Genomic DNA, 576,716 nt, shown 5'->3' with positions numbered 1-576,716 from the left:
GACCTTTTTTTATTATGTCATAAAATGTCTTATAATTTTTGTTTCATAAAATGTTTTACAAAATTTGCCAAATTTCAATTCCACAAGGGTTATGGGTCCCAGATTTTGGATGCATTTTGTAAATTAGGCCATTGAGATACCTTGGTTAAAAATGTTTTGCCCTATGATCAGGAGTGGGATTCTTCTGGTTCGGACAGGTTTGGCCGAACTGGTTAGCTCCAATTATCAGCTGGGAGAGAACCAGTTCACTCCGACAATCAGCTGGGCCTGCCCGACCGCCCCTGCGCTTTACTTATCTTCGCAGTTGATTAGCGCAGCAGAGCAGATTGCCGAGCCTCAGCTGTTTTAATTCCCTAACACTAACGCGGAAAGTGATTTTTTGTTGAACTGCGCACACGCATGCAGCGATCACAGAACCGATTGTTAAACTGGAAGGATCCCACCACTGCCTATGATGCATTCTTTTAGCCAGCTAAAGAACTTTAGTAGTATATTGATATCATTCTTAAGCTTAAGAGAAAACTGCCATAGTGACAAACACGGCTTCAGTCACAATTCTCTTTCCCCTTTTTCAGTTACAGTAATATTGCCAATGTTATTTGTTACATTTTTATGTACTTAAAAGATATACAGTATAGTGGAAAATGTAGTAACAGAATGTTTCTAAGGGTATATATTTATTTCCTGAATAAATTATGCCTCTTTTTAAAATCTTTTTTTAAAAATGTTAATGGGGATCTGTGAGATTTAAACTATGAATGTTGAGAATCACTGATACAATCAGTATAGGGAGATATACTTCTCAGTAAACATCCATTGAATTGCAGTGCAGAGTCTAAAACCTCATTTATAATTCATCCGCATCCTTTATTCTGAAGATTGAGCCCAGAAATAACTTGGATATAAATAATCTGTCAGCCCCATCAAGTTGATGGGCTGCGTTCCCTGCCCATTTTACACTCATGTGAATTAAGGAGGTATCTTTCTCAGCCCTTTCTGACTGTTTGGGACTTAAACAGTGTTTTCTCCTCATTCCTCTGGTAATGGTTCTGGCCTATCTTGGTCAAGGTCATCTTCTTGTCTTCCTAACCACATCAAAATTAGGATTTTGGTTAGCCAGGAAGATGTTAATGCAAAGTGCCAACTATATTATTTTCTTTCTTTCTTTCTGTTTCGACCATTTCAGACTGGAATATATATCTAATGCTCCTGCCTCCTATTTTTTCCAAAACAATATTCCAGAGAGGAGGTTGGGCTCAGAGAGAATGACTAGCCCAAAGTTACCCAATCAGGCTTTGTGCCTAAAAGAGGACTAGAACCAGTGGTGAAATCCAAATTTTTTTACTACCGGTTCTGTGGGTGTGGCTTGGTGGACGTGGTATGGCTTGGTGGGCGTGGCAGGGGAAGGATCCTGCAAAATCTCCATTCCCACCCCACTTCAGGGGAAGGATCTTGCAAAATCTCCATTCCCACCCCACTCCAGGGGAAGGATACTGCAAAACCTCCATTCCCACCCCACTTTAGGGTTAGCCAGAAGTGGTATTTGCCGGTTCTCCGAACTGCTCAAAATTTCCGCTACCGGTTCTCCAGAACCTGTCAGAACCTGCTGGATTTCACCCCTGAAGAATTTATAGGAACCTAATTTCTAGCCCTGCACCTTAGCCACCATGCCAACTAATTGTGCAGTTGCCAATTACACCAGATGCATAAGATCCAGATATGCATGTACCAGATGTCCACATCAGTTTTCTATGCAAAATTTTTGATCCAAAAATAGAGACTCTTTCCTGCTAAATAAAAATAAATTGTGTGATCTGTTACAGATTAAAAATTCCTTAATCTGTGGTTTCTTTCCATTTTCTACTTGAATTGCTGTTCTTTCTAATCACAATTAGCCTGCCAAGGAACATACCTTGGTGGTAACATACCAAGAAACATAATGACCCTGTGATAAACTCTCTTTGTTTCAGGGGAAAGCCTGGAAAAACAAATTTTGCTGCAGAAAACTGACTGGTCAAATATTTATACCTCATTTGCTATTTCTTTGCTTTTAATTTTCTCAGAATTGAATATTATTTGTAAATCAAAATATTTACATTACAATTCTTCCTACAGTCAGTGCTTCACCTACTTCATTGGACATGCCAGCTAAAAGGAGTAAAGAAGTTATTTTTAATGCCCACTTTTAGGATATGCTGGTATTCTTCTAATTTAAAGTGTAATATTGGAGAAAAATAATGAGATATTTTGTTGTGTTTATATTAAAACAGAAGGAAATATTATAGCAAATCATCTAGTATAATTTTCCCAGCCTGACTTTGTCCCATAATCCTCATTCAAATACCTCACTTACACTTCCCATAATCCTTACTCATTTGTTCTGATACTATCAAAATATAATATAATACAACCCGAGAGCTGTGGATGGTTTAGATGCCATATTTCCTTGAAGGGCAATTCACTCATTTGGGGTAGATAAGATTAATTTAAGGCAGCAAGTATTTGGTACAATTAACATGAAGTTCAATCTTGTCCATATTATAGTTGTCATTTCTTGTTTGAAACTTGAATGAATGCAATACTTGAATGTTTACCAATAGACACTCTAGACCAGGGGTGGGCAATTAATTTTCCCAAGGAGCCACATGAGAAGCTTGGGACTTTTGTGGTGGGCAGCCATCCTTTCACCCAATACTGCCCCTCAGAAATGCTGCCCCTCCATGGATGCCCCTTCCTCAACACCAAAGTTTTGCCACTGATGCCACAGGCTGGATAGGGACAGCTGAAGGGTTGGATGTGACCCACGGGCCCTAAAATGCCCAGGTCTACTCTAGACACACAAGGATAGATTTTGCTTGCCAAATAAATGCATGAACAAGACAATGATTGTCTTTACCAGTTCATAAAACAAGATAATGTAGCTAGATTCCATATACAATGGAGGAACTCACTCAACAGGCCGGGCCCTGTAACGTATGAACATAAATCTCCTCCATGCAAGAAGGGAAATCTAGACCAATCAATTCCTTCCCCTGCTTTAATGCAACCGATAGGATCACAGATACTTTGGTCTGTCTGCCAGTCCACAGTCTTCAATAATACTTTTGGAAGAAATCAAGTTAAATACATGTATTCTGATGGCTGGGCAGGCACAAATAGCCAGGAGGCCTTGCAGTACCTACATTTGGAATCTGAGATTATCACATATACATGAACACATCGAGCTATACATATGAAAGCAGCCCAGAAGATAAATATAAATGATACCACAGAGCAACCCTTCTAACTAAATAATGGTGCCACTGTCAAAGCTGGAACTTCAAATTTATGAATGTCATAAATACAGGCTCATCTTCAAGGCTGTTAGTAAATCAACTACTCAGTTGTTATTATAGAAGTGATAAGACTATATATAACTCAGATAAACATTTACTGCAGGTCTGAATAAAACTATTGCATTTATCATAAATACACTCAAGTTTCATTTATGGGTCTTTGTTATATTAGCAACTTATTGCACGGAAATATCAAGTGAGTATTTTCATACATTTACTGTCAAGAGTTTTACTCTCGGGGCTTTTTTAAAAAAATAAAGGATACTTATCATTGTTGTTTTTCCTATGCTATCCTAATGATCAACATCCAAGTTTGACTCTTCACATTGATATACGCTGGCAATGTACTCTGAGACAAGTGAAGGCTGGGAGATTAAGATGAGTGTTTAGAGTTCCTTAATAGCCATTGGCAAGCATACCCATTACGTCTGGTGTTAGAAAAATTATAGGAAATGACTTAGAATGGCTAGGAAATAAGTGGAGATTCCTAGGGACATTTGGCAGAAAGAAACTTATCTACCGTCATCTACCATCTCCCTCTCAGTTGAAGAAAAGGAACAAAATATATGTTTCTGTATTAGTGGTGATACTTAAAGGAGCAGGCCTGTTTCTAAGCTAACACCCTCCTGTATACTCATCTTCCAGAATTGGAAGATACCTTGGAGGTCTTTTAGTCCAACCTCCTGCTCAAGCAGGAGACCCTATACCAGGTGTGTCAAACTTGCAGCCTGCAGGTCGGATGCATCATGCGCTGGCCACACCCATCCCCAGTTAGCGAAGGGGGAAAAAGTTGTGATACGTCAGGTGACGACACGGCATCAGGAGTTTGACACCCCTGCCCTATACCATTTCAGACAAATGATTGTCCAATCTCTTCTTAAAAACCTCCAGTGATGGAGCATTTACAACTTCTGAAGGCAAACCGTTCCAGTGATTAATTGTTCTAACTATCAGGAGAATTCTCTGGTTCGCTCCTTGATTAGTTTCCCCCCATTGCTTCTTGTCCTGCCTTCAGATGCTTTGGAGAATAACTTGACCCCCTCTTCTTTGTGGCCGACTCTTAGATATTGGAACACTGCTATCATGTCACTTCTAGGCCTTCTTTTCATTAAATTAGACATACACACCCAATTCCTGCAAATGTTCTTTGTATGTTTTAACCTCTAGTCTCCTAATCATCTGTTGGAGTTAAAGGAAAAAAGCAGGCTTGTTTGCTGAGATAGCACATATTACAAAACTTTCTGGAAAGGCATAGTGATGAAACAAAAGTTTTTCTTTCTTTTTTTTTAAATTTCTATTTTTGCTTTGCTTCTGTTTTTCTTAAGAAAGAGGGAAGGGCATTTGTTGATTCACAGAGGGCTGGGATTACTTGTGAAGAGTGAACTCTGTGACTGTCTTTACTGACTGGCTTGTGATGACAGGGCTGTTACTGGGGTCAGAATGGGTAGGTAAAGTGAGGTTTCTTGCTATGAGCTTTATTGATTGCCAAACATGGCTGGAATCACTGGATAATGTGGATACCAGGATAGCAAGGACAAGGTATGGGAAGCATATAGTAGCCTGAAGGCACCTTCAAGGAGATAGTGGTGTGGCAGAACTCAGTATTAATTGAAAGACGCAATTCCTGATACTTATGAGTCACTACTACGAAGAACTGAAACAGGCATGTGCCAATCAGACTGATCTGTTTGTGAAATGTGCTATGTGCTAGAAGCAAAGTTCAGAGATGTGACAGAACAACCTCCAAACCTTACCAAATCCATGGACAATTATCCTTTCCTGTTAATCTGCATGGGGACAGGGGATTATGCAAAGAACTGCTATAATGCTATTGTAGACTCTCAGGAGTTTAGTTCAGAGGTGGGTTTCAGCAGGTTCTGACCAGTTCTGGAGAACCGGTAGCGGAAATTTTGAGTAGTTCAGAGAACTACCTCTGACTGGCCCCGCCCCCATCTATTCTCTTCTTCCCAAGTCCCAGCTGATCAGGAGAAAATGGGGATTTTGCAGTAATCTTCCCCTGGAGTGGGGTGGGAATGGAGATTTTACAGTATCCTTCCCCTGCGACGCCCACCAAGCCATGCTCACCAAATCAGGCCACACCCACTAAGCCACACCCACAGAACCGGTAGTAAAAAAAATTGAATCCCACCACTGGTTTAGAACTCTTCTAGTCCAGTGGTCCCAACACGAGGAGAGAGGTTTTTCCATGGCCCAGATGTGGTTTTGCATGCTGCCTGCATCCTGAAGATGAGGCTTTGGTTGTTTGAGTGGTCCAGTTTCTGGCATGCCACGGCCCGGTGCCAGTCCATGGACCGGGGGTGGAGATCCCTATTCTAGTCCACAGAAAAGTATGGTTGATTATGCAGGAGGTTGCTTTCTGAGACTGTCATCTCAATTGTCTGGATAATGGCTAGCTGGCATGAGAAGAGTTGCACCTCACGAAAACCTATTAAAATGTATTTGGACAAAGTGGGGCAAGAACTTCAAACTAAATCCTGTGAGATTTGGAGTTGAAAACCCTGAAGTAGAACTCCCGATAAACTCTCAGATGTGTTATTTAGAAAGAAATGGAAGTGTTGCTGTAAGAGGCGTATTAGACAACTCAGTAACACTTATTGGTTCATAAAGGTCATGGCTTTAACTGTCTAAATATTAATACTCAAGGGTATGAGCAAGATGAGGTGAAATTACAGAAAAGGCAAATATGATTTAATAATGATGATCTTAGAAAATGAGTCCTATGTGTGGAATTTAGCAAATGTAGCATAGTTAAAAAGATGAGTTGCACTGTATGTAAAGTCATCCATCCTGTTCAGAAATCCAAGTAAATTAATTTGGTGAAGCTGTCTAGACTCTAGAGTAACTGGATTAATATAAGTAGAGAAATAAAGGCCATGTTGTTTGGAGTGTCTTCTATTGTCAGTCCAATAAAAAAGAATATATGGATGATGATTTCCAAAAGCAAATTGCAGATGATTAAACATAATCATCATAAAGAAGTAATAATTATAATTGACCTGGTATTTGTTGGGAAACAAATTCTATCAAGCATGACACTTTTACCGATAGCTACTGAAAATTCTGGATTTCATTTCGAGGGTGAAGGAAAGTTAAGATAGGGGAATTATGGGGCAAAGGGACTGTGTAATGCTGTGTTATGCTAGAGTTCAGGATTTTACACAAAATTAAAAGCTGAGTGTAGCAGAATCCACATCTTTGTCGTTAGAAGAGAAGATGTTAATGAATTCAGGGGAGAACTGTCTCTATTTTCAAACATGGGAAAACATAACCTGAAGAACTGTTGGCTCATCAACGCTTCTAGAATAAATAGAGATTGCTCTATAAACAACTAGTAAAAATGCAGTAATTACCAAAGATCAACATAGATTTTTCAACAAACCTTCTCTCTTTTCATCAAACAATTTGCTTAATAGATACCAGGAATGTTGTGAGTACATTATAGCTTGATTTCAGCACAACATTTTGATCAAGTATTTCATGACATTCCCAAACCTCAGTGAGATATTTCAAGGGTAATAGCTACCTGAATTTGATCTCCTTTTGGAGGAAAAAAATATTGCATGAAATTTAATGATAGAGAAAGCAAGCTGGGGAGCACCATACTCTATAAATAACAAATTAATTGCCCCAATTAGATCTTTTGAGAAAAATTATTTCAACTCAAAATTGGCTTGTAGCTACAACTCAAAACCTGTTTCAACATGGTCCAGGCCGCAACATGCCACACAAATTTTTTTTTTTTTTTAATATTGTGACTTGTCCAAGCTTTCATGTTTTAGGTGGGACTTGAATTCACAGTCTCCTGCTTTGTACCCTGGTGCTTTAACCCTCATATCAAACTGACTCTCCTATGATGTATACAAATGGTTATATTTCCTATTGGCCAATTGTTTTTTTGCTTCCTGCTCCTCCTCCTCTCCTTTCTAATTGCTTTTCTCTTTTGTAAACACATGTATGGGTATATATGTACATGTGCAGATACAGCTGTAGTCTTATTTATTACATATAGATTTTTTCATTTGCTGTCCAAACACATTTACTCCATCTATTTAAATTTACTTTTCCAAATGCAAGCACCTATTCATGATTTGAACATCTTTTACCATGAAAAATACTCGGAAGGACACTTTATTCCTTTTTTTCCTCCTGTTTACTGTGTTTTACTTTGTCTCCTCCATAAGCTTCCAATTGATTGATAATAATTAAGCTGTCACAGATACCTCTGCAAGGGCCAATCCAGAGTGGAGTGGTGACAAATTGGGCTGTTTATGTGCCTGCAATTTTTCTTTTGAGTTAATGGTGTGGCACAAGTTTTGTGCTCAACAATCCCTGGTTGAACTGATGGGCACAGCTGTTCACAGTGACAGTTTTGTGGCTTGAGAAGGAATTAAGGTTCTGAGGGAAGTTTAACAACACCTATTTAGGACAATCCACTGCTAACTCTAGCGTGCAACATAAAACCATGTGCTTAGAATAGATGTTTTGCTATCCAGGATGACAGTTTGAATATTCAAACAAAAATCATAGTCTCCCATTTGTTTTGCAAACAAAGGGAGATAAAGCAAGATTTTCTGCCTTTTCAACCCCATGAAGCACAAATACACACTGGTGTATTTGCGACATACTTGTACATTTTTTCTATTGATTACAGGATCTCTCTCTCTCTCTCTCTGTCTGTCTGTCTCTGTCTCTCTCTTTTTCTGTCTCTCTGTCTCTGTCTCTGTCTTTGTCTCTCTCTGTGTCTGTCTGTCTGTCTGTCTGTCCCTCCCCCCTCTCTCTTTTCTTGCTATTGATTCTAACCCTATCTTGTATCCTATTTTATCCCATAGGGGATAACAATAATTTGCTTCTTATTGTGATTGCTGGACACTCATTAAAAACTATACAAGCGCATATAAAATGTAAGGTTTTTAAAAGTTTTTTTTTCCCACTAACAATCAACAGTGAAGCACTTAGCCTGAGACAAAATATTTCCACAGAAATGGCTCTTTTGTTTGCCAAAACTTGATAAGAAGAGAGAAAAACCAGGATGGATTTCTGCAGAGGGTCACAAATTGTTTTACGTTTGAATTTTGGAGGGGCTGTATCAAATATTTGAGTGGGTACGTCACTAAATAGCGTTCCACTGCAAAGTATTGAGGTAATCCTGTCTTCTTTAAGGCTTCGAGGGGCCACTTTGAGGGCTTTCCCTGATGCAGACTATATATTTCTGCTGGGACTGAATGCTAATGTGCAGAAAAAACCCCAAAACATCCTTGAAGCAAACTAGCCAAGCCTTCTGCTTGTGGCTGCCTCATGCTTCCCCTTCAAATGCTTTGCTATGCTTTTGGGTTAAGACCGAATGTAGGCAATCCATCGTTTGTGAGTGTCATGGGGCCTTTTGAGGGATTTGGTCAATATGCCCCTTGAGATGATCAGAGCCCCCCCCCCCTCACATAAGGATGCTGCTGAATCCCAAGCTTAATTTGGCCAGTTGAGTTTACAGATATGCTGTGGGCTAATGCTAAGCGTGATTTTACATTCCTCCATCACAACTCATCTTCTTTGTTCCAAGAATGGATTCCAGTTACTGAAATAATTTCATCTGATCCAATCAGTGCACTATTCCTGACCAGAACAGGTCCTTGTGCTAAGTATGCTTTACAGATACAAAGAAACAAAGATTTTTGGAGATGATCCTTTTTCCTTACAGAATCAAGTGGGAATTCTAGCTTTTGTTTCTGTCAATTTTTCTTCTTCATGCATAGAACTGCATTAGCCGTGATGCCGCAGTGGTTAGAAGAATGCAGTATTGCAGGCTCACTCTGCTCACTACCAGGAGTTCAATCCTGACCGGCTCAAGGTTGACTCATCCTTCCATCCTTCTGAGGTTGGTAAAATGAGAACCAAGATTGTTGGGGGCGATATGCTGACTCTGCAAACTACTTAGAAAAGGCTGTAAAATGGTATATAAGTCTAAGTGCTATTGCTATTTCTAAGTGCTATTAGGTCAGAACCTGTTCCATTTGAATTCAATGAATTTTCCAGAATCTGGAGGAAAGTATTATACATCCAATACGGAATACTCCTCCTCATTTCTAAACTGGAAGTAGATACTAGTGCCACCAGGGGTGGGATTCTACCGGTTTGGACCGGTTCAGGTGAACTGGTAGCTCCGACAATCAGCTGGGAGTGAGATACCTTGGTTAAAATGTTTTGCCCTATGATCAGGAGTGGGATTCTTCCGGTTCGGACAGGTTTGGCCGAACTGGTTAGCTCCGATTATCAGCTGGGAGCGAACCAGTTCACTCCGACAATCAGCTGGGCCTGCCTGGCCACCCCTGCGCTTTACTTATCTTTAACTTCACAGCTGATTAGCGCAGCAAAGCAGATTGCCGTGCCTCAGCTGTTTTAATTCCCTAGCACTAACGCAGAAGGTGATTTTTTGTTGAATTGCGCACGTGCGTGCAGCGCACGATCACCAAACCGGTTGCTAAACCGGAAGGATCCCACCACTGAGTGCCCCCATCTCAAACAGCTTCTGGATTCAGCAAACTGATTAATATGAAATGATCTTGGATGAATTTGATTCTTCCTTGGTCAAAGTACAGCATTAACACAGTGTTTTAAACAAAAATAAAGGTATAGTGGTATCTTAAAGCAAGTACATTATACTGAATGGAATGATTAGTTATTGTTTCTATTGCTGTGCAAGAGACATTTGCAGTGGCAAAAAAATGTAAGGAAATCATTATGCACATATATGAAAAGGGTAGAGCTTGCATTGCACTGGAAAGACACTATTTTAATCACTTTGACCAAAGGTTTGGACCCTGCAGAGATCTCAGAACAGGCCCACATGCTTTATAAAAGTGCATCGTGTCAACCTTGTGACTTTGGGTTGTATCAAAGTATTTTTTAAAATGTATTCCTAAATATACTGCACTTCCTCATTCCCAACCAAATAACAAAGAGTAAAACAAGTTTTTCCGTAACCATAAATTTTGTTCCATCGTATTTTATAAGTAGTTGAGAAGGTTACTTTTCTCTCCTTCTGTTTGTCTAGGGCTATTCTAGTTTCAACACACCTCCCAGCTCCAGGATTAACTGAGCCCTTGTTCAGCTTCACTGCAACGAAAATATGTAAGGCAATGAAATACAGGCAATCATATCAAGGAACAGGATCTTTTCTTGTCAGTTTCGCAAACCTAATTAAAAGATACAACAAGTTGCCAGATTTTATTTTCCCTGCATTTTTGGAGATTTGGAGGTGACCCTATGTATGAAGCAGTGGTGAAATGTAAAATTTGTTACTACCAGTTCTGTGGGCATTGCTTGGTGGGGAGGGTGGGTAATGTGACTGGGTGGGCATGGCCAACTTTATTTTTTTTTACTTTTAAAAGCATTTTTTCTACAACCTTAAGAGGTTGTAAAAAAAATGCTTTTAAAAGGCTCTGACGATCCCAGCTGAGCCGCGCGATCATCAGAGGCTTTTTTAAAAACTTTTAAAAGCATTTGTAGAAAAAATGTGGTTTATAAGTCTAAGTGCTATTGCCAAGTCCTGTTGCTATCCTCCTTTGGAATTCAGTGATTCAGCCATGCAGTACATAAAATTATCAAAGTTGGGGTGACTTTTCACTGATGATAAAAAAGTTTCTTATCAATGGTCCTCTTGCCCAAATATCAATAGACTATTCTCTAACTGAAAGGGCCACTGTCACAGGGGTGAAATCTAAAATTTTTTGCTACTGGTTCTGTGGGCGGGGCTTAATTAGTGGGCGGAGCTTGGTGGTAAGGTAACTGGGAGGGCATGGCTTGTTGGTCAGGTGGGCGTGGCCAAGTCAATGTCACTTCTTTGCCCTTTTTTAACCTACAAAACACAACACAACACAACTGGCTCACCCACAATATAAAAGCAGCTGTGCTAGACCCAAAATGGCCCCTGCAACAAGCAGGACCTCACACAGCCACAAAAAGCCCAAAAAACCAATTTTCACACTTTACACACACAAAATTCCATATACAGCTTTGTGAGATTTTGTGTGTTTGTGTAGTTAGAGTGAAACACTACAGAAACACACTAAATCTCAGAAAGCTGAACAAATATTATTTTATTTTTATTTATTTTTATTTTTATATAAAAGCAGCTAAATTTAAAACTTCCTAAACTTTAAATGGCTAGGTCTAAAAAAAGAACAACTAAAAAACCCACAATTAACTATTTTTTTAAAGCTCCCAAAGGGGAAAAAAACTTACCCAATAGAACAGGGGTCTCCAACCTTGGCAACTTTAAGACTTGTAGACTTCAACTCCCAGAATTCCTCAGCCAGCTTTGCTTTGCTGGCTGAGGAATTCTGGGAATTGAAGTCCACAACTCCCTGCCTGCTTGATTGCAGGCAGGAAGATTCAGTTGCTTGCTGATGCAATGGATTGCAGGGATTACAGCAAGGTGTTGCGACCAGCAGCTAAGGTAAGCAAGCTGAGGGGGGGAGGGGGAGGGATTTTTGTTACCGATTAGCAGGCAACTCAGCTGGGATCGTCAGAGCTTGGATCGTCAGAGCTTGGATCGTCAGAGCAATTTAAAAGAAAAAATAGCCTCTGATGATCGCGCGGCTCAGCTGAGCATGGGGGATGGGGGCAGGGATTTTTGCTACCGGTTCTCCAAACTGCCCACCACCATCACTACCTACTCGCCCGAGCTGGTCCGAACCGGGAGCATTTCACCCCTGCACTGTCAGCCCTAGAAGGTAGGTCAGAAAAACTATAGTATCTAAACCTTGCAAGTTGGAATGTGCTTTCCCTTCCTATCCTTCATTGTCATGTAAACTAAGGAAGCGTTTGTCTGAGAGGCTTTCTCAAGTTAAATTCTTGGCTTGGGCTCAGGGCCTTTTTATGTGACAATTGCCTTAGTAAGCACTCTTCTTTCTATCCTTCATGGCCAATCCCTCTTCCTCTACAGCCATGTCTGTATTAGACTAGACTAGACTAGACTAGACTAGACTAGACTAGACTAGACTAGACTAGAATAGACTAGACTAGACTAGACTAGACTAGAATAGAATAGAATAGAATAACAGAGTTGGAAGGAACCTTGGAGGTCTTCTATCCAACCCCCTGCCTAGGCAGGAAACCCTACACCACTTCAGACAAATGGTTATCCAATATCTTCTTAAAAACTTCCAGTGTTGGAGCATTCGCAACTTCTGGAGGCAAGTTGTTCCACTGATTAATTGTTCTAACTGTCAGGAAATTTCTCCTTAGTTCTAAATTGCTTCTCTCCTTGATTAGTTTCCACCCATTGCTTCTTGTCTTACTCTCAGATGCTTTGGAGAATAGCTTGACTCCGTCTTCTTTGTGGCAGACCCTGAGATATTGGAACACTGCTATCATGTTTCCCCTAGTCCTTCTTTTCATTAAACTAGACATACCCAGTTCCTGCAAGCATTCTTCATATGTTTTAGCCCCCTAGTCATCTTTGTTGCTATTCTCTGCACTCTTTCTAGAGTCTCCACATCTTTTTTATATCGTGGCAACCAAAACTGAATGCAGTATTCCAAGTGTGGCCTTACCAAGGCATTATAAAGTGGTATTCTTCCCAGATATTCAGAATATAATATTCCTTTTTGAGTAAGGCAAAGAAGAATCTAATCCCTCATGTCTAGAAGAACAATGAGATATCTCAGGAGGCTCATTAACTAGACATGTGGAGTAGAGTTCCTGTACTCTATTTTTCTAAAATCTGGCATTCAAAAGAAATTCCCTATCTCTACATAAGAATACCAACAACAATGATGGCTATTAATTCTGGAACAGAGTTCATTTTTTTTTTTTTTATCTACCCTCGATATACATTTTATGCTAAGACACAGAAGCCACTATTTCATAGCTTGGAAAAGTAATAATATTTCATCGCCTAGAAAGACAGAAACTTAGAGCTGTTATTTGGAAATAGCGAATCTATTTCTATTTCTTAATCTGCTGCTTTCCATCATCAAAGTTACTGTGAAAGTGAGCTTAGATTTTAAGGGCTTAGAGTTGAATTAGCTTTAGAACCGTAGACACAGTTCTTCATATTGCCGTGGATCTCTGTAAAACCTTCTTCAAACAAATAAAAATTAATTCTTAGTTTACAGATAAATTAGAACCTCAAAGTTGATATGTGAATGAGCAATCCCAGGTTATAGTGTTTAGCACAGTATTGTCCAACAGGAGAGTTCAACTGAGAATAATCAATTCTTACATAGCAAATCAAGCATTGGGAAATGAAGTGATGGACCTGCAGATGGGAATCAATTGTTTTGTTTTGTTTTTTCATTCTAGTCTGTGCTGGGAATATATCACTGCCTGCCTTCATTATTGCCTAAATATATTCTTCAGACCTGTGATTTATTTTGAGTCCAAGCATGTATTTTGGGAGGCACTTTTCATAATGTTCCACCATATATTTGTAGGCCATGATATCAATGCCATCTGTTATCCAGTAGGTTATTCTGTGACTTAGTTGTGTATTTCAAATTGTTGATGGAAAACCAATATATTCGGGAATAAAAATATAATATATAGTAAAGGTAAAGGTTCTCCTCGCATATATGTGCTAGTCGTTCCCGACTCTAGGGGGCAGTGCTCCTCTCTGTTTCAAAGCCAAAGAGCCAGTGCTGTCTGAAGACATCTCTGTGGTCATGTGGCCAGCATGACTAAACACCAAAGGCGCACGGAACGCTGTTACCTTCCCATCAAAGGTGATCCCTATTTTTCTACTTGCATTTTTTATGTGCTTTCGAACTGCTAGGTTGGCAGAAGCTGGGACAAGTAACGGGAGCTCACCCCGTTACGCGGCAGTAGGGATTCGAACTGCTGAACTGCCGACCTTTCCATTGACAAGCTCAGCGTCTTAGCCACTGAGCTACCGCGCCCCTCTTAATATATATACAAATGTATATAAAATAAATAAATATATTGCAAGCCAAGATGAGAGTTCCAATTTGAATTAGGAAAGACAAATCATTTGCTGAATAAAATAAATAGGCCGAGTCCTTTATTAATCATTTGTGGAACATTTAAAGTGCTATGCCCTCATCCTTGAGCCAGCAAAAACCTACATTGCCATGATATTTGCTGCTCCCATTATCTACCCTATCCTGCCCCAAAACACAATAGTGCCAAATAAGGGGCTATCCTTATTTATTGGGTGCAGAGAAATTGTTGTACCCTGGCAAGTAAAGAATGACTCTTGGGTGGGAATATTACATCGCTCTTAAAGTAATTGCAACATTAGCCTTGGCCTTTTGTCTGTCATCCCATACAACATTCGACAGAACAATTGGTTTAATTTATGTGAAAGCAGATTCCAGTTGAGGGTTAGTAAAATTTCCTAATAATAAGAGAAGTTGAGCTGTGGGAGCCAATTATTCAGAGAGGTTGTTCGCTCTCTTTTACTAGTTGAACTGGACAGTCTGTTGGGGATGCTTAATGTGCCTAGAAAGGCATTGGACTCTGTAGTCTAAGTGGCCTGACTCTATGATCTGATGAGATAAAAGCACATCTTGCAGCACAGAAAGTAGTAAATATGAAGATTCACCACGGGAGAGAAATGGGAACAGCCTTAACTGAAGCATCAGAGGCTGAGATCGTTAAGCAATATTGCTGCCTCACAGGATTCTAATTGAACATTAGAAGGATGTAATAAAACCTAATGTCAAAGTGATACCAGAGTTAAAGGAATAATTAGGTATGGATATATGACTCAGTGATATTAATTTAAGTTCACTAGATATATACTGCTTGATAGCCTGCAGTACAGCAAAGTGTTGCTGGTAATTTTATATTTCTGGTAGGCTATCTTATTACAACTTATTACTGAAGAATGATGGCTCAAGGGAAAAATACTTCCATCATCATTTTCTCTTTCATCCTTTTATTCTCCTAACTGCCTCTCTACCACAGAGTTTGAGAAAAGAAACCCATGGATTGATTTGCTCCAGTGGTGAAATGTAAAATTTGTTACTACCGGTTCTGTGGGCGTGGCTTGGTGGTGGTGGGGGTAATGTGACTGAGTGAGCGTGGCCAACTTTTTTTTTTTTAACTTTTAAAACCATTTTTTCGACAACCTCTTCAGCCGAAAAGGTTGTAAAAAAAATGCTTTTAAAAGCCTTTGACAATCCCAGCTGAGCTGTGCGATCATCAGAAGCTTTTTTTTTTTACTTTTAAAAGCATTTTTTTTGGCCGAAGAGGTTGTAGAAAAAATCCTTTTAATTTTTTTTTTTTAAAAGCCTCTGATGATCGCGTGGCTCAGCTGGGCATGGGGGGGGGAGGGATTTTTGCTACTGGTTCTCCAAACCACCCGCTGCTACCAGATTGGGCGATCTGGTCCAAACTGGGAGCATTTCACCCCTGATTTGCTCTCAGTCAATATAAATCAGAACCTCTAACTAAAGGGGAAATGATAACCTGGGAAATGGGACCTAAGATGCAGTAATTCTTAAAGATTGCTTAAGATGTTTTCTTCTGTCATCACATATCATCCTAGAGAAGTGCCATACCAAACCATTTATACATTTTTAAAAATTACCGATGTGAGTCTGAAATTCTGCACTTATGTTGTAATTTGGCACAGACTTTGGTTACTTGAATGTGTTTCTCTCCATTATAAAGCTTTTCCTGAGCCATATCACTGTCGCTTTTGCTTAACAAGATTGCCTATAGTATTGAGTCTAATTCCAAGCGTCATTCCTTTGGCCCACAGGTTTTCCAGGTTTCCAGAGCAAAAGTCAGAGACTAATTCTGAATAGCATTGGTGTATAGTTGTTGTTTCACTGTGGCTTTATCCCATCTTTCACATCAGTGTAGTAAAGCAGAAACACAGGAGAAGGGCAAGTGCATGCCAGAAGATATCACTGTCATTTTCATTATCTTGGTTTTTTATACGGCTGCCTGTTGGACAGCATTTTGTTAACGCTGAACAGATTCAAGCAGGCTTTTGGATGTAGTTAAAGTTTAGTTATTAAGGCATTTTTGTAGCTTGAACACAAATAAAGCAAACTGCTTGCCCTGATTTGACTAATTTGCATATAATCACTCAAGAAAATGGGAATTTGCATATAATCACTCAAGGGAATGGGATTCAAAGTTAAAAAATAAAGATGCTTGGAGCACATTATAAAAGGCAATAGTTCTCCATTTCTCATGTTGGTTCTTCCTAATCTTAGCATAGGTGACATCACTTTTATAGATTCTTGCTTCAGGCCAGGGATTATTTCTTCCTTCCACGCAGATAACCTTCCCATACTACTGTTATCAAGCAATATATTTTGCAAATTAGTTGGATATGTATCCTTATTAGGTTCCTATTTTTCTACACTTTCAAAAAAAAACAGTGGAAGGATAGTGGGCTTCCATGGCATGGTGGGCATGGCCATTCTGGGAGTTGAAGTCCACAGATCTTAAAGTTGCCAAGCTTGGATATCCATGGTCTAAAGAATGTGAATATTGATGTAGAATAGCCATGAATGCCAGAGGTTTATTTCTCCGTTGCGGGTAGAGTTGTACACAGGGTGATCATTTTCAGGCTGTCAGTGAGGTATATACTGTATATAAAAGGAATGAATCAGTGGTGGTTTGCTACCAGTTCGCCCCAGATCGGGCGAACAGGTAGTGGCAGTGGCGGGAGGCTCCACCCACCCACCCAGACATCTCTGCGCATGCACAGCTTTTGCGCATGTGCAGAAGTGTTGCGTGTTTGCATGCAAATACACCCACAAGCAAACCTGTAGCGACAGGATTTGAAACTGGAATGAATATGCCCTTTTTTCCATGTCCATTCAACACATAATACAGCCAATATCTGAAAATAACTTCTGTCTTAAAAATTCCCCTTCCCACAACAACAGCAGGCTCATGGTAGCTATGGGGATGGAGACATTCAGATGAACACTTGCACAAAGTGTGTGTGTATGTGTGTGTGTGTGTGTGTGTGTGTGAGAACAGATACAGAGTTCTTCCTTTGTATTATGGATTTAGTAGTCCTGATTACACAAGGTGGGTTTAATTATTTGAATTGAAGGAGCATACAAGGACAAGTCTACAAAGGCTGCCTTTTTGTCCTTGCTGACACATCTTCTTCACATTTGTTCATGCATGTGCTTTTTGCTGTTTGAATCACAACAGATCATAATATCAGACGTTTAAACCTTTCTGGCTGGTTTTGGCAGGAGGCAAAGCTGATTCCCAGAGGTAATGCTCTGTCAAGAGAAATAGAATTCTTCAGTGGTGCTATTAATCTAAGATGTCAGGTTGCTGCTTTCTTAATGGAATTATCATCATGTAGGCTGGAGGATTGAAAGTATGTAGCAGACACCAGTAATTGTTTTAAGAACAAAAATGTGGAAAGTGAGATTTTGAATTTCAGAATTTTATCTACCGGATTTGTAACCCACTTTTCTTCAAGGAACAAAAGGTCGGGAACCTAATACTCCCTCCTTGAGTTTTCTTTGTAGTTTTCAGCAAAGAAATCTATTGGAACTCAAATGCCCCATTGCTGCCTTTTCATTGTGAAAGATCAGTTATATATCTAACACCTTGAGATTCTGATAGATAGAGATCAAGTCTGGAGGCTAAATCACTTGATGATTAAGGGAACTACGTATGTCTAGTCCGGTGATGGCTAACCTTTTTGTTGTCACGTGCCAAAAGCGGGGGGAGTGCGGGGACGTCACCCACGTGCGTGCCCACACCCATAATTCAATGCACCCTGCCCCTGCGCATGTGCGTGTGCACCCCCACACCTCCCCACGCTTTTAGCACGTGATGGCACAATGGGCCTGGTAGGCCCATTTTTCACCCTCCCCAGGCTCCAGATGCTTTCTAGGAGCCTGGGGAGGGCGAAAACAGCCTTCCCACCCCCCGGAGACCCTCTGGAGGCTGGAAACAGCCCATTTTCCAACTTCCAGTGGGACCAGAAGGCCCAAAAATCAGCTGGCGCGCTGGAGCTGAGCTACGGCAACGCTCGCCTGCCCACAGATATGGCTCCGTGTGCCACCTGTGGCCCCCGTGCCATAGGTTTGCCATCACGGGTCTAGTCTAACAAAGATAAAAACTAGGGGTGATATGATAGCAGTTTTCCAGTACTTTAGGGGTTGTCCCAAAGAACAGGGGGGTCAACCTATTCTCCAAAGTGCTTTAGGATGGGACAAGAAATAATGGATGGAAGATCATTAAAGAGAGATCCAACCTATAATCTCTCTTTAAGAACTAAGGAGAAATTTCCTGATGGTGAGAACAATCAATCAGTGGAATGGCTTACCTCCAGAAGTTGTGGGTGTTCCATCACTGGAGATTTTCAAGAAGAGATTGGACAGTCATTTTTTTGGAATGATATGGGGTCTCCTGCTTGAGCAGCGAGTTGGACTAGAAAATCTTCAAGGTCTCTTCCAATCCTATTTTTCTGTGCTCTATGTTTCTGACCGTTCTTTATTCACTTGAATTGGTCAGATTGTTTAGGATAGATGGGAGACAGTAGTGGGTTTCAGTTTTGGCCACTACTAGTTTGTTCATGGGTGCGCATGTGTGTGACACTTCTGCGCATGCGCAGAGATGTCTGGGCAGGTGGGTGGAGCCTCCCAGCGCTGCCACTACCGGTTTGCCCAATCCGGGGCGAACCAATAGCAACCCACCACTGATGGGAGATATTATTTCATATATCTAGATGGCAACAGATTGCAGAAATTAAGTTGATGGCCACAACCACATAATCAGATATGCCCCATTCTTAAAACACACATATCCACATCCAGGTAAGTACCACTGAACCTACACAATATTTTGGAAAATAAAACACAGAGATAGAATGATGTACTTATGTGCCAATGTTTTCAAAAGCTAATTAAAAAAAAACATGTATATTATAAAATAGATTAAAGTAGGTTTTCCCCCTAGATTAAATTGGAAATTTTTCATCTATGCAATCTAGTCATTTAGGACTAAAAACCTGTGTGGATTTTCATTCACTAATTAGGTCAGCTACCATTTTGAGTCCACCTTCAAATGCCCCCAATATCTAGCTAAAAAGAAATTATAGAACAAGATTATTTCCATATACGACAATTTAGTTCAGTTTTTTGAAATGGTAACTCTAATTTCCTCCCAGATCTTAATAACTGGGTGGAATTATACAGAAAAACAAATTAATAGCACATTGTGGAATAAGATTAAATGTCTAGAATTTCGAATCCCCAGTTTGGATTTAAACAAATGTCACAGAACTGAATTCAAAGTACAAGGAAATAAGATAGAAAAATACAGTGGATTTTATAAAGTTTGCCCCTGTCCCTACAACATAAATAGAATGAAGTGGTCCATGGAATCTGGATTTGGAACTGAGTTCACAATTACTTTATCACAGGTCGTACCCAATAGTTACATTTACTATGGGAACATTATTCTTACTATAGCATAGAAAATAAAATTTGAACCTTAGCATTATGGACAAGTCTTTTTGGTTTGGAAGCAGTCCATCCAAAATCTAAAACATAATCCAATGATGAGTGAAAGTATAACTGTTAAAGATACCAGTATGGCAGAGGTGGGTTTCAGGAGGTTCTGACCAGTTCTGGAGAATCGGTAGTGGAAATTTTGAGTAGTTCGGAGAACCGGTAGTAAAAATTCTGACTGGCCCCGCCCGCCTCCATCTATTCTCTGCCTCTCAAGTCCCAGCTGATCGGGAGGAAATGGGGATTTTGCAGTAACCTTCCCCTGGATTGGGGAGGGAATGGAGATTTTACAGTATCTTTCCCCGGAGTGGGGTGGGAATGGAGATTTTACAGTATCCTTCCCCTGACACGCCCACCAAGCCACACCCACAGAACTGGTAGTAAAAAATTTTGAAACCCACCACTGCAGTATGGTTTGTATGTATGTATGTTGTACTATCCTTCTATATCCTGGTGCCCTTTATCATCTGGATTGTTGGGTGGGAATCGGGAAGGCTTTGCTAGGCTGTACATCAGGGGTGTCCAACTTTGGCAACTTTAAGACTTAAGGACTTCAGCTCCCAGAATTCCCCAGCCAGCCATGTTGCCAAGGTTGGATACCCCTGATTTAGAATAAGCAGCAAGATTGGGTATAAACAATAGCTGCTTCTAAACCAGCTATTGTGGGTTTCATTTTATCAATTAGGATAGGAGTGGAGTGAATTTCTCATTCTGTCCAGATAGCAGTCCGAGCAGTCGCTCTTCAAAAGATAGAAGAAATAAAAATATTTTGCTTTAAAATGTTTCACTCAATCGTTGTATTGAGATTTTGGAAGTCTTCTTTTAAAAAGTTAAGAGAGAAATTGAGATATTGCTATGCAGGTGATCATATTGGATACAAAGAGAAAAATATCTTAGACAATTCATCAGCAGCACCATCTCAGGGTCTTTGGACCAAAATTTATTAAAAGCTGCCCCCAATTATTGTTATTGCTGTTATTATTTATAGGGCACACTGAAATACACACATTCATACACCGTTCTGTCTCTTTCCAAATACATGCATATCGTTCTTTTTAATTTTCACATTCTTCAACCACAACTATTTGCAGTGAATCAAAATGGTGGCCGCGACTGAATGATCAAAGTGCCACCTCTTTTTTTATCTGTGTTGCATTTGCAACATATTAAAAAGGGACAGGGCTTTGATAGCACAGTTGTGACTGCCATTTGACTTTTCCGACAATCCTGGCTAGACATCTCCACCAGTGGTGGGTTTCAAAATTTTTTACTACCGGTTCTGTGGGTGTGGCTTGGTGGGTGTGGCATGGCTTGGTGGGCGTGGCATGAGAAGGATACTGTAAAATCTTCATTCCCACCCCACTCCAGGGGAAGGTTACTGCAAAATCCCCATTTTCTCCTGATCAGCTGGGACTCGGGAGGCAGAGAATAGATGGGGCCGGGGCCAGTTAGAATTTTTACTACCGGCTCTCTAAACTACTCAAAATTTCCGCTACCGGTTCTCCAGAACTGGTCAGAACCTGCTGAAACCCACCTCTGATCTCCACTAACAACAATGAAGACTATTTTGAAGCTTGATGGCAATACACTGAAGGGCTGCAGCTGGGGGGAAATGACACACTCTCTTTCCCCATTAGTGAGATACCCCCAAATCATTCCCTATAGATTTCAGATTTTAAATAAGCCTTGGTAGATATCCATACAACACAAGGAAGCAAGCAAGAAGAGAAATGGATTGGGAACCTACAGTACTTCTTTCTGTATTCAGTTTGTAGTAAGCTTCAAATTCAAGAATATGGCTTGCTGTATAATGTTTGGTATTAAGAATTAGTGCATACTTTGAGCCAAATACAACGCAGGTCCTACATCTTCAGTCAATGTCTTGTATAGAACCTGTCATGATGTGAATACCTAAATTAGGCCTGTTCTGTCCACACACGCTTTAGTTAAATTATGTTTCCAGATACATATCATACTATGTATTTTGAATAACAGCCCTGTTTTAAATATTTACATCCAGAGAATTTTTAATACCCGCTAAGAAGAAACCATTTTGTGAATGATAAACATTATTAGAAAATAAATTACTGCATGGAAATGTATATTCCAGTTAGTTGATGAACGATAAACAATCTTCGTTATAAATAGAATCCAGAAACACTGATGGTCACTTCTGGAGGAAATAATTCCTGTTATGGTATAGAAACTGCCTATTAAACAGAAATAAAAATAGTGCATATTTCTCTTCCTGCCCTTTGGTCAAGGAAATCTTGGACACATTTAGGAGAACTGGTCTATGGCCAAAATTGTAAAGGAAAACAGGAACATCTGTTCACAGCTATTTCTTTACTCTGTAACAGTGCCATCTACTGTATGTTATGATTTATATCAGAATAAAAAGCACAGAATTGAGTTGTACATAGTTCTGCTAAAGTCCCTAAGCAGTTTTATTTCTAAGTTTATTTGTGTAGTACCAGAATACTTAAAGGGTTTCTTATTTTTTACATTTTAACTATTCTTTTCCATACCTAATTTAATTGTTATACTTGACTGCTATACTTGATGCTGGTCACTTGTTCTTTTTGTCTTTCCTTCCACTGATCCTGATAGTTCAGTATTATTTTGCAAAATTTAAGTGTGTGTCAATTTTTAATTATGACTTAAAATTTGTGGATTACGGAGGAGATATCTGATTAACTGTGAGATCCATTAGGATCAGCTATTCAAAATAACTTCTACTTCTTCTACAAAGTACTGGCATTATCCCACATAAGCATGTATACAGCATTGCCAATTTTATTGGCAAATGTATCACCTATTTTAACAACTTGTGTCTGATAAAGTGTGCATGATGTACTGTATATTCAAGTGTGTTTGTGTATGATTTTTTAAAACCACATCAACATACTGGACCTTGATTCTGCCTACCACTCAAAGTTGTTCCTTAATCTGATTTGCTGCCACACCCACCCCTCTATTTCGACAATGAAAAATTTTACGACAAAAACTTCCTTGTGTTTGAAAATAGTAAAAGAATAAATTGAACAGAAGCCTTAATAAGTCAGTGCTCTGATATGTAGTAATAAAGCTCTTTTTCTGGTACCATAATATGCAATAGTTAGCAATAGCCACAGCGAACTAACCCAGGCAGTCATTCTTCTAATGTGGGAAAAGGTTTTAATGAGCACGTAGGCTTGCCTCAGCTCAGTAAATTGCAGCCCATAATTATCATATTAAAAAAGAACATGCCTGTACCAACATCTGTGTTTTTCATAGAATATAAATGGCAGGTTTGTAAGTCAAGGAATTGCTTCTTTTCCTTTTTGGTCAAAGGCTGAAATTCCCCCCCCTCTCCCTGCTGGGGTGTGTCCCTAAATATTTCCAAGCTAAAGTAGAAATAGAAATCTCATGATGTTGCTGGGAATAACCAAAATCAGAGCAATGAAACTTTTGAGTTCCTGGAGTTAACAGCCAGTTTAAAGAAACTCAAAAATTCATAGCTTGAGTAATCTTGGATTTCAAGAGCAATTGTAGTCAGAAGGGAGAACAAAAATATACTAAAAATGTTCTAATTTAATATTCAAATGCTATAACTTTATTTTATTTGTATCATTCTATAACATTATTTCTCTTCTGGGCTTACATGTATAACAGAGGTAGGATTCAAATAATTTAACAATCGGTTCTCTGCCCTAATGACTGGCTGGGTAGGCGTGGCTGGGTGGGCATGTGACTGGGTGGGCATGGCCAACTTGACATTCATGTCAAGGGGTGCCTCGCCCGGCCCCTCCCCTCCCAGCCACTCCATGTCATGCCCGCCCGGCCTCAATGTATCTATAGTTCTGTAAAAATGTTGTTCACCTTTTTCGACTTTATTATCTGCATCTGCATACTATAGATGTACTTTCATGGACCACTGAACGGAGGAAATGGCTCACAAGTTTTGTCCAAGAGTGTGATAGGCAGGTCACAAAACAGGCTTTTGAGAAGCTGCCACAAAGAAGGGGGGCAATGTATTTTCCAAAGCAGCAGAAGGCAAAACAAGAAGCAATGGTTGGAAACTGAACAAAGAGAGAAGCAACCTAAAACTAAGAAGAAACTTCCTGACAGTGAGAACAATTAACCAGTGGAACTGCTTGTCTCCAGAGGTTCTGGGTGCTCGATCACTGAAAATTTTTAAGAAAAGACTGGACAGCCATTTCTCTGAAATGGTAAACAGTTCGTCCCACCCCCAAGGTCCCTTCTATGTGTTATTCTGTTATTCTGACACCTTTACCAGGCTCTCCACTCAGATTTTGGCATCCTCAGTTTTCCTGCCTGAGCAGGGGGTTGGAATAGAAGACCTCAAAAGTCCCTTTCAACTCTGTTATTCTGTTATTCCTGAGCTAAATATGCTAAGACCCTCATTGGGAGGCTATCTCTTTTGCTCTCTCTGGACTAATGAGTTAAAGAGCTGCCTCTAGACATTCATTTTAATAAGATTTTTAGAAACATGCAAGAACCATGCAGTTCTTCATGTCTCCATGCCCTTAAGACCCAATTTCATCTGGAATTTAATCCCAAACATATTGCCCTTTTAGCATTTCTCTTGACACTTTTCCAAGATGCACCCCAAGAAGACACATATCTCTCTCTCTCTCTCTCTCTCTCTCTCATTCACTCACTCACTCTCTCTCTCTCTCTCTCTCTCACACACACACACACACACACCAGTGGTGAGTTCTAACCGGCTTTACTACTGGTTCTCTTTGTGCACACACTTCGCGCGTGATTGCCTCTTCGTGCACGCGCTTCACGCGCAATCGTGCACGTGCAAGCGCGTTATGAATATGCCCAGCTGAGGTGTGTCAATCCACTCTGTCACACCTATCAGATGGGCTGAAAAAGAAGAAATAAAAGGTAGGAATAACACGGGGGCAGGTGAGAGGGCCCAGCTCCCGAACAAAGAGAACCGGTTCGGAGCCGACATATTGTCACCGCTACCGGCTCGGCTGAACCGGACCGAACCAGGAGGAACCCACCACTGACACACTCTCAATTTAAGCAAATTTGGACTTCCTGCTGACATTGCAGTGAGATCTCTGGGATCTCGGGAAGTGTATCTCTATTTCGCCTGTGCCAAATTCTCCCCATTGGTGGGCTCTGAAAGCCAAAGCCATTTTGTAGGGGTGGCAAAACAAAGTGGAGAGCTCTGAAAGGTCAAGGAGAGCCACATGTTTCCTGCCTGACCCGGGGCTTTTTTTCCCTCTCAGCCACGGTGAGGAGAAGTAGCCCAAAGATGGCTGCCACAAAGCTGGGGCAGCCGATGACCATCTAAGCACTGTGCAGGAGCGGACTTTGGTGAAAAGTGTGTGAACTGGGTGAGAGGATATTATCTATTAAAATTTGACCCCAAGAAAATCTAGGAGAAGTACTTATTCAGAACTATTTATCAAAGCGGCGAACAAGCACTTTGAAAAGTTACTAAACCGGAAGGAGAAGAATTAAAGGGAAAAAAATATTTTTAAAAATACAGAAAATTGGAGTCTCAAAGTGAGAAGACGTGGTATTGAGAAAGCATTTTAAAATGCTGGAACTATGGATTAAAAAAATTAATACTGCTTTTTTACTTGAATTATAATTTAAAACAATTAAAATCAGACTTGCCAGTAACAACATTGTGAAGCCTGGGAATAACCATTTGAAGGACTGTGAAAATATGTAATGGATTACATCCATCTATCCTAAGACCACAGGAGACTTGAATATTTAAATATGAGTACAAGGAAGATTTTTTAATTAAAAAGACCCCTGAATGTTATGTTATATGATCGAATTCATAAAAGTGATTTGAGGAGGCTTGGATAACCCTCTGGTCTATTTAAATGGATTTGACTGATTATCTATGGGACATAAAGAATTGTGATTTGTGTAAACTCAGCTTTGAATAAATGGTTCTTGGACTATTGGCTAAAAACGGGATCTACTAAAATAAAATAAGACGCAACACAAGGCGGAAATGAGTGGAATTTTAAATGAGATGGAGCTGATGTTCCAAAGCATTAAGGATTTTATACAGAAACAACATAAGGTAACTATGGAATTATTTAATGGCACAGACCAAAAACTGGAAAATATTATACCAGGAAAAGAAGGAACCAACATAAGGAATGGAGAGAAAAGCTAGGTTGGCAGAAGCTGGGACAAGTAACAGGAGCTCACCCTATGCCGCGTAACGGGGTGAGCTCCCGTTACTTGTCCCAGCTTCTGCCAACCTAGCAGTTCGAAAGCAGGTAAAAAATGCAAGTAGAAAAATAGGGACCACTTTTGGTGGGAAGGTAACAGCATTCCGTGTGCCTTTGGTGTTTAGTCATGCTGGCCACATGACCACGGAAACGTCTTCAGACAGTGCTGGCTCTTTGGCTTTGAAACAGAGATAAGCACCGCCCTCTAGAGTCGGGAATGACTAGCACATATGCAAGGAGAACCTTTACCTTTAAAGGAATTCAAACAGGAGGAAAACATTTAAAAAGATTTAAAAAGAGAATGGGAGAAACAGGATGATATTTTGGGAAAGGAGATAGGGGTTAGAACAGATAGTTTTAAAATTAGATAGTGGGAAAGGGTAGGGAGGGGAGAAAAATTTAAGATTGAACAGTCAGGATGCAGACGTAGAAGCAGATAGAGACAAAGACTTCAGAGAAGAATATGGGAGGCAAGTAAAAAAAAAGAATAAGACTTAAAGTACTGATGTGGGTAAGAGATGATGGATAAAAAAAAGAAAAAAGATTGTTCAAGAACATATTTTAACAAAAACATGTATATTAACATTCGAATTATATTGACTGGATGATTATTTTGTATGTACTGTGATACATACAGTATACATACTGTGATACGTACTAGGATAACATTTTAATACAAAAAGATATAAAGAGTGAAATATGGGAATTATGAATAAGAACTAAGCATCAACATTCGGAGTGAATGAGTATGTTTAGGAGGGCATCGACTTTTTGAGTCTGGCTTATCTACATTTCCTGGTAAAATACATGGGAAAATCCCATACTGGCAATGGTGGCAATGTAATATGCTAACAAAACCACAAGATGGCATCGGCTTACAATACTGCTTCTGTTCTCTTTCAATGTAGCTCAGACAGGCTGCAGTTAACTGATATTCATCCAATATTATTAGTGGACTTGATGTTTTACAAACTCTTTGAATGCAATTGTGAGTCAGAAAGATTGCTCCTGAGTTTTAGATATAAACAAAGGCAGGGTAGATAACTTTGGAGGCTTAAGGACTCATATCTAGGAAGTCAGAATTTATCAAGCAGCAAATAAGACCAGCCCATAGAGAAGTACTGTACACATTCAGAGTCACAAACTTTGCACCTCATACATAACATCTTTCCTCACACAGCCTCCCTTAAACAGATTCAGGTGGACACACACCTTCAGATGCAAACAAGCAACTGCGTCCATAAAAGCCTCTTTCCTCCTGCCTACCTCCTTCTCCTGCCACCACCAATTGCTTCAATTCCATCACCATGAAAAGAAACAATGGAGAGAAGACTTGAAACCTTTTTCTTTCATGCAAGTGTAGGAAGTTAGCACCCACCCCTCTCCTAGGAAAATATTCTAGGAAATATTAAAAAGGCAGAATATTATATTTTTCCTAAAGGAGAAACATGTTTCTAAAGACAAACTCAGAGCCTCAGCTCCCTGCCACCGCCACCCCTCAACAGATATTTTGGTGCCAATCTATCTACAAGACAAAGGCTGGGCCAGTTTATCTATGAAACAAAAGACATGGCCCTCAGGACATGATAGGATTAGCCCTCACTCAAGATCCAAACCAGGACAAAGCCATTAAGCCATAATAAGAATTGCCCAAAGCTCCTTCATTACATCATCACCCAGCAAGATTCAACCAAGCCTGGGTCTCAAGACAACCTACAAAGTTACCCCTGCATGGCCCCATTGGAGTCTGACAACCAATCAGAATACATTTCTTACACAGGAACAGGAAGCTCCAAGGTGGGGCCCAAGAGAGGGTATAAATCTCTCTCCCTCTCTCACCCATGTGCTTTTTTTTGCCCAGGACCTTAAACCATATGGTCCTGTCCACCATTAATCTATCTTTCCAAGCAATCTCCATGTTTCCAGTGTCTTTCTTCCCACTTGGAACTGAACCCAGATGGACATTTCTTCCAACACAAGGATGTTTGTTTTCTTTCGTCTGGCAAGACAGTTTTGTGGTGCTTTTCCAGTAAAAGAGTCAAGGCAGCTCAGGATTTTGCTGCAGTAGGAATCAATATCTCATCAAATCAATATCTCATCAAAGCTGCTCTCCTCTCTGTTTCCTCCTCCATTTCCTCCTCTATTACCTTGCCTTCCCTGATGCAGCTTTCCTTCACTCCCACCATTTCATTCTTACTGCTACCTGCCTATTCAGATAAGCTAGAGCTGTGATGGCAAACCTATGGCACATGTGCCAGAAGTTACACACAGAGCTATCTCTACAGGCACGTGACCCATTGCTCATTGCTCTGGTGCTCCTGTTGCTTCTGGTGCGCTGGCCAGCTGGTCTTCATTTGCATGAGAGCACCAGAAACCGGAAAAGCGGCCACCCGGTGCGCATGCGCGCACCGGGCGGCTACTCTTCCGGTTTCTGGCTTGCGCATGTGCACCGGCCACATAATCTTCTGATTTCTGGTGCGCATGTGTGCACGAAGACCAGCTGGCCAGTGCACATGTGTACACCAGAAACCGGAAGACCATTCCTATTCCCATTTCGGCACTCGGTTCACCAACACTGAGATAGAGTATAACTCTGCCAGGCAGCTGGTTGAGAAACTAGCTAAGTCTGCAGTGTTTCAAATTTCTCTTTACTTCTTAAGGCCAGTAATGAGCTGAGCAAATTAGCTGATGCCTGCCCAGGGGTGGGGGGGGAGACACAGAAAAGGAAATAACTTCTGCTGCCCTTTAAAAGGGGGCATGAACCCCATTTCTGTTGCTGTCTGAGTCAGGCTGTTTGCTGGTGCCAAGAGCTTTGGAGGTGCCTTAGCAAATTTCTGCAGGTACCAGTTGAAGGCACGGTAGCTTTGTAACTTTACAAATATGCCTAATCATGCACGCTGTCGGTTGCTGGAAGTTCTTATAGGCAGATTGAAAGTACATTTGTATTGTCTACAAATGGAAAGAAGGTTAAGTGCCTTTCCTGTCATCTCCTGTTTGATGTGATTGGAAATTATAGAACCTTGAGAAATATCATTTTCTTGAGGCTCCTGGCCCTTCATCTGTTGTGGCTACATATCAGGCACCTGGGAGACTAAAGGTTTTCCTCCTGGATTTACTGTCAGTAGCACTGCTTAGGAGTGGATGGCTGTCTTGTCTGGTTCACATTAAAATTCACATTGAAAGCACTGGAGACAATACTGCAGTGAGCATTCTGAATAAGAAATTATGAACTTCAGCAACATCACTATTCAGCAGTGGAAATGTTAGGACTTCCTACATATTTAGTCTCTAATACAGCTCATATTTACAGAATTATAGAATAACAGAGTTAGAAGGGACCTTGGAGTTCTTCAAATCCAATCCTCTGTTCAAGCAGGAGATTCTATACCCGATTCTATACCCGCAAACCTATGGCACATGTACCGGAACTGGCACACAAATCCATCTCTTCAGGCAGGCTAGCAGACACCCATTGCTCTTCCGGTTTCCGGCATGTGCATGCGTGCCAGCCAGCTGATCTTCACGCATGCATGTGTGTTTCAGGGGTGCGCACATGCACCCCTGAATACTGCTCTTCCAGTTTCTTGCACTCTTGTGCGTGTGCATCAGGGAGCTGCTCTTCTGGTTTCTGGCGCTCCCCTCTGCCCGTGCGCACTCCCATTTCAGCACTCGGTGCCGAAAAGATTTGTCAACTGTCAGAGCGTTTGCAGCATGACTTCTAGTAGACGACAACGCAGGAGCAAAACACAGCACTCAGAGACTTAGACGTGTAACAGTGGTTACAGAAATATACGTGGTAAGCAAATATCTGACAAGCACTCAATTTTCTTCTTAACTCTACACGGAGAATTTAGCAATGGATACTGGACACAAGGAGAGAGAGTTTGCCCTCTCCTGGCTGTCTTATGTAAATACCTCTTAAAGTGGTAAAAACTTTTGTGGACCCCTGTTCTATACTATTCTGGACAAAAGGCTGTCCAATCTCTTCTTTAAAAACTCAGGACCCACAACCATTCCATTGATTAATTGTTCTCATGGACAGGAAATTTCTCCTTAATTCTAGTTGGATCTCTCTTGGTTAAGCTTCCGTCTGAAGCTTCTTATCTTGCCCTCAGCAGCTATGGAGAATAGGTTGACCCCCCTCCTCTCTGTGACAGCCCCTCAAATGTTGGAAGACTGCTATCATGTCATCTCCAGTCCTTCTCTTTGTTAGATTAAACATTTCCAGTTCCTGCAACCGTTCATCATATGCTTTAGCCTCCAGCCTCTTTTTTGCTCTTCTCTGTACTCTTTCTAGAGTCTCAACATCTATTTTGTATAGTGGTGACCAAACATGGATGCCATACTCCGAGTGTGGTCTTACCTGTGCAGTATAAAGTGGTACTAACACCTCACATTATCTTGATAGTATTTCCTCTGTTGATGTCAAGGATACAACCTAGAACTGCAGTGGCTTTTTTGGCAGCTACAACGCACTGCTGGTTCATACTTAAACGATTGTCCACTAGAACTCCTAGATCCTTCTCATAGTTACTGTTATTGAACCAGGTCCCCGTTTTTATACCTTTCCCTAAATTCTATATACCTATTTATTAAGAGGGAAAACATATTCATTAAAATAGTGTCTATCAAGCTCATATTTTAATGCATGTAATCTCTCCTCTCCTCTCCCCTCCCCTCATCCCAGACAAACACTGTCCACTTAATTAGTGTGCAAAAACACAGCATACAATATATTCTGGACTTTTTTGTTGTTGTTGTTTACCTTTGCTTATTTTACTTATGCTACTACTATAGCAGCTGTTTGACACATCCAAAGTTCCTGTGTCTTATATAAGGTAACAGGAACACCCACAGTTTCTTGGCATCAATAAGGAAGACATTTTGGAATGCCAGAAAGATTAGATGGATTAAAACAATCTTCTCAGGAATTCCAATATATGTGACTAATCAGGAGAAAGGTGCCGGGAGACATGAGACGCAGAGCAAGATACAAGCCTTTGATATGAGTTACAGATTGATGTGAGATGCATATCAAGGACTTTGAAGAAGTGGCATAGGAAGAATGTTGATGATTTTGAACATTGGTGTTTGAGGCGCTCTTGAGAATACTGTGGAGAGCCGAGAAAACAAGGCAGTGGGTCAACAAACAAATTAATCCAGAGTTCTCACTAGAGCCACAAATAGCCAGGTTCTAATTATCCTATATTGGACACATTACGTGAAGACTGAGCCCTCTGGAAAAGGCACTGATGGAGGTGGAAGGATAGAGAAGAAGAGGATGAACATCAGCAAGGTGGATGGACTCATTTACAGTAGCAATGAATGTACCAATGGAAACCCAGCAAGGCCAGGTTAGGGAGAGGTTGTCATCGAGAAATCTATCGATGCGGTTGATAGGAGTTGCAAATGACTTGATAGCACAGAAGTCACCTGTCAGGTAAAAAAAGGAAAATGGAAATATCTTGCAACATTTCAGATTGAAACAAGTTTTGTTTCAGATAATTAAGCTTGAGCAAATAATGGAAAATATTATTCCACATTCTCAAATGGAAAATATTGAGTTGACTTTCAAAACAGCTGAATTTCATAAGATGAGCTGGATGCGAATTCAAAAACAAACGTATAAGTCTTCTTGAAGGGTCCTTTAACTGGGTTGGACTATAATTCCCAAAATATCTAAAGCAGGGGTGTGAAACTGGCAGTCCGCAGGCCGGATGCGACACGCACAGGCCACACCAGTGGTGGGTTGCCCCCAGTTTGCACTGCTTCTATAGAACTGGTAGTAAAACCAGCGGGAGGCTCCGCCCACTGACCCCGACATCATCAAAATGCTTCTGCGCATGCGGGCGTGCGACCCCATTGCGAACCAGTAGTAAAGGTAAATAGAACCCACCCCTGGGCCATGCCCACCCCAGCTCTGTGAAGGGGAAAAATGTCACGATACATCATGTGACGGCAACGTAACACGGCAAGTTTGACACCCCTGAATTAGAGGATACCAGGTAGAGAACTACTGTGGACTTCTCATGAAATGCACACCAAACGATTTTGTTTGGTGGTGGAATAAAATGTAAAAAAAATGAGGTAATTGCAAGACCATTATGAAATTTATGAAAGGAGGAATTGCTCATGTCAGTTGGGGCCGGGGGTGGGGGGGTGAGGGGGGGCATCCAGTTGTGAAATGCTGGTTTGGATGCCGAAATGGAGGCAAAATTAAGAAAAGGGCAAGGAGATATAGTGGATTCTGACTAGGGTTTTTCACACCCTGTTTTGTTGAACTCCAGGGCTCTACAAAAACTAAGGCTAAGGGCAAACAAAAACAGCAACCGTTAGAGAATGCAATCAATTTTCTGTCTTGGTTTTCATGATTTCAGATTTTTGTATTCACATTTTCAATTTCCTTGCTTTTTATTCAGGGGGAAAAAAAACAAAACCAAAGGGGATTCTTGATAAAAGGGAAGAACGATAGACCCGTATGTTGCTTTTATTTTCACCCCAAGCTAATTTATTATAGTCACCCAACTGCAATGGACTCTGTGTAGTGTTTAAAACAAAAAACAACAAGCCAAACATATAAAAAACAGATAAAACATAAAACCACCCACCCAAACAGATGGGACTGTTGGTCAAATGTTCCAAGGAGCATTTGAGTACTTATTTAATTTGTTCTATGTAGTTTTACAAAATGACCACTAGGCGGCTCCCATGACATTTGCTAAACCAAGACCAAGAAAATTTCCTTGAGTTGAAAAATTCTAACACCATATATACTGAATGTATTTTAGTGGCAGGATTATTAAAACTCTGAAAGGGATCTTACTCAAAATAATCATCCTGATCCACTGATATTCCTTAGGAGCAAACAAAACTAGCTATACATGCTGCAGACACAGTAATATAGCCACTGAATCTTTGTAATGCCAAATGTTTTCATGTTCAAATCCAATTTAACCTAGCATGAATTTTCAGTGACTGCATGCAACTTCAAACATTCAGGAACGTCCCATTTCCTATATGAAAATCAATAATCGGTATAGCACCAATTCATAGTAGTGAAAAAAATATTTATTTATATAGGATGCTGAAGCCACAGCAAATCAGTGCCTAACTTAGAGGCTGTTTCTAGGATGGAGCTTGGCTAAATTTAAAAACCTCAGACAACCTCATGATTCTTCTATGAATTTTCAGTGGAAATCAAATAATCTAATACTAAATACTCCTTTTGAAATATTAGATAAAAACAATATCTCAAATTTAAATATTAAATGAGCAGGGGCTATAAATCATAACCAAAACAATGTTATAGCAGCAGAAACTATGCAAAAGTTTGGGCATGATTTAGTGGTGTATCTAATTTCTCAAGCAAAGCAAGGGTTGAAATGAGAGACCTTCCTAAAACAAAATAGGTAGATCTCTGGTAGGATCAAAATGGGTAGATCTCGGGTTAGCAATCAACCCCATATCTTATTTCTGTTGATCAAGGGTCAGGCAAATTCAGCTATGCATTAGACTGGCCCATCCCTCCCTACTGGCTCCTTTACAGATTTAAACATTCCCTGGCAACATATCCAATGCAGACAGAAGCAACAGATTAAATAAACCTGCATAGATTTGCTTCTGTTCTCTCTTGGTGGGCTGGACTTCACTTACTTTCGGATAAAAGTTTGAAAGCAAATACTTGAAGAAAGTTCCTGCTGTGGGAGAGTGGGATGGGTGTTTTTTGTTTTTTTTAAAAAAAACAGTTTTATTACATAGTGGATCTTTTAAATTTTTTTAATGTTGTAAGCTGCTTTGAGTCACCTACGGGTGAGTTGGGTAGTTTATTTAATCAATAAATAAAGTCAAGGGGAAATATAAAGAATTGGGGCATTTTCATTTTTTATTTTTTCCTCATTTTTAAGCTAACATTGCTAGCTTCTAAAGTACTGCTCTGTTGCACAATTTTCTTCTTTCAAAATGATGGCATCAGAATTTCTCAACCTGGACAGCTTTAAGATGTGTGGACATTAACTCCCAGAATTTCCCAGCCACACATCTTAAAGTTGTTCAGGTTGAGAAACACTGCGATAGACAAAGAATGCCTCCATAGACCAAAAACATAATGGTAGCTGCTTAAACACTGACCCAAGATAGCTGTAGATAGCAATAGCAATAGCACTTAGACTTATATATTGCTTCACAGTGCTTTACAGATCTCTCTAAGCAGTTTACAGAGTCGGCATATTGCTCCCAACAATCTGGGTCCTCATTTTACCAACCTCGGAAGGATGGAAGGTTGAATCAACCTTGAGCCTGCTGAGTTTCAAACTGCTAAATTGCAGGTAGTCTGCAGTACTGCATTCTAACCACTGCATCACCTTGGCTCTTTTTAATAAGAATAAAATATTTTAAGGTATTTTTAAAATTAGGAATAAAACAGGAATTTTATTAAGAATAAAATGACAGCCTGCAAAAAACAGAATCTCATCCAGATTCTAAAGTGCTATTAAGTAGCACCAGCTGCCTGCAATTACTGCAAGTTCAAATCTCACCAGGATCAAGGTTGACTCAGCCTTCCATCCTTTCGAGGTAGGTAAAATGAGGACCCGGATTGTGGGGGGCAATAAGCTGACTTTATATAAATAAGCTGACTTTTGTATAAAAAAGGACACCGCTTGGGATGGGGGGCCGAAAGCCCTACTAAGCAGGTATATACAAAAGTATGAAGGCTATTGCTTAACCCATTGTAAGCTGCCCCGAGTCTCCGGAGAAAGGGCAGCATATGAATCGAACCAATAAATAAATAAATAAATAAATAAATAAATTTCCCAGTACTGTATATATGTTATTTAAAGAAGGAGAAGTGAAGGATGGAAGGATAGAATAATAATATGAGAAGGATCAAATAATATGTGAAAACACCTGGAGCTTATTTGATTACAATAGTAAACTTAAATAATAATCAAACAAAATTGGTGACCTGGGTCCAATCTTTCCTGATTCAGGCAGTCACAAAAATATATAGATCAATATCCACTTTTACGTAAACTATCATCATGATGTTGCCTTTGTCTTATTCTCTCAACACAGTTGAGCCATTTTAAACTTGCCTTTAGCTGTTCAAGTTTTAAAGAAGTGTTTTGTGTCGGTTCCCCCCCACCCAACAAATTTGTTTGCTACAGTCTAGGAAAATGTGGTTGATAGTACAGTCAGAATATATGATCTGCCCAGTTCCTAATGACTAGCATAAATTAAAGTGGAAGTCACCATCCCCTTTGGTGACTGAAAATCATGGCCATTTTGGTTTGGTGGTTTCCAAAATACTGGCCAGCTTGTGTGTGTGTGTGTGTGTGTGTGTGTGTGTGTGTGTGTGTGTGTGTAAAGCTGTTTTAGAAAGGTGCTGGATCTGTTTTTTCAATACAGATGTACTGTCCTTCACTAGACTAAACAACTCTGTTGAATCTGGCTTCCCCATTGACTTTGCTTGTCAGAAGGTTGCAAAAAGCGGGACACTACCACTGTCATAAATATGAGTCAGTTACCAGATGTCTGACTTTTGATTAAGTGGCCATGATGATGATGCAACGGTTGTAAATGTGCAAAAAATGGTCATAAATCACTTCTTTCAGTGCCATTGTAACTTTAAATGGGCACTAAATGTCATTAGTTCACAACCTATAATTGCTTTCCTTAATTTGTTCTGTCTTAAAATTATCAAGATAGCTCAACTGATCACCCTCATTCATGAAACCAGAATACCACTCAACCATTGCGGCAAGGCAATTTATGCTGACATATTTTTCTGCCTTGTCAAGGATTGGAGGATAGCATGTGAAGATGACCACCTGTCCCTGCCTGTTGAGATAGCCTGAATGTCCACTTAGCAACCTCCTTCTGCTGAAATTCCTGGACAGAATTCTCAGCTTAGTCATACCTTCAAAGGATTTAAACTACCGCCTATCTGTATGGTATGTGAACTTTGGTCTAAACTTTCTTCTAGTTGCTATATAACTTTATTCAAAGCCATGAAGGGATTATTACATGACTCATTACTTGAATCATTCCGAAACCCATTCTCACAGGAGACCATCAGCTGATATCGTCCCTTTAAATTCATTATTGGAAGGGAGGAAGAGGACCTATAGGGAGAGAAGATACATACATACAGCATGTGAATAGATCCATATGGCTAGAATACTAGCACTCATAGATAATCTGCTGGCTTCAAAGCAGCCTCTGTGTACAGAGGACATACCCAGATCAAGGGCAGCCCTTCTGGCTTTCATTTTTACATCATTAAGTAAACAAATAAACAAATAAGTAAAATTTCAGCAAGACAAGGAATGGAAAATAAACCAAACCTGCAGAGGTGGGAAAATTAATGTTGCAGAAGAACAGTTTGGAAGTTTAATCCAATGACACAGTTTTAATTATGTCTGCAAAGACTGTTTTCATCTTTATCTGTCATACACTATGAAAAACCAAGCCTATTTGATTGGGTAATCCTTTTCGTTTTAGAGCTTGGGAGGGGGGGGCATTCATGCTTTTCTCCATTGTGCCCAGTTTGGATGACAAAGATTTTGTGTTCTGGGCTTCATAAATGATCTGACAAATGATTCTGATCTTAGTTGGCCTTTTCACCAATGCCCATCGGTGCCGTGCTGAGCTTCGGCATTCTGTTTTATCTAGGCTTGCTCTTCTCGGTGGCTGCTGAGATTAGTTCGGCCCACGACTGCTATGAATTAAGAATATTGGAATGATGGGAGGCGTGGGGGGGGGTTGTTGTTTTTATTTCCCAGGATAGAAGGCCTTGCAATTCAGAAAGCTGCTTTCTTCAGCTTTCTTAAGACAAACAGCTTCTCAAGCTTTTGAAAAATGTTAATACAAAAGGGGCAGACAAGGATGCTCAGATTTCCCCTCCCCCCTCTAAATGTTGCCATGTCAGGAAATAAGAATGCAGCATAGTCTCTGTCCTTCAGATGAGAACTAAGTCTGTAAAAACCCTAATAATGATTCTTTGAAAATATAAATCTTCACTTTTAAATTTTCTATCAACATATATAAGTTGAAAAATAGGTATCAAACACACATGTCCTAATTCAGGAGTCAGCAACCTGTGGCTCTGGAGCCGCATGTGGCTCTTTCACCCCTCTGCTGCGGATCCTTGTCACTCAAAATATACATCACAACCGCCAATGTGCGACATCTGCCGGCACGTGATTTATTGAGCTTTTCAACCCCCGGTAGGCAACCATGGATAAATCCAAGAAAAGAAATGTTTCAGAAGAAAACAGAACTACATATGCTAGTTTTGTGGCTGCTCAAGAAATAGTCACGCACGGGAAGGGTTTTGTGGCTCCCGATGTTTTCTTTTCTGTGGGAAATGGGTCTTTTGAGTGTTTAGCAGATCCCTGTCCTAATTCTTTCTACTTACTCTTTTTCCTGGCTGAAAGGATATCAAATCTACTTAAGAAAGCTAGTATAATCCTATTCGAATCCCAAAGCAAAGAACCAGATGGATTAAGTTTGTATTTCCTACAGTCTACTTGGTGCCATTATTTTTTAATTTACATGCACTGGGGATATACATCCTATTGGATCAATTCTTTATTTGAAAGAGAGTTTCACATCCAAACTGTCTTTTTCTTTCTCAAATGCAACTTGTAGCTATTCTACCTGTTGGGTTTTGTCAAAGTAAACATGCATGCAATGTTCTGTGGTCTGGTTTGGTTGCCATGGATTTACACCTTTGCTGCACAGATATCAGTCTAAAACTCAAGATTCACTGTACCTGACCTGATTCTAATTCTTATTTAAAACTTATCATCTGTCAATTCTGCACATCCATTCTGCACATGGTCTTTTCAGAGTGTAGAGCCGAATTATGGTAATCAACAACATTTTGGCCAAAACAGAATAGCTACTGTGTCTAATTATTTTTCAAAACATCATGTTTTCAATAGTTCAGTATGATGCATCATTGCCGCAAACAAGAGTTTCATTTTTTGCACAATAGATGTCTACCATCCACCTTTGTCCAGAATCCAATTTTGCTGTAGCCTGAATGCCCTCTTGAAATAGTACATGTTCGTTCTGAAAAGGTAGCTGTAATTAGTCTTGAGCCAAGTTTTCTATGAATCTATTCATCTCCCTTGAGATCGTTCTGCGTTTTATCCTTTTCTCATCTCCACTTAGAAAAAGAAAGTTATCACAGTAGTCTACTGTACTTGTGTAATAAGTACTCAGTGTTATTTTTTCAACATTAGTGAGTGTTAATCACTATAGCCCATGTTGAGTGGTGAGGCGGCCTAGTGGTGAAGATGCTCGCCTCCCACTCAGAAGGTTGAGAGTTCAGTCCTAGGTAGCGGGAGATGTTTAGGGCGCAAAGAAAAAAATATTTGCTGTCAGCTCCATGTGGTGTCAGGAAGGGCATCCAACCAGTAAATGCACAGCTCCATCCATTCTCCCCAAAATAAATGGATTACAGAGTCGTAAAAGAGAATTTTATTCACAGCCCACATTTATAAGAGAAACATTCCCCTGAACTGGGGAATTCAGAAAATTGAGATGGCAGATTTGATTGCACTACAGCAGCTGCCACCTCGATCCCCTTCACTGGTGGATACCCCTGAATCAGGGGTGAAATGCTACTGGTTAGCTCCGGTTTGGGCAAACCGGTAGTGATAAAAACTACCGGTTCGGTCAAATCGGTAGTTTAAAAATTCTACCGATTCCTCCGAACCGGTATTTCTGACGATCATCTGTGTCGCGGGGTTTAGCTTTGCTAGAAAGCAGGAAATCTAGCAAAGCTAAATCGTGCGGCACAGCTGATCCCCTCCTTGCTATTCTACTTACCTTCCCAAGCCTCCTTATGGTGTGCATTGTGCATGCGCACGCAGTGTGCGTTTGGCGTGCAGCGCGGCCAGCAAACCGGTAGCAAACCGGTTCAGATTTCACCACTGCCCTGAATACTAGGACATGGGAGAAGTAAAATAAGTGCAGATTCTCCAATCACTCCTTGCCATAACAATGAGCAAACAGCCCGTGCACTTTCTGATATATGCAGATGCCTCACCAAGAGAGACATAAAAAGCATTCTGTGCTAATGGCTATTTTGGAGAATTTCACTCTATGAAAATTATCTCTTCTCCTTCTTCACTGCATGTTTACATAACTGCAAAACAAAACGAAACTGTCCCTTTGGAAAAGTTGAGGAGGGAAGCCTTTCCTTCCTACTGTATTGTTGCTGAATCTCATCCTACCTGGACACAGCTCTCTTTCCCTATGGAGAAACCCCATTAGATGCCAACTGTGATTGATAGCAATAGCAACAGCACTTAGACTTACATACTGCTTCATATTGCCTTACAGCCCTCTCTAAGTGGTTTACACTGCCCCCAACAATCTGGGTCCTCATTTTACCAACCTCGGAAGGATGGAAGGCTGAGAGAGTCAACCTTGAGCCAGTCAGGATCAAACTCCTGGCAGTGAGTAGTGAGTTAGCCTGCAGTACTGCATTCTAACCACTGCACCGCCACACATCGGAATGAGAAATTATGTTGACATTCTGAAGGTTTTTCTACAACAGGGAAATATGGAAATTGCTTCTTCATTCCTACTTTGGTCATAAAACATCCATGGGGCTACAAATAACTAAATGTGCAAAATAAAAAACACACAATCCACCTCCCCTCCCCCTCAAAAAAAAAGGAAGATATTCCTTAGCATGAATAGGGATCATCCTTATTGAGATTATTCCCGCATTAGTGTCCCTACTGAATTATTTGTTTCTTCAAGGCCCAGGATGAAGAGTTCAGCAAAACTCTGGAGAGCTCCACTGTTTGTTCTTGCCTATTGGATACAGAACACAATTGACATGGTACGGAACAGGGAGGAAGGAGGTTAAAAAATCAACTGCAGTGCTCAAGCCACAGTTCAGTTCCTCCTCTGGATTTGCTTAGAACGTCTCCTTATATTCAAGGAGCCTTGGTGGTGCAGCGGACTAAAGTGCTGTTAAGTAGCACTTAGCTGCCAGCTGCCTGCAATTACTGCGAGTTCAAATCTCAGCAGGCTCAAGGTTGACTCAGCCTTCCATCCTTCCGTGGTAGGTAAAATGAGGACCCGGATTTTGGGGGCAATAAACTGACTTTTTTTTTAAAATTTGATTTATATGCCGCCTTTCTCCAGAGGCTCAGGGCGGTTTACAATGTGCTAAGCAATATTGTAAGCAAGACTTTGTATAAAAAAGAACACCACTTGGGGGGGGGGAAGAAGCCCTACTAAGCAGGTATATACAAAAAAAAGCATTGTAAGCCGCCCTGAGTCTCCGGAGAAGGGCGGCATATAAATCAAATCAAATCAAATCAAATCAAATCAAATAAATAAATAAATAAATAAATACTTGTAGCTTTGGAGAGTCATGTTTTCCATCTCTCTTCTAGCATTTGTAATCAGCTCAGCTCGTCCATGCTCGTCCTCTGTCATTTTTCCCTGCGTTTCTAGACTGTCTGTCCTTGAATATTAACTTTTGTCTCAACAAGTGAATGTTACTTTTGAGTTTAATCAGCACTGACTGCTGGAAGAAAAGACAGAATTCTGGAGGTGAAGGGACTGAAAAGTGCAAATGGCAGATGCTGCAAATGATTAGGCTGCCTTCAAACTTGCTAATTATAGATTCTGCTGGGGAGCACCTTCTCTGGCTTCAGTTGTGTGGCTCTTGTGGAGTAGATTGTTTTGAATATATTTGTTTTTTTATATGTGTACACTGTACTTTATGGTTACTTTGGAAGACAAAGCTTTGAGGAGAAATAGGGCACTGTGCCTAGAAACAAAAGGGAGCGATGTTAGGTGCATTTTCAGAAATATTTCAAGATATTGTGACTTGTTCAGTTCAGATGAATTGAGATGCTGCTTGAGGCTGAGCCCTAGAAAAGGAAGAATAGGTGAAGTATTTCTCAAGTTTAATGAATGAAAAAGCTCTTTCCTCCTCTTATGAAATTGATTCCAGCTTTCATAACTACCAGTCTTAATTAGTACAGTGTATTCTATGCAGTGCTGCCTTTGATGAAAACTTTCAATAATTGACTTGGGTAAAAAGCTAAGAGCTTCAAATCCAAGATACTTTGTCCCGTGCTGTTCAGGTTATGAACCTAATGTGAATCTGGACATTTCCTTGTTAATAACAGTCCCATCATTTATTCAGAACCGGCAGTAGGAGTGTTATTTTTATCAGCCCTGCAACCATTATTCTCAAGCAGGTTTTCAGAGAACATTGCTGGATAACATCAAACACTAATATTCACTACAGCAGTTGTTTCTTTTGGGTGTAACCTGGCATTTAAATCAGGGGTGGGTTCTAAATTTTTTTACTACCGGTTCTGTGGGCATGGCTTATTTTGTGGGCGTGGCTTGATGGTCATGAGACAATTATTTAGGATTTAGCAGAGGTACTAGTCTACCAGGCTTTTAACTGCTTGCAGAGCTGTACCGATCTACCCATTTATTTTTGCAGGCACTGGTCTACCCATTTATTTTTGCAGGCACTGGTCTACCCATTTATTTTTGCAGGCACTGGTCTACCCATTTATTTTTGCAGGCACCGGTCTACTCATTTGTTTTCTTTTAACACTGATCAGCTGTAGGGCAGCCCTTTGAAGCCCCGAAGCAAGAGTTTAAACAGTGTTTTTCCCTCTAGCCATCAGCTGGGACTCAGGAGGCAGCAATAGATTGGGGGTGGGGCCAAATAAAAGGTAAGAATAACGCGGGAGTTGTGGGGGCAGGCGACCGGGGGGGCAGAACCGGTTCGGTGATGTCATATCGTCACCGCTACCAGCTCGGCGGAACCGGGAGGAACCCACCACTGATTTAAATTAGGCAGATCAATTTTTCATTGGTCTTAATGAGAAATGAAGCACGTTTCCAAGGAAAAAATAAAGTCCAGTTGCCTTTTGAAAAAGCACTTTTGGGACAAATGAAACATGTATTAAGGTCTCACTTCTAGGACATGAAATTCTAACGTTGGAATGGATCATAGAATCATACCAATTTTTTTTGGTTCATGATGTTTTCATAAATGCATTGCTTAACTATAATAAGATTGGCTGTAAATATTTGGATCATTAAAACATGGCCATAATATGATTATATCTCCTTGGGTTATTATGCAACGAAGTCCAAGATATTTTAAGACACATTTTTCCAGTGAAAGGCCTCCTCATTTATGCAGAAAAAAAGAGGAAATATTCTGATATTTAAATGAAGTGGTTAAGACGCTGGGCTTGTCAACCGGAAGGTCAGCAGTTCAAGACCTAAGAAGGTCATGATGGCATGAGCTCCCGTTTCTTGCCCCATCCCTTGTCAATCTAGCCATCCAAAAGCATGCAGTAGATAAATAACTTTTGCACTTTGATGGGAAAGTAACGGTGTTCCATGTGCCTTTAGCATATACAGATAGTCCTCAACGTACGACCACAACCGAGACCAAAATTTATGTTGGTAAGTGAGAAATTTGTTAAGTGAGTTTTGCCCCATTTTACGATTTTTCTTGCCACATTTGTTAAGTGGATCACTGAAGTTGTCAAATTAAGTCACACAGTTGTTAAGTCAATCAGGCTTCCCCATTGCCTTTGCTGGTCAGGAGGTCGCAAAAAGGGATCACGAGACCCCGGGACATTGCAACTGTCATAAATGTGAGTCAGCTATCAAGCATCCAAATGTAAACCATGGGGATGCTGCAACGGTCATAAGTGTGAAAATGGTCATAAGTCACTTTTTCAGTGCCATTGTAACTTGGAACAGTCACTAAAGGAACTATTGTAAGCTGTGGACTACCTGTGGACATGCCAGCCACATGACCATGGAAGTGTCTTCAGACAATACTGGCTGTTTAGCTGTGAATCGGAGATGAGCCTCACCCTCTAGAGTTGCACCTGACTGGCAAACGAAACCTTTACCTTTTATCTTTGCAGTGAAAAAAGGGAAACCAGGGGTGAAATCCAGCAGGTTCTGACAGGTTCTGGAGAACTGGCAGCGGAAATTTTGAGTAGTTTGGAGAACCGGCAAATACCACCTCTGGCTGGCCCCAGAGTGGGGTGGGAATGGAGATTTTGCAATATCCTTCCCCCAGGACTGGGGTGAGAATGGGGATTTTGCAGGATCCTTCCCCTGGAGTGGGGTGGGAATGGAGATTTTGCAGTATCCTTCCCCTGCCACGCCCACCAAGCCACGCCCACCAAGCCACACCAGGCCCACCAAGCCATGCCCACAGAACCAGTAGTAAAAAAATTTGGATTTCACCACTGAGGGAAACATATTGTTGCGTCCTTCCTTTTTTGAATTCAAGAAAATTTTGCACTTTTGAAGCTGCAGTTCTCCATATTCTACCAATTAAATACAGATAGTCAGTTCACTTAGTGACTGTTTGAAGTTACAACGGCACTGAAAAAAGTGACACAACTATTTTTCACACTAATGACCATTGCAGCATCCCCAGGCTCATGTGATTTACATTCGGGTGCTTGACAACTGGTTCATATTTATGATGGTTGCGGTGTCCAGGGATCATGTGATCCCCTTTTGTGACCATTTTGTGACCATTTTTCCACACTTAACAGCCAAAAGTCATATAATGGGGCAAAACTCACTTAACAAACTTCTCAGTTAGCAACCCAAATCTTGGGCTCAATTGTGGTCGTAGGTTGAGGACTACTTGTAAAACGAAAAGCAATGCAGCAAGAAATGCCAAGGAGGAGTTGTATAATGCAATACCTTCCTTGGATTTTCCGCTTTCTGTGAAACTGCTAAAATATCACTCTCATGCTAAAAGAATGCCTAAAGCGTTCTTTTAAAACCTCGCAAAAGTATTTGAAAACAGAACTGCAGATCCCCTCAGTGCTTATGGCAATCATCAAATATATATGTATACATGGATGGATGTATATTTTTTTACACACTGACTAGACCTGTGATGGCGAACCTATGGCACCCATGCCACCTGTGGCATGCGGAGCCATATCTGTGGGCATGAGAGCGTTGCCCTAGCTCAGCTCTAGCGCACATCCGCGTGCTGGCCAGCTGGTTTTTGGGTCTTCCGGTCCCACCAGAAGTCAGAAAATGGGCCGTTTCCAGCCTCTGGAGGGGTGGGGAAGGCCGTTTTCACCCTCCCAGGCTCCAAGAAAGCCTCTGGAGCCTGGGGAGGGTGAAAAATGGGCCTACCAGGCCCACCAGTAACCTTTTTGCCATCACGTGCCAAAAGTGTGTGTGTGTGCGGGGAGGAGTGGGGTTCGTGCATATATGTGGGGCATTGAATTATGGGTGTGGGCACACACACACACCCGTACTCCCCCCGCTTTTGGCATGCGACGGCAAAAAGGTTAGCCATCACTGGACTAGACCATCCTGGCTTTTGGAAGCACTTATATGACAAAACGTAGGTATGACTAGCATTCCAAAGCACAATAATTAGTTTCAGGCAATCAAGGCTCATCATAAATTACTTAATAACTACTTAACCACCTGCTGAAAAACCTATACATAAAAAATGGGGACCCTTTCGTCCCTCTTCTCTTACAACTGTTTAATCCTGGAATGGCTCTCTTCAAAAGAATAGCTGGATCTTTGGGGAATGAAGAAAACATGTTTAACTTAGCATTAATACAATAAAAAGGAAACTCTTTTTGGCAACTTCATTTCCCCCATTGCAGTTCCTTGAAGTCTATTGGTTTGTTTGTTTATATCCTGCCTTAATTTGGACTGAAAGAGAGGGATTGTTCCAAGGTCCTCCAGCTGGCTTTTTTCAGTGAGACATTATTCCTTATGGGAGCCATTTAGACCAGTGGTCTCAAACCTTTCCAGCTTTGCGGACTGGGCGGGGGGGGGCAGGGGATGGCTCCACATGAGTGGCGAGTGAGCACAACAGCTCCATTTGCACAAGTGGCAGGCACACATGCCCGCAGCTTGCACAACTGAAGCTGCATGCATGTGCTGGCCTGCCCACTGCACGAGCTGCAGACACACACGTGCTCGCCCTCTGCTTCCAGGGCCCGGTTCTGAACGGGTCGTGGCCCGGTAGTGGCCCATGGCCCAAGGAATTGGGGGGGGGCTGATTTAGACAACACAGGTTCAGAAGTGTCTTTTCAAGCTGTGTTCTCTACTTCGGCTTTATGCATCAAAGCAGCATTACCGTTCTTGAGAACTTCAGGAAAAATTAATGCTAGACAAAACATAAGAGATTGCTTTGGGGTATCTGACAAAAATGTGGAGAGCTGTTTTCTGAAATATAGACACTGTTAGGTCTGTGAACCACATTTGTGTGAAAATTCCTCCCCAGCCTCTTCAACCTAGGGGTTAATGCAGCAGTGAAATCGATTTACCTTCGCTAGTGGTTTGGGAATGGGAACGTGTGTGCCTCTTCTGCGCATGTGCAGAGCCTTCTGCGCATACGCAGAGGGCCAAAAATGGGACGTAACGATGTCCTGGTGGGTGGGCGGAGCCTCCCGCCACTGGTGCTACCGGTTCGCATGAGCTGGATAGATCCGGCTGGATTTCACCCAGTAATGGGTTTCAAATCCTGTCGCTACTGGTTCGCTCGTGGATGCGTGTGCGCTCACACATGCGCACAACACTTCTGTGCATGTGCAGAGGCGTCCGGGTGGGGGGGTGGAGTCTCCTGCCGCCACCGTCACCGCTACCGGTTCGCCCGATCCGGGACAAACCGGTAGCAACCCAGCACTGATTTCACCGCTGGGTTAATGTGAAATCACCATTTAAGCCAATGGTATTAAACTTCAAAGGAAAACTTTAAAAAAAAAGAAAAAGAAAGAAAGAAAAGAACAAAAATAGTTCTGATGGCAGCCAATCCCACTAATACCGGTTATGTCTATTGGGGAGGAGAAAGTGTCATATCCAAATCTGTTTTCCATTCTACCTTAGAGTCTACTGTTCTCCAAATGTAGCATTAGTCAATTAAGTGTATAACAGATAAATAAATCATTTAGTTAAATAAGTTGAATGATAATATGGCAGATCTTTTTTTGTTCCTCAGGCTTAGTTTGAGGGACATGGGCAATCCAGAAAGGTGAAATATAAATATATAAATAATAAATATAAATGAATGAATAAATAAATAAACAAACAAATAAATACATAAAATATGATAAAAGTCTAAAGTTGATTGGGGGGTGGGAGGCAGTAGGCAAACTGTGTATTACAGTGTCTAGCAATGAAGGAAACAGTTGTAACTATCCCCAAGGACAGTTGTATAAAAAGTTATTTGTGGATAATTATAAAAGACTTAGAGGAAACTTAAAATGGGAATCCATAACAGCTTGATATGTTCTAGGGAGGTCTTGAAACCTGATATATTGTTACTTTAGAGATACTACCAGTGAGAAGCAGCAGATCTTATGTACTGATATTAGGTCTGGCAAAATGTTTCTCTCTGCCCAAATTGACTTCAAACATTTGAATTCCTTTCCCCACCCTGAAAAAAGAAAAAAAGCATTATGCAACTGCTATGGTTTCCATTTCTTTTCAAAACAAAAAGAAGAAAAGAAGAAACAAGAACAGCAACATTTGCATTTTTATAAACGCTGCATGGCCTAAAGGGATAAATGTGATGTTTACCATGATTTATGATCCCATTTAATTTTAGCCACTAATATTTTGTCATTTCTTGTTACTGATCGGTTAATAAATTTTGTGAGGTGTATAGACAAATATTTTAAAAATTAAAATGTAAGCATTAAGCTGGAGAAACTGAACTTTTTTGTTTCACGGGGCTGCCCACTGATTTTTTTTGAATACAGGGATGTGTGACTTCATCCTCACTTCCAGACCATTGCAAATCCCCTGCCTTGTTTTGAAGCTGTAGTTCGGGGGTCTCCAAACTTGGCAACTTTAAGACTTGTGGACTTCAACTCCCAGAATTCCTTAGCCAGCAGAGCTTAATCATAATAATTAAAACTTAACCACTGTGGCAAGAAAGATCGTAAAATGAAGCAAACCCTAACCCTAACAAATGTCTCATTTAAGAACAGAAATTTTGGGCTCAATGATGGTCGTAAATCAGGAACTACCTTTATTTCCTTCCACTCTACTAGCAGTCCGAGCTCTTATTAGCTGCAGCACCTATCATGCCTTCCCTTTTCCAGAAGCTGAGGACTCTCCTGGACAATCGATCTGGCCTTCCAGGCTTCTATGTTGTCCACTGGCAACCACTTTCCATTTAAAAATAAAAAATAAATCTGCAGTTGAACAATTAAATCAATGACCTTTCCTTGTCTGCTTCTCACCCCATCTAAACTTCATCCTGCCACTCAGTCCTTTATTAGGTTTACAAATAATAATACAAGGCGGTGAACAAACACCTTCCTCCTCCTATTTCTCCCACAACAACAACCTTGTGAGGTGGACTCAGCTGACAGTGTGTGAAAGTCACCCAGCTAGCTTTCCTGGCTAAGTCAGACTTGAACTCACAATCTCCAGCTTTCTAGCCTGGTGCCTTAACCACTAGACCACGGGTGTCAAACTCGTGGTGTCGCATTGCCATTACATGACGTTTCCCGACGTTTTTCCCATTCATGGAGTTGGGGTGGGCGTGGCCTGTGCATGATGCATCCAGCCCGCAGGCCTCCAGTTTGACACCGCTGCATTAGACTAAATTTACTTTCTTACATTCTGGAAAAGCCAGATTTTTCGGAACTTCCCAGTGGGCACTCTCTCAGTTTTTTGCCCAGGTTGAATGAAGTATGTTCCCCTTATTTTCTCACTCCCTGTCCACAATATTGTCCCTCCTTCCCAGCCTCTCCTTCCCAAATCTTTAACTTGCAACAGAAACACATTGGAAGAAAGCCACAAACTTTGCTTCTCTGAAGTTGAACTGAAGTTGAACTCTCTCTGAAATGCTTCCTTGCTGCAGAGTTACATGGATCTGATACGGGAAGTATGAATGAAGAAATAATCAGTTCCCTTATTTCAGGTAAGGGAAATAAATGGAAAAACAATAAAAGAATTTGCATTCATGTCAAAATAGGGAACTAAGGAGGAGGTATGAAGGCATCCGTAATGGGAAACATCTGTAACAGCAAAAGGTCACTCTGGTGTAATGATTAAGATGCTGACCTAGAATAGCAATAGCACTTAGACTTATATACCACTTCATAGAAATTTACAGCTCCCTGTTAGGGGTTTACAGAATCAGTATATTGCCACCAACAATCTGGATGCTCATTTTACCGAACTCGGAAGGATGGAAGGCTGTGTCAACCTTGAGCCAGTCAGGTTTGAACTGCTGGCAGTCGGCAGAGTTAGCCTGAAATATTGCATTCTAACCACTGCACTACACCAAGAGGAGTTCACTTTCTCTCAGCCCCACCTACCTCACAGGGCTCTTGCTGTGAGGAAAATAAGAGGAGGAAGGAATATTGCCAGATTGAGTTACTTAGAAAGCAATAAGGGCGGGATAAAAATCAATCAATATGTCAGAGTATATTCATCAACTGGAATAGGACATGGTAACTAAATCAGCTAATGAGGGCTGTTTGGGATGGGAGACAGACTGGAGCCAGGGTGTGTCTTAGTCTGCAGCTTCTGAGTCTGTGCAGAAAAACTGAAACTTGTTTGCTCTGCTGAAATGAAACTAACTGTTCTCTCCTGCCCTGTGTTTTGTTTGTAACTGCTACTACATTGAAGAAGAATCTATATTGGTATTGTACATTTATCTTCATGTATTATATGTATAAAAAGAAGTTAATGAATCCTGCTGAATCAGTTTACCTGTGTGTGCTTTCTGGATTTAATTTCTGCAACGAACTCTGACACAATAACTAAAGGCACAGAGACTAATAAGAAGCTCTGACCTTAAAATGAAAAGGTAGGCACTGTGAGATTTGTGTCCAGAGGCCAGCGAGGGAGGCTAGCCCTTTTGCATAAATAAGAAGAGCAAGAAGGGAATAACTAGTCAGGCTTTGCAGTGGCCAAACTTCAGTGGGAGTACCAGCCCAGCTTCCTGGCAATCTGAAATTTTGAAAATCAACTTCAGGAATATCTTGAAACAAGGGAGAAAAGCAGCTTAGGCTGCTGTGCAGATTTACCCTAAATCAGATTTGTTGCAGTTGACCTTTAATCCAGGAGTTTTTCTGAAAAGAAAGAAAGCTGAGCAAGCAAAAAGGTTGCAGCTCTTACAAGATTAAAAAAAAATAAAATCCAGCGTTATCAGCAAATAAGGTTATTTTGTATTCAATATTGTTGATGAAAACTCCCTTTGAAGTATTATCAGCCATAAATTCAGCAAACTGCTCAATTGCTTTTGCAAAAAAAAAAAAGAAATGGCAAATATGAGTATTGTCTGCTTCCCCACTGTAGTATTATCGGTGAGCGATGATTGCCATTGATTCTAAACGCAGCCTCAGCTCTGCTATATTGGCAGTTTAGAATTGATAGAAAAACCTTTCCCGAAGCCAAAAGCAGACAGAACTGCAAAGAATTATGCCTATTCCAAAGAATTAAAAGTCTTATGAATTTCTAGAGAAACGAATCTGTATCTTTGAGTATGCTTATCGTCGATAGCGGCTACTTGCCCAATCTGAGTTAAACGAGAATGTCTGCTGAAGGCCCCATAACCAAAGATGAGAAAGAAAGGGTTTTTAAAAGTGGGCATTTTCTCTGGGGGATCTCTGGCTACGGAACAGCTTCCTCCCACCAAGGCAATGAAGTTATTTTGGCCTTTTAGAAATTGCTAAAAACTTAGTTGTTCCACAAGTCCTTTGGAACCTAGCTGTTGTACAATTGGAAGTGGCAGACTGGAAGTGGCAGGAATGTCAATTATTTTATTGCATCTTATTACTTGGTTGGGTAGGTCACTATTGCTCTTTTGTAAAATGCTTAAGAGACTCTTAAGGCTGAAGTGGTCTAGAAATTCTATAAGCAAGTAAATCAAACAAGCAAGCAATGTTTCCCACCTCAAGACTGGCCAAAGTAAATTATATTTAAAACCTGCCAGCAAAAACTGCTGCTTGATGGCCGTCAATCTGACTCTATGAGATGTAGATTGTGATAGATTTGTTAAGGCTATTGAGGGACTTGGCTAGGATGAATTTTGCATTTTTGGTAATATAACTTTGGGGCAATGGGGTCTGTCCAAGGTTTAGGGCATAACCTCAGACCTAAACCAACATCTCTCTTTAATAAAGCCTGTTTTAAAACTTAACACCGTTCCTACTTTGCAAGGTTAAAATAGATACTTGTTATAATATAAAACAGTCTGAGACTGTTTCAATTAAATAATAATACCTTCATTTATTTACAGTAGGTGTATAAAGATTGCTTGGGGCCTTGGGACATGTCCAGACTATACCCTTAAACTGGTCCCCTCCTTTGCTTCCGTTGGGTTGACTCTAAACTGGTTTAGGACAATGCTCTCTGATCTGAGATGCTTGGATAACAGCTTTTTAAGCAGTCCTCTAAGGCACCATTTTTCTCATTTTCCCAGGCAAACCAGACAGTAGCATTTAAACCAACAGAAGGAGGGATATACAACACTGAAAAGCAGTGCAGAAAAATGGTCTGGAGCCCACGTTTGCAGGAAGTGAGGTGAGCACAAGGCCTCTTGGCAATCCTCTTTTTAAGTGCCTGCAATCATGTTTCACTCTATTAAGAAAAGGGCAGCTCTCCAGATGTTATGGGGTTCAACCCTGATTAACCCTTTCCATTGGTCTTCTTTGCTGAGGCTCCTGGGAGCTGACATTTAGCCACATCTGGATGCTTGATCTAGAGCCCTTTCCTACCAAAAATGGTAGCACCCCCTTCTCTTGTTGTTTCCCAACAGATTATTGTATTACACAGGAGGAGCAGTGAGCAAAATGCAGGCTACCAGTGTTGTAAGTAGAACCTGGTGTTTTATCTCAAAAACTACCCTCTTTCCCCCAAAATAAGACATCCCCTGATAATAAGCCCAATCGGGCTTTTGAGCTCATGGCAATAACGCCAAGCATTTATTTCAGGGTTCAAAATAATATAAGACAGGGTCTTATTTTCAGGGAAACACAATATCACTGATATGAATCTGAAGAAAGGGGGATTCTCCCACCCATTTTCTTCCACAACAGTGCTAGTCCCTCCCACACCCGCAATCAAATATTCAGCTGGAAGACTTTGTTATTTTGATATATCGCCTCTGAATCATAATGAAACATATCTCTTGACAGGCAACCACCAGAACATGCTGAGGCCACTGCTGTGTATGTGTACTTCCATGTGTATGGGCATGCATGTGTTGAAAAAAGGCTAGCAAGGAAAGAATTTTTGCCTGGCAATAACAGCAAAATGTGCTTATTACCGACCTCTCAAGAAGAAAACCAAAGCAGTTTATCTTCCTCCATGTTCCATCTGTTTAGTAGATTGGTTTTATTTTTGAAAAATTGTTATAATTCAAAGCAGAATGAATCAAAGCTACTGTAGCTGGGATGTCCTTAATATTGCATAACTTTCCTTGTTTGGAAACTTTTGAATTATTCAACTGGCATTTCAAAAAATGTTGTATTGACAGAAGCTCTCAAGATCACCTCCATACTGTATGAATTGAATTTATGCCCTGGGCCTCATAGATGTTAAATGAACCCTTTGATTTGGATGTTTTCACCACGGCCTAAAGCCAAAAGTTTCTAGTTCAAGTTTTGAATTAAGTTGCGTAATTGAATTAAGACAGAAACCCCATTCCAAAGGAAGCATTTCAGAATAAATAAGCATTTCAGAACAAAAGTAAAAGTTTTGGAACCAAATAATAGATTTCCCAAGAAGTCTGTCAATATATATCCCTCATGTTTTTCTTATTTGGAGACAGACAGACAGACAGACAGACAGACAGACAGACAGACAGACAGATAGATATGAGACAGAGACAGAGACAGAGACAGAGACAGAGACAGAGACAGAGATAGAGATAGAGATATATAGATACATTGTCCTATTGATTTGAATTAACAAGGAAATTTCTTAGCTTCAGAATTCTGGTGCCATTTATACATGAACAGCCTAATGAATCTTGTCTGTTAAGTTTCACAATGCTGATCACATCCCGCTAGCATATGCAGTATAGACAGTTAGGCCTAAACTATCCTCAGAGGCTGAGCTACAGATGCTCTGTTAATGGACTAGTTGTATCTCTCTTTTCTCGCTGCCTATTTCAGTCTCTAGGTTGCAAATTTTGACTCTGCCCTAATATACAGAATGGTGCCTTTGCTTAAACAATGTATTTTTCCTCCTGAAGTATTACCTACTAATCTTTGAAACAAAAACATGGTAAATCAAAAGGTAGGAATAATCAGTCATCCTCATCATCACCTCACAATGATCAGGTTTTGCACAACTGCCTCAGTTTTTCCGTTGGCTGGCCTTCTTTCTCCCTGACTTATAAATTCACTGTCCTCAATCTTTTTGTCTAGTGCGTTATAAGGCGCCACCCACAATTCATTTTGAAGATTTTTATTTAAGAAAGCTTTTCCTTCGCTGCTAAATTCTTCATTGGTAATTGGATGAACATCTTTAGTCCCACAATTCTCACATCTTGTCTTATGTCACTACCTCAAGAAGTAAAATGAAAAACAATGGAGACAGTGGGCATTCTTATCTTTTCCCTTTTTTGAATTTCACAAGGTTTTGTTAGTTTTCTATTAATAATCATTTGTGCTTTCTTTGGGGTATCAATCAATCTTACCCATAAAATTAAATTATCTGATGGTTTTTGTTCCAGAAGTCTAAACAAGAAAATCCAGTTAAAATTGTTAAAGGCATTCTCTGCATCTAAGAAGATCAGTGCAGCTTATTTTTCACTGTGTTGCCCCAAATATTCCAAAATATCCAAACATTTCTTATAGTGTCTCCAAATTGTCTTTTATGTTAAAACCCACATTGATTTTCATGAATAAATTTCTGTAAAATTATTTTCAACCTTTCAGCCACAAATATGGTAAACAATTTGTAGCCATTATTCAACATTGGTCAATAGAAACAGCCATAGCAATAGCACATAGACTTATACAGGTAGTCCTTCACTTACAACCATAGTTGTGACCAAAATTTATGTTGCTAAGTGAGACAGTTGTTAAGTGAGTTTTGCCCTATTTTGGTAAACTACCAAAAAAAGGTAGTTTTGCCCTACTACCTTTCTTGCCACAGTTGTAAAGTGAATCACTGCAATTGTTAAGTTAGTAACACGGTTGTTAAGTGAATCTGGCTTTCCCGTTGACTTTGCTTGTCAGAAGGCCATAAAAAGGGATCACATGATCTTGGGACACTGCAACCACCATAAATATGAACCACTTGCCAAGCATCTAAATTTTGATCATGTGACTGTGGGGATGCTGCAATGGTCATAAGTGTGAAAAATGGTCATAAATCACTTTTTTTCAGGACTGTAGTAACTTTGAAGAGTTACTAAACAAATGGTTGTAAGTTGAGGACTACCTGTATACAGTTTTATAATGTTTTTTAGCACTCTGTAAGTGGTTTAGAGAATCATCATATTGCCCCCAACAATCTGGGTCCTCATTTTGCCGACCTCGGAAGGACGGAAGGTTGGGTCAACTTTGAGCTGGTGAGAATCAAACTGCTGGTAGTGGGCAGAGTTAGCCTACAATACTACATTCTAACCAATGTGCCATCATGGCTCTTGTTAGTTTCTTGTTAAAGTCAAATCATATCCCTCTTTAGGAATAAATGCTATATTAACCTTTTTCCAGCTGTCAGGGAGCATTCTGTTCTGTAAAATAATATTTATGGTTAGTTGCAATGACGATAAAAGTTCATTCTTAAACTTCCTGAATGAAATAGATGTCTGACTTAATAGGAATGTAGAGTTTATGTGTGGCTTTTCTGATGTTCAGCATCTCCATCTTTCATAATCTCTTGACAACATGACCATCAGCCAAGATTGAAATTGTAATCTAACATCTGGAAAGTTTAAAATTACTCATTATATCAAGTGTTGGTAGATTATGACCCCAGGACCAAGACTAAATCCTTTTTTTTCCAATCTTTTGATTTTGAAAAGGGAAATTCTTTGAAAAGCATAGTAGAATTCCTAATGCAGGCATACTTCAGTTTAACAACAAAGTAAAATCCAATTGTCCAAAATGGATATCTATTGGCATGTGTAACCAACTCTGACTGTCAGCTTGAACGCAGCACTCACCAATCAAAAGTTGACTGTTCCTACTAATAGATTCAATTATATAGATTCAGTCTTCTTATCCCATCTGTTTTTCTGCAATTGGACCCCAATGTTTTTTTAAAAAAATATGCATACTTCTATAGCTCTATAGCTTTATATATAAATATATAAATATGTTTTAATATTAGACATTTAATGAATGATCAAGGTGTATTTACCCATGACTAAGAAAATAGTGATTTGGTGCATTATATTGTAGACTACCAGAAAAAAAAATCTAACTACTTTAGTTATTCTTTTCTGCTCTCTTTTATCTAAGTACCAAACAAAATAAATTAGTCAGAAAGGGAATTTGGTACAAATTTGTGGATAGAAGCTTTGTGAGAAAAAATGCTGGGAATTTATCTGACCATATAAACAAGGGCAGCACATAATAAGGAAATTCATGAGCCTGACAGCCCGGATACAACCAAATGACTACTTACTGACTAAACTATATGATCTTATTATCCAGACCCTGTGTTATCAGTAAGTATTTCCTGTTGCCTGTGTAACGTGTCATGACAACATGATCATGTTAAAAACAAAATGGACAAAAAGCTACCTGGCTATCAGCCAGAAGGCAAGACCTGACCTCTCACATCAATTAATCTTTAACTAATACGTCTGTTTGTGGTCAAGTGACCTTACAGTTCTATCTTAACCAGCTCCGCCTTGTTTGTCAGTGCTTGGTATCAATACCTCTTAAACTGGGATTTATCTTCAAATCTTGATTCTATTTTTCTACAAGAAATGTTTGCTTCCTTATAAAGGCATGGCAGCCCACTCTTCATACAGATTTTGCTGAAAAGTATGAGTAGTTCAGAAGGGTATGTATTGTTCTTGCAGCCGGCGTTGACACAAAAAATAAGTGTGGGTGAGGAAAATAAACCCTATACTGTGCCTTTGAGAGAGAAGAGACATAACAAGGAGGAAGAAAAGAGGAATAATTTTTAATTAAACAATGATTTGTTGAACTGATACCCCACCTTTTCCCTTATATCGCATACAGCTCACACGGAGTTCTCCTTCATTTTATCTCCATAAAAAAACTCACAAAATCAGCTGGGTTGAGAGAGAGGGATTGCATTAAAGTCAGCTAATAAAAAATCCATGGTATTCTAGTATTTGAGGGGCTGCCACAAAGAAGAGGAGATCAACCTATTTTTGAAAGCACCAGAAAGCAAGACAAGAAACAACGGATGGAAACTAATCAAGGAGAGAAGCAACCTGGAATTAAGGAGAAACTTCCTGAGAGTGAGGACAATTAGTGGAACAGTTGCCTTCAGAAGTTGTGGGTGCTGGAAGAATATGGGGAAATAGCTGGATTGAGGGTAAATAAGGAAAAAACCAAAATGATAGTAAAAAATATGTCCAAAATACAGGAAAAAGGAATTGACGGAGAGAATAAGTCTTCAAATAAAGAAAAAAAGTAAATATTTAGGAATATTACTAACGGCAAGATGTATAACAATTAAAGAGGACAATTACAACAAATTAAATGATCAAATTAAGGCGAATTTGGAAAGATGGAAAAAGTTGCAACTCTCCCTCAAAGGGAGAATTGCAACTGTAAAAATGAACATCTTGCCAAAAATGCGTGTGGCCCTTTGCATGCGTTCCACCCCCATGCATGTGCGCATTCCCCGCAGGCATCCCACCCCCCTGTGCATGTATGCAAGGCCCTCTACAGGCCCTCCCCCCCATGCAAGTGCGCATGCCCCCACGCACACGATCCGCCCCCTGCACATGACACCCCCCCCGCATTTGCAACAGAGACCCAAAGACCAGCTGGCTGGTAGAAGGCATGCATGCATCCGTGATGGAGCTGAACTGGAGTGGCAGCTTGCATGCCCACAGAGAGGGTGCTGCGTGCTACCTCTGGCACCCATGCCGTAGGTTCGCACATCACGGGTATAGGGTCTCCTGCTGTGGCAGGGAGTTGGACTTGAAGACCTCTACGGTCCCTTCCAGCTCTATTCTGATTAATTGATCCTGTCCCTCCTTGGTCTTGATTCCATTGTCATTAACCACTATACCATGCTGGCTCTTTAACTCTTAGAAGGCTCTCGGTCTTCTCTGTTTGGTGCCCTCATCCTTGGCCAGCATGTCCACTAGAGCAGCACCTGGAAAAATACTCCTTGGCTATATGAGGAGAGGAATGAATGTTAAAGTTTCACTGCAGTTTATAAGACTATCTACACAAGTGATTTATAGAGCTATCCAGCCACAGTGGCAGTGATATATCAAGAATGTGGAGGCAAGTTTCATATTGCCACAGTGATGGCTGGATAATGCTATAAATTAACTTCACTGCTATAGGGAAGATGAACAGCCATAGGCAATGAAGGGGGAAAACGTTTCCCCCCTCTTCCCATAATTAGATAAACATTCCCACATTGAGAGCCTTTCTGCACATATAGGTGACAGTAAGTGCTTTGCATGCCTCCCCTCTACATCTGACCTTTGGATGAAATGAAGGCTTTATGTCATTATTTTGCCTGCATTTGAAAACATCCAGGTTTTTTGCTACTATAGCAAGCAGTATATGGAATTTGGACATCTCCAGGGGCTTCTCTCTTTCCAGAGAATAGTCCTTCTGGTAGCTGATATTCTTATCTTCTCAGCCTTCCAACTTGCTCCACTGCTTTGCCAAGTCCACAACTTAATTTCTACCTTCCAAGAATCAACTGCTGTGGCCAGTTAGGAAGCAAGGCTCCAAGTGACCCCATCCCCTCTTAATCCAGAGAGACCAAAATTTGCTCTCTCATGGGGCTCCCCTTGAGGTGCACTCGGAGGCTCCAACTGGCACAAAGTGCGGCCGCGCGGGTGGTTATGGGAGCGACGTGGAGTTCCCATGTAACACCTCTCCTGCGCGAGCTGCACTGGCTCCCGGTGGTCTTCCGAGTGCGCTTCAAAGTTTTGGTTATCACCTTTAAAGCGCTCCATGGCTTAGGACCTGGTTATCTACGGGACCGCCTGCTACCACCAATAGCCTCCCACTAGCCAGTACGCTCCCATAGAGAGGGGCTCCTCCGGGTGCCGTCAGCCAAACAATGTCGACTGGCGGCCCCTAGGGGGAGAGCCTTCTCTGTGGGGGCACCTACGATCTGGAGCGAGCTCCCCCCAGAGATACGGAGGATCCCGGATCTGCGCACCTTCCGTCGTGCGCTTAAGACTTTTTTATTTCATCAAGCTGGCCTGGCCTAAATCCTCTCCCCTTTTTAAATGCAAATTTTAATCTGTTTTAAATTATGGGGTATTTTAAATTTGTTCAGCCAAATTATTTAATTCGTTTTTATTCTATTTTAAATTTTTGTATTTATGTGTTTTATCTTCTGGCTGTTCACCGCCCTGAGTCCTTCGGGAGTAGGGCGGTATAGAAATTTAAATAAATAAATAAATAAATAAATAAATAAATAAATAAATAAATAAATAAATAAATAAATAAAATTTACACTAGGCCAACAATCAAGAAGTAAACAATATCCCAATCAAGGAACTACCAATTCAGGCAAACAAGCTAATGATAAACGAACAGCTTTATCAAGGAATCACCAAGACTACTTCCACCAACTTTGAAAGGACAAGCCACTAGTATATAAAAATAAGAGTAAGCTCCACACCTCTCTAGAACTGATGATACTACCTAGTTTGGTAATGAAATGTCTGCAAAAAACCACTAAGCTCAAAAAGTACCAAGAACTCCACAAAATCACACCTACGCCTACTAATCTCTTTAAGTCTGGCAGGAAGGACATGTTGTGGGTCCCGTCCCACAACATCTGATGGGACCCAGGAGGAGAGTCTTCTGTGCCACAGCACCCACTCTTTGGAACATCTTTCGCCCGTGGGTCGGATGGGCCCTGACCTTGCTGCCTTCCAGAGCGGCCTGAAGGCCTGATTTTGCTATCTGGTATGGAGATCTGATATTGCGGTTATGGAGCTTGCAAAGTGGCTACAATATATTAAGAAATATAATATAATATAATAAGAAATATAATAATATATAATAATAAGAATAAGAATATAATAATAAGAATATAATAAGAAAATTGAGTTTGTTCGCCTGAAGATTATGGTTTTTATGGTTTTCTAATGATTATTTTTTGTTTTTGTCAATTACATCACTTTTCTGTTTTTAACTTTGTACACTGCTCAGTCATGTATGTAAAATTGAAAGCTACATAAATGTATCAAAAAATAAAGTGGCAAAGATCGTTCTCATCTTGAACTCTCCCTTAGCTTAACCTTTGACCTCTAGTATCCAGGCTTTTCCAGTTAAGTATTCCTTCCTATCATAGTTTTCCATAATCCAAAATTAAGTAGGGGAATTAATTTGTCGTGATTACAATTCAGCACTTTTAAAAATCCCTCTACATTTAGATCTTTTGGAATTCTTATACTCTAAAGAAGTTTCAACTACTTTTTAAACTGTTTTACTTTCATTTGGTATGAGGTCTAAATTAGGGTTATTTATAAGATAATTCCTAAATTAGTTTACAGTTCCTAAGATAACAATGTTACTCTCAATGCATTCTCAATGTGTCTTTTACACACTTCTACCACCACAAGGTAGATATCTCCATGGGAGAAAAGAACCATGCAAAGAACAGAAAAGGAGTTTTTGAGAAACTGGACATGAATTCATGTGAAGGAACTTTTAGAACTCATAACAGCTTCAGTATCAAGGTCAGAGGTGGTATTCAGCAGGTTCTGACCAGTTCTGGAAAACCGGTAGTGGAAATTTTGAGAACTGGTAAATACCACCTCTGACTGGCCCCGTCCCCATCTATTCTCTGCCTCCCGAGTCCCAGCTGATTGGGAGGAAATGGGGATTTTGCAATAACCTTCCCCTGGAGTGGGGTGGGAATGGAGATTTTACAGTATCCTTCCCTGCCATGCCCACCAAGCCACGCCCACAGAACTGGTAGTAAAAAAATTTGAATCCCACCACTGATCAAGGTACCTATGATTCTGAATCTGTGCAGTGTATTTTATTTGATAGAATATTTATACTTCAGAAATGCATATGCTTGAAGTCATTAATACAGATTTATGACTTGAGGCAGTGCTGACAAGAACTGTCTTTTCAGAAGTAAAAAAGGAGAATTTTCTTTTTCAAATCAGAGTTGATCATAGTTATAAAATCTAGATGAGTTGTTTCAATGCGCACCTCTAGTTTTCTCATAGAGCTGCATCGTGCTTGCTAAAAGCCATGTAATTCTTTTTCAGAAACCTTAATATTACTGAAATGTAATGATTTTGAAATGCAGATAAGAGAAAAGTATAGGCTGCCCAAAGGTTTCTCTGTAAAAACTACATCTGTACTAAAACAGCCAAACACCGTTACAAAAAGCTTGGCACTGGCTAATGAACCACTAAATCACAACGTATAAAGGGTAATTGGCATTAAAAATGTACAGTGTTGCCAATGTCTCAATGAATGAGGTACAGGCTGTACTCAAAGAAGAGCAAAGAAGAGAAAGAAAAATAATTAGAACATCTGTCAATTTTTCTTCTTTTTGGCAGTACTACTAATTAACCTTTTTTTTAAAGTGTTACAGACCACGAGTGGTTATGAGTACAGATAAACTGACAAATGGTACAGGAAGAAGCTGGGGGAAGGTTCCTATTGTGATGTCATGTCCTGAACAACTTCGGCACTAGCATACACCGCTAGTCCCTTGTTAATACTTCCAGGAATTTCTTTTGCATCTTTCCTGTAAGTTGTCATTTAGTCTGATGAAAGTTTATGGAGATTCTCAGCCATCCAGATCATAGTTATCCCAAAAGTGCTTCTTCAAGAAGTAACTGGATTTTCTGGTTTTTCTTTGGAGACGTTCCACTTCTTATCCAAGAAGTTTCTTGGATGAAAAATGAAACATCTTAAAAAAAGAAAAAGAAAAGAAAAACCAGAAAATTCAGTTGCTGCTTGAAAAAGCACTTTTGGGACAGATAAAAGAGAATTTGCTTTAGGGCTGCAAGACCTCCGTAAAATCACTAGGTGGCAGCAATGAGTAGGGATTTTTGTCTCTGTTGCCACCTAGTGGTCATATGGATCTTTGGCATAATAGCTGTTTTTCAAGGAAAAGGGACTTTCAGAGAAAATCTGATGTAGTTCTAAGTTGGCTAAGTGGTGTTGTCACAGTCCTTCATTGTGCAATCATTCCTCTAGAATTTTGTAGCCTGTATGAGTTTTGTATGTTTCTGCTAAATTCCAGAACAAGGCATCAAGACCAGTGGTGCAAAAGTCACTGGAAAAATTGCTGGAGAATTTCCTGTAAAGAAAATCACAAATATCGTTCACCCAGTTGCTAGGCCCATAAATTGGCTGGAGGATTGCAAAAAGGCCTCTTGTGCTCCGTTTTGTTTGGAACAACAAAGAGTAGAAAGATGTCATGTCTGGCAACAATTTGTCCTTGTGTGAACTCACTGCTTGCTCTGATGGAGTGGAATACCATCATCTATTTAGCCTCTGTGAATTCACTGGAGACAAACAGTTTCTGAATGGTAGTGTGGCCACTCGGGAATTTTCCATAAAATAATGTCATGCAACAGGAAAACTACAGTGGTGAAAATGGTGGTGATGGGAAGATGGTAGATACAAAGTGATAGTGATGGACATAATGAGTAATGCCAAAAAGGCCATTGCAAGGACCTTATATTATTCAGCTTCCTCTCTCTCTCTTCACACCCTCCCCTGCAATTCTTTCCTTTTCCTGTTTTTCCTCCCTACATTTATTTTAGATTATAAAGCCTTCAAGTCTGAATTCTATCTTTTTTGGTGATACAGTCCCTTGTACCTAATAAATAATAGCAAAAATTGATTTCCAATGGGATGTATTGTGACTAGAGGGGAGTGGAGACCACAATATATTTTAAAGATATTTGATATATTTAGAAGTTGATGATCCTTTCATTGTACTGAATCAGCACATATACAGGTATAACAAAAGGTATAACAAAAAAGGCACTTGGAACACAATATATAGAGGAAAAAAATCTGCATAATCCCTACAGGAAACTCATAGGTATATTTAATCCACCCCAGTAATTTAATAATCAACAGAAAATATGCTAAGGAATTAGCTGAGAGGGCTTTAAAAAAAAAATACCAAACAAAAAGTGTGGTATGAAGTGTAGTCTAGACACATCACTATTAACTGTGTTCTCTTTTGGAAAAGGATATATTTTTTTCGACTTGGATTGGATTGGATTGGAATGAACTTGCTTGTTCCAAGTACAATATTAAGGACTGCAATATATTCTTTGGAAAAGATTAAAACTAGGATTTGATTGGACGTGAGAAATATATTAATATATATATTTTCATATCTGCATATAGATTGATACTGCAGTGATTACACATGGTGTTCTGTGTTTAGACCTGTCTAGTAAACTCGACTCCATATACCCGGTAAAACAGAATCCCAGTTAAGCATTTAATGGGAAGAGAAATTCTCAGTCTTAAGAGTCTAGGCTAAGGAACTGTGCCTCATTGTATGGTTGACCATCTGACTGGTTGCTACAAAATATCATTCACAAAAGCAACACAAATATGGTCACCCACACAGGCAAAGTAAAATGAGGTTGGCACAGTGGTCAGGACCCAGAGGGAAGGAGTGGTCCAGAGCATAAGAACCAATATGTAGGTCCCTGATATAGAACATGGTAATTCACTGTGATGGGATGTGAGAATAACCTCGGGAGGCAAAAGGATAAAGTCTGATATGAGAGCTCTGAGTCCAAAAGAGGAATGGAATTGTTGATAGGATGTCATTAAGGGACCCTCCCTAGTTATATGGAAAATAAAGGCAGGGTAGGGATGAAATGCATAATTCTGTTATTGTACCCTTACAATAAAGTTACTATTGGTATTCAGGTTTTGGTTTCCTGTGAAGTCTACCTGGAAGGGCTGAAAGTGCCTCAAACACACTTCCTTGGGCAACTCAAGCTGTAATAAAATAGAAAATGGAGCTCCTAAATCTTTCTTTAGGCTCCTTTAGCCTAAAGCTATCCATAAAATACAGAAGGCATGTCGATATGTCCTCAGGGGCTTTTTGACCTTGGGTTGATATGTCTCAATTAAATCAGCAGATGTCAATTGCATCTGATTGCAATCTCAGGTAGGAATCTTTCTTCTCAGCTTTTGTACGCCTTAGTGGAAATGCCATAGATTCCAGATATAACACAAGTGCTCTACCACTGAACTGTAATCACCTCCCTCATAATTGGGAACCAAGAGGTGTGTAAATTGGGATGAACATGAACCTTCATTGTTTCTGGAAATATGAAACTTTTGACTTGCAGTGGGTGGGAATATTTTCACAAAGAGCAAACTATCACTTGAGTAAGAAACTTGAAGTCCTCTAGATGTTGCTGATCTGCAGTCCCATCCAGCATAACCAATAACGGGGCATTCCGGGAGTTGAAATTCAGCAGATTTCATAAGCTTTCTGATGATTGATTATATACCATCAAGTCCACGTTAATTCTTAGTGACCAAATAAACTTCTCCAGCGTGAGTTATAAGGATACTTTGGTTGATAAAAATATCCAGGTTTCTCAGTACTTCTTCCTCCAATGGAAAGTAAACCCAATAATAATATTCCTGGAATTTGTCACCATTTGGAAAATTGGGAGGCACCTAAGACATGTTGCATGAAATGTGGGGTCATGCTATGAATCATGCATAAGATGTTGACATGCAAATAGTTCATAGTCATTATGCCATTTTTATGAGCAACAATACTAGGGTGTGTCTCACTTATCCTAGAGCAGACTCAATGATTTACGTGTGCTGTGTCAGCAAGTGTCTTTTACTTGCTGAGGTAGCAGCATTCTGAGTCATGATGCATTAATCATGCTTGGAATAAAATATGCTTATAGTCCCACCCAAACTTTCTCAGCCTGGTGCCTTCCAGATATATTGAACCACGTTCCTATAATTCCTTAGCCAGTTTGGCCATTGGTTATGCTGACTGGGAAATTATGCAGATTGTAGTTCAACATAAATGCACAGCACAATCACTCCTTTAAAATAACCTATTGTTTAAAATAAAACTTACACAATTTCAGCTAACAACTGGGGAATAAACTACTTTACTAAAGACATCTCTTGTCAATTAATGTCAATTAAAGGGGTTGCTATTGGGGAAGAGGGACAAATAATTAAGGTATAGTAGTTTTAAACAGTTGTAATATTCATATAGATGTGGAATTATTGTGGCACTCTTAATTGGCACACAAATCAAATGAATGAAGATTTTATTTCTTATAATGCCCATGATAGTGTTACTTTAGGGCAGAAGTGGGCAATATGCAATCAATCCTCAATCCCCTTTTTTTCGGGTCCTCAAAGCTCCTATGATCATGATATCACATTTTGGCAGTATGGTTGCCTGCCAATTTAGGCTTAGGGACACACAAAGATCATAAAGTAGGGTTGAAGACAGACTAATATGATTTAAAATGAAGAACCTCATATAATCCATGAAAAATGTAGGCATCATCTGTTTTCAATCACCATGCTTCATTTTCCCCATGAAATAGAAGTGTAGCTGCATCCACCAAGGGATGGCCAACCCTATTCTGGACATTTGGTGGTTTATGGTGAAAACAGTGAAGAAGAGAAGAGTCAAGGCTTCATATAGCAAAGAAGGATCTAAAAAGAAAATAAGAGCTACGGAGTAACAATTCTATTAGAAAAAGGAAACTCGGGTCTGTAGAGAGGAATTATTGTAACTTACTTATTATTATTGTTATTGAAATTGAAAGCCAGTTTGTACAGAACAAATATGGGGCCAGATATCTGAAGAACTTTGCAGCTCTGGAAACATCTGCAATTAAGAACTCTGGTTGGAAGCCTGGAATCTGGCAGTTTGCCAATTTTTTTCCCCACTGGAGACCTGTCACTTTAGTTCCCTCCCTGGATGGTTTGAGTGGAAACAGAGATTTTCCTGTTGTAGATTCCTACCAAACTGAATGCAGATGACGGCTGCAGTGAGATATATGTCCTCATTTATTTCTGGATGCCCCTGGCAATTTTTTTTTTTATTATTATTATTATTATTATTATTATTATTATTATTATTATTATTAATAATAATAATATCACAAATACCATTAACTGGTGCTAATGGTTGATACAGGTTGCTGCCAGCATCCTAGGTATCATTATCATTATTAGTATTATTATTAGTATTATTATTCAATTATATAGCTGCTGCTGCTGCGGCTGAAATTATGGATAACTGAATCCTTGTACTGAGAAATGTCAGTGGCTATTTTGTGCCAAAGACAAATCTAATGTATGAGAAAACTGGCCTTCAGCAAAGGAAACAAGCACCAGCAAAATCTGCTGGGCTTGCATCAAAGTGCTGACATAAGATAGCAGGTGACTGTCAGCCTGCAGAAATGAAACTATCAGAGGTTGGTTGTGAGTGTCTGAGCCAAAGCTTTCATCCTAACAGCTTACAGATAGAAAATTTCAATATAGGTATAATCCTCAATTTATGACCACAATTGGGACTATAACTTCCATTGCTAAGCAAGGCGGTTATTAAGTGAGTTGTGTCTGATTTCATGACCTTTTTTTCCTCTTGTGTTATTAAATGAATCACCATGATCATTAAATGAATCATGGGGTTGTCAAGTGAATCTGGCTTCTCCCATTGACTTGGTTGTTGGACCCCGGCTGGGAAGGTTGCAAGTGATGATCACGTGATGCAAGTGGTGATCATGTGACCTCTGGACATTGCAACCATTGCAAATACATGCCGGTTGCCAAGGGCCCCAATTTGAGCATGAATGCAGGGACTGGTCATAAATAACTTTTGCAGCACCATCATAACTTTGAAAGGTTGCTTAACAAATGATTTTACGCTGAGGATTGTACAAGGCTGAGCAGCTGATACGAAATTCTGAACTGATCAAGGGCTAGTGCCAGAGCTAAGCAACTCTCATGGTCTACAACAGAGGTCTTCAAACTTGGCAGCTTTAAGACTTGTAAACTTCACTGCCATAATTCTCCAGCCAGCTATGCTGGCTGGAGAATTCTGGCAGCTGAAGTCCACAAGTCTTAAAGCTGCCAAGTTTGGGGACCCCTGGTCTACAAGTTTTTGCTAGAAGCCCTCAGTTACCCACACAAAGCTCTAGAGAAGGGGTGTCCAACACTGGCAAATTTAAGACTTGTGGACTTCAACTACACAGAATTCCTTAGCCAATTCTGGGACTTGAATTCCAAGTTGCCAAAGTTGCACACCCTTGCTCTACAGAGAAATCTGACAGTAACACAAAGCAGATGGACTGTGCCCACAATCTGAACCATTTGCCCCAACAAAGCTGAAGCTCTGAAGATACTTGCTGTGTGAAAGGGGCATGCCCTAAAGGCAGAAAGTCCTGCCCAAACCAAGGAATGCAGAAATCTAAGAAAGTGGCTCACTTTTCAGATTTTTGTTATATTGAAGAAGTGAGAGAAATTGCCAACATCATAAAATCAATAGGCATTTTTTTTAGGGCTCATGTGCTGGTCCTGGTAATTCTTTAAAATCTTGGAAAGTGTCTTTGCAAATCAGTGATTGCATGCTGTGCTATGGTTGTCATTCTGATGCCAGAATCTGTCTACAGAGGGCCTCACTTAATTTTAACAAACTGGGGCATCCATTGAAGACCTTGGCAAGAAGTATGACATGGTCAAGGGCATTTTAGGAGTGGTATCATGTCCAGTGGTCGGGTTGTGAAACAACTGTCATAATGGATCTAGTGTGTCAAACAGAAGTATTTTCCCCAGAGCCTTGTAAAGAAATAGATGCCTTCAATGAAGATAAGGCTTATGAAGGCCTTATGCCTAATGCAATCCATAACTGTAGAACAGTAGATGGTACCATTTGCAAAGTGAATAGAGTAGAATTCTTTATTGGCCAAGTGTGATTGGACACACAAGGAATTTGTCTTGGTGCATACGCTCTCAGAGTACATAAAAGAAAAGATACATTCGTCAAGGATCATAAGGTACAACACTTAATGATAGTCATAGGAAAACAGTCAATAAAAGTCTTAAAGATACCAGCAACAAGGTTACAGTCATACAGTCATAAGTGGGAGGAGATGGGTGATAGGAATGATGAGAAGATTAATAGTAATGCAGACTTAGTAACTAGTTTGACAGTGTTGAGGGAATTATTTGTTTAGCAAATTATTTGATGGCATTCGGGAAAAAACTGTTCTTGTGTCTAGTTGTTCTGGTGTGCAGTGCTCTATAGCGTTGTTTTGAAGGTAGGAGTTGAAACAATTTATGTCCAGGATGGTAGGGATCTGTAAATATTTTCACAGCCCTCTTTTTGACTCGTGCAGTATACAGGTCCTCAATGGAAGGCAGGTTGGTAGTAATTGTTTTTTCTGCAGTTCTAATTATCCTCTGAAGTCTGTGTCTCTCTTGTTGGGTTGCAGAACCAAACCAGACAGTTATAAAGGTGCAGATGACAGACTCAATAATTCCTCTGTAGAACTGTATCAGCAGCTCTTTGGGCAGTTTGAGCTTTCTGAGTTGGCACAAAAAGAACATTCTTTGTTGTGCTTCTTTGATGACATTTTTGATGTTGGGTGTCCATTTTAGATCGTGAGATATGGTAGAATCTAGAAATTTGAAGGTCTCCACTGTTGATACTGTTTTCTCTAGTATTGTAAGCAGTGGTAGTATGGGAGGGTTTCTCCTAAAGTCCACCACCATTTCCAAGGTGCAGGTACGGAATTGGAGTCTGATCTGGTATAATTTTGTGATCATATTTCTTTTCTTAAAATCGAAAGTTGCTAGCCATTAGGATCCATATGCCTCAGAAGATCTCAGAAGCCAAAGCCAGATCAAATAGAGTATTTATTGCTTCAGGATAGCTATGTCAATAATCCTACAGTATGATGAATGGATGGGTAGGTGGGAAGGTTGAAGAAGGGAAGAAGGCAGGATTTTGCATCGGCCAAATTGAATCAATAGATCCCATGCCTCTCCGAACCTTGGAGGCAGAGCTCTCTGCTTAAGGCAGGTAGGATATCAAAAGAGCCTCACAAGAATTTATTAGAGATGATCACAGAGAAAAGCACCCCTGCTCCATACCCTACAGTTAAATGAAGAAAGAAGAAGACAGGGTATTTTTTAAACCCCCAACACTTCCACATTCCTTTCTCCTAATGCTAAATCTGTTGCTTTGGATTTAAGGGAGGTGCAGTGATGGCAGATGCTTCCAATCTGTGTTGTCTTTTCGAAACATGGATTAAAGCTAAGATTACAAACCTTCCAGAATTCTGGGACATGAAATTGTTATTCCATGGATTACTCTGCTTGAGAAGCATATCCTTCTCAGCAAGAACTGTTCAAAGAAATTATGTTTGGAGCATCTATTTCCTGATGGGGATACTGCAATTGGCAGACAAAATAGGCTGAATTCCTGAAGGCACCAAAAAGATTGCCAGTGAAGATTCTGAATGTCTAATCAAAATAGGAAAAAAGAGAAAGAAACATTTCTGACTTGCCCAGATTTACTCTGGTAGTAAATTCAAGTTCTTATCTTCCTGCTAAAGGAATCTGTTTAGAAAATCAAAAGATGCATTCTGTCAAGGCAGATTTTTTTTTACACATTTCAAATAATGATCCCGTAAACGCATCATGCCTTTGATTTCTTCATTGTATCTTTTTTTTTTTTCATTCCAAGTGAAACACCATTATCCTTTGCAGTTTTACATTCCATTGTGGATATCTAAATTGTAGGAATAATATGTAAACGTATGCAGATTATAGGAGCTGTGGTGGTACAGTGGTTAGAATGCAGTACTGCAGGCTACTTCTGCTGACTGCCGGCTGCCAGCAATTCGGCAGTTCGAGTCTCACCAGCTCAAGGTTGTCTCAACCTTCCATCCTTCCGAGGTCAGAAAAATGAGGATCCAGATTCTTGGGGGCAATATGCTGACTCTGTAAACCACTTAGAGCTGGAAAGCTCTGTGAAGCGGTATATAAGTCTAAGTGCTATTGCTGTCTCTGGCCCTTCAAGCTCATGTACTCTTTCCCAGTCTATTTGTTTGCCCTGAACTGGCATTTCAGAATACAGGTAGTCCTCGACCTACAACAGTTAGTTTAGTGACTATTTGAAGTTACAAAAAAGTGGCTTATGACCATTTTTCACATTTATGACTGTTGCAGCATCCCCATGGTCATTTGATTTGCATTTGGTTGCTTGACAACTGGTTCATATTTATGAAGGTTGCAGTGTCCCAGGGTCATGTGATCATCTTTTGCAACCTTCTGGCAAGCAAAATCAAGGGGGAAGCCAGATTCACTTAACAACCCTGTTACTAATTTCACAATGGCAGTGATTCATTTAACAAATGTGGCAAGAAAAAAATCATAAAATGGGGCAAAACTCACTTAACAAATTTCTCACTTAGCAACATAAATTCTGGGCTCAATTGTGGTCGTTAAGTGGGGGGACTACCTGTACCTCAGTGATGATGCAAAAATATGGAAAAAAGGAATCCCAGTACTGAAATTATAACCTATTTTTCCTTGGGTGTGAATTGCACTAAATGCAACAGGAATGGCATGTATAGATATGCAAAAGATTGCACTGCTCAGTTTTCCTTTGGTTTTATTTACACACACACACACACACACACACACACACACACACACACACACTTCAAGTTTCCAACAGAAGTGAGCTTTTGATTCCTACCCTTTAACGGCTAGTGGGTTTCGATTAATTCCAGAAATTAATCGTTGTCTCCCAATGAAAGGAGATCGGAAGTTTCCTTTTCAAATCCCTTAAAACCAAATTAATAAATTAGCCTCAACACATCTGGCTACATTAGTGCTTGATGAATTAAAGATTTCCCAAGGTGGCAGCTTTGCCTCTCAAGATGACTTTAGAACAGTGTTTGGGGTGCATAGTTTTCCAGAAAGGCCAGTATTTCCTAACAGCTGTGCATAAAGATTTCCCAAAGCTGTGCATAATGTAATGCTTAGTCTCACAAGGGAGTTTGCATTACATTAAGCAGACCTCGCACCAGCTGCGGAAGGCAAGGTAGTAACTACATCATGTAATGGTTCTGCTAGCAGTAATTTTAGTATCTGTTCTGTGGTTGGTTGTATGGGATAACAAGAGCTACTGATGAAGGCTATTGATGATGGTCTTCTTAGGCTCAAACTTTCAATAGGTCTTATTGGATAACTTGCTAGTGAACCAATCACTAGCACTAGTCAGCCAAACAATGTAGACTGGCGACCCCCAGGGGGAGACCCTTCTCTGTGGGGGCCCCTGCCCTCTGGAATGAATTACCTCCGGACATACGAAGGATCCCCGACCTCCGCGCCTTCTGTCATGCAGTGAAGACCCTGTTATTCCAACAAGCCGCTCTGATGGGATAAATGATTTTAATTTGGTTTTAATGGGGTTTTAAAAATTGGATTTAAAATGAGAGTTTTAAATTCGGCCTATGATTTAATTATTTTAATCTGCTTTTAAATTCTATTTTTGTACATTGTTTTTATTACGGCTGTTCACCGCCCTGAGTCCTTCGGGAGAAGGGCGGTTTATAAATTAAATAAAATAAATAAAATTAAATAAATAAATAAAGTAATGCATTTAATAATTGGCACATGGTTCAAAGAGAGAGAGAGCGATGCCGTATCCCCAATTTCTGCCCATCCAATTTACTTGCAGGTCAACTGCAGAATGAAATCTTTGTAACAAACTCTGATTCTTCACCAGAACCTTCAAATGATTTTGAAATATAACATGAGGAAAAAGATGTTACATCAAAGAAGGCAGAGGAAAAGTAAAGAGCTGGAAATCTCAGAGTAAGTTCCAGAGGAACACACTAGTCCTGTGAGTGTTTTCCTGTTATACTGAATATTTTCCTTAAAAGATACTTTATGTGTATATAGTATTACACAGAAAAATATACACATTGATGTAATTTCAGAAAAAAACTCTAAATATCAAGTACTTTGTCCAACATAGGCCATAGTAGAACAGAAGAATATTTCATATAAAAGTTCTTCACTGTTCTTACAAGCATTTTTGATCTACAAAATAATATGATTTAAAAAGAAGCAGTCAAAATACTTGTCTTAGATGTGATGGGTCTTTTTCGTTTGAAACATGCTCCTTGTACATTGTGCTCGTCCTTATGAACACAATTGAGCCCAAATTTTCTTAACAACATAGTTGTTGAGTGGGTTTTGCCCCATTTTACGACTTTATTTGCCAGGGTTGTAAAGTGAATCACTGGAGTTGTTAGTAACATGGTTGCTAAGTGAATCTGGCTTCCCATTGACTTTTGAGTCTTTGCTTATCAGAAGGCCGCAAAAGGTGATCACATGACCCCGGGACACTGTAACTGTCATAAATGTGAGTCAGTTGCCAAGTACTGAATTTTTATCATGTAACCATGGGGAATGTTGCAACAGGCATGAGTCATTTTTTTCAATGCTGTTGAAACTTCAAACAGTCACGAAATAAACTGTAAACTGGAGTATAGGACAATGTTAGGATGTTGGACTAAGATTTTGGAAATCCATGTTCCAATGTATCCTCAGCCTTAGAGGAAAATGGAGGAGAGAAGGTGCGTTGTTTGTTTTAATTGTATTACTGAAGCATAATAAACAAAAAGAGACACATTGGTGACAGCACAGTAAGAAACTCCGTATGTTACAATGATTACAATGATTAAAATAAAGTGAACATATGGAGAGAGTGAAAAAGGTACTAAGAACAAAATAAGACCCATATAATATTAGCACAAAATTAATTCAGTCTTGATATTTATTTTTTTTAAAATCTATGCAATACCATATTGAAACATATTGCTCCATCTTCTCATTTTTATAATACAAAGATCTTTAAAAAAAATAAATAATATAGGTAGTTCTCAACTTACGATCACAATTGAACCCAAAATTTACCGTATGTTGCTAAGTGAGACAGTTGAGTGAGCTTTGCCCCATTTCATGACCTTTCTTACCACAGTTGTTAAGTGAATCAATGCAGTTGTTAAGTGAGTAGCATGGTTGTTAAATGAATCTGGCTTCCATATTGAGTTTGCCCATAAGAAGATTGAAAAAAAAGTGATCACATGATCCCAGGACACTGCAAAGATCATAAGTGTGAGTCAGTTGATCATGGGGATGACACAACGGTCGTAAGTGTGAAAAATGGTCATAAGTCACTTTTTTCAGTGCTGTTGTAACTTTGAACAGTCACTAAATGAACTGAGTTGTAAATTGACAACTACCTGTATAATGCATATTAGGAGGAAAGGAATGCTACAGTTTTGTGGCTTTCGTTAAGGAAGCCACCTCATCTGACCCCATTTTACTCAACTTGGGGCCTAACTCCCGATGATAAATCTCCCCTCATGAAGCAGGATCAAACACTTAAATCTTTTAGAATTACGATTTAAAATCACCAGGCTAGAAACCAGGAGCTTCTGAATTCTAATCAGTCTCACCTTACTCACAAAGCCAGCTGGATGACCTTGGACTAGTTACTGTTCTCGGTTCTAGGATGGAGGGAATGGCAAACCATTTCTAAAAAACCTTGCCATGAAAACATGAAATGTCCAGCCAGTTGCCAGGAGCAAAAAACTGTTTTGAAGGCACTAAAATAAAATAAATATATTTATATTTCAGGCTGGATATAAATCAGGGGTGAAATCAGCAGGTTCTGACAGGTTCTGGAAAACCGGTAGCGGAAATTTTGAGTAGTTCGGACAGGGTTGGGTTCTACTTACCTTTACTACCGGTTCACAGCAGGGCCGCATTCGTGCTCTTTTGCGAATGCGCAGAGGCGTTTTGATGATATCGGGGTTGGTGGGCGGAGCCTCCGGCCGGTTTTACTACTGGTTCTATAGAACCGATGCGAACCGGGGGCAACCCACCACTAAGGTTGGAGAACTGGCAAATACCACTCTGGCTGGTCCCAGAGTGGGGTGGGAATGGGGATTTTGCAGTATCCTTCCCCTGGAGTGGGGTAGAAATGGAGATTTTGCAGTATCCCTCCCCTGCATCGCCCACCAAGCCACACCACGCCCAGCAAGCCACGGCCACAGAACCGGTAGTAAAAGAATTTGAATTTCACCACTGATTATATATGTCTTAATAATTTTAAAATAATATCAGAGGGTGATGAGTGTGCCATAGTAAGAGGGAGAGGGGAAAAAATAGTACTGAGTGTCTCATGGAACCAAAAAGGAATTAGATTCTGGGCATCTAATGAAATGGACAAGACTATACCAGTTGAATTCCCCTGTGGCCACTTCAACCCTGTTCTTCTCAAAGGGTTCTGTGGAAGTAAGATAATAATTAGAAATACCTGTGATTTCTTGCCTGTTAAATAATAGACTCTTTATATCTTCTTGGAGCCTAGACCTTCTGAATCAGTAGAAAATTAATTCCAAGATGCAGCAGTTTTTTCCATGTCAGTCTGCACGCTATTTTTGGCAGTATAACTTGGCAGAGAGAGGGATTCTTACCCCTGCCCCCTCTCAGCTAGACAATGCATTTGGACAAAAATGTGCTTAGTCACTTCCTTCCAGGAGTCAACTCAACCATGCAGAGTTTTCAAAGCAGAAGCTACAAGGGCTGGGATAAGGCCCAAAAATGTGCTAGACAGAATTGTTCAAATTCTTTCCTGCATGTTTGGATTGCTGGATTTCAGAGAAGCAAACCCTGATATTCAGAATAACAGACTCTTCCCCCCCCAAAAAATGACTTGGTTGCATTTTTTTAAAAAAATCAGGATAACTTTTTATATGTACAAGATTTCTCTGATCCATCGACAAAGAGACGCAAATAAGAAGAATAACACAAAGCTGATTTTTGTGTTTGTTAGATTTTCTCCTCTGTGTTAGAAAATAGCTTTTTCCGAGAGGATTTATAGCATATGCAGTGAATTCACAATCTGTGGCTAGCCAGTCTCTTTTCTATGACTTTTGGAGCTGTCAAGATCATACTGCCAAAAAATCAATTGGAAAGTAGGAAAAATACATATTTTAAGCTTTGGTTAGGATAACATCCTTTAATTAAAAGTGTCATGTCTGGGTAAATATTTTTCAAGTTAAAGATGTCAACATTATTTTGAATTACATTTCAAAATAGTGGAATCTGACTATTTTTAAGGAGTGTTGATTATACTGGGTGTGGGGAATAGCCAAAATATTAAGAAGTTCGGAAAGTGCTGTTACCTCATTTAGCAAAAACAGATTTAAGAAATGTGTAATTTACCTATTTTTGAAACAGCATTTTTTCCTACTAATTGACAAATGGCACGATAAAATTCTCTTTGGTGCAGGTTTCATAGTATTTTATAAGAACTGACAGGTTTTATTGCATAGTTTGATCCATTGTTAAATATAAATATATTTATATAATAATTTAGGTGATTTAAAGTAAATTAGCATTTAATTTTTTAAGGTTTTTTTCCTGTTTCATTTTCTACCTTTCTCCCTTTTGTTTTTTTTGGAATTACAATTTCATAATTAATTTGTGAGATGTTGCTGGCTTTTTCCTTCAATTTTTTTTTCTATTCTGTTTTTTCTGTAGTTCTCTTTTCTCTTCTCTTAAAAATTATCATAATTTTTAAGACTAATAAATATGGTTATAAGTGAAATGTATCTCATGAAATCATAGGCTTTTTAATAACTTTTGTTATTATGATTGCTAACACAGTCCTTCTGATTTCTTACTATTTTTTGTGACTCTAAATCAGGGGTGTCAAACTCAATTTCATTGAGGGCGGCATCAAGATTGTGGTTGACTTCAGGGGGCCGGGGTGGGCGTGGCCAGGGTGGGCGTGGCCAATTCCCACTGCTGCTGTGCTCGCTCTCCTTGGCCAGGTTGCTCACGGTATGTGCAGGAGGACAAAGTGTGTGGGTCAGAGGGAGGCCCACTCCATCTCCTTATGAGGAGATGTGGCTTTATAACCAAAACATCCTCAGTGATAGGATGGGAGACCACCAGGGGAGGTCAGGAGGGGACAAGGGGATGGCAAAAGGCAGCAGGCTGCTGGTGGCCAAGTGCTAAGGCAGGATTTATCCTCACTCTCTCTCATTATAACCAACCTTTCTTCCTTCCTTCCCTCCTTCCTTCCCTCCCTTCTTTTTCCTTCTCTCTTCATTCTTTCTTTCTTCTTCCTTCTCCTTTTTCCTTCCTTGCTCTCTTCCCCTCTTACCTTCTCTTGTTTTCCCCACTGGAAATAGCTGTTTGCAACACACAAGGAGGGGATATTTTCCTAAGAGCTCACAATTCAAACAGTAAGGCTGGCCCACATAAGTGAGCAGCGCACCAGGGCCACCGATGGCATTGGTTCCTGCACCCAGCCGATTCCGATTTCACGGCCGGCCTTACTGTTTGAAGGTTGAACGAAGCCTTCAACTGAGCAAGGAAGCACTGTGGGGCCAGGTCCTTCACACCTGCATCCAGCCCGTCAGAGTTCACTACACCGGGGCAGGAATAAGACTCTGTCCCGCGGAGCCCGCTGCCACTTGGGCAGGGAGGACGAGAAGAGTCGTGAGGCTTTGCGCCAGCTGGCAGGGAGCAGGTCAGGTGGTGCTGGCTGGGTGGCTGGTTGGGGAGGGGGCAATCATTAGGTGGCTGTCACCGCCAGCAGCTTAAATGCCTCGACTGAAGCTGGAGTTCGCCGCTCTAGGGGAGAAATGAGAGGCCTTGCTGTCCTGCAGAGCCTGTGCTGCTTGAGTGGGGAGAATGAAGAGAAAAACGGCTGCTCAGTTGGCTCTCCCCCCACTCCCCGCCACTGCCAGCAGCTTGAATGCCCCAACAAGCAAGAATCGCTCCCTCTCTCTCCCTCTCCCTCTCTCTCTCTCTCTCATACACACACACACACACACACACAGAGTTCCCCCCCTCTCTCTGTCTCGCTGTGGCGGCAGCCAAGCTGGAAGGGTACTCAGGTAAGCCGGTGCAGGGCATGGCAGGGAAGATCTGCACCCCTTGCCTTGCTTTTTGGCCGTTGCATCATTGTGTTGGTCAGCCTCCTGCTAGGGTATGGTGGCGAGCAAGGAGAAGAAGTGGTGAAGAACCAAGTGAGGCAGGGGAGGTGGAGGACAAAGCAAGGAAGGGGGTGCAGAGCTGCTCCACCCACCCCACCCCACTCCGGCTTCAGCCTTCACCCAGGCCAAACCCTCACATACACACCTGCCACCTAGGGCAGCCACATCCCTTCACTAACCTTTCCAGCTCCTTTCGCCGCGAGGCCCACAATAGCCTTGGTCCTCATTTTACCAACCTCTGAAGGATGGAAGGCTGAGTCAACCTTGAGCCGATGAGAATTGAACTACCAAACTGTTGGCAGCTGGCAGTCAGCAGAAGTAGCCTGCAGTACTGCATTCTAATCACTGCACCACCATAGTTCTTGGTAGACAAATAGTAGACAATTGTGTTGCTGGTTTTTAGCAATCAAACTAAACAGGAATTGGGGGGCTGTTAGCAGAGCTAGGGGCACAAATTACCTTATGTCTAGAGAATAATACATGTAACATCTTTTCAAGGACATGTGACATATGCTCATTCCACATATACCATTTTTGGCAGAACTCTATTTTTGAAAACATGCACTGTGTCCATGCAATGTGGTTTTAACAATAGTAGCCACAATTATCCTTTTCTTTGTCTGTACAAAGCCAATTTCTGAGCTAACCATTTTTACAAGATATATTTATCATACAATAAATGCACAGCTGCGGGAATGACATCATCAAATCTCTGACTCACAAACAGAGTTGTAAAGGCAAGCTATAGCTACGCTAAAAATACAAACATTGAAACAAATCAGGAAGCCCATGAGATATGACTGGACAGGCGTGCATTTTGGAAGATTTCATTGGTTAAAGCACTGACAAATTCAGAACTACTCTTTTGAGCTTTTTAATTTTATTTTTAGTTGGCCCATTCCTAGAAAACAGATAAAGTAGTAGGAAGGTTCCTGCCAACAATTAAGAATACAAAAGTAATCAAAGTGTTGTAAATAGAAAATGTTATTTATTGACTTATTTATGCATCTTTTCAATCAGCATATATTACTGCTGCTAAAACTCTATATGAGTAAATCCAGTAAATCAAGAGATTAATTTCTGAGGTTGGGATAATTTGGGCCTTGGGGACAGTCTTTACCTAGATCAGCAGTCCCCAACCTTTCTGGTTTGGCGACCCAGCAAAGGGGGGGGGGAGGAGAGGATGGTTCTGTGTGAGCTTCGTACATGAGTGCAAGCGCCCGCTGCTAACACAAATGGAGCTTCACGCGTGATCGCAAGCAACCGCCACTCATGCAAGTGGAGCTGTGCATATGTGCGCGCATACCTATCACTCATGTGGCCCAGTGCCGAATGGGCTGAGGCCTGGTAGCGGGCCACAGCCTGGGCGTTGGGGACCCCTGATCTAGATCCAAACCAAGAAACATTTCTAAATAATGAATAGGAGCTTACTGTCTATCTGTTTCCTGACACTGTCAATACTGCAAATGGCAAACTATACTACTAAGTCTTTTTTTAATGCTCACAATGTACAGGTAATCCTCAATTTACGACTATTTATTTAGTGAACATTCAACATTATGACGGCTCTGAAAAAAGGGATGTACAATCTGTCATCGCACTTACAATCTTCAAAGCATCCCCACACTCACGTGATCAAAATTCAGGCATTTGGCAACCAGCATGTATTTATAATGTTTGCAGGATCATACGATCACCATTTGTAACCTCTTCAGCTGGCTTCCGACTAGTAAAGTCAATGGGGATAGCTGGGTTTGCTTAATGACCACAGGATTCACTTAACAATTTTAATGTTCGCTCAACAACGGTGGCAGAAAGGTTGTAAAATTAGGTGTGACTTACTTAACAAACACATTGCTTAGTAAAATAAATTCTGGTACCAATTGTGGATTATTAAATTAAGAACTGTCTATAGTTCAGTGTTCATTGTTCTCTACAGCAGGGGTCCCCAACCCGTGGTCTGTAGACTGGCACCGGTCCATGGTATGGCAACAACCGGCCCGCGCAAACAAACGAAGCCCCATTTGCGGGATGCAGGCAGCATGCAAAACCATGACTGCTCCAGTCCACGGAAAAACCTTTCTCAATGGAACCGGTCTCTGGTGCCCAAAAGGTTGGGGGGGGCACTGCTCCACAGCACTGATTTGTAGACCGAATCTAAAGCTTCATCCTTGGCCGTGCCTACATCTCTTCCTCTTTCCACTTTATTCCTCCCCTGATATTCTTAACTGGTTGTGGAACTGCCATTTGTGACATTAATGACATAATGCAGACTGAAGGCTGGGGTGTGGCATGAGGAATTCAGCTTGATTAAGAAAGTAGTGATTGTCGTACCTGCCAGTCCTGTTTGTCAACAGCTAGAAACCTAGGATTACACCTGGAAGACTTTTTCAGGCAGAATGCATGCCCAAGCAGAATTTTCTTGGCCAAGTCAGTTTTGAAGTAGAGAAGATTCCAGTGGTTTATACTTTCTATATAAAGTCACAATTAACTGTAGAGGCACAGAACAGAGCCACTCTTTATGTAGAATAGTGTTGCTTAATGTTCTCTGTTCTAAGATGTATGAGCTTCAACTCCCAAATTTCCTCAGACATTGGTAATTTTGAGATAGGTAGACATCAACTTCCTGGCTGAGGAATTCTGGGAATTGAAGTCCACACATCTTAAAGCTGATAAGAATAGAAAAACTCTTTTACAATTTGGTGCTAGGTGGGTTCTTGCAGTGGTTCAAATGTATTAGTAAATTGTATATTTTTTTTTCATTTATGTTTTCTGGAATTATGCCTGTAATTTCAGTTCAAATTTTGTTTTTAGAAATTTTTGGATGTTTAATGTAATTCTTTCAAATACTTCGGACTTGGGGTTGGGGTTTTGTTTTGTTTTGTTTTGCATGATTATATGTGGTAAAATGTTCCTTCTTTGTTATGACATTTCCAACAATTGTTAAATGCTTTATCTGCCTTAGCTGTTGCCGACAGAGTTACATACCGTCTGCAGAACATTTTGTACCAATTACATTGTAGTTTGGAGTAAATGTTATTATTTTTTTCTCATAGCCTTTCCATTGGTTCAGTATCAGTGGTGGGTTGCTCCCGGTTTGGTCCGGTTCTTGTGAACCGGTAGTAACAGTGGCGGGAGGCTCCGCCCACCCACCCGGACATCATCATGAACAATCTGCGCATGCGGAGAAGCTTGTGCGCGTGCGCTCCCATTACAAACCGGTAGCGGGGGTAAGTAGAACCCACCCCTGTTCAGTATAATTACATCTCTCAAAATATTTCATATTTCAGCAACAATTTATAAATATATCCTTAGTTTTACATAAGCATTTAAAACACTGTCATCTTTCTCAAAGTCCATTTTCTTTTTTGAGATTGATTTTTATTTTTCTTGGCTGATGAATGGGTATCCTTTTTATAATATCTTTATTAGATTCCAACATCAAACATTAAAATACAAACTACACATAACATAAAAGAAAAAGGGAAAGAGAATAACAAAGCCAATTAAAAGTGACAAAAATATGCATCAAACAAATATAATATAAATGACCTCCAACTTTCTTTTAGTACTTCTTTTAGATATGAACAGTATAATCATCTCTCTTTAAGTTTTAACAAATAACACCAATCTATTAAAAAAAATTAAAATGCTTCTAGGCAGCATACTAAAAAAAACACCATTATTCATAAAATGTTCTTCTATTAATTTAATCTACCATATAATAAATTATAAAATGTAAATAATCTATTTTAAAAGCTACAATATTTCTGTAGTTAAATCCAATCTAATTTTCAAGATGCAGTGCTGATAAATTGGTTTCAATCTAAATCTGAGATTAAGACTGTTCCAAGAAATGAAGTGGGCAGAAGACAGGATGTGGAGAATTTACTTGGAATCAGAATGTCTGAGATTTCAACCTTCTATTACTCATTTCAGAAATGCAACTGGTGATACCTTGTGGACTTTGGATAGGCCTTATTATTCAGAGCAGGCAGCTGCTTGTGCGTCATCCAACCTCTGCTCTTCATTTTGAGAGAGAAATCTCCTTAAGAACAAACCAAAAAATGCCACCAAATTTCCATGGATGTTAGAGAGGGAAAAATATGCAAAATACAAGGATATGCTATTCAAAATCTTCCCCAATCTGAGAGGCAAATTTATAAAATAAATGCAGCTTGCAAATTTGTTGGGTGATGAATGTGGAGCTGAGATCCCCACCTGGCCTTCCTCTTCAGCACCTGCCTGTCCTCTGGGTATCCTTCAAGACAGGCAAGCTGCTGTGATGTTTTTATTCTTTTGTTTCCAGAAAACATACGGGTCACCAAAAGAGCAGAGCGGGGCACATTGACTATGGCTGCTAACATACATTTATTTTATTTAACAGTTGAAGGTAAATCTTGCTTAGTACTGGTGATTTCAATATCCCAGAATAAAGCAACCATTGTGGAAAGTTTTTGAAAGTACTTTGTAAACAGGAATAATGTAACATCTGAGTCACGAATGGAAATTCCAAGGCATCTCTTGAGATGATGTCAAATAGGTGAATGAGACTTTTCTTATTGCTTCTCACAGAGCAATAACAGCATTGAAGATGTGTCCTGCTAGTTCATCAAAATATGCTTGATTCCATGAATGAAGGCAAATATATGTGTCCTGGGATAATGTTGCAGGATCCAATCTGGAGCCCATCTTCAGGGAACTTCTCTCTACCAGAATGCAAATTTTGGAAGAGAGACATTCCTTGAGAATGGGCTCCAGCACAAGTCTCAAATCTTGGAAGACTAAACCTCTGATCCCAGTGACTGACCCAGATTGGATCCATGCTTGATTCCCCCCAAAAAGAGGGCAGCTATGCTGGCAAGAACAATTAAAAATATCAATATATAGGGCCTATTGTGGCAATCAAACTATTACCAAACAGTGCCCAATCTTCTCAGTATTGTAGAGTTCTTATCAAGCTGGGAGAAGGAATATTAAAAGCCTAGTGATTGTGAAGCCCCAGTGTGCCTTTCCATACTATTTTTAAATAACAAGTAGGACTACACGCTGTGCTGTGCTCTGTTTTTCCATAGTTTGTTTTGAATAAACCACAATTTGATGGGTTTACCAAACCTACTAATGCTAAGCCATGACTTATAAATGGCCCAGTTGAGTTCAATACTCTAAGTCAATTAAAAAAATTCAACGAAACAAGATGGCCTGTGTGAATCCATACAGAATATGGAGTTGGGATTATAGGCAATAGAATTAGCTGAAATGTGAGTGACACAAAAAATGGGAAAGAAGAGCTTTGACCATACTATTTGGCCACAGCTTGATTTCTTTGATCATATACTGAAGACAGCCATGCTAATTTTTCTATCACCCCCATTATCCTTTTGTCCTTTTTCAGCAGGTAGGTATGCACATTTCCAAAGATACATGATTACCATGATCATCAAATGACCAGCTGTCTGCAAGGAGTATAAATCCTTCCATTCCCTACCATCCAGTCGGAGCTGAAGAAGCTTCTTGGATGAGAAGCGAAACATCCTCAAAGAAAAACCAGAAAGTCCAATTGCCTCTTGAAAAAAGCATCTTTGGGACATAAGATGGCTTGTCTCTGAAGGAAATAATGTAGCAAATATGTACCGTATGTAAGCATGTAAATATGCATGTAGAATAAGCTTAAACATAAGAGCAATTCTTCTTACTATGCATGCATGATCTGCATCCTAGATTAATAAAAAGCAAAAACTGTGCTTTTAAATAAAAATATGCAGATACAACATGCTTGCTTGACAAATGCCAGATCAACCCAAAACAACAGCCCAGCTTCCTGAGGCAAAGAAGTGTAGACTACCTGAGCCATTGCATTCAGATGGCTGGTGTAATATTTAATATATGCTGCCACAGTGATCTTGCCTTGTATTGCTCTGAGTCATGAGAAATCCAGAATACAGGTGGCTGTGTAATTTTAGTTCTGTTGATTTTAGCTTGGCAGTTTAAGGGAAGGGCTGCGTTGGACTGAGGCCAACCAGAAATATTGGTTGACTTTCCCAAGCTGATTTCTATTTAACAGAATGTCTTCAGAATGACATACGAGTTAGGCCCTCCCTGGTTACAAGGAACCTGAATAAAAACTTTGATAAGAACTTGGTATCTGCATGCAAATTAATTGCAGATTTGATCTGAGAATTGGCTAAATAAATTATATGTTCCTTTTCAGAGCGTAAGAATAAGAATGTCCATGTAACTGTAATACAGCTTACAAATGTTCTTGTCTATAAATATTTTCCCTTCCTATAAAACCACAAACTATGCCACTCTAGGAGAGCTTGGACATTAAAAACTATTGGCAGGGAATTTCTTTTGGAGTGCACTATTTATCCCATTAGATTGGTGTTGCTATTTTGTTTAGGCAGCAAGATCTTTGTCACATGACAATTTGTTACTTAGTGATTGATTGACTGATTGACTGTTTGATTATGTGCCATCAAGTTGATGTCAACTCTTAGTAGCTCAGAATATAGATAGACTTTCAATTACAGTGAATCCATCATCACTGTAATTAAGTCCATCTACTCTGCTGTTGGTTGCTCTTCTTTCCATTCCATCTTTCCCAGCTTTACAGATTGCTCAAGAAAGCTCCGTCTTTGCATAATGTGTCAAAAGTTTATTTTTCATCTCTGCTTTGAATGAAAATTCTGGATTCTAGCGGTCCCAAATAGGAGAGGAAACTATAAACTGGGCACATATAAGGATATCTTGGACGAAGAAGGGAAGCTCAAACCTTTGGAAGCATTAAGGGACCAGGGGTTCAATCTGGATTGGTGGAACTATCTCCAAATTAAGTCTAGATTTCAAGAAGATAGAGATAGAAGGGGTATTGAAATGAAATATGGATATTTTGATAAAATTATTTGGGGTCCAGATAAGAAAATGCTATCCAAAATTTATAACTTTATATTAGATGAGGATAGAGCGGAGATGATAGCTAAAAAACAGTTAAGCATTTGGGAGAAAAATTTAGGATATGGCCTTAATTTCAACGATTGGGAGACAGCTGGGAATAGGAATCTCAAAATAACAAAATCGGCAACACTCAGGGAAAATCACTACAAAATGTTGCATAGGTGATATCTAGCCCCGGACAGGCTGGCTAAAATATTCCCAAACTCTTCTGCTCTATGTTGGAAATGTGGAAAAACGGTCGGCACCTTTTATCATCTTTGGTGGACTTGTCCTGAGACCAAAAAGTTTTGGTTAAAGATCCGACTCTGGCTCTCTGAAATAATGGGACAGGAGATAGTCCTGGCCCCGGAATTCTTTCTCTTAGGTATGACGGAAGATGGTCTCAACAATAATAAAACCCATTTGGCAATTCAAATTATTACTGCGGCTATGTTAGATCGGCGCAGGGAAAGCAAGACGCGACCAGCTCTGGTCCAGTTCAGTACTTTATTCAAGCACAGGAAAAAGACGAGCGGCTGGGCTGCCGGAGCTCCTTTTATACGCTCCGGCAGACTCAGCCGCCCACTGACAGTTATTTGAATTTCCCGCCGGAGGATTAGCCAATCCCCGGCGGGTGCCCATATAAGGACATAACACTCCTCCCCCCTTAGTCTGAAAAATGTCCATCACAGTTAATATACGTGACAAAGTCACGCAAGTAGGCAGGGCGCCTGCTTGCCTGAGATGACCTGCGCAGTTCAGTCTGAGCTTCGCCGCCGGCCTGTGCAGGCGAAGCTCCTGTCCTTCCCGGCTCCCCGGTGGGGGTGGCCGGGGCTCCGGCCGTCGAGTGTGCGGGATCCGTCCCAGCACCTCCGGCCGCAACATCTGGAAGTTCGCGCTGGAGTCGCTGGTCCTTCCCTCGCCTGGAGAATCTGGAACCTCGCGGCGGGACATCGCTGCTGTCCGGTGGGTGCCGTCCGAAACCCGGTAAGTCCGTTGGTGTCTCGTTGGGCTTCCGTGGCTCCCGTCGCTGTCGCTGTCCAGTGTGGTCAACCTCGCCGGGGTGGTGTTCATCTCCGCGGCTGGGTTGGAGCTGGTTGGCTTCGCAGGGTTGGTGCTGGCCGACCTCGCTGGGGTGGTGCTGTTCGACCTGGTCTGGGTGGTGTGCGCCTTCCTTGCTGGAGTGGTGCTGGTCGACCTTACAGGGTTGGTGTTGGTCGACCCGGTCTGGATGCTGGTTGGGGTCTCCCTTGCCGGTCGGTCGCTGGCCGGCTTGGGTTGCGTGTTGTGCGCCTCCCCCGTGTGGTTGTCCCCGGTCTACTTGCCTGGAGCGTCGGTCTCCCTGGCAGGGCCGTTGTTGGTACTCGTCGCTGGAGGGGTGCGATTCTCCCTCCCTGGGTGGGTCCCGGTCTACCCCTTGACTGTTGTGGCGGTCCCTCTCCATGGAGTGGCGGATGCCCACCTTGCCGGGTTGGGGATGCCATCCCTCTTGTGACAGGTCCCGGTCTACCGCTCTGGATCGCCGATGGGTGAGTGCATGGGCATGTGCTTGGCCGGCCTCGTCGGGGTGTCGGTGGCCTGCCTCGCCTGGGTGTTGTAGGCCTGCCCCATCGGGGTGTTGTAGGCCTACCTCGCCGGGGTGCTGTAGGTCTGCCCTGCCGGGGTGTTGCAGGCCTACCTCGTCGGGGTGTTGTAGGCCTACCTCGTCGGGGTGTGGTAGGCCTACCTCGTCAGGCTGGTTTCCTTCCGATCCCCTCCACCTTTTCCGAAACTGGTCGATGTGCCGTCTACAGACCTGTCCATCTTCCAGCTCGACTCGGTAGGACTTCGGGCCGGTTGTGCTTTCTATTCTCCCCTTTAGCCACTTCGGAGAGCCGTTGAAGTTAAGCGCAAACACCGGGTCTCCTATGGCAAAGGCGCGGAGTGGCCGGCTGGCCGTTGCTGTCACTTCAGGGTTGTACTGGGGGTGCAGCCAGTCCAGGGGTGACCTCAGGCATCTGCCCATCAGTAGCTCAGCTGGGCTCTTCTTGGTGGTGGCATGCGGGGTGATGTGTTGTGTAAGGAGGAAGTTGTCGATCCTCTCTTGCCAGTCGCCCGGACCCATCTTGGTGAGCGTCTCCTTGGTGAGTCTCACCATGCGTTCCGCTTGACCGTTTCCGGCTGGCCTGTAAAATGCGGTGAGGGCGTGGCGGATGCCCTGTCCCGCCAGGAACTCTTCCATGGCCTTGGATGTTAACTGTGGGCCATTGTCAGAGACTAGGACATCCGGCAGCCCGTGTGTTGCGAATAGGCGCCTGAGTGCCCTGATGGTGGCTTCGGAAGTGGTAGATGCCATGGGGATGACCTCTAGCCACTTGGAGAAAGCGTCCACAACAATTAAGAGGTAGTGCCCCTGCATTGGACCCGCGAAGTCAATATGGATCCGTGCCCATGGGCTGCTGGGCATCTCCCACTCTGACACTGGGGCTTGGGCGGGGGCGGGACGTACCTCTTGGCACGGGTCACATCTGGCGACCCACTCTTCAATGTCCTTGTCCAGGGATGGCCACCAGACGTAACTCCGTGCCAGTCCTTTCATCCTTACGATGCTCGGGTGTCCGTTGTGGAGCGTCTCGAGCGTCTTCTTCTGTAAAGCGCTGGGAATCAGCACCCGGTCTCCCCATAGGATACAGCCTTTCATGGTGGACAGCTCCTGTTGCTTCCGTGCAAAAGGGCTGAACTTTTCTGCCGGTTTTTCTGCTGGCCAGCCTCGCAGGACCCAGGATCTCACTTGCCTGAGTATGGGGTCCCTCTGGGTATGGGTGGCCACATCTGCTGACGTCACTGGGCAGTCTCTGTCGGTGTCGATGTGGAGGAGGCTTATGGTGGGTGCGGGGTCTTCTACTGGCTCTTTGGATGGGCACCTACTCAGGGCATCTGCGTTCCCGATGGTTTTGCCGGGCTTATGAATGAGTCTGTATGAATACCCGGCAAGGAAGATGGCCCAGCGTGTCATCCTGGGCGACATGTAGCCGGGTGTGGGTTTGTCACCCACTAATAGTCCCAAGAGTGGCTTATGGTCAGTGATGACCGTGAAGTTCCGGCCATATAGGTACTCATGGAAACGTCTGACTCCAGCCACAATGGCCAAGGCTTCCTTGTCCAGCTGGCTGTAATTCCTCTTGGTGCTGGACATCGTTTTAGAGAAGTAGGCGATGGGTGCCTCTGATCCGTTGGGGAGCTGGTGGCTGAGGACTGCGCTAATCCCATATGGTGAAGCGTCGCAGGTCAGCAGCAGAGGAAGCGTCTCGTGGTACTGGATCAGCACGCTGTCGGAGGATAGGAGCCCCTTGATGGTCTTGAAGGCGTTTTCTTCCTCTGTCCCCCATCTCCACGGGACCGCTTTCCCCAGCAATCGATGGAGTGGCTCAGCGGCTGTTGCCTTCTGTTTAAGGAACACTGCATAAAAATTTAGCAATCCCAAAAATGCCTGAAGCTCGGCTTTGTTTTTGGGGGCTGGAGCTTCGTGGATTGCCCTGACTTTAGCTTTGGTGGGGTGGATGCCGGTGCCATCTATGAGATAGCCCAGGAACTCGACCTCCTGGACTCCAATGATGCATTTGTCCCTCCTTACTCTCAAACCCTTCTCCTTGAAGCGCTGCAAAACTTGTTTAAGTTGCTCAAGCAGCTGGGTTTTTGAGTGCCCGGAGATCAACACATCATCAAAGTACGGCACCACCCCTGGAATGCCTTGGAGAAGGCGTTCCATCATTGATTGAAAAATGCCTGGGGCTGCGCTGACTCCGAATTGGAGGCGGTTGCACTTAAATGCGCCCCTATGGATGACAATCGTTTGCGCCTCCGCAGTTTTTTCATCCACTGGCAATTGCTGGTAAGCCTGGGCCAGGTCCAGTTTTGCAAATATTGTCCCACTCCCAAGTGAATGCAGCAGATGTTGCACCACTGGGACTGGGTATGCGCTCTGCGACAGGGCCTTATTAATCGAACATTTATAGTCGGCGCAGATGCGCACAGATCCATCATGCTTCATGGGGGTCACAATGGGTGTCTCCCATGCTGCATGATCGATCAGTTCCAACACGCCCTGGGCTATCAGCTTATCTAGCTGAGCATCTACTTTGGGCCTCAGGGCAAACGGAACTCTGCGGGGCTTAAGCCTAATGGGAGTAATTGTCTTATCAAGATTAAAGGAAATGGGCTTCCCCACAAATTTCCCCAGCTTACCGTCGAAGACTTCCTTGAACTCTTCGAGGAGGGTGTCGAGTTCGTCCTGACGAATTTGGTTAACCCCTACTATTCCGAGCCCTAGTGGCTTGAACCACTCCATGCCTAGCAGGGTTGGGCGGTCGTGCTCGACGATGGTGATGGGGAGGTTGCCTTGGAATTCTTGGTAAGACACGTGGAGCGAGGCTCTTCCCAGGACTCCGATGTGGTTTCCTCCGAAATCCACCAGCCTGGAGCGCAGGGGTCTCAGGTCTCTCTTGCGGACGTCTGGCTTGATGCGTTTTAAGTTTTTCCAATCCATGATTGAGTAGATGGAGCAGAGTCTACTTCCATGGAGCATGGGGTCCCTTCGAGCAGCACGGTCGCGTGGCACTTGGTGGCGGTGTCGGCGTCGTCGGAGAGGTGTATTGTGGTTTGGTGTACTGCTCTCCTCCGGTTCCCGTCGCTCTCACCCCGTCTGGATTGGTAGGAGGACCGTTTGGATGCCCTCGCGTTGTCCTCCTGGTTTTCGCGAGGGCGGTGGCTGGAGGGCTCTGGGGCTGGTTCCTCAGCTCTGCATGCCTCTGCAATGTGCCCTCTCCTGTTGCAACGCCGGCAGGTTGCGTCTCTCCATTTGCAGCTGGCTCTGGCGTGGTCCCCTCTGCAGCTGGCACAGCGCTCCCCCTTGTAACTTTTTTGGGCGGTTTCCCGCCTTGGGGGTCTGGATACCTTGTGTACGGTGGATTCCTCCTCCGACTCTGATCCAGCTGTGGAATCCTCAGTTGATGATTGCGTTGTGGAGCGAATCTTGTGGATTCCCTTTGCTCTGCTTACTGCGGCAGCCGCTCTCTCCGAGATTTCGGATGCGGTGGCTTCCTCCACCACATCCTTGAGCACGAGTTTCTTCCTGCTCAGGAATTTCTTTTGCAGGCCTCTGTCCCTCATGCCGAAAACCACGCGGTCAGCAATGGCGTTGTCCACGTGATCGAACTCACAGCTGGCTGCAATTTGGCGCAGGGCGGCCACAAATTCTTTGATGGTCTCACCTTCCTTTTGATCCCTCTGATGGAAGGTGAAACGGTTCGCCACTGGTGTTCCAGTTGGGGCATAGTGTTCTTCCAGGATCTGTAGCAGGTCCGTCCATGGCACTTCTTCGATGTCTCGTGGTGCTACGAGATCGATTGCCATATCGAGGACTTCGGATCCACAGTTAGCCAAGAAGATGCACTTTTTCCGGTCATCATCGGCATCCCTGATGTTGTTTCCTCTCAGGTATTGCCGAAATTTGACCACGTAGGATTTCCACTTGTCCTTCCCTGGGCGGAATGGAGCAAGGGCTGGCAAAGTGACTTCAGCTGATGCCATGCCTCTGGAAATCCCTACGAAGTGACTCAGTTCTCAGTGACTTAGCTCTCTGAGGTTGGCTTGTGCCACGAGGTTCGTCGCTTGGTTCAGTTCCTTCGTCGCCAGTGTTAGATCGGCGCAGGGAAAGCAAGACGCGACCAGCTCTGGTCCAGTTCAGTACTTTATTCAAGCACAGGAAAAAGACGAGCGGCTGGGCTGCCGGAGCTCCTTTTATACGCTCCGGCAGACTCAGCCGCCCACTGACAGTTATTTGAATTTCCCGCCGGAGGATTAGCCAATCCCCGGCGGGTGCCCATAGAAGGACATAACAGGCTAGAATAGCTTTTGCGAAACTTTGGAAATCTAAATCTACCCCCTCTGAGGAAACACTAATAAATAAAATCCTAGAGTGCGCAGAGATGGCTAAACTGACAAACGAGCTAAAAAATGAAGAAAATTTTAAGCACTATGAAGTATGGGGAATTTGGTATAACTGGTTAAAGAATAGGATAAAAGTATGATAATAGGCTATGGTTGTTTAAACACCAGAAATGGACTTAATTGTGTAGAAATATAGAGAATTATATAGTATTGTATAATATAATATAATGATAGTTATGGATGGAATCCATCCAATATTTGACTTATGAAATGTGTAAACACCGTACCCCGGATCAAGATTGAGATTGTATTTTGTCTTTTTAAATACTGGAAAACTCAATAAAGTATATTTAAAAAAAAAAAGAAAAAGAAAATTCTGGATTGATTTGTTCTATGATCCATCTATTTTCTTGGCTGTCCATGATATTAAAACACCAAAGTTCAAAAGTATTGATATTCCTTCTGTTCTGCCTCTTCAAGGTCCCATTTTTATTTCTACACAGAGTTACAGCGAAAACCATTACCTGCACGATTCTGATCTTTATACAGTATTGAATTTTAGTCTCATTTTTTCCCACTGTGCTTCTTGATTTTTCACTAGAGCTTCCCGATCATTTGCATTTTCAGCTATCAGAGTCCCGTAGTGTCCTCAACAGAGCACAAATTATTGATGTATGGGAAGCACCCTTCTCCCTAGAAGAATGAAATATTTTGGGGAATATTAAAAGAGGCAGATTATATTTCCTCAAATATTGAGGAGAATATTATATTTCTCCTCAAAGGAGAAATGGAGAAACATGTTCTTAAAGACAGCCCCAGTCTTTCTTTATAGCCTCCAGCAGATGCTTGAAGCTTTTAGAGATGGATATTTTGTGCCCATTAAGAAATCCAGGCCAGCCTATTCACAAACAAAACACCTTCAGGTCCAGATGATGGGATTAAGAATTTACATCCCCACCCACCCAAATTCTAAGAACAGGACAAACTTCTTTCAAGACAGCCTCCATCAATATATCATCATTATCATCACCATCACAATCTGTAAACATATGAAACATAGCTCTATCATCCAAAAACATTTAGGATTAAAGCAGTCACCTACAGAAATTTGAGAAATGAAACTATTTTATATTAAAATACAGCAATGCAAGCAGATAATACAGATTTCCCCTGTCTTGTAGCTTCACCTAAGCACAAAACATAAGCTTCACGTTATTGTAGCTGTTCTTTTCCAGAATCAACAGATTCTGTTCTTTTCCAGAATCAGTCTGCTGAATGGCTGTCCTGGGCAGCCATTCAGCAGACCTAAGCATGGAGGCTGATCGAGAAGTACATTCTGACCCTACCAGTACCATTTCAACCCCAATGCCACCTAGTCTTTCTGGTTGACCTGGAACTCTCTGAGAAGTTTCCAAGTCAACGAGAAGTAGAGTCACCTGAATGTAACTATAGCGCTCCACATAGGAGTTATCGTAAATTCTAAAATAAGTAAACACATCTATCATTTGCCAGCTTCCATTGGCTAGGGCTACAAAGGATTAAGTTACTGCAGGAAGAATGGGATGAACCTCTAATATTTGAAACAGGCAATTAGCTCTTTTTCTATGAAGTCTGCCTAAAGAAACGGTGACAACTTAAACTTAAGCAAGAGAACACCTGGATTATAGTAGATCTGCACCGGAAAGTGACATTTTGCATGAACATACTTTCACCTCCCTTTCCTCAACCCTGCTGCGGCAATATTTTCATTTTTATGGCAACCATTTATTATGTATGTATGCAAAGCAATTACATTTTAATCTGTGACAAGAATCTGGCTGCCTGGCCTAACACAGCAAAAAGCTGATGCCAGTTCTAAGAGCAAAATATCCTGTAAGATCAGAGTTTCTCAGTGTCAACCAACTTTAAGATGTGTGGACTTCAACTCCCAGAATTCTCTAGTGAGCATGATGCTGCAGTGTTAAGAAAAAGCTGCAGACTTGTTGCAAGCTATTTCTCTCCAGGACTCCTTCATCAGCATACTGTGGATATAGACATGAGATCTACACTGGTTTGACTGTGATTGTAACCAAAGTCTATAAAGAGGACAGATGGCTATGACAATTAAGATATGTATGAACAAGTTGTATTTCATGATTGGGTGCTGTGCAGATCCCATCAAACTTGAACAGCCAAATAATATTTTTTTTAAAAATCTAGATATGTTTTGCAACCATGGACATCAATAAATTTTAAAAGTATAGCAACTTCCAATAGAAACTTTCAGGATCAGATGGACTTAAGATGCTTTTGTTTTTTGTATGCAGTGTTCTTCTATCAACCGCCTTTTCCGGTAAGAGTGGACTACAACCAGTGGTGGGATTCAGCCGGTTCGTACCATTTCGGGAGAACCGGTTGTTAACTTTCTGAGCAAACTGGTTGTTGGAAGAAATCATTAGGGCAGAGAACCGGATGTTAAATTACTTGAATCCCATCACTGACTACAACTCTCACAATTGTTTATATGTGCTGATTGGGAATCAGGGAAGCTATGACCCAAATTTACCTGAAAGACACTCCATTGGATAAAATTGCATTTTTGAGGAAGAAAATATTTTAGCCAAGTTAAGAATCCAGTACATCATCTTCAAGTTTATGGGACTAAAGCATTATTGCAAAAAAAAAAAAACCAAAAAAACAAAAAGGCTCTTCTGACAGAATTCCAAAGCTAGTTTAGCAAACTTGTGATAGCAGCTGCTTTGAAAATTGTGATATAAAACTTCCTGTCCAATATTAGAAAAGACAGGTCCAAAATCTCCTTTGATCCTTCCTAATTACTTGATATCAAAACAAAAGGCCATTAGTACCAACCTAGCACTCATTAAACAGGGCTACATAAGGGCTGGTGCCATTCTGTCTCATCCACGGAGAAGTCTTTGGTTTTACATTTTCTTTGGAATCAGGAGTTAGGAATGAACAAACAGCAAGCAGGCTCTGACTGGCTGTGATTTTTCTTTCTAGGTCAAACTGCACCTCACGTTGTAACTACGTGCAACATTAGCTTGACAACTGCTTCTTTTCTCCAAAGCATTCTTTAGAAACTGCAATTTAGATAAATTAAGGAACAATATATCTAACTCTTTCCTGCCTGATAATGTCTCTGGACCATTTGTTTCAGGTATGTTGTGCAGGCCTGCCAAGGCATTTTGGTTTTTTGAAACAAAGGACTAGGTAGCGCCTTCCCAATTTCCAGGCAGATAGTCCTTGATTTACAACCATTCGTTTAGTGACTGTTCAAAGTTACAACGGCACTGAAAAAAAAGTGACTTATAACCAATCCTTGCAGTTACAACTCATGTATCACCTCCATGGTCATGCGATAAAAACTGAGGTACTTGGCAACTGGCATATATTTAAAATGTTTGCAGCGTCCTGGGGTCATGTGATCGCCATTTTCGACTTTCCCAGTTGGCCTCCAACAAGCAATGCTAGAAGCTGGATTTGCTTAACAACCATGACAAAAAGTTCATAACATTGGGCACAACTCATTTAAAAACTATCTTACTTAACAACAGAAATTTGGATCAGTTGTGGTCATAAGTTGAGGAGTATCCATATTCAAAAGGGAACCAGATTAGGATTTAAATCTTCATTATTAGGAGGGCAACAGCATCTGCTCCTGCAGGAATAGGCAAGATGTGATCTACCATCTAAATGTTTTAGAACTATTGGCTTTAGCTAACAGTCAGGGATGATGGGAGCTGCCGCATCGAGCTACCGGTCCAGATGTTGCCTGCCTCCAGCAGTCATAGTTTGGGGATACAGAGCTGATTCTGTGTTGTACATTTCTACTGACTTAGCATCCTTGGCATTTGCCTGATGGATGACCCTGATGGTGGACAGTTCTAATACAATATGAACTCTGAAGGGAATCTCTGGGCCATGTTTGATACTCATTAGCAAATATACCTGCTTTGTTTCCAGTTTTTCCAATCATATGCAATTTGTAATGACACTTTATAAAATAAAAGGTTATTTTAAAAAAATAAGAGGATTGGGAAAAAAAGGGAGATCTTATGCAGAAGGAACAAGTAAACAGATTAACCATTTTTGACTTGACTTGATTATGAATGCAGTCATGTTCTTTTCTTCTTCTTCTTGTGCCATGTCCATCATCGGACATTGGCGATCATGTTGGCAATCCTATTTTTGTCATCAGCCATATGAAAAAGTGCTGCTGAGTTTTGTCCAAACCAGTCCCTTAGGTTTTGAAGCCATGATGTTCTTCTTCTGCCTGGGCCTTGTTTGCCTTCAATTTTTCCCTGGAGGATTAAGTGAAGGATGCTGTATTTTTCTGGGTGTTGCATCACATGTCCAAAATACTCTAACTTTCGCTTTTGAATGGTTTCACTCATTCCCAGTATAGAGATATTGTATTTGAACATTTCTTGGATAGTGTTGTGTGTTTTCCCAGATTCATATAGGCTTCTCAGGTTCCACGTTTCAGTTCGTAGTTTTGGGTTTATCATGCTTCTAGCGGACTAGGAGATTCTTAGCACCCCTGCCCCATTTAAGGGGTGCCTGTACTTGGGGCCATTGTTAGATTTTGCCACCGTTAACATGATTTTCCTAGGAAATATATAGTGTAGTAGTCTTCCCTTTGCTTTCTACACCGCTGTGCACATGCTGTTCAAGTGGCTGCCACCACACCGTGTGCTGTTCTTCTGAAGCTGTTCTGACCAATGACGTCTCCGCCTTCAGTCGATACTGATGAGCCAGCTGCCACTCACCAGGCTGGTTGGTCCATGGGAGGTATAGGTTAGAGTTAGGGTCAGGAATGGGGGGGTGGGGAGGAAAGAAACCTAACTGCCTGTTTGGTGGTAGAAAGGCATGTTCTTTTACAAATATAAAATTGTCAAGGGTTTATAGACATATTCTCTTCTGTTACATATCCTTTATTTTAAAGGGAACAATGGAAAAGGGGCCAACAGTTCTGATTTATTGGGATCTGCCTTTCTATTTCTTTTAGGAACTAAGAAGGGCTTGAACTTATCACACAATGTTGGCATGAAATATTATAAGCAACCTCAAATGAAAATCTGATTTATGACTAGAGTAACTGCTTACAAGAAGAACAGTGAAATTTCAAAAATGTCATTCGGTGAAAAATTGTTTTCTGAATAAAGTGAAATAAAACTGCAAAGAGAAACTCTTACTGGCAGAGTGGAAAACAGAAACTAGGATTCAAAAATTTTCATGTGCTACTCTAAGAAAATTAACATGTTATTTATGCCTTGCAACTGAAATAGTATTTTTGTTCTTTCTTATTTATCTTCTTCTTTTTCCTACGATATCAAATTTTAATCTTCAAGCTCCTAGAATACAAAGGGTTCATCTGTTTGCCCTTTATAAACTTTTCTGGCCTTGAATAATGCTACACAGCATAACAAATCAGTTAGTGGACCTTGAATTCATCATTATTACTTTCCCATTTATTTCACTACATCTATTCCAAATAAACCTGGATCCTTTCCCTTCTTCCTTTCTCTGTCTTCCCCAGGTATTCTCCAAAAAGCCTTAGGTATGAAATGCATTGAACAAATGTAAAATATAATCCAGAGGTTATGCTTGTTACTCTGTTAATATTACCAGCTATAGCAAGTGAAATGTAGGAGAAGGAGTGGCAGAACCTGGGGCAGAGTTAAAAGAGGGATCAGCCTAGAATCCCTACATAGCCACAGGTGAACCAAGTCTACCCAACACTTTGAATTCCGTTCACCCTTAGCTAATTCCAAGCAGATGCTAACCGTTAGTTGAGATTCCTTTGCATAGGCTTTGTAGCAATAATTCAGCTTAATTATACCTTCATGTGTGGGCCTGGACTTTCGCACCTTACTTTAAAAAGAGAAAACATACAAAAATTGGATTAAAACACTTCATTTTAAACTAGTCTGAGCTTTGTATGCCAACAAATATGCTCTGTTCCATAGCCCCTGGGCTTTTTCCACAATCAGGTAGGTTTCAGTATGTAGAAAAAAGAGGTCCACAGTACTGTTTGCCTCAGGCACTGAAAAGTCTTCGGTTGCCCTTGCATAGGTCAATTTCCCCACCATAAAAAATAAATAAAATCTGATTCTTTGAAAGCCAAAGTAGCAATCGTTGCCACAGGCTTCGATCTTCCACAGGTTATCATATCACCTTTAATCTTTTCATCCCTTATAAGCCTGGAAGCAAAAAAACAAAACAAGTCTTAATAATGCCTGATTTTAGAATATGGATTTCAAGGAGCGGGAAGCCTATGCATGCAAAACGGTGCTATTATATGGTTAAAGTAGAGGACAAATTCAGATTAATATTGGAAACTCACAAGGCATCTGCTTGCAAAACACATACACAGGATCACATTGATTGTTTCTGAAAGTGCAATCAATGTGATCCTGTATATGCATGTGTGTTTTGCAAGCAGATTTTATTTTCATTTTTGGACTCTGAGAAGCAGGCTGTAACTATGCATGATGAGGCTTTACTGGGAAAAACCCTTCCCTTTAAAAAGCAAACAATAAGCCACTGGATGCATTCTTACAGCATTTGGTTGCGGCTGCTGCTGTAATTTATAGGTTGTATTTTTAGAGCAATGGAATGTGTTTGCTACTCACTCCCTAGGTGTGCAGTCAGAGAGGAATAAGTCAGAAACGGCAACAGGAAAGAGGAAGGTCAGTTCAGTTCCTGAGAATCTATTGCGTCTTCCCAAGATACTTTGGACTATGATTTCCCCACTCCAAAATGCCATGTGGACTAAAAGCAATAAATGAGAAACTTTAGGATTCTGGAACACAGAACTGGCTACTCCTCTCTGCAGTTGGGAAGTATCTTACACAATCAGAGCAAAATCGCTTTTCATTGGAAAAGGGGGACCAAAACATCAGTCCCCCTTAGTTTTAGTAGCTGCATATGAATTGGTGTACAGTGCTGTAGCCTTCCCACATTGATTCTGATTTAATACAAGAAGGTAAATTATAGATAGTCCTCAAATTATGATGACAAACCTATATTGGAGTTACTTATGTCCTGGATTTGAAGTTCTGATGGTCGCCCTCCACTGCTGTGGTCTTTTGACTGCATTTTACAATAGTTTTGCAAAAAACTGACATAAGTGACGTGAATTCAAGCAACATCATCTAGTGGAGTAGAGGGTAAACAACTGAAAGTAAAGTATAATGAGAGTGTTCCCTCATATTTATTCTACTTACCTGGATTGTGAAGGCCTGTACACAGTCTCTCATGCCTTAGTCATCTCTTGGCTGGATTACTGCAACACATGGGATTACCCTTGAAGAGTATTTGGAAACTACAGCTGGTGCAGAATGCAGCAGTGTGCACATCTCTGGGGTCCCTTAGGGTGACACATATAACACTATTGTTGCACAAGCTGCATTAGTTGCTAGTTTGTCCAAATCAAGATATTGGTTACCTCTATACAGTATGGGTCTGAGGCAGTGGTGGATTTCAACCGGTGTTACCAACAGTTTATTTCGTGCACTGCACGTGCTTTGGTTCGCACAAATGCATTGAATTTCAGAATAGCTGAGGCATGGCAATCTGCTCTGCTGTGCCTATTAGCTGGGCTAAAAATGAACAAATATAAGTAGGTATAGCGCAGGGATGGGAGGGAGGGCCCAACTGATGGTCAGAGTGAACCGGTTCGCTCTCATCTCACCATCTCTGCTACCAGCTCACACGAACCAGGGAGAACTGGTAGCAACCCACCACTGGTCTGAGGTATCTGAAGAGCCATCTCACCCCAATGAGTCTATCTGCCCCACTCATGCCAGCGGCAGAGGCCTGTTATAGATCTCATCTGCTGAGGAATTCTGATGGGCAGGGTCATCTGTGGCCCCGCACCTGTGGAACACTCTACCACCAGAGGTGAGAACGGCTCCCACGCTTTTGGCCTTTTGGAAAAGTATTAAAATTTGGTTTTGCCAGTTGCCTTGGGGTCCTAAGGGCGGTGCTCCTGAAGATGGTTGATGAGGTAAGACCATCTTATCCTCGTCTCTTAGTCCTGGTTTTTCCTATGGTTTTAAAGTTTTAAATTCCATGGTTGTAATATTTAAATTACTTATATCTATTGGTCTTTTTATAATCTGTAAGCTGCTCAGCCACCTTATAGGGGAGATGGGCAGCATAGAAAACATAGAAATGTAATACATACAATAAATATTTCTGTCTTGAACAGTTGCCGCAGGGGTTTGCCACAAAGAAGAGGGGGTTAACCTATTCTCCAAAGCACTTGAAGGCAAGACAAGAAGCAATGGATAGAAACTAAACAAGGAGAGAAGCAACCTAGAACTAAGGAGAAATTTCTTGACGGTTAAATGTCTACAGAGATTCTCAGTCATCCAGATCATGGTTGTCCCAAAGGTACTTTTTCCTATGGTGAAACATTGGGGAAACAAAACAACCACTTCATAAATGCATGGCACAACATAAGAAAACAAACCCATCAGGACAAGATTCAGCAGTACATCTGCATTTAAAAGACAAAGGCCACTCTTTTGAAGACAGCAAAGTCCACATTTTGGACAGAGAGGACTGCTGGATTGAAAGAGGGGGTCAAAGAAGACATTTATATCAAAATTTAACAGCCCTCTCTCAACAGATTTGACATCATCTATCTCCAATCTACAACACAGTCCTTTCAATGGTTCCAAGAAGGCTCCACACCCATTTGCACTACTCAGAGTTTATTTTATGATGACACAGATAAAATAATGCAAATGACCAGCTGTCTGCAAGGAGTAAAAATCTTTCCATTCTCCACCATCCAGTTAGAGCTGAAGAAGCTTCTTGGATGAGAAGCGAAACGTATTCAAAGAAAAACCAGAAAGTCCAGTTGCCTATTGAAAAAAGCACCTTCGGGACATTCTTGACAGTTAGAACAATTAATCAATCAAAGGAGTTGTCTCCAGAAATTATGTTTGCTCCATCACTGGAAGTTTTAAAGAAAAGATTGGATAACCATTTTCATGGAATGGTATAGGGTTTCCTGCCTGAGCAGGGGGGTGGACTAGAAGACCTCCAAGGTACCTTCCAATTCTGTTATTCTATTCTGTCCTGTTATTCTGAACATTTCTTCTCCATCTGCTTCTTTTCTCCCAGAGCAATCCTGAACAAGAATTGTTAGGATATGGTTTGAGTGTGATCTGCTACCATCGTGGTTTGTGAACCAGAGTGAGTTTGTTATTCCAACCAACTACTGTTTGTGTGGTAAGAAGATTTTATATCACTGGACTGATTTAACTGGCAAAGACTTGGATTGATTTAAAGACTATGAGATTGTTTTTCCACTATAAAGTAAGCTTTTGATAAACCAGTTTGCATATCTCTTATTCATCGCTCTCAGCAACGTTTCCTTGTGCATTTACTCTGCTGGTTGGTAACACAACAACAATATCCTGAACAAGAATGATGTGCACACCCTTTTGCATCCTCAAGTACTGCTTAAAATTACTTGCATATACACTTTGCATGGTTGGGTGGACAACCATAGCTTTAAAGATGCATTTAAACTCCTTAAACTTTTATATGCATTCAAAGGTGACCTAAATCTAATACCCAAGTTTGCCAACTAAGCATCTACTATGAAAAAGTCTCCCTCTGTAGTATGTTACCATTCTGCATTATGTAGTATACGGGTCAGTAATGTTGCTGGCATTTTTGATTCACAAAATATTTGCTTAGCCTTTCCATAATTATAAAAGAAAGAGATGATTATTTTTACCTTATTTTTACACAGAACGAAGGCTGGAAGCTTGCGTAAAAAGATCTTTCGTGATAGATTTTGAATGTTCACAGCACCAGAAAAAAGAAAAAATGGATGGAAACTAATCAAGGAGAGAAGCAACCTGAAATTAAGGAGACACTTCCTAACAGTGAGGACAGTTTGCTTCCAGAAGTTGTGGGTGCTTCATCGTTGGAGGTTTTTAAGAAGAGACTGGACAGTCACTTGTCTGAAATGGTATTGGGCAGTGTTTCTCAACCTTGGTAGCTTAAAGATGGGTGGACTTCAACTCCCAGAATCCCCCAGCCAGCAGCGCTGGAAGTCCACCCATCTTTAAGCTTCCAAGGTTGAGAAACACTGGTATAGGGTCTCCTGCTTAAGCAGGAGGCTGGGCTAGAAGACCTCCAAGGTCCTTTCCAGCTCTATTCTGATTGAAATATATTTCCCTGTTAATATGCATTATGAGCAAAAGCTGGAATTAGTGTGTGTGTGTGTGTTAGAGAGAGAGAGAGAGACAGAGAGACTGAGGGTGGGAAGAGGGAAAACAAGGATAACAAACCTCTTTAACAGCTAACTTTTTTGCATACTGCTGTACTAACAACCAAAGAACAAGCAGTTTTAAAACTGTTTGCACAAAATATAGCCATCATAAAAATGGAGGTAAGAGTCATAGTGTGTTTTTCCATCTATGAGATGAATATAATTTGAAACAGATGCAATTAAAACAGTTTAATTGACTGATGGAGCAATTTAGCTCACTGTACAGCAAAAGGCTTCTAGAATGGCCATTACGGAAAATAAAATTAAACAAGTTGAGAACCTCCAAAAAGAGATCTAGATCAGGGTTTATCAACCTTAGCAACTTGAAGATGTGTAACCTTCAACTCCCAGAATACCACAGCCACCGATCTAGACTCTGTAGTCTTGGCTTCTGAATGAAAATGTAGTCCAAATCCAGATACATTTTTCCCCTGGGTAGTTGTCACAAACAACTGTTTTTTTTTTTTATGTTGATGGTATAAGATTCTGGAGAGTTGGTCTAGACTCTAGTGTCTAAAGCATCAGGATAGAAAGAGGGAGACCTTGAGTTCAAATCTCACCTCAGCCATGAAAGCCAGTTGCGTGATCCTGGGCCAGTTCCTCTCTCTCAGCTCAACTCAGTTCTCAGCATTGTTGTTGTGGGGAAAATAGGAGGAGGAAGATTCGCCACCTTGAGTTATTTATAAAAATAATAAAAGCGGGAAATAAATAAATAATAAATAAAATAGAAGAAAGTAACTAACACTGCCTGGTGGTGCAGCAGACTAATAGCCTGTTATTAACATTCAGCTGTCTGCAATTACTGTAAGTTCAAATCTCACCAGGCTCAAGGTTGACTCAGCCTTCCATCCTTTCTAAGGTAGGTAAATTGAGGACCCAGTTTGTGGGGGCAATAAGCTGACTTTGTATAAATATACAAATATATGAAGGCTATTGCTTAACACATTGTAAGCCGCCCTGAGTCTCCGGAGAAGGGCGGCATATAAATCAAATAAAAATAAAAATAAATAAATAAATCAATGGACTGCTTAAGTCACGATGTGCAGCTGAGTTGCGGTGAAAGGCTAAAATTATTGATTAAACAAAATGCATCGCAGTTATTTTCAAGCAGCAAATATTTACTGTTGGACTTTGGGCCAGTTTGTTGGGATCATTTGACTATTTCTTTTCCTCGCAGTTGCTGCCAACTTTAAGCCTCAATTAATTATTCCTTTTTTTTTAAATTTATGCTATATTTCTTTCCAAGACAGGCCACAAGGCAGTAAATCATTAGAGGGGAAAATAATTAGACTTTATTTCAGTTACACAGATATTGATCTGTGTGTGATTAGTTTTAAGAAGAATTTGGGATAGTTTGGGATAGTTTGAAGACAATGGGATTTCATAAAATTCCTGCATTTAATTGCAGGAAAAAGGTTTTCACTCTCAGCCTGTGCTTCTCTCCTGAATTCAGGAAAGCTGGTCCTTTCTCCAAGACATTACAGAATAACAGAATAATACTTGTCCCTTGATCTCATCTTTTTCCAGATTTAGTATAATCTAAAACTTTTTTTGAATGCATGAGAGGCAAAACATACTTTTCTGACCAAGAGTGAACTGCTGGTATTCTTTCAGCGTAAATTGAAATAAGATTTTGTTTGAGTTTAATAAATCTACCATGTTTCACTTTAGGACTGATCTTGTCTTTGTATTCATTCTAGGTTAGTTGGCAAGGAAAAAATAGCATTTTCCCTTCCTCCACCTACAAAGAGTATAGCTGGAATGTTTAGCTATTTCAAATTGCATTGGCTGATTTGACGAAGTATGTGGTAAAATAATAAAGCACCGGGTATTTTATGCCAAGCGTGCACATATCCATAAACAAATGGGAGTCACTGAATTTTGAAGAAATTTTTCACTGAAGATAAAATAACCTTTTATCTTACACTAAAACCACCCTCTCCATCTGATCATTGTAATGACCACAGGCCTTCCTTAGTGTATCAGTAATCTGCATGCTTGATGTAAAGGACACAATTATTTGCTTTTCTTTTTTAATCACTGTCATCTACTGATGTTCCCATTTTAAGATTTCCAACTGTTTGTTATTCTGAATAATTGTGGACAGTTATTTTGTACCATGTCGTTCTGACTTTCAAGCACTAAATAGCTCAATAATTATTCTATACAGGTAGTCCTCAACTTACAACAGTTCGTTTAGTTCATTCAAAGTTACAACGTCACTGAAAAAAGTGACTTATGACCATTTTTCACACTTACGACCGTTTCAGAAGCCCCAGGATCATGTGATCAAAATTCAGATGCTTGGCAACTGGTTCATACTTATGACCATTGCTATGTCCCAGGGTCATGTGATTACTTTTTGCGACCTTCTGACCAGCAAAATCAATGGGGAAGCCAGATTCACTTAACAACCAGGTCACTAACTTATCAACTTCAGAGATTCACTTAACAATTGTAGCAAGAAAGGTCGTAAAATAGGGTAAAACTCACTTAACAAATGTCTCAACAGACATTTAACAACAGACTTTTTGGGCTCAACTGTGATCGTAAGTCGAGGACTACCTGTACTGCAAACTGAATGCGAGGTATGATTTTTGGACTAGCAAATGATGATCATGCATGATAGTTTTGATATGATGCACACATTTAAGGTCATTATTTATTCCTCTATCTGTTTATTGCTTGATCTGTTGCATTTAACTGTGAGTTTGGCAAATGACAGGATGAGCTATACAACTGTACCAACAGCTGGCCAGCATTTGCTTTCAGAACAACCTGAAAGAAAATGAAGAATGGCAGACAGATCTGGCAAAGGATGCAGTTCCTGGAGGCGATTCCATTATTACCTTTGGAATATACAAGATAACTGTCTGTGTGAAAGCAGACACCCCTCTGCTTATTTTTGCAGTTTCCAAGACACAAACATGTTTGCACAATCTGGAAATGATGCAGATTCTTCTGAGAGTTCTTAATCACCCCTGATTTTTTTTTATTACTTATTTTGGGCCCGGCCATATGGATTTCAGGTATGCTTTATCCTGAAGGAGAGAGTAAATACATTCTTGGCATACAAAAGGCCCCAGATTTAATCCTTCATTTCTTCAAAGAGGCCAGGCAAAACCTCCAGCCTAAAATTTCAGAGTTGCTGCTGAGCAGTGTAGACTGTAAGTAAGATACAGAGGTTAAAATATGAAACAAAGCAGCTTCCAATTTTGCTGCATTGGTACAAGCCAGGTTGGTCTAGTGATTAAGGAATCAGGCTAGAAACTGGAGAAATGTGAGTTCTAGTCCTGTCTTAGCTATGAAAGCTGGCTGGGTGACATTGGGCCATTACTTTCTCACATCATAGGATTGTAGTTGTGAGGAAAATAGGAGGAAGAAGGAGTACGATATTTGTTTGCTGCCTTGATTTGTTTGTAAAAAAATAAAATAAAAGGCAAGATATAAATAAAATAAATAAAAAAATAATAAAAAATAAAGCAAGGCCAGAACCAAGGTAGGCCAGAAATGGTTTCCTGATGAAATGTTGAGAAATATTCCACGAGAATAAGAAAGCCATCTTCTAAGGCAGGGGAGTCAAACTTGTCACATTGTCATCATACGTCATCATGGCGTATCGCAACTTTCCTCCCCTTTGCTAAACCGGAGGTGGGCGAGGCCGCAAGCTTGACACCCCTGTTCTAAGGCAATGGATCAGTGGTGGGTTTCAAATTTTTTTACTACAGGTTCTGTGGGTGTGGCTTGGTGGGTGTGGCTTGGTGGGCATGGCAGGGGAAGGATACTGTAAAATCTCCATTCCTACTCCACTCCAGGGGAAGGATACTGTAAAATCTCCATTCCCTCCCCAATCAAGAGGAAGGTTACTGCAAAATCTCCATTTCCTCCGGATCAGCTGGGACTGGGGAGGCAGAGAATAGATGGGGGTGGGGCCAGTCAGATTTTTTACTACCGGTTCTCTGAACTACTCAAAATTTCTGCTACCAGTTCTCCAGAACTGGTCAGAACCTGCTGAAACCCACCTCTGCAATGCATGTGAAATGTTCCCAATTTGATAGTCAAGGATCAGGAATAGGGAATTTTCTGCTTTCGGTCTTTCCCAATAACAATTCCATTCATGCTGAGCTTGATATGCTAACCATGGTTATAAAGAAATGTTCTTGTTTTCATCCAAATGTTAAGCCGGTTTTCAAATCCACTCAGGAAGATTCCTTTCTATATCATTTTTTTGTTTTGTCCCAGATAAAGGGGGAATATTGGGCAAATCTGAAAACTGTAACAAGTGTAGAGTCATATGGAAATTACGAACTCCAGACACTCTGGATTCAAGCCTTTCATGGTCATATGTGAAGTGAATGGCAGAGAATGCCCTGTCATTTTTATGCTATGGTTTGTGGTAATTCCCATACTGCAGCATTTATTTATACAAGGAAGAATCCAAACTAACTTTACAGTCAATATTTTTAATTTAAATATTTAAATTTCTTCCTCTTTAAGATCATTTTCATAAGTTGTACCAGAATCAATATTTATAAAACAGAGAAGCTATATATTGTTTAAAACATGCCTTAGAAAGCCAGACAGAAAGAAACATAAACTTTGACCGTCTTTTTCTTATGAAATAATATCACTGCATCAGCAATGGTTTCCTGAAGTTCAGGAAATATATCAGACACAATGCAAAATCTGGGTTGCCAAAATAAGTTTCATACAACCTAGAAATAATAAAAGGGAAGCTTTCTTCAGGTCAAATGTGTTTCCTGATTCCCCTCATGGACTCACTGAAGACTGAAGCGATTGTCATTATTTATTCCAAAGTTGTTGTTGTTGACAATGATGTTGTTGTTTAGACTAGTCTACCAATTTGAGATTGTTTGTGTTCTCACAGCCAAGGACAGCCAGAAAAGGGACTGTCAATCAAGTCAAGACGGAGGTGTTAACCTTGTAATCAAAATCCCCCCCTTTTTTTACATGCATGACACATGTGACACCAATATAAAAGGACAGGGCTTCAACAGTATGGTCACTATTTATTCTCTTGTTTTTATTTTATTTATTTGTATCCTAACCTTATATAAACAACTCAAGATAATGAACATAATATCCTTCCTTCTCCTATTTTCCTCACAGCATCCCTATGAGGTGGGTTGGGCTGAGAGAGTGACTGGCCCAAAGTCACTCAACTGGCTTTCATGCCTAAGGCAGGACTAGAACTCACAAGTCTCCTGGTTTTTAACCTGGTGCCTTAACCACTAGACAAAACTCTGTTGTTGCCATCTCAATTATTTATTTATTTTTGCCAGTTGCCATCTTGATTTTTTGACACTCTTCCCCCTCTGTGGATGTTCCTGCTAACCGCAGGTGACCCTACCTATTTTTTCAATACCAGGCAAGGAAGGTTAGATGCTTCCACAATTAAATATTAAAACATTAAAACAATTCATCCCATGCTGAAAAATATATATATTTTTCCATCTGAAATCCTTTTCTGAATTCTTTTATCTATCCTCAGTTAAACATGTGGTAAGCAGGTGAAAGCTGTTTTCAAAGAGCACACCATTAATACCCTTTAACTGAGGTAGGAATGTTTTACTCTCTCTTCTGCTTTCAGAGCAAACATTCTTCCCCCCCCCATTTTATCCTGCTGTTTGCTGCCAATTGTGCTTCGATGCACGCTGTCCTGACATCTCCCATAAATCTTTTTTCCCCCTTTGTTTTAATTGCACTTTTGAAATCAATTGTGTCCCTGTCTACAAAATCATGGAGGGCAGCCTAGATCTTTTTTATTTTTTAGTGTCAAATTTTACACAGATGTTTTAACCGAGGCCAGCATTCCAGCGTAGAACAAGATGGTGCCTGCCATTGGAATGCGGAGTGTGGGAGCTCCAAAGCTGCTTTGAACGCGAAAGAAAGGGGAGGAAGCCCAGCACAGTCTGAAATCATCATTCATGCTTGCCCAGTGCAAGTTTCATTGACAATATTCCATGCAGCTTCCCTGTGGATGGATCACTTCCAATCATTCAGCTCTGGGGGGGGGGGCGCTGATTTGAAACAATCTGCATTTGCCCACAAAATGGAACTTTGAAATTCTGACAAATTTCTTTCTTATAAGTCGTTGTCAGCAAGGATGTTAACCTACGGTACAGGTAGTCCTCAACTTACAACAGTTCATTTAGTGACTGTGCAAAGTTACAACGGCACTGAAAAAACAATGACTTATGACCGCTTTCACACTTACGACCGTTGCAGCCTCTCCAGGGTCATGTGATCAAAAAATTCAGACGCTTGGCAATTGACTCATATTTGTGACCGTTACAGTGTCCCAGGATCATGTGATCACCTTTTGTAACCTTCTGACAAGCAAAGTGAATGGGGAAGCTAGATTCACTTAACAACTGTATTACTAACTTAACAATTGCAGTGATTCACTTAACAACTGTGGTCGTAAAATGGAGCAAAACTCACTTAACAAATGTCTTATTTTGCACCAGAAATTTTGGGCTCAATTGAGGTCGTAAATTGAGGATTACCTGTATACTTTTTGACCAAGGAGAGGCTGACAAATTCCCTTTTTATAAGTCATCAGCAACAATAATAACATACAGTAGTTCCATTTTCCTTGTCTGGTCTCTTAATTGAGTTTTTTAAAAAGAAAAACATGGATTGTATATTTTTATGAGAAATAAAAATTCTGTATTGGAAAAGGCCTATTGAAAAGGAAGCTAAGAGAACAAGAAAAAAAGGGTATTAATTTTAAACCTTTAAGATCAGAGCATCTTTTTCCAGGGAAGCTTAGACACCCAGAAAAAAACTGAATTTGGAAGGAAAGTAAGGCTTCTAAAGCAGTGTTTCTTAACCTTGGCAACTTCTGGCTTGGTGAAACAAGAATATATTTTGTGGAATAGGAGGCTTAAATGGTTTAGAGCAATAAAAAATAAATAGCAGAAGGAATAGTTAAGATGTTTGTATGTCTACTTTCTAGTATAATAAAAAAATGGTTAAAGTTTAGATTGTTGATAAAAGGGATTCACTCTTTTCAGGGACTCAGTTTCAAGTATCAGTTTGCTTAGGGCTCAAAGGTCAAGCCAGCACTTCAGATGACTCCCACAGGCCAAACAGTAACCAGGAAGCAAAATTATAATCAGCGCAGCTGATAAAAAGGTTGGTGTAACGTGAGTCATTGACCAGTACTGCCAAAGACCTGGCCCTTGAAATCCAGCACAAGGTTTTGTGAAACTCTGTTCCTTGGAAACCAGAACTCTCCAAACAACTTGAAGATGTTCTGGGCGGCAGTCCCCATATCTAAGTGAAGGATTTTATGTTTTTCTGTCTCTCGTTTTCTGCCTCTTCTTTTTCTTTCTCCGCCAAATGTTAAACAGTCACAAGCCTTCTACTGCAATCTAACCCCAAAGATGGGCCTTTTCCAGAGCTCGCTCTGAGGTCCCCTAGCAACTCTATGGCAGGAAAATTTCATGGGATTCCATATTTGCTCTTGTGGATCTCCCTCACGTCCTTTTTGTGTCCTTTTTAAGGTGTGTTAAAAGGACTTTTCCAAATGTGAGGGCCACACTGATAAATTCTATGTTTATTTTTTTTTAAGGGATGCTAACCCCACATTCGCGTATCAGGTGCCAAATATCTTCACCAAACTACACAGCTGTGCAAAATTAGATGTCACATTTTATTATCCAAGTGTGTTTTCTTTCCCCACCAAAAAAAGAATTGTTGTGTCAAACTCTCTTTAGTACTGTAAAGGCTGGTCAAAGACAAATAAAGATATTTGATTTGAATCGGTTCACAAGTCAAAGAAATATGCTAACTATGAATGAGTCTACAACTGAGGGGGGAATCAGAAAATAAGGGGGAGGGACAGGCTGGCACTTAGAGAAAGGAAGAAAAATATTGAAGGAAGCACCCATCTCCTTTCCCTTAAAGCACTGTATGTTTGAAGCTGAATAACATTGTGAACCTCACAATGTACCTCCTTCTGTCTTTAGCTGAATGACCAACCTCAACCTTGCTGACTCCCCTACTCATAATAGGGGAATCTAAGCTTCTGTCTACAGACAGGCACGAGAATGAAATACAGGTAGTCCTTGACTTACATCAGTTCATTTAGTGACTGTTTGAAGCAGTGGTGGGTTGCCCCCGGTTCGCACCGGTTCTATAGAACCGGTAGTAAAACCAGCGGGAGGCTCTGCCCACCGACCCCAATGTTATCAAAACGCTTCTGCACATGCGCAGAAGAGCGCGCACGTGGCCCCGCTGCGAACCGGTAGTAAAGATAAGTAGAACCCACCCCTGGTTTGAAGTTACAAAGGCACTGAAAAAAGGGACTTCTGACCATTTTTCTCATTTATGACTGTTGCAGCATCCCAATAGTCATGTGATTAAAATTCAGACACTTGTGACTGAATTCAGCTGACTCATATTTATGACAGTTGCAGTGTCCCAGGGTCATGTGATCACCTTCTGACAAGCAAAGTCATTGGGGGAAGCCAAATTCACTTAACAACCATGCTACTTATTTTAACAACTGCAGTAATTCACTTAACAACTGTGGCAAGAAAGGTCGTAAAATGGGGTAAAGCTCACATAACAAATGTCTCACTTAGCAACATAAATATTGGGCTCAATTGTAGTCGTAAGTCGAGGAGTCCCTGTATAGTTGCCTTGAAGATGCAGTTGATCCCTGCAACTTCATGGATACGTTCATGAAGTTTCTTCAGCAATGTTATGGACGTTTTTTATGATTGTTTTGTGTGAGATACACAAACACACCCTTTTTCACAGGCTATTTTGATTGCTGGAGATTTCTTGTGGTCTCTCATCCAAGTCCAACCCTGCTTTGCTTTCTCAATTTCAGTTAAAGTTGGCTAAGAAGCGGCACCTGCTGTGACTGACAGCTGAACCGATTTTGAATTTGAGAAAATGCAGCCCTCAACAAAAGGAAAACCCTTGTAAATTAACACAAATTCTGTTGATTAATGAGTGGCTACATTCAGCTGTCACTCTGAATCATTCCAGCTTTCTTAACATGAGTGATATCATTGCAAGCTTTTCCTTTTCAATGTGCTGATAAAGAGTTTCAGATTCCTTTATTGTACAGATTTATGCTGACTTTTTAATAATGGTCATCTTTCTTTTCTAGTAGCAATAGTAGGTAAAATAAGAGAACCATATTGGTTGGCAAAGGCAAAAAATGAGGAGGAATTTTATTCTGTTAGTCAGAAAAAGTGCTGACAGAGTCTTCCTGGTAGGCAGAATTATAACCATTTTTACCTGGCTGGATTAGCTGTAAAGAAATACAGGTAATGGCTCATGGGAGGTGGTGGTGGTGAGATGGACAAATTCTGCCTTGCATGTAATATTTTTTGAAATATGAAAATGTTCCCTGTGCTCAGTCTCAAGAGAGCATATGCTGGTTAGCCTGCAGTTCCTTTATTAAAACATTCATCAGTGTATAGTGCCAGTTTCAGAGACTGATGTTTTCAGGACTCTGTTGAAACATTTTAACAGAACTCTGCTGGTCCAAATCAAGCTGGCACCCTACTGACCCCATAGGGTAAATTTTGCTGGGCAGATGGTATCCACTGCAGGATAGATTGAGATATGCAGGGGCTGAGAACCTATGGCTAAATTCTAGCCTAGAAAAGAGCAATGCTGTCTGATCTCTGTTCAATACGGCAAATTTATTTTATCTTTAAACAAAGTGGTCTGTCTTTAACATTCCAAAATGCAATACAATTTTTTTCTTATAGGATCTTAGAGGATCTCTCTCTCTCACACACACACACACACGACTTGGTTTGTTTAGTGACCGTTCAAAGTTACAATGATACTGAAAAAAGTGATTTATGACCGTTTTTCATGTAGCACCCCCATAATCACATGATCAAAATTTGGAAGCTTGACAACTGACTTATATTTATGACATTGCCAGTGTCCTGGGGCCATGTGATCCCCTTTTGTGACCTCCTGAGAAACAAAGTCAATGGGGAAGCCAGATTCACTTAACAAACATGTTACTAACTTAACCACTGCAGTGATTCACATAACAACTGCGGCAAGAAAGTTCGTAAAATGGAGCAAAACTCACTTAACAAATGTCTCGTTTAACAACAGAAATGCTGAGTTCAATTGTGGTTGTAAGTTGAGGACCACACATACGCACACACACATATGTGCATGTGCGTGCGTGCATGTGTGTGTGTGTGTGTGTGTATAAAACCCAGTCCTGGACTTACAATTACAATTGGGACTGGAATTGCTAAGTGGTGTGGTTGTTACATGGTCATCACATGACCATACCTGATTTTATGACCATTTTTACCATGGTTGGTAAAGCGAATCTCATGCTCATTAAGGGAACCTTGCTTCCCTAATTGACTTGCTTGTTGGAATCCGTTTGGGAAGGTTGCAAGTTGCAATCCCATAACCACATGACGCTGCAATAATCGTAAATGTGAACTGCTTGCTAAGCCCCCAAATTGTAATAAGGGGACCATGGTAATGGTGGAAAGATTGTAACTTCGAGGATGGATCATAAATCCCTTTTTCTGATCCTGTAGTGACTTCAAACTGTTGTTAAACATATGGTCATAAGTCAGGACCACCTGTTATCTCCTATTGTATAATATACATTATATTATACAATATGACAAGTATAAATATTTACATTTAGTCTTTTAAGTGGGGTGGCCTAAATGCTTATAAACACCACAATTGATAGAGGGATTAAAAAGGGGGAGGGTAGAAGCTATGTTGGAAATGTAAACATCAAAAAGGAACTTATTATCACATGTGGTGGTCCTGCCATAAGGCAAAACAATTTTGGCAAACAATTAAAACACAAATAGAAGAAATTATAAATCAACAAATAGAAATGAGGCCAGAAACTTTCTTACTGGGAATAATTACTGGGTCATATGAAAAAGAAATAAGACTTAATTATTCACATAATTACAGCAGCACGAATAGTTTTCGCCCAAAACTGGAAAAACAATGACACAAGATCAGAAGACAAGGTGATTAGAAAAATTATGGAGTGTGCGGAAATGGATAAGCTCACAAAGGAGATACAAGAAAAAGATGAAACAGAATACTACTTAGTCTGGGAAAAATGGTATAAATGGTTGGAGGAGAAAGGGAGAAAAAAAGGAGGACAAAAGAAAACTAAACAATGGTTAAATTAGGCGGAGGAATATGGAAACAAATGGGAAGATATAAATTGTGGAAAGGAAACTAGGTACCTGTTTATGTTAAATGTAAATAAAATATTTAGATTAAGAGAATATATTATAACGGTATATTTATGATATACTAGAAATATATGTATAAAAGATAGATTAAGATAAGAAAGAGAAAATGTATAAATATGGATTACTGATGCAAAGATGTTGAAAAGATGTAAATATCTGTTTTTGTTTGTTTGTTTTGTTTGTTTTTTTAAAACTGTTTAATAAAAATATTTTTTAAAAAAGAATTAAGGAGAAACCTATATTAAATAAGCAGTTGTTTATTAATTTCACATTTAGCTTTAGATGCAAAATACCACTGTTCCCCAATAATATAATGTACAATTTGTACTTTACAATAACAGAACAATATTTTTTTTTTAAAAAGAAAAGAAATACTCCCCCACTCAAATCCTCATTGGTCTTCAGTATTTTAGGATCAATCAGCATAGACGTCTAGAGCAGTGTTTCTTAAGCTGTGGTCGAAAAACTCTGGGGCAAAAACTCAAAGAGCATTTCAGGGGTGTCCAAAATCAAAATTATTTGCCAGTCTATGTTAAAAAAATAACACAACATTGAGATCTCATAAAACAATTGTGTGAAGCAATAGTGGCGGCAAATTCATCCATTTTAATTTGTAATGTGGTAAATATTGATAAATATAAACCTTTAAAAAAAACCTCTATTGGGATCATTTTTAAAAATGAAAAGAGGTCCTGAAAGAAAAAAGTTTAAGAAATACAACTTCCGATTATTATTTATTGTACGTCCCCCACTTAGCATGTTTTCTTCCAGCTTTACCTATTTCAGATGACATACATACATCCATACAGTGTTTCTTTCTGAACATGTACGGCAGGAGAAATATTTTGAAAAATATTTTGGAAAGCTAAATAATGTTTGCAACAACTTTCTCATGTGAAGGCGTCTTTAGAACCTGAGAATTACACACAGTTGAAGAGTCTGTACACTGTATTCTTATATTTCGCAACAACCACTCTTGCAGTTGCTCCTATGCAGGGTGTGGTGTTAACTGACCATAACAGTAAATTTAATGATTCTGAGTAGAACAAATGTTTGTGGTGTAGCGCTGTATATATTTACCCAGACTTGTGCCTGTGCTAGTAACTTGGGGTAAAACAGTAGGTGTGCCTCATTTCTTTCACTTCAGGATAAAATAATCAGGATTATATTTTTATGCTTTATGGCTGAATAAATTCCCACGGAATGCACTTCTGAGGAGAGTATAATGTAGTAAAAACAGAGGTGTTGAATAATTGAGAATAATTCTCCAGAAAATAGTGTTCTTGTTGGTAAATAAAGATTGGGTACACACGGCTTTATTAAAATGGAAACATTTATAAAGCTATTAGAATAACTGTGTATAAGACAGCTATGACTTCTAATCAGCGGTGAAATGCACTTACTTTCGCTACCAGTTTAGGAGTGTGAGTGTGCGCACGCTTGCTTCACTCGCACGCCAGTGGTGGGTTGCCCCCGGCTCGTACCAGTTCGCAAGAACCAGTAGTAAAACTGGCGGGAGACCCCGCCCACCACCCCAGATGTCATCATTGGCGATCTTCGTGTTTTATTCTTAATATTCTATTAATATTAATTAATATATATTAATTAATATTAATTAATTTCCTCTAAAGGAGAAGAGGAGAAAAAATCTTAACAAAGCCTGAAAGCAGCCCAGGTCTTCCTGCCATAGGAAAACAGCCTCAAGCAGAAGCTTGAACAAGCTGGTCTCTAGGAATGGAGGTTTTGTATCCATTCAGAAAGACTGGGCCAATACATTCATATGCAAAGAGACTCCAAATAAGCAATACAATTAGGCAAGCCAAAGCTGATAAGATTAGCTTAAACAAACACCTAGGATTTGCATTTCCCTTTTTGCCTGTAGAGCCAGCCTTGACCCCTACATGACCCCATAGGAATCTGGCAACAGCCATTAAAATATTAAAGGACACATTCTTACACAGGAACAGGCATCTCAATCATAAAGACCCAAAGAATGTATAAAAACCCACCTACTTTCAATCCCATTTTGTCAGCCACCCCAGAAACATGCTGCTGATTCTGAAGTTTCTGGCATTCAAATAAACAGAGACCTTCTTTTCTGAAGCCTGTCTCCATTTTATTTCCAGCGTCTTTCTCCCGGCTTGGAACCGGACTGGATTTTTCTTCCAACACTGGTTATAATGTCTCCCATCTCACACCTATAGTGCTCTAGAACCTAGAATTTATTATTAGAGAATGCTAGATTTACTAGCATCCAGTTTGGGCACCAAATTTTCATGCTTAATACTGTTCTAGGGAAGTGCCTGGAATAGAGCACATGCTTTATTTTCAGTTCAAAACAAATCAGCCCTATTCCAAATATTTAAGTGGAAAAATTCAGCAGCATAGCTATGGAACTAAACTTGAAATAATTTGAAAAGTCTTAATAGTTTGATGAAAAAAATTGCTTTTCATGGCTTCAGGAGGCAATTTGGAATCAGCTTATTTCTCTCAAGTTTTCCATCCAGAACCACCCAGAATAAATAGGGAGACAAGTGCTACCAGCTAGTTAACTTGTACAAAGATTGGAGAAAGGAACATTAAAAACAAAACCATAGGACCTCCCTAGAAGAATATCTAAGACTAAATAAATAATTTAATTCTGTAAAGAAACTTTCTAGGGTCCTCAGCTAAGAGATGATAGATAGATAGATAGATAGATAGATAGATAGATAGATAGATAGATAGATAGATAAATAGATAAATAGATAAATAGATAGATAGGGATGGATGGATGGATGGGTGGATGGACGGATGGATGGACGGACAGACAGGAGAAACTGAGAGAGAGTATTTTGTTTCATTAGCATTCTTTAACACTATTTGACATCTCACAAACAAGCTGCCAGCTACGTCAGAAGCAGCCAGATGCAGGCACAGACACAGAGAAACATTTGATTTACTGTATGTCTTCCCATTCCTGTAGGATTTGTTGCTGTCTTGATTCAAATAATTTAAAAAATATTTTTTAAGTTCAGTAATGCTGTTTATTAATTTTTTTGCTTGAATAAGTAGAAAACCATGAGGATAGTTATAGCAATAATATAGTATTGCCCCAGTGGGCCAAAACCACAGAAACACATTCTGGAAAGCTGTGATCAGGACAAGAGTCACCCACATACACATTGCCAAACACAACATAGCAAATGTTAAGCAGAATACAGAACACAGAACAAGGGAAGTATAAAGCTTCCAAAACAATCTTAAATAGTGTTTTCACTTTGACTTCTGTGCCCTCTGAATATTCAGATGGTCACATAAGCGAGCACAGAGCAGATTCTCCTTGACACCTGAACAAGCAGCCAAAGTCAATAGCAATAGCACTTAGACTTATATACCGCTTCACAGTGCTTTACAGCCCTCTCTAAGCAGTTTACAGAGTCAGCAGATTGCCCCCAACAATCTGAACCCTCATTTTACCAACCTCAGGAGGGTGGAAGGCTGAGTCAACCTTGAACCAGTGAGAATCAAACTCCTGGCAGTGGGCAGAGTTAGCCTGCAATATTGCATTCTAACCACTACGACACCACTGCTCAATGTTGTGCTTGACATTTGCAGTATTCCTTCTGTATAAAACACCATTTATTTGCTTTTTTGGGGAGGTTAAGCCATTGTGCTACACATGAACTCCAAGTTCCCCTTAGCAGTGAAATGATCGAAAAGGTAAAGGGGGGTGGGGGAGCAATGACCAAGCTTCTTCTTGTTTGGGTTACAATGTTCTACTCAGCTGCTGTCCCAAAAACCTGTCTTCATGATGATTCTGCTGTATGTAGTGTCAAACATCAGATCCAGAGCACACGGAATGATATATCCTATTTTAGAAAGGAGCTTATGTAAAGGGCTAGCTCTTATTTTTTTCCCCAATTGGCATGCAGGAATAGTCCATTGGGGAAGGTTATTCTTAAGAGTCCACCCATAGATATACCTTCTCATTTGGAATGCCAGTTGATTGGGAAGAGATGGGCCATCAGACAACCATTGCTAGGTTTGATCTGCCCTCATCAATGTGTAGTGGCAAAGAAGTAGCACCTAAACATTGTACTCTAGCTGGATACAAGGCCTTGGGTAAAGTGAATGCTTGCTTCAGGACCTGATGCTTGCAGCAATCCCAAATTTCTTCCCTGCTGAAGGTGGTGCACGAGAGCTCCGATAGCTGGGGTGACCAGACAAAGAAGCATTAGAATTTAACATCCTCCTATAATACTGAAATGGTGATTTTGAAAGGCATCATCACTATACCTCATATCATATAAGATGTGATGCCTTTGGACCACTCTACCAATTGCCTCCAATAGCTGCTTCAATTCTCCATCCCCCTTTAAAGGATCTTGAAAACATCACCTGTTTTGTGAGACATTGAATTTAGGACAAAGGAAGATAAATGACAACAATATCTCATGCAAAAAATTGGACGCAATGATTGCTTCAACTTACTCCTAAATAAATGTACAGTATAGAACCTGCTGCAGCTTAGGTTATGGGAAACATTAAAGCCAACTCCACATCTACAGAACAAGATTTATGAATTATATCTGCACGCAGAGCATGTCTTCCAACATTTTTGTACATTTTGTTCATTGTTATTCATTTGTTGTCTGAATGTAATTTTTATGTCATCAGGTAACTTAGGGAAATTGTTTTCATCCATTCTTTCAAAAGACTTGAAAGGTTTGGAATGATAAATATGCCCAGCTACGAACTACAAAAATTGCAGGGGAAAATCTGATTCTCCCATAAAAGATGTGTAAATAAATACGATTTAAATGTGCATTGGCAAATAATGTGTTTCCTATTTACTATCTGATTTCTTTGTATTTCAATTTTTTCTTTTATTTAATGAAATACTAACAATAATTAACAAGCGTATGTAAAATGTTACAGTCATGTGATCTCCCTGGAAGAGAAGGCATGCAAATAAATTGAAAATCAGTATGCTAACATTACAGAAGTAACAGATCACTTTACATAACCAATCCACGTACCTGTAATCATAGGAAGAAAATAGTCACAGCTTATAGCTATTTTGTGCAATGGTGAAAATGGTTTATTACTGAAACAAAGAACTAAATCAGATTTTCCTCCCTACTTGATTTCAGCAAGAATGGAACAATCAAATGCTGTCATCCTTTTATAAATGTGGGGTTTGAACCAAGCCCAGAAATAAGGAGGTGAAATGGATTTTTTTTTTAGACACAGCCCTGTACCTTGTGAGTTAGTTTAGCTCTTCTGTGTGAACTGCATTGGGCTGAATAGCAACACCCAGGGTTGAGCTGCTGGGGGTTTGCAGGGGTTCGGGAGAACCTCTAGCTAAGATTCTGTGCAATTTGGAGAACCCCCAAATCCCAGTCCTGGCTGGCCCCTCCCATGCTGCCCCTCCTCTCCCGGGGTTCCCATGCGGCCCGATTTGGATGCAGGTAAGTGAAGGGCACACGCGGAGGCTCAGGGAAGGCGAAAAACAGGCCTACCAGAAGTTCAGGCCCATTTCCAGCCTCCAGAGGGCCTCTGGAGCCTGGGGAGGCTGTTTTTGCCCTCCCGGAGGCTCGAGGAAAACCTCTGGAGCCTGGGGGGGGCAAAAACGCTCCCCTGTCGTGGTGCAGGAGGCCAACTAGGCCATGCCCACCATGGCCATGCCCACCCAGCAACCAGGCAGAGAACCCCTTGCTAAAATTTTTGAAGCCCACCCCTGGCGACACCTTCTCTTTCCTTTCTTCATCCCAGGTTCTCCTCGTTAGTCCAGAAAAAAAGTAATTGGATTGACAACCAGCCATAAGGGCATATGTTTGATTCAGTTTAGCAGATAGGATGATCTCAGCTACTATGATGTGTAACCCCTTATGGTTTAGCACAGGTGCAACTGCACACCGCATCTCCTTCAACCTTTTCACTCCTGTCTGCCATTTTGTGTACTTGCCCTGCTTCCTTATGTCCATGTCTGTCCTCACGCAGTCTTGTTGCTTAATATGTTGTTGACACATTTCTTACCTCCTCTGTCAAACATGTCTTTGTCCCACCTCACCCACTGATGGGCTTCCCAGCCTTCTCTTTAATTCCCCTGCACAATGTTTTACCCCATTTTTCCCTTGTTGCCAAGTTCCTCTTCTTGTTATCTGAGACAGAAAACAATCTGTCCTGTGGAGTCCTTGATACTCTCTGAGCTTGGTTGCTGTCTTGCAGATATTTTCTTGCTAATGTCTGCAAGAAAACAACCAAGCTCAGAGAGCACAAAGGATCCCACAGTTGAATCCTGAGCTACAAATATTGTCTTTTATTAGTACAGTCTGTCCTTCAAATACATATTGTCATAGCCAATTTTCCAGGTATCACTCCTGTTGTTCTTCTGATTACACTGCAATGTGCAGGTGTCAGACAACAGTGTGTGGGCTGTGTGTTTATGTGATTTGTATATGTTTGTGTACATGTATCAAGATACGCATGTGCATCTTCATAAAAATACAGGTAGCCTTTGACTTACAACCACAATTGAGCCCAAAATTTCTGTTCCTAAGCAAAACATACGTTAAGTGACTTTTGCCCCATTTACGATCTTTCTTGCCAGGGTTGTTAAGTGAATCACTGCAGTTGTTAAATTAGGGACACAGTTGTTAAGTGAATCTGGCTTCCCCCTTGATTTTGCTTATCAAAAGGTCACAAAAGGTGATCACATGACCCTGGGATGCTGCAACTCTCATAAATATGAACCAGTTGCCAAGCATCTGAATTTGATCACATGACTGTGGGAATGCTGTAACAGTCATAAGTGTGAAAAATTGTCATAAGCCACTTTTTCAGGGCTGTTGTAACTTTAAACAGTCACTAAATGAACGGTTGTAAGTTGATGACTACCTGTAACACCTCCCACTTTCTGCACCAGTATATATATGCCCATTTTTGAAAAGTCCATGTAACACTCAGTGTAAATCAGTGGTGGGTTGCCCCTGGTTCGGACCGGTTCTATAGAACGGGTAGTAAAACCGGACGGAGGTTCCGCCCACTCACCCTGACGTCATCAAAATGCTTCCGCGCATGCACAGAAGAGTGCGCGCGTGGCCACGTTGCGAACCGGTAGTAAAGGTAAGTAGAGGTAAGTACCCACCCCTGGTGTAAATTGACATAAAACGTGATGCTCTCTTCACTAAGTATGCACTGCAAAATCCATACAATTAATCCATGGGTTAGCGTGAGACGGGAACGCTTCCAAGAAACAACAACCAAGTTTTCTTTGAGCTACCTACTTACCTGGGGGATAGTCTAAATATAGAAGTTGCTTTCCGGTAGGAATAATTTTCATTCCATAAGCAAGTAATTTTAAAACTGTTTCAATGCATTAAGCTTGATAGGCTAAAATAAGTAGTCTTAAAATAAGTGATGAGTATTTTGGAATCTGGACATGTACTGACCTGCCGTCCCCATATTATGCACATGAGCTTAGTTGCTTATTGATTTCACAATATTCTGTTTCATTCCAGGTTTTTTTTAAAAAAATATTTTTAAGAACAAGTCAGTTCTTTTTACATAAGTATGCTAGCTGAAAATGAGAGGTTGTTTCAGGTTTATGGAATGGAAGAAACGTGGAAATTTGAATTTGGAAAAAAAATCTATTGAGAGAAAAATTAATAAATAAATCAAAACACTTTCTCTCCTGGTTGTGACTGATCCAGGAAAAGTAGAGAATCCTTCCAAACCTATGATATGCAGAATCTACCACTGCCATTTCTCAGTGAAATGTCTTCAGTGTATATTGGATTTCGCCTTCCGCTCAGTACAAGCATTTGGAAAGTCTGATCTAATGCATATTTATTAGAGCTGTCACAAGAGCCTTTTAAAATAAACACGAGTCAATTATTTTAAAACACCAGTGTAAATTGCTGCACAAAACTTTATAAATCAAACAAAATTTTCACAATAGGTATAAAATACAAATTATATAAAATACAAAATAAATGAATAAATCTAAGAAACTTCTGGTTTGTCTGATAAGAAGCCATAAACAGAACTCTCTTCCACCCCACCCCACCCTTATTAATACTAACCAGAACCTTCCCTCGAGAAAGGAAGGGAACCACTACAATGGTTATGCCTCCACTCCCAACCCCATGAGCTGGCGATTATACTATAATTAATAGCACTGAAGACCTCTGCAAGATCAAGGAGGGCCAAAATGGATGCACTGCCACCATCTTGAATCTGTCCGGGATCATCAATAAGTTCAGTCAGTGTTGTCTTAGAACTAGAACCAGTTTGAGTCCTGACTGAAAAGGATCCAGATAATATGCTTCTTCTAGAATCCTGTAGATCTGTAGGCTGAACAACCACAAACATTCAGAAGAATCAACTACTTATTTTCCTTAGTTGTATACTAAACTTTGGAGGTTATTCTGGCTTCCTAAGTTGTTCTACAGCCCTGGTTCTGTGAAATCTCATTCACAAGTTTCTGGGCCTTTTTTCTGCTGACAAACTGCAACTCTGTGTTGCTCTCTGGGAGACTCAGATAGCTATTTCTGCCTATTAAGGCGTCATCAGTGAGCCACACCCACTTCTCAGATATCCTCCCTGTAAAGGTACAATGTGTCTTTTTTCCTTTTTCGTAGTTTGTCAGCAGAAAAAAGGCCCAGAAACTTGTGAATGAGATTTCACAGAACCAGGGCTGTAGAACAACTTAGTTTACGTAGGTAAAACCTGGCTAGAAAGAATATGCACATAAAAGCCTACGAAAAAGGAAAAAAGACACATTGTACCTTTACAGGGAGGATATCTGAGAAGTGGGTGTGGCTCACTGATGACGCCTTAATAGGCAGAAATAGCTATCTGAGTCTCCCAGAGAGCAACACAGAGTTGCAGTTTGTCAGCAGAAAAAAGGCCCAGAAACTTGTGAATGAGATTTCACAGAACCAGGGCTGTAGAACAACTTAGTTTACGTAGGTAAAACCTGGCTAGAAAGAATATGCATATATATATATATATACACACACAGGCCCCCAACATAACTGAAGAAAAATCAAACGTGCTCACCCATCTGTATATATAAAGACTAGTTCTCAGTTGTGATTAAGAACTAGAACAGGCTCTTTCCTTCTAAGTCTGGCACATTTTAAGGCAAGATGGTTTTCCAGGAAGAGTAAGAGATCAGCAATCACTAATACACAATTTAGAGATAAATAGTTTCGAAGCAGCGCAAATTAAGTAGAAGATGAGGAACAAAGCCAGAGCAATTTATATATGCATGAAGTGTGCAATGAAGCAGGAAGTAAAACCAATTGCTTTGTTGCAGGCAAGACACCGAGTTAATTAGCAATTGATTCATGGTTTACTTAGAGCCACTCACTGCGATAGTAAGTGGGTATTTGAAAAATATAATTGCTTTTAAGCATGTTCTTGAAACATCCTGGTATATTCAGGATGCAAAAGAGCACCAGTTTGCCATCCAATTACTTGCACATAAGGAATAATAAAGCATGGTAGGAATTCAAACACACTGTAAAATTGAATGAGCTATGCATATATTAATACATATAAGAGAGGGAGAGGGAGAGAGAAAGAACATTATGAGGAATACCTGAAATTTAGAAGCTTATCAGTGTTCTATGAGAGAATGTGCCAACCATAGATAATTTTATAGTAGCAAACTCCAAATATTTCTCTCTCTCTCACATATATGTGTGTGTGTGTGTGTGTATATATATATATATCATCTATCTATCTATCTATCTATCTATCTATCTATCTATCTATCTATCTATCTATCTATCGGAAGCAGCAGGTGAAGCTAAGCAGAATTGCATCAAATGCCTGTACAATTAGCACAGGGGCCCCCCAAGGCTGTATGCTCTCTCCACTTCTCTTCTCTCTATATACCAATGACTGCATCTCAATCGATCCATCTGTTAAACTACTGAAGTTCGCAGATGACACAACAGTGATTGGTCTCATTCGAGACAATGATGAATCTGCATACAGATGGGAGGTTGAACAACTAGCCTTGTGGTGCGACCAGAACAATCTGGAACTGAACACCCTCAAAACCATAGCAATGGTTGTGGACTTTAAGAGAAACCCTCCCATACTACCACCTCTTACAATACTAGACAACACAGTATCAACAGTAGAGACCTTCAAATTTCTAGGTTCTACCATATCTCAATACCTAAAACGGACGCTTAACATCAAAAACATCATCAAAAAAGCACAACAAAGAATGTTCTTTCTGCACCAACTCAGAAAGCTCAAACTGCCCAAGGAGCTGCTGATCCAGTTCTACAGAGGAATTATTGAGTCTGTCATCTGCACCTCTATAACTGTCTGGTCTGGTTCGGCAACCCGAACCAGACCAGAATTAGAGAATAATTAGAGAATAATTAGAACTGCAGAAAAAAACAATTACTACCAACCTGACTTCCACTGAGGACCTGTATACTGCACGAGTCAAAAAGAGGGCTGTGAAAATATTTACAGACCCCTTGCATCCTGGACATAAACTGTTTCAACGTCTACCCTCAAAATGCTGCTATAGAGCCGTGATGGCGAATCTATGGCACACGTGCCAGAAGTGGCATGTAGAGCCATGTCACCCGGCACACATGGCGTTGCCCATTCTGCTTCCGGGTTTCCAGGGCACTCATGTGCACCAGCCAGCTAGTCTGCTGGTTACTGGTGCACATGTGCATACGACAATCAGCTGGCCTTAACATCTTAGCGTGTGTGCGCACATCCATACCGTCGTCACCTGCATGCAGCCCTGGGACATCCACCCCTGGCCAGCCAGGAGCGCTGCTGCCAGTCGCTCCCCTGCGCCCGGCTGGCTGCCTGCCTCATCACCACCACCGCCACTGTAAGGAAAGGCCCTAAAGCTGCACTGCCTGGGATCCATGTGGGCTGCCGCAGGGGGAGGCCAGGTATGGCTGACTGGATGCTGCCCGGAGTGTGAGGCTGGCAGGAGGATGAGCCCCTGCTGCCTCTTAGCTGGCGGGAATGGCCTGCTGCTGCAGCCTGCCACCAGCCTCTCTCCCCCACCAGCTGCTCCTGCCAATGCCAGGGAAACGGCTGTGCGAGAACCGCTGCCAGGGGCAAGGGGTTGTGGTGGTAAGGATGGGTAGTCCGGGGCTTCCCTGTCTCCCCGCCCAAGTAGGCCTCTGGCACAGCCTCAGGCCTGTGGGGGGGGGATTGAAGCTCCAGCCTGCTGCTCCTGGTGCCGCCAACCCCTCACCCCTGGCAACAGCGGTTCTCACGCTGCTTCCCCAGCAGCACCAGGAGTAGGACTTCCTGTATTTTGAAAACCTGAATGAACACTTTGAATACATTATCCTCATTCTCTCTCCTTGAAAAATGCCTTGAAGAGGCATTCAAGACATCGACAAACAATATTTGTAATGATATCCAGCCTCCAAAAGAGCACTGCCTACCTGCCCGGATGTCATCACAGGCGATCTGCGCATGCGCAGAAGCTTATGCACATGCACAGAAGCTCGCACGTTCCCATTGCAAACCGGTAGCGAAGGTAAGTGAAACCCACCCCTGCATTGAATTGATGACACTATTTAACCATCTCACCCTCTGTCATCCCTTTCTTCTTTTGTCTTGTCTTTCCCAACATCAGGGTCTTTTCCATTTGATGGCCAAAGTCTTTGAGTTTCAGCTTCAGTATCTGTCCTTCCAAAGATCAGTCAGAATTGATTTCCTTTAGGATTGATTGGTCTCCTTGCAATCCAATAGATTCTTGAGAGCAGGGGTAAAAAATGCTACTGGTTCACCCAAACCGGTAGTTAAAAAATGCTTTAAAAAGTAAAAAAAAAGTTCCGAAGATCGCACAGCACAGCTGATTGTCACACAGCTGATCATTGGAACGTTCGTTTTTAGTTTTTAAGCATGCTTAAAAAGTAAAAAAAAAAGTTCCAATGAACAGCTGTGCGACAATCAGCTGTGCCATGTGATTTATATTTGCTAGAAAGCAGGAAATCCTGCTTTCTAGTAAATCTAAATCGTGTGGCACAGCTATTTCCCCCCTCTCACTGTTCTACTTACCTTTGCAGACTCAGAAAAGGCTTCTTAGCACCTGCAGTGCGCATGCACGCGAAGCAAAGCGAAGCAGTAGCAGACTTTGGAGCATTTTCACCCCTGCTTGAGAGTCTTCTCCACCACCAATGGAGGTGGAGTAAAAGTAAGTAAAATGGGAGGAGAATAGTTCAAGGATTTTTTTTTTTTAACAAAAAGCATAGTTGCTATCATTGCCACATAGGCAAGTATTAGAAGATTGTGCCCAGGATATTATAGGGCTACTGGGAACCACAGCTGCGATCCCAATTCCATATTATTGTGGAATAGTAAATTTTAGTAATGCTAATGGGCTTTAAGCCCGGCCAGGGCTAATTTCATGAAAACAGAGAGCCCAAACAGTGAAGAACTTTATAGACCATAATACTACTAATGATCCTATGTTACAAACATTTTCCAGGAGAACACACTTTCTTCCTGTGGCAGCAAAAAAAGCAAGACAAAGAGAAGAGTTGATACATATTAATGTTGAATGAACATTTTCCAGTAAAGAAAGGGTGTGTGTGTGTGTGTGTGTGTGTGTGTGTGTGTGGGAAATGTTGAATTTTGAGAGTGGAAAAATAACATACAACTACAATGTGCACAAGGGAAGGCCGCCTTGCTTGCCACACAATCATCTGACTTGCAAGGAAAAAAAAAACCCTTATCATTCCAGGAAATAATGTTAGGGTGAAAGTTGACTTGGCATTCTGCATCATGAAGGGTGAATGCTAATGGCCTCTGATGTAATTAAAGAGAGCAGGAGGGAGAGGGAAAAAGGATCATTTGGATTCTTAGGCAAGAAAAACTTGTTGCACAAAAGTCTTTTGGCTACAGTTGGAAACTACGCAATCCATTCCTTTTGACTTTAGGCTGATATCCAGCATTCCACATTCCAAGTTCTTCTGAAATTTCACAGAAAAATTCCACATTACTTTTCCCTCACAAGCGATGGCCTTTAGTTGTTTTAATATACTCAGATCTGCTTATATACCCATGATATATAAGTTTGGGAGAATCAATAGTGTTTTTCTCCTGTTTATTCCCTCTTGCCTACAATACAGTCTCAAATCCAGATCACAAGGTTGTTTTGGCAACACATCCATACCAACATAATCTTTATTTATTTGTAATTTTATGTTCAGTCTAATGCAGATTAATTCAATAATGATGCAGGCGTGCATCAGAACAAGGAACAAGGAAAATCCTATTGTTCTCCAAGAGTCTACGGCCGCCATTTCCAGTTTGATATCTACAAATCAGAAGTTCTGTTTTGCCATCGACTCTGAGGAATCTCATTACTCTTCCTACTTCATCTACCGGTAGTCCTCGACTTATAACAGTTTATTTAGTGACCGTTCAAAGTTACAACGGCACTGAAAAAAGTGACTTATGACTGTTTTTCAGAGTTATGTCCTTTCCAGCATGATCATGTGATCAAAATCCAATTGCTTGGCAACTGGTTCGTATTTATGACAGTTGCTGTGTCTCCAAGATCATGTGATGCCCTTTTGCGACCTTCTGACAAGCAAAGTCAATGGGGAAGCTTGATTCACTTAACAACTGGGTTGCTAACTTATCAATTGCAGTGATTCAGTTAACCACTGAGGCAAGAAAGGTCATAAAATAGGGCAAAATTCACTTAACAACAGAAATTTTGGGCTCAATTGTGGTCGTTAGTTGAGGACTACCTGTATTTGGATAAATAATTATAGCAAAAGGAGCTGCATAAGATAATACAAACCTGTTAGTTTCTACCATAAAGAGATGCCATGTTTTTGAGCATCAAAAAGATTCTGAGAAAGATCTGAATTTTACTATGTTTGATCAAATTTGATGCTCACCACAAAGCTAGCTGGAAATCTGGATGAATGAGTATGTATGGTTTGAATGTCATCTCGGAAAAGTCATATGGCAAGAATGGCATGACATCTCAAAAAAAATACCAGTAGAAGAAATTATGTATAGCTCAGGGTTGAACTGTGGAGTCCTTGGTGCTCTCCAAGTTGTTTGTTTACTTGTAGACATTTCATTACCTGACTAGGTTATATCATCAGAGCTGATAGGTAAGGTGTGCAGACAAAGAATGAAGCTTCAAGACCAGTAAGGACTTCAAAATCCACAGGATAATTTTAAAGTTTATAAAGTTTAGGAAAAGCAGTAGAATGCACAAGACATTCTCAAACATTAAACTTTCACATCTGCTCATGACAGCAACTCTACAGCAGTTTTCAACAGGTTGTTATCTAGCCAGTTCAGCCACGTTTGTGAGAACCAAGTGTTAAATTTGGTTCTCACAACTGTTAAGAGATAGGCAACGGCTCACATTTTTCCTGCTCTGCTTTGACAAGCTTGTTTATCCAGCTGGTCCAGAAAGGAAGGCTCAGACTATATTTGCTAGAGATTGTCTATTACACGCACAGGCAAAACCAAGGCCCTGACAGGAATAAGGTATGCTTCAATCATACATTTTCATTTGTTCAGATTTCTAGCCAGCAAGCTTGCCCAGGCAGAATGGGAAAAATGTGAGATCTTGGCCTATTCAGCTCGTGTAGTGGAGACAAGAGGGTGGAAGATATATTTTGTTCCAATGAGGTTTGCAGTTTTCCAATCCTCCAAAGAAAAATTGCAGTGCCATTCCCCATTCAACCCCCAGCCCACAAGTTCTTAAGTGGGAGCCAGGTGTGTCATTTTGAAAGCTCTGAAAAAGGGCAGGCTTTGACCATGCAAGGCCAGCCACCATCTTGACTCCTTGAAGCACGAACGGGGTTTGGAGAAACTGTTTTCAAACCAGCATGTTAGAAATGTTCTATGAAAATGCTTACCGTGTTTGGTGGACATGTAAAAAAGGCAGAAAATTCTAGATTCAAATGCACATACTGATTCCGAGGATTTTATGGATGAATACACAATTGAGAACAGAGGTTTGTCTTTTGGGATTGGTGGACAGACAATTGGAAAAAAGTTATTGAACTTTGGTTCTGTACATGATAACCTGAGCGAAGTTATTGTATGCACCAAGATGGCTAGATTCAGCATTGAATCGTCAAAGGGAAGATTAAAAATTAATATAAATGAAGAGAAAAACAGAAAAATAAATAAAAAGCTAAAATACAGGAAAGAAATAAAAAATATACAAAGTAGCAGCTTTCAATCTTCTTCACAAGTTATAATTCTAAATTTCCCTCTTAATCTATGGTTACAATATATATTTTTTCTATAATCTATCCTGTCCAATCATCAAAACCATATACCGATATCATAAGTTCATTTTTTTCTGTTTCACCCCTTATATACTTCATGCAAAAAGTATATAAGGGGTTTACAATCAGCAATAAATTGATATATTGTCTTTTCTCTGATCAAAGAAGTCTGTTTAGGCATCCTAGCAAGTTCCATCATTTTCACCAACCATTCTTTAACAGTAGTGAACCTATGCAATTTACATAGCAGGAGAGGGGGAAGGGATATAATTCAGACAGATTCAGACTGAGGTATGGGAACGAAATGGCATTGACTGCACTTGTATGATGTCTGTCAAGAGAGGGATGGGGATAAGGATCCAAGGAACATAATCCTCAACATGCCTGGGCCTGCTTTTAATTCTGGGTTAATTGAAGTCAATCTTCCAGTTTAGGAGTTCACATATTTACCTCATGACCCAATTAAATATATTGTACAAATAGGTCCACAGTAAAGACTGCGGTGCTTGTTTATTACTTTTTTTTTTGCATTTCATTACACTGGAGTTGTTCAGATAACCTCAGCATAAAGTTGGACACACAAAGAGAAACTTGATTCCAGAAAATTTAATATGTATAGTGAGAGTACGATTGGACAACATCGAAACAATTCTACTACATATCTTCCACATCAATTGATTATTTTCCTTTTGTCATGTTTATTTTATTTTAATATCTATACTACAATAGGTTGTAGCTCTGTCTCATTCTGTTGGAAAGGTGTGTAACACATACACCGGTGAAACATGGACAGTTACTTCACAATCAATACAAAAGCTATGAGTAGCGCAAAGAGCCATGGAAAGATACATGCTCGGCATCACAAGACAAGATAGAAAGACCTGCACATGGATTAGAGAACAAACAAAATTATATATCATCAAGAGTAAAAGAATTGAAATGGAAATGGGCTGGTCACAGAGTAAGAATTGATGGCAGGTGGACCAAGGCAGTCATAGAATGGACCCCACTTGATAAAAAGCGTCCATGAAAGAGACCTAAAACAAGATGGATCAACGACATCAGCAAGCATTGCAGGCCCAATTGGCAAAAGCTCTTTCTCTCTCTCTGTATATACGCAAGCTAGGAGGGAGGAAACAGTAGGAATTAAGCCTCCATCCATCATGACAGCAAAAAGAACACAGCTGATTACAAGTGGGAGACGGCTGGAAGGGCCTATTACATGCGCAAGGGCCAAATTGATTAATGGCATATAAAGGCAGAGATCTCTGTAATGGTAGTTTAATACTCTGACGATGTCAGCAGATGGCTGATGAAAGCTTAGTAAAATTTTAAATTCCGGAGCACGCAGGATGTCTGCTTCTTTCTTTACTAATATACCTGGAATTCACATATTTAGAAGTATTTGTTATATATATATATAACATTTATGTATTATACACACACACACCTCCAACAGAATGAGTTATGTGTAATATAAATATATATATATATATATGTGTGTGTGTGTGTGTGTGTGTGTGTGTGTGTATGAATGAATATATATATCACCATTAACAATTCATGAATTATGAACATGCCCTCCCCAAACAAGTCCAATCTTACCTATTAAAAATGTAATTAATAGTTATTAAATGAAACGTTTGGATAGAATTCTTGTTAATAACCACAAAACCAGATAAATCTGGAACCTACTTTTATTTATTTACGTTTAGTGCTCAAATTGCTACACAAAAGACAAAAGTTCATACCAAGAGATACATTGCGACTTGGGTCTATTTTCTCACATGAAACCAACTGTGGGGGCATAGGAGAGACCCTCCCTATGGAAAAGTCAAGAGATTTAAGTCAAAATAATTCAAAGAATTGTTTGTTATTTTAGCAGCAGGATGAAGTAATTGAAGTTCCTGTTCTTTCCAACATGGCTTCTATGTACTGAATTCTAATTATTCAGTCTGTGGTGTAATTTACAACTTCTGCTTCATGGCTTCCTAAATTGAGAACAAGCATGGATGCTTGAAAAATTACCTAAGCAGCATAAGATGGCGAAGTCCAATGTTGCGTTAGCTGATGTCTCCTTGTGAAGCTTAACTCTTCTCGTGACAGCTCGCTCATCTAGTTCAAGCACCTTTCAAAATCTGCTCTATCCCATCTCGAAAGTTCCTGGACCTGCTTAGGAGAGGGGCTAAAAGAAGAGCAGCAAATCGGTCAATTCCCAACTGGGAATACTATCCTCCATCTTCACTTTATCTTCACCGTTGAAATTTGTACAATGGAAATTAAAAAACTGAATGAGAAATAGGATAAAATATAAGCCCTCGAGAAATCTTGATGGGTAAATGTTGTAAATGATGAAGCCAACTCTAGGATATAAACAAGACCATTCAATGCAGAAAGAATATCAGGAGAAAAGTTCAGATTCCAATTTGATAGTGAAGTTAATATCTCTCCTCTTTTTTGTGAACTGTTTGAACCAAGAGTTACAGACACATTTTCTGTTGCCATCTTTTCACCTTCCTTCCAATCAAAAAAATTCATTTTGATTTCTGATTTTTGGATGCGTGAAATTCATGCTCAACTTTGTTAAATGATCTTTCCATTTAGAAGAAATACTCCCCCGGTAAATTGTTTTTGAAAAACCAAAACCATCTTTAAAAAGCATCAGCTTATACATTATGCATTGTCCTGATAATTGACCTGCTGATCTTAGGTTATTCATTGTGGAAAATGTAATCAATAAAATATGGATGTGAGCAACTTTCCTATCATCATTTCAGACATTTTTTCCAGCTGCAGATTACAGGAACTGCTGACAATTCACATCTTTCTGTGCTTCAGGGTGACTCCCATCGCACACGCACACAAACACACGCACACACACACACTCACATCTTACATGGATAAACAGATCCAATTTGGTTTTCAGCTATTAAAGGTTATTTGAATTAACATTAAATTGCAAATATTTTTGCTCAGGATTAATAAATACAGAGAAAGGTAATTTATTTAAAACTTCTCTTGCAAACCCAGTTCCAAAATATATGAGAACTTTCTGAACTAGTCTATTGCCACTAATTTTTAAAACTTAATTTGGTCAGAACCTGGGATCATTTCTTCAGCTGAGCAAATATTTCTGCAGCCTGCTTCTATAGCTCTCAGCTTCATTACCAAAATGGAGCAGTGAAATATATTTCCACATACAAGAGAACCAACTGAGTTTTTCCTTATATTGCAGCTTAAAATCAGACCTTTTTTGCTTAAATACTACTTGCAAGAACCAATACACTTGCTCAAAACACCACTTACAATTAAAAAAAATAATCAGTAAATCCTTATATTCCCTTCTTTCACTGAAGCTTCATGTATGACCCATTACATTTTTGCTTTTCATTATCAATAATAGCATGTAATGATAATTCAGCAACAGGGTTCCACCAGAATATTAACCAGAATGCAAATTTAGGCCACTGGCACCCAAAAGCCATAATAAAAAAAAAATCCATTTTGCAAATTATGAAATGATTTAGATTTTTCCAAAGTACTAGCACGTCTCACCAGATGTGTGTAACTGGGGAGGAACCATTCTGAGCCAGAAAAGGTAACACAATTAAAAGTATACCACATATAAGATTATAGTATTATTTTTTAGTGAGATGGTGCTTTTTTAATGACTTGCTAAATTTGTTCCAGAACTTTAAGCAATGTTACTCTTGTTAATCACTCATTCTATATGGCTAAATCCTTGCCAATCTTCTTTTATTAAAAATGACTGTGTCTCATTCAGACATCATCACTCTGTGCTTAGATCTGTATCTTCCGTGATCTGAATGAGTTGAATACTTTTAAGGCAGTCGGCCTATTGTTGCAGGCTAATTAGCACGCTGCTTAGTTCCATATTGCTAGCTGATATGCTATCTTTCCAGCAACTGTATGATCCTTTGAGCATTCTCTGAAAATGTAGCAGTATAAACTTTGTGAATAGCAGGCCTGGTGTTTGATTAATCCCAGAATTTGCAATTATGAGTAGAGTCGGTGAGTTCTACTGTACTGGACTCAATCTCCAAAACACAATCATCGGTCTCATTGCAGCTTCCGACAGCAGAAGAAGGGTGAAGACAGGTTTTGATGATTGCATCTCACACTGTAACCAGAGGGATATATTTGGTCACTCCAGCAATCTTTGTGCAATTCCAGCTGTGATGATCCTGCTGAAGTTAAGAATTATGATGGAGTCAAATAAACTTCCAGCAAGCAAGACATGATACAATCCATTTTACATACCCCACAAAGTGACTGTGATTGCTTCCCAAGGTGTATTATACATTGATTTTATCACACTTTCACTGCTAGTCTAACAGGTTTGGGAAACAATGCAAAATGTCTGCCAGACTTGATTGTAAGAGACGACAGTGGCATGAGCACCCTGCAATGCAGCATTCTCTTTTTATATCATCATCCATTATCTGAGCAAGTTATCACTTGTCTTCACTTTGTGCTTTGTTCTAAACATTTTATTTTTTCATATTGCCTTCTGATTGAAGGCTCTCAAAGCAATTTCCACACCTTTTTTAAAATATAAAAAGAAATCTATAAATCAGAAATCAGGAGTTCTTCTTCTTCTTTTGGGTGGCTTCAAATCAACCTTGAGTCCTGGCAGCCTCGAGTCCTACAAGAACGTGTCCCTCCAGTGGCAATATTTTCAGAAGTCACTTGCCATGGTTTTCTTCCCAATGCTGAGAGAGACTCACAGACCTCAAATCATCCAGCCGATTGACATGCTTAAGGCAGGAGTAGCACCTGGACTTTATTTCTCCTAATCCAGTGCCTTGGCCAAACTGGCTCTCAGCCAAACTGATTCCAAACACAAAATGATAAAGCATACTAGCAAAGGACAGCTGTAATTAAAGGCCTGGCAGAAGAACATTATTCTTAGGGTTAGATAGAAACTCTCACACTACCTAAGCATGACTTCTAAAAAAGTACAGCCCAAAGTCATTACCATTTGCAGTGGTGGGACAAGAATGCCATGTCTCTATAGATTGAACTGAAAGACAGGCAAAACTTCTATAGAAGCAGATAATGTTCACAAGTCCTGAGTTTCAATTCTTCAAAACTTTAAAAGATTGTAATGAGCAGCATTTTTTGGATCTGAATCAGGAGATGGCACAAATTAACAATAATATGAACAATCTCACATGAAACCGACAATAACTTGGCTATGCTATTTAATAATAGCTTCAAATAATATGCATCACTAAACAGTCAACCTTAATTTGACCAAAGGAAATGTTTCTGTGTAATTTAGCACGAACCCATTTTCCTCCTATGAACAATGTCTGCAAAACCACAGAGGATTAATTGATGTTATTTTTACATTTAACCCTCCTTTGAGACATGTAGAAATGCTGATTGACTGTTTTCAATGTTAAATGCAGACCTGGTTCACAGGGGGCAGTTTATCATAAGTCTGTCAAGAAAGGAACACAGCATGTGTTTCTACTTTTTAAATGCTATTACCATAACCTTTTAGTGATAAAAGTGCAAAGCAATGTGGACCATTCCATTTTCTCATGGAAGGGGTTGAGTTGAGTCGTTTATCCATTTTTTTTTAATTTGATTTATATGCCGCCCTTCTCCGGAGAGTCAGGGTGGCTTACAATGCGCTAAGCAATAGCCTTCATCCTTTTGTATATTTATACAAAGTCAGCTTATTGCCCCCACAAACTGGGTCCTCAATTTACCTGCCTTAGAAAGGATGGAAGGCTGAGTCAACCTTGAGCCTGGTGAGATTCGAACCTGCAGTAATTGCAGGCAGCTGGTCTTAATAACAGGGTGCTTTAGACCACTGTACTACCAAGGCTCTTGGACTTGAATCTCCTAGAACAGGAATGAATTCGAGGTATCTGAGTTGTTTGGATAAAATCATTCTCAGAATGGGGCAGCACAAAATCCTCTTGGAATAATTACACTGTTTTTCATACAATAACTGTTTAGAAATTGCTAAACTATGATTAAGTGTTCTGGACAGCATGACAATGGTGAAATGAAACACATGATGAAAGTGTCATTTGGAAGGCTACAGTTTGCCTACTCCTGTTCTCAGTGCTGATTCTTAGTTTTTCTTCTACTTCATGTTTATTATTTCAGTTCTCTTAAACGTCCTGCCAAAATAAAACAAACTTTGGGTTTATCTTCACATTAAGGATGTAGAGAACATTTCAAAATATGCATTCATGCTCTTAATTTGATAGATTTCCAGATGATCAAAACATGTTTGTTTCAAGCTCAAAATAGTTGCTTTATACTTGAAGCAGCATGTTTCAAAATTCAAAATTCTAAATGTGTTTTACATCCTACCCTGTCTTTTTGTTTTTAAACCAACTATTTTGTAATTTGGAACTGTATAGCCCTATCCTAATCTAGAAAATAAATAATAAGTAAAATATGGGTTTTCTTATAAGAAAATTTTCTTATAAATGGAGGGTTTCTACAGTAATTTTCAACCTTCTCATTGACTAAGTTTCCCCAATGTTATAAAATTATAGCAATAAAAACTAAAAATCAGCAAATAGCACTGCATAGCAAGCATTTTACCAATATATTCCCATTTGTATATATTAACATACATATGTTCCTAATATTCCTGTTTGTATATAACAATACCCTACAATTCGAGAATTATTTCTCAATTCTGTAGAACTGTGGATGTCTAAAATGCCCATCCAATATTCTAATAAGCAATTCTGAGACGATTAGATCATTTCTAATTAACACCGAAATAATTACTTGTATCCAGATACGTCTGATTGCTAGAATGTTTTCAAGAATTCCAACAGTGATCCTGGCTTTTCCAAAACAGCAGAAATCAGAAAGCTGGTTGACAATTCTTTTTTCCCAGTCTGAAAAAGCAGACCTTTCAAAAGAATGGGAGAGGTGCCACTATAGAAACAAGAGATTCAATGATTCCATAGCTGGATGTCTGGTGCCCCCATCAATTGCTGGAAATTCTGGGAATTATAGGGAAGCACAGGGTGCATGATGACAGGGTGCATGATGGCAATCAGCATTTTAGAAGAGGATATGGTTGAACTCAACCACAGCAACAAAGTGCATCCACTAGATTAAGAAAATCTGTTGCCTGAGGGAACCATCCAAGCCTCAGACATGTACACTTCAGGAAGTTCAAATACCCTAGGTTTTTGGGCAAGGGTGACCATGAGCACCAACGAGCCTCCAGGTCCCTTTCCTGATATTTTCTAAGTGCTTGGTCCCATCAGATTTTTTAAAATTGGGAACTGACCTCTTGCATTTAAACACTGTGTTTATTTTCAGCAATGACTGCAAAGATTACACTTTGATGAATTCTTGGAAAGAATTCTCGGAGTGGAGAGCAAAACTACTTTCTTGTAATATGGTGCTTTGTGGCTAGCCATGCCTAGCATGGTAGCCATTTTGTAAATAGGAAAGTCTTTCATGGCAAGTGTTATTTTTACAGGACTCACAACATGCATTGAACCTTTTCAATGCTCTCCCAGACTAAAATGATGCCCAGGTCTGCACTAAGAAACCTTGGCACAATTACTATTATTTTAAAAGGCAACCACAAGTACATTTGTCTCCTTGTATGATTGCGCCTGAAATATTTGATGCCTAATTCAATACTCATGGAATGTCTGAAGGCAATGGGCAGATTGTATAATCCTAAAATAGACGAATAAGAGCTCAAGCATATTTTTCACAATAAAAGTCATCCAAGAAAGTTGAGTTCAACAGTTTCCAAATTTTAATAGACACAAGTGAGTCCATTTTAGTTTAAGACTACACTGATTCTTTCTATTGCATATCCCTTCTTAAGAATGTGCATAATTGGAGTCAACAGTTTTCCATTGTTAAAACTAAACAAGAGTACATGATAAATCTTGTTACGGAAAAGCAGCAGCAATGTTTATCTAACGGAGGAGGAGGAGGAGGAAGGAGATGGGGAAATTATAAAGAGTAGCTAACATTTTATAGGTAATAAATACATTCCAAGGTGTAGTATTTCATTCTACCCCAAATTCTTCGAGATACTACTGGTCAAGTTGCTTCTCTTGTGTTAAGTAGCCTTATGACATTTGGTCAGACCAGCCTCTGGAAGACTTCCTAAGCAATCCAGGTGCCAGCTCTCTTTCACAGATGATGAGCAAGGCCAGTCTGGAAATTTATCCTGCCGCCTTGTGCAATGAAACCTCACGATTCTCCGAGGGAAGCGTGTCAGGATGTTTACAGACTTTGTGAAACTCTAGGACAGCTGTGCTCTTGTCTTCTGTTACCTTGAGAAAAGTGAAAGAGGGAGAGGTTACAGAGAATGGCATCAAATAGTCCCGGAGCACAAAAACTGATCACACAACCACCTATCTAAATATAGCTCTAAACCTCACAGTCTAATTTGGTCGCAGAAAACCGGAGAGGCACAGCTACAGTTTCATTAAATAACCTGGCTCATCCTAGCTTACTAGAGTTGAAGCACCGTCTGCCAGAGAATGGGGAAAAAGAGAACAACCCATATTGATCAAGGCAGCAATTAGAAATTTTTCATACCATTCACTTCTCCTAGATAGGGAAAAGCTGAGTTAATAGGTTGCAATCCAGCATTCTGGCATCCTTTTCAGGAAATGTAACAAAAACAAACAAATAAACCAGGAAAAGATATTATACCAAGTCCTTTCCTACACCTATACTTGAGTAAAAAAAATCAAAGTGGAAATGTATTTGAAGTATAGATAGTCCTCAACTTATGACCATAAAAATTCCTGTTGCTAAATGAGACGTCTGTTAAGTGAGTTTTGCCCCATTTTACAACCTTTCTTGCCACAGTTGCTAAATGAATCATAGCAGTTGTTAAATTGTTAACTTAATACAGTTGTTAAGTAAATCTGGCTTCTCCATTGACTTTGCAAAAGATGATCAGATGACCCCGGGACACTGCAACTGTCCTAAATATGAGTTAGTTGCCAAGCATCTGAATTTTGACTATGTGACCATTGACTTTTCTTGTCAGAAGGTTGCAAAGTGATCACATGACTCCGGCACACTGCAACCGCCATAAATACATGCCAGTTGCCAAGTGTCCAAATTTTGATGATGTGACTACAGGGATGCTGCAATGGTTATAAGTGTGAAAAGCAGACATAAGTTGTTAATATTTATATAAAGATATTTATATTTAGGAGCTGGAGCAGTAGGTTTTGCAGTGAGCCAGAACACACAGTTGTAGTTAATTGGTTGGAGAAGGCTGGCTCCTGCGGGAGGCAATCTGCACTCTGATTGGTTGCTGTGGGTGTGGAGGGGGAGTTTCCCTGCTTTCGCACCTTTTTTTCTTCTGTGTGTCCTGTGATTTACCTCATAATGCTCCTGTTGGTGTAGATATAGATGTAAAATGTATTTATATAAAACTACTTCGTTTTCAGCGTCTCTGATTTCATTTGGACACTTGCTGCACAATTCCCTGACATAAGTCATTTTTCCTCCCAGTGCCATTGTAACTTTGAACAGTCACTGGTTGTTAAGAATAATTGCAAGTCAAGGACTACCTGTACTTTAATTAAGCCAACAGAAAGAATAAAAAGAATGGGCATCTGAACTTCCAAAACCATTGAGTTAATATGGATCTTAATTTCTTTTCTTCATGAACAGCAGTAAGACTTTAACTGAAAAGTACACAAATATTTTACACAAGATCCTCAAGTATTCTTCAGTGTTAATCATGAAAAAAATAATAAACTACTTTCATTTTTCCACCCAAAAGAAACAAGGAACGAACAAACTTAGGTAATCCTATGAAGAAATAACAAGCACAGTTATTCAGCAATGCTCAACTTTTTCATAACAAAACTTTATCCAAGCATCCTTGTTAGCAGTTTTTATGAAGATGGCTTTTTTTGGTGCTTTTGATACTTCTGCTGAAATAACAACTCACGTTTCCTCCTTTTCTTTGTTAAAATACAAGCCGCCCATGAATCACAGAACTGAGAGAAAGAGGGGAAAGAAAATAATTTGAAAAGGAAATGAAAAACTGTTTGCGCACTTTTTAAAAAAATCTTTAAAACTGCCTTTTTTAAAAAAATCACATGAAATGTTCCCAAAGTAGGCATCTTTGGAAAAAGAACCACTTTGAGCATACAGGAGATAGTGGAATAAAGATGCATCCAGCTACCAAGATACTGTGTTTCTCCAAAAATAAGACCCTGTCTTATATTTTTTTGAACTCTGAAATAAGCACTTGGCCTCCAGGAGTCTTTGGAGGCTGGGGACAACAAAAAACGTCACTTCCTGTCCAACTGGAAGTTGGGAAATGGGCCCTTTCAGGCCTCCGGAGGGCCTCCAAGGGGGTGGGGAAGGCTGTTTTTACCCTCCCCAGATGCATAGAGAGGGTCTGGACCAGGTGAGAAAGAAAAACAGGCCTACCATCGCGTGCCAGGAGTGGGTGGGGGGGAGGGGGGATCGCGTGCGCATTGCCAGACTGGATATGACAATTTTATCCACCTATTGAGTCCTACCCAAGGACCTGAAATAGGCAAATATTTGATACTGTTCAAGAATATCTGCCTACCCTAGGTAGATAGTCAAGTGTTGTTCATTATTATTCACCCCTGCCAGTTCTTTAGCTGGTGTTGGCCTCCATCCACACTGAGTTATTTCCAAGAACTCAGAATATTGTAATGGATCAGTATAGTATATCTGCCAAGCCAAACAGTGTGGCCTTTTGCAATTGACTGATGGAAATTTTGTCAATATGTAGATTTTCTAACAGTTTTGGTAGGTACCCAGTATGCTAATAAACACTAATTATAATGAATGATAATGATAAATCACTAGTTATAAATATTAAGAAATAAATTGTAGGAATTATTATATAAACTATTTTATAAATTTTAGGGATTATTACATAAATTATTATATATTTTTATCCTTTAAAAATATATATTTTGGTCAACTAAAGGCACAAACAAAGCTACTACTCCTACTTCCTATTTTTCCTACAACAACCTTGTGAGGTGGGGTGGGCCGAGAGAGAGTGACTGGCTCAAAGTCATCCAGCTGGTTTTTCATGCTTAAGGGAGGCTAGAACACAGCTTCCTGGTTTCTTAGTCACTGCACCAAAATATGCCCACAATGCAGTGGTGTCTAAACCAGCTGTGCACTGTGTAAAACTGACAGCTACTCAATTATCAACTTTTAGTGGTGAGCATATTCAAAACTAGAATAGAAAGGAAAGACTTTGGTTTCATAGCTTAACCAGGTTTCTGACTGCAAAAAGAAAGTAATTTTCTTCTGGTGCCCTTAACTTTCACTATTTTCAGGTACCAAAATGACTTGAGTGTTCAAGTCTTGGAACACTCAGACCACAGCCTGAGACAAATATATTTTTCATAAATTTGCTGAGGTAGAGAATGGCCCAAACACTAGAACCCAGTGACATTAAAAAGCTAACTTCACTGTTTGGACCATGAGTAATTTCATTACTAACACCAGGTGTTAGTATGACACAAATCTTGGAGCACAAAAATCTACATAACATCACTGCTAAAAAGAAAACCATTTTCAAAGAGAACATTCAGCTTTCATGGCTCATTTCAACTTGAAAATAAATAGTTATGGTACTAAACAAGAGCCTAAATCAAGATCCGGAAGAGGGTGGACCTGAGATCTATTAGTAAATAGCAAGATTTTGTGACTCACAATAAGAACAATCAAAATAACGTCTTCCTTTCCTTCAACTTTGGTTGAAACTACTGTATTAACAAACTTTTGGAAAAAAACAGGGCTGGTTTTCAAATGCTACATGTTCAGCACATGTGCTGAAAACACATTTCCTGGACAGCTTGTATTCATGAGATTTTATTCCTCGATTTTAAGAATGTGCACCAGAGGAGCCTTCACTAAGATCATTTGAATCTATATTGATAAACTTTGGATTTTAGGAAATTCTTCTCTTTTATACATATACATTATAGATACAGAAGTCTAAAAAAATTTCACCTGCAATCTAAGACACAGAAAAAATTCTGGGGCTTACAGTACATATGTAACAAAGAACACTGTGTAAAAGATACACTATAAAAATCACAAAACCCAAAAATTTCTGTGCTGGTTTTGGTGCAACTTTAATTGATTTGCAACCTTGGCAACTTTAAGATGTGTGTTTCCAGTCAGCAATGCAAATCTTATGACTTCTACCATGTATCTTTTGGAGTTTGTAGCGGGGAAGCTCAGCTATTGTATATCCTTGATTGGCACACTCCTATCTGGGATAGTCGTCCTCTTCTACCGAGCACGCAGCATCGGAAGAGATGCAATGGAACAGGAAGGAAGGGGACACCCGTCTAGCCAACCAGATCAGCTGAATCAACCCTGGCAATGAATGGGGTGACAGGTTGCAGCCAGATCATCCACACATCCATGTATCTTTGGTGCAATGTTCTACTATAAGCCCCAGTAATATTGCTGTGTCTTATGCTGCAGATGAACACTTTTTAGGCTTCTGAATCCAAAGTTTAATGTATATGCCATTTCCCGCTATCTGCACAAGCATAGACAAGCACTTCTTCCATGACCACCAGCAAATCAAAGCAGCCATGTGAAGCTTCAAGGGATGTGGCTGTTATAATATTTGAAGGAAGGCGATATTGCTCAGATTAACTTCTTTTGTAAAAATACGTTTAGCCAGTATTTTGCACTCTCGGTACCCCCATTCTTCTGCTAATTTGGAGCCAAGGAAGTATTCAACTTTAAGCCAAGGATTCTGCAGTGGCTAGAATCCTTCCTAAATAGAATTGTCTTGAGAAATGTGCAAAACCATTTTGGCTTTTCTGGAAGAGTTCTGACTTTGATCCCTTCAAGGGGAAAGGCCTTCAAATTAGGATACTTCCTGTGTGCTAAAAATTAAAAGTAAAATTCAAAATGTTTGCATACGTATATTTATTTGATTTATGCCCTAAGCAGAAAGTAATATATATTCCGTCAATTATTTCCTACAATTATTTTTTCAGTAGGTTAGGCTGAGAATTATTAGTCTAGAGTCATTTAGGGAACTTTTAAGGCCAACTCTGGACTTCAAGTGTCTCTCTAATCCTAGTCAACATTTTAACCACTGGCTCTCCGCTGTATTAATCAATTCCCTGCCGGCAGTGTGTTGTGGGCCCTATACGCCATTTAAAACTTCCATAAATTACATTATCCTCAGATAATTTATGAAGTCAAGGGATAAATTACAGTGTATCTTTCAATATCTCTTATCTCTCATTTCTCTCAACCTTACATGAACTTCAGCATTACTATTTATATCTTCCACATAAATAACCTCAATGTCTCTGGTCCTTTAACAATAGCTGCTTAATACTAGTTCTTAACAATTGCAATTTCATCTGTCCTCATTTTATACTTTAACAGCAAAACTGTAAGCTAAATTGGAAAATAAATATATAACTCAAAGAAAGGCATTGACAAATCACTTCTGTATTGTTGGCAAGAAAACTAAACGACCTGCTTATTTCAAGTCTTTAACTTAGGCAAAAATACAACTACAGCCTTAAGAAATACTTAACATTGCAGAGTAGACAAGATTCTCAGCAGTTGTTTTCTTCCTTGCAGTAATACTGATCTTGCTTCACAGTATTAAGAAAGGGGGAAGAAACCTCACAAGGTTAAAATGAAATGAAAAACTTACATTTCTTAAAACAATTTTATTCAGATTGCTGCCTCTCCATTATTCTCAACACCTGTGTAAACTTAGTTCATTCCACCATTGGCTAAAGCAGCGGTCCCCAACCTCTCCAGTTTGGTGGTTCGGCCCGGTGGGGGGGATGGGCGTGAGTGGCAGACACATGTGCATGTGTCCATTTGTGCAGGCAGCGGGGGGCGCACCTACCACTTGCATAAATGCAGCTTTCCACATGAACAGAGGGTGCTTGTGATTGTGTACAAAGCTCCACTCGCACAAGCGGCAGGCACTTGCACTTGCGTGTGAAGCTCCACTCAGGCAAGCGGAGGGTGCTTGAACTGAGGGTGCTTGCGCTCATGCATGAAAATCCAGAAACATGAGTAGAGGGTGCTTCATTTGTGTGAGTGCACAAGCTCAAGCGTCCTCCACTCGCGCAAGTGGAATTTTGCGCACGAGCGCAAGCACCCTCCGCTCACACGAGGGGAGCTTCAGACCTATCACCGCACAAGTGAAGCTTCATGCATGCCCTTGTCCATCTCTCCTGTGGCCCGGTTTGAAACAGGCCGCATCCCAGTAGTGGACTGCAGCCTGGGGGTTGGGGACCTCTAGGCTAAAGCACTAATTGCTATTTCTTCCAAAGAGCCCTGCATCCTTATTAGTGTCTGGTAGTTACAATTTACATTTTTAAATTGGGTAGCAGTAGGAATCATCACATTTCAGAATCCTACTGGTCCTTACAGATAATCAATTTGTGGGTCAGAGAATTGCAATTACCACCTCTTGCTTCCCACCAAATTATTTCTTCCCAATTTATCACATGATCAGTTTCGAATAAACTACCTACTTCCCACAGATCTCTATGTTTAGATCTCTTAAGAGTTTGAAGAGGAATCATCTTATGCTTACATGTTAAGCATTATAATGCCAACTGCAGGTTCAAATATCCTCTACTCCAGGATTAGTGGAACTATGGCCCTTTTAAGAGTTGTGAACTTCACTTCCCAGAATTCTTGAGCCAGTCATGGTCTACTTGAAGCCAAGTGACCACAGAGCCAACTTTGCTAACAGGAAAAGACCTTTCGTATACAAGGAATTATTCTTAAAGAGTTGCTTCACATGCATCATTACAATCATCCAGTGGAGATGCTCCTTCAATTTCCTGGTCTCAATTTAGACCAGGGGTGTCAAACTCAATTTCATTGATGGCAGCATCAGAGTTGTGTTTGACCTCAGGGTGTGTGTGTGTGATCAGGTTGAGTGTGGCCAGCTCAAGGTCACTCATGTCGGGGGCACCTGTGGTGGCCCAAGCACTCTGCTGCAACGGCCTCCTGCAACCCTCTACCAACAAAACGGAGCTCGGGAGGACCGCTTGCTCCATTTTCGCTGGCAGAGGCACCGCAGGCTGATTCTTCACTGTTTCCAGGGTGGCCCCACGGGTCAGATCTAAGCAGCCTGTGGACCAGATCCAATCCCCGGGCCTTGAGTTTGACACCCCTGACTTAGACCATCAGTTGCTTGTACAATAAATTTTAAAAAATATTTTTTACAGAATTAACTCTTTCAGGGTAACAAAACAGCAAACCTTTTTTTCCCCCTTTGGTAAGTGGTTACATTCATAATAGGAGACTGGTGAAGAAGTTACCATGTGAACACAAAACACAGAGAAAAAAATTAATTTTCTTTTCCTGAAGAAAATATTGCTAATCTTTCCTTGGTTCTTTTTGAGTTCAGTACTCAGATTTAGCTCATCTCCTAATCAATATAAAATGTTTAAATCAGGAATTTAGTCTTTGGTCTTAGTAATTAAAATGCAGACATAAATTAACTGTGTTGATAATTCGCATTAGAACAAATATGACTAACTCAAGACTAGAAAACACTGTGCAGAGTTTGAGTTCTCCAAAATCCTAATTCAGGAAAAAAATGACAACTATTAAAAATAAAAACAAAAAAATGACGGGGGAGGATGATGACAGTAATTTAAAAAAATGGATGAAATCCAACACCTTGAATCTGCATTCAGCTACGGCTTTAACATAATGTGGAAGTAGGCTGTGAACATGCTAATTAGATTGTATCCGATGTCTTGATAGTCCCAGAAAAAAGACCCATACATCACTAGCCATGCCAGAAACATATCTCTTTCTTTCAGTTTCAAATCTTCTCCCCAGAGTCTTAATTACTGACTTCTAATTGGCTAGAGATGTAAATTGTGATTGTTTTAGCAAGCTCATTATTACATTCAAGAATCCAAGCATCACAGTCTCAAAAACAACCTAAAGAGATTGATTTCCAGAATTGGAATCCAGGCAACTGTAAAATGCTAAATTCTCTTAATGTTGAATAAACTATGAAAACTAGATCATTGTAAGAGACTTCTCTCATCCTTTTCTTTATCAGAAATAGATTACCCTTTATCCCTATTTTTTATGGCTCAAGTTAATATGCACAGTCTTCTATGGCAAAGGTCTGTAAGCATGCCAAAATTATGTCACTGGGGGTGGGTGGGGGAAGGCTGAACAGAATGTGGAAGAGGCATAGAATCTGCCTCAAAAATATCAGTCTCCTTTTTTTTATTCTTTAAAAGTAAGCTTTTATTTCTATGGTCATCCATATCCAAGACCAAAGGAATTAAGGAATTCCCCAAAATATATTGCCTGTCACATAACATAGAATCAATACAAAGCAATTACCCTAAGAACATGTCAGAACATATGTTCAAATTTCTTTCAAATTCAGGCTCTGGTCACTTTGATTAAAAAGAAACAAGATGAAGAAAAAAAGACAAAATATAGCTCTGATAAGACATTTAAAAAGATCCTCAATAAATATCTGTTCCATTATTATTATTATTTTTACAAAAATATAAAGTATTACATCAATGAGGCTGTATTTCAAACACTGAATCTTCTGGATGGGTTTTTTTTAGGGATTAGGAATAATCCTTATTATTTTCAGTAGTTACACTGGGGTGTTTGAGAGAGTATTAAATAGCGTACCTCTAGTCTGTGCACTCCTGAAATAGGAGTATTCTCTTGAACCTTCAAAAGCAAACCAATACATGTATCTCTAAACCAATTGCTATACTACAAAGGGGTTATGCACCTCCACAACTTACTTGTTTTTGAAGACAAAATTATGTTTCAAATTGTGTTAAGAGGTCTCTTATTTCTGGAGTCAAATGTTCCACGGCCTTCGCAGCTTCTGTAATAGCTTTCCGATACATCCCTTTCTTCTTACGGTTAAATCGTAGTTTGAAATATTCAGAAAAAGGGGATAGTTTTGATAGTGACAAGAAAGAGGTTGTTGGAGAACCAAACCATGAAACTTTTGCTTCCTGCCAGGAAGGGTCTCCATTTTCTTTCTGGCTAAGATTTATGTCAAGAACACGGGCGGGCCACCAAGGAAAGCCATGGATTTTGCCCCAGACAACGTCTCCGACTGAAACAGTCCTTCCATCTTCAGTCACACATTTGGAGACACTTTGGGTGTGTAGTCTAACTGTCAGTGGGGGCACAATTTTACGATCATCTTTAGAAGATGAGGAGACAGAGGCGTCATCCCCAGGTAAAAAGTCACATATTTCTGGCGATGCCACTTCTGAACTGGAAGATTTAGATTCGAGGCTGTCGTTGCTGCACACCGACAAGCTGGAAGAGTCTGCTTTCCGTTTGCGATAATTCATGAGAAAAGCCAAGTTATCGTGTCCATCTTTGCCTTGAGGAAACCTTTTGAAGTCATCATCTTCACAGGAACTCCCTGAAGACATCTCAGCTAGACTCCGTTCTGCAGACTCACTGTAAAAAGCAGCTGCCGCAGCAGCAGCAGCAGACTCTCCACTGCTGGGAAGAACATTCATCTCATCAATAAGTTCGGCTTTGTAAATGGAAACATTATCCCCTTCACTGAGCCGATGGGGCTTCAGACGGATTTTGGGCGGGGGCACATCTGCACTGGAATGCACAGGCCTAGTTAACTTTAGCTTTGGAATGGAAGCATGGTGCCCACCGGATTGCTTGTCCATAAAACATTTGCTTTCCTGATCTTGTTCTGAGTCTTGGGCCTCATCTTGGTCGTCCCCACCATTCTGGAGAAGTCGCTGAGAGCAAAATGGCTTCCCGGAACCATGAATGCGGGAGGGAATTTTCACAACTTCACCTTTTCCCTGAGGGGTGCTGTAAGATATTTTTATAACTGGAGTCCTTTGCAGCTGTTCCCTGGAAAACTTTTCATCCTCTCGCCTTTCTCTTTTGCTCTTTTTCTCTACATATTCAGATTCGCTGTGTCTTTTCTGTTCCTTATCTTGGATGCTCAGCTTCCTCTGGGTTTTTGCATTTTGGTGGGCTTTGATACCTTCCTCTGGATTCAGTGTGTTCTTGCATTTCTCACAAAGCACTTGCCTCGGTCTCAGCCTAATTGTGCTCATGATGAGCCTCCCAGGGTCTCTGTTTCGGGACAAGCGCCTCTTTGTCCTTTTTATGGTTTTCGGAGGTGGCTGAGGTACCCACTGATTATATGTGTGCCGTAACCATAATGGAGGGGGGAAGGGGGCTCCTTCAAAATAGGGAGGGTAAGGAGGAACACTGCCCGTTGGTGGTGGAGGCAAGAGGGGCGGGACTTGCTCCTCTCCATTGGCCTTGGTGGGTTTTCCTTCTGAACACCACTGCTCAGCCTCCAGGTCTATGGATGGTCTGTCTTCAGTTTTCCCATTAGTGCAACTTTTGTTAAGAGGATCGTCTGTCTTTGGTAAGGAGGCTGGTGGAACACAGAATAGTCCAGACCTAGATCATTGTAGAAAGAAAGAAGGGAAGAAAAGAAAGTGCAATATCAGAACAGATTGAACCATACTTCCCATTTAAGATTATACAATACATGACAAAGGTCAACATTAAACTTCTACAATTACGGAGCAGAAGATAGATGTTCGTTCCACAACCCTGAAAAAGCTTCATTTCCAGTTTCAAAGTCCAGCATGTGAGAAATTGGACTGCGGTTCATGAAGTCTAATACCACAAGAATGTTTATAAGTTATATAAAACAATATATCGTTGGCCTGATTGAGTAAAGAATAAATATATTACTCTTTAAGATGCCACAAGACTATTGTATAACAGGGTTTATCTGAAAAATGCGAGGAAATCAGTAGCCTGATTTTTTTTAAAAAGAAAATTGCTTAATGGGAGTGGAAGGTAATCTATTTATTTAATTAACTTTATTTAAAATGAATTTTGTCATTGCAATAGCCCAATATCTATGCTGTAGCATTTCTATTTTCTCCCCCTCTACTAGCCAGTCTTGCCTAGGTAGGTAGAAATCTGCAATAGGTATTCAAACAAATATACGACAATATACAACAGAGCATTATGATGTCTTAGAACAAGGAAATGGATTACTTGACGAAATGTTTCCAGGATAGTAGCTGGCTGCATCAGAAAAAAGCAGTTGCTAACCAGAACGTATACTATATAGGTAGCCCTCACTTCATTTAGTGACTGTTTGAAGTTACAAAGGCACTGAAAAAAGTGACTTATGTCCATTTTTCAGATTTATGACCATTGCAGCATCTTCCTGTGATTTACATTCAGATGCTTGGCAACTGATTCGTATTTATGATGGTTGCAGTGTTCCAAGATAATGTCCTTCTGACAAGCAAAGTCAACGGGAAAGCCAGATTCGCTTAACAACGGTATTACTAATTTAACAACTGCAGAAATTCACTTAATAAATAAGGCAAGAAAAGTCATAAAATTAGGCAAAACTTACCTAGCTAATTTCTCACTTAGCAACATACATTTTCAGCTCAATTGTGGCCGCAAGTGAAGGACTACCCCTAGTAAATTGTTCAATATCTGTAGCTTTATAGCTGATTATCAAGTTCTATTATTAAAAAACTAGCTATTTCCCTATCACAAAACTCAAATGAGAAATGCTACTGAAATTTGTTGCTTTTATATCAGGCTAGACAAAGATGAACAATTTTGGGGGAGCCTAGAAAGAAGATTTGAATGAAACTTCAGTGTACTTTTTTGTTCAAATGCCAATCACTTCCATCATGTCCCTGTCTATTTGTGACTGCTATCAGGACCACATCCCTTGTGCTTCCTATTGAATCCACACCAATTACCATGAGAAGTGTCATCTGAAGTCTAACTTTTGAAGTCATTAAGCAACCCAACTTCACTGCCTACGTGAGTCCTTCACAAATTCAAGGGAAAACAAAGGTGTAAGAAGGGGAGTTCATTCATCACCATCATAAACAAGATAAGACATTTACTCTACAGGTGGTGAGAAAATGTTTTAAGCCCCACACAAACATTTATCTCCTTTTCAAATTAATTTGTCAGCTGCCACTTTATGTTTGCTTGTGTTTCGCTGCTATGTGGTGACAGACTGCCATGAATCTTGGGAGGGGGAATGAAAAGAGGAATGCTTGGGGAAAGGAAAGTAAGTGCTTTATCTCCTCAAGATGCTGCCTCAAGGCCACCCAGCTGGAACAAGGAAGGGGCTGCATACCAAACTGCGTTTGGACTGACCATTATGAAAACATCTTGCATGAACCTGATTGGTTACACTGGGATGGGCAATGAGAGATAGTTATGGGAGGGAAAAGTAGAAGTTAGGAATTTTGGCGCATGATTCTCAGTTCTGGCTTTGCAAGACTGCAGTACACGACCTCTAATAAAACTATAAATTTCTCAACAAATGGAGCCAAGGACCGTTTCTATCTAGAAGTTTAAATTGTGACAGGTCTGATAGAATTCCTATTAGCAATCTCTACTGTACACAGGGAAACAGTAACAAACATGACCGGTTCTCATAAGCATTTCCTTTAAACTTATTTTTTCCCATTTGATGCTGATTCATTTGCCTGTATTTGAGCTGTATCAGTCTACAGGAAGCAGACTTTGACTGTTGAAAATAAGGTTTATAAAATATCAACTTTCTGATAGAGCCTTTTGAAGAAAGTCCTTAATAGCAAGTACAGGTTTTTTTTGCGGGGGGAGGAAACACTGCAGCGGGAAAATTTGCAGACAATTCAGATTTTTAGGTGTAGGCTTTTAATTAAGTTCAAGATATAGCCTGGATCCTGAAGCTGAAATTAAGACCATAATGTTTTTCAATGGAAAAGCAAGCTAATTTAAATGCATCTAAAATGATTGGGACAATTTTTTTTCAGAATAAAAAGGTATTTGGTTAACTAAAGATACTGAGGCAGAACTGTTAACTTCAAGAATTTCAAATAGACACCAATACTGATCTCATCAAAAAGTACCTCCAGACACATATAAAATCATCTCTAGGCAGTTGAGGGAGGAACTGGAACAACATGGACTGGCTTCAAATCATCAAATAAATGATATTAAAGTGCTGTTCAGGTGCCTGGAGGTTCTCCCAGTCTGGGTGGGGAAGAACAAATCGAGACTCCATACCAGCCTGATAAAAGGTGACTTTGCCTTGGAAAGACCACCAACTCCAAGGAGATTCTACTATTAATTCTGAATGGGATTGTACTCCCTGGGGCAAATGATTTGCACTTTGGAGGTCCTCTTGGACTCACAGCTGCTGTGAACAGGTGGCAGTTATAGCGAAGAGGACTTTTGTTCATGTCCATCTTATTGTGGCAACTGCAACTTCTCCTGAAAATTTCTGTCGTTCATACTTTAGCCATCCTTTAATTGGACAACTGTAATATGCTCAACATGGGGCTGCCCATATATAACATTAAGCTACAATTGATCCAGAATGCAGCAGTTCAAGTAGTTATGGGTACACCTCAGGGCCACTATGTGGCACCTATACTTGGAGAGAGACCTGGTTGCCAATCGGCTTCGGGGTACATTTCAAGGTCCTGGTTGTCACCTTGAAAGCCCACCCTGCTTCAGAGCTTGGGTATCTATATGACAGCCTTTTCCCCGTAACATCTACCCTCCACCCAGGGGTGAAATGCTCCCGGTTCGGACCGGATCGCCCGATCTGGTAATGATGGCAGCGGGTGGTTCGGAGAACTGGTAGCAAAAATCCCTGCCCTCCCCCCATGCCCAGCTGAGTCACACGATCATCAGAGGTTTTTTAAAAAAACTTTTAAAAGCATTTTTTCTTCGGCCGAAAAAAATGCTTTTAAAAGTAAAAAAAAAAAGCCTCTGATGATCGCGCGGCTCAGCTGGGATCGTCAGTGCCTTTTAAAAGCATTTTTTCTGCAACTTCTTCGGCCGAAGAGGTTGTAGAAAAAATGCTTGTTTAAAAAAAAAAAAAGTTGGCCACGCCCACCCAGTCACATTACCGAAGCCACGCCCACAGACTGGTAGTAACAAATTTTACATTTCACCACTGCCTCCACCCCCAAAATAAGGCTACTAGGGCAGATTCTCTATGTGCACCCTGAATTCAAAATTACCCCTTTCAAGTGCCAAGGAAGCACATTTTCTCAATTGTCGGGAATAACATTTTTTCGATATGTGATTGGTCCCTTCCCTTCCGGTCTTCAGAAAATTGATAGAAAAATTGGTACAGGTTGTCGTAACAACCATGGGGGTTATTACGACTATCCCTCTGGAACATGACTTGGTTTTTAAAGTCTGATCATGAGTCTGTTTTATAATTGATTACATTATATGGTGCTGTTTTTAATTTTATTTGTATCTGTTGTTTTTAATCCAAATGATGTATTGGGGAATTGCATACTGCTCAGGATCAGTGGATTGGAGAAACCTATAAGCCCTATAAATAAATAAATACAAGCAAATTAAAATGTTATAGGAGGAACAGTTTCCTTCTTCAAGAGAATGTAACCTGAACTGAAGTAGCATATGAGTTTAGAGAAGAATTACACTACGGAATTCATTTTGGCAACTGCAAAGGAAATGCTATAAGAAAGTCTGAGTTCTCACTGGCCAGAAGAGAACTTCTGTATTACCTTTGAATGGAACCTGAGTTTAAAGAGAGGTGCCAAGATACGTATCTACCGTATGTTTCGGAGTATAAGACACACTTTTTCCCCCCTAAAAGAGGGTGAAAATTTGGGTGCATCTTATACTCCAAATGTAGCTCCGCCCACCCACCAGCCCCCACCCTTTGGCCTCTGCCTCCCAGCAATTTACCTCCTTGCAGAAAGCAGAAAGCCAGCCCATTTCAGCTTCAGCACAGCCTGATTAGCACAACCCTCAGCTGTTTCAGGCTGCAGGGATTGCCATTGGCTATTGCCATGCAGGCCTCCGCTGCTTGCTGCATGCAGGAAGGATTTTTTTTTTCTTGTGCTGAAAATGAAAATGAAACTAAAGCAGACTGCTTGCAACAAGGCAAACTGGGAGGCAGAGTTATTGTGAGTGTTTTATGAGTCTTATTTTCTTCTTTGTGTCCTTTCGTTGTAAAATTTCTGTCTAGAATCAACAATTAGCTGGAATTTAAAAAGCATTTCACTAACTTAATTAAAATGTTACCTGAAGGAAAATAAAGAGGGTGGAGGGAAGCTTTACATCTAACAGATTGCGTGCTGAATAACTTACTGATTCTGATTACAATACCAATCTATGCAAAGAAATTTTTTTAAAAGTTCCAAATATATATTGTGTTTTCCTCCCCAAAAAAGGTAGGTGCGTCTTATAGACTAGAGCGTCTTATATTCTGAAAAATACGGTAATTTTGTATCTAAAACACAATATAAAGGTAGTCTTCGACTTACAACCCCCATTGCAACCATAATTTCTGTTGGTCAGCAAGGAAGTCGTTAAGCAAATCTGGCTTTCCCCCATTGACTTTGCTTGCCAGAAGCCACTGGGAAAGTTGCAAATGACAATCATATGACCCAGGCATTCAATCCATCATAAATTCATGCTAATTGCTAAGTGAGCAAATTTGGACCAGGGGGATGTTGCAACAGTTGTCATTCCCAACCCCCCACCCCAATGCTGTTGCAATCGCTAAACCAATGGTTGTATGATGAAGACTATCTGTACCATCTTCCTTATTTTTGCTCAAAGCCATTTCAAAAACAGGAATACTCTCAATGGGCTTCACAAAGAAAGATGGCCGATTCTATACAGAAATATCTGGTACTTTAGTTTAAATTAAAAATAATCCGTTACTAGACTCAGCACAGCAAAGACATTAACGTAAGTGTTGAAATGTTGACGAGGCAATTTTTAATTTGGAGGCAATTTGGCGGTGGTACTTAACAAGGATAAAAGAAGGAAGTAGTTTGGATGATCTGTAACTACATTTTCTAGTGAAACTTTAGTGCTTGCTGGAACTAATGATTCCAAACTCAGATCTTCTGGCAAAACCATGGGAACTTCAAAGCCCAATCATATTATACAAATTCCAAACGTGCCTCTAACTCAATACAACCCAAAGCATTTACTGATGAATTTAATAGAGATCTAGAACATGCTACAATATAAAGATTTTTGGGGAAGGTAAGAAAATTACCTTCTATTGGCGTCCCTAATCCTGATTTTTTTTTTCAAAAAAAAATCCAGTTGTCAATAACCCATAAGTACATACACCTTGATATATCACACCGTCATGGATGGCATGAGGCAATGTTGATTGGGCTACACCAACTTGAGTGCATCTGAGTCAGTGAAGTCCATGGGTATCAAACTTGTGGCGTCACATTGCCGTCATGTGATGCATCGCAACATTCATTCCCTTTGTGGAGCTGGGATGGGCGTGGCCTGCATGAGATGCATCTGGCCTGCGGGCCGCCAGTTTGACACACCTGGCGTAGCCCAATCAACATTGCCTACCCCACATCATCCATGACTGTGTGACGTAAACATATCAAGTTGTATGGAATCTTTTTCTATCTTATTCATAAATGAGCATGGGAGGAATTTAATACTGGGAGGAATACTCATCATCTTCACCATCATTATCTAATAAAAAAGACTCTATCTATCTCAATTAATCCATGCAAGCTTTGTTTTACAGTCTGTATTAAGATTTAACTCAAACCCAAGCCCTGTTTCTCAAACATGGTCATCAGCTAAAGCTCTGCGTTCATCATCTAGAAGCAAAGAAAGTGCTCTGTCAGACAGCAGACTAAATGTCTTTTCTGTTAGGCTGAAGCAGGAGCTGGCACACTCGGATCAAGGAATGTATTCAGTGGGGAAATCACATGCCCAAAATTGGTGGTGCTGGACTACAAAATGATCACATGCCTTGTTTTCCTTTTCCTCTTAGCTTCTTCTCATTTCTCACTGACATATAATTTTTTCGTGCCATCTCATTTAACCCACTACATTTATTTATCTCACATATCATACATTGCAGATTTTGGCCAGCTGCAACAAACTTTTATTGGGAGGTGGGAGATGACCCTAAGCAGAGCTAAACCACCGTCTTGCAGTACCAGCACAGTGACTGTAGACAGCATTCCTACAAGAACCCAGGTGAAATGAATTGCTCAAATAGAGCAATTGTAGTAAGAGAAATGTGTAACTCAAATTTGGCCACAAAAGAGGACAAGGCTGGAGAGGAGCAGCAAGTCTTCTATAGGTTAATTACCCCTGGTGCACAGGACAGATTTTCAGTGAAGGGGTTCATATGACAAAGGATTTGTAGAATCAATGCCCCGTAACAATTAAATGAAACAACAGACTGCTGAGGTGGGCCCCAAGGAGTTATGGTACAGAATATTCTGCACTGGCAGATATTTGAGTTTGCAAGGTTTCTGAGAGGCTCTCCTGCTTTGGTGATTATTTCAGAAGTCTTGATTTTACCACGTAAATATTGAAAAACCAACAGATTAATCTACATTTTGGGCACCCGGTCTAGCAAACATTGTCCTATATGCTTCTGAGGTTGCATCCATTATTTTGATAATGACTTGCTACTCTTACATATTGACATTCACATGTCCCCATGTGGCGTTCCTTATATGCTTCAGACAGTTGAATGAAGCATCCTTTACAAAGAAAAAAAAAACAGAACCTGCAAATCTGTAGAAGAAAGAATTTAAAAGCTGTTGCAATGCTAGTACAACAGAGAAAAAACAGCTGACAAGACACTGGGATGACTGAAGTCACGTTGGCAGCATCTGAAGCTTCAGCTTTCTTTGTGGAGGGACTGCAGCAATGATTTTGTCTCAGATCTGCAATTCAAGGGTTCAATCTGCAAACTCAGCCAGCAACAACACTCAGGTATATAGTTTCTATGCCTAGGGAAAGAATTTCTATGTCTTGCAGATCAGAGGCCTCCATAAAAACGCCTCCTTAAAATTAGTCTGCTAAGATGCATTGTATGGCTATAATTAAGGTGGTTAATACAACTTATCCTCATATCCTGGTTCTTTCCAAACCCATTCTACCTGCAACCTACAAGCTCACCAAGGAATCAAATTTGCTTTCCTAACGTTTTTAGTTGCGCTTACTGGACACTCATAAACACAGCACGGTGAAAAAGGATTTGGCAATAGTGTTTTAGCATCACTGCAATCTGTAGTACTATTCTGATACTGACAACATCACTGCAGTGCAAGAGCAAATACAGGTAGTCTTTGACTTACAACAGTTCGTTTAGCGACCATTCAAAGTTACATCATCACTGAAAAAAGTGACTTTAAGACCGTTTTTCACACGACCGTTAGATCATCCCCATGGCCATGTGATCAAAATTCAGATGCTTGGCAACTGACTCATATTAGGACTGTTGCATTGCCCCCAGGGCCACGTGATCACCTTTTCCAAGGTGACCACCTTGGAAAATGTTCTGCCCCAGCTACGGACCCCAAAGAACGCAGCACACACAAAGTCTGTACAAACCTTAGTTTACTAAATTAAATCAGTCTTTTTTCAAATAAAGGCTGTTAATTAACTTTCTTAACAGCCTACAAGAATCCAAAAAATAAATAATCGTAATCTTACTATGGTTGGCAGAAAGCCCAGAAGCAATTTGCAGGAAACTGAGAAGAGAACTAAGATCAGGACGCAAAGGAGAGTGAATGAAGTTGTTCCCTGCAAATTGCCTCAGTCGTCTTCTTCCTTAAATAGGCTAAGGGAATGGCCAATTAGCCCCAAGCCTTACTCTCGAGGAGACCTCCTCCTGAGGAACCACTCCTGCCTTTTGGCAGCTTTGCATGCCCATGCATTGAGAAGAGGCTCCTCCTCTTTTTCCTCTTCACTTATGGGAGCTTCTGGAGGTTCTGAAAGCCCTGGCTGAATCCCCGCCTCTGGCACCACATCTTCTCCAGCCTCCTCATTGTCTGACTCAAGTGCCAGCTGCACAGGCTGCAGGTGCAACACCACACCAGCCTCCTCGCTGTCGGAATCAGCTACTAGCTGCACAGGCTGCTGACGTGCCAAAACAGACAAGCAAAGTCAACGGGGAAGCCAGATTCACTTAATAACTGTGTTAGTACGTAATTTAACAAGTGCAGAGGTCGTAAAATGGCGCAAAGCTCAGTTAACAAATGTCTCACTTAGCAACAGAAATGTTAGGCTCGATTGTGATCATAAATCAAGGAGCTACCTGTTACTTGTGACTGTTCGTTTAACAACTGTTTCAATTAACGGTGACCTCAAAAAGGGTGCTTTACAGCTACCTGACCATCGCAAAATGTCGCACGCACACCCATGGTTAGGTGATTGTGATCTGGGTGCTTGGCAGGCTGCTCACGTTTATGATGGGTTGTCACGTGCCCATGACTATATGATCACCATTTGCAAACTTTTCTGCCAATTTCCCCAGGAAGTCATTGGGAAGTGGTCAGGGAAGGTTGCAAACTTGGATTTGGGTAGAGGATTTTCAGCTCCAGAGTAAAGAGGCAGTGCGGGAAGGAAAGGTGCCTCAGGGGGCTTGAGTCCCAGGTAAGGAATATGGGTTGCTTTCGGGGAGATGGAAATTGTGGCAGGCCTGATACAGGTTGCACGCGAGTGCCTCTCAGCTCAGGGGCTGAAAATCCTTCTTGGATTTTGACGTGGAGAATTTGCATCTCCTGAGCAGAGAGCCATTTATATGCCTCCCAGGATCGCCCTCCCCCAAACAACCCATGCTCCTTACCTGGGACTCTGCCACTTAACGAGCCACAAATCACTTAATGACTGCAACCAGGAGTGCTGGGTTTGCAGTCATTGAGCGAAGCAGTCATGTGATGTTTTGCTGCTTCCCTCTAAAACTGAGATCCCAGTCCCAATTGTGGCCCTTGATTCCAGGACCACCTAAACGACATCTAAACTACAATGAATTGGGGCCCTGGGCCCTCATGACAATTAAGGAAATCAGCCACAGGATAACCTTCTATTTAGAAAACGTATGAAGCATCAAAGTACCAGACCTCTTGACAATTGAACATAAGATATGAAAAGAACCACCTCAAAGGAACTCTTTCTGTCCCATTTGGCTTACATCATACAATGCACCAAGGCTTTTCTGTCTCCTCCACTCCTCACCATCTACCAACAGCTGGCCAGCTCTGTTGCAGTTCTCTGTCTAATCCAAATACATTTTTCACTGCAGCATTGAACAATACCTGAAGCATTGATTTGGAAGGACTTTTTCCACAAATCAACTTGCTTCCAGTTATATCGTCAGTATGTTCTACCACCACCACTAATCTCTTGCAAAATAATTTGGGGGAAAAATAGAGAACAGAACTGAATTAAACAAATAAATGAATCTTTAAGGTGTAGTTATTATGAGTTTAGAAAGCTTGAACTACTTGCCAGTTCAAAATCTGATTTTATTTTTCTTCACTTGACAACAAAATCTAGTATTTTCTAGATTCAGAACTGTTTCTGAATACATTAGTACTGTTGTACAGTTACATGGAACAGAAGAAAAACCCTCAACCATGTCTTAATTTACAAAACAAAAAAAATATTATCAAGGTCATAACAAGGATATGTGACATTAAAAAAAGGGATATGTTGCACAGGTAGTCCTTGACTTACAACAGTTCATTTAGTGACCGTCTGAAGTTACCATGGCATTGAAAAAGTGATTTATGATTGTTTTTCACACTTACGACCATTTGCAGCGTTCCCACGGTCATGTGATCAAAATTCAGATGCTTGGGCAACTGACTCATATTTATGACACTTGCAGTGTCCTGAGGTCATGTGATCCCTTTTTGCTACCTTCTGAGAAGGAAGGTCAATGGGGAAACCAGATTCACTTAACAACCGTGTTACTTACTTAACAACTGCAGTGATTCCTTTAACAACCATGGCAAGAAAGGTCATAAAAGAGGGAAAACTCACTTAACAAACGTCACTTAGCAACAGAAATTTTAGGCTCAACTGTGGTCGTAAATTGAGAACTACCTGTATTAAGCAGGAAGACACTACCTTCAAAAAAAATATGCATACATACACTATATGCATCTGTAGCCTGGTACCTTCTAGATATTTTATTTATAAACTTAATCTCCATCAAGCACAGCCTATGGAATTGTAATCTAAAACATCTGGAAGGCAATCATTCTTCCGTTTCCCCTCTGTATTTTCAAAATATGCGAGACAATCATATTCTACTCCTCTTTTTTCTATATTTTCAGCCAGTAGTTGGAGCCTGAGATGTTGTTTTATGCCAGGTCAGATATAGATGGTCCAAGATTATTACTTTGAAGCTCTCCAGAGCCTTTCACAGCCCTTATATCTTATTCCTTCAGTTAAGAGCTACTAAATGAAATTGACATACAACATGATTAAGCCATCCACTAAATCAGGAGTGTTTTGTTTGACCATGGGGACTGGGCGCAGCAACAAAAAAACCAGCTTCTTTTTTCCATGAGAAGACAAGGCCAAAGGGAGGGAGGTAACCCATTAGTTACAGCAGCCGTCCCCAACCCCCGTGCCACAGATTTGCACTGATCTGCAGCACACCAGAACCGGTCCTTGATGCCCAAATGTGCGAAGCCCCATCCACACATGCACAGGATGTAGGCAGCATGTGAAACCAAGCCCTTCTGGTTGCAGAATCCATCCTTGGTGCCCAAAAGGTTGGGACCACTGAATTACAGGACTCTGACCACACAGAGACTATAACCATGAAAACTGTGACCCATAACTATTTAGTCAAGACAAGTGTGAAAAAATATGAAGCCCCGAGGAACCATGCTACTTGGAGGAGAGTTCTTCTGATGTCACTTCTATGGCTGTGATGAGCAGAACAATGGCATGGAGAATCCATTGTACGTTTCCATATTCTCAAATATTGAAGACGTACTCAATCTGTTCCTATGATGCTTCAAGTATTCCAAGCTTTTCTGTTTGGCCGCAGTCTTCCACTGAAATAGCTGCATCTACCTGGGATATGTTTTACATTCACCTGACAAGCTTAGTACATGTACCCAAGAACTTGGTCCTTGCTCAATTATGGTCATTAACCAGCCTTTGTCATATTGTATTCTCTAAAATCAGTGCCATACAAATATCAGTATATATCAATGTTTGCATGTTTAATGCATGTGCATGGATAAATAAATTTTAGTTGAATTCTGAATCCCTGAATCTTCTGTTGAAATTTGGATTCTTGAATATTTTTATATGCTTTATTACACATAGTCCTCACTTAATAGAATTTGGGTTTGGCAGCTTCCTAGCTAAGTGACAGGTCATTAAGCAAAACATCGAATGACTGTGCTCAATTAACAATGGCAGTTCTGCTGCTATCATTAAGTGCAACATCACATGATTGCGACTTGTGACTTAATACCAGCTTCCCCAGTGACATCATGTAAGGGAGTAAATCCCTCTGCAATCACTGCTACTACCACTTGTATGATCCAAGATTGTTGCGGGTTCCAAGATTAAACTAGGACTCTCATTCAACTGCCAGGACCACAAGCTCTGATGAGCAGCTTCTCCTAACGGGAGTCCTATCTGGAACTTGGACCTCAACATCATCTAGAGAAGGAGTAACCACACTGAAACAGCACCTCATTTACACCCCCGCTTCCCAGCCCAAATCAAAGTGCCTTTACCAATCTGATTCTGATGCCCTGATTCTGCTTTCATCATTCTGCCTCCTTTTTCCCCTCCCAGAGATGTGATCGCCCTGACATTCAGTAAGGATTTGTCAAAAATACCTGTTAAAAAGAGCAATCCTTCATTTTTAAGACATCTGCTCCCACTTCTCAGCCTGACTTCCCGCTTGCCGTTTTGTTCAGCCCTTTTCATGTCATGTCAAAAAATGTGAGTAGCAGTTAAAACCGAAGCACGCCCGTAAAGGTTGCAGTTGTGCTTTAAAAGCTTGCAGTCATTTTCCAGTGAGGAAAAAAAAACCCTGTGCCTTAAGCCATGTACTGTCATTATTACAAACATTTCAACCATTGAAATTCAGATGCCTCCCCCCTTCCCAAGCAGTTGTATAAGTGTGTCTGTGTTTGTGTGTGTCTGTGATTGTACACACACACACACAAATGAAAGCATCTCTCTCACAATTGCTCCACTGTGACCAGGACAAGCAAACCAGATGCCCATTTATTCAGGATAGCTCCTTCGTTGTATCCCAGACTCCCCATCCCATTTGATTTTAACTTTAAAAGATTCACTTAAAAATGATTAAAGGGGAGGCATACATGTTGCAAAGCAGAGGGCCACCGTCCAGTACCATCTGTATACCATGGATGTCCTGGGCTATAAGGAGATGCCACAGACACCATAAAGAAAATAAGACAGGTTGGGAGGAACAGATGAAGGCTAAGCATTTTGGGTGAAAGTGTGACCTCACCTCTAAAAGAAAGAGAAAGGTAAATATGAATGGCAAGGAATGTCATATGGAGACAGAGTGTGGCAGAGAATAACCTGATAGGTTATCTTACTCCAACCCACCAGGACAGCCATTTTATGAATGTGTAGACTCCTACATGGCAGCCATTTTAAAGGAGCACTCAAAACATGATCATTACATTCTAAAGGAGTGACTTGACTCAAAAAGGTCATTGCCTATACAAGAGAATCTCTTCGTCTGCCCTCAGGTATCTCATAGCTCACAGCTTTACTCACCAAAGGAAAGTGCTGATTTTTAAATGCTTTCTATCGATAAAGACTTCAGATCTGTAGAATTTGCATTACAAGTAAAAGATGGTAGACAGCCACAGAATGGCCTGACCACTTTTTTCCCCCTAAATACTATTCAGAATATACTCATTATCTATCTTTTTTGCAGCGTAAGAACTTATTGCAAGGATGTCCTAACTCACCTTCAAAATAGCTTATGGTCATTGTATTATTTGTCTTCACAATAATCTGTTCAAGTGTGTGTTAAGATGTGGCAGGTTAGTATGAGCCATAGTGACAGAGATTTATGACCAAATCTGGACTAGAGAGGAGGTTTCCCAAGACTCTTCGCACAATACAATGACTGGGTTCACATAAAGCACAAAGCTAGTCTCTTCCAACATGACATACCCTAGACTAGACCAGTGATGGCTGACCTTTTCCAGACCAAGTGCCCAAAGAGAGTGCATGTGTGCATGAATGCGCATGTGCCCAAACCCCCAAAATGCAATGCGGGTGCAGCCCCCTGCATATGCCCCCCATGAATGCATGTGTGGCCCCCCTGCATGAACCCCCTGCCCACATGCACAGCAGAGACCCGAAGACAAGCTGGCTGGCGGGAGGCACGGGCGCATGTGCAGAGGAGCTGAATTGGGGCGACAGCTCATGTGCCATCAGAGAGGGTGCTGCATGTCACCTCTAGCACGCGTGCCATAGGTTCGCCATCACAGCTGTAGACCGACTGGCATTACTCAAATTCTGAGAACTGAAGTCTCCCAGAATTTATTTGTAAGGTTTTGATAAGTTTATTTTTGTAAGTTTATTTGTTAAGCATAACAGGTAAAAGTATAAACATAATTTGAATACATGAAAAGAGTAAGTAAAAAGGAATATTAGGACAGGGATGGTAGGCACGCTGGTGCACTTATGCACGCCCCTTATTTTTTTTTTCATAATCATAATCATAAGTTTAAGCATAGTCATAAGTTCATTTGTTCATTTGGGAAAGATAGTTAAGTCATGAGATGAAGAATCTAAAGGGATCCAATTCAGACATAACAATAAGCCATCCATAGTTTATAAACTACAATGACTTGGTTAACAAAGTACAACAATCACACATACGAAGGATGTGTGTGACTATCTCTCCAACTGCATAAATGTTCATTTCAAATGCCTATAAGTACATAGGGACTCTCTCTTCAGGCATTTTCATAAACATGTTGTATGAATGTTATCTCCAGCTATGCTGTGATGCCACCTCCCCCATCCTTGTCCAGACTGCTTACTGTTCAAATTTCTGAGTGCCTGAAAAAGATACAGGAATCAAGCCTATCCCTACAATAAACCGTGAAGTAACTTGGGCCTATGCAGGAAGTGTGGCCTCTGTGGGCAGATGTTTAAGCTGCCATAGATGTATGGGTCTACAACTCTCACCCACTGACCAGTAGGTACAGTCCAACATATTTGGAGAGTAGAAGGTCAGCAGAGATAAACAAATCATTACTCACCTGAAAACTTTTTTGATGCAGCAGTTAATATTTTGAAAGACTGATCAGAAACTGGAAAGATCAGAATATATGGTCCTCCAGTAATTGTCAGATTCACACAGCATCATTAGCTATTCTGACTAGAGCTGCTGAAAACTGTATTTCAGCAACATTTGGAAGTCCATAAATTCCCCATCCTGTTTAAATATTTTAAATATTTAAATATTAAATCTCTTTCTGGCTGGGGGGAACAAAAGCTTCTACTACTTTACTGCTGTATATGATTCCGCCACCCTGCTACGTTTGTAATTTAATATAATATGTGTGTTATTTTTGTCTACTACTCAGTTGCTACCTTCCCATTGCCATACCAATTACTTCTAACTTGACAGATCTTGATTGCTTATAACCTGACAGCTCTTTGAATTCACAAACCACAAGACAGCATCAATAAAGTAATAATCCTATGCACATTTACTTGGGAGTAAGCCCCAATAATAATTACCTCTCAGGAAACATGCCCAAAAATGGCTTACAGGTTTATTTGCAATAATGGTGGATTAAGGCATACTTTTTTTTTTTTTTTTGTAAACTGCAGTTCTAAGGTTAGGAATTATCTGACTGCTGATCAAAATTTTGCAACACTGTTTTTAAAACTCTAGCATCCAAGGAAGAGATAAAAACTCTCCATTATTGTCTTTTTTTCGTCCATAGAATCAGCAAATACTATTGAAACTAGTCTAGCCAGAAGAAGGAATGAGTAGACACAATAGTTCATTTTCTCTCATTGTCCTTGTATTTTTGCTGAAACATTAGTCATACAGAAAAATATTCTGTGTATAATGGGATTTTTTTAAAACGGGTTCAACATATTTTCACATGTAGCCAATTTATAACAAAACGATAATAGATCTATCCAACAGCTTTGCTTCCTGGTCTTCTGATAGGCAAAATAAAAGCAGCAGCTATTCAGGCCTCTCTTACTCAAGAAATGTAACCTTCATTATACAGTTAGTTCTCAATTTACGTCCATTTGTTTAGCAACTATTCAATTATAGTGACTGATCCTTGCAGTAATGACCATTGCAGTAGAGGTAGTCCTCAACTTATGACCACAATTGAGCCCAAAACCTATATTGCTAAGTGAGAAATTTGTTTGCCCCATTTTACACTTTTCTTGCCACATTTGTCAAATGCATCACTGCAGTTATTAAGTTAGTAACACAATTGTTAAGGCAATCTGATTTCCCCATTGACTTTGTCAGAAGGTCGCAAAAGGTGATCACATGACCCTGGGGACACTGCAACCGTCATAAAAGTGAGTCCGTTGTCAAGGGTCCAAATGTAAATCACGTGACCCCAGGGATGATGCAATGGTCGTAAGTATGAAAAATGGTCATAAGTCATTTTTTCAGTGCCATTGTAACTTCGAATGGTCATTAAGCAGACTATTGTAAGTAGAGTAGTACCTTTATCTCTGCAGTCCCATGATAAAAATGTGGGCACTTAGTAACATGCATGTATTTACGATCACTGCAACATCCTGGGGTTGTAAGTGTGTAGATCAGAGGTCTTCAAACTTGGCAGCTTTAAGACTTGTGGACTTCAACTCCCAGAATTCTATGCTGGCTGGAGAATTCTGGGAGTTGAAGTCCACAAGTCTTAAAGCTGTCAAGTTTGAAGACCTCTGGTGTAGAGATTCTCAGTTATCTAGATCATGGCTGTGCCAAAGGTGCTTTTTCAGGAGGCAACTAAACTTTCTTAGTTTTTTCTTTTGAAGACGTTTCACTTCTCATTCAAGACGCTCCTTTGGGACAACCATGACCTGGATGACTGAGAATCTCTACAGACTTTTAGCTATACAATTTGGGATGAATATCCTTTGAATTGCGTGGGAGTAGGAATGGATTTCCAGAAGAAAAACTGCAGGCTACAGGATCCATTTGCACTACTCAGGTGACCCTGAGGTCAAAGATAAAACATCAAGGGCTTCAATGACCCTCTAAAAGGATGCAAATGACCAGCTGTCTACAAGGAATATGAACAACTGTGGCAAAATAGATCATAAAATCAGGATTGACTTGCCTAATGATGGCCTCACTTAGCTATGAAAGTTCCAGTCCCAGCTGTGGTTATAAGTTGAGGACTACCTGAAGTTGGAAGAAATGGAGAAACAGAAATTTCTGTTGCAGCAGACCTAATTCTGGATTTTTACCCTCTTTATCAATGCACTTGTGAAAAGAGAACTTGCTGTTCCTCCAGAACCCTTTTATTGTGATCAAGAAAGTCACCACAAATACAGGTCGTCCTCGACTTACAACGGTTCATTTAGTGACTGTTCAAAGTTAAAGCAGCACTGGAAAAAGTGACTATTATTCAGAGTTACGAACTTTGAAGCATTCCCGTGATCAAAATCCAGACGCTTGGCAACTGGTTCATAGTTATGACTTTTGCTGTGTCCCAGGGTCATATGATTCCCTTTTGTGACCTTCTGACAAGCAAAGTCAATGGGGAAGCCAGATTCACTTAACAACCAGGTTACTAACTTATCAACTGCAGTGATTCACTTAACAACTGTGGCAAGAAAGGTCGTAAAATGGGGCAAAACTCACATCTCATCTAGTAGCAGAAATTTTGGGCTCAGTTGTGGTCGTAAGTCAAGGACTACCTGTAACAGCTGACAAGGGAGCAGACTCACGTCTGCTAGATCCCGAACAATATATAAGTAGAATTTTATTTCATTCTTAATCAGCATTGAAATATTGCAAGACAGCCAGAGATGGAATTTCCCCATATGGGAAAGTAACATCAGATGCAAATTTCTCTTCCATGAGAGATCCAGAATGGCTAGAAACTGAAAAGCTTTTTAAGGCCTACTCAAAAAGCTTCCTTCTAATGTCAGCTACCATTAGTTAAATGCAATTTAAACATTCCTGTGCATAATTAAATCACCTGAAAGACAAAAGGCCTCTCTTTTGGAATCAACAGCATATAGAGTAGAAGACATTCAAACAGTCCTCTACTTACAACAGTTCATTTAGTGACCGCTCAAAGTTACAACAGCACTGAAAAATCTGACTTATGACCATTTTTCATAGTTACGACCTTTGCCATGGGATCAGAATCCAGATACTTGGCAACTGGTTCATATTTATGACCTTTGCTATGTCCCGGGGTCATGGGATCCCCTTTTGCGACCTTCTGACAAGCAAAGTCAACGGGGAAGCTAGATTCACTTAACAACCGGGTTTACTAACTTCACAACTGCAATGACTCACTTAACAACCGTGGCAAGAAAAGTCGTAAAAATGGGGCAAACCTCAACGTCTCACTTAACAACAGAATTTTGGGGTCCAATTGTGGTTGTAAATAAGGATTACCTGGTACTTCAAGCCTGTACAAAATCAATCTGTCTTTGCACTTTTATCAAAAAAACCCTAACACATGGATAAGCAAGATTCATATAGTCCTAAATCAACATCCCCACCCCCACCCCAAAGTAGTTTATCCTGGCATACAAACACTACTAGCTTCTCCCAGGAGCCAACTAATCAGTTGGCTATAACAAGAGACCACTCCCCTAATTTCCCTGCTGCTAAGGGCAATGAAAAACCAGTAGCTTGTATTGGGGCTGAATGCAAGATTATAAAAACCTTGCTGCTTTCTTTTTCCTTTCAAGGACCCACAGCTTAAGATCATTTGTTTCCCTCTGCAATTAGTGGGGGGGGGGGGGGGAGACTGAGCAATATTGCTGAGAGGGAGGGGACCGCTTTTTCCTTCCTATTCTCTCCTCCTCCCCCCCCATGACTGCTTGAAGCCATCCTTTCTCATAATGGAAAACCAGCAATCTGTAATAGATTGTTAGGCTGAAGAAGGCCGATTCGCTTCCCAGCAAAATTGCTCACAGCTTTTTGAAGAAAGGGGAATGAACAAGCGAGCCTGTGTGCACAAATGATACGTATGTATAAGGGACAGTCTGGTGTGTAATTAAGCAGAGGCATACAACACACACATATCTACAAGCAACTTGTGTGACCCCCTTAAGTAGAACCTAGTTATAAGTAAAGATATTTGGAAATAAGGTATTGCTAGTTCAGGAACTGATTTTAAATGAAGTTCCATCTTCATACTACTATTAACCTCCGATTATTTCGGCCTTTTTTTACTTCAGCAGTATGATGGGAACAGGCTGACACATCTTGATTTGCAGTTGTTGTTAGACAACTAAAAACTGGAAATCTAAAAAAAAAAAAGTTCTGGGACAAGCTCCTCCTCCCTAAATCAAACTCTTAACATTTTCACATTTATTTCCAGGAATGTTATCCTTAAACATTTTAGTTCTTCATTCCCGAATTTCTAATTTTCCTTTTTAGATACTTCTTTTCAAACAATTATTGCTAGTCTGCTTTCATCTGCCTTGATTTATGATCCAGGCCTCTTTCTCCCTCCTTCCAATTTGCCTTTAATTTCTTACTGTCTGTTGAGCTCTTTCAGCGCTGTTTATTTTGGATTTTCCCTCTCTTTTATTTCATTTTCATCTTCTTCAAAGCACCAATTTGAGTTTTGTGGTAACCATTTAGGCATCTGGCTTTAGTGGTGTGTTTGGGAATACATGGTCAACATTCAATATTACATATTAATAAGCAGAGTGACTCTGGAAGGTTAAGCATAACTGGGTGGAAACATTTTTACTGTCTGATAAGGAATATATTCAACTAGTTTGAAGCAACTTATCCTACCAAATAGAAAGATCAGGAGGAGGTTAGAAAAACCAGGAGGAGGAGGGAAAGCATGTTCAGAATGGATACACATCCAGCTTTTGAACTGTCTGGGTGGTTTTGAAAAGAAATCATGAGATAAAGCTATTTAAGCCTTGCACTTAAGGAACTGAGAGATCCAATTTTTTAAGGAAGGTCCCTTCAAAGTCAAACAATTGTCCAGCCAAGCCAGGAATGTCAACACAGATGTTCCTTAAACCTTTTTTTTTCTGGAAAACTTATGTACCTAGTAAACATGTCAAATGAACTAAGATCGTGGATATAATTATGCATTAAAACTATATAAAACGAAGGGCATAGGGAGGGGCTAAGGGTATGCCTTGGCTTGGGACTCCATAGATAAAAGGACCTGAGCAGTGGTGATAAAAAGGGGTTTTCCTATATGTATGCCCTTCCCTAGTAAGCAAGTAGTAAACTACCAAGACCAATGGTTTCCACCATTTAAAATTGGGGTGAACAATTTGCAGTCTTAAGGCTTCAGCCCATTATATGGCTAACTTCATATGTTAGACCTTAAATTCAAATCACCCCTGCAAGAGATGGTAAAGAGTTACCTGTATTTTTCCTGCAGAGAAAGGGAAAGAGAGAGAGAGAGAGAAGGAGGGAGGGAGGAGAGAGAGAGAGAGAGAAAGAGAGGAAGGAAAGGAAAGGAAAGGAAAGGAAAGGGAAGGGAAGGGAAGGGAGGAAGGAAAGGAAGGAAGGAAAAGGAAGGAAGGAAGGACTCAGATTTGGGCTCTGGTTCCACTCTCTGGTTGTTTCAGTCCCACCAGGAGTTTAACCATACGAATCTAAGAGGTCTCAATTCTGTCAGCAAAATGTCTAGAGAAAGGGTTACACTGATACAGAAGCATAACACAGCTCACAGTCTACAATGTAGCAGAAAACTATTCTTTTTGGACTTGGCCTGTGGAAATTAACATGATTTTTAAAAAAAGATCCCTTAGTTTTTGCATCCTTGCAATTTGTGGCAACCTGCTCATATGCAAAGATTCCCAGTGCATCATGCCATTTTAATTTGCTTCACAGTCTCAAGTGCCAGAAAGAAATCAATACAGCTGCAGCAAGGCTTTGGTGCCTATTTAACAACATCAGCAACATTAACTTAGCCATCAGGACAATGGGATGGCAGGAAGAAAGGAGAGTAACACAGCACTCCCAGCTAGCTAAATATATTGTTTATCACACAGGACTTTAAGAGAAAATTTATGTCTACATACAAACATATTTGTTTGAAATTCATAAAGAGCCCTATGTTAAGTTACATCTATTTACTGTTAATGGATGCTGGCTTATCTGCTAATTAGATAATTCTTGCAGATAATTGTCAAAGGCTAATGAATGCATGTTGCTGGGGGAGGGGAAGAAATGGAAGAAGCTGTCGCCAAGATGGAGTCCTCATTAAGAAAAATGAATTTGGGGCCTTCAAAAGTGACAGGCATTTATTTATAATTTCTACTCAAAATTCAGTAGTAAGAGGGACAACCCCATGCTTCAGGAGTCTTGCGTGCCAACAGCCTATTTGAAATTCTGTTTTGTACAGAAGGTATCCATACCAAAGACGGGGAGAAAGATTATTTCCAATTGTTTAGAAACAATAGAAAATATTTTAAATACGAGGCCACTAAGTAGGCTAAGCTCATTTTTCTAGCACCAACAGCCTGCCAAGTTTCAGTTTTTAAGATATTCTGCCTTTATATAGCTATTGGTATACTTTTATCAAACTATTACATCTCCTATTAATAGCCAATCCAGGGAACTCTTTTGTTTGTAAGATACTGAAAGAGAGGCAGTTTTGGAAGTATCACATTATTAACTCAAGCGCTATTTATAGGAGCTGGTGTTTCATTAAATAAGTGAATATATCCTGAACTGCAAAACAGGAAAGGAAATAAGCTTTGCTGTTAACTGCATTTATGTATGCATTATGTTTCTCAGGCATGCAAACTCTCTCTCTCTCTCTCTCTCTCTGGAGGCCCATCCTTCTGCTGAATGTGAAAAGGAAAAAAAATGGCAAGCTGGGACAGTTTCGATAAAAAAAAAAGCTTTTTGAAGTGTGCAGAATCTCTTAAACAAAGAAGTCTGTAATTATGGCAACATGTGTCTTCACGAGAACATTATTGTGCTACATCAGCAGCAGTCCAGAGGCAGCACCAATGAAATCTCCTCAAGAATAGAGGGGAGAAGGGGAAGAAGGAAAAAAAAAAAACTTTAGCAAAGTTGTAGGGTTTGTAAAAGGAGGTGACCTGATGTTCTGGAAGCAGCTTATTAAAACCCCGGAATCTGTTCCTGGATGATGAAGACAATAATTTCCCTTCCCGCACCAGCGAGAGACACACCTTTTTTTTTTTTTAAGGGCCTAACCCCCAGAGGAAAATATGGTTCATTTCAGCAGCCTTTTCAGAAAAGGACCCGACCGCAACTCCTCTTCGAAAACGTCACTGAAGGAGGACATGATTGTACAGTGCACAAACTAGAAAGCTGACTTTTTTTCCCCCCTCAGAAAGAGGAACATTTCTTCCACGCTGGATTCCGAACAGAAAATGAAACTAAAATATGCCATTACAAAAAAAAAAAAAAAAGAAAAGAAAAGAAAAAAGAAAAAAAGAGGGGAAGGGAAGAGGCACACACACCACTCACAGAGAGAATCGACGTGACCATTTGCTCCCTTCCCCCCCCTCCTCCTCCATGCAATGAGCCATGCAAGTCTTTAATCTGATTACGGCCTAATCCCGCCTTCTGCCCAGCTGCTCTGTCCTCGCCCTCCAAGCAGGGCCTAGTGGGGACAGTAAACTTCTCAGTTGCAATTTTCCCCCCATTTCCCGAAATTTTCTTTTCTTTTCTAGGATGGGAGCGTGGGAGGAAGGGGAGGGGGGGGCGCAAAGAGAATAACCATCCAAGCAATTCATGCTCCTACTTTTTAGTGCAATCCAGGAGGATCCCGGTGAACCGCCTCTCCCCGCAGCTCAAGGTGACTACCAGGGTATCGTTCACCATTTGCTCCACCAGCACGGGCAGCCAGGAGCCGACCTGCAGCTCTTTCGCGTCAGCCTCCTCCATGCTTTTGCCAGAAACTCCCGGCGGTGGCGGCGAGCCTCGGTTTGCAGCTGGAGTGCGGCTGCGAGAGATCCCAAGCGGCCTTGCTTGGGCAGGCTTTTCCCCTCCCCCCCCCGCCGCTGAAACTGCCGCTGCTGCTGCTGGCGCTGGCGCTGCTCTCGGGATAGTTAGACTGGCCGCTTCGATGACCTCATGGCTCCAGGCTCCCCCTCAACAGGGAGGATTAAGTAGGTGCGTTGACGTCACAATGCTTCCCTCCCGGGAACGTTCCACAGAGGAATCCTGAAACAATGGGCGACATTAGATTACTTAAGGAACGAGAAAGGTGTTTTGATTCTCTTTTTTTTTCCCCTCCCCTCCTCCTCCTCCCCTCCTCCTGCTTTACCAAGCGAGTTACCCTTTTAGGAACGAGGTTTCCCGCCTGCCCCACACTTGAGCGCTTTAGAAGCATTCACGCTTACGCTTACAGGAGGGGTCAAGTGATTATCCAGGCTAAACTGCTTCCGTCCCGGTACTGTTGCTTGACAATCCAGCGCAGCATAGATTAAATTCTGGGCATGCTGCTGTTGGTTTAAACCTGCGGGGATGCCTTCTTTCCCCTCCCGTTGCAAAGGAGATATTTTACCTGGAGGGAGGGAGTGGGTGGGTGGGTGAAACGCACGCGCCACTCGGCGTCCAGATTTCTAGCCACCATCCCAAGTAAAGTAAAAAATGTTGTTTTCTTCCGTCACGTGGCCCTGATGGTGGCTATCGACAAGCCATCTTTCTGCTCTTGCCAGCAAAACACAGGTTAGCTCTGGATTCCCATGGCCAACCGAGACTATTTTGTTTCAGCCAAATCTGGAGTGGACCGATTTTAACATTTCCTCTGCGTGTGTCTGTCTGTCTGTCTAGATATGTGTGTCACATGTATGCCGGTACAGTATGTGTATTTGGAAGGAAATCAGTCGATTTTACTTCCAAGGAAGTCTGCACTGGATTGTAGCTATGAATAGCTTTATCCTACTTACTCCAGAAGAGTTCAGTTAATTTCCATGCTCTTTAGGGTGAATTGACCCAAGAAAAGGGATTTTTCCAAAACTCAGCACATTCAGAGACCATGTGCTTGTGCCCTGGCAGAGCCAGCCTTCAAAAGGCCAGTTATTTCCTTTCAAAGTGAATGTTGGGATACTAAACTCTCAGCTCCTGCTAATAAACTTGATGGTTGCTTTATGTAAGAAGAAAAGGACTTCAAGTCCTTTTTTTGAAGAGTTGGAGGGAAAACAGTGCTACAAGAGGCCATCCTCCCTAATTTCTATGAGAAATTTCAGACAACCTGTGTTTCATCTCATGCATAAGCTGTTCCCAATTACTTTAAATATCATCCTCAAATAAAATATGTGAACAACTCTATACTTGGAAATCAACATTAAGGAACAGTGAAATTTCTTTTTGTGCCATATAATTCACAACTGACTAATGAGGAGTTCTCTCTCCAGATCTGTGTTCCATTGTGTTTGATAGTATATATCTTTATATTGGTAAGTCCTATAGTATTCAGTAGGTTTCTTAATAAATACAGTTCAGTAAGGTTGATTAGATTTGTAATGTTTACAGGAAATATATCAGTACCATTACATGGCCATATATCTTACATTGCTAGGTCCTATAGTATTCACTGAGCTTCATTATAAATACATTTAGATGTGCAATTAGAAACAGGAAGCAATTGATTTCCAGGTAATTTTCTATAAATTCAGGAGATTTTCAAAGCAGACATTCTGAAGAAGCAGTGTAGCAACAGAATCCTGAATGTCCAGAAGGCAAGAAGCATCCAGTAAGTTGCATTTTAACCGAATATTAGGTCCTGCTGAGTTCTGAAGGACTTACTGCTAAAAATAGTTCTGACATTTTTGTTTCTAAAGTCTGTGTATAGATCTTGTCATTGTGCATTACAGAGAAATCTTTCTAGAATTGGAAAGGATGCATGAGGAGTGCTGTATTTTATTTTATTTTAACACTGCAAGAACAGTTGATCATGTTTTTGGGGTCTGTTGCAGTTGTTTGTAGGGACTCTGACTTGGGTTAAATAATCTTAGAAGTGCAGAATTGGAAAAAGTTACAAGGATCAACTTGTCCACTTCCATGGAATAGGAAGGAAGATCAATTAAATCATGTACAAGGAAATTAAATCATCTCCATTGTTTCTTTAAAATCTCCAGAGTTGGAATGTTCATAACCTCTATAGATTGGTCCTTTGTAGGAAGCTTTTACCTTCAATATATTCAAATTGTTTCTTCATGAAGAATGCTTAGTGATAGAGCAATTCCAAAGGTGGCTTTGAAACATTTCCAAGTATTCCTACATGACTCTGGAGTTTGTGGTTTGCTGTGATTTATAGGTTCAGTTCAGTAAGTGGCAATAATAGGATTTATGTTGACCTCGCTTCACTATCATTTTCAAGGAGAAGAAAAGTTTGTATGCGGGGGTGGGGGCTATAGTGTAGGACAGCAGTAATTGTTCAAGAAAAATGCCCAGACAGCCTTATCTTCATAAATCACTCAGAAGTTGGATATGTTAAAGTGATCATTCTTCCATAACATTATAAAGTAAATTTATAAGATAAAAAGATTGTAACATAGCAAGATTTTAGTTTTATGTTACAATCAGTGGATGAAAAAATTAAAACTAATGATTGGATCCTTTTCTACACCTTGTATGATAATATAACATAAGTAGAAATGTGCATGTTTCTTCACTACACCTATGAAGGGTTAAGCTTTTTCCTAGAGATACTAAGATTTTTGCTTGAGTTTGAACTGAATGATGTGGAATCACATGATCTTGTATAGGATTATTTTGTCAGGCCTCAACACAGTGCCACAAAGAGGGGAGGGCTGCTCCCCCCCTTTGCATTCAAAAGAGGTCCAAGGTCACCAATCTTTTCCTGCTTCTGCCAGTCTTGAATTAGCTCCTTAGATATAAATCTACAATACTGCCAAAAATCTGTTCACTCTTGCAATATCAAATTTTTCAGATGAGTGACAATGAAATAGACTAGAAACTTTATTGGAAATGTAGCATTTTACCTCCAGCATATGTACAACTCCATATTTAAGAAAGATCTAAAGGGCATTATTAAATATAAGCAATTTTTAAAAAGGAAATAAATAGGTTTTCTTATCTGTAAAGCAATCTCACTACCCTGAACACATTTCTTCAAAACACACATCAGTATAAAGCAGAAATTGGAAAAAGAGAAAGGAAGGTATAAGAACCATCACATTTCAATGTAGACAGAATCAGTATAATGATTTGTAGATTTCTTAGATTATCCTCTATTTTTTTTAAAAAAAATACATTATATTTCTTGTATTGAGGATTCATCAGTCTACTTTTAGCTTAAGGTGTTATAATACAGTGAAGCAAATCCTAGAAACCAGAGTTAAATACAGTGTAGAATGTTTCAATTTATTTGAAACATCTGTATAGGCTTTTCTTCCTCCAGTCTTTTCCCCCCCCCTTAAAGCTCTATCCTCCTCATATATTTTGCAAAATCAAGCAAACCAGATAACCCTCACACTCCCATATTACATTTTAGATCTTTATTAGTGTGACCACTATAGTCACTATTTTTTTTCTGTCAGTTTTTTTTTCTAGTGGGCTCTTCAAACTATAACATCTCTTAACTCCAGCCTGCAAATGGGAGGCTATTTACAGTCTGAGGCTTAATTTTGTTTAATTCTTAATGAAGGGGAGGTTAAGGGCGGGAGGTAGCTTTGCTTCATTCATGTGTAAGGATTCCCACCTGGTTCCACAGTCTGGCTATGAATTAAAATCAAAGAAAAAAAAAGCAAGCATGAAGGATGCATTCCAAAAAGAAAGGCGAAGAAAACACTCAAGCAAACGCACCACCCCAGCCAGGATATATAAAACCCTCGCAAATGAGAAGCAGTCGGAAGAACAGAAACAACGAAGAAAGAAAAAAAAAAGTCTCTGGCTCGCATTACCTGATCACTGTCTCTCTCCGGCCCTTTTAACCATGGCAATGTTTGACGATTCGAGGAGGTTACTATGCGTGGCTGATCGTTTCCATCATACGCCGCCTAGCGGTCGCTGGCGGCATTCCCTCCTTCAAATGGGCTCCTTCCAGCCTTGGAGTCGCCTCCTTTGCAGCTGCTGGAGCCGAAGCTGACACGCTGAAGCAACCTCAGATAACAGGGTGGATGGACGTCGCCGCCGGAGGCAGGGGTGGGCGGCAGGGGCATCAGTCACCTTAAACCTAAGGCACATTCCAGACCTCCTGGGATACTTCTAAACACATTCTCGAAGGGGTAGCCGGCAGTCTCGCTGGCTGCAGCGTTTGAATAAAAAACATTGCAAAACGACAGCCGCCCCCTTCAAATCCTTGTGGATTCAGACGATAAGGCTTTAAGTGTATCCTGAAGGATTTGTTCAAGTTGTGGAAAAGCTCTGAAACAACCCCCCTTCCTGTCACCCGCCGCCGTTGTCGCTCCATCCTCTCAAGTTTCTTTTACCGTGATCATAACTTTAAAATATATATATATATTTTTAATAAAAATAGTCTTTCATTCCCTCTGCCCCCACAATTCCTTTCTTTTTATAGTAATTCTATTAAACGTTGCAGTTAAAAGCCTGGACTGAGGGTTTTTTTTGATTATTTTAATGGGTTTTAATATATGTTTAAATTATATATTTGTACATTTATGTATTTTATGTATGCATATTTATGTATTATACGTTTTATTGGGTTTGTTTTTATTTGTTGTGAGCCGCCCTGAGTCCTACGGAGATAGGGCGGCATACAAGTTATATTAAATAAATAAAAAGGCAAGAATTAATACAAAGTAAAAACAAAGGCATAAGAAAAAATAGAAAGCGAGGAAAGAGAAAAATAGGGAAAAATAATGCATTAAAATATATATAAAGAAATGACTTCCCTCTTCATCACAAGTATAAACAATTTTAGTAACATCACTCATCAGAATACAACAAATCTTCCCATATCCTATCTTTTATCTGTAAACAAATCCTTAAAATCTCATTCTTGAGTCCTAGTCAACCAAAGTAGATAAATATTACCCAGAGATAATGTATCTCTCTTAATCTTGATTGACTAAACCTATTTTATATTCCGTTTTACTTTTAACCATCTTAACCTTTCATCCTTTGAAATTCTGTCCTAGAATTTGATTTCTTTTCATTTCTTTGTCCCTTTTCATAAAATTCTTGAAAACTGTCTCTTTTGTAACTTTATCAAAATAGGAAAGTCATCCAGGTCACTCCTTTGGTTTGTAATTTGTATATCCCTTTTAATTATTAAGACATCAGCTGGTTTCAATGAAGAATATTTGTAACTCAGGGTTGAAATGAGGGGTCCTCATCTATGATGTTAGCTAGTTTGAGTAATGAAGTGTCTGCAAGAAAACAACCAAGCTCTGAGAGCACCAAGGACCCCTCAGCTAGTTTCATTTGTATATTCAGTATAGCATCTTTTTCAATATTATCTATTGTTATCACCTTTAAAGCGCTCCATGGCTTAGGACCTGGGTACCTACGAGACCGTCTTTTGCCACCAATAGCCTCCCACCGACCAGTTCGTTCTCACAGGGAGGGACTACTCAGGGTACCGTCAGTCAAATTATGCCGACTGGTGACTCCCAGGGGGAGGGCCTTCTCTGTGAGGGCTCCAACCCTTTGGAATGAACTGCCCCCTGAGGTACGAAATATCCCTGATCTCCATGCTTTCCGCCGTGCCCTCAAAACCCTGATGTTCCAACAGGCGGGGCTAAACATATGAACATGTGAATGTTTTTAAAATGTTATCTAATTTTAGGTTCTATTTAATTGGGCCAAACTATGTTATAATAATAATTTTAATTAGCAATTTTATGATGTTTGTGTATCTATATTTTTCTTGACTGTACACCGCCTTGAGTCCTACGGGAGAAAGGCAGTATAGAAAGAAAGAAAGAAAGAAAGAAAGAAAGAAAGAAAGAAAGAAAGAAAGAAAGAAAGAAATATCATACCAAAAGTCTGTCATTTTTAAATCCACTTTCAAATCATTCCCAGTCTTAACCAATAAAATTTGTTCCTCTTCCATACCATTTTTTAGACACAGTCTATTTACAGTGGTGGGAGCTTTTTAGATTAATTCCTGGGTCCGTGATTCACCTTCAATACACCCATTGTTTAAAGTATTTTGCTTTATTCTGTATTAGTAAGTCACATTTAAGCATTCTTTAATTGTAATCTTTAGTTCTTTCTAGTTCCCTCTACATAGATTATGTTACAAAGGAAGCCTATTATGTTCAAATACAGATATCGAAGTATTTAAAAATAATTCATATAATTATATATGATTTTATTTATTTATTTATATATTTATATTTATATATATATAAATACTTCACGGGTTAGAATCCAAAAATCAGTTAGGTGCCTCTATTATTAAATGAAGTGCTGACTTTTAGAGGTCAGTGACAAAGTTGAACCCTTTTCCCCCCTTCCAAGTTCATAGACTTCCTGGAATCTTAATTTGGATCCCAGATTAACAACCCCTGAGATAGATGCTAGTGACAAATAGAAGGTGGACTTTGTGGAGCCCTCTTGATTATAAGGTATTTCAAGACTAAAAAAACAGATACCAGTTTTTAAAAACCAGCAAATATTCCAGATTGGACAGTGCAAAGTACTTTGGAATATCTTTTTGGAATCCTTCTTTAGTCTGAGATAAGGCAAATGCAACTGGATTTAAGGTTTCACAGTTGTGGCACCCTGTTTATGTAATATTCTTCTGGTGACACTGGTATTAGTTCTATGATTCAGGAACATTGCAAAGGCCTTTTAATCTTTTAGGTAAATTGTACCCTGCATTGGTTTATTTACTTATTTGTAGATAATCTGTAAGACACCTTCTGGCTCTTGAAGACTAATCGTGATAGAATCTGGCAGATGTCAATCAGAAGCAATTCACAAGTGAGAGACTAGTATCAGTAAGGCCCTCTTCCTTGTTCTCATAAGCTAATGTTAGCTCTAAATAAGTTCCTCAGCCTCTCCGAGAGCCAAAACAGTTTACATTTCCCCCTGCAAATTTAAATCTGTAAGAAAGTATCTTGAAAACCACCAAAAATATTTAGATTATTCTGCCTCCAGAGATGGATCATAATACTCATCCCCTACTCATTAGTCTATTACAGATTTATCTGGAGATTTATTTGTTCAATGTATGTAGTAATTTACATTTGATCACATAAATATTGATCTGTTGTCCCAACAATTCCTTCCACCCATTTATTATTGCTTTCATTAATCCAATGCAGAAAATGAGATTATGTTTGTGTCTTAACGTGTGTTGGGCTAGTCATAATCTGAGCTAATTCATTATTAATATAGTCATCAGATCATAGACACTTTAGTGTTTGGCTTCTCATATGCTGTCTAGATATGCAGATAGTGCACTTATATATGCATGTGGGAAGTATGGATCACACGCTGGATATATGTCAACAGTCACCAATGTTGATTTTTAGTATGTATGTATCTCAGGCATGGAAATGAAGTATGTGCTTCAACCATTGATGCTTGTATCAGGGACAATAGGTACAGAGGAAAGCACCATTTAGGAACTATATTTGGATACCACTGAGTAAGAATTGTTCAAATTCTAGCTTAGTGTAAATAAGCACTTTTGTCCTTGGCTCAAACTCTGGCTTAGGTTTTTGTGGCTTTGATCGTGATGTTATATAGAATCAGAGATGGGTAGCCTTTAGACTTTCAGACATTGTCCTAGTTCAATCCTGTGTTACTATGACGGATGGTCAAGGGTACTGGAATTATAATTCAAAAATGTGGTTGGCAAAAAGTTGGCCAGCCCTGCAAAAATTATAGATGAATACTTCGTGGTTTGTTCAGCTGTTTCCACCAACGATAGGAACCAAAGGGAGACAACTGAGTAGCACTTCATGAAGTCATTCCTTGTTTATGCTAAAACAAAATTCAGTGTGATGCTTGACTTGAACCTCTATCACTTATGAGATAATGTTCTACAGCAAGTATCCATGAATATGCAAAATGAGTTGTGCAGGCGCCTAAGCTATTTTATGGGAAGTGGCAGAGTAAATTGACCTTTGATACCTGAGAGAAGTACAATCCAATAAAAATGGTGACACCCAATCACCTGGCATTGTCTTCTTCACCCCCATTATATTTACCTGACTAGAAATTGAGCAAGAGTGCAACAGTGATCTTACTCAACCACTAGAGTTCACTGAAATTCACCAGGGTTGAGTCTATGGGAAATTCCTGATGGATTTTGCCTGCTATAGTCAGGCCCTTTTGTTCAGAGGAACGTGAGTCATTTAGCCTGGCTGAGTCATTCAGTCACACCTTGTTTTCCCTGGCCTAAATGGGATAACATTCCTTGCGAGTCTGTCCATGTTGCTGCATAGTTACATGGTATGTAGTGTGTAGTTAACACAAACGATCTTTCCCTGGTTGCTGTGCAGCAGCAGACTTTAATAGAGCTCCATAGTAGCAGAAAACAAGACAACTGGCTTGGGGAAGAACGCACTTCACACTGACTTAGAGCTAGAGTTATGGCTTCCAGTGTTCCTAAGATACCATTCAAGACGTTTGGAAAATGTGACTTAAGCCCAATGATCTTCTAAAATTTGTATCATGTTTGATTCTCTTCTTGGGTTCGATGCAGAGAACCCTAGATAATACAACTTCACTGAAAGAGAGTTATTTCATCTCTCCTAGCTCCTTGGGTAATCAAGAAGCTCTATTAGATCCACGATCCAGATAATCTTCATAGGCACAGTTTCATCCAGGAGCCTTGTCAGGTTATTCAAAGTTGCGACTGAGGCTTTAGCCCAGAGGTGTCAAACTCAATTTCATTGAGGGCCACATCAGGGTTGTGTTTGACCTTGGGGGGCATGGTCAAGGGGGTGTAGCCAGGGTGTGTGTGGCCAGCTCGACGTCACTTGTGTTGAGGGCACCTGTGATGACCAAGTGCTAAGGCAGGACCTCCCTCAGACCCTTCCTCACTCTCATTATAATTTCCTCCCTCCCTTCCTTTTCCTTCCCTCTTCATTCTTTCTTCTTCCTTCGCCTCTTTCCTTATTTCTCCTTCCTTGCTCTCTTCCCATCTTCCCATCTTTTTCTTTATCTTTCCTCTTTCCCTTTCTCCTTTTCTGTCCCTTCTTGCATGCTCAAATGCAAAGGGAGAAACATTTCTCCTTTTGTTTTGTTTTTAGTTTCTTTTGCTAGCCCTCTGCCAGCAAAAACAGCTTGCCCCCCCCCAAAGCACCATTTTTGCTGGCGGAGGCACTGTGGGCCGGTCCTTTGCTGTTTCCAGGGTGGCCCCATGGGCCAGATCTAAACACCCCATGGGCCACATGCAGCCCACGGCCCTTGAGTTTGACACCCCTGCTTTAGCCAAACCATGTGTCAGGGCTTCAGGAAGATCCCCAAGCGCCTTCTGAAATCTATCAGTTGCCCTGGATGGGCTGATCTGACCATGGCAAGGAATTTATGTAAATTTCCCTCAGATCCGTATCACTATGCTACTCTCCCAGGACAGACTAGATCTAATGAATGTGTGATTTCTATTGTGAATTGGGCCATTAATTGGTTGTGTCAGGGTCATGTGGCCATGAACTCCCAACCCACCTCTGACCCTGAGCTCAAAGAAGGCAGATTGAAGGAACCAGCACCATAGTGTGGGGCACTCCATTGCCATCTCAGCTACAGAATCAATGAGCTTAAGCAGGAATGCAGGGGGAAAACTAAACGAGCAGTACTGTAGTCTTCATCTATTGATATTAAAATTATTACTCTGCTTTAACTGTGGTTAGCATTTCAGCCATAAATGTTGTGATATGTTCCACCCATTTCTGAACAATGAGACCTTCCAGGATTCTGAGTGACTTTCAAGCAAGTAAAAATATTAGGCTGACTTATGGATGTTCAGTTAGAATATAAATGGAGATAAGCAGGCTATGCCAAGATAAGATATAAAACTTTGCCTCAAACCCCCAGCTAGATATACCACTCCTAAGCTTCACTTGTCCTGTTTTTTCTGCTTCTTCCTCTGATATTTTCTTTCTTTCTTTTTTTTCAACTCCTTCCCCCCTCTTATCTAAATCCTCCTTTCAATAACTAGGAAGGGAATTGCATCACCTTAATTTCTGATAGGCTTCTCTTTTATAGGAAACATTTCAGAGGCATTCTGGATTAGCAGGGAAATATAAACATTATTGTGTCCATCTGTTTGGGACCGGGCTTTGTTCAGGTACAGATACATAAAACAATCAAACAGTATTTTAAAAGGGCTTTACCTTTCCAGAAATCAATTATTTCCTGATTGGCTTTCCTGTGATGCATATCAGCCATATTATTTTGAATATACTGTATTTCTTGTGTCAAAAAGAAAAAAAAAAGGGAAGCACTGCAATAGAAGGCTCTTTCCCAATCAAAACTATAGTTCCATCTTCCATGCCCCCATCTTCTTTTGCTTCCCAGTTCCTACCTTCTGTTTCCTTCCTTCCTTCCTTCTTGCTTTCCTACCTAACCAAGCCGTTCCAACCAGCATGCATTAAAATATACATCTATCCAGCCACCAGAGTGGAGAGGCAGAATATGTTGTGGGTCCCATCTCTTAAGGAAGTACACCTGAAGGGACCTAAAAGAAGGGCCTTCTCTGTAATGGCTCCTTCCCCTTGAAACATCACCCCCCCTGGAAATAAGGTTGGCCCATCCTTGTTACTTTTCTGGAAGTCGCTGAAGGCCTGATTCTGTCAGTGGGGCTGGGAATCCTAAATTGATCAAGTGGCTGATATGCTTGTGTTCATTGCTGCTGGAAGAAGAGTTCTCTGTGGCTTCTATATTGTTGATGATTTTTAATGCTGTACCCCAACCCAAGTCCCTGTGTGTGAATTGGGTGGTCATAGAAATCTATTTAATAAATATTCATAAAAATCCATCATACATTACAATATCCCCCTCCCCAAAATACTGCTGTCTTCCATTAAACTTTCAGTCCACCAGTCCCCTGTGGCAGAGGATGATTTTAACCTGGTTTCTAAAATAGAAAAAGGTAGTGAGTAGCCTGACTTGAGGGAGTCAACTCTTCTAAAATTATTTCTTATTACACATTGCTAGCCTTTTTAAACCAGGCGATAACAACTTTTTACTTCTGTCCATTTTAATAGAGCCATAAGATGGTCATACTAATAGGACTTCTTAGAAAAGCCAAATGAAATTCAGGTCCCTGGAGGTTCTTTGGACCTGAGCATACTAATCCAGTCTTAGCATTGCCACTGGTTACAAAATGTAATTATCTGAAGCTAAATGATAGATCAAAGAAATGTTTCTCAGTCTAGACAACTTTAAGACATCTGTACTTCAGCTTCCAGAATTTCCCAGGCAACATGGGGAATTAAAATACTGCCACCTAGCATGGCTGGCTAGGGAATTCTGGGAGTTGAAGTCCAGATGTTTTAAAGTTGCCAAGATTAGGAAACACTGGATCAAAGTGAGACCCCATTCTACTTTATTACTTTCCCATCCTTCTCAGCAAATGTGGCACATCTGCATCTATAGAGCTACTGTATGCCCATTCATAACTGCTGCTTTAATGGGGAACTGGTTTGGGTAATGAAATTTTTGCAAGAAAACAACCAGGATCAGAGAGTACCAAGGACCCCTCAGAAAACAAAAAGACCCAAACACCTCCCCACCAAGCAATCAACACCCAGAAAAGCAGATCAATCAAACAGAGCAATCAGCACCCAGAAAAACACCTAGATTAATACTAGACCAACAACCAAGAAGTAATTTAATTTGTTCTCTGAGCCTAAATTATTTAATCTGTTTTTAATAGTTTTTTAACTTTTTTATGTCTTTGTATTTTATTTTGGCTGTTCACCGCCCTGAGTCCTTCGGGAGTAGGGCGGTATACAAATATGATAAATAAATAAATAAATAAACAATACCCCAAATAAGGAACTACCAACTCAGACAAACAAGCTAACAGTAAACAAGTCTAAGCAAGGAACCACTAAGAACACTGACAAGGGCAACACTGACCTATATGAAAAAAAAGCAAACTCCACTCCCTTCTAGCACTGATGATGTTACCTAGTTTGGTAATGAAACAACTGTAAGAAAATAACCAAGTTCAGAGAACACCAAAGACCCCGTGTGTTGGAATGTTTGAAGAGGATAGAGTACCAAAACAAGGAGTCTAAATTGAGTTATTTATTTTTATTTATTATGAAAATTTGCCACCCATCATATGTCCAACAATCCTTGGCAGTTTACAACATAAATTGATAATGTGGCTTGATTGGAAGTCAGTGGAAGAGATTGCATCTAAACGGAACTTTGGGGACAACTGGGAAGTTTTAAACAAGCTTCATAATATTGTTTTGGATTTGAATGAGAAACTATTGAGGAAGCCAAGAGAACAAAAAGCTAAAATTATTCAGCTGTAAAATAATCAGATCATGAATTACTTGGTTTTCCATCTCAGAACTGGCTAAACTGCATATATTCCTAAACTGGAAATTGCAATACCCCTACCATGCCATGAATGGATTCGTAGTGAGTTTATCTTCCGCACAAGCTCTCCGGTAACCACTTAAGATATAAACAGCTGATATTTTGGAAATAAAAGGGAGAAATAGCCTGTGAAGAGGCAGAAGCCGGATGAAAAAAACAATTTCTACTTGGTCCATGTTGAACTTTGGGTGGTGTGATAATACTGAAATTGAGAACCCTGCAAGGCAATCTGACAAACAGCTACAAAGTATGCACCATGATGGTGTTGGTATAAATTTGATACTGAAATGGAAAAGTTGAAATTCAAGAACCTAGGGGGTGAGTTTAAAGAGTGAAAGGCTGAATGAAATCCTGAGGAGTACCAACAGGAAACAAAGAAGGAATAGAAATTCCAATCAGCAAAATAAGTAGACCCAAGAGATAAGAGTGAAATCAGGAAAGTGCTGTGGCACTAGCACCAAGGGGAGTTATTTTGTAACTATTTTTGTCCTTGGGTTGGTTTATTTTTTTTTTATTTTTTTTTTGGTCATGAGCTGGCCAGGGTTTGGGTGGAGCTGGGTAGCATACAAATTGTATTAATAGCAACAGCACTTAGAGTTATATCCTGCTTCATAGTGCTTTACAGCCCTGTCTAAGTAGTTTACAAAGTCAGTATTTTCTCCCCAACAATTTGGGTCTTCATTTTACCTGCCTCGGAAGGATGGAAGGCTGAGTCCACCTTGAGCCGGTCAGGATCGAACTGCTGGCAGTCAGCAGAGTTAGCCTGCAATACTGCATTCTATCCATTGCGCCACCATGGTTCTTCTTATTGGGGTATGCCAGCGGCCTGAGGAACTGGCAGCAGAGTTGGACAGTGAGGAGTTTGGGGAGGAACATAGGCCAGTCTTGGAGTCTGGGGAAGGCTCAGATGAGAACTCTGCATCGGAGGCAGAGAAAAGACCATCTGGGAGGTACGTGCTGCCTCCTGAGCCTCCAGAGTTGGACTTCAGTGAGGCAGAGGAACAGAGGGAGCCTGTTCCCAGTGAGCGCATGCGCAGAGCTTCCAGAAGGGAAGAACAGTTAAAACAAAAGAGACAACTCGGGAGTAGGGCTTGGAGATGATTGGCCCTTCCCATAAGATTTAAAAGAGGAGCAAAGGCACATGGGCCTTTTCAGGAAGCAATGTTGTTAATTCTGTTCAGTTTAAAGTCTGAAGCTCTGTTTGATTCTGGACTCCGTGTGGTTTTGCCAGTTAGGTCTTTGGCAGCGTGTCAAGGGAGATAAAAGTGGGTGATTATCAGCCTTATCCCAAAGGACTCTTTACAACTATTTGGGACTTATCTGTGAATGAACAGAATTCACAGCTGTTGCAATAAAAGAGGTTTTTGGGAATACTCGTGTTTTAGTGACTCAGGAAGCGTAGGCCAGAACACTTCTAAATAAACGTGAGATCACAAAATTTGGTAGTTCCATATGTGAAAAGATCTAAAAGAGCAAAAAATATGACAAATAATAGACAGAGGCTACCAAAAAATCATTTAAAACAAATCATTACAGATTCACTTGAATGGGCTATATGAAAATGTTGTAATCGTAGCAAAGTTGTAGTGGAAGGGAAAAAAATTCTGCAAAGGGACCTCTGTTGAAATGTAGCAATTGTACGTCTTTCAGATATATTGGACTGCCTCTCACCTCAAGTCTAAGCCTCATGGTCAAGAAATTAGTGACTGGTAATGTAATATATCTGAAGAGCACCATATTGATATAGAAAGAATTTTGCTCATTTTGGAACAATTCCTATGACCTAGGTAATTATTTGGGGAAATTCCCTACCTCATCAGAAAAAAATCCATGGAGAGAGAAGAAAGCAAGCAATGTAATACAGAATATTCCATCTGCACCATTTAAGTACAAACATTCACAAACTGAGTGTGGAACAAGGACAGTTCAGGAAGGCTTTGCAATAAAGCAGTGAAACTGAACAAGCCATGTTAGTTTCATTTTGAAGATGGCTAGTCAGTGCTAATCATACATTTTTCTGGAGTTATGAATAAAGCGTAATTCCTGTTCCTGCTACTTCCAGCTATTCTGAACATTAAAAAAAGTTCTTCCCCCTGGAAGTTCAGCGTTATCATCTCTCCTTTTCATTATGTGGATAGAATACAACCACAGATGGCTAGTATTAGTACCACCATAATGCAAGCCTGCTAGAAAGTGCACTTCATCTGAAAATGTTATTTTGCCCCCAGCCAAACACTAATCAGAGACAGGACTCGGAAACAGAGAAGAAACATCAGCTGTTTATTGTATCAAGAGAAATACAGCTGGTACAGTCATATCCTGTCTTTAACAGATTGTTTAAATCTAAGGAGGCTGAGTTATATGATGAGTGGGTGGTTACATAAATCAATTAAAGAAATACATAAAGATCAGAGCAGTCTCTTTACTCTTGACCACTTTGCTACTGATTTCTTGGTATTTAAGTAAAGTATCTGCATTCCTTAAATGATTCCAAACATCACACATGGAGACACTAGCAATGGTTCTCAGTTAAAGTTATTTGCTTAATATGATAAAATGCATTTGATGAATAATTGCTTCAGGGAGATTTGTTTTCTACCCATAGCTCCTCAAGTTCAGTGTGTAGCTTTCTATCAGCCTTGACATTTCTGTAATAACAGAATCCTTGAGGATCCGAGTTCAGAGACAAGTTTTATCACTTTTGAGGGCACAAAAATAAAATCTGATAAATGGTTAGAAACTTTGAAGCCAAACATTATCTTAACTTGGAAAATAGGCCTCTCAGCTAAGGCACACAGATGCTAATGAGTGAAATATCACTCTAAATCTTCTCAATCAGTTTTTTTTGGGGGGGGGCGGGGGGGCAGGGAGGGATCCATTGGTTTAGGAGTGATGAAATGCCAAGTTGATCACCTCCCATTCCCAAAAACCTTCATCAAGAAGGGTTGTTATTTGATTCCTGAGGTTACTATACCAGAATTAGCACAATAGGCAATTACATTAAAAACTTTTCTATTTCTGCTAAGACTCATTAATACATATTAAATTATGAAACATACCTTCACAAAAGAATTCTGAGAAGATAGGAAAAAAAACAAAAACAAAATGCAACCACATTGTCCTTAAACCCACACTGCAACTACTACGGTATAAGGTATTCCAAAGCCTTAGGACATATATTAAATTCTAACTTTATGAAGTAAAAACATAATCAACAATAAAGAGGGAATACATAGTTTTATAAAGTCTTTTTAAAAAACCGATTCCCCTGAAAAACAACTAGTGAGAGGCTGCTGCTTGAGAGACAGTCTTTCATCCACTTAAAATGTCATTTTAGAAAATATATTTGTGGGCAGGAGATTATTTGCTGTAGGAAGCAGCTCGCCTGTAAAAGCGGTGAAACGATACTCCTTGTGAAGGTCCTTCTTCAATTCAGCAAGCTCCTCCTCCAAATGCTCAACCTGTGGTGGCAAAGATTCAGATATGAATAAACAACCCCCACACGACACCTAATGATCAAATTAACATAACATGACCATCTTATTTTCGGTTGTGCCTCAAACAATACTACGCAGTTGCAAACTTGGATAGATAAACCTGGCTCTCTGCCATTCTCATGTCAGCGTGAAATAATGGACCCTCAATTGCCTTTGGCCAAGAAAGCTTCAATTATGAATTCTGCTCAGTATTGTTGCTAATATTTATTCTTCTACTTACTTAAACTCCTGTGTATCTAGATCTCATGGAGTGGAATGCAGTGTGTCTCTAGTCTAGGGTGATGAAATAATAAAATGCAAAAATTAAGAGCTGCCCCACACTTCCTACTTGCCCCGACATGAAGAAAACCACTAACTGTTGAGAACATGAATACACAATGATGTGCCCAACCCATCCTGACCCACCACAAAGGTAGCCTCCACCTGTTATTTCTCCTTCAGCTTTAATTATAATGTATTTCCACTTCTCTGTTGGCACAAGCATGCCAACTCAGATGTTCCTGCATCCTCTGGGTCTCTAGCCACTAACTGATTTCCTTTTCAATTGGATAGAAGAACGGGCACTGGTATACCTCTGGACATGACTTTAGCTCTGCAGCCCTAAAACCTTGAAGTGCAGTACTGTGTAGGCTTCCCTGTAGGACAGGGGCAAGCACCTCCCAGCTGTCTTCAGTGCTACAATGAGAAATCTATACTGGAGGTGCATTTTAAACATATACGTGGTGGTGGAATTATCTTTGGACCCTCCCGTCCCAGACTTCAGGAATACATTTTTTTTAAAGCTACAATATATTTTAAGCTGCCAGAAGAGGCTCTGCTCTCTGGATTCCTCCAAGTGTGTATAAGGACAGGGACATTTCCTCTGGCTTCACAAGGCAGCTAGGAGAGACGGTTGCAAAGCCTGCAGTCCCTCAGGAAAGAGTGAGGACGCCTATTTCACCTCCTATTTTCTTCCTGTTTCAAAGTCATCAATGGCAGACAGGGGGGAAAAGAGGTGACAAGAATTCGTCTTCCCCGTTTCTGTTGTTGTTGTTGATTGCAGGAGAAGCAGGAGAGAGATAGTGGGAAGCAATGAAGACTAGCTCCTTTGGGGTCAATTCATTGGTCTTGTTAGATTGAAGAAGACCAATGAATCTTTTGCTGCTTAGAACTGGAACTAAAGGAGACTTTCCCGGCCCATTTCTTCTCTGCTCTGAACTCTCAGTGTGGCCAAAAGTCCTATTCTGTTTCATTGCCAAGGCAGAAGAGAGGCCCAAAGTACCATCAGGACATTGCTGAGTACTTTTGTGCAGGCTACTATCCTGGATAATTGTGCAGGACAACCCTGCATATAATAATGGCCATTATTGCTTTGATTATATCACCATGGGTTTCCAAAATTCCATGGCAAATAAAATTAATCATAGGCTTAAGCTTTAGTGAAGATAGGATATTTATATTTATCGGGGCAAATTCCAGAATATGGGTGCTACAGCCAAATATGGGGATGTTACTTTACTATGATACATTCCAATGCCAACTTTCTTAGAAATAAATCCCACTGGACATTTTAATATCTGGGATTGTGCAGTTAGTTTCTTGCAGCAAGAACAGGTTAGATTCCAGTAAGATATTGGACTATGAACTTCCTTAGTTACCAGTACAGCCATGGAAATATTAAACTCACAGCTGTCTTTAGAAGACCATCTAATGGCTGTGGCCAGGGGGGCTTTTTATCAGGTTCGCCTGATCCACCAGTTGCATCCCTTTCTGGACTGGGACGCCTTGCGCATAGTCACTCATGCCCTCATCACTTCCCGTCTGGACTACTGTAACACTCTCTACATGGGGCTCTCCTTGAAGAGCACCCGGAGGCTCCAGCTGGTCCAAAATGCGGCTGCGCGGGTGATTATGGGAGCGACTCGGTGCTCCCATGTAACACTGTTCCTGTGCGAGCTGCACTGGCTCCCAGTGGTCTTCCGGGTGCGATTCAAGGTGTTGGTTGCCACCTTTAAAGCGCTCCATGGCATAGGACCTGGATATTTACGAGACCGCCTTCTGCCTCCGATAGCCACCCACCGACCAGTACGCTCCCACAGAGAGGGTCTCCTCAGGGTACAGTTGGTTAGACAGTGTCGACTGGCGACCCCCAGGGGGAGAGCCTTCTCTGTGGGGGCACCTGCCCTCTGGAACGAGCTGCCCCCGGAGATTCGTTGGATTTCCGACCTCCGTAGCTTTCGCCGTGCCCTTAAAATGCTATTATTCCATCAAGCAGGGCTGGCCTAAAATTTTATTGGAATGGGTTATTTTATTTTAGATGATTGGCCAAACTATTTAATAATTTTAAATTTTTTTTAACTTTTATATTGTTGGTTTTTATTTTGGCTGTACACCGCCCTGAGTCCTTCGGGAGAAGGGCGGTATAAAAATTAATTAATTAATTAATTAATTAATTAAATAAATAAATAAATAAATAAACTCGGTTGTTGAGAAATGTGCTTAATCTAAGAACTCTTGCAGCAACAAAAACTATGATCATACTTTTATTATAGCTCAATTCTTTTCATTTTACTTGAATGAAACTCTTGCTGGGTTCAACAGGATATATTTCCATATTAAAGTGCATTTGATCAAACTTTAGCATATTTTTAGGATATGGTAAAGTCTTAAATTTGCAGAGCCATATTTTAGTGACAAAACTGGTTTTACCTCTGGCATTTCTTGACAGGGCTGAAAAAAAAATCTATCTTACTGTTAGTAGTCAGTTGATAATACTAGGCTGAGTTGACTAATTACTTAAATCAGTGATAATCATTCTATGTTATATAATGGAACTACTGTATATTTATATGAAATTATCATTCTTAACCACCTATGGGTAATCCTCTCTTAATGACTGGTCACTTAGACACCCCAGAGTTACTTTCAAAGTTATAACAGCTGCACCTCCTTGCAGTCACACCATTGCATTTTGGTCGCTTAGCAACCAGCTTAGGTTTATGGCTGATTGCCACATTCTGCAGTCGGGTGACCATGATTTTTAGTGGTTTTTGCATTTACTTCCAGTTTTCTCCAAAAAATTCCCATTTGGGAAAACAGGTTCACTTAGAAACTATTGGCGTTCATTTAACAGCTGTCGCAAAAAAGGTCATAAAATGAGTTACTGTCATGTAGTCATCATGAATTACAAACATAACTCCAGGTTCAATTCCAGTCATAAGTTGAGCGCTATCTGTACCATACCCTTTTTTAATACTGAGGAACATTTTTTAAATCAACCAGTTGTGCAGTGAGAAGAAACTTACTTCTTTCTCTTTTTCCACATATCAATAGCAAATCACAAGGCCATCTTCCAAGTCTTGAATTGAAACAAGTCTTAAAGCGCTTTTTAAAATGGATTTTTGTTCAGTTTTATATATAGAATCCTCTGAATACTTTGAACCATATCGAGTTTCACATACTACAGGTAATCCTCGATTTACTACCACAAATGGACCAGAATTTCTGTTGCTAAGCAAGATACTTGTTAAATGAGTTGTGCCTGATTTTACAACCTTTATGGCCACAATTGTTCAGTGGATCATATGATTATTAAGCAAATCCAGTTTTGCCAATTGACTTTGCTTGTCGGAAGCCAGCTGGAAAAGCTATGAATGGCCCTGGGACCACTGCAACTGTTGTGAATATATTTTAGTTGACAAGCACCCAAATTTTGATCACATGACGGTGGAGATGCTGCAAAGGTCATAAGTGTGAGGACTGGTCATAACTTTTTTTCAGTGCCATTATAACAGTTCATCGGTCAGTAAACAAATGGTTATACGTTGAGGATTGCCTGTATTATTCTCCACATCAGATTAATACCTTACACCAGGGATCTCCGACCTTGACAACTTTAAGCCTGGCGGATTTTGCTGGCTGGGGAATTCTGGGAGTTGAAGTCCTCCAGGCTTAAAGTTGCGAAGGTTGGAGACCCTTGCCTTACACTACTTTTAGTCCTGTTTCTCTATATTTTTGGTTCTAGTATACTGTCAGTTCTAAAAATTACTTTTTTAGGTAACCATAATGTAGGCAGCCCTCGACTTAGAACTATTCACTTAATGACCGTTTGAAGTTACAACAGCATTGAAAAAAGTGATTTATGACCATTTTTCACACTAATGACCATTGCAGCATCCCTGTAGTCACATAATAAAAATTTGGATGCCTGGCAACTGACATGTATTTATGACGGTTGCAGTGTCCCCAAGTGACGTGATCATCTTTTACGACCTTCTGACAAGCACAGTCAAAGGGGAAACCAGATTCACTTAACAACTGTGTTACTAACTTAACAACTGCAGCAAAATTGTGGCAAGAAAGGTTGTAAAATGGAGCAAAACTCACTTAGCAACTGTCTGACTTAGCAATGGAAATTCTGGGCTGAATTGTGGTCATAAGCTGAGGACTACTTGTATTCGTAGGTTTTGTAACATATAAGATTAATATAAAATAATATAATATGTAATAGGTATACATAATTTCTATTGATATTTTATAAAAACAATCCTGCTTGAAATGTTTTTTTCATCCACTCATTTGCAAAGTGCCATAATCAAATTTTTGGGTCTCATTTCAACTATTTTTCATTCACGTTGCTCAACCTATCTTTCCATCTTACAAATTGATTGCATTTACTAGAGTGAGTTAGGGACTGTTTTGGAATCTTGATTCATATGCAAACCAAAGTTCTGTCAACATAGTTTATGGTACGATGTGTGATCAAGAGGAGAGGAGATTGGAAAACTCCAAGGAGCTGAGAGCAACAAGAGCACAAATCACATTCAATCCCAGCATTTAGGAATGGTATATATGAACCAATCCTATATTTCAAAGGGAATAAATGCAACCTACAATGTCAACATCTTTGTTTTCTAAATGCAAACCTACAGTTTCAAGGTCTTGATTTGCTTTTTCCATATCTTCTTTGGGTAGTGCTCTTAACTTCTTTCTTTTTTCTTTCATTAATTGTGTGTGTTGTTTAATGCGATTTTCTACTTCTTTGTATTTTGCAGTTCTGAAAGAAGAAGCAGAATCACCTTTTTTTCCAATTTGTCCTGTTTACATTTATAGACCTACTTAGGAATTACATATCTAATAAGTACCCATACACAGCAATTAAAAAGCCATATGACAATGTAAGAAAGTTAGCACCCACCCATCTTCTAGAAGAAAGAAATATTCTAGGAAATATTAAAAAGGCAGAATATTGTATTTCCCTGGCTGAGAAAAGGAGAAACATGTTTTTAAAGACAAAGCAGCTCCCTGGCCCCCACTTCAGCTCCAGGGTGATAGGATTAAGACATGGCCCTCAGGACATGATAGGATTAGCTTCATTACCTCATCACCCAGCAGATTCAACCAAGCCTGGGACTCAAGACAACCTACAAAGTTACCCCTGCATGGCCCCATGGGAGTCTGACAACCAATCAGGATACCTGCCCTTACACAGGAACTGGAAGCTCAAAGGTGGGGCCCAAGAGAGGGTATAAATCTTTCTCTCTCTCTCACCCATGTGCTCAATTGCCCAGGACCTCATACCATGTGGTCCTGTGCACCATTAAACCATCTTTCCAAATCAGCCTCCATGTTTCCAGTGTCTTTCTCCCACTTGGAACTGAACCCAGATGGATATTTCTTCCAACAACAATGTTGAAAGAGTAACATTTTAAAAGGCTTGAAAAGGCTTCTGAGTGTGTCAATATTTGGGATATACATTTACCTTCTAAAATTACAGGATTGAATAAAACTGAAATTTTTAATCTGCTTGTCCTAGCCTACAAAAAAATTAAGGTGCAATCTTGATTAGAAATAAACTTTAACAAACTCAGAATTTAGTAAACACAGAATTATACAGTTTTCTACTCATTCCATATTTTTATTCCAATCCTGGTATCCTTTCCCATGGCCCATCAGGGAAAGATATAAATAAAAATGGACCTTGATTCTTAACTAATCTTTGAAAAAATGACACCTCTTTCATAACAGAATAAAAATCAGCCTACAACATGGACAATAAACACTGTAAAACACCATGTATTTATATAGATGAGCCTATCTGCATTCAGGTTTGATCCTAAACATTTGACAAATGGCAAGTTATGGTCGTAGCCTTGAGGAGGTACATAATACCTACAGATGGTCAAATTTCTTAGCACTAGAAGCAGAAAATCTGCTAAATATCTTGGCCCCACCCTGGCAGTAAAAATACTATTGCAATATCATTAATTAATGTTCAATTTGGAGCCTTTTCTTATTAGCCTTCAAATCAGCAGCCTGAGGGAGCTGCCTCATTCAGCTTAATGATAGGGCTGGCTTTGAGAGGAGTTTTCAAAACAGAGTATGATAGAATAAATATTTCTGGGTGTATGCAATAGGATAGAAGAATTTCCTTATTCATCATTTTGACCACTACCTTGGCTCATAGAAAGTAATACTTTTGATTATCCATTCTGTGCATCTGTTTTTATAGAAGGGCAAGGAGTTTCTAATATTAGAATATTAATTCATATTTTAGATAAATATCCAGGAGAGCAGTTAACAGTAGCAGTGGCTTTGCTGAAAATGGAACAAGAGTAGATCCAACTTTTCCAGCAACTTTTGGCTAGTATGAATTTCTTTCTATTTTTATGCTACAATGCTACAATGTGGTTTTGAACTGATGATACTTGTTTGCTCTGCTTATGGCCTGGTTCGCCGTCAAAATAATAGAAATCCTGACCAATATTATTCCATAAAGTTATGGTTTAATTCTATATTTAATACTTAGAAAACAGATCTTCTCTTCCCTTCGTTTTTCTTTTTGCTATGTTTACCTGCTCTCTTGATTTTTTCTACATTAAAGCAATTAAAAAGAAAATGATATAATTTGAAATGCTAATGTTTCCAAATGTGGCATGTGTCCACCAATACCCTTTTTCTGGCTGGGAGGATGACTTGGATGGCTTTTCATGTATCCAGAGTTCTTGTGGCAATAATTCATTTTAATGTAATCTCTAGAGGACGTACAGAGGTAATTAGGCAACAGGGCCATGGGTACCATCTGGGGCTTGCTTGTCCTTGGCAATCTTAAAGCCACCTGCTCTTTCTGATTTTTCTGAGAACAAAACAAATATCACTATACTTAGGCATAGAGCCATCATAGCTGTCTGTACATCCTTGTACTGTCAGCCTTTGGTTTTGATTTTGACTTAAAAACTCATAATGATAATGAGGACAGGATGAGCCACCAAGTACTATTCTGTTTGCTATCCTATATTTAAAGTAATTAGATTCTAAGATTATTTAATTTTCTTTTGAAGATTTTTGTTAGATGTAAAATCTACTGGTGTACATAAAATAAAATCCTCTAATATTGCTCCACGATAACTTTGTGAGCTAGGATGTCTGAAGTCACCCACTGAGCTTCCAGGATTAAGAACATGTTTCCATTACGAATCTAATATTTTAACCTCTGTATGACACATTCCACATGGGCTTTTTCTTTATATTAAGTTTATAAAATTACAGGATCACTTTTATTGCACAATTCAAGACAGCACATTTTATTTGCCACTAGGAAGCATGCAATGTTTCCATGCTTTTCTTTCTTGCATGTATTTTCAAATGAGAAACAAACATTGCATACAAACATAAGATCTGAAGATTTCTTCAGAAATCAGAGTTTGGCTTATAGTAATGCTTCTCCATTCAGATATTATTGAAAAAAAACATGCAAAATATTTCAAAGACTGAAACTTCTGAAAATGCAGGAGCATATCTATTCTAACTATGCAAAAAAGGCATGTGCTATTATTTTGGAGAACAATAGAATATTAACACATTTCTTGTTCTCTTTGATCACTGTGTTATCAACTGCTATCAGCTAAGAAAAATTCTTTAAGCTGATTAAGCATCTGTCTCCTGTCTTCAAGTTTAAAGCAATTAAAAATGTTTTTCTTCTGAAGTCCCTACTTATGAACACGAAGTTTTCACAAAGCAACTTATAGAGCAGAATCCAGGAAGAAGAAAAAGTTATATTAGACTAGTGTGACAGGATCATATTTAAACATTAAACAATAATTTTACAGATTGTATAATGAACAAGTACCCAAGAAAAGGAAAAGAAAAGAAAAACAATAGTAACAATATACCATAATTTGCAAGAATGTCAGCTTATAATATTTCTAAGCAAAGCTTAACTGTATGCAAACTCAATGGCCATACACAACATCAAGAAAAGATACTATATTTTTTGGAGTATAAGACACACTTTTTTCTCTCCTAAAAGAGGCTGAAAATTTGGGGGTGTCTTATACTCTGAATGTAACCCCAAGTGGTGCCCAAAATGGCTACCCGGAACAGCTGCTGCCTTCTCTTACCCCTTCCGCACTTTGCCTGCTTTAGTCACTGGAGCTCCCTCTGAGGATCAGCTGTGCTTTTGAAGCTGTTTTTCAGCCCCAACACGAGCGAAGCGATCTTCTTTTGTCTGCTTTGCCCGCTTTTCTAATTGCTGCTCCCTCCGACAATCAGCTGTGCTTTAGAAGCACAGCCCCAATCAACCCCAACCTCAAAACCAGCGAGCGAACTAATGTGCTGGGACTAGCCAGATGAATACCTGGTAGGCAGATTTTTTTTCCTCTATCTTCCTCCCCCAAAATTAAAGTGTGTCTTATACTCCGGTGCGTCTTATACTCCAAAAAATACAGGTAATCACTCTTTATTTTGAGTACATTAAAGCTTTCACAAAATTGCCACAGAGAGCAGTACTTCTCAGGTATTATCTCTGTGTTTCACTTCAACACTTGGAAGACATGTGTATCTGTCTCCCCTCTCTCAAAGGCATTGAAGATGTCACTGAAGAGACACACAAGTGCACACACATTTTTATAAGGAGCTGGAGCTTCCATTATTAGGTTATCTTCTCATGTGGAAACAAATGCATTGGAGCTAGATTTCTCACTGCAATAGCACTTAATACAGCTTCACAGTGCTTTTACAGCCTTCTCTAACTGGTTTAGAAAGTCAACATATTGCCCCCAACAATCTGCTTCCTCATTTTACCGACCTCAGAAGGATGGAGTCAACCTTGAGCCTGGTGAGATTCGATCTGCCAAATTGCAGGCAGCTGGCAGTCCCTGCAGTACTGCATTCTAACTACTGTGTCACCGCGGCTCTTGCAGGGAGACCTGAACCATCTGTTCACTTGTGTCACCACCATGACTAGGAGCAGGGAGAACACATCATTGCTCCTTACATGTTGAGTGAAACTTGTTGCGTGTCATGGACTGTAAACCCCACTGATTACATTTTCTTCTATTTATGTCTGCAGGTATGCAGCACCATTTATTTGATAAAGTACTATGAGATAATGAAAACTTATTCCCAATAAATATTAGTCCTTAGTGGGCATAGGAACCCATGGTCCCGAAGATATTACTGAACTACAACTTCCATTAACCTTCATTACAGGTAATCCTTGACTTACAACAGTTCATTTAGTGACCATTCAAAGTTATAACAGTACCGAAAAAAAGTGAAATATGACCATTTTTCATATTTGCAGCATCCCTGTGGTCACATGAACAAAATTCAGATGCTTGGCAACTGACTCATATTCATGATGGTTGCAGCATCCCGGGATCCCCTTCTGCTCAGCAATGGGGAAGCCAGGTTCACTTTATAACTGTGTTACTAACTTAACAATTGCAGTAGTTCACTAAACAATGGTGGCAAGAAAGATCGTAAAACGGGCAAAATTCACTTAATGAATAACTCACTTAGCAATAGAAATGTTGGGCTCAGTTGTGGTTGTAAGTCGAAGACTATCTGTATGGCTGACTGAAGTTGTAGGGAACTGTAGTTCAGCAGCATCTGAAAAGTCATAGTTTTTCTGTTCTTCCTTTAAGGTATCACAATTCTAGTTTCTGACATTTCTCTGCAAAGTTCAAATGCTTTTTGATGCTCTACTTCATAAATGGCCAATATAAAGACAAACTTTAACATCAAAATAATGGTTCTCGGCTTGTGTGCTTTTCTACCTGTGAAACTTCATTGAGTTGGGAAGCTTTTGCTTCCATTTTCAGTTTACCACAGCTTTTGGTGTTTTCTTAATGAAATAATTAGTTCAAATTCTATCCCATCTTTCTACAAGTAGGAATTGGAAAAAACCAAACTATGAATTAATTGATGGATTTTGAACCATAGTATAAGGCAGTGTTTCTCAACCTTGGCTATTTTCCAATCTGTGGAATTCTGGTATTCGAAGTCCATAGATTAACCATGGACTTGAAAAATGCTGGTATAAGGAATTAGCTTGTTTAAATACTCAATTGTTAAGGTAAGCCAAAGTTTGGCCAATCTATGATTAATCAAACAGAAAAAACAGTCTTCTGATTTTTCTGAGATGAAGGACTGAGTGTTAAGGGTGTGCAACCTGTTGTGGTCCACCAATGGCCTGCGGAGCTGCCAGCAGAGTCAGACAGTGAGGAGGTTGGGGAGTCAGACAGTGAGGAGATTGGGCCAGTCCTGGAGTCTGGGGAAGGCTCAGACGAGGATTCTGCATCGGAGGCAGAGAGGGGGCTGGGGCCATCTGTTGTGGCCCATTAGCAGCCTGTGCGGATTGTAGCTGACTCTGACAGCGAGGAGGCTGGTATGGTGTTTCACCATCAGCCTGTGCAACTGTCACTCAAGTCGGACAATGAGGAGGCTGGAGAAGATGTGGTGCCAGAGGCAGCGATTCAACCAGGGCCTTCAGAACCTCCAGAAGCTCCTTTAAGTGAAGAAGACGAAGAGGAGGAGCCTCTTCTCGATGCACGGGCGCGCAGAGTGGCCAAAAGGCAGGAGTGGCTCCTCAGGAGTAAGGCTTGGGGCTAATTGGCCACTCCCTTAGCCTATTTAAGGAGGAACGCCGACTGAAGCAATTTGTAGGGAACAACTTTAGTTCACTCTACTTCGCGTCTGGATTCTCTGCAAATTGCTTCTGAGCTTTCTGCCAACCTTGTGCCAAATTCTCCAAATTGTGATTACTTTATCTTTGGTTTCTTGTAGGCTGTTAAGAAAGTTTATTAACAGCCTTTGTTTTGAAAAAGACTGAGTTATTTTAGTAAATTAAGTTTTGTACAAAGTTTGTGTGTGCTGTATTCTTTGGGGTCCGTAGCTGGGACAGAACACTATCTGGGAGTTATTGGCTGCCTCCGGAGCCTCCAGAGTCATACCTCAGCGGGGCAGAGGAACAGGGAGAGCCTGTTCCCAGTGCACGCATGTGCAGCGCTGCCAGAAGGCAAGAACAGTTAAGACAAAAGAGACATATCGGGAGTAGGGCTTAGAGATGATTGGCCCCTCTCATAAGACATAAAGGAGGAGCAAAGGCATGTGAGCCTTTGCAGGAAACAACTTTGTTTGTTCTGGTTGATTTAAATTCTGAGTTCCGTTTTGACTCTGTGCTCCATGTGGCCTTGCAAAGCTAATTGTCAGTTAGGCCTTTGGCAGTGTGTCAAGGGAGATAAAGGTGGGTGCTTATCAGCCTTATCCCGAAGGACTCTGGGAGACTTCTGTCAGACTTCTGTTGGACTCTTTACAAACTATTTGTGACTCATTACAGGCTGTGAATTAACATAATTCACAGCTATTGAAATAAAAAGAGGGTTTTTGGGACTAATCGTGTGCTTTTTACTGTCTCATGAAGCCTAGGCCAGAACAGCAACCTATCAACAATACATGAAATCATGAGTGTAGACATTCTGGGTGTAGAAGAATGAGTGCTATGTAATTTGGTCTGAGTTCTTAGGAGAAAGGCAGAATGCAAACACACAAATACTAGAATACTGATTTGTTTATAAGTAGAAACATGGAAGATGAATGCACTCGTTCATTCTCTTTCCCTTTTAAACTTTTAAACAGTGATCGTCGTCAGAAATGTGTCTACAGAACAGGGTCTTATCTTACTTTTTGCAGAACTGACATGCTGTGTTTCTGTACTAATGAATGAGTACAATTAAGTAGTTTGACTTAAACCAGAGGAATCTTGGCTCAAATTTCCGCTCATTGGCAAACTTACCCTGTGGAATAAATTGAAAGGGGAGAGGAAGCAAAACAAATGACTGTAATGTAATCATTATATATTCCTTGGAGAACAGAGGGAACAGAGTTGCAATAGTTTCTGCACCCAGAAGAAAGGTATTTCCTATTTGTTTGGTTGCCTCTCTGCACACATCTATTAAAAGGTAGTGAACATTGTCTTCTATATTACGCTTAGCAGAAATGGAACTGAGCTGAAACTTTTCTTTCTTATTCGTAAGGAGAGAATTCTTACTATCCATTTGCCTTGGATGTTTGAGTCATTATAGTTTACAGTGTTTGGATTCAACTATGCCAGTGTTACCCATGTGAACTTTTGTCTCCTCCTTTAAATAACAATAGCATTTAGACTTAAATATCGCTTCACAGTACTTTACAGCCCTCTCTAAGTGGTTAACAAAGTCAGCATATTTTCCCCAACAATCTGGGTCCTCATTTTATCCACCTTGGAAGAATGGAAAGCTCAGTCAACCTTAAACCGGTCAGGATTGAACTCCTGTCTGTGGGCAGTTAGCCTGCAGTACTGCATTCTAACCACTGCGCCACTGTGCCTCTAAATGCCTATATAGACTCTCATTTCTGAGATGAATAAGTTTGTCTTTTGTTTAATAAAAGTAGCAATCAGCTGCACTGCCCTTTTAGGGCAATCATTCATGATATAATATTGATAGCAACATATTGGTATAATGAACATCTTCAGGCTCAAAGTACTTTTTCTTTTAAAATGCTACTGGCATTTCTGCTGCTACAGAACTTGAATCAAATTGTGGGAGCTGATCAGTTGCTTTCTTGAGATCAAGAAAGATGTACAGGTTTAGGTGTATGATAGAGCAGTTGATTTAACTACTTGTCAGATTGCTCAATTTACAAGTTACAGGTGCAGAGGTATTATTGTTTTGAAATAGGGGTAAATCCATGCACGTAAGGAGCCCACACAGAACTTGACAAATGGTATGATAAGCTCAGGTCAGTAACTATATGGATACTGCTGTGTAATCCAGATCTCCTATCTTTCCTGAACCTCAATCGCAATGTCCATGAAGTGTGGTGCTTGCAACAGCCTAAAACTATATATAGGAGATTGGCAAATGCCAACTCGATTACATCATAAACAACATCTTTAATGAAATATATTAGATTGTGCGGATAGCAAAAATTGTATTGGCATAAGAGGGGAAAAATACTTTAAAACTGGAACAGCCAAAAGCAACTTTAAATGGACTCACCCTAGATGAAGACCTAGATGAAGGCAAAGTTGTGAGGACATGACATAAAAGTTGATTACTTAAACATGTTTTTGTTACAGTTAGGGGGATGTGAGGCTGTCCCTTTTGTTCTTACCTGAAGGTATCAGCGGTTTTCATTGAATTTATATTTTGGGCTGTTTCTATGTGCTCATCCAGGTCAGACGGTTCTCTCCAACCTTCTAGCTTATCATTGCTCTTAATATTATCGGTAGCATAAGGTGCATTTTGTGATACCTAAAAAAAATGTGACATATAATGGCATTAGAACAACTTGGAGAAAAATATCCACTCATTGTGCTGACTGGATTTAACACAGGACAGCAATATGCCTGCAAGGAGTGGTTAAAGTACTGGAAAGAGACTGGGAAGCCAAGAGTCAAGTCTAGCTACAGCCATGAGAGCTCCCTTTGTCTCAACTCAGGGATGGAAGAAGAGGTACTACATATGCTACCTTGAGTTTATGGAGGACAGGTAGAATATAATCAAATACATACTGAAACGATAAAATTTCCCAAGTATTAATCCCTTTTTTAACAACTCATTTAATCAAATGTAACATTTTCAAATATTACAGTAGCTATTTTCTAATCACAGCTTGAGCATGAAAGGTGAATGCATTATATACGTAACAACTTACTTTTTCTCTTCATATAAACAGAAGGAAAACTACATTTTAAAAAGACATCTAGAGGTTAAAGGCAATCAGCAGATCTCTAAAAAGATGTACAAATGCAGCAGGATACCTTCAAGTAATTACCTAGTTCTGCTGTCTAGAAAAGGTACTATTATGCACGTTTGCCTTTCCCTACTAGAAAGGCCAGTTATATTTGAAAGAAAAGAAAACAAAACATAGCTAATGGGAACTTATTTTCCATCAACACGTTCTCAGTGAGAGCCTGGGAAATCAATCTGAGAAATGACTGGCTTAATTTCTATAGGATACAGCATCACCCTTCTCATATCTAGAGCCAGAACTGCTATCACAATTAAACCAAAACAGGTATTTCTGATTTAAAAGACTTCCACTATTTGTCTGTACAAAACACAATTAGGACCCAGATTGTGGGGGCAATAAGCTGACTTTGTATAAAAAAGAACACCGCTTAGCCCTACTAAGCAGGTATATACAAAAGTATGAAGGCTATTGCTTAACGCATTGTAAGCCGCCCTGAGTCGCCAGAGAAGGGCGGCATATACATCGAACCAATAAATAAATAAATAAATAAATAAATAAATAAATAAATAAATAAATAAAGAAATAAACAAACAAACAAACAAACAAACAAACAAACTTTCACTATCTGGGAGTTGAGTCACGACAATTGGAGTTCTTTTCTTGTTAGTTTGAACCAACAAGAAAAGAAAACCTGCTGCCACGACTCAGCTTCCAGACAACTTTCTCTGGATGACTGAAAATCTTCATCATCTTTCAATATGTTTCCCAGTATAAGCCATTTTTCTCAAGAAGCACATGTTGATATTGTTGTGAGCATTTGGGTTCCTTTTTTTAATACATTCATGTCTTGAATCATTAGATTCTCATTTGATCAGACAGTACTTGACCGTTAGTTATTTACTGATTACATCCATTTTTTTTATCCTTCTCTGTCTGTGACTATATCTTCTACATGTGGCCTATCTAACACTCACATATTTTTCCAAAAACAAACCCTAATTTCAGCCTGTTACAAATGTAGGTCTGAAATCTAATAACAGAAATTAGCATTGCTAGCAACTGTGGCACTGAGAAACTATTACCAGATGTCCTCAAAATCATATCAGAGACTGTTTTTTTTCTGGTTTTAAACTATTAGGCCAGGCAGAATTTCAGCTAAGACAGGATCTATCACAGATAATAATTCTAACCCAGCCAAGGCCAGAAGTCAAGAGCATACTATGTTTAACAATAGAAAGGTAGGCTCAGAAACTCACTGGATGACAGTTAAATGGGAAGAAAACTGCTGAGATTTATTTAATCATGATGGGATATAAAAGAGAGAGAGTGGGAGAGATGGAGACAGAAGTGAAGGACATGCTCATCGTTTTGGAAGGAGTATACAGTATTAATGGTGTTTAAAAATCATATTCTTCAGGGATATGCCAATCACTGCTTCATTTCTCACATAAATTAAAATCATGCAAGAATGGAAAGAAGCTCCTTGGAGCATTGAATCAAGGTAACTCATTGTCCTTGACATTTTACTGTAGAGCAAAACATTTCAAAAACAATCATTTGTTAAGAATGCCAATTAATAAAATCTTTTATTAAAACTAATTTTTTGGAGTTGATCCCAAATTTTGTGTAAATTAAAGAGGATTGGATCTCTCGGATGGATCATTGCTGTGAGAAGTGACAGGCTTCATGTTCCTGTCTTTTGAGTTTCTACATAGTTCAGAACACAATTTCTGTAACTTTCTCAATAGATCCCATCTCAAGTTGTGTGAAGACTATCCCAGATAAGTAGTCTATTCTGAATCCTCTTACGAAGAATGTCAGTTTTAATGAAATGATATTCGTCAATGCTCTACTTTCTAAAATCTAAAGTTAATTATATCCAATTTCCCATTTTTCTGAATTGCATAGCATCTTTGACAGCTGTATGACATAAATAAGCATGCATGGAGAGCAGTATGATGGTTTGTCGGAGTGACATCCATGCATGCAGCTGTGAAAAGATGGCATGCTCCACTGGAATTTGCTCTGAAAGCTGTTGCCTTGGGAAACAACTCATGATCCACACTTCGGCGGCTGAATTGCTAATAACATTCATGAATTATGAGATATCACAATGTAAAATCAGTTTGAAACTTATAAATGCCTATTGTATTTTATTTGTTTATTAAATTGCCACTATACATGGAATCTTGGCTGTTAACCAGAGATGTATGGGAATCAACAATACAATAAGTGCTTGCTTCGGCAGCACAGAGATTAGCATAGCCTTTGGTAAGAATGACATGCAAATTCATGCAGCATTCCATAATTTTTTCCCAGGATGCATAGGACAAATTTATACCACTCTGCTGCTTGCAGACACTACTTTCTTCCTTTCTACATACAGTGTTGCCAGCAGCAATTAAAATCCATGAGATGCGATGACCTGTGCCTCAAATCAGCCTGAATATTTGACTTGTTAGCTAAGTGTGTTTTGTATTATGATAGATTTAGTTAGCCATACATTAACGCCTGTTATTTTATATTTGCTTAATATTTTTATCCCATTTAGTAGGTTTTTAAGATTTTTATTTTTTATGTATAATTTAGGTTTTTTAAATGTTTTTTATCTTTGTGTAATTTACACTTTTAAATTTTAAAAATTATTAATTGTTTACACTCTACTCTTCTTAGGCTGGTCTATGATCACAATAAAGATTTCATAGACTGATAGTACAATAAAACTACAAGAATAATACAAGAAAACACCCAAAATGAAAAGTTAAAAATTGCAAAGATGAAATAAAAGATCAATAATAGTAATATAAATAACAATAATATTTTTAATCTTCCTCAGGCCCTCTGAAACAATTCAATTTTTAAAAGCTTATGGAAAGCCAATAAGATAATAGGCATTTTTACCAATAAGAGGAACTCTAGGCAGCTGCTTGCCTCTCCTCTTACCCAGTAGGTTGTTCAACCTTAAAATAATTAAACAAAAAAATTATCTAGAAGCCATTACTTGCAAAAATAAGAGAACTCTATAACTCTATAACCTGCAATTATAAACACAAAAAGCAAATAAATAAAACCCCTCATTCCCAGAATTTCCTTTTATTCACTCTATTCTTATGAAAATATATTAATAGGAAGTCTAGTCATTTTTACATGAAGAAAAAACTAAGGGTAATTCTCAGTATTAGAAGGAAAGGGATTATCCAAAGAAGAAGGCTAATGATGCTAAACCCAGAAGCTAATCTCTATCTCATTGTCTATCTGATGAGCCCTGTTGTTGCTTTTAAAATCAGACAATAACCCACCTAGTGTGGTCATCTTTACAGAGAACAGATCTGCACTTCAAAGCACACTCTGTCTGAAGAACATGTCAATTCACTGGATAAAAAAAAAACCCTTTTTAAAGTTGATACAAAGCAAGGCGATTTAGAAAACCAGGCCTATTCTACCGCTAAGGGATCATCCAAACTAAGCAGTTATATATTTCATCTATTAACACACTTCTCCTTATTGCAAAATTTATTATATATCTATTTCATTTTTTTTCTAAATTCACATGCACATATGCAAATTGGCACACACATATTTTCTGTAATTTATTGTTGTTTTTAATTTTGGGGAGAGGAATGACCCTGTGTGGAGGAGGGGCAGCCTGCTTTTATCTTATATTTTTACTTTTTAATAGTAGATATCCAAGAAGCAGATTTCCCTATATTCGGGTGAGCTATTTTACTGTGCCTAGTGGTAAAGATACTACTTTCATATTATATCTTATTCTTTGTAACACAATGTTTAGTACAGGAGCTGGGGGTAAGGGATAATCTCACAAGGCACATAGCTAACCAATTTATTTGTTTATATAATGTCACAATAACGAAGTAGAAACTTCAGATATGACATTGACCTCCAAATAATTTCTAAAGTCCTTGCTCTCCCTAATTTGCTGTAAAATAAATCACATCACTGTTTGCAAAACAGCCTTAAAGATAATGTCAATGACATTCCATGTAGAATCCAACCTTTATCAGCTCTTATCAGATCATGATTCTTCAAAATATTCATGTTTATTTTTAGAGAAAAGTATTGTAGGATAAAAATGGTAGGACAACATTTCAGCAAGAAAATCTTCTCATGCAAATAAGTTAAGAGGTTTGGATTTTGTTTACAGCTTTGTATATGCTTTCAGTCCTAGCATTCTGGCACGGTCTACCTGTTTTAATAAAATGGTAAACGTTAAACAGTCTTTTTATGGCTGTTAGAAAACATTTGAAATGAACAGTATAAACACATCTGCTTTTGTGTTTTCACTCTTTTAAATGAGACTGGAAAATGAAGGTCTTTTTCACGCTAACTAAAATAAGGCGAATCTTGCCTGCATGCTAACTATCGTCTGATACTTTTCCATAAAGCAATAGAAAAGAACGTCTGCAGCTCAGGGATGAATTGTGGCTCCCTTGGTGCTCTCTGAACTTGGTTGTTTGCTTGGCAGATGTTTCCTGACCAGACTCTGGCAAACAAAAAACCAAAAACAACCCAATCTCAGAAAGCACCAAGGTCTCCAAACTTCTCAGGTCTTCCCAGTAATAGTTACACAATAAGTAACCTATACGAAATGCATTACTTGTATAAACTTCCCATGAATATGTGTGTGAGATATCTGAAAGGGCTTGAGGGGGTATATAACTCAAACAAGACTATGTGTATTTTTGCAGAAGAAACAGCATGAGTATCCCAAAGAATCAGGACAGGGAGTTTATTACAGATTTCCCACCTTGGACAGTTTCAAGCATATTCAATGTGAGTTACATAAATAAACATGAAGATATAAAAGTAACTTTTGTGGATCCAGTGTTTTGGATCATAACTCCCAGAATTTACAGCCCAAGACAGCTGGAAGGCACTAGGTTGGAGATGGTTGACAAAAGGATCAAAAGTCAATCTTTTTTTATTCTTTCCAAAGCAATGGAATGTTGGAAAGAAATTGCATAAAGGGGGCTCAGAACACTGAAAACAGGAAAGGTCTCCTGCAACAGGAATACCGGTGTTACCACCTGTTCTCTTTGCGCATGCATGCCAAACTTGCACTCTGCGCAAGCACATTAGATTTCTGCCCAGATGAGGCACAGCTATCCACACTGCACGCCTATCAGCTGGACTAAAAAACAACAAATAAAGGTAGGTATAACGTGGGGGCAGGCAGGAGGGCCCAGCTCACAGTCATAGTGAACCGGTTCGCTGACGTCACAGCATCACCACTACCGGCTTGCCCGAACCGGGCTGAACCGGGAGCAACCCACCACTGCTATGATCGTAGAAAACAGTTGTTCAAATAAGATTTGGGTTATGCTGAGAGCTTCAAGCAAAAACATTAAGAAAAAAAAATCCCTTCAGTGCATTCTTATGAAAAGTTGTTCAGAATGCTGTGGATTGCTCCATTCTAAACTGTCTTTCTTCTTTTCTTTGGTCATGTCACCCAAGGTAGAATATAATTCACCATATGCATATTGATTTTAGGATGCTTAACTGCAATAAAATTTTCAAAAAGTAAATCAGTTGTGCAGGGATGGTGGGGTGTGTATAGAAATGTCTGATACAGAGTTTCAGAATTATCTACAGCACCATCCCTTTTATCTCCTTTTTAAATAAATATTTCAAATTTGTTCTGTTATCTGGGGTGCTGATTGAATACTAGATTGCTCAATAACTATTATATTCCCTGAATTCAGTCGTTAAACTTGGAATAATCAGAAACTCAAACACAGACCAGAAACTTTCAGAGTCCAAGACCAATGGTCAATCTGGGAAGCATCTACTATCTAAGGAAGCTATCTATTTATGCAACTCTACAGGGTTTCTGCACCAAGCTGTGAGGTTTCGAATTCCAATGGATAATTGCTGACATCCTTAAAGCAGATATGCTTTCTGCATCCTCACAATCAAAGAGCTACAATTATTAGGGATGGGAGGCAAAAAGATGCGATGGACTGGTTGGGGAAATCTGTACAATCTATCTGCAACTTCTTAAACAAATGAGATATCTTTTTGCAAAAGAAATAGGGACAGGAACCAACTGGAGGCATTTTGTTAGTTTGTAGCTTTCCTTCAAGTGAGTCTCTGTTCTGCCTTTGGACGGATTCAAACAAGAATCTTAAATGAGTCAACTGAACATTGAGGATTACCAACTGTATTCACGCACCATGCAAAGCTTGGCTACTTTAACATTAGTGGGTTTTTAATTTTTCTGGTAGTATGTTTAACTAGTTTTATGATGAAATATTTTGTGCAAACCCAGAAGATGGATTACTTCAGTAACCACATTAGATGTTGTAAATATGTTGGTGAATGATTATTTATAAATAAATAAATAGACTCTCATTCTGGATTTTGCAGGGAAATGTCATACGTTTTAGAGAATAAGTTGTTCATCTGCATTTCCCCCACTATTAATTGTAATGGCAGTTTTTAACAGTAAAAAAAACAAATCAAATTTGGCTAGAGGAGAGTTATATCTTTTCTGGAAACAAATCTAAAAACTTTTTAGGCACTCCTCTCTCCTCCCTGTGAACAAAACAGTAACATTTTTGTTTAGGAATGCTGCTTCCACACAAGGCTTTTATTGTGCAATTGCCCTGCTACATGCAAGGAATTTAACCAGTGCAAGATGGGGTCCAAATGTTACCATCTTCCATTTGTAACCCCAAAGTTTCCTTTATAATGTTGCCTACTAGAAAATCATTCAGTTGCAAGAAAAAGGCAGGCTGATTTCACAATGTCTTATGATTGGTAGCATCAAAAATTGCTTGTTTGGAAGCATTTCTACAACAGCTTAGTCATGCTTTCAATAAATGCTACATAACGGATAATAGACAAGCACAGGTAAAAATTGCACTGTAATTCCAGAAAGTATGATCTGAATTCTTCTCATAGCAATTCAGCTAGAGGTGTCCCATTCTTATTAGTGGCAACAAGAAGCTTTAGTCAATGTGTCCATCACTGTTCCAAGCATTAAGAACCATTTGTTATCAAGATGTAACCTTTTTCCTTTGGTACATCTATTGATGCCAATACATGTGTCTCTTTTAGATGAACCTCAAAAGATAAATTGAAGCAGTTTGGAGAGGCACTTGATATTTGTAAAATTGTACTTCAATCCAGTTTTTATTTTGGTTCCAAAACTTGGTGAGTTCAACTTTGCCACGTTTTAGAGAATAAATACATGATAACATCAGTTTTTCATATGCCTTCTGGACTATGTGAGAAGAGATAGGATTTGGGCAGGGGTGAAATGCTACCGGTTCGCTCTGGTTTGGGCAAACTGGTAGTGATAAAAACTAGCAGTTTGGGGGAACCGGTAGTAAAAAAAAAAAAAACCTATCGGTTCAGTCAAACCGGTATTTCCAATGATCAGATGTGCAGTGGGCCTTAGCTTTGCTAGAAAGCAGGAAATCTTGCTAACTCCCTATGATTTTTTTTTTGCTTACTAAAAATAAAAGCATGAATTTATTTTAGATTTTATGTTTTTTCTCATTCTGCAGATCTTTAGAGTTGCAGAGAATATGTTGTAAAAGTCTCTGAAGCAAGCAGCTGCAAATTAAGATAATGAGAGTTTCTTCACAGTTAAGACTGTCATTATTCTATAGACTGGTAAAGCCCATGAGATGTGAAAATCCCAGCTCCTAAATGCTTTGAATAAGATTCATTTCTTCCCACAAATGGCCATGATTTGGCATGCTTGACCTAGAACTCATCAAAATTATTTTAAAAATCAAGCAGCTGATAAATTACCAAATCCTAAATTTGTGGCTGAAAGTGATATATATAAGCACATTTTTTGTTTATTAATCTTCCCTTTTAAAGAACATAGTACACAAAATTAGGTTAAGTGAATTTCCCTTCAATGCACAACACCTCCATATTATTATTATTATTATTATTATTATTATTATTATTATTATTATTATTATCTTTTTAAGAAAGTATAGGACACTCATTTGGGGCCCACATAAATTTCTGGAAACAAAAATAATGTTGAAATTTGGAAATTTGATTTACTTCTCTTTAACTAAAAGAATTAAAATAAAAGCATAGTAGAACTATGTGAAATATAACATAAAGAGGTATTATTACTGGATAGATTCAGGAGGATGAAATGAATGTTATAATAAAAATTAACTCAAATCCTAGAATATTTTGAATAATAATGAGGGAAAAAATAGCCATAGTCAAATAAATGATTAATGAGGATAATAATATATATATATTTATTAGGTCAATGATATGAGAATTTAGGTAAACTGTAAATTGTAAGCTATGAATTTGGTGAATGATGCACAAAAGACTTGTAACCAACTGACAAACTGTTTGCGTGTGAATTGAAGATGGTTTTATGTATGTTTGTTTAAAAATAAAAATAAAAATTTGTTTAAAAAAAAAAGAATTAAAATAAAAGCAGAGGTGGGTTTCAGCAAGTTCTGACCAGTTCTGGAGAACTGGTAATGGAAATTTTGAGTAGTTTGGAGAACCGGTAGTAAAAATTCTGACTGGCCCCACCCCCATCTATTCTCTGCCTCCCAAGTCCCAGCTGATTGGGAGGAAATGGAGATTTTGCAGTATCCTTCCCCTAAGGTGGGGTGGGAATGGAGATTTTACAGTATCCTTCCCCTGCCACACCCACAAAGCCATGCCCACCAAGCCATGCTCACAGAACTGGTAGTAAAAAAATTTGAAACCCACCACTGAAGGTTCAATAGGGTTGTCCTTACGCACCACATTAACTGTCCATACTATTGTCTTAAGGATTAGGGTTAGGATTTAATAGAAAATCTGAATTTGCAAATCTCAAATTTCACTCATGTTCCACCTCTGCTCTTGATTTCTCTTTAAGTTGCAAAATTAGGGAAGGTTTTTATTATTGTATCAGTTTCTAAATTACACATTCATCAGTGATTTATAAGCAAGACCTGGCAAATGCTGAAAAAAATAAAAGGTTTTCAGATTCATTCAGATCCCTAATTGTTCCCTCTTCTTTTTGCAGTTCTTTTAAAACTATACTGTTATTTGAAGATATTGAAACAGATCAGGTGGTTTTGTATATTTGCCTTATCACATTTTGATGTATATATGATGTTGTTTATCTACTGAACAAAATTCTTCATACTTCATGAAAAAAACAACAATAGGGCAAGAATTTGGAAAGCTTCTTAAATTTATTCCCAACTTTAATACATTGTTTATTGTTGTACATAATACAAATTATCTTATAACTGTTCATTTCTTTTTGTATCAATCTAAAGATAATTTGTCCACCTGGGAGTCCTGTTCCCTCAAACAAGGTAACACAACCACAGAGTGATAAAATCCAATATGTAATCCAAATTAAACAGCTATCCTGGTTAATACAGTTTGAAGTTCAGGGCTGCCAGATTGCCTTGGTCTTCTGAGATCTGCGGTTTCTTACATTTAATCCTCAATCTTTTATTAGGCCATGTAAAATTTGTTACTTGTCTTTGCCAGTCATTCAATAACTTGTTTTCAATTTTCTATGTTTTTCTCTGAGGAAAAAGATTTTTAAATTGTCACTGTTAAGGCGACTGAAAGTCAGAAAGGCTAACTCATTTACTGCAAACCATCCAGAGACCTACCAATAGATAATAACTTAGCTTCTTCTCACAAACTTTAAGGATTACTAACGGAAGATACTAAAGTGTGCTTTGCAGTGACAAAAAGCATGAAACGATCACTGTGCCCATGCATGCCTCTTTGTGTATATATCTGAATTTATCTTCCAACCAAGCCATTCAGATAAATGAATTCAGTGGTTTGACACAGCAATCAATCAAGGGTAAAGTTAAGTCTCCTTCAGAAGTTTGATTCCTCATGTTGTCACGAACAAGGTCATGTTGTTTTCTTAACAATGCAGAAGTGGTTTGCTATTGTTTCTTCTGAGATTTTTTTTCAATTTACCAAACTACAGCCTAGGAATTCTTAGTGATCTCTCATCCTAAGATTAGCTAAAATTATGTAGCCCTGTTTTTTTTAAATCAGACAAAGTCAGCCAGGTCACCCATATAATCAAGACAATCATTTTACAGCCTATCCAATAAGATTTAACAATGATACACCAAGCAGCATTTTCTTCTGCCTTGCTTATACCATGACTTTGCCATATTTTACCTACAAATCATGTTTAGAACTACCCTCTCATTAACTGACAGAACAGAAATAGACGAAACACAGTCATATTTGTTCCTTTATGATTTGCATTATTAATTTGATATTGTTTAAGCCTGAAGCCTCACTGCAATTGAATACTATGGTGTTGTAGTGCCCTCTTGTGTTTCCTACATATTTCATTCAGGAGAGAGAGACTAAGAAAATAATTTTAAAATATCCTAAAGAACATACAAAATATCCAAACTCATGTCATTATAAAAGTCTAAATTTGGTGTAACTATTAATCCTTTTTAACCATTTCCTTGATTTATTGGTTAGTTCCTCTTATTTTTAAAACTAAAATGTGAAGATCAAAGACATAAGGATTTAGTATCACAATTCTTTCACTGAGCTTTAGAATCTTCAAAGTTCAAGACTCTAGAAATCAATGGAAGAATGGTCAACTGAATTGCACCCTTCTTCTCCCTATAGTCTCTATAGGGAGAGCCTGAAAATTGGACTTTCATTGAACTGGGAAGCAGAATAAACTCTTCTCCACATCAACATCCTTAATTAGATTGGGTTTGTACACTGTGCTAAACCATAACACAATTTATTAGGTTTAGACTTAGCAAGTTTGATGAGTTCAACACAATTGTTTACAGTAAAACTTATGGCACTATGTGCATCAAAGTGCAGCTTAGTTGACAAGTTATGGATAAGGAAGCCACAGTTGAGCATGAAGTGTAAACAAGTTCTGATGGATAGCTAAGAAAGGGATGTCAAGTTAAGTGTCTGAAAGCACTATCACAAACAAACAATTGTGATTAATAGCCCTGATCTTTTAGAATAGTCTAAGCTGGCACAGTTTTTCATTTTAACTTCACTTAAATAGTGTCATTTAAATAATGAATGCCCAATTACTTGGGGAAAAATACTGTACTATACTGCAAAAAAAAAAAGTTATAATAAAACCAATGAAATGATCATCTAACCACTTGGCCCAATCTCATGGCCTTAAAATATTTTAAACAAATAAAAACAAAAGCCAGATACATGCCATTGTTTTGAGTCTAGAAGCATCATTCATATATCTAGCTTTACCTGTCCCAATGACTTCTCATTGGTTGTTTTGTTAAATTATAATAAATAGAGTTACAGCAAGTGGCATTGCCTAATTACATTAGTAAAGCTAAGCAGAGTTAGACCATATTGTTATTTTTAAAGTCCTTGGTGCTCTCTGAACTTGGTTGTTTGCTTGCAGACATTTCATTACCCAACTAGGTAACATCATCAGTGTTAATCTTCCACAGGGAGCAAACAAGGGGTGAAACCCAGCAGGTTCTAACAGGTTCTGGAGAACCGGTAGCAGAAATTTTGAGTAGTTTGGAGAACTGGCAAATACCACCTCTGGCTGGCCCCAGAGTGGGGTGGGAATGGAGATTTTGCAATATCCTTCCCTTGCCACGCCCACCAAGCCACGGCCGCAGAACCGGTAGGGAAAAAATTTGGATTTCATCCCTGGAGCAAACCTAAAAGTCAGTAACCCTGATGATATTACCTCGTTAGGTAATGAAACATCTGGAAGCAAGCAACTAAGCTCAGAGAGCATCAAGCATTTCACACTTCAACCCCAAGCTACATATATTATCCTCTACTAGAACTTTGTAACTTGGATAGATAACCACCTGAAAATCACAGAACTATAAGACTGACAGCAGGGAAAAATTGAAAAAAAAAAAAGAGTAGCTATGCATTCCACTTCAATTTTGCTATGGTCAAAGACAACTTCATGGCCCATCCACATGATTACCAGGAGTAGAAGATGACTTTACTTCTTTACTTCTTTAAATGAACTGAGGGACTTGCTCTATTTACAGGTTTACAAAACATCTTGGGACCATGATGACAGATTTTTCTCTCTGGATTAACTATAACATCCAGCCTACATTTACTTCAATTTGGCAGAAGTAAAATCTCAGGAGACATCTATCAACAATCCTATTTTAAATTAAAGCCCTTCTGTTTCAACGCCTCCAAACAGCTTGGGCAGCCACAGCTTTTGAATAGCTATGTGCAGGATGTTTTGACACCTACTGCACACATGGGTTCTTGCTGCACGGTGAAGAGCTGATCTAAGTATTTACTTACATTTGCACACTTCCTCCAAAGTTCTGGGGGTGGGTAGTCATAAATTAAAATAAAGTTGAAGAAAAAGTTTGCTGTGTAGGTTAATTTACTGGGGGCTGATGTACATAGGACACCATCTTGGCGGAGAAGGCTAAGCTAGATAAACAAGTGGTTTAGTTATAGATTTAGGATGCTATGGTCCTCATGTCGATCTGGTAAGTATCCTAACTGGCAAAGTTGTAAGCTGACCTGAGTCACATTTTGTGAGTTAGGTGTCCATATAAATCTAAAAGATGATAGGAGAAAGAAAGAGAGGGAGAGAGGGAGGGAGAGACAGACATGATTACCAGATAGGAAAAAAAGAGATGGCACGATCTGAAAATGTATTTTATGCTGCTATGTAGTTCTTATAGGCCATTCCATATCTGTTCTACTGTTCCATATTTTATTATTACTGTTATATTAGAACCAGAAAAACAAGATTATTTTTTCAGCTGTGATTTTAAATGTATATTCTGAACATTTGCACTTTCTTGTTTTAATACATGTAAAACTCATTTAAAATTCTATTTTTCTGAGAAAAAATCACTACCTTTTTAAAATACAAATAATATAATAACTGTGAATATATATTGGGTTAACATATTGCCCTTATCAGATGCTGATGTTTACCACTGCCTCCATCACCTACTTCTTTCTCTCTGAGTGTGTGTGTCCTTGGGTGGAAACTCTGGTTATGGATCTCAAGATCTAATCCAAACTGAACCTTTGGCACTAGACAGCCCAAGAGACTCTAACAAGATCTATCAAATTAAACTGATCCAGATATTTTCACTGAAATACAAATAATTCATTCTGGAGGCAATGACTCAACAGATTAAGGACAGAAAGATAGCTATGGCCTTGATGACATGATTAGATTATCTGAGATGCCTTAATCTCCAAGAACTTTGCCAAAGTCCTAATTTTTGTGCTTTCAGATATTCTCCACATCTAACCATCAAAATCAAGAATGCATCTTTTCCATTTTCTATGTGAAGACCAAATCATATGACCATCTATTCTACAACCGATGATTATTTGCATAATTAAGAGGCTATAGTTGTTTCAGAATGGTCTGGCACATGTCATAGGATTAATGAAGGTCCTTCTAATTTGGGTGAACCCAAAGAGAAGTCTTCTCCTAGATACATAATTCAACTATGGGGAAATAACTGCAATGAAATACAGTACAAATCATTTAGGCCAGGAGTAGGGAGAACCCCAATATCAGTATTTCACTATAAGAACCAGCAACATATTTTTGCAGAACAAAATCATATGCTGATACATACCATTGTATTTCCTTTTTGGGGTGAATATGTGTACAATATTCCTTTCTTTTCTCTTATCTTCCTGGCCTGTTTTCTCCATTTCTGAAGAACTTCTTTATCTCTTCAAAAACATTTTTAAAGTATTTAACATTTCACCAATAAGCCACATAGTCAATATTGGAATTAACTTTCCAGAAAAACACCACACTTTGAAAATCATACAGGAATTTTATTCTTGAGCAAGTGTACATAATATTTTTGAAGATGAACAGTCATAATATAGAACAACAGTTCTATTTCTAGATGCTAAATATAACCTATAATATGTGCTATGTGTATACATGGACATTCATATACATATGGATTTAAGAGCAGCTTCACACAGCAGAAATGGCTAAATCTCCCTTATTCATGGCTGTTCAAAGAAGCCATGTGCTTTTTGTCAATCATAAAATAGTGAAATTAAGTATATATCTGGTTTAAACTTTCAAAACTGAATATGAAACAAGAAAGCAAAGATGTCAGTTTATCTAAGTCTAATATTTTCCTGCACATTCCAAGTCAGGATGAATTTAGTTAAAATTCTGCAACTGTGAAAAAGATGCTGGACTGAGGTTGTGGAAATATTGCTCAGAGGCTATGGTGAGAAACAATAGGTACAGAAATATTACTGTCTACACACCCTAGCTATCCTTTCTTAAATGAGTATGATCTTAACCTGGAAACTTGGTTCAAAAGTTTGTTTAACATGCTAGATTTTCACCGATCCTGTTATCATCCTGTGAAAATGCAGGCTTAGAGTAATAGGGGGGAAAAGTAACAATATGAAGGACTGATTGAATATGGCAGTGAAAAATAGGAGGTGCATAACAATGTCTCTTCTGTTTACTGCTTTCCTACACTACCGTGTTTCCCCCAAACTTGGACATGTCTGGATAACAAGCCCAATTGGGCTTTCGAGTGCATGCGCTAAAATAAGCCCCCCCCGAAAATACCCCCCCCCAAATACTTAGACGCATGCGCAGCTGCAGCACAAACAACACATGAAGAGGCGAGGTCAGGGGGGAAGGGAGGGGGAACATGCCCCAAGCGCCCCACATGCACCTGCCATCCACACAGAATGGCCTCACAGAGACTACTCCCACAAACCCTAGCTCGCGCAGAGAAGCGAGTTGTGTGTCTTACGTGACTTCCAGCTCCTGTCATGCCCAGTGAGAGGGGGGGAGAAGAGACAGCAAGGGGAGTCCCGTCTCGCTCCATTCGTGTCGCTTCTTCGCCACCCCACCCCACCTGCCACTCCCCTCGCCAGCCAAGATCAGTAAACCAGATTCGGGGAGCTGAACCTGCTGCTGCTGCTTGGGAGGAGAAGAACCTCAGAAATGGGCTCTCTCGCAGCGCCCCGTCTATCTCTTCTTCTCCTGAGTGGCAGCGGTGTGTCCGGCTCATCGAATCTAGCCTGCTGATCTCAGGCGGCAGTGGCTCTGACCTGATCCTCGCCGGCAATGCTACGGGCAAGAACCAGCCACACCTATCCCGCTTCATGGCTGCGCAGACAGTCTGCACCGGCCACTGCTCGGAGCTCCAGCACCAGTCCCCGTCCCCCCAGTCCCAGGTCGACAGGGCTAGGGCTGGCAAGAGTTTTTTTACAACTGCTCTTTGTGGCCGCCACTAAGAGAAGGGGCGTGTGAGCTAAGGTGTCGAGACCGCCCCTCGACAATACAACCCACAGCGGCACGCAGGAAGCCCTGATTGACAGCCACCAACAATAAAGAACTTTAGGGGGTTGGTTGGGGGTGATTGGGGACTCACAGACACATTGGTGGTGGGGGTGTTTGTTATCCTAGGCGGTCGGTCACGTAGCGGCCGGCATAGGGAGACTCGTCGATTGACACCTTTTCTTCGCTGGAATTGAGGGACGAGCCGTTTCGCGCATGCGCCAGGACCGCCGTACCCGGAAGGGCGTGGGTGCGGCTGGCGCGGGGATTTAAAAGGGCGTAGGGAGGCAGACGTTCCCAATGCCGACTTTGTGCTAATTGCATTTGTACTGCTTGTTTTCGCCGGAGCTGCTTGACCGAATTAAACTGCTGAAGCACCTAACCGCTGTTCGTAGCGTTTTCTTCCTGGTTTGGCCAGGCTCACGGCGTCAAGTCTGACAGCTAAGGTTTGTGGGAGCGGCCTCTGCAAGGCCATTCCACGTGGGTGGCAGGTGCATGTGGGGCATGCTCCCTCCCTTTGCCCCCACTTGCCTCCTCACCTCGTGCTGTTTGTATGGGAAGTAACGAAAAAGCTGCTACTGGAGGCAGCGGCTTGAGTGGCACCGGCAAAGGAGCTGGTTGGCGCTCTGGGACTGAGGTTTAGGGATAAGACCCCCAATAATAAGGCCAAGGCTATATTTCGGGGGTCAAAAGAAAGTAAGATCCTGTCTTATTTTCAGGGAAACATGGTAAAAATAATCTTCCTTATTGATTTAAAATCATGGATCTGTGGCATCTGTGGCATCAATCTTGCACTCTGAAAGTAGCAAAAGCAAATCAAAGCTGGATGGATAAATTAGTAATATATTCATTTTTAAAATGAAAAACCAAATTGTTTTTCTGTCAAGTAGTAACATCTTCTATATTAGGGCTTTCATATTTAGGCTACAAAAATTCTGATGATTGTTATTTGGCAGAAAGATAATATAGAAAAAAACTCTGCCACCATCTAGTGGTCTTTTAGATTTCTGCAACCCATATTTAGCAGATTTATTTAATTATTTTGTTGAAAATAATTATAACACTTACTTTCTCCGCTGTTCAATTAAAGCTTGTTTTTCCCTCATTTCTTTTAATGCTGCCAATCTGCACTCCTCTGCCATCTTACTCTGGATTATGAAATCATATGATGAAGCAGCAGGAAACAGATTCTTTTTATCCCTTTGAAATAGACTTGTTAACTTCAGTCAATTACATAGATATGCAGAACACCACAATAGTTGAATAAAAAAATCTCTATAATCATATCTACTATCTTCAGGCTTCATTTTATTATTTTTTTAAAAAAAACAAAGTCTACTTCAGAATTCCTACTGTTCCAGATAGACACCAGTTTAACAAAACAGACTTGAGAATTGTATCATTCCCATAATCCTTTTTCTGTTTTGTTCTCATTTAATTTACACTTGTTCCTTGCATTTTTTTTTGCAGAAATTTAAGGTCATAGTTTCTTAGCATGACTGTGTTAAATTGAAATAAACTGTACATGCATTATAAATATTAAAACAATAAAACTGGTTTGAGCATAATTTGGGATTTGTTTGTTTGTTCTTTAGATAATTTACTCTTAAACATTTGTTTTTGTGCCTAGTTTTCTATAAACTATATCCAGATTGAGGGGAAGAAAATCACAGAATTAAGAAAGCATACAGATTCAATTCAACTACAGTTAGTCATTATTTTACGGGGAAATTCTTTATCGGCTTCAGAGCAACTGAACGATGACTAACTTTGATCCCAAACCATCTCTTTCTTGGAACATTTAGAATTGAACTGTTATGTTTTTATTGGAAGAATTAGATTTTTATGAAGATAGCAGAAAATACAGGAAGGCATTAGGAAGTGGGTGTTGGTGAGTTCTTCTTGATATCTTCAAACTTAACATGGAAATTCTTTAATTCATATTAGATCTTAGGTATTGTATATGCTCATTTATTCAAAAATATGTATTCTATTTCTTAATATACTGATCCTGTAACACAAAACATTATATCCAATCCTCCACCTCCTGAATCTTTGAAGAAAAATCTGTTGCTATGTTCTATCTGCCTCTAACCATTAAAATCACAATTTTAGGTTAGCTCTGTTGCTTTTTTTAAAAAAACCAGAAGATTGCATGCTTCAACCAAGTGGATGTCATTTCTCATTTGCTTGGCGAAAAGAGTGAGGTAATTGAAATCATAAGATTTCATAACATTTTAAAGGATTTGTTTAGATTTAAATGCAAAAACAAGGACTTACTCTATATTCAGCATTTTCAAAAATACTTTATGTATATGATATGAGTGTCTATTGAAAAAATAGTTGCAAATTTGTATTCCCATCAGGGACATGTTTCAAAACCAGCATTAGCAACTGGTAGCTATCTAAATGAAAAACTTTACAATGGGAACTGCTTTAAGGAATTAATTGTCCAAGTACATCTTATGGGCTTCATTTGTTTCTGGCTTTAGATTTCAATTCTCATGTTCTATGTCACTTTAAAAACTATGTGATTTATTATAATGTAATCTTTTATAGTTCATGGTGCACTAAAGCCTATTATGAGAAAATACATTTGTGAGTCTTTAAGAAGGACTAGACTCCAATGTATTTCATCAGTTTTGCTGCAAAACAGATAGGGATACTAATCTGGAACCATCTAGATCAGGGGTGTCAAACTCAATTTCATTGAGGACTGCATCAGGGTTGTGTTTGACCTCGGGGGTTTGGGTGGGCATGGCCAGCTTGACTTCACTCGTGTCGGGGGCATCTGTGGTGGCCCAAGGGCTCTGCCAGCGAAAATGGGCTCCCAGGCTCTGTTTTCAGCCATGACAGCCTCCTGCCGCCTTCTGCCAGTGAAAACGGAGCCTAGCAGAAGCACTGCAAGCCAGTCCTTTGCTATTTCTAGGGCAGCCCTACAGGCCAGATCTAAGCACCCCGCGGGCCAAATCCAGCCCCGACACCCCTGATCTAGATGATAACTGACCATTTCTTTAATCTTCTTTTGGTTTAATCTCTACCTTTAAAAAATATACTGCTAATTAGTTATATTTATTGTGGAAAGTATTAGTTTCTGAAAATGACTGTTATTTATTTTGGAGTTAACATATATAGAGAAAGGTATAGTACACAGATTCCCCAAATGTGAAATTATCCAGGCAATGTCAATTGTCCCTTTGCTCTTCCTAAATGCTGGTAATTTTTGACATATGATTACAATGGAGCCTGGAACTGGGATCGTAAATCATTGTGTTTGTAAGTCAAGGCAGCACATGATTGGACTCAATTTTATGGCTGTTCTAACAATGGTCATAAAATTAGTCACCATGGTTGAAGCAAACTATGTGGTTGTTAAATGAATCCATTTTCCTGGATATACTTTTTTTTTTTTGCTGGAAACTTGCAAGTATTGCAAATTGTGGCCACATGACCATGGAACACTGTAACTGTTTCTGCCCAGAATTTCCTACCACTTCCTGTTACTCATATAGTTGTTGATAGAGATGCATGGCCATCTATTTTTGGAGCCATTTATAAGGATTATCATTAGAATCATTGGCAGAAGAGTTGCATCAAGATATTAAAAATCTTTGAAAAAGCAGCAAGAGCTCACCCACAGATAATTTTAACAATCGATTCAGAGTAGGAATGATGATACCTGGAAGATTGCTACCCTTTTTAAATTATTTTTTTCCCTTACACTGATACAATAATATCATATTGGTTATGGAAATTTTAAAATGCCATTCTTATTGTGGCTTTAAAAAGAAAAGCTTCTAATTTCCCTTTGGGTTTTCTAGATTTCTACTATTTATCACACATTTTTTGAATTTAACATACTACAGTAATATATAATTTATATTAGAATGCAAACTGTGAGTTACCATAAATATAAAAACATAAACTGGCTTATATGTTTTATTACCTTGATGAAAGTATAGATGATTTACGAGAGATGCTTTCCTTTGTCCTGGTTCTCATTAATGTAGGCATAGATTCATTGGTTATTATTTTCTCTTCAGGATACTCTTGTCTTTCATCTTGGATAAGTTCATCCCTTAGCTTCTTAAATCGTATCATCTCCTCCTCATTAGGCCATCCGTCTGACAAATCCAAACTGGATTTCATGATGTCTGCCAAATTTAATTTTTCAACAGGAGGCATTTCTAGTGAAATAAAAAAAGATTGCTTTACACTCATAGATGGAACCAACTGGGAAGGGAAAATACCGTGTTTCCCCGAAAATAAAATCCTGTCTTATATTTTTTTTGAACCCTGAAATAAATGTTTGGCCTTCTTGCCATGCGCTCAAAAGCCCAATTGGGCTTATTATCAGGGGATGTCTTATTTTGGGGAAACAGGATAGCAAGAAAGTTATTTTTTGTTCCTTTTGTTTAGAAATACATGTTTACAAGCTCTCCCTTTCTTATTGTAATGCAATAAGCATCAACAAAAGGAAACAGAAGCATCACTAAACCCTCAGTTCAGTAGTGCAGAGAATGAAAATAAAATACACATTTTTCTTGACTCAATCATTTTGGTTTACACATCAGCAAGGGTGTGATCATGTGATGCAAATGTGCTCAGAATCTCTATACTACCCCAGTGAAAAAAACTGAATTGTCAGATTTTGATGTTTCACTTTTCATAGGAAAAAATATTTAAGCATTTTTAAACAAATCAAAACTAAACTAAAAGAAACCAAACCTCAAACCCCTCATTCCTGACCAATTCGTTTATATCATGATTGGATAACATGATATCTTTGACTGCTTCCCAAAATATGAACATTAAAATACTAACCTCCAAGTACTGAGAGTTTATATACCCCTCCCCCACACACACACTTTAAAGTCTAATGGTCCAATTTGCCCTTTTTTTGTTTCCAGTAATTCTATTAATAAAATAATGGAATTGTAAAAAAAAAAAAAACAAAACCTCTTATTCTACTTCTTAAAAGTACGACTACTCTATTGGTCTGCATCCTATAAATTTGGATTACAACCAATAAGGTAGATATGATTTCTAATGTTGTTCTCTCCTTAGATTTCAGAATCTGTTGGGGATCCAGGAGAAGGTCCTACATATCTACTATATCTTATCTAACCTTAAGATAGATTTCAAAGACTACTCTATTATTAGCAAATATGATATTTTCCACTATAGTTGGAGTAAGGATTATACATCTAAAGCATGGGTGTCAAACTCGTGGCGTTAATTGCTGTCACATGATATTTTGCTATGTTTTTCCCCTTCGCAGAGGTAGGGTGAGCGTGGTCTGTGTGTGACGCATCAGTTTGACACCCCTGATCTAACAAATCTTAAATTCTGTTCAAACATATTATGGCATATTCTTCTTATGCAGGTAGTTCTTAATGTACGACCACAACTAAGCCCAAAATTTTTGTTGGTAAGTGAGACAGTTGTTAAGTGAGTTTTGCCTCATTTTACCACCTTTCCTGCCACAGCTGTTAAGTGAATCACTGCAGATGTTAAGTAAGTAACACAGTCGTTAAGTGACTCTGGCTTCCCCATTGATTTTTTTAAAAATTTTTTGATTTATATGCCGCCCTTCTCCGAAGACTCAGGGCGGCTTACAAGGCATTAAGCAATAGCCTTCATACTTTTGTATATTTTATACAAAGTCAGCTTATTGCCCCCACAAACCGGGTCCTCATTTTACCTACCTTAGAAAGGATGGAAGGCTGAGTCAACCTTGAGCCTGGTGAGAATTGAACTCGCAGTAATTGCAGGCAGCTGGAAGCTAAATACTACCTTTAACAGTAGCATTAGTCTGCTGCGCCACTCAGGCTCCAGAATGTCAGAAGGTTGCAAAAGGTGCTAACATGACCCCTAGACCCATGATGGCGAACCTATGGCACACGTAGCCATATCAGTGGGCACGCGAGCTCAACTCTGGCGCACATGCGCGTGCTGGCAAGTTGATTTTCAGGCCTTCTGGGCCCACCAGAAGTTGGCAAATGGGCCTCTGGGGGGGGAAGCAGTTTTTGCCCTCCCCAGACTCCTAGAGAGGCTCTGGAACCAGGTGAGAGAGAAAAACGGGCCTACCGGGCCATTGTGTGCCAGGAGGGAGGAAGGGGGGGTCACACGTGCATGCGTGGGGGTGGGATGCATAAAATTATGGGTGTGGGCACGTGCACACATGCCTCCCCAGCCCCCCACTCCTGGCACGTGATGACAAAAAGGTTAGCCATCACTGCCCTAGACACTGCAACCGTCATAAATGAGAGTCAGTTGCCAAGCATCTGAATTTTGATACCATGGGAATGCTGCAAAGGTTGCAATTATGAAAAATGGTCATAAGTCTCATTTTTCAGGGCCATTGTAACTTTGAACAGTCACTTAATGAACTGCTGCTAAGTTGAGGACTACATATATGTTATGCAGCTAATTTGATTTGATGCAAAAGATAATCACTGATTTCCTAATACACTTTTTTGAAGTTTCCATAAGAATGTTAGAACGTGGAATCTTCTCTATCCGTTGCATACTTTGGTTAATGTAGGGCACTGGCAAAAAATGGTGTCCCGTAGAAGAATCATGATGTGTGTTTTGTGGAGGACTTTGTTGAAGATTAAAGTCTGGGTATTTAATTGAAGCTGGAAAACTGATGCAGAGTTCTATGCATATTTTGAATCCCCATTGTCCTTTATTGGTTAACTGACCAAATGTGCTTAGGTTACTCTCCCGTGTCCTTGGATGATCTTGAGTTTACAGATACACAAACCAAGTTGATACACTATTTCTGTCCTATGTAAATTGTTGCACTGCAAGTCAATACAACGTAGCCAAGGGAACCTCAGCTCTATCGAATCTGTATTTTGAGTGGCATTTCATATCTTAGTTTTGGTTTATGTTGTAAAATATGTTCTCAATTGAAATCATACACCCAGCAAGTGCTGAATTGAATGCAATGTGCTTGCTGTAAGTAGTCTGGGGCAGTAGTGAAATTCAATTTTTTTTATTACCGGTTCTGTGGGTGTGGCTTGGTGGGCATGGCAGGGGAAGGATACTGCAAAACTCCATTCCCATCCCACTCCTGGGGGAAAGATATTGCAAAATCTCTATTCCCACCCCATTCTGGGGCCAGCCAGAGGTGGTTCTCCAAACTAATAAAAATTTCCGCTACCGGTTCGCCAGAACCTGTCAGAACCTGCTGGATTTCACCCCTGGGGGGTGGGGACCCTGGTCTGGGGGTCTAGAGAATAGAATAGAATAGAATAGAATAGAATAGAATAGAATAGAATAGAATAGAATAGAATAGAATAGAATAGAATAGAATAGAATAGAATAGAATTCTTTATTGGCCAAGTGTGATTGGACATGCAAGGAATTTGTCTTCAGTGCATAAGCTCTCAATGTACATAAAAGCTATGTGATAAATCATAGTCATCATAAAAATACATTCATCATAAATCATAAGGTACAACTGCAAAGTGGGTTATGATATTACAGGTAGGCTCTAGAAAGACTTAGCCTTCCATCCTTCCGAGGTCAATAAAATGAGGACCAAGATTGTTGGGGGAAATATGCTGACTCTGTAAACTGCTTAGAGAGGGCTGTAAAGCACTGTGAAGCAGTATATAAGTCTATTTGTTTAGCAACTGTTTGAAGTTACAATAGCATTGAAAAAAGTGACTTACAACTGGTTCTTGCACTTACAAATGTCAATTCACTAGTCAAGTGATCAAAATTCAACACCATGTATTTAGGGTAGTTGCAGTGACCCAGGGTAATGTAATTGTCATTTGCTAGTTTCCCAGTTGGCCTCTAAGAAGCAACATCAATGGGGAAAGTAGGATTCACTTAACAAGCCTGTGATTCACTTAACAACTACAATGATTTGCATAGCAACCATGGCAAAAAAAGGTCATAAAATTGGGTGTGACTCACTTAACTGCCTTGCTTAGCAAAGGAAATTCTGGTTCCAGTTGTGGTCATAAATTGAGCACTATCTGTAGGTTTTTTGTTTTTTTTTTACAGTCAGATTCAAGGAAATACTTGTATGGAAAATAAAACATATTTTGTAATTATCGAAGCAGAACTGGTAATTATGAAATAGCTTCATCTTTTCAGGGATGCATAGCTTCTTCCAAATCTTCATTTAGCCACTTGACTCAGATAATAATATTAGCGCTTTTTATGAAATAATGTGCATTTCATTTCACAGACTTGGGATCTCCCTGCCTGACTAGAGAAAACATATGTTTTCCTTAACAAATACTGTACTAATTAATAAATCATATAACCCATATGAAGAAACACTGGGCTACAATTTGGATTCTACAAGATGCATATAAGACACAGAGCAGATTCCCTATGTCGCTTGAGAATAGACCGAAAGAGATATGTTTCTGCTATATTAGCCTTTAAATACATAAACTTTATATACATAAACATGCGTATATCGAAGATATGAAAAAAAACCAAACAGGAATCTGAAATGGGACTCAACAGCCTGTTAGGAGATATCTATAGTATATATAATAAGAAATCATAGACCTATACCTCTGATTGGCAATTTCTGGCATTAGAAAAGGTTTAGAAAGAAAAAAAAAAAGAGGCAGTCGTACAGTACATCTTAAAGAATATGCTAACTGCGCTTTTCTTTGCCTTTCTAGAACACAGTCTATTAAGGCAGTGATTAAAGATAAGATTTGGTATGGTCTGCACTTTCTGGTACAAAGGTCTGCAGACAGGTCTGTTAGAATAGTGGAGCAATAAGCTTATTATTTTATTTACCCTAAAAATGCAAATGCTATACTGTATGCGTGTGCACGCACATGCATGTGTCTTCGAGTCATTTTTTGATTCCTGGCAACGGCCTGGACAAGTGACTGCAGGTTTTTGGGGAAGGGTTTTTTTAAGATATGGTTTGCCATTGCTTCCTTCCTAGGGCTCAATGAGACTCACTGACCTAATATTACTCAGCTGGCTTTGTGCCTAAAATGGAACTAGAACTCACAGAATCCCAGTTTCTAGCCTGAGACCATTCATGACATTGCCATATCCTTAATTTTACATGCATAATTATGCCCCTGTTGTGTCTAATGGAAATTGCTGGAATGGCATGTATAAATGTAAGAAACGGCTGTGAACAATTAACAGAATGAAAAACAAAAGCCTGAGAAAATGTGCATCAAATAAAAGGTCAACATACTCAGCTGAAATAGTGAATGCTATTAGCCTAAAGATATCACCTAAAACATTTGGCCTGAAGTTAAATTTTCCTGCTTATAAAATGCCCTTAAGACTGGAAATACTCATGCATGGTACATGAAATCCTTGAAAGTGTTGGTTTCACTCTAATTAGCCTCTAATTAGTCTCCTGGGTTGACAAGTAGCTAATTTTTATTCATTTATGAGTATCTGTTCATATACTAGAATACAAGGTAAAATAAGAATTTGACCTTACGTAGCCCCTATGTCAGCGTTGCAACGCTGGCATAGAGAGAGATGAGGAGAGCGAGAGATAAGCTCTGAAACTTTTGCCTGCTAAATCCCTTTGAAGCCCGGTTGTCGTGGAAATGAAGGGAGGGGGCACATTCCTGGGAAATGACGAGGAAAAGAAGTCTGAAGAATGACTTGGAAGACAGCCAATGAGAAGCAGAGATTTGGGATCGGAAAGGGAGGGATTGGGAGGCAAAAGGTCAGTCTTGTCCGCGCGGAGTCATGATCCGGTGGCTGAGCTCAATTAAAGAAAGATTTCCTTAAAGATTGGCAGTTTGGAAATTCATTTAATTTTGAGATAGCACCGCAGTCTGACACCCTATTCTTCGTAATGTTTGTGACTTTGGTCTTTAATAGCCTCCTTCACTGAACTAGCCGTTCCCAGCTTATTTCCAAATCTTCTTTCTGGATAAAATTCCATTACATTTATGCAATATTACATTGTCCTTCCCCCCTCCCCAGCAATCCTCCCATATTTTCCCACTATTCATGCAGGATTTTTCCTTCCTACAAAAAATTAAGAAGGAAAAGATGGGGAAATTGCATGATGTTCTTTGATTGATAGTATCGGAAATGTGGCTTCTGAAATAGTCCAGGTAATTTATGGAAAAAGTTGGCAATCAGCATTTCCCATTTTCTCGGTTGCCTTGAAGTTAAGAAAAGTAATGTTGGAAGAGATGTCCAGTATCTGTGCCATTTTCTTGATCTAAATTCAAAGCTAAATAAGATACCACAGCAAACAAATCATGTATGTATCAAATAAAACAATTAGTCAATCAAAGAATTCTACCAAGTATTTGACAGTACAATTTATTTTTATATAAAAAGCTGTACTTATGTTTTATGATCATATACCAAAAGCCATCAAATACAAGATTTTCAGAAATACAACAGTTTTGAAAACAAATGTTATATATCATAAAAAGATTACTATTCTAGTATGTAAATAACACCCAACTATTTCTTTACATTCTGATATTTGACAATGTACATTAAGATAGCAATAAATATTACAAACCTCTATCAGATAAAATAGACAAAAAGCTGAAGATGATACATTTTAAAAAAAACTAGTGAATAACGTTTCCTTATTTTCATGGTATTTTCAAAGCTCCAGTTTCCAAAAATGTTAGTTTGGTGGCAAACAAGCAGATATAAGAATATGTTAATATTTTTGCTCCTCAGTTCTAAAGTCATGGCTTAAATCTTTAGAATTGTGTGTTTTATATATTCTTTAAAAGAAACCCAAATCAACAGCAAACAAAAATAATTCAACAAAGAATGTTCAGAATGCTAGTTTGAGCATTCATTTCAGTCCATTCTAATTTTTCCTATGTCAAACATATTTGTTTAAGTGTTGTAAGAGACAATGCTATATAGTTAGATTGGCAAACAGATTAATCAGAGTTATTAGTATTACATTGCCACAGTACTACTGCTAAACCATATTTGATATTGCAACCTGGCATAAACTGTTTTAAAAGTATGCTGTATGAAACACAACAAAGTAAGCCAAAATGATCTTTATGTTTTCTGCTAAATTTTGTTGTTGTTGTTGTTTCTATAACAGGCAATATGACAGACAAAAGATGGCAATTTCACATTGAACCTTTTTTTTAAAGAAACAATCTTTAAACAGGTATTATGTGCTTTTGACTTGGAAAAAGAATTACAAATATCAGTTATGTACGTCTTAATAAGCTGAACACTATTTAAACTTAATTAAAAATAAGATATTTTCTTAAGTGCTACCTTTACTGGACACACTACTGATTCTTCGAGCGCTTCTGGGTTTAAACCGAATTAAATCTATAAATCACAAAATTAAAAAATAATTATGTTATTTGTGAAAATTGAATTTTTAGGGATCTGAAAATATTTGAAACCACAGGGATTAAATTATTAGTTCTGATCCAATAACAGAGATTCAGTACTGTTTTTACCTCTTGGGAAGGAACTTCAGTATTTTAGCTTCCAGGGATTTTAGTTCTTTTTAATAGGATAAAAGAAGATTGTTATTCCAACAAAATACACAGCATCCAGGGTTGTAGGAAAATATATATATATAAAAGAAGGAACTACTGTAATGAAAGAATATTTGAAATAAAGCTAGTTAAAAGCAGAGGACACCATCAAACTAGAAATACTACAATATACAAAATATTTTTGTGCTACACATACTATTTCTCTAGAAATTTAATATAATTTGATTTACAGATATACTGTGATTTCTTCAAGAAATTATTTGTTTCTTTAGGGTAAGACAAGACATTTGGGGATAATATCCAGCAAATGGCTTTTTAACTGCACAAAATGAACCTGAATAGTCATCAAGGGCTAATCTGTAATTTTATTGTTGGATCTGCTATGTATGTGTGTGTGAGAACTGATTTAGGCAATAAATATACTAATATTTCCTCCTTCCCAATTTTCCTGACAATAACCCTGTGAGGTAAGTTGGGCTGAGAGATGGTGATTGGCCCAAAGTTACCCAGCTAGCTTTCATGCCTAAAGTAGGACTGGGACTCAGAGTTTCCTGATTTCTAGCCTGATGCCTTAACCTCTAGACCAGGGGTCTGCAACCTTAAACACTCAAAGAGCCATTTGGACCCGTTTCCCACAGAAAAGAAGTGAGCCACAGTGAGCCACAAAACCTGAGTGGGCGTGGCCAACTTGACGTCATTCATTTCCACCAGTCACATGACCCCCTAACCATACCTACCCAGCTGGTCATTAGGGCAGAGAACTGGTTGTTAAAAAACACCAGGAACCACAAAACCCTTTTGACATCTCTCTCTCCCTCCCTCCCTCCCTCCCTCCCCCTGCTCTCCCCCCTCTTTCTCCCCCTCTCTCTGAATCTCTCTAACTCTGCCCCAGCTGCTTCTCCATCCCCCGCCATAACCATTACCTTCTCAGGCCAGGTGAGGAGTGACTGGGAGGGGACGGCAAGGGGTGGGGCCAGCCAGTGGTGGGATCACCCAACAGAGAGCCACAGCAGAGGGCCCAAAGAGCTGCATGTGGCTCCGGAGCCACAGGTTGCTGACACCCGCTCTAGACCAAACTGGTGCATTGCTATTATGATTGTTAGCTATCAATGCTGTCAATTGATAGGGCCTTTATCCTTCTTCATATTCCAATTTCATTACTAATTTTCTAGTCCCAAATGGGCCAAACTTTCATTAACCATACAATTAGCTTAATTTTAAATTCTGGTTTTTGGATAACAATTTACTATAAATTTCTCTACTTAGAGGCAGTGGAAAATTTTACTGTTTCAAATTTAGGAGGGAATTGGAGCTTGAAAAAAATGAGCTTGTGATACAGCCATCTAGTCTAAATCATAGTTTTGAGTAGAATATTTGAACTAAACCCTTATATGATCTAGATTCAGAAATATAGTATATTCACAGGACTAATATCAAAAGGATATTGCCTTCCAATGCTAGTGTTCTACTAAACTCACTAAAGAGGCTTATCTGTTTCCACAAAGCGTTGAAAGCTTTCCTACGATCAGGTGGTCTGTCACATTTTTTCTTGTATTCTCTAACAATGGCCTTTGCTTCTTGTTCTAGCGGAGAAGGCAAGTCTGTGAAATACAGAATTTCAAGGTATGTGCACATGTTACAACTACGCTGACACATGATGATTTGCTACAAAAAAAATTATGAATATCCTCCTTTGAAGATGAATAAAATACCGTAGAGGCATGTAGAAAGGAAGTTGTGCAAAATACCAGTACATGCTTTTTTTTTAAAGGACAGTATGTTTATTATGCAGTTGTTTATTTAGAACACATCTATAATTTTTTAAAGAATAGAATTACTGATGCTCTAAAGTAAGATCGCTATAGCATAAAGACCCGTTTATTTCTTTTCCATATAAACTTCAAAAGATATAGAAACATTACATTATTTGTAAAAATCTGTATGAATTTCATGAATAGCAGAAGTACACTGCTCAAAAAAATAAAGGGAACACAAGCAGAAGACATCCGAGATCTGAATGAATGAAATAGCCTTATTAAATACTTTGTTCATTACACACAGTAGTTTTGTATTCCCTTTAGTTGTTTGAGCAGCGTATAAACTACTGTATGTAAAGAACAAAGTATTTAATAAGGCTATTTCATTCATTCAGATCTCAGATGTCTTCTGCTTGTGTTCCCTTTATTTTTTTGAGCAGTATATATATTCTCTATCTCAACTGTAACAACTATCTCAACCACTCAGAAGCATGGGATGAGTATAGAAAATAATCAGTCGTCATGATGTCCAATGCAAAAAAATAAATAATAAGAAATCAGAGTATAATGGTCCATATTAAAAATGGTGGATATGGCACAGTATTACAGGATACATATTTTTGTGTCCTTTATGGTTGTGCTGGAGTAAGTCCTTTGTATACTGTTCTCTCTAATTAAGCTATACATGGAAAGATAATGGAATGTGCTTACTAAATTCATTCCATGACATTCTTGCTGTCTTTTACATGTAGAGGGCAACTGTGTACAGATGAAAAGTTACTTTGTTTTTTAAATACTTACCCTAAGATTTCAAAGCCCTGGATATTTAGAGTTCTAAAATTTTGGGGATAGTTACCAAGCAGCATAGAAGCTGTAGTTGCAGTCATTCTCCAAATACTGTATAGAGGAATATTATAAGGGAGAAGTTGCCTGCTGCCACTGCTTGATTGGCAGTTCCAAGCAAATGCTCCAATTCTAATAGTCCTCTACATGCAAATTTGGTACATAAAATACTAGGCAACAGAATGTAGATGCTCTACAAATGTTACATTCAAAAAGATTTACTATACCTATTTATCCAAATACATATAAACGCAGATCTTTAAAGATCTTGTGATAGATTACAGTTATTCTTCTCATCCACACTTGCTTCAGAAAGTTATGGATTGGAGGGGTTAGGTAGTATTTTTCTCTCTGAATGCATCGACTGTTTTGCTTTTATCTACTTCCAAAAATCAAATTATTACACTATTTTCATGATAGATTCACTTGACTTTTTTTCTCATGTAATAAAAAAACGAATCCACTAGTCATTCATTGAGAGTTTAACCAAGAATTCAAATGGTTTAAATGTGAAACCCAAAATATGAACCAATAAAATAAATTAAGCCTAAATATTGGACAGGCTATTGCAATATTGTCTTGATTACAGCACATTGATTGTGTTGGGTATGGACAACACCCTAAATATTTGACCCTGAATTAACTTTTATTAAAACAATTCCTTTGTACTGAGGACTATATAATTCTTTTTCCTTGATGTCAAAATACATTGCTTTCTTTCAGATGATCAACTACAGTTTCATTAATAAGATAACTGTAATAAATAAATGAAAGCTAAGAGCATAAAGTTTATGCTGAATAATTGAGAAAGTCAAAGAATCACCAAAAAAAAAAGTCAGTATACGTTTCATTGATTATAGAAAGGTCTTCAGTTGTTTCAATCATATAAAACAGCGGAATGTGTTTGGAAACATAGGAACCACAGAACATTTCACTGTCCTCATACAAAATCTATATATAGGTCAGGAAATTGCAGTATGGAGAGGACTGCAGTAAAAGACTGGCTCCAGGTTGGCAAAGAGATGAGAAAAGGCTACATACTCACCCTTATTTTACAACCTATATATGGAATAAATATTGAGCAAAGCTGTATTGGAAGAAGAGTGCGGCTTTAAAACTGGAAGAAGAAATATCAGTAATCTGACCTATATTGAAGACACTATTCCGATGACTAAAAATGCAAATGATCTGTAAGATGACGTAGTAAAATCAAGGAGCACCCCAAAAAATGAAATTAAGAATAAATATTTTTAAAAAATCAAATTAATAACAAGTTCAGCAACCAGCCTTAGAATTAAAGATGCAACATTAAAAATATTGAGTAGTGACAGATACCTTCTGCCTTTAGGATCAACTAGCAACAAAAAAAGAAACCAGCAATCAAGAAATACATAGCAGACCAGAAGTTGGTAGAACAGCTGTGAAGATCTTGGAAAAGATATTCAGATTCTGGGCTGTGTCTATACCTACAGAGATCAGAATTGTTCAGGCAACAGTTTTTCCTGTAACATTCTATGAAAGTGTTGGACTTTGAAAAAGCACAATAGAAGGACAATAAGGCTTTTGAACTTTGGTGTTGCAGAAGACTTTTGAGAATACCACAGATAGCCAAGAAAATGAAAAAAAAAAAAAGAATCATCAAATAAATCCACCCAAATTATAACAGAAGAATTACCGTATTTTTTGGAGTATAAGTTGCACCTGATTTTTGGGGAATGAAAATAAGAAAAAAAAATTCTGCCTCTGCCTACCAGCATCCATCGGTATTCATCTGGCTAGCGTCTTTAGCAAACAGCCTGGTCAGCTTCAGCACATTAGTCTGATTCAGCACGAGCAGCTGATTGGCGGGTGGATCACCTCCTGGAATACCCCCAATCAGCTGTTCCCAGAGGTGAACTTTAGCAACAGGTTTGCTGGTTGTGAGCGCACATGTGCCTTTGCAAAGAGAAGCTCCTTTGCAAATGGAGCTTTTGGAGGCTGCTTGAGAGGTTCTCCGTTTGAGAGACTGCCTTTGCAAAGAGAAGCTCCTTTGCAAATGGCAGTGTTTGCAGTTTCCAAAAGCTCTGTTTGAGAGGATACGCAGAAGCCGAAAGGTGGGGGCCGGCGGGTGGGAGGGGCTACATTCGGTGTATAAGATGCACCCAAATTTTCACCCTCTTTTAGGGGGGGAAAGTGTGTCTTATACTCTGAAAAATAAGGTATACTTTCAAACTTGCAGGATTCTGTAATTGTAGCTTTACAGTAAAGCAGAATTAACTTTATTGTATTTTTCTTGTCTGAGCTTATCTGGAAGGTTGATATTAAGAGTTGATACTGACTTGATGGCACCTAACCAATTAATCATTCAATCAATCAATCAATCATGAACAATAGTTTAAGTCAATAAAGAATTGACTTAACTGATTAAACACAGCCAATAAAATGGCTGTGTTTAATCATTTCATTCATTAATACTCCAAGAGCAGTTGCATGGAGCCTTTATTAGGAGCTCAAACACAATAGGTAAAATACGAACCACAATGCAGAATATGTTAGATTTATTATCTGGGATCACCGAAACCACTATATACCACAGAAAAGCCTTATATATTCTATAGCTCACTGATTCTCAAAGACAACTGGAAAGTTCTATACACATGCACATGGTTCTTATGCTTTTTAAAGAGAATACATCTCAGTGAACTATAACACAAAACTATAACAAAACACAGAAATAACAAAACCAATATAATCAGACCTATCTCCTCTCTCTCCTTCCCTCCCCGTCAAATGTATTATTAAACTGTTTAACTTCTTCAATAAAAATAGGTACATTAACATTTTGTGCCTTAAATAATTTCATTTATTTATTTATTTACATGATTTATATGACCACCCATTTTATAACAGAAACTCTGGACAGTGGATTAAAATAAAAATTACGACCTACAACTCATGATGCCCAAAGTTAAAACATTAAATTCTAAATCACAAAAACCAATTCAACAGCAAATGTCAACTAATTTCCTGGTTCAAATATCAAGAAATGCAGGCACATCTTTAAAGCCTTGTAAAAGGTTACCCAGGTTGGCCCATCTGGATTTCCAGAGGTACACAGAACAAGTACACCCACAGAGAAAGCACAACTTCTAGGTCCAAAGGGATCACACTGTTTGATCACAAAATATCAACACATGCCTTCACTGCAAGATTTGGTGGGTTCAGCAGAAACAATGGGAAAGACAGTCCCACAGATATTTTCAGGTCATTTGATATCTTAATTGCTTAAAACTCATATCCATTTTAGTTACTTAATTAGGTCAATACGGTTATTTCAAAAACATGTATTAAAATATTACTCTACCTGGAGAAATAGATTCTGCATATTCAATATTTTGATGACAGTTCTTTCGGAGGAAGCATAAAATGAATGACAGACCCTTCTGTATCACTTCAAGAGGGGGAAATTCTAGAGGACATTGCCTGAGATTTAAGGCTGTAAGTGAAGCTACATTACCTGCCAAAAGAAGAAAGCCAAAAATGTAACATTAAAATGTTTTAGAAGAAAAAACTCTCCATATTATTATTTAAGTGATTATTATTTAACTGTAAAGTTACTTAGAAACAATAAGACTGTTGGTTTGCAAAAAAGTACACGTAGAGCATTCAAGTTTTAATAAGTTTGTGGAAGAGCATGAAGGAAGACCTTCCTCTTGCCTCAAGGGACAAGCTGTTCTATAACAGCGAAAGCTTCATAGAAAATGGCAGCTTTTGTCCTGTTTCCTGCTAATCCCAGTAGATGAGGACCTCAGCAAACATTCCTTATTTGTTTGTTTGTTTATTCCATTGCTTTACCATCTGCTTTGCATATCAAGCACACAGATTTTACCTGAGATAGGCAATTTTGAAGAAACTCAGCTCCCAAGCCATACAGTATATGGCAACTAATGCATGCCATTCTAGGGGCACACATAACTGCCCATGCTGCTGCATTTTGTATCAGCTAAAGGTTTCAGATATACTTTTCAAGGGCAACCTTATATACAGCAGGCTACAATAATCCACCTGGAAGTTGGCCAGGACATGAATGACTATGAGGAGAAGCTTCCAATTCAGGAAGAGGCACAACTAGCACACAACATGAAGTTGTACAAAAGGCTTAGATGGGGAGAACCAACTCCAACTCAGTCCTATTAAAATTGAGTAGTTGTGGATATTAAAATACCCTGCATCTGATTACTTTCCATACCAGTGCTAGAATGGGGCATGTAATCTGAGAGTCCTCTTGAATTCACAGCTCCTGTTCAAAGAGCAGGTGGCAGCTGTGACTAAGTGAACCTTTGTTCAGCTACCTCAGATGCATTAATGGTACCCTTTCCTAGATTGGGAGGAGTGGTTTTCAAATGGCCATTCATGCCCTAGATACCTCAAGGCTTGACTACTGCAATACGCTCTATATGAGGTTGCCCTTGAAGACCATTCAGAAGCTTCAGATGGCCAGAATGCAGTGGAGTAAACTGTGATGGGCTTGCTTTAGTATGCTTTTGTTGATAACCATTGCTCTGTGAGCTGCACTGGTTGCAAATCTGTTTCCAGGTATGATTTATGGTGTAGTTATTATCTATACATTTAATTTGTCCAGGGTCAAGATTGAACAACTGGGGTCATCAGCAACTGATAATACCTGACTTCAACTAACAGATGACTTTAAACATCAGAGTCATGTAGATATTGAGGGGGCAAGAGCAGTGAGCCCAGAGACACATGTCAGATGTCTCTGGGTCAAATTCTTCTCCCAACCACTGAAGTCAGTGAATACAGTAAACCCAGCACTGCAACACTGTACTCTCATTGCTAATTCCCTTAGGCAACAGAGAAGGATACCACGATATTAAAATCTGCTGAGAGATTACGAGGAACTAGGAAAGATGTAGAAACAGCAGAAAGAGCCAGGCTTTGCAGCTTTTATCACCACAATAAAATGCCTAATATGGGCTCTTATTTATGGTTGCTTGAATCTTCATCTTTGATGAACAACTTGCTCAGAAAACCAAGGAGCACCTTAGGACAATGAGAGAATATTTGGAAAAATCCAATACAGGGTCCTCATCATAGGCTCATTCCAGAGTGCCATTGAATTCTTGGAAAACAATCTAAAGTCCTTCTGGAATCTTGCAGGGTCCATTAATTGCCTGGAGTGGGTTGATTAAATAGGTCCCACTTTCTTACACTGGGAAGCCAAAAGGTGACCAGAAAATGATCTGACATGGCAAAGGACTGATTACAGGTAGTCCTCAATTTACAGTTCATTATTTATTTATTTATTTATTTTTTATTCATTTTATATTTTAAATTACTAACATTACAAACAACATATACAATATTTCACCCTGTGCTATACATAAGAAAGGAAGATTTGGTTCTTCGGATATATCCTCATGATCGCCAAAATCCACGTTCTCGGGATACAGGTACCGAAGCATCCAATTTTCCCAGCGCAATTTACAGTTCATTTAGTGACCATTTGAACTTACAATGGAAAAGTGACTTATGACCGTTTTTCGCACTTATGACTGTTGCAGCATCCCCATGGTCATATGATAAAAATTCAGATGCTTGGCCACTGGCTCATATTTATGATGGTTGCAGTGTCCCAGGGTTATATGATCCCCATTACAACATTCTGACAAGCAAAGTCAATGGGGAAGCCAGATTCACTTAACAACCATGTCACTAACTTAACAACTGCAGTGATTCACTTAATTGTGGCAAAAAGGGCAAAACTCACTTAACAAATGTCTCACTTAACAGAAATTTTGGGCTCAACATGTGAATGTTTTTAAAATGTTATCTAATTTTAGGTTCTATCTAATTGGGCCAAACTATGTTATAATAATTTTAATTAGCAATTTTATGATGTTTGTGTATCTATATTTTTCTTGACTGTACACCGCCTTGAGTCCTATGGGAGAAAGGCGGTATAGAAATATAATAAATAAATAAATACACTATGGTCATAGGTTGAGGACAGCCTGTATATTATCCTCCACTTTCAGATCAGGTTGCAGCTAATCTATGACCAAAAAGAAAAAGTCTAATTGGTAACCCTGGTATGTGTCAGGCTCCCAATGACTCCACTGCCAATCCTGCAACAGAATCTAGCAGTTCAAGGAACATGTCCTTGTGCAGCAGGAAGGCTAATAGAGCAGTAACTGCTCCTGAGAGTTCACCTTAACAGAACAGAATAAGAGAACAACAGAGTTGGAAGGGACATTGGAGGTCTTCTAGTCCAACAGAAAACCCTATACCATTTCAAGCAAATGGTTGTCTAATCCAGGGGTGGGCAACTGTAGCCCTTTTACAACCTGTGGACTTCAACTCCCAGAATTCCTGAGACAACTAAGCTGGCTCAGGAATTCTGGGAGTTGAAGTCCACAGGTTGTAAAAGGGCCACAGTTGCCTACCCCTGGTCTAATCTCTTCTTAAAAACCTCCAGTGATGGAGCATCCACAACACCTGGAAGCAAGAGGGTCCTTGAACCAGAAGGACTCCTACTTGATTATCTGCAGAGCAAAAACTCTGAAAATGTCATCGCCTCAAACCCAAATGCTAAGATGCAGGCAGATCAGGTCCCAGTGGGTGCTGAGCCTAATGATTCAATAAGCCACTAAATCCAACACTGATATCCTCTCCTCAGCCAGCACTGTTCCTTCTTTAGCTAACACAGGTGCCAAGAAGCAGTACAAACTTCACAGGCTTGAGAATTCTGCCCTTTGGCAAAGTAAGCACCTTGCGAGCAAGCAGAAAGATGCTGACCCTGCAAGCAAGCCCCATGCTTCATTATTGGCAACCGCTGAGCAGGAAATGTTTCGGCTGAGTATACTTGGTGGGGAGAAGAGTTATGCAGGGACTCCTTCTCTTACTGGAAGCAACTTCGACATCTTCATTTGTGAATTCCCGATCTTGATTTCTGTTTATTTTGACCTTGGTGTTCCTGGCCAAGCCTCTGACTTATCCCTTGTACTTTTCAAGATATTCTGAAGTAATGCATTACAAACTGTCTATTCAGATTACACCTTCTCCCCTAGCTTCAAGTAAGCTATCATGGATACACTTATTCTTTCTCTTGCTTCCCCAACTCATCCTCTGTTGCCTCGTGTCTTCTGCCATATCTCCAGATAACACTTCCTAACATTTTTACAAGCCCTGCTGGAAAATAATTGTTCGTAAACTCTATGGGTGTGTGTGTGTGAATTCCTGCACAATACCTCTGCAGTTTTGGCCCCCCGTTGCCTGCATCATGCCAGAACTTTGCCTGTCTTCTGCACGAGCGTTTTATTTTTACACTGAAGCCAGGACACAGAAAAGAGCCATTAAGGTTTTATGGATGACACCTGTCATCACCACCATCTCCATCCTGGCTTCATAGCTGAAAATGTGGGTGTCGGCCCTGGAGGTCATCTTTTCTTTTGGATCTTCAGGGCTGCCACACTTAGTCTGTGGGAAACTGGGAGGGGAGTTAGCATGGAGTTGGTAGAAGTATTTAGCCATAGCAACATTCTTTTCTCTGAGAGTTAAGGACATTCAGCATGCACCTGGAGTGGCATCCCCAGTTGCTGGTGGATTGATTGGACCATGTGATGGACATGTGGGTGCAGGGGAAGGGACTTTGACTTTCCTTTGGGTGGAAAAAACTCGGAGCTTTCAGATTCGGGTTTTCCCACATGTGCCAATATGACATCTCTAATAAAATGGAACTTTGAGGAGCTGTTGGCCTTGGAGTCTTCATTGGTTGGAGGTATTACTTGGAACCCTGACAGCAGGTGGCATATCTATGGGAAAGGACCAGTGGTGGGTTGCTCCTGGTTCGGCCCGGTTCGGCCGAGCTGGTAGTGGTGACGATGTGACGTTACCGAACCAGTTCTCTTTGACTGGGAGCTGGGCCCTCCCGCCTGCCCCCTATCTTTATTTCTTGTTTTTTAGCCCAGCTGATAGGCATGGCAGAGTGGATTGCCACACCTCAGCTGGGCAGAAACCTAATGCACTTGCGCAGAGCACAAGTTTGGTGCGCGAGTGAGCAAAGTGAGTGCGCAAAGAGAACCGGTGGTAACACCGGTTGGAACCCACCACTGGAAAGGACCTCCTCTCTCTGGGGCCACCCAAATCTAACTACACACTGTAAGTGGGCTGCCTCACTTATAGTCAGTTCTGGATGAGGGTAGTTTTATTACATATTGGTCTGGTGTTCAGTTACAGCAGCTGGAACCTAATCCATCAAGAATTTGATGACCTGATCTTGAATACCAAGAGGCTGGAAGATAGGTTGCAATCCCCAAATTTATCATGCCAGTGACTGGTTCACCTACTCATCTATCACAACTTTCCTGGAATTTCTCTTACCTTAATTTCATCCCCACACTTTTCAACCCTCCTAGGCTAAAGAACATTTATCCAGATAGAAAAGAAGTTACTCCAAAATCCAATCTGAGTTGGTCACCAGGACCATATGTTACTCTTCTGAGCTTTCAGACTCATGCTGGAGCCCATCCTCAGGGAACTTCTCTCAATTGGAATATGTGCTTTGGGCTATTCCATGAGTTGTATTTATGTGGTGTCTTCCTATTGGTTAATTGGTGTGTTGATGGCTAGCAATTGGTTGTTGTTTCCTTGTGCTTCCAAGTCCTTGGTTTGGAAACAACAGCCAGTCGCCGGCCATCAACACACCAATCAACCAATAAGAAGACACCACATAAATACAACTCTTAGAATAGCCCAACGTATATTCCAGTAGAGAGAAGTTCTCTGAGGATGGGCTCCAGCACAAGACCGAAAGCTCAAAAGAGTAAACTTCTGGTCACGGTGACCAATCCAGATTGGATTTTGCAACATTATCCTGGGACATGAAAATTTGCCTTCAATTGTAAGAAGTAACTCCACTCATCTCTGTTCTGTATAGGTGCAAGGACCAGGCCATTTGCTCCATTGTAGGGTTATCTATGAGCCAGCAAAGTAGAAAGCCACAGCTGCTGATGAAGCTGATCCCCACTGCCTCATGCTGCTAATTCCCAAGACTATGCTGTGATGGCTTCCATCTATAGTTGCTATAGATCTGTACATGCCACCACTGCTGCTGCTGGGACCAACTCCAAGCAAGGAGGATGTAAGATTTTTTTAAAAAAAAAGTCATTTAAAAAATCAGTGTACACGGTGATCTATAATATACTCCACATCTTTAAAACCAAGCAAAACACCAAACTCCATTAATTCCAAACACCTATAAACTCAGGATATTATCTTAGTGTTTTAGGAGCCTCTTCATCCTAAAAGTAAGCAGAAATTTCCCGACAGTTAGAACAATTAATCAATGGAACGACTTGCCTCCAGAAATTGTGGGTGCTCTAACACTGCAGGTTTTAAAGAAGAGATTAGACAATGATTTATCTGAAATGATGTAGGGTTTACTGCTTGAGTTGGGGATTGTGTAGAAGACCTCCAAGGTCCTTTCCAACTCTGTTATTGTGTTATTCATCCACTTTTTCTCCCGGAGCTGCTCAGTATGTAAAGGAATTTCTTTTAATAGGCAATGAAGGAGACACTATTCAGGACTAATTCTGTATAGCTCCTTGTAATCACCTTATTCCACTAGATACTGATACAACTACCCTACATATCAAACAGGCCCTGAAAAATATATATCTAGCCCTACTGCTGGGTATGTAACTCCAGAAACTGTTTTTTTTACAAGATGTGTCCACTAGAGGGCAGGAAATTCCCTTATCTTTACTGTATTTAATTTTATGCTAGTTCTTATAGATTCCATGAAATTTAAAATGTTGTTTTAATCATACACTGTGAAAGAAGGGTGTTTTCATCTGGGCAGCTCCTTATAGCTTTGAATCAAAAGCTATTGGGCAAATATTCTTCTTTTCTCTAGACATGGGAAAACATAAGAATGTTCTGGAGAGAAAATATTATCTGGATATCTTGAAAAAAAATTCTGAATAAGTCGTTATATGTATAATAAATGTCCTGTATGCAGTACAGGTAGTCCTCGACTTATGACCACAATTGAGCTCAAAATGTCTGTTGCCAAATGAGACATTTGTTGAGTTCGGTCTATTTTATGATCTTTCTTGCCATAGTTGTTAGGTGAATCACTGCAGTTGTTAAATTAGTAACAAAGTTGTTAAGTGAACCTGGCTTTCCCATTGACTTTGCTTGTCAGAAGTTTGCAAAAGGAAATCACATGACCTGGGGACACTGCAAACGTCATAAATTTGAATGAGTTGCCAAGCATCCAAATTTTGATCATGTGACCTTGGGGATTCTGCAATGGTTGTAAGTGTAAAAAACGGTCATAAGCTACTTTTTTCCAGTGCCGTCATAACTTCAAACAGTCACTAAATGAACTGTTATAAGTCAAGGATTACCTGCAAATGTCTCTAGAAAATGAGAGTGATTATTACCTAAACTATTAGGACCAAAATCTACTCCGTTATCCACAGTTCTTAATTTTCCATTGCACTTATCACATTTGGATAAAAAGTATATTGAAAAACTTCTGAATTATATCAAAATTTAAAATATACTTAAGTTACAATGTATTTATTTTTCCCTTTAGAGAAGCCTATTTAATTTCATTAAGAAAAATGTTAACAGTACAAATACATTTGGGTAATGTAAGATAAACAGAACCAATATATAACTGGGGAAAACAATATGAAAACTGCCAAGATCATAATGCAGGTAATAACACATTTTTCACACTGCCTTCAAAATAGTATTTTAAAATGTCCACTCACAGCTTGAGTAATTACTATTTCTGCTGTTTCGCTCTTATTTTTCGAAAGTGTAGTACTTAGTATTCTACATTAGTCTATATTTTATTCATGATTACATGTATATTTGCACAAATTATTTCTGTAAAAGCAGTGCTGGAATACAAATACCTTTCTATATTATTCTAAATTGCTGTCAGTTAAACCCTATTATTAATGTTGTAAAACAATTTTTCTTTTCAAGAATATTCCTCAGCAGTAATAAAAACAGTAGTCATGCTACTCCCAGTTTCAAATCTTCTGTGCCTCTCCCACCGTCCTACCCCGTCACTATTCTTATTTATTCTCATGGGTATTTTAACTTCCAATATAATAATAAAAATAACTTCACATAGACCTTGTTGATACTTTATTAGGAAAATACAAGGCTCCTATAGCACTTTTAGAAGTATAAAAAAATGAAATACTGATAAACCTTGCATAGCAGTGATATTAAAATGTTCCTTAACATGTAATACATGAGGTGGATATATTAGAAACATTTTAAATGTATGTCAGTGTAATATGGACAATGATTACTTGCACAACAGACTGAATAAGAAAGGAGAACATTTTAAAGTTTGAAAAATCAGTCACCTTAGGAACGCCCTGGTTTTTAGGAATCTCAATATTTTCTGTGACTTTTTGTTGTGTGTTTGTAGGGTGTTTATGTCAGTACACGTAAAGAGTAAGATTGGAACTTAACAACTCTGATAGAAAAGGTGTCTTAAATGTGAAAGCACCAACACCAACATAGGAAAAGATGCCAGAAAATAATTGACCTTGCCTGGGTTAGAAGGCAGTAGAAAGTATATGGCTTTTTGTGATGAATAAATATTTGTCAAAAGAAGCAAAATGGCTGTATATAAGTACACTTTTCTGTTTATGAAAGTGAGAGATGGGAACAGCATCAGGAGAAACATGAAAGTGGTTAAGTGCTATGAGAAAAGATTGCTTAAGAAGATGAAACAAAAAAGTTAATAATCTCTTGTGGGAAGAAACTGGCTGTCAGATAACCCATTCAGTGAAATACCTCAGTTTCCATTTGAAGGTAATATTCAATCAATCAATAGAAATAACTACAGGTAGTCCTCAACTTACAACCATTTAATTAATGACTGTTCAAAGTTACAATGGAACTGAAAAAAGTGACTTATGACCAGTTTTCTCTAATGGCCACTGCACTAGCCCCAGTCATGTGATCAACCTTTGGGGAAAACATTGTTTAAAAAAAAGAAAATGAAATAAAAAGAGAGAGGAACAAAAATGAAGTAATTATGTAGACTGAATACTAAAATGGATCATCAGTACAAAGTAAGCACACTGAAGCAGTTCGGTCACATACTGAGAATGAATGAGGATAAAAGTGCAAAACAAATATTTAAAAGAATAGTGAATAGGTTAAGAAGAAAGAAAAGACCAAGAAATCTGTGACTGAATGGAACTGATGAGATCCTCAGAAAGAAAAATGTGAGAAGTCTAAAAAATAAAAAGCAATATATGAAGTAATATAAGGGTATGATAAAAACAAGAATGATAGGAAAATATAGTTATTGTAGTTGTAAGCTCCAGACTCGATTGCAGAAAATATGACTTCAGTAACAGAGTTGTTAATGCCTGGAATGCACTACCAGACTCTGTGGTCTCATCCCCAAACCCCCAAAACTTTAACCTAAAACTGTCTACTGTTGACCTCAACCCATTCCTAAGAGGTCTGTAAGGGGCATACATAAGAGCACCAGCGTGCCTACCGTCCCTGTCCTATGTTCTCTTTAATTGTATTCATTTTATGTCTTCAATTCATGCTTATATATTTTATCTAATATGTACTTGGGGAAAAAAAAGCTAGATCAAGCTATATTTCTTTTCCTTTTCTTTCCTTTTCTCTTAACTTATGTCATCAATGCCATTGGTTCTAACTGTTTTTCTGAACTTTGCCTCATGCTGCTTACCCTGAGAGGGAGTATCCTGAAAGGAATATATGTATGTTTAGTTACATATTATTGAAGGGACAGAATACTTACCAAGCTCCACTGGTAGCCTTGTAATAGGATTTCTTTCTAACAGGAGAGTTTTCAGCTGCCTTTTTAATAAATCAGAAAATAATAGTTAAATGTATAATGACAAATATGATCAGTCATGAAAATAAGAGCTAATTAATGTATATATTCTTATATTATTTTAATGGAAAACTAGATTTTTCATTAAGTAGAATACAGTTTATCATCATCACACTCTGCTGTACATATTGGGAGAGCATTTTATTTTATTTTATTTATTGAATTTATATTGATGGTTCATTGTGGGATATCTCTGCCTGGCTGAATATGGAAAGAAGGTGTATCAAGGTTTTAGAAAGGAGTCAGTTTTCCTCATTTTATCCATTTCTCTTGATATAAAATAAGATCTCACTTTCTTTCTAGAAGTTGGCATACACCTGAATTACAGAAAAATCTGTTCCCATCCTTAAATTTATTTATTTAAAACTGTATATACTGTATATACATTATTTTGAAAAGCTTGCTTATATATTTATCATGAAAAAATGCACCCATGTGGCATATTTAAAAAAAACCTGAAATCAAGGCTCTATATCCATGATGGCGAACCTATGGCACATGTGCCACAGGTGGCACATGGAGCCATATCTGTGGGCACGCGAGCGTTGCCCTAGCTCAGCTCCAGTGTGCATGCGTACGCCAGCCAGCTGATTTTCGGGCCTTTTGCGCCCACCAGAAATTGGGAAACGGGCTGTTTTTGGCCTCCGGGGGGGTGGGGAAGACCATTTTCACTCTCCCCAGGCTCCTAGAAAGCCTCTGGAGCCTGGGGAGGGCAAAAAACAGGCCTACCGGGCCAAAAGCAGGGGGAGCGCGGGGGGTTCACGCGTGCATGCATGGGGGGCAGGGCACATTGAATTATGGGTATTGGCACACGCGCACTCAACCCCCCACCTCCCCCGCGCTTTTGGCACACAATGGCAAAAAGGTTAGCCATCACTGCTCTATATCAATCTCCTATTTAAGAATTAAATCTGGTTGTTATTATTAGTTGCCCCACACTTTACTAGTGATACTAATGACATATGGCCTCATCCAAATGAGAAGCAATCCTAAAGGGCAACACTTTATAACACCTATTTTCATATTTTGTTAAAGCAATGGAAAAGAAACTTTGGAGCTTTTTAATTTCATCTGTATTTTATAAATGGGGTGTGTGTGTTTTTGTAGCATTTCCTAATGTCTCTTCAGCCAGGCTATTTTAAGGACAAAGAATTGCTGAAGGGTATAGTTCAAGGGTGAAATGCTCCCGGTTTGGACCGGATCGCCCGATCTGGTAGCGATGGAGGTGGGTGGTTTGGAGAACCAGTAGCAAAAATCCCTGCCCCCTCCCATGCCCAGCTGAGCCTTGCGATCATCAGAGGCTTTCTTTCTTTTAAATACCTCTGACGATCCAAGCTGAGTTGCCTGATCATCAAGCTGAGTTTGACTCTCCAAGCTGACAATCCAAGACAATGCCTGACGATCCAAGCTGAGTTGCCTGATCAGCAGAGGCATTTAAAAGAAAAAAAAGCCTCTGACGATCAGGCAACTCAGCTGGGATCGTCAGAGCCTTTTGAAAGCATTTTTTTACAACCTCTTCGCCAAAGAAAATTTGGTTTTAAAAAATGGTTTGTAGAAAAAATAGTTTTAAAAGTTAAAAAAAAAAATGGCCACGCCCACCCAGTCACATTACCCCACCACCAAGCCACGCCCACAGAACTGGTAGTAACAAATTTTAGATTTCACCACTGGTATAGTTATAACAGTGCTTCCTGGGCAACTTTACAATGTGTGGATTTCAACTCCCAGAATTCTTCAATTCATCATGGCCATTGTTAAGAATTCTAAAAAATGAAGTCCATACATTGCAAAAGTATTTCCAATACAGGCAGTTCTTGACTTACTGCCACAACTGACTCCAACATTTCTGTTGCTGAGACATTTTTTAAGTGAATTTTGCCCCATTTTACAACCTTTTCTTGCCACAGTTGTTAAGTGAATGCTGCAGCTGTTAAATTAGTAACATGATTATTAAATGAATCTGTCTTCCCCTTTGACTTTGTAAGAAGGTTGCAAAAGGTGATCACATGACTCCAGGATACTACAACTGTCATAAATACAAACCAATTGCCAAGCACCCAGATTTTGATCATGTGACCATGGAGCTATTGTAAGGCGAAGGCTATCTGTATTTTGTTCTTTTGATAATTAGGGTTAATATTTAATCATACATGGTACTACTATTCAATTTGTTGAGTAGTAGATACATGGTATCTACTACTGAACAACTTCCTTTTAAAAAAACAATAGACATATTATATAGCAGAAAACTTACTTGTGGCATCCAATCCCAGAAGGAAGCTCTTTCAATTTATTATAGCGCAGATCTAGCCAAGTAAGATTTGACAGGCTCTGAAAAAAATCTTCAGGAATTACAGAAATGGCATTTCCTTCCAGATGTAAATACTAAAATGAGAGATGAGTGGGAGTGGGAATGGGGGAGGGAGAGGGAGAGAGAGAATGAGTAGCCTATGCTTAGCATATAATTTGAGAGTAATGATTTCCCCCCAAAAAATAAAAAGTGCTAAAATTATTCAAGTAATTTTTAAAGGATTATCAAGGATATAGTAATCTTAAAATGCAATTTGTACATATTGCAAATCTCAAGTGGGAAAGCATCTATTTTTTTCAGCTATCCTTTAATTAGGTATGTTAACAATGAAAAACTTACTCTAAGGTTAAATAATCTATATATTTCTGCAGTAAGATGTTGTAGATCTTTTCGACTCAGATCCAAAGACACTGCTGAATTAGATACCAGTTTTTCAAGAGCTCGGTGGATGCGCCTTGATGAACTAGAAACTGAATCGCTCCGCCTTTGAGTATTTTGACGGTTATCTCCACTGCCATTGTTTTCTGTATAATACCACTTTTCTTCCATTTGTTAGTTAACTTTGATTAATCCAGAAGTCTAGCAGCTCTGTATTTAAAGATAATAAACTGAAAAATAACAAAAAGAATATGTGTAAATCAACAATATATTGTTTATAAATGAATGTATAAGTAGTATAAGTAGAATAACTTTTTCTTAAAGAAATAATGTCTCCTTTGCTTCACAATTGTGTTAGTTATAATACTGCAATATTGGAGAACTGATAAGAATTGATTTTCAATATTGTTAATATCACTAGCATTTCACAACAAAAGACAAAAAAACCCTATAATCTCATTTGGATTATTTGTGGATCTTACAAATTAGTTGACAAAAAATTGGACCGGAGTGAGTGTGGTTTCATGTGTGTGGTTTCCTGCAGATGGGGCTTCCCTTGTTTGCGTGGCCCAATTTCTGGCATGCTACGGACTGGTGCCAGTCCATGGACCAGGGGTTGGGAATCCCTGCCCTAGGGCCTCTATATACTAGTCAGTGCCTCCTTCTAATTGAGGCCTTCTTTTGCAATCACATGTGAAGGAAAGCCCTAGCTGGCATATGAACAGGGGCCCTGGGTGGGTCTGAATGGACACCCTGGTCATCACACAAATGGAGGCCCCGATTGGCATGCAAGAGAAGATCCCAGCTGCACCACTGCAAGATTAGATGGCATGAAAGAGGCTTCCTTTGGTACAGTAATGGCCCACAGGGGGCAGGGCTAGGTGATGGGGGCAGCTGACAGCAGCAGGTAGATAGGCAGCCAAAAGACAGTACCAATGCAGGTGGGGCAATTTTGTTCATGTAATTGCAAGAACCCTGCAATGATGTTGGACAAGGTTCCTGAGAATACCATGGACAGCCAAGAAAATATACAAATGGGTCTCTTTTTGAGGAACACATGACCAAGTTTCAAATTATTCTACTTCGAATACAATATGCAAAGAACTAGCTTTCCAGAGAAGGCTCTAATGCTGGAAGAAGTAGGAGGAAAGAGAAAATGAGAAATAATCAAAATAGATGGACTCAGTTACAGTGGCAATGAAGGCACCATTGGAAGACCTGAAAGACCAGGGAGAAAATCTGCCAACCTGGTTCCTAAGACTCAACAAGTTGGTGGCACCTAATCAAATTAATAATAATTGTTTTCTCAATAAAAGTATCCAAAGTGAGACTGACAGCTACAAATGTAGTTCTAGTTTCAGGTCCAAACTTCAATAGAAAATAACCCCATTGTACCCCATTGGACTTCAACAGAACTCTACATTTCTAAGGAAATAATAGGTGCTTTTCTCTAGCTTATCTTTTATGATATACACTGAAAGTAGTCATTGTTTAGTGGCCACAATTGGGACTGGCAACTCAATTGTTAAGTAAAGTAGTTGGTAACTGCAACTGCAACTATACTTATAGTATGATCTTACTTCAGTTTTCATTTAGATTACAGATCTGCTAAGGTCATAAATGTTAGGATTGATAACATTACTTTTTCATCAGCATCATAATTGCGAACAGTCCATGTAGAAGGCAGTCACTAAACAAGGACTATTCATAGCCTTCTTGCCATCCATGTAAAAACTATTTCCTTTAGTCTCTTACTTTAGAACTCTTACAGCATTGCTGTTTTCCAAGCGCTTCCATCATAGAACCATAATTTTTTCTTCATTCCACCCACTCAAAGCGTCTTTTTCTATCATGCATGTTCTATAATAAAATTCCTTACCTCAGTCACTTAATTTACATTTATTTTTTTTACTGGTTTCACTCACAGTACAAGCAATGGGATGTTAGGAGTATAAAAGATAAAATTGTCACCAGTCCTCCTTCTAATGACGCATAAGAAAACCTCAATCTATAGTCTCCAAGTTTATTTATTTAAATTTATGAATTTATTTATGATCAGTGTATTTGAAGAATACATAGAAAAGATATGACGGATCCAATCTTTCTTTTCTTGAACCTAAAAATATATATACACGATAGATATCCTACATATCAGATCATTCATTTTTTGTTTCCTGGTCCTATCTTTCCTTCAGACCTTTGTCATCAGGTTTGGAAGCATATAACAAGAATAAAATTTTCTTAAATTTTTTACTTTCACTAACAGGCTTCAAAGTAATCAACTAGGTACACTGGCTAATTTTTAGAATTCTTGGAAAACATTGAAGAATAGTTAGGTTTTGTCTGAATCTATCAAAATATTCTTACACTGTTAAAAAACATTTATTATGAGATAATGAATAGCTTTTATTTTAGTAACACATGCCATTGCCGCATGGATTTATGTATTTCAAACTCTATGATATTAAGTATTGGAACTAATTTAAATGTCACAACATAATAAATAAACTTATGAATTAAGTTCTTAAAACTTTTCATTAGGGCTGGATGTTAAACACAATGAAGGCAGAAGAGAAAGAGGAGGGGAAAAGATCCTAGGTTATTACTGATATGTAAAATCTGTACTGTCCATCATCTGAAATGTTTGGAGATTGCCAATTTAATTGGATTTGGCAGGCTACAGAGTTTACTGAATTATATCTAGGAATGCTAGGGTAAAAATATACATACAATCTTGGTTTCTCATTTCTGAAAATATTTACTCAGAAACCAGAGGAGGGTATGGGAATTATGGCAAGTTCTAAACTCTTTGTAAAGCAGCATCAGCATCAAACATCCCTTACTGTCAAGATCAGTAAGCTATCCAAATGTTTTTGTTGATTTGATCTTTTTTCTTCCTAGCATCTTCCCATAGAGCAGGTTCTTTTTTTTTCAGATCCACAGTGTTGATCCATTGGCTGTGACAGGAATTGTCTGACTGGCTTGTTAATCGAGCCTGATATTGTAAGTTGAGAGTGAGTGACCTAGAGTCACCCAGTCAGCTTTCATGCCTAAAACAAGACTAGAATCACAGATCCCAGGTTTCTAGCCTGGGGCCTTAACCATTAGACCCAACTGGCTGGCTTTTTGTTGATTTCAATACTATCAGAAAAAAGGCATGCCAGACTTGAATTCTTAAGTCTTTTTACTTTTTACTATTACTATTGGCCTCTTCATTTTTACCTGATCAGTTATATGTCATCGCATACATTTAGCCAGTTTGACATAATGGTTAAAGCATCATGCTGGCACAAACCAGCGGGTAACCTCGAGCCAGTCATTCTTTCTCAGCCCTAAGGAGGAGACAATGGCAAGCCACTTCTGAATTTTTGGCAAGAATGCTCAAGGTGGCTAGTCCAGGCTCTTGCCAAGAATAAAAAAATTGAATTGAAAGAACATAGACGTAAAAAGAATATATATATTACACACATAGACACAATACACACACACAACTCTGCATGAGTATATGCACCATGCTAGCCACAATTCCTTGCCAATCAATCTGTTTTTTCTTGGCCTAGAAAATTCTGCCCTAAGTACCTGCTTCCTGTCACCTTTTCTTTATATCCAAGTCAGCAAACAGGCCTGGGGAACCTGGATGAGACCTCAGCCCCTCTGCCCTGCCACCCAGCAAGGCACCCTGCCCTTTCTGCTCCCTCCACAATTCCGCTTAATTCTTCACCACTCTTGCTAGCCTACTACTCTTTTGCAGCCGCTAAAATGAAAGCCTGCAATTTTCTGAGAGGCAAATAAATCCCTTTTCTTTTTGCCCGGGGAATTAAATTACTCCTAAATTGGATATAACTCGATCTCTTGAAGTTCCCACGGCGTCGATGACAGACCCCGGGGGGGGGGGGAAAGTAATAATCCCTCTTTTCGTTGGCTTTTTCATCTTCAGCATCCTTTTGGGTTTATGCTTTTACATTCGCGTCGAGGTACAATAAGGCAGCAAGTCGTTTTCCCGGCGCCCCGAGACTTGCCTTGCGCTCTCTCACCGCCTTAAGCCTCCATTCCTCCTCCCATCCCCACCTCCTCCTCCTCCTTCTCCTTTCTCACAACTTACTCCGCGGAGCGGTGCGGGGAACGGGCGGCTGCTTTGGGGAGGCCCCACTCCTCTGCCGCCCCCTCGCCTCCCCGCCCCGGCATATATTGGCGCCCGCCTTTTTGTTCTCTCTTTTATGTCGTGACCAAAAGGCAACAGACAGGCCTCAGGGAGCAGCTGCCGGGGTCGCCATAGTAACCCTCAAGCGGCTGGGAAGCGCCGGAGGAGGCCGCTCGCCGGCTCTGGGAGGGAGGGAGGAGGGAGGGAGGGAAAGGCGAGCGAGGGGCGACTTCTACGACCTCGGAGAGGTTGGGGGTCTCTGGTGGCTTTTGCATTTTGCACGGGGGTTCCCCGCTTACTCGCTTCCGCGGGGAAAATAGTGCAGAAGGGGAGGGGGACAGTTGTGTGTGTTGTTTGGGGGGGGGAGAGCAGGCGCAGACAGCTGCCCCTCCTTTTAGATTGTCGTCCCAGTCTCGCCCACCGTCTGTCACTCCTGTCGCCTCGGACCCCTCCAGTACTGCCTCCTCTGTAACCTCACGTCCCCCTTCCTCCCGCGCTCGGCTTTATTTTAGGCACAGGTTTAAAATAAAGGAATCTGAAAAAAAAGAAAAGAAAGAAAAGAAAAAGAAAAAACACGCCAGTCTTTGGCAGCTTAAAAAGCAACCCACATCATTTACTAGACCCTGCATGCTTTTTAATTGGAATAGCAACAATCACCCTCCAATCCCTACTGCAGTCTTCTCTCCTCATCTGGCATGTTTTGGTATATCAGCTTGATTTTAAAATACCGGCAGTCCTCGACTTAACAATAGTTCGTTTCATGACACGTTCGGTTATAACGGCCCTGAGAAATGTGACTTCTGACTGTTTTTCATAGTTACGGCCTTTGCAGCATCCCCAGGATCATGTGATCAAAATTCAGATGCTTGGCCACTGGTTTGTATTTGTGATGGTTGTTGCAGTGTCCTGGGGTCATGGGATCAGCTTTTGCGACCTTCTGAGAAGCAAAGTCAATGGGGAAGCCAGATTCACTTAACAACCGGGTTACTAACTTATCAACTGCAGTGATTCACTTAACAACACTGGCAAGAAAAGTCATAAAATGGGGCAGACCTCACTTGGCAAATGTTTCACTTAACCACAGAAATTGTGGGCTCAGTTGTGGTTGTAAGTTGAAACTACCTGTACTAAAACTGATCACTGCTTTGCCCTGGGTGAGGACTACCCTATTGGTATATTTAATTGGCTCTCTAGGGGCACCCTCTATCTGAATAGTTTCACAGTTTTCACAGGATTTGAACAGAATCACAATTTGATCCCTTTTTAAAGCAGTCTGATAATGTAATAATAAGAACACTCCTCCTTCAGGTAGTAAAGTTGTTGGATAGTATTAGATCATAGTTGTATGTTTTTAGAACATAATGGTCAAATTGCCATGTGTTTATTACTTCAGTTGTGAAGCACACAGCTGTCTTTTCCCTGTTTGGCAATTGCTTTTATATGCCAGATGTGTTAGAACAACAACTCTGAATAACTCTAAATGTGTAGTTTTACTTTTTAACCTATGGTATACCACATGGCACTCTATGATCACTCTGAGATTAAAACTCTGTTTGTTTCTGCCAGATAACATTGAATAAGCATTGTTTTGCTACAGAAAAGCAGAACATCTTCTAAAAGGAAAAAATGTAACATGACTATTTGAAACCAGGTATCCGCCAAACTGATTGCTCTCGATAAAATGTGTCTAAAATGTGAAATGGGATGTTTGTGCTAATTATATCATGCAAGAATGGGTATCCACTAAGGGAGGAAAGCAAGTGTTGAAATGTATGTTGCAGAACTGCAACACAAATTCTCTTTTGATAGCTTCTCTGGTCTTGTATGTACAAAGGGGCAGAGCTTGTATCATAAGATACAAGATGCATTTTGCATCATTTTGGTTCAGAACAGATGCCTCTGGAAGGCCGAGACTGTTGGGTTCTTAGAGGTGAATCTGTTTGCTATGCCTCTTTTAAGCAGTCATTACTTTAGCCCCCAATATAAAGCCTATGCATAAACTCTGTAAGGTTTTGGGGGGGACAGACCAATATAAGAAATCAGTAATAAATGGGCTACAACTGAACCCTGGCAAGACCAAGTGGCCTTAGCTGCATGGAGCTTCAAGATCCGTATCTTTGACATCTTTAATTCTGGATGGAGTTGCATTACCCTGTTCAGACCGAGTTTGCAATGTAGGGGTTCTCCTGAACTTGCAATCTGCTTGAAGGTAGTGCTTGTGGCTAGGAGACCTTTTGCACAGCTTTGGTTTGTGTATCAGCTGTGACCTTTCGTGAATCAGGACTCTCCGTGCTCGGTCACTCAAGCCCTAGTCATCTGTCATCTGTATTACTGCAGTACATTTTACATGAGGCTACCCTTGAAATGCATTCAGAAACTTCAACCACTACAAAGTGCAGCAGCCCAAGCAGTCTTTGGAGCCCGTAGAAGGGGCCATGATACACCACAGCTTCGTGAGGTGCACTGGCTGTCGATTTGCTTCTGGATGCAGTTCAATATGTTGGTTACGACTTTTAAAGCACCTCTCTGGCATGGGTTCAGATTACTTAATGAACCATCTCTTCCTGCTAAAACAAGCCTACCCTTCTCATGCTGGCAGATCCTTCCTGTGAAGGAACTCTGGCTGGCAGGGTCTAGTAGAAAAATCTTCTCTGCTGTAACACCGCCCACCCTGGAACATGCTGCCCTCCTGTGTAACGTTTGCCTCCACCCTCTTAGTCTTTTGCAAGGGCCTGAAGACCTGGCTCTGCCAGTTGGCTTGGGGATCCAATAGGAGACTACCACATAGAAGGTGACTACTGGACTAATCAGCTGATCCTACCTCCCCTTGTGCTTTCTACTTCCTCTCTACCCATCTTTTAATTCATGTTATTTTACTTTCCTTGTTTATTTTTATTGTTTCATTGCTTTATATTGTTATATTTACATTTATTATTTTTTCCATTTTACTGTTGTAAGCCGCCCAGAGTAACTCCACAGCAAGATGGGCAACTAATAAATTTAACATAGAAATAAAGACATAAAACTCACTAACAGTGTTTCAAAGAGTATGTTCCCTGCAAACCTGTCTTCTCTGGGTACCTTGAAAGTGAAGTATGAGCTGATCCCAGATTTTCCATGATTTTGAATCTATTCAATTTCACTAACTTATCATTAACCTAACCGTAGATGTTCTTTTCAAATGTCACATTGATACCACTGAATTAAATATATTACTAAATTTAAGATGAACATTCACGGAAAATATGAGCTTTTTAGTGAAGAGGCATAATTTGAAGAGTCATTCAGTATACCAGAGAAAATAGATTTTATCTGCCAAAAAGAATATTGAAATTGTCTGAATGTTACATTGAGACATTATTGAAATAGGCCATCATATGCATCTCCATCCTATTAAATGGCAAAATGCAAATAGCTAACTGTAACTAAATGCAGAGGGTATGCTAAATATTGTTATTTACTTTGAAAGCATAAATTACCCACCCATCTTTGAATGCAGTCACGCAAAGTCAAAATTAGAAATAATCAGTCTGCTCTACAATAGATTGCCAAGGGTAAAAAGAGGACCTTTTATACAATTGATAGTTTATTACTGTCACTTCCTCAGCAAGTGACAATATAGTGTTGGAGGGTAGAACCGATCTAATTCAGGTTTGGAGACCCATTAGATTCGGGTCTTGCTGATATTTGGAGATAAACCATTGGGGAACATCAGGGCACAGAGTGGGAGAGTGAACAGGAGGAAGAAGGGGAGGGGAAAGAGGAAAAGAGAACTCAATGTGACAACACCTCTGTTATGTAATTGTGTTCATGAGGGCACCAGAGTTCACCTTGACTCACATATCTCTACTTTTATCACAATTTCTTTATTATTATAGTTATAATCCTTTTTTCATTCTTTATCAATAAGGCTTCAAATATATATTATAGAAAAGAAGAAAATGTCAACGCAGATCTTATTCCCATGGTTTTTTTTATATATATATATAAACCAGTTGGTATAGATGGAGTGGCACACCGAATCAGGATGAAGCCCAGTGAAATCATGATTATAATAACTATTACTATAATTATGGTAGGACTGATTTAGAGACTTTTAACTCTGCTTTTCCTAGCTACCCTGGGCTAGAAAGCAATAAAAGCAGGGGTGAAATGCTCCCGGTTCGGACTGGATCGCCCGATCCGGTACCGATGGAGGCAGGTTGTTCGGAGAACCAGTAGCGAAAGTCCCTGCCACCCCCCATTGCCCAGCTGAGCCGCGCAATTATTAGAGGCTTTTTTTTATTTTTAAAAGCATTTTTTCTACAACCTCTTTGGCCGAAAAAATGCTTTTAAAAGTTAAAAAAAAAGCCTCTGATGATCGCGTGGCTCAGCTGGGATCGTCAGAGGCTTTTAAAAGCATTTTTTTTACAACCTCTTCAGCAGAAGAGGTTATAGAAAAAATGGTTTTAAAAGTAAAAAAAGCCTCTGCCGATCAGGCAAGTCAGCTGGGATCGTCAGAGGCTTTAAAAGCATTTTTTTAACAACCTCTTCAGCAGAAGAGGTTATAGAAAAAATGGTTTTAAAAGTAAAAAAAAAAGTTGGCCATGCCCACTCAATCATATTACACCCCCCACCAAGCCACGCCCACAAAACCGGTAGTAACAAATTTTACATTTCACCACTGAATAAAAGGCCCTATTCTTCATACTCTGGACTCTTCATCATTGGGCGTTTTTACGAAGAGACTAGACAGTCCTTTGTCTGAAATAGTATGGGGTCTCCTGCTTGAGCAAGCAGTTGGACTAGGAGATCTAGATCTCCAAGATCTCCCTTCCAGCTCTATTCTGATTGATTGACTCAAAGCTGTCACTGAGTAAATGTTATGGAAAATATTGAACTGCCTACTTTTTGTCAATCTTCTCTAACCGACAGTTTTTATTCACTCTCTCAAATGTCAAACTTTTAAAAATCTTATACGGCAGCTCCTCAGGAACAAAAATAGGTATGCTCTTGGCATCTTGCAAGGGAGCTACCAATTAAAGCAACTCATTCTGCCAAGATAAAATTTCATTCCCTCCAGCAAATTGTAATGTGGGGCTCTGTGGTCACAAAATGAATAGTCATCATATCTTAAATCCGCTAGATTCCCTCTGCAAACCAGAATTCATTTGTAAACACTAGAGGATTGCCAGCTGTCTCTCTTCACAATGAAACCAAGGATGCATAACGTAACTTTGCTAACTTTAATAGGAACAAAATATTTGACAACTTTACAACTTCTGCCCACTCAAGAAATGCATTTCTTGATAAACCTAAATCCAGGGGTGAAATCCAGCAGGTTCTGACAGGTTCTGGAGAACCGGTAGCGGAAATTTTGAGTAGTTCGGAGAACCGGCAAATACCACCTTGGCTGGTCCCAGAGTGGGGCAGGAATGGAGATTTTGCAATATCCTTCCCCTGGAGTGGGGTGGGAATGGAGATTTTGCAGTATCCTTCCCCTGCCACGCCCACCAAGCCACGCCCACCAAGCCACACCATGCCCACTAAGCCACGCCCACAGAACCGGTAGTAAACAAATTTGGATTTCACCACTGCCTAAATCTATCAACCGTATTATTATACATTCATGAATTGCTATTTTTATATTCAATAGAAATTTGAGGCTTTTAGCAGTATAATCTTTGTATGCTTGAACTGAAGGAACACTAATATGTCTTTATAATAAAAGCTTTTTTTTGTAGTTATTTTGTAGAAATGGTATTATGAGTCTAAGTATTGTATAAACCAATCTATTCCTGAATTTTGTCTTCCTTTCATACAGTGAATGTTAATTTAGTTTGAGGATTATAAGACACATAGCATTATCTTTAATTACTGTTTTTCTAGTCAGAAGCTCTTTTTAAATCTTGACCCATTGTTGCCGCTTGCATTTCATGACCTTTGGGTTTCATAATATTCTTATATAAATATATAAATATCTAACTAAGGGCAGCAGGGCAAGCATCTGAAATGAAATGAAATGAAACTAATTAATGCTTGCACTGTAATAAATTTGCTGCTACTTTAGGAGGCCAAATAGATTTGGGGTGTATCGCTGCAACGAAGAAAAATATAGCTATCCCTGTAGAATTTATTGTATTAATAATTCCATACTTTTGTTTAAGTGCTAATTGTTCAAGAGTTGATTTAACTTAATAAATGTTTCAAAGCTAGTCTCTTGCACTTTTAAAGTCTGGAGAATTGCTTCTCAGTAAATTTATTTAGGATTAGCCTGGTGACAGAGATATATGGATCAATTTTTATTTAATCTGTCACTAGAAAATTAGCATTTTCAACCACAGCTCTGCAATATTCTTTATTCTTAATCTGTAAAATGATCTGCAGAACATTGCCCAATATTTTGTAATTGTCATTGATATATGTATTATTGTATACAATATCTGAGTATTTATTTTGAGACTAGCAGAGTCTATAATTAAAATGATTTTTTAGCACAAAAAGCATACTTCTTCTTGGATAGCACTATGTTGCATAAAAGGACATTTGTGAGACTTTTCCTTAGCTACATATTACCACTTGGCTTATCTCGCAAGGCTTAAAATGTTAATTTCTTACCCTATAACTGCAGAATAATTTGTTCATTTGAAATGACGATCATTTATCTTTTTGTAGAAAAAGTCAATTTTTATTTTTTTTAAATCTAACAATTCAATGTTACCTGAATTTCAAATTATTCTTGCAATTATTTGGATATTTATATTTTCCAAAAGATTGTGTAATTTCTAATTAGCTCTGCTAATTAAAATCAAAGTCAATTTCTTCCTTTTCTCTAATTGATTGTTAAATTGCATGCTGTTTTGGGGGAAAATTCTAAAGGAAATTTTTATAAGAAAAGATCTTCAGTTTAATACATGCCCTGGCTTTCTTCATCTACTATACATCTTTATTTAGCATTTTTTATATTCTTAAAATATGAAATTGTATCAATATGAAATTGATTCATAATTTCACCAGTTTTAGAAAGTCATATGTGATACAGCACTTTTTTCATTCTAAACTTTGAAACATGTTGTCATATACAGACTTCAAAACTCTTCAATACTTAAAACAAATTATAGAACTTGACTAAATAAATTTTGGAGTACTCTAATATTATTAGATGCATTGTGGCTAGGAATTGGGGATCAGTTATAAGTCTCAGTTTTCCGCACTGTCATAACTTTCAAAGATTGCTGAATGAGCAGTCAGTAAATGAGGGCTACCCATAATACATTTTTTTTGTTAAGGACAAACTCAAAGTTTGAACAAAATGTTTTCTGATATACTTCTTCATTGTCTTAATCTAATGCTCTTTGAATTGCTTGCAACTGCAACTTTCAGAATACCTAAGCAGAATTCCATGCTGACTAGGGATTCTGGAAGTTGTAGTCCCAATAAATTTAGAGTGGTCCCAGATGAGGGAAGCTGTTCTAGAAAGCTTACTTGGGAGCTAGAGCTATATTCTGAGCTGAAGCGAGTGACAGTGGCTTGTCATTTTAATATCTCTATGGTGGGGTGTCATACTCGATTTCATTGAGGGCAACATCAGGGTTGTGTTTGACTTTGGGAGGCTGGGTGGGTGTGGCAGCTCAATGTCACTTGTATCGGGGGCACCTGTGGTGGCCCGAGTGGTTTGCCAATGAAAACAGAGCTTGGGACACGCCGCTCCCAAGCGGCGTTTTTACTGGCAAAGGTATCATGAGCTGGTCCTTTGCTGTTTCCAGGGTGGCTCCGCGGGCTAGATCTAAGTACCCTATGGGCTGGACCCGGCCTGCAGGCTTTGAGTTTGACACCCCTAATCTATGGTGTTCCTGTTTGATACCATATTCTGGGATGGAAATTAAAGCAGCTGTAAGATTAGGCAGAGATGCTGCTCAAATAGATGGATATTTTTATAAAGAGCTAATGAAAGGCATAGGTAGTTAGCATAAAGGGCTTTGTGGCTGCCCATGCTATCAAGACCACCATACTGTATTTGGAGAGCAATTACTCGGGATAACATGCCTGGTCAGGTTACCTGTCACTCACTGTTGCTTCCAGTAGCTGTTTGGAAAGTGTAGCATTTTCAGTTGATTGGAAAAGCCCATTTCTGGTAGTGCTTAAAGACTCTTAACCAGAAGCTTGATCAGACTGTAAGTCCAAGTTCTTCCTTAGGCAGGAAGCCAGCTGGGGGACTTTGAACCAGTCCTTCTCTCTCAGCCCTAGGAAAAAGGCAAGCACAAGCTATTTCTGAAAAATTTGCCAAGAAAACAGGCAGGCAATTACAAGAAGTGAAGACTGAATTGAAGGCAAAGCTAAAATACTGGTAGCCCTCAACTTACGACCACAATTGAGCCTGAAATTTATATTGCTAAGTGAGAAATTTGTTAAGTGAGTTTTGCCCCATTTTATAACTTTTTTTGCCACATTTGTTAAGTGAATCACTAAAATTGTTAAATTAATTACACGGCTGTTAAGTGAATCTGGCTTCCCCATGGTCTTTGCTTGTCAGAAGGTCACAAAAGGTGATCACATGACCCCAGGACATTGCAACTGTCATAAATCTGAACCAATTGCCAAGCATCCGAATTTTGATCATGACCTTGGGGATGTTGCAACGGTTGTGTGAAAAACGGTCATGTCACTTTTTTCAGTGCGATTGTCACTTCAAATGGTCACTAAGTGAACTGTTGTAACTCGAGGACTCCCTGAACAATAAAACGGAAGGCATCAAAAGAAATTCAAACCATGATTTTTTCCCCCTCCTTTCCAAATTATTAACAGTAGCCGTATCATGGAAAATACACTTTCTTTTTTAATAACGGCAAGAACAATAACTTATTTTGACATCAGTCACTTTATAAATCACACACCGGATCAGATCAAAAGTCCCCTCTCATCCAATGGTCTCTTTTTACAACGACCAGCCAAATACAATGGAAAGTTGAGACAAAAATGCCTTTGCAGCATCATCCTTATGTTCTCCAGCAGACCTGATATTCAGAGGCAAATCGTTTCCCGAGGTGTCTAAGATCCTTGGTTTTTTTGGGTTTTTTTTTTTTTTAAATTTGATTTATATGCCGCCCTTCTCCGGAGACTCAGGGCGGCTTACAATGCATTAAGCAATAGCCTTCATTCTTTTGTATATTTTATACAAAGTCAGCTTATTGCCCCCACAAACTGGGTCCTCATTTCACCTACCTTAGAAAGGATGGAAGGCTGAGTCAACCTTGAGCCTTGGAGAGATTCGAACCTGCAGTAATTGCAGGCAGCTGTGTTAATAACAGGGTGCACTAAACCACTGTACTATCAAGGCTCTTTTAAAGGTTTTAAAGTAGTCCACAAAATAAATAGGACTCCAAATACAGCGTGGGTCACCAACAGCCACGCTATCCCTTAAAGGAGAACAAAGAATCATTAATAATAGATGAAAGAACTCCCTTTCATTTCGCTGCTGCATCATATCATACACATTATATCAGTGTTTCTCAAGCTTGGAAGCTTGAAGATGGGTGGACTTCAACTCCCAGAATCTCCCAGCCAGCTTCAAGCTTCCAAGGTTGAGAAAGACTGCATTATATCAAATCAGACACATGATTTGTCGTGCTAAGTGTCCGCTCTGGAACCAACCCAAGCCGAAAAGCGGTCGGAAGCCCCTTTCCGCAGAACAGAGCATCTCCTCCCCTTCCCCAACAAGCAGCATCTCGATGATCTCAGAAGGTTAAAGGTAAAAAGCCCGCGTTCGCGCGCCTCGAGCGCCATCTAGCCACGGACGGAGGCGCTACGAGTCGCGTTCGCTTTAAGGCAGCCGGCTCGGGAGTCTACGAGCGTGAAACGCCCCCCCCCCTCCTCCCTTCCCTACAAATCCTGGCTTTTCCAGCTCGCTTTAGGGAAACGCCGGGTTTCTCCAGCGGCGCCCGCCTCCGTCTAGCGTGGAGACTTAAAGCTTGGGTGGGTTTGGAAGAGAGGAGAAAGGGAGAAAGAAGAAAGGAGGATAAGGGAAGAAAGCTTAGCGTGCTTTGGGTTTTTCTTGCTCGCTTGCCGTGGGGCTCCTTGGAGGAGGTTCTCGCACGCCGCCCCCCCCCTTTCCAGAGGCGGGAATAGGAATAGGGGAGAAGAAGGGGGTCCCCAAAAGAGCAAAGCAAGTCTTTGGCAACTGCAGCTCCAGCCGTCACCGCCTTTTCCAGCGCCGTTGCAGAGACAGAGAGAGAGAGAGAGAAGAGAGAGCAAGAGCGAGCGGTGGAGACAAAAGCGGGCGAGTAGAGCCCGAAAGAGATACTCAAGACACGTTTACACACCGGCGCGCCAACACGCGTAACCCGCGAGATCCATCTTGAAGGGGTTCCGGCTCTCCCGCTTGCCGCTGCCGTGGTCGCCGAGCCCGGCTCGCCTTGCTCTCTTGTGGACTTTTTTAGGGGATGCCAATTCGCCTCCTCCGCCAATGTTTCACTGGAGCAAGTGGAAGAAGAGGATGGGAGCCAGCACCTCTTCCTCGTCTTCCAAAAGACCCGTGTTCGACGAGAAGGAAGATGGTGAGTGTGCCGTCCCGGCCTCGAACCCCGGACGGGTTGCCGTGTTCTGGGGGGGGGAGCGTTTGGCTTCCTATGCAGCCCCCGGTCCTTTATATGTCAGGTTGGTGGGATGGGGAAGGGAAGGGGAGAGCAGGTCGGAAGGGCCCTTCCCAAGCTGCTCCCTGTGTACCTCCGGGAAAGGAAGCGCGACCCTCCCCGCCACTTAGCAAAGTGCTCCGGGCAAACTCTAGTAACTGCTCGGGGCGCGGTGAGCGGTGGGCTGTTTGGAAGTGAGGAGAGGGGCGAGAAGACCCATTGGGGCGGGGGTCAGTATTTTTTCTTCGGAGGACAGCAAACTCTCGGCTTCGGTTAGGTGCCTCACGATTTTCCGAGCAACTTTTTTGAGGGGAGGGGAGCTCGCTCGTGCCTTGTCGGGAGAGGGGGGGGCAGATGTGGAACGGGGACCCCCCCCTCTCCAGAGATCCCCATTTCGCAAACGCGCAAACGCTCGTGAAAGTTACACACGCGATCTTTCCTCGAATTTGCCGGAGTACGATTCGGCTTTGACCCGAATAGGATTTGGAATTTAGCAGGGGTTTAACAGAGCTGGGAAGATTCTATAATGAAGGATTTATTAGGCTATATAGTTTACTAATGCGCTATATAGACCGTTTTACCAATGGGGATTAGCCTCTCTCCGCCCCCCTCGGAAGAAATTAGAAGCCTATTTTACCCCACAGACTCAGCTGAAGAAAATGATCCTTTATCATGTGCTGTCTTCTTACAGTACTAATAATAGCTAATTTCTGCATGGTGGTTCAATCTGAGTTGAATATTGAGGAAAGGGGTGCCATCCTAAGTACTTGGCCTTAAATTCCTAAATAAACATATGGAAATTTGAGCTGTTTCCCAGTCAAATCAGGATTTATGGGTGCCTTCATGCAAAACTCATGGTTAAGTTATATCATATAATTCTACTCTGGTTTTCTAGGGGTATAAATTTGTCTTGAATCTTTTCTACCTTTTTGCTTTTTCTTACCACTTTAGTAGTGTAAATCCATTTCTGTGTTAAGTAGCACTAAGAAAACCAGTCATAAATCACTGATGTAGACAGAAGCCAGCTCACTGAAGGGTTTGATAGAAATAGTTAATTAGAACATTAAAAAAAACTTACATGCAAGCAACTGCATCTTCCAAAGTCTAGTAAAAATATTTTTCACAATAGCATTTTGAATTAGATGGAGTTCCGGGCAGAATTGGAAAAAGCAATTTTGTCATCTGACCCAATTTGTTGATAATTTCATTCTTTTTAAATAAAACTGTCGGGATGTTTCTCTGGGTTATTAAAGGGGCCAGGCTGTATTTCATTGCTAATATATGGTGTAAAGCTTAGAGGTTGAAGAAAGAATATTGACTACATCAGTAAAGTTTTAACAAATTGCTTAACGCTTTGTAAGCTGCCCTGAGTCTCTGGAGAAGGGTAGCATATAAATCAAGTTAAAAAAAAAATTAAGTTTGAAATTCTCATCAGATGATTTTAGCAGCCATGCTGCTCTAAAAAAAAAAAACCTCTTTCTGCTTCTCAAGAAGTAGTTTAGTACTGAGGTCCCTCCTGTCTGATTTCAAAATCTGTATTTTGTAATCACAGCCTTTTAATGTGTATGTGAGAGAATAGTTTTTAGAATAATGTTCAGTTATTTCATTTCTGGAACTAAGGTCCAACAGTTGTTCAAACACTTTAGATACACAAAGTGTATCTTAGTTTTTGTCAGACTCAAACAACCAGAACACCTCCAAGAATGGGTCATACAGGTTTGTTTATTGTTGATGATCAATTTAGCTTGCCAGGCTGTCTGCCTCTTCCCTCTTCCCAGATATAGACCTAAGGATTTGACCTAAAAAGTTTTCTTGCTCCTATGGACTGTAACCTGAAATGTCTTTTAATCCTGCCCCCCAGCTATGGTCGCCTCTCCTTCAGCAGGTGGTTCCAACTACACTTTTTTAAATTTAATTCGTACTCCATTATTCTAGAATCAGCAACTCTTCCTTCACTTAGCCTCTCTTAATGTGAATTCCATTTCATGCTTAATTTAGCTCAATCTGTCACTGACTAGCACTGGTTGTCGGACAAGAAGCTTTTCCAGCCTTACCTGTCATGGATTGGACCCGCAACCTTTTGCATTCAAAGTAGGCATTCTGTCACTGTGCTGTAGCCTTCTCCCTGATATCCACGCTCTGTAAAATGCATCAAAGGCAGGGGGACAAAAATATTTCAGTTGTTTTTCCGGCACAATCACATATGATTAATGTGTTATGGTTACTGTTTTGCATTTAATGATTTTGAGAACCTGTGCTAAGGTCGACTTTGCTCGCTTGAAGAAAGAAAAAAAACATGTGTAACATCTCAAGATCCAGGTGTTTGTTTTTTTTTGGACTGCTCCCCAAAATGAAAGCTTTCAGGCCTACTTCCTGGTCTTCTGACTATAGGATGAAAGTAATTAATGAAGTGAAAGACGCCCACTTTTTTTCTTTTTCTTTTGAAAATGATCTTTCTAACACGGAGAAGTATAGCCTCCTCCTTACTCTGAGGCTGGATGGAAGTTTTGCTAGAGCTGGGATCTGAAAAAGATACTTACTATCTTAGGAAGTCCCCAAAGGGGAGTGAAATGCAATGCAACTTTCATGAGTCATCTCTCAATGTCATATAGCATTGCTTCAAGGATCATTACATTTTTTTTTCCTTTGTAAACTTTTCTGCCCACCAGTTTGGTTAGATATTTTAGGACACAAAAGCAGCCAGAACATAATAAACAAGTTTTTACACACACACACACACACACACACACCCCTCATATATATTGTCTACTTGGATTTGTGTGAGTAGTGCGGCATCTTAATCGTGGGCTAAGTGAGATAGTAGTTCAAAAAGTATTCAGTTGGTTGTGGAATTTGTTTGTTTGTTTGTTTTGCAAACCAGAAACATACTCTTTACACTTGTCCTGCTATTGTATCATTCACTGGTATTGTATCATTCACGCAAATGAGCTAAACTGCAATGAGGTTTCCATTACAGAGGTCAAGGAAATGTTAATAAAATCTGGAAGGAAGATATGGCCATAAATTCCAATTGTCTGTAATAGAATATCTCAATTCTGTTTTGAGAGTGAACTGTCAATTTGAGCAAGGGAGTGCAAAAGGATTCAGAATAAGCACGCATAATCCTTCAGATGGTCTAAATCAGGGATCCCCAACCCCTGGTCTGTGGACCAGTACCAGTCCGCGGCCCCTTGTGAACTGGACTACATAAACAGCGGTAAGTGGCAAAGCTCCATTTGCGCAAGTGGTGAGTGCACACGCGAGACTATCCCCTCTCCCTGGCTGCTGTTGCTGCCAGTCTTCAGAGCAGGAAGGATTGGGGGCACCGCTGATCTATATATTTCAGGTTTGTTCATAATATATGAAAAATGCTGGTTACAGAGCAGAAATGAGACTTGGGGTGCTTTTTAAAAAATTTAAAAAAAAATAGAACAAGAAAAGGTAATGGCTAGAAGAAAAGGAAAAAAAAGAGAGAAAAATGTAAGAAAAAAAAGCAAAGTATAAAAAGAACATCCCCCCAAAAGAAACCAATTTCCTATCTCTATCATGGCATGGAATGGAATGACTTTTAGAGTTCTCATCGCAATAACATGACTGAGATACCCCAATTAAACAAAAAAATATATCAAAATGCCTTCATATTGTTTCTCCTCCTGCTCCCATATGTATCCACAATTAAGCTTGAAGAGTCTGTAAAACTGTACAGTTGATGTGTTTTTACTGCTGCCGCCTCAAGTTTTACTATGCCATAATTATGGTGCATAAGTACGCCATAGATGCAGACAATGTCTATTTTTGTTTCTTCGAGCATCGCAGTTCATTATACATAGGAAAGTGTTTTCTTTTACCAAATATCATGTGTTAGGAAGGAACTATGTATAGAAGAGAGAGAGAGAGATTATTTATTTTTCAAGTTGATACAGCCTAATTAACAATTTAATGCCAATCACACCCTGATTTTTAAGGAAGGGACCCAATGGAGAATAGGAAAAATCAGGAACTTTCGGTTTCAGAATATAGTCAGCCAAAGAAACCCCCAGTGTGTGCAACCATACTATTTGCTTTTCCCCTTCTCTTGTTTAGTCTGGATTCTGTCCAAATGATGTCTCCTAACAAACTGTTACATTTCAGTATTTTCTAAGTTGGACATCTGTCATCTTAACAACCTGGTTGGGTCGTTACTCGGTGTATAAATGGAATTAATTGCACTTAGTCTGCCCTCTGTGGACTGCCAACATATTTTTGAACCCCAATCTGTTTTGTTTGAGTGAGCCAAAGCAAGGGGAGGAGAAAATACATTTCACTGGAGGGTTTGACTTTACAGCAGAGTATGGAAAATGCTATTTCTCTCAGTGGCAGCGTTTTCACTTTTCTACAGTCTTCGAGTTACGACCACAATTGAGCCCAACATTTATGTTGCTAAGTGAAATAATTGTTCAGTGAGTTTTGCCCCACTTTACGACCGTTCTTGCAACAGTTGTTAAGTGAATCATTGCAGCTATTAAGTTCGGAATACGGTGGTTAAGTGAAGCTGGCTTTCCTGTTGACTTTGCTTGTCAGAAGGTCGAAAAAGCGGATTACATGACCCCAGGACACTGCAATCGTTGTAAATATGAACCAATTGCTGAACATCTGGATTTTGATCATGTGACCATGGGGATATTGCAATGGTTGTAAATATGAAAAATGATCATAAGTCATAAGTGCCATTGTAACTTTGAATAGTCACTAAATGAACTGTTGTAAGTCGAGACCACCTGTACTAGGAGCCAATCAACCAGGAGGGACTTCTGAGAGCAATGGGTAACTGAGAAGCTGGTCACTGGCTACTATTTGGACAGATTTAGATGTATTATTTAAAATTCTACCTTTCTCATCTCCATTGGTTTCCAGCCATTCTGAATCAGTGGAAAATATCAGTAATCTCTGTTGAGACTACAGTGTTCATTTGAAACAGACGTACCTTTTTAAGAGGCACATTTTGGGATATGTATTTAGCATGATGACTCTTAAAGAGGGAATGCAGATGATGGGAAGGAAGGCAGTTCAGAAAGCAGAGTATGATTTAAGCCAAAAAACCAAGAGTGCATTATAGTTCAGTTTTAATTATATCTATACATGGGGCCAAATCCCATTGAATTAAGAAACATTGTTTTTACAGTAACACTACAGTGGAGGATGCAACAGACTATATTCTTTGCAGTGGTGGGTTTCAAATTTTTTTACTATCGGTTCTGTGGGCATGGCTTGGTGGGAGTGGCAGGGGAAGGATATTGCAAAATCTCCATTCCTGCCCCACTCCAGGGGAAGGATACTGCAAAATCCCCATTCCCTCCCTACTCCTGGGGGAAGGATATTGCAAAATCTCCATTCCCACCCCACTCTGGGGCCAGCCAAAGGTGATATTTGCCAGTTCTCTGAACTACTCAAAATTTCCACTACCGGTTCTCCAGAACCTGTCAGAACCTGCTGAATTTCACCCCTGCTACCGGTTCTGTGGGCATGGCTTGGTGGGCGTGGTGTGGCTTGGTGGGCGTGGCAGGGGAAGGATACTGTAAAATCTCCATTCCCACCCCACTCCAGGGGAAGGTGACTGCAAAATCCCCATTTCCTCCCGATCAGCTGGGACTTGGGAGGCAGAGAATAGATGGGGGCAGGGCCAGTCAGAATTTTTACTACTGGTTCTCCGAACTACTCAAAATTTCTGCTACCGGTTCTCCAGAACAGGTCAGAACCTGCTGAAACCCACCTCTGAACCTGTGGAACTGCAGTTAGAGCTCTCCTTCCCGCCCAATTCAAAAGAACAATTCACCAGAGCACTAGAGGGCTCGTCAGGAAAAGATGTGAGCTTTGGTTGAAGTTCCCATCTATAAAGTGGGGAAAACACATGCTCCTAATTAAAAATGAATTAAAGAAATGTTATCTGCACTAAAACATCAGCAACAGAGATTCCAAATAAGTCTTTCCAGCTTGGTGTCAATCAGTTCCAACTACCATGGGAAACTACCAGGTATTAGTCCAAATATGTATGTCCAAAACATCTGGAGGACTTAAGATAGGGATGGCTATTTTAAATTTGCATTAATAGTTTTGTAGTTTGTTATAGCCAGCCAGAAGCTAAGATGCTTAGCAAGCTTGCAGTTGGAAAGAACTGTAGGGGACTGGCTTTTAACAAGCCATTCAAAATAATTAAGGCTGAAGAACTCACTTGGTGATTTTGAGGTAGTAATTCTCCTCACCCAACTATCTTACAAAGTTTTTTTGTGTGGACATTTGTGTACGGCCTTAAATTCTTAAAAAAAAGAGTCTATCCTTGAAATTAAACAACATCTGCCTATCTTCCTCATTAAGAGGCTCCATGAAGCTCCATGAAGTCTTTGTATAATCTCCTTGTCAATGCCCAGAGATCTTAATTATTAATTCATTAATATCATGCTACCTAGGCCTTCTTAGAACATTTCTAGTTAACCGGCACAAGACTAATGATTTGTGATAATGTCCTTGAGAGACAGAAGGAGGAGCCAAAGGTCAGATAACAGCAGCTTAGTCCTCAGAAGGAATAGGGGCATGGCAAACATCTCAGAAAGGACCCTCCCTAGTAAAGGTGAAGGGGGGGAGGGAGATGTACTTTCAAGACTTGCAAGATTCTGTTAATGTAACCTTACAATAAAGGTAGTGTTAGTACTCCAGGTTGGTCGTTCTTGTCTGACTACCTTGAAGGACTGATGAACAAAATGGATTAGCATAAGTCTCTGAACCCAGGTAATGTGAAAATTTTAATTAAAAAAAAAGCTAATTCCTCTGAGATTTTTTTTTTGAGGCTGCTGCAAGTTTAGAAGAAAGAGCAGCACAGATGTTTCCTTATGCCAGTTGTGTGTTCTTTCATATTTGGAATCCAAGAAGCTGTGTGTCTCACAACAGTAATCTGGCCATTAATTGGGGATATGTGTCATGCCTTAGAGAATTTAGCTTCCCCTATGCAAAAAGGCCATAATATGTATAATACAGGTATATTGTGGCTACATAGGGGAAGATTGTGAACTTCCTTGGCCTAAATCTATCCTCAGTTTGCATTTTGATATGGACCAATATGGAATGAAATTCTCCCTGTATTACATTGGATGAAAATGTTAAGTAGCTTTCTAGTTTTGATAAACTGTAAAGTAGTTGAGTGTGAACATGGTTTTATTTCATATTCCAACTCTTGGAGTAGAGCACAGATGCTGCTGAATTTAACAGATTACGAAGAAGAGATGAGGCACCCTTGACTAATCTACTTCTGAGAGCTCTTCTTGATTATTTAATATTTTCTCTTTGATGCTTTGGCCTTTGAATTGCTCCAAAGAATTCACTGTCAAGTAATAACTGAAAGGGTAATTATAAACCCTTTATATTTCACTGAAACTAAAAAGCATGTTTACATCTGTAGTGTGAGATTTGTTGTCTCCGAAACTAATACATACTTCATCTTGGCAAGTATTTATTTTTAGCTTGTATTACCATCAGGCACTCCAAAAAGATCCAGATTTTTATACATGTATATCTGATTCTAGTTCTCAAAAACATTTACTAAGCATTTTGAAAAGAAAATTGTCTTATAGACCAAGGAATGCCATCTATGGCTGAAAGAAATCAATAAAAAAGGAATGTTTAAAAATCCTGTTCTTAAACTTCCTTGTTTATTTTATTTGCTGGAAATTAATACTGTGTATTATTGATATTCTTACACAATATTGCATTCATTTTCATAGTGAAAATCTATTTTTGTGGTTGCTAAGAGTCTACAATGACTTGATGGCATGTAATCAATCAATCATTCATTCAGTTACAAATATCATTTACAAATAACCTTTCTGTATGAGTTGCCATATACAAGCTGTTTTTACTGCTTCTGTTCCTTCCTCTTCATTCTGACTTTTGTGCGCTCTCATCTGTAGTGAGGAAAAAAAACCCAATTATATTAATTCTGGACATCATTACTGGCAGTGTTGATGCTTACTAATTTCTAGTTCTGTTCTTCAAAGATCTTTAATATTTCTGAAGTTATGATACTTCATATCATTCTGTAAGTTCCGGTATTAATTGATATCAAGAACAGGTTTATGTATTTTTTCTTTTGCTTAGAATCTTTAACCTCTTATAGCAGGGGTCAGCAACCTATGGCTCTGGAGCCACATATGGCTCTTTCACCCCTCTGCTGCGGCTCCCTCAAAATATGCGTCACAACTGCCAATGTGTGACACCCGCAAGCACACGGTTTATTGAGCTTTTCAAACCCCAGTAGGCCAACGATGGATAAATCCAAGAAAATAAAAGTTTCAGAAGAAAACTGAACATTTAATTCAACTACATATGCTAGTTTTGTGGCCGCTCAAGAGATAGTCAGGCACAGGAAGGGTTTTGTGGCTCCCGCTGTTTTACTTTCTGTGGGAAATGGGTCCAAATGGCTCTTTGAGTGTTTAAGGTTGCAGACCCCTGTCTTATAGTGTCCAGTTTCTAAAACAATCACTTATGATTTACCATAACCAGGATAATCAAAATTAGTCTGTTTCCCATGAGGAGCTATTTATTTTTTATAGCTAATTCCAAAATCTTACTGTAAATGCTTACCTTACAAATTCAGGGAATTTGGACCCTTATAACTTTCTTAGATCAAATACCTTGTTGTTATTCATTTCAAATTCTTTAAGTTCTTAAGCTTATAATTTTTTCTTTTGTTCAGAGTTGAAATAAAGACTTTTCAAACTTGTAATTCCAAAAATCTCTAAATAGCTTTAATATAGTTGATAGGGAATTTCTGAAAATGATTAGAAAGTGAGGTTTGTGGATTTAGTGTCCACAAGGTGGCTGATCCTATTGTCTCCTGGCATTCAAATCTGCAGAAAATTGTCCTGTGGTCTCCTTGTAAGGAACAGCTGTTCAGATCACAAATGGACAATCTCCTGTCTTCCTCTTATCTGGAGATTCCAAGGAACCGATTTACTCTCCAGTTACTTGATCTTTGTCACAGTCAACAGCTCTGCTTTCTGGAGACATCTTGCGCTTGTCAATCAAAAGGTCGGCAGTTCAGCGGGTCGAATCCCTAGTGCTGCATAACGGGGTGAACTCCCGTTACTTGTCCCAGCTTCTGCCAACCTAGCAGTTTGAAAGCACGTAAAAAATGCAAGTAGAAAAATAGGGACCACCTTTGGTGGGAAGGTAACAGCGTTTTGTGCACCTTTGGCGTTTTGTCATGCTGGCCACATGACCACGGAGATGTTTTCAGACAGTGCTGACTCTTCGGCTTTGAAAGGGAGATGAGCACTGCCCCCTAGAGTCTGAAACGACTAGCACATATGTGCGAGGGGAACCTTTACTTTACTTTACTTTACTTTATTAAGAGTCTTGGTAGTACAGGGGTTTAAGGCACCCTGTTATTAAGCTGGTTATCAAGACCAGCTGCCTGCAATTACTGCAGGGTTCGAATCTCGCCAAGGCTCAAGGTTGACTCAGCCTTCCATCCTTTCTAAGGTAGGTAAATTGAGGACCCAGTTGTGGGGGCAATAAGCTGACTTTGTATAAATATACAAAAGGATGAAGGCTATTGCTGAGCACATTGTAAGCCGCCCTGAGTCTTCGGAGAAGGGCGGCATATAAATCAAAAATTAAAAAAAAAAATAGATATATTTTCAGATAGACTTGTGAAATGAGTGGCTTTGCCTGAGCAAAAAGTGCAACATCTTGTGCAAGTTGGGATACATTTTGTTCACTATAACCCTTTCCTCATACAAGTCTCCAAAGCCTGGAGATTAGTTTTGAACAAGAGGAAGGGGAGATTAATGGACAGATAAAATAATAGCATCTGTACCTCCATTTCAGAACAGTAGTCCTCGTTAGCAATTTCAAATGTAATCTTTGCCACCATTTGTGTCTTTATAATATAACTCTTGACTTGGATATGTAAGAAATCCATCCTTGAAGCTCATACAGGTAGAGAATGAGAGGGTGCCTTTCCTAAGCTTCCTTTAATCCTTAGCAGTCTAGCACATGGGTTTCATCTCTAGCAACACATGATTAAGACTACTCTCAGGCTAAGCAAAATACTTAAAATTGAAATCTTGAACTAAGGATGTTCATTAAAGCATAAACAAAAGACAGAATTTCAGAATTAATTGGTTTCTTTAAAAAACCAAATTAGTTTCTTTACTTAAAAGAATAAAAATAAGGACAACTTGCAGAGAGCATGCATTCTTGAATTCTTTCTAACAATTTCATTAACAGTGATGTTTCTTCTGTGTAATGAAGCATTATGTCCGACCTCCCATGTGTGTTTCTATTTTCCTCTCATGTTCCTTCACTCTTTGGGAAGCACAGGGCATCATGCCTTTTATGTGTCACTTGAGGTCATATGACCCAGAGGGAAGTGGGCTTAGCGTGGAGCTGTCAGCAGCATTTCTCAAGGGTTTCTCAAGCTCACCAACTTTAATATGTGTGCACTTCAATGCCTAGAATTCCTCAACCAGCATGCTGGTTTATCCCATTATACTAACTATATTAAATAATTATTTGATTTATATTGATCTTTTAAGAGTTCAAAGTGGATATCAGCTCTTTAAGGTGTGCCTGGTCAGGAAACAAACATGATTAGAACTACTGGAAGTCTAAAAGGTAAAGGTTTCCCTCGCACATACGTGCTAGTTGTTCCCGACTCTAGGAGACGGTGTTCATTTCTAAGTTTCTAAGCTGAAGAGCTAGTGCTGTCTGATGACAATTCCGTGGTCATGTGGCTGGCATGACTAAATGCCAAAGGTGCACGGAATGCTGTTACCTTCCCACCAAAGGTGGTCCCTATTTTTCTACTTGCATTTTTTAACTTGCATTTTCTACTTGCATTTTCGAACTGCTAGGCTGGCAGAAGCTGGGACAAGTAACAGGAGCTCACTCAGTTACGCGGCGCTAGGGATTCGAACCACCGAACTGCTGACCTTTCTGATCGACAATTCAGCGTCTTAACCACTGAATCAACACGTCCCTGATACTAGAAGTCTATTTTATTGTTAAAAAATATAACAGTAACTTGAAAAGCTGGCCGAGATTCTCGCCCTTAACTCTTATAAAAAAAAGGATTGAGGCAAGGCATTCTTTCTCACTCATTCCTCCCTTCCTGGGCCAAGCTACTTTTTATGTAATAGCTGTTAAATTCTTTCTTCAGGGCCATCTCCTTTACACAGGCATATGTAGTGCTCTGTCTTCATATTTTGCTCAAATCAATGGGCTGACAGAAAGTGTGATTTGCCCAACATTATCCACTGAGCTCTCATAGCTGAGAGTGGAATAGAAGCTGGGGCTCCCATTCTAAGTCCAGATTCTTAACCATTACACCATATGGTTGTCTTTAAAATAGGACTCCATTGGGTTCAGTTTTCAGAAAGTTATCCAGATAGAGAAACAGATTGACATAGAGATAGCAAAAATTCTGAGATCCCTTATGTGATTATGTGCTGCGGTGGAAAGAATAATAAAAGGAAACCAAATCTGAATCCTTAACAATACCTTTCTAAAAGAGCAAGGAATATTTCCTCAGAGACCGAAAAAGACTTTACATATTGATTGAATTTTTCCACGCATTGAGTAAGTTTCAGACAGTTCAAATGCATTAACAAGTAGTTGATTATGTATTCATTAGGTGATTCCTTCACGAACCAGTTTAGCAGTAAAACTGAATCATAGGAGGAAGTCAGTCTTGGTCATATTATAATAGAAATGTTAGTTTAGAATATGCCTGTGTTCATGCAAAGACCAGAGTTACATTCTAATGGAAAGGAGAGAAGGGCTGTGTTTTCACAAATATTTTTTCTAACAAAAACGAGTGTGAAGCACTTGCTATCAAGTACAAGTTTCCACTGAATACATAGCTACTGTTTTTGACTTGATTAAGGCAGCCATATGAAGTGGCAGTAATTCAAATGTTTTCTGCCAAAGTGCCAGTTCTCTTGTTGGCTCAAAAAAGCAAAAATAAAAACAGAACCAGCAAGAAAAGAAAAAAAAAAAGCCAATGTGAATTTATGAAAAGATTAAAATAGGACCTGGAAATTATGCCCCTTTATACATTCCATGCACTAAGAATTGTCTGAAATACTTGGAAGACATTTGTTCTCTAGTACTTTTGACACATTAGAGTACTTCGGGCTTCAGGAGTTGTATTGGACCCTGAAGGCTCTTAAAATCTGTAGGCAGCATTTGAAATATGGAAGTGCAGTCACAACTGAATTTTATTAGATACTAGTAGAAAATGCTTAGGCTCTCATTTTGTTTTCATTCTCATGAAATTTGGGTTAAAAAAAATTGGGTACGGTTTTGATCCCCCCTTTCTCCCTTTGAAAAATGTAATATGGGACATTTGGAAGTTTGTCTCTAATCAATATAAACCGTATCTTTAGGAAGGTCTTCACATGTTTGGGAGCAACAGAAACAGGAAGAGAAGCTGCCCGGTGTGCCCGTGTGAGCCGGGAAGATGATCTTCCAGTTTCCGGCGCACACATGCGTACCGGCCAGCTAGTCTTTGCTTGTGCATGCATGCCAGAAACCGGAAGACTAGTTAGCCGGTGTGCATGCTCACGCCGGAAACCAGATCATCTTTGTGATGCGCATATGTGCACCAAGTGTCTGCTCTTCTGGTTTCTGGCGCATGCATGTGCATCGGCCAGTTGGTCTTCACGCACGCATACATACCAGAAACTGGAAGACCAGGTGGCCACTGCACATGCGCATGCCAGAAACTGGAAGATCATCTTCCTGGCGCACACATGTTCCTCCAACGGCTGCTCTTCTGGTTTCCAGCATGCGCACGTCACACGCTCCTGTTTCACCATTCAGTGCCGAAAAGGTTCGCCAACACTGTTATAGATATTTTGGATGACAGCTTGCATCCACTTCTGTTCATATAATCAGTAGTCAAAGTTTATAGGAGTTCTAGTCCAAATCACCTGGAGTACCTTGAATCTACTTGTTTTTAATGGGGTTGATTGCAGCTACATTTTGCATGAGCCAAGGCAATATATTAATTATGAATATATAATTCTAGGTTCTCTGAATATCTGTTATTTATCTTTGGATAATTCCTCTCCTTTCTGTAGCTTTGTGTTACATCACATACATGAAGCCCAGTATCTCCACTAAATATTTTAGACCTCCCCTTGGATTAAACAACACGTTGATAAACAAACATGGCATCAAAGGACGTCCTTTTTCCATTTTTGAACCTTCCACCCAGGGAAAGAAGGAATTTTGAATCAAAGCAGTTTCTGGGAATAATTAAACTGCCTGATGCATGTGCTGTGGCCCAATCCAGATCAGGACTCTAATGCATGACTGGACACTTCAGTAACCAAGGAACACTACCAGCGATGTTCAGTGCAAAACTTTTTTTTTTTTAAATCAAGGTTCATAGTGGATAAGGCCATACCATGTCAATGAGCAAGGCTGTGATTTTTCTCCCCATTCATTTTTTAAAAGGGAAGCGTGGAGATGAAAACTAAAGATTATTTGCTAATAAGTTATTATATCTTAGAATATAGTCTACCCAAAGATTTAAATTTAAGAGAATTTGCTTCTTAAAAGAGATTGTTGACAGAGGACTTCCTTTATGATGCTTACTCATCTAGATGGCATTTTTATATTTTTGATAAGTTATATATATCTAAAATGGAAAATGTCTTGCTGCTTTAATGTTACTGTTGTTTCACCTGAGTCACTATCTTTGATATTGCTTGCTAAAGGGACAGTTAATAAAAAAGCATGGAATCAATGTACTTGGTTCAATTTAATGTCAGCTTCAGTCAAGTAAATACAGGTCAACAAGGTAATTCCATAATTATGATTACCAGTTTTAATTGTACAACTGTGTTCACAAAATATGGTTGACCTGGTTCCTGCATTCATCCATTTTCCAGATTCACAGTGTCAGACTTATGACAGCTGACAAGGCAAATGAGTGCAAATATGTTTCTCAAAAGCTCAGATATTTATTGTAACAGAACTATGAAGCCATGTAAAGAAATTCTAGCGACTATTATATGTCAAATACAAGCTTTTGAGCATTAGTGCTCCAGTTTTTTGCACATCTCTGTCTTGCCCATTGCATGAATAGAAAAGGGTCAGCAAGTCATTTCTTTTGGGCAGAAGATATTGTTTCTTTTTTCCTTAGATTTGGTAATGGCCTAATTTATATTAGGGGACACGATGGCTCAGCAGTTGAAGATGCTGAGCTTGTCAGATGACAGCGCGGGTTTAAGACCTGAGTGTAGTGCGACAGGGTGAGCTCTTGTTACTTGTAAAAGCTCCTGCCCACCTAGCAGTTCGAAAGCATGCAAATGCAAGTAGGTAAATAGGTACCACTATGGTGGAAAGCTAGCAGCGTTCTATGCACCTTGACGTGACCATGGAAGTATCCTCGGACAACACTGGCTCCCATGGCTAAGAAACGGAGTTGAGCACTGCCTCCTAGAGTCAGACATAACTGAACAGGGGAAATTTTTTAAATTTATATTATTAACCTTTTACCTTTTATCATGAGATATTTTTTACACTTGGTATAAACCAATCAAAGCATTCTGAGTCCTAAGAGCTGTGAAGACCTGACTCTTTAACCAGGTCTTCATTTCCATCCGGTCTGTTTCTCTCGCTATCTTTTAATCTATTTTTTTATTCTGTTTAGTTGATTTGATTGTAATTTCCTTGTTTTGATTGTTGTGAGTCATCCATTTTGGGGAATCAGGTGTACAAGGCTGTACAAGGCTGATGTGAGTGACTGACTAAAGTGACCAAAGTTTAACATTAATCCAGTTTGGGATTGGAGCTGGGTAAGGAAGTTGTATGAATACAGTCCTTTTGGTATGTCTCCGATGTTCTCTATTATGGTTTTTAGAATCATTGTATTAGCTGCCTTGATAAGAAAACGAATGAATACACACACACACACACACACACACACACACACACACAATGTTAGTTATTTAGTTAGGGTAATGAAACATCTGCAAGGAAACAAGCAAGCTCGGAAAGCACCAAAGATTCCTCATTTCATCCCTGAACTACAAATCAATACAATAGAATTCCAAAAAGTAGTTATTTTATATAATAACTTTTTGAAATTCTATTAAGCTCATAGTCATAATATTAATGATAGTATCTATGCACCTTTCAACTACCTTTGATTAAATATTTAAGTTTTAGCTTGGTTACTAGTGCTATTAAGTAAGCTGTCCAATTTTTGCTTTGCTTTGATTGTGTGCCATTTGCATTAAATTATTTTTATCGTTTTTTTGTGCAACCCAGGTTTTCCTCCAACACTACCTTCTAGGACATCATTTTCTCTTCTTTCAACCTTTCTGGTCCTGTTTTCACAACCATATGATACACTTGGGAAGGACGTAGGGTCCACAGTACATACTGTAGTTAACAGTGTGATGTCTCTATAGGCAGTCTTTTCTTTGTTTCACCTTCTGTGTGGATTTTTGAGCCTAGGATGAGAAAACTACTTCCACAACTTCTTCACCTATTTTTAAATGCATTTATTGAGCCATTTTCTGAGGCTGCCCACAGGCCAACAACAATGGGCAGCTTATAGAGGATTTAAAAATAAATAACACATAAAAAGCAGAACAGAAAGGGAAAAAATCTATGAAAAGCTGCTGTGCTGGGAAGGAGAAACAAACTCCGCTAGATCACAATTACACAATAAGCAGGGTTGCAGGTTATCACCATCCCAGTGCCTGTGGGAAGCGTCAGCTTTTGAAGGCTTCCAGAATTCAGCAAGGAACAGGATCAAGCAGACGCCACGGGGGTGGCTTGGATGCAATTGCAAAGGGCAAGTGTAGTTATAAAGAAATCAAATCTCCTGGGTCCCATAAGATACTGCTGTTTTATTGATGAGATCAGCCCTGTATTTCCACTGGATTCACACAAGCAGTTGATTTAATTTTAGGTTGGTTTGTTTTAATGCGGAGCATCAAATTGGACCTCTTGTCTTTCATTTCCTGCAGGAGCCTGCTGAAGTTTCTCTCACTTTTCAGACACCCAACAGTAATATCAACATACCTTGTAATTAATAATTCTTTCAGCAATCTTAATTCCAACTTTTCTCGCATGTCTCTTGATGTGTTCTGCATATACATTTAAAAAGATGACATATAGAACCTTGGCAAACTCTTTTCTCAATTTTTAACCAGTTATTTGCTCTATATTCTCTTCTATGTGTTTCTTCCTAGTCTAGGTTTGTTGTACCCATAAAAATAAAAATGTTAAATGAAAAAGTAGTTCAGGTGCTTCTATATAAAGCCCACTGAAATAAAGGAAAGTTTCCCAGTTTGCAAAATTAGCACTTGCTACAATAATATTCTTACAGAAATGTGCTGTAAAACTGGAATCTAAAACAGTAAAACATACTTACTGAGGAACTAAAGAATTAGTTCTATTGAATTTAGCTGGTGTAATTTCTGGGTAAGAAGAAAATTTATTCAGAAGTAATTCTCACAGAGTTCAGTAAAGAATTGAGGATTCCTACAAGATGTTTTTAGAATTAGTTTTAGGATTCTACCCTCTATTTCTTAGAGGCTGCAGAGTCTTCAAAATAATTTTTCCTGTTGCCCTTTAAATTCCCTACCCTACTCAATTTTAAATGTTCTTAATTTAAAAAAATAAAAAATATAAAGCTGAAAAAATACAGCCTCATCTTACTTCCCAGAAAAAAAACAGTAGACATTCATGGGAAATTAAAAATACTAGGTGACTTAATTCTAATTTTTTTGGTTTGGAAATGTGTCTACCTATCTAAAAAATAAAACAAAGTTACTGTATACTGCAATTGTAAGAACACATCCTGGAATGTTGAAAAAGGTGATTGGAGCAACTACTCAGGAACATTTTGTGGTAAATGTTTGAGCAGCTTCAAACCCCGTGGGAGCCATTTTATGAGAACATCCATGGAATGATTCCAACATTCCAGATATATCATTTGGCCTTCAAAGATTGCCTTCCAACTTGAGATGATACAAGTTGGAAGCAAGACGGATTGAACTTCTTGGACATTTTGAATATACACAGGTAGAATTGAGCTCTGGGCACTGAAGATGTTATCTAGGTGGACAATGAAATGTCTGCAATTAAATAACCCCATTCAGAGAACACCAAGAATTCCACAGTTCAACTCTGAGCTAGAGATATATTCTCTTTTTCCTCAGTGTATAAAAGATTATGGTTTGATTTTTCTATTACAAACAAATGGTAAAATTTAAATAATAGATATTGTGACATTAGCTGAAACTGGTGAGATCAACATGCAGTTCTGTTGACATTCTAATTGACACCTTTGTTGTAGTTTAGGTGAAACAAACACAAGATGAGACTAAGGGGGTTTTTTTGGGGGGGGAGGGGCAGCTGGTTGGTTATAGCTCTTTAATGTAAATATTTGGTAGCTCTACAGGGTTCTTTTTACAAGTTCTATTTGAAATGTTATTAAAAGACAAACTGTAAAAGCAAAGTCAAGGATGTGACAGAATGCTGGTAGTTATCTTCTTTTTTTAAAAAAAGTCTTACTGCCAACAAGCCTCTATTGTTTTGCTTTAAAAAAACAAGCCTCAACCTGCTCTGCATCTGTTAGACGGTTTAGAAATTAATTGGGTTTATTCAGTGATAGAAATAAAAGGAGTAGGGAAAATGGACCTAGGAAGTTAAATCTAAATGGCAGTATTACCGTTTCCCCTAAAATAAGACATCCCCTGATAATAAGCCCATCTGGCTTTTGAGCACATTTTTTTTAAAATTAGATTTATATGCCGCCCTTCTCTGGAGACTCAGGGCGGCTTACAATGCATTAAGCAATAGCCTTCATACTTTTGTATATTTTATACAAAGTCAGCTTATTGCCCCCACAAACTGGGTCCTCAATTTACCTACCTTAGAAAGGATGGAAGGCTGAGTCAACCTTGAGCCTGGTGAGTTTCGAACTTGCAGTAATTGCAGACAGCTGAATGTTAATAACAGGCTTTTAGTCTGTTGAGCTATCCAGGCTCCTGGACATGCACTAAAATAAGCTTTCCCCTGAAAATAAGCCCTCCCCGAAAATATTTAAATGCATGCGTAGCCAGTCCCTGCCATTTCCTCTGGTTTCCTCCATGCACCCCAAAATAATGAGACCTCCCTGAAAATAAGGCCAAGTGCTTATTTCGGGCTTCAAAAAATTTTAAGACAGGGTCTTATTTTCGGGAAAACACGGTAGTATGATTGAAGCCCTGCCATTTTTCAAACATGTTGTATGCTTGATGCATGTAAAAAAGGACACCCCTTATCCAAATAGTTCATTAAAATAAGATTTTGTTCTGTGTGCTGTTCCAAAAAACAGCGAGTAGGGCTAACGTTAGAGGTGGATGGATCCAGAACCCTACATTCAGTTAAAAAAAAAGAACTCTTTGCATAATACCATTTGCCAGAATTATAATTAATGTGGCCCTGGTAATGGCAAATTCCTTCCCATGATTAGAATCATAATGAATACTGTCAGTCATGGGCTAATGAACTTAAACACACATAATTAAAGATTACATACAGTGCTTCAGCACACAGTTGTTGATTTTCATGGTAATTGCTCTGATAAATGCATGGTTTGAATATTTTTGGAGGTGCTATGTCACATACTATAAAGAACCTTAAGGAGTAAGGTGGTAGTTAATTGCAAATTGGTTTTGAGTAGTTTGAATCAATAGACTTGACACATTGAGACCTATTTCTCCTGACTTCTTTCAAATTCTCTTCTGTCGTTAACAGATAAACATAGACTGGGATAATCTTTTAGTTTTATGTTCCTGGTAGTATTTCTAACAAAAGCCAGACTGCATGATTCCTTGTAAAGATGTATAATATATTGACAGCTTGAAATACTGAACTGCAATGCTTAAAGGTGATTTGAATTTTCTGTGGTCTCTGATATAAATTCAGATCCTTTCCCAGGCTGCATCAAGGTCACGATTAATTGTGCCCCCCGCCCCCCATTCTCACTGACTTTTTAGAAGCGGATGCTGATGACCTTCTTTTCCTTCTGGATTTTCTTAAAGTTGCTGATTGTTAAAGAAATAATTGCGTCCATGTCCCAAAGGCATTTTTTCAGGAGGCAACTGGACTTTTCTTGTTTTTTCTTTGGAGACGTTTCGCTTCTTATCCCAGAAGCTTCTTCAGCTCTGACAGGATAGTGGGGAATGGAAGGATTCTATCCCACTATCCTGTCAGAGCTGAAGAAGCTTCTTGGATGAGATCCGAAATGTCTTCAAAGAAAAAAGAAGTCCAGTTGCCTCCTGAAAAAGCACCTTTGGGACAACCATGACCTGGATGACTGAGAATCTCTAAAGAATTGCTTCCATGAACATTGATATAGTTCATTATGACTTACTTTACATTTTGGTGTTTAATAACACCATTTGTAGGTTTTACTTATTGATCTATTTCTTTTTTTTCTTACCCTGAACATTTTATTGTATATTCCCATATGAATCATCTTAACCTGTTCTTTATCCTTCAGAAGGAACACGATCCCATCTATCATTTGCTGTACTTTTAAACTTGGATTGATTTATCTCCTATCTTATATAAACTTGAGTTTTAGCTTCTTTGCCTGCAATCAGTTGATCACAGCATCCGGACAAGTTTAGGATTTCCATAGCCCCTTGTCCTTCATTTGACAGAGAAAAAGAAAATTGGATGACATCAGCATGATTAAATTCTCTGTGAAGGGAAAAGATTTTAAGCAGTATTATGTAGCAGTCCAAATGTGTTGAACTTTGTAGATTCTACAGAACTTTTTTTAAAGTTAGAAAGTGGACAGATTTTTTTTTCCTGCATGTGCACTTGCTTCATTATTTAGCATGAACACTTTCAAAGCACTGTGTGGCAAATGTGTTACAAAAGTTTCACACTTAGTATCAGCACATATTGCTCACACCCACAAATCACTACCATGACAACTGAACAACACTGAAACTTCTCTCAGAGCTTTCCCTTACAATAAAAGTTCATTACTTTTGTTAGGAATATTTTCAGGGAATTATGACAAAAAAATACAATATTTAATTCTACATATCACTACAGCAGCAAGAATAATATATGCACAAAATTGGAAGAATAACAATATACCATCAGAGGAAAACGTGATAAGGAAAGTTTTAAAGCGCGCAGAGATGGATAGACTCTCAAAAGAAATACAAGATAAGGGAGAAACAGAGTATTATATGGTAATGGAATGGTTAAAGGATAGGTGTAAAGGGTAAGGAAAGATTAAATGAAGTTACAGGAGTTAGAACTTAGTAACAAACTTGTAGAAAAGAAATTGACACATTGTAATTTAGTATATAGATATATTAATATGTATAAATAAATAATAGAACCACATGTATAGATAAAGGTAAATTGAAGTAAGGGGGAAAATAGATATATTGAGATGTATACTGATGTGGAAATGTTCTAAAGAAAATTGTCAAAGAATTTTTTTTTAAAAAAAATAATTAAATGTCTGAATCAGACATTTAGCTGTTTTCAGTAGATGTTCTGGTTGCTTCAGACTCAATTAATAAAGCTCAGCTCTGATTTGAAATGCACACATGAAATGTACATTACATACATAACTATTTACCGACTCACCTTTTTCAATTTGCTATGCAGAAGGTAGCATTAAAATAAAAGTCTGTTTATTAAATTCCATTGTGTACTAATGTGCTGAATTACTCTAGAATGTAAGATGACATAAATCGGTGAGTTACCCTCGGTTCAGACCGGTTCGCAAGAACTGGTAGTAACACCGACAGGAGGCTCCGCCCACTGACCCGGACGTCATCATAGGGGATCTGTGCATGCGCAGAAAAGCGTGTGTGAGTGAAGCGAACGCGGGCGCAATGCGAACCGGTAGTAAAGATAAGTAGAACCCACCCCTGAAATAAACACTTAAAAATATGTATCTGAAGGAAGTCTGTGATTTAGGCCAACTATTTATCATTTTGTGACTACCAAATCACAGATTTGGGCAACTTGCATTTCTACTTCTCTGTGTCATCTTTATTTTGAAAATGTAAGAAATTGTGGCTCAGTCTCCATGAAAATTGTTGAAATAAGTAGGAGTTCATACTATTTCAGCAAAATTAGAATTCTTTGTTTCTGCTTTTTTGTTTCTGGCTATGGATGCTTTAAATGTGCTATTGATGTTGATTTTAAAAGTAACAAGCAAACTGAGGATCTCAGGATTTTGTTAAGAAATTGTCTTTTATGAAGTCATACGTATATCACAAACATGCACATACAACAATATGGTATATAATCCTATCTTCCTAATAAGAAATCTGGACCCAGTGAAGGAACTGTTTATCTCCATCTAAACTTTCTACCCATGGAGTGCCATATTTATGTAGAAGATCCATGTACATTCTCAATTTTTCTTTCAATCATGAGAAAATGTCTAAAAAAAAGGAGGCCGAGGTATTACCACCTTAAATATACTTTTAGTCCTTTACGTATGGCCACAATTGAGCCCAGAAGTTATGTTGCTGAGTGAGAAATTTGTTAAGTGAGTTTTGCCCCATTTTACAACTTTCCTTGCCACATTTGTTAAGTGAATCACTGCAGTTGTTAAAATTAGTAACACGGTTGTTAAGTGAATCTGAGTTCCCCATTGTCAGAAGATCGCAAAAGAGGATCACGTCATAAATATGAACCCATTCTCAAGCATCTGAATTTAAATCGTGTGACCATGAGGATGCTGCAACTGTCATAAGTGTGACAAATGGTCATAAATCATTCTTTTTCAGTGCTGCTTTAACTCGAAACGGTCACTAAACAAACTGTTGGAAGGCGAGGACTACCTGTATGTGAAAATGTATTTATATTATGTACCTGGCACTGATTAGAAAATTTATTTTCAGTAACTCTGAGAGGTCAAACAGGGAATAAGTTCAGAGGTTACAAATATTTTTAAGCAAAGTTAATCACTGCTATTTTATAGTTCAAAGTTTATTGTCTAACTCAGATACGAGCCATTATTATTCAAACTACTGTAAATCTTTGAACCATCTCACAAAATCGAACGATGACATTTAATATCTTTAATTCTCATTAGCTAGTTTTAAGTGCATTTTGTCCAGAACATTGTGTGATGCACAGGAGCATGTTAAAAACCTGAGGATATGCCCTTGACTTGTTGGCTTTTATGCATCACTGCACTGTTAACTGGTGATTAATACAGCCTGAAATCTGAGTCTTTTGTTTATATTGTCACTACAGGCTAATCATAAAAACAAAGCAAAACAAAAATCATGCTTACAGGAAACAGCAATGAAAAAGTTGCTAATATAAATTAAAAACCTTCCAAGAAACAAAATTATTGAATATCATAGGACAGATCAGCACTGATGGTTTAAACAGTAAGCATGTTATCTAGAAAAAGGTGCTGAGCAATATGGTTATATTTTCTTCCTTCCCCCGGAGAAACCATGACAAGCCAATCATAATTATTTTTACATTTTGTTATGTTGCTTTTGACAGCTTTGTTTGTTCACACTATAGCTACAGAGAATGGCAATTTGTATACATCCTCGCTGGGTATTTCCTTGGCTATTTGGAAAACGTAGTAGAATTGAATATTTATATTAAATCCCCATTGCATAATCAAAAACAGGATTTTGTAGTAAGTACATAGACCCATTGAGATGGATAGAGTGTGATGCAGGAATCTCCTTTCATATGAAAGCCTTAGTCATGTACAATAGGTTGGGAAACAACACCCGGGATGAAGAGATTTATTTATTTATTTAATTTATGAGGCCGCCCTCTCGTACACATGATGTCAAGGCAGCTCACACTTAAAAACATAGTAAAAACAACCAAAATTAAAACCAACAGAAATAATGTAAAATAGCATATCATTTTATCATTTTAAGATAACCACAACCAAGAAATGGACTTACCCAGGCTATTAGGGACCCAGGCTTGATGGCAAAACCAGGTTTTGTTTTTTTTAAATCAATTTTATTAATTTTCTATTAATTGCATTCCTCGGTGCTTAATAAACATTGTGTGGTCTGGGTATTTAATTTGCTTAACAATACAAATGCCATTCTTACTCTCCACCCCTTTTTTCCAACCATTGGTAAAATAAATTTCAAGTTTGATAATATTCTGTGTCTTCTTTCTGTTTGATTTTCAATGTAAGTGTCCATTTCTGCACAGTCTAATTTCTTCTTAATTATCTCTTCATCTTGAAGTGTTTCTTCATCTTCCCAATATTGTGCGAAGATAATCCTCGCTGCTGTTAAAACATGTAATGCTAAATACATACTTCTCTTATCAAATTTTTGTGATATCATCCCTAATAAAACACATGTTCTGTCCCCCCTCCTCACATAGGCAGACACACGAGCAAAAGACGTCTACCAGTAATTTATTTTTACAAGCCGACCTGAATCCTTTGGCAGATAAAAGTTCTGGCAGCTACTTTCCGAATGCCTGCCAAGTTTCTTATCACCTCTAGAAACAGGAGTCAGCGTATCTGTAGTCCGTTGCTGGGGCAACCAAGAGTTCACAAGGCACAAAAGAGTAGTCAGAAGTTATTCACAAAGTCCAAGCCTTAATTCCGAAAGATATCCCATCCGAAGCTCACAATATGCAGTTTTTTGTCCATCACAGAGCCTGCAGAGCAACCCCGGCCACTTTTATCCCCTGTGGGGCATGGCTCAGTGACTCAGCAATCTCTGGCCCTTCCATACCTCTTCCTTTGCTGCGCACGCCTCTCCCTTCGACGCTGCCTGGGATCAATCCAAGATTGATCTTCATCACTCCCTATTAGTGGGTGCTCCGACATGCCTTCCTCCTGGCCTTCAGCTGGAATCTGAGGCGTTGCCAGAAAGGAGGGTCCTGGAGAGAGAGGCCTTGTCAGTTCCTCCCCATCACTTTCAGAGTCATCTTCCTCCGTGAGGACAGGCTCGGGAGCCGGAGTCACAACAACACAGTTCAGGTTTAAAATCTACAGGTTTTTAATTCCTTGTGAATGGCCAGCAAGATTGGGGCAAGTCTAATCTTAGGGGTGGGGTGATGTTCCAGGGGGCAGGTGCCATGATAGAAATGGTTGATGAAGCAGAGCCCTTCTAGACATTTCAGAAAGAGAAGCATGAGCAACATGCTCAGGTTTCTTCCATGCTTCAGAGTACTCTCTTTTCATGCAACTTTCCTTCTTCCTAATTCTCACTATCAAAATCTCTTGGAGGACCAGAGGGATACATCCTGATGATCTCTGCCCTGACATCGGTTCCCCACTGATGTGGGGAATTTTGATGAGGAAGGAAATTACTATTGAATGTATATTCCAATAATGCAAGGTGGAACAGAAGCAGAGAGAAAGATATGTGTCAGGCAGGGTAAGGTTCTACTTACCTTTACTACCAGTTCGCAACGGGATCGTGTGCACGCCTTGCATGCGCAGATCGCTGATGATGACATCTGGGGCAGTGGGCAGGGCCTCCCACCAGTTTTACTACCAGTTCTTATGAACCGGTCCGAACAGGGGGCAACCCACCACTGGTGCCAGGGCATGTTTCTCTTCTCCACTTGAACCCTTTGAATAGGTTTTTCCTTACATTGTGTACTTAACCCAAAGCTAAAGATTTGACTGGAGTTGAAAGGGGCATTGGGCAAACATTCTGATTTTAAACCCTGCATGGGTTGGTACCACATGTTAATTTGCTAACACTCTTCATCATTTCATCCACTAGGCTACATGTCTTTCATATCAGCTAGCATCTCTTTAATATTGTATTCCTTCTGATGTTCCACATTTACCTATAAGTGCCTAAATTATCAGCATTAACTGAAAAAACATTTCAGTTAATGAAAGATAATCTCAATTATGTTGTGTTAATGTGTTGAAAATTAATGTATTCTTACTGAAGATTGCTGTGAATTTATGTTTCTCAACCTTGACAACTTTAAGATATGTCAACTTCAACTCGCAGAATTTCCCAGTCTTCTTAAATCTTCCGTGCCTTATCCTATCCTGCCCTTTGGAAAATAAGGAGGGTTAGAACTAATTAGTATTTCAATAGCAATATCTAGGGAATCTCAGGATTGTATAGTAAGCCAGGCAATCAAGAAATACGTGGGAAGAAATCAAGGATAAATCTTTTCTATATTCCCAACCAAGAATCTATATGGATATGTCATCAAGATTGAAGCTCAACTTGAAGCTCAACTTGACACTTGATTCATTTTAGGCATAATTATTGAGTCTTAGTATCGTTGACTTTAAAAACAAACAGAAAATAATTCAGAGAGCCTTTCTAAGAGTGAATTTGTGTAATCAGGTTTTTCTTTTTATGGGATATTAAGTCAAAGAAACATTTAAAATATTGAAGCAATTGTATTATTAACTCCATTCCTACTATTTCTTGATTTTGAGAACTGCTGAACACATTTAGAGGTCTTTTTAAGTTAAGAGTCTCAAAATAGACATTGAAAAAGAGGATGAAAATAATTAATAGTGTGATGTTTTCATTTATTTAGGAATTCTAACCCACAATGACTGCAGGTGGCTCCCAAATATCATTTTGGGTCCATTGACGTTTCTATGAATTGTATTAATTACATTAAGTGGCAAACTAATTGATGATATGATTGTCTATCCCTATTTTTAAAGGAATAAACAGAATAAAATAATTCTTTAAGTTTTAGACCATTAAAATAAATGTGTGCCTATTTTTCCCAAATCTAGTCTTTCCAAACTCTATAAAGTTATGGCCCCAAATACGAATACAGTGTTGCTTAAAAGTTTGTGAACTCTTGGATTTTCAGTATTTCTGGATAAATATAACCTAAACTGGTATGTCCTCCACATGTCCTAAAACTAGATAAAAATCATTAATCAAATGAGTCAAAAACATTGTTCATTTATTTATTGAGGAAAGTAATGCAAAGCTACATATTTCAAAAAATACTATAATCTGACCAATACAAGGTTGCCAGTCCCTAATTTAAACCATGATTGTTTTGTAGCAACATTTTGTTTCCTAACATGAACTAATGTTTATTTATTCCTTTCTTAGTTCCATAGGAGAATGGCCATGGGGAGTTGAAACTAAGATTCCATATTTTCTCAACCATTTTTCAATGTACTGAAGTCAACTAATTCAAATAAGTTGAGATGGTTAGATCTCACTGCAATATCTTTTATTTTCTTGTCTTTTACACATGATAAATTAAAAGGAAAAAAAATCCTGGATTGAGTTATTTCACATTGCTGTTTTCCCCCCTCCTGTTGTAAATTTTGCAGTGCAGGTGAAGGAATGAATTGTAGGGTTTAAATACATTCTGTAATTTGGTTGGATTTAAGATTGTATTTTCAGATAATGTAGGAGGAAATGTCATTTTAATAGATTTTTTAAGACATTACAGAGGATGAGAAAATGCTGCTATAATGCCTTACTTTAAAATTTTCCAACTAGAGTATTTTTATTTATTACTATCAATTTACATACAAGTTTTGTAAATTAAAGTTAAAAGCATTCTTCAGTTTTATTATAAAGCCTGCACATGTACATATGATCAATCAATTTTATGACTGCATATTTCCATCAGCCACAATGTAATCCAGTTAATTATTTCTTCTAGGCATATAATCTTCCCTTTCATTGAGGGATTTGTTATGCTTTTGGAGACATGATATTTTTGGAATCTATTTCTCGCTTCCAGCTGCCAGTGGTAGATGTCTTTACTCAAGGAATCCACTGTGATTACATTTCCTACATTTAGGTTCTAAGTTTTGGCAAGAAGAAACTGCTTGAAATTGTAAGTCCAGCAACACTGGAGACAGAGTTACTAAACTATGCTAGCATCTCACATCTTGCTTCAGTCCATGCTATATCTCAGGCCCACAAAATCAGGGCCCATTGTATCAGAGAATTCTAAATTGGGACTTTTAGGTTCCTGGCTATAAAAAGTTGCTTAAAAAGTAACCAGTAAACCAGAAAATCATTCCTACTTAATTTGTGAATGCATATCAGAAGGAATGCTTAGACTTTCTAGGCTCTTGACCATGGGCCAGTCACTTCAAGGATGGGACTGAATAAGGAGGAAATGAACTTGTCTTGGTACAATGAGAGCTTTGTATCTCTTTTAGATTTTGAAGAATGAATTGGTCCTTTCTTTGCTGTCCTGCTTAGTGTTCCATTTGAGCAATTTGTCAAGATCAAGAAAGACTTATTAGGGAGTCCTGTACCTACCATTCTTATACCTATTTTAAGGCCACCTGGATATTGAGTGACTGGAGTATGCCTATGTATGAATAAAGGTAGATTCGTTTTCAGCATATACTTCATAAGACCCCTTAAATATTAGAGAATTTTGGCACATAATCTGGGCATCAGCAAGGCCATCATTAAGGCTTTGCTATTTTAACTATTCCAACAAAAATGTAGGAGGGGAAATGAAGGAGAAAGCCATGATTTACCAAGAGACCATAACTATCAAGAGAACAAGATGTCTTCTTTATTAATTTCACTTGGAGATTGAATATTCTGGGCAAGAGTAACGAAAACCAGTACACTGTAGAAATTCAGAAAGTCAAGACTTCTGCTGTTGTTTATTATTCATTAATTGAGGATTATAGATTTGACAGGCAAGTATACAGACATTTCTGATATATAATGGATCTACAATGCTAGCAGATAACATGGAAAAATCAGACATTCCTCCTGACTCAATCAATAAACCAATACAAATCTAAACCTAACATAATTAATAATATAGATGGTCCTTGACACACCTATTGGCCTGAACCTGTAGGCATGAGCATCCATGAAGGGATGGATGAAAAAGGGACTGTGTTAGGAGACTAATTTCAACAAAGTTATCTTTCCTAACCATAAGGCATTTTAATTTTGCTCGATTATTTGAATTAGATGATATATTATTTTCAAGGCACATAATTATTCAAACATAAGTTGTTCATATTTGATGGCAGGCATATTCTCCCTTAAATAGATTGGCCAAAATACTGTTTTCCATGTTCTTAATAAAATTAATATTTGGGAGTAGGGATGTGCAATGTTTTATTACAATATGTTCTTTTAATGGTACACTTTTATTATTTGTTTTTTTTTAAGGAAATACATTGCACACATGCCTTTTTCTTTGTCTTTTTTTTAAATTTGCAGTTGTAGAATGCATGATATATAAAAGATAAGCAGTGGGTTGATGTTAAGGTTTAAGAGTTTAATTCCCAATCAGTAATTAATGGGAAAGGTTGTGATACTTTACATATTGTGTGCTCCTATTGCCATATGCTTGACTTCCCATATTTTGAGGAAGGTATATGTTTTACAAAAGTAATTGATCTATAGCCCCATCTGCCAGTCATTTCTAGGGAATGTATTGAACTGTCACTTTCCTATCATCAGGTCCCATTCCTTGTCAGCTGATGTCTCGGTCTCTCTATCTCACTCTGTTTTGAAGGAAGCGTGTGGAAATACTCACCCTTCAGTACCTTTACCTCATGCATATATTAGGTTGCAACCTGTTATGTGACTGAAAGCAACAAGGCTGCAATGATTACTTCTTGAGCAAAGCATACTTCAGTTTGTCCTACTTGTGTGCAAGTAGGGAAGGGCAGGCTTTCAAACTAAACTGGTTGGCTGGTGGTTCCCTTGAAGACCCAGGCAGGTGCTAGTCCAGAGGTGGGAACTATGGGCCCTTTATGACTTGTGGACTTCAACTCCTAGAATTCCTGAGCCAGCATGGCTGGCTCTGGAATTCTGGGAGTTGAAGTCCACAAGTCATAAAAGGGCCCATAGTTCCCCACTCCTGTGCTAGTCAATGCATTAATTGTCCCCTCTGATTTAGGGAGAGAAGACAGCTGAGGATTGCTTCTGCTGACACCAAATTAAAATGAGCAGAATTAGCCATTAGAACTAAGGGCTGTTTGGCAGAAGGAATCTCAGAGTAACAAGACTGAGCTGGGGAAACAGTTTAATTCCCTACGTTTCTTAGCTCTGGCCAAAGAAATGCCAGTAATTTTCTGGGACAATTCTATACTTTTTCATCACTATTGGAAAGAGGAAAAATTCAAAAAGAGACTTACCATACTTTCCTAGCTTGGGAATGACATTATGAGAGTTGCTTCTCTAAAACCAGGGGTACAGCCACACTATTTTTTTTATTTTATTTTTCAGAAAACTAGCTGTCGGCTTCTATACAGTGATATTTTGGGGACAGAGTCATGCAAGATTCTGTGCATCTGAAAGCTGGTTGAATGTAATATACTACACAATGATGTCTCTAAAAATATATATATATATATATTTTTCAGTAAGCACATTTTACTTCTAGAGAAATGTTTAGTGTTTACTTTCAGATATTGTGACGTGTTTGAGCATGATGTAAAGACACACGGTTGGAATACTGAAAGATGGTATGCCTGTAATAGAGAGTAAAGCCAGTAGAATTGATGTAGTTACTCAAAGCATCAGGATAATTTTGAACTATTTTTAAACTTTGGAAATAATGCACATGTATTTATGTGCTGTAATGGTATGTGAGAAAGACCTTGAGAGGTAGGGCAACGTGGGGAACGGTCAGGTAAGAGAGGGCATAGCCTGCAACTGCATAATGGGTGGAGAAAGAATCTCAGAAAGGACCTCCCTAGTTTCTCAGGCTGTAAAGGGGATGCTAAAGGTTTGTATTTTTAGATTTTCAAGATTCTGATATTGTAGCTTTATAATAAAGTAGAATTAATGTATCTCGTTGTGTTTCCTATATGGTCTAGCTGGCAGGGCAGACATGTACCATGCCTAAACATTGCTTTAAATATGATACTGTCGTGCTGCTTATATCCAGAATTCTCATTAGTTCCTTGAATGTTGCCCCATCCCAAATTTTGCTCTACAAAATATTTTTACAAGTAATAGATTCAGCATAAAACTGGTGCTATACATTAGGTAAAAGGTTGGTTGGTTAGTTTAACTTTTAAAAAAAGAAGAAGCTAAATATAAAGATTGCTTCTCAGCCTCCTTCTACCCTAAACAGTTTTGAGTAGATCTGAACATTTCAAACAGTATCTTTTTTTCAGAAATCAGTGCATATGTTCTGCTAAGTAGAAGTAATGCATCTGAAACTTACAAATTGTAGCACTTGCTACTTATTTTGAACTCCTGGGAGCAAGGGCAATAACCAATGATTCTGGGACATTTGGAGAGTAGGTGGGAAGTTCAAAGGACATGGCGTGTGGGAGGGAATGCAAGACTGCTTAGAAAGGAGATCAAATTATGTCTAGTCAGATGCTGCCTGTTTTACATTCAGACGCTTCATAGGGGAAGTCTAATTTTTGCTACTATGGTTTTCAATAAACCTTGAAAGATTTCAGAAACCATGTTCATTATGCAATGGGTGAATATATTTTCCGCTTAAATGCTATTTTTTATTTTGTACATTCTTTAACAGGGCAGCCTTTCCTTATCTTACATGAAGGGGGCATAATTTTCTTTTTAAAAAATAGCCAAAGCTACGTAGATATTATTAAGCATTTGATCTCCATTTATATTGAGAATATTTATAGCAACATACAGTCAGGTCCATAAATATTGGGACATCGACACAATTCTAACATCTTTGGCTCTATAAACCACCACAATGGAGTTGGAATGAAACAAACACAATGTGCGTTAACTGCAGACTGTCAGCTTTAATTTGAGGGTATGTACATCCAACTCAGGTGAACGGTGTAGGATTTACAGCAGTTTGTATATGTGCCTCCCACTTGTTAAGGGACCAAAAGTAATGGGACAATTGGCTTCTCAGCTGTTCCATGGCCAGGTGTGTGATATTCCCTCATTACCCCAATTACAATGTGCAGATAAAAGACCCAGAGTTGTGAAGGGTGTTTTCTTCACCAGGGAAAGAATTCTTCGGTCATCCACCACACTTGTTTTCCATGGTCTCCCAGGTCTTTTGGTGTTGCTGAGCTCACCGGTGCATTCCTTCTTTTTGAGAATGTTTCAAACACTTGTTTTGGCCATGCCTAATGTTCTTGCTATCTCTCTGATGGGTTTGTTTTGTTTCTTCAGCCTAATGATGGCTTGCTTCACTGATAGTGACAGCTCTTTGGATTTCATCTTGAGAGTTGACAGCAACAGATTCCAAATGCAAATAGCACACTTGAAATGAACTCTGGGCCTTTTATCTGCACATTGTAATTGGGGTAATGAGGGAATATCACACACCTGGCCATGGAACAGCTGAGAAGCCAATTGTCCCATTACTTTTGGTCCCTTAACAAGTGGGAGGCACATATACAAACTGCTGTAAATCCTACACCGTTCACCTGAGTTGGATGTACATACCCTCAAATTAAAGCTGACAGTCTGCAGTTAACGCACATTGTGTTTGTTTCATTCCAACTCCATTGTGGTGGTGTATAGAGCCAAAGATGCTAGAATTGTGTCGATGTCCCAATATTTCTGGACCTGACTGTATGTCTTTATGGGAGGACAAAAGTGAGTGAAAACAGGATTATATTTTCTTCTGAAAAAAATCATGGCATTAAGAGATAGAGGAGGCAATATTATGCAAGTGTACCTGGGAACAAATGCTCACAAACTAGTAGGCTACTTCATTTCTGAGCAGAAAATCTTTGTAGTTGCATCTTTTTTCTGACTTTTTTCACACAAATGTATTCTGTTGACATAAGTGGTTGACTTGGAATGAAGTGAAAGGGTATCAAAAAATGATTGGACCACATTGAGATCCCAAATTAAACGAGAATGATGTTTGAATGCATGGTTTTAGCATAAGTCTGTTCACATGAATGAAATGAATGAAAAGCATCATTTGTTTATGTATTAGGTAAGATAGAGAATTAGTGAAGGCTACAGGGATAATGATAGTTTGGTGGAGAATTTATTCTCTCATATTGTCAGGAATGGATCTAGGGAAAATGGTCTTGGAAATAAAAGAAAGATGTGAAAGAAACTACCATATTTTCCGGCGTATAAGATGACTTTTTAACACATGAAAATCTTCTCAAAAGTTGGGGGTTGTCTTATACGCCGGGTATCGTTCTCCTGTAACCAGGCAGACCAGCACGAAAGGCTCTGACGAGCCTTAAATGGCTCTGACGAGCCAAGCTCTGACCATCCCAGCTGAGTTACCTGCTAATCAGCAACTTAGCTTGGATCGTCAGAGCCATTTAAAAATCATTTTTTTAAAAAAGCCATTTAAAATCCCCCCCAGCTTGTTTACTTTAGCTGCTAGTCGCAACGCTTCCCTTGCTTCACTTGCCTGTAATCCTTTGCATCAGCAAGCAACTGAATCTCTCTGCCTGCAATCAAACAGGCAGGGAGTTGTGGACTTCAACTCCCAGAATTCCTTAGCCAGCAAAGAAAAGCTGGCTGAGGAATTCTGGGAGTTGAAGTCTACAAGTCTTAAAGTTGCCAAGGTTGGAGACCTCTGTTCTATTGGGTAAGTTTTTTTCCCCTTTGGGAGCTTTAAAAAAATAGTTAATTGGGGGGTTTTTTAGTTGTTCTTTTTTGAGACCTAGCCATTTAAAGTTTAGGAAGTTTTAAATTTAACTGCTTTCATATAAAAATAAAGATAAAATAAAATAAAATAATATTTGTGCATCTTTCTGAGATTTAGTGTGTTTCTGTAGTGTTTCACTCTAACTACACAAACACACAAAATCTCACAAAGCTGTATGTGGAATTTTGTGTGTGTAAAGTGTGAAAGTTGGTTTTTTGGGCTTTTTGTGGCTGTGTGAGGTTCCTGCTTGTTGCAGGGGCCATTTTGGGTCTAGCACAGCTGCTTTTACATTGTGGGTGAGCCAGTTGTGTTGTGTTGTGTGTGTGTAAAGTGCCAGGGACTTGCCCGGCACTTGCTCTCTCTCTATTGTTTGTTATCTTCCTCCTATCATCATCAGTTCCAGTTTGGTTGACAGCTTAGAAAACAAACAGCATGGCAGCTACCATGGGTTTATTGTCTTATCCTTCCTTTCAGTTTTAGAGTGAATTAGGAAAAGTTTAATCCAATTGCACTGTTTTATGTTTACATGTTTGATGACAAACAGCCTTACGTTTATAAGTGACAGTTTTCCTGCTAAGTACCTGCATATCATAAGCATTTGAATTAAAATTACCATATTGAAATCAAATCTGATGTTTTTAATTTTTATTTGGTGTGCGTTGGAAGAGGGGTAGTCTTATACGATGAGTATAGCCCAAACCCTGTATTTTAACAGGAAAAGTCGGGGGTCATCTTATACGCCGGAAAATATGGTACACTAAGAATGAGTGCAGGGGGAAAAAAAGTTCGAATCTAATATGATCAAGTTTAGAATATAGATGAACTCTCCAAGAAAGTGGAATAAATGGAAATGGAACATGAAAGCTGCTTAGATCAAAGTATGATTTAATTGTTTTCAGATTGCTACAGGAGTAGGGGAAATTATGCTAAGGAAATGTATAGAAAAAGGTTGATTGATCTAATTATGAGGTGAATAAAGCTGTGGATGAAGAGATGGATAGATGAATGGATGAATAATGGGTGAATTATAAACGAATGGAATGAACGAATGAACAATGGAAAGAGAAGCATGAGAGAATGATTGCTACAAAAAATGAGAATGAGAAAAATGAAAAATAGGCATAGATGGTATAGCTGGAGAAGAAATGTTAAAATATGGGTGCGGTTGACTTCTGAAATGGTTGTGTGTGAAATGGTTTAATGTCTGAGTGTTTCCTTTGTTCTATACAAAAAGAAAGATGAAAGAGTGAATGCAAAAACTGCAGGTAAATTAGTTTGTTAAATATGCTTGGAAGGATATTTGGAATAATTTGTTTTGAAGAAGTACCAGCAGGGAAAATTTGGAAAGTGCAGTGTGGTTTATGGTGGGGAAGGAAGGTGCAGTGTGCAACATTGATAAGGAACTAATACAAGTGTGTGTAATGTCCCCTTGTGTCAGCCCTTCAGGTTAGACCAGATCTGAAACACACTCTACACAGGAACTATTCATTACTGAGATAGGCCATAATAACAGAATTTTGCAAGTCTGTCCATGTTTTCACTTCTTCTATTTTATAATCCAGAAATCTGGTAAAACTAATTTGGGTCTCTTTGCAACACTCTCCCACCTCTTAAGACATGTTTCTTGTGCACCTGATGTTTTTCTAACAGCCTCTCGATTACTTCTCAAAGGCCATCTCTCAACTTCGTTGTTTAATATATTTATGGATATTTGTAAAAGAAATGCTTCTGTTGGAGAGATGTTAGTTGAGGACATGAATGTTCATAGACTTTCATATGCAGATGATAGCATTATGGGCCGAGAAACAGAATGATCTTCAGGAAATGTCAAATTGTACAATGCAGTTAGGAGTAAGGATCTGAATATTAATGTATCACAACACACACAAAAATGTGTTTGACAGGGAAAATACATTAAGAGCTGCAAGTGATACATAAATGGCAAGAAGTGCACTTAAGTATCCTTACAGAATATTTACCAAAGGTGGAAAAATGGATGGCAAAATTTTAAGGCATGTAAATGCTCACAGAAATGTAGTGGGTAGCTGTGAGAAATTAATGTCTGTTTTTTTAAAAAAGCCAAAACAATGTGTAAGAGAATGCTTCAATCTGCTTTGTTCCATGAAATTGAGAGGTGGGTAGGAGAAACATAAAAATAAGATGAATGCACTACTTAAGAAATGTTTGTAATATAACAAAAAATGGTAAGGTGTGTTGAATTCCAAAAGTAAGGGGCCAGTGCAGAAACACCACTGAGATGGTTTAACTAAAAAAGAGAATGAATAAGGATCTAATTGCAAAGCAAAATTGTCAAGAAAAGGTGACTGAGACGAGAGGAAGAAGATTGAGAAAGTCGTAGTTGGGTAGAATTCATGAAATGTTTAAAAAATAGAAGTGAAAAATATAAATTAAAAGTAAAGCCATATTTTTGTCTTTTTCCTAAATTATGACCTTTTGCCTTGGATGGTGTTCTTAATCCATAAGGCAATAATGAGATAATTTCGTAAGTACTATAGATGTATATTTAAGATCTCATATTAGGAGTTACCTAGTGGCGATAAAAGCAGCAAAATGTACTCATTTTACTGCTCTTATTGCGTCATCAGATAATCGCCTGGCCACCCTGTTTAGGGTGACCCGCTCCCTGCTCCACCAGGAAGCGCGGGAGGACCCCTTGGAGGGAAGAGCCGAGGATTTTGTTCAGTATCTGTATGACAAAATCACTCAGATTCGGGCAGGTCTGGACTCTGACGGGATAGATCCAGCGAGGGTAACGGAGACAGGTCTTGAGACTGTTATCTGGGATGAGTTTGATCCTGTGACCCCAGATGACGTGGACAGGATTCTGGGTAGATTGAACGCGACCACATGTTTGTTGGACCCGTGTCCCTCCTGGTTAGTGCTGGCTTCCCGAGAGGTGACACGAGGCTGGCTCCAGGGGATTATAAATGCTTCGTTGGGTGAGGGTGTCTTTCCCGCTGCCCTGAAAGAGGCGGTGGTAAGGCCTCTCCTCAAGAAGCCTTCCCTGGACCCGGCAGTATTGGCTAATTATCGTCCAGTCTCCAACCTTTGCTTCATTGCGAAGGTTGTTGAGAGTGTGGTTGCGCGACAGCTACCCCAGTACCTGGATGAAGCGTCGTATCTAGATCCGTTCCAGTCGGGCTTCAGACCTGGGTACAGCACAGAAACGGCATTGGTCGCATTGGTTGATGATCTCTGGAGGGCTCGGGACAGGGGTTGTTCCTCTGTCCTGGTCCTGTTAGACCTCTCAGCAGCTTTTGATACCATCGACCATGGTATCATTCTGCACCGGTTGGAAGGGTTGGGGGTGGGAGGCACCATTTTACGGTGGTTCTCCTCCTTTCTCTCTGACCGGTCGCAGTTTGTGTTGACAGGGGGGCAGAGATCGACCCCGAGGCCCCTTATATGTGGGGTGCCGCAGGGATCGGTTCTCTCGCCCCTTCTGTTCAACATTTATGTAAAGCCGCTGGGCGAGATCATCCGTGGTTTCGGGGTGAAGTACCATCTGTACACTGACGACACCCAGCTGTACATCTCCACCCTGGACCACCCCAACGATGCCCTTGAAGTGATGTCCCAGTGCCTGGAGGCTGTACGGATCTGGATGGGGAGAAACGGGCTCAGGCTCAACCCATCCAAGACCGAGTGGCTGTGGTTTCCGACGTCCCGATATAGTCAGCTGGCACCATCGCTGGCTATTGGGGGCGAATCATTGGCCCCCACGGAAAGGGCTCGTAACTTGGGCGTCCTCCTGGACTCATGGCTGTCTTTAGAAGAGCACTTGACGGCCGTGACCGGGAGGATTTTTCATCAGGTTCGCCTGATTCGCCAGTTGCGTCCCTTTCTAGATCGGGACTCGTTACGCACAGTCACTCATGCCCTCGTCACCTCTCGTCTGGACTATTGTAACGCTCTCTACATGGGGCTCCCCTTGAGGTGCACCCGGAGGCTCCAACTGGCGCAGAGTGCGGCTGCGCGGGTGGTTATGGGAGCAACATGGAGCTCCCATGTAACACTTCTCCTGCGCGAGCTGCACTGGCTCCCGGTGGTCTTCCGGGTGCGCTTCAAGGTTCTGGTCACCACCTTTAAAGCGCTCCATGGCTTAGGACCTGGTTACTTACGGGACCGCCTACTACCATCAACAGCCTCCCACCGACCAGTACGCTCCCACAGAGAGGGGCTCCTCCAGGTGCCGTCGGCCAAACAATGTCGGCTGTCGGCCCCTAGGGGGAGAGCCTTCTCTGTGGGGGCACCGACGATCTGGAATGAGCTCCCCCCAGAGATACGGAGGATTCCGGATCTGCACACCTTCCGCCGCGAGCTGAAGACGCTTTTATTTCATCAAGCTGGCCTCGCCTAAATCTTCTCCCTTCTAAGTGTAAATTTTAAATTTTTAATGTATTTTAAAATATGGGTATTTTAAATTATGGGTATTAATTCAGCCAAATTTATTTAATTCATTTTATTCGATTTTAAATTTTGTATATCTATGTGTTTTATTTCATGGCTGTGCACCGCCCTGAGTCCTTCGGGAGTAGGGCGGTATAGAAATTCAATAAAATAAAATAAATAAATAAATATTTGTTAGCCATCATGACCCTTGATTTTCACAGAAGATGCCATGATTCATAACTAACTGACATAATAATTGTTCAGCTCCAGAATATTCTTAAAATTGTTCTTCTATAATTTGTACTTTTATGATACCAATTGATTGAAGTGTCTGTTCAATCTTTGGATGTATAGTATTTTTGTAAGGATGTAATTCTACTACCTGCCATCGTTTTAAAATTTTAATTAAAATATATGATTTAGCAGTAAATTGAAAAGTGAAGTGAAATCAGAAGAATTTGTTGTTGAACAGATATGAGGAACAGGAAGAACATACTAGCTTAGGTTATGATATTGTCATAGTTTTGTGGTATAAGCCTTTGAAAATTATGGACTCATTACATCATTTAGTTAAGAAATATACTGTTATTTTCTGACATTATTTAAAAACCAGTGAAATGTGTTCTCTTTTTTTTGTTTAGATCAAGCATTCTTATTTTACAACAGTTAAATCTGAATGAGATGTTTAAAGGCAATCTCATAGGCAACAAGGTAGGATAACCTCATTTGAATTATGGCTAGCAATTATATTTCATAATTGTGACAAGGCTATTATTGTTAATGCAAAGAAAGATGGAAGGAAAATTTGAATGGTTCAGTGGTTGAGTACACGCAGAATTGTTGCTAGCTGATTCTTCATTTGCCATTTAAAGGAATTTTGTAATAGGCTGAGAAAAGATCTTATGCAGAATATATCATACTTTATTAGATGGACTAGCATGGCATGATTTAAAAGCAGTGTTAGGATTTCCGTAGTAAGAAATATTTCTGAAAATGCTATTGATCAAATAGAAAAGTGGATTATAAATAGCATGAATCGAGGGTCTTTGATTCAAATCATAAGAAATGACAGAGTAGATCATTATCTTGAAGGTCTGAATTCTAAAGCTTCATTGTACATTGACACACAGATCTGTAGTGAAATAGAAATAAAGAAAATAAGAGTATCATGGTATGTTATTAAACTTAAAATTGTTACATTAACAAATCTTTATTAGTAAGCAATGTTACTTTTTCAATATTTTATGCTGGCTGCTTAGCTGGCAGTGTATTCATTTATCACAACATCAATGTTTGGTTTTATATTCTGAAGTGTAACCAATCTTGATGTTGCTTCATGGGTAATTTACCAAAATAACTAAAAATATGTTCATTTTCATAGATGAGAAAACTATATGCATATATAACCTATTGGAGAGAAAGACACTAGAGGGACAGAAAGTCCATCAGCCATCCTGTCCAGTGTACAAAATAACATTTATTCACTGTCAGTGCTTCCGGAGATTCTTACAGGTGCCTGCAACGATAGATAGTTCAGTCTGGGTGTCTACCTCACGAGGTAGACCAGATCAGGAAATCAAGTCCACAGAAAAGCTAAAACTATTTTTTCCCCCTTGAAATCGGCTATAATAACAGAAAGTTGCATATCTGATTGTGCTACACCATCTCCTCTTCTTATACTTTGGTGAATTAGCGAGGGATCTGTCTAAGCTGCTTCCAATTCAATTTTATGAAAGTTGCCACAAAATACTTTGTTTCTATAATACAAATACTGGACACTGTAACAGACACTGGAAGATAAGCAGCGTCTACCCTTTTTGCCATGTTTTTCTTTTTTTCTTTTTTTAAAAAAGAACATTTATATTTTTTATTGAATCTCGACAAATATTGTAGAGTAGCTAATACAGCAAATGCAAGGAGTGACCTTTGTTCAACATACTTTTTTTCTCCAGAGAAGAAATTGTACATTAGGGTACAATTATTGCTAATTATCTTGTACTAATCAACATAGAGATTTCTCTTGAGTAGGCTTAAATGATTAAACAATAGCCAAAGGGAATTAAAAGAAAAATCTCAAAACACCAAAACCCATAACACCTCTAAATTCAAGGAAAGGAAACCAGTATTGCAAAAATAATTCTTGTCTTGAGTCTAACAATATCTTACTTGGAACCCTGACACAATACGGATTACAGGAAGATGGCAATTACTGCCTCTTCCTTTTGTTGCCATGATTTGTTGGGAGGGAGCAGAATTGGCAAGCTTAGCCTTATCATCATTTACAGGACAGAAGAACAGTGGAGATTCCCATCCAAGACATATCTCCTTTTCCTTAGCAATTGCCTAGTTCAGTGATGGCTAACCTTTTTGCCATCGCATGCCAAAAGTGGGGGGAGTGCAGGGGGTCGCATGCTTGTGTACCCACACCCTTAATTCTATGGGCCCAGCCCCCCATGCATGCGCACACGACCCCCCTGCACTCCCCCCGCTTTTGGCACACAATGGCACTGTGGGCCCGGTAGGGCCATTTTTCACTCCCCAGGCTCCAGAGCCTTTCTAGGAGCCTGGGAAGCGTGAAAACGGCCTTCCCCACATCCCCAGAGATCCTCTAGAGGCCGGAAACAGCATGTTTCCTGACTTCCGGTGGGCCCAGAAGGCCTGAAAATCAGATGGCCGGAGCTGAGCTCGCATGCCCACCAATATGGCTCTGTGTGCCACCTGTGGCCTGCATGCCATAGGTTCGCCATCACGGGCCTAGTTATTTCCATTTTCCATCAATTTTCTTTGCTTTTCAATACAGTAGTATGGTAATTCTATTTTATTGTTTGCAACTTGGCGAAACTTCTTTTAACAGTATTTGTATACACTTTTATAAAAGAACCAGCTCCTAATTGTCGCAAAGGTGCTTTTTCAGGAGGCAACTGGACTTTCTTGTTTTTTCTTTTGAAGACATTTTGCTTCTCATCCTGGAAGCTTTTTCAGCTCTGACAGGATAGTGGGGAATAGAAGGATTTATATTCCTTGCAGACAGCTGGTCATTTGCATCCTTTTAGAGGTTGTTGAAGCACTTGATGGTTTATCTGTGTCCTCAGGGTCACCTAAGTAGTGTTCCTGGTTCTTGTAGTCTGCAATTTTTCATCTGGAAATCCATTCCTATTCAAAGCAGGGGTGCAATGTAAAATTTGTTACTACTGGTTCTGTGGGCGTAGCTTGGTGCGGGGGGGGGGGAATGTGACTGGGTGGGCGTGGCCAACTTTTTTTTTTGAAACTTTTCAAAGCATTTTTTCTAAAATCAGGCAACTCAGCTGGGATCGTCAGAGACTTTTCAAAATATTTTTTTTTAACCACCTTTTTGGCCAAGAGGTTGCAGAAAAAAATGCTTTGAAAAGCCTCTGACGATCCCAGCTGAGCCATGCGATCATCAGAGGCTTTTTTTTTTTACTTTTAAAAGCATTTTTTCGTAGGAAGAGGTTGTAGAAAAAATGCTTTTAAAAGTAAAAAAAAAAAAGCCTCTGATGATCGTGCGGCTCAGCTGGGCATGGTGGGGGGAGGGGGGTGCAGGGATTTTTGTTACTGGTTCTCCGAACCACCTGCCGCCATCGCTACCGGATCAGGTGATCCGGTCGGAACCGGGAACATTTCACCCCTGATTCAAAGGGAATAGGAATGCATTTCCAGAGGGAAAAATTGCAGACTACAGGAACCAGGAGCACTACTCAGGTGACCTGAGGACACAGATAAACCTCCAAGTGCATCAATGAACCTCTAAAACAAACTTGTGGCCTGCGGGCTAGATGTGTCACGCGCTGGCGACATTCACCCTCATTTTAGCAAAGGGGGAAAAGTTGTAATATGTCACATAATGACAACGTGTCATCGCGAGTTTGACACCCCTGCTCTAAAAGGATGCAAATGACCAGCTGTCTGCAAGGAATATAAATCCTCCCATTCCCCACTATCCTGTCAGAGCTGAAGAAGCTTCCTGAATGAGAAGCGAAATGTCTTCAAAAGAAAAAACAAAGTCCTGTTGTCTCCTGAAAAAGCACCTTTGGGACAACCATGACCTGGATGACTGAGAATCTTTACAGCTCCTAATTGTCTTTTCTGCAACTTTTGCTGCAACTGCGATGGGCTTTGTGAAGGGATTGCCATAATAATCAGGAAAGAAACACAACATCCAGTTATATAATAACATTGGTAGACATACTTCCAGTGAAGATTTTCACGTTGAAAGAATGTTAATATCCAGGTACCAGAAGCCAAACATGCAAGATGGCTTCTTATAAGCCTTAATAGTCACTCAGGATACTCTCTATTCCTCTGGTGTCATTCCTCCCTCCTTTTTTAGAGATGGGCCGACACCTAAACAATTACTGTTTTTATTTTCTCAAATGCTTATGGGACCCAGCATAATTCTGGCATAATAACAGTCATCTTGACAATTTGCTTTGAGGTAGGCCCATTTCCATTTTAAAAAATGAATCTATAAAAAATAAAATTTGGTGAGGCAAAACGCTCCATCAAAACGCAGTGGTTAGAATGCAAATATTGCAGATTAATTTTGCCGACTGCCAGACATTCTATCCTGACCGGCTCAGGGTTGACTCACCCATCCTTTTGAGGTTGGTAAAATGAGGACTCAGATTATTGGGAGCAATGTTAGATTAACAGAGCTGGAAGGGACCTTGGAGGTCTTCTAGTCCAATCCCCTGCTCAGGCAGGAAACCATTTCAGACAAATGGTTGTAAATCTCTCCTTAAAAACTTCCAGTGTTGGAGCCAAGGAGTCAAGTATGCTGACTCTGTAAATCGCTTAGAGAAGGCTGTAAAGTTCTATGACAGTGATGGCTAACCTTTTTGCCGTGGCGTGCCAAAAGCAGGGGGAATGCGGGGGCACGTGTGCATGCCCACACCCATAATTCAATGCACTCCGCCCCCCTGCGCATGTGTCCGTAACCCCCCCCAGACTCCAGAGGCTTTCTAGGAGCCTGGGGTGGGCGAAAACGGCCTTCCCCACCCCCCTAGAAGCCCTCCAGAAGCTGGAAACGACCTGTTTCCCAATTTCCAGTGGGATCGGAAGGCCCGTTTTTAGCTCTCCCCAGGCTCCAGAGGCTTTCTAGGAGCCTGGGGAGGGCAAAAACAGCCTCCCCCCCCAAGGCCCTCCAGAGGCCGGAAACAACCCATATCCCAACTTCCAGTGCGCCCAGAACGCCCAAAAATCAGCTGGCCAGGAGCGCTGATTTCATGAAAATCAGTGCACTGGAGCTGAGCTAGGGCAACGCTCACGTGCCCACAGATATGGCTCCGTGTGCCACAGGTTCGCCATCACGGTTCTATGAAGTGGTATATAAGTCTAAGTACTATTGCTATTATGATGTAGCTGAAGAGAGGCATTCAGCAATCATTTAAGGAATAGTGGAGAGCTATTATAAAATATGGGAGAGCTGTCCCATATTACTGCTTAATACATGTATATTTAAGGATTGATGCCCTTTAAGGAGGCAAATAATTAGGATCCTGTACCAGCATTCATGTTAGGTAGAGATTAGATTGCCCTCAAAAATGTCTCCTTCAAGGTTCCTTGCCAATTTAGAAGAAGCCCTTGGTTGCAACAAAAAGGAATCCCTTGTGGGATTCGATCCGTAGTAGAAAAGCTGATCTTAAATGCAAACCAGAAAGAACTTGTGGTCAAGATATTTGCCTTGGTTTTCCAACTTGAACTATGATTGGGTAAATTAGTATTTGGGGCTTTAAACTCAGAAATCCCAAGAAGGTCTGTCATTTGCTTCTCGGCTGTTTGTAGTTAGAATTTCTCCTGCTCATATCGCTTTTTTTACAGTCATTACCTGCAACACGTAGGTACATTTTTCCCAACAAATTAATGGATGACAGTGAAGAAAAACTATCAGAGAAGCCAAGCTAATGTGTCAGAATCTATACATAGTTTCTTTGTTTTGACAACTGGCATACAGTTTCTATTAGCACATTTTTTTTGTATTAGTGAAAGTCTACAGTATATAGGAACCAATGACAGTGTTTTGCTGAAATCAGAGCATTATTCAAGCAATTCTGCAATGTTTTCTAGAATTATAACTGAGCATGTGTTACACAACAAAACAATTCAGCTAGATTGGACTGTTTAGTGTAGCATCTATATACCATCCCAGTGTCCTAAGATTCTGTCCATTTGGACCTGAGAACAATAGTGCTGAATTCCTGTCTGTCCAAAATTGGCAACAGCAGTAGTCAGTGGCATTCTGCTTCTGAGCATGAATTCTTTATTTGTTATGACTAATACATATGATACCACTGTCCCAAACTCCTATGTTCTTTGTACATAAATTATTCATTTTATTTCTCCTGAAACAATTCCATCCTGTAGAAATCTCAATTTCTAAGGTTTCAAAAGGGAACATAATTCCATTTCCCCCCATATCTTGAATAATTTTGTAAGCGTCCTTTGAACCTGGAATTCTCAAACCTAGATGATCTGTCTGCCAGAGTTTCTAGGAGTCAGTGAGTCATATTCTCAATTTTTTTTTGTGCATAGAATTAAATGTTTATTTATACCAAACACAGCTTTCTTAAAATGAAGAGTGCTTTAGATGTTGGATTCTTTTGGCTTTAGTGACTGATGTTTTAAGATTTGATCGATGAGATGTTACACAGTGGAGAAGGTCCAGTATCAGAGGTACATATGTTCCTGGTTGGAGGGCGGGGAAGGAGAGGAGGTGCCTTCTATCCCAAAGGTGCTTTTTCAAGAGGCAATTGGACTTCCTTGTTTTTTTCTTTGAAGACGTTTTGCTTCTCATCTTGGAGAAAAAAACAAGGAAGTCCAGTTGCCTCTTGAAAAAGCACCTTTGGGACAACCATGACCTCCATAGACAGGTGCCTTCTATGCTGTCTTTTAACCCTTTTAATAATGGAAAACATTAAACATTATAAGATAGTCTGAATCCCATAATTTTACTTCAGAAAATAAAGGATTTTCAGTCCAGTCCTTTCAGTGTCGCTTCTCTTAAGCATCTTCTTATCCTTGTATTAACTTTTGTGTCAGTTATGTAGGCATCAGGGTGATAAATATCAGCTGTTGACCTGTCACTTGTTTAGATGCAAATGTGAGATATTTTCCAAGTAGGTCAAGACAGGATTTGTTTTCAAATTGGGGTATTTGATTTTTGCAGCCCATGGGGAACAGAGATGGGGAGATTGTAGCAGAAAGAGATAAAAGGCTCTGTTCTTCCCTTATGTGCATCACCAAAGGGAATTCCTGCTTGAAAATGTGAAAATCTTATCATCTCCAAACCCTGGAAAAAATGGAAATTTCAGTAGATAGACTACTTGTTTGCTTTTAAGTCTCAGTGATTTCAATTTAATATAACTTCAGTCTTCATAGATCAATATTTTGTACATGTACACTGCATTTCAAAAACAAATTAAGTATGAATAAGAAATGTATCTTTATATGCCATGTGAAAATACCCATAAACCCTGTCTAATTAATGCTTAAAGGAATCATTGGGCATGCCTACTAGTGATTGTATTATTTGCAACTGATGAGATTGCTTAATAAAACTATCACCGAGTTTCAACTACATTAATTTCAGTGAGAAATGTCTCAAAATTAATATATTTAAAGTTGAAAGCGAAGTGTTTAAGTATGGCTCTACTATGAGGAAGGTTCTATAGCTTGAGTAACTTTCTAAAGCAAATATAGGAAGGGAATATTGATTTGAAATTTCAGTTTGTATCTCTAAATTTTAAAAAGACTGCATTTCAATTAATTTTTTGTCAGAGTGCAGTTCTTTAAGATACAATTTCCTTGTTGTCATTATACACCTGAATCTTGTATTACATTTTGAGCCTTTGAGAGTAAAGATCTGACACAAAACTGAATACATTGGGATGGGAAATCTTTATTTATGTTCACCATTTCTAGGCCATCCCACTCCCAGTGGATTCTGGGTGGCAAAGAGTAAGGCATCCACAATACAATTAAAATAAGCAAAATATTTTAAAACAACTATTGAGAAGAAACTAAGTCATAGTACCACCCCCCCCCATTCAGTTTGGATACAGATGATTTTGGAAATATAAATACATGAACTTAACAAGCATGTATTTTAAAAAATCAATATTTTCAGAACAAAGTCTAGACACTATGAATTACTAAATGCCTGCTGTGTACAATATGCACTTGTATGTACATCTTAGACATCCCCTGCTAAATGGCATGTTTTGATGAATCCCTAAACGAAATGAACTTAACACACTTTCTACATTGCCTAAAGTTAAAATGATGTCTTTGTGCATTTGAAAGAATACTTTATTCTCCATATGTAGTTGTTTACTGATTCAAAATAAGAAAACAATGACTGTGCCTGCTGCCCTAGGACATTTTTGTATGAATGAATAACATGGATTTTATGTTATTGGACAAACCATTTTATCTCTTTGGTGGACATAGTCCCCATGGAGGTGGTTTTCTCATTATGGTTCATTTCAAATGTAAGGGAAAAAATAATAATATAGTCTTCAGTGCTGCTTGTTTATCATGGGAGTGGTTGATACCATGATGACATTTCTGTATCTTCAAAGAATATACAAAAGATACAGGCATAGTATATTATAGGACTGCTCTTTTTTTTTTATGAGCGATGCCAGTAATGTGTCACAACCAGAACAGATTCTGAAAGCTATTGGGTTTTAGATATTTTTCAGATGCTCATAGTTTCTATGGCAACATATACAGCTGTTGTCATTCTCAGAAAGCCAATGAGAAAAATGCGAAGAAAGATATTGACAAGAAAACCTTCCTGTTATTAACAGGGTGCCTGGCAGATTGAGGTTTTTTTAAAAAAAAAATCTGATAGTGTTTGTGTCCATTCTGTCTGAAAATTACGTATAGCTCAAATATTTACAGTATATTTATTGGTTGATTGACTACAGTATGAGCCATTAAGTCATTTTTGACTCCTACCCACACAAAGATAGTTTTTGTCCATGACCATCTATTAATTTATTTATTTGTATCCCACTTTTATTATTTTACAAATAATTCAAGGCAGCAAACATATCCAACACACCTTCCTCCTCCTACTTTCCCTACAACAATGGCTCTATGAGATGGGTTGGGCTGAGAGAGAGTGACTGGCCCAAAGTCATCCAGCTGGCTTTCATGGCTAAAGTGGGACTCAAACTCACAGCCTCCTGTTTTCTAGCCTGGTGTCTTAACTACAATATCTAGCCTGGTTTTTGGGGTCTTCCAACTAGGGACTCATAACTAAGCTGATTTTTTATTTGTTCCTTGTATAGAACTTATATCTATAATGCCTTTCCATCTGTTTGATTAAAAGGAGATGTGATAATTCACAATATGCTCTTTCATATAACAGATAGATTAAAAGCTTCACTGAGATATGCAAGATATTCTTGTAGGAGGGTACAAGATAAACCCTTTGGTATTTCACTTGACTTTTCTCAAACTTTGAAGGAGTCCAAGATTTGCTCTTCTCTTGGTGCCTTGAAATGCCAGCATTTTAGAAGCATAAGAAATTGCATTGCCCTTTAAAAATATCATTAATCTCTGAATGATTAAATATTTGTACATCAGTTTTCTTCAAGTTGGTGTCCTCCAGATGCGTATAGTTCTCAGAATTCTGCAGCCATTTGTAGCTGAAAGCCTTTACATCTGGATACCAAGTTGAGAAAGGCTGGCCTATAATAACCGATAACAGTCCTGTGAGTTTTCATGCAGGTGTCTTTTCCCAATCTTTGTGTGAACCCAATGTAGTTTGAAGCAGTGTCCTTCTGCATGTGAATTGCAAGCAATGGCTCTTCTCAAGTATACTTGAGAAGTGAGTGGAATTGCTCACTGAACATTTAACGCAGTAAAGTCTAGTTTAAGGAGATGTTGCTAAGTTGAGTACATTCCGTTTGATGTGATTTTCAGGCCTGCTTACTTACCTCGGTAAAATCAGAGCCGTTGATGACTGCTTTATAAGAATAATCTAATATTTATAATATATGTTGACCATATTTTATTATTAATAGTGAAATAAAGAAAACTGCAATGATAGAAAACATTTACTTCAGTTTCAATGAATAGATAGATATAGATACAAATACAGATATTGATATAAAATACACATCAAGCCGTGTGTGAAATTAAACCTAGAGAAGAAATTGAAGTTCACTTTAGGAGGGTTCCCTCCCCCTTTTTTTCTGCTTTCCTTCTTTACTTTAAACCTTATTTAAAGTTTATTTTGATCTTAATCACAGGGTTTCAGTTGTAACAAAACTGAGAAGAATGTCCAATTTTCTAAATTTAAAAAAAATCAGCAGAGAACTTTTGACCTGCATTTTCTGTACAGAAGTCAAGGTGCACATTTTTTGTAAGAATTCTTTACTTGTACCAATTTAGATAATTGCGTGTTGTCATCAATCTCTCCTGAAAATTGTAGGGATGAAATAACCATGTCCATGTAGTTTTGCTTCTCATTTAACTTGTCAACAGATGCTCTTGTGTAGGTGTGAGGGCGGGAGTGAGAAACACTGGAAGGCAGTGTTTTCTGTGGTAAAGCAGCAACTTGCTCTGTAGCGAAAGGAGTTAATCTCATTGTGAGACTTGTTTAGTCATTTGTACTTAAATAACACAAGGAAAAGATGTGGACATACCCAAGAATAAAGCTCTTGCAGAAAAAAGTTTTTTGTGTTGTTGAACAAATGGTTGAAATGGGATATCCAGTCTTCGTTTATTTTCTTGTTGGATGCATTTCTGATCAAGAAATATCACAAAGTGATTTAGAGTCTTTGGTAAAGTTACTCTCCTCAACAAAGCTACCTCAAATGGGCTAACTTGCAGAATGCTTGGACCCATTATTACTGAGAGAGTGAAACTCACAAATTTTGCTTGTAAAACAACTAGCTTGGACATTATTAAGAAATCTATTTTATATATTTCTAATTTTTTAAAAAAAATTAGTGTATGCATTAATGCTAAGAATGTTTGGGTTAGATCAAACAACCTTTTTCTGAGTGATCACTGCCAATATTAACACCTGCAGAAACTTCTATACAGAATTACATTTCCCTCCCCCAAGACAATCTTGAATGTGTTTCTTGTACATTAAAGAAACTCATTATCAAAACCTCTGTGTTTTTCTGCAAATGACTAGTGTAAGTATCTCTTTATAAACTAATTATTTCTGCCACATTTAGATACCATTACACAAGTTTGAAATTTTACATTCAGCCTGCTTAAAATACTGCTGTAAGGCCGGAAACACCAGTTTAGGGATAGATAGTTATGGAGAAAATCTGTTTATTTGGTGCTGATTCAATGTCACATAATCAAGCTATCAATCTTTAAAAGTTTGCTGTTTTCCTGTCTAATTCCAAATAAAGGCATTACACCAATGTTGCAGACTACAAACCACAAAAGCTCTCCAGTGCTTATGAAGACTGCTCTTATAAACCCAAATTTCTGTTATCTTTAATGAGAGATGTTGGGCTGGAACAGTTATTAAACCATTTATTTTTTTCAAAATAATTATTTCATTATGATTTTTATTGCTGAATACGAATTGTGAAAGGCGTAGATTTGCAAATCTCAGTCATATTGGAGAGGGAAAGAGAGAGGAGGGAGGAAGGAAGGAAGGAAGGAAGGAAGTCATCTTTGTTTGGATTAAAATATATTGTATTTTAATATATATATTAAAATATATAGTATAAATACACGGTGGCTCAGAGGCTAAGATGCTGAGCTTGTTGATCGAAAGGTCAGCAGTTCAGTGGTTTGAATCCCTAGTGTCGCGTAATGGAGTGAGCTCCCGTTACTTGTCCCAGCTTCTGCCAATTTAGCAGTTCGAAAGCACGTAAAAAATGCAAGTAGAAAAATAGGGACCACCTTTGATAGGAAGATAACAGCGTTCCATGCACCTTTGGCATTTAGTCATGCTGGCCACACGGCCATGGAGACGTCTTCAGACAGCGCTGGCTCTTTGGCTTTGAAACGGAGATGAGCACCAACCCCTAGAGTCGGGAACGACTAGCACGTATGTGCATGGGAACCTTTACCTTTATCTATGTTGTTGAAAATAGAAGAAGTATCAAGAGAAGCAAACAGCAGGCATCTTTGCTGCAAAATATGGATGCATTTGAAATTAACCACTGTTGAGGAGGAAAGGAAGCTACTTGGAACTGCATTCCTTTCAGAACAAAAGAGAAATACAGGTAGTCCTCAATTTATGACCAAAACTGAGTCCAAAATTTCTATTGCTAAACTGTTAAAAGTGAATTTTGCCCCATTTTACAACGTTTCTTACCATAGTTATTAAGTAAATCACGGCAGATGTTAAATTAGTAACATAATTAAGTAAATCTGCCTTCCCCATTGACTTTCCTTGTCAGAAGGTCACAAAAGTTGATCACATGACCCAGGGACATTGCAGCATCATAAATAATGAACCAGTTTCTAAGCAACCAAATTTTGATCACGTGACGATGGGGATGGCTACAGCGGTCGTGTGAAAAATGGTCATAAGTCATTTTTTTCCATTGAACTGAACCATCGCTAAATGAATAGTTCTAAGTCGAGGACTACAGTAAAGGAAGAAAAAGAAAAGGTTATTAGCTTTTTTAAAAGGTCTTTGTTTATTTTTCTTTTTTTCCTGAGATATTGCCTGTACTATTTTCTTCGTTTCCATTTGTTTTTTTCACCTTTTTGTGTTTTTTCCTTCCCAACACAGCTATTTCTTTCCCCCTTGTTCCATCTTCATCTTTTTTTTTTTTTGCTGTTTTTATTGAAAGCTAGAAAGTGGATAGAAATCTATGTGTAAGTATTGTGTCTCAATACGTTCTGAGAAAGATAATTGATATTTGCAGATGGGAATTAGTCAATTGATTTTATAAATGTGATACCTGACTTTACAGGCAATTAATTTTAATTAGTTAATAACTTAATATGAGAGCCAGTTTGGTGTAGTAGTAAAGGTATCAGGCTGGAATCTTAAGCCTGACTCTTAAAACAGCTGGGTAACTTTGGGCCAGTTGCTGTCTTACAGCCCTAAGAAAGAAACAATGGCAAACCATTTCTGAAAATCTTGCCAAGAAAACTTCAACAACTTGCTCAAGCAGTTGCCAAGAATCAACAGTGACTCAAAATCACCAACAAACATACACACAAATTTAATATAGTGGATGTTTTCTTCTGGTTCCTTCCCTTTTTAAAGAAATCTTTGCCTAGAATCCAAACACTGGTTTGTCCTGATAGACAGCAGTTATAAATGACTAAGGCAGGGGCGTCAAACTTGTGGCCCATGGGCCAATGTGTCACGTGCTGGTCATGCCCACATCCGGTTTAGCGAAGGGGGAAAAAGTCACAATATGCCATGTGATCAGGCCATGACAGTGCTAGTTTGACACCCCTGAACTAAGACATCTGCTTGTTTGACATTATACAAGTGTTGAGGCAAAAAACAGCAGTTTTTTTTTTTTTGCTTTAATTTATATGCCGCCCTTCTCCGGAGACTCAGGGCGGCTTACAATGTGTTAAGCAATTTCCATACCAGAGATGGCTGTTAATTACAGGTCATTCTTGCTTAACAACTGGTCACCTAGGAATCATTCAAAACTAGAACAAACTCCCAAAAAGGTACTTATGATCCATATTTAAAGTTCTGACATCTAGTTCCCCAGTAGCCCTTTGATCACATTTTGGGAACTCTATAATCACTCAACATTTGCATCTGTTTGCAGCAGAGGTGGGTTTCAGCAGGTTCTGACCATTTCTGGAGAACCAGTAGCAAAAATTTTGAGTAGTTCGGAGAACCGGTAGTAAAAATTCTGACTGGCCCCGCCCCCATCTATGTATTTATTTATTTATTGGTTCGATTTATATGCTGCCCTTTTCTGGAGACTCAGGACAGCTTATAATGCATTAAGCAATAGCCTTCATACTTTTGTATATACCTGCTTAGTAGGGCTTTCGCCCCCCCCAAGCGGTGTTCTTTTTTATACAAAGTCAGCTTATTGCCCCCACAAACCGGGTCCTCATTTTATCTACCTCGAAAGGATGGAAGGCTGAGTCAACCTTGACCCTGGTGAGATTTGAACTTGCAGTAATTGTAGGCAGCTGGTGTTACTTGTCTGCCTCCCAGGTCACAGCTAATCGGGAGGAAATGGGGATTTTGCAGTAACCTTCCCCTGGATTGGGGAGGGAATGGAGATTTTACAGTATCCTTCCCCTGCCACGCCCACCATGCCATGCCATGCCCAGCAAGCCACACCCACAGAATTGGTAGTAAAAAAATTTGAAACCCACCACTGGTTTACAGCATCCTGCAGCCATGCAATCTCAATTTATGATGCCCCCCCCCCCAAACTGGCTTCTGGTTTCTGGCAAAAAAATGCCTATTATGAGAGCAAATTTGCTTAGTGGTTCCCACAAAAAAAGTCATGAAATTATGTTGGTCACGTGATGACCCATGTAACAACAGCCTCAACTTACAATCATAATTCCAGACTCAAATATGGTCACAAGTCACATACAACTGCTCAACTTCAAAGGCCATCAAACTCTCTAGCAAATATTCCTTAATTGGGAAGGACATGCAAAAGAAGCCAGAGGTTATATAAACTCAGTGTAGCTTGGCAATGGCAGTGGGCAAATGGCTGTTGGCAACAAAGATTCTAATATAGTCATACTGTGAAATCCTTGGTGCTCTCTGAGCTTGATTGTTTGTTGCAGACATTTCATTATCCAACCAGGCAACATCATAAGAAAATAGAATGGGAGGGGAGGAAGAGAGGAGAGGAGAGGAGAGAATGTTCTTTATTGGCCAAGTGTGATTTGAATTTGTCTCGGGTGCATAAGCTCTCAGTGGATGTACAAGTAAACAAAGTGATAAATCATAAATCATAAGATATAATAATAATTAATCATACGATACAACCAACAAAGTGATAGTCATAAGATACCAATAGGAGTAGCTAATAGGAAAGATTAGAAGGATAATGGTAATACAGTCCTACTACATGGTTAGATATCCTTAGGCATAAGATAGTGATTGGGAAATTATGTGTTTAGCAGAGTGATGGCATGGGGGGAAAACTGTTTTTGTGTGTTTTGCCTTGCAATGCCATATAGTGGCGTCCTGAGGGGAGAGGTTGAAACAGTTTATGTCCAGACAGGTATAGTATAAATATAGACAGTATATAGTATAAATGACAGACTTATACAGAGGATGTTACATTTACATTATGTAGTTGGGCAGTAAAACTTCTGCAAGCAACCCGCCAAGCTCAGAGAATACCAAAAATTCTACCATTCAGCTTGAGCTACAGTTATTCTGTTCTTTTGGGTAGCTTGATTGTGTCTGGATTTTCAATCAACTCAAGCGGAGGAAGAATTGGCATCTGCAAGGGGAGTGGGAATGGCAAAAGGGGCAAATGACATGATATGCCTCATGATCAGGGGGGAAGTCCAGCAGGTTCTGACAGGTTCTGGAGAACCGGTAGTGGAATTTTTGAGTAGTTCGGAGAACCGGAAAATACCACCTCTGGCTGGCCCCAGAGTGGGGTGGGAATGGAGATTTTGCAGAATCCTTCCCCTGCCATGGCCACCAAGCCACGCCCACCAAGCCATACCACACCACGCCCACCAAGCCACACCCACAGAAACGGTAGTAAAAAAAATTGGATTTCACCACTGCTTATGATGTAATGTTTCTTGCCACATTGGTTAAGACAATCACTACAATCAGTAAGTTAATAACATGATTGTTAAGTGAATCTGGCTTCCCCATTGAACTTGCTTGTCAGAAGTCACAAAAGGGGAATGCATGACCCCAGACACTGTGACTGTCATAAATATGAGTCAGTTGCCAAGTGTCTGAATGTTGATCACATGAACATGGGGATCCAGCAAAGGTCATAAGTGTGAAAAACAGTCATGCCACTTTTTTCAGTGCTGTGGTAACTTTGAATGGTCACAAAATGAAGTGTTGTAAGTCGACTGTAATATGTCATTTGGTAATGATGTCATGAGATGTGATATCTTTTTGGCTTGTTATGGACAATTGTAGCTTGGCTGTCTCAGGAATTCTGGGAGTTGAAGTCCACAGGTTGTAAAAGGGCCACAATTGCCCACCCCTGCTATAAAGTGTTAAAGAGATCTGTTGAGGCCTAGTCAAATAGCATGACTTAATGGTCCCAGTTTAGGATGGCAGTTTTAAAGATCTGAATCGATATAGCCAGGAATAGAATGTATACAACTCTGAACATCAGATAATTGACATCTTTTAATAAATAACACTTTATGAAGCATGAACAACCTGTTATATGTATACCTGTAATTAAAATCCTATGAATTTACAAGCTATCCAACCTTAGCTCACTTGAAGTTCTTTGAATTCCAAATTTAACTTTTCCTAGATACCATTATTTCCTGCCTTTAAGTAATGGCTTTATAATAATATCCGTTTAGTCTTGCATCCAAGCTCAATAATGCATTGATCATAATCATTTCTGACCTACAAAGTCCTTAATAATGTATGCTTAACTGTTGCTGATCTTTTACTACAATCTGCCTATAATGCAGGCTGCTATTTATGCATGCCATTTTAGTTGAACCGCTTTAAAGCTGGCACAGTTGAGATGGTACTGGAATTTTTTCACATTTCTTTTTTCCAATATGAACCCTGCTGAATATTTTTCTGAAACAAAAAAGTCTTTTTCCCTGATATAACTATACCTGTATTTAACCCAGCTAGGCCTCCACCACTGGCTTTTTTTAAAGCAGCAGCGGTTAGAATCTTATAATTAAAACATACTCAGTGATCTCTTGACTCTTTCAGGAATCAGTCAGGTAAAAGTTTTTTCTTTTAAACAGATTAATTAAAATGCATGTTTTTATTTTCTTATGAAACTGTACATTCTTGCGATCCTATTGGATTTTCATGACTATGTAGGGAAGTGATGGCTAACCTTTTTGTCATCGTCTGCCAAAAGTGGGGGGTTGCACGCGTGCGTGCCCACACCCAAAATTCAATGTGCCCTGCCCCCCGCACGTGACCCTCCCGCGCTCCCTCGCTTTTGGCATGAGATGGCATGGTGGGCCTGTTTTTCGCCCTCCCCAGGGTCCAGAGGCTTTTTTGGAGCCTGGGAAGGGCAAAAACGGCCTTCCCCATCCCCCCAGAGGCCCTCCAAAGGCCAAAAACAGCCCATTTCCTGACTTCCGGTGGGCCCGGAAGGAAGGCCTGAAAATCAGGTGGCCAGCACGTGCATGCATGCTGGAGGTGAGCTAGGGCAATGCTCGTGTGCCCACAGATATGGTTCCACGTGCCACCTGTGGCACATGTGCCATAGGTTCGCCATCATGGAGATAGGGTTTGAATTGAATTCCTAGTAAACTTTTCCAGTTCTCTATTCCTGACAGTTCCCAGCACTCAAACTTGCGGTCTCCCAATTAGCAGCAGCCATTTGGAGCACATGTGGACAATTTTCTGTCGTTCTCCTTAGAGGTTTGATGAACTGGTCTACTCACCAACTCTTTTTTTTTTTTTTGTCATAGTCATTAGCTCAGCTTTCACAGATATGTCTTCACTCTGCCATTCCTTCCTCAGAAGTCCCTGTTCCATCAGTATGTTGTGTCCAAATTTCTTAGACCACTATATCATAGTCTTTTACTTGTTCTTCTTTCATTTCAAATTTCAGTAACAGTAAACAATTACATGTTTATCGTTTGTACATAGTTCAAGTTCACATTCTGTCTACTGCTTCATCCAAAGGATGAAGAAAATATATATATTTCTAGAGACTATATTTTCTAAGGAGCAGTATATTGCTTTACAAGGATTTTACTCAGCCATGGACCACAATTTGGGAAAGGTTAATATTTATTGTAAGGGACCTCATTTTCTGATATGGGGTCTTACTTAGCAGAAAATGGAGTTATTCAAGCAAACAAAGGGCATATTTGCAGATCTAGAGAAACTCTTAAGATTTGTAGGAAAAATGCAAATAAGCAAACAATACCTTATATTAGGTAAGGCCTAATTCAACCCAATTCTCAAGCAGTTCAGTAAGGTCTGAACATGTTGAACAGCTGTCTGTTACATAGGTGAACAGATGAAAAATAAAATGGAATTGTAGAACTGAATGAACTAGTATATTTGTTTATTCAAATACAGATATTATAAGTTAAGTAGTAACCAACTGGCAGTCAGAAGGTATGATGAAAAGTCTTTAATTTCACAACATAGACAGATTTAACCATAGTTTCAATTGGGAAAATGTGACAATCCTAGACCAGGCCAAGTCCAAAAATGCCAGGGAATTTCTAGAAGCCTGGCACTCTGACAAATCAGCCATCAATAGACACATAGACATTAACAACATCTATAGACTATGCAAAAGAGACAATCAACAAGCCCAAAAGAGAAAAAGATTCCAGCATTTGTCCACTAGTAATCGGCACCCAGATCAGCATAGATTAACTCCAAGGCAGTGGTGGGTTTCAAATTTTTTTTACTACCAGTTCTGTGGGCGTGGCTTGGTGGGCATGGCATGGCTTGGTGGGTGTGGTTTGGTGAGCATGGCAGGGGAAGGATACTGTAAAATCTCCATTCCCTCCCCACTCCAGGGGAAGGTGACTGCAAAATCCCCATTTCCTCCCAATCAGCTGGGAGGCAGAGAATAGATGGGGGCAGGGCCAGTCAGAGGTGGTATTTACTGGTTCTCCGAACTACTCAAAATTTCTGCTACCGTTCTCCAGAACTGGCCAGAACCTGCTGAAATCTACCTCTACTCCAAGGTCAACTTCAGACCAACAATCAAGTAAGCAATACCCCAATTAAGAACCTGCCAAAGAACCATCAGTAAGCAACCCAACCAAAGAATCCCTAAAACCATCCATATCCACACAAACAGGCAAGACACCAGAATGTAAACTGACAGCAAACAGGACTCCTTACTACCACTGATGATGTTATCTAGTTAGGGCAATGAAACAAGAAACAAGCAAGCTCAGAGACCACCAAGGACCCCTCAGTAACGATTCAGTTAAATAGTCTAAATAAATATTAAAGTTATCTATTCCTCCTTGAAGAAAATGATAGTGGTGTTATTATTGTTGAGTATGGTATGAACCAGAGGAATTTCACAGGGCAACATATGTTTTAACTCCCACTTTCTAATAATGGATGTTCACTTTTTAATGTATTGTTATATATTCTTGTTCAAACTTGGCGCAAAATTAACATTTTATTTCTGAAGCCGAGAGAGGAGATGCGTCTTATCCACATGAAGTACTAGCTAGTTATAAGTCCTTAACAAAGTGACTCCCACATTTGAAAAGAAAATCCTCTTTAGCTTCAGAAGGCTCCTATCAACTACAAAAATCAATATTTAACTCAGCACGTGGCTAATATCTGTAAGCAAATTATTTCTAAAAATGTGCAACTCACAAAAGCCTTTTAGGCTGTTTTGCTCAGCATCTGGGCGGTTCTGCGTGGTTCATCGTAGGAAGTCCATTGCCCTCCCCAGCGGGTGGACCCCGTGTTATAATCAAGTGAGGGAAAGAGGCACTTGCTAAATTCCCTTCCATTTTTCAAATTAGGGGCTTACAGTATAAACAAGCAGGGTATGCTGTGTTGTATACCTTTGGTCTGTAACAATGCATTTGGAACTAATATTTAACATGGGATAACCTGACTGCCAGTCAATTTAAAATCAGTTTAGAGACACAATTTCTTCATAGAGTTAACAACTTCTCTTGTCACAGTGCTCCAGGAAGTTAAAGATCATTAGAATTGACTTTCTAGCCAATGTACCACTTATAAGGTTAATTAAAATGCACTATCTTGATCCTAAAAAGTTTTATTACTTTGCTTACTGTTCAGTACAGGTAGTCTTTGACTTACAACAGTTACTTTAGTGACTGTTCAAAGTTACAACGGCACTGAAAAAAATGATTCATGACCATTTTTCACACTTACGACCACCGTAGCATCCGCATGGTCATGTGATCAAAATTCTGAGGTTTGGCAACTGACTCATATTTATGACGATCGTAGTGTCCCATGGTCACGTAATCTCCTTTTGCAACTTTCTCACAAGCAAAGTCAATGGGGAATTGACAGATTCACTTTACAACCTTGTTACTAACTTAACAACTGATTCACTTAACAAGTGTGACAAGAAAGGTCGTAAAATGGGGCAAAATTTATTTAACAAATGTTTCACTTAGCAACAGAAATGTTGGGCTCCATTGCGGTCGTAAGTTGAGGACTACCTGTATAACAGAAGAGGGGTGGGGTAGGCAGAGGTGGGGTGGGGACATCATATTAGAGCTGTAAACAAAGGGCTTCTTCAGAGAATATAAACTACTCTCCTCGAATAAAAAAGGTAGATGATTTTGAAATACATACGTTAACTTAGATGTTTTTTTTAATGCAAGACAAGCATTAGAAATCTGAATTTCCTAGAACTCCAAATGAGGAATTCTCCACCCGGCTAAACTTGTGCTTCTTTGGCTATTGCTTTAGCAACAGTGGAAATGCTTCCCCCCCCCCAATTCTTTTTCTGCTTTTTCTTATTCTACAAATAGGAGAAAAAAGGTAACAGAGAGCCAGTTTGGTCTAGTAGTGGTTAAGGTACCAGGTTAGAAAAGAGGAAATTATAAGTTCAAGTGCCACCTTAGCCATGAAAGCCAAGTGTACTTTTCTTTCATTACAAACCATCCTTGTTTACATTATGACCATATATTGATATATAATATGCTTTTTGTATTTTGGGGTTGAGGGCCAATTTGGTGCAGCAGTAATAGAAATCAGGAGTCTATGACTTCTATTGCCATTTTGAGCACAAAGCCAGCTGGGTGACTTTGGGCCAGTCACTCTTTCTTTCAGCCCTAGGAAGGAGGCAATGGCAAACCATTTCAAAATCTTGACATGGAAAACCACAGGGACCTGTCTAGACAGTGTCCAGGAGTCAAAATCTGCCTCGAAGGCAGATGCACGTCATAGTTTCCACTTTTCTTTTTTTCTCGTTTAGCTCCATGCAACTATGACTTTCCCAGTGTTCTCCCTGCAGTCTCAAACCACTTCAACGCAGGGGTGAAATCTACTTATCTTCCTTACCGGTTCGGAAGCACACGCAGCGTGCATGCGTGTCATGTGGCACGCAGACCTGCGCATGCAGAAAACCTGTGCATGCGCAGAAGATAAAAAAACATTACTTCCTGGTTAAAACCAGGAAGTAATGACACCTGGGCGGGTGGGCGGAGCTTTGCTCCGCCATTGCTACCGGATTGCCGAACCAATGGCCAAGATCACTACCAGGTTGGGCGATCCGGCCCGATCCGGGAGCATTTCACCCCTGCCTCACCGTCACTTTTGTATTCTGTTCACATTCATTCCACATCCATTCATTCTGGTCTCTGCCTCTTCTTCTTTGACCACCCTTGTTTCTCAAGTACAGGTAGTCCTTGACTTACGAACCCAAAATTTCTGTTGCTAAGTGAGACAATCATTAAGTGAATTTTGCCCGGCTTCCTTGCCACAGTTGTTAAGTGAATCACTGCAACTCGAAAGTTAGTAACATGGTTAGATGAATCTGGCTTCCCCCATTGACTTGTCAGAAGGTGGCAAAAGGTAATTAATTACATGACCCCAGGGACACTGCAACCATCATATATATGAGTCAGTTGTCCAGCATCTGAATTTTGATCATGTGACCATGGGGATGCTGCAATGGTCGTAAGTGTGAAAAACAGTCATAAATCACTTTTTTCAGTGCTGTTGTAACTTTAAATGATCACTAAATGAACTGTTGCAAGTCGAGGACTACCTGTAACCTCTTCTCACTGCATTCAACATTTATCCATCTCTCACTTCCATGAAACAAAGTGGGCAGAAGCACAGTATTGTACACATATTTGTTTTTTCAACCCTTTTTTTGCACTTACAGTATGTGCTATCTTTCTGCTAATATTTGCATATCTTGAAATTTATTTTTGCATCTTTAATAAGCATTCTACTGAGGTACACTATTTTTTCACTAATTATAACTTATAATTCCATTCATTCCATTTCCAAATCAAACATAACGACCATTGTCTTTCCTATGTTAATTTTCATATCTATTCTCATTGCATCCTACAAGGCATTCTGGGATTGATTTAAAAAATCGAAATGGCAATTGCAATCACATGACTGGAGCCTCACCCTTGCAGATTTTTGAACCCCCCTCATAGATGTCCCTGTTTTTATCTAACATTTGCTATAAATTATGCTGTTTCTTCATCAACAAGGTGGTATTGTCTGCCTATAAAAGTTTGCCCACATTTCAAGAACACAACTCTAATGCCATCATTAATATTCTTTACCCATTTAGCCATAAATGAAATACTCAGCAGGAGATCACATATCCTTGTCTTACTCAGTGCTTAGGGCTGAGCCATTCATTAAGCATTTCTTTTATTCTCAGATATGCTTCCCGCATTTCATAAATCATTCTTATTGTATGCAGTTTGCTTAGCTTTATAATTGTACAGAACATTTCACAACTCAGGTCTGTTCTCTTTATCATGCTTCTACTACATCAACAAATGTAAACTTCTTTCTCATGTTCATACATTTCTCATTGTAAAATATTAATATTGGGATAAGAGTTCCCTAACTGAAAAAAAATCTATTGAATATACTAACTATAACTAGTACTGAGACACTTACAAAATAGAAATGAGAAACCACTTTGTAGAATTCAATTGTTAATGCCTGCTGAGTTTTGTTTGAATGCATAATGACAAAATAAACTTTGGACAATGAAGACTCAGAATTTTTTTTAAAATGTTTTTTTAAACCTTTTAAAACCTTTGTCCATGGAATTTGTGATGATCATAATATTGTGGACATCTAATAATCCATCTCTCTATGTTTCAGTTTAGGAAAAATAAGGGTGCTTTTTTCCTGTTGAATGAATGTAATATTCAAATACTATAAAATATAGAGAATGTAGATCCCATTCTCTTGGAAAATATTGACAAATGCCGTACCCACGTTAAAAAAAGGCAATGCAGGGATACCAAGATAATTCATAACTCTTGTATGTCCTAGCCACATTATGACTTTTATTCACAAATATGCTTTAATGGAGCAATATACTTCTCAAGAGTGCTATTTCAAAATTTGTGCTGTGATGAACAGATAGGGAAAACATTCACAGCAAGCTTCAAATTACAAAGAGAATGGATTTTTTTTCTCTTTTATTGAATGGCATAGGACCAGATAGAACCACAAATTAAGGCAATGTTTAATCCTTCTCATTCAATTTGATGGAAAAGAACTTGTTTCTTTTTGTTAGTATGCATTTTAATTGCGAACAAGCAAGAGGACTGTGTGAGTCTGATTATTTCTTCAGTAGATTCTCTTGCTCTCATGCTTCAGTTGAATTCCAAAGGAAGTTACCATAAGGAATAGTATGGAGGGTTTTTCATTTTTCAGATCAAGGAAGTGTTTGGAATCAAGCAAACTGAGTAGTGAAGGGGTACGCATAAATAATAGTGATATTATGCTCTTTAACATCTCGCAATAATAAAGTGGCAGAAAGCAGAGGCAGAGGTAAGGGGCATGCATAAGTGCACCAGCGTGCCTACCGTCCCTGTCCTAATGTTTTCTTTTATTCGTATCCTTTTCATATATTTATACTTATGTTTACACTTACATCTGTCATAAAATACATGCTTGACGAAATGAAAGAATGGGATGGGATGGGATGGGATGGGATGGGATGGGATGGGATGGGATGGAATAGAATAGAATAGAATAGAATAGAATAGAATAGAATAGAATAGAATAGAATAGAATAGAATAGAATAGAATAGAATAGAATAGGACGGGACCTCGGAGGCCTTCTAGTCCAACCCCCTGCTCAGGCAGGATATCCTATAACATTTCCAACCCCTTATACCATTTGAGACAAATGCTTGTCCCATCTGTTGTTAAAAACTTCTAGTGTTGGAGCATTCACAACTTCTGGAGGCAATTTGTAAATTATTATAAAGCAATTAAAAAAACCCCACTATCACTCTCATTGTCAGTATCTTGAAAACAAGCTAGAAATTCAAAAACCTTTGCTGTAGAGAAAGAACATTTTGGGGAAATTGAAAGACACACCATTAGAAATGGAGTAGCTGGTGCATATTAAGATTAAGCCGTTACCTCTCTCTTTAATAGGCTTTCTGTTCTAGTCTTTGGTTTTGTTTGCTAACTATAATGACAATTAATTAAATATTTCAATAGTGGCATCAGTTCAGTATGGTAGAGATGACCTTATTCTCTAAAAGTTCAGTAGTGATTTCTATCTCATTTCACACATGATTGAACAGAGATCAGGTTTTGGCTGTCAAGTGAAAGTCAAATAGGGTACCCACTTGCTCATGACTGAACTGCTTTATATCACTGATCAGAGTTGATTTGAACACATTTAAATTACTGTGACCCTCAGCCTTCTAGACAACAGTTCGTGATTTTATCAGTAGAACACTGGACTCTAGCGATGAACTAACATGACCCTGCTTAATGCATTGATAATTACATTTAAAAAGTGGTTATGTTCCGTATTTTTTCTCAGTGATTCAGTCCAGCTGGTTGTTTTACTACTTTCCTGTTACTACTACTTTTACTACTTTCCTATTCATTTCCCTGAAAAGAAAACTGTGATGGATTTGAAAGGTACTTTAATGACACACATTTTAAAGATATTAAAGGTAAGATTTTTAAAGATAAGAGCTGTGTGGTGCACTGGCACAGTGGTTAGAATGCAGTATTGCAGGCTAACTCACTGCTCACTCCAGGAGTTCGATTTTGACCGGCTCAAAGTTGACTCAGCCTTCCATCCTTCCGAGGTCGGTAAAATGAGGACCCAGATTGTTGGAGGCAATATGCTGAATCTGTAAACCACTTAGAGGGGGCTGTAAAGCACTGTGAAGCAGTATATTAGTCTAAGTGCTAGTCCTATTGCTATATTGCAGATACATCCAATATTACACCAGAATTTTGAAGAACCCAGACTTGTTCATAAAAAAGATATATATTGGAGAAGGAAAATTCAATCTCACTTTGTATCTCTCCACTACTGCAAGAAAACATGCGTTTATTGTATAAAGCACATATACACACTGGTGTCTAAAACAACAGTGAACCCCAGTTTTGGCTTTTACAGGAAGACAAAACAAATCTAATTTGTATAATATTCTAGAGAAATCTTTTGTGGAACAAAATAGAGATAAATTCTGGCTTGCTTTTACAGGAAATAGATACAAAATGCACAGTGTGTTACAATAAAGGCCAATGATAAATACATACATACATTTTTGGAGTATAAGACTTTTCCCCCCCAAAAGAGGCTGAAAATTTGGGTGCGTCTTATATTCCAAAAGTAGCTTTTTCGAAGCTTTTTTTCAGCCCTAACGAGGTGCTAACGAGGCACTAGCGAGCGATCTTCCCAAGTTTGCCTGCTCCCTCGACTCTCCGCTGTGCTTTAACAAGGTGCTAGTGAGTAAAATGATCTCCATGCTTTGCTCTGACTCTCAGCTGTTCTTTAGAAGCTTTTTTTCAGCCCTAACTAGGCGCTAGCCAAGTGAAGCGATCTCCCCGTGCTTTGCCTTCTTTTCTCATTGCTGCTCCCTCTCAGCTGTGCCTTAGAAGCTATTTTTTATCCCCAAGCAGGGGATAAAAAACCAGCAAACTAATGTGCTGAAGCTGACCAGACTAAGGATGCTAGCCAGATAATACCTGGTAGGCAGATTTCCCCCCCCCTCTTTTCCTCCCCAAAAACTAAGCTGTGTCTTATACTCCAAAAAATATGATACTGGTGAACTCAACTCTCTTTTTGCCCAAAGAAAGCATATTAACCACTAATAGTATTGTATTCACCATCCCATATTCTAGAAACAAAGATTTTTTTGTAAACAAGTGACTATAAATGCTAACATTAAACAGTTACTTTCTCTAAAACATTTACAGTTCTAAAATATTTAAAATAAATAAACTCTTAATTGGTGAAAATTTACTGACACTATGTAGCTGTCCAAAGAAAAATCACTATAGTGTGATTAGTTTATTATGGAGATGCTACATTTCTTCCTCTTATAAGAAATAATCATAACAGTCCAAAGAAGGGACTGGAATTGGGAAAATCAAACCTTAGATATCACCTTTCCCTAAGGCAAGGGTGAGGAACGATAACCCCTTTATGACTTGTGGACTTCAACTCCCAGAGTTCCTGAGCCAGCATAGAAGTCCGTAAGTCATAAAAGGGCCATCGTTCCCCACCTCAGCCCATGTTACCAGTTTGGGTAGGGTGGGCATGCTTTAAAACGAATCTGAAGAAGTGTTTTAGACCTTGCAAAAGCATAACACCTCCTTGCAATTCATTAAAACAGCCTGGCATAGTGAAATTGTAAAAAAAACAAAACAAAACAAAAACTAGAATTTTTTGTCAACATATAAGATTTATTGTTTCTTCCCATTGTACACAAGTTTCAAATGAGGTGTGTAGATGTAGGAGTTAGCATAACGAAGTTTTACAGTTGAGATGGCCTAAATGCAGTGAAATCCTCACAGCAGTTCAAAGTTAGCTACTAAAAATTTGGAATGCTTCTGAATATACATTAATGTTTCTCAATTCCATAAAAATAACACCTTTGGGCAAGATAATACCCACCGCCCCCATTGAATATTATATTCAGCACAGAGAATTTTTATATCAAAAATGCCTATGTTTAATGCATATATAATAAATCAAAAAGAATACTGTGTAATTTGCTTATCCCTCTATCACTATGACTCACAAAAATGTGTGCGTGCCTTACAATGAATCCTAGGGAATAATTATTTCTCATGGAAGCATTCTTGTAGCCACCTGTATATGTTCTTTAAATGAGGAACAATTTGTGAATAGACCCTTAGTCAGAAGTTTGTGCTGAGCATGATATGTGTTGCATGGCTTCTTGAACAATATTTGTGCAGGAAGAAGCAGCAGACAAATGGTACTGTTGGATTCTGCTATGGATTTGTAATACTGTGTTTGATCACCAGCAGTTTGTTAAAAAAATAAGAGGATAATAAAGGGATGAAATGCTCCCGGTTCGGACCGGGTTGCCCGATCCAGGAGCGATGGTGGCAGGTGGTTCGGAGAACCGGTAGCAAAAATCCCCCCCCCCCAATGCTCAGCTGAGCTGCTCAATCATCAGAGACTTTTTTTTAATTTTTAAAAGCATTTTTTTACAACCTCTTCGGCAGAAAAAATGCTTTTAAAAGTAAAAAAAAAAAAAGCCTCTGATGATCGCGCGGCTCAGCTGTAATCATCAGAGGCTTTTGAAAGCATTTTTTTCTACAACCTCTTCTGCCGAAGAGGTTGTAGAAAAAATGTTTTTAAAAGAAAAAAAAAGCCTTTGCTGATCAGGCAACTCAGCTGGGATTGTCAGAGGCTTAAAAAAAAGAAGAAAAAGCCTCTGTGGATCAGGCAACTCAGCTGGGATCATCAGAGGCTTAAAAAAAAGCCTCTGCCGATCAGGCAACTCAGCTGGGATCGGCAGAGGCTTTTAAAGGCATTTTTTACAATCTCTTCGGCCGAAGAAGTTGTAGAAAAAAAGGTTTTAAAAGTAAAAAAAAAAGTTGGCCATGCCCTCTCAGTCATATTACCCCCCTACACACACCAAGCCACGCCCACAGAACCGGTAGTAACATTTCACCACTGGGATAATAGGTATATTGGCAAGGGTTGTTGGAAGAAGCAAATTTAGCTGCTTGTTTCTAATATATAGCATCAGTTTGCGAATTGGTGCCCTTGTTAGAAAGTGATCCATTAATAGAATAAACTTTCATATTATTCTTCTCTTTAGAGTGGGGTCAGACGGGAGATGAAGGGTTGAAAGTGCCATGCTGAGATCATGCTTATGATTTTCTTGTGAGTTTCACAGAGGCAACTGAAACAGGATGCTAAACTAGGTAGATTAAAAATTTTACAACTCAGGTCAACATACAATAGCAGGAAACTGTGTTTAGTGTGATCCAGCAGAAGACCTGCAGAAAGTTATAATCTGTTCAGTTATTAATTCATCTAAGTCCTCTTGAGGATATTGGAAGATAAAAAAAATGTCTATCAAGCATATCTGTTGATACACTCAATATGTAAGTCTCAAAGGTGCTTTTTTCAAGAGGCAACTGGACTTTCTGGTTTTTCTTTGAATATGGATTCCCCACCATCCAGTCAGAGCTGAAGAAGCTTCTTGGATGAGAAGCAAAACTTCTTCAAAGAAAAACCAGAAAGCCTCTTGAAAAAAGCACCTTTGGGACAACCATGACCTGGATGACTGAGAATCTCCATAGACACTCTCAGTAGGGAAGAAAAATATGGCTCTGTCAGGTTTGGCCAAATGTCTTTATGTATAAGACATATTCTGGAGTTTAATTTTTAAAAATGCATATTTGTGATTGTTTTCATGCTAATTTCTTGTATGAAAAGCTCACAGTAGATGGCCAATAGTATTAGAAATATAATATTAGCGCACTTAAATGACATTTCATTATTTTATCTTTTTTTTTTTTACATATTCTAGAGACGAGTTAGAATTTGGACTGAACCTTGTTGAGCATTTTTGGAGCATTTTTGTGCCTTACACTATCCTTTTCTGATATCTTGTAGCCATGATGGTATACAAATCTCATCATTCTCAGTTATGCTGCTTGGAGACGGAAAGTAAACTCCAACCATAAACTTGTTTTTGAAATGTTTATTATGTGTAATAACTGAGATTAGAGAGGTACAGGTAAGTGGTTCAGTACAATTCCTTTTTTAGATCATTATTTTCTGTTATTTTATCTGTCAGAATCCTTTAGACGGGGTGAACTAAATGTTGAAAGGGTAAAATAGTGCTGAAGTACTTGCACAACTTTCTGAGGGAAAGTAGACATTTTCAGAGAAATGGAGTCTTTGCTGTTCATTTTGTCTTGACTATAACTGGTACTATTTTCCACCTCTTTAGCTGAGATCTAGTGATGTGTAATAGGTACATGAGCAAAAGAATCCTGTTGTATCAGATACAATGCTGTGAATTGTGTCACAAGTCAGTGAGAGACACTGAGGATTTCGGGGTCGGATAAAGATGTGTAATGATTTAGCAGGAAAGTCTACTCTTATGCTCTGTTGCTTATCTATCCATATAATGCACACTTTCTTTATAAAAAATATTTCATTCAATATTGTTGGGTGTATTGTGATTCCCCCCCCTCTTGATTGCCCTCCTAGAGAGTGAATAATTTCTGGAAACATCAAGTTTGTAACTTTGTAGTCTATCTCACAATGGTGGCATAGGAATCATGATGAATAATTGCTGTTATCTATAGGATAATGGTTTGGGATAATGTGATATGAATACGTCATCTCAGTGGCAGCAGAAGAAGGCTTTGGTTGACTGTTGGAAAATTGGTTTCTACATTTGTTATTTAGTTAAAGGTTAGCTGGAAAACTGGCAGCAGAATTTATTTCCCTAGATAGAGAAGACTGGGATAATTCTGCAGATGTGAAGAGCTCTTATTTGATACTCCTTGATAATACAAAGAATTCAGAACCCATCTTCTTGAAAATCCACGAATTATTAAGGCTTAGCAAATACTTTCTCTTCCTTTTTCTAGTTGGAAGACCTACTGCTCAAAAGGGAGGGGTGAGGGTGAGGAGAGTCACTTCTTGTAGGCAAAATACCTCCTCACTAGTTTTTCTAATCAATGGATGAACTGGGAGAAAACAGCCCTGTGTGTTAAGATTTCTTCCTACTGGCCAACCCCTAAACCAGGGGAACTTGAGGGCCACTTAGCCAGCCATCCAGTAAGCCACATTGGCATGGGAATATTGATCTTTCGATTTCTTGGAGGATATAGTAAGTTGAAAAATTTCATTTTCCCCATGGCAAAAAGTAAAAAAATAAAATAAAATTAGTGTCAATAGCACCCAGATATCCCCAGTTGCTTCTTACTGATAAAAAATAATACATGTTTTCAATTTGAAATATTTACCTGCTTTTCTGCTGTTTCTTGAGGTAGTAGATTTTATAGTCACCTCTAATGGAATAATAGAGTTGGAAGGGACCTTGGAGGTCTTCTAATCCAATCCCCTGTTGAGGTAGGAGATCCTGTACCATTCTGGACAAATGGGTGTCTGATCTCTTTTTGAAAATCTCAAGTGATGGAGCACCCACAACTTCTAAAGGCAAACTGTTCCATTGGTTTATTATTCTCACTGTCAGGAGATGTTTCCTCAGTTCTAGGTTTCTTGATTAATTTCCATCCATTGCTCCTTGTCCTGCCTTCAGGTGCTTTGGAGAATAGGTTGACCCTCTCTTCTTTCTGGCAGCCCCTTTAGATATTATGAATTAAAGTTCAGGAAGGGGACAGCAGTCTGTCTTGTTATATTATTCACGGTTGTGCTTTGATTTCTTGCCAGTCTCTTTCTCCTGTGAAACAACAGCATCTTTTCCTTTCCCCCCTCCCCCTCTGTCTCCTTTCTTCTCCTTGACTGAAAATTGTCTTTTTTCACCAGTGCACAAGCAGAAAAGGAGAGGAAAATAAATATTCTAGAGCCCCAGTGCTCTAGCCCTGATGGTTGCGTCCAATTATGACTCCACAAAACATTGTCAATGAATTTTATAATGCCCCCCTCCCATTCCTAATTATTAAAGTGGAAGGTAGACCAGCTGCTTAATGAATGACTTAAAACATACCCTCTTGTAAAATCAATACCTCTGATGCTTTAAAGAGAGAATCTGGAGACATATCAGATGTCACTTTCTCCCTGAGGACATTTTCTCCTCCATGCAATAAGCAAATGCTAGAATGTTTCACAATCCTGAACATCATAATCTCAGTGATTCTGCTTCGTTTATGCTCCAAAGTCTTATGGCCTCAATTTGAGATATGAGTACAGGTAGTCCTCAACTTACAATAGTTCATTTAGTGATCGCTCAAAGTTACAACGACACTGAAAAAAGTGACTTATGACTGTTTTTCAGAGTTATGACCTTTCCAGGCTCCCCGTTATCATGTGATCAAAATTCAGATGTTTGGCAACTGAGTCATATTTATGACCTTTGCTGTGTCCCAAGATCACCTTTTGCGACCTTCTGACAAGCAAAGTCAATGAGGAAGCCAGATTCACTTAACAACCAGGTTACTAAATTGTAACTGCAGTGATTCACTTAACTGTGGCAAGAAAGGTCGTAAAATGGGGCAAAATTCACTTAACAAATGTCTCACTTAACAACATAAATTTTGGTCGTATTGTCAGTTGTGGTCGTAAGTTGAGGACTATCTGTACATTAAAAGGACAGACATTTAAAAAACAAGTAAGCAGGATTTTGAAGAGATTTTCTTGTGTCAAAAAAGAAGGCAAATGGAAGAACCATATTGGTTAGGAAAAGTATATAATTTCTATCGTAGCTCAAGCCAAAATTCCTGGAGGACAGAGCTCAAGAAACAGATGGGGAAGGGATACCTTCCTCAAGCAGATATTGAAAAAAAAAACCTCCCTGTTCTATTTAAGTGATAGAGACAAGTTTTGGGGTGGTCTGGCACATAAGAGGAACTATGTTGCCAAAATTTGATTTATACATACTATAGGAAAAAATTAAGCGCATGGTACAATTTCAAAAATAGGTTTGGTGCACGATTCTTTTATCAATAACTGATGTTTGAATGCTAAACCACATGAATTTCCTCTTGAGATGTTCTGCAACAATATTCAACCAGCCAAAAAGATATGGCCTTGAGAGATTAATTGGATTTAATTACTGCCGGAAAAGTGTTATAGGATTGCCTCTTTAACCTTTTATTTACTGAAAACACTGTTGTACAATAAACAGCAGAATCTTGGGCCATGAGAAAGATTGTAATGTACAGTGGCATTTGCTTTATACTTGTTGCCATCTTTTTATAAAATGTTATCTTCTGAACCACATAAGCTTTCAGATGTCAGCTTGTATTAAGGTACGTCAGTTTCCAAAGACTTGGAAAATGGCAATGTTAATTCTGGTTAACTGACCTATTCTGGTTTAGCTATAGTCTGGGTCTGCAGGGGAACAATTTTGGGGGGGATGGGAGGTCCTTCCTTATACTTTTTCAGAAATAAAGGATAATAGTTTATATATGTTGTACTTTGGCATAACTGCAACAAATTTGTATTAGAGCTTAGTTGTTAGTTGTTTGGCACATGTATCAGTTGTTCAGAGGAGTTAGGTTTTCTAACAGAGATGGCTAAATTGACTGCTTTGATGAAAGAAAAAAAACACAAATATTTTTGTTTCTACTTGGAAACTGCTTTTGGACTTTGTGCTTGAGGTGGAAAGAAACGAAACTTTGATTTTGGTTTTACTGATTAGATAGATTTGTTGTTATAAAAATGGCTAGTTTTTATACTATTATGTAAAAGTAAAAGGTTGAGGTTTGATGTTGTTATCTTATTCTACTTCACCGAAGGGAGTTGAAAGTCAATGTCTTTTCTTCCCCCCCGCTCTTTTCTACACTTTCCCCTTCCCTTTTCCCTCTGCTATTTTTCCTATTATTTGTTTTTGTATTTTTGTATTTTATATTATAAGCTAATTTTAAAAAGAGTAGTTTTTCTTTTTTTTTTGAATTTTTTTTATTTTTTAAATAAAACATAAAACAAATCCATCATCCATTACAATTGCAAACAGTGTGTCAGTCGGTTACAAATCTTTTGTGCTTCATCCCCATATTCAGAATTTACTAATTATCTAATTTCTCATATTATCAAACAAATAAACATCTTCATTTATCCTTCATTTAACTATGGCTTTATCACTTCATAAAGATTATCTTTTATAATATAAAAGAGTAGTTTTTCTTAAATGCAATTTCAGTGAAGATTTTGGCATCCTGATTATTTAAAGCTGCGGCCTCCAACCTTTCCGGTTCTGTAGGCCGGCAGCAGTGGCCGGGGGTGGGGGTGGGGGAAGAGGAGATGGTTTTGCACACACGCCCATTGCTTGCACAAATGGAGCTTCGCACACTCGCATGCTCCCCTGCCACTTGCTAGGTTCCCAATGGGCAGTGGACTGGGGGTTGGGGACCCCTGAATTAAGTAGTACATGTTTACTTATATGCACAACTATTTGTATTCAACAGGACATAGAAGCAGCAGGAAAGCGTACATTGAATTTCAGGTTTAAGATACTATCTGATGCTGTAGCAAACAACTGGAAACACACCTAAAAGAAAAGAGTCACTAGATTCAGGACCGATCTATATAGAAAAAATGAGAAGAGTAAATAGCAGTTTTATTTCCCAAAGAAATCTGAGATGGTAGATAGCAACTTAGATATTCAGTGACAGTCTTGACAGCTTGCCTGCTGATAAATGATGTTTTGTGACTGGCCATGCAAACCATGATGGCTGCTTTGTGAGTGCACAAATCTCTGCCCCATAGCAGCTTTTTCATGAGACAGTTTATGACTTTCTTTAAATTAAAATTGTGCCCACTGGCCAAAAAGATTGCCTGTTTCTACCAGAGTGCAATTATAGTGATACTGGATTAGTGGAACAAAAATATACTGAATTAACTCTTCTGGGAGAAAAAATGGAATTAAAAAATGTAGCTGCATCAAGGATTGAATGAGCATAGGAGAATTGAATACTTGAAATCATATTATCCTTCTATAACAAGCCGCTTTGAGTCCTTGGGCACACATACCAGACTCTAAAGTCTGTTGAATATGCTAGTGAACAGAGAACACTGCAGTCTGTGGAATAATCATTGAGATTTTGACTCTCTTTTAGTTGAATGAATTTACTAAAACCATGGTAGCAGCTGATGCCAGCTCCTTAACAGTATTATATAGATTTTTCTATTGGAGACACATTGTTTAAACATTTTTACAACATTCTGAAAATAAGGCAATTGTTGAGCATTTGTCAAAAAAAAAAAAAAACCCTATACAAATTTATTTATTTATTTATTTATTTATTTATTTATTTATTTATTTATTTATTTATTTATTTATTTATTGGTTCGATTTATATGCCACCCTTTTCTGGAGACTCAGGGCGGCTTACAGTGCGTTAAGCAATAGCCTTCATACTTTCATATATACCTGCTTAGTAGGGCTTTTGCCCCCCCCCAGCAGTGTTCTATATTATACAAAGTCAGCTTATTGCCCCCACAAACCGGGTCCTCATTTTACCTACCTCGAAAGGATGGAAGGCTGAGTCAACCTTGAGCCTGGTGAGATTTGAACTTGCAGTAATTGCAGGCAGCTGGTGTTACTTAACAGTGCTTTAGTCTGCTGCGCCACCAAATTAACAACAACAGCAAACCAATTCCAATTCATGCTAAATGACACTAAAAGTCAGGTCTTATAAGCAAATTTTCACTTCTGAATATTGATTGAGTACACCCACCTGAGGCATATGGGAGACCTGGACACTGATAACACTGTTTTCTTCTAGGCTGGGGTGAACAAGTAAAGCAGAAGGCAACCCTTCCTATTCTATTTTTCTTTCCTTTCAGTCAAATTATTTTACTCCCATTTGCAAGCCCATTGAAGGAGTTGAAGTAGGCCTTCTTAATCCTGTGATAGATGTACTACTGGCTTGAGAAGAATCTTGCAGAGTTATGAATCTTATGGCTCTATACCATCCTGGTATGCTCCTTTCCCTGTTCTCCAGTGTTGGTACTGGCATAAAGCAGAATTGATCATAAACATCTGTGGTGGTTCAAAGAAGTAGGGAATTATTTCCTGCTAGAATGGCTATTCAACATATCTTACAGACCTTGATATATCTACCAATATATGTGATACCTTCTAATCTATTTGAAACCACTAAGAGTCAACACCAATAATCACATAATTACTCAGTCAATCCATCCATCCATCCATCCATCCATCCATCCATCCATCCATCCATCCATCCATCCATCCCTACCAAGGACTGTATGAGTAAACATTAAATGGCTCATAGTCTGGAATTGATAATGCCCTTCTGTAAAATTGTGTGACGCTGACACAATGGGGAAAAAAACCCTTCAAATTCATTCAGTCTCATTTAAAACTGAGATATATTCTTCATTTGTAATCAGAAAAATAATAGAATGACAGTATAAAAATAGTCCTCAGAAGACTTTAAGACGATTAGTTTTTATCTGTGTCTATATTGGTATATTCAATCTTTTTGTTGAAAGATGCAGACAAAACAAATTAATATCTATGACAGTTTTTAGAACAGGTGTTTATTTCCCTCATGTTCTGATTAATTCTTAGATAAGGAAAAAAACCCTGCTATGCTATAAATGCAAAAGGAAGAAAGAAAATGGAAATGGACACAAATAATTGAAAACCATACATCAAGGCACATGGTTTGAGTCACATGTTTAACCATTTCTAAGTTTTAGAAACATGGTTACCTTACTGCTTTCATTGCAAGTCTTTCTCATCTTTACTTGGGTCTTTCGTATGTTGTTTTAATTATGTCCTACTTTTCTACACAAAAGGCAATCAACACTTTCTATCAACAGTTGGTGCATAGTTCTGATAATGTAGAATTCTAAACATCAATAACTTCTCAAAGCTTGCTGAAAGAAGAATGAATATTTTATAATGAATTGTCTACCTCCTTATCTATCTGCCTTACCTGTAGAAATAAATGCAATGCTGACTTAAAAAAAGAAAATTATTATATTATTAAATGAAAATAGTAAAGATAAAGTCAAGTTTCATAGAAAAAAGATTAGAACACATTATATACTTATATAGGCCATAAGTCGTATTGCAGTTCCACCATGAAATGTCAAACGGTGAGGAGAATAGAAATCTTTTTAATATGGATTTAACTTTTAACAAGATTCATACTTTTGTGCATCTATAGAAGGGAACTTTACTTCACAACAGAGAAGGCCACCTTTTGGGCTCCATATAAAGGGAATCAAAAGGGCTTCCATACAGTGGTTGAACCATCTCTATAGGAGAAAACGTTCTCTTTAGAGCATTATAGGTTGGGTAGAAAGCACCCATGGTTCCTAGATTACTGATGGCCCTTGAGGGGTCATCTTTGTTTTTTGAGGTCATTCATAGTTGCACTATGATTCTTATGAACAATATCTATCTCTGTACCAATTAACACTACTTTTACCGGTTCCCTCATAGCATCCAATTTAGGTAAGTGTCTCATTTAAAAGATGATACAGTATATCTAAAATCCATAGAAGATTTCCCATATGTTGACCTAGCAAGTTGTATCTCAAATGCTTTCACACAATTTTTGCATGTTGAGGGAACCACAGTTTTCTTGGCAATCAAGAAACACGCTGGCTTTAATGAATCTAGATCACTCAGCAGGGTCTCTTGAACACGCTGCTTTCCACTCGGGAAAGAATGAACAAAAAGTTGAAGTCTTCTCTGCAGGAATGCTAATTAGCTCCATGAACATATGCATGGTAAAGTCATTAAAAGTACATTCTTAACTTTAGCTAACCATGAACTTCCTCCAAATGCGGTGTAGGAACGGTCAGAGTATGAAGCTGTAATCCCACCAACATTAAGAACTTGTTCTCTTTCAGTACAAATTACTTAAACAAACAAAGCATTCATATATAAGCTGTTAATTCTTAGAGCTATACAATTCAACAGCAGCTTAGTGTTTGAACCGAAAGCAATAAAAAGTGATTATTGGTTTTGAGTTAGATAAAAGGAAACTGAAATTGCTCTCAAGGTGCATTTTGCATGCTTATTATAAAATACCTACTCCATAATCAGTTAAACCCCAATAGAAAATGATGCCAATGTCAATTCTGTGCCTATACATCTTAAAATGATCTTGCAGGAAATATTGGGAATACTACTGAAAAAAAGGATAATAAATATTAATAGATTTATACTACTTGCTGAATTTGAATCCTTATTCAGCAAAATACATTTTTTTTTTGTTTGTTTCAGAAGAAGCTGTGCCAAAATAAACCACATTAACCTAATGGTCCGGCTTGCACTAATTGCTGAGTTCCCATAACCTCCAAACCACAAATTGTTTAACCTTTGTTTAATCTAATTAACGCTCCTGTTTTTATATATGTTGTGTACTTTCTTCTACTACTTTGATCCCTAACTTTTAAATCAAGAAATCTGATCACTTTAAAGATATTCTTCATTCTGCAACTTAATTACAGTAGCTTTATTTTAATTTGGGCTTCACAGTTATTTAATATCTGTTTCTTTCATTAGTAGTTTGAATGAAGTATGGTTTATAAATGTTTGGTAACATTTAACTATAGTAATTATGATTACATTTTTTTAAAATTTTCTGTTACTAGTTTTTTAAAAAACATTCTTTAAAATTCAATAAAAATAATTGCCGCTAAAATGATATAATCGCACCATACTGCTATAGCAGTCTTCTTATTCATTTTCAAAGAAAGTGGCATATATCAGGTTTTATTATTTATATTAATCCCGGATTCCTTTTTAAGTTGTGATATTTTTAAAGAAAGATTAGTGAAAATTACATCTTAATTTTTTAATTAAATCAATAGTTGTTTTTAAAATCACCAGCTTTTTTCCTAGGCTGCTTCCGAAAATAATACGTAGTCGTAAGTGTGTCATAGAACCTTAAGTTGGATAATTCCTCCCATAAAGAATTTTTTATAACTTTGTTTTGAGAGATAGATGCTTTTTATTCAGTATTGACTCTAGTGACTGATTGTCAAGCACAAATAACCAGATAAGAGGAGTTGAGTTCAGAGCCTAAGAGTTTATTCTTGCCACCTATATACAAGATTCTGAGCGACTAACAGTTCAAGCTAAATTGGTGCTAGATAAGTGTCAACAGAATTCACCGGGGGTGGGGGGCAGTGCAGCTAGATTTGGGTCTCTCCTGACTACACAATGATTCCAAATTGATTACACACTTAACCTTACCTCTAGCTCAGCCTGTTCATCTCCTACACTGCCTGTTCTAATCTCTGCAGTTTCCTTAATAAGATTTCAGAAGTTGTTTGCCACTGCTTCTTTCTAGATAGATCTGTGAGAGAATGCCTGGCCAAGATTTGTGGCTTTGTGCCTGATCCTTTAAGCATCACTTGCATTTAAAGAATTTGTAGCTGATACCAACAAATAGCTTGTAATTTGTTGTCACAATCAAAGCAAGTCAGTCACCCATTTCTTTACTTTTAATATACTGTGAAACATCAAGCTTTTGCCTTGTTTGAGATGTAAAATATATGTGGTTTGTTTGTAATTTTTGATCTTCGCCATAGCTGACTGGAAGGATCCATGGAGATGAATTTAGAGAAGCCTCTAAGGCAATAACGCATGCAGAATAAATATTCATTAAGCTAGGCAGACAGGAAAGTATTAGAAAAAGACTCCCCCCAGGTTAACTGGAGTATAAGAGAGTAGGAAGGAAAAATATTTGCAGCATTCTGTTAGTGTAGTCTCAATTAATACAGCCCATGGTAGTAGCAGGTATGAGGGTTAATAAGTATAAAATATATAATATGGAAAACACTAAATAACATTTAACTGGAGGAGTTGGTGGGAGGCAGTTGGTGCAGTAACACAGTAGGCAGCACCACTACTTCACTCCAAATCTCTGGATTTTTTTTTTAGTTTGTTTTAATATTTTGAAATTTCAATCTGCTTTTATATCTGTATGTTTTATTACATTTTAAGCCACTCGGAGTCATCTTGAACTGCCAGATGGGCGGCATATAAATTTAATAAATAAATAAAGAGTTAAATTATATCAATAATAGCTTTCATGTTGAACAGTACTATCTATTGACATTTCACATTCATTACTTGGAAGCAGATCCTCCTCCCAAATCTCTGTCCTTGATCTTAACAGTCTTCAGCAAAATACTAGTTTGTTATAGGACTCCTTAAAGAATGATATACAGTAGAAAAATCAAGCCATTTTATGGAAGATTCTTAGACTGCAAGGGGATGTCAGAAATGATAGTCCAATTCTTACTAATCCCAACCAAATTGGCTAATGGCAAGGAAATTGGAATTTGAGATTTTAAAGAAAACCCATCTGGATGATACCAGGATGCCTGTCCTTAGTTTATAATGTGAACACTAATACCAATCTTAAATTAGAACATTCCTTGCTATTGGTCGAAGCCTTGAAGGAATGAATGTCTCTGCCCATCCATGGAAAACTACTGGAGATAATTTCCAGTTTAGGAAATCCAGCTCACCCCCAATCAAATCTTCTAGCCAGATTAGAAGAAGGGACACATGCTAATTAGCAAAAGATATAACTTGATATTAAATTGTCTGATAAACATGGGGCAAAAGGCAGCAGAAGTGGTGGAGAGAGAGAGAAACAAAGAGCAAACAATAATATCAACAATCTACATTATCTACATTATTAATGTATACTTTTCAAATTTATCAAACCCATTGGAAACCATTACCTTGGATAATCTCAAAATGCATGGCTTTCCGTTATTCCAGGTTTAATTCTAAATGCAATCCAAGGAGACATTAAAGGGTAGTTGACAAGACAACTCTTTACAATCAACATTGATCGGGTTGATTATAAACCATTAAATTGGAAGTCGACAAGTATGGTGGTGATGTTGGACTTACTTAAAGCTTTACAACTTTCAGACACTAGAGGATTGTTGTGCTAACCATCTCACAATTAAGAGAGGTATATGTGAGTTGAAATTTTTATTGGTTTTAAACAATAGAAAAATCTGCTCCTCCACCTTTACTCCCTTAGTTGCATTTGACATACATTTCACTGAAAGAGCAGTAATCCAGGTGAAATCCATTATTGAACTTAGATATGGTTATATAAAAATATTTCTTGCATCCAGTGCAACTGCACATATTCACATTCAGAAGGAATATTTGCAACCCAGCCTCAAATTTCTTCTCTTGTATTAGTGCTGAGAGATTTAATAGCATAATCCTCCGCCTCTCTACTCAGAAAAAGTCACATTGGGTTCAGAAAGGCTTACTTTTAGAGCAGTGTGCATAGGATTGCAGTCTAACTGATAGTTACTGCAAGAAGCTCTACTCTCAACATAAAACAGCAACAAAAAAAGGTCCTGTTCATTTTTTTTTTTTTGCTGGGTTCAGCTTATTAAAAATGTATTAAGCCAAGGGCACATTGTAAGGACCTGGATTTGGCACACTGGGACGCCATGAAAAATGTATAAGGTTTTATTTTTGTCCTTCATCATGTGAGAACAGAGCTAAAAATAACATTTGTGGAGGAAAGTGCACGCACACTGTGTGTGTGTGTGCGCACGCACATGCACACAAACACACATGAACACGAATATCTCAGCAATTCTACACCGCTCATTCCTCATCTTCTTGTTCACCCAGTGGGGTGGATTATGACCTACATTATTTTTGTCAGTGGAAAGCACTTCTTGCATGGCCAGCTTTGTGAGACTATAGACATTGTTCCTAAAAATAAACGTATCATTTGAAAACTAAATTGTCCATTCCTAAATAGAAGCCTGGTAGAGATGCCTACTGTCAGGTTTAAGACACCTTTATGAGAGAGCATGAATTTGGTGGCTACTTAGCTGGTTTTTGGGAAAGATTATTGGGATGTCTTGGTAGATATCAAATCACATGGTGTCAGGACTTTCATGTAATAACTCCTGAATCCTATCATTATCATTTGTTACACAATCAGTGTCTGTGGTCCTTGGTGCTCTCTGAGCTTGGTTGTTTTCTTGCAGACATTTCATTACCCAAACTAGGTAATATCACCCATACTAGAGTCACCCTCCCCGTTTCAACCCTGAGCTACAAATATTCTCCTTTACTAGTGTCTGAGATCTTCACAGTTTCACATAAGCAAAAAAGAAAACAATACCCAGTTTAAGAAGCTCAGAAACTTCTCAGCAGGAGAGACTGTGGAAAAGTAACAAGAAATTTGAATTGGATATGAAAAACTGGTAGGTAGTTGGGTTCTGGTGTTAGTCCGAAAGATACCTATTAGCTAGCTCAGTGGTGGGATTCAGCCAGTTCAGCTGAACTGATTGTTAACTTTGTGTGCAGTTTGGCGAACTGGCTGAAAACTGTTTCCTCCCCAGGCCGCCACTCGTTTCCCCCCCAACAGCCAGACAAACCTAAGCAAAAAGCCAGCCCTCACTGGCGCCCAGCTTCACCGACAGTGGGCTTGCAAAGGGCAATCATGAGCTGCTACCTGTGTCAAGCTAGACTCGGGAGGGAGAGAGCAAGTGAGTGAGCAAGCACCAAGGAGATGGCGGGAGGAGGGAAGCCAGGCAAAGGGATGAGCGAGGGGCGTCCGCAGCATGCCGTTGCATATGCACTTTCCCTCCCTGGCAGACTTTCTAACCCTGCCTAAAACAGGGAGGGAGGGACGGAGGGAGAGAGAGAGAGAGAGAGGATCTAACCTGTGTGTGTGTGTGTGTGTGAGTGAGAGAGAGAGAGAGAGAGAGAGAGAAAGAGAGATTCAATCTCAGAGTTATATCGGGGCTGGCGGCAGTCTGTCTGTCTGCCTGTCTGTCTCTCTCTCTCTCTCTCTCACACACACACACACAGACGTTGGATCTTTCTTTCTTTCCTCCACCCTCCCCTCCTGTCCCACCCACCGGAGACGCCTGGATTCCCTCCCCAACCTCGCCTGGCCCATACAGGCACCACCCATGCAAATGACATAGAGTTGGCCACATCCACTCAGTCATATGACTCTCAAAGCCACACCCACACAGCTGGTCATTAGGAAGAACTGGTTGTTAAATTACTTGAATCCCACCACTGAACTAGGTCATTTTACAATATTTACAAGTCTTCTCCAAGCATCTATGAATTCACTACAAAGAAGGTAAATAAATAATTGAAAAAGTTCCCATGGTGGTTAGGTCTTGCAAGGTGTTTTCTAGTTATATAATTCCCACAGTGAAATCAGTAATTTCCTCTCCTGTCTACAATTTCCACACACTCTTAATATCTCCTTTGGAAGGTCTAAAGTGTTCAGAGAAGGGCTTGGTGTTTTAAGAGAGGCCTTCAGGGGAAGGAAAAAACTAACAGCACAAGACTGAAAAATCTTGCACAACACTAGATTTCACTCCATATGAGCTCCAATAAACATATCAATTATTTTTAATAAACATTATTTAGATAGTGACTCATTATTCCAGTCCTCTAACTATAATACATGGAAATTATAGATCAATATTAACATGGCAATTAGGGCTTTGCAGTTTCATCCAGCAGATGTTCATGGAAACTGAAAGCTAATTCTTGGTACCCTCTGCAAGTGCAACTGCTTGGTTAATTCTAGCCAAGTCTAATAAATTCAGTTGGTGAGGTACAGAATGAATAATTTCATATTTAAACCATTGGATTCTATTTAATGAAAGCTATTCTTGAGCATTTGTAGTCAAATTAAGCTAAAATGGCTTAATTTGGCTTAATTAATAGAAACAAATCACCATAAAACAAGAACACTTCTTTTATGTCTAAGAAGACATGCTGTCCTTCCTTAAATGTTTCAGGGTTAAATTACTGAATTGCCTGGAAAGCCTTGATCATGGATTATTGCCTTACTAGCCCTGAAAAGGAATAAGGTAGATTAAATCTATATGTGGTCTGAAAAAGTTCAAGTATCTGAGCATGACAATTAGCAATTGTCTTCCCTCTTTACACAGTGTGACTACTGTGTGTACTGTACAACAGGGAAAGATAAGAGATTGTTTTGGAACATCCTTTTTCTAAGTTAGGTATTCTGACTCATGCCCTTTATAAATTTTGGGACTGCAACTTCCAGAGGAAAACCTCTCACTGGAGTCTCCACAAAGTACAAAATCTCCTAAATGATGCTTTCTCAATATTCAAGACAACTATCTTGAAAAATGCATTCATTTTTACCAACTCATTTAAGAGTTCATTGTTAAGGATATTGTTGTGTTACCAACCAGCAGAGTAACGGTAGTGCACAGAGAAACGGTACTGAGAGCAATGAATATAATACATACAAACTGGTTTAACAAAGCTTTTACTTGGTAGTGAAAAACAATTGCATAGTCTTTTAATCAATCCAAGTCTTTAGCCATTCAAATCAGTCTGAAGTTACAGATATCTTCTTACCATACAAACAGCAATTCAACGCTGGTAACAAATCACGATGGTAGCATACCCATCCACGTCTTCACACATGACAGTTTCAAGCAGCAAGTCAAGCAGCAAGTCAAGCAATGATGAGAGCAGGTCCAACCAACAAGTCAAGCAATGATGAGAGCAGGTCCAACAATGACTATAGCTCGGCTTCCTTCTTATATACAGTTTACATTAGTAATTATCCATTTAAGATAAGTGAAGTCAGCAGTGCAATGACTCAACAGTACAATTATAATAACTGCAGTCAGCAGTCAGTCAGCAGTCATTAGTCATTACAATGACTCAGCAGTACAATTACTCAGCATTGCATCTTAGAGTTACAGAATACATTTAAAGTTATAGAACACATATATTGCCTGGACAACTTGTTAGACTTATACCATATCCTAACATTCATAGTTTGGCATTTAAATCCTAAAATATGTTATAGGGATACCTGCAATAAACATTTAAGTCTGAAGTTCGGTCCGTCCAAGTTGTTGTTTTGGGGGGAGGTGAGCACAAGATACTTTATTTCACAAATTTCACATGGAAATGTTCTTTGTAAATGCCTCCCCCCCATATCAGCATAGGAAATACTTAAAAATGGAATTCTGTGAGTGCTCTGAGGTTCTAGTCTCCTAATATTTCTGGCCATCAGATACGATAGCACTACAATATTTTTGCATACTCTTTGTGAATGTTTGTTACCAGAAAAGAGAAAGAACATATGAAAATATAGGAATGTTACAAATAATCTCAACCATCAAATTATAGAAATGAGCCTCCTCTCACTATTGGCAAATTCATGGATAAGAAATATTTATGAGATTTATCAAGGTGTATATTTTATAATTATTTATATAATTATATAGGAGTTTTTGCTCCTGTATGTATTTGCATCACCACTAGACATTTGCCACTATTAAACTACATTTGCCATTATAGAACCATTGAGCCAGATGGGAATTCTCATGTTACTATATTTTTTTTTGTTTTAATTGTTCTTAAAAAAAACTGTGACCAATCAAGCATCTTTGAGCTTGAGAGTTAGTACTGCAGTTTTAATCAGATGTCAAAACTTCGTTCTTTCTGAGTGTGACCTATCTACAAGAGATCCATCTATTCACTTGCAATATCTAAGGTTTAGTAAACCATACCTTGACATTTGCATGAATGTGCTCATTGGTGTCTTTGAGCCAGCATTTCTGTGTCTCTGTCTATATCTATCTATCTATCTATCTATCTATCTATCTATCTATCTATCTATCTATCCATCCTATCTAATCTATCTATCTATCTAATCTATCTATAAAATTGTTTGTTTATAAAATTTATTGGCCACCCATCTTACCATAAGATAAGTCTTGGTGACTAACAGTGATGAAAATATATATCTGTAGATCTACAGTTAAAACATAGATAATTAAAATCAATACAAATTTGTATACAAATTGTCAAAACAGAATAATGATTTTATTGCTGGAGAGTATGGGATAGGTAATGCACATTGGAACTCATGATGTCATTTTTAAATTTGTGGCTGGCATGATAAATAATCAAATGGAATTCTACAAATACTGCTGTAAATGTGTTTGATTCTGGGTGCAGAGTTTTTAACTGAAGCCCAAGTGAACAGATACATGTTGGGTTAGCTTGGATATTGTATTAAACCATAGTTTAGTGTTATGTGCAAACAAAGAAGCAAAGCACCAGTTTACATACCTGCTCCTGTTTCTTAAATTGGGATAAGTAGGACAAGAAAGCTACATCCTGTTTGGTTTTCCCACAAGATGGGATTTATGGTTTCATTGCAATTTAATTCAGCTTTAACATGCTATGTCTCAAAATGTATTGAGACTAGAACTTCTATAATTCTAAGCTACCTGGTTATTGGCCAACTACAAATTCTGGCATGTTCAGCTCCTCTTTCAATAGTTGAAGTTTATTTTAAACCTATCAGAGAAGAGGAGAATATAACTGCAAGCTGTGGCTGATGTTAAACCTCCTAATATAGCCTATTTCTGCCATTAAAATCTAATTATCTGATTTTCTAATGTGGCCACAGAGGGAGACATAATTAATATTTTTAGGACCTGAAGAGAGTTTTTTCATGCTCTTAGCCCCTGGACACATCAGCCTAAGAAGAGGTGTTCACGATGACAAACCATATTTTAATTCTAGCAATGTCTCTTACAATAATTAATTGCATACTAATACAAGGAGACTAAAATGAAAGGGAAAAAAAAGCAGTAGAATTGTGATCACAAAAAGGAGCAGGCTACAGAAGGCAAATGAGCTGTAGACAATTTGAGCCAGAAACATGCAGAGTTTCTAATAGATTGAAATTCAGTTGCCAGGGTAGTATTTTGATTTGGGGTTTTCGCAGTATTTAGAAAACTGTGAAGCCCCGTGAGCTTAATGAAGAGAATTGAAAGCAGTTTTAATACTGCCACTGGTTGTAATGAATATAATAATCTATGTCAGATCCAAATAATCAGAGGTTAAAATAAGATATCTCTAATTTTAAAGGGCCCATCACCTTACTGCATTCTCTGATGGAATTCATTTATTACAGTACCATCCAGAAACGGGGAGCAAGGCTTAATGGAAATTGGTGGACTTCATCTTGGTCATTATTGTATTTGGAATAGGCAGGCAAACTGACTGGCAGAACAGAAGGAAAGAGCATCTGTGTTAGGGATCTGGGAGTAGCCTTAGGGCCAGCAGGATCCTGGAAATGTTGATTCCAAAATAGATCCCAATAGAGTAATTGAAAATTGCTTTGAATTGTTTAGCTATGCATCCAATTCAGACAGTTTGTCTTAGCTTTCCTTCTTTCCACCAGCTTCAGCATGCTGACTTGGTTTGTATCCAGCCAAAATTCCCTGGTTTGTATCAAACAGAAATAATGTGTGTAGGTTATAGTATGAAAACTGGCATTTTAAGAGGAGGAAAAAGGGCATGGAGGAATATGGGAGCCCATAGTCATTCCTAGATTTCATAAAGTCTGTGAAAGCTGGGATTCATACCCCAAATGGGAATTGAAACCCATTAAATTAAAATTAAATTTAGAGGGGGCTGTTCCTGGTATTTATTGATCAAAGAAATAACATTTATTATTTCATTCTTTTCACGTTATCTTTACTTGCTGATGCTTTTCTTCTCTCATGTCACCTTTGTTACAATTGCTGTTTTCACCTCTTTCTTACTTTCTGTTTATCCTAGAAATAAATACATAGTAAATGATGTGAAATTATTGCCTAAGCACCTCCACCTACTCACCTGCCCAAAGAGAGATCTTCTGCAAAATCTATTGCACCAATGTACAAACTATTTCATTTCTGAATTTGTTATAAGGTTTACTGTTCTTTTCTAACAGCACATAATCTGCTCATATTTACTGATGGCACTTATTTTTAAAGGTTTTTTTTCTTCTTCTGTCTGCTTCCAGTGCCACTTAAAATGCTCTGCTTGAGTTTTCACCATTGCATTGAAGCTATCTCAGAAGCACCACAGGGATGAGCCCTTTCCTTCTGATCCTTTTCAAATGCAAGTTCCTGACCTCTTGGCTCTTGATGGCTGGCTCTGATGCTCTCTCTGCTCTCCTCCTGTCAATTTGATCTTTTCTTTGTAATCCTTCTGAGAAATCCCTTTTTGTCTTGGAGTACTCAGATTGACCGGTCCAATCTTCTGTTCTATCTTTGGGATAACACACACTTCTTGCCATCAAGCAACCTGACTTGCAGCAAATTTGAAATTCTGTATCATTTGCATAAAACAGTAATTTTGTATACTGTAGACATTTGTGCTGGTCCTCAGGTGAAAAGACTCTTCCATCATCAAGAGTAAGAGAAGTAGACTCTCCTTCTTCCTGCTGCCCTCAATCCCTAAAATTTGCTTTGATAATTCTCGATCCTCTGAAGAAGGTTTGGGGTGAACTGAAGGAGCTGGTAGTAGGATGGCCAGCTTCCATTTCTGTCAGTGGAAGATCAAAATTGGATTCCACCCAAAACTCTTAATGAGTTTTGCTACCAGAGTGAAAGACAAAAAAGAAAAAGTCTATATTGCCCAGGGAATAGATTGGCTGGAAACAAGTATATTACTGCAGGATCAGCATGCAGGAAGGATTATAAAATACCTCAGCAAGAACTTGCTCTTGGTAATGTAAAATAGACAGAAGAATTAACTGAATAAAAAGTATTTGCAAAGGCCAATAGCAAGTGCAATGCCCCTCTCTATTCTAGTTCAATAGAAATACGTATAAATTATATTTCCCAATATAGTTTAATCAATGCTTAGCAGTCCATTCAGATAATTAAAATAGAATTTCCTATGTTTAGAGAGAGAACTCTGTTTTGCAAAATTTAAAGAATGTACCCATACTGAAATATTTCATAAGTGCGGATGAATAAACCTCAAACTTCTAAGCATACAATATTCATGTATAGTGCCTTATTTTGTTGAAACAGAAATGGCTTTAATCCATTGCTGACACTGCCTATTTTAGGTTAGACATTTGAATACAGAATGCTTTGTTGCAAAGAAAAAGGAAAATCATAATGTAATTACAACTAACACAGAAACAAAATTCTGTGAGGCAAAATGTTATTCTCCACTCCTGCAGAAAGAAACAAGAGATGGATACCAAGAGGAAGAAAGAGAGGAGTATTTAGAAATTAAGTCAGATGTTCTACAGTTCCAAGTTAGTCCCAAGAAGAAGGCTGTAGAGTAAATACATTTAGTGCAAAATATTGTCAGGTTATAGCTAGCATCCAAAAAAAATGTATTTGCTCTTTCCAGCTCTAGAAACACAAAGCCTATTAATTCTCAATCTGTTTCCTGCCACACATTAAGCAGATAGGAACCTGGGCCTAATGTTGCAGAACAAGCAAACAAGGAAATTATAGTATTTATATTTACAAAACTAAAATGAAATTTCAGTTGGTAAAGCCAGTTGAGGCAAATATAATATCTCTAATGGTCATAGGGAATAACACCCACAAAATGTAGGCTCTTTCTTCAGACTCCTCGAAATTTCTTTCCTTGAAAGTAGAATCTAATTAGGGTACTTAAATGCCATGTTTCCAAGACACTTATAAAGCCTCCCAATAATAGTTATATTAATTCCTTAAAAAGAAAAATCCAAAATTTATAGGTGGTATGAAAAGTTTTTTCAGACCATCCTAAATGAGGATGAGAATACGTAAACTTTCAAATTATTGAAACCTTGTTATTAGTCAAGTTATAACTCATTTTTTTGGGTAAAACCATAGATTTTAGAATTTTCTTTTCTCCTTTCCATAGAACAATTTAGTGCTGCTTGCTTCTTTTGCCATTTGTAATGCAATTAGAACATGCAAGCAACGTTGTTAGAAATCGGAAGGAAAAGTTGATCATAATTTCAATCCCATTGATTTAGACCTAATAATTTTGGCAGTAGATAATCTAAGCCATTATTGGATAACCCACACCCCACAAGGTTACCGTATTCTTCTGAAAGTTAGTCAAATATCATACTGCTAGATGGTGAAATTCTTTATTAGTGCCCGAGAAGCATTTTATTTTACTATTTTATTTTATTTAAATTTAAAAGATAATTTTAGTTTATGCTAAAGGATGCTAATAAGGACTGCTTAGATTTCTACTGTTCTATTTCTTTATTATTCTAACGTGTCATCGGGGCCATATTTCTCAGAGATATTGCATTCAAACAGAAATAACCATATAGACTAAATCACAGGATGCTCATATGCCTTTGACTGATGTCGCTCTGATCAGCAGATGAAGAGAAAACCCCCTCAAGGCCATTTTGGAAGGGGAAAAGGACATCTGGCAGGAGAGCAGAGGCCACAAGCCTTGAGTATGTAGGAAATCCCAAATAACAAACACAGAAAAAAAGGCCTTGGCAAAGAGGAAAATAGTTATATTCAATGTGAAGCATTTTAGATCTTATCCCCAAAAAGAAAGTCAAGGACTGCCTGTACAAACATAGCAGAGAAAGTCTTGGGTGAAGTTGGAAAGTGGAACAGAATAATGGAATAAACAACTATGCCCAGCATTTATAAAACTCTATAAAATAGAGTAAAAGTACAAGAAAAGAATACTTCCAGATTGGCAAACATAAATACTGACATTAGTATTGAATAGCTCCATGATGGTGAATCTATGGCATGTGTGCCAGAGGTGGCACGCAGAGCCCAGAGGTGGGCACATGTGCTGTCACCAGCTGTTCTTCTGGTTTCCAACTGGTCTTCGCGGGAGCCGGAGCACCAGAAAATGGCCTGAAAATGGCCCCAAAACAGCCGTAAAAATGGCCCAAAGCGGCCAAAAAACAGGCATGCATGTGGCGGCCAGCTGATCTTCAGGTTTCCGGCGCTCTGGTGCAAACACATGCACATGCATACATACACACGTTCCAGTTTGGGCACTCGGTGCCGAAAAGGTTCGCCATCACTGGAATAGCTAGAATGCTTCATTTAAGCGCTTTGCTGACTGTAGGAAAAGATGTGGATCACTTCTTAATACCCAGCTGTTTTTCTGACCAACCTTCCCTGCCAAGATTACCACAAACTGAAGATGTAATGTGAAATTCTTTAATGTGAGCAAGTACCAGGTTAAACACGTGGATAAGAAACAGAAATTCCAGAAATTACAAATATGAAGTGTAAAATACAGAGCAGGAATTTAGAAGAGGTCCATATCTTAAGATGGTGTTAGTGGTTTCCTTTTCTCCTCTGTATTTCTTTTCTTGCATCCATTTTTTAAAGGGGTTTCCCAGTAACCAGTACTCGGGTACAGTGGGTCAAAGTTGCACTGCATGGATTTATTTATTTTATTTCCACATTATTTTTGGGTATTGTGCTGGAGCTATCACTTTATTTCTAATACTTTTTTTTATTCTGATAGTATCAACACTAAGAAAAAACTTCCTGGGTACAAATACATATGCTGCCTACAAGATAAATGAGTATAACAAAGCAATATTATAAATGAAAAATAGCATACTGGGGTTTGTTCCCTAGTTTTTGTGCTGCTAGAAGCCTTCCTTTTCAGTTTTACAGAGCTGTAATTTTAAAAGCAAGTCCTACTTTTTTGTTCCTTTAATTATTATTCCAAAAGACACCTTTGTTGGTGTATAATCTGATTTATATTTTTAAATTTTATTGATATCGGTTTTGGACTGCAAGAAAAATAGATTATCATTCCTTCTCCTCTTTCTCCTTCTCTGTATGATGACTCCAGCATTTCCTGGACAAAATAAATTTCACATATTTAGGATCAGATGTGGAATGGTCATTGAAATATCTGCCAGAGCTGTGACAGGAGAAAAAAGATGGCTTTCTGTGCAAGAAAAATAAATCTGCTGTAGGATGTTCCGATAATTCAGTAACTGAGAAATAAAGTGAAGGAGAACTATGGCATTAATAGATTGTCAAATCAAAGAGTACCATTTCGATCATAAGGAAGCATGCTATCATTCTGGAAAGGAGCTATGGAGTAGCATTTCCTGTTAATTTAGAAAATACAGGAATTGGCCCATGGCAGCCCATTTGGGCCATTTTACTCAATTGGCTGGCCTTTTAAAAAAGCTCAAATAACCAGTGTCCCATTGTGGTCTGATTGCTTAGCATCTGGCCTCAGAGCAAACCAAAATTTGCTAGCTGGGCTGGAATGCAGCATCAATTGCAATGTTTCTCAACCTTGTCAATGTTAAGATTAGTGACTTCAAGTCCAAGAATTCCCCAGCCAGCATGAAGTCCATACATCTTAAAGTTACCAAGATTGAGAAACACCAACTTGTGACTTCCAATCATGTACCTTTTAGAAAGGTACATACTAGATGGGTTGCTTCTAATGGAAGAAGATGACCCTGCAAATATGTCACTCCTAAACTATTAAGGTACAATCAGAATTTTAATTGGCGCTTACATCTCAGACTATCTATTTGCACAGAAATTTTATAAAAACTCTTACTTTATGCCACATTTTTTTCTTTGTCAATGGGGGACCCATCTGTTTACTCCAGCAGATTGAATTTGCTTTGAGCGTGTGACATTTATGTTATATATTTATGTATTTGTTCAGGTTTCTGGTTTTTATAGTCTGTTTAGCGTACTTGATCCCATGTGGCATTATTGATCTGGGATTTTAAATAAAAATCTATTTCAGTTTATATGGCAACTGTGGAGAGCAGCATGCAATGTGATGGATTGTATCAGGGTCCTATATAATTTAATGCTTAGAGAATTGGACTAGACCTAAGGAAAGCTAATTTGAAGTGGATCCCTGAAGTCAGCTTACCCTGTCACACTCTGTCAGATAAAACTTCTGCACAGAATAGTTGACAGAATAAAACAAAGGGAAAGAAACCAGGTTGTTCTTTTTGATCAGTGCTTAATTCTAAATATATAATTATTACCATAGTTTGTTTTATATATCATCTTTTAACCAAGTGTACTTAAACAACATTTAAGTCTGAAGTTCGGTCCGTCCAAGTTGTTGTTTTGGGGGGAGGTGAGCACAAGATACTTTATTTCACAAATTTCACATGGAAATGTTCTTTGTAAATGCCTCCCCCCCACATATCAGCATAGGAAATACTTAAAAATGGAATTCTGTGAGTGCTCTGAGGTTCTAGTCTCCTAATATTTCTGGCCATCAGATACGATAGCACTACAATATTTTTGCATACTCTTTGTGAATGTTTGTTACCAGAAAAGAGAAAGAACATATGAAAATATAGGAATGTTACAAATAATCTCAACCATCAAATTATAGAAATGAGCCTCCTCTCACTATTGGCAAATTCATGGATAAGAAATATTTATGAGATTTATCAAGGTGTATATTTTATAATTATTTATATAATTATATAGGAGTTTTTGCTCCTGTATGTATTTGCATCACCACTAGACATTTGCCACTATTAAACTACATTTGCCATTATAGAACCATTGAGCCAGATGGGAATTCTCATGTTACTATATTTTTTTTTGTTTTAATTGTTCTTAAAAAAAACTGTGACCAATCAAGCATCTTTGAGCTTGAGAGTTAGCACTGCAGTTTTAATCAGATGTCAAAACTTCGTTCTTTCTGAGTGTGACCTATCTACAAGAGATCCATCTATTCACTTGCAATATCTAAGGTTTAGTAAACCATACCTTGACATTTGCATGAATGTGCTCATTGGTGTCTTTGAGCCAGCATTTCTGTGTCTCTGTCTATATCTATCTATCTATCTATCTATCTATCTATCTATCTATCTATCTATCTATCTATCTATCTATCCATCCTATCTAATCTATCTAATCTATCTATCTATCTAATCTATCTATAAAATTGTTTGTTTATAAAATTTATTGGCCACCCATCTTACCATAAGATAAGTCTTGGTGACTAACAGTGATGAAAATATATATCTGTAGATCTACAGTTAAAACATAGATAATTAAAATCAATACAAATTTGTATACAAATTGTCAAAACAGAATAATGATTTTATTGTTTGTTTTATATATCATCTTTTAACCAAGTGTACTTAAACAACAATAAAATATAAATAGCAATAATGGGATCAAAAACCTGCAATACCATTATTAACCAATTCAAGCAAAAATTCCAGACTAAACAAGAAGGGCACAACTTTTCCAGAAGCAAAATATCATACAATCACAACTAAAACCACCAAGAGCTGATCACAACTCTTAAAGATGTCTATTCTTGTGTCAGCACAGGAAAAGGCCTTCTTCGTTGTACTCAACAGATGGGTCTCAGAAAGAGGGAGAAGGGGGCATCCCCAAGCTTTCTTGCCAACAAGTTCATATAAGGACAGGCACCTCCTCAGGTAGTAAATCTAAACTATTTAGGATTTAGCCAACATCTAAATTGTAACTGAAAACAACTCACAATCAGCGCAGATTTCATCAACAGGAGAATCACATTGAAACTTGAAATAACACATACCACTTACTATTTAATTGCTGCCTTTTACACAATTGAATTTGTGGAACTCCTCAAGCGTAGCCCACAAGGATTGCATTCTGGAAGTCAGATCAGGAAGTAGCTAATACATGTATAATATACTTGGACCGACAGGCTAAGGAGTGCTCACAGCTGGTGAACTAATAAGTGGAGTTGCAAAATGCTTGCTACTGCTGTTGTTTCAAGCAGCACTCCCAAAATAGATTTTTTATAAGGAATAGATAACACATCTGTCATTTAATTTCCCCATATTTTTCTTCCCAGATACTGCTTCTCACATTTTCAGTTGGCACTCCATTAAAAGTTGCTTAAACTTATAACTCATTGTTTTGAATGTTCTTGCAATCTCTTTTAATTTCATGCTCTACTAGGTAACAGAATAGATGCCCTTGGCTATTCTCTCACAGCTTTGAATCTTCCCACTTTCCTCGGTAAACCTCCGAAGACTTCATCTGGCCATGCTGAGAGTTTGCCTATAAATATTAAACTAATTTTACAATCTTGTTCATTCCCTTATAGTTGTGGTAGTTGCATTTAATTCGTCATTGGGGAAATATGGAATGGGGGAATTGCTTTGTAATTTAAGAATATAAAAACATGAAAACAACTTTGTGAGTTAATCCAAGGATTCACCTACCCCACATCCTATTTCTCCTAGGAGTAAAATGGATGCTAACGGGAAGATTAAAAGCAAGATGTAAACATAATGATTTTCAGAAATTATTGTTATTCAATTTCATGCTTTAGACCCATACTTGGTGGAAACGTAGTTTAAAGAACAAGAAAATACTTCAGATTCTGAGGGATTCTAGAATCAGAAACTATGTATTTTCACATGGGAATAGGCTTGAAGGAATTATAAACAAACACCTGAAATTGTGTTTGTGAAAACTCTCTTTTCATATTGTGAATAATTCAACGATTTTAGGTAGCCAGCCTGAAAAGAAAACTTTCAGAGAGCAGTAGAATGTATAGGATGGGCCAGTTGAACTAGAAGCCAAATTTAATAGTCCCTTTCATTGATTATCAGGGATAATAGATATAGGTTGAGATGAATAGGAACATCATTGATCAATGCACATTTAAAAAACATTTGGAGAACATGATTTCCACCTCTGCCCACACTTTGCCTGTCTGTATCCCTATACATACTGTTATTAGATATATATCCATATATCTTCAACGGAGTTTTATGTTTTGATGGTCTGTTTGCTACCAACATTCCCTTTTTTTAAAAAAAAAAATCATGTTTTATTTGCAGTTTTCCTTACACATCATACATATTTTGTGGACAAAATATGGATTGGGTCCATGTCCTTTTTAAACAATGTTAACAATAATAATGCGTAATCCTAATCTTACAACTTCAACAATATCATTCTATCTTTATAATTCTTTATCATTTTTTCCATTAATTCATTTAAACATAAATAACATTTCTTTGCACCTTGTGATTATTATCCCCTATTAAGTTACTAATATTTAATATTTTAAACATTACTCACTATTCCAATATCCCAAATGTCTAGGACTACTAATAAGGCCAAATATTAGCAAAATTTAATCCATCCTGGAATTATATCTCAAAGTCCCCACAATTTCTAATCCTTAAAAGATTAAGTTCATGATATATTTTAACACATTGTTAATATTAATAATACAATTAGATTATCTAATTCTAAACTTCCATCTTCTAACCTTAGTTTATTTTTAATTATAATAAACCCTACTATCTGTTAGCATATATCAGTGATGGCTAACCCTTTTCTCTTCATGTGCCAAAAGCGTGTGTGCGCGCGCACAACAGCAGGCATGTGCCGGCACCCATAATTCAATGCACGCCCCGCGCATGCACACACAATCCTTCCACGCATAAGCACCCAACTCCCTATGCCTACTCGGCCTCCTGCAGCATGGCGGGGGGATGTTTTCACCCCCCAGGCTACAAAGGTTTTTTTCGAGCCTCCGGGAGGGCAAAAACGGCCTCCCCCAGCCTCCAGAGGCCAGAAACGGACCCGTTTCCAGACTTCCGAAACTTCCAGGAGGTCCATTTTTTGCTCTCCCCGGGCTCCAGAGGATTTCTTCATGCCTCCTGGAGGGCGAAAATGGCCTCCCCTAGGCTCTGGAAGCCCTCTGGAGGCCGGAAACATCCCCAGACTTCTGGAAGGCCCATTTGTTTGCCCTCCCCAGGCTCCTCGTGGGCCCTGCACTTACCTGGCATCCAAAACGGGCTGTGTGGAGACTCCTGGGAGCCTCCTGGGCCCAAAAATGGGCTGTGGGGGGCATGCCACACCCTCATGCTCCGCCCCTCCCGCACATGCGTGCATGACCCCCCCACATGTGTGCACATCTCACGCATGCGTCCTGCCTCCTGCACATCCCGAAAATCAGCTACCCAGCGGAAGGTGCACGTGCGCATTCTCAGTAATGTAATCGCTACTTCCTTAAGGCTTGGAGATATTATTTTTTGAAATTCTTATACTTAAGTTAAATCTTTAGAGTAAGAGTTGGAAGTTATCTCACTCAATTTCAATTTTCTGTCGACAGACTACTCCAGCACAAATCTTATGGTCCTGGTTGTCCCATCTTGTGACTAGCCAAAAATGGCCATCATCCCTGCTGCCGCTCAGTAGAGCTTGCTCCAGACCTAATGAGGAAATTGTGGGTTCCTCGTGGTCCATGCAGCACCTATCCTTTCTTTGCTGCCCCTACAAGGTGGCTTTGACCCCGTGGAGTCTCCCGACAGGAGTTGCCAGCTGGATTTTATGGGACTCGGCAGAGCCCGCGATTTTCCAAGCCGTTCTCACTGCGACATCAACTGGAAGTCTCAACATTCACTATCCTTTTATTTACAGTATTCATTGATAATTGTGCCAGTAGGAAACTGTATGTGTGAACCCAAATGATTTTTAATATGCAGGTTAATAGTTGAGTAGTCAGTTAATTTTCAATATACTTTACTTGGGAAAAGATAAAAACAGGGGATGAGATAGGAACTTGCTTTTTCATACTCTGACCTTTGTCAGAAGTGTTGCATATAGAGACAAATATAGACTACTTCTTTTAGTGAACATCCAGTGTCTTCTAAAAGCAGAATATAGGAAGCTGCCATTGCTCCATGTACTCATTGGTAGGCACTCTGAAAACCAAGGGCTAAAGGCAGCCTCCACATCCATTTCTTTTATTAGGTCCTCAGTCTAATCCACTGTTTCAGAAAGTTGGTGGCAAAATTTCCTGTCATATTGAGATGAATTTAAAAAAAAAAAAGCTGTAAACCAGTGTTTTTCAAACTTGGCAACTTTTAAGAAATGTGGATTCCAGCTCCCAGAATTCTCCAGCCACATGGCTGGGAAATTCTGAGAGTTGGAATTCACAAATTTTAAAATTGCCAAGTTTGAGAAATACTACTATAAATTTGGGCTTATTGTTGAAAAAAAAATCAATTTTTTAAATTCTTTTCACAGTTTACCCACAAATCCTTGGCCTGTCCATTTTGCATTTTTATCCTGTCTTAGAACCTCTGATTTTCAGTAAATGTGGTAATAGATCATCCAACTATTGCTCTTTTCAGATCTAGCTCATTTTCGGGGGTGGGGATGGGGTGGGGAATACATGGCTTCAGTTCCCTAGGACTTCAGGGAGAAATCTTCATTTAGAGTCACCACTGAATCTTCTTGTGCAATATAAAATTCATTGATTGATATTGGACATATTTATATCTTTCTCTTATTCTGTCTCAACTATCTTACAGAAAGGTTAAGAAGACAAAACAATGTAAATAACTGTATCCCCCACTAAGCTTCTTTAGGTCTCCAAACATGGCTAAACAACAGTTACTAGACTTTCTATTCACTGCCTTAGACTTGTAGAAGCTGTAGTTCAGCAACATCTGAACTACCATTGGCTCTGCACTCTGGCATGGATATACTCAATACTATGGTTGGAAATTCATTAGAAATATAACTATTATTGGTTTGGAACTACATTTTTCTGTTTTCAAAAGGCTGTTTTGGTAATGTTCTTGAAGTAAGCAGGAATAAAAATGTTTTTTTTTTAAAAAATATTTATACTTCACATTTTGCCCAGAGAAAAGTCATACAGAGTTTCGTGATTCTGCTTGGCGTAGCTTCTATTGGTTCTGTATATAGTATTTCCAGTTGAGCCCTCTACTTTTTGAAGTATACCGTACTTCTTTTTAATGGTATTAGTTAAAATTATGTATTAATTGGAATAGCATGAGAACTGAAATGATTTAATTCTTCCATTGTTGTTGGTAGCTGGGGCCAAGAAGCTTCTTCGTTTTCCTTCTCCATTTAATAAGAAATTATGCTCATCATCTTCACATATCATTGCTTGTTTTAGCAGCTGGAATGACCTTCTTCCATGGGTGTTTCTGCTGGGAGTATATATTCTTGGCATAAACTCCCACTATTCTTTGCTAAAATGGCTTGGGAAATAGCCAGGTCTTTCGTGCCATACAAAAAGCTAACAGGGTCAGGGCCATCCAAAACTCTGGGTGTATGCTGTTTCCCAGAGCAAGTGCTGCCACTGAGAAGCTCTGAGGTCCAACAAAATGACATTGTTTAATAGAATAAACCCAGAGCATGCTGTCTCTACTAGATAAGGATGGGGTGGTTGACAGTAACAGTACAAGAAAAGTGGTCCTGCAAGTAGCATGGTTTTATGTCATAGAGGGTTTTATACAGGGGTGAGTTCTAAATTTTTTTACTATCAGTTCTGTGGGCGTGGCTTATTTTGTGGGTGTGGCTTGATGGTCATGTGACAATTATTTAGGATTTAGCAGAGGTACTGGTCTACCAGGCTTTTAACTGCTTGCAGAGCTGTACTGATCTACTCATGTATTTTTGCAGGCACTGATCTACTCATTTGTTTTCTTTTAACACTGATCAGCTGTAGAGCGGCCCTTTGAAGCCCTGCGGCAAGAGTTTAAACAGTTTTTTTCCCTCTAGCCAGCAGCTGGGACTCAGGAGGCAACAATAGATTGGGGGTAGGGCCAAATAAAAGGTAAGAATAACGCAGGGGGTGGGAGGGCGGGGGGCCGGGGGGGGGCAGAACCGGTTCGGTGATGTCATATCATCACTACTACCGGCTCGGGAGAACCGGGCCGAACTGGGAGGAACCCACCACTGGTTTTATAGGTGATTGCCAACACATTGAATTGCATCCATAAGCTTACCAGGAGCCAGTGCAACTTACGGAATAGTGTTGTTACATGGGCATAAAACAAACAAAACAAAACAAATGCCCAAAATTGGCTATGCCAGCTGTAGCTTCCAAATGTTCTTCAAGGGCAGCCCCATGTAGACCATGTTACAGAAATCCAAACATAAGATGACTATGGCATGAGCCACAATTGATGCACAAGCAAACCTGTGCATTAGTCTATGACCGTTTTGTCTTAAAGGTTTTGAACAATTGGATGGTAATCAAAAGCGCTGACCAAGATACTGTGTATTTATTTTCATTTACTATGCCTATCTGTTTGTTTGTTTCTTTCTTCTTCTTCATCTATGACCCTCACAGTCTGTAGAGGTCACAGAGTTGTTGGTGTTGTTCCCTGGAATTTAGGAGATAATCACCCAAATAAGGAACTGCCAAGCTACGTTTTTATCTACACAGTATATACTTTCTCAACAAAGCAGCCTTGACTTTTTTCCCCCCTTACAGGTATTGGCAGAATTTAAACAGCTCCCTTCCCTGTTTAGTCTCCATAGGTGGTTGTCTAACTTTCATCTATGGCTGGGCTCCCCTGCTGTTATGAAAGCTTCTTAAGAAAACCCATGCTTTAACAATGGAAACTTCATCCCAGCTTTTTTACAAAACTGACTTTTCCATTATAGATCAGGCATACTTATTGCGTTCTGATTTTTTTTTTTTACTACAAAGCACAACTAAAACTAATATATTAAAATAAAATAAAGGTCAAAATCCTAATCAGTGAAAATGATGGATAAATCCAAGAACATGAGATACAAGATGAATACAAAACTTGTAATCAAATCACAGGTAAAGCACCTAAAGTTGCTGCTGTTATACACCATTTCCTGAGATGATAAGAGTTGGGGTAGAAAGCAGTATTTTCAGAGTTGGGTTTCAGCAGGTTCTGACCAGTTCTGGAGAACCGGTAGTGGAAATTTTGAGTAGTTCGGAGAACTGGTAGTAAAAATTCTAACTGGCCCCACCCATATATATTCTCTGCCTCCCACGTCCCAGCTAATCAGGAGGCAAGGAGATTTTGCAGTAACCTTCTCCTGGAGTGGGGAGGGAATGGAGATTTTTACAGTATCCTTCCCTGCCACGTCCACCAAGCCATGCCACGCCCACCAAGCCATGCCACGCCCACCAAGCCACACCCACAGAACCGGTAGTTAAAAATTTTGAATCCCACCACTGAGTATTTTCAACTGAGAAAGTCTTTTTCTGAAGTTAGACTGACCCTCTTAATAATGGCCTTTCAGAAGTCAGTAAGTCAGAACCTTTTCTGATTTTTTTAACTTTATGTTGCACAGAGGTTTCTCCCCACCACCACCACAGTGGGATGGTTTTGTTGTATTTTGTTGTGATATAAGTCACCAGGTGTTAGAATTATTTGCAGGCATACAAATTTAATCAACCAATGAAGAAACAACATCAAGCTGCTTCAATGCAGTCTTAATATCAGGCTTATAAAATTGTTCTTGATTAACGTAGGAAGAAAGTGGAAATACTTACCAATATAATGAGAACCCTTTTTTAAAAAAAAATTAGCTTTTATCAGTATGATTGGTTTGTGCCATTCTTTAAATAATGTTATATTTTTGTCCTAATATTTTTCATCAAAGAATGACTGGGAGAAAATTGCAAAGGTTTTCAGTTTTATTCAGCCTTCAGTGACAAAGATTTATTTTTTTATCTACCAGAAATATAGAAGGCAATAATTGAAACTAGGCAAGATTTCCTCCGTTTCTAAAATTAAATGTATCCATTTTAAATTAATAAGCCTCTGGGCATGGAATATTTTACAGTAAATTATATTTGAGGCATTGTACTGGTTACGAGATGCAGAATTGTTCTTCAACATTTATCTGTTTATATAACTATCTAGGGGAAAAATTTGAATAGTCACATTTCTGTATTAAATGTGCTATATTTTGATGTTAGAGATTACCTGAAGCAGATTATTATGGGCTAATTGTTTCAGAAAAGGCAGTTTTGATAAATGATATTGTAACATACTCCAATTTAATTATTAAAAAAGAGATAAAGATTCCTTCCAAGTCAAGCTTAAGTACATGAACATATCTGCGAAGCTTTTCAGAGCAATTTGTCATTGTCTTCTTCTGAGATATCTAACCTATAGCCTTTCAATTTTCCGATGGCATGCCATTGGAATGCTTAAATGGACTCCAGAGAATGGCAGACGACAGGAAGGCCTGGAGGAACATTGTCCTTGGGGTCGCGATGGGTTGGACATGACTTCGCAACTAACAACAACAGTTCAGTCAAGGTCAGCAAGATGCAACCGTCTTGGCCTTTGAAATTTATTGCATGTTTCATCCAAACTTATAACACACATACATAAGGCAATTTGTTTTGAAAACACTTGAATGCTCCTTCCCTCCCTCCCTCCCTCAAATATTTACTAAGGAAATGTTTATGTTTCTAAAGAAATAGTGACAAATTTCCTTCCTTCCTTCCTTCCTTCTTTCCCTCCCTCCCTCCTCTCTCCTTCTTCCTGCCCACCATGCCTGGGTTGACTTTCCTTTCCTTTTCCCAGCAGTACTGACAGAAGTTCCCAGTCAATGCAAGTCCCATCAAGAAAGCTAGCAAAGGCAATCTTTCTCAAGACTGGAGGGGCAGCAGTTCTGAAGGCTGGCCAGGAACAAGAACAGAAATTTCAGTGTATAGCAAGCTAATCAAGGCAATCTTCCTTAAGGCTAAGGTCTTTCCAGCCCAGAGCTGGCCAGCAGAAAGTTCCTGCTCTAGACCAGCCTTAAGAAAGATTCCCTTTCTAGCCTTGTCAGCAGCTGCAGGGAAATGGAAAAATAAGTGGACTCTGGCCAAATGGGGCAGGGTGAAGGCTCAGGACTCTTATGAATGGTGCAGTTGGAAGGAGACCTGTGTACTGGTGGGCCTAGCCTGCTAGCCAGCCAAGACCTTCTGGTCTGTAGCAGGTTTCTCTTCACCAGTGGGCCTAGTTGGCTGCAGCCTTTTGGGTGTGACAGGGCAGGGAAGAGGCTCATGTTTGGGTGTGCCTAGCCAACTGAGGCTTTCATGGCATGGCGGAGCATGGAGAAAGCCCAAGCCTCTTGGGACTGGTGGAGCAGGGAGAAGATCTGTCTCCAGTGGGCTTTGCCAGCCGAAAATTGAAGTCTACACAGCTTAATGTTCTTGGGATTGAGAAATTCTGATTTAGATTGGTAGATTTAATTGTGATAGATCAACCTTTTCATATGTAAACTTCTTGAGAAATTTTTCTTTCTCTTCCCAAAAAGTTTCTTTTGACTAGTAAGCCTCTGAAAATGGGTAAATACCTGAGAAAACTACTCAAAGCTTTTTCCAAGTGGCATAATTTATTCCTTTTTTTAAAAGCGTCCTTGCTTTTGAGATTTAGATTTGTCCTAGATGGAATGGAAAAAAACGTTATGTTTCCGCTGTAGATTTAAAACATATAACTGCTTACAGGAATTATTAATCTATTTGCTCATCCTGGTTTCTACCCTTAAGTAAAGATTTAATGGAAAGATCCACATTCAGCCATCTTCTAAAGAAATATTTCAAGTATACCAAATTGTTTTGACATGCATATGGATTATATATACTCCCATCTGCACATGTTATATACATTTATGTGTGCATGAAGGAAAAATGCATATCTGTCCTTTGCACACATGAGATTTTAGACTAGAAATTATTTCTAAACATTCCTAATTAATTGCGAATTGATAATATTGCTATGATCTTTATCTTTGTGCTGGCAGACTAGCTTGCAAAGAGAAAACAGTCATCAAGCAGGAGAAGAAAATAACTATGTTTAATTGGTACCTTTGACTTCAGAGGACATTCTGCCTGAATTATTATTCCACAGGTTATATCATATTGAATTTGGTCTGGACCCTGCCTTTTCTATTAATTTAAAGGAAAACACATCCTTTTATTAAACAAGCCTCTTGTACATGACACATATACACATGAAATAAGACTGTTCAAATGCGGTTTACCAGTTCTCTTCAAGGTAAACTGATAGATTATTTGAAATCAAAAATTATTTTCAATAGAAAAGAAGTGGGGGGGGGAGTCTCAAAGATCCTTGTTTAAGGATTGAAAGTAAGCTGTTTCCTCTTAGAGGCTATACAACTTCTTCTATAAGCCCTATCATGCTTGAAAAGTATAAGAGCTGGAGTTGATCTCACTTATTTTTTTTTACTACTATATTATAAGATTATTCAGAGTGATATTTAGTAATCTCTGTGAAGATGTTAACATAATTACATTTCTAGGAAAATTACCATGGCAGGCCAGCCATTTAAGGTGTAGTTTAAGGTCTATTTAGGGATAATTTTGAGAAGCCCTGAGTCATGTTACTATGATTCATAATCAAATATTCATTTAATGCAGAATCTACCAAGAATTCTCTATAGTCAAAGAGAAAATAATGTTTATATAGTATAAAATAGTTCTCTAACTTGTTTTGCCTCCATTGACAAATAAAAAAGGCTTGTTTTCATAATTAATTCCTTTTTAATAGAATCAAATATAAAATCCATATGCTTATTTATACATTTGTCTATTAACCATGTTCTGTGTAACCATATGTATATATATTAGTATAAATGTAAACTTTAGTCTTTTAAATCTCTTACAATAGTTCCTAAAAATGGCACACTTAACATTTAATTGCATTGCAGTTTAGTTTCTCCATTCAACTTAATAGTTTCGATAAAAGTGATGCAAAACACTTACTGGTAAAGGAAACTTTAGAATTAATACTTCACTGACTTTCCAGTCATACAGCCTGATTCATACTAATGAACTGAATTAAATAGCAGATATCTAAATTTAGCATGGGGTTAAGAAAAGGTAAAGCACGCCAGAATCATCTTCTGTGGTTAATGTGGTTAGGTATTAAAGTTTTATAATTGTAAGTGCAATATATTCACAATTTAGCCTCTAGTAGGGAATAAGCAATAAAACAGTGCCATTTGATGGACTATTAATTTAGCGAAGTTACTAAAATAGAGCACTGCATGTACAGAAGATTGGGATGGAGGAGAAACCTGAAAACTTCAGAGTTTGAAGAAAAAAATCATGATACAATTTAAGTAAGAATTAGTATAATTCTGTTTTATACTGTATATGAATGCAAGATCTATTTAATTTTTGAGAATTATATATGTATTTTTCAAATGAAATAGAGCAGTTATTACACAATCATTCTGTAAGAGAGCCATTCATGAAGATAGGATTTTTGTCTTTACAGTTGTTGGAAAGCTCAGCTCTTCTTTATGATTTATGCAGCTTTTATGGAAACTATGAATACATGGGCTTCTAATGGAACTATGCCATGTATTTGTCCTTAGCTTCTCCTCAGCCAGGATGCTCGTTACTGTCAAATAAAAATTATAGTATAAATTATCAAATTACCTAATCTAGTTTACAAAACCATTTACATCAGGGGTCATCATTATATTTTGTGGAATTTTCAGGGCATTACCTTGATCCAGCTTCCTGTCTCTATTCCATCTTATTCTCCTGTAAGTAAACTACCTTGTTGCATTTCAGGCAGGGGATACATCTAATGTATTATCATAGTCATCAGTCTACTATCTCTGAAAGTGACACTCCAGTTTGACTAGGCAGTAACACTCCATATGAACTAATTCTTATTTTTAAGATTTCAGTATGCTAATGTTACCCAGTTATATAGCTCTATCACAGAAGAATTAAACAGTGCTTTGAATGTTTTATCCTAGCGTCTGGAGGCTGGGACGGTTTGGTGGGGGAACAGGCTTCAGTTGAAACCTAGCAAGACAGATTGGCTTTGGTTTTAGGAGCCCATTGATTCTAGGACCATGCCATTTTGGATGCTGGATGGGGTTGTAATACTCCAGAGAGACCCATTGGGAAATCTGGAGACCCTTGTAGACTCTCAACTCCTGCTCAAAGTGCTGGTGGCAGTCATATCACGGGGAACCTTTGCACAACTTTATCTTGTGAACCAGCTGTACCGGTTCCTGGATTGGCAGGATCATCTTACAGTCATTCATGGCCTAGTCACCTTCAGATTGGACTACTGTAATATACAACATAGTGCTTCCCTTGAAGCGTTCCCCAAAGCTTCAGTAGTACAGAATGCAGAAGTGCAGGCCGTTATATCAGTGGTGGGTTTCAATTTTTTTTACTACCGGTTCTGTGGGCGTGGCTTGGTGGGTGTGGTGTGGCTTGGTGGGCGTGGCAGGGGAAAGATACTGTAAAATCTCATTCCCACCCCATTCCAGGGGAAGAATACTGTAAAATCGCCATTCCCACTCCAATCCAGGGGAAGGTTACTGCAAAATCCCCATTTCCTCCCGATCAGCTGGGACTTGGGAGGCAGAGAATAGATGGGGGCGGGGCCAGTCAGAATTTTTACTACCAGTTTTCTGAACTATACAAAATTTCCACTACCAGTTTTTCAGAACTGGTCAGAACCTGCTGAAACCCACCTCTGAGTTATATGCTTCCTAAGCCAATACCTCTGCTCCATGGGCTTCATTGGTTGCCAGTTTCCTTCTGGGTCAACTTGAAGGGCTGCTTTTAACCTTTAAAAGCCATGGATCTGGATATCTGAGGAACTGACTCTCCCTGGTTACATCAGCCTATCGCATTAGATCTCACAGAGAAGGCATATTGTGGGTACCATTAGTTAGGACTCAAATCTGGTGGGTCCCACAAAATATGCTTCTCTGTTGTGGTTCCCCCAGAAATTAGATTGTCCCAATCCCTTTTGATTTTTTCATAAGGCACTCAAAATGTTGTTATGTTACCAGGCCTGGGGCTCCCAGGTAACTGGAGATCTGTCTCGATGGTGCCATTTTGCTGACGGGAGTATTTTTATCCTTCCTTTACCTGTGTTTGTTTTTATGTTATTTATTATTTTGGCTTTTAGATTTTTAGCTATTTTATTTATTGTGGTGCACACCAACCAAAGTCCCCTTTGGAGGTCTAAGTTTGTTTAATAAATAATAAAGTAAGATATATCTGGGGACATATGGCTCTTAAAATGCTATTGAACTTCTTTCCAACAACCCTAGTCACTGTAACATTAATGGACAGTGGGAGTTTTAATTCATTAACATCCTTATGCCCGTGATACAAAACAGATGATTCATGCTAAATATGTAGAAAGCTGAAAAGTCTTAGTCTTTAAAAACTAGTTCAATATTCCCAAAGTAAGGAAAATGTACAGTTGGGATAAGTAAAAGCCTATATTGGTCTATAGGTAGACCTCAACCTACAAACATCTTGGTACCCCCACATAACATGATTGCAATTTAGTGCTTGTCAGCTGGCTTGCATTTATGACAGTTGCAATATCTAATGGCCATGAGATTATGATTTGTGACCTTCCCAGATGACTTCCAGAAAGCACATTCAATTGGGGAAGCCAGATTCACTTAACAACTGTGTGATTTGGTTAATGACCACATGATTCACTTAACAACTGAAGTAAAAAATGATTGTGAAATTGGATCCATTCATGTAACAACGTGCTTACAGACTTTATTGCTAAGCGACCAAAATTTTGATCCCAACTACGATCGAAAAGTTGAGAACTATCTGTATAGGGCAGCATAGACAGGCTAAAATCCCTGATTTTACTGCAAAAGGAAAGGACCAATTCAGCCACTTAGATTGCTCTAACTAATGATCTGTAAGATCATTTCAGTAGATGTGTTCAATGCATATTACCCATGGATAAATCAGGCATTTTACTGATTAGAGATGTATTGGTGACCCTTTACCAAGATATATGTGAATGCATCATTTTTCATTTTAGTAAGCAGCCACCAACATTGTAATGTTACTGTGCATTTAACATACATGTAATACAAAGTACAAAAGTCCTGTGGTGCCTACGCTGCACCATAAGTTCACCGAGAATTATATAAATTTTAGCATTAATTGGTACCATACTAATTCTCATTGGAACATTTGATTTCTGTTCACCATCTAATAATATTGGTAGCTGAATGACCCAAAGATTGGAAACTGCAAAACCAAGACAGGCAGAAATATGTTAGAATTGTTATTAAACTTTTCTGTTGGCAGCTCTTTACTTCTAGACATGAATATTTCACATCCCTTTGCTATACAAACCTTGTGGCCTGCTGAATTCCTAACTTTAACTCTCCCTTAATATCTTTCTGATACATTCCGTTCAGGGATGGGTTCTAAATTTTTTTACTACAGGTTCTGTGGGTGTGGCTTATTTTGTGGGCGTGGTTTGATGGTCATGTGACAATTCTTTAGGATTTAGCAGAGGTACTGATCTACCAGGCTTTTAACTGCTTGCAGAGCCATACTGGTCTACCCATTTGTTTTTGGAGCGTTCCGGTCTACCCATTTGTTTTTGGAGCGTTCCGGTCTACCCATTTGTTTTTGGAGCTCACTGGTCTACCACCACACTGTCTTTTACCGCTGATCAGCTGTAGGGCGGCCCTTTGAAACACCACGGCAAGAGTTTAAACAGTTTTTTTCCTTCTAGCCGATCAGCTGGGACTCGGGAGGCAGCGAATAGATTGGGGGTGGGGCCAGGCAGAGGTGCTATTTACCGGTTCTCCGAACTACTCAAAATTTCCACTACCAGTTAGCAAGAACCGGGGAGAACCAGTAGCAACCCACCATTGATTCCGTTGTTTGTAACTCTTCACATTCTACCTTGTTGCATGGAAAAAGAAAAAAATCTAGCAAAATTGAGTCATCAGGACAGAAAAATATTAGGAACAGCCAAGATGTCTGTAAGTTTCTGAGTACTTTAGAATTTTGCATCAAAGTGAATGCTACAAAAAGTGAGAGATGAAGATGAAAACAGTATAAAAATTAGCTTTGCAGCTCATATTTGGTCTCAAAATGGGGTTTGCAGGCAGAATGGATTTGTTAGAGATGTAATCATGGTCAGGGATTACTTAGCCTTTAGCTGCAAAGGAAAGGATTCTCCAGCTTTGAAAACAAACAAACAAACAAAGTTATTAAACCCCAGAGAAAATCTGTTTCTCACCACTACAGAAATGCAAAGGCACCTGGTTTGACAGAAAACAACCAAAAAAGAAATACAGTCATTTTATATCAGCAAATATCATTTTATATCAGGGCATTTCATTAGCTATGGAATCAGGCTAAATAAGGTAGCATCACTGAAAGCGTTTGGCCTCTGGAAATATACAGTCCTTTGAGTTACTGAAATTTTTATTTTTCTATGGGTAAAAGAAAGCAGTTGTATTGCAAATCACACAAAAGGCAATTGTCTGAAAGCTGTTTTGGTTAGAAGGAGAAACCATTTACTCATCAGCATTTTTATGAAATCCCTTAAAATATAAAAGCATATGCTAATGTACAAATCATGAAAAAAACCATTATAACTAGCAAGAAGGAATGTTTTTGGAGCCCGATAAAACATATTACAAGATTGTCCAGTTGTGAAATGATATGAGCCAAATTTAAATATATGATCCCCCCCCCCGTTTTCAGCTATCCTGTGTTAAAAATAATATTAAAGATGCAAATATACAAATGCAGGGGGATACGTAAAACGAGATGGATTTTAGCATGTAGAGTAATAACATTCAACAAAGCAATTTTAAAAATAAATCTTAAACATAAATAGCTAGCTCAGTTGTTAAATGACAAGGACTACTGGAGGAAACTAAGGACAAGAGGTATTTTAAGGACCTGAGTCCCAGAAGTTAAAATAAGATACGGATTTTTAGATCTTACTGGTATATTAGAGACAAACAAATTACTGGGTCTAGATGCTATCCATCCAGGATTCTAAAAAGCACTGAGATATGAAATTGCCACTCGTCTGAAAATATGTGCGACATGTCAAGACTGCAAAGTAGTTGTTTGGTTCGTTTTATTTTTTCTCTGTGGCTATATTTCAGAGCTTTCAGTACATTTTCTGTTCATGTTTACTATGAATAAGCAAATTCTGCTATCTTCTGGGGAAATCCTCATCAGTTTAATCAGTATAGCAAGAAATCTCTCTTTCCTTAATTTAATTATTGTACACTACACAAAAATACATGAACAGGAGCAATCAAAGCCATTTGTTCTCATGGTGATGTCACAAATCCTTTCCAGCTGGATTGCCTTAAATAAAACGAAAATCAAAAGTCCCGAGTCAGGATATTCTGAGAAATGGGAAGCAAGCATGATAGGGCCAAAGGCTGGTGAACAGAAAGCCTGCATAGTTGAATGCTTTTGTTGATGCGGTGAATGTAAATATGGATAAACTAACTCACTGCAATTGAGCAACTAGGTTGGAAATGCACGATAGCAGCGGGTGGTGCCAAAGCCAAGCTTAGTTCTCTTTCTCAACTGCCTTTTTAAAAATTACCCTGTCCCTTTAATTAAAAATAAAATAAAATAAGGCAGCATGTTGGAAATCAAGGCTCTTTTTTCAGCGCCATGTATTTCTAAAATTGTTTTCAGAAAGCAAAACTAAGTGCTGCTTTTGGTTTGAAGTATGTTCACCTCCTTCCAAAAGGACACATATACAGGTAATTCTCAACTTAACAACGGTTCATTTAGTGACCGTTCAAAGTTACAACGCTACTGCAAAAGGGGCTTATGATCATTTTTCGCACTTCTGACTGTTGCAGGATCCCCACGGTCACGTAATCAAAATTCAGATGCTTGGCAACTGACTCATATTTATGACGGTTGCCGTGTTCCCGGGTCATCTGACCACCTTTAGAGACCTTTGACAAGCAAAGTAAATGAGGGAGCCAGATTCACTTAACAATCATGTTACTAATTTAACAACTGCAGTGATTCACAAGAAAGGTTGTGAAGTGGGGCAAAACTCGCTTAACAAGTATCTTACTTAACAGTGTAAATTTGGGGCTCGATTGTGGTCGTAAGTCGAGGACTACCTGTACACACAAAAAAGCAGTGGGTCTCCTATGAGAGAGTTTTCCCCCATGGCATCCTTTTTGTGAAATGCTAAGTTCTGTTAATGAGCATTTTCCATGATATCCTTAAAATTCCAGCCTATCACCCCAAAAAGCAGCCACTGAGGATATTTCATTTTTTCTCTGTAAGAGATCACAAACTATTCAAATAATAGAAAGAAGTAAATAACAAAGAAGTACAAAGTACAGTACATCATAGAATAGTATAAAACATTAGTTTTTAAACTTGTTTCTTTCCCCCTTGTCACTTTTAAAAGTTGTGGAAGAACCCTAAGAGAATGTTTGTTTGTATGGGATATAATTATCAATATTTAGTATATTAAAAATTAAGATTGATGGGATTTTAATATTGTATTGTTAACCAATATAGGCTGGCAAATTTTATTTTGTCAAAATTTTGATGTTGTCTGTCTTATTACTGAGAAAGTCCTTGGGCCATAAGAAATACTGGCTTAAAATATCCTCTCACAGTTCTATAGATCTGCTCCCCATGTGCTATTGGAACAAATAATAGGGAAGTGTCAGTGATGGAGAAAGACAGGAATCCATTCTGTTGGGTGATGTTATTTGCATTCAGAGATGATCACCATTGGATATATTACCCCATTATTTCAAGTTTCTGGTCTGTTTATGTAATTATGCAACCCAGCTGCATTCCATTTCATTTGTATTTTTCAGAATACTTTTTTTCAGGCAAATTATTGTCAAGTTGAATGCCTTTTTGTGTTTTAATGGATTGCTGCTGTCAAAATGATGTCATACTGAAGACACTTCAGTGGGTGAAAATGGTTCATTTTGAATAGGCAACAGCTGTCATTTTGTTAAGACTGTGTGCCATGAAATTCTAGCCTTATACATACTTATACATATCTTGACTGTTGCAAATCATACCCAACAATAAAATAGTTATTATTGAAAGACAACATTTTTGTCATTAGAAAGGAGGGGGATAGAAGGGAGTGAGTGAGTGAGAGAAATGTGTGTGGTTCTCAGCAACTTTGCTTTTGGAAGAGTCAAATCTTTTGTAGAAATGTATTATTATTTTTATAAATAATAGAATGAGAGGGGGATCAATTCAGCATACAGGGAGTCCTTGGTTTAATAAATTCTGTTCCCAAGGACTTTCCTTAAGTTGAATTTCTATGTAAGTCAAAACACTGTTACTGTATAATTTTGTATTAGTATTGTTTAAAGAACTTGAACTTTTGTATTTAACTCGAATTTTGCTACAGTAGGCTCCGTAGTTAACTATGTCCTTAAACTGGAGTGTTCTTAACCAGGGGACTTGCTATAGTACAGTAATTTCTGAACTCACCAGATTGGGAAAGGTTGCTTTAAAGCAAGGGTCCCCAAGATGATCAATGTTGATCCTATTGAGCTTTGATCATGTGGTAGTAGCCACTTTCTTGATTTTTTTTTTTTTGAGTCCTCATGGATGCTGCTGAAGGTCATGCTGGCGGAAAATTCTGAGATCTATGTTTAATATGTTTAGAAGCTGCTAGATGGTGAATGGTTTACATAGAAGCAAATGAACTTTCTAGGCTGTTCTTCAGACTGGCATCATTCATTGTTCTAATGTTCTGGTTAAAAATCTATGTAGTCTCTTCTCAATGATCTATTTCCAATTTTCTATTCCTCCCCCCCTCCACTTCTCTTGAAAGTGCAGTGATTTTCCTATGTGTTTCCAAGCCTTCTTGTTAACTTGAGATTTAGTTTAAGATTTATTGTCCTCAATTGGTAGCTCTATTATGTTCCTTTATGCATATATTTATCTTCATAGTGTGCAACCATCCTTACTGATCCTTATTCAATTTGAGCTTATATCTACCTTGTACTTTCCCCTAAAATGATATATAGGCATCATCACATGTCCATTGTCAAAGTAATAACTTCATTCTCTACTAATAGAGAACTAATTGTGTGAATCTTTATATAGGGGGGAAAATCCCCATCCTTCTAACATGGCAGAAGTTCCAAGAATGAATGAAGGTATGCACACACATATACACCTGGAAAAAAGATGAGAAAAAAACCCAAACAAGATGAGGAAGAGAGAAATGAAATAGAAGATTCTTGAATAAATGGTCAGCTAGAATTCTGAATGCTTACACTTCAAACTACCTTGTTTCCTCAAAAATAAGACATCCTCTGACAATAAGCCCAATCAGACTTTTGAGCGCATGCCCTAAAATAAGCTTCCCCCTGAAAGTATTTAAACGCAGAGCTAGAAATCAGGAAAGACAGCACGGGGAGCTCCATCTTGCTCCACACCCCCCAAAATAATAAGACCACCCTGAAAATAAGGCCAAGCGCTTATTTGGGGGTTCAAAAAGTATAAGACAATATTGGGAAAACACGGTATTGTTTGTGGGTAATTTGAGTTGTGCTATTTGTTTTTCCTATTTGCTTTTGTCTTAGCAATTGTGTGAATAGGAGTCAGTAGGTAAGCCATGGCTTGTTCTACAGCACCAGATCACCATTCTAAAGCATTGTTCAGGGTTGTCTTAATGATTGCTACTATGACTTAGTACGTGGTCTGAACAAAGACAGATGAATTGCTTGTGGTTTCTTAGTTAATCTGTGGGTGGTTTCTCTAAAGCCCCCCTTCTCAAATCCATGAGGTGGTAATGGCTAAAAATGGAAGCGAATAAACCAGGAATTGGCCAAAAAGCTACAACAAGTACCGCATATTTATATGCATACTAATCCATATAACAATTTTCAATGGTTACATCTCATAAAGCCTTCAGATATATAACAAGACCATCAAATAATAGCCATATCAAGCCTTTTCTGCATTGTTCCTCTCCTCTAATTTGGAGCACTTTCCGCTGGATGTGCACCTTTATTTCAGTGTTTTCAACCTTAGCAACTTTAAGATATGTGGACTTCAGCTCCCAGAATTCCCAGACATCATGGTTATCAAAATGATAACATTTCAATAGGTGGTCAGTCACTGACTATCAATGCTTTGGGAGGCCATTTTATATTTTGTTCCTGATACAGGCTTATATTTATTGATCTTAATCTTATCCAAGTGGGTAGTGCAGTAATGTTTGTAAATGATTAAGGTGTATATCAAATAGTTGCCTCCATTTATTTGCACTCTCTGTTCTGAAGGTTCTGTAGAAAAGGACTGTCTTCATTCTGAACTATTAATAGGGTTGGACCTATTGGATTCTATGAGGTCAAGCCACTCTAGAGAAAATATATTACAACAAGAAGGCCTGTTTCTAGGCCTTCACTCCTTAACATCTCAAGTGGGAGATCCCAATAGTACCAAGCTATGAAAGATAAATCATAGATAATGCCTTATAGATAAAAACCAGAAATTTGAAGTGGACCTTAATGTCCAGATTCTGGACATTGACATAAAATACTGATTCTGGATTGTCTTTGACCTGTACAGTGTACTATGACTGAAATAAACAATGGTCCATCATAGTACATTCACCATGTACTATGATGATCAAATTGCATATAAAATGTCTCAAATATGATCAATGTATACAGAAAATCTTGACTAAAATTTAATCCAGATGTAAGATATCTGTCATTTAAATCAGGATTTAGTTGAAATGAGATTATTTTATTTTATTAGTTTCCATAACATTTCCAGGATTCTGGAAGGAAAAATATTTATATATTGTTGGTATAGATTTTTATTTAGCTAGATAAATTAATAATATAGCATCTCATGTTATGATTACTTTTTAAAGATTGTGGCCATTATCCTAATAGTAATCATTTTTTAAGTTGCTTTGTCTGCATATCCAGGCCACTTTAAATATAATTAAAGTGATATATAAACTCATTTCCCTTCCTCCTTTATTTTCCATTATAGCTCTGGTATTAGCTAGGAGCAAAAGTTCAAATGGAGCCATAAATCAAAAGAACAGATGCCAGTTGCCTGTTTTCAAAATGTTGATTTCCTCCTAGCAGTAATAATAATTATATAGATTGCATTTAAAAAAAAAAAAAAACTTCTGCTGCCTCTTTGCAAACAAAAAACAGATATGGATGATAGGGGTTTTTTTCTGTGAAAACCACCAGATATGGAAGATAAGGGCTACAGACATTAATTCTTTGCTACCATCCAGTGCACAATGTGGATTTTTGTGGCTTAGTTCAGAAAGCCCTCACTGAACCATCTCCTGTTGCCTTGTGGTTTTTGGGGATTGTCCATTATATTTCAGAGATGCCAGCCTTCCTATTTTCATGATAGGAAGACACCTGCTTTTAATTGTAGGGTGCCCCAGTCTTACATATCATTTGGACTGTAGGGCCCTTAATGATTTCTGGTTACAATGACCTTTAAATTTGGAGCAATTGTCACGGTAAAAGCTAATGAATGGGTTTTTGTAACCCTTTCTATTTTTATCCCACGATTTCTTTCCCTTATTTTATCTTGTTTTTGTTTGCCTTCTTCCAAGAAGATGCAAACTGTACTGATTCATTTCCAGACTGACAAAGATTCAGAAGACAATTGTATAAAGATGATTCTCTCTAAATTCCTTTGTGAACAGACCTACCAGTTAGGCAGTTCATAGGAAGGTAGTTAAACAGAACACGAGTCTCTACACTACTTTTAGGATATCTTGGTTTTAGGCTGGAAATAGTTTAATTAGTGAACTTCTTATAATTCAATCATTTTTATATCACTAAATCTTGCTAAATAAGATTCTGCATGAGACTCATATCTGAAAAGGAATACTTTTGATCATGGGCAGATATTAAAGCATCTTAATCAGCAAATATTGAAAGATTTGTGATACCCTTCCATGTATGTAAAGGGAGAAGGGAAAGAGACAGCCTATTGCAGTGATGGCTAACCTTTTCCAGACCGAGTGCCCAAACCCCCAAATGCAATGCGTGTGCAGTCCTCCGCATGCACCCTGGCCCCCCGCATGCACCTTGGCCCCCTGCATGCACCCTGGCCCCCCGCATGCGCCCCACCGCATGCACAGCAGAGACCCGGTGACCAGCTGGCTGGTGGGAGGCGCATGCAAAATGGAGCTGAACTGGGGCGGCGGTTTGCGTTCCCACAGAGAGGGCACTGCATGTCAGCTGTGGCAAGCGTGCCATAGGTTCACTATCACAGGCCTATTGTATGTATTCAAGGTCTCTGATCATATAGTTTTAAATCTGTGGGTAGTATGAGCATCTACAGTAATCGTTTCTCCTTTTTCCTCCAGTGTACATACGTCTTCAAAGAATGGATGACAGGATTAAATCAGGAAACCCACAACCTTTTTATGCAATAATAGATTACACGAGAAAGAAAGTCCAAATATAGCTAGTTAAATGAGCGTGAAACAATTGTTTAAAAAATAACTTATTCTAGTAGCTGTTTCCTATGTCATTGCCATTCTTCTATAACATACATTGACAGAGGAGTAAGAAGAAATGACAGATTTTGTTTTGTTTTTTTGTTTTTTTTATAGTGAACTTTGATCACTTCCAGATTCTTCGAGCAATTGGAAAAGGAAGCTTTGGCAAGGTAAGGAAACATTGCAGTTGGAATTGGATGGAGATCAAGTGCTACCCAGTTAAGAAATAAAATAGTCTTCGCTTTTGTTAGAAAGCATGTGTGTTTTTATCCTAATTCTCTGATAATTGCATTTTGAGTAAACATGCGGAGGATTACATTCCATAGTATGAAATATTTGTAGAAATCCTACAGATTAAAATAAAAATTTGGAATCTTTTGGTTTTGATAGTACTGTCTTCTGATCCTTTGGAGCAAAATTCTGAATTATTTGTATAATTTCATTTAGAAAAGTTATGCAGACTGCATTTGAACATTTTGATTTGACAAGCTTTTCAATTTTTAAAAAACTTCTAGTATATTTGAAATGTATATTTTAGTCATCTCTTAATCCAAAAGTAATAAAGATTAAGTAAGTAAAAGTGTCTTAGAATGAGTTGAATCTCAACCTGTTCTCCAGTGACTCAAGAATCTGTTGTGGCTGCTATGTGTGAGTCGTTATTTCCATTATGATGTGCAACCTTTAAAATCAGGGCCTGATAAAGGTGCTAATAAAATTCTGTCTGTAGATTCAGGCATGTGTCACAATGCTAACCATTTCTGCATATTAAACATTCACTATGTTTCTGAAGTATTTGAAACACCAATTCTTTATTTGGTAAACATGTGTAAGAAAAGCAGATTTTCAGAGATCTCACACCAAAAAGATAAAGAGAAAGCTACAAAGCTACAAAAGCTATAAAGAACAGTGCGAAGACACTTTATTTCATCCATGTATGACTGATTTAATATTATACTTTCCACTATAAGTGGAGTTGTTGATCTCCCTCTCCATGTAACTGTGTTTCTCAACCTTAGCCATTTGAAATTGTGTGGACTTCAATTGCCAGAATTCCCCAGCCAACATAGCATAACATAGCTGGCTAGGGAATTCTGGAAGGTGAAGTCCACATATCTTCAAACTGTCATGGTTGAGAAACACTGATGTAATTGATTCTTTCTTTGGTTCTAAAAATGTAAAACATTGTAGATTTTTAAAATTATCTCTCAACTTTAAAAAAAAATGTAAAGGGTCTTAAATCTACTTTAAAACAAAACATATATGATACTGTTGTAAATGCAATTTGGTGTGTCAGGGACAATACAGCACTACTCATTGTGGAAAGATGGTCTCTTACAGAGTTTCCTACAGGAATCTAACTTGTAAATGTAGGAAACAAGAAGTTGGGCTTGGTAAGTCTTTAGCCTGTTTCATCAAATGTTCTTATATTTATTTAATATGGAAATAATTATCAAAGACGTGTACATTTGGGGGGTCAGTGGGTGGATGGTACAGTGGGTATCTCAATGTAAATTTCTACTGGTAATCACAGGCAATACTACATAACAATAATAATAGTGAATTTCAAGGCTTATGGTGACTGCTTTGTTTTTCTTTTCTTTCTGCGTAACCTCTATATTATACGAAACAAAGCTAGCTGCAACACGTATACCTTAAGAATGTAGAAAACTGAGCACCAGAATTTACTTTGAAAACTAGATCTGAATAGGTTTTTGTATGAAAAATCAAGTTTTACCTGCTTTATGATTTTTTTCTTTCTGCACCATAATTTAGATAAGGAAGCAATTTTATGACTTGTATTATACAATTGGATCTTAAAAATCATTTCCAGTCTCCATCTATAATCCACTGTATCTACTGATACATACAGATATAGCAATAGCACTTAGACTTATATACAGCTTCACAGTGCTTTACAGTCCTCTCTAAGCAAGTCAGCATATTGCCCCCAACAATCTGGGTCCTCATTGGAACCTGGAGTCTGTAATACTGCATTCTAACCACTACGCCACCTCAGCTCTCTTTGCACAAAATACTTTCTTTGCCTCTTTTATACATGCGATGTTAGCATTAAAGTTAAATATTCAAATCAGGATGGAGTTGTGCCCATAATATTACTCTGAAGTTGTATTTCCTTATTATTTCTGGAGCCTTGCTAGGATAGACTAAGGTTATCTGCAAATATAGCTGAATACCCTTGTTCCCATGCCATCATCTGCTCAAATATCTATTTTGGGTAAAAACAAGAAATTGCCTTTGTAGCAGAAATTGTCTTTGTACTTACATTTTAGCTGAATGGGATCTCTTTTCAAAGTAGTTTCATAAATGCAGTGTACAGTTCTTCCTTTTATAAAGTCTTAACTCAATTAGCACATGCTTCTCTCTCTTTCTCTCAGAACAAGTCAACATTTGTCATTCTTATCTTGGATTTGTGGCTGAGGAATATATAAAATTAGAATGAGCATAGAAAAAAATGAATTGCATATACCCAGTTCACAAGAGGATGGGTTATTAATATCTGGACTCCTTTCAGTCAGGTTTCACGGCCAATTATGGGATAGAAACAGCATTGGTCACGCTTTTCAGTGATCTCTGACGAGAGTGAGATGGCTGTAATGCATCCATCCTTGCTTTCCTTGACTTCTCACCATCCAACTTGCAGCTTCTCCTACTTGACTCGTGACAGTGGTGGGTTGCTACCAGTTCACTCTGGATCAGGTGAACTGGGAGCGGTGGCGGCAGGAAGCTCCGCCCACCCACCCAGACGCTTCTGCGCATGTGCACGAGCAAAACAGTAGCAACGGGTTTTGAAACCCGCCTCTGACTCATGACTCCTGCTTAAAGAGAAAATGGCAGTCATGGCTAGGAAAGTTGTGGCAGTTGTGGCTAGGAGAGCTTTTGCACAACTTCATGTTGTGCACCAGTTGTGCCCTTTTCTGGATCAGGAGTCTCTGCATTCAGACACTCAAGCCCTACCCATCTCCACTTGAACTACAGCAATGTACATGGGGCTAGCCTTGAAGAGTATTCAGAGGTTAGTGTATAATGGAAATAGTTTATCTACATAACATCTTTTTTTATTAATATATAGAGTTAGAAGTGCCTCTCCCAAAAAAATCTATTAGCTAGGAAGCCATAAATGTCTTATTGCTGCATTTTATATTACTGTATTGTGAACTTACTATCACATGGGTAACCAAGAAGGAGCAAAGTGACATCATGCACATCATGAGTGTTGTGACCCAACTCCCCAAACACGACAAATCCTCTGAAGTTAATCCAAAGATTCCTTTATTAGGAGCACCAGCAGCCCCAGCAAAAAGTTTCTCTCTCAACGCAGGCTAACAATTCTGTCTGGCTGGAAGATGAATAGTTGTCTACTACATCTATTCATCTCCACCCCCTGCCTTTTATCCCCAGAGCTAGGGTGGGACTTCGCTGGCAGCTGTGGTGCTCCCACTCCCCCCCTCTCCCCCCCTCTCTCATGACTTTTACTGGATACCCACAGGACAGTGATGGCTAACCTTTTTGCCGTCGTGTGCCAAAAGCGGGGGGAGTGTGGCGAGGTCGCCCATGTGTGTGTCCCTGCCCCTGCGTCCCCCCACTTTTAGCACATGATGGCAGAGGCTTTTTAGGAGCCTGGGGAGGGTGAAAACGGCCTTCCCCACCCCCCCTGGAGGCCCACTGGAGGCCAGAAACAGCCCATTTCCCAACTTCTGGTAGGACCAAAAGGCCCAAAAATCAGCTGGCTGGCGCACACATGCGGGCTGGAGCTGAGCTACGGCAACGCTCACTTGCCCACTGATACGGCTCCGTGTGCCACCTGTGGCACCCGTGTCATAGGTTCGCCATCATGGCTATAGGATATCATTGACTAAGTGACTATCTTGGAAATGATATTTTATATTTGTCAAGAGAAATGGTTTGTTTGTGCATGAGAGAATTAATTAAATTAGGTTTGTAAAAAAATGTGTTTAACTGAATTTCAAAAATTGATGTTATGAATAACAACATTCCACATAGAGTGTGGACACTGTAGATATACTAAATTAGTTAAACAAATGAACAGGTAGTTTGCCTCAAATGAATTCGGTTAAAATGAAAGCACAATCGGCAAAATAACATTCAAGAAACAAGAAATTATCATTATTCAAGCAACCACATACTGAACATATGCCATCATTTGCTTTGTGTTAATATGTTTAAGATACAGGATCTCTCAGAATGGCTTTGTTGGGGCCATTATATTTCTGTCCTTCAAGGGTTATATTAAACAGCTGATTTTCAGAAGGTGGCTTGTTGGGAACTGGCCTGGAGATGACAGGAGGGACTAGGATCTGAAATATTTTATGCCGCCTTTCTCCCATTCTTTTTATTTTTTCTCTTATACTTCTATTGGAAGAAAATTTGGTTTCTTGGCCTAAATAATTTTTGTACTACTGCTTTCCAGGGGAAGTAATTAAGAGAGACATTAGAAGAGATCTAAAAGAAGATGCAGAAATTATCCTGCCTCTCCATGATTAGAATGTTCTAACAAAGTTAGAACACTTCGTTGACATGTATTGTACTTTGTAAGCTAAAAGAAGAGCTATGTATCCTTCATTAATTTTGAGAATAGACTCACAACAGTTTGTTTGATGACCAAAGTTAAAACAGCACTGAAAAAAGTGATTTATGACCATTTTTCACACTTAGGATCACTGCAGCATCCCCAGATCATGTAATCAAAATTCAGATGCTCAGCAACTGATTCATGTTTTTGATGGTTACAATGTCCCAGGGTCATGTGATCACCTTTTGCGATCTTCTGACAATGGGGAATCAACTTAACAACTATGTTACTAACTTAACTGCAGTGATTCACTTAACTGTGGCAAGAAAGGTCATAAATTGGGGCAAAACTCACTTAAGAAATGCCTTGATTAGGAACAGAAATGTTGGGCTCAATTGTGGTCATAAAACAAGGACTATCTATGCAGGTAGTACATATGCAGCACTGCTAATCAGCCTTACCTGGAAGTAAAGGTTTTTTGTATGTGTATATTTCATTAGTTGCAATATTAGTGAAAATATATTTATGAAGCGATTGTCACAGAACAAACAATGCAGACAGAACATTTGCTATCACTTTGCTTCGCTCCAGTTCATGGTGAAGTTAACATATTCAGCTATAAGTCATTAGTAATTAGTCATGAAGTGAAGAGTCATCCAAGTGTGATTCACCAATAAATTCCACTGATTTCCTAATTTAAGAAAGAGACATGAGAAGATTTTATATGAGCTTAGTGGAGAATGGCTTCTGGCTATCCTTTTTAAGAAAAGAAGGCACATTTCTAATGTGATTTGCTGCTGAGAAGTAGTTCAGTCCTGTCCATCCATCCACAAATCTCCATCTGCAAATCTCTCATATAAGGTGACTCTGGGTAGCTCACTGATTATAAAATGAATAGAAAAATAATTTAAATATATTAGATCTACGTGGATTAAATTTTTGAAAACTATAGTGGCAGCTTGGAACTCAAGTGTTTTGAAACTCATTGAATTTGGTATTCAATGCATTTTGACATGAAAATTTTGCTCCTGTACTCATCATTTGTTTGGTACTCAATGCACAAGCTAGAACTTGTCACTGTCAGCTGCCTTGTGACTCACTACATTACTCCTTATAGGAAAAAAATGTTTGGTACTTATCATTCTTACTACTCATCACTTCTCCCAGAAGCAATTAATGATGAGTACTGAGGTACCACTGCATACAGAAACCAAAACTAGGAGACAGATGGTATAGGAATGAGGTCTTCTTACCCCATCAAACACACTCAGTTCAAGCCAACCGGCAAAGCCAAATTTTAGTACCTTCCAGAAGGGCACAAGGGAGGGGGCAGTTCTCACTTCCAGTAGTAGAATGTTTCACACGGATGGGAGGGCCACAGTGGAAAAGGCTCTTCTTGATCACCTGTTGGAATTCCTTAGCAGACGAGATCCATAGCAATCCTCTTCTGCTGGCATAAGTGGGATGGCTCTTTAGATACCCTTCTTGCCTAGTTTAATGAGTTTAAATGAAATGACAAAATTTTAATGTATTTATGTCAATGTCATCAATGTCTACACTATAAACATACACTAAATACATTCAATGAAAAGATATCCTTGGATTGAAAAAAAATCTGTCATCACTCAGAAAATATATATTTGCTTTGCCTTTTCCTACTGGTTTATGATAATTTCACACTAAGTAGAAAAAAAATGAAGGTCCTATTTTTATGTGCTAAGAAATCACCCAACGTTATAGAACTATTATTGACATTTCAGTCCTTGTGAAGTAAGCTTATGCAGGAACTTGAAAAGCAGCTCTGGAAAATGTTTCTAAAAATGCTATAACTTGTTCAACCAAGTTAAGCTATGAAGGAAAAAATTAAATCTGTTTACATTATAACCCTACCTGCATTTATCATTAGAACCATTAAGAGAACCTTTTTTAAAAAAATCATGCTGAAAAATAAAGTTGAGTTAAATAATCAGTTCATAACTGTTTATGATATAAACAAAACTGGATGTGTGATGAATTTCTTGTTTTGTTCAAACAAAAAATCCATATCTATTTTGCTGTTTCTAGGTCCATTGTTTGCCTATCATTTATGGAAGATTGAGAAGATATTCTGTGTTTAATTAATATCTTTTGATCGTTTTACAGATTCACTGCAAAATGAATTGAGCCATAATGGAAAAAATCAGACCTCCTGTATTTGTAGGTCATTTAGAGATGCTGGATGTAGATAATACACGCACACAGGCACACGCACGGACACGCACACACGCAAACACATACACACAAAGACATTTACAGAGAAAGATTATTTTTCTTCCATAGAACCATGGGATAAATAAATCCACGAATGGGGCTAGTGGTGTTGATTTGTCCAGGAGTAGATAAATAGATTTCAATAGACTTTGCATCTACTTTTTCACACTGTTCAGAGAAGTTTGGAAAAGATCCGATATGAAGCAAGATGGGAACTAAGCAGGTTTGGATTTCATTACCCTGTTTTCCCCAAAATAAGACATCCCCTGATAATAAGCCCAATCAGGCTTTTGAGCGCATGGCAATAAGGCCAAGCACTTATTTCAGGGTTCAAAAAAATATAAGACAGGGTCTTCTTTTGGGGGAAACATGGTACTATTCACCTAACAATCTAATTGTACTTTTTTGGAAGATTAAAGTATAAATTGTAATATATTTGTGCTTTAATTGACATTTACGTTGGATTTAATAAAGGATTTGAGATAGTATGGAAAGATTATCCCAGTGTGGAACTATCCCATATCTGCCTCTAGACTGAGTAAGGACATGCCTTTTTGAATCATAGTGATAGTGATGATATCCCTAGTTCACCTATATTGTTTGCTACATTGCCACAATTGTAATTAAATATTTGAATTGCAGTCGGTAATTAAATATTTGAATTGCAGGAAAACTATGTTATAAATTACTGACAAAGACCAATGTAATTCTGCATAATCATGACAGTTTGCATAATCATGAATTCTGCATAATCATGACAACTAACCCAATTCAATGTGTGGTGGGGGGAACTATTCAGCACTTTGAACTTGAAGGAAAGGAAGGAAAGGCATTCCACATGAGAACATGTGGAATTGCAGAGTATACTCCTAAAAGAGTAGAAGCATCTTTTAACTTTGCATTTTAACAGGGGTGTGAAAAGCCTTTTTATATCCACTATGGACATGCATTCACAGATAGTATAAGTTCCTGTTACAGACCACAGAAAAAAGGACAACATGTACATGATGACATCGCAATACAAACCTCTTTCTAACATGCCTGTTTTCCAATATCTGATGCAAATTCAGAAGTGGCTATATTTGCATTGTTTTGAAATTTTGTAGCTCTTTTGGCACCCCAGCATATACAATGGATTCTTGTGCATACACAAACATTCTGCTCTTGTTAGTTTCTATTACATCAACCATTCTTTCAACCATCTGTAGAGTACTCTTAAGGCCAAGATGAAAAGGTTCTATTTGCAAGTCCTCGTGCATTAGTCTTCTAGAACCAGCTTATGAGATGTATATGTTGCTGGAGGATGACTTATTTACAATTGAAATCTAGACCTTGCTATTTTTTCCTTCCTTGTTTGCACCTATCTGTTTGTTTGTGTGTGTGCCTATTTATGACCAAGGGGGTAAACAAAAATACTGAATTCAGTGCCTTTCTGTCTTCCTACGATTAGAACAGAAATGGCAGGCACTAGGAATAGCTGTTTATCCTGCAGATTGAGGATCAAAAGCTGTTTAATTTGGAGCTTTTGTATTTTAGGCAATCAACAGTAAATTGAGCAATCTACGTACAGAATGGAAGAGGTTCTGCATTTATATTGTGATTCAGTAAGTCTGCTTCCAGTTTTTATGACATGCTGTTGTGAATCCAGAAAGCCTCCTGCACAAATGGAATTACCTTCTACCCTAGAAACATCATCTTGGATATGGCACCCTGTTTCATGGTCCATATACCAAGCTTACATCTGAGCAGACATTCATAGGACTGCATCACTTTTAAAATAAACAGACCCCCAGTTGCTTTAATCCTGGGGATAGATGTCTTTTATTTTATTTTGAAAGGAAAGATGGCAAACAGGTGCAGAAGGCTAGAGAAGAGTGTCAGGGCAGGGAAGAATTTCAGGGGAGTTGGAGGCTGGTCTGGGAAACCCAGAAGAAGGCTTGCACTGCAACATTTCCAAAGACTGGAAATCAACTTCCATTTCTTGCTAGTTTTCTTTCTTCCACAAATTGGCAGTGAGATTTCTGGAAGATTTGAGGATTACAAAAAAAAAAAAAGAGGGTTCATTCTCCCTTGGGGAATACACTTTCTTCCCTTGATAATTTTACCACATGTGTCTATGTTCCTGAATATCTTTACTGAGAAGAGATGGTCAACTCTTATATGTTACTCTATAACAGCCCCCCCCGCAGCAGTGGTGGGTTGCTCCCGGTTTGGTCCAGTTCTATAGAACTGGTAGTAAAACTGGCAGGAGGCTCCGCCCACCCTCCACGACATCATAATGAGTGTTTTGCGCATGCGCAGAAGTGCGCACGCTCCCGCTGCAAACCAGCAGTAAAGGTAAGTGGAACCCACCCCAGGCCATGGTCCACTACTGGGCCTTGAGCCCTTTGGAACCGGACTGCAAAAGTGGTGGGCCCCCACTTAAGCAAGCAGTGGGCAAGTGCAGATGTGCACGCTCTGTTTGCTAGAGCGTGTTTGCCTGCCACTCGCATGGAACCATCTCTGATGTATACAGCTGATTCTGTCTCATGTAGATGCAACTCTAAATCTTCATTTATATAAGTAAAATAGCATGCTTATACAAGTGTTTGTATGTGAGAGACACACAACCTATGCCTCCTGTCTGCAGATAGAAAGAACATGTCACCATCCTTTAATTAGTGCTTCCTTTTAAATTTTACTTATTCTTTGGGCATCAGGTATATTGTAACATCTATTTTGCCGGATAATGAGATCTGAATTGGTTAAGTTTATTGCTATGTGTGAGCATGACAGATGTGAAATAATAATATACATACCTATGTAAGAAATGCTCTCAGCAGAGGAGAACATGAGTTGCTTTGCTGAAATGTGGTATAAACCAATAGTGATAAAATTCATTTTAGAATAGCCCCATGGCGAGATAGGTGGCAAATAAATTTAATTACAAAACAGCAACAAAAGAACAATACTAGTAATAGTAATGATGATGAATTTATCACTAAATGATTATTACTGTGCTAAATTTATTTTTCATATGATCCCATTTTTATTTTTTTTTTGCTTTAATTTATATGCCTCCCTTCTCCGGAGACTCAGGGCGGCTTACAATGTGTTAAGCAATAGCCTTCATACTTTTGTATATTTATACAAAGTCAGCTTATTGCCCCCACAATCTGGGTCCTCATTTCACCTACCTTTGAAAGGATGGAAGGCTGAGTCAATCTTGAACCTGGTGAGATTTGAACTTGCAGTAATTGCAAGCAGCAGATGTTAATAACAGTGTGCTTTAGTCCACTGTACTACAGGCTCTTCAGAATTTGTAAATATATTTATTTCTTTTATTATTTTATTAGATTTCCAACCCCAAAATTACTTTAGGCAGCTCAAGGTATCAAATTATAAAAAGATAAAACACAGTTCAATATGAATAAGCAAGATAGTATCCACCCACCCAATCAATGCAATATATAGAGAAACTCATGCAAAAAGGCCTCCCCCAATCCGCCATACTTGCAAGAGCCAGGGGAACAACCAGGTTTTAAAGCCTTCGAAAAACACCATCAGAGGGAGAAACCACAGAGATTTTCTAGAGATCGTGTTTAAAGGGCAGGCACTACAATAGAGAATGAATGCTTACTGGATCCTGACAGATGATCTTAACTAAAGGAACCTAAAGCATGCAAATTCTGCCACCTCTTACTGGCTCAGGTAGAAATCATGGGAGATAGGTAGCTTCTCAAATAACTTGGCTGTATGCCATATAAGGAATTAGAGGTAATAGCCAGCATTTTTACGTCTGGAAGTACACAGGAACCAGTGCAACTCATGAAGCAGAGGTGCCCCAAGACACACTTAGAGATGCACATTGCTGCTTGGGCTGCTACATTTTTGATGGGTTAAAGCTTCCAAGTGGTTTTCAAAGGCAGCCCTTATTGGCAGCACATTGCAGTACTTCAGTTGTGAGGTGTCCAGTGTGTGAGGGACTGTCTGAAAAGCAACCAGATCCAGGAGGAGAAGCAAGTTGCACATAAGACGAAGCCATGCAAAGCTCTCTTAGCTATAGCTGCTACCTGCTCTTTGAGCAGGATCTGACAGTCCAAGATGACCTTCAGGGAAATGGGGAAAGTCTCCAGATCTGGGGGATTCTAATGTCCACAGTCACCCAGTCTTGATAGGATTAAGTCAAAGTCAATTTCTCCCCATCTAAACCTGCACAATCTTGAGGCACTTGGACAGGATATTGACAGTATCACATGACTGCTTGGAGTCAAGAGATGTAAACTGAGTGTCATCAGGGTATTGATTTTAAATCCTGAACCAACAGATGACCTCAGCACTCAGATAGCTGTTAGAAAGAAGAGGAATAAATATTGATCCCTGTGGCACCCCACAAAGGAGAGGGTCGTGGAGTGACCTCTCCCCCATCAATACTGATTAAGCCAGCTATAAAGAAAGGAAGAGAATGGCCAATATTGAATCCTGGCTTGAAATCTGTCATTGACATTGTATTTATAATTCTACCCTTTAAAAAATTAATTGGCAGTAGGGCAAAACAATCTGTAGACCATTCCCATAAGCAGGGATGCTGAACTGGCATACAAATGGGAAAAACATCACGAAATGTCATGTGATGGTAACGTGACGCAGTGAATTTGACACGTGTGCCATAAGGGAATTTTTTTACTTTGTGTAGAAGAACAAAGTTTTGTCTTCATTTTATCTTTCCATTCACTTTTTGTTTACAGGCATTTATCTGGAGTACAATCAATAACCTCCCATATTTTGTGTGCATGCACAATTCAGAATTAGGTTAGAATAGGCAAAACTTTGCTGGCAGTCATGTCACAATTTCTAAAGCCATCTCTCTTTCTTTAGAAATTATATTCCTGGCATTAAAGAAGTATTAATTTGAAAATGCTTCTGCTGATCTGAATTATATAGTCTGTCAGTCTCTTGATTTATTGATTTCTACAAAGATCTGCACTTTTTCTGATGCATTTACCTCCACATCTTAACCTAAAAGCATCATTTTTCTTCATGATGCAATAAGCAATATTTCTAAGGAGAGGCGGGGCTTCCCCCAAATCTTTTATAGGAATTCTGCTTTAGCTATCATTGAAATATATATATATTTATCAGTAATTTTCAGAGTTTGTTAGGAATCAGTAGAAATTCCTGACAGTGAAAGTATTCCACAAACATTTTTGAAGGATCTTAGTTTCCGCAACCCTAGGACCTCAGTGGACCTTGTATTTGTAGTAATCATTTGGGGTTTTAAGCAGGAGATTACCCCTCCTTACCTGGTAATGCTGCCAACTGAACATCCATAAAGAAAGAGCAAGCAAGAAAATAAAATAGTAACACAGCCAATCCTCTGACAGTAATGCAAAACACTGCATTTCTAAGCGGTAGTCTTTTATATAGAAGGCACAAGTGGATAATTTAAAAAGATTCATGGAGCATGTATAACAATCTCTGTTGGCCTCCAAACACCATATTGGTCTTTGATTGTTAGTGCCTATTACCACTCTCATCTTCATCCCATTTTATATTTTCCCCAACTCTCCTGGTATGCCTTGATACCACATAATTTGTCTCCTGAACAGTGGTGAACTCCTCCATGGATTGCCACCGGTTCGCTGCCCACACATGCACGGTGCACACTGAAAGCACACTGTGTGCACACATGCACAATGCATGCCAAAAGCATGCTGTGCGCACATGCACAGTGTGCACCAAATGTGCCCTTTGCACAGAAAAAGGAGGCTTAAAAAGGTAAGTAGAACAGCGAGGGGGGGGAAAACAACTGTGCTGCACGATTTAGATTTATTGAGAGCAGGATTTCCTGCTTTCTAGTGAATATAAATCACACGCCACAGCTGATCATCGGAAATACTGGTTCAGACAAACCAGTAGCTTTTTTTTTTTTACTACCGGTTTGCCCAAACCGGTAGCATTTCACCACTGCTCCTGAAGCCATTTCCTGAGGCATTTCTATTTTATTTTTTTATTTTTTTAATTAAAAAACACACTTTATTAAACTTAAAAAGATAAAATACAGTATATACAGAATACATTTATATTAATCCGAACAGCATTACTTACTCATAGAAAAAGATAGAAAAAGAAAAGAAAAGAAAAAATAAAACACAAAAAATAAAATATAGAAAGTGAAAATATAGAAAGCATTTCTATTTTAAAGAAGAATTTTAAAAGGATGAAAAAACATTATTTTAAATAAATAATGCTACAGCTATTCAATATTCCAGGCAAAGAGATAAGAGTCAGAACATTTGAAACCTGTCTGATACTTGTCAGAGCAATAAATTCTACAGAAGCGATGGAGTTCTTGGAGTCTGATTGTTCCTGGCCGCCTGTTTTATGGATTCACTGAAAAGGGTGCCTTCCCCTCCTCTCATTTGTGAATTGCTTTCTCAATGATAAATGTTGAATTTATAAAACTTAAATGTCCTTTCCAACTATCTAATTGCCGCTGGGTCTTTAGAGTTGAACTTTGAAATTTAGAAAATGTTCGTATTTCAGAATGGTGTTTATGTGATTACAAATGCCATATGAAGACTTGAAAGGAACTGTTTGAGCTGTCCCACAGATGTGAAAAATAATATACATACCTATGTAAGAAATACATAGCATTATGTCTTAGCATTCTTTCTTTTGTATGTTCAGAAGCCATCATTCATGCACATTATTCATGCACACAAACTTCATATAAGGAAGAGACCCTAGTCTTAGGAGGGTTGTTACTGAATGTATGAGCAGTAGCCCCTTCAAAGGGATTTTGGGATCACATAGGGAGGACAACATTGGCAACAAAGGGCATGCCCATTAGAGGATATAATTTGCCCTCTTCATGTAATATTCAGAGCATGAAACCTTTCCACTGATGTCATAGTAATTCCTGACATTTCAGCTATCCCAGTAGAAAAACAAATATGAATATTCAAGGATCCTTCCTCCCTCCCTCCCTCCCTTATCATATCTGGATCTTTAATCAATATTTGAGAATTTTAGGTGATCCAGGATAAACATTTTAAATAAGGTAGTTTATCATCAGTTCCCAACATTTTTTATTTTTTTCCATCTTACTACATTGTTACTAAAAACTTTTGAAAACCACCATATAAGTGGTTTTGATAAGTCAGGTATTGTTAAGAGAGTATCCTGTACTTTTCACACCATATATGACTCATCAGATGGTCTCTACGGGGCCTAAAAATAAAACTTTTAAAAAAAATTAGCCAAATTTAATTAAGGTACAACATTTTATAGGATTCCAATGTTTTCACCTGAAATCATACAAGGTTTTGAGCAAGTCACCTAAATCTTGCAAGATTTGAGGAGATATTTCTAAAATCTTGCAAAATGTTGCATTTTGACAAGATTTTGGCCATTTAAAAATAATCTTAAACCAGCAAAAATAATCCTTCAGCAAGAACCATCTGCAGTATCCAAACAGATCCTCAGTGGTTTCTGAACCATAAGTTCAGAAAATTTGGCTAGTATGAAATTAACAATTAACCAATAACTAACTGAAACCAGTTATAAAATAAAATAGTTTGTGGCCCAAAGACTTATCTAGCATACGGTATCATTGAATTTATAGACAGAAAGTCACCACCAAGGGGACATTTTCTCAACTTTCTGCCAAATTTGCTTCAAAAGTTTGCAAGTGACAGATTTTACTCACTAAGGAACATAAATCATCAGGCCACATCTGGTGATACCACCAAATTGTGCCAAACCAGTTATCTGACTGTTTAAATCAGGGACAGCTAATAAACTTTAAAATAAGAAAGGGATCATTGGAATCCAGGACAAATATTTGAATCCAATTCCACATAGACCAATCCATTCTATACATTCAGAGTTTGTCAGGGAAGGTATACTTTTTTTTAAAGCTTAAGTCAATTATTAGACCTAAAATCCTGCAAAAAACCAAAAGCACTAATAGCCAGGGCTTTTAAGGGCAAATAAGATGAAAAGGGCCTAAAATATCTGTTAGTGAAGTCCTGAAATGCCAAATTATTCATCTGTCCTATAGGGCCAATGTTTCACCATCACTCTTTAATTATCCCTTGTTTTTAAAAGCAGCAAGAATCACTGTAATGGGGAAGGGTATTTAGGAAGGAGGGTGAAATCTGCCTCTTCTTTTTTGATACCTACAATTTAGGCATTCTTTGCATTTTCAAGCTATTTGAAGGTAGGGTTGGAAAACTATCCTCCTTCTATCCTCTCTCTTTCTCAAAACAGCCTTGCAGCTGTAAAGGAGGATGCAACTGCATATCCAGCTTGTTGCCCTGGCCTATCCCATCTCACAGATATGCTTCTCCGTTCCTTTCATGTAGGCAGATTAATACTGTGTGTCATGTCAAGGCAGCATATGGCAAGGGAGGCAAAGGAGCAAGTCAAGGCTTCTTCATCTGTTTCCCTCCCTCAGGAATTATACAGAGAATCCAATGTTCAGTATCATGAGATAGCAACTGCTTTCAGTGGAACAGTACTAACCAAACAGTTTCTCCTTGCACTACTTGTAGACAACAGTTTAATAGCAATAGAAGTTACTGTGAGCCATACATATGTATTAAATGGGATATTTATCATATAAACATATTTTTAAAATCTGCATACGTGGAATTGATTGGGGTAGATTGAAGGGTGACACCGAAATATAATTTTATGTCATTTTATTCTATTTTAAATATTTATCATATAATTTTCGCTTTTCTTGTTGATACAATAGAAGATTCTGGTGAAGAGATTCCTTAAGCCTTTCCTGCCATGGTTCTGTTTAAAATGTCTCCTTCCTTCACATCTATTAATTATAATGGAAAGAAAATTCAGAGGCTGCAGTGTTTACTAAAAAGTTGTGATAGTGATTTTCCCCCTGAGTTTTATGACCTCAGATTCAGTCTAGTCTTGCATACTTAACACCAAAATGTTATTCAGTCCTGTTTGTGACAACAGGGCTGGCCTGCAATATAGTCCTTGTGAGGGGAAATAATTTTTTCCCCTGTCCCCAGCTTGGCCTAGTACTTTGTGGCAAACTCTAGCACTTTAGCACCTGTTTGGCTGTTGGATAAACTGAAAGAGGGAAAAAGGGTGTCAAATTGCAACACCTCTCCTGCGGCAAGAACTGAATGTGTGCCAGAAATTATACAGTAGCGCAAACTGAAAAATCAAAGCAAAACATAAACTTGGAACTTGGCTTTTATTGACTTGTTATCTGGCTTGCTAGTAGTGAGGGCTCACATAATATTATAAACCGTAAAGTATTGTTAAATAATTTACAGTGGAAAAGTAAAGTGAAGCTTCAGGTGCACTGCATGATATACTTGTACAACAGTGAGCAGAACCAAGAATCCTTTGGGGCTTTGGAAACTTTGGTAGAGAGTGAATTGGGATAAAGGAGAAGAAAATGATTGCTAATTGCCTTAAATTGATTTGTTGATTAAATGCCTTTCCTCTCCTCGAGTTCTCCAGATGTGTTGAGTATAAACCCTGTAATATTTCATCCTCAAACTTGCAGCTCATTCATATCTTTTTGTGGGTCTCAAGCCTAGAGAAAACTCACCCATCCTAAGACTATTATTCAGAAATAAATCTCATCAGTCCAATTTTTCCAATGGGTAACTATAGGAAAAAGATAAGAACTCTGTTCCTCAGATTGTTGTGATAATTTTAATTCATAATTAGTAGCATAGAACTACTTGTTCATGAAGTTCCGTTGCTCAACGAAGCGCATTATTTATACATCAAGACTCGAACACAGGCACAACCAGCACTTTGGAGAGCACCACATTTTCAGCCAGAAAAGGTCTTCCTTCCTTCCTTCCTTCCTTCCTTCCTTCCTTCCTTCCTTCCTTCCTTCCTTCCTTCCTTCCTTCATTTCTCCCTCCCTCCCTCTCCTCCTTTCTCCTAACTGCCTATTGAAAGCAGGTAATAAAGTGGAGTAGATTTAGCATGAGGTCAGACTGAAATGAGTTAAGGGCTGCTATTACAGAGGAAAATGGTATTTAAAAACAATTCAATCCTTTTCATATGGGGCGTTTTATATGCTGGAGAAGTTTGGAAGAAGAGAGGAGGCATGCCAGTGAGGTTTTTAACCAGCTTGAGATTTTTTTTTTTTTAGACAATGACTGGAACACGGTCTATTATATTTGGCATTCCGTTTAAAAAAAAAAACAACACTCAAGGTCAGAGGGGGAAAAATGAAGGCTTTCTACAAGGAACAGTTTTAAAGTAGGTTGGTTTTTTTTTAAATGAAAAGCTGCAGGAGGTAGAACATTTTTTATTTTCAAATGTTTTTTGATTGGTTAGCCTTACTCCTGGCATGTTTTGCAAAGGACTGATTTTCTCAGGAGAAGGGCAAGCAAAAACTTTATAATTCTGTTTTAGGTCACCCATTCAAATTCAGTCTTAAGGACAAAGCAACATAGAAAAGTAATAAGCTGCTTTATACTGAGTCAGATCATGGATAAGTCTGTATTGTTTAAAATGACATTTCCGTTGCTATGCCTAAAGTTGTATCTTTTGCATGCATCCTTTCAGGAAGCTCCAGTTCAACAAGGAAGGGAAATGTGAAAAGGCAATGGCATGGGGATGGAGACGGTCAGGGACCCTTTATGATAGAGCATGTTATGGATGTTTTTCCACAGAGGCTACCTCTATGACAGCTGAAGATAGGATATTAGAAGATATTGCAAATGCAATGTACCAATTTCCTATTAATTTATTTTAATTAGAGAGTGGGCTTGCCAGATACTAATGGAAGTGTTAACCCACTAGTAATCAAATACACCACATTTCCTGTCCCTGATCAAGAGCCTTATTATGATTTTTCAATGGCTTGAATACATGGAGCTAAACCACATTTAATTTCCAAGCCAAAAAAAATGTAATTTCTTTTATCACAGGGGTTGATATAGCCTGGAAGCTTTCTATTCTACTAACTATTCATATCCTGGAAACGGAATTACTTGTTCACCCTCAGTAGGTTTCCCACCGGAGCAGTTATGAAATGAAATGTCCATTAGCAATATAGCATGGAGGAGCCTGGGTGACTGCAAAACTGAAGTACGTGTCTTGCAAAGCAAAGCAAAACTCTTCCTTTTCACATGAGCGTTTAGGTACCTATTTTCATCTTATTTCATGATGAGCTTTATTGGAACTTCTTTCTCTACCTTCTCATCCAGAAGCATAACAGTTTGATCTATTAGGTATGTGGATTAACCAGATCAGCTTCATTTTTCATTTCAAATTCCCAGATCCATCCACAAGGTTCAGGAAAAGATTCAGGTTTTAGTGGCAGGTGAGTTGCTATCAAGACTTTTTTGGCTGCTAATTGATAAAAAAACCATTGCATATTTCCCACGGCAAGGAAGAGAAGCTGCAAACTCCGACGTATTAGTCTTCATCTGAGAAAAGCGTGAAAGGATTAGGATGACCCTATTTTAAGACTTTAATACATAGGAAAAAAGTAGGAATGTTTCCCTTGTAAATGTCATTAAAATCTTATTAAAAAATTAAGAATCTGTTCAAGTCTCAGTTCTGACTGATGTTGGCAAAGTATTAAGCACCCAATCTTGTTTTATGCTACTGTTCTTTCTTAAAATGATAGGCAATGAATCTTTTTTATATATATATTTGGGGAAAATAATGGTGTAGATAAAATGCCAACATGAGACGTGCTTTTCGTATGATTCCCATTTCTCATTGGAAGGAGGAGTAATTGGAGGAGTGCAAGACATACTTAAGTGGAAACCACAGTCATTTTAAAAAAGCACCTTTAGCTATTGGTCCTGATGTACAGTTGAGATATTGGCTGAAATGTTAAGATAGTATGTAGAAACTACTAAATAGGCCTGTACCAAAGTCTTTTGTATTAAAATAAAATAAAAAGCAGTGTATAGAGCTGATTCACACAACTACTTTTATCACTTTTTCTTCTAACCTGGATCTGAGAAGGACTCTCATTTTTCTAAATTTTGCTGCTCGCACAGCATGCCCTTGGTATGCATCCAGAAAAGGACAGTGCTGTTTTTCTCACCATAGACATATGCCATGTTACACTCTAAGGGGAGTGTCCAACCTCCTGACTCAAATTCAGATGCCACCAACTACAGGAAGAACTGCCACCAATCACTACAGAGAAGAGTGCCAGGTGATTCTAGTGTGATCTCGGTGTTCTGTTTATTTCCAAAGAACTGTCAGCTGATTGACCAATGCAGGTGTCATCATGAATTTTTGACTCCCTGTGTAGGCCACTGACAAGGAGGCTGTAGAGATGGGTCACTGGTAATTATCTAATTGGCCTTTCACACCGTATTGTATATTTAAATCCAGCTAATAGAACTCGCTGCACATTAAGTGCTGACAAAATTACTCGGATTTAGATAAAACTGATAACTTATTTTGACCTTGTCAGAAAAGCATATAAATTATAAAGGTAGAGGAGAAACCTTCAACTAGTCTCTTTATAATGAACGAAGCATTAATAGGAATTAGAAATCTCACTGTGTTACACAATGAAAGTGCTAGAAAAGAATATAGCTTTCCCCAGGTTTGGATTTTACTGTACAATTCTCAACAGCAGCACTTCTATTATCATACAAAACAAGTCAGCCTGATGTAAAAACATATATAATTTAAAATGTCTCGGTTTATATAACATACCCGAAGGGTAAGTTACACGTCTCTCTGTGAGTTTGATATTTGAACTCGGAAATCTAGTAGCAGATAGAGAAATAAGGACTGACAGGCAACTTGGTTTGAGGAACAGAATTTGTCAGGTTCTATATACCTGAGAAAAGACTTGCAAACACACACATACATGGATGATTCTTCTTGGGGCCATAGCTCAGTAATAGAGAATCTGCAATTATTTATAGACCACCCACATCAATAAAGCAGTTTACAGTCAACTGAAATATTAAAAAAAACAAAGTTGTATCCAAACCAGCTAATGATAAACTTGGAAAAGATAAAAAGGCTATTTAGGAGGAATTCGGAGAAGAGATTATACAATTCAGGGATTGAAAGAAATTAAGAAATAATCAAAATAATCCCTCTTAGATTTTATTTACCGTAGTATAACATGGGACATAGAGAAACTTGAACAGGCTTTTTAAAATTGATGCCAGCCCTTTAAGGCAGGCTAAATTAAGAGACAGACATCTCAGGGAGTCCAGAAAGGGTACTTTATTGTTATTGGTTAGAACAGAAATGAAAACTTGAAACTTTCTTCAATCTTCTCAATGGTGCCTCCCTCCCCCAAATACTCTGCCTCCTAAGAGCAGGAATGCTCCCAATATGTTTGACTTTATGAAGGCTTCAAGAACCTCACAGTTCTGTATTAAACTGGCACTTGTCATTGGGCATCAGTCTTCCTTTTCTCTTCTTGGATATGAACCTTCAACAGACCTTCCCTCAGTAATAATATAGGGCGGAGCAATGCTGGACAGGAAATAAGTTCCTGTATGTATCTTAGTGTAGGCTTTCTATGTTGAACTGTCAAATGCCGCCAGTCACTATTGGCCAGCGTGATCACCATCAGTTAATTCTCTTTGTTAGATTACTATGTGAATATTGGGAGGTAGTTTTATATTCTTAAGGATTTTCTGTGGCTTGAATTTAATTGTCTGCCCTTTATAGAGTTTCAGGATGGAATGGGAGACATAACATTTGATGAAAATTCAGAAAAGAAAGAAAGATCAATACCAGACAGTGCATCATTTTTGTTCCTGGCAGTTCAGCACTTCTCTCATTAAAGGTATCTTGCCTTCCATTGTTGCATGAGGGTCTTGGCAAGCCTTAAAACAATTGCTTTCTGATGATAAGACAAATGAAAACATTCCCTTTCCTTAAGGAATATCATTTGATTTGGAGGGACAATTCCCCCTGCTTTCCCCCTGATCCTTCCAATTTTAGGATAGAAACACCTGTGGTGTAGGTATCAATGTACATGTCAATTCAGCCCACCTTGGCAGAAAGGATTGGAATATGTTTATTTTTCTTCTGCTATGAAGCAGAAATCTTCTGCAGCTTTTGCATGTGCTGGACATCAATAATTAAAGCTAGCTCATGGTTACCATGGAAGCCATACAATTACAAAGTCCTGTCTGGACTTTTTTCTTGGTTGTAGAAATTAAAATCAGAACATCCCCAAACCAAACGTCTCAGAGACTCCATCTCCATTCCTAAAATGATGCCTGCCTGCAGCTAGATACTTCCATAAAAATAACTGCAGCAGTCTCCTTCTACCTGAATTTAGCTTTAAGGTTGCTATAGGACCTAAACCCTAGGATAGCATATTTCTGAAAGGACTATTGCTCAGCTGGGCCACAATAAAACATCCTTGTGCATTCTTCAACCACTATATCCTAGTAAATAATAAATCGTTCTTACCCTGCATGAACCTAGTATTACTACGCAGTGCAGGGGTGGGTTTCATTTACCTTTACTACCAGTTCGCAATGGGAGCATGCGTGTTTCTGAGCATATGCAGAAGCTTCTGCACATGCACAGATCACCCATGATGATGATGTGGGTGGGTGGAGCTTCCCACCGGTTTTACTACCTCTTCTATAGAACCAGACCGGACCGGACCGGGAGCAACCCACCACTGATCCAGTGCCTCCAACAATTCAGCCAATTTCACATTTCTTTGCAATCTCTGCCTCCCACTACAGAGCCTGATTTAACTTCAAGATACCTTCCACCAGAGGTGGGCTGCTGCCAGTTCAGACCGGTTCGGGCGAACCGGTAGTTGCGACCCGCAAGTGGGCCAGCCCATCCACCCCGGTGCTATCCCATCCTATATTGCTGTGTTTTTGAAGCCACACACATGCGTGGAAGGCCGCATGCACACGCGGAAGGCACATGTGCACATTTTTGGTGCTGGGCGAACCAATTGTTACATCTGGCAGCAGCCCACCACTGCCTTCCACTCATACAAGTTACATATACATACATTACCCAACAATATACAATCAGCATGTCAATTCCACACACTCTTGCATCTACCCTCTACAACCTATAGCAAAAGCAATAGCGCTTAGACTTACATACTGCTTCATACCATCTGAATCCTTCCATGGAGCCGTTGTTTTTCCATAAACATCTCTCACTTGTGCACTAAGGAAGATCCTGTCTTTCCTCTTCTCATTCCATGGGTGACCTTCTTTACTTCTCTCTGACTCTCACACAAGGAACCAAATCTAAAAGTCCATATGCAATCTATTCTTCTCTTTGGAACCCTTGGTTCTGTTCTATTTCTATATTTTTATTTCATTCCATTCCATTCTATTCTCTTCAGTGGTCTCAGGTGACCCCGAGTTGATTCTTCAGTGGCAGCTACTGGTGATTCCAGTGTTGTTTCCATTTCCAACTGTGTGTTTTATAACTCTCCACAACAGACCCTCCAGGCCAGCAATTCTCCACTGTTTGATCTCATTAGAGCACCTCATTTCTTCAGGAACTCTATAACCACCAGTGTTCATTCACTCTCTCTAGCTGTGTTGTGAGCTGTCCCATATTAAACACATATTCATTAAAGAGATATACATGATTAAGCCTGTATCAACTAGTAGCCATTTTGTAGCCCCAGGGAATTCTCATGTTCTCCTAAATGCAGGGGTTGAGATCAGGGGTGGGTTCTAAATTTTTTTACTACCGGTTCTGTGGGTGTGGCTTATTTTGTAGGCGTGGTTTGATGGTCATGTGACAATTCTTTAGGTTTAGCAGAGGTACTGGTCTACCAGGCTTTTAACTGCTTGCAGAGCTGTACCGGTCTACCCATTTGTTTTTCAAGCGCACTGGTCTACCATCACACTGCCTTTTAATACTGATCAGCTGTAGGCCCTTTGAAGCCCCATGGCAAGAGTTTAAACAGTTTTTTTTCTTCTAGCTGATCAGCTGGGACTCGGGAGGCAGCGAATAGATTGGGGCAGGGCCAAATAAAAGGTAAGAATAATGCAGTGGGGGCTGGAGGGCCCAGCTCCTAAACAAAGAGAACCGGTTCGGTGACATCATATCATCACCGCTACTGGCTCAGCCGAACCGGGAAGAACCCACCACTGGTTGAGGTAGAATTGTTCCCTGTAATGGCTATGCTCTTCTGTTCTCAGATTTTTACTATTTTCATCCCCACTGACCTATACACGCAAAAGCAAAATGGCAGATAGCTGTACCCAGTGCTTTGTTTGAAAGTATATCTATCTGTCCAGCACAAAAGATAGAAGCTGAGGGGGTAAAGAGCAGAGGTGAAATGCTACCGGTTCGGACCAGTTCGGCTGAACCGGTAGCGGTGGTGGCGGGTGGTTCAGAGAACCGGTAGTGGTGGCAGTACAAGGCTCCGCCCAGACGTCGTTACTTCCTCTTTTTAACCAAGAAGTAACCTGTTTTTTATCCTCTGTGCATGCACAGAAGGCTTTGTGCATGTGCAGAAGGTCGAAAATTGTGTGTGACACACACGGAGCACACACTTCTGAACCGGTAGGGAAGATAAGTAGATTTCACCCCTGGTAAAGAGCATTTATGTAAGTTTGTGAATATTTGCTTCTTTTCTGTGGTCACTGTGACCCACACAGAAAAAAATAGATAATTCTATGATAAAATTGGGACCTACCTAAAGATGTACGATATCATTTTAATTCTGGGGTGAGGATGAGAGCAGAAGATGCATTCAAGCATCTGCCTAGACAATCTGAATCATTTTGCTAAATCCGATGAGCTTTAAAATATATAGGCTTGTTGTATTCAAAGGTAAATAATATATCAGTTGTGTAGCAGATATATTCAAAGTGCATAATGAATTCTTAAGGTTGAATATCTAGTTGCTGTGTAGAATACACTTTCATAGGACTAAATGAAAAGGTTATATAGTTAGCAAAAAGGAACATTGCTCCTGTCCCATGGATGCAGGGCAGTTACTTCTATTCAAGAGTTAAGACAATGGGCTGTAAGAATTAAAAGATGGATAATCCTGTCTTTGTAATAAAGTAGTTAAGCGTATATTATTAATGTCAATTTTACAGCTGTGCTCTTTGACTTTCTTACTAGAGTTTGCAGGTCATTTACATTTTCTTCTATTAATTACTGTCATCAGTATAAATTATTGATGTTTCTTGCTCTAAAGCATGCTCATCTTCTTCCGATCCAGCTTCTCTTAATATACATTCTGCGTACAGGCTGAATAAATAAGGAGTGAATATATAGCCTTATCTCACTTTCTGGGTGACCTGGAGCCAGTCTGTTTTATTCTATTCTAGCTAGACTGTGATTTCTGTTCTGCGTGATTTGCATGAGGACAAAGATGTTGTGCAATTACTATTTTCCTAAGGACATTCCACAGTGTAACATGGTTTATACAATTGAAGGCCTTTATTTAATCAATGAAGCATGTATTTGGGGGAGGGGCTTTCTTAATTATCCAGCCTGCATCAGCAATAATCTCATTTGTTTTTCAGCCTTTCCTAAAGCCAGTTTAAACATTTTGCATCACCTTCTTCACATAGGGCTGTAATCTGTGGATGATCCCAAGCATCAATTTGCTGGCATGTGAAATTAAGGATTGTTTACAAACACTGTTAAGTTTTATTTCTACATTATTGGCATATAGGTTGACCTCTTTCAATCTGTTGGCCACTGAACAGTTCCCCAGATGCTGATTCTTGTATGTGACTTGCCTTGTTTCTGTAATGTTCCATCAATTCCTATAGGCTTCTGACTTGGGAATGATTGAAGTGCTGAATCTCTATACATATAGAGCAGGGATATAAAACTCGATTCCATTGAGGTCCACATCAGGGTTGTGTTTGACCTCAGGGGACCAGATGGGCATGGCAGCTCGACGTCACTCATGTTGGGGGTGCCTGTGGTGGCCTGAGTGCTCTAGCAGCAAAAACAGGCTCTTGAGCTCCATTTTTGGCTGCAACGGTGTCCTGCAACCCTCTGCCCACGAAAACGGAGCTCGGGAGGGCTGCCTGCGGCACTTGCATGCTCCGTTTTCAGCTGTGACGGCCTCCTGCAAATCTCTGCCAGCAAAACGGGGCTTGGGAGGGCCAGTCCTTCGCTGTTTCCAGGGCAGCCCCATGGGCCAAATCTAAGCACCTCTCGTGCTGGATATGGCCCCTGGACCTTGAGTTTGACACCCCTGATATAGAGGTTCTTATAATTAGGGAATATCTTCTCAGATACCTTGGATGTTGATGTGTTTACAATCTACTCCCTCCATCTTTGTTTGATCTTGGAATAAGTTGTTATCTGTTCATTGGCATCCTTTATCAAAGTAATTTGAGGATGAAACTTCCTTCTGAGTACAGAGATCATTTGGAAGACTTTCCTCCATTTTCCGTGTCTGTTTCCATCTTTGACATATTTCCATCTGTTGCAATATTGCTTCCTGTCTCTTCTAACAACTCTTTGAAATTCTTTAAGTTCTTGTTAAATTCTTCTCTTTCTTCACTTTAGCTTCTCTTCTCTTCTCTTTTCAACAATTTCCACCATTTATGCTGCTTTCTTATGTCTCTGTATCTTTAGCAATTACTATTCACATTCATACTTAATAATTTCTTTGAGTTAATTGCATAAATCCTCTGCTTCCCTATTAGTGAAGTTTAGGATTTCTAAAGTGATTCCTGATGTTCAGGAATCCATTGAACATGGTGGGTAATATGCTCAAGATATTAAACTTATTGGCTTTGTTTTTCTGCTTTAGCTAGCCTTGGAACTTGCATATATAACCTATGGATTATCTGATTTACAGTCAGCCTCTGGCCATGTCTTTGCTATATAACTGAGCTTTTCCACCTTCTTATTTATTTATATGTTTTAAAAGGCCGCCCATCTCACTGCAGTGGTTCTGGGATGCTAGCAACATTTAAAATCACAAAGAATATAAAATTGCATTGCATGTAATAACAATTGAGGTAAAAGCCAAACTGCCCCAATTCAAACAACCACTTCTTGGGCTCCAACTAACAAGCCGACCCCCATGCCTGGGAACACATCCAAGTCTGTAAGGCTTTGCTAAAGGGTGAGGGCTTATCTAATCATGAGTAAATTGTGTTTCAGAAGACATGAACTACAAGAAAAAGGCATACGTTCTGAATCTGGAAAGGTGACCCTATCCATAGCATTCCTTTGCTCCAAATGGGATCGGATGGATAGCAATAATCGGGGAATGGAAGCTCTGTAGGTAATTCAGCCCCTGCTATGAAGTGTTTTATAGGTGAGAACCAGCACCTTGAATTGTATGCTGAAGCACATTGACAGGTAATGCATCTTGCAGAAAAGGAACATAATATGGGGGTGCCAACATACACCTACAGTAGTGGCCAAAATTGTGGAAACCTTTTGGGAAAAGTCTATTTTCTAAAACTAGCTAATAACACCTCTTTTTTTTTCTGAGTAGTACCATAAAATTGTATACCAATGGAAAGATAATTTAATCAAGAATGTAATGCAATAACTTTTACGAAAGATTTGCTATTAGAATAGCAGTTACAGTATAAAGAAGAAAAGCAAAACATGTAGAAAAAACGAGATATATAAAAATGATCACCATAGAAAAAAATGAGATATACAAAAATGATCACCATGTCAGTTAATACTGAGTTGGGTAACCTTTAGCATGAATTATGGCCTTATAACGTCTTCCCATGGAGTGAACCAAGTCTTTTAGTTCTGCAGCTATTATAATGTGAAACCAAGATTGAACAATTGCTTCCATTAACTGGGTTTTATTGCTGGGTTGCTTCTGGCTAACAAGTTTCCTTAGTCGCCATAGATTTTCAATTGGGTTAAGATCTGGGCTATTCCCAGGCCATTCCAGCAGTGGAGTATGATTATCTTGAAACTCAAAAAAAAAAAAAAAAAAAAAAAAGTGGTGTTATTAGCCCTCAACCCTCAAAAATACATTTTTCCCAAAAGCTTTCCACAATTTTGGCCACTACTGTATAACTGCCAATACTGCTGCATTCCGAAATAACTACTGCTTTCAGATATTCTGCAAGGGCTCCATATAGAGAGCTTTTCAGTAATCCACTTGTACCAATAATATACTGAATATGATTTCTCTCTACTCCATCTGATAGTCCATGTCTATAGATATGATTTTGATGTTATTTTTATCTGAAAACTGTTATCAATGAAAAAAAACATTGCGTTAGCAGACAGTGATCAGTTAGTCTTCTGTTTCACTCCTGTTTCCTAAACCAACTACATTTTCCTCTGTTTTCAACTTTGGCATTCCAATCTCCAACCACAAATAGTACATCTTGTTCTGTCAACTTCATATTAAACTTGATCATAAAATCCTCAAACTCCCCTTCTTCTCATCAGTGGTTAGCATATAAACCTAGATCGCCATATTAGACAAAGTGTAACTAATCTTATTCAGTCATTAGACAAAGTGTAACTAATCTTATTCAGTCATTGACTGCATTGCACTCAAATACTGTCTTTGCTATGTCCTTACTCATTATGAAAGCAATGCCATCCCTCCTTCGTTTTGCATGTCCGAGTAGTTTGCAATATTATCTTCTAATGAAAGGGTCCAATTCCAGTCCATTTCAATTCTTTGATGCCTAAGATCTTAATATCTAGTCAGTTCATTTTGTGTTTCATTGGGTTAAGCCTTTCTGTGTTCATATTTTCTACATGCCATGCTCCCACTCTAATTCTGTCTTTGCAGCTTCAGATTTTCTTTTCCTACATGACAACAGAGAATGGTTTGAAAGCGAGATAAATATTTATTCACTACATTTTATTTGAACTAATTTGTCCAGTGGCATAATTGGTGGCATATATTAAAGGACTAGCTATTAGCCTGAATTATTGCATCTTTTTAAAGAACAAGGCCACAGCTTACCAACTATCACCTCATTATCAGTCTCAGAATTTTGGATTGTCCACATATTAAAATCTTCTTTTGGACAGTGGATGAAAATGCAAGTGTCCAGATGACATTGCTTTCTACTTCTAACCCCTTCATATTTTTCTCAAAAATAAGAATATTTTTTGAAAAAATGAGTTTGTCTCATTTTTCCCCCTTTCCTTATTGAGTAATCAAAGTTGTTCAGTAGAGGAAATGAAATAACTGGAGAGAGGGGGGGAGGGAGGGGGGAGAGTGACACACACACAGAGAGAGACAGATTAAGAGAGAGATTGAGATTAATTTCCTCCAATCTGGAAGCCCCTTTATTGATTAACTGACCAAGCAGTGCAGTCTAAACAGGCCTGTGACTCAAAATGAAGTGTATTTCTTAAGCTGTTTCTTAATGTTTGAATCATTTCACCTTTTTCAGTATTTCTGTCCACTATAAATGTACAAGTATGCCACAGTCACTTGTGGGCCTAGGTATAATCCTGCCTTCTGATACTCATTCTTAGGTCATTTCACATTTCTCAAGTCCATTGAAGGTTATACTTATAACTTTCAATTTCTTTTCTTTAATCACAAGATTTTAATCATTTCTTTGGAATAGGTCAGGCTAGGTCTTGTTCAAGGCTGACCAATAAATTTCATTGCTGAACAAGGATTTAAACCTCAGCACTTATCTAAACTCTCATTTCTCAGAAAAGAGTAATCCTGCACCATAAAGCTGAACTTTATTGCATTTTCAATGGTAAGATCCATTCATCCATGTTTGTCTGGTTTATTTCGCATCCTTTGGGCTGAAATAAACTTGGGCTTTGTACCTCATTGGAAAGTGACTTGTTTTTCTAATTTTATCTGTGCTTTCCAAACGTAGATTTCATTATGTGGTCTGTACAGTTCATTACCTCTTATCAGACATTTCCAGCAATCTCTGAATAACAGAGTACCACTTCTATATCATTCTTTGTAAATGATTGCTATTCATCATGGGCCAGCCTAGTTAAATACTTTGTCTACAGTAATATTTCACAAAGATTTCCAAGATCTGGAAATCTTATCTGCAGCTGTACGTAAGAGGACACAGTTATAGGAAGGATGGAAAACAGCATTAGATGAACAATACCAGTAAGTGGATAATTTAAAATAAACTGATTGCTGCTCGGAGAAGCTAAAATAATAAATAAAAGTAGCATTGTACTGCCTCACAACAAAGAGTTTTATAAAGGCCACAATCTACACTCAATATGTGAGTTGACTTCCAGGGAAACGATGGCAGACTAAAAATGGCTTCGCTTTTAGTGTAGCCAGTGATTGTGGTGGAAAGTGGAGCTAGTGAAGAAAATGTCCCGAATTCCTCTCCAAATCCAAGGGGAGGACTTGGGATCACTCAGATGTTCCTTACATATGCATCCCATGACGGGAACATAAAACAGTGGTCCTTGGTGGATTTTAAAGCTCTGGGAGTTGGGAGATACAGTTTTGCTCAAGCTATGGTTTGGCACCTTTTAAAAGGATGCTGAGTTTGCCTACTTTCTCTTTTAATCACTTTTATTGGAAGTGGTTATAAATTGCTTTTCAGATTTACTAAGTTATTATACTGTCTGATTTTCCCTGCAAACTGAAGTGAAGGAAGTTTTATCTGAGTTTAAAACTTAAAAGAAATGGAAGATTCTTCAATTTCTGTGAAAAATGTTTTCCCCCCAAATTGTGAGAAAAATATTGCTTTTGTTCTATGTACTTGTCTTTGCTTTCCCCTTTTGAGGATCAATTGGTGTAGACTTATCCAAAACAGTCCTGAAAGCAGTTCTTCAACAAATAAACATTACTACTGTTGGCTAATTATGTATAATTCTTGGCATTTTTTGACTGAATACTTATTTAAATTATAATTTAGTGAGTAAAAAGAAGAAAAGCAAGAACCAATTAAACATTTTTTTTCCTCAGGCCAGAAAAACATATTTTTTCATTCATATTCTAGATTGTATAATTTAGGGTTTGAGAATACCTCTAGATTCATTGAAAATGTTTTGGATTGGGCCCAGCTAAACCAAACTAGGGGCCAACTCAGAGCCTCCTGCACATGAAGGAGCTGTGCCACAGAGCCCTTTTTGGAAATAAAAAGTGAAAGGGTGATTAGATTGTTGACTGGAAAGTTTTTAAATGGACTAAAGTGCCATATTGACTTTGAAAAAGTTGCAAGAAATACTTACTGTAGTTTGTTTAAAATCTTATTAAAGTATATAAAGATTTGAGTTTTAAGTGTAAGAAATCACTTCCTGGAAAAATGTTCTGGATAAGAAAAAAACATGACAAGAGAAGACCTTCAAGGCTGGTTACTGGGGCAGCCATAAAGAATGAAAGATTAAAGAATGAAACTCTGGAAGAATTTAAAGATATTTGACAATAATGTACCCAGAACTTATTATTTAGTTTGACTGATACAATAAAATGGACGTAAAGAAGATATAGAAGAGCCTTGGTAGTACAGTGGTTTAATGCACCCTGTAATTAACACAGCTGCCTGCAATTTCTGCAGGTTCGAATCTTACCAGGCTCAAGGTTGACTCAGCCTTCCATCCTTTCTAAGGTAGGTTAAATGAGGACCCAGTTTGTGGGGGCAATAAGCTAACTTTGTATAAATATACAAAAGTATGAAGGCTATTGCTTAACGCATTGTAAGCCGCCCTGAGTCTCCGGAGAAGGGCAGCATATAAATCAAATTAAAAAAAAAAAAAAGAGGATATAACTGAAGAACAGGATGTTCTGAGTATGGATTTAAAGTTGACAGAATACAAGAAAGATATTGTCAGAGATGTTATATAGGACTTACAAATGAAACCAGTTTTAATATTTAAAAGGATACACAAATAATAAATCAGAAAAGTGACTTGGATACATAGATTTAACTTAGAAAAGTGACTTAGACAGTTTTTCTACTTCCAATTTAAAAAAGAAAACAGTATACTTATTAAGGAATTCTTGAGAAAAAGAAAAGAAAAGAGGCCAGCTTTGGGACTTTTACCTAAAAGGACTAATCAAGATTGTTAAAAGGTTGTAAAGTTAGTTTATTTGATAAAGATTAAACTGTTTGTGATCTTTTGTCTAATAACTTTTAATGGGTTTTTGACTAGGACTGAATGATGAGGCTTTAAAGATTTGTTTATAGATAAGGTAAGAATAGTGGGTTTTTTGTATTTTTAAAGAAAGTGATAAGTTATGGTATTAAAATTGAGAGATGAAGAGTAAATGATAAGAAATTAATTTGTGGGACATCATTTGATGGCATTAAAGATTAATACTTTTAATTTGTTGTTTCTAGTAGCTCTTAATGGAATTTTTCTCGATTTAAGTTTGAACGATGAGGTTTTAGAGATTTGTTTATGGATATAAGACATTGAAAGAAGATTTTCTTTCTTTATATTTTTAGAGAAAATGATAAGGTATTGTGTAAAGGAAAGGAAAGAAATATGAAATTGATTTATTTGTTTAAAGTTTATATATCACATCAAGGTAATGGACAAAATCAAAAATTTTCAATACCAAAAATGTGAATGTTCTGACCAAAAGAGATATATAATAAGGAAAAAAAAACCAAGTGCTATTCCTTCACTCTCTGGGTATAAACTGTATAGAGTTTATAAAATGTTTTATTCTACTTTTTTATTTTTATAAATATCTTGAGGTGGTGAACATATTTAATGTTCTTTCCTCCTCCTGTTTTCCTCACAATAGACCTGTGAGATGAAATGAGCTGAGAGGAATGACTGGCTCAAAGTCACTCAACCAGCTTCATACCTAAGGTGGAACTAAAACCCACAGTCTCCTGGTTTCTAGCCAGATGCTTAAAACACTAGACTGGAGGAATTTATAAAACTATAGGAATCTTTATTTAACTATTTCCACATTTTTGAACTGCCCATCTGTCTCAAAGAGGGACTTTGGACAGTTTACAATAAAATATTAACATATAAAAACAGTATATATATCTTAATTTTAGCAAAGCATTTGACAAAGTGTCCCATGACATTCTGATTAGCATGCCAATTACTTATACGTTGATAAAATGACAGATTAGAGAGTGCATTAAAATCATACTTTGGGTACTTTGAGTATGCTCATCAGCGATTCCTCATCAGATTAGAGTATAAAACATTCAGGAAAGTACAATAAGTTTGGTCCTAGCCTTATACTTTAGATTTTCAGTTGATATACAGTTTGGTAGGTTGGCTAATGCTCTGGAAGGCAAAAAAATAATAATTCAAAACAACATTGATTAGTTAGAAAAATAGACTGCTAAAAACAATAAGAAAGGCAAATGCAAAATGTCGGAAGAGAAATTAAATGTACAGCCAGAGGCAGGGTCAGATTTGTGAAGTCATAAATTGTGAGAAGCAATAGAAGTTCTGTTTGCCAAGGGATACTAGGAAATAAGGCTATGTAATTTGGCAAGAATGCTTTTAAGAGCAGTGGTGGGTTGCCCCCGGTTTGGACTGGTCCACCCCGGATGTCGTCATCGGTGATCTGCGCATGCGCAGAAGCAAGGTGAGTGAAGCAAGCAAGTGTGCATGATCCCATTGCGAAATGGTAGTAAAGGTAAGTAGAACCCACCCCTGTTTAAGAGGTATAACAAACCTGTGATGGGTGGGGAAAGGCCTATTTGAATGGATATCTTAACAGTTAAAGAGGTTTATGTGAGCCATACAGAAGAACTGAAACTTATGATGTTATAAACTTCCCCATGTTAGTGGGCACTCACATTACAGGTAGTCCTTGACTTACAATTGAGCCCAAATTTTCTGTTGTTAAGTGAGACATTGGTTAAGTGAGGTTTGCCCCATTTTGCAACCTTCCTTGCCATAGTTGTTAAGTGAATCTCTGCGGTTGATAAGTTAGTAACCTGGTTGTTACGTGAATCTGGCTTCCCCATTGACTTTGCTTGCCGGAAGGTCGCAAAAGGTGATCACATGACTTTGAGGCACAAGTATGCAATGGTCACAAATATGAACTAGTTGCCAAGCATCTGAATTTTGATCATGTGATCATGGGGATGCTTCAAAGGTCATAGCTCTAAAAAACTAACATAAGCCACTTTTTTCAGTGCCATTGTAACTTTGAACAGTCACTAAATGAACTGTTGTAATCGAGGACCACTTGTATGACAAAGCCAATTTTCATTGTCTTTTCCATTCTTAGCAATACATCTATTTTTGGGTATAAGAGAACCAGAATGTTACAGGCAGGGTTGAAATGCTCCCGGTTCGGACCAGATCGCCCGATCCGGTAGCAATGGAGGCGGGTGGTTCGGAGAACCGGTAGCAACCGGTGCCCCCCCCATTGCCCAGCTGAGCCGCGCAATCATCAGAGGCTTTTTTTTTTAATCTTTAAAAGCATTTTTTCTACAACCTCTTTGGCTGAAAAAATGCTTTTAAAAGTTAAAAAAAAAAGCCTCTGATGATTGCGCGGCTCAGCTGGGATCATCAGAGGCTTTTAAAAGCATTTTTTCTACAACCTCTTCCGCCAAAGAGGTTATAGAAAAAAATGTTTTTAAAAGGAAAAAAAAGCTTCTGTCGATCAGGCAAGTCAGCTGGGATCGTCAGAGGCTTTAAAAGCATTTTTTTTCAGCCGAAGAGGTTGTAGAAAAAATGCTTTTAAAAGTAAAAAAAAAAAAAAAAAGTTGGCCACCCCCACTCAGTCACATTACACTCCCACCCCCACCAAGCCATGCCCACAGAACCGGTAGTAACAAATTTTACATTTCACCACTGGTTACAGGTATATCTTAAATGCTATTTCACTTGAGGATAGACAGCAGTCTGGTAATGCTAATGTGCAACTATTGAAAATAGGTGAGGGAATTTAAAAAAAAATCTTTATCTGTCAAGGGAAACATTTATACTGATAAGACTTATCAAAGCAGGTGACACAACTCTAGATTAAAATAAAATCAGACACGAAATATAACCAAGGGGGGAAAGAAATCTAGGCATGAAATGAAGGTAGGCAGGCTTTCTAAGATGCGGTGATAGATGTTTTCTATCACACTGTGATTGCTATTCCAATTCCATATTTAGTGAAGAAGGGCCAGAATCAACCAAGACTTTCCCCTACTTCTTATAAACATTGACTGAATGCATAATCTGAAAACCAACGAGTGGGTGAAATATCTGTGGCGTTCAGATGCCTTTTCTTTTCCGTTTGCAGAAAATAATTGGATGCTTCAGGTGCACTGAGCCTGAACGAATTCTGAACTCATGTTTTCTTACCTTTTTTCTGACAAAGCCATAATTAGGAATTGGGAAGCTTTTTATTCTGTTTTGAGTGGCCATGGATTGTAGGGGGGATTCAGACCTGATGATCTTGGGAGCTATGGGAAAAGACACGTCCCCAAAGGAACAGCAATCTTTAGATTTCAAATTTATCTAGAGCAGATCGATCTCTTTATCAGGGGTTTTTGCATGCAACGTTGAAAATTGTTTGCCTGGGTCAAGAGAATTGCTTTATGTAAAGAGTGCAAAATTTATATATTCTCTTGTGCAAGCAATCTTTTTTGGGATGGGCAGATCGGTGGGAGCACCTCAAACCATGGTTGATGATCTTGGCTTGTTTCCATTTTTTACATTTAAAATAACTCATTCTTGAGTACTGGTGGTGCTCAACTTAGGACCACAATTGAGCCCAACATTTCTATTGTCAAGTGAGACATTTGTTAAGTGAGTTTTGCCCTGTTTTATGACCTTCCTTGCCACAGTTGTTAAGTGAATTGATAAGTTAGTAAGATGGTTGTTAAGTGAATCTGGCTTTCCCGTTGACTTTGCTTATCAGAAAGTTGCAAAAGGGATCATGTGACCCTGGGGCACAGCAATGGTCATCAGTGTGAACCAGTTGCCAAGCATCTAAATTTTGATCACATGATCATGGTGTCACTACAAAGTCCATGTGAAATAAGTTACTTTTTTCAGTGCTGTTGTAACTTTGAACAGTCACTAAATGATCTGTTGTAAGTTAAGGACTACCTGTACAACTCTAAGCTATGGCTTTTCCAAAGAAAGAAAAAGGTTGATTTATTGGCAACTAGAGTGGTGAGGAGGAGTGAGGCAGCATGGCAACTGCAGAGATTCTGCAAATCTGCTATTACTACCTCTCAGCCTTTTCATCCCCTCCTCCATATTTAGTTTTTGAATTCTTGAAAGACAGTTAAATAGCAAACGTTGAAAGGCAGGTTCTTCCTTTTCTGGCTGATGGGTAGCATTACTCACAATTCATTAAACTAACCGGTGAGCGCTTCACATCCACAATGGCATTAATGCAACATTGTGCTAGGGGAATTGAATCTGTCTCCCTCTACGCATATTTTATTCTCGTAAAACCATTGGGATCTCATGAATAAGTTTAGTCCCTCTGACACACCAAACATTACTGTAATAGTTGCACAGCACATTAAGAAATCAGACTTTACATGTCAAGCAAAGGATGGCATATTTACAGCTCTGGCTTGAGAGCAGAAATTCTTTGTGTCTGTATAAGTATTTAATACTTAAGTAATAAATACTTTAATACTAAAGTATTAAAATAGGAAAATATGGATTGCAACATTGAAATCTGGATTGTATTGGTTAAGATATAAAATATATTTTGCCTGAAAAGTTATAGTGGACATATTTCCAATGAAACATTTAAAAGCAAAGAAAAAGAGCATTGCAAATTATGCCAACATACAACTCTGTATTAAAAGTTGCGATGGTCTCAATAAATACTGATTTCAATATCTGCCATCAGTGATAAATGCAAAACATAATATTTTGAAAACAAAACTTTCTATGTTTTGAATGTTTGTAGCCTAGACACAAGATAAATGGGTCAGCTGCTTTAATTATCAGACTACCAATAATCTTAATGGTATTGTTAGATAAACAATACTCAGATGAATCACACTGCAATCTAGGTCAATGATATTAAAATCTGAATACCCTAAAGCATAGTTAGAAGTTAGCGTTCATTAAACAACACAAAATTATTTTAATTTATGTTTTCTTTGTATTTTGCTGCTTTTCAAACGAAACCCCAAACTAAGCAATTCCACATGAGTTTACATAATGAAGCAAAATGTGGAGCAAAATACATTTAACAAAATTAAAACTCATCATTTAAGACATTAAAACCCATCTATCAGATAAATGATAAACAAAAAATTTGCAGGAAATACTGAAACCTCTCTAACACTGGCAAGAAAATGAACATGATATCTTATGAGATTAATTTCTTGAAAAGAAAAGCACTTCTTTCCATGTTTTATCGTCTTTATTTGCCAATTTAAGGATTGGCAATAAGAAACAAGAGACAAAGGGAAAGAGTTCTAGCAGGTTATGACAGACTCTTCAGATAACTTGGCCAAACAGATAATATTTTATAATTTTCTGCGTAATAGCCTGTGGCAAACAGCTGATTCAATTATTTTAAATTAGGTTTTTCTTCCCCTAAATCATTTTCTTAACTTTGGCAAAACCTAATTTAAAGTGATTGAATCTGCTGTTTGCCATAAGCTATTATGCAGAAAATTTGGAATCAAAGAGCTGACTGGAATGAAATGAGTGAGACACAATGGATTTATTATTTAAAACCTATAGACAACCATAAGCAACATGTACTAAAAAGTAAGTATAATGATATGTCATTGTTATATTTTTTCCAAGTTAAGCTCACTGACAGTAGAAAAGGTCAACAGAAGACCAGATGGCTAGATACTGTCCCTATCATACAAATATGAGTTTTCAAGAACTCAGGAGCTGGCATACAATTCTGGTTGAAATGATGTCCATGAACAATGAGAAATGTCTGAATAACTGAATAGCACACATCTTTTTTTTGATAAGCAATGCCTCTCAGTGGAAGGATGTTTTAGGTTAGTTATGACTCCCTCCTTCACCCCTGATAATAATAATATTATTAATAATCAGTTGGGACAGTATAGTTATCTGGGCTCTGCAGGGAAAACCTGATTTAGAAGGTACCTGGGTACACATGTTCCATCTATCAGCAACTCCTTAAAGAAGTTGTGTCTTTCCCTTTGCTCCCATGGCAGCAAGTAAACAGCATTTGTTTGAAGGCAGGGGTGTCAAACCCAAGGCCCGGGGACTGGATCCGGCCCACAAGGTGCTTAGATCTGACCCATGGGGATGCCCTGGAAACAGCGAAGGAGTGGCACGTACGGCCCTCCTGAACTCTGTTTTCACTGGCAGAGGGTTGCAGAAGGATGTCGCAGGCGAAAATGGAGCTCGCAAGGGCTGCGTCCGACACTCCCGAACTCCATTTTCACTGGCAGAGGGTTGCAGGAGGCCATCACAGTCCAAAATGGAGTTTGTGAGGGCCACGTGCGGCTCTCCCAAGCTCCATTTTTGTTGGCAGAGAGTTGCAAGTGGCCATCGCAGCCAAAAACAGAGCTTGGGAGCCCGTTTTCACTGGCAGAGCTTTCGGGCCGACACAGGTACCCTGACACAAATGATGTCGAGCTGGCCACACCCACCATGGCCATGCCCACCATGGCCCCCAGAGGTCAAACACAACCCTGATGTGACCCTCAATACAATTGAGTTTGACACCCCTGTTTTAAGGGAATAGTTGTATATTCATGATACACATCCATGGATGCTCCAAATTACTGCTTCTAGAACACTGCACAGGCCTAATTGCTGTACTGTATTCTGCCCAGAGTCACTTCTGGTGAGATGGTGGCTATATCCATTTGATGAATAATTAAATAAGTTCAATAATACACAAACACATATTCATGTCTTAAGAGATTCACATGCTTTATCTATAATAGAAGGCTATTTACCCCTTCTAAGCACCTTGACCAACAGTAGCCAGACCATTGAATTCTCTACTAGTTGATGCTCCTGAACCGTCTTAAAGGCAGCCTTACATGTGATATATTGGACTGGATATTACCAGAATATAAATAATTAAGGTAAGTTGCATTTCATGCAGAAAGGATCATCACGGCCAGTTTCGTTGATAAATGTGCTCATTCTTTAAAGCTTCTTTTCTTTATAGATAGCCCCAAATTACACTTTGAATACACAAGTCTGTTTGCATGGGGATTAAGCTTTGGTTTGCTAGCTCTCATCCATCCCATGTTATGTTTGGCCTTATATGAAAGAGCCCTGACAAGACTGGGATTTCATGGTCTCTTCTTCTGCAGAACAATAACTTTTTCTTGCATCTTCCTTTGCAGTAAACCACATTTTATCATTTCGACTTAAAAATCAGATCACAGATTGAATTGTCTGTTGGTTTACATGCACGTGCAAAACTATAGCTTCCTGGTCTGAATGAAATAAAAAAAATTACTGGTAGCCACTAATACATATTCAAGTGAGAGAATTATTATGGAAAAGAGGAGTTGGAAACATACTGTAGAAGTCTAGGGCTTGTTCACTTGAGGCTCAACTGTGGTTTGATGTTGCATTTGAATTGACTCAACTTTGCTATTGGGTCTTTCCTATTGTTTTCCCTCAAGGGAGATATGGAGCTTTGGTTTTATGACTGACTAAAAAAGCAGATTTCCATATATCCCATCCTCTCCTTCTTTTCAGTTTGAAATAATATGAATTTCCCTAGACATTAGATTAGATTTTAGTCATTTTGTTAAAAAAACAAACAAAGCCATTATAATTACAGGCTTTTCCTCTCCTGTTTGAAGGCTGCAATATAGATCTTTGCTTTTTAAAACTGTGGAGAGACTAATAGTGTAACTTAATGTTCTTTGCAATTCTAAAACAATCACAAGTGAATTGGACAATTCCTTATTAATGATACAAGAATAAAAATTATTTTCCGCCAATATCTTGCTTCACTAAGTACAGCTATCGTTATGCAGATCACCACTCAATTCAATGCCACAGATGTCCAATTCATTTAAATGATTTTCTAGGTGATGAAGACAATAGTTGAGAATAACAGTTGTTGTCAAAACTGTTCATGGAACAAAAGCAGGACTGAATGAGTTGCGTGATCCAAATAACTAGGACTTTGTGCAATTGTTTGGAATTCTGAATCTACTTACTATTACAATAACAAAAGATATTTGGATGGATAAATAGAACCAAAGATAATAAGCCTATTTCACAGTGAAACAACCTTCTACTGAATTTGATGTCTAATTAAGTACAAAACACACTCTTAAATTTTAATTTTGGAACAGATTATTCAAAGCAGTTCTTTCCCTGTGGTTTCCTCTTCATATAAAGACTTGAACTGTGGAAATATATGGATTGCACGGATACAGGATTACAGTAATACAGTAGATTTATAAAATTTCCCATTCAAAGATTGGGTTTCAGAGGTAATAGAAAATTACCACCTAAAGTTCAGATTTTGATTTTCACCCTGCTCTTTACAATTCAAAAACAAGACCTAGGACAACCAAGCAAATAGTCGTTCATCTTTTCTTTGAAGATTTCCAGATGAAGAGTCCCAAGTTGTGCCCAGTGCTTAGTTATATTGTTAAACTGTTCCCACAGTTTAAGCCCATCCCAATTGATCTAGAGCAGAAGGATTATCTTTTCTCTTACCTACAGTAAGTGAAAACCCTTTAGATCAGGGGTGTCAAACTCAAGGCCATGGGCCAGATCCGGTCTGCAGGGTGCTTAGATCTGGCCCGCAGGGCTGCCCTGGAAATAGTGAAGGACTGGCCCACTGTGCCTATGCCAGTGAAAATGGAGCTCGGGAAGGCCACGTGCAGCCCTCCCGGGTTCTGTTTTTGCTGGCAGACGGCTATAGGAGGATCCCCCCAGCCCCCCCAGGGTCACCACAGGTGCCCCCGACATGAGTGATGTTGAGTTGGCCATGCCCCCTGGCCATGCCCCCCCCAAGGTCAAACACAACCCTGATGCATCCCTCAATGAAATTGAGTTTGACACCCCTGCTTTAAATATTTAAAGAGTGCTATGATGTGTATCTTAAACTGTTCTCTTGGCTATACTCTACATGCTTTCAAGGGATATTTGTATCGTGAGTTACAGATTACTAAAGGTCCATATGTTTCCCACTCAAACTTCCACTTACGTTTCCGTATAAACTTACTGTGTTTTCCTATCACTTTCTATCCTATTACTGTGTCTTTTCCCCTTTCATTTGCAACAAGTAGGACTGTAAGACTAAGTAGGACAAATTGGAATATAATAATGCCTTTTGACTGAGGACAGATGGAGCTGCGTGGAAAAGTTAGGGTTTCCTTTAACTACCTTTGTGGCACTCATCTTGTGACACAACACCATGTGATATTTTTAATATCCTTTAGAAAGTGTGGTGTTTGGAATTGGATCCAGTATACAAATAAAAATAAATTAATATGGAGTGAGGTAAAATTATCACTTCACATGATTTTAAAACTTGGCTAAATATGCAAAGATGTAGCTTTATTTTGTTTTTCTAGCAAAATTAGCATTTAAGTAGGTTGTTAGTGTAGGAAGAAAAGTCTAATTTTATTTGATATTGGCTGCCTTGTTTTAAACATTTTTATACTTAGATTTAGAGTGATATTGCTGTATAAGATCAGTAGTGTTACATAAATTATTTATTTAATTAGGTAATTAGTGGTAGATTTGGTTTGTCCATGGAAGCATACATCAAAATATATAAAGCCCCTAAAAACAGGCAATGAGGAATCATTCAACTATATTTTTATCAAAAAGAGTATTAATCCTCCGTGAAACGTAATATTTTTAAAATATTTAATTAAAGATTTTAATTAAAGTCCCATCAAATCGGGTTTGACACCTAGTGATTTTATGGTCAAATGTTCACTACCTTGACCAGTCTACAATAATAATCCTGTAATCTCTTTGGTCCTATTCATATAATCCATGGTAGAACCCAATTCCTTCAGTTTTGTCAAGCATAACAAACACACACAAATAGATATTTCTAACCATTCATACATTTGCATTCCATGTCCAAAATTTGTATTTTCTACTTGCTAATCCTCATCTCAACTGTATATTCAACCTTTCTTTGGTCCTATTCATCTAATCCATGGTAGAACCCAATTCCTTCAGTTTTGTCAAGCATAACAAACACACACAAATAGATATTTCTAACCATTCATACATTTGCATTCCATGTCCAAAATTTGTATTTTCTACTTGCTAATCCTCATCTCAACTGTATATTCAACCTTTCTTTGGTCAAGCACTGATTATTGTTTTTTTCTCGTAGCCTGAGGCATTCTTAATAACTATCTCCAAATGCATAATTTAAGGTATCTATTCACCTTTTATCAGTCTGTCTTAATGTTTCACACCCAAACATTACCACTGAAAAGACACTTGCTTTAAATATATTACATTTATTATGTGAAACCCTACATTCACCATATTAACACTTAAAATCTTTCCTAGGACAACTGGGTCAGATGGTTACAGATTTTAGATTCAATTCTTTAGGTGACAAATGTTCCCTTTGGTATATAGCAAGAGACATATTGAATCAGAATTCTAGGTGAAATAGGTGGATTAAGAAGTTGTGTCCTTGTTGTCCTTCAACTCCAGATTAATGTTTGGAACTTCTAGTGAAAATAAAAGAAAGGAAGACTAAGTTAGTGGAATCAGAAAGAAAATCTGTTCGAAGGGTCTGTTACTTGGGTAAAGATAAATAAATGTATACCTAGAAACTGCACTGTTTAATTTTTATTTTATTTGCACTATAAACCTTTTTATTCATCTCTGCAATTTAAGAGCACTATGCTTTTCTTTTAAAATGAACCAAACTTTCAGGGAATCTATATTATTTGATTCTTTAAGACTTGTGGCAGTGCAGTGGTTAGAATGCAGTACTGCAGTCTAACTTTGCCTACAGCCAAGAGTTCAATCCTGACCTGCTGAAGTTGACTCAGCCTTCCATACTTTCGAAGCCGGTAAAAGGAGGAGCCAGATTGTTGAGGGCAATATGCTGACTCTGTAAACTGATTAGAAAGGGCTGTAAAGCACTATGAAGCAATATATAAATCTAAGTGCTATTGCTATTTAAAGCAATTTATCCCTTATTGGTTACTGATCAATGCCAACTTGTTTGTCTTCTACTTATATGTTTATATGTTCTTTCAAATTCTTTTCTTACTCCATTGATTTGCAGTTACTGATCCCCAATTCAGAAAGCTTTGTAATCTATCTTTTCCAATACCATCTATCAGTATTTTAATATTTAAAGATAAACATTACTTTATTTATTTTTTAAATAAAGGATCATGTTTATTTCTCGCAAGATTGGTTTGTCTCTTGAGGGGAAAAAGGACTGATAACTCTAGAGCAGGGGGTATCAAACTCTCGGACCGTGGGCCAGATGTGTCACACACTGGCCACGCCTATCCCGGTTTAGCGAAGGGGGGGAAGTTGCGATATATCATGTGACAATGATGTGACGACTTGAATTTGACACCCCTGTTCTAGAGAGACACAATCTGACGAAATATGGTCAAAAAATAATACTACATCAATCATTTCATTATTTCATGTGAGCTTTTTGGCATAATCATAGTTTTGCTGAGTGCCAAAAAATATACACAGTATATCACCAAGTGGGGTTCCCTGGATAATGAATTATGTACAGGTGCAAATAAATCATCAATAAAAATGTTCTATCTTCTGTCGTTGCCTGTCTCACAGGGGTTCCCAATAATTTGTTGAATAAATAATCATCCTATAATGCCCTTCACACATTTTCTTTGGGTCAGATGTTAGATTATTTAGGAATTTGGATGAGGGGAGAATGCAATAATCAATGGACTATTTGTCTGATTTCTGAATGTTCACTTTTCTAACAATAATTTGATTTTGTGTGGTATTATTTTGTTTGCCCTGCTACCTTTAATTGACAACCATTGTGGGTTTTTAAAGGCTCACTTCCCTGCAGAAAAATGAAGGAGACTGCTGTCTTCATATTTCTGTTTCTCTCTTTTGACCCTTATGTTCTTTTTCTCTTTCCTAGTTCAGTCTTTTCTTTTTGTCTGTCATTCAAAACTGCTTGATCTTTACTTCGTTGTTATTGACATTCTCCTCTTTTTTTTTTAGTAAGAGAATGTCAAGGGCTTCAAAACCATTTCAGTGCTAGATTAAGAAATGCTGAATCTGTAGCCTGCTGGATTCAGACTTCAAAATGGCTCATGCCTGAGAGTGTAGAATCTGAAGTATTTAGGCAAATCTAGAAGTTAAATATCACAAATTAAGGCAGACATCAGTTTCTCGTATTATTCTAAATCATGGTAAGTTTTAACTGTGGTTGCTTGAACAGCTCAGAAACAGGATGATAGGTGCACCAGTATGTGATGAATCAACAGGAAAATACATAAATATAATTTGCTCTGCCTCCCAGCCAAGCTTTAATCTGTCTCATTAATGAGGCATTGAGTGGTTGCATGGTTATAGCAATACTGCAGAACAATTTAAGGGTAATGATTGGTAGACGGTTCCACTAGTTGGTTGGAAATCCCAACCAGTAATGGCTCTCCTTGAAGTATGGCAGGGCAGGAGGCATGGAAGCAGTAGCTATTCAAACTATCAGAGTGAAGATGCTTTGCACCAGGAACCTGACACTTGGACAATCTCTGAACACAGGACTATCAATCCCCACAGGAGTGATGAGTGCAGCAGTCTCAGTAGGCGGATAGGGGTTCAGCAGATGCTAGCCCCAATTGTGTTATCTACAAGATTGTGAACAAGGCCACGCATATCATTCATCAAAAAAGAGAGAGAACACAAAATTGGAACAGCTAAGGATGAATTGTGGACAAATGAGACAGATGCTGCACATGACTCCATATCTTCTAAAATTAATTAGTGGGGCTTATTGTAATAAGGTTAGGGTTATATCTCACAACTATGATTTGTTCATTTTTGTTTTAACCAGAGATTTTAAACATCTGGTTTAATATGATGCATTGAATATGACTAATAAACTAACACCAAGTTATGACTGGAAAGTGGTTTACTGTCCTAATCCAAACTATGGTTTATTCACTAACCCATGGTTTATTCACTGATAGTAGCACATTGTACTAAGCCAAAAACAAACAACAAAAACATTATGGCCTATCAAGATGTGTCATTCCAGTCATATTCAGTAGGAATGGGCTAGATAGCAGCATAAATAAGAGAATGTTGGTAGCAGCTCTTACTTTTTTGGCCTTGTGATGCCTTGTGATGAGATAAATTACATTGGTAGAATGGAAATTCCTTGAATATTTTCCTCTTCATATTCAGCAGATAGAGCCAGAGATTGTATATGGCATTTCAAGCTGAAATTCCCTCCGCCTCCCCCCCCCCCCAAAAAAAGAGGCAGAGAAGACATCCTGGCTTAACATAGCTCAAGCAATTATTTTCCAGCATTTGATACTGCTCATGCATATTGCCCAGAATACAAAGTAGTTGCTTTTCAATTCTGTGCTCTGCTTGTATAGCTGGCATGAGATAGCTCTGGATATGTTATTAGAGGACTTTTAATCTCTGCAAGGTTCATAGCTCATTTCATTATAATCTAAATACTCAAGTATCATTAAATAGCCTGAAATGGAATGTTCTTAAAGGAGCAAATTGCACCTCAAGAATCATCCAATAATCATGTTTTCAAGAGAGAAAGTCTTTTTGTCTGGAAATTCTAGGACTTTTAGTACCGCATGCCTGAAGAGGAGAGCAGCAAGTAGGAAAAGATAGGGAGAGGATACCAAAACTGTTCTTCCTGGAACTCTTAATGACATTGATATATCTGAATAGGATATCTTGTTAATGTCTCTGTGGTTGAATAACATTGAACTTCACTGTTTGTGAGCTTCCTTAAGTGTCCATCTATGCAAAATGGTGAAGAATTGAGAATCCAGAGATCAGGGACACAAAATCCTGACTCAGATTACTCTCAGTTTAATCCTCCATTCTCCATCAGAGAGGATTGCAAGACAATAGATGGAGGCACCCGGAATGTCCTTTTCTTGTAGGTTCCTTCTAAGCAGACTTGATAAAGTAGGCTTAACATAAAACCAGGCAGATATTTTCTGTATTAAACCTGAAGCTTTGTTATGTTTTTAAAACAATCATCCTTTGAGAGCACAAAAGGGAAGGGATTTACAAAATAAGCATTAGGTTTGCAGAAAAAGAGAAGTTGGGCTGTTACTGTTGCTGCATTGGGAAGGAGCACCCAGAGCAACTGAGCCTGCCACTGCTTTGCAAATGGAAACCCTTAAGAGAAACTGATTTAAAGCATGGAAAGTGTCTTTCTTTCTTTTTCCTTGATGAATAAGAGTGGTTGGCTCAAAAATGAAATATGGATTTCAGGAATTATACAGAAGTAAGGAAGCTCCTCCTCCCCATTAAATTATGGCTTTACATCTAATTTTAGTTATTGCTTATATCCAATAGAATTATTTTGTATGGCTGCAAGTTACTGTCATGGTTTCAACTGCTGTGTCAGTTAAAATGTAATTATTAAAAGTAAGTTGTGCATCTATACATTTAGTTCCACTCTACTGAAACCATTAGTTTAATTTGGGGAAGGGGGAGTCACAGAAATCCATGTATTAATTTAGGTGGTCTCAGGATCACCGAATTTGAGAATCTCTGTATTGGGAAACAGTACAGGTAGTGCTTGACTTACAACAGTTCACTTAGTGACCATTTGAAGTTCCAACGGCACTGAAAAAAGTGACTTATGACTATTTTTCACACTTATGACTGTTGCAGCATCTCACAAGGACATGTGATTTATATTCAGATACTTAACAACTAACTCACCTTTATGACAGTTGCAGTATCCCCGGGTCATGTGATCACTTCTTTGTGACCTTCTGACAAGCCAAGTCCATGGAGAAATCTGATTCTCTTAGCAACCATGTTACTAATTTAACAACTGCAGTGATTCACTTAACAAAGGTGGCAAGAAAAGTCGTAAAATGGGACAAAACCCACTTAACAATTTTCTCACTGAGCAACATAAGTTTTGGGCTCAGTTGTGGTTGCAGGTTGAGGACTATTCCAGGGGTGGGTTCTAAATTTTTTTACTACCGGTTCTATGGGCGTGGCTTATTTTGTGGGCATGGCTTGATGGTCATGTGACAATTATTTAGGATTTAGTAGAAGTACTGGTCTACCAGGCTTTAACTGCTTACAGAGCTGTACCGATCTACCCATTTATTTTTTGCAGGCACTGGTCTACCCATTTATTTTTGCAGGCACTGATCTACTCATGTATTTTTGCAGGCACTGGTCTACCCATTTGTTTTCTTTTAACACTGATCAGCTGTAGGGCGGCCCTTTGAAGCCCCGCGGCAAGAGTTTAAACAGTTTTTTTCCCTCTACCCATCAGCTGGGACTCAGGAGGCAGCAATAGATTGGGGGTGGGGCCAAATAAAAGGTAAGAATAATGGGGGGCGCGCGGGGGAGCAGAACCAGTTCGGTGATGTCATATCAGCACTGCTACCGGCTCGGGAGAACCGGGCCAAACTGGGAGGAACCCACAACTGGACTATTCGTACTGCATATAACAATCTTGCTTTGCAATAAGAAATTAGTTTTAATTTCTTATTGTAAAAGAAACAAGCAGTATATGTTATGGGACCAATGATTACTGATTTAGAAGTAGGGAACATTTTAGTTAACTAAACTGCTGATCTTGTTCTTACTAAAGACTTATTTTCATATTTTGAACCTATAATTGGAAAAGACTAACTGTTCGTTGTTTCATGGCATTAGCAATTATTACCCTGCTTCTCAACAATCCGTTGAGGATCTGCTGATTTAAATTCTACATGCCGAATCTCTTGTTGGCAAAAAAAAGTTTTAAAAAATAATGAGATAATTTCAGTGACAATAGCTTCATTATCATGCCAGCTGCTGTGATATTTTCCTCCCTCCCTTTCAAATGTACCCCATTTTGTTTCTCTTTTTTTATTTTAATTTGGGGGATGTATAATTTGAGTGTTATTTTAAATGTTGGGGTTTTCTGGAGGAAAGAAGACTAATCGTAACTGCTTTGATTCTTGAAAATTTGTGCCTCCAGGCAAATTTTCACAGCTATCTACAAATAGTCTGTTTAGAAATAGTTCTGCAGAACTGTTTCTATTTCTAAAATGTAGCAACCCACGGAATTTATTTTTACATTATACATGTGAGTTCAGATGCTGGCATAAGGAATTCTTGAATCTCCAGAATTGTTACTTAACTACCACTCCTGGTAATGTGAGAACCAGCAAGGCCAATGTTGAGGAATGTTGGGAGTTGTAGTTTTGCAATATATGAATTGGTACCTGTTTCCTATCTTTGTTGTAGGGTAAAAATACACAGCGAAAAGCCATGGAGACAGATCTAAACCTCTGAACAATACAATCTCACACTTGCACTCTATATCCAAATAAGCTATATAGAGAATATAATATTTATAGTCTTTCCCCCCTTGAGAATACTATACGTTGTCTGTTTTTCTTAGGAGGATTCAATAAAATAATTTAATTTTCAAATTTTGAGATAACCTATAAATTAAGATTTTTTTTTAGAGCTTACCTCACTAGCAGACCCATAAAAATTAATCTTGAAATCTTTACTCAATGTTAAAATGTGTGCCTGAGTTGTTGTATCCTACACACTTATGATAGTGGTTGAATTCCCTTCTGAACACTCATTTTCTGAATTGGAGGTCACGGAATACAACTTTAGGACTGAACTCATTTAAAACTCTCTGAGCAGGAAGCCCTATGCAACCAGCTTGATATACAATCAACTTTTTTAAAAAAGCAGCATGATTTTTAAATTCCTTAAGCACTTATTCCTTCTTTAATAAAAGTAACTGAATAAGGAGGAGACTAATGATGTTATTTGTTTTGGTTATGAAAACAAAACCTCAGACTGATATAAAATTTTCCAGGAGCCCCATAAATATGATTGTAGGTGGGAGAGATCTTCTATCTTGCCTGAGTAAACTTGGTTCCAGATCTTTATGACATAATTTAATAAATTATTAGGAAATTATTAGGAAAACAATCATGAAGCACGTGATTGCACGAAGTATGCTATATTATTTTTTTCCATATGAGTAACTTGTATGTAGTAATTTTTGGGACTGCTATGTAAAGCTTGTAGATTCAGAGGTTATTGTTGGGGAGTGACTGTGAGTGAACTGTTGGGTCATGGACTGTGAATACTTAACAATAACTATTGCAAGTAAGCTGTTAGACCTGAATGATATGAGAACTCTTCTTAAAGGGCATTTTCTAAATTATCCAGGGAAGACCCTAAAAGGCAGCATACAATGTAGATGGAATGAAATATTGATAACAGCCATGCATATTCTGCAAACTTCAAATTGCTTCCCATGTAATTCTGAATCACATTTCCCTTTCACATTCCTCTTATCTCAGACAGATCTCCATAAAATTAGCTAAAAATAGTTCTTTTGCTGAAGATCTTCCTGGAAATTTCTTTTGGGGAGGACTTAGTGGAGGGCTCATGGGCATACATCCCAGTGGTGCTCATTAAATTACACCACAAAGCCAGATGTGACAGTTGTTGCCAACAGCTATCCAGTTCCCAACATTATCAGATAAATATACCAATACAGTCATAAAGGCATCCACATAGTACCTCTTTATATCTTAAACTTTCAAAAATTAGTAGTACAATAATTTTCTTGATAGATCAACTACATACATAAAATGGAGAAGTAAACTGTGTTGAGGGATGGCACCCCACATTAAAGTGCCATCACTGAGAAAAAAATAACTTTCCTTGTGGCTCATCAGCAGGGATAGCCAAATAAATGTCTCTGTTTGAGGAATTGTAATATAGACAAGTGTATGTACAGAGAGGAAGCTCTTTAGTATATTCCAGTCCCAAATTATTAAGGATTAAAGGGTAGATCAGATTTTGATTTGAGCCCAGAAACTCAGTGGGATTCAGCACATTGATAGAAGAGCAATTCCCCAATCACAGTGTTTGATACCATCTTTCCTGAAATTGTTGGCTCTTTCTTACTGTACCCTCACTTTGATAATTCATAGAGTTTCACAGTTGCTAGCACTGAACTATTTAATTGCTGACACTAAATTATATTCTTCTAAGTATAATTCGGACATTACCTTTGGCATGGAAAATGATTTGTTTCATGTTCTGCCCTTATAACATTGGAAAGTCTAAATATGACAGTCAGTATTTGCCTTCTTGAGCATTGGGACATTGCTAAAATGGGAGTCATCATACACCACTGTGGTGATGATGATGATGATAATGATGATGATTATTACAGTTATTATGTAATCATTGAACTTTCATTATCTGCATGCTGCCTAGAATGCTGCTAGGATTGAGGAGGCAAATCAATTACATAACCAATAAGCAAGTAAATTCATGAATTTAAAGTGAAAGAATCTAATGCCAGCCTTGGCTTTCTCCATGTTTGTGGTTTTTGGATCCCAGGATTTTCAGCAATTGTTCTACTGGCTAGGAAATTTTAGGAGATGAAGGACATCCATCTAAAATATAAAGAGTCTGGGAAAGGCTGTTCTCTGACAGACTCTTGTCTTAAGCCTACCTTCTCATCACAGGCTGAAAATTATAATAGAATCAAGCTACTTTCTTCGTATTCTCATAAGAGTTTCTATGTCAGCATTCTGATGCTGCCATAAAAAGGAGACGAGGCTTGACTTTTCACCTACTTGTTTTCTCTGTAGATAATATCCCCTAAGAGATGGGATGGGAAGGGGGACATTCCTATGGGCTGAGGTCAGAAGCTGGGGAGACTGACTTGGAAGATGACCAATGAGAAGATGAGAATTGGGGAAAGGAAAGGGAAGGTTTTGGGGATCAGAGGATTAGTATCAGCTACAACGAAGTCGGGGCCAGATCTGTCGTACTCAATAAATGGAATATTTCAGCAAAGATTAATTGTTTGGGAGTGCAATTTATTTGAGATGACATCGAAACCTGACACCCTGTGTAAGCTTTCTCCTACATGATGGCATTTGATGTCAAGTCTCATGTTCTTCTCAGCCAGCATAGCCTTCAGACATACTGGTTACTTATTATAAGAGAGGAAATTCAACACATTTGATTGACTGCATTGTCTTTAGATATTTTGCTAAAATGACATTACCAGATGCTGACAATTTTAAAGAAAAGTGTTTTTATCAAAAGGTAGACTTGCCTTTTCCTTCATAATTTTCTGAATGAACTTGTGCAGAAAATAACATGAAAATAATACAAAATAAAAGAAAATAATAAACAAATGATTTTTTGGGAGCTCATCACATTTCACCATTGTTTACTGATTACAATAGATAAATAAAAAAGTACAAAGACACATATTAATTCAACTTTTTTTTGTTGTGTTACATCTAGGTGTGCATTGTACAAAAGAAAGACACAGAGAAGATGTATGCCATGAAGTACATGAATAAACAACAGTGCATTGAAAGAGATGAAGTTCGGAACGTGTTCAGAGAACTAGAGATTCTACAAGAAATTGAGCATGTCTTCCTAGTGAATCTTTGGTGAATTTCTTTTTTTTTCCTGAATGTATCAATTCCACTGATTTTCCAAATGCATGCATCTAGTTGAAGGACTTTTTCAGAAAAAAGTCTTGGGCAGTGCAGATTTTCAAAATTTCATTATACATAAAGGAAAATGGCAAAGTCCACAATCTATAGCAAACAAAACTTAGCATTATAGAAATCCAGTATTCAGAATATCTATAGAAATGGAGACTCCAGTTATACAACAGTTGGTTTAGAGTTCCTGTGATAAAGGAATTCCTGTGATAAAACATAGTTTCTTAATATGTGGCTGCAAATATAGAATTAGATAATTATTAGATTAGTTTGGCTGGCTGATTGCCTGGCTGCCCGTATTGATTCAGGAATTATTAGAGCTGAAATTTAAGAAGGCACAAGGTTGGAGAAAGCTGTTGAGGAAAAAGAAACCAATTGGAATAGTGTAATGTCAAAAGGACAAATGGAATAAATGAAGAATGTAATGAAATGTAATAAAGATTAAATATTGAATAGTGGAAAAGACAAACATAATACTACCTTGATTAATTGTGGAGATCACATTAATCTGGATTTTTTTATTTGATACGATTGAACAATGAGATTCTGAGATAATCTGTCTCTTGTTCATTTAGGGAAGGATTTCATAGGAAAGTCGGCTACCATAATTTTAGGAGAATTTTTCTTGGTTTGGCATATTTACTTTTTCATTTAAAGTTATTACTATTCTTCAGAAAAGGAATTATATTGAATTATTATGCTATTGCTATTTGCTATTCAATATAATTATATTGAATTATTGTATCTAGCAGTTCTCTTTCTACTGTCATTCTTAATAGTTTTCAAACCAACCACTAGCTCATGTGAGGAATAGGGCTGCAGAAAAAAATTCCTGAACTGATATCAGCAAGGTTGTAATTTGGAGAATAGACCTTTCGGTCCATTAGTATAAAAAGTCACATCTCTACTGAAAAACGCCTGTGTACTGGTATATAAGAATCTCAGTTGAAACTTCAGTAAGATCTGCCCTGTTGCAAAACTAAAAACATAGCACTCTTTTCTCCACCACCCTATCTCCTCATAACAAATATGGGAAGGGCCTGGTGGCTCAGCAGACTGATAGCATTGTGATTAAGACCAGCTGTCTGCAATTACTGTAAGTTCAAATCTCACCAGGCTCAAGGTTGACTCAGCCTTCCATCCTTTCTAAGGTAGGTAAATTGAGGACCCAGTTTGTGGGGGCAATAAGCTGACTGTATAAATATACAAAAGTATGAAGACTATTGCTTAGCGCATTGTAAGCCACCCTGAGTCTCCGGAGAAGGGTGGCATATAAATCAAATTTTAAAAAATAAAATAAAATAAAATAAAAAATATGTGGAGTAATTGACCCAAAGTCAGCTAGTGTGCTTTCACAGTTGGGGGTAACTTGAATGTCCCTTGTTACCCTAACTACCATGTCACAGTAAGGAGACAGGGTGAGGACATGTCTCCAGCTTTGATTGCATAGGAGAAAGTGTAGCATAATAATAAATATAGAAGGCACACTCCTGTGGTTTTACGAATGTAAGAGGAAAAATTATGCTGGATCAAAGTTAAAGGTCTAATTTAACATTCTCTTGTTAAATGTCCAACCAGGAACCACAAACATAACATGGATCCAGTAGCTTCTTCTGTTTCATTTTCTACAGCAATCTGCTGTTGAAATGTGCACAGATCCAGTCTTGGAAACAAGACATACCTATGCTAAGTATTAAGCATTGATAGCTTTATCTCTTATGCAGTTGTGTGACTTCCTTTCAAAGCTACCCAGATTGGAGACTATCACTTCTTTATGTAATAATAAATTCTGGAAGTTAACTATGATATGTGAAGACTTTCTCTCCCCCCCTCCCCCACCCAAATATTTTTTTGGTGTTATGTGAAGGAATAATTTCTATGTAGCCACTCATGGTTATCTATCTATACTAATAATGTGTGTCTTTTTTGATCCCCTCTTTACTCTTAAGCTGAAAAAACACTGAATAGCAATGTGTCTCACAGGGGAATTGCTCAAGCCTTTTTATCCTTTTGGTTGTCTTCTCTTGTTTATATCTACAATACTTTGAAATGTAAATACTGATTCTTCCTGTAGCTTTCTGAATGGATAATTCAGATCTTGGCTTTTTTTTTTTTCAAGAGATAGCACTGCTGAGTCATCTTATGTAATGGCATTTAACAAAATAATAATAATAAAATAATAAATAAAAATGCACCAAATGTTAAAAACATTTTTGGTAAGCTTTCGGTATTTTCATTCCTGAGATCTTACACTCTCATCTAAATTCTTATGAGTGCTTCTCCTCGAAACTTTGTTGGGGAATGTAGAAATGTAAAGGAATAACCATGTTATGTGCTTTTTACAAAGATCCAGATAAAGTATACACTTCATTTATTGGGGATGATAAACTGAAGTGGATGTTTCTAACTCGTGCCAATTCTATCATCTAGATATTCTTAGAAGAAGATAATTCTCTGACCTATTTGATCACCCCTTTCACATTTTTTTTCCACTCAGCTTTGGCAGATAGAGCAAAAATGTCCAGCTAATGACATCCCAGAATTTCTGTATTAAAAAGATTCCAGGCAGCTCAGACTAACAAAATCTTGCCAATGAGTCATTCACACTAATGGCACTGGTTATCCTTTGATAATGAAATGAGATAGACTGCTTGATATTCCAGTACATTATTGATTATGCCTGGAAAAAATTACTGTGTAATGATCATATTATAGAAGCCATGTGATCCAGCCAGATATAGAAACAGGATTACATGAACAAGTTAAAATTAACTATGACAGCTGCTCCCTACTAGATACAGAATAGAGGACAGCTAACAGTAATAAGCATTAAAAGAAAATGACACCCCAAATATATAAATATCAGTGGTTCAAAAGAACTGGGACAAATGAAAGGAGTTGAAGGATATATATTTAGATATGTAGAAGCATTGTTATTATTCAAGCACATTCCAGCCAATTCTTCTGGAAATTATAAGAACCGAAGTCCCAATGTATCCAGAGGTCACCGGGTTAGGTAATATAATACTAAGGACGTCTCATTTCCAGGTCATTATGTGGTATGGAGAACTATCATAAGGGCATAGTAATATTGTCTGTGCAAATATAATGGAATTCCCTGTTCCCTCATTTTTCTATAGGTACTCCTTCCAAGATGAAGAAGACATGTTCATGGTGGTGGATCTACTCTTGGGTGGTGACTTACGTTATCATCTTCAACAGAATGTGCAGTTTACAGAAGAAACAGTTAAACTATATATCTGTGAAATGGCATCAGCTTTGGACTATTTGCGCAGTCAGCGTATTATACACAGGTGATCTTACAATCTGTTGTTGGCAGCTGTGATGATCAGGTCTAATTCTATGAACTCATCTCATCCTAGCCCATTGGGAACAACTCTACAGAATCTCAACTCTGAAATTGATTTTATAGTTGGAGTAAATTTTCTTCAGCAAATCTCTAGTTCTCTAGTTCAGCAAATCTCTAGTTCTACCATGAAATGGAAGGACTGTTCATTGTAGGAAATAATCAAAATCTAATTTTCTAATCCTCTAATCTTGATCTATATTCTATTTACATAGAATTTTGAACAAGCGGGTAACTTCATGTCATCTCAATCTTCGATGCACTTCTGTGTAATTGATTTCTTTCTATAGGATTATAATTGAGACTAGTGGCTGCTGTATCAAAATCTTTCTCAGTTTTTTTTTTATTATTATTTTGTCAAAAGTCTGGAAAAACTCTTTTACCATGAGTCAAGACTGTTTTAGTACAGAAACAGCCTATCCAGCTTTTACCGATATGGTGCCTTTTAGATGGGTTTCTCAATTTTCAGCCAATTTTTCTGGAAATGCTAGGAATTGAAATCCCAACACATTTAGAGGACACCAGGTTGGGGAACATTAAATTAATGACATCTCATTTCCAGGTCATTAGCAGCCTCCTCTTCCTTCTCCTAACAGGAGGCACAGAGATTATGGACTGAGATTAGAACCATGGCATTCTGGAAGAGTAATTTCCTTTTTACCTACCATATACATGATTTCACTTCTTTCCTAAATGCTTATATCAACCAGTGAGTTACTGGCTCAGAATCATCCAGTGAATTTCATACTGAATGAAGTTTGAAACTAGATGTTCCTGAACTTTAGTCCCATATTTTAATGACAATAGAATAGATCCTCATGTGGAGAAATGCATTCTCAGGGAGATGCCAATGGAAAAATTACACTCCCCTATTCTGGCAGTCCAATTTTAGACCCCTGGCAGCTGCTTATTTAATACAGTTTGACGATGGAAGGATCTTCATCATAAGACAACTCCAATTGGCAGGAATTGTTTTCAAACCCTGACATGCCTTTGTTTATTGAGATAATTTCTATACACTACATTCAAATGAAATTTCTTTGCAAAGATCATGGATATTTCACAACTCTGTTTTTGTGTAGCTGATAATAGGTAATGTTTTTACAATCTTGGAAACAATAACAAAAACTCAATATGCTTAATGGCTTCTTAGGGCAATTTGCTTGATATGGAAAAAAAATTCAGGAGTAGTTGCCTTTTTTCTGTCAAGATTAAGTTTTATATATACATACATTTATTTTGCTTTTCAGAGATGTGAAACCGGATAACATTCTCCTTGATGAACAAGGTAAGGAAAAATTGCATGGTTTTTATTTCTGCTCTCTTGGTGTCTGAATGGAAATGGGTGAGATGGGATTTTTTTTGCACTTTGTATCATGTGCATTTATTTCAATATTGTAATATTAGGTTCCAGTTTCTGCAGTAGTGACAGACACGCAAGCTTACAGGATTTGAAATGGCTCATGGCTTTCTCAGCAAGCCCTGGGGCACAGCCATTTGTGACCCCTGAATTTATATTAGGATATTACTCCTTAGTATTTATGGTGTTTTCTTCCCTGATAATAGTAATATATATTACATTTTTGTTTTGATTACCGTGTTGTGTTTTTGTTTTATTGCTTTAATAACTTGTATATAATGAAGATTTGCTTTGATGGTGGAGACAGCTTATACATTGAACAAAACAAATGAAGAAATAACTGGTGGAAAAGAGACATTATTAGTAGCTACTATAATTTCAATTCTGGCCAGAACCAGTTTATGCAAAAACAACTACAAGCCTTAAATCATCTCTCTCTCTCTCTCTCTCTCTCCACCCCTCCCTCCCTCCCTCTTTCTCTCATCTATTTTCTTTTGCAATATTCACATACAATCATATGTAGATACTCTATGTAGATACACTCATTCACACATTATCATTCACTTTACTCCCTCTCTTCCTCTCTCTCTCTCTCTTCCTCTCTCTCTCTCTCTCCCTCCCTCCTCCTCCCCCCCTCCTGCTTTCTCTCATCTATTTTCTTTTGCACCATTCACATACAATCATATGTACTGTATATACTCTACTACATACACCCATTCACACATTATCATTCACTCTAATCTCTCTCTTCCTCTCTCTCCCTCTCTCTCTCTCTCTCTCTGTCCCTCCCTCCCTCCCCGTCCCGCTCCCTCCCTCCCTCTTTCTCTCATCTATTTTCTTTTGCACCATTCACATACAATCATATGTATATACTCTACTATATGTACCCATTCACACATTATCATTCACTCTACTCCCTCTCTTCCTCTCTCTCTCTCTCTCTCTCTCTCTCTCACACACACACACACAGAGTTATGAAGTCTAGCAACCAGAATACAGATCATTAAACCAATGAGGCTTCTCTCTACCTTCCTAAGTCTTTTCTCAAAAATGATTGTTCCCTATTCCCGGTAATAGATGAAATCAGCCATCTATTCCCTAGCAGGCTGATCAGCTGTACTGCAAGGAAAGGCAGGCAGAGCTCCGGGTCATTCTGTGGGCCACCAAAATTGTAGCAGAATACTACTTGCAGGCTGCAGGTCCCATCTTTTTAGGATATTCATTATCTTTTACTACTATTATTGATATCTTTTAATCTGTTTGCATGCCTAGTATGGCAAAATCAAGACAAAGGTTGGGTTTGAAGAAAGATACCAAAAGTCTGCTTCGGATACAGGAAGGATTATAGCTTACAAGTGTGTCACTTGCTTTAGAGCAGTGTTTCTCAACCTTGGGAACTTTGAGATGTGTGGACCTCAACTCTCGGAATTCCATGCTAACTGGGCAATTCTGGGAGTTGAAGTCCACACATCTTAAAAGTTCTCAAGGTTGAGAAACTCCACTCTAGAGCAGGAGTATCAAACTCAAAGCCCGTGGGGTGCTTAGATCTGGTTTGTGGGACCAGCCTGGAAATAGCAAAGGACCAGCCCGCAGTGGCTCTGCTAGTGAAAATGGGAAATGCGTGGCCCCCCTGCGGCCCATTTTTGGCCTGGACGGCCTCCTGCAGAATCCTGCAGCAAACACAATTCCCCCATTCTGCTTTCCAGCTCCATTCTCCAGCATGCAGGGCAACAAAAGACTATGTGACTACCAGTAAAAAAAAAAGTTAAGTCAGAGCTTCTAACTTTGTGAGATCTCTCCCCCACCCCCGAGAAGTTGGAAGGTCTGATTGCATTTTTTAAAAAAATTGTAGTCACATGGTCTTCTTTTGTTGCCCTGCACGCAGGAAACGGAGCTGGAAAGCAGGTTAGTGAGGGAATTCTGGTTGCTTTGGGATGGGGTGGAAGTGACAATTTTGCATTATGATTCTTCTGGAAAGGGGGGAACTAGGATTTTGCATTATGCTCATAAGTAAGTAAGAACCAGTAAAAGAGGAATAGAAAAATCCCTATCTGTACATCAGTGTTTTTCAGTCTTGGCAAGTTTAAGATGGGCGAACTTCATGCTGTCTGGGGAATTCTGGGAATTGAAGTCCATTCACCTTAAAGTAGCCAAAGTTGAGAAGCATGGGTCTACACTAGAGTTTAGGATTTTCCATTCCTGTTTTATTTAGAGTTTGGTGCAATTAAATCAATCCGCTGTGGTTTCCTTAACAAATAGTGATTAAAGCGATATGAACCATTACTGGACTTTTTGTGAGAAACTGAAATTAAAAGTAAATTAGAGTAAGAGTTTGAAATATTTTTTACTTATATCTGTACCAAAGAAAGTTGGAAGTCATTCTTTTTCGGTTTTCCTTCTTTCCTCTTTTTTTCTTACACTTTCACTCTTTTTCACTCTGTTTTTTTATTTGTTTATCCCTTAGCTTTATATTTTTTTTGATGCATGAAGATCAAAGACTCAGCCATTATAATTCTACATTCCTTATTTACAGAAATCATATCAAAATTTAGATATCATATCAAAAGTGATATGATCTTTTTTTTTTATTGAAAAAGTTTTTCAAATACAAATTTTTCCCCCTTCCCCCCCCGCTCCCTAACCCCCCATCCCTCTCCCCTCCCCCCATGGCTTCTACAAGATGAAATCCAAATTAATATCACATTATATAATACTTTACCACCCTTTTACACCACCCCCTATGTGCTTAGCATTTCTTTCTAACGTTATTATTATGTCTCCCGTATACTATACATTTCAAAACAGCATTTGGCTATAAAACTATATAATTGATCCTAATTTGGCATTTATTCTGCTCACAATCTACCCATTTCCTCCACCCCCATACATATATCTTTTAATTCAAATCTTTTAAGTATATTAATATCTAAACATAACATCCCTTTTCCTAAACTAAGCAATCGGTAACGTTACCTATCACCTTATACCATATCAATTTTATTTCACCCACTTTCCTACAGGTCTACCATACATAATATATTTAATATCTTTATTCTTTTGCCCATGTCACTAAAATATATTTCCATATATAAGTAAAACCCTCATATGACTTTAAATTTGTATTCCATATAGTATCTTCTGTAATGTCTTTCAACTAGATTGTTAATTCCATCGACCATGTTAGGGTAACATCAAGTCCTGCTTCCAACAGTATTTTCAGTATCTTCAATTACCATCTGCCCCCATCATTAATAAGTATTTCTGTATATAACCCCCCCCCCCGAGTGACTTTATATTTATATTCCATATGGTATCTTCTGTGATGTCTTTTGTCTAGATTATTAATTCCGACAACCACGTTAGGGTAACAGCCAGATCATCTGCATGCCCCAATTCCATAGTTCTTTTGCCTTATAGCTCAACATATATGTAATCCATTTTTCAGAGAGTCCAAAATAGAAAGTTCCAATCCGCTCAATCACAGGCCATCTTCCACATCCCAAAAACACCAGCACTGCAGAGATCTGTTATTCTTCTCAAAATAAAAAGTAATATGATCTTATATAAGGCAGGTTCTGAGTCCCTCTAACCAAAAAGTGTTTATCGATAGAAGAGAATATTTGTAGCTCAGGGTTGAACTGGGGGGTCCTTGGTGCTCTCTGAGCTTGATGGTTTTCTTGCAGAAATTTCATTACCAAACCAGGTAACATCATCAGTACTAGAAGGGAGTGGAGTTTGCTCTTATTTTCATATACTAGTAGCTTACCCTGTCAGTGTTGATCAGTTGCTTTACAAAAAGTATTTTGATTGGTGCCGGGTCTCTATGGCCTCAGACAGAGAAGGGCTATTGTGCACCCCTCCCTCAAATGTTCTTTACTCATCCTAAAATGAATCCTCTTTACTTAGAGCTTCAAAATTTGCTGTTTGCTGGGAAGGTGTGTAGCTAAAAGTCAGTCTACATTTAGTCTACATCTGACTTTGGGGATATTTCTTCATAACCAAACAAAAGTGTATTTTCTGTGCAGGTCACACTCCTTGCTCGCTGGATCTGGATGTCACAAAGCAAAGCCCACATTTTGTAATTAACCCCCCTGCCCAATTTGACTGTCAGAGTGCTGCAGGAGGCTGAGTGTTGTCACGCCCACCCTGGCCATGCCCATCCTGGGCACACCCCCAGCCCTCCAAGGTCAAACACAACCCTGATGCGGCCCTCAATGAAATTGAATTTGACATTAAGAGTCTTGGTGGCGCAGCTGACTAAGTGCTGTTAAAGTAGCACCAGCTGCCTGCAATTACTGCAAGTTCAAATCTCACCAGGCTCAAGGTTGACTCAGCCTTCCATCCTTTCGAGGTAGGTAAAATGAGGACCCGGTTTGTGGGGGCAATAAGCTGACTTTGTATAAAAAAGAACACCACTTGGGGGGGCCGAAAGCCCTACTAAGCAGGTATATACAAAAATATGAAGGCTATTGCTTAACGCATTGTAAGCCGCCCTGAGTCTCCAGAGAAGGGCGGCATATAAATCGAACCAATAAACAATAATAATAAACATCCCTGCTCTGGAGTGAAAAGAGCACAGCTCTGGTACTAGCATTCTCTAAACTAGACGAGAGAAAATTTTCTATTCTAACATTCTGGGGAGACTTGCTGTTGGATTTGCATTGACAATGACTCATTGAATTCATTTTCTGGCTGGCGGTATGACACTTCCAGTGATGCAAAGATGAAACGCACAGGAGCCATGGTTTCCTCATTTTACTTCGAGCAATAGAAATATGGTTCTTCCCTCGGTGCAATTGTCTGGGTACCATAAGTCTTCACAACATAATCACTAAAAACTAGTTATGGAAAGTTGAAAGGTGCAACCTCACGAACCGTGTTCTTGCATATTTATTTACTTCCATAAAAAAAATAACTGCTCTTTGCTGCAGGCCAGGACAGGTGTCTAGATGCCATGTCTCCAATGTGCCTGCAGTGCTCTGGTAGCATTCTGCCAAGGATAGAGCTCAAGAGCTAGCAGTTTCAGATGCGTGCTGAGGTTTATGCCCCTCTACTTCGAGGTAAAAAGCAGAAAGCAAGCAGCAAAGTAAAGGTGTAAGAGGAAGGAACTGTTGTCTCCACGTATCTGCTGTTTTCCCTTTGATTGGCAATGGGAACACATCCCCAAAGGAAGAGATGAGCAAGGAAGAAGTACTGAGAAACTAGACCTACCAAGCAGTGGTGAAATGTAAAATGTGTTACTACCGGTTCTGTGGGTGTGGCTTGGTGGGGGGGGGTGATGTGACTGGGTGGGCGTGGCCAACTTTTTTTTTTTAACTTTTAAAAGCATTTTTTCTACAACCTCTTCAGCCGAAGAGGTTGTAAAAAAATGCTTTTAAAAGCCTCTGGCGATCAGGCAACTCAGCTGGGATCGTCAGAGGCTTTTAAAAGCATTTTTTTACAACCTCTTCGGCTGAAGAGGTTGTAGAAAAAATGCTTTTAGAAGCCTCTGACGATCCCAGCTGAGCCGTACGATCATCAAAGGCTTTTTTTCTTTACTTTTTAAAAGTATTTTTTCGGCTGAAGAGATTGTAGAAAAAATGCTTTTAAAAGTAAAAAAAAGCCTCTGATGATCATACTGCTCAGCTGGGCATGGGGGGGGGCGCATGGATTTTTGCTACTGGTTCTCCGAACTACCTGCCATCATCACTACCAGATCGGGTGATCCGGTCCGAACCGGGACCATTTCACCCCTGCTACCAAGACTGTCTTGCAAAGCAGCCCCATAATCTTTAACCGGCCAAATCGACGGTGTATATAGAAATAAACCCAGGCAAAGGACATCATGAGTTAATCTCTCTGTTTAATCAAGCCTTGGCTCATGAATCCCAAATGCTAGAAATCCACACGCTGGAGGAATAAAAGGAAGAGACAGAGATTGATTTCAGACTAGCATTTTTATCTTGGCATGACAGCATTAGTAGTGGCTGATCTGCTTCAGGCAGTTTAGGAGAGATGATGTAGCATACGTAATTGTAGCATAAGCGAGATGTGGTTCTTAATACACATAAACTGATATCAATCACCTCTAGAATAGTATAGTTTGAAAACGACTTCCCCTAGTAAGGTCGTATATTTAAACCAGAGTTGATGTGTGTGTGTGTGTTTTTTTGTTTTTTTTTTAAAAAAACCTTTAAAAATACATAAATACATTGCTCTCCTGCCCTGGAGTGCAGATTACAGCCAAACCAAAGCAGAGCTCTCTCTATCTCAGACTAGGGGTGAAATCCAGCAGGTTATGACAGGTTCTGGAGAACCGGTAGCGGAAATTTTGAGCAGTTCAGAGAACCGGCAAATACTACCTCTGGCTGGCCCCAGAGTGGGGTGAGAATGGAGATTTAGTAATATCCTTCCCCTGGAGTGGGGTGGGAATAGAGATTTTGCAGTATCCGTCCCCTGACACACCCACCAAGCCACACCTTGCCCACCAAGTCACGTCCTCAGAACCAGTAGTAAAAAAATTTGGATTTCACCACTGCCTCAGACGCAGCACTCTTCATTCATTTGTTATACAATGTGCCTGGGCAATTGGAGAAGGTTCAACTGCTTCACAGCTTAAACTGCAAAAATCCAGGCAACCATTAGTAGGCAGCTCTGAGGTACAGAAACGTTTGATTCTGGCTGCCATCTAGTGGTCATTCCTATGATGTCAGTCAAGATCTTGTAGCTCTAATTCACCCTCCTGTGCTATTGGTTGGTCCTGCAGTTCTATGTTGATATTTGAAGGATTGGTATCCATGCTATGTATATGTTTATCCGTGTTGATCTTCATTTTCTCTGTAATGAAACACTTCCTTTATAACTCAACAGAGAGGCCCATTTCATATCAGAGAAGGTTTTGAATGGAAAATATTTATTTATTTATTTATTTATTATTAAGAACTCACTCTTGGTAACTCTGGGCAGCTTGCAAGGATAAAACCCAAGTATAAAAACGAATAATCTTCTATCCCCCTAGTGACAAACTATACACTTGATGGATTCCACATCATTCTGGGGTACCCAGGTCTGTTGGTAGACCATGTCTTCAGGCTTGCAAAAGTGAGAGGCAGTCTCTGCAGACATGATGTTCCACAGGGAGGGAGCAACTACAGATAGGGGCCTTTTTCTTGGTCCCACTAGATGGACCTCAATGAGTCATGGTGGCACAATGGTTAGAATATAGTATTGCAGGCTTGCTCACTGCCAGGAATTCGATTCTGACCAGCTCAGGGGTCGGTAATCTTAAACAATCAAAGAGCCACAAAGATCCTAAACGGAAGCCCCCCATTCAATTCTAGAGCCGACCACAAGTCTGGTTCCCCCACCATAGAGTCTCCTCCTAGTGCAGCATTCTTTTTCCTCTACCTGGCCTAACTGAAAGCCCTATCAATTGTGGAGCTGACCAGAAAACCCACCCCTTGCCATAGAGTCTCTTCCTGGTGCGCCATGCTTTTCCTGCCCATAACCGGAAGCTCCTCTCAAAATTGTGGCGGCGACAGGGAGCCGCAGCAGAGGGATGAAAGAGCCACATGCGGCTCCAAAGCCGCGGGTTGCTGACTCCTGGACCAACTCAAGCCTTCCATCCTTCCAAGTTCGGTAAAATGGGGACCCAGGTAAAATGGGGACAATATGGTGACTCTGTAAACTGCTTAGAGAAGGCTGTAAAGCACTATGAAGAGCTGTATAAGTCTAAGCACTATTGTTAGTGTTAAAAGTGACCCATAGCATTCCCTGCCTCTAGTGAGTTGGGTAGATACAACTGGGAAGAGATACCCCTTCAAATAACCTGGTCCCAAGCCATGTAGGGCTTTGAAAGTGACAGCCAGCATTTTGAATTGGACTCGGAAGCAAATTAGCAACCAATCCATGTCCTGCAAGAGAGGCGACACATGCACAAATCTAGGCTTGCACAAAACTATCAGGGCTACCTAATTTTGAACCAATTAAAGCTTCGAGATACTTTTCAAGGGCAGCTCCATGTAGAGTGCATTGCGATATCCACAAGGTGGAATTTTAATGGTTTTGCAATCAATTGCCAGAAGATTCCTTTATGCCTCTCCTGATGCATTCTGCTTTGTTCCAACCCTGACAATAGCGTATTCCCCAATGAATCCTTTAAAAAGCTTATCAAATAGCTTTTCACACAACAGGAAAGCGAAATGTTAGTTGGCTGGAGCAGCTTTTATGTATTCATGTGTAATCCAAGTTATATTTAAAGTGTCACAGCCCAGCCATTAGTCCATCGATCAGAAAGAGTTTCAAATGAGTTCCGATTTTTCCTACCATGCAACATTTTCTTTTCCTATTCTGAATAACAGGTAAGACACTGCTACTTTGCCCTTTCATAATCACAAAAGAAAATATGATAATGTGTGAAAGAGCTTGCTGACCTACAAGAGCATTTTTTATAAAGTGTAAGTAATTAAAAACTAAACTGAGATGCTAGCTCATTATAACAAAATTATATTATTATGATACAATTGCATTTTACAATGGCACCTTCTTTAGGATCATGATTATTCTGAAAATAGATGTCCATAAGTAATATAGAACTCTTAACTAAAGTTGCAAGTGGCTTCTCCATAAAGAGGGAGATAAATAGGTTTTTTAAATTGATATATTAGTTTTCCTGACGGTATAGTGAAACCTCTGATCATTTAACCAAAATGTGGATTGGGTGCTTTCTAAAGAAAAATCTATGGTTTTAGAATATGATATTTCATTCAGTGGATTGAAATCCTGATTGCACTTGTCACCTATGAGATTGCCTATAGACATTAGACTATGTATGAACAAATATATTGAAATACGGGACTCATTTATACAAAATACAGAGGTTAAAATATATAGTCAAATATATAGTTGATGTAGTTAAACCAGTTGTATAAATGTATTAGAAATATATATATTTGAATAATTGTGTTAGATAACTGCATAGAATTCTAACTACCTTTACAACTCAACTGATATAACTTCATTTTTGTTTGTTGTCTTTGTTTGCTTTTAAAAAAACACAATTTTCATGTGTTTTCCCCTCTTTTTGTTGACAATGCATGTATTTTTATCTTTGTGAGTTTTTTGTTTTTCTGTCATAATTTTTAAAAGCAATACAGTAAAAAAAAGAGACTACGATATTTCAAAATTTGTATCAAATAAGATATATTTATATTGTTTTATATTTAAAAGATAATAATAAACTTCCTTTAATACCTTTAATACCATTAACTGTTCTCTAATGGTTCGGATGCCCCATGGTTTACATCGATTAGGATAAATTTAATTTTTATGTCAATTCATAAGAACCCTTACTATCTTATTATCTTAATCATATTATTATCTTAAGTCATATTTGTCAGAATAAATGAATACTACAGGGTGTTTCTACCTAAATGTCATGTTTTGTGTTCTTTTTAAGGCCATGCCCACCTAACCGATTTTAATATCGCAACAATCATCAGAGACGGTGAAAGAGCAACTGCTCTAGCTGGAACTAAGCCTTACATGGGTAAGTGGACACATTTCTGTTGCTTAACAATGTGGTTTGCCTGCATATTCATAATGGGCTGAAGGATCATATTCTTCAGGTATTTAGTAGTATTAGGGTTTTCCTTGGAAAACGATGACTGTTACAATAAAGGTAAAGGTTCCCCTCGCACATATGTGCTAGTCGTTCCCGACTCTAGGGGTTGGTCCGTTTCAAAGCCAAAGAGCCAGCACTGTCTGAAGACGTCTCCGTGGTCATATGGCCGGCATGACTAAACGCCAAAGGCGCATGGAACGTTTTTACCTTCCCATCAAAGGTGGTCTCTATTTTTCTACTTGCATATTTTACGTGCTTTCGAACTGCTAGGTTGGCAGAAGCTGGGACAAGTAACTGGAGCTCACCCCGTTACACGGCACTAGGGATTCGAACCAGTGAACTGCCGATCTTTCGATCAACAAACTCAGCATCTTAGCCACTGAGCCATTGCGTCCCTGACTGTCACAATACAAGTGATTTAAAACTCACTATGAGATGGAAAGAAATAAAAACATCCTGTTCCTGTAACAAATTAATTAAAATGATATTAATTATTTTAGGGGCACAACCAGAGAAGGCTTTTGTTGTGAAATCTCATCTTTCGTTTGTAATCCTCTACTGTTTCTGTTGTTTTTCTTCTACACAGACTACTTTACATTAAGGAGTCAAAAAACAATGGACAGACTTTCATTTCCCTTCATAATACTAAGAGCCCACTATGTGGAAGCATCTTTAATAGTAACCTCTCCCCTCTACACACACATTTCCTAATACCGTGGTACCTTGGTACTCAACTGGTTTGAAACTCATCGAATTTGGTGCTCAACACATTTTGATGTGAAAATTTTGTCCCAGTACTCATCACTTGTTTGGTACTCAACACAGGAGCTAGAACTTGTTGGTGTCAGCTGCCTTGTGACTTTCTCCATTATTTCTTATAGGAAAAATTTATTTAGTTTTGGTACTCATTGTGCCCTATCCTTGAAAACATCACCTTTTCCTATCTTAGATCCAAAATTGTATTTGTCCACTCAGTCCAAATAAAAGATACATTTTCCTGCTAAACTGTACCTATTTTGAGATTCTGTCACATCACATTTACTTTGTTGTGTTTGTGTGTATGTCTGTGTTCTGTACCATATTTGAACATGTATAATATGATATATTAGAGTCAGTTTGGTATAATGGTTAGGATGCCAAGCTAGAAACTAGGAAACTGTGAATTCTAGTCCAGCCTTAGGCACAAAGCCAACTGGGTGACATTGGGCTTGTCACTCTTTTCTCAGCCCTAGTAAACCATTTCTGATCAACCTTGACAAAAAAATTGCAGGACCTTGTCCAGGAAGTCTCTAAGAATTGGACACAATTGAATGGGAGAAAAAAATGAAATAAAATATATTTAGCATATGGCATATCATACATGGGCTAACAATATAATATTAACATTTCACCTAGATTAGTAAAACACAATAAAATATAAATGTTAAAAAGATGTAAGTTCAAATACTAATGTCTAGGCCAGCTAAACATTGAAACACAGCATTGTTTATATTAAAAAAATAATATTTATCTTATAGTAATCCTCCCACTCTTTATTTTGCCCTAGGCATAAAATAATCATCTAATTTAAATCTATTTATTTTTCCCTCTCTTAAAGAGATTAAAGGTTTAAGAATGCTTTAATTTTATATTTTGTTAATTGAAACCTTTTGCTTCTTGGTCCTTCATTGATATTGGCTGTTTATAGCAGACGGCAGCTATAGTTTACATCTCCAAGATTAAGCATATGGTCCATCCACCTTTTAGAGCTGTAAACAGTCTCACTTAATTCTAGAAAAATGCAAACTATGGAAACGGAATCATATTAGCAACGATTTCTTAATTTTTGCTTTATATAACTATACAAGTACTACGTGTATTACCAATCTGGAGTCTTGAAGTCTGAACGTCACTTACCCTGATTTCAGCTGGTTTATCTTCCCAAATATTTGGTCCTACATATGAAGTCAACATGTGATTCTCTTTTGGTCAGCATGCCCAGTTACAACTTAGAAGTTCTTGTGTCTCATTTACCTGTGATTAAACCCCACTAAATTTGTTAGAATATCTGGTTTTACAACTATGGGAAAATGCAAAAACTGCAACAGCAGTTATACTGAAACTAACGATGATGGAGGTATTAAATGATGTCCTTGTTTTTCTTTTCAGCTCCGGAGATCTTTCATTCCTTTCAGAATGGAGGAACAGGGTATTCCTTTGAAGTCGATTGGTGGTCTCTGGGAGTGATAGCATATGAGCTTCTGCGTGGATGGGTGCCTAACATATTTTTTATTTTTAAAAATACTTGGAAATTGCTTTTCCCCATTAAAGTGTGGGGAATAGCTTCATGGATTCCAAGTCAATGAACATACAAATCAGTGGAAGTTAAAAAGTCTTATTGAAGAAAACAGTTATAAAATGTAACACACACAAACAAGACAGCCAAATAGGAAATTGCAACTTTCTACAGATGAGTGTAAATTCAGAACAGAATTTAAAGTTCCTCAGCTGTTGGAAGCTTAATGTTATTCCAGTTAATGTATAGTGTTATTCCTGAATTGATCTATATTGAAGCTGATCTCTAGGAGGGGATTTCAGAGTTCATTTTTTCTACCAGTTATTCATATTTCTAATTAAACACACTTCTTGTTTGTCAGATACCAACAATTTATGTGAGGCAGTACCAGTTCTTAATATCAAGTTCTCTCTGCCATAAATGGCCACCTTGGATTTGTTCTCTTAAACTAGTCTGCATCTATGTGTTTCTGTTTCTCGGTCTTGGTCTATCTCTTATCCATCCATCCATTGTCCATCCGTCCGTCCATCCATCCATCCATCCATCCATCCATCCATCCATCTATCTATCTATCTATCTATCTATCTATCTATCTATCTATCTATCTATCATCTGTCTGTCTATCACCTATCTGCTGCCCAACTCCTTCATGGTACAATATTAAACAATTTGAGACAAAATGATATAAAACAAAATAAAACAAAACATATGAAAAAAGGGATGGAGTCTCATAACAAACCAGTCATCCCACAAAGGGCCACACCCTCTATTCCAGAGCCTAAGGGAAGAGCCAGGTTTAAGGACTCCTTTAAATAAAGCTAAGGTGGGGGTTCTAGGCACTTCAAATGAATGCAGGACAGACATTACAACTTTGTGGGTCTGTTCAGGTGCCATTGTTAAAGTGGAATCTGGAGCCATGCAGATTCTGTCCGACCATCCAGGATAGAGAGTAGCTATGGGAGACAGATGGTCTTTTGGATAATCATCTTGAATCACATCCAGAAGGGTGCTGGCAACCAGTGCAGATTAACAAAGATGCCATCACATATGTGTGCATGCCCATAAATGCCTGTCCCACAGCATTCAGAACCAGTTGCAGCTTCCAAAGGATCTCAAGGCAGCCCCATAAACTTTGTAATAGTTGAAATGCAAGGTAACCGAAGCATCATGATGATAGTAACAGCTATAGTATTACAGCAGTCTAAATAACTGCATTAATTAAATGCTTGATGTTATGATAAATAAATGTGGAGTTCTCGTGCATTTCCATTTATTCATCTTTTTTCCCCCCTCAGAGGCCTTACGACATCCATTCCAATAGTCCCGTGGAATCGTTAGTTCAGCTGTTCAGCACTGTGAGTGTTCAGTATACAACAGCTTGGTCAAAAGACATGGTGGCATTATTAAGAAAGGTAAAATCATTGTTTCTTTGGTAAGGATTGCAATGATTCATTATCACTGCACAAATATGGGCTTTGATCCAAAAATATGTGCTCCCTCTGACTTGCCAACATGCTGCATATGTCTGTGTAGCAACAGTTGCCTTCAGCACATTACTTCATTGTTCCTAGAACAGTGTCAGGGAAACATGCCTGCAGTCCTAAGCACCGAAGTAGGGGGTGGGGTGGGGGAGTGTGTTTTGCACCAGAAATACTGTCTCCTGTCCTTCAAATACTTTCCAGCTCCGTATATGCGTCACTGCCGCGGTGGCTCAGTCGTTAGAATGCAGTATTGCAGGTTAACTCTACCAACTGCCAGCAGTTCGATCCTGACTGGCTCAAGGTTGACTCAGCCTTCCATCATTCCGAGTTCTGTAAAATGAGGATCCAGATTGCTGGGGGCAATGTGCTGACATTGTAAACCACTTAGAGAGGGCTCTAAAGCCCTGTGAATTGGTATATAAGACTATGTGCTATTGCTATTTTCATTGGGTAGATGTAAGTGCATTGTCAGAGAGGAAAACATATTTTCTTTACATGTAATGCAGCATGTCATTTTATCGTTAAAGCTATGCAATGGCTATACCTTTAATTGCCAGTAAATACCTCCTTGCAGGCAGTTAAAGGGCTTTCTGCTGGCTTGATTAATAAGCTTATTTTCACATTATCTTTTTTTCAGATTGTGATACCCCCTATAGGAATTTAAAAGACAAAAAAATGTGTGAAACGGGTGGGATGTGTCTCGCGATCCAATTTCTCCTTCCTCTAGCATTCCTGTGTTGAAGGGGAATGTCTGTAGGAGGCTGAAATTGTGTTTGGATGGTAACAGCCCTCCGTGGAAATTCAAACTGTGAATAATCGAGGGTCGTCTGTGTATCAGACTGGATGTGCCAGACTTCTTTATAAAAGCAAGTGTCTCCTATGTATGAAAGATTAGCTAATTGTGCTAATGATTGGTATCACTTAAGACTTGAGTGTCAATTTCTGGAAGCTTGATATTGTGATACATTTATAATTTCCACTGACTGCCAACTTAGGTGATTTTTGCCAGGACTGGCTCCAACATAGGACTTTTGAGAATCAAGAGGAAGTGATCAGCACTGCTTGAGGGAACACTAGCAAAAGTACAAATAATCTTTAAAAGATAAAAGTGAGAAACAAGAGTACTGAGAGCATCCAAATTCGCTCCACTGGAAACTGCATATATAGAGGCCATGGGATACTGAATGCTAGATTTGTGCAGTGGAATGATTTGCAGAATATATTGGACTGAGCAAAGCTCGTCTCTATTCCATCTGGTTTTGGGGGTTTTCCCAGATTTTTCCTGCCTGCGCAGTCCCTTCGCTTCATCCACAGTCCAGTGGAAAGATGCTTGTGCATGCCTTGGAAGGCCCCAAAACGTTTATGATGAGCTTTCTGGAGGACATAACATTCTGACCATTTTTAATGCAGGGAGATTCCCTCATGCCAACATGCTGTGCAAAGCACCCTTCAAATCCATTACAAAATGTTCCTTCAAATTCTTTGCCAGCCCTCTTCAATATCTGTAGGGAAAAAAAATTAAATGTAAACTGCCATTGATGGTTGAATGTTTTTTTTAAAGATGAGTATCTTGTAAAAAAACAAAAGGGAATGCATACGTATGTACAACAGCGACAAGAATCAAGTGCTCCAATATAAATGAACAGCGTGTGTTATTTTAAAGTAGGATTGTGTTATGGACAATTTACTCAACAAGAATACTCCCTCTGCTGGATTAATATAGGAAGATAGTCTCCAAACAAACATTGTCTATGAAAAGTAATAAGCAGTGGAAGGCACAAAGCATCCTGAAGATGAGTATTTGTGGATAACCCAAATGAAGAATAAATTGTTGAGGCGAGGAGAAGTTTTGTTCATATTTGAATTAGATGAGCATCAGTATGGAAGGAGTGTGATGTTATTCCCAGTCACAGAAAAAAATAGAACCTCTGAACTGATGCAACTAGGAGACTTTGTTCTCGTCCTTTTTCCCAAATGTAGATTTAAGAAAGGTCATTTAATTGTGTGCAGCCATTTCACTTTGTCAGTCAGCCATGGTGGCGCAGTGGTTAGAGTGCAGTACTGCAGGCTACTTCTGCTGACTGCTGGCTGACTGCAATTTGGCAGTTCAAATCTCACCAGGCTCAAGGTTGATTCAGCCTTCCATCCTTCCGAGGTTGGTAAAATGAGGACCGAGATTGTTGGGGGCAATCGTCTGACTCTGTACAATGCTTAGAGAGGGCTGTAAAGCACCGTAAAGCGGTATATAAGTCTAAGTGTTATTGCTATGGAAGGCATGTCAACTACTGCAGTGAAGAATTGGTGCTTCCCTTACGTTCTTTGTCAAACAGTGACTCAAGTACTGTAGGAATTGTGACTGTAGCTCAGTCAGAGGCAGTGGTGGGATTCAGCCAGTTCGCACCACTTCGGGAGAACCGGTGGTTAACTTTCTGAGCAGTTTGGTAAACTGGTTGTTGGAAGAAATCATTAGGGCAGAGAACCAGTTGTTAAATTATTTGAATCCCACCACTGGTCAGAGGGGCTACATTTTACTACTCTAGTAGTAGTAGTACTACTGCCTCTGCATCCAAATATCCCTGAGCATCTAAAATGAGATAAATAAGTTTGTTAACGGTAGACTGCAGAAAACTGAATGGGTCTTTCATTAAAAAATGGGGGATAAAACTAATTCACATTTAGCTATTTTATGGAGTGGAAAACAAATTAAATTAGAGGTTATATTATATAACTGTTGAGAAAAAGAAGCGGATTTCTCTTTATACACTTCAACTGCCTATGTGGAGAGGTGAAAGTAGTCTTCAACCTACAACCCCAATTGGAACCAGAATTTCTGTTGCTAAGTGAGGTGGTTGTTAAGTGAGTTGCACCTGATTTATCACCTTTTTTAACGATTTTATAGTTGTAAGCAAATCACTGCCGTTGTTAAGCGAATCTAGCTTTCCCCGTTAATTTTGCGTATCTGAGCTGGGAAGATCACAACTGGTGATCACATGACCCCAGGATACTGCAACCATTGTAAATACCTGCTGGTTGCCAGGCACCCAAATTTAGATCACATGGCCATGAAGATGGCGCGACAGTGTGAAGATGCTCATAAGTCACTTTTTTCAGTGCTATCGTAACTTAAAATGTTCACTAAATGAATAGTTGTAAGTCGAGAACTACCTGTAAAAGAGCTCAGATTTTTTTTTTCTGCAGCTGCCCGGTTTCGCCCTAAATAAATTTGCTTCGCCCTTCTGATTTCCATTTTCAGCTTTTGACAGTCAATCCTGAGCATCGTTTTTCTAGTCTAGCCAACATTCAGACTTCCTCCTACTTATCTAACGTGGACTGGGATGAAATCTGCAAGAAGAAAGTAGAGCCTGGCTTCGTTCCTAACGTAAGTCAAAAGTGATGAGTATGTTCGTTTCTATTGTGGGTCTCTGTTACTCATGAAGGAGGCAGTAATATAAAGCCAAGGGTTGTATTCCCCCCTCCCCCCCCACACACACCGTCCCCACGGCTAACAAACTTGGGCTCAGAATATTGCTTGCATTTTCTGCTTGCTATTCACACGGCAGCCTCTCTGTCTGATTTTTCACAGAAAGGCCGTCTGCACTGCGACCCCACTTTTGAGCTGGAGGAGATGATTCTGGAGTCAAAGCCCCTGCACAAGAAAAAGAAGAGGCTTGCAAAGAACAAATCCAGAGACAACAGCAAGGACAGCTCACAGTCTGTAAGTGTTCCCTCGCAGTTGCCAAAGGAAATTGAAATCTTTTGAGCGTCCTCTGATTGCAGGAGCTGGCTTTTTGCTTTCAAATGTCTCCGATGGGGCTCTGCAAGAACCCTTCTGTGCTCTTGGCCAAATTGTAAGGCTGTGTATAATTTTAATCTTTGCTGAAGTCCCAAGCAAAGTCCTTCCTTGAGTTGCTCCACAAAGCAGCAGGGATCCTTCACTTCTGAGCGTGGGAAAAAAAAGTCACTACAATACAGGTAGTCCTCGATTTATGACCATAATGGAGTCCCAAATTTATGTTGCTAAGCAAGACATTTGTTAAGTGAGTTTTGCCCCATTTTAACCACTTTTCTTACCACGGTTGTTAAGTGAATAATTGCAGTTGTTAGGTGAATCTGACCTTGCTTGTCAAAAGGTTGCAAAAGGAGATCACATGACCAGGGACATTGCAACCGTCATAAATATGAACCTGTTGCCAAGTATCCGTATCTTGGTCATGTGACCCTGAGGATGCTGCAATGGTCATAAGTGTGAAAAACGGTCATAAGTCACTTTTTTTCAGTGACGTTATAACTTTGAAGGTCACTAAATGAACTGTTGTAAGTCGAGCACAGAAGCCTCTTCTTACTTTGATCTTCTCTAGTACTGCTTAACTAGCATGGAAACAGACACGGGGAAGCTTCAAACCAGTACAGTGTGCTTCATTAAAGCAAAGTTGTTTCATAAACAGATTGCCTCTTCAGCACCAATCTAAATCTCCTCACACTCTTCTACATTATGTTCCTCCAATTAGGTGAGACTAAAGCTGCTAGAATCTCAACTCCTGCTACTATAATGGGATGTGGGAATGTGAAAGTCAGGAGGAAGAGCCACAGACCTGACAACTATCAGGCAGAAGAGATCTCAGTCCTCAGAAGTGGTAGTGGGATGGAATGGAGAATGGGAAGAATATTGGAAGAGAATTTATATTTTACCAACAAAGAAATAAAGGGAGACCAGTGTAGATCTATTTCAAGGTATTTAGCTCTCGTCATCTAGCCATACCCTTTCTGGGATTTGAACCCAGGCTACTTGCATATTAGATAGATGTATTAACCTCTAAGCCATGGGCTTGCATCGCTTTGTCAGCTATACCAGGGGAGAAATTAAGAAACTGGTCTATCAGGGCAATCGGTCTACCCAAATATGGGATGGAGTATATTGCTTCCAGAAAAACACTTAATTGCTCCCCTGGTATAGCTGACAAAGCAGGGAGAGCCCATGGTTTAGAGGTTAATACATCTACTTAATATGCAAGTAGCCTGGGTTCAAATCCCAGAAAGGGTATGGCTAGCTGACGAGAGCTAAATAGCTTGAAATAGATCTATATTGGTCTTCCTTTATTTCTTTGTTGGTAAAATATAAATTGAACACCAAAATAGTTTGTTGCAAAAGCAACTGCCTGTGAAGGCTCCTGGATTGGGGCTGAAAGGCGGAAGCGGAAGCAGTATGTTCCATCCCATATTTAGGTAGACCAGGTTGCTCTGATAGACAGTTTTCACTGGAAAAACACTGTTTCAGAGAGAGCCTCCCTAGTTTTTCAGAGACTAATGGAAAGGAGGGGAGAAATGATTTTAGACTTGCAAGGTTCTGTTAACGTAACCTTACGATAAAGACAGAGCTAGTCTTCATTGTTGTCCTTCTTATCTGTGCTGCTTTGAAGGGCTGTTATTTTATTCTGTCATATTGGTCCGTCAAGCAAACACGGTTTTATTATGACAAAGGACCAACCTCTTCCCAACTGCTGCTTATAAGTGACACCATTGTTGCTTTTCTTGTTGTTTTCCTTGGAATACCAACAGTATGCATGCCATTTAATGCAAGAACTCAGAGCCCTGTATCGAAACAATCATTCTGACTGAAAATATCTGAATAATGAGTGCAAATTTTGTCTGCATTTCTTAAGAATGAAAACGGATCAAAAGCAGAAATGAGGGTAACTGAGCAGACCAACAATTTCTAGAAGCTGACTGATCTGTTCATCACTATCTGTCCATGATGGTTGATTAGAGGAAACAATGCTAAAATAAAAAAGATGCTCTTTTTTTGAAGTCAGAGGTAGACAAAATCTAGCAGACGTTGGTAAGAAGAAAGAGTGTATATAAGCAGTGGCATATGGATGGCATCCTGTTGTAATGATCAGGTTTGCCAGGCAACATATTCTAATTGGAATTAGGTCAAAACTAGTCACAATTCTCACTTTTAATGCTTTTCAAAGAAAACACCTGTTCTTAGAATTAACAGGTGTAAAAGAGCCTTCCATAGATGTTGCCAAGAGTGTATTCAGTCTTTTAATCCCAGTAAATTCATTACGGGCTGAAAACTAGCAAAGAAAGAAAGAAAGAAAGAAAGAAAGAAAGAAAGAAAGAAAGAAAGAAAGAAAGAAAGAAAGAAAGAAAGAAAGAAAGAAATGACGTTAGATTGTCAGTCATCTAACTTCAGTTAAATCTGACTGGCTTTTAAGAATGTAGGGCTTTTTCTCTTTCCACAGCAATAATTCGCCTTTTGAAAGTAAATAATCCCTCCCGCTGTATTTCTAAACAAATTAGCAAATTTATGTCCAGCTGTTCCATGGGGGAAAAACAAAAACAAAAACGAAGTCTCAAATCAGCTAAACTGGAAATCTATTTTGTGAAGCAAAAAATAAAGCAGATAATAGCTGTACCATTCCTGATGTCCCTACTCAGTGCTAGGGCTATGCGGCGCATTGGATTTTTTTATTTTTTTTTATTTTATTTTTTATTTTGAATTTGTATACCGCCCTTCTCCCTGAGGACTCAGGGCGGTGAACAGCCAAGTAAAAACATCAAGTACAAATATTAAAATACAATTAAATATATATATATATAAATTTGGCCTCATTAATTAAAAACGATAAACAAAACAATTAAAAACACTTTAAAAATTAGGCCAGCCCGGCTTGCTGGAAAAGGAAGGTTTTAAGGGCACGGTGGAAGGCACTGAGGTCTTGGATTCTCCTTATCTCTGGGGGCAATTGATTCCAGAGGGTAGGTGCCCCCACAGAGAAGGCCCTCCCCCTGGGGGTCACCAGCCTGCACTGTTTGGCTGATGGTACCCCGAGGAGCCCTCTCTGTGGGAGCGCACGGGTCGATGGGAGGTCGTCGGTGGCAGCAGGCGGTCTCGAAGATAGCTAGGCCCTATGCCATGATGCGCTTTAAAGGTGATAACCAACACCTAATAATGTGCAGGACCACATTTGTAGCCTGCTTGCAACTTCATAAAGTAGCTGTAATGTATCCAGGGATCATTGTTTCTTTTGCCTGATGTCAGGCCCACCATTCTGCCATTCTATTGAAAGGCCTGGGGGAGGGGAGGGAGAATGAGGCTTGCTGGCATTTTCACATGCTTTTGCTGTAATTGCTTGGGAATTAGGGAGGGGAATTGTCTTCGGAGATGAGTGGACTCCCTCCAGCCAGTTCCAGCCTGGTTTCAAAGCCGTCATGCCCTGAGAGTGAACTGCTATCTGCCTAGCACCTCAGTGTTCTCAAAACATCCTTGCAACGTCACATTGGCTGCTGGTGGACTGGTCAGCGGGGGTTGGGCTTGGGGAAACGAAAGAGTTTCAGATTACGCCTTGCTTTCCTGCAATCACTTTCTCTCAGTAACAGTTCTTTTGATTCAACTTAAAGGATTCAAGAGTCTTACTTTCTTGAGGAACCAGCTGGGGCAGGTCCTTAGACCTGGATTCTATCAGTTTTTGCCATCTTCAGTTGCAATAGGCCACTAGCTGAGGAGTTCCTTCAAGGCAGTGTAGAATGAGACTAGAGTTCTATTTCTTCAGGTTCTGAAGCATCTTCTGTAGAGTAGATCTGAAATGCTGCACACAATCCTCCTTGGCTACTCTCGTTGTTTTTGGCTTCTCTCTTATTGCCAGGGATTGGTTGATTGGTTACAGTATTTATGTTCAATCACAGTTGATAACATTGGCCAATTCACAATAAATATCCATAAAACATTTGCATCAGCCTCCCCCACAATCAGTCCCATAAAACAACCATTAAATATCCCGTAAAACCAACCGTACAATCAGAACAGCCCCCCTATAACAAGGAAGAAAATTGTACAGTCTACAGCACTTAAGCTCCAGCAGCCCAGCAGAATAATGCTACTTTAGCCACCTTGTTGAAACAAAACAACATGTGGGTTGCCCAATACTCAGAGTGGGAGAAGTGTTCATAAAAAGGCCTGAATCTGACCCTACTTTCCAACTCCTCCATCTCTTGGAGCGGATTACATGAAGCATCCTCTCTATGTTGGAGTTTTCAAGATGGCCAAACACCTTTCGAAGGAGATGGTGCCTAAGATGTCACCTCTCTGTAGGTCATCTGCATCTCCATCTTGGAGGAGGGAGGAGAAACCACCGGTTGAAGGAGAGAAGGTGTCAAATGCAGGAAACCAAAAGTCAAGGTGGTTCAAATAGGTTTATTGCAGGCTAGCATTCTCTACAAGAATCTGAACTACTAACAGTCAAAGGAAACTGGCGATAGATAAGAATCAATTAATTCAAGGTGGGTTGGACTTAGATCTCTTATGGACCTGCTTAGCACCTCCCTTAGGCTCAGTGTGATCATCTCCTATTGGAGGTCCCAATTTGGGGGCGGGAGTGTCAAAAGACATTCCAACTTAGAGTCCATTTGGGGGAGGAAGCATTTGAGGCCAACCCTTTAGATCTGTAACTGCTGTTTTTAAGGGAAAACAGAGTTTGATGAGATTTTTGTAAACTGAAAAAAATCTCACCAATAAAGAAATCTATTTGACAAAATCTCAGAGTTGTTCTAGTTGCTTACACCTGACAAAAAGGGTAGGTGGATAGATGGCTACTGGTTTACTTCTATCTAAAGAGCTATGACTGAACATTGATTTTAATTCGTCTCCTAATTTATTGCCTGCCATGTTAATCATGGCAGGCAATAATATCATATCAGACTGTTTTATTAAGCAAAATAAGGTTCCAGAATAACTGACTAATAGGAAGAAAGGAAAGCATACAGTGTCACAATTCTGAGTGACACAAAGATGGATGTTGTTATTGATTTTAGTTCTGTTTTTAGTTCACAGCAATTTAGACAAGAAAGTATAATGTAATGTTTCTCTTTTTATAGGAAAATGATTACTTGCAGGAATGCCTTGAAGCAATTCAGCAAGATTTTGTCATTTTTAACAGAGAAAAGTGAGTCTGAAATTTGTTTTTAAAAGGGAAGTGAGGGTGGGAAGATGGTTGGTTTGGCTGGATAATTATGATTACAATTTTTGGAGAAAAATTATCCTATTTCCAGTTCTTTTATGTCTCCTCAGAATCCCACTGTATATCTAAAATTGGAGAGAGCCTTCTGATCATCGAATGATAGAGATTGTAGGTTATAATCTGAGACATCTGACACATTTAAGCAGTGTTTCTCAACTGTGGCAGCTTGAAGATATGTGGTCTTCAAGCTGCCATGGTTGAAAAACACTGCATATAAGATATACATTAATTAGAAGATAAGATATAAGTCTTAGTTGGCAGCAAAAGAATAATAAAGATGGCACCAGATAAACTTAGGTGTTTTTGTACAATAACAAGAATGCTATTATTTAGATGTTCCTGCTCTTAACATTCACTTGCCCTATTTCATTTGATGAGACTGCTCAGAGTAGCTTTAGGACTACTCAGGCAAGTAAATCTGGAGAATGCAGTCTTCTAGAGAACCTTTGAAAGGAAGGATATGCAGGAGACAGAAATGCATATCCAGGGTGTTGAGAATGAAGTGACAAGGCACCTTAGACATAGTTCTATAAGCCTATCTGAACCCTAATCTCCATCAAATATTTCTTCTCAGAACAATGCTTTTATGATTACTTACTTTGCCATATACATAACTAACTTTACTTTCTATATATAGGTTGAAGAAGAGCCAGGATCAGATGAATGAGTCCCTTTCTCCTCCTGAAACAACCGATGAAACAGAGACTGAAACAGAATCTGAACATTCCAACATAAATATGTGTAGCTCAGTGTGTTCCTCTACAGGAAGCAGCTAGGACGATGGGGCAAAGGGGCCAGAAGCTTGTGTGCCTCTTACATAAAACATTCTCAGGTTGCAGGTTACAGTACAGCAGGTACTTTTGTGGATGGGGGAAAAAAAGAAGAGGAGTCACACAAACCAACACTGTAGAGCCACAGAAAAAGCAAATAGTTCTTACAGAACTCATGGATTGAAAAAAGATCTCCTGTTACCAGAGACTTTGCTACTATGCAACACCTCAACACAACTGTTCCATTTCTTTCTTTGTACGTTTCTTTTGATAGATGACAGATTGCAATCTGAAGCATATTTCAGGGACAAGAATGTATCATATATCTGAGAACATGCAGAATGAAAGCGGGCAAGGTGGGAGGGCTAGAAAAGATTGCCAAGGCAATTGAAAATGCTCCATCACTATTGTCCTTACAGCCAGAGCATGCAAAATTGTCGCTTGATATTTTCAGAACATTTGAGGATTCTTACAAAGCACAGCAGTTACAGAGTTACCCGCTGGGCCCAGGCTCAACTGATGCCCTTGGCTTCATGTGGTTTTTAATAAATTTAATCTCTGATTTAACAAGTGCTTTGGAATCCACCGATCTAGGGCCACCTGCCCTGAATTTTACAGCTGGTTTTTTAAAACGGTGCAGTGCAAGGTAATTTTTATTTTTGTCAAACCACTGCATCTTTTCACAAAGCCATCCTTGACTTTCAAGGAATGTTGTATGCTTACAAGCACCTGAACTGAGGTTAGCATTTTCTTCACTCCTGTAAAGGAGCAGGATATTAGCGTGGTTTGATTTGAGATGCCCCAATGATGGAGGAAGTAACATTTAATGCACTTCTTTATGCTCTTCAAAGTGTGATTTAAATATATCAATCATTGACACCCGTCTTAACTTCTTACAAAAACTGGACAATTTTGATGCTGATTCCAGCTGTGGATACTGCCTTTTTCACTGTTTCAAAAGTCACTTCTCCCTCTTTCTTATACCAAGCCTGCTATCTTACACATATTTACCGGGAATAACATCCACTGAATGTAGTGGATTTACCCCAGATAAAAATAGTAGGGTTGCCTTGAGGCTTTTTCTTACTATATTGTGGCTTTATTCTTAAAACTCTAGGAATCCTTGACATTAGGGTATATGTTGTACATAAATCTTGTAACTCTTTTCACTCCGGTTTTGTTCAAGCCTCGAAGAGATTGTCCTGTTTGTATCTCAGTTGTTTGTGTTTTCTTGAAAGAAAGTGAACTTTGCATGCTTTTAATGTTGATACATTTCCCACCCACCTGCCTTGTCTTATTGAAACCGATTTGCTAGCATTGGACTAGAGTCTTTTGGAAACAGGAATCCTTACAGCCTTACTACTGAAGCTACAATTTTTTCTGCAACAAGGTTTTTTTTTTTAATTTCTCTGCCATTAAGAAGGAATTCTGACCAACTTATTATCCAGTCAATTCAACAAACAACACCACAGAGGTATAATCCTTTTTATATGGACTACAGTGAACACATGCTTAATTTTCCACAGTTTTATGTGGAAGTTAGTAAGAAACAAAGATTGTCCACAACCAATATTTCATAAGAATCATTAGAAAGGGAAGAAAAATCAAGTTTATTTGTGTAGATATACAAAGAAACCAAAGCTTTATTCTCAGTGCCACTATTTGTAGATTATAGCCAGGTAAATGGCACATCCAATTTACAGTTGAATGGTAAATGTTATTGTGTTAGTACTATGATTAAAACTTCACTTGATTTCAAAGAAAGAAACTCTCAAAGAGGTTTATAGTCCAGATATTTAGATTATGCTATTCCACCATCTGTTTTATCATAGTGTCACAACCTCTGATGTTAAAAGCAGAGCTGCAAGCATGCCAACAGGAATGTTCAAAGTCAAAAGCCTTTTAAGTGTTGGGAAATCCACTTCCCTGCACTCACAAGTAAGGTCTAGTAGTGAGTACAGAACCACATTCAGCTCAATGTAGTTATTGTCCCCATGGGATACAGAATCCTAACACTAAGGATTATAATTTCAAACAGGATTATAACGATGTTCAGATAAGCCTGGATCCAGTCTTTTTTCAGACCATCCACACGTTGTGTTTCCTAATGCCTCAAGAAAGCTAAAGTGCCAATATGGTTCGCCAACTGATCCCTGTTCAGTTGCATCATAGCACAATAGATACTAGAGTTAAAACTCCAAATTGAATTCAAGTCCTAAGTGTGGGTGACATGTGCATGTTCTAGTAATCAGTCATAAACTTAAAATGTTGCATTTTTAAAATGAATACTTGCCTCTAACTAGTTTGTTTAGAAAGTGTTTAGTCTAATTAGCCTTGTGTTGAATGTTTTATGTGAATCTAAGAAGAAATGGCTTTCTTGTTAAAATGTTTGCATTGATATAAGCCAGTAAGTGTGGTTATTGGCCAATGAATTCATAGGAAGTCCATTGTTTTTTTTAAAGATACAAAATAAAAGATTTACAATTACGATTTAATAAAATGCCGAGCCAGCAAAGTTTGTTGTGTTGATTTGTTATGGGAGTTGTGTTTCTGTTTAAGGAGACCAATAAGGCTGAACAATGGTTAAATTTGGCTGAATTATACTCAAAGCTTTCCCTTTCTTGTTTCTTTCTGTCTCTCCCTTTCTTTGTCTTCAGAAACCATGCAGACATACATACATTTATTTATTTATTTACTTACTTACTTACTTACTTACTTACTTACTACTTACTTACAAGACTGATCATTTCACAGTCCAAAGTCTAACAAACTGTCTGAGTAATGCCTCCCTCCTTGACCCAGTGGGGTGGATAGGAAGAATGGGGGACAGTCATGCAGCTAGCCGGGTTCTGTACCATAAAAAAACTACTAGGAGACAGGGCACTTCCTTTGCCATTTCTGTTTCAGGAAATCAATAAAAGATGCCCAGATGCAAGTCACTTCCAATACTCTTTATCTTCTATCATTTTCTTTAGCCGACAGCAGATGTGAAAAGGCCTTGCTTAACTACATTCACTTTCCCCCTCAGGACTGTTGTCTGCAACCTGAGTCAGCCCAGGGATTAAATTCTTTCCTTTCCCGGAGGAAAGGAATGAACATGCTTCTGAACTATCTTCAGGAATGATAGGCTTGTAGGTGGATGCTGATAATCACAAGTCTCCTGGCACTTGCTTAAAAACATATTTGAAGGTACTTACAACCATGTGGGAAGCTAATCCTCTACAGAACCTGTGCTACTTAACTCGGTACTATCATGCTGCAGTGACAGGAAAAGCAGATAGATGGTGATGGTGAATGTAGCAATAACCTTCTAAATCAGGGCTGTCAAACTCCCGGCCTATGGCCTGATGCCACGCCCACACCCAGTTTAGCGAAGGAGAAAAATGTCCCGATACATCACATGATGCCTCCATGAGACGTGAGTTTGACACCTCTGTTCTAAACTATAAGCAGGGTTTTCTAACCTAAAACTCAAATACATGTTGGAAGTCAACCTTCAACATTTGTGGCCAACATGGCCCTTGATCATACTGGAAGGGTGTGTTAGAAATTGTAGCCTTCATACCTTGATATTTATTGGAATTAAATCTTATTCAGAAGGGTGTATTCAGCTTGTTCAGACTGAGTTCAGCTCCTTCAACTTAGCTCAATATTTCTCAATATTGACAACTTGAAGGTGTGGGAACTTCAACTTCCAGAATTCCCTAGTCAGCAAACTGGTTTGGGTATGTTCGGAATTGCAGTCCACACACTTTTTCAAGTGGCCAAAATTGAAAAATGGTGGCTTAGATGATAACTGGACTAGTGCCTGGGGCATTTCAGTTTCGTGCAAAATATTGCCTCCCTTCATATCTATTTTTCCAGGATTGTACTGCTTCTGTTTATTAGCACAGAAAGATTGAAGAAAGATTTAAGATACATGCTTTTGACAATTTACTTATTTTTAAAGCATGTGTCTTATACTTTACATATAATAAAATCTGTATTTTAATTTCACTTCAATATGTGAAATTTATGGGAAATAATCTGAGAGCTATGGTTTCTAAGCCACAATTCTAAAGTAAATGCTTACATTGAGCACAAATGATATGCCATCAGTCCGAATTGTTTCTATGGCTGTCTGTATACATTTCATTCCCATATAATGTGCTTGTTTTTTACACTGAATAGTCATGGAAGGATATATATAGATATTTGATATAACAGTCCTGTCTTTACTATATGCATTGCTAATAGGGGTGGGTTCTACTTACCTTTACTACAGGTTCTCATTGCGCCTGCAATGCGTTCAGGACAAATGTTGCAGAGCCTCTGTGGTTGTTCGTAAGGGCGAACAACTGCCATGGTGCTGCAAGAATCATAGTTTCAGGACTTCATAAACTCTAGGGGGTGCTTATCATGTAACTTCGACCGTTTGCTAAGGGGAACTCAGGGATTACCTGTATTGTATGTAAAAAAAGGCAGGATTTCAATCTGCTATAAATTGTACTCTTTCCCCACTAGAGGGGGCTAGACGCCATGTTTGGTATAGAGTTTGAAATGAAAGCTGGAACATGTTTGAAAGGCATAACTGATAATTACTGTCTCCTGTGGATTTCTGCTGTTCTTTTATCAGCAATTGGGCTAGTCAAATTCAACAACTTAAAATGAAATGATACCACAACATTTCCTAATAAGCAAGAGAAGCTAGGACACAAATAGCTAGTATGTAACCTTAAAGTCACTTCAAGTGTGCCTGCTTCTAATAGGGCCACCTGTTTTTTAACTTCATACTATGCAGGCTGCTGTGTATTCTTGGGTCAGTGTATCCAATAGATTTTGAGCTTTAGTAGGAACACATTGCCATAAATAAGATGAAGAAATGTAGCTTTCTAGAGCATTGCAGTTGCTAACATTATTTCATTTGAGAACTACAGTACCCTTGGTGTATTAGGATGCATTGCAAGAAAAATTCTCAACCATGGATGACATTTTTAGAGATTTATATCTCATCATTTTGGTACTATCTCAAGGCATCTCACAAAAGCCAACAAAATTAAAATCTAAGAACGCAGCACAATAAAGTGAGCAGTGGTGGCAGACAAAAAGCCAAGAGAAGAAGAATAACAAACTGTTTCTTTTTTGTTAAAAAACCAACCTTTTAAGTAATTTAAATGTAAGACCTGATAAAGTTAAAAGCCAAAGTGAATATGATGGGCTTAGTCTAATATCTAAAAGTTAGCAAAGAAGGCATTAGAAAAACATTATTTTACAAAATCAGTTTCAGAGTTTGAGTAGTACAGTAATATCAAGATTTTCAAGTTAACATTAGAAGTCAAACCATATGAATGAAGTCTTTCAAATCAGTAGGGCATGCTGGCTTTCAGATTCCGTAGGCCCAGATCAAGAATTTAAAGATTAAAAACATCAGCCTGATTTAAGATTGGGCATCTGTGCAGGCCCAAGCAAATTCTAAAATAGGAATATTAATATATAATTACAATTAATTAACATTGCTGTTTATGAGGACAAGGAGACATCAAACAGAGAAAAACTGGGTCGCCAAAGAAAGAATGGCTCACTTTTTATTTGCTTCCTTCTGACTTACTCTGGGAGGGAATGATCTGAGAATTTACCACATTTTTCATGAAAAAGTAATCCCAGAAGTGTCCTTTACTTCCACCAGCAATTCCATCAGCAGCTGTTGCCCCAATTATCATTCACATCTTCCATTACATTTATATGCCTAGCGATAAATTATATCTTGTATCACCTACTTAGTCTATGCTTCTTCTGCCCACTTGGTCTAGTCTTCAGGAGTCAAACTGGGGTGGTCCACTTGTATGAAATTGTACCAGATGGGCTGAGTATGGCAAATTCATGCAAATGTATTTTAATCTCCTTTGTATGCATTTGTCAGAGAAACCTGTGTGATGACTCACAAAGGTTGTGTATTTTGCCCAGCCCAGTTTGGGACTTTCTAGAGTGAGGGTGTCCAACCCTGGCAAATTTAAGACCTGTGGACTTCAACTCCCAGAATTCCCAGAGCTGCCCAGAATCATGCATATGAAAGGGGCACAGATGTAAATCCAAGAAATCCTTAAAATTTGCTGCCAGTATAGGCTCTCCAATTAATACTGTCCAGTCCTCACTAATGTTCTCTTCAGGCATTAAACCTGATCTTGGAAAGGGACATTCAAAATAGATTACTTTGAGAACTGGACTATCCTCTTATCCACTGGAATGGTTGAAATCAAGATGTCATCAGAAATTTCTAGATATCAGCAAAATCTGCGAATATGCATGCATTCACCTATCTTTTTGGATCTAAGATGACTTCATTGTTTCTTCTGATTTCTTCTGCCTTAGAACTAAAAGAAATTAGTGGGAGCTGCACCTAGACAGAGTGCATGGGCAGGGTAGAGCTCCTACCAAATAATATGGTAAACTCTGCAATGTTCCAAACAGGAATGTATGCATAAATAGGGATCAATGCACCATGGCATCTGCTGCAAGCTGCGATTCTGTCAAAATGTGTCAGCCAAGAACAATGTGTCAGGCATGAACAACCATATCCAACCATGAAGAGTTCAATTAGCTACTTTATTGCTCATGCCTATTGCACAGGAATCTTCTCAGACTGGTAGTTTGCACTTGGGCCAGATTAGTAAGGCATTCAAGGTGTGTGTATGTGTGTGTTGGGCCTTGCTTCCTTATGCCTACATAAAGATTCCAGATTAATTCCTGACTTGACTCCTCCCTCTGATTCTGCCAGTCTCTCTCCGATAAAATGAACGTCATAACATCATGCCCCAGGATCCATCCTTTACTGATTTGTCAATATCAATAAAGGAGCCTTGGTAGTACAGGTGTTTAAGGCACCCTGTTATTAAGCTGGTTATTAAGACCAGCTGCCTGCAATTACTGCAGGGTTCGAATCTCTCCAAGGCTCAAGGTTGACTCAGCCTTCCATCCTTTCTAAGGTAGGTGAAATGAGGACCCAGTTTGTGGGGGCAATAAGCTGACTTTGTATAAATATACAAAAGGATGAAGGCTATTGCTGAGCACATTGTAAGCCGCCCTGAGTCTTCGGAGAAGGGCGGCATATAAATCAAAAATTAAATATATATATATATATATTGTGGCACAAATATAAATGGGGCAGAATTTGCATCATTACATCATGATTGCCTGTCATTTGCCCTCCTTTCTTATGGCTGGCTGGGAAATGCTAGGATTTAAAGCCCAAACATCTGAAAGTTGCCAAGGCTGAAAAACACCAGCTAGACAATTGCCCAATATATTGTGGAGCTTAAACCTCACCACCAGCATGTTTTCTCACTGTTGCATGTTTACTTATAATGTTTTGTTCTCCAGCAGCTATCCCTGGTCCTCTTGCCTAGACACAAGGAACTCTGGGACTGGTAGTTTTTGAGATGATTTTTTCCCACGACTACCATCACCCTGCCATCCTCATGATGATATATACAACTTTCCTGCAACAGTGATATATTATTACAACAATGGCTTAGGCATGCTATAAATTGTTAGTGCCAGAAAGCCTCAATCTGTCGCCTTGGAAAGACAAATGTTTCTGGCTCTTAAGCTACCGCAGTCAGCAACCATACACCCTGATGCAATGCTTTGTCTCGAATCTTGCAAAATTATCAAAGCTTATAAGACTCCAGCAATTCATCCCAGAGCCTTGGCAGGTTTATGAGATTTAGATCATTTTCAAAAGTTAAAAATGGTTTATTTTAATTCTATCTGTGACAAAGTTCCAGGTGAAAAAGGAGGGATGTTTAGTGGGCAGTGAAGCTGGCTGTTTGGAAAATTGGCTGGGCTACGACGGCTGCTGAACATTATGGGGGATCCCTTTGTGAAGTGGGAGAAAAGGACCGGAGGGGGAACTGGCATGGGAGGCAAACACAAGGCAGGTGCACATCAGAAAATAAAGATATGGTTGACAAATGAGGGCAGAAGGTAAAAAATGAAGACCTCTGTTAGGTGGTTTTAAAGAAAAAAAGCACAAGCCCAGTTTGGTGAGAACAATCTTGGCAAGGATTCCAAAACCTTCATATTCCTATCTTAGTTACTAACATCGGAACAATAAATTTTATACTACAACAGACACTAAGTCAGGTAGTGAAAAAGCACATTAATTTTGTGAATGCTTTCTTCTTTCTTGCTGAAAAGCTGCAGTACCAAGGGTAAATAATATATTACTTTTCCAATATTCTACTTCGGTGCCCGGCTTGAAAGTTAGCTATGACTATGAGCAATTCTATTAATGAGAGGTAAACAGATCCAAATCTCTGCTGAGTTCATGCTGCTATTGTGGAAGAGAAGGAGGAAAATGTTCTTCTCTAGCTTTGATGAGAATTTGAAGCAGGAAAGAAACTACAGGGCATTAAGAACACTGTGAGATGTTTATGTTCATTTTCTGAATTAAGAAATGAATCTGAATGGAGAAGTCCAACAAGGGAAGCAACAAAGATATTCTTTGGGATTGTGTATAGTATAAATAATTAAGTCAAGCAAAATGGATATTGTTCTTTTGGGTCGTATTATTTTCAGGAAGGAAAGACATTGTAATAACCATCTAGACTTCTACTGAAAAACCAATTCAGTCTGCAGAGACCCCAAAATTCCTCAGTAGTTTTTCTGATTTTAATTTTCTAGAAGGTTGACATAGTCGTCATGCTTTGACCCTAACCAACAGGGAAGATCTGGATGAAGACATACAAGCAATGGGAGAAACTGACCATGCCATTTTGCAGTTCAAGGTACTACCAAAAGACCATCTGGAGTGCAGGCATGCTTGATTACATGATTGCCAACAAATTTAGAAATATATCTGGGAGGTGGGGATGGCATGGATAAATTAAAGCGAAAGAGGGTTAGGAATTTTTCAGTAGGATACTAGACATACAAATGCATTCCTAAATGGTAGATGTCTATATAGCGATTCTGTCCCAAAGGTGCTGTTCAAAAGGCAACTGGACTTCCCCCCCCCCCTTGAAAATGTTTCACATCTCATCCAAGAAGCTTCTTCAGTTCTGGCTGAATGGTGGCAAAACATTTTCAAGGGGAAAAAAAAAAACAACTTGCCTTTTGAACAGCACTTTTCGGTCCTAAATGGTAGCCACAGAGTTACAACAGCAAGAAGTCATTGTTTCCTCATATTGCATCCAGTTTTGGATACCACATTGTAGGAAGTCCCAAAGGTGCTTTTTCAAGAGGCAACTGGACTTTCTGGTTTTTCTTTGGAGACGTTTCGCTTCTCATCCAAGAAGCTTCTTCAGCTCTGATTGGAGGGTGGGGAATGGAAGAATTTATACTTCTTTCAGACAGCTGGTCATTTGCATTCTTTTGGCCTCAACGACTTACTAAAAGAATGCAAATGGCCAGCTTTCTGCAAGGAATATAAATCCTTCCATTCCCCACTATCCTGTCAGAGCTGAAGAAGCTTCTTGGATGAGAAGGGAAACGTCTCCAAAGAAAAACCAGAAAGTCCAGTTGCCTCTTGAAAAAGCACCTTTGGGACAATCATGACCTGGATGACTGAGAATCTCCATAGACACATTGTAGGAAGGACATTGGTAAAGGGCTTGGGAAAAAAATGTGTAAGGGTATGGTTGGAGGGTTTCAGTATGTTTAGGCTGGAGAAAAGTGTAGACTGTGGGTGGCTTGTCTTCCAAGTATTCTGAAGGATTGTCCTGAAGAGCCTTGGTGGCGTAGCAGACTAAAGCACTGTTAAATAACACCAGCTGCCTGCAATTACTGCAAGTTCAAATCTCACCAGGCTCAAGGTTGACTCAGCCTTCCATCCTTCCGAGGTAGGTAAAATGAGGACCCGGATTGTGGGGGCAATAAACTGACTTTGTATAAAAAAGAACACCGCTTGGGGGGGCCGAAAGCCCTACTAAGCAGGTATATACAAAAGTATGAAGGCTATTGCTTAATACATTGTAAGCCGCCCTGAGTCTCCGGAGAAGGGTGGTATATAAATCTAACTAATAAATAAACTACTCAAAATTTCCGCTACCGGTTCTCCAGCACCTGTCAGAACCTGCTGGATTTCACCCGATTCCCCCTCTCTACTCAAAAGATTTTCTGTCCTTTTTTTTTCCCCTTTAGAACCCAATACTGCTTAGACTTCTAATACAACAGGGAATCATGGACACAGTAAGAGCTGCACTAAAATATTAAAAATGGAAGAAAGTTATTAGGTTTCCATACCAGTGTCATGTTGTTGAGCATCAAGAAAAAAATGGGGAAAGTTTTTTTTTTTTTAAATTTCCCCTAGGGCTAACAAAGTATCTTGAGTTGAGCTCGTTTTGAAATGGGAACAATAAATCACTTTCATTCTCAAGGGATATGCAAATGCTGAAATGCAAAGAGATATTTCTGCTTGTGAAGTTCAAGTATGCCATATAGTCTACAAGTCAAATTATGTCTTATCATAAACCTTCAAAAATGTGAGCCGAAATCAATCAACGCCTCTTTCTTACATATATGACATGCAGGCCCAGCGCAGGAGCCTTTTTTCTAGATGCAGTACAGTCACCTGTTCTTATGAAACAACCTTCAAGTATTTCACAACACCAAAAATTGTAGAAAAGTTGACAAAATATATAGGTGAATGCCACACGCACACACAAAATGCAGAATCAGAATGTTCTTCTGAGTACCAGCTATGAGTGGTGCCAGACGTGGGATTCACTTACCTTCCCTACAGGTTCGCAAATGTGAGCGCGCACGATCGCTTCACTTGCATGCACCACCCCTGCGTATGCGCACGACCTTCTGTGCATGTGCAGTAGCCGTGCATTATGTCTGGATGGGTGGGCGGAACCTCCTGCAGTCACCGCTACTGGTTTGCGCGGTACAGACATCACCGGCTGAATGCCGCCACCACTGTGGTGCTCATCTTTGATTACCATCGTTATGATGCTCATCATTAAAAATAATAACATTTTTAAAATTAACATTTTATTTATTCTACAACCGGGGAGTACCTCTTTATTCTCTGAAGAGATAACAGTGAAATGCAGCAGGGCTCACTCATCCAGAGCCTGCAAAGTTTTAGTCGCGGAGGACTTTAGCTGCCTCCACCTGTAAATTATTAGCCTTCAAAAACATGTTTTGTAAGAACAGGTGGAGGCTGGCTGCTGTTGCTGGAAATCTCTCTTTTGAATCAGACTGTACAAACTGGGAACACTCAGGCATGCATCATTTGACCTATTTTTAGACTTCAATTCTAGATGCCATTTCAAATTCATTTAACAATCAGAAAATGAATCTGTTTTGAGAGAAGGCCTACAAGCAACACTTCTGTCTCGTTTAACTAGCAACTTGCTCTGAATTATAGCAATGGTGAGCAGTGGTGGGGTTCAAATTTTTTTACTACTGGTTCTATGGGCGTGCTTGGTGGGTGTGGCAGGGGAAGGATACTGTAAAATTTCCATTCCCACCCTACTCTAGGGAAACGTTACTGCAACATCTCCATTTCCTCCCAATCAGCTGGGACTGGGGAGGCAGAAAATAGATGGGGGCAAGGCCAGTCAGAATTTTACTACCGGTTCTCCGAACTACTCAAAATTTCCACTACCGGTTCTCCAGAACTGGTCAGAACCTGTTGAAACCCACCTCTGATGGTGAGATGTAGTGATGCAACCCCAGGTTGAGAGAATGTGCAAATAATTAGCATCATGTCCTTTGCAGCCTTACAAAATCCCATTTTATATTATTCATTATTGATAGTCTTTATATTATTAATTCATGCTCTACTATTATGCGACTTGCAAGATTAGATGATACAAGTGGTGAGAATAAACATTTTCTCACTTTTTCAAAAACAAAGAATTACTTCATATTATTTGGCACTGAGACCATTTATAGACTGAATATATAGCTGGTGCAGGAAATCTAAATCACATGGACTATTAATCTGTCAAGATCATTGTATAAAGAATCAAGTTTGAAATATGTATCAAAACAGAAGTACTTGAAGGGTGAAGTGGAGAGGAAGTAGTCTCATCTTTGAAAATCAATGTTAGAGCTGTATGCATTTTTTTAATGTAATTTTTTTTTATCTAAATAACTTTTGGGATCCAGAATAGCAACCTACATGTACTGTATTAACAAGTCAGTGAATGCCACACACACACACACACAAAGCAGAATCAAAATGTTTGAGTACCAGCTATGCGTGAAATTAATTCTCCATATCAGCTTCCTCAGATGGTAAAGATGACCTAATTTCTATTTTATTATTTGCTAACTTTTCGGTGTTATTTTTCTGTGTGATGAGATGGTTGGATTAATTAACTTCCAATTTATTCAAATTCTGCAGTTAATTGGGGCAATTCATTGAAAAGTGATTGCTGCAGTCTTTATAAATACAGCACATGCTTATATATGCTGGAAATAGTTCTGTGGTATGTACAGAATATCCTGGGCCAAAGATTGTACTATTTGAAGCAGTTATCTTCACAAATTAAGATATTTGTTGGATTTTACAGTTAAGGAAGAAAGACAAAGGATTGTATAGAACCAAATCAAGATGGAAACTTTAAAAAAAATTAGTTTGATCTAGAATCACACAGATGCACTACTATTCACAGACCTTCCACTTGGGCCCTCCCCATGTTTCCCAAGTGAACCCCAAATCTACTCCAGATTTCACAATTTTTCAATTCAGAGTTGGAAGATGCAAGGGAGCCTTCATTAGGAGATGAAAAATGGATTCTACCAGCTCTATTAATTTTGTTAGTGATAACTTTTAATTGTCTATGGACATCGCAAACTTCCGGGTCATGGTTGTCCCAAAAGTGCTTTTTCCAAAAGGATGAATTGAAGAAGCTTGTTGGATGAGAAGTGAAATGCTTTCAAAGCAAAAACAAAAACAAAGAAAACAAACAAACAAACAAAAAACCCAAGGAAGTCCAGCTTCAGCGTTTTGGAAAAGGCATTTTGGGATAACCTTTTATTGTATTAACTGCTGTTCCAAAAGAGCTATATATGGCCTTTTTTTTTTTTTTAATGTAGGTGCTACCTGACTCCAAATTGATTCTGGACGGCTCACAATAAACATACAGAACAAAACAAAAACAAAATTTATTTCTAGCTGGCATTTCTTAATATTAGTGCTTAGCAAACAACATTCCAAAGACCAAAGGTTGAAGATTGTTTTTCCTTCCAATATTTGTTATCCAAGTTTATTTTTGACAATAATCATTATATAGCAGTAGTAGTTTTTAATATGGCTATTGTGGGTTTTCTTGTGCTGAAGTCAAATTTGATTCATGTGATTGCCTGGATAATCCCTGCAGTTTTCTTGGCCAGTTTTTCAGAAGTGATTTGCCATTACATCCTTCCTAGGGCTGAGAAAGCAACAGGCTCAGGTCACCCAGCTGGCTTTGTGCTTGAGAAAAGATTAGAAGGCAAATTTCTTTGTTCTCATGTCACAGCTATATTGTATTTGCATAAATATTTAGGTCATTCCCAAGCAGTGGGATTTATTTCCCCAGAAGTTATGTTCCATACTCTTTTTATATTTCAAAAAGCCGTATGGTACATCCCTTCTTTTACTTAATTAATGCTAGTAGCATTTTTAATTTTATTCTTTAACTGTTTAATAGTTCATTTGAACTCTTTCTGGTATTTGCATAGCTACATGGGGCACGCTTGAGTAAAAGAATGGAAAACAATTCAATTAAATACACATAATCCTTAAATCAATGAAAGGCTTAACATCTCAATTCTGCTATTTTGCTGGAGTATAGCATCTCACCGTTAGATGGAAGAAAATCCATTTGAGAAAATGACCTATAAACTCCCATTGAGAAAAGGAGACAGGAATAGAACTAGGATTTCCAAATTTATATTGTTCTATTTCTGGAGCATAAAGAGCAGAAATGTATCCCATTTCTCCAATATAGTCATTTCAACAAAGATGAAGTAAATCCCTCCCCCAAACCAATCAGAAGGCCTGATTTGAATCCTCATTTTCAACCTTGCACAGCTAAATTATTCATGTACAGCCTTAGTAGCCTGAGAAAATGTTTCATTTTCTTCTCATTTTCTCTTTGTTCCCTTGTTCTCCAAGTAGACCAAGAACATAGTGCAGTGTAGGCATTTCTTTAGTGACAACTAGGATCAGCAACAAGGTCATTAAGTGGGGTGGTCACTAAGTGAAACCACAACTATGTTAATAACCTTACTTCAGCTTTCCTTTGCTTGATGGATATGTGAAAGTTCTAAATGTGAGGATTGGTCACAAAGTTAATTTTTCATCACCATCATAATTCCAGTTCCTAAATGAGGTTGTCACTAAATGAGGACTTATCTATATTTCTCAACGTCAGCATGTTTAAAGCGGACTTCAGCTCCCACATTTGCACAACCTGATTGGGAAATTCTGGAAGTTGAAGTCTACACTTTTTAATCTTGCCGAGTCTGAGAAAGACTCAGTGGAGAAAATCAGCACCTAGATTGCAAGCAGAAATGCGCTGTTCTACCATAGACCCAGTAAAGCCAGCTCTGAGTAAGGCAGGCAAAAAAATTTCACTAGAAAAAATAAGTGTTTTGTCAATGAAAAATTATGAGAAGAATATATCTGCAGCTTGCAAGTGCTTCTAGGAAAGAGAACATCTTTCATAAGCAAGCACTGCTTTTACTCTGCAAATACAGCTAGTCATTGGCTTACAGCCATTTGTATAGTGATTGTTCAAAGTTACAACGGCACTTTAAAAAGTGACTTACAATTGTCCTTTCACTTATGAGCATCACCACATCCTTATGGTCCTGAGACTGAAACTGCAATTTACAACAATAAATTTACACGTGATCACCATTTGCAACTTTCCCAACTGGCTTCCAGCAAGCATTGTCAATCGAGGAATTGCGATTCACTTAACAACTGCAATTGTTCAGCTGTGTTAAACAAGAGTGAAAGGTAATAAAATCAGACCTGACTCACTTAACTGCTTTGCTTGGCAACTGAAATTCTGGCCCCAACTAAAATAACTGAATAATATTCAGAAGTCACTGGATTGCATATCCATGACTTTACAACCAACAGTATTACTTTTTACAAAAATTAAAATAGCAAGATATTTGTATCAAATAATCATCCCAAAAATCCAAAGGGCATTAACCTTAGCACGCTGCCAAAATACTTTCCAGTTTTGGAGGGCCAATACAAAAATATACAATGAGTGGAGATCGTGTCTCTGTGGACAAGAGGCCATGGAAACTATAGTTTACATCCTGCTATTCTGTGTTTTTCAAAAGGATTCAATTTATTAACACCTTACCTAATAAAAATATCTGAGAAATACTGATCTTTTTCACACGCAACTACTGTTATCAGATTAGTATGAAATATAGGTAGTCCTCAACTTACAATCACAATTGAACCCACAATTTCTGCTGTTAAGGGAGACAGTTGTTAAATGAGTTTTGCCCCCAGTACCAACTTTCTTGCCACGGTTGTTAAGTGAATCACTGCAGGTATTCAGCTAAAAATATAGTTAAGCATATCTGCTTCCCTGTTGACTTTGCTGGTCAGGTGACAGGTGATCACATGACTCCCCCAGACACGGCAACCATTATAAATATGAGTCAGTTGCCAAGTGTTTGAATTTTGTTCACAGCAGAGATGCTGCAACAGCCATCAAGTGTGAAAAATGGTTAGAAGTCAATTTTCACTGCCGTTGTTAAGTCAAGAACGACCTGTAGTTTCTCTGAATATGGCCAAATTCTGCCATGCTGTATGCAAAATTAGGCAAACTTTAACTGCCCTGTTAATCCACCATCAATTGCAGTATATTGCTCTGTCTTTCATTTTTAACTTTTTATTATTATTATTTTTTTTAAATTTGATTTATATGCCGCCCTTCTCTGGAGACTCAGGGCGGCTTACAATGTGCTAAGCAATATTGCTTAGCACATTTTAGTTAATAGCTAAGCAACTATTATTGTTTTAATGCTTTTATTTGCTGGTTTGTGACTGTAATAAAATTGATAATACTTTTTATGGCACCATCCTTTGATGTATGAGCTATGTTCACATTATCCACAATAGTTATGCCACTGCAGGGGTGTCTGTGAATGGGGGTTGGTCAGCAGTAACAGCATCTAAATAGCAGGGACGAATGGGCAATCAAAGCCTTGCCTCTCTTTTTATTAAGTCTTAAGCACTGCACAGAAGGAAAAAGGATTGGGTTATTCTAATGACCCCCTCACAGACATTTCTGCTTCATTGTATTCACTGTCTACTGATGCACATATTGTGTTTGGGGGCATAGGCAGAATGAATACGGGGTGCCTCGGAGGTAATGGTTGCTTAATCCACTGCTTTTTTGTCTTCAATAAATACATTTCAGAGAATAAAATACAGCATAGCCAAAGTCTTTGTAAAGAGTAACCATCAAATTGATATCACACATATGTTAAAGCAGAGATCAAGAACTGACTTTGAAATTTTGCTAATTTCCAAGAATTTTATTGAATGTAAATAACAAAGGCAAAATGAGTCACGGCCATCATTTTATGGGATAATATGGAATATATAAGATCGTATTTGCTGTACAGTGTTTTAAATATAATAAACCTGTCTTTAAGTCTTATAAAAAGTTAACTGTATGCAGCTGACCTCCATAAACACGGTTTTTTATTTATTTATAAGGTCTACACTTGATACTTGGAAAAAAAAGTATATAAATAATTTGCTTTAAAAATTCAAGACTAACCAAAGACTAAAAACACACTGGCACCTCCACAATTCTGTTAAAAAAAATTCTGCTATCTTTAAAGACTAGATGCATTTGTATACCAGCTCTAAAGTGACACTATGACACCTACTTCCATCAATATTCAGAGAACACTTGTATTTAATATATCCATGCTGCCACAATACTGAGTGACAATGTTTCCTAATAATATGTTCAAGAATCTCCTACTGTTATAGATATACTAAATCATAAGCCCTTTCTGGCTTGATAAACGCTTACTGATCAGTTGCAACAATAAACTTTAGGGCAATAATTTTGATACAATCTATTTGGTGAAGTAGCTCTTCATCATCTGGCAGGATAAAAAAAAATATTGGGAATGATTTTGAGACCTTACATCTAACCATGGTTAGTTCCATCCATAGTTCATTGTCTTAATCTTGATGAAGATTCCAAAGATATAACAAAACCACAGCTGTACTAAGCACACTCAAGGCGAAAGTAGAGACATAACTGAATGAAATATACCTGTCACATTATAAACAAGAGTGGTAGTAGGGGAAGAATGCTTTATTCATGGTTTATTTGGGATTAAATTATTATCTGCTTATAGTAAATTTTAAACTAAGCTTGGAAATCTATTTCCAATTATGCTCTCCTCATTTTGACATCAATCATTAGCCATGATCTAGGTCAGAAGTATATCTTGTTAGGCCCACACATAGTTTTGACACCCACATACAATGTCAATGACAATGTGTGCAGCATGACACCACAACACAAGTTCTGCACTTTTGCAATTGTACTGCAACATTGGATGCATGTTTCACAACTTGCCTTCTTCCCCAGCAAACGTCTATGGCTTCCATTGATACAAAACTCCATAAATGTTTTTAGGGCAGCTATCGGAGAACTTCTCAAAGTTACCAACAATCATAATGTCTGCAATTATAACCAATTAAATGTAAGTGCAAATGAAATTAAATCAGTTGTAAATTTTGCCATGGCGTCACAATTTTGGGGGACTGTGGCCCCTGACATGCCATTCTGAAAAAAATCCTGTACTCTAATTCTTTAGGTAATCAGATGTAACACTTCACCATGGTAAAAGAAAACAATTTAAGGCTTACCATTATGTGTACAGAGGAACAAGACAGGTAAGCAATTGGCCTTATGTGTGTAGTTTTTTTTTCAGTAAAAAAGGGGGGAATAGAAATAAGTTGTTTGTATCAAAATAGTACAGGAGTCATTCCCAGACAAAAGGCATAAATTATTGGTAGAAAATTAAAAAAAACACACGTATTCAGGTATTTCTTGGATATAACCTAATCTACAGCTAGCATGTCAGAAAGCTTTTCATTAGAAATCTGTACAATTGCAGGCATGTTAATGAAGATTTAGGGGAATTCAGGGAATGCATTTACTACATGTAACGAAATCTATACATTAGGAAAGGGTATATTTATTGTTTTGACTTAGAAGAGAAAAAGTGGGAAATTTTATCCTGAGTTACAAGGCAAATCATTTTCATATTTCTCTGTTGTAAACTCCCGTTCAAGCCCTTTAATTTGGCAGTGTAAAATAATCTGTTTTCCAATATTTTCAGTAAAAAGAGGTGCTTGGGGAGTATAGACAAGGCAGATCTTTTCGTAATGATAAGTTACTTAAAAGGAATGTAAAATGCACCTGCATAATTCATCTATCCTAATGAAAACCGTAGAGATGCTCTTTTAAGATCCACTGATACCGATAGGAAATTTAGGCCATGGGTTTTAATAGCGTCTGGGCATGGCCAGTGTATAATTAAAGTTATATGCAGGTATTTTCAGCCAGGAATGATTATGACAGAGATGTAATATTGGAGCGTCCACCTGGGGGTGCGATAATTTTCTGCGCAGTACGTCTTGCAATATGGTCATCTGCTTGAGATCCTAGAAGGGATATAAAATAGACTGTCTACATATAAGTATATGAAAACATGTTTACGGTATACTCTTATAGTTGCAACTACATATTGATAATTAAAAGTTGGGCCTGCAAAGTTATATATACTCTCTGTGTGTGTGTGCGCGTGTATGAATATGTATGTATGTATGTATATATATTTATGTGTGTGTGGTGTGTATATAATTACATATCATAGTTATCATATAGTAGATATGGTGTGTGTGTATATACATACCCTCCTATATCTACTACCGTGTTTCCCTGAAAATAAGATTCTGTCATATATTTTTTTAAACCCCGAAATAAGTGCTTGGCCTTATTTTCAGGCAGGGCTTATTACTTTGGGGTGCGTGGAGAAAGATGGGGCTCCTCTTGCCGTCTTACCTGATTTCCAGCTCTGTCTCCCTAACCCTAACCAGAGGAAATGGCGGGGACCGGCTGTGCATGCATTTAAATATTTTCAGGGAGGGCTTATTTTAGTGCATGCGCTCAAAAGCGTGATTGGGCTTATTATCAGGAGATGTCTTATTTTAGGGGAAACAGGGTATATAACTATATGATATGTAATTTCCCCCAAAGTAAACAGTATTTAGCCAGATGTGATTTATTTCTGATTAGACTTCATAGAATTATTCTACCAAACATATTTATGCCGACAAAGGAAACTGATTAAATTAAGGCTGAAAATTGCCAAATTCATGTGAAAAGAAGTTTTGGAAACTAGGTCTTCATATTCACATGTACAAGAATGCTTTTTTAAAAAAGCCTTCAACTTCCAGTATTTTAATCAAATATGAGAAACTACTAAATGGGAGGAATTTTGTATACATTGACTTGAATAGAAGAGATTTATGATTGTGCTTAACTTCCATAATCGAAATGAATAAAAAATTAAAAATGCTTAGCTAGCTGTGGAATAGACCCTAAGGGATTCTCGAATGCTTAGCAGATAAGTAATTAGTTTCAAAAGATGGAACTTTTGGAGTATTACACGTGACTGGAGTGTAAAGTAACTATAGCCTACTGGAATGAATATCATCATCACCTTTATCATCACATTATGTGCCAGATTTTCTCCCTTCAAATCTTCTAAAAGGGCATTGATTGCTACGTTACTCGGTCTATCTTCCTTGATGCAGATCCATTTTCTTCTTCTCTTTCTTTTCACCTTTCCCAGAATTAGTCTTCAAGAGAATTACTGCATGCAGGATACTGCATGTATCCTACATATATCGAATGTAGGATAATACAATCCTAGTCATTTATGTCTCAAATGGAAACTCTGAGCTAATTTGTTCAATTTGTTTTCTTGACTGTCCATAGTATTCTTATGAGTCTTCTCCAGCACTGATGTTCAAAAGCATCAATACTCTTTCTATCTAGGTTCTTCAAAGTCCAACTGGCTTGCCCTATTTGTTAGATATAGACACGTCATTTGAATAACTTACCAAGACTTTCATGGGTGCTCTACTAAGTGCTAGTCTGCAGTATTCTTATTGACTACTTGTTCCTTTGCAGTAATGTTGATGGTTGTTACTAAAAGGCAGAAGCTATCTTTTTTCCCCCTTTTATTGACCCTATAATCCATTGCATCAGGGTGGAGTTGGAGCAATTGAATAAAGCTGAGCATTTACTGGCTGGATGCCCTTCCTGATGCCTACACAGAGCTCACAGCAGATATTTTTCTTTTGTGCCTAGAGAAAGAAATATCTGCCACTATCTAGAATCGAACTCATACCCTCCTGATTGTGACATGAGAGCTCACCTCTGGGCCACCATGCTGCTCAAAAGGCAGAAGCTATCTACCGCTTTGATATTTTTATGGCAATTTCTTGTACCTGTTGTGATTAGTTTGGTCCTCTTTATATTTAATTTCACTCCCATTTTTTTCACTGTGGTCCTCAACACTTATTACAGACTCTTTACATTTTTGCCTGACAAAAGTAGCATCATCAGCATAATGCAGGTACTTGTTGTTTCCTCCTTCAATTTTAAAACCATGCTCATCTTCCAATCCAGCTTCCCTTAATTCAGCATACATTATCATCACATATAAAGTGCTAAAAAGTTCCTAAGAGCTGTATAATGACTGAAAGAGAAGTCAGGTACTGCTTACCAATTGATGATCTAAAAGATAATAGTAAGCTCTCATTTTGATAATTCTGTTATCACCTCAATTTTTATTGTTTTGTTTTTTTCTTTACAACTTGACTTACCAGACAGACTGAAGCCTGACTGATGAAGGTTGCGGATTGGTGGAACCTGTATTTTGCCTGAGCAAGTAGCTATCCTTGAGGTAGGAGCTGGAGCAACAGCTTTAGCGGTTACTATGACATCATGAACAGGCCCATCATAAAGCCCACGAGGTACACCATGGATTTCAGCCAACTATAAACATGCAATAAAAGGGAGAATTATTATAGAAAAGGAGCTTGCCAGAATTCCATGGACAACTTTATGGATAAACAATTTAGGGTGAAAAATAAAGCTTAATTTAATTTTTCTGGCTACAATACAGAAGTGATCTGCCATTGTCTTCTGGCGCTGCTATGTGGAACACAAACATTCTCACATATTAAGCATGTTGTGCATATGCACAGGTCATATTCTGCAGGTTTAGATTTATACTTAATACAAACTTAAAAACTGACTATATAATGGTGAAAATGGTAATGCAATCATGGAAAAAGAAATCTTTAACTATACTAAGTTCAAATCTTTGCTTAACTGTTCACTGATCTTTAGGTTCTCTTAGCTTGTATTATATACCAAACCATAATGTAGTTGCTTCATTTTGACTTAGTGTGTTGCAGAGTGCTGGCAAACTACAGTATGTCTTAGGTTCCTGTATGAACCTGGTCACAATTTATTTGCCTAGGCTACTTCACAATGTAAGTATTACTTCTTTTTCAGAAAACAGAAAATCTGGATGTATGTGAAGGAAAGCCGATTACTCTTAAAACCTTAATTGAACACCATATTTCTGATTTCCCCAGATTGTTGATTCTCAGTCCTTGTCCTGGACTTTTGATGGTGCAGACATAGTAACCCTTAACCAACAATGAAATAGATTTCACATACAGAAAAATTCTCACCCTATTCCGGGCTTTTATTCTTTTGTAAACAAAATCAGGAAATGTCTTTCGAGGAATGAAACGGCCAACACCTGGGGTGACACAGAGGTTTTCATCTTCCAATACAATCTTCCCTTGACTTATAACCACTGTGGGGACACCATGACATTCGGTTCCTTCAAATATGTTGTATTCCACATTCTGGCAAAACAAATATTACAGACTCGGGTTAATATTCAAACAAAATCAAAGGACTCAATGCACCAATGTCCATGCACATCATTCAAACAAAGGTAGGAAAACTATACACTCAAGGATGGAAAGGTACATATAACCTTGATATTCTCCAAGTAATATTGTGAATATGTGTCATTTTAAGCTATATGTAGGGCACACACGTTAGCCAGTCTTTTGTGTTAGGCTTATGCATGATCCTGGACCAATATGAGATAGAGACTTAAGAGTCTATACATCTACAATGCAGCACAATTCAAGTATCATTCATATAACACAAGAATATCAATTGCTCAGTCTATGCATTTCTCAACAAAGTGTTTGTAAAAGCTCTTTCATCTAGCTTTTGAAAACATGAGAAACTTGACAGAAAAAAGAAAATGACTGAAAGCCCCAATTCCAGAGACAGAATCTATAACCAACGATAGACGTAAAACCTCAACATCAAATATTATCTCCCTTGACAAGGCAGGATTCCCAATCACAGAAAAAGGTACCCGGATGAATTAATATATAATACCGTTTCCCCAAAAATAAGCCCTCCCTGGATAATAAGCCGAATCGGGCTTTTGAGTGCACATGCTAAAATAGGCCCTCCCCGAAAATATTTAAACACATGTGCAGCCGGTCTCCGTCATTTCCTCTGGTTAGGGTTAGGGAGACAGAGCTGGAAATTAGGTAAGATGGGAAGTGGAGCCCCGTCTTGCTCTACGCACCCCAAAATAATAAGACCTCCCCGAAAATAAGGCCAAGTGCTTATTTCGGGGTTCAAAAAAATATAAAACAGGGTCTTATTTTCGGAGAAACACAGTTATATATATATATATATATATATATATCCCAGATGAATATCCTTTTAAGCAATCAAATATGAGAAATTGCATTCAATGCCACCTTCCTTCCAAATAATGGCAATCTGAACAGGCTACAGCTTGGTTTATCTTTACTTTCTAACCTATCACAACTGAATTTGTAATCCCCAAAGAGATAGAATTTTTAATACATTGAACCAAGTCTCCCAGTAGCCTAAAGTTGCCCCCCCCCCAGAATGCCCTGCTGCAGCTTTGTACTTCTTTTGGCCAAAACCTAGTCAGATGTTCCTTGGAGAAGCCTGATGCCCAGTGGAAGAGCAGTGGGGAAGGGTTGTAACTGTTTGTGTAAAAAGACCAAGTTCTGACACACAGAGATTAAATCCTCACACTACAAAGGAAATCCTGAGAACTGCCTGTTAATTGAGACAGGACTGAGCTAGATGGATCACAGTGCTATATCTGAATTATCTAACTTCTGAAATTCAACAATTTAGATTTGGATTTAGATTTTATTGAACTTCTATACTGCCCTTCTCCCAAAGGACTCAGGGCGGTGTATAGCCATATTAAAACACATATAAACCACAAAATTTAAGAACAATTTAAAAACAAATATATACAATTTGGCCCACAAAATTAAAAACTAACAAACACCCAATTTAAAAATTCCTATTAGGCCATCCCGGCTTGTTGGAATAAAAGAGTCTTCAGGTTGCGGCGAAAGGTACACAGGTTGGGGATCATACGAACAATGAGATTGAAACTATCATTATTTCTACCATTTCTGCCCAGCCTTTCCCAAAATGAAAGACTCAAGTAACAAAATATTAACAAATGGGCACATAGCTATGAACAAGAAAAAAAAACCTCTCTATGATGAAGAGGTATAATGCAACTAAAGTTAAGGATGCTCATTTCAACTGTAAATTAAGGTTGTAATTCATACCCAGTAATTTGCACATAGCATCAACACTGTCAAAGCTAACCAATGCAGAAAATGATATAGGAAAACTAGCAAGCTCAGTCAGATCACAATAATGACTATTATAAACTATGGAACGTCTAATTCAATGAAAAATAAAACTTGTAATTATTGTTTGCTTTTACCGAGTTGTGAGTTTTTGCAGAAAGGATCTTTGTAGCTTTAGAGTTCCAAATAACCAAATCAGCATCTGATCCCACAGCAATCCGCCCCTTCCTGGGATAGAAGTTGAAAATCTTGGCTGAATTAGTGCTGGTCACTGCTACAAATTCATTTTCGTCCATCTTCCCTGCTGCCTAGAAATGAGTTTTGTGTGTGTGTGTTTGGTGGGAGGGAGGGAGGGGGGAGAAGTGGAAAGGGAGAGAGGAAGAGAGAGAGGTTGGAGAAAATAATAATTTGAATTATGCTTCTTATGATTCATGAAATAAAATTCAGACATTCCATATTTCACTTTCAAATTTATCCCAAATAAATGGCATCTTTTTTTAAAAAAAAAACCAACCTGTTTACTATATGTTCATAGGGTAAATAAATTATTTCAGAACACCAAATACCACTGTAAGTAACAAGACAAAGGAGAGCTGCTATTAATACATTTTGACTGATGTTTTTATTAAAAGAAAGGTAAAGGAGTCCCTGTGGATTTTTCTCCGCTAGCCGTTGCTGCCTATAGGGGGCAAGGCCATTGAGCCAGCGCTGTCTGAAGTAATTTCTGGGTTTATGTGGCCAGCATGATGTCACAAAGTGCTGTTACTTTCCCAACTAAGTGGTACCTAGTTAACTACTTGCATTTGCATGTTTTCAAACTGCTGGGTGATAGGAGCTGGGGCAAGGATGGGAGCTCACCCTGTTGCATGGAGCTCAGATCTCAAGCCTGGGCTGCCCATTTTCCAGCCGACAAGCCCAGCATCTTAACTATTGAGCCAGTTGCCAAGAGTCTGAATTTTGATCATGGGGAAATTGCAACAATTGTTAAGTGTGAAAAATGGTCATGTTTTTTTCAGTGTCATTGTAACTTTGAACAGTCACTAAACAAATGGTTGTAAGTTGAGGACTACCTGTAAATTGAATGTGCATCCTTGAATTTGCCCTATGGCCTTACGTCATGAAAGATTAAAGTTTGAAAAGCCCTATACAGTCAAAAGTAAATGAGGGAGTTATAACCAGTTAAAACTTCATTATTTTGTAACGAACTTTTTCTGTTGAACTTACCACACATTTTTCCCAAATTACTGACATTCGTTCTTCAATGCCATTTGTTCCTTCTGGAATCAGAGTGAAGTTATCCTTTCCAACTGCCTTCTGCGCTGTGGTGAAGACACAGTGAGCACTGCCCACCACTTGAAGATCCCCACTAATTAAAAGAAATGTCAAATTGGTAAACAAAAACAAGAGGCTCCATGACACTCAACATCTATGGCACTTCTGAAATTTGAAAGTCTCATTGGTAGACAGCAAAGAATAACAAGTTTTCTTGTTTAATTCTTAAAAGTACAATATACTTTTCAGAGTATAAGATGCACTTCCCCCCCTAAAAGTGGGTGGCAATGTCTATGCGTCTTATACGCCAAATATTGCTGAAGCCCCGGCCCCCCGCCAGCCCCCACCCTTCGGCCATTTTTTGCCTCCACGTGCTCTATTTTACTCATACCAGGCTGCAGGGATCGCCACAGCACATTGCAGCCAATCGCGGTCTCCGCGCATCGTGTTTTCGGCCTCCGGACGCCCCTTCTTAGACCCATTCCAGGCTGCGGGGATCGCCACAGCACATCACTGCCGATCACCGCCTCTGTGCATCGCATTTTTGGCCGGTTCCAGGCAGCGGGGATTGGCAATCCCCGCCGCCTGGAACCGCCAAAAATGCAATGCGCGGAGGCCAAAAATGGGGCGTGTGGAGGCCGAAAACGTGGGACATGAAGGCCAAAAATGCAACGCGTGGAGGCAGCGATGGGCTGTGGTGATTCCTGCAGCCTGGAACAGCTGATTGGCGGCATTCTGGGAGGCCGATCCAACCGGAGGCTGAATCCAACCAATTCAGCTGCTCATGCTGAATCAGGCTGCGATAATGTGCTGAAGCTTACCAGGCTTTTTGCTGCAAGGACGCTACCAGATGGATGCTGGTAGACAGAGGCAGAATTTTTTTTTTTTCCTCCCCAAAACTAATGTGCGTCCGGAGTGTCTTATATTCCAAAAAATATGGTAATTCATTCTGGTAGTACATTGGAACTTTATAGCTGAAAGGTGGTAAAATCCACATCTTTTCACTGCTCTATAGCTTTCTCGGCTCTCTGCAATTCCTGGTCTGAATAAGTAGAATGGAAAACTTCCCTCCTGTTATCTTCTCTTAGATTTAATTAAGGGAAGGAAGCCAGGGAGGTTAAAGAGGACTGTACAATGAAAAACAGATTTTGATGACGTTATAATTTAATAATTGCCCTCCTTTGCAAAAATACAATATACTAGATTTCAAAGCTATGGACACACCAAACAATATGATTTCTTGATGATTATGGTAATGGTCTGCCAATTGGTTGCTAATAGCTGGATCCCAAGAGGGATTCTTGAGATCCTATTATGCTATTTTCCTGCTCTCCACTGTGCCCATTGAGATATCTCTTGGGCTCCAGACAGGCTTCCTGATCCATCTGATATTTTTCAAAATAATTTCTCTTAAGTTTTTTTAAAAAGTGGAAAGTTGATATTCTGCCAATAAGCACCAGCTTTGTACATCATTTATTTATTTGTTTCAAGAATGTTTGAGGCCCTCACTCCTCCCAAATATTTCAATAAAATGAAAAGTAGATGAAGTACTCAGTACTTTGGAAGTGTTCACAACTATCCAGAAAAAAAAAATCAAGCTGAGGTAGAAAATCTAAGCAAGTGGTACAGAACAACCTCACTAGATCACAATTAGTAAATGGTATGGAACTGGCTGGATTTCAAATGTTTCCTCTATCTTAGAAAGTCCTGCATTAGCTCTTCCCATTAAAATTTTGTTTGGCAGCTTGAGAAAATGACTTACCAGGCTAAGAGTGAAGAGAGATAATCAGGGGTTGTGGGGTCTGGACTGACAGGTGGAGATGTGACAAAGGCTGCTGCTTTTGCCCAATTCTTACTCCAGTAATGTGAGCCATCAGTACCAAGGCTTGCTGTAATGGGCTCTCCATATACAATGGTACCTAAAGACATAATTGTATGTTGGTCATTTCTGGAGGCAAATGGGATGAAGTCTCTCCCAACTAGATGTTCTTCAACTAGTGCTGGACATTTGATGGGAAGAGACTGCTTCTGTTCTTTTTGATTTACACAACTCTTGCCCTCTTTCCATATCTCATGGAAAAAACTACCAACCTGCCTTCCATTGAGGACCTGTATACTGCACGAGTCAAAAAGAGGGCTGTGAAAATATTTAGAGACCCCTCACATCCTGGACATAAATTGTTTCAACTCCTACCCTCAAAACGAGGCTATAGAGCACTGAACACCAGAACAACTAGACACAAGAACAGTTTTTTCCCGACCGCCATCACTCTGCTAAACAAATAATTCCCTCAACACTGTCAAACTAGTTACTAAGTCTGCATTCTATTAATCTTCTCATCGTTCCTATCACCCATCTCCTGCCACTTATGACTGTAACCTTGTTGCTGGTATCTTTAAGACTTATATTGACTGTTTCCCTATGACTATCATTAAGTGTTGTACCTTATGATTCTTGATGAATGTATCTTGTCTTTTTATGTACACTGAGAGCATATGCACAAAGACAAATTTCTTGTGTGTCCAATCACACCTGGCCAATATAGAATTCTAATCTAGAATTAATCTAATCTAATCTAATCTAATCTAATCTAATCTAATCTAATCTAATCTAAAAAAGAAGCATATTTACAGGAGAAACCCGCTGAACTTCTCTCTCTCTCTATATATATTCAGTCTTAAACCTTGAAAATATGTGCCGGAGAAAAAGAACACACGCTAACAAAAATCCTGTGATAGTCAAGTCCAATTCTAAGTGAATGACAACTTCTCAAATGGACAATAACCAAATGAGCAAATCACTAGGGGCAAAACTATTCAGAAAAATGTAGAGCTTTTCAGGTAGAGAAGGTATCCCTGTGTGTTTTTTTTAAAGCTGACATTTCTGGACCTTAGGGCTTCTGGAAGAAGAACGAGACTAAAGACAATGTGACAATTTGACAGAATCTTGCCTACAACCTCCTAGCATGTAAAAGGCCTGCCACTGCTAAAGATGCATGCGTGAAAGAATTTCAACTTCACTTTTAAAAGGAAATCAAAATGCACTGCTAGCAATTTTGCTTAACCTCCCGAAAAATTGCGCCTGTTATAAATGTGGCAATCTGGATCCTCTTTTTCCATTCAAAAACTCTTAATATAATAGAAAACTACCCATGGTTTTCAAACATCTAAAAAATAGTTCATTCTAATATAGATAGACTGAGGAAGGTGGGCAGTGGCAAACTCTTTCTGAAAAACCCTGCCAAGGAGACTGCAGGGACTTGCCTAGAGTTTCCTAGAATCAGACACGATGGAACAGAAGAGAAAAAAAGTTAGGCTCAAGATAACAGCTGTTGAATACAGATAGTCCTTGACTTACGACCACAACGGAACCCAAAATTTTTGTTGCTAAGTGAGACACTAGTTAAGTGAGTTTTGCCTCATTTTATGGTCTTTCTCACCAGTTGTTAAGTGAACCACTGCAGCTGTTAAGTTAGTAACATGATTGCTAAGTTAACTTGGCTTCCCCACCATTGACTTTGCTTGTCAAAAGGTCCCAAAAGGAGATCATGTGATCCCGGAACACTGCAACTGTCATAAATGAGTCGGCTGCTAAGGATCTGAATTTTGCTCATGTGACCATGGGGATGCTGCAATAGTGTTAAGTGTGAAAAAGGGTCAAAAGTCACTTTTTTCATTGCCGTTCTAAATTCAAACGGTCACTAAATGAACTGTTGTAAATCGAGGACTACCTGTATGCTCAAAATGGGTTTATTATGATCAGCTCTATGGCATTCTATGGAACTGAACTATTAATTAATAGATGGGAAAAGAGAGGAGCAGTGGTTTATATTGTATAACCAAATATTCAATATATTATTCAGTACAGAGAATGATGGAGTTGGAAGGGCTATTCTGATCATTCAGTCCAGCTCTCTGCTCAGAACCAGGAATTTAATTTAAAATATCCAGTCTCTGTTCAAACATATCCAGCGAAAAGGAAATGTAGTATTTTCCTAAGACTCTTCCCATTCAGCTGTTTCAACAAGCTTCCCCTTTTTCTTTTTCAGATTGCAGATCCTTGAGCTCTTTAAACTTGGCTGACAAAGTTATTTTTCAGAAATAACTGAAGAAACAAATAATACTTCTAACAGCAAAGTCTCTGAATCTAGCATTTCCACAAAAGTAGCATTTATGGCTTCAGTGAAAACAAAACATTAAAATAATAAAGGTTTTTGTATGGACAATTGTAGTGTACATTTTTAAAAGGGTGACAAAAACAACAGTATTATAAAATCTTTAAATTAACCACATTAACCTCTTGTTTATCTGTTTCTTTTTTTCCCAAGTTCACTTGTCCTGTCTTCACACCCTTACCTTCAGGATTGAATTTTTAAAAAAACTGTGACTACTTTACGAAAGTTGCTTTTCTTCCCCACCACTAAATTTAATAATTAATTCAATGTATAGGCCACTCATCTCCCTATCCAAAGCATTTCTGTGTGGCTTACAATATGATAAAAACAGAAATATAAAAATATTAAAAACACTGGGGGTTACCCCTCGTAGCTCTCTTTTAACTTTCTATACTGATTTCAGTCATAGACAGCCTATAAATATCACTTGAATTTGCACTGACCTTTGAGCAGCCATGTTCCAGAGGCGTAATTCCTACTTGGTTTGTAAATGGAAAAGTTCTTCATGAAAGTTTTTCATGCTGACCTTAACTCTTGGTGACCACATGAACATATTTAGGCAGCCTTATGGGGAACAGTATGGAATGGCTTAGCATTGCTTCCTTTTAGAATGTTTTGAGCCCTGGGAATTCCTAGTGATCTTTCTTTCAAGTCAGAATTAATTCAATAATTTGAATTATTCAAACATTATTATTTGAATAATGTTCAAATAATGAATTGCATTATTAAACAGCAATGGCATAGGATAGCAACTATATATTTCTTCTTCATCTTAGAATAGATGGATATTATATAACTATTAGTTATATATTGAAACTACTAGCAACATTATTACGCCTACAGTCTGGATACCAAATTCTTGGAAATCAGTTCAGCTCAGCTCATAATTAGCAGTAACTGTTCTTTGTTTTTCAAACTTAATCTCCTCCACATTTTGTCTTCCTAACTTTTGCCTACAAATGCAGGGTCTACTTTTTTCTTTTCTCAGATCAATCAATTGATTCATGGGTTGCAACAGGAATTGATTGACCAACTCGTCAGTCGAACTGTTTGGGGCTAAGGGATTGACTGGCCCAAAGTCACCTAGCTGGGTTTCATGTTTAAAATGAGACTAGAACTCAAAATCTCCTAATTTCCACCCTGCAGCCTTAACCAGACGACTAAACTGGCTCTCAATTTCCAGCACAAAGATGTATAGAAATAAGATTCAAATCCTCATTAAAAAAGGAAATATGAAATGGTGCTTACCTTTCCTCTTGGCTTGTGCTATGATATCTGCAGCGCCTTTGCTCATAACTTTTGTGACATATAAGGGGCAATTGGCTTGTTTTGCTATAGTAATAGCACGATACACTGCCTCTGTTTCAACCTTGGAAAACATGAATAATCAGATACTTTCTTCAAAGTGACTCTTTCATTTAGACCTGCATGTTTAGAGAATAGCTGGAACCCAATCTTTTTATTCTAATTTGTACTCATGGGAAATTTGCAGTTCCAGAAAAAAAAATAGGAAAGTTAGCGTTATGATTTTTGATTTTAGAAATTGTGAACAATTCAGTTACGCATTAATGATTTCAGGTTGAAGCTTTTCCCTTTTAAATTATGTTTCTGTTTTAGTGCAATAGGTGTATGGTTTCATTCAAATTCTGAAACCTTCATATTTTTTAATCCAAAGTTAGAATAAAAGGATTCAGATCCTAAATCAGGGGCTTTCCACTGACATCAATGTATTCTTTGAGCTATCCATGGTTCTGTCATCAATGGAAGGCTTTAATTCACTGTGCACTAATTCCTATGACTCCAAAGAACACCCCACATTGGATTACATCATGTGAGGAATCAGAAAATGTAGTGCTAGCCCAGGAAATGTGGAGTACGCTTGGCATATACAAATTTGCAGCAAAAAATAATTTTCTGAAATCGAGTACAAATGTAAAATTATTCAGTTTTTCCTGAAATTTACCAGTGCAGAAAGATAATAATGTAGTGCCCTGTAATTTCATTTCATTTGAAAAATTCTTAATGCATGGAAAACTGATGTGTCAGAAAAAGATTAGGCAAGATTCATTTTCTGTGAAACGCTAACATTTCATAATGTTGCATAAATGTGCATGGGGTACATGTAAATATGATCTGTATCTTCACTATTTTAGTCCTTTTGACTTTGTGGGAGAGAACTTTTCTCTTTCTTTGTAGCCTTCTTGAAAACATGAAAATGTATGAAATATGCAAATGAACCAATTTTGGGGGGTGGGCATTTGGAAATTAAGCTAATTTTGTAGAACAATAAGTATTTCTATGAAACAAGTTAATATTACCTCTTCTGGGTGGCTGAGGACATGACCCTCTGGACCTGTAATCCCCAATTCCAGGAGCCTTTTTTGCTCCTAAATCAATCAATAAATACAGGAAGAATGATAAATAAGATGTGTAGATATTATATCTCAAGCAAAAAACTTTATAAAACCTTCAATTTTTAAAACATATTTCTTGACTGGATGCTCTCTAGATAAGTAGATTACAACTGCTATAATTCCCAGTCAGACGTCTGAATGAATCAATCAATCAACCTACCTACCTATCATCTATCTATCATCATCTATCTCTATAAAATGCATTGGCCACCCATCTTACCATACAGTAACTCCATGCCTATTCTATAGAAACAAAGTAATTTATATTCTGCTTAACAATATATGCAAACAAGATACTTTGAGAAATCTTCATGACGGCTTACAAAGAAAACGGATACATCTGTGTTTATCTGAGACTTTACTGGCTGGGGAATTGTGGGAGTTAAAATCTACCCATCTAAAACTTGCCAAGGTTGAAAAAAACTGCCTTACTAGTTGGTTCCCTTTTGGAAAAGAGATTGTTTGGACAGCTCCTTTTTAAATAATAATTCAACATTTACTCCAGGTTGATTAATTATAGGTAACTTTCTGATCTTTGTTTAATATTGATTTCATTGATCTCATTTATGAAAACCCTTAAGGATACTAATATAAGTCAAAAACTCCACTCTTGGGGTTCTGCCATATAGGAGATTTAAATTGCAAATTGTCCTATTATTAAGCACCAAATCATACTGTATTTCTCAGAAAATAAGACCAAGTCTTATTTTCTTTTAGACTTGAAAATAAGCACTTGGGCTTATTTTCGAGGTGGTCTTACTTTTTTTGAGGTGCAGCAGGCCAGACTCGGTGAGCTAGATGTGCGGTGGGCACACTGTTGCCTCCATTCCGAACCTTCAGTGTTCAAAATGGAGGCTTTTTGGCGAATGGGAGGAAAAATGGGGAGGAGGATTTTCCCGCCTGTCATCCATTCCTCAAGCTCAGCACAGACTGATGGAAGGATGACAGGCAGGAAAATCCTCCTCCCCATTTTCCTCCTGTTCACCATAAAGCCTCCTGCGAGCCTCCCAAAAAGAGGGAAAAAGCAAAGCAGCTAGCCACGGAGCTGCCGGCTTTGGGGAAGCGGCCCAACAAGCAGAAGTGCTGTGCCCAGAAATAGAAGGGCAAAAGTGGTATTTGTGCTGCCCCAAGGGGCCAGCGGGCTGCAGCTGTACTGGACAGTTCCCCCCCGCCCCCGCAGCGCCACTCGTGCTGACCCAACCCCCAGGCTTATTTTCAGGATAGGGGTAATATTAGGCCCACCCCAAAAAATTAGGGTTGGGCTTCTTATTGGGGTGGGTTGTGTTTTCGTAGAAACATGGTATTATGGTGAAGAACCTTGATTTAATTAGGGGAGATATATCAGCTAAACATTCCCATGATTTATGAATCTCTTAAGCTTCAAAGTTGGTTATCTCCAGCTAGAACAAAGGGGGATGGGTGAAGCTTTTGAAATCCTTATCTTTAGTTTATTGAACATTGAAATTCAGGAAGCAGCTGAAGAGGAGGGATGCAAGCATGTCACAAATTATTCAAAATAAATGCTTTGGACCTTGCACAAGGGTGACACTTCTGTCGTTCATTAAAACAGCCTACCATTTTTCCTGCTTCTGTACAAGCTGGCTAAGAAACACTGCTGCTTTAAGGCATCCCTTCAGTGATTCTTAAACCGCGGAGTGGCTTTAATGAATAGCAGAGACATGTGGTGCTTGGTGAGGCCTGAAACCTCCATCCAAATTACTGTCAAACTGTAAATAGCCCTAGAGAAAAAAAATGGGCCTCATTTCACACTCACCCAAGTGGGATGATGTCATGCCTTAAAGAATAGATGGACTATTAGCATGTATGGTTTGGCCGTAATTTCGAAGATCATCTAGTCCAAGGGTGTCAAAACTCAAGGCTGAGTGGCCAGATGTGGCCCGTGGAGTGCTTAGACCCTGGAAACAGTGAAGGACCAGCCTGCGGTTCCCCTGCCAGTGAAAACGGACATTGGGAGGGCCACGCGCTGCCCCCCAGGCTCTGTGTTTGGTTGCGACGGCCCTGGCAGAGGGCTGCAGGAGGTAGCTGCAGTCGAAAAAGAGCCTCGAGTGATGTCGAGCTGGCCACACACCCCAGCCTCCTGAGGTGAAACGCAACCCTGATGCTACTCTCAATGAAATTGAGTTTGACACCCTGATCTAGTTCATCTCTCTGTCTTCAATCTAATGCAGTGTTTCTCAACTTTGACATCTTGAAAATGTGTGGACTTCAAATTCCATAATTCTGGGAGCTGAAGTCCACACCATCTTCAGGTTTCCAAGGTTGAAAAACACTGGTCTAAGTAATTCCACAGCCCTCTGGGGCCCCAAGATACTGACTTTTGTTTTCTTAGGAAAATGGCATTGTCTAAAGGCAACAGATGGGTGAATGCCAAGTTGCAGATCTTGGGTGGTTCTTTTGGGGAACTATCCTCAAAAGTAGCACAGCATATTGTATTCAGAGGGGTATTAGTATATGTAAAAACTGAAAATCAAATTATAAGTCTACGGATTGGATTTTATTTCCTTCCTTTCCCTTTTATAATGCAAGGATGGGGTCTTCAGAAGAAAAAGTAGAGCAGAGGGAGGCAGCTTCAGGCTAATTTTCAAATGACATGAATACAGACTCAAGGCACATATAAAAATGCAGGAATGACAATCAATCAGAAGATGGGGCAAAATGTGCATCAGGAGAATAGTTGATATAAGCAAAAGCTCTGCAAATACTTGTAGTCAATCAGCAAAGAACTGAGATGAAGGCTTGGCACAGAAGTATGTCAGCAATACCTTAAGGCCATTATCTTCTCCTTATTACAGATGACAAGGAGAGCTCCTGCTATAACTTTAGGTCTGAACCAATCTCAGCTGCCATAAAGCTGTTGAGGGAATTCCAGTGAAACGTCTATGCCTTTGTCTGCCACCACGTGCACATAGGAGTGGTCAGGCTTAGAATAAGGGAATGAGAACAAAGGGTATGTAAAAGAGGAAAGCCAACAACTGTCAGAAACTGTTATGACTCCTAGTTTTCTTATAGTATCCATAAGTGCCATAATATTTGCTGGCATTCTTTACCTACAAGAATGTAGGTAAAAGTTATTCTTCTGATTTTCAGGAATGGACCCAGGACATGTATTTCTTACGTATTTTGGAAAAGACTTTGGCCCAGTGGTAGGTTTATTTTTTTTTTACTACCGGTTCTGTGGGTGTGGCTGGATGGGTATGGCATGGCTTGGTGGGCATGGCAAGGGAGGGATACTGTAAAATCTCCATTCCATCCCCACTCCAGGGGAAGGTTACTGCAAAATCCCCAGCTGGGACTTGGGAGGCAGAGAATAGATGGGGGCGGGGCCAGTCAGAATTTTTACTACCGGTTCTCCGAACTACTCAAAATTTCCACTAACGGTTCTTCAGAACTGGTCAGAACCTGCTGAAACCCACCTCTGCTTTGGCCTCTATAAATGAGAATATGACATATTAAGTTGCTATATGGTCCAGATTTAATGATAAGCTCAACAACTGAATTCATTCCATATAAGTATTTACAGGTAATCGTTAACCTATGACCATTAAATGGGACTAGAAGTTTCATCATAAGTCATTGTAGTCATAAAGTCTGGAGTCAGACCTGATTTTACAACAATTCTTACAGCGGTTGTTAAGTGAATCACCCAGTTATTAAGTAAACCATAGAACTGTAAATCAAAGCCAGTTTCCCCCATGTGCTTTTTGTTGGAATTCAGCAATATGGTCACATATGGTGATCATGTGACCATAGGGCAAAAATGCAAGCTAATTATCAACTGCTTAAACTGCAATCATATGGACTGTGGGGTGCTGTAATGGTTGTAAGTGAAAGTAAAGGTCGTAAGTCACTTTTTCTGGTGCTGTTGTAACTTTAAATGGCTATTGAAAAATTGTAATAAGTCCAGAATTACCTGTATATTTATATGGAATTTTGATTTTCATTAATTGGGGAGAGTTATACTTAGTTCCTTTATTCAGTATAATCTAGTGTTCTTTTCCCTTGCTATATTGCCACTATTCAAGGTAGACTTTTTCTATTTCATGACAGTAAGCAAATAAGCAACATAAATGATATCATCTGCAACATTAATATGGGACTCCTTATCACATCTCAAAATATAACATGGATAGTTGAAATAATTACCAACCTAATATATGCTAATGAGTGCTGACCTTGGTAATGTGTTTGTATTTATCAGACAAATAGTATCTAAAGCAACAGACTTCTTTAGGGATTCAGTTGAAGGTGCGGGAAGCTTTCAATTAAAAATTCAACATACTAGTCAGGTCTTTCCAACTGCAGGGAACAGTAGAATTAAGAAAGGGAAATGCATCTTGTTACCTTTTTAAACTAAAAATGTCTACACCATGGTGAACATTTTTCCTACCTCATCAATGATGTCTCCATTTTCTGCATGAACCTGGGCAATGGCACCCATTTCGCGAATAAGGCTGAATATTTCATACATCTGCCAGGAAAGAGAGAGGGAAAAACAAGTCCTAAAATATAATAATTTCCATTTCTGTACTATGATATCATTAAAATTGGTGTGCTTCCATTATCTTTAATTACCTGAGCATCAGTGCATTGGAGTTTGTCTTTGTAGGACATGAAAACAAGAAAAGAGTTCACACCTTAAGAAAAATAAAAGTGAATTATTGATTGCAATTGAAATAAAAACAACAATTTTTAGGTTACAAAGCTTGGCTATCTATATTCAGAGATGATAAAAACATAAGACTTTATTAAAAAAAACAATGAAACGGAATCAATGCTCATGGTTATGTTTCTAGTTATGAAATTGTTTACTTAGAAGTAAATCCACATTGGCAATTTATTATTGGTACTGCTACAATAACGTTTATGTTTATATAATAGAATATTTATATGCATGCAAATAATTTCAGCTTTCTTACAGCAATTATTCCACCAATAGTAACAGGGAAAACAGTGTATTTGGATTTTTCCTTAAAAGGTGTGCATCAAAAGAGCTTCTAAGGAAATCTGTTATTTTTTTAGTTTTTGGATAATCTGTGTTAAATGATACCCAAAGTTGTCCTGTGAATTCCAAAAGCAAATCAGCCAAAGCAGATACCCACACCCATCTTCAGAACTGGCCTTGAGCATTCCAGCAGCAACATTAACACTTATGTATCAAGTCATGTTTTCTGAAGAAGCTTTAATCAGAAAAATGGCTATTTAAAAAAAACAAAAACCATTATTGGCCAAATGTTATAATAAATAAGCATTTAAGTTGCAATCTGGTGGTACTCTGATAGAGTCTAAGACATCCCAAAATATATCATATTCCTTTCTTCAACTTCACAGGGAAAAATCTGATACAAGCTACCCACTTCTTTCTGAGATCAGGAATTCCCAAGCTTGCAGGGCCCTCAAAACAAGGGTAGTTTTGGATTGGAAGCTTCCTTTTCCTCCATGAACATTGACAAAATAAATATGCACCAGACACATATGGATCCTTCTGCTTTCTTTCTGTCTTGGCAGTTCACAACCAGCAAGGCTTTAGAATTTAGGGGAAGTTTCCAAGTGGACTATATCTACTGAATGGAAGTAAAATTCTCTAAAGCTGCAATCCCATACAACTTACTTGGAAATAAGTTCCAATGGATTTAGGAACATAAATGTAGAATTACACCATAACAGAATAAATTTTGGGATACTTATAATCCTGTATTATGGTACAACCAGAATCAAATCCAGCACTTAGGAAGCTATTGATTGACAGAAGTACCACTTGTCTGGAGAGCCTTCCTCAATCTGATGTTCTCCAGATGTGGCTTCAGAGGACTACTCCCATTACCACATATCACAGTGAGCATATCCTGTCTATTTTGCTTGAGATACTATTTGCAGGTAGAAATCTACAAGAGCCATAGTTCCTGTTCACTTAAATTGTTCATGTAAAAACTTTCTTTCTTACCTTTGTCTTTCACAAGAGCTTCCAGCTCTTCTTTTATACTCTCATGCCAACGGGTGATGTCAATATGCAGAGAATAGTCACAGCAGGCTTTACTATCTGCGTTTTCCTTCCACTGGTCAAAGGCAGTCAGTAGGTTTGTTCCAGATTCAGGGAATACGTGATCAACTTGAAAAACAAATACATTTATTTAAAAGTAAGGATTTAATTGTCCACAATCTGATGAATGCTTTTCACTTCAAAGAATAAAGCATGCCCAAAATTTGAAATACACATAAATATATTCAGAATAATCTAAATGCATTTATTATATTTGGGCATCAGAATTCTTCTGCAACTTTTAGCAAAAACAAAATTGCAGAGGCATCAAAGAATTACAATGACATGAGAATATGAGCATTTAATTCTACTGTACAGAATTATTGAAAGTTTTTTTTTAACTGAACAAATAGAATCACTCTACAGGTAAGTCCTCAATTTACAAGAGTTTATTTAGTGACCGTTCGAAGTTACAATGGGATTGAAAAAAGTGATTTATGACCATTTCCCACACTTTTGACCATTTTACCATCCCCATGGTCACGTGATCAGAATTCAGATGCTTGGCAACTGACTCTTATTTATGACGGTTGCAATGTCCCAGGGTCATGTGATCATCTTTTGTGACCTTCTGACAAGCAAAGTCATTGGGGAAGCCACATTCACTTAACAACTGTGGCAAGAAAAGTCATAAAATGGGGCAAAACTCACTTAACAAATGTTTCAACAGAAACGCTGGGCTCAATTGTAGTCGCAAGTACTCTGTAGGTATGTGGTAATATAAATGGTTCAGCGTTCAGTGTAAGAGAATTATAGCCCTTTATTATTGAGTGTTAAACTTATTCTGAATTTGCTTAATTTAGAAGACAAATTTGCTCAATTTAGAAGTCAAAAACCAGAACATATAAAACTCGCTAGTGTAAATCAGGTTACAGATATACAGTATGGATAAGTGCAAATCATAAAATTAACTGAGCATATCATTTGACTGTGCATTTTGCATGTAACAAAATTTAGTTATACTTAGAATAACAAGATTACTGTTATTTGCCAGTTAAATTATAAATAAAGCCGGTCAGGATGACTAGGAAATTTATTTAAAAGTGGGTTTATCAATTTTGAACATATACAACATAAAATTGGCAATATAAAGAAATGTGTTTCATGATTTTTTTAGTAGCTGCTTTACTGCATGGGCAAAACCTTTACCACAGTGATTGCTGTAGGAAGGTCTCAGATCACTCTGTTATGGTTTTAATGCAGATCATGTAACTCGTTCACTTCAAATAGTTGAATAACTTAAAACATGTTGGTAGGTTGGAATGTCCTCATTTAAAATGAAGGGGAAACAGCTCTTTGGTTTCCAAGCTTCCTTTATTTATTTTTTTAACAATGGGTTCTATACAATTCTATTATGGTCTGCTCTGAATAAATGAATGGCCAACCTGGCTAGGGCTGATCAAGGAAACAATGAGAAGGAACAGGTGAGCACAGATGCAGAACTTGGCAGGATGCCTAGTCTTAAACACACTGGGTAGTTTTGAAGGATAGAATGAACTGATCTGATCTGATCTGCTACTCAGGAACCAAACAGTCTCTCCCCCACCCCAATGCTACTAGGGACTATTTAAGAATAACCATCACATGGTTGCTTTTCATCAGAAGCAACCTCCCAACATTAGAATTGCATTCCCAACTGCTTGCTTTATTCTGAGATTCTAGGCTTGGTGACTTGAACCAATCTGTGATGTCAGAATCTACAGAATTGACACGGACAACTTTTGTTTTATGTCATTGCCATACTCTATTTTTCCCAGACCTGCATGTTGTTGGTTTCTTCATTTCTAAACCCGCCCTTTATCTATTATGGCTATAACTCTGGACTAGACTGTGAACTTCTAGCTGTAGACTTCTAAACTCTGCTTCAACTCACTGGCACCACCAACATTGCACCTGACTCTGATACAATAATAACAATTTATTAAACTTGTAGGCTGCCCAGGTCTGAGCCATTCTACCTCACTTTTTCTACATTTCTCATGCAAGTTTTATATGACTGTTCAGTCAAGTGCTGTAGCTGTCTTGTTGGTTGTTAAGAGTTACAAATCCATCACTAAACCAGTTACAAATTTGCTACTGTGTGATTGTTCCATCAAGAGCAGGACAAGTACATGGCAAAGTGACTACATACGTATCATGGTGGTTCCTCCTGCAAGAGCTGCTTTTGTGCCTTGGTAAAAGTCATCAGCAGAAGTCATTCCCATCAAAGGCATCTGTAATCTAGTGTGAACATCTATTCCACCTGGCATAACTAACTGGCCATAAGCATCAATTGTTTTCACACCTCCAGGAACGATCAGGTTTTCTCCAATTTGCCTGAAAATGACATTAAAAATTATTTGAATAATAATTTCATTCGAGGGAAAGAAGACTTTAAAGATATTCAGCATAACTGAAACACCATGAAATGGATGGAACATGCTAATAATGACTTGTCCTACTAAATGCAATGAAAACCGGAGGTTTAATTCAGTAAATTATATTTCTGATGTTCACAGGGTTGCTTTTAAGTTATCATTTTTATGATTAAGAGACACTTTAAACATAGAAATTTCTCACACTCACAATTATTCAGCTCTACATAAAGAAAAAGTGCCACTTTGGGGCAACATTTCCATCATAAGTTACAGATATATTTCTTTTGAGGTCAATAAGCTGCTTTTCTAAACTTTAGTTTCCATATAGATATAGTAGAAAATAGTGGGGAATTTGGGGTTTTGGTGGAACAAATCACTCTATACAAATATAACGTAAACAAGCTGTTTCACATTCAAATGACATGCAGTTGTAATCTAAACTACAAACTAATTTATTCAAAATAAAGCACCTTAAAATTAATCTTGGTCTAGAGTTCCCCATATGCAAATATCTACTAGCTTTCTCCAACCTAGTGACTTCCAAATGTATCTGGACTATTAACTCTTACGATTCCTGCCACTATGGACAATGGGAGTAATGGTTTGGGAAGGCTGTTATAGGCAATAGTTCTGCGTGTATTATTTTCATATAAAAAATATCAACACAGACTTAAATCATGCAACTGTTTGCTGTGTATTATACAATGTTTTGAAGCAAATATATGTAATCAAATCACCAACTTACTTAATCAAACCATCTTCCACAAAGATATCTGCATAAAATGATTGATCATCATTGACAATCTTTCCTCCTTTGATGAGCAACCGGTCAGTCTAATTTAAGTAAACAAACAAAACATTTTCAAGATAATTTCAGATGTTTCATTCAAAGGCCACCTTAGATATTGGTATATAATCAGAAACCCCGATGCATGTAGAGCATAGATTGCAATACAGACACAATCTTTAAATTCTGAAACATACATTTTATTTAAATAAAACATACATAACAAAACCAGTTTGTACATCCTTGTCATTGTGATTTGGCTAGTTATAATTTGAAAAATGTTCATTTATGAATTTTAAGAATTGTCTCATTAATCTGGTCAACATTTCTATTATACCATATGAAGGAAGACAGGCAGCTCTTAATAAAAATGGAAAGATTTTCTATATTTTTCAGCCTTGGAAATAAGGAGGGTTGATTCTTTTCTCATAAAAAGAGCTTTGTTTTCCTCTCTCCAGGCCTCCCTACCACTTCAAATGCTGTCTCCAACACAATGAGATACAGACCAATGCAGGCTGTGACATAGGTACAAACAAGGGGCCAAAAGGGGGAAGGGGTGTACTTCTCTAGTCAATTTGTTTTCTTTCCATTTCCTCACTAAAATAACAATCCCCCCACCTTTCATCTGATATCTTTCTTAGATAAAAATAAATGTTAAAAATACCATACTTTCTATGTTTTCTGTTTCAATGAACACATGGGAAATTCCAGGACCTTTTCATTGATGACAGCTTGGGATAGGAGACTGCTGACAATTTGTGAAGCTTCTGTAACCTTTACTTATCAAGCAAGGTATTGATAAACAGACAGACACAGGCAGTCCTAGTCTCAAAAGGAATATCTTTTCCATCAAAGAAATTGAATTTTGTTAAGTAAAATGAAACAATAATAATAATTAAACAAGGAAGAAAGCAATACAAAAGAAAACATCATTTTATTTTAACACATTTAAAACTCCCATTTTATCACACCCAGCAATGTATTGTTAAAAATTGTCTTGTGGCTGAAATTTTATTATAAAGATACTTAAGATACATGTGTGTTTGCCTTTGCCTCAGAAAAAAAACTACAATCACTAAGAGTTGACACTGAATTAATAAAACATTATCAATCAACACTGGCTTCTTTATTAAACTGAGATGGATATAAGGCTAGTCATATTCTGTCTCATAGTCATATGGAGCTTGGGTCCCTAACTGCAGACTCACCCAAAAACGAAGGTGTGGAAGGTAAATAATCCTTTCCCCCCCAAGATATTAATAATCGAAAGCAGGGGTGTCAAACACAGGTGGTTGGATCCGGCCTGCAGGGCCATCCTGGAAAATGTAAGAGACCAGCCCACGTGGCTTCGACCATGTCTACCCAATGCGAAGAGGACACATTGGGCCAGTGTGGCTTCGGCCTGGCCTACCCAGTGCGAAGAATAAACATGTCAGCAGTTTGGGGAGTGGTGTCAAACTGGCCACACCCACCCAGTTGGCCACACCCACCTGGCCCCTTCATAGTCCTGATGCGGCCCTCAATGAAATTGAGTTTGACATCCTTGATCTAAAGCTTCCTTTGCTTCTAACATACAGGTAGTCCTCAACTTACAACCACAATTGAGCCCAAAATTTATGTTGCTAAGTGAAAAATTTATTAAGTGAGTCTTGCCCATTTTACAACTTTGCTTGCCACATTTGTTAAGTGAATCACTGCAGTTTTAAATTAGTAATTCGGTTGTTAACTGAAACTGGTTTCTCCATTGACTTTGCTTGCCAGGTTACAAAACCCAGGAACACTGCAACTTTCATGTGAGTCAGCTGTCAAAAATCTGAATGTAAATCATATGGCCATGGGGATGCTGAAATGGTAATAAATGTGAAAAATAGTCATAAGTCACTTTTTTCAGTGTTGTTGTGACTTTAAACAGTCATTAAGTGAACTGTTGTATGTTGAGGACTACCCATAATCATAGAAGATGTGGTCTACCACAGGTGTGTTGAACCTGTGGTCCATGGACCACACGCCATCTTGGACAACCAGTAATGCAACACAAGAGTGTAATAAAAACATAAAAACTAAAAGGAAGTTTGTTCAACTATTCTGCTTGAATTATAACCAGGGAAAATCAGATACCCAGAGCCAACCTATATTTTCTTAACTTCTTTTCAACTCAGATTTCTAGAGCTGGTTTGCTCTGGCTCATACAGCATAAACGAAGAAACATTTTTAAAGAACTCCTACATCAGTTGGGATCAGAAAACCCTTTAGTCAAATGCTTACTCATGAAAAATCTATTATACCCTTGAAACATTATTTTTCACTGAAGAGGAACAGTGGAATATTATCAAAGGAAATAATCAACGCAGAGAGACTTAGCCAAGTTATTTAGCATTAGATGGAGAACTGCAATGGAGAGGGCATGCAGAAAGTATAACCTCTTTCTTCCATTAAAGCATTTTAAGAGTTTATAAGTTATAGGGCCATTAGAAGAACAATGGTTCATCAGCCAAGAATAAATTGATAATGCATAAATGAATTATGATAATGCATACTTAAATCCCAACTCTATAAACCTTAAGTGGCATTAGAATGTAATCAAACATAATGGCCAGTATCCAAAATAATGATTAGGTTCACCCAGGAAAGATTAGACCAATGAATTTAATGGGGGAGAGGTGTTGGGAGCTAATTATCCCTTACCAAACTTCCAAATGAATATGCCAAGAAGCTTTGGGAATAACTATTCTAACATTGCCATGGACTCGTTCTTTTCCATTCAGAATCCCGTAAACCCTGATTGGTAGATTACATGTTACTCCAGGAGGAGGCTTATTAATAACTCTGCATTTTCATTTAATTCAATCTAATCGTAATTTACTAGATGTGAATCTGGCATATCCTTACCACAATCTTTAAAAAGCCAGCAGTGGGCCACAAATTAGAAACTTTTAGCAAAATATAGGGACAGAATAAAAAATATATTGAATAGCAGTTTTATTATCAGGCTCTTTTATATCCAGACTCAGGAGTAACTACCACTAAGTTTCATTAAAATCACTCTTAAACTGGGAACAAGACTTCAGTCTGAGAAAAACAAAACAAAACAATGTATACAGACTATTAACATTAAGGTAACCATAAGAATTATGTAACTGTGTTCCATAAATAGAAGTATGCAGATATACAGTGATGCAAGTGATTATTTTTTGCTCCTCCCACTGATGAAGAAACCGTGGCGACAGAAGAAATATGGGATGTACTAAAATTGAATCCCTGATAATAGCCACCAAAACATTGATTCCTTCTGACACAACACCCTAATGTTACACCTGGTCCCTTTTGTGCTAAATGAGCATAACAACTCAATGCGTATCTACTCATAAACCTGCAGTCAAGTCAATCATGCACAGGATTACACTACCCTGTACTATATAGAGATCCAATACAATAGATTGGAAAATACAGATATCTAGCCAAATAAAAGAAGTCTGATTCAACCAAAGCGTTGTCTTATGATCAGCAAAACTCAGAACACAGGTAAGCCATTATGAAAAGTCTCCAACTGAAGCTAAAAACACCATTGAATCCTTCTGAAGTTCAGGATTACAGGGGGAATTACACCCAACAAAGGAGAAAATTAAGACTCCAGATGTGTACTACTTTCATTAGAAAAACATAACTCACCCCCATAGGAAGTATTTTGTCACCCCCTTCCATTATTGTTTCCACATTCTCAGGTTAGATAGGGTGACTTAACCCCCAATTTTATCCAAGGATGTTCAGTGAAGATTTTTAAAGGAGATGCATCATCACATCAACACATTGTAATGCTTATCTGTTCCAAATGTCATCTTATAGGTGGCATTGATTCACATAGCCTAAAAATTCTTCTTTATCTTCCGTTTGTACACCTGGACCACTCCTGGTTTAAAGATTTCACAATTCTGCAATGGTTCTAAAAAGTGTGTGTGTGTGTGTGTGTGTGTGTGAGAGAGAGAGAGAGAGAGAGAGAGAGAGGGAGGGAGGGAGGGAGGGAGAGAGAGAGCTGCTGTGCGATTTGAAAGGGCTGGACAAGGAACCCTCCATTCAAACAATGGTAAACAGCGACAAAAATTCGTAGTGGGGAGAAAATGTTTTGAAAAGAATACCGCCCTTCTTTGAGTTTTGCCTACCCAACTATCTGAAGATCTTGTACTGGCAGGATCCAATCCGGGTCGGTCACCAGGACCAGAGGTTTTATCTTCCGACCTTTCGGACTGGTGCTGGAGCTCTGGGATACAATCTTTTATTGTTTTATAAAGATATATTCCTAGACAGTTGGGCTGCAAAACAAATCTCCTGAAATAAAGCTGGAGATCGCTTTCCATAAACGGTCTTAAGCAATAGAAATCTGACCAAATCGAGGAGATGCGGCTTCCAGGGGAAAAGGTCAACTTTCAGATAAAGTCTGAAATTCAGATCTGAAATAGAACCGGGGCGAGTGGTGGGGGGGACATCCCGTCCCAAATGCGGTGCTCTTCCATGCCTAAGCAAGCCAAGGACCCCCAAGGCCCCGAGGCACTCAGAGCCTTCCCGCCTCCTCCACCGCTGGCCCAGAGTCGGAAACTCGGAAGACAAAACCTCTGGTCCCGGTGACCGACCCAGATTGGATCCTTCAACACGATCCTGGGACACATCTATTCGCCTTCATTTCGTCTTTTACTGGTCCTACAGCCCCGATGAATCGGCCTGACAACTCCTCCCGTCTCATCCACAGCCAAGGCCGGTCGCGGTCGAGCAGCCTCTGTCCAGCAAGCTCGGCCGACCCGTTTCCAAGCGTTCCCGGTAGCGCTCGTCGCGAAACCACCAAAGGCGGGACCCCAGGCCTTTGGGACCCCGGCACCCCAGGCAGGTGGCCGGACAATTGTCTCCCCTCCCCAACAGGCGGGATCCTCGCTCTCTCCTCCGCCCGCTTCCACTTCCCGCTCCCCCAGCCCGAGCCACCCTCAGCTCTGGGCGACGAAACCAACCCCCCCCCGCCGTACCATCTTCACCTCAGGGGCGCCACAGCGAGGCCTCCTCCCAAGCCCCCCCTCTCCACCTTGCGCCCTCGGGGTCTCGCGGAAGCCAGACTTTTGGAGCTTCCCACCCACCCGCCTCGGCCGCCCAAGGTCGGCGCGGAAACTCCTCGCCGCAGAGAAAGCGGCGAGGAAATATGCCTGAGGCGCTTCACCTCACCGTGATCCGAGGGATGTTCTTCTTGCCTTGGTAGGACATCTTCGCCTCGAGGCCGCGCCTGCAGTGCGGGAAGGAGGGCAGCGGAGGCGAAGCGGCCTTTCTGAGGCGAGAGGAGAAGCGGCGGCGGCGGCGGCGGAGGGCGCGTGGAGGGGCGCGTTTGCGCGCGCGCGCACCTCCCTGGCGGGCGGATTGTTCTGGCAAGGGGGGGGAGGGGGAAGGAGGGGAAGGGGGGAGGGAGAGCGGCGACGCGGTGGCTCGCGCTGCTCCGCCGGCCCTCAGCCTCTCTGAGCAGCTGCCTGATTAGCATTCCGCCTTCGCGCCTTTGCCAAATACGAGACAGACTCCCCTCACCTCCTCCCGCTCCCCAGACGGGCGGGCAGCTCCGCTTGGGGGAGGCCTCCCTCCGGGCAGACTGCCAGCAGACGCGGCCCCTTCCCTGGCCAACAAAGGTTCTGGGCCGCCCTCGCTTGACAACAAAGAACACGTGGCCGAGCCCGCTGGAGGTTGCTGGGTTGGCGGCAGGAAGGCCCTGGTTGCCCCGGGATTTCGGGGCACCCTGGCTTGGTTAGACATGGAAGAGTCCCGCTTTTGGAACGGGATGCTTCCCCTCCCCCCCTTCCCTCCGCCCTATTTCAGGTCTGAATTTCAGACTTTGTCCTGAAAGCCAGATTTTCCCTTGGAAGGTGCATCTCCTTGATTTGGTGGGAATTCTGTTGCTTGCGCCCGTTTGTGGAAAGCGATCTCCCGCTTTATTTCGGGACAATTGTTTGGCCAACCATCTAGGAATGTATCTTTTTAAGACAATAATTTAAAATAGAGAGAGCGAAGTGGAACGGGCAATTTATTAGCCGAGTCCCCATTTTCTCTTCCTGAGCATCAGCAACAACCTCCCGCGAAGATCTGAGAAGGTTGTCTTTTTCACGGACACGTGTTCTTTGTTGTCAAGCCAGGCCGGCTTCTATTCAGTTGTTCCCGAGATACTATTCCAGTATCGATCTGATTGGGTATCAGGTTTAGCCAAGAGAGTCTATTCTAGCAAGAAGGAAGATTTCGATCTATAGTGGAATGCGTTCATTTCTGATCCGGTGGAATATCAATCATCGAATTTTTGGGGAATGTCATTTTCTCCAATTCTCCCTCCACCGACGGACAACACCCGTCCTTTTCCAAACGTCCATTTATACATGCAGAGATAGGGTACCTATTTATGTTTCTGATCGAGTGGATCCTGGTCCACGAATCCTGATCCCATAATGAATATATGCAACCTCGCAGAATCTACATTTCTACAGACCAGAATCGTGGTTGCTTTTGAACCCCTTGTTTTCGAAATCCTAAGTGATAATTCTCCAAATAAACTCTTCTTCTCCTCCTCCTCCTTTCCACCGTGCCATGTGTCCCGTCCTTTATTAACAGCCATAAATCAGGAATGACAGAAAGGTTTCTTTGCTCCCCTTACTCCGCCCCCTTCCACCTTCGCCCGAGTTTTCTGTTGCGTTCAAATAGCCATTGAAAAGCCAGAAAGAAAAAAGAAAGAAAAAAAAGAAAGGGGGGGGCATTTTGTGTCTGGCCACAGCTTCTCTTTGTCGAATGCTTCAGATAAAACATTCGAGGGTGTTCTTGCCTGGCCTATTTCGCTTGGGTAGCGTTAATCTTGGCTATTGGTGCTGGTGATGGCTTAGGGACTTTGCTAAGCGTAACCCGCTTGGTTAATTGAAGGCTTGGACGGACTACACAAAGCCAGAAAGTAGGCTAATTCAGAAGGCCAGTTAAACGCGCCGCTGAAGCCGAAGGCGTATGCGTATTGCGCCTATTCTCTTCCCGTTTAAAATGATCAGCTATCAGTAAGTGATGGTGTTACTTAGTGTAGCTTGTGTAATGAAACGCAATAAAGCAAGTTCAGAGAGCACCAAGGACCCCGCACTATCAGCTTTAGTGTCACTATCACCTTTAGTGGGAATAAGTGCGACGACTCAAATGCAACTTTACAAACGCCACTTTACACTGCAGCCATATGCTTATCCTTATCCCCTATAAATAAATCCCTCTAATCTAGTAGGTTTAATACGAGTTACTATTCCCCTATCCATCCCGGAACAGCCTCGGATTCACGTTAGTATCAACCAATCAGCCGCCAGCGCCCACTGAGTTTCAAACAGAGAAACCACAGCGATTGGATGCCTGAGCGGAGAGAGGTGGGGGAGGGGACGAGAGCATATCCGTTCATTTAGATGCAAATTCTGCTCCGGTAAGGTTAAGAAGTCAAAACTCGCTCCTCTCCTAGGTATTTGCCTTGCAAAACTAACACGTGACTGATTCTTATTTCTGGTCTTTCTGCGGGGCTGTAGGTGAAAGTCTCAAGTGCCCCACCAGCAGGAGCGAAAGGGTTGCGAGAGTAAAGCCACGCGCACAGTAAACACTGGTGAAACTACCCCAGCCGTTTAAAGAGGGATAACAGTGGCTGCAAAATCAATCGTCACCTCGCCTCTTCCCCATTTTTTAGGTTGCTCCCGCTGCAATGGTAGAGTAAAACGAAAAGATGCGGCTTTAGTTTAAAACCGCCCTCTGATTTAAGAAGTGGGGCTGACATATTGTGGCTGTTCCATAGGGGAAAAGACCTGCCTTCTCTGTAACCCGTGGCGGTGCCTGCTTCGCGGACAAACGCATACCTGGATGCAAAATGCAAAACGATGGGACCGTTTTTTTTTTTTATTATTATTATTTTTTACATTTACGGACATGTTTCGAATGTTCTGCCATTAAATACATTCCTGAAAAAAAGGGCCAAGTCGAAGGGGATGGGGATATAAAGTTAATTGGAAATTCAAAAAGTTTCCTTCTTCCCGGGACGGCTATCCCCCGTGTCTTCTTTTCTCCCTTACCTGATGGCCACCGGTAGGCAGCTGCTCCGTAATCCCAGGTGAAGGCGGACATGGCTCTGGCACTGAAGTTGTAGGGAGCGCCGTGTTTGGACTCCCATGGCTGGTTTCAATCTGCTCTTCCGATTCGCTGGACTGCTGGCTGGAGTCTTCGCGGTCAAGCTTCCGGCTCTCTTTTCTTTTCTCACAACTGAAAGAAGCAAAGTTCAGGGTTTTGTTTTCAAAGGCGCCCTCTACGTTGCAAAACATGCCTCCGTATTTCTGCCTGGGCTTGGGGCTCCCGGCGCCTAGTGCCGCGAAGTAATCGGGGAGTTCTTCCTCTTTCTTCTCCGGCTGCTGCTCTCTTCGCTCTGCCATGGCTGCTTAGGAAGCAGGCCACCCTCTTGAGGCTACTGGTGCCTGGAAATGAACTGAAGCTGGAGATTTAGGGAAGGGAGGGTCATAGAAAAGCAGGGGTTCGGCTTGACTTTTCCTAACGAATCAGTTCGGCGATTCGTTAAGCCTGGTAGTAAAAAAAAAGCCAACGGCGGAGCCGTGGCTGGCAGGGAGCTGTCCACGATATATGGTGCTGAAACAGACGCGTCAGAGAAGTTCATTAGAAGGACATCTCGGCGGAAGCCCACCTACGGGAGAATTTCCATTGCTGTCAGTTATACTGCTTTTCCTCTTGGGTGGGGTTGACTCAACTCCACTTTGCTGTTGATGGATCTGGGATGATCTCAGAGAAAAGAAAATGCCACTAAAATGTAGTGACAGCTATTAAACTATTATTACTGGATTAACTGTTAAACAGAGATAAAATAGATTTGATTTGCTTTTGTCCTAAAAAATGATAGCCAAGGATAAGTAATAAAAATGAAATATTTTTTTGTCAAAACATTCTGACTATATTGGCTTACTAAAAACTGCATATTATTAAGCCTGTAAACTTCGATAAACCTCGATTTTATTGTTCTAAAATCTCCAAATTTGAAATAAATGCCCATGTTAATAAATATGGGCTTCTTTGCTAAGTACTCTTTTTTCTGTTCTGTCTTCCCTTCATTTTTATCCATTTTTTCTACAGAAAAAAGCTAGTAAATGAGAAATTATAATTATACTTTCAATCTTTTTGTAATTTAATGTTGTAGGGGTAGTGCTCTTCCCTATGCAATTTAACATCTACATGAGACTGCTGGGTGAGCTCACCTGTCACCATGGGGTGAGATATCACCTGGTGAATTAAGTGATGCTGTGGACATCTTGGTGTCCGGAGGCTGTGAGGGTCTGGATGGGAAACAAGAAGCTTCAACAGAACCCTAGGATGAATGTATAGCTTGTATTCAACTTTAGGATGAATGTATGTATGGGTTTTGGAGGTCTCTGATTATAGCATAACACCACTATGGGCAATCTGGGGATCCATCTGGATTCATGCTGTTTGAGCAGGTGGCAGTCATGGAGGATCTTTGCACAACTCTGTATTGAGTACCAGTTGTGCCCATTCCTTGATGAAGGGCTCTATTCATGATCACTCATGTCCTGTTCACCTTTCAATTGGGCTGTTGCAATGTGCTGTACATGGGGCTGCCATTGAAGACACTTCAACTTGTGCAAAAGGCAGAGGCACAAGCAGTAACAAACAAGCAATTCTGATGGCAGAAGCTTAATTTGGAGGTACCTAGATATTTTGCACATATTTTGATATGTGCAAAAAATGTTCCCATGTATATAATAAAAGAAAATTGCCACTCAGCATGTGATAGTGTTGCTTTAGATTTTTTTTCCTATTCTGTGTAGAGAAAAAATAACTAAAGTAGTTATGGGTTTTAAAATATTTTTTAATTAAAAGTTTACAATAATTTATGTAGTTTACAAATTAATAGAAAGTCTCCAATATATAGCATATGAATCACAATACAAAAATATGTGTAAAAGTTTGTACATACGAGCCTACTTTAGGCATAATATCTTTTTAGTACAGAACTTGTATTGAGGATATGATTATTGTGAGATTACCTTAAAAATAACACAAATAGAACATGGTATATTTACCATGGGGGAAAAAGTTATTCTAGATGCATTTACTGTATACAGATATTTACAGTAAATGTTAATTAATGTGTAGCTATACTATACATATTCACAGTATGATTTCCTGAGTCTAAATTAAATCAATTACTGTTGAGAAACACATTTTGCACTGTAAGTTTCATAATGATTTTACTGATGAATGATGATTTGGCACCTGTCCACCAAAAATAACTTTCAGATAACATTTTCTACACAACAGGTATGTAATGTTAGCAAGCTGTGTAAGGTACTCAGGGAAATACAAAGGTATTTAGTGAGCTGAATATTTCTAAATAACAGTCCTTCAGCAGCTTGAACAATAGGCATAAGTCTAAAATACATAATGCACAGTCACCGACAAATTAAGCAGCAATTCACATGGATTTTATGTTCAGACCTGATGTAAAAATGACCCAGAAATGTGCTCCTTCTGGAACTAGTAAAACAAGCTATGAAGGATATCTCTGTTAGTGTGATAGATTTGTTAAGGCTTTTCTGAAAAATCTGATACTACAATTAAAGGTACTTATATGAAATTATTTTCTCCATTTCTATATCAGCTATTTTCCTATATCAGTTATTAAACGGATATAATTGCAATGAAGTTCAGACGTAGTCTCAGCTCATCAGCTGTATGGTAGATATGATGAGACTGAAAATGAATTCTAGATAATTTTTCTCTATCACAATTGGAAAATTTAATATGAATTGGATTTTTTAATGCTTAAATTCCCTTTCAAATAGGCTCAGCTCATGTAAGGCCCTCCTATTTACTGAAATGACAAGATGGCTCCATTAAGATTGCACACAATTTGATTAGATAAATTGGCATGTTCCAATCAATGAAGTCAGTTCTTCCTCCTCTGCCTTCCCAAATACTGGTTATGTATCATCAGGGAAGTCCATTGGGGCTAGACTTTTATAGACAATGTGCAAATAAGTTGCATCTAATATCAAAAGCAAAGTGTATCAGAACAGCACAGGATGCTTTATGTTATCATGATAAGCAATACCATCTGAAATATTCAGAACAGTTAAGGCTACAAATTTATACACATTAATGTAGGAGTAAGCCTTACTGAGTGCAGTGGGATTTATTTTAGGGCAAACATGCATAGGATTGTACCCAAATTGCGGTAAAACTGAGATATACTCTCTCTATATAGCCCTTTAAAGTCTATATGGTATGCAAGAAAAACAAAAAAAGTCTCAGAAACTATTGCAGTACATATGGCAGACTTATACACATGGGAGAATTAAACCAAAGCAGTTTTGCTTGATTGCTTAGTTATTGCACTATCAAAGGAATAATGAAATTAAGCCTTAATTCTAATGCCGTAATTCTAAATATATTTCCTTGTACATTCTATTAAACTCCATGGGAAGTATATTCATGTAAGAGATCAATGAGTTTGGAGGCAGCTTTCTGAGCAGGATGAGAAGCTGAGGGAGAAAGTGACATTGGGAAGCAATTCAGACATTTCCAATGGACTTATGTTTTTTGTTCAGGCCAAATTGGTAACATAGATATCTTGGTAACTTCAATCTGTGCCCAATTCTCTGTGCTAAGCTATTCTGTTATATAGTAGTGAACATGGACTGCAGATGCAATCAGGAAGGCAATTCTGAAAAAGATAAGAACATTGGTTTGTGTGAAATCCTTTGGAGGAAAAAATGTTTTTCTTCTGTTACTTCAGGATAACAGTTTGAAGCAATCTGGACCAATCTTTGTAAAGGTGAGATGAACTTCAAAATGCCCTCTATCTGGGTTCAGGTATAGTTTAATATAGGCAGTGAAAATGTCCTGTTTTGCATCTTCTGACTAGTTCAAGTGAGGAGAAAGTGTCATTCTTCAATTAGTATTGGAAAATACTGTAAATACATGCTACTTTGCCATAATGCCATCTTTTTGGAGTCCAATATTATGTTAGTACAATCTAGGGTTGAGTATCTACTTGTTTCATCATAGACACATTTGTTTAGAATTAAATTGTGATTATTTCATAGGATTTTTTTCCATTAATTTGTAGAGGACTTCAAAGCTGACAAGCAATCAGCTTTCCCAAATTTGGTAATTTCCAGACAAATTCTGAGAATACAATTCAAAGAATTCCTACTCAATATGGGCAAAGATATGGAATTCAAGGGGGTGAAGCACCAAAATTCCAAAGGAGATTAGAAAAGCCTTGATATAAACTCTGCAGCTCTAGCCATATGTTTATTGAAGAATGATAATTTTAGACTCATGACTTTAGACTTTTTAACTCTACATTTCCTTTTTCTATATGGGATGTGGATGAATGTGCATGTAAAATACATACATGTGAATGTAGTGTATGACTTCTGAGCAGCAGAAAACAAAAATACATTCGCTGAGTCATTCTTGTATGTACAATGCATATTTCCATATGAACATTAACATATTTATATACACCCTCACTTATTTTTGTACATTTCCTTGTCTATATAGATAAAATTGTTTATATAAAAGTTTTAAAAAAGAAATGTTAATTGGCAATTATAGGACAACTGAAGCATATATACAGCATGCTAAAATGTCTGCAAAAATAAATGTATACTAGCCAGTTTTCAATTCTGCAATCCATTCAATACATCACCTATTGCTCAACATTACCAGGCCAATAGCAGCATCTGAAAGCACACCAATTCACTCAATATTCATGGCAGTGTTTCTCAATCTCAGGAATTTCAACTCCATACATTTTAAAATTCCTGAGATTGAGACGCACCATTTTAAGGCATTTAAATGGATGCCTGCATACAGTGTTACTTTCATACAGTTGAATCAGACTGTTGCTTTTAATAAAATTAATGATAAATGCAATGCCTATGGCACTTGCACATGAGTGAAGTAGGGCCAAGGTATTAGGCCAGGGAGACTTGGTTCAAGTACACCTTTAGGCATGGAAATTCTCTGGGTGACTTTGGGGCCAATGACCTTCTCTCAGTCCAACCTACCTGATAAGAATTTTTCTGAGGACTAAATAAAACAATATCCCTTTATATAAGCAATCCAGAGCTCTTGGAGAAAAGATGGATTATAACTAACAACAGCAAAAGCAAAAATGTAAATTTGCATTTCCTGTTGCTTTCAACCAAAGTGGGTCTGAGGTAAGGATGCCCACACAGATACATGTTGTTTATGAAAGAAGTGAAAAACGTGTTGTGTAGGAACGAAATATGTCCTGCAAGTATTCCTTGTTCAAAGACTGGTTGGATCAGATCAGGGCAACTGCACACAGAGGAATTTCATTGCATGCATATTTGTCTGATCTGACATGCTTTGGGGGATGTGAAGTGGAGCTTGATGAGAGGAAAACTACCACAACACATTTATTCTTTAAGGGGGTGGGGGGAGAAAGCTTATAAGGATTCAGGAATAACGGGAATCATGTGCATTGTTAATGAATAAGAGGCATAGTACAGCTTTACACATATCATTGAAGTATCGGAGGGTTAAGTCTGAACTTAAAACGCAAACTCAAGACATACCTGCCCACTTCCTGTAAGTAAATGAAGAATTGCAGTCTTAACTTTTCTCACTAAAACATTCTCTGAGTGTTAATGTAGTAGCTATAAACACTCTTACCAGGGTAGAAGTCACTCTGGGTTATTTACAGATTACAACACACATGTATAAAAGAGTGAAAGTCACATTCTAATGAGAATGCTGTGGTCTAAATATAATTTCTGAGCAAACTTGCTTTGGCTCATTCTGACCAGATGCTGAATTTCGAAGGGCTGATTCTCTACTTACGATTAAAGTATTATGAATATAAAAACGTAAGATTTCTTTGTAGTTATTTAAACTAAGATGATTCATATACAGTATTATCTTTTAGATTTCTTCTATTTTGTCATCAGTGGCAGGGGTGAAATGCTCCCGGTTTGGACTGGATCGCCCGATCCTGTAGCGATGGCGGTGAGTAGTTCGGAGAACCGGTAGCAAAAATCCCTGCTCCCCCATGCCCAGCTAAGCCGCGCAATCATCAAAAGCATTTTAAAATTATGTTTAAAAGCATTTTTTCTACAACCTTTTCAGCCAAAAAAATGCTTTTAAAAGTAAAAATAAAAAGCCTGTGATGATCGTACGGCTCAGCTGTGATCGTCAGAGGCTTTTAAAAGCATTTTTTCTACAACCTCTTTGGCCGAAGAGGTTGTAGAAAAGAATGCTTTTAAAAGCCTCTGACAATCCCAGCTGAGTTGCCTGATCGGCAGAGGCTTTTAAAGCATTTTTTTTACAACTTCTTCAGCCAAAGAGGTTGTAGAAAAAATGTTTTTTTTTTTTAAAAAAAAGCCTCTGCCAATCAGGCAACTCAGCTGGAATCATCAGAGGCTTTTAAAGGCATTTTTTAAACAACCTCTTCGGCTGAAGAGGTTGTAGAAAAAATGGTTTTAAAAGGTAAGAAAAAAAGCTGGCCACACCCACCCAGTCACATTAACCCCACCACCACCAAGCCACGCCCACAGAACCGGTAGTAACAAATTTTACATTTCACCACTGATCAGTGGTAATCACTTTAAATGGCAGACAAGAATACCAATATAATATTCGTGTGGACCATATATTTTCCTCATGACGTTCACTTATTTTCACCTCCAGGTACATAAAATTGTTATAAATAATAATAATCATAAGGACTGAATAGACAGATAAAAATGCCAAATTCAGTCTAAGCATCTTGCTGACTGTGTGACAAACCTGTTGTCAAAAAGTGCCTATTTCTGGAGCAGATTTTAAAATAAAAATCATTCTGTATATATTGTAAAACACTGAACTGATAAGCATTTGAGCAGAATGACATTAGGAAAAAAGTCCTCAAGGGGGAAAAATAGTCTTGTGTGACTTTCTATCTTATTGGTCTTCTGGTTTCCTTGAATCTGGAATACGGTTAATAGATGCATTTCCTTTAAGTTCACATTTAATTAGAATCTGCAGCATCCAATTTGCAAACTGTATCTGAAAGAAAAGAGAAAAATAAAGCTAAATACAATATGTTTGTTAAAAGATTTAAAGTTTCAAGAGTGGTAACCCACCAAACTACACAGCAAGGTTGTGAAAGGTTTTAAACAAGATGCTCCACAAAGTGTAATTTTCAATAGTAAGGTAGTTGTATTTTTTTTGCAAGTCATTGCACGTGTGTGTACAACACACTTTTGTGCTGAGAAGCACTGCACTTGGATGTTTTGCACAGCCCTGAAAATAAAATACAGGCAGTCCTCTACTTATAATCACAATTGAGCCCAATTTTTTTGTTGCTAAGCAAGACAATTGTTAAGTGAGTTTTGCCTCATTTTGACCAACTTTCTTGCCACAGTTGTTAAGTGAATCACTGCAGCTATAACATGTTTGTTGAGTGAATCTGGCTTCCCCATTGACTTTGCTCGTCAGAAGGTTGCAGACCACGGGACACTGCAACTGTCATAGATATGAGTCAGTTGCCAAGCATCTGGATTTTGATCACATGACCACGAGGATGTTGCAATAGTCGTAAGTTTGAAAAACGGTCATAAGTCACTTTTTTCAGTGCCGTTTTAACTTTGAACAGTCACTAAAAGAATAGTTGTAAGTCAAGGGCTACCTGTATATTCATTTTAGCATTTTGGACAACAACACTGTAAGAGTCTTGTCATTAATTTTTTCAAATTAAACAAGTCCGTGAAGAGCTCCTGCCCCAAGTAGCTGACTTAATATCACCTCTAAAATATCTATCTAACATGCTTAATCCAGACTCCGAAAAAATAGATGCTTTGGATTATTTGTCTGTTCAGCAAGAGCAGCCTGGTGAGGCAGCATATGGGACTGATGTGCACAGTCTTGTTGAAACACTAACTACATGCTGAGTCCCAGCAGGCAACAATATCTAACCATCCTTGGCTGATTTTGAAAAACCTAAGGAGAGTTACTGCTGGTTAGTGCTTGGAGGATGGATGATAGGTAAGTCACTGGAAAATCACAGGTTAGTAAGTTAGACTGGGATGGAAAAAAAATCCTAGAAAGAAGACAATGATGAACTGTTGTCATCAAGAAAATTTATAGGCATGAGTCAAGCTGAAGTTGAGAGAATCTTTGTTTTATTTATGTGTAAATTATTCAATAAATGGCTCATAGAGTTTTGGGAATTAAATAATTAGAAAGACACTGAGATATGGTGAAAATCTAATCATGTCTGGGTATATCATTAAATATGTTCTGGACCAGTTAAGCACACTTAGCTCTAAATACAGGTAGCTGTCAACTTACAATTGTTTGTTTAGCAACTGAAGTTACAATTACACTGAAAAAAAAAATGACTTAGGACTCATACTTATGGTTGTTGTAGCATCCCTATGATCATGTGATCAAAATTTGGGAGCTTGGCACCCAGCATGTATTTATGATGAGTGCAGTGTGTTAACTTTCCCAGCTAACATCTGAAAAGGAAAGTCAATGGGAGAAGTCAGATTCTCTTAATGACTGAATGATGTACTTAACAGTTCCAAGGATTTGCTTAAATGTGGCAAAAAAAAAAAAAAAAAGATAGCACACCTCATTTAACTGCCAATATGCTGAGCAATGGAAATTCTGGTGCCAACTGCGGTCATAAGTCGAGAACTCCCTGTATAACTTGAGAAGCCATAATGGCTGATTATCCATAAAGAAGGTCTGACATAGTAACATGGAATACCAAGAAATCATGCTACGACTTGTATAAAGCACCTACAGAGAATACAGGTAGTCCTCGACTTACAACTGTCCATTTAGTGACCATTCACAGTTTTAACGGCACTGAAAAAAGTGACTTACTAATGTTTTTCAGATTTATGACCAGGATCTCCATGGTCATGTGATCAAAATTCAGATGTTTGGCAACTGACTCATATTTATGTTGGCTGCAGTGTCCCGGGGGTCATGTGATCACCTTTTGTGATCTTCTGACGAGCAAAGTCAATGGGGAAGCCAGATTCACTTAACCACCATGCTACTAACTTAGCACATGCAATGATTCACTTAACAACCATGGCAAGAAAAGTCATAAAATGGGGCAAAACTCACTTAACAACAGTCTCATTCAGCAATAGAAATTTTGGGCTGAATTGTAAGTCGAGGACTGCCTGTAATGTAATTTTAGGCAAGATGCTTTAATTAGGTCAATTAGGTGTCTACAATGCTGGGTAGTATCCTGATGAATACTCAAGCAATGCAGAAGGCAGAGATCCTCATACATAAAGACTTTAAGGATGGTTAATGCACATAGCTGTAATAAAAGAGCCACGGTGGCACAGTGGTTAGAATGCAGTATTGCAGACTACTTCTGCTGACTGCCGGTTGCCTGCAATTTGGCAGTTCGAATCTCACCAGGCTCAAGGTTGACTCAGCCTTCCATCCTTCCAAGGTTAGTAAAATGAGGACCCAGATTGTTGGGGGCAATATGTTGACTCTGCAAACTGGTTACTATTCTGCCCCAGCTTTGGATTCCCAGAGAATGTGTCACATACCAAGCTTCACAAACACTGTTTAATTCCAAACAAACTCCTTTCAAGAATGCAGGCTTCCCGTGCAAAGGGTCCTTATTAAAGTTATTAAGAACAAAGTCCGACAAAGGTTGGCAACCAGCCCAGAAAACCAGATATGAGAAGTCACTCACTCTCCAAGATGCTCTGTAGTAATGAGACGTTGTTTCTAGCAAGAAAGCACTAGCTGCGTGCGACTTAAATAGGCTAAGGGAGTGGCCAGTTATCCTCAAGCCCTACTCTCAAGTAGACCTCCTCCTCCTGAGTAGCCACTCCTGCCTTTTGGCAGCCCTGCGTGCCCGAGCATTGAGGAGAGGCTCCTCCACTTCGCTTTCACCACTGGAAGGAGCCTCTGGAGGTTCTGAAGGCCCTGGCTGAGTCTCTGCCTCTGGCATCACATCCTTGGCTGCGCAGACTGCTGGCGCAACACCACACCAGCCTCCTCGTCGTCGGGATCAGCCACGATCCACGCAGGCCGCTGGCGGGCCACAACAGTTACAGAGGGCTGTAAAGCACTTTGAAGCGGTATATAAGTCTAAGTGCTAGTGCTAGTGCTATAGCTGTCCCCCACTTACTAGTCTAACCTATTCTGGAGGTTGCAAAAAACAAACCTCAGGAGCTGAATCTGTGAGACAGGGGTGATGCAATGGAATTGAGGAGACCGGAAAGTAATGTTCTTAGGATTTTTATAATCGTCACATCCATTAATTTTTTAACAAGTTGTGAGCCAAATCAAGAAGAAAAAGTAGAGAGGAGTCCTTATTTCACTTTGGTTTGGCTATTATTGCAGAGTCCTTCAAGATTCCTCCAGGCAATAGCATATCCTAGCAAACATTATCAGTTGGTCCCCAAAAGCAACCTTTACAAAAGAATCTCCAATATTACCTATGATATTGGTAGGAAAATAGTGACAGTGTATACTAAAATATATAGTATACAGTAATATAAATAGAATACTATAAATAGTATACTATAAAATATATAGTATAATATATAGTAGTATAATACGAGTATACTGAAATAGCAGTGATATACCACCACTTTTGTCCCAGAAGGAAAAAAAAAATCAATGAATTGTTTGCAGATGGGCTAATGGACCCTAAGGCATGTAACTATAGATATTTCTTTTCTCTCTCTCTCTCTGTCTAAAGGCAAGGATGGAGTTACTGCTTCCTCTCACGCTGTCCTTTCAATGGAAAGAGCAAGAGGGAAAACCTAAAGAAAAAGAAAAAATACAAGGAGAGATTGGGCAGTGATTATTGAGGCCTTCTGCAATACCCTGAGTGCATCAATATATAGCTGGGATTCCTTTAAAGATTTTCCACCCTAGTTCTCTAAAATGAGTGAACAATCTATGTCCATCTTTGTATGGATTATAAAGCTATAATATTATATTTGAATAGATTATAAAGCTAAATTTGAATCACAGTATAGATATTTTAATGTAGGAAGAATTTTGCAAAAATATATTTGAGTCATGTTAATAATTTAATACCAACATTTCCATCCTCAACCAACAACAATTAGCATCACAAACATTTATTTTTTTCTCAAGGAAAGAGGCATTGAATGTTAGCTGGAATTCTAAAAGCACTAATACTCAAATTACCATTAAAAATCTTAGATAGAGATTGTCGAAATTTAGCTGTTCTGGATGTTGCAGAAAATATTCCAAGTATCAGCAGTGAAAGTATTCATCAAATGAATCAGCAATATGTTTATCATTGATAGAGTGAACATAGTTTTGAAAAAAAAAACCACCATTAAAATTCATAACCTTGGTTTGAAAAGTAGGGCTTCCCTAAATCTTGCTTCTTTCTAAAAAGGATCTGAGGATAATCATGAATAAATAAGAAAATTCCCATTTGACACTCAGCAGATGGTCCATTTGACCTTGCAGTCTCTTCTCAACTGGGCATTAGACATAAAAGTCTCCATATGGCTGAGAAAAACAAAGATTATGAATGATAGAAGAGGGTTATTTTAATCTATTTATTTTGGAAGAAGAGTAGAGAAAAGGGTCAAACTTCTTCAAACTCCTTGCCAACTATATTATTTAAAGACACAACATAATTTGGATTTTTATTTTTTCACATTTAAGATATACTGCTTTATTGATAGAAAAAGAAATGTCTTTTCTTCCATCACTTCCTTGTGATGGATTTTTCTTTTCTAAATGAAAAAAACAAGCAAAAATAATATGATGAGATCAATATTATATTGCAGGATTATTTTTAAAGTCACTGATGTGGAACCAAATCACAGTTTATCGATAGAGCAATGCTTAGGTGATAAACCTTTTAATTCTGTATCATTTTGTTTTTACAGGAAATGTGACACTTTCTTTTGTCTGCCTTGTAGCTGTGATTTAGAAGAGCTTGTTTTTGTTATTATTATTTTCTAAAGCAAAGCTTCAAGAATTATATATTCACATTCTCCATGAGATAAATAGGTTAATGCTGGATTTGTTCTTAGGAAGACTAGAATCGTATTGCAGCTTTGGAAGAAATTTATTATATTTATATCAATGACAGCAGAAAAGTCAGCTATTAGCCAAAATCTTTAATTGGGATTTCTTTAAACTTTATTTCCAGTTCTATCCCATAATATTTAGGACGTCTACAAAAGTGAGGAAAACCACAATAAACCTAATTACTTAGCAAGTGTAAGAGCACCCCTGTTTATTTTAACATTTGTTTCCTTTTATATTTTACTCTTATTAAATTTAGCTTCAATTCCTTCTGGTTTCTCTTTGTATTGGAAAAAATACAAAGAGTATTATAATATAATATAGAGTCTAATATAGAAATGTACTGTATATAATATAGAGTCTAATATAGAAATGTACTGTAATCAAAGGTGATCAGCTGCTTAGTCAGTTCTGATTAATTTCACCATTATTCACAGGGTACAAACATGGTGCTAAGAGATTTGCAGACAGTTTATATTAGACAACATCTCTTTAAAAACTTAATTTCTGCAGCAGCCTTTCTTTTCAATCAAAAAATAAGATAGTGTACAATATAGACTTATTAGTTAATATTAATATTTAGATATTAAAAGTCAAAGTAATCCATTAAGACTTTCCTTCAAATGAGAGTCAATAGATAGATTATTTGCTAGCAGTAAAAAATAATATATCTAGAAGTTGTAAATCAGGCTTTAGAAATGCTTCACATTCACTCATGCCTTAATTACTTCCCTTTGGATTGCTGAAATGTGTTATAGATGGGGCTGCCCTTGAAGACCACTTGGAACCTGCAAGTGGTTCAAAATGCAGCAACATGGTTTCTAATACAGGGGTCTCCAATCTTGGCAACTTTAAGACTTGTGGATTTCAGCAAAGCTGGCTGAGGAATTCTGGGAGTTTAAGTCCACAAGTCTTAAAGTTGCCAAGGTTGGAGACCCCTGTTCTAATAGGTTCCAGGTTGTAATTCAAAAATGGTTATTTCTTACAAAGCCTTTCTTCGGGCCAGGCTATTTACAGGATCACCTGCCTCCTGTTAGTTCTGCTCATCACACCAGATAAAGTGGAGTGAGTGTACAGAATTAACCTGCAACGTCAGACAATGTCGTCAAATGAGAAGTGTGGCTTCTCTGCAGGGCATCTGCATTGTGGGACAGCTTGCCCAGGGCTATTATCAAATAGCTCTGATCCTACTGGCGTGACATAAGAACAGTGAAGAGTTGGCTTTTCCTATGATGCATTGGGGCAGAGCGCTGTGTGTCTAATTCTAGGAGTCTTAAAGAATATTGATTGGTGTCCTTGGTTATCAATCTGTTGGTTTCAAAATGTATGGTTTTTTCTGATCATTAAAATTTGCTTGTAAGTTTGCCTAAAGTTGTTTTGTGATTCAGGTATCCATACAAGTTGAACAAATAAATACATATTTTAAAATAGGCAGACATATCTAACTTTTCCTTGCTAGCCTCATTCCAGTTTCTAAATTATTCTCCAATGAAAGGAGGGATCAAATAGCCAGATGTGACTTATTATTGGATCTTATCCTCTTTAAACCACTGAAAAAGAGTAGGGCTCCTAATTTAAGTAAACAGTTTATTTATTTTTGTAGTTTTATCTAACAGTTTAAACATAGTTGATTCACAGTTAGCATCGGTGCAATGGGCTCTTCTTTCCAGCAATGTTAATGTGCTTTCTTCTGTTCTTAAGATAGGAAGTATGTTGGTGTAAAATCTGCTGCCCAACAGACCTCACCTTTACCAGCTACTGAAATAAGATTGGTCAGTGTTGCTACTTTCTATAATATAAAAAAAGTAGTGTCAGGTTTGTTCCTGCCATCCTTTCTTCTCCCATCTAAGGATGGGATCAATACTGAGAAAAAAACCAACTTTCGGTCAACCTCCTGAAGGTATGGAATGGTAGAGTTAGGTATTTGAGTTGTCCATTTTATTACTTCATTTATTTTCATGTGTTGATTTCCTGAAAGATATGGGAGATCAAAAAAATGGATGACAGATGACCTATAGACCCAACCAACACATTCTTTGAAGGACCATCTCTCTCCAGTTACAACTATCCAGCCTACCAGAATGGGAAAGCCAGGTATGTTACAATCAGTGGTGGGTCTGTCTGGTTCTATAGAACCGGTAGTAAAACCAGCAGGAGGCTCCGTCCACCCAGCATGACATCATCATTGGTGATCTGCGCATGCGCAGAAGAGCGCACACGCACGATCCCGCTACAAACCGATAGTAAAGGTTAGTGGAATCCACCCCTGGTTACAATCCCCATCTATTAGAGAAGCCTGGTGGCACAGCAGACTAATAGCCTGTTATTATCATCCAGCTATCTGCAATTACTGCATGTTCAAATCTCCCTAGGCTCAAGGTTGACTCAGCCTTCCATCCTTTCTAAGGTAGGTAAATTGAGGACCCAGTTTGTGGGGGCAATAAGCTGACTTTGTATAAATATACAAAAGGATGAAGGCTATTGCTTAACACATTGTAAGCCGCCCTGAGTCTCCGGAGAAGGGTGGCAAATAAATCAAATTTTTTTAAAAAAAGTATATTTAGTAGGATCTCTCAAAAAGGGCCCAATCTCCCTAAGCGCAGGATGCAGACAATGAAACCCCATAAGCCTATGTGCAGGATGCAGGCAGCATGTGAAATCACACACACACACACACACACACACACACACACACACCAGTCGATGGAAAAACCTCTCTCCATGAAACCAGTCCCTGGCACCCAAAAGGTTGGGGCTGCTGAACTAGATCAGACACTCTTAATTGTTCTTTTTTAATTAATCATAAAGATGATACTTCTTATTGATCTAGAACAGCCAGTCTGAATAGCATAATAGTCCTATTGGGTGTTCTTTGATATTGCTACAGCAGAGCAGAAATAAAGGAGCAAAATCTCTCTTCTCCCTGATGGCTTATTAATTTGCAATTTTCTCCCATGGGAAGGAATACATTTTTAGAACAGATCCATGACAAATACATTATATGCTAGTTTGTGGACATAGTGGGGAGCCAAGAAGGTTTAGGATGTAAGTGATACCAGGTCATGATTGTCCCAAAGGTACTCCTCCCCACCCCCCAAAGGCAACTGGACTATATCATTCCTTGAAGACATTTCATTTCTCATCCAAGAAGCTTCTTCAATTCTGACTTTCATTCCATTCTCCATCATTCAGTTAGAATTGAAGAAGCTTCTTGGATGAGAAGTGAAACATCTTTAAAGAAAAAAGAAAGTCCAGTTGCCTTTTTTTGGGGAAAAAAAAGCACTTTTGGGATAACAGAATCAGAGGTTCATGGAGGCAAGAGTTGATTTCTATGAGCTGAATTTCTTCTACTTCAAGCTGAAGTTTTTTGTTTTTTTTTTAAACAACCTTGTTAGGAAAAACTGCTTGCCTGGGACAAGGAATTTCTGGATCAATTAGGCCAACATTTTAAAAGAATGAAAATCTGAAAGAGACGATGTGAATTGTGAGATTTTTGCACTGAAGTTGATCCCATGTTGTTAGAGCCATGAATTATTACTTTGGAAGAGGTTGCACGGATGTCCTTTCAAAACAATCATTAATGGAGAACTTTGGATTGAAAACCTTTTGAGAAAATATTTTGGTTCTGAAAAACAACATTTAAAAAACCCTGTTTAATAGTGTTGCCTATTACAATTTTCTGAGACAACTGTTTAGTGTTTAGTGTTTTTATGCATCCAGTTGCTCCATTCTTAGAAAAACTGAAGGTGTTGATAGAAAGCAGATCTCATTTTTGGCTGTTAGCCATTAACATCTTGATGGGCTTGTATAGGAAAATAACACATACAGATACTGACAACACATGACAGATTGCAAGTCCATAGGGATTCCTAAATGAACAATACTCTATTAAACCTCTAGATGCAAAATGATGTCAGAGTCTGCATTATCATTAGGAATTACGGAAATAAGTTACAACCAAGCAATAAAACTATGGCTCACAAAACAGAATAGGCTAATGATTAACTAATATCCAAAGAAAGTGACTAAGGGTATTTGTTCATCCAGAAAGTAAACCCAATAATTTTGATCTCTATATATTCCATCTATCCTAAAAATAAATATATTGTGAAATATCCTTTGAAGAATAAAACAATATGCTTTCTGGAAGATAAACTTTGAATTGACTAGTTGTTGTTGATCCTTAATTTTTTCATGCTGAATTCATAATTCTTATAACTGCATATGAGAATTGATGTTTGCATGGATGATTTGAATTCGTATTTGCATACAAAAATGAATTATATTCTCACATGGCAGGGTAGTCAATCTATTCTCCAAAGCACCTGAAAGCGGCACAAGAAGCAATGGATGGAAACTAATCAAGGAGAGAAGCAACTTAGAACTAAGGAGAAATTTCATAAGGAGAAATAACCAGTGGAACAACTTGCCTCCAGAAGTTGTGAATTCTCTAACACTGAAAGTTTTAAAGAAGAGATTGGACAACCATTTGTCTGAAATGGTATAGTGTTCTTGCCTAAGCAGGGGGTTGGACTAGAAGGTACCTTCCAACTCTGTTATTCTGTTATTAAGTAAAGTTCATTAACTACTTTGAAAGTGGAAAAAAGTAACTGATACTTAAAATAAAAGAGAGATAGCTACAGAAAATGGTGTCTATCTTTAGTCGAAATAACTATAGAAATACACTTTATAAATTGTTTATAAATCATTACTTTGGCAATGAAGACTATGCTATTACCATACAATGAAGATTGTACTATTACCATCTATCATACTTCTTGGTTAGTGGAGTTTATTGTTCCTTGACAATTTCCTGGTATTTAACGTTATATTCAAGAAATGGATGTATTATTTCCACATCAAAATAATGCAATAAATTGTAAGTTGATTCTCTGGTTGAACTCAGCTATTGATGACTATATTGGATGACCGTACAGTCTTCCTGGCAATATTGGTTTACCGTTAACTTTTTTCAGGATAGTTTTTCTTTTTGCTTATCAAAATACTATTCAATCTCAAATTCTGAGCCATGGGGGCACAGAGATTTGAATGTAGTATTGCAGACTAATTCTGCCAACTGCCAGCAGTTCGATCCTGACCGGCTCAAGGTTGACTCAGCCTTCCATCCTTCCAAGGTCAGTAAAATAAGGACTAACCCTAACCCAGATTATTAGGACCAATTTGCTGACTCTGTAAACCACTTAGAGAGGGCTGTAAAGCACTATGAAGTGGTACCTAAGTTTAAGTGCTATTGCTATTGCTATTCTCACACAAAGTTGATAACATGCTTCCAGCTGTTGAGATGCATGTGCAAAAACATTGCAATGTAAGTAGTATAATCTATTTTATTCTATTATTGCATTTGTGCTACCTTCTTGCCAAGTATAGTGGTTTTGAATACATACATTAAAATATATTATCCAGATTTATCCTCATAAACATTCAATACTTTATATTAGGGTTTGGCTGAAAAATACTTAATTTCCCAAAGTTATGTCATCAACGTGGTCTATCTGTAACCAATTTGATTTTGGCCAGCTTGACATTAATTATTTTTTGGGGGGAGAGAGAGGTTAGGGTACAGAACTGATTTTCTCATTAGTCATATGTAACCATCTGTCATTCAATAAAAATCTTTCTATTTCTACTTCTATTGTGCCTTTTAGTCACTATCCTTAAATTCCTATAAATATTTTGGAGATGAATTGTAGATCCCTTTGGAAAGGTATTCCTTAAAACCTGCCCTGTTCCATCTTTTAAAAAAAATGAGTTAGATATCTTTATTTTGAAGAAATTGACCCACTAAACTGCATATGCAGAAGTCTGGGTAAAGACTTCTGAACTAGAAGCAAACATAGGTAACTTGAAGCCCTAGAGAAATTGTTGAACTGACATTAACCAAAAAAGTGTCTAAAAAAACCCCTAACACATATACACATAGCATCCTCCCTAGTTGAATGCCGATTAGCATAAGAAGCAATGTTGGTTTCCCATCTCTTGCGAAACAAGCCAAAAGAATTTTAACCTGTTAAGCAACTAAATTACAAATTCTTAGCCTGTCAGCTATAAACTATATTAATGACAAAGTGGTTAACAGAAAAAAACAATAACAATGAAGACATTATGTAAAAATATAAAAGTAATAAAAATTTATTCAGCCTTCAAGGATCCTATTCAGTGGTGGGTTACAATTTTTTTTTTACTACCGGTTCTGTGGATGTGGTTTGGTGGGCATGGCTTGATGGGCATGGCAGGGGAAGGATACTATAAAATCTCCATTCCCATCCCACTTCAGGGGAAAGTTACTGCAAAATCCCCATTTCCTCCCAATCAGCTGGGACTTGGGAGGCAGAGAATAGAAGGGAGCGGGGCCAATCAGAATTTTTACTACCAGTTCTCCGAACTACTCAAAATTTCAGCTACTGGTACTCCAGAATTGGTCAGAACCTGCTGAAACCCACCTCTGACCTTATTTGGGATCATAGAGAGATGTCCTGTGAAAAGGAGATCAAGAGATCTCTCTCTTGAAAGTTGATCTGCTTGAATGACAATGTCATTCCAATGTCATTTCAAAATGACATTCAAATTCAGCAACACTCTAAGCCACTGCTGGTTATTCATATCAAGTCTTTGTTCATTATTTTCATTTTTCTAATGTGTTAGACAAAAACAGTCAAAGCCATTTACATGAAAATGAAACTGGGATTGCCCAGAAGACAGATGGTTATGCACGTACCATGGCCTGACCTTACAAAATGTGGATATCATTTTCACCAGTTATTCTCTTGGCCTGTGGCCAAGTAATTGAATTTAGTAATTATAATCTGCATCTGAATGCACACATAGTACAATTTAGACAATTATCACTGAACTCAGACAAGAAATTCTCAGTGGTTCCTTATCAAGTAATTCTATTGTTCGAATGTTATTGAGGATAATGTAAGCAGTTCTAGATATGTGTTTATGTATGATCAGCGTTCTCCCATTGTATATCAAATGGATACATTTTAAGATTCCTTCATCTCTTTATTAAATAAATCATAACTGATTCATGCTAAAACTTATTCAGTAATGATAATCTCTGCAGGAGATGAGTCGTTTGAAAATTTAGTCTGGTTTTGAAATAATCTTATTTGTTATGTGCTCTTACTATATATTCATTAACAATACATATAATTAAAAAGAGCAATTGTCAAATTCCATTTTTATGTCTAGAACTACAAACAAAGAAAAAATAAATAAAATAAAGCAGTAGTGATTGGATTATAAACGGCTTTCAGGGGAAATAAATATTTGACTTATTTCAGCAATTTACATTTTTCCATGTGGGTTTAACAAAAATTAAATAAACTTGATTTATATATAGCATATTTATTCTAATAGGACAGCATCTATCTATCTATCTATCTATCTATCTATCTATCTATCTATCTATCTATCTATCTATTTATCTATATCTATCTCTCTATCTCTCTATCTATCATCTATTTATTTATTTATCTATATCTATCTATCTATATCTATCTATCTCATCTATCTATTTATTAGATTCATATATCTTTCCTACAAGAAGTCAGAACACAATACATAGCATGTTCTTTCTCCAAGTTTTCCCCCCTTAACACTAAGTTATGTTGGGCACAAAGTCACCCAGTGAACTTCCAAGACCGAGGGTAGACTTGAACCAAGGTCCCCCTGCTCTTATTTTTAACCACTTAGCTATTCTAATCACTGTAGTACATTGTGCTATAATTAATGTATTCCAAATAGTTTTAGTTGACAGTTATAGTGAAATTCAAATAGCTATTAGCATTTGTGAATCTGGAAGAAAGAAAAAGAAAGATGGCTATTAGAAGAGACTATAGAAATGTTAATTTTCCACAGCAAGATGTGCAACTATTAAAGAAGTTAATTATTGTAAACTGATACAACAAATTAAATCAGATTTGGAGAAGGGGAAAAACCAGCAACTGTCATTGATAGGAAGAATAGCTCCATAAAAATGAATATTTTGCCGAGATTATTACAGTATATCTATTTCAAACAATTCCAAGAAAACTGGAAACAAATATTTTAAAGAACTAAATAAAACAATTTCAAGATATATTTGCTGCAAAAAAAGACTTATCTGGGTATTCTTCTATAGATGAGGCAACATTTGAACTGCTTGCAATACATGGCAAATCTGCCCAGCCTAGAAATCATTAAGAGGGATTCTGTCTCCAGCATATCTGTATCTTTTGTCAAAAACTTTAGTGAGTGAGAGAAAAGAGGTGTTAGCCATACCTTAAGAAAGCATGCCTAAGTTCAACATTTCTCTAACTTCTTGGCAACTTCATGCTCCAGATAATTGGTAGCCTCTTAAACACCATAATTAATCCTGGAAGCCTGGAAGAGATTTGGTGCATGATCATGCTTCTCAAAGTGATTTGTCTGCAATATTCCCACAGCAACACAGCCTGGAAGACCTTTGTGAGTGGTTCTGAAGCAGCTCCAGGCCCATCCCATATTAGTGACAACTTTCCAGCTTTTGCCAAAGCTGTTATGCAGGAAGAACTTAAACAGGGAGGAACAGCAGGGACCTCTCAACCTTCTGCCACAACGCTTGCTAAAGAAAGCTCCTCCCAGTCTTTCCATGTATTATACGTTCCAGGAAATAAGTCTGAGAGGACTTCCAAAGCAGAGTGAGATGAAAGAACACCACTATCTTGCTATGAACCGAGACCTTACTTCTCCATGAACCAAGGAGGAGCAATTTATTTAAAACTTTATTGAAATGAAGCATCCTTTGAAGTCTCACACAGCCCTAATTTGTATAACTCAAAATAACCTGGGATAACAGTTTAAACTATATTTTTGCTTTATATTCCTTATATTTTGCTTTATATTCCTTGTTTATGTAATTTGCAAGAAGAATATTAACGCAGGATATATCATTTCCACAAAGAACTATGATAAAATTATTGTTAGCACCAAGACCTAATGATGACCAAGGTACTAGCTGTGAACAATCACCCTCATATATCAATGTGAAATAATAACAGCACAGATGCTGTTATATGATGTCATTTGTTGAATGCCAATAACACCAATAAGTGTTGTCATCCCATTACGATAAATAATGACTCTCAAATCATTTCAGTGATAAAAAGTAAAGATATGAAGGGCCCCGGATTTTTTTTTTTTTTACTATTTACTAAGAAAAAATGTACATGAATATAGTACTAATATTAATATTACAACTAGTAAATAATGCCCATAACTACTACTGGCAATATTAATTCTTCAAGAGGAACAAGATGGAAAGGATTGATGGGATCTGAATCAATGAGAATGAAAATGTTATTGACCTAAGGCATATTGATTGTAATTTGGCATTACCCACTAAAGACTGAGAAGCTCAAGTCGCGGCTACACTGATCAACACTCCACATCCATTGTATTGTTCCCCAGAGCAATTGTGGATGTTTCTTCCCTTCCTACAAAATGTTCAAATTTGGAAGCTATCTTCCATAACATCAGGGTAGTCTAATCAAAGAGCCAAAATGTCAAAAGTCGGACAGGTTTATGGAACAATAATCTTTGATGAACCTTATGGTTTGTGGTTACAGGCTCCTGCCTGGAGTTTTTTTCCCCCAATCAGAAATTGAAAGCCGATGAAACAATGGACTCCTTGTTGCCTGCCTTGATTGACAAGGCTGTCCCACTGAATCACTGGCAGATGGAAGCAATCAATTCTTTACCAATAAATGGATTTGCTGCCTCAAATGTAACAGCTGTGAAGAACTTTAACAGATGTAACGGCCTTTAAAATGGAAATTAAGGCAGTTAACTCTTATAGTTGATGAATACAATAGATTGAAAATCGAGTAAGTCCAGATAGAGTATTATGACTTGAGAAATGCTCTGCATGAGTTCTGCTCAAATTTATAAGCACAACATACTGAGACAGCCCTAGTGAGCTGGTAAGCATAAATCTACCATTTGTTAAAATTCTGATGCATAGTATGATATGCATACTATGTATTTCAACAGTCTTGCAAATGAGAATGTGCATTTCAATAGTAATTATATATTTCCACTTTTTGAAGAGGCACAATCATGTTTAAATAGCTTGTCACCAATTGCTAGTTTATCTTTAGAGTTTTTAAGGGTTAAAAAGCATTCTGGGAGTCACAATGTTTTTCATGTAAATATCAGCAGTCATCTTATTTTGGGGATAAGTGGAATGAACTCATACACCAGGTTGTTGCTATATGAATATAATCTATAGCAGGGGTGTCAAACTCGAGGCCCACAAGCTGGATTTGGCCCATGGGGCCACCCTGGAAACAGCGATGGACTGGCCCATAGTGCCTTTGCCAGTGCGGCCCTCCCGAGCTCCATTTTTGCTGGGTTGAAGGATGCTGTCGCAGCCAAAACGGAGTTTGGGAACCCCCAACATGAGTGACGTTGAGCTGGTCACGCCCACCCTGGCCATGCCAATGCCCTCCTGAGGTCAAACACAACCCTGATGCGGCCCTCAATGAAATTAAGTTTGACACCCCTGGTCTATAGTGAAGGAAGAAGTAACTTAGATGTTATTCATAAATTATTGTAATACATATTTTCTTATTATCTCCCATTGTCTAAAGATTTTATCTTTTCTCCACGATATCATGAATTGTTATATAAAAATGTCCAAATCTTGTGATAACTCATAACAGTGCAATGTTTTAATGCAAAAACTCATTCTTAGGTGGCATTTGGTGACTTTCCCAAGATTAAAGTTAATGTTTTTAAAAATAATATTGGTATATTTCAGTTCCAGAAAGTGACACTCAGGTGCCAGTAGGACCATGTTATTAAACAGGGTCCTAAGAGACAACCAGAAGTTCACATATATTATTGTAGCTGTAACTGTTGAGCTGACTTACATATTATGTATATTAAGCTATGTGTAAATCAGGCCAACAAATGCTCTTTGGTTTTATATCTCTACATCAGGGGTGTAAAACTCGATTTCATTGAGGGCCACATCAGGGTTGTGTTTGACAGCTAGGGTGGGCGTGGCCAGGGTGGGCATGGCCATCTTGACATCACTCATATCGGGGGTGCCTTTGGTGGCTTGAGTGCTCTGCGGCGAAAACGGAGCTCCATTTTCACTGGCAGAGGCACTGTGGACTGGTCCTTTGCTGTTTCCAGGGTGACCCTGAGGGTCAGATCTAAGCACCCCATGGGCCTTGAGTTTGGCACCCCTGCTCTACATTCTTCTAATGTACACCTACTTACCAATGATATTTACCTGATCACTTTAATAAAATGAAGTCAAATAGGTAGCTTTTTTCAGTGGGGAACTATTGACATAGTCTTGAGAAGCTTAGCTGTCACTGTAGCCAACTCGATTTCTCAGCTCTGCTATAAAAGTAACTTTAGGCTTAAGTACCAACCATGATGTAATTATTCTGCCTAAGAACATCAACTAATCTCATCACAGAAGGTTATAAATTCAGTCTGGCAGCATCATTTCAGTCCATTTCAATTTGTCTAATAGCTGAAACAGTGAAACAGAAATACCTGACTGCTTCCCCTGCTGTAAATATTCAGTTATTGTTTTAACTGTTCAAGGTAATTTTCTATTCCTATTTTACTCTCATTTGCATGTTTCTGCATATTTTTTAAAGGAACCTGGCAAAGAAAATACCGTGTTTTCCCGAAAATAAGACCCTGTCTTATATTTTTTTGAACCCTGAAATAAGCGCTTGGCCTTATTGCCATGTGCTCAAAAGCCCGATTGCACTTATTATCAGGGGATGTCTTATTTTGGGGGAAACAGGGTATTTTGTGTTTGAGAACAAAAGCCTTTTTTTAAAAAAAAAAAACCAGGTGACTGAAGATATAAAAAGGGATCAGAGGTAGCAGTAATCATGCTTAATTTATTGAAAGCAGTGAGACAAAACCCATTTATTTCCCTGGTTCATTATAAATGTAGAAAGTCACATTATCATTACATCTTTGAAATAGCTACAATAGCTGATATGGTCGTTTTAAGTGGCAAACACTTCCATTTTCCAGTTCCTAAATTATTCAAATAAAACTAGAAAATGTAATAATCACAAATAGTTTTTATGTATTAAATGGAAAGCTATCCATTTCATAAATACACAATTGTGCTTGAGAAACTATCAAATCTTTTCAGGCTGGGTAACATGTACATTAATTCAAATTAAGGCTGCAATGCTTAATTTAAACCTGTATGGTCCTAGACTATACAGCAGGGGTGTCAAACTCATGTCGTCATGTTGTCATCATGTGACGTATCACAAATTCCCCCCCTTCGCTAAAATGGGTGAGTGTGGCCAGCGTGTAATGCATCCAGCCTGAGGCCCAGGAGTTTGACACCCCTGCGCTACAGATAGCTCTTGACGTAAAATCATTTGTTTAGCTGTCATCCAAAGTTACAACAGAACTGGAAAAGGTGACTTATGACTGGTTCTCACACTTATGACTGTCATACCATCCCACAGTCAAATGATAAAAGTTTCAGCACTTGGCAGCTGGCATGTATTCACAATGGTTGCAATGTCCTGAGGTCATGTGATTGCTATTTACTTATTTAATGGAATTATAATAATTATAATATATAATATATTATAATAATTAGCACCTCTCAGGTGAACTAAATAATTTCCTCAGTTTTAATTACTTCAAAGCTCCACCTTCTACTTATTAGTACATAGTAAAATTATTTTACTGGTTAGCAAACATATTTTGTTTTGTTAGCAAACATATTTTATGTTTTTCACTTCATGGAAAAAAGGAGCTCTGGTCATTCCAAATATATGTCAAAAATCAAAGTCATGAAGTAACTTAAAAAATAAACATCACTGACAAAAATTAAATCCAATAGATTAGAAATGTAGTTTAAGTTTCATTAGGATGATGTTTCTCAATTTCATCAGTTTTAAGATGTGCAGACTTCAACTCCCAGGAAACCTCAGCCAGCATCCTGGCTGGGAAATTCTGGGAGTTGATGTCCACACAGCTTAATATTGCCGAGGTTGAGAAACACTGAATTAGGAGAACAAGGATTACTAAATGAATACATCATCTGGAGTAGGATGGGCTGCATTAGTCTGGCCACCTGACATTCTCTTCTGTCCGCTGAAGCCATTGGATGTGTATTTTTTCCAAGATCTGATGGTCAGGCAGAGAGGTGGAACCAGAGGTGATATTCAGCAGGTTCTGACCAGTTCTGGAGAACTGGTAGCAGAAATTTTGAGTAATTTGGAGAACCGGTAAATACTACCTCTGACTGGCCCTGCCCCCATCTATTCTCTGCCTCCCGAATCCCAGCTGATCGGGAGGAAATAGGGATTTTACAGTAACCTTCCCCTGGAGTGGGGTGGGAATGGAGATTTTACAGTATCCTTCCCCTGCCACGCCCACCAAGCCATGCCCACCAAGCCACGCCCACAGAACAGGTAGTAAATTTTGAATCCCACCACTCGATGGACCTCCCTTCCATTGAAAACAGAGCAGAAAAAAGGGATGATGAGAGGGAAGGGTACCTAAGGGGAATGACAGCCACAATTATATCACCTAAGCCCTGCACTTTTTAACATGGACTATGTCACAATTCATGTAAAAAGTTATGTGTTGCTTTGATGGCATGCTTCTGGCTGCCCTATTGTCTTTTTTTTTTTTACTTCATACCTGCAGACAAAAGGGTTTCAAGTTATACTCCGGAAACAACAAAAGATGACTCAATCCTGAAGGTAAGTGAAGTATAATATAATGAATATAAGGGTCCAAACAACCTTCTCCTCCTTTTCTGGGCTGGATAGAACTCAGATTCAGCACAAGTTCAGACAGTTTAATATTGGGCTCAGCTGTCTTGGTCCTTCTGGCGATAGAGAACTGGGCTGCCTCTTAATCAATGTGTCAAGGCAAAGCTCTGTTTGACTATCACATGTGACTATCAGGATTTATTGCATCCTGCATTTCCCTCCTGGGATCACTGATATGGAGTCCCATCACTACTAGCTGAACAATGTGTGAACAGAGCACAGAAGAATGAAATGCAGCTATTTACCATTCAAAGAGCAGCTGGGCGAGAAAAATGTTTGCATGCATATAGATATTTCTAGTCTGCTTAATTGTAATCTTGTAATCTTTTATTGTAAATTAAAAAAACAGTTATGCTTTTTGATACACCATGACAGAACTGCATCTGACAAAGCAGACTATAGGGCAAATAAATCTGTTAATTTGCTATAGGAATGTTCTTTTTACACCTGTACTGGGGCGCGCAGTGATAAACCACAATATGAGATTTTTTTTTTAAAGCAGAATCGATTTGTATGCCTTAAGAGTTGTTCTAATTCTCTAAAAAGTGTCCCTATGCCCATTGTAAACACTCATTCGGAGCATGTGGGAATAATTGGAACAATATGAAGGAATGTAAATCTCAAACATCATCTGATGGATTTAGTTAGGGGGAAAAGGGATGGAGGAATACCGCAGGGGAATAAATAATGATTTTGATCGCCCTGCAGTTCAGTTGGAATTAAGAGGGTAGCGGTTGATAGCTCTAGCTGGGAGTTCTTTATGAAACACTATTGGTTGAGATAGGTGTGAATCCCCCAAGTTGTCAAGATGAATGAGGGCATGATGGGGATGTTTCCACTTAATCAACATTGGATTGTTGAGGTCAGTTGGAGGATTTCTTGCCTAGCCCTTCTCTTATTGTTGAATGTAGAAGATAGAGCTTGACCTTGAACTTGACCTTTGAGCCTTGGAAACCAGTGCAGTGAAGGATCGGGGCCTCCTTGGAAAGTATTTATATTGGGAAGATGATGACAGTATTTTGAATTGGGATGGTATTATTGTCCAGTGTGAATCTGTTGAAACAAGGAACCCCTCACTTAGGACATTTAGTATTTCTGAATCCATTCATTGGCAAGATAGAAATAGCAGTACCTGCATAACAGATTGTCTTCCCAATCACATCTACCTATTCCATAGGACAAGTGGGAGAGGTATGGTGCAGGTCCCATCTGGTGGGAGCTACTTCTGGTGGGACCCAGTTAAGTGCCTTTGCCGCTGAGACCCCTGCTTTCTGGAACATCATTCCCTCTGTGGTGAGGTTGGCCCCATCCCTGCTTGACTTCCAGAAAGTCTTTAAAATATGGTTTTTCCATCAGCCTTGGGGTTCCAATGGCTTTCCAGGTGGCTGTGTGATGTCAAGTGATAGTTGTTCTACTGAAATCTTTGATTTTCTGGTGTCCCCTCCTTTCATTTATTCTCATGTTTTATGTGCCACCCAAAGAGCCACCTTTGGTGAGATGGGTGGCTATATTAATATGCTAAGTAAAATAAATGACCCATGAGCTAATTATCTGTTTTATACATACAATGTGTGTGAAAATTCTAAGATTTACAGAAATATTTATACAAATAAGCTAATTTTAGCATCCAGAAAGCAAGTCTGATGAAGATTCGCCAGGCCTGGGAATGTTAAAGTTTAGCTGAAAAAGGGAAACATGAAAAGAAAAAAATGGAATCTCGAAGGAGAACAGAATAAAGAACCATAAAAGAAAGGATGACCCGGTTACGGTAGTATCTTGAGCAGCTGCCTCTTTCAGCAGGCTTCTTAAATTGTAGGCATGGAGATGAAAACACAGATAATAATGATTGTTCCACTTCATTTTGATTGGAGCTCCCCCAAGTGGATGTTAAAATTATGGAAAAGGAACCACCAATGAAATTAAATTCATAATATGTTTGACTGTAACTATAGTCAGTTGGAAATAAAACTATTGTCAGTAGAATTTTCTTCCATGTCAATGTGTTTAGGATTATAGCCTAAATGAAGAAATTAGGTGGCCTACTAATATTCAAATGATCTCTAGAAATTTCTACAGTCTAAGATTGTGAATAACGCAAACCATCGTCTGAATCAAAATGGTACTTCTTGATCTTTTTCAACCCAATAGAAGGGTAGTGGTATTTTTATACAAACTCTACTAAATTGTCTCCACAGTTCTTTAGTTAAGACCCTCCTGCTTGACCTGACCTTCTTTAGAGAATAAAAAGATAAATGTAAAGGAGTCCCTGTGGATTTTACTCCACTGGTCATTGCCGTCTATAAGGGGTGAGGATCATTTCCATTTCAAGGTCATTGAACAAGCGCTATCTGAAGACATTTCTGTGGTTATCTGGCCAGCATGCTGTCACAGAGCGCTGTTATCTTCCTATTGAAGTGGTACCTATTTATCTACTTGCATTTGCATGCTTTCGAACTGCTAGTTTAGCAGAAACTGGGGTGAGGATGGGAGCTCACTCCATTGCATGGAGCTCGGGTCTCGAACTTGGGCTGCTGGCTTTCCAGCTGACAAGCTCAGCATCTTAACCACTGAGCCACCATGCCACCCATACTTTCTAGAGAGTAAGTCCAATAAAATCAATGGAACGTTTGAATAGCATCAAATTTACATTAGAAGCAAGTCCTACTGAGGTGGTAAGTCACAAAATGTGGGTCAAGGCCAGGGGTGTCAAACTCACGTCATCACTTTGTTGTCATGTGACATATCATGACTTCCCCTCCTTTGCTAAAATAGGGGTGGGCGTGCCCAGCGCATGACGCATCCGGCCCACAGGCCGTGAGTTTTAAGCCCCTGGTTTAGGGCTTATGCTTACCTGATTTTTATTTGAATTTAATTGAGTTAGAGGTTTGGCTTTTCCATGAATTAGTGTGTCTGTACCAATGCAAAGAATCGTACATCTTCAAATGATAATCTGATGTTATCCACGTGTTTTTAATATATATTGAATTTGTATATGTATAAATGTATAAAATAATCAAAAATAATAAACTATTTAAAATTCAAAGCAAAGCAAAACAAAGCAGTTTATCATATTTAAAACTTTTTAATAGAAGAAAGAGATCATTAAAAAGTTTTGTTATAATTTGGTGAATAATAAAAACCACCTTCTCACCTGTTGATAATTCCTGAATATCAAGATCACTTTCTGGAGAGTTGATGTTTTCTCCCTGTGCTCCTTCTTCTTGCCATCTTAAAATAACAGCTGGGGAAGATAGATATATATGTATGTCTCTTATATATCCCTGTATAATCTTTATTTACTGCTTGCTCAACTATTTTGTTATGTGCGGTCAGTTTCTCTGCTTCTTAATTTACAAGCAACTCTTCTCAAACCATTTAATGCAAGAGATCCATTTCCATCTGCTGCTTGTGCTTTCTTAATATATTTCTCACATTTTTTTCAAGTTTCCATTACAGTTCTAATAGTTTTAAATAATTTTGTTTTCTTTTTCAATTAGCTTTTGCTTTGGTTCTCCTTTACGCTGATAACACTGACTTCCCTTCATCCAGGAATCGAAGTGCATTAAATTTTAAGTATTGTGCCTTTTATGATCTCCTGGCCATGCTGTAGACAAGCTTCACTGAAATTTCAGAATGGAGTGGAAGTTTGGGAAATGTTCCAAACTTTTTTGTCTCAACGTTCCTCGTGGTTAGCGAACAAGTCAATTTAATACATACTATGGAAAGACGCAATTTAGCTGCAACTAATTCCTCACTTTCATGAATGAAACATTATTCCCATTCATTCATTCATAGTTTCACCAATGATTAGCTTGGAACTGTTTCCAATCTTCTTTCAAGACATGTATTTAAGCATTTACAAATAACAGTACAAGGACTGAATTACAAAACAGGATGAGTTCACTTCTTTACAGAAGCAGTTTACTGCCTGCTTAGCAGGGAACTAAAATATTTTCACTTCATCTGAACGAATTTACTGCTTTTCATGTAAAGCTGAAGTTGTTTCGGGTAGCACAGATGGGGCTTCCTTCAGAGAAGCCAGTTAATTAGTACGATTTTTTTCTTTCTCTCTCTCTCTCTCTCTTTTTTTTTTTGGCTTTCTTCTTTAACAATTTTAATACTAGTTCATAAAAAGTTAGAGAGCTATACTTGTCCGAAGATCAGGCTTAACTTCAAAATAAAATTCACGCAAGTTCTTCTTTATAAAAATGGTCAAAAGTTTAGAACTTCAGTCTTCAGTGTCAAAATAAACTGCAGTCCACTTTCTTGTAATGAAATTGTCTTTTCTCCAATTTCTTTGTTATATACAAGGTTACATTGTCCTAAAAGATAAACATTTCTAGTCTTCTCTCTGGGCTGAAAAAAGAAAACACAATACAGAAGAAGAAACTAAAGTTATTTAAGAGAGGAGCTTTATTTTTATTTTATTAATCAAATTTCTCTACTACCCATCCTGCTTGCATACCTCTTGGGCTCTTGAAATAAAGGCTCTCTTTCTACAGACACAGATATCTGAACTTGAATTTCTTTTCTAATATTCTCTTACTTTTTTTAGATATTACTATTAAAACATAGGAGAGGGAAGGACCTATAGAACTCTTGATTCTTCTCAATCACTCTGCTTGAGACTTTTAAGGTGATGGATGACCTTTCTAAAGAACTTCTAAGTCTCATCTAGAAGGAAATATTTTCAACCATGGAAGCATACATATTTCTGTAAGCTCCATGCGAATGTGTTGTGTGCACACATGAATGGGCGTGTCTGAATAAGTGTAGAGGTTGAGTGTTACAATGGCCAAAAATGGAATTCCATACATGACCTGTGGGAACAACACCAGCCAATAATTTCTGACTCCAAGCTCAGTTGTAGTATCTCTCTGCTATTGTGTGGAATGGCTGTAGCACAGAGATTATAGTTGGCTGGTTTGTGGTGGACACAAACTTGAACTTACTTTGTGCGGTGAATAAAGTATCCAGTCAGAAGAAAACTGGAAAACATAGGTGATAACCAGGGGTGGGTTCTAAATTTTTTTATTACCGGTTCTGTGGGCGTGGCTTATTTTGTGGGTGTGCTTGGAGGTCATGTGACTAGGTCGGTGTGGCTAGCTGGTCAGAGTCATTTCTGGAAGGTTCTCGCACTTACGACCCGACTCATTTATTTGCTTTTAACACTGATCAGCTGTAGGATGGCCCTTTGAAGCCCCGCAGCAAGAGTTTAAACAGTTTTTTTCCCTCTAGTCATCAGCTGGGACTCAGGAGGCAGCAATAGATTGGGGGTGGGACCAAATAAAAGGTAAGATTGGGGGGGTGGGAGGGCAGGGGGGAGAACCGGTTCGGTGACGTCATATCGTCACCACTACCAGCTCGGCCGAACCGGACCGAGCTGGGAGGAACCCCCACTGGTGATAACATGTAATGTTGCTCTATATGAAAGGCAGTGAGAGCCAGTTTGGTGTAATGGTTAAGGTTAGAAACAAGGAGGCTGTGAGTTCTAGCAGGAAGCCAGCTGGGTGATCTTGGACCAGTCATTTGATCTCAGCACCAGGAAAGAAACAATGCCATTCCACTTCCAAAATCTTGCCAAGAAAATTGAAGGAAGATGTTCTGGGCAGTTCCCAGAAGTCAAGACTGATTTGAAGGCACACATACATTCATAAAAGGTTATTGTTGATAAGAATTATATTAGGTATCCTATGCATGCTTATTCAGAAGATCCCATTTTCATAAAAGAAACTTATTCCCTAGTCATTATGCATAAGATTGTAGCATTTTTATAAGGAATCTTGATTTCAATCCTTAATGAAGTCAGATAATATCTATTTGCCTTTTCATAAAATAACTCCACATCAATTTACTTTGGGACCTGTAAGATAAGTTAGTGAAAACCCCCAAAGGGGTGGCTTATGTTCCTTCTAATGTGCATGTGTGTGCACTAACCCACACACATACGCCGTAAAAGGTTGGGTGCACACAAAGTTAAGTACCCCAAAACAACAACAACAACAACAAATTTAGGTACTTTAAAACTCCAGGCTTGCAATTTGCAAGAAAGCTCGTACTGGTTTTGCCAGCTCAGCTTAAGTGCAGGAGTGAGAGTCACTTTGGGCCAACACAGCATGGACTGAGTCAGCTTTCCTTGGGGGGAGATGTCCTTTCCATGGCAGCAGGCAGGCGGTCTTTTCCCAGCCTTGCAGTTGCAGCCAACCTTCTTTGGATTAGGCCCAGCTAGATACATGCCAGGCAGGGTCCCAGACCTGAAGGCACTTCCCTGTTCTCCTTTCCAAAACAAACACACAAACTTTGATTCCTGTTGAGTTTTGGGTTGCACAAGGTCCATGCTTGTTGTTAACTTGATAAATCATTCATTTTTAAATGACTAATAATGAAAGTTTAAATAAGTTCAGACTAAATAAGAGCTGGGGTGGCGCAGTGGTTAGACTGCAGTACTGCAGGCTACTTCTGCTGACTGCCGGCTGCCAGCAGTTTGGCAGTTCGATTCTTACCGGCTCAAGGTTGACTCAGCTTCCATCCTTCCAAGGTTGGTAAAATGAGGAACCAGATTGATGGGGGCAATATGCTGACTCTGTAAACCGCTTAGAGAGGGCTGTAAAGCACTGTGAAGTGGTATGTAAGTCTAAGTGCTATTGCTATTGCTACATGCAGAGAAGTGATGGGGGAAAAATGAGAGAGGAGGCTATCTAAACTCTTTCTGTGTAATGCTTTCTTCCAAAAAATTATTTCACCACTATATCAAATCCTGCTAAAACATGAAGAAATAATTTTAATGCTTATAAATATCAATTGTAATAATAAATCATTAGTGATTGGCAGGATTATATTATAATCTATAAGAACATATATGTAGAGTCAATTTAGTTTGATTTAGTTGTTAAGGCACCGGTCTAGAAATCAGGATACTATAAATTCTAGTCCTATGTTAGGCAAAATACAGTTATGGGGGTCTTTAGGCTAGTCCCCCTCTCAAGAGAAGGATGTGGCAAGCCGCTTGTGAAAACTGCAGGAGACAGATGTTGGGAATAAAAAAATGACTTCAAATCATGACTTTTAAGTGTGTTTGTGACATGCTATTATACTTTATAGTTTCTATACTTTAACTAAGAAATATATAAACATTTTAATATATTGATGTTACAGGTACCTGCATTTATGGTGTACAAATACTTGGTTTGAGAAAAGCTGCAGAAAACAATTCTCTCTCTCCCCCTCCCCCACACACACCAAATTTATAAGAAATTAGAAGGAAAATTGATGGTGGCTGCAACAGTGCAGTCAAAACGTTGTCTATTTTTTATATGTATTGCCTTGGCATCTGCCATCTTGTCTTTTTTTTTTTTTAACCTGCTTTTCAGCTAAGCCTTGACTGTATCCTAACCTGTGTGGGTCATAGGAAATCATTAGGCTCAATGAAAGGAGTGCAGAAAGAATAAGCAAGGAGGATGCTTACCTCTTGTAGCTGGATGGACACACTATGACCAAAGAATGAAAGCTAGAGAAAAAAATAAAAACAAAAATAAAAACTAAAAAAAGGGAGGAGAGGAAAAAATGGAAAGAAAAAAAAAGAGAGAAAGATTTTAAAGCACACCTAGTAAGAAACCAGCAAGGAGTCTAGAATAAGGGGCCGTAGTCTGTGCAAAGGTGTGAAATATGTTGGGAAAGGACACTTTCCAAATTAATTTTCCCTCTAACGGATGTCATGTCTGTTGGCATGAATACAACATATAAGAAAGACAGAGAATGCAGGATGGCTCAGATTCCCAATTACTTTTGCTTTGTCCCTATCCATTTCCAGCACATAATCCCCCTGGGCTCATTGATAGGATAGAAATTTAACAGAAAAACAGAATAACAGAGTTGGAAAGGACTGTGGAGGTCTTCTAGTCCAACCCCCTGCTCAAGGAAGAGACTGTATACTTATAAACTTGGCATAGAATTCTGGGAATTTTATGGTCCTCTAATTTCTTGCAAAAATAATGGTCTAATAGTGCGTCACATCGTTTTATCTACATATACAAAACCTGAAATGCTGCCATTTCATTCACTTCCATGAACCATTCACCAGTAAGAAAAATCATTGTGTTTACTGGGATCAGATATTTGCAGTATGCAGTATGCAATACCTATGGTTTTAAATGAAGTTCTTTATTTTAATGGGACTTATTTTTGGTGAAGAAAGGACACAGTTTCAGGCTTCTTCTATTCAATTGTACCTTTCCTAAATAAAATTTATTAGCTAATGAATTTATTCAAAAGAACCAGATGTGACATTCCTTTTCTTTTAAAAAAATCTTTTCTATATGATGCTTCATAGTGTATTACCTTTACATATACAATTCTTAATTTTATGGCTCTAGGAAGCTGTAATGCTGAAAACACACAAGAATTCTAGTTTTCTTATTGTTTTAAGGAACATAAAAGCAAGCTAGAAGACCAAGCTAGAAAAGCAAGCTAGAAGAGTAATCTGCTTTTCATTCTATTTTGAACAGGGACAGAAAAGAAAGACTGGGGATTATTGTACTTTGCTGCAGAAAGTTAGTTTAGAAGAGACTTGTCTCAAATGTCTTGCAAACCAAATGCAACCCCCCCTCCAATAATATTCTTCCTTCATGTTATCAGAAGCATCTTTATATTTTAACATTACATGTATTTTTAAAATGTTGTGTCCAATATCTGCAAATGATTGCGTTATTGTCACTAGGCCACGAAAAACATAGAAGAAATGGTGTTGTTTTTATAGTTAGGAAGAGCATAGAAAGAACAGTACTTGGTTACAATGAAATAAATGACCAAATACAGATGGTCCTCAACTTATAACAGTTCATTTAGTGACCGTCCAAAATTACAATGTCACTGAAAAAAGTGACCTATGACCATTTTTTTTCCACATTTACAACTGTTGCAACATTCCCAAGGTCACATGATCAAAATGCAGATGCTTGGCAACTAACTCATATTTGTGATGGTTGCAACGTCCCAAGGTCATGCGACCCCCTTTTGCGACTTTCTGACAAGCAGACTCAACGGGGAAGCCAAATTCACTTAACAGCTGGGTTACTAATTTACCGACTGCAGTGATTCACTTAACAACTATGACAAGCAAAGTCTAAAGTGGAGCAAAACTCACTTAACAAATGTTTCATTTAACAACAAAAATTTTGGGCTCAATTATGGTCATAAGTTGACGTATACCTATAATATCAATTAGACTTCATGGACAACCCTTTGATATGATGAGCATTCAAATTTATGCTCCAACCACTGATACAGAACATAAATCCAGTTTTAAATTGACAGAGTATACAAGCAAGATGTGCTGCTTGTGATTGGAGTCTGGAATGCCGAAAAAGAAGAAAATTGGATTATATGGCTTAAAGGTGAAGGTAAAGTTTCCCTTTGTACATATGTGCTAGTTGTTCCCAAATCTAGGGGGCAGTGCTCATCTCCGTTTCAAAGCTGAAGAGCCAGTGCTGTCCGAAGACGTCTCCGTGGTCATGTGGCCGGCATGACTAAATGCCCAAGGCGCACAGAATGCTGTTACCTTCCCACCAAAGGTGGTCCCTATTTTTCTACTTGCATTTTTTATGTGCTTTTGAACTGCTAAGTTGGTAGAAGCTGGGACAAGTAACGGGAGCTCACCCCCGTTACATGGCACTAAACTGCTGACCTTTCAATTGACAAGCTCAGCATCTTTGCCACTGAGCCACCATGTCCCTTATATGGCTTAGGAAATTTAAATGAAGCAGGAGACCAATTTATAAATTTTTGTCACACCAATGATTTCTTCATAGCTAACACTATCTTAAAATAGCCAAAATAATGCATCCTTACATGGATATTACCTGATGGAGTATATAGAAATCAAATTAACTATATTATTGCTAAGAGGTGTGGAGGAAGTCAGTTATAGCATCAAAGACATGACCAAGTACTGACTATGGAAGAGATCATGTACAGTTCACGTTAATGCTCCAAGTTAAGCTAAAGAAGAAGAAAGTTTCCATAATATGATCTTGAATATATACACCACAATTTTCAAGGAGAACCGAAGACATCACTTCATTGACAGAGAACCAGTTGGATTATGGAATGAATTGAAAGGATGGATGTGGAAAGAGACTGCTAAAAATGAAGACAGAGGAGAAAGTAAAGTGCATGTCAGACAACACCATGGAAATTGCCAAGAAGAGAAGCCAAAGTACCCCCCCACACACACACAAAGACAAAAATCTCAGAAAGGGACTCAACATAAAGTTTCAGAGAGCTGTTAGAAGACAGAAGGAGCAGTATTACAAGAACATGTAAAAATATTGGAAAAACAAGAATGCCTTTCAAAAGATCTCTAAACTCAGAAGGAAGCTCCAATTGGTAGACTAAAGGACACCAATGGACATATAATAATTAATTCAAAGGAGATCAAAAGAAGATGGAAGGAATGTATTGAAATGCCAACTTATCTTCCAAGATACCTTAGAAGATATTCCTGGTTTACAAGAGCTTCTTCTATTAAAAGGTGACATTAGATCAACACTCTGGTTATCACCAAATTGGAGGACTACAGAAACTGATAGAATACTCACTAAAATATAGCAAGCAATAGAAGAAGAACCAGTCATGTTTTTTTACAGAGATATGTTTACAAAACTAGAGAACAACACAGTGACCAATTGATTGGAAGATTTTAATCTACATTCTAATGCCAGAACAAGGAGACTTGACAGGATATGCAGATTATTGTACAATATCTGTTAGGAAACGATAATTACCTAACTTGTTGGGTTGGCAATATATAAACCTCAATATAGCTTTAAGACTGTATTGCTGTATTGCAACATACTGTGTCCTGATTGGTTAACCCTGGTTAAGCAGCCCTGGTGGCGAAGCAGACTAAAGCACTGTTATTAACATCAGCTGCCTGCAATTATTGCAAGTTCAAATCTCACCAGGCTCAAGGTTGACTTAGCCTTCCATCCTTTCAAAGATAGGTAAAATGAGGACACAGATTGTGGGGGCAATAAACTGACTTTGTATAAATATATACAAAAGTATGAAGGCTATTGCTTAACGCATTGTAAGTCGCCCTGAGTCTCCAGAGAAGGGCGGCATATAAATAAAATTAAAACAAACAAACAAACAAACAACTCTGTAGCCAATGTCCTTAAGAGGGAGCTTGAAACATGGTTTGATTCTCTTTGCTAATCATTACTGATCTTTGCTGTTTGCTGTGTTTTGCTACTGTTTGCAAATACAGAAGAACTGATTATTGTATATGACTATGACAACTGGTAAGAAGACTTTGTTATTGGATTATCCCTGGACTATTGTTTAACTATCTACTGCTTTATATGTATATGATCTGGACTGTTTATTGGACTGTGCCTTATTACTATTTCCTGAAAGTAAACACAACTCAGTGTATCTCTGTGTTGGCTGTGTTATTTCCTAACTACTCTCAATCACTTTTCATGTGCACACCCTTGCTACTCAAGGGTTGCTCTGCGAATTCCTTAACAATATCCTTAATTTCACATGCTAGCAAAATAATGCTTAAGATCATCCAACACAAATTAGAGACCTATATGGAAAAAGAGATATCAGATGTTCAAGTTTATTTGCGCTCAAATAAACCGGCAGCCCTTGCCTCCCGGACAATGCAACCATCATAAAATGTCTGAATTTTGATCATGTGACCATGGGGATGCTGCAACAGTAATAAGTGTGAAAAATGGTCATGTCATCTTTTTCAGTGCTGTTGTAACTTCAAACGGCCACTAAATTGTAAGTCAAGGACTACTTGTACAACTTTTTCTGAATATAGCTTCATCTCATCATTCAAGCTTTTCAGTGTTTTAACCGTACCTTTTCTTCCAGTTCCTTTATTTGTCTTTTTTGAGCTTCAATTCTTTCTTCTAGCTCCTTAATTCTCTGTGAAAATTAGAATTATGTATGAATACTACATTTTTAGACTGCCATTTAAGCCCACTTTTGACTCTCTGGTATGCTATGCTTTCGTGGAGAGAAGGGAACATATTACGAGCCATGATATGCTCACAGTTAATACAGTAAGTCACGTAACAACTTTCCTTTGCATAGATACAATTGCTAACTTCATAAAATGAGGTCCCTGCTTAATTATAACTATAACCTCATAGTTTATAGCAGTCTGTTTGCAAATGTTTTCCCACTGTGACCACTACAAGGTCTGCAACCATTAAAGTTGTGGAAAAGTTGTGACTATGCATAGTGGACTGATGTGCCTGAGGACATCTGGTGTCTCTATGGCCACCTGTTGCTGCTGCAGCCACTTCCTTAAATGAGCTTTTTAAATCAAATTTAAATCAATTTTAATGTACGTGGCGTTTACATTTTTAATTGCTGTTCTGTTTAGCTTTTTCTGTTTTGTAAGCCACCCAGAGTTGTTGTATTGGGGATATGAGTAACATATAGATTTAATAAATAAATTTAAAGTAAAATTATTAATGCGGGTTCCAATCTGGGGTAGTCACTGGGACCAGAGGTTTAGTTTTCTGAGCTTTCAGACTCATTCCCTCAGGGAACTTTTCTCTAGCAGAGTGTGTGCTTTGGGATATTCTGTTTATATGGTGCCTGTTGTTTGAGGCTTTTTAGTTATTGATTGGGATGGTGATGGCTGGCTATTAAGTCTTTGGCTGTTGTTTCCTTGTGCTGCCAAGCCCTCACCTCCTAAGTATTTGATAAGATGGTGGTAAATCAGCACTCCTGTTGACCTACGAGGGTCTTCAATCACTTCCCTGGCTGTTTTTGTACCTGCTCGTCCAACTATCTTAGTAGCTGCAAAATTGAATGTATGTCCTTGTTTGTTGCAATGTGAAGTTACCAATGAGTTTGGATCGCCTTATCTGACAGCTCGCTTATGTTCTTGTAATTTGATAGTTAGCTTCCTTCTGTGAATGCTCGGAAAACTAAACCTCTGGTCCTGATGATCAACCCAGATCCTGCAATGTTATCCTGGGACACGTATATTCACCTTCATTCATGAAAATTATTAATGGCATCAACAAAACACAAGTGAGAGTCATTGTTCTTCTTGTAGGAGGCATTCTTAGTGGCACAATATCCTATTTTACCATACCTGTTGTGCATGTTGAATATGTTCCATCCTTTCTCGGAGAATCTGGGAGTCCCTTTCTCGGAGTTCACTCATAACCTGCCGTTTCCATTGTTCCACAGCATTCTTCAACTTCTCTCTCTCTTCTTCTGACAGTATTTCTGACATTTTGGCTCCTGCTTCCTGCTGTAGAGCATCATAGAGCATGGCTTCCAATTCCAAAATGTGCTAAATAAATGAAAAATCAAGTTACTTTATCCTCATTATGTTTGGGTGATGATGGTGGTTTAATATATTTTGTGACCATTTGCTCCATTGCTCCTTGTCTTTCATTGTAAACAAGATGGGTGGTAGTTCCATTGTTCTTTGTTTTTCATTGTAAACAAGATGGGCGGTTTCAGACAAAATATTATTGTCTCAATAAACATGGCAGCTGATCTCTTCTCTTGCCTCCATCTTTAATGTTGTACTAAATTTATTCTTACAGAGCTCATCAATTTAAAGCTCAATCACAACCAACAGAGCCTTTTTAGATGACTCAGTCACTCTATATTTCAAGATCTTAAAAAAGGAATCACTTTTAAGTCATTACTCAAATCACCCAACTTGCTGTCCCTTTTCCAAACATAAATGTAGCAGAATGTAGAGAAATATATTGTTTATTGATGGCACCACTAGATGGCACCCACAAATTCACTCCCAACTACACATAGGATTATGTAGCCTAAAGACTTATGTGACTTCTAAATCTCACAATATTTCTATTCTCTCTCACATGATCTCATTAGATTTGGCACATTTAATATTTTAATGGTTTGATGACCACAACACTGTGCATATAATATGACTATGTCTGCTGATCAAAAAGATTGCTGACTTCTGGTGTAGAGGTAGATCTCTCATGGCCAGGCAGAACATGGATTATACCACAGCAGCTGCCATTTGAATTTTTTTTTTTTTGCCATCCTGTGCAACCATCCCTGCCAATGCCCTTTGCAAAATGATGAAATATTATTGAACAAGCATTACAGTATATTTGCTGTATTTAAAAATGTAGCTAATGCTGTTGAAGTAGCCCATCATACCCTGTTTAACCATTTCTCTTTTTAAATCATTCTCTTTTTTTTTCCTGCTAAGGGCAATCATTCTGTATGCATGTTCAATATGAATAAAACACACAAAGAATCTCTCTTGTAATCAGAATCAATAATAATAATGTTCACATTGTTGTGAGCAAATCATGATGGTGATGATGATAATGATCAACATCCTTGGGGAACATTCAATAGGTGGACAAAAATGCCAATTTCAGTATAAACTGTGTTACCAACCATAAAAATAAAAAGATTGCAGAATGAACACCTTGTCTCCAAATCCAGAAATAGCACAGAAAACTTTTATTGATGATCTAGGCAAAAATTGAGATATTTCCATATCCCTGCAATGTTTCAAAGGGAATGCTAAACACAGCATGGGTTTGCCTGTGATAATACAACAAAGCCATTCCATGTGAATTATTTAAAGTCTCTAAGGGACTTTACATTTCACACTCCATTTTGTAATCTGTGATATATGATTAGGTGCTGAGTGGAGCATAACAAGAAATTCTCAATGGATTAAATATTAAATTTGAGTGAGAGAGAAAGTGGGCAAGCAAGCTCAAGAGAGCACAAAGTGTTAATCAGCTATGGCCACATAAGTCATTAAATTGTGACTTTTTCCAGCTCGTAGTGACAAAAATCTTGCCAATATTTTGACTGAGTCCCAGTTATCTTAGTCTGATTCATCTGAACCATTCTTCTACAGTTTTATGCCCCGTTATATAATTTTATATAAAGTAAATATACTTTACTATACTTTTCTACCATAGGAATACTTTGCTAAGAGTCCATGGCATAGATGAGGTGGGAAGACCTACCATTCCTACTTGAATCAAATCCTGTCTTTCAGAATCTACTGCTAGTTTCATAGAGGAAAAAACATCAACAGATACCTCAGGAATTGCATCCAAAAATTATGCCTTGAGGTTGAAAAAGTAGAGAGCCTCTTTCTACCTACCCTAATCCAAACTGTTTTTGTATATTATTATTTTTGTATAATCAAATTACACTAAAAAAAATCAAAAACAGATTTTTTTTGTGTAATGATTGGCGCATACTATAATGTATCTCAATCCAAAACTAGTCTGGATTAATCTTCCATGGAGTTCCAGGAAATTAAATCTGGGCATGCAAAATCCCAAATGTAATGCAGGTTCGCTTTAATTAGTGAATCTTTTATACTGAATCCACTTCTCTGAAGTAGAAATTCTTTCAAGCTTTCTTTCAAAGATTTCAAGAGAGGTTCTCAGAATCATTTGACTTTAAGGCAGTGTTTCTCAACCTTGGCAAATTTAAGATATGGGAACTTCACCTCTCAGAATTCCCCAGCTTCGGTAAAATGAACCAAAGTAAATTTTGTCCATAGACTTTTATACCTACCTTGTGTGCTTGATCTAAAGACTGTTTTCTGTAATCCAACTCATCATCCAGATACCCCTTTTGTTTACTAAATAGGTCCTAAAAGAAGGAGATTTGGGTTATATTGATTTTCTCAAGAAGCACAATATGTAATCACTGATTTTAATTGTTTGATGAATCTGTACCTTTTCATTTTCTAAGTCTATCATCTTTTGTTGGAGTGCTGATTCTGTAACTTCTATCTGTTGTAGCCACTGCAGAGAAATGAAGAAAAATCAGATTTGGATAGGCATATCTAGGCTTTGTTGACCCTGGCTACTTTAAGCAGTACACACTTCAATAAAGAAGAATATTTGTAGCTCAGGGTTGAAATGAGGGGTCCTTGGTATTCTCTGAGCCTGATTGTTTTTTTGTAAACATTTCATTACCCAAACTAGGTAATCAGTGCACTAATCAGTGCTAGAAAGGTGTGGGGTAATGAAACACCTGCAAGAAAACAACCATGCTCAGAGAAGTCATGTATAGACTTCAACTCCCAGAATTCTTCTGCCAGCATGCTGGCTGGGAAATTCTGGGAGATGAAGTTCACACATCTTAAGGTTTCCAAGGTTGACAAACATTGAGCATATCAGACAAGAGACCAGGCTTCACAGCATAACTCTTGACTATTGGGTTTATAGCAAAATACCTCAGTATGCTCAATATCTCTAAATTTGGCAATTCAGTTATAATAATCCTATTTCAGCATTGTGATTTAGCGAAGATAATCTGATCTTTGACCTCAATGCTTCAGATAAAGGAGCTGAACATAATGCCTGTATAGTTGTATTGTCAGCCTAAGTTATAGTATGATATTTCTGTACCCAAATCTAAGGCACTGCCATTTTACAAAAGGAAAGAAAAATATTTAGGTGAAAAACTGGTCACTGATCAGCAAACAAATATTCTTAAAAACTATTGGTAAGAGAGAATAGAAAATTAGGGATAGGCTTAGTATTTTGAATTATTTTAAAGATACTAGCTATGAACATATCACTCTACTTCATCTCATTCATATCAGTTTCATAGTTATAGATATTTATAAGGAATTTGGTTGGAAATGGTATTTACTGCTTTAGTTACTCTATTAATCCACTTTGGTTATTCCACCCCAACATTCCAGCAACCAAACATCCAGACCAGGGGTGTCAAACTCGCATCATCACGGCAGTGTCATGTGACCTATCTTGACTTTCCCCTCCTAAACTCACGGCCTGCAAGTTTGACAGCCCTGATCCAGACAGATTTTTTTCTGTTTGATGCAGAGTTGAGAGCCATCCTACTAGTTATACTGGGGACAAGTTATACTGGGGACATGGCAAGATCATTTCCAGGCAATGATAAAAGTAATTTGTAGAACCAAGTCTTTTGTTTTTGGCAAAGTTAAGGTTAAAGTTAAGGCAAGGTTAAGGAGCATGTCAAATCTGTTACATTTGCTCTACTTTTATAAATCAGTACTCAATAATGTTGCACCAGAGAATTGCACCAGAGCCTTGGTAGTACAGGGGTTTAAGGCACCCTGTTATTAAGCTGCTTAAGACCAGCTGCCTGCAATTACTGCAGGGTTCGAATCTCGCCAAGGCTCAAGGTTGACTCAGCCTTCCATCCTTTCTAAGGTAGGTGAAATGAGGACCCAGTTTGTGGGGGCAATAAGCTGACTTTGTATAAATATACAAAAGGATGAAGGCTATTGCTGAGCACATTGTAAGCCGCCCTGAGTCTTCGGAGAAGGGCAGCATATAAATCAAATTAAAAAAAAAAAAGTTATGCTAATAATAACTGGACATTGAATCCCTCTCAGCAAAAAAAAACAACATCCCGGTTACCTTTTCTGCCAGTGTCAAAACTGTCCTTGCTTGTATGACTACAACTTGCTCGTCATTCGTTAAGTTCTAAATTAAGAGCAGAATAAAGGTATTATCACAACATACATCTCTGCATTGTTTTCCCGTCTCCCAGGTGCTCTTGCCCTGAATATTTAAACATTTCTTAAAACTATAAATCAAAAGTAGTACTTGGTTATATTTTCTTGATTATACTTTCTTGATTATATTACTTGATTATAATTTCAAGATAACATACCATGATCAGGAGGTGTTGAAAAGAGTTGATCTCTACAATCCATTCCCGATAAATACAGGTAGTCCTCCACTTACAACAATTTGTTTAGAGACTCTTCAAAGTTACAACAGTGCTGAAAAAAGTGACTTATGACAATTTTTCACATTTACAACCTTTGCAGCATCCCCATGGTCACATGATTTACATGCAGATGCTCAACAACTGGTTCATATTTATGACGGTTGCAGCACCCAGGTGTCACATGATCAGCTTTTGCGGCTTTCTGTCAACCAGAATTAATGGGGAAGCCAGATTCACTTAACAGCCGTGTTACTAACTTAACAACTGCAGTGAGTCACTTAACAAATGTGGCAAGAAAGATTGTAAAATGGAGCAAAACTCACTTAACAAATTTCTCACTTAGCAACATAATTTTCTTAACTCAATTGTGATTGTGAGTCAAGGACTACGTCTATACAAATATTGGCTTACTCCATTACTGAAGCATCAATTATGAATTCTTAATAAATATTAAAAGAAGCATGAGGTAAATAAATAACCCTTTAATATCTGGAAGTGAATAAGCCTAAATAAATAACATTATTTGTTATTTATTTAGGTTTATTCATTTCCAGATATTAGAATTGAGAAATCTGGACCAGCAACAATGAATTGCATCTCTGACTTTGTAAAGCAATACATGGAACAAGTCCATGTTGCCCCGTGAAGTGATTTGGAGGTATCCTGAAAAACAGCCTTTTTATTTGTTTATAAGAAGCCCATTTGCACTTTATCTCCCCCCTCCCCTGCCCGACTTCACAAAAGATCTGGAGTTCTCCAATCCTCTTTTCTGAAAATAATTGCCTATTGGTTGCATTGAACATCTGCCCACAAAAGCCTCAGTATTTGCAAGTTAATCAGTGGGAAGAAATGAGAAACCTAATTTATGACCCACTCTGCTTCCCTCTCATCAGTGTAAATCTGAAAACTGCTGATGCCTGGATCAATCTCGGCAAAACGGAAAAGCTGCCCTTTGGAATGGTCTCCCCTTACTCCCAACATTTAAAAACCTAAAAATATGATTATTACCGCCAGGTTTGGGGCTGGGATTCATAAATTCATAACAAGACAGGCCGTGAATGCGTGCCAATTTGCCTATTTCCGACTTTTATGGCCCATTTTTTTGTTTTTGTATTGATAGTTTCCTGTAAGCTACCAGGGCCGCCTTGGGCAGCCCTATAAACTATTTAAATACATTTTTAAAACATCTGGAAAGGGAAGGGTATATGATTAAGCCTCAGACAAACATAACTTCTCTTAAATGAAGGAAAAGGCTACCCTGATTTTCTTTGCTTCCAATTAGATGTTGCCCTGACATATTGGGAAAATTAAATGGTGCCATGAGCAGTAAATTTTCTAATAAAATAAAATAATAAAATAAAATAAAATAAAATAAAATAAAATAAAATAATAAAATAAAATAAAATAAAATAAAATAAAATAAAATAAAATAAAATAAAATAAAATAAAATAAATGTTGAGGGGCCTCTAAAAAAGGATTTGGGGTCCAGATGAAGCCTATGGGAATTGGATTGTAAAGACCATCCCAACATAAACAAAAATTAATTTATTCCAGTCATGTTTGTCTCAAGCTGTGGTATGTTCTAATACACACACACAGACACACACACACACACACACAGGCTTTTCAAAAATAGCAAAGAATAGTAAAACACTAGCAAAACACCAGTAAAGGATATCCAATCCCCATATTACAATATTAAATTAGCTTGTGAAATACCTTAGACCAGGCATAAGTAACTTTATTGTGCCTGGAAATTACTTTCCATGTTGTACCTTGCCTGAAAGATACAACATACCCAGTGACATCATGATCATGGTCATCATTGTGACACACACACACACACACTCTCCCAAAATTAACTCTCTCCACTTTGAGTGTTTCTGATAGGATATTGGGAGAGGCGATAGTGGCCTTCAGATTATTTGTTGCCAACTTCTGCCTTATTCTACAAAACAATAGATTGGGGGCACTATAATGGTTGTTGGTGTAATGGTAACACACAAGCGGATGATATAAGGGTTAATGCTTATATAATGCTTTGTTTTCAGCCCTCAGCTACTTCATCCAGAGAAAAATATTTTAATCCTCCCCTAAACTCGAATCTAAACTTTTTTGTTCTGTCCATTTCAGGGGGTCTCTGAGGATGGGGAGGACTGAGAAATTGCATGTGACCTGGGTTTACCCAACCCTGACTTATATTATTGACATTCTCTATAAACTAGGTGTGAGGAAGTATTGGTCTGAAACAAGGACTTCTCCATGTCAGAATGTTGCCTAATTATAACAAATAAAAGCAATTACAGGGGCATTTAATGCAACTTGAACAAAAGAACAAAACACATTCACTGAAACATGCACAATTAATTAAAGGAACATACACTTACGGCGTTATCCCCTAAAATATCCAGTTTTTTCATCAACTCTGCTACTAGTATATCCTAACGGGAGAGAAATAGACAGGGAGCAGCATGTGAAAAGAACACGATATTACACCAAGCGAGAAACAAAAATTAAAAATAGCAACAAGAGCAACTGGGAACTACTTACCGTTACTCCTTCTGCCTCGCAATAGACTTGGAGGGGACTTTTCCCTTCCGTGAAAGGAATGTGATGAAAATTAATTGCTGGTGATCTTCTTTCTCGCTCCTACAATTGAATTATTTGTGGGGAAAAAAGGTGTGGCTTAATCATCAGCTTAGCCCACAATACAATTTCATTAGTTAATTTTCCAATGTAAGTTACAAAAATAAATAAATAAATCAAATATATAAATTGATAAATTATAAACTTTTTTAAAGGATTGAATTTGGACTCTTTGACTTGCAGAAATTCATTAGCTCCGCTGCTGTTCCTGAAGAAATGCCAAAAAAAAGAGTTTCTGAGGGGATTTTCCCCTTACGATTCTTGGAGTTTTTCTTCTCTACCTTAGGGGAAGATGGCGTTTTGCCATCAGCTCTAGAAGACTTTGCTGCATCCCTTCATTGTGGCTGTTTTCTTGATGCTGCTTTTCTTTCTTTTTCCTCATCACAAAAAGCAGACTTGATGAGGAGTGAATAAAGAAGAGGGCAGGCCAGTGCAAGCTGCTATTTTTAGCCCCTTCCCCCTGGCCAGAGGGAAATTGTCAGAACATTAAAGTGCTATCACGAAGCATCACAAAAATGTCTTGACAATTAGTGGCTCTATGAAGAAGACTAAAATTTTCCTCCAAATAAATAATACCATCTTTATGTTTCCAATATGCTGGGAATACAAAGTCTGAGAAGTTTAGATTTAATAAAGGAGAATATTTGTAGCTCAGGGTTGACATGAAGGGTCCTTGGTGCCCTCTGAGCTGCTTTGTTTTCTTGCAGAGGTTTCATTACCCAAAATAGGTAACGTCACACCAGTGAGCACCTCTTAAACTTAGGTTTTCCTCACTTTCACTGTAAAAGCTCATCATACTGGATTATGGACTTTGGGCTGAAACCTTAAGAAAGACACATGAAGACAAACCAGACAAAATGGTGAACTTCTCATGAACCACCAGATGGCATCAGTTCTGATTCTGGGACAATGTTCAATCTTACCAAAGAGAAGGTAAGATATACAGAAGTAGGTACTAGATATAAATCTGTCATTTATTTAGCAGATGGGTACAAATTCCTGTCAGCTAGTACAGGTAGCCCTCAACCTACAGCCACAATTGAGCCGAAAATTTCTGTTGCTAAGCGGAACATTTGTTAAGTGAGTTTTGCTCCGTTTTATGACCTTTCTTGCCACCATTGTTAAGTGAATCACTGCAGTTGTTAATAATTTTGACGTGATCAAAATTCAGATGCTTGGCAACTGGTTCATATTTTTGACGGTTGCAGTGTCCTGGGATCATGTGATCACCTTTTGCGAACTTCTGACAAAGAAAGTCGACGGGGAAGCCAGATTCACTTAACAACCGGCTTACTAACTTAACAACAACAGTGATTCACTTGACAACTGTGGCAAGAAAAGTTGTAAAATGGGGCAAAACTCACTTAACAAATATCTCTCTTAGCAACATAAATTTTGGGCTCAATTGCTGTCGTAAATTGAGGACTACCTGTATTTATTTACATTCAGAGCTGCTTAGACATATCATATGGAACAGGGCTGTCAAACTCCCGGCTTATCGGCCAGATGCGTCACACGCTGCCCACGCCCCCACCCGGTTTAGCGAAGAGGGAAAAAATTCCTGATATGTCACGTGACGCCGTGATGATTTCAATGTGACACCCCTGATATAGAAGGTTGCACGTTTATTGGTTGTTCTGTTAAAAAGCAAAATTAGTCTAATCTAAAGCAAAGCTGCAGGATGATGGGAACTGTAGTCTGAACCGCCTGAAGACCACCAGGTTGAAGAATAGATTATAAACTATAATTTAATAAGGCTCATGCAAGCTAAAGCTAATGAAATTAGGCTTATACTGATCACCTCAACAGTATTTGCTTCCACTTAACCCAGCTTGTCACTCTGCTATAGGATTGCAGTGATAAATAGTTGTTTAAACATGCCAATGCTAGCAAACCCAATTTGTTTTGTCTAAAATTATGAGCCAACAGAAGGAAGAGGGGAGGACCCTGAAGTGGGATACAAACTGCACTTGGCAAATCAGAATACGCTGAAGACCAATATATGAATTTGCCCAATATATGGAACCAAGTAATTAATGTAATTATGCCTTATGTTGAAGCTATTCTGGCAGAGCTTTCTAGATTATACTGTAATGATGTTCCATGACCCATAGTGAATGCGGAACACATGACAAAACTTGGAAATATGAACTCAAAACGTCTAGTACTTACTTACCTCAAGTTCTAATATTCTAAATTCCAACAGTTCATTTTGGTCTTTAGCATCCTGAACATCATGCTTTAGCCGAGCTTCTTCTATTTCCATTTGTTTTATCTAGAAAAGCAGATTTTCTTTTTAAATTTTTGTGTCAACAATTTGTTTTAATTGCACAGTAAGTATAGAACTGATTATGAAAGCTAAATGTGAGCTCTAATTTTGCTGTAACCAGGGGTGGGTTCTAATTTTTTTTACTACCGGTTCTGTGGGCGTGGCTTATTTTGTGGGTGTGGCTTGGAGGTCATGTGACTAGGTGGGCGTGGCTAGCTGGTTAGAGTCATTTCTGGAAGGTCCTCGCACTTACGACCAGTCCTCGCACTTACGACCCGACTCATTTGTTTGCTTTTAACTCTGATCAGCTGTAGGACAGCCCTTTGAAGCCCCACAGCAAGAGTTTAAACAGTTTTTTCCTTCTAGTCATCAGCTGGGACTCAGGAGGCAGCAATAGATTGTGGGTGGGACCAAATAAAAGGTAAGAATAACGTGGGAGGGCGGGGGGGAGGGCGGGGGGAAAGAACCGGTTCGGTGACTCCATATAGTCACCGCTACCGGCTCGGCCGAACCAGACCAAACCGGGAGGAACCCACCACTGGCTGTAACCATTAACTCAGGATTATGCTTTATCAAACCACCACTGCTCAACCTCATATTTCTATATGTAAGTAATAATACTAAGAAATTTTAAAAACAAATTTCAGAGCTAAGGTATGCAATCTGTGAAAACTGGAAAGGCTAAGTGTAATTCTAAACAAAAAATGAAAGTCAAATGTTATAGTTTACGTCTTTCTTATTTTAATTTTCAGAATTGAAATTGAAATAAAGATGTCTATAAGAAATAACCACTTTTGTTTGGTAACAATTTTTCTGTAAGTTTGGACTCGAATAATGTTCCCTTTTGATGACAGAGGATATTACCAAATACGTATGTTTCATTAAGTGCTCTTTTGCCTTAAGATTTTTCTAAAAACTTTTTCCTGACATTAAAATAAAAATGGATACAATAAAACATAAAATGGGATTAATGGAGAAAGAAGATTTAGCACAAAAAATTAGAAGTGCTAAGCAGAATTATTTTGAAGATGCTAATAAACCAGGTAGATGGTTAGCATATAAATTGAAAAAAGAAAGACAATCAAGAAATATAACACAGCTAATGGATGACCAAGGACAAGTTAGATTTGGGCATAAAGAGAAGAAAGAAATTATACAAGATTTTTACAGAAAACTGTATGAACAAGAAAATATAGAAGAGGAAAATATTAAACAATATCTGCAAAAGACGAATTTACCTCAGATTTCAAAAGATACTGAAAAAATGCTAGAAAGAAACATAACAATGATGGAATTAACAGAAGCAATTAAAAAACAAAAAAATAAAAACAAAAGAATGGGAAGGCACCAGGCCCAGATAGATTGCCAGCGGAATGTTATACAGAAAATGTTGAGTCTCCCGTTGTTAGAAGTTATGAATGAAGTTACGTTAAAGAAGAAAATACCCAAGTCATGGTCAGAAGCATATATTACACTTGTTCCAAAGGAGGATACTGATTTACAACAAATCAAAAATTATAGACTTATATCCCTGCTAAACTCAGACTATAAAATTTTTGCTTCAATATTGGCAGAAAGACTCAAAAGATATTTAAACAACTTTATACACTCTGATCAAAATGGTTTTCTGCCAAAGAGACAGATTAGAGACAATATGAGAATAGTTCTGGACACTTTGGAATATTACGAGGCCCACCCTGAAAAGCAAATGGCCTTGATATTTCTAAATGCACAAAAAGCCTTTGATAATATGAATTGGTGATTTATATTATTGCAGCTGGAGCAGATGGGCTTCGATAGAAAATTTATTCAAGCAATAGAAGCTATATACTATAAACAAACAGCAAAAGTAATGATCAATGGAGAATTGACAGAGACTACTGAGATAAAAAAAGGTATGAGACTAGGTTGTCCACTGTCCGCTCTGTTGTTTGTATTAACACTAGAAGTGCTAAATAGAAAGATTAGAGAAAAAAAAGAAATAAAAGGAATGAAAATTCGAAAGGAAGAATATAAACTACAAGCGTTTGCAGATGACCTGGTTTTTATTCTTGAAGATCCATTGGTATCAATAATTACGTTGATAGATAAAATAGGAGAATATGGAAAAGTAGCAGGTTTGAAAATTAACAAAGATAAAACGAAGATTTTGATAAAAATTATGTTAATAAAACAAAAAGAAGAATTGGCTGAAATATCAAAAATGCAGGTGACAAACAAAGTGAAATATTTGGGGATATACCTGACAGCAAGATGTAGCACACTTAAAGAAAATAACTATAATAAACTCAAACAACAGATTGGTACAGATTTGGCAAAATGGGAGAATTTACAATTATCATTGATAGGGAGGATATCAACTATTAAGATGAATATATTGCCTAGAATTTTATATTTGTTCCAGAGAATCCCAATTAGATTGGGAAAAGATTACTTTGAAGAATTGAATAAAATAGTGTTAAAATATATATAGCAGGGAAAAAAGGTGAGGATAAAATTAAAATTGTTACAAGATGCTAGAATAAGAGGAGGTTTTGGTTTACCTAATTGGGAACTATACTATCAAGCAACAAGTTTGATGTGGATTAAAGAATGGATAATGTTAAGGAATACTAGATTATTGACTTTAGAAGGACATGATTTGTTGTTAGGGTGGCATGCTTTTTTAAGGTCTAAGGGAACAAAAACACAGGGATATTTTAGAAGACATTATATATTATATATAATTCTAGTCTGTGTGTCGATGATTGAAGCTTTTTCACATTCAATAACATTCAAAAAGGAATAAATTGTTAGATACAGTGATTTATTGAATGAAAAGGGTGAACTTAAATTGAAGCAAGAACTGGAAGGACAAGGTTTTAAGATGAATTGGTTTTCTTATGTACAAACATGTTCTAGATATGATAAAGATTGTAAAACAGTAGGTTTTTATAATAATTTGACTAATTTGGATAAAATTTTAACAGGTTCTGATGACTATGTAATTAAGAAATTATATGGTTATTTATTAGAGGTAAAATTGGAAGAAGAACAAGTTAAAGAAACAATGATCGTATGGGGGAAAAACTTTGGTCATGGAATTGATTTAGAGAAATGGCAAAAACTGTGGTTGCAAAATTATAAAATGACAATGTCAACAGCATATAAGGAAAATTTGTATAAGATGCTTTACAGGTGGCATCTACCCTCGACGAGAATAGCCAGAATGTTCAAGAACAAATCGGAAAAGTGTTGGAAATATCATCAGACACCGGGCTCATATTACCATATGTGGTGGACATGTGTAGAAGCCAAAAGATATTGGACTAAAATTCACACATGGTTGGAAAAAATGATTAAAAAGCACATTGATTTCAAACCAGAGATTTTTTTTATTAGGGATCTTACCAGAAATATATAACAGAGAATTGAGTTACCTGATTGTGAATGTATTGACAGCAGCTAGAATTGTGTTTGCTAAAAACTGGAAAAATGAGGAAATACCCAAACAAGATGAAGTTATTAGGAAAATTATGGAATGTGCTGAAATGAGCAAATTGACATTTGAAATTAGAGAACAGGAAGATAAACAATACTATAAGATATGGGATTTATTTTATCAATGGCTAGATAATAAAACATGGAAATGAAATATGAAATATATGTTATAATACAATTTATGGAAATGATTTTAATGGGATGAAAATGCCATTGTTAAATGAATGATAAATGAGAATAATGATATAAAGATATATGTTTGATAATACAAGAGTTTAGAGAATTTGTAATGATGAATACGAGATGAAGCACAAAAGATCTGTAACCAACCGACACACTACTTGTAATTGGAATGGATGATGGATGTTTTTATGTTTATGTTTTGTTTAAAAAATAAAAAACTTTTTTTTAAAAAAAAGATTTTTCTAAATTTTTATTCACACTTATTTTTAAATTCCCTATGAAAGCAGAATGTACCTTTTCCACAAGCTCTTGGTTTCTTTTGTATAAAGCCTGCTTTTCTTCAATCCACTTCATGTCCTTAAAAAGAAACAGAAAAACCCCGCAGTGTTATAAAAAAACATAGGGAAACACCACAAATCTTTTACAAACGCAAAACATTTGAAGAGAGCATATACATGCATAAGAAACAAGGAAAGCACAGCTGAAATTTATCTTCCTGATTTGGCTTCAATAGTTTCTAGATAAAAATACATTCTGACTTTCCAACAGCTGATAATCTGTCTTTTGAAGAATACTGAAATGAAATACATCCTCCTAGAGTGTATTATGTACAATTTTGAGGTGTCCTCTTCAATGAATTACATTCCCAGTTTACAAGGATAGGAGCCTTCAGAAGAATAGGAAATTCCAAAATCCAGGATCATACTAGAAGCAATTTTGTTGTCTATTAAATTACCCTTCCCCTGATATTCATCTGGATGTGTTTGCATTGCAGTTTCCATGACTGTCAATGTCTTTTGTTCTTGTATGAGCTTTTAAGAGAAATCTTTTAATTTAGGGATAAGGTACACGCAGTGTATTCATGTCCTATATTTTATGTGACTCTGGTTTCTTGCTAGCTTGGGGAATAGTTATTTCTCATTGAAATGGGAATTAATTGGCTTGATCTCACAGACAATGAGATCAATTTAGCTCAGTAAGCTATCTCCACATAAACAATCATTGGAATGATGGGCATTAAAGGTCAATAGTACAATTCACTCAAAGAAAGAGAAAAATAATCATTAACATATGAAAGAGAAATTGATATTAGTTCTTAATACCGTAGCCTAATTTAGAGCTAGAAAAAAAATCTAAAATTAGAAAATTATTTTAACTTAAAGAGAGAGAAAATATGGATCATCAGACACTAAGGAAAAATTGAACTGAGTGAAACAATACAAGAGAATATTTGTTGCTCAGGGTTAAACTGTGGGTTCCTTGGTGCTCTCTGAGCTTGACTGTTTTCTTGAAGTCGTTTCATTACCAAACTAGGTAACATCATCAATGCTAGAAGGGAGTGGATGTTACTCTCATTTTATATACTGGTAGTGACTTGCCCAGTCAGTATTGGTGGGAATTGTCTTGGTGATTCCTTGATTAGGCTCTTGTTTACTGTTATCTTGTTTGTCTGAGTTGTTAGTTCCCTGATTTCCATATTGTTTACTTCTTGATTGTAGATCTAGTGTTAATCCCTGATCATCTGGGTGATGAATAGACACATAAACATAAACAATATCTACATACTATGCAAAAGAGACAATAAACAAGCCAAAAAGGGAACAAAAAGCATTCAGCACTCAGATGAGCATAAATTAACTCCAAGATTAACATCAGACCAACAATCTGATGCCAAGGAACAGCCAGTAAACAGTCAAATCACAGATCCTCTAAAACCAGCCCTACCAACACTATCAGGACAAGCCAGTAGAATACGTATAAACTGAGATCATATCTCACTACTAACTAGTACTGATATTTACCTAGTTTGGGTAATGAAACATCTACAAGAAAACAACCAAGCTCAGAGAGTGCCAACAATCCCTCAATAATATATACATCCAAGTTACCTTCCAAAATCTCATTTTTAAAGCCAAAACTGGGTTTAAAACCATATGAAGCAAAGAACTAAGCTATGGATTTAGCAAGTGAATTTCTGGGGGAAAAAAAAGCTTTTCTCTAGGGCTATTATAATGTAGATTTCTCCTAGAAAACAAAACAAGAATAAATCAAATAAGTATCAAATGACTCTCCACCTGGAAATGAGATTAGGCAGCAGAGTTGGGCAGAGGCAGTGCTTGAAAAGGAAAAAAGAATCAAAGGATTGGAAATTAAGCAAGTCAGTGAGTAGGCAGCAAGGAAGAATGAGTAAGAAGAGAAGAAACAAGTGTTTGGATTAAAGGCATTCCTAGCCTGCCCAACAAAGGCTACCAAATCTCAACAACTCTACAATGATGGTAAGGATAGGAGAGAAAATGAGAGGTTCACCCTGAAAAGTGAAAAGAAACCATGAGGCATGTAGCTGGCTTGACTTCTACAGCTACATGAAAAAGACAGGCTGTTAAAGACAAAATCACACCGGAGGGGGCTACTCAGTTGATAGCAAACCCCATCTCTGTCCTCATTCTCTGCTTCCTTACTCATCCATCTTTTATTCTTATATCGCTGTTTTCTTTTTATTGCTTGTTCTGTTGTTCCATTACTTTGCTACTATTATGTTTAGAATATAACTGATAAAAATATGGACTCTGTGGAAATGTATATTTGATGTCAAAACTGCATAAAATGTGTGCATTAAATATAGAAGCTTACACTTTATGTCTTTTTATACAGTATTTTTTTTCCGGTAGATTGAAACACAGAATTCAGTGAGTTTTAGGGGCAGAACCTACAGTAAGTTACATTCTGACCATCCTACATTAGCTTCTTGTTGATTCTCAAGTATAATTAAATGTGCTGGAGTTTGATTTAAAAAACTCAAAATGGTCTTGAACCGTGCTATTCGAAAGACAGTTCTCGTTTTCTGGCATTTGTATGTTTTCTAAGATCATCTTTCTCTCTCTGCATGCACTGCTTTGAATTTTAATACTCATTGCTCCATTCACACAAAATAATAAAGCATTGTTTAATGGACAGAAAAGGAGCATCAGTAAAAATGGACTCCAGGATTCCAATATGCTTGTTCTTCTACCAAGCTATGGCAAATAGCAGTAGCACTCAGACTTATATATTATTTCATAATGCTTTACAGCCCTCTCTAAAGGGTTTACAGAGTCAGCAGATTGCCCCCAACAATCTGGATTTTATTGACTTTGGAAGGATGTAAGGCTGAGTCAACCTTGAGCAGGTCAGGATCAAACTCTAGCAGTGGGCAGAGTTAGCTTGAAATACTACATTCTAACCACCATGCCACCATGGTTCATTATGTGATATAGTGGGGAAGATGTTCGACTTGAATCTACCTTCAGCCAAAAGCTTACTCGGTGATTTTGATCCAGTCGCTCTCTCACCGAACTTGTTTTTATAGGGGAAATTCAAGTGCTATGTATGCTTCCCTGAGCTCTTGGAATAAACACAGGATATAAATCTAATAAATAAACATCAATAAATAAAACCAGGAAATGTGTATAGTAAATTAAGATCTGCTAAATAAGGTAACCAATCCAGAATTTGGAACTGGATTATCTGAATATAATTTCAATTATAACTTGCATGTTAGAGGAAAGAAAGAATCAGAAAATGTGGAACTGAATTCTATTTCTGTTTCCAGTCATGACAGAGAGACTTCACTTGGGCTACTTTATAGATATAAAACTGATTTAGCTTTACATATATGGATATTTTAGACTTAAGTTCCATGAATGGAATGATCAAGAAAATTAATTTAGAATTAAATCCACTCTCCCTCTAGATCATTCACTGATTTTCCAGAAATTAATCCTGTGAAATGGAAAAGGGATAAAAGATTACAGACATGGTTCAGCCCCAAAACAAGCCTGCTTCATCCAAAACACAATGTTTAGAACCATTTTCAATTCAATGGATTAATTTTTTGGAAAACTGTTTCACATTGGAATACATTTGTTCATGCTTCCATGTGAACCTATTGCTAGTTATCTTATAGTGATAACTTTTGATAAATCTGTGAATAATGTAATGTAATGTAAGTAATGTGAATTAACACAAAACATTTTTTCCCAATGTATATTACCTGTCCTTGTTCAGCAAGTGCCTTTTCTAGATCCTCTATTTGAGCTTGGGATCTCTGGATTTCTGCCTGAAGCTGCTCACGAGTCTGTAGGATGGGATTGAAAAAATGTGAAACTTACTCTGATTGCTGCTATGCTAAATTACAGTGCAGTCTTCTTACAAAGTTGAATGGCCTAAGCAAATACTTGCAAACACTCAAACATCTAGTCACACATTCAAATAATTTGAAGTGCTAATTATACTTTTATTTTATCCCTAACACATGTTTGCATGGAGGGATATAAAATTGGAATTGATACACGCTAAAGACAGCCATAGGTCTCTTATACCAATTCCTCATACTTCAGGGACACATTTTCATGTCCATCATCCTGTATCATCTATGTCTTTTAGATGATTAAAAATTGATTCCATTTTTAATGTTTAACATTACATGTTAATAACATGATTAATAACAAGTTATTAATAACAATTAATAACATGTCAGTAACATAGGAAATTACCAAAAGATGAAAAATTATGCGCCTGTGCAACTTTACTAACCATCCTTCACTTCTTTATTTTCTAGCATTTCTGTCTATAATGTCATTGAATTCCAATTTCATTCAGGAAATTTGTTAAAAGTAAAACATCGTTAGGGGTGTTTACTTCCTAACTAGGGATGACTTGATCAGTTATTTCCACCTTATGTCAATTTCATTTAATGTTTAATATTATATATATATAATGTATAAACACATTGATCTTCAAGACATGACTCAGAAAGTTTTTCATGTGTGTTTGAATTGAATCCAACTGGATCGTTGGAAAATATGGAAGCAGATTGATAACTATGTTATTAGATTTCCATTTGATATTCCATGAGGTATTATTCGAAGGATAAATCCTATATCGTGGAGGCAGTTGGCCTTGTCACATGTCCAGAAAAGAGAAGAAACTGGTCTTGCTCTGACATCCCAAATACAACATGGCTAGAATGCATATTCATCAAATTTAAAAACCCAGTTTACTCCCTAAGACTTTATGTTTAAACAAACAATCAGATTTCAAGACCAGTGCCTAGGAATATATCAGATGATATGGGATATTTCAGTGATATTTGGTACATATTTTCACATCTTAACATAAATAAGTGGAGAGTGGAAGGAATGGATGAAGACAGGAAGAATTTGGTTTTAGGAAACTAATGTGGGAATGTTCTCGTCCAGTTATCTGATTACCTTATCACTAATTTGTCTCACTGCATAGCCTTGATATTTAAACAAGTCAACAGGTTAGAAATGATACTTGAAAGAAACAGTTCCTTGCCATGGAAAATTGATTCACTTACACACTAGAAAGTTCGGGTAGATATATCTACTTTGGAAAAGAAGCTTAGTTTGTAAGAAAATAGAATGCCTAGAAAAGCTTCTTCCCAACTTCCGTATACAACAACTCTTTTAGCAACAGGAATAAAAATGAAAAAAGAGAGGAAAACATGTATTTCATGATCACAAATTATCAGAAATCTGTACAAGGTACTTTTCTGAAAAAGGTGATCCACAAGGAAGAGAAAACAGAAATCAACATGCTCAGATTATTCAATTTGGAATATATTTTTCTGAAATGTATTTAATATTTTTAATATTTAATTCATTAATTAAAAAGCATTTAATGTTCAAAGACATGTATTTTAAAATATTTTAAAGACATGTGTTTTTAAATCGGCCAAATCTATTTAATTATTTTAATTTTTAATTATTGTTGTGTCTTGTGTTTTTAAATTGGCTGTACACCGCCCTGAGTCCTTCGGGAGAAGGGCGGTATAGAAATAAAATTATTATTATTATTATTATTATTATTATTATTATTATTATTATTATTATTATTATTATTATTATTATTATTATTAGAATTTCCATAGATTTTAATGTCAAGGGTTTTCCTTTAAGCACTCTTTGCAAGCTAATGAGGACTCTCTTGGTGTTTGCCTGCATGTAAATCTTTAGTAATTTTCTTCATCTTTAGATAGAAAATCATAATTTTATTCCAAATTTAAATCAACAAGAAAATGTAGTATGCCAGGAAAAGAAAAAAAGAAAAGAAAAAGAGACAGAAAGGCATGATTTAGATGCTCTGGTTTTGCTGGTGGGATACTGGAAATATGTGGCCTGCAATGCAGCAATCAAGGGATTTCTTAATAAGTGTAATTTTTAATTTATTGATGGGAGAAGCAAAGCAAATTTGTTAGATGTCAAGTATTCCCATAATTTCACATACACTCCCAGCCACTATTTATTTATTAGTTTGTTCATTTAAAATATTTACACAGCTGCCCAGCTTATAGCAAACCCCTGGGTGGTTCCCACTAAAGCATAAAACCATGTAGTGCATCTTTAATGCCCCATTCTCTGCATATCTTTTTAAATAGGTCTCTCTAAACCAGGAATGTCCAGCCTTGGCAACTTTAAGACTTGGCTGGCTGGGGAATTCTGGGAGTTGAAGTTCACAAGTCTTAAAGTTGCCAAAATTGAACACACCTGCTCTAAAGCAAAGATATGAAGGGGAGGGAAATAGAAAAAATCGTAAAGAGTTCAGGAACAACATGATACGGTCACAAGTTTTTACTTTCATGTAATATAAGCCATTTAGACCTTAACTTCTCGCTCAGCATCCAACGTTCCTCCAACTTGTTCTTGCAACAGTGCATATGCTCTCTGTAAAGCTTGATATTCCATTGTCAGTTGCCTGAATCTTAATTCCGTTTCTTCTTTTGCCATACCCTAGTGTGAGAAGGAATGCAAAACTGAACTGGAGATGCAATTATCCTGACAAATCAGAACTCAAGTGGCTGTTTTTGCAGTGTCACCAAAGGCCCCTTCCCTTCCTGGAGCTGCCTTGCAAACAGGAGTTGCACCTGGAAAAGTTCAGAGCCGTTAGGAATCTGACTGCTTGCACAGAGCAACAATCCATCTACCCATCAAAGTGGTATCTGTCTCTATCTATCTATCTATCTATCTATCTATCTATCTATCTATCTATCTATCTATTATCTATCTATCTATCTATCTATCTATCTATCTATCTATCTATCATCTATCTATCTGCATAAAACATGCTTTTGAACTGATAGGTGAGGTGAGTTACAGGAGCTCACCCTGCTATGCAGTGCTAGGGCTCAAACCATTGGAGCTGAGACCATCTCCAGTGCCTCACTCTAAATATAAAATAGAAAAGTCTTTCATGTACGACTTAAAATATTCTCCATTTTGAAGTTAGCTCTAGAAGAGACCTTGTTGATCATGGTTAATGGTATACTGTAAAGTTTATATTATTACTACTAAAACAAGAATACATTTAATTACATTCCATATAATATCTCTTTAAGCATAAACTCTTGCTTGAACATTATACATATCATAAATTACCTCTTCCAGGTCATCATCTGGCGTGCAGGGAGTTTGATCTGTTCGATCCGTTTGATATGAGATTGAAGAGCCATCAGATTCAAGAGATGCTTCTTCATCGTACCCAAAAAATGTTTCCACCACTGGCTTCTGACCAAATGACAATGTGTAAGTACAAACAAGCCAAAGTTGCAAAGATGTTAAGCATAACTGACATAAGGAATAATTAGATTTCCTTCTTCCATAATGCAGTGCTATTTATGAATCTCAGCACTTTTCTCATTATATAGTAGTTTATCAGATCTGCCATATAAATGGGGCAGAAGAGTAAATAATGATTATCCATCAAGTACAATTCATAGTGTCCGAATCATTAATGAATACCAAAGCTGCTGTTGAGCCAGCATAAATCTTCTATAATTTCAGTGTAGAATCATCACAAATGAGAGTAAACTTGAAATTTAATCTATTGTGGGATAAAAAATTGGCGTTATCATCTCTGACTATTCCTTCAGTGCATAAAAAGACGGAATGTGAACTGGAAGAAAATCTTTATATGGACCTTCACAATGATAAAGAGGTTTAGGAAGAATAGCTTTAAAAAAGGGATAAAAGGAAGGGATATAAACTAAGAAGGAATGGGTGGAGGAAGGAGAGAGTCAGAATGGAAGGTTTTACAAAATCTAGGGAATCAATTTAGGGACTTGTAGGGATGAAAAAGCTCTATGGAAGGACTTACATTGTCTTTAAAAAGATAACAAGAAAACAGATTGGCATCCTTTCAGATATTGACTGAAAATATATGAAACTAGATTATAGTTTACCAATAAAACCCCAATTTTCTGGTATTCTAAAGAGTTGGAGCTATTGAACTCATGGAGGAGGGAAATATCCCTACTTTATTTTCATTAAAAAAAGACAACTCCAAATGAGCAAGGAAGAAAATGCTTATTTTAGTCAAGATAAGAAAGCAAGTAGAAATTCCTTGGAATTCACTTTGCTGTGATTCACTATTGGGAGATGTTTAAGCTCCTGAACTTTAGGAAGAAATATTGAGGAAAGAGCAAAGGTTTGCTGAGCTCTTCCACCTTCCAAGAAGCTGCTGCCAGATGTTCTGGAATAAAGATTGTCAGATTCATCACTTTTCTATTCACCCACCTGCAATGTGAACCACAATCAGTGACATTTTAATTCAAAAAGTAATTTTTTTAATGGGTGGTGGAGAGATTTTGAACATTCTGCTCTGAAAACCAGTTTGTCTTCACGTCCTTCAACTGAGCTTTTAAAACTTAAGTTAAAGTATCTGCCTCTTTGTAAATTTTATTTATATATATATAATGTCATTGTCATTGTACCTATATACACAATATACCCATACAATGACATAACACCCAGAGACCAAGCCCAACACACATGACTATCTCCAGACACCCCACCCCACCCACCAAAAATTCCCCACCCCTAAACCACCCAAGCGTCCACACAGCAGACCAAGTAATACTATCCAACAGCTCACTGATGGTGGCCCTTTAGTTCATTGTTGAGTGCTATTTAGAAGATTTTAGAGAAGGCACAATTTGAATTAATTTAAATATTGGAATAAGTTATCAGTAATTTTTTTGACATTCTTAATGGCATTTGTCTACATAATTTTATATTAGAGCTAACCTCAATTCATGACTGGAGTGACTTTGATGATGCTATTTTAAACATCTTCATGTTTTGATTGAATTAATATAGTTTTGAAGGGCAGGTGATGCTGTGAATTAATAGTGGAGAAAGATCTAAATTTCTCAAAAGCTTCTGGTTAAATCTGTGGGAATCCAGATGCTCAGCCAAATGGTGTCTTTCACTGTTCCATCGAATCTTTCATAATACTTGCCCCCAAATAAGCTTCTTTTTTTTTTTTTACATTATTCGCTTACCTTGGGAAATTTTGCAAATTTCTTCCTTTGTTTCTTGTATCTTAAAAGCTTGTCACGCTCCTGTCCGAGAGAAAAGAACAAACACTAGTTTGAACTCTGCATATGAAACATGTTTATAGAAGGTGTGAAATGAGGAATGAGTTTGGCAATCAAATTGTATGGATAATTTATGGTGCAAATCAAAATATAGCAAAACAAAAAACAAAACAAACCCCCCTGAAGTGAAAAATGTGATCATCAGACTTTAGGAACATGATTTGTCTTTGGTTTACTCTTAATTTTCTACTACCTTAGAGGAAATTCTGTGGCTCATATCTGTGTTAGTAATTAGAATAAATTATTTTGCTATTAATATGTAATATCATTAAATATCTATAGCTGAATAATCCCAGGCAGAACACAGAGAAGCATATATGAAAATCAAAATCAAATGTGAATGTTACTTACTATTACACTCTTCACATAGCCGGCAGTTTCTAGAGTCTAGTTTAAAAGAATTAAAAGAAAAAGTTAGAGTGTATGACGGTAATAAAGATTTTGAATATCCTCATTTCCTTTTCATCCATACACTTTTGGACAAATTGTTATTGTGCCATTGGCTTTAAATTAACTTTTAAATTATTAATTAGATATTTAGACCAGTCTGGATGATCAGCAACAATGCTAGCTGGGAATCCAAAATACCGAAATATCTAAGGTTTAGCAGAAGGGGGTGGTTTTCCCTACAATGCTTAACGCATTGTAAGCCACCCTGAGTCTCCGGAAAAGGGCGGCATATAAATTGAACCAATAAATAAATAAATAAATAAATAAATAAATAAATAAATAAATAAATAAATAAATAAATAAATAAATAAATAAATAAATGAATGAATGAATGAATGAATGAATGAATGAATGAATGAATGAATGAATGAATGAATAAATGAATAAATAAACTCTAGATTTAAAGAACTCTAATCCTAAAGTTCCATAGCTTTTACCAAGCCATTATTTTCTTTGAAGAAATTTGTGAAACTTTCATTCAGATAACAGATAAATTATTGATGTGTTAGACCACAGTTCCCACAACTTCTTGTACCCAGCATTTAAGGAATTGTGGTCAAACATATCTGGGCAACATCAGATTGGGTAGGGCAGAGTAATGTACTGATAATACTGTTAATTTCATTTTAATGGAACTCAAACAAAACAAGAGATTGGTGAGGCAATTGACTACACACCCTCCAAATCGGAAAAACTCTTGTTCTAACTCTAGTGCAAACAAGATAAAAGAAGGAAAGAAGGAAAGTAATTTTTATCTCACTGTATGAATCCCAAATGTAGAAACATAAGTGTTCAGTTTTATATTATGCCCTTTACTTTTATAGTGTGAAGTGAAATACAATAGAACTTTTTTTATTACTGAATCTGAAAACTAGATTTTTGCCAAGAGAAAACAATGATCACGTTTAGCATAAATTAATTATATAGTTATAATTAATATAATCATGTAGCTCAGAAATTTTATCTTGTCCATCAGTCTAGATATTACATGAATTATTGAATGAAAGATTTTCAACTTTCTGCTTAGCAATGCTTAATAACGGTCATCTTATACTGTGTACATTAAGTTAAGGTCTTGTTTTTATCCCACACAGAAGGACGCAGTCTAGCTAATGTCATGCCAAGAAGACAAAAATTTTTTGTTACCTTTGAAAGCTCATCTATGATATTCTGCTGCTCCATAATCTGTAACCGCAAAAAGTCAACTTCCCTTTCATCTTGATTTTGATCAAGATCATTTAAAGAACTTGGTCTTCTTATTGTCCTCACTCTTTGTCTCTAAAAGGAACAGAACAAACACCGAGAAATTATTTATTATAGGAATTCATTTATCTATTACCTTACCTGGTAAAGCTTGACTGCACATGATTTCCACTATTTTAAATTGGCCCCAGTAAGTTACTGAAACAGTTCCTGTTTCTTTAATTAAATGTGTCAGCACAATGAGTTACATATTATACACTTTTATAAAACAAACCTAGAAACACTGGAGAATTTCATTTGTTCTTGCCCTTTTCCTTTTTTGTTCCATTCACCTTCTCCCCAGAATGCATTATTCATTTTAATCAAACTGAGTAGGATGGAATGTGCTCAGATTCATTTTTGAATAGCATTCACCTCAATTTTGACATTTAAAAACTATCAAAACTGAAGTTCTGTTCAGAGCTGAAAAACTGAATTGGTTTGATTAGTTCAGATTGCCAGCAAAATTTTAGATAGCAATAATATTTTCCTCAAAGTTTCTCTAATTTAAAAGTCAGAACCTATCACTAATGAACTGTATAGTAACCTCATATTCATTTGTACAAGAACTTACCATTTCTAAGTTCTCTTGTGTTACAAATTTGAGTTTGTTTTCCATACGACGTAAGGTGTGGGATAAGTCCTCATTTTTCCTACTTAGACGTTTATTTTTGTCAAGCAGTGGTTTGTACTGGCTCTCAGCTTCTCGTACACGTTTCAGCTGAAAAGTAGAGAAACCAATAATATTTACATAGTTGTGTAAGTGTGGCTGCCATACAGAATCCAATGCATTTATAAGGGATGCTATTGCTAACCAAAGTGACTTAATTTTATTTAAAGACCTGTATGGCAGCCTATCTCATATAATGACTCTATATGGCTCACAACCATGCATTAAAATATGGTTAAAAACAAATAGTAATTCTTCCAGGTGCCAAACCAAAATCCTTGCAGTTCAACTATCACCACAGCCCAATCAATTCTTGGGGGAAAAGCCAGGTCTTCACAGCTCTCTGAAAAGGGAATCCCTCAGATCTCAGGTGGGAGGCTGTTCCAAAACAACCACAATTCTTTTAACATGTGGAAGATACCTATAAGAGTTTAGAATTAAGCTGTTCTTCTGTCTGAGTCCCAAAGGTGCTTTTTCAAATGGCAACTGGACTTTGTTTTTCCTTGAAGATGTTTCTTTCCCACTTTCTACTCCTGTTCTACATCCTTTGCCAACAGAAACACAATTTGCCCTTTTCAGCAGAGGTCTGTTTACATTTCTTTCTGTGAGTTTTTAGTTCTACCTTCCTCAGCCTGGCACTGCATTATCATAGCTACCAGTAGTTGGGCATTTCAATCTGAGTTCATCTGGAGGAAGTTAGGTTGGGAAAAACCTGCTTTGGATGAGAATTATTGATATTTCACCAAGCTTCTTCATTTCCTCATGGTCCTATGGAAGGTTATAATGGTTTGATTCAGTTCATAGAATTTTTTTTTAGCTTATCTAGATTTTCTCTAGGTTTTTTTTTGCTCCATATGGTCTTTTCATTGATACTAAATGTTTCTGTTTCAGAGACATTTCAGGTGGTTTGTAATTGGATTTAGGGGTGTTATTGATTAAAATACTACATATATCCCCAAAGGATATTAAAATCCTATTTTGTGCCCTTTTGGTTAGCTAGAGATGGTTGCAATCAATTTGGAGTGAGGAAATAATATCCCTTTCGAAGTCTCCTCTATTGCTATGTGGCAAATTCATTGAAAATGATGATCAAGCCATCATTACACAGGGTAGATTTGCATGTAACATTTCTTTCAGGTTGTATGTGTGGCAAACATTAGATTATTGTATTACCAGCTAGGTGTACATGAACATATTGATTCATAGGCAAAAGCTTATATACGCTCTTGAAACTTTTTTAACAGAAATATTCTAAAAATCACAACAGAAGTGACCACTGAATCATTAGCAGTTAGATTACAATCATGATGCAACCGCCCATCAACCTTTTCTGATCTATTTCCCACCAGATGTGTTGGACTTCTGCAAATAACATCCTCTCTGGAAATTGCATAGTTTTTTTGAGTAGCATATCCGCAGAAAGGCTGCCTTATACTGTTTTCAAACCTAATACATACTAGCAAATTCAAATGTACACATTTAGGTTTATGTTTCCAGTTTTTCAAAGCATACAATCAATGAAAAGATATGTTGAAATAATCCCAAAATGTTTTATTGTACCTATCCTTCCTCCCTCCCTCCCTCCCTCCCTCTCACTAGGTGTCTGGAGAAGCAGAGGTTGTTTGCACAATCTATTTTATATAAATGGCTTTACTTGCTTCCTGAGATGGAACTCATAATTGTATGCAAAACAATCTATGATTTACACACTTAATTATCAATTTGGTTGATACAGGAATTCCAATATTAGCATTTGAAAGACATTCTCCCGCTATTTTGGGAATGAAATATGTTGGGGAAAATATTCAGTTGCACGGCTAAAATTTCATTAAGGAACTGAGAAAAGCTTTGCAGCTGCCTCCTCTACTAAATAAATCCCACACATAGCCCCAGATCTAACTACAGTTCTTCTGCTTTAATGACTTCTATAAATGTATTCTGTCTCCCTTGTTCATATGCCACTATAGTTTATTGCATTAGCTCTATGAAAAATAAACCTTACCTCCCACAGATGCCATTAACTAGCCTTTAAATGGAATTTTATTCAGATATGGGAAGAAAATATCATCTGTGTAATTTGTCAGTTTGAAGAGAGTTGCATTTAGGGATGGTTGGCTGGATGTAAATGTATTTAACTAGCTCTAAGTTGTGGTTGCACATGGAAAAAGTCAATGAAACAAACCACAGCAATCGAGGTTTTATCTCAACAACATCATTACTCCTCTCCTCTGCTGGATGATTAAAACTATATGAAGAACGGTTGCAGGAATTGGGTATGTCTAGTTTAATGAAAAGAAGGACTAGGAGTGATATGATAGCAGTGTTCCAATATCCAAGAGGCGGCCACAAAGAAGAGGGAGTCAAGCTATTCTCCAAACACCTGAAGGCAGAACAAGAAGCAATGGATGGAAACTAATCAAGGAAAGAATCAACCTAGAACTAAGGGGAACTTTACTGACAGTGAGAACAATTAATCAGTGGCATGACTTGCCTTCAGAAGTTCTGAATGCTCCAACACTGGAGATTTTTAAGAAGAGATTAGCAATCATTTGTCTGAAATCCTATAGCATTTTCTGCTTGAGCAGAGAGTTGGATTAGAAGACCTCCAAGGTTCCTCCAAGGTCCTTCCAACTATGTTATTCTGTTATTCTGTTTCCTCCCAAAATTTTCTACTCCCAAATTTTAAATTGCTTTATAAAATAAGTATGAACTTGTCATTACCAAATATGGTTTTTTGAGCATTATATAACTCTGTCTCAGTGAATAATTGGTTAAATTAATTCAAGTGTCAATTTATTGCAAAAGTTCATTTTTAGCCTCTTTTTACAGGCAACAGGCAACTTATGATTGTCTCATATATAACTAAATGAATGATACAGATAGAATATATTATACTAAAGAACCGATCAACCATAGATTATAAGCTAATTTCTTTTTTAAAAAATTACCAATTTAGATATCAAAGGATGACTGATGGCATCCAAATCAGATCCAGCATAGAATCTGGTAGCCTTGCCTTACCTAATGGGATATTTAAATGTTTTAAATGAAATATTTATTTAAATAAATATCTAATTGCATTTATGTAAATAAATTTAAATAATTTATTTATTATCAAAGCTAATTCATAAGGACAAATACTAATGTCTATAAATGCACAAGCTGCTGCATTCTGGACCAGGGGTAAAATCCAGCAGGTTCTGACAGGTTCTGGAGAACTGGTAGCGGAAATTTTGAGTAGTTCGGAGAACCGACAAATACCACCTCTGGCTGGCCCCAGAGTGGGGTGGGAATGGAGATTTTGCAATATCCTTCCCTCAGGAATGGGGAGGGAATGGGGATTGTGCAGTAACGTTCCCCTGGAGTGGGGTGGGAATGGAGATTTTGCAGTATCCTTCTCCTGCTACACTCACCAAGCCACGCCACACCTACCAAGCCATGCCCACAGAACTGGTAGTAAAAAATTTTAGATTTCATCACTGTTCTGGATCAAATGTAGTTTCGAGATTGTCTGGGCCAAATGCAGTTTCCAGGAAGTGAACAAGGTGTGAATCACAGGAAAATCTACAACTGGTGCACAGGATAAATCAGTACAAAGGCCTCTTAGCTATCACTGCCACTTGTTCTCCAAGCAGAAGCTGAGACCCTAGCTGTGATTTCCAAATTACAAGCCACATCTTCATGAGAAAGCCAAAGTCCATGCAATTGACTCAACTGTGTATTAATGTCCCTCATTAGTGGCCTCATCCAATAGCTTTATGAGTGATGGTATAAAAGTCCATTGAGAGATTAAGCAAGATATGAAGAGCCATATTTTCACATCACATCCCAATCCTTCTATAGGTCATCTACTATCAACATGGAAATGCACAGAGATAGCAGAAGCATAGTCCATAATAGGCATAGGCTTGCTTTTTCGGGCATTTTTTCCTCTTCATTTCTTTTTCTTAGAGGACAAAGTATATAAAACCATCTTAACTGGGGTAGACTTTTTTTTCTACTACCCAATTGATTGAGTGGAATTATTTTAATCATAGGAATGACTTTGTCTGTTTAAATTTACCCTTCCTGGGGTTAGGACACTTGGTCAATGTCACCTTGTTGTGCTTCCACAGTATATTAACCCCTTCATTAACTTAGTCAAAAAGAAACCAGAAGCCTGGAAGCATCTTTTCAGACTAACAAATTTTATTAAAAGACATAAGCAGAAAAAAACTTATACCTTTCAATAAAATTCATTAATCAGTGGTGGGTTTCAAAATTTTTTACTACCGGTTCTGTGGGCATGGCTTGGTGGGCGTGGCAGGGGAAGGATACTGCAAAATCCCCATTTCCTCCCGATCAGCTGGGACTTGGGAAAAAAGAGAAGAGATGGGGGCAGGGCCAGTCAGAATTTTTACTACCGGTTCTCCAAGCTACTCAAAATTTCTGCTACTGGTTCTCCAGCAGTGGTGGGTTTCAAATTTTTTTTTACTACCGGTTCTGCGGATGTGGCTTGGTGGGCGTGGCTTGATGGGCGTGGCAGGGGAAGGATACTGTAAAATCTCCATTCCCTCCCCAATCCAGGGGACAGTTACTGCAAAATCCCCATTTCCTCCCAATCAGCTGGGACTCGGGAGGCAGAGAATAGATGGGGGTGGGGTCAGTCAGAGGTAGTTCTCTGAACTACTCAAAATTTCTGCTACCGGTTCTCCAGAACTGATCAGAACCTGCTGAAACTCACCTCTGTCATTAATCTTAAAAGAATGCTACTTGAATCTTCCTAATTTTTGACTTCCAGACTTGGCTCTTCTACAGAGCTACAGTTAGCCAGATAAGGTTTATTTAAAAAAAATAAAATAAAAGCACATGATTTCTTACAAGTTCATTTCGTTCTTCTGACAATAATGCATTCCGATCTTCGAGTTTCCTGATGATGGCGCTTAATTCGGCTATTTTAAGTTGGAAACGTCGAGCATCCCTTTCGTCCAACTGCTGTTCCTAAAACAAAAAACAACTGCAAATAACTGTTCAACAAGGAAACACTTTTTAGAACTTTCTACCAATTCCCATCTTCTTCCTTTTCAGATTCCATCCATTACTAATTCTAAAAATCTGTACCTTAATACTAAAAGATGAGACTAACAGAAATTAAGAAAGAAACTATTATGCAAGAGAAGAGGCAAATGAAAACAAAATGTGTAAATAAACACAGACTCACAAGTGTTGTTTTGGAAATGTGAAATAAATGATTGAGAATTACTACAGTGTTTCATATTTATGCCACTGTTGAATTGAGAACTTTAGATGAGCCATGTCTCTTTCTCCTATGATAATATATTTATTAAAACTGACATATAATGTGTATTAAGTGTGTGCAACAAACCACTGTATCCATTTGGCTCCCATGGAACTGTGAATTTAATAGAACACTGATCTGAGTCACTTAAAGATAGCTATAAGAATAGGCAATTTTATTTATTTTGAGCAAAAAACAATTTAGTTATAATAACATTTCCTTCCTGTTTTCCTATTTAGTAGCAATTTTAATTTACTTTAGTTGGAAAATTTACTTCAAGCAAACATGAGCATTTAAGGACCAAAGAAACTCAACAGGGCTAGGATTCTTCATTCAACAGGTGCAGGAGAGGCTCTGAACAAAGGGGAGACAATATCTATATTTATGTTTTTGAAAAAAAAATCTATAGGTCAAATTAAGCAATACAAAGGAAACCTTGATGAGATTCAACAAAGAAAAGTTTAACAAATGTGACGGAAAAATCTGTAGTTAGCAAATTAACATAGAAGCTGGAAGAGGTGGCATAGTTACGTCAAAAGCCAAGATAAAAGGTGAATTTAGACTGAATGGTGTAAGAAATTGTAGAGTATGGAAGAAAAAGCATATTAGTTGGCACCTCATTTATTTTCTAGAGTCTAGAACATTGACTAACATCAAAAGCACAATCAATCCATTAGGATTAGTCATGAGACTTAGGACATATTTTGCCATCATGTTTCTTTTTCACAGATATTTGAAGGCCTCCATGAAAACTAGCAGACAGCTATTAATAGGTTAATGTATAAGTTTGCGTTGTGAGTCTCACAATGTCAAATTAGGCACACATTCAAGGTAAGGTACAGTTGCTTAAAAAAAAAGCAAGTAGTGTGGCAAAATAAAAGCAAACCAAAAACTCAGGATGTCATCTGACTACATCTGAGCTGGGTTTCCTCAACCTTACTTGCTTTTAAAACAAGCAAGCAAGCAAATAAGCAAACAAATCAAAACCAACTTTGCTGGTCTGGGCAGTCACTCATCAAGATTTTGGCACAATTTGTGGTTTTAGGGAAAACTACTAGAAAGTGCTTACAGGACTTCCTGAGTGATCTGAAGTGTCTCCTGCACCACTTGGATGAGGAACTTCCCGCTTGGGGCTACTCAGATGCCGGTCAGCCTCTCTGAGCTGGGACAGCTGTTCATCTAAAGCCTCCTTTTGGAGTTGAAGTCTCTGAGTATGCCCAGCTTGAACCCCTAACTCTTTTTCCAGCACGTAGACTGCTCTGTCTTTAAATTTGATCTCCTCCATCTACAAGGAGAATAAAATACAATCACATACAGTACAGTTCTTCAGTTGCCATGGAAACTGGCAGCATCCTAGCTTTAGGGAATATGTTAGATTACAGAAAGCGGTGAACAAACACTGGATTCAGTTCTATAGCTTTCAAACCCATATTATTGGTAAGCACAACCAGGTTTGGGAATGCTGCAATAAAAGTCTTTTGACAGAGGTATAATTCATCATCATCATATCATCATCATAACACAGTCGCCAAAGTGATTCATTGGAACATCTGTAAAAATGATCATATGCCAGTAATGAAACACAGTACAGTAATGAAACATATGGTAACATACAGTTGAAAAAGTAGTCAAGAAGGAGCAGATTGTGGAATTTCTGAATAGAAACTGATAAAGTTTGGGCTCATAACACACCAAATTTAACTGTGGTTGAAAAAAAAGTGTAGATAATTGATGAGGCAATTCCAGGAGAAAGTAGAAAGAAGACAAAGAACTGGAGATTACAAAGTGTCAAGATCTGAAAAACCAAAATTGAAAAATTATGGCATAAACCTGCTGTGGTGGTCTCTACCGTTATTGTCACACCCAGTGTCATACCCAAAAAATATTGCACAAAATGCAATTTGTGCATTTACAAAATTTTCATGGGTCAATTACAAAAGTGGCTTGAATCTGCACATATACTATGTCAATACATTATGACATGCTAGGTTCTTGGGAAGAATTGACGCATACGAAGGCCAACATTAGCTAAAGAACTGGAAAGAATGATTTCTCATTGTAGTGTAAATCATCATCATCATCATCGTCATCATTATCACCATCATCAATATCTGGCTGACTGTGTGACCTATAGTAATACTACATATATACAGTGCTTTCCATTTGGAATTTGCTAAGTAAGGAAAATAATTTATGCTTTAAACTGAAACTTGATTTATTACTGAGAGGAGAAGACTATATTCAGAAAGTTTCAGCAATCTTTGGTTTAGCTCCTGCTTTTTGTATTACAAAAATACAGAACAGATAACAGCAGTGAATGAATGGGCTATTTTTGAAGGGACATTCAGAAAGATATTTTCTAATAACTCAAAGGTTTTTTTAGAATGATTCATTTATTGCTGATTATATAGAAAATCAACTACATTACAACCCAAAACACAGGATATTATTGTTAATATAGTTCACAAAATGCTGCAGAATTCAAATTCACCAAAGTATTAAGACCTGTGTTGCTGTTTATGCCAACTTTTCAATGATAGCTATTTGGCAGCCAGTGATTATATAAAAAAAATATTCCTCGGTGTTCAGGGTCTTACTGTACTTAGGAAATTTACAGTTTCAAGGATTGAAGGAACTTTGTTTATTTTAAGAAGCCATGTAATGCCATTTAGTATAATGGTTCTATATGCTGGCTAATGATCACTGCAACCATATTCATTTATTTTTACACTTTTAAAAATAGGTCCTAAAAGACCACAAATATATCTAGAAAATAAATACATTTACTATATACATGGTCCACCACATGTAGAGAACCTATATTTAAGGTAAACATTTCCACTTCTGTGGAGGAATTCTAATTTGCTTTACTACCTAAAGATGGTAAAAACAAAAATCTGAAGCATGAGTTAAAGTTCATTCTGAATTCACAAGAAATTTTAGCCATGCCCCTTATTTTTTCTATATAAATAGTATTACCCAACCTGGTGTCTTCCTGTTGTATTGGGCCAATTCTTAAAATCTTCACCAATCCGAGTGTGGCTGGACACTAATGTGGATTATGTATCTGTTGTATTCCAGATTTAGGAAGGCTGATACCAAAAGTTAGAATGATAGTAAGAAGAAGTCTTAAACATTGATTACTTTGAGGAAAGCAACAATTTAGGGGTCAAAGGCAGGACTAGAGCAAAAGCATCATTTTGCTTAAATTTATGTGAAATTAAGTAAGTTACTAAAATTTAATGCAGATACAGTAATATTTTAGTCACATTTAATGGTTTATTTTCTATCACATTAAACATAAAAATTGAAACTTCTGAATGAATAAGCTTTGGAGGTACATGTTCAGTTTATGTCCTTTGATCTAATACAATCCCATACTTGATACAAAATTTCAAAAGCTGCAACATATCCAATAGATTCCAGCGCTTTTGGAAGTTCTTCAAAGTTCTCATAAATTCTAATATAAAGCTATTTTCACTTGTCAGTGTCTGAAACCCAGTAGAATCTTGCCCTATTATCTAGATAGCAAAACAGAACTTTCTTCTAAAAGATACTGTAGTGTATATAGTCTGGTGTCTATAGTAGATACTGGAAAAATTTGAAATTGAACTGAGGCAGTCAACTGTGGGCTTCAAAATAGTGAGTCAACATACATGATATTTTTTTTCCTAGGACTAATTAGTTAAGAGCAGCCTCCAAATCTAGTTTTTCTAACTTTGGATAAAAGGGATTACAAACTAAAGAGGCAGTAGCAAAAGCTAAATTTAAAACAAATTAAATGGCTTGGTCAGTGTAAAGACAATTTGATATGTTTATGAATGCTGGTGAAGCCCATGCAAACTGTGTCTGTTGATGAAAAGTACCGATTAATGGGTCAAGATGTAAGCAAGGCCAATTCATCCTGAATGTTGGGAAGCCATTCAACATGGAAATTTCTACTTAGACAAATTTCTGTTTTCTGCTAGTTCCTTTTCTCTTCATGTGTAACTTCAAGTGAAATGCAAACAAAACATGATTTTTTTAAAAAATAGGGGTCTTTGGCAGATTTTTTTTTTGGGGGGGATAGTGGTAATAGTGGTGGAAATTGCATGCACGCACTATAAAGCACCTCTAAGCTATCCTGTCTTTGTTTTCCCTTTGTGATTTTGTTTGAACGTACCTGTCAGCCTTCCCAGGTAGTACAAACAGGAAACACAATGAAATGAGCTAATTCTACTTTATTGTAAGGTTACATTAACAGAATCTTGCAAGTCTGAATGTACAAATATCCCATTATCTCCTTTACAGCCTGAGAACAGTCTCTTCTGAGTCTCTTTCTCCATCCATTATGTGGCTCTGGCTACAGCCGCTCTTATCAGACTGTTCCCTAGGCAATATTTCTTCCCCATTTCCCCAGCTCATTCCCACATACCATTACATCACCCTAGAGAAAACATCAGCCATAAAACATCATTCAGTCAGTACATTCACAGGAAATACTGTACACAGAAGAATAGGGAAGGGTAATTTATTTTCACATCTGTAATGTAACTAAACTGTAATTGCACTACTCCCCCAAACATACATTTCTTAGACCACATTAAAATCCTACCCACACACATATAAATGTACCTTTAGGTTGCCCTTCTACAAGCTCTGCTTTTTGTCATTTCCCATTAAATGCCTTAAAAAGCTCTATCATAGCTACAAAGGAAGGATTTTTTTTTTAAAAAAATAGAAGACTGCTAAATTTCCATTCATCTCAACATGAATACCCAAAAATAAAACAAAAAACAAAAAGGTTCAGTTAGTGACATTGATTATTAATATTTTCATTTCTGAAAAAAAAAAGGATTGTATATTTTGTGCATTTAAAAAAAAGCCACAGCAAAACAACACAAGACACATTTTCTATGGTTACTATAGGATGATTATTTAAAAGGATTATTTAGAACAATGACAGCACAAATTAAAAAGTTAGATTATATAGAGAGCACATTAGAAAAATTACACAAAGATATTCATACCAATATAAAAAAAACATTCAAGCAAACACTTTCTTGCAACATATTTGCTCCATACTAGTCTCAAGACAAAGAAGACGTATGATTAAAAAAAACACACACACACACACAACTCACTGGGAGGCCTGCATCAGCGTTCAGGTTTGTCTACCCCCAAAACTATCCCACACCTTTCATTCATCGCTCTTGAGAGCATTGCTTTCTATGTCTCGCCTTGCTTAGAATTTTTACCACCTACTTTCAGTAAAAAGGCCTACTTGTGAAACAGACTCAATGAATATACATGAGAGTAATAACCAATCATCTTTAAGGAAATGCCTTGCTTAACAGCATGGCTACTTCCACTTTGAATTTAGCAGGTTGACTCTACCAAGACTGCATTTTAATTAATAAACAGCTTGCGAGCTCTACTGCTGCCAATTATGGAAACATTGTGCTATGAAATATGGGTTTTTTCCCCCCTCTTGTCTCTCTTTCTCTCTTCAGTCTCTGCCATCTTCACTACTGTGTGTTGTTTTTTTTTTTTTAAATCAGCTGGCTTTCAGAGCCCTGGCTATTATTTACCAGTCTGCATTAAAACCAACACATAATTTGTAATGTCAGTTGCTTATAGCACGATGGTCTTCATTAGCATTGTTAATAGCTTATACCAGCATAAGCTGCAGAAAAGAAAAGGCCATATTTTTAATGTGAAACATCTCTGTACAAAACAAATCTTTCCTGGGCACAACTATTAGAAAATCCATCTCCGGTCATTGACTAATATATAGCTTCCTCATTTTCTGCAGGAAAAATTCTAATGGAGTATATGAGGGATGTAGCATCAGAAGTTTGTCTTTCAAAGACCTTATCATATATTTTAGTTGGTTATTAATAAAGAACAGAACAGAATAACAGAGTTGGGAGGGACCTTGGAGGTCTTCTAATCTAACGTCCTGCTTAGGCAGGAAACCCTACACCACTTCAGACAAATGGTTATCCAACATCTTCTTAAAAACTTCCAGTGTTGGAGCATTCACAACTTCTGGAGGCAAATTGTTCCACTGATTAATTGTTCTAACTTTCAGGAAATTTCTCCTTAGTTCTAAGTTGCTGCTCTCCTTGATTAGTTTCCACCCATTGCTTCTTGTCCTGCCCTCAGGTGCTTTGGAGAATAGCTTGACTCCCTCTTCTTTGTGGCAGCACCTGAGATATTGGAACACTGCTATCATGTCACCCCTTTTATTATTTTAGAATAACTAAAATTCTGAGACAGTAGAAAATACATGACCGTGTTAGTCAAGATGTCAGCGTGTCCCTCGTTTGAGATGATAGAAGCTATAGTTCTATGATGGCAAATCTATGCCATGCGTACCTGAGGTGGCATTCAGAGCCATCTTTCCAGGCACGCAAGCTGTCACCCAACTCACCTGCAGTTGTGCATGCGTGCACACCCCAACTAGTGTTCGTGCGCTCAATTCAGGGGACCCAGATGGTCTTTGGAGCTCTCCTGTGCACACGTGTGCATTTGCACACACGTGCAAGAGTAGTTGCGCACAGCACGCACATGTGTAGATGATGTTTGCACGCATGCACGCAGAGCGCATATGAAAGCCGTGCACATGAGCAGGTGGTGCAGCTGCACGCACAGCACACGGGGAGGAGCTGCACGTGTGCAAAGCACACAAAGTGTGTGCCTGTTCGATACTCAGTGAGTAAAAGGTTCACCACCACTGCTGTAGTCCATCTATTTGGAAGTGATCAGGTTGGAAAAACTGGCATTATAAAATAAATGAATAACTTTATTGTCATTGTACATGTATACACAGTATACCCATACGACAAAATTCACTTAACACCCAAAGACCAGGTATAACACACATAACAATCCTCAAATTCTCCACCCCTAAACCACCCAAACATCCACACAACAGACCAAGTAATACTGTCCAACAGCTCACTGATGGTGGCCCTATAGTTCATTGTTGAGTGCACTTATAGCTCTGGGATAAAAACTATTCAGAAAATGATTATGTCATTAGAAGGCATCTTACCACATGAGATGATACTCAAGTAATAATTGATTTATCTAGCCATCTATTTATTGAAAGAGCCCTCAAATACTTCTAATTTTGTAGCAGTGGCTTGAAATCTTTTGCAAATGCTGATGAAGGTGGAACTGGGGTCTTTTGACAAGTTAAACCTGATGTGACCAACTGACCACACTGGCACACAAGACATATATAAGCTAAAGAGGACAAGACACTTCTATGGCAGATCTGCTGATAATGTTACCTAGCCTGGTAATGAGAGGTTTGGGAGCTAAATGGCAAGCTCGGAGAGCAAACCACTGCCAAAATCTAAAACCCGAGTTACAAGTATTTTCTATTATTTCAACACTGAGTTACAGGTCCCCCCCCCATTTTCTAAACACACCTATGAAAGTCATAAGAAATCACGTAAACATTTTCTGTTGTTATGGTTTCTCTGTGGGTTTTTGCCTTTAGATTATTTTTCCATGTTATATATTATAACTAATAAATCTCAGTCTATCAGTGTAGATTCACCTTGGTAAATTGGGCTGTATTACAATTTAAAGACAGAGCTGCACATCTGGAAGAGTATTTTAGTTTGTGGGTTCTTTGCGACCCAAGTTCCCATGCAAGTCTGTATGCCTGTGTGAAAGAGGATGGATGGTAATATTCCAGGTGTGTGGCAGCATTGAGGGATTGTACCCAATGTTCCCTAAACCCTGACCTTAGCATTGTATGGACATTATAATAACCATTCATAGGTATGAGAATCTGATGTGACAGTCCCATTCCTCATTAAGATGTTTGAAATAAGTTACGGTCGTGTGTTAAATGTTTTGGGATTACCTGACACATCAATTTTTTTCTCCTGATATGAAGCACCAAATGGTATTATACAATCTTCCCATGCTCCCAATAAAGTTTAATCATATGGGACTCAAATTGCACAGTTCAATCAAACCTGTCATTTCACAAATTCCCTCTGGTGGTTTCCTTGCATGGCAGATTCCCATGCGGACATAGGTGAATTTTGCTCTTTAAATTTTTGACCTCATGTCCTAGAATAATGGCAAATCAATCTAATGCTGCTTCTGATCAGGGAAAAAGGAAATTAAGGAGACAGTAGGGTTGGCTTCAGCAGTGGCCTATGAAATAATAAATAAAAAATATTGTGTGACAAATCAGAAATACAATTCATTGTGTAGACTTATCTAATACTTCACTTGATATTTGCAGTAAATAACTGAAAATAAATGGTTATCTTGTGACGGACAAGTGTTTTCTTTTGTGTATTTTTTTATTTTTTTTTTATTTTTTGCTTTGATCAATTCCTAATTTGTGTCTAGGTGTTGTGTGGATGAAAGAAGCAATAGAAATAAGATGATGCATGTGATATGACTGTATATGGTATTAAATGAAGAGGAAATATCTTCAAAGTTATAATTTCTTTTGTATTTTTTCCTCAAGTGTATTATGCACAGTAGGAACTTTTATCCAGAATATGCAAACTAGAATGAGCTCAAGAGCTTTGATAAAGGATTAGCACATATTTGACAACTGCATTAAAGTATGATCAAAAAGTATATATTCATTGCAAAAGCATATATTCAGTACAAAATAGAGTGTAAAGAAATTGTTTTAAATTCAGCTAAACCCAGCAGGGGGAAAAAACCGATTTTGATCAGTTATACTTAAAAATAGAAAATAAAAGATTCTCTATTTGTTTAATATATTGTTCAATCATATGTTTTATGAGTTAATGAATTAAATCTATAATAATTCAATAGCAAGCTGATTAATATGTGGTCTCTGGATGACATGAGAAAGAGAAAACATTACAAATAATTACTGCATCATATGATTTGCTCATCTCGTTTTTTCTGTGGCATTAATCTAAAATGCCAAATTATATATCAACATGCAATCAAACTTTCTTCTCTGTACAATTTTCATAGATCCAAGCAATCCAAGATTTATGACTGAATTGGGTCATTAATATAAACATGAAATGTCACCCACTGGCCTGATTAGTAAACTGATATTTTATTTAATAGGTTGCATTTCTCCAGGGGAATGTTAGCTGTAACACTTTTCTCATGTGACCTGTTGGCCTTTACCATTTTCCTAAATTTGTCCAATGGGGATATCTAAATCCACAAAAAACTGATGAGACGGAATCATTTTCCCTATCAGTTCTTGCGCAATTTGATTAAAGAGAATTATCTTTGAATTATTATTTTTTCAGAAGAACATATTGGTGAAATTCCCCTGAATGCAGAGGTTTTGCACTTGTCTAGTTATAAGGTGGCCAAGGGTAAAAGATGTGAACAGATTTTATGTCTTCCTGGGCTTCAGTTAACTACCATAGCAGATGGTGTTGAGCAGTGGTGAAATCTAAAATTTGTTACTACCGGTTCTGTGGGAGTGGCTAAGTGGGGGGGGGTAATGTGACTGGGTGGGCGTGGCCAATTTTTTTTAAACTTTTAAAACCATTTTTTACATGTAAAACCATGTAAAAAAAATGCTTTCAAAAGACTCTGATGATCCCAGCTGAATTGCCTGATCGTCAGAGGGTTTTTAAAAAACCCTCTGCTGATTAGGCAACTCAGCTGGGATCGTCAGAGCTTGGCTCATCAGAGCCATTTAAAAGAAAAAAAGCCTCTGATGATCGCCCGGCTCAGCTGGGCATGGGGGGCAGGGGCAGGGATTTTTGCTACCGGTTCTCCGAACTGCCTGCCGCCATCGCTACCTACTCGCCTGAGCCGTTCCAAACCGGGAGCATTTCACCCCTAGTGTTGAGGGATGCTTCCCATTGGGCTATTTTCAGATTGGGAAGGATGGACCATCAGAGAAGTTTCTGAATTAGGGAAGTCTCTCTAAAGAAAGGAGCAAAGTTAGCAGGAGAACTTCCACCATTTCTGACAAAAGAGTAAGCTGCATCAGCACAAAGAGGCAGGTATGTGCAAAATATTTCATACACAAAACATTCATATGAAACTTGTACTTCTGGGCAGAGATGTCTTGGTGGGAAAAAATATCAAGGAGCTTTTTCTTGCAATTGCCTTTAATTGCCCAATATCATAGAATCATAGAGCTGAAAAGATCTTAGAAGTCATCTAGTCCAACCCGCCTCACACTGCACCATTCCTGCTACATATCCAACCAACTTACTTCCCCTCTTCCCATTCCTCCCCTCCCCTTAGCTGCCTCAACTTCAAACATAGCATAACCAATCAGTCTTCCAGTCTGAGCCCTTCAATCTTCCCTGTTGGAAACTTGGGAAAGCGAGGCACTTGGAAGACTGATGGGCAGACAGGAGGAGGAGGAGGAAGAAGAGGAGAAGGAGGAGGCAGCGGCATTCAGTTTGGCTTCATATATCTTTAAAATTCCGCTAAAACTCAAGATATCCAAAATATTCTAGGGCAGGGCTGTCAAGCTCAATTTCATTGAGGGCCGTATCAGGGTCGTGTTTGACCTCAGGGGGAAGGGTGTGTGTGGCCAGGGTGAGGGTGGGAATGGCCAACTTGATGTCGCTCATGTTGGGGGCACCTGTGGTGGCCCGAGCACTCTGCCAGTGAAAATGGGCTCCCGAGCTCCATTTTTGGCCACGATGGCCTCCTGCAGCCCTCTGCCAGTGAAAATAGAGCTCGGCTGTCCCAAGCTCCATTTTTGCTGGCAGAGGCCGGTCCTTCACTGTTTCCAGGGTGGCCTCATGGGCCAGATCTAAGCACCCCATGGGCAAGATCCAGCCTGTGGGCCTTGAGTTTGACACCCGTTTTAGACTGTGTTCTACTGAACTGCCACCCTCTCAGAAGGGTTTAGCAAATCGACACTCTCAATCTTTTGAAGTAGACCAGAAAAGAAGCATAAACTTTACTGAAAGGTTACAGAAACTGAATCTTGCAAGTTTGAAAGAATTTGTTCCCTCCCTTGTTTTCCAGAAAAACAGGGAGGGTGTTTTTGAAACTCTTTCTACTCTGTTTTCTGTTTCTCTGGGCTGAGATACCTTTTGCATGACCACGGTTAGGCTGCAGCTCTTACTCGTGTCTCCCAAGGTCATCCCCACATACCACAAAATGCTTGTTTCATGTTCAAAACAAAACACATTTTCTGTTTCTGCTACTCCTAAAGAGAAGTTCAAAAGAAATTCTCAAGCAGGTTGAGAACAAGAAAACAAAACTAATTTTTTAAATTAGGACAAAAAACTTTGGAGAAGAGAGATTTCAACAAAACATTAAACTATATAAAGTTTCTGAACTGCCATCTATTAAAATCCTTGTCAGGAGACCATCACACAACTGGTAGCTCTGAGATTAAAGAATTATGTTTTTCCTGATAGAGATACATTTTAAATGGAACTTTGGGGCTTAAACAATTGTAAGCCACTAAAAATATATGTGTTTCAGTCCACTACAAGGCAAAAGACTGTTACATGGGACAGATTCAATAACACTGTATAATAAGAGCTAAAGTCTCACTTTAGAATTTCCAAATTTATCTAATCTCATACTTGTCCTGAAACATATATAGTAATTAGTTGTGTAATTGTATAATCTTTGCACATGGAGCCGTTTTTAAATACAATTACTTTATTAAATCAATGCCAAATCTAAAGTTACAAAAAAGAGTTTGATTAGGAAAAGATGAAATATTTGGGGAAAAAGAGATAATTTAGGGACACAGTGTCCCATACCCAAACTAGGAGGTTATCATATTAGTCACAGTGCTAACTCTTCTCTATATCAGGTGACAACACTTAACCAACTCTGGCTAATCTTGAAAAGCCAAACAAGGCTTTTGGACATAATACTTTGATGGGAGACTTCCAGCACTTCCTAGAGATGTATGCTAAAGTTGAAAAAAACATCTTTTTTGAAAAAAGACAAGGGCAAAATACTTCCATGCCACTTCCAAGAAAACAGCATGTGCTCTTTTACTCATCAGGAGCTGAACTTCACACAATTGAGGCTTTTATTTTACCTAACTCAACAAAATAAAGCATTTCAAGTACAAATTATGGATTATTTTTATTTGTAAACTGCTTAATGTCATGCAAATGTGATGGGCAGTATAGAAATTGGATAAATTATTTGGATGACACAGAAACTATTTCTGCTCCTTTGGTGCTGATGAGAACAGCATTAATCATTGCTGAGGAGACGTTCCTACTGACTTTACATACCAGGAGCTACAATCCATCAAAACTACATAGCAATATTGATCAATACATGTTTCTGCTATCTTGAAAGATACAGCTACAATTTTAAATAGCCTTCTTCAAGCATTCTAAAGCAGGCAATATCAGATGAAACAGAATTAGCATATTAATAGCATGTAAAGTTTTGAAGTAGAAAACTTTCATTGTCACAGTTTCACGCTTCACAATGTAGATTGCAGGATATGATGTTATCATGATGTATTGTGGAAATTTCTTGGACATCTTCCCCACTTCAATCTGACAATAATGATTATGAAGAGAAGAGGTGAAAAAACAGTGATGGGACTGAGCATAGCTTATTCCTTCCTTGTACATTGCTTTTTCTACATTTCAGGCTGCCTAAATTCATGCTAAAGAATACATTAATGCAGAAAATAACTATGAAAGATAGAGGCAGTACACCAGTAACAGTTTTCCCTTTTGCTTTTACATTTTACAAATTGGATTTGATTTGATTGCCAGTGGTCAATGTTATTCCTTTATAAATTCCCTTTATAGAACCTATACTATTTTATCCTAGCTAGTGCATTAAAATTAAAATTGTTTACTAAAGTAGAGGATACCATCACTTTAAATCTTTTGGTTAAATACTTTTAACAACTTCAATATACTGTAATTGTGATAACAATTACAATCCCAAAATCTGAAAATTAAACACCTGTTGGGGAGGAAAGAAAAATAAACACAAAACATCACAAACACATTATCCAAAGATATCATTTTAAACCTTTCAAAAGTACTTTTGAATGATTTATACAAATTTATATAATGCAAGTATGTTAGTCTGAAAATTGAAAGAAAGGAAGACTAATTATAAA

At 38.6% G+C, this 576,716-nt stretch overlaps 5 protein-coding genes and 1 long non-coding RNA gene across 41 annotated transcripts in view; 2 read left to right on the top strand and 4 right to left on the bottom strand.

Moving 5' to 3' along the window:
- Window positions 1-132,740: 132,740 nt before the first annotated feature.
- PWWP2B (PWWP domain containing 2B) lies at window positions 132,741-170,308 on the bottom strand. Of its 8 annotated transcripts, none has more exons than XM_087871685.1 (4): window positions 169,933-170,308; window positions 165,804-166,225; window positions 141,801-143,463; window positions 132,741-134,987 (listed from the first exon to the last, which is right to left on the bottom strand). In XM_087871685.1, exons 2-3 carry the CDS (start codon window positions 165,944-165,946, stop codon window positions 141,819-141,821), a joined length of 1,788 nt encoding a protein of 595 aa, XP_087727811.1. In that variant the 5' UTR covers window positions 165,947-166,225; window positions 169,933-170,308; the 3' UTR covers window positions 132,741-134,987; window positions 141,801-141,818. The 8 variants fall into 8 exon arrangements, with proteins under 8 accessions (XP_087727811.1, XP_034292410.1, XP_087727810.1 ...); XM_034436519.3 differs by having other exon boundaries at window positions 132,741-133,292; window positions 169,933-170,150; XM_087871684.1 differs by lacking the exon at window positions 169,933-170,308 and adding an exon at window positions 166,569-166,831 and having other exon boundaries at window positions 132,741-133,292.
- A 10,461-nt stretch (window positions 170,309-180,769) lies between these two features.
- On the bottom strand, window positions 180,770-255,871 carry LRRC27 (leucine rich repeat containing 27). Of its 4 annotated transcripts, XM_060682910.2 has the most exons (12): window positions 245,094-245,627; window positions 240,953-241,221; window positions 240,557-240,687; window positions 238,207-238,265; window positions 228,730-228,882; window positions 224,265-224,387; window positions 215,256-215,496; window positions 212,378-212,509; window positions 209,616-209,715; window positions 195,424-195,563; window positions 186,916-187,042; window positions 181,731-181,971 (listed from the first exon to the last, which is right to left on the bottom strand). In XM_060682910.2, the coding sequence occupies exons 2-12, from the start codon at window positions 241,160-241,162 to the stop codon at window positions 181,831-181,833; spliced, it is 1,557 nt and encodes a 518-aa protein (XP_060538893.2). In that variant the 5' UTR covers window positions 241,163-241,221; window positions 245,094-245,627; the 3' UTR covers window positions 181,731-181,830. The 4 variants fall into 4 exon arrangements, with proteins under 4 accessions (XP_087727807.1, XP_087727806.1, XP_060538894.2 ...); XM_087871681.1 differs by lacking the exons at window positions 224,265-224,387; window positions 245,094-245,627 and adding an exon at window positions 255,431-255,871 and having other exon boundaries at window positions 180,770-181,971; XM_087871680.1 differs by lacking the exons at window positions 224,265-224,387; window positions 245,094-245,627 and adding an exon at window positions 253,171-253,376 and having other exon boundaries at window positions 180,770-181,971.
- On the top strand, window positions 203,103-208,117 carry LOC117676748 (uncharacterized). Its single transcript, XR_004594495.2, has 3 exons — window positions 203,103-203,178; window positions 205,293-205,331; window positions 208,032-208,117. It is a non-coding gene; the product is annotated as an uncharacterized LOC117676748 (long non-coding RNA).
- On the top strand, window positions 254,897-448,012 carry STK32C (serine/threonine kinase 32C). 2 transcript variants are annotated; one of them, XM_034436523.3, is made up of 12 exons: window positions 254,897-255,664; window positions 367,479-367,534; window positions 417,415-417,566; window positions 420,764-420,937; window positions 422,241-422,278; window positions 431,787-431,876; window positions 434,100-434,203; window positions 435,522-435,638; window positions 438,961-439,086; window positions 439,291-439,422; window positions 444,585-444,652; window positions 445,365-448,012. In XM_034436523.3, the coding sequence occupies exons 1-12, from the start codon at window positions 255,574-255,576 to the stop codon at window positions 445,501-445,503; spliced, it is 1,287 nt and encodes a 428-aa protein (XP_034292414.2). In that variant the 5' UTR covers window positions 254,897-255,573; the 3' UTR covers window positions 445,504-448,012. The 2 variants fall into 2 exon arrangements, with proteins under 2 accessions (XP_034292414.2, XP_087727808.1); XM_087871682.1 differs by lacking the exon at window positions 367,479-367,534 and having other exon boundaries at window positions 255,551-255,664.
- Window positions 448,013-461,967: 13,955 nt separating this feature from the next.
- DPYSL4 (dihydropyrimidinase like 4) lies at window positions 461,968-494,807 on the bottom strand. 2 transcript variants are annotated; one of them, XM_034436514.3, is made up of 14 exons: window positions 494,403-494,807; window positions 486,277-486,365; window positions 485,306-485,490; window positions 483,079-483,243; window positions 481,710-481,771; window positions 481,525-481,605; window positions 477,021-477,089; window positions 475,951-476,071; window positions 472,290-472,446; window positions 470,480-470,621; window positions 469,393-469,563; window positions 467,261-467,440; window positions 466,382-466,553; window positions 461,968-464,149 (listed from the first exon to the last, which is right to left on the bottom strand). In XM_034436514.3, the coding sequence occupies exons 1-14, from the start codon at window positions 494,754-494,756 to the stop codon at window positions 464,058-464,060; spliced, it is 2,040 nt and encodes a 679-aa protein (XP_034292405.2). In that variant the 5' UTR covers window positions 494,757-494,807; the 3' UTR covers window positions 461,968-464,057. The 2 variants fall into 2 exon arrangements, with proteins under 2 accessions (XP_034292405.2, XP_034292406.2); XM_034436515.3 differs by lacking the exon at window positions 494,403-494,807 and adding an exon at window positions 491,521-491,827.
- Window positions 494,808-523,327: 28,520 nt separating this feature from the next.
- The window catches only part of JAKMIP3 (Janus kinase and microtubule interacting protein 3), a 110,912-nt gene continuing 57,523 nt past the window's right edge, over window positions 523,328-576,716 (bottom strand). For 7 of the 24 annotated variants that reach the window (XM_087871659.1, XM_087871660.1, XM_087871657.1 and 4 more), the window contains 20 exons: window positions 564,732-564,947; window positions 563,245-563,364; window positions 558,289-558,435; window positions 557,619-557,750; window positions 556,374-556,409; window positions 555,927-555,986; window positions 554,023-554,151; window positions 553,249-553,377; window positions 550,617-550,700; window positions 546,881-546,943; window positions 542,831-542,929; window positions 540,559-540,657; window positions 540,390-540,449; window positions 537,692-537,757; window positions 536,012-536,080; window positions 535,848-535,925; window positions 533,392-533,595; window positions 532,140-532,205; window positions 527,731-527,772; window positions 523,328-524,621 (listed from right to left, as the gene is read on the bottom strand). In XM_087871659.1, the coding sequence (XP_087727785.1) occupies window positions 524,478-524,621; window positions 527,731-527,772; window positions 532,140-532,205; window positions 533,392-533,595; window positions 535,848-535,925; window positions 536,012-536,080; window positions 537,692-537,757; window positions 540,390-540,449; window positions 540,559-540,657; window positions 542,831-542,929; window positions 546,881-546,943; window positions 550,617-550,700; window positions 553,249-553,377; window positions 554,023-554,151; window positions 555,927-555,986; window positions 556,374-556,409; window positions 557,619-557,750; window positions 558,289-558,435; window positions 563,245-563,364; window positions 564,732-564,947 (2,043 nt within the window). In that variant the 3' untranslated portion in view covers window positions 523,328-524,477. Of the gene's footprint in view, window positions 524,622-527,625; window positions 527,804-532,139; window positions 532,206-533,391; window positions 533,596-535,847; window positions 535,926-536,011; window positions 536,081-537,691; window positions 537,758-540,389; window positions 540,450-540,558; window positions 540,658-542,830; window positions 542,930-546,880; window positions 546,944-550,616; window positions 550,701-553,248; window positions 553,378-554,022; window positions 554,152-555,926; window positions 555,987-556,373; window positions 556,410-557,618; window positions 557,751-558,288; window positions 558,436-563,244; window positions 563,365-564,731; window positions 564,948-576,716 lie in introns of those variants that run through there. The other 17 variants (XM_087871665.1, XM_087871664.1, XM_087871663.1 and 14 more) reach the window with 17 other exon arrangements.

The sequence above is a fragment of the Pantherophis guttatus genome, chromosome 6 (assembly GCF_059756535.1).
Source record: "Pantherophis guttatus breed Tessera chromosome 6, ASM5975653v1, whole genome shotgun sequence".
Lineage (NCBI taxonomy): Eukaryota > Metazoa > Chordata > Lepidosauria > Squamata > Colubridae > Pantherophis > Pantherophis guttatus.
The sequence above is the reverse complement of the archived record's forward strand: the minus strand, read 5'-3'. Positions and strand labels throughout refer to the sequence as shown.

Bases quoted from the DNA above. Each gene is read 5' to 3' on its own strand.
- PWWP2B (XM_087871685.1), bottom strand. From the start codon at position 165,946: ATGGAGGAGGCTGACGCGAAAGAGCTGCAGGTCGGCTCCTGGCTGCCC. The intron at 143,464-165,803 runs GTAGGAGCATGA...ACAATGATCTAG, and splicing joins CTCCTGGATTGCACTAAAAA to GTCTGGACTATTCTGTGTTC.
- LRRC27 (XM_060682910.2), bottom strand. From the start codon at position 241,162: ATGGAAGAAAAGTGGTATTATACAGAAAACAATGGCAGTGGAGATAAC. The intron at 238,266-240,556 runs GTAAGTTTTCTG...TTTATTAAAAAG, and splicing joins TCTGGGATTGGATGCCACAA to GCAGCTGAAAACTCTCCTGT. The intron at 228,883-238,206 runs GTAAGTATTCTG...TTCTTTTGGCAG, and splicing joins AAGGCTACCAGTGGAGCTTG to GTAATGTAGCTTCACTTACA.
- STK32C (XM_034436523.3), top strand. From the start codon at position 255,574: ATGTTTCACTGGAGCAAGTGGAAGAAGAGGATGGGAGCCAGCACCTCT. The intron at 420,938-422,240 runs GTGATCTTACAA...TTTGCTTTTCAG, and splicing joins AGTCAGCGTATTATACACAG to AGATGTGAAACCGGATAACA. The intron at 422,279-431,786 runs GTAAGGAAAAAT...GTTCTTTTTAAG, and splicing joins CATTCTCCTTGATGAACAAG to GCCATGCCCACCTAACCGAT.
- DPYSL4 (XM_034436514.3), bottom strand. From the start codon at position 494,756: ATGGCAGAGCGAAGAGAGCAGCAGCCGGAGAAGAAAGAGGAAGAACTC. The intron at 486,366-494,402 runs GTAAGGGAGAAA...TACTTAAATTAG, and splicing joins TGCCTACCGGTGGCCATCAG to ACTGACCGGTTGCTCATCAA. The intron at 469,564-470,479 runs GTAAGTTCAACA...ACTCATTTCTAG, and splicing joins TAATTTGGGAAAAATGTGTG to GCAGCAGGGAAGATGGACGA.